The sequence below is a fragment of the Choloepus didactylus genome, chromosome 15 (genome assembly GCF_015220235.1).
Source record: "Choloepus didactylus isolate mChoDid1 chromosome 15, mChoDid1.pri, whole genome shotgun sequence".
Lineage (NCBI taxonomy): Eukaryota > Metazoa > Chordata > Mammalia > Pilosa > Megalonychidae > Choloepus > Choloepus didactylus.
In genome coordinates, this window is record NC_051321.1 from 45,454,376 (window position 1) to 46,031,091 (window position 576,716).

The following is a 576,716-nucleotide window of genomic DNA, read 5'->3' on the forward strand; positions in this document are numbered from 1 at the left end:
TATCTATGTCTCTCAGTATTAGAAAAGCCAAGATTTGTACAAAACATGCTTGGAAATCCTATTTTTAAAGAAGGCAGGCTCTCTTTGTATTTTCACTATTCTCTGTAATGAGAAAGAACTTGGAGCTCACTCTAATTTATCATGACAGCTTGTTTCACATGTACGTTTTGCACTATTTCAAGAAGCAGATAGTTAAAGAGTTTTGAATTTCCTTACAGCAGATCAACATTTTATATTTGAGTAAATGGAATATAGTTTAGTTGTAAGTTTGGGTTTTATGTTTTCTTGAGCACTTATTCTAACTCATAAAAAAACATTTTTTGTAACTTTTACCAAAAAATGATTGAATACTGAAAAGTTTTTTTTTTAACTTGAATGTATGTCTCCTACTTATTGTCTTTTGCCATTCACTTTTCTGGTTTTTTTTATTTATCACTACCATGTAAAGTAAAAACTTAAGATGTGAATTTTATTGTATATAATGCACTTTAAAATTATCATTAAATATCATTGTAAACCTAATGGCTCAATAACTTTTCTATTATTATTGTTAATGTCCATTGAATACTGTTTCATTTGAGCCATAAATTATATTCCTCTACAGATACATGAATTATTTTTAAAGAGTCTCACTCAGTAAGAAATGATTTTCTATTATGTGTAATAGTTATTTATGAAAATTGCTATTTTGATCAATTGTGCACTAAGAAAAACAACTTATTTCAGGCATATAAAAATCATTTAGAACTTTAAGACCTCCGGAAATTAAATATATCAGTTTAAATTTATATTCATATTTTGTTTCAGGATCATTGGATAGATTGGCCACTTATAAAATCTTCAACAGTAAAATTATATTGCATTGGAATCAAATTCTGTGAGGGAAGTGGAAGAGAAAATACCATGGTAAAAATCTCTGAGAAGTATGCATCATTTATGTATGGATAATGGTAGTATCAAATCTCTGATATTTATTAGTTTCATTGAAAGGAATGCTGCTAGAGTTTTATCTTTAAATGTCAATATTTTTAATACATAGGAAAATTATAGTTTTGCAACTGTTTAAAATACTTGCATGTCATCTTTAAAATATGCTCAGTGAAATGTCAAATTTTAAATTTCTTTTAAGGGTACACTAGCAAAATAAGTTGAAGACAGATGAGTATATAGGAATTTATAGGAAAACAGAGGTAAGATACCCAGACCAAACTTGGGGATAGTGTAGACATGGGCTTAGATCTTTTTCCAAAGAGGAGGATGCTTCATCTGAATTTTGAAGGACAATTAAGAGTCTGCTACATTTCTTTCCCTTCAGAGAAAACAAGTTCTTCAGATCAAGTAGCATTTTTGGTGAAGACAGATGAGTATATAGGAATTTATAGGAAAACAGAGGTAAGATACCCAGACCAAACTTGGGGATAGTGTAGACATGGGCTTAGATCTTTTTCCAAAGAGGAGGATGCTTCATCTGAATTTTGAAGGACAATTAAGAGTCTGCTACATTTCTTTCCCTTCAGAGAAAACAAGTTCTTCAGATCAAGTAGCATTTTTGGTGACACCTACCAAAATCATTAGTTTTTATTTTCCCGTGAGGAATCCGATTGACTCCCAAGATAAAGCCATCTTCAGTCACAACCTTATATTCTTCATTTGGGTAGCCCCAGTAGGAAATTATCTGACTCTAAAGTGGAGAAAGGAGAGATTACTTGAGCTTTAACTTTTAAAATAAAGTCCAACAAGTTTATTTTGATATTTCACTTAAGTAACTGTTACATAAAGCAAAAAATGTTTTTGTTTTGTCATAACAATAATTTTGTATGCTTTTCTAAGGAAATAACTTACAATATTCATCCAGGCTTCAGGATTCTCAGGTTTATGATGTCCGGTGGAATTATGTGTCAAACACATTACTATTAAAAGCTTCCACATTTTCTATTTCCCCTGCAAGGTGTAAATTGTTAGAGATTAATTTAAATTTTTATAAAGTAAAATAAGAAAGATAAATTCAAAACTCTAAAAGGGGAAATCAAATATGACATGTGATAAGAGTTAAGGGTTGGTTGGATTCAATTGCTTGAATTCAAACTGCAGCCTATCACTTACTAGCTGAATTGCCCAAGGCAAATTATCTAGTTTCTCTTTGCCTCAGTTTCCTCATCAATAAAATGAGGATAATAATAACACCCATCTCTTGAACTATTTGAACATTCACTTTAAAAAAATTTAATTTCTTTTTTTATTATTTGAGAAGCTGTAGGTTTACAGAAAAATCAAACAGAAAATAGAGAGTTCCCATCTACCACCCACCGTTATTAATACCTTGCATCATTGTGGTATATTTGTTACATTTGATAAAAGAGTATTATTATAATTGTACTATTAACTTTAGTACATGGTTTCTATTAGGGTTCACTTTTTTTTTTGTACAGTCCTATGTTGCTTTTAATAATTTTTTTTCTGGTAACATATATACAACCTAAAATTTCCCCTTTTTAACTACATTCAAATATATAATTCAGTGCTGTTAATTATGTTCACAATGTTGTGCTATGATCACCACCATCCATTACCAACACTTTTCCATCATTAAATTTTAATATAGGAAAACACATAGGATACTACCAAACACATTGTAGACATTAAATAAATATTAACTAATATTTTAAATTTCAAAACTTAAAATGAATTGATAATGAAATATTTGTGTTGTCTTGTCTGCCATGTAAGGATGGGTATATAACTTGTATTAACATTATTAAACAAAACTCTTCAGTCAGTAATCCCTAGGCAACCTAGTTTTTGCTACAGCTGAATTTGAAATAATCAGTCGTACCATATGTAAATATAGAACCATTTACACATTCAGGTTGAAGTCCAGGCCAGTACTGAATGAGATTGAAGTGACTGTTACTTCTCTGGTGTTTACTCAGTTTAGTGTACTAAATGTTAATATCTAGTGAACATGACTATTCTCATAATTTAAACAGGATATTGTGTCCCTTATACATAGTCCATCCAAATTTGATGTAAATTCTAAACTTTCATAGTAACTCCTCTGTCAAGATGGTAAAATAAAAGCCCCTGAAACTTCTCTTCTACTCCAGGCTTGTAGAAAGAGTAACATAATTTAAAAGTTTTTAATACTGAGCCATGCTGGAAAAGGCAGTGGGGTGGGGTGGGGTGCAGTGGGGGGAGACAACAACTATGGATCGTAGTACAGCCCAGTCAAATGGGGTTTATTCTGCGAATGTAAGGTTGGTTCATCACTCTAAAATCGATGAATATAACTCACCATATAAACCAACTAAAGAAGAAAAAACATGATCATTTCAGTAGATGAGAAAAAGCATTTAAACAAAATTCAAAATCCGGTCATCATAAAACCTGTCCACAAACTTGGAATAAAGAGGACCTTTCTTTATCTGATAAAGGCCATCCGTTTAAACAAACAAACAAAGAAAACCTCCTAAGCTAAGATCAACTTAATGGTGGAAAACTGAATATTTCCTGTTGAGATCTGGAACAAGGCACTCACCACTCCTATTCAATATCATACTGGAATCCTTGCTAGTTACAATACTGAGAGGCTAAGAAATAAAGGGCATATAGATTGAAAAGAAACACACAATTCTATCTCAATATTCAGATGCTATAATTGCCTCCACAGAAAATCCCAAATAACCTATCCACGAAAGCTCTTAGAAATAATATGTGAGCTTAATATGGTCAAAAGATAGATGGCTAATATGAAGATCATTTTATTTCTATGTATTAGAAATACGTAACTGGAAACTATTTTTTTAAAGCTAATTTATAATAGCACTAGAAAGCATGAAATACTAAGTATGAATCTAACAAAATATGTGCAAGTTCTGACTGCTAGAAATTACAAAAAGAACCTGATGAAAGGAATCAAGAATATCTTTAAAAAACGGAAAAATAAACCATGTTCATGAAGAAATATTTTGTTTTCACTGTATCATGAAGATGTCCATTGTCTCCAAATTGATCTGTAGATTCAATACAATCAAAATCCCAGTGGTATTTTTTTTGTAGCTAGTAACAATCTGATTCTAAAATATGTATGGAAAATCAAATGAATTATAAAAGTCAAAACAATTTAAAAAAATAAGAACCAAGTTGGAGGACTCACATGACCTGATGTTAAATATATAAAGCTAGATAATTGAGGCAGTGTGGAATTGATGCAAAGCTAAACAGATTAATGGAAGTAGCATAGAGTTCAGAAATAGATCCATACATTTGTAGAGAACTAATTTAGGCAAAGGTGCAAAAGTATTTCAGAGGAAAACAGTCTTATCAACAAATGTTGCTGAAACAATAGGTCACATCATTTATAAATAGATCATAGATCTAAATGTAAAAGCTAAAACTATAAAACTGCTAGAAGAAAACATTGGGGAACAAATTTTGTTGCCTTGGATTAGGCAAAGATTTCTTAGATATAACACCATAGCACATGATTCATAAAAGAGCAAGTTGATAAAATCAAAATTTAAAACTGATTTTCAAAAGACACTGTTAAGGATAAGAAAGGATGCACATATTCTGGGAGAAGATATTTGTAAATCGTATGTCAGATAAAGGACTTCTATCCAGAATATATAAAGAACTCTTAAAACTCAATAAAAAGAAAATAAACAACCCAATTTTTAAAAATGGGCAAAATATTTTAATAGTTACTGTGTTGGTTTGAATCTATTATGTCCCCCACAAAAGCCATATTCTTTAATGCAATCCTGTGGGGGCAGACTGATTGGTCTGTTTATTAGGGTGGAACCTCTGATTGAATTATTTTCATGGAGGTGTGGGCCCCATCCATTCAGAGTGGGTCTTAATTAAATCACTGGAGTTCTATAAGAGAGCTCACAGACAGAAGGAGCTCAGAGCAGCTGAGAGAGACTTTTGGAGAGACACTTGGGAGCTGTCAGAGATGCTCAGAGATGCTTGGAAATGCAGACAGAAGAACGTTTGGAGATGCTTAGCTAAGAGATGAAGCCCAGAGTTTGCCCCGGAGAAACCAAGAGAGGTCCCCCAGACACTTAGAGAGAAACACCCTGGGAGAAAGAAGCAAGGATGCACAAGATCTGAGAAAGAGGAGCTAAACCACAACCCTGGACCAGCAGATCCAGCCACGTGCCGTCCCAGCTAACAGAGGTGTTCCGGACACCATTGGCTGTTATTTAGTGAAGGTGTCACCTTGTTAATATTTTAGTCTGGACTCTTCTATGGCCTTAGAACTGTGACTTTGTATCCTAATAAATCCCCTTTATAAAAGCCAATCCCTTTCTGGTATTTTGCATTCTGGCAGCATTAGCAAACCGGAACAGTTACTTTAACACAGAAGACAGTACAGAAGATAAATATGCAAATGAAAAGATTTTCAACATCATTTGCTGTTAGGAAAATGCAAAGTAAAACCACAAAAAGATACTACGACTCACATAGTACAATGGCTGAAACTAAAAAGACCTGCCATACCAAGTTTGGCAAAGCTGTGGAGGAACTGGAACTCCTATATACTGCTGATGGGAATGTAATATGGTAACAACACATTAGAGACCAGTTCAACAGTTTCTTAAAATGTTAATATACATTTCCCATATAATCCAATCATTCCTTTCCTAGGTATTTACCCAAGATAAATGGAAGTATGTGCACGTATATAGACTTGTATACAAATGTCCATGGCAGCTTTATTTTTAATTGCCCAAAACTTAAAACACCATCAACAGGTGAATGCATAAACAAACTGATATATTCACACAGAAGAATGCTACTTAAAAATAAAAAGAAATGAACTATTGATTCAATTTACAATGAGGATGACTCTCAAAATAATAATGCTATATAATTAACATTGTTTACATTAAATTTTAGTGTATCTGAGCAGCTTACTTTTGTTTAATATTTTTCAGAAGTAGGTTTTAAGTCTTTATTTTGGACTTTTTTGGGTCATTTTGATTTAAGTTTATAACTTTGTGCCTTGCAAGCCAAGCCAGAAACAAAAAGAGAACATACTATATGATTCCATTTATATAATAAAATTCCAGAAGAAGCAAGCCAATGTATAGTGACATAAAGTAGATCTGTAGTTTTGTGTGGAAGAGAAGGGGTGGGGGGATTGGAGAAAAATTACAAATGAGTACAAGGAAAATTTTGGTGGGGCACGAGTTTCACAGTGTACACATATTTTAAAACTTACAAATTGTATACTTTATGTGTAGTTTATTGTATGCCAATTATGCCTCAATGAAGATGATAAAAATAATGTAATATGAAAATGAAATGAGTTAGAAAAGTAGGAGAAAGGTATTAGAGATTAATTACAGCAATTTCTTGTCTTCTTTAGTAGGAAAATGGATGGTTAAGATTTACTGAAATATTTAGAAGCATCTTTAAAAATAGAGAAATATAATTTATGATTCTCAAATTAGTAGAGGGGAAAACAAGTAAAGAAAGGTTTTCAATACCAAAAGGAATCCATTAAAAAGGAAAAAAGTAACAAAGAAAATGATGGTAACTAAAATAAGAGGGCAGTAGAAGTAATTTTTTAGCTATTGTGATAAATTTAATTAGATTACACATATTTAAAACTTTAGAGACTTTTAGAAGTGGTGTCATATATTTGTTATATGTAGTTTGTGAAATACAAAGATACAAACTTAAACCAAAATGATCCCCAAAGCAGAACAAAATAAAGGATGGGAAACCTATATCTAGAAAATATTAAACAAAAATAAGCTGGTCATTAGACACACTAAAATTTAAGGTAAAATTATATTTATCAGGATGAAGCTATAAACATAAAAATAAAGGAAACAAATCATCAGAAATACATAATAGTCCTGAACCTATAAATAAACTCTCAAGATAGATAAAGCACAAACTGCCAGATTCACAAGAAGAAATTGAGTTATTCTTTAGTAGAGTTGGGAATTTTAGTCCAGCTGCTGCATAAATGAATAATACATCAAACTAACAATAGCAACAACAAAATCAACAGAGATGCAAGAGTTTGGAACAAAACAATTAGCAAGATTGATCAGAAAACCTGTACCCACAAACATATTATTTTCAAGCATTCATGAAATGTTTACCAAAATTAAGGGAGATTATGAAACCCCAACATGAATTGTATTTTTAGACAAAAAATGTTGCAATCATATTCTATAGTGAGAGGAAGCCTTCTTCCCTTTCTAGAGGTAATCAATGTTAGCAGCTTATTGTTTAGGCTTATTTACTTTTCAAATATATATTCATTCATTTTTAATATGTAAATGGATTATTTTTACTTATTTTCAACAAGTTTGTTTTTTCCTTATAAAAATATGTTCTTAGAGATCTTCAGTAATAAAGATCTCTTTATAAAATATTGAATTCTATATCAGAGTAAGAATAGTGCCATAGTATGAATGTGCCTTCAGTTATTATTTAACTATTCTTGTATTGATAGACATTTAGGTTGATACCATTTTTTTTAATCCCTTTCAAATTTGCAAGAATTTTGTTAGATAGATACCAAGAATTAGAATTGTGAGGGCAAAGGCATATACTTTAAAATTCAGATAAATGGCAAAATTTTGTTTAAAAATATAAAATTATACTCCAAAAATTATACTAGCAATTTACCATCCTACAAAAAAATGTTTGGGAGTGCTCAAATTTTCTTACAACTTTGTCAGTATATTTTTGATCTTTAAACTATAGAAAAATATGGTATTTTTGTAATTTCCCAATTTGGGGGTTATTGATAGAATAGCTTTTTTCATTCCAAGATGATGTCTGTAGGGATCACACACATGCACACACACACACATTCCAAATATATTCTGATATGTGTGTATGTAATGTGTATATGTATGTGTGTATAAAATTTATATAATTCTTGCTTGGCATAGTGATTGAAGGAGGTACCAAAACAATTCCCAACATGTTTCAAATTGGTGTTATACCCATCAGTCCAAGTTCACACATACTTTAATTAATATTTATATAACAGTTCAAATCAATTTCTGTTTTCCCATTCTTCTGTCTCTCAAATGTAGCCTTCAATTAACTACAACACATTACACTTGCCTATAACTTTCTCCACCCTAATATTTGTGTGTGGAGAAAATATGGCTGTTTGTCAGATTATTTTGTAAAATCCATATTGAGCCGTGACATAGGAGAATTTTGTCTTTGAATGGTAAAATGCATTCATTCACTTTTATGCAAATTTTTGTGTATGCTGCTTATTCTTTATAATACTAAATATGCCTCATACTTACAAAAAATAAGATGAATTAGATCTAAGGAGTATATTGTGGACATTGGGATATGGAGGTGTATAGAGGAGAAAACAGGATCATGTAACATCAATCTAAGCCAAAAATAAGTTGGTAGGTGGGTAGGTAGGTAGGTAGGTAGATCATAGATAGACAGACAGATGAGTGGATAGATAAATAAACTCCAAACAGTGACAATTCTACGAGGGATGTGGCAGAATTCAAGGTTCATAAATGAAAGCAATAAAAGGTGTGGCTAATTTGCTTTTCTCTCTGAGTGGAAGAGAGATATTGAGTCTAACAGATACTTTCTGTTTGAATCTCGTAACCTCTAGGGGGCTCCTCTCCTGGAGTCACCCCATGACCTGGAAAGCCTTGACTGAGTCAGATCTGTAGGTAACCTCTTTTTGGCCCCCTCCTCCAATCTTCACGAGACACATCATCTGACCATGCTAGGGTGCAGCTGCCTTGGCCCACCTCCAGTCTTCAACACTGAGATAACCGGATACAGGCTCAGTCATTGTAGGAAGTCAGAAGATAGAGGAGCAGATACAACTGGGAATATGGCGAAGGGAGTAAGAGAGGGTCTTTTTTCCAAAGGCAGAGGTGCTAAGTATCAGAGACAGAATGGGCATAAAATGTCTCTCTTTGATACTTTCTTTCCTTTCTATCCCTTTCTCCCATTCTCAAACAATTTCTGAACCTATCAAATGAGGCATTATTCTGACGATTCCACAGCCTTGCAAGAGACAGTCCTGTAAACAAATACAATTGATTGTATCACATGAGTTTAATCATTCTGATTTTTTAAAAAGTCATTGGGTGAAAAATACATGAGTTGTTGACTTTGTTTCCTTAAATTACATTCCTCAAGGAAAGGCAGCGATTCAAGTAATTTTCGTACCTCCCTCACAAACTTTAGAAATATTCTAGGCATAAAAGATACATGAAGCAAATGCTTCTTCAATGAATATGTCTGTGAGGTTCTATTCTAACTCTAGCAATAACTCATGGAATATTTGCTTTAGCACACATTCTAGTTTCTGATTAGCGAATCAAACAGAAAAAATATATAGAACTTGGGTAATAAAATACAGAACTAAAAAAGGTCATAATTTTTATAGTCTTTGGGACAGATAATTCACCGTAGAACAGAAAAAATCTGCTTACTGGTAAAGTGCTGACTCAAGTCATTGGCCCTTTTATTGTATTCAGCTGCCTCTTTCAGACTGACTTGAAATTCTGAATTACATGCTCTTCCTTTTCCTAATATCCATTCATTTCATTAACACATGAAATCAACATGACTTTGGGGAGAAATTTTTTGTCCCTAAATCACAATGATACACACCAAAAGCAATAATATTTTAGCATGAATGTTTAAATAATTGTTTATTTCATTTCTTGGTTTTTGTGGAAAGAAATATTTAACATAAAAAGCTAATTAAATATTCTTACCTTAAGAATGTCTAGAGGTGTTGACACTTCACTCTTAAATGAATAAGAAATTCGCCTTAAGAGAGGATTGCTGTTTCTAAGACAATGGACTGCTGCAGTCTCTGATCTGAAGTTACAAAGCCCCTAAAGATCTGCGTTTTCTAATCCAAGAATCCCTAAATAGCATTGAAGAGGAGCACACATTATAATTAATCTCCATAACTTGACATTTTCACTTCCTATTGCACGAGAAACTGACATATGACCATCCACAGAGAGAGGCAATTGTAAAAGGCTCAAGAGAAATCTGTTAACTGGCCCATGAATGATTCTTGAGTTCAGCTACAAACTCCTTCCCAGAAAACCTCTCACAGTTAGAATCTCAGCCAAAGAGTTATAAAGGTAAAGCTGGTCCTTCAGATTTCTCTATGACTCATTCTTACCCCACTAAGCCCCTTATCTTGGGGTAAGGACACACACTGGTCCTTCCTCTATACCCTGCCCCTCTCCACCGCATTTTGCTGAGCCTCAGATAGGATACCATCCTCCTTTTCCTTCCACACTCAAGTAAACGTCCTGGTATTCTGCCCATTACCTGCAGGCCTTGCTATCTGATAAGTGAGCATGTGAACTTTGAGGTCATGCATTGAATGATTCTGAATGCTTAATGTGTTCTCTGCTACTTGATTGAATTTACCTTTAAATTCAAACAGTGGCCTTCAGACAGTTCCTTTAAGTCTTTGATCAAATGCCACCTTCTCAGTGAAACTTTTCTGTGACCACCTTGTTTAAAATTATAACACAGGCCCCACCCATAATGTGTTCTCTGCTATTCGATTTAATTTACCCTTAAATTCAAACAGTGGCATTCAGACACTTCCTTTAAGTCTTTGACCAAATGCTACCTTCTCAGTGAAACTTTTCCATGACCACTTTGTTTAAAATTATAACACAAGCCCCACCCATAATTTATTTTCTCCATTTCACCTAGTTCCTTCTAGACTCCTATATGATTTACATATATACATTATATTTTACATATATATTTAAATACACATTTATTGTCTGTACCAACCAACTGGAATGTAACATCCATTTGAACAGAGACTTTTGTCTGTTTAGTTCACTGTTTGATCCCGGAGACTAGAAGAGGGGCCTAGCGCATAATAGTGCACAATAGATATTTGTTGGATTAAGTAATTCATTTGGGTTGGGGATTGGGAATTCTTTTTGTGAGCATTATGGGCTACAGCTTTTAAACTGTTACGGCTATTAAAGGATTGTCACTGTTTAACTGCACCTCCTCTCCTTGCTGTTTCTACTTCACTGTCTGCTGTCACTGCCTTTGGTCTGGATTGCTGCGTTCTTGCTCTCCAGTTTGCTGCCAGATACAACAGTTCCTTCATCTGGCTACTAAAGTGAAATTTCTAAATTATAAAATTTGACCCAGTCTATATGTTCTGAAACACTTCTTTGTCTTTCCATTGTTTTAGGATAAAATCTTAGAATGGAGGACCCTCTATGACTCTGCCTTATTTCCATCTTGGTTAGAATGTTTCCCATCCACAGGTATGCTGGAGCTGGTATGTGTTGGCTTTTGAGAACTAATTGTATGCATCTCTTCACAACCAGTGTTCAGTGACTACATGGTGGCGGCTTGAAATTGGCCAGTTGGGAATATTTACATCTGGACAATCGGCAGACACCACAAATCAGGGCTCTTTTTCCCCATGGAAGGACAGTTGTTAAATATTTTCCAGCGCACCCCTGTTCCCGTGCCACTAATCACATAACGCTCACCATGGCTCTTCAACTCCAGATTCATAAGAGCATGATGTCCTAATCATGACACACTTTGAGAAGATCCATCAAAATGAGAAGCTGCTTAAAGTTTCTCAGTTTACCTTCAATTCGCATGAGACTTTTGCATTGTGGTCCACAAATTTTCAGGACAAAATAAAACTTTAGATAATTTATCAGTTGAGTAAAACAGATGTTTTAGGAAGACTTGCCAGTTTATGTTGTGACTTCAGATACTTCCTCCTTCATACCAGTATGCTTTCTTGGAGAAGAATGGGATTATAACCAGGGCTTTGTGAACTGATCATAGGCACCTGAGAACATTAGGCTTTTTCTCACCTCTTTGGTCAGTTCCTGCTGTTCCCTAGGGTTGAAATTGACATTTCCTCTATGAAACCATCTTTCAGTCTCTTGGGACAGAAATTTTGGAGTCATTCTTGATTCTTCTCTTGTCTCCATCCCACATTCAGTCAGGAAATCCTGTTGGCTCTCTTTAATAATATAGCTACAAATCATCCACATTTTACATCTTCACTGCTCCTACCTGTAAGTCACCACTGTGTCTCCTGTGAGTTACTGTTACATCCTCTTATCTGGTATCCCTGCTCTCACATATTCCTCCTCCAGTTTATTCTAATTCAACAGCCAGAAGGGATCCTTCTGAAGACATTGTTAGTCAGGTCATGACTCTCTGCTAAAACCACTGCAATGGCTCTTCATTTCTCTTCATGTCAGACTTAAATTCTAACAATGGCTTACCAGGCCCTACAAAGTCTGACTTATTGACTGATTTCTACCATATTGCCCTGGTTCTCCCTATGGGAGCCATTCTAGGCCATTTATGGCTTTAGGCCTTTCCAAAGCAGTATTAACTCTTTTGGGAGATACATGATGGGAGCATGAAAGAGAGGTAGTTTTATGCAGGAAAAAAAAGCTGAAAGTCAGCAAGATATTAGGAACATATACTTGTGTGTTTTTTAAAATGTAGTTCCACAGTAGTCTCTTGATGGTATAGATGAGATAATGAGTGTGTATAAATCCACTTGTTTCAAGTCTATTCAATGGTAACCGCTTGTTAAACAATCACAGTTTGTCACAACACACCCCTAATAGTCTTTAGAGAACTGAAAATGACTTTCATTTTATAAGATAATTTATTCATGAATTTTTCCCATCCTTCACCTTCCCACTGGATTATAAAAAGATTCAGTCTCTTTTCAAGGAATAGGTTTTGCCTTGTGTGCCAGTTAGAATGTATTATGTCCCCCCAAATGCCATTATCTTTGATGTAATCTTGTGTGGGCAGATGATATCAGTGTTGATTATATTGTAATTCTTCGAGTGTTTCTTTGGAATGCGCCCCACCCAACTGTGGGTGATGACTCTGGATAATTTCCATGGAGGTGTTGCTCTGCCCTTTCCGGGTGGGTCTAAGTTGAGTCACTGGAGCCATATAAATGAGCCGACAGGCAGAGGGAACTCAGTGCAGCTGTGAGTGACATTTTGAAGAGGAGCTACAGCCAAGAGGGACACTTGGAAGAAAGCACAGGAGCTGCCGATGAGAGGCAGTTTGAAGACGGCCTTTGAAAGCAGACTCTTGCTCCAGAGAAGCTAGAGAGGACAAATATCCCGAGTGCAACTGAGAGTGACATTTTTGAGGAACTGCAGCCTAGAGAGGAACGTCCTGGGAGAAAGCCATTTTGAAACCAGAACTTTGGAGCAAACGCCAGCCACATGCCTTCCCAGCTAACAGAGGTTCTCCAGACACCACTGGCCATCCTCCAGTGAAGGTACCCGATTGCTGATGTGTTACCTTGGATGCTTTATGGCCTTAAGACTGTAACTGTGTAACCAAATAAACCCCCTTTTGTAAAAGCCAATCCATTTCTGGTGTTTTGCATTCTGGCAGCATTAGCAAACTAGAACAGATTTTGGTACCAGGAGTGGGGTGCTGGTGCTGCTGAGTTTGCAAATACCAAACATGTTGGAATGGCTTTTTAAATGGATTAGGGGAAGATTCTGGAAGAATTGTGAGGAGCTTGATAAAAAAGGCCTAAATTGCTTTGAAGAGACTGTTTGTGGAAATACGGACTCTAAAGATTCTTCTGATGAGGCCTTGAACAGAAATGATGAATGTGTTGTGAACTGGAAGAAAGGCGATCCTTGTTTTAAAGTGGCAGAGACTTTGGCAAAATTGAGTTCTGGTGTCAGATGGAAGGAAGAATTTGAAAGTGACAACCTGGAATACTTAGCTGAGGAGATCTCCAGACTACGTGTGGAGGATGTACCCTGGCTTCTCAGAACTTGCAGCTTATAGTACAATGCTAGCGGTGAGGGATAAACTTAGAACTGAACTCTTCAGTTCAAAGAAACCAGAAGCTGATGGCTTGGAAAATTATGAGCTTCCAGGGGGTGGAATCCCAGAAGCTACAGCCCAACGTGAGGATGTAACCAAACAGGGAACCAAGCCACCATTTCAGTACAAGCCAAGATTGGAGACGGAGTTATGCAGAAAGGATTTGTGGAAAGTCCTATTGTCTGACAGCTTTGACCCCTGTGTACTTCATGTGAAGCCAACAGAATTTTTGCGAGATCTTTATAGACAGAGCCATTGCCAGTCTGGACTGGAGGAGACAGACAAGGAACAAATTGAAGGAAAAATTTCTTCAAAGACAGAGCCATGGAGGTTGAGGTCTGGAGTCAAGAGGTCTTGGGCTGGGAGAGCGGAGCAGCCAACATGCATGGAAAGAGTGAGTTTGCCCTGGAGGTCAAGGGCGGGCCCTCCGCCTCGATGCTCTGGAAATGTTCTGCAACCCCAAGCCCCAAAGAGGGTTGAGCACATTCCCAGGGAATTGGGGAGAGCCTGGCTGCCACCACACTGTTCTGAAGGAGGAGGGTGGGTCCGAGAAGGTGGTCTCCCCAATGTGTGGATATGTTGGAGCACTCACCCAAGCATTTGGAGAGGAAAGGGCTGCCAAAAAGGCCCTTAGGAAGCGTTAGGCTCCTGCTCTCTCAAGCCCCAAGGATGCAATGTCATTCTGTAAATGACTCTCAGACTTTGAAATCTAATGGAGTTTGTCCTGCAGGTTTTAGGAACTGTTTTGGTCCTGTTAACCCTGTTTTCCTTTCTGTTTCTCCTTATGGCAATGGGAATGTTTATGCTATGAATGTCCCTCCTTTGTATATGGGAAGCACATAACTTGTTCTAAGTTCACAAATCCACAGCTAGAGGAAAATTATGCCTTAGGACTGACCATGCCTATAATTGATTTTGATGGGATCTTGTACTTAACTATTGTTACTGAAATGATTTAGGTTTCTGTGATATTGTCATGGGATGAATGTATTTTGTATATGGAAAGATAATGTCTTTTGGGGTCCAGGGGGTGGAATGTGCCAGTTTGAATGTATTATGTCCCCCCAAATGCCATTATCTTTGATGTAATCTTGTGTGGGCAGATGATATCAGTGTTGATTGGATTGTGATTCTTTGAGTGTTTCTTTGGAATGCGCCCCACCCAGCTGTGGGTGATGACTCTGATTGGATAATTTCCTTGGAGGTGTTGCTCTGCCCATTCGGGGTGGCTCTAAGTTGAGTCACTAGAGCCATATAAATGAGCTGACGGGCAGGGGGAACTCAGTGCAGCTGTGAGTGACATTTTGAAGAGGAGCTACAGCCAAGAGGGACACTTGGAAGAAAGCACAGGAGCTGCCAATGAGAGACAGTTTGAAGATGGCCGTTGAAAGCAGACTCTTGCTCCAGAGAAGCTAGAGAGGACAAATATCCCAAGTGCAACTGAGAGTGACATTTTTGAGGAACTGCAGCCTAGAGAGGAACATCCTGGGAGAAAGCCATTTTGAAACCAGAACTTTGGAGCAAACGCCAGCCACATGCCTTCCCAGCTAACAGAGGTTTTCCAGACACCATTGGCCATCCTCCAGTGAAGGTAACCAATTGCTGATGTGTTACCTTGGACACTTTATGGCCTCAAGACTGTAACTGTGTAAGCAAATAAACCCCTTTTATAAAAGCCAATCCATCTCTGGTGTTTTGCATTCTGGCAGCATTAGCAAACTAGAACACCTTGCCATCCTAGCACATAAATTTTTATGATGAAGAATTGGAAAGAATCAGGAAGGAGAGAGAGAATGAGAAAGAATTCCTAAGTGAAGGTCTGAAGCTCTTGAAATATGTTTTTGAAGAGAGCATCTGTGTTATGTAGGGCATTGGATCGAGAAGAAAACCAAACCAATTAAAAGTTCTTTGTGGGAGACTATTATTTTCCTTCCTGGGGTTTGAGAAATACTAGTAAAGGATTCTATTAATTTGTAATCTGTTTCAGTTGCATCAACCCTTTTTTTAAACTGAAATGCCTTTCTGGTACTGAACTACATGACCCATGTTCTGTTACAGTAGAATCATGGAATTTACAGATTTTATTTACAGTTTCAACAATTTATAGTGACTTGCAAATATAATTTTAAAAATGAGATATAATTTAAAAATATAATAATAATAAAAATGTAAGCACTCAGACCCAAGAGCTGACTGGGCACTTGACAGGTGGACAGGCTGAAAGTTAGTATATTGCATCTCTGCTTCTAGTTATCTATTTTCTTATGCCCTATGCAGTAAGTATGGTTGATGAAATTTGGGAAAGGGAAATTCAGTAATTTGATGATGTATCACAAATATCTAAACATATTTTTATCAAAAATGCAAAAGGAAAATTATATTTTACTTATAATTATATTAGCAACCCTAAATTAAATCAGACTAGCCAAAGAAATGTAGATTGCTTTATGACATCCCAGGATTTGCTGAAGAGTCAAGTTGTAAAATTAGAGGTATGGAGTGTCTTCTGTTGTAGACTAACCATGTCAAAAAAAAAAAAAAAGTTAAATCAAGTTGTCCATATCACCCACGATACTTTTTGTTTTTTTATAAAAAGTTATATATGCACACAATTTTAAAACTCAGATTTATAAGGCTTACAAAAAAACATAAGTCCTATGACCATTCTCTCACTTCCCTATTTTGCTCACTATTTCTTTCAGCATTCCAAAACTTTAAATAATATGCTTTTACTGATATTGCCTGATTGATTTCCCACTATAAAAGATAAGGATTAACTCTTTTTTACCAGTCACCTCCACAAGGCATTTTTCCCTATTCCAACCATTTTTAGATAGGCCAATTTTACAATATTATTATTACATGAATTATGTTCCTACATGAGCTATGAAGTATTCTACTTCACTTTCGTATAGAGCTTTTGTTTTCCCAATAGAGTTAATATTTGTTCAGTATTTTTGTTTATTCATTTGCTTGTTTGCTGGCCAGGTTTTCTATGTACCTATAAGTAATTCATCACCAAACCCTCCATTATGCATCTAAATTTCTTAATACAGTCATGCAACATTGGAGTCCAGCAATATTATCTTCTGGGAAGAATCTTTCCTAGTGCTCTCTTATCTTCTGCTCAATCAAGATTAGTTGTTTTCTCAGTTTGCTCCACAGCTACCATCTTGATGTCTCCATACTCCCTCATCCTGGGGATTCTCTCATTTTGTTTTGTTTGTTTCAATTCAGTTTTATTGAGATATATTCACATATCATATAGTCATCCAACGTGTACAATCAGTTGTTCACAGTACCATCATGTAGTTGTGCATTCCTCACCACAATCAACTTTTGATCATTTTCATTACTCCAAAAAAAAAAAAAAGAATAAAAATACAGCTAAAGAAGAACACCCAAAACATTCCATGTCCTCATCCCCCTATTATTCATTTAATTTTTGTTCCCATTTTTCTACTCATCTGTCCCTACACTGGATAAAGGGAGTGGGAGCCACGAGGTTTTCACAATCACACAGTCACACCATGTAAGCTATATAGTTACACAATCGTCTTCGAAAATCAAGGCTACTCGGTTGCAGTTCAACAATTTCAGGTATTTCCTTCTAGCTATTCCACTACACTACAAACTAAAAAGGGATATCTATATAATGCATAAGAATAACCTCCAGAATGTTCACCTTCTCTTTCATTGGATTTCCACTTTTATGGATCTCGTGTCTTTTTTACTGGGTTACTCCCTTGTTTGGGTAGAGTCTCTTTTCTCCAGTAGCTTCCTGAAAAAAAAAAAAAAAGATGCATAAGAAGTAAATTCTTTAATGCATGTGTATCTGAAAATATCTTTAGACTAACTCTTGATTGACTATTTGGCTAGGTCTAGATTTTTAGGACGTAAAAATTTTACTTCAGACTTTGAAGACTTTGGTCTTTTGTTGTCTAGTTTACAAAGTTGTAGATGCCGTTCTGACTATTTATCCTTTGTATTTCATCTGTACTTCCCCCACTCCCCCCACTCCCTCTTTCTGGAAGCCTTTAGCATCTTACCTTTGCTCCTAGTTTCTAAAATTTTACAGTAACATTATTTGGTTTGGATGTATTTTCATCCATTTTTCCTAAACATACAGAAATCTGGAAACTCATATGTTGTAATTCTGGGAAATTTTCTTGAATTATTTCTTTGATAATGCCCTCTTTTTTTTCTCTTTTCTTTTTTTTTTTAAATTTATATTCTTTAAATGTTGGACATCTTATACTAGTCATCTAATTTCCTGTTTTTTCCCTTATTTTTCTTATTTCTCTTATTTGCTTTCCCCCCTAATTTTCTGCTTTTTGTTTTCTTAAATTTCCATTGACATTTCTAATTTCTGTAATTACATAATTTTCAAGAATTTTTTCTTTGTTGTTCTTTGCCTAATTCCTTTTTTTTTTCCCATGGAATATTGTATTCTATTTATTCAGTATATGCAGCCATTCATATTTTTTCACATTGCATACATTCTCCCATAGTAATATCAGTTTGATCAAACAATATAAATATATGTGCTCAGTTAAATATCTCATTTAAAGAGCTAATAAAAAATTTTAAAATTTTAAATTTTAAGTGAGCAAGTGCATGATAGGTTTATTCTGGGAAAGAGGCTAAAATATCCATAATCTTTTTTGGCTTTCTGAAAATATTCTCACAGAAAATTATTTTATTAGTGAATTAAATGTACAAAATATAAAACTATATCTAATGCTAATTACTTAAACAGTAATGAAACTTACAAAATAAGAACATTCAGTCTGTTATTAAATTTTTGTGAAGACTACTAAATTAAGTATTAAAGTTAACTTTTTCTTTGCTTAAAGAATACAAAACAATAAATGTTTAATATTCTAGACTTCAGTTTAAGCGAAAAGCATTAGCAAAATTTTAAAGATAGTAAATGCTTTAATATCTTTATTTTGAATATTTAAAACTTCAAGGCATAATAAATTAAAATCTTACTCTCCTTAATATAAGCTGTATCACAATATTCTAGAATGAATGTCTTTTGTAACAGAAAAATTATTTCTAAAAAGATTACAGGAGTACATAATGGAAAATGCTTAAACCGTGTGTTGTTTCTTTACTTAATTGTCTAAACCTTCGATTTCAATAGAAATACCACCAAACAGTGGTTCACACAGCCAGGAGATGTCAGATGATGATACATCAGGGAGGAAGTGATTGGTTCCAAGGTATTGGGACATTTCCAAGCCAGTGAGGCATAGAGGAACACAGATCTTAGTTTTCTTGATCAACCATGTATTGAATGTCCCAGAGAAACGCAAGAAAACAAAACTCAACACTTGCACGATTGCTGCCACAAGAATGTCAAATCTACTGCATGATAAAATTATTTCATGAGAACCTATATTAATAAAATATAACAAGAGCCTTATAAATATAGCTGTAACATAGTCATGTCATATTTAGCCACCACAGATTATCCTAAATACACGTAATGTTGCGGTTTATTTGAGCTCTGCTGGTGTTCATGCAGATGGAGATGCTGCAGCACCTGGAGCTTTCTCAGAACCTTCTGGAACCTCTGCATCCTCAGGCATCTCTGCATCCGGGTGCCCTTCAGGGTCTTCCGTGGACTGAGATGAGGCCGGCATTCTGGGGGTCTGTGGAGTCCTCTTTCCCGAATTGGCCCGCTGCTGTAACCACTCATCCTTATAACCATTGCTAATAAGCTTGGAAAAGTTTGTGGGTGAACTATTTTTTTGACCAGGCATGGGAGGGAAGGACAATCTACTTCCTGCCGAATCTTTAGAGCCAACAGGGATTCCCACTTTGCTGGGCTGCCTCGAGTTAATTGCTGGCAGTTTCACCTTTTTTCTCTCTTCAAGTTCCTCGGCTCGTTGCCAAATGGTTTTCATGTCAAAGTCAAAAGGCCCTCCTCTTCTGGATTCATAGATACCGTTGGCCTGACTGGGGCTAAATTCTTCATAAACCATGTAATCTGGCATGAAGACAGCAGGGACTTCTCTCTGGTCGGCTGTCGGTGGTTTGCTGTGGTGGATATACCAATCTGGCATTGAGTACGTGACCGGGGAGCCTTTCCTGGTCCCAGGGCCAAAATGTTTCAGCAGATCAGGCCTGCCGCCTTGTTTTGCCAGCTTGACATATTCTGAGTCTGTTTCTTTTATCCAGTATCTGCGAGTCACAAATGTATTCCCATTGTGTGATTCTCCCAAATCATTGAGACCCAGGATCTGGGATGCTGGTGGGGCCTCTACTGCCTTCTCAGACCACTTTGCTGGAAGATGATAATACCAATCACAGGGAGCATAACGGCTGGTTGCTCCATGCAGCTCCTTGCTCGTGTTTCTCATGCTGAGATTTCTGAGAGCTGCTCGCGGAGAGTGTCCCTGAGAGTGCAGGGCGGCGGTGTGGAGAGGCTGGAGTTTGTTTGTACATGGAGCCTAATTCCTTTTTAGTAGACATTTTTTCTTGTTTCAATAATTAAATATCTCCTCTTAATTCAAAGAAGTTATCAATGATCGCTCACAAAATGCTTTCTCTACCCTTGCTGAATCTTTTTTTAAGTTCTCATATTTTTAAATATTTTGTGTTGGTCCATCTCAGATGCTTTCCTCAAATGTTGTTAATCCTTGTCTCTGTTTTTCTTTAAAGGTGAGGAACTACAAAAAATTATTGTAAGCTCTGTATTCCTAGGCAGCTGTTGTCATTTGACAACTTCACTGGAGCGTGATCTACTTGTATGGGTTCTATTGTGGGCATAGTCCTGTCTCTGAGGGCCTTCAGGTCTTTTCTCTTGAGTTGGCAAGATTCCCCAGAGAGGAATATTTCCTGCTGGAAAAATATATTCTCTTTGTCAGCATCTAAAAATTAAGTAGAAGAAGGAGATTTGGAATTTCAGAGCTTAAAGTGCACTTTCACTCCAACTCTTTAGTTCCTACACAGTTCCACCTGTTCTCAGTTATACCCAGAGAAACACTGGCCAGAGTTTCTCAGTGTACCCCAGGCATCAGTCTTTGACCCTCTTATTTTTCTGCTGACTTTTACTCCCTAGATGTTCCTATCCAGTTTTATAGCTTTAATTATGACTTCCAAATTTATATATCCAATCTGGACCTCATCCCTGAATGTTCCCATATATCCATTGCATATCTCTATTTGGATGTCCAATAGTCATCTCATACCCATATTTCAAAAAGTGAACTCCTTACATGCTACATCCCCTCAGCCACCAACAATATACTCTGGTCCAGATGGAATCTTCCTGCCTCTGTGGCAACTCTGTTCTTCCTTTTGCTCAGACAAAAAGTCTTGGCGTCATCCTTAACTCATTTCTTTCATTTATGTCTCATATCCAAGCTTTCAGGAAATTTGTCAGCACTATTTTCTCAAAATATATGCAGAATCAATTTTCACAACCTCCATTGCTATCACAAATCTAAGTCACCATCATCTCTCTCCTGGATTAGTACATGCGTGGCATCCCAACTGGTCTCATTGTTTCTGCATTGCTCCCCTGTAGCCTATTCTCAACACAGCCACCAGGGTGACCTTGTCATGTACTGTGCTCTAAACCCTCCCTCTCACATAGAGTAAAACTCATAGCGCTCTTAGTGACCTAAAACATTCTGAAGGATCTTGCCTCCAGTTCCCCCTCTGTTCTAGTTTGCTAATGCTGCCAGAATGCAAAACACCAGAAACGGATTGGCTTTTATAAAAGGGGTTTATTTGGTTACACAGTTACAGTCTTAAGGCCATAAAGTGTCCAAGGTAACACATCAGTAATCAGGTACCTTCACTGGAGGATGGCCAATGGTGTCCGGAAAACCTCTGTTAGCTGGGAAGGCACGTGGCTGGTGTCTGCTCCGAAGTTCTGGTTTCTAAATGGCTGCCTCCCAGGACATTCCTCTCTAGGCTGCAGTTCCTCAAAAATTTCACTCTTGGTTGCACTTCGGACATTTGTCCTCTCTTAGTTTCTCCAGAGCAAGAGTCTGCTTTCAACAGCTGTCTTCAAACTGTCTCTCATCTGCAGCTCCTGTGCTTTCTTCAAAGTGTCCTTCTTGGCTGTGGTAGCTTGCTCCTTCTGTCTGATCTTATATAGTGCTCCAGTAATTTAATTCAGACACACCCTGAATGGGCGGGCCAACACCTCCATGGAAATTATCCAATCAGAGTCATCACCCACAGTTGGGTGGGGCACATCTCCATGGAAACACTCAAAGAATTACAATCTAATTAACACTGATAGGTCTGCCCGCACAAGATTACGTCAAAGATAATGGCATTTGGGGGAACATGATACATTCAAACTGGCATACCCTCCAATCTCGTCTATGACTTTTCCTACTTTACTCAGGCATCTCAAGCCACACTGGCCTCCTGGGACTTCAAACACTGGAGGCATACTTCCATCTCAGGGCTTGGACCTGATTTAATGCATCTCCAGGTCTGACCCCTGGATCAGTAGTGTCAGCATTATCTGGGAACATGTAATAAATAATTACCCAGTGCCTTAGGTTGGGTCCTTTTAAAAATTTAACCTGGAGGGCGGGGCAAGATGGCAGACTGGTGAGCTGTATGTTTTAGTTACTCCTCCAGGAAAGTAGGTAAAAAGCCAGGAACTGCGTGGACTGGACACCACAGAGCAATCTGTCTTTGGGCATACTTCATACAACACTCATGAAAACGTGGAACTGCTGAGATCAGCGAAATCTGTAAGTTTTTGCGGCCAGGGGACCCGCGCCCCTCCCTGCCAGGCTCAGTCCCGGGGGAGGAGGGGCTGTCAGCTCCAGGAAGGAGAAGGGAGAATTGCAGTGGCTGCTCTTACCGGAAACTCATTCTACTGATTCAAACTCCAATCATAGATAGACTGAGGCCAGACACCAGAGACTCTGAGAGCAGCCAGCCCAGCAGAGAGGAGACAGGCATAGAAAAAAAACAACACGAAAAACTCCAAAATAAAAGCAGAGGATTTTTGGAGTTCTGGTGAACACAGAAAGGGGAAGGGCGGAGATCAGGCCTTGAGGCGCATATGCAAATCCCGAAGCAAGGCTGATCTCTCTGCCCTGGGCACCTTTCCTTAATGGCCCTGGTTGCTTTGTCTATTAGCATTTCAATAACCCATTAGATCTCTGAGGAGGGCCGGTTTTTTTTTTTTTTTTTTTTTTTAAATCCTTTTTGCTTTTTCTAAAACAATTACTCTAAGAAGCTCAATACAGAAAGCTTCAAAGAATTGAAATTTGAGCACGTCAAGTCAAGAGCAGAACTAAGAGAGCTCTGAGACAAAAGGCAATAATCCAGTGGCTGAGAAAATTCACTAAACAACACAACTTCCCAAGAAAAGGGGGGTGTCCGCTCACAGCCACCATCCTGGTGGACAGGAAACACTCCTGCCCATCGCCAGCCCCATAGCCCAGAGCTGCCCCAGACAACCCAGTGTGACGGAAGTGCTTCAAATAACAGGCACACACCACAAAACTGGGCGTGGACATTAGCCTTCCCTGCAACCTCAGCTGAATGTCCCAGAGCTGGGAAGGGGGAGCAGTGTGAATTAACAGAGCCCCATTCAGCCATCATTTGAGCAGACTGAGAGCCTCCCAACACAGCCCAGCAGCCCAGAACTGCCCTGGGGGGACGGCACTCACCTGTGACATAGCACAGTCATCCCTCAACAGAGGACCCGGGGTGCACAGCCTGGAAGAGGGGCCCACTTGCAAGTCTCAGGAGCCATACGCCAATACCAAAGACTTGTGGGTCAGTGGCAGAGACAAACTGTGGCAGGACTGAACTGAAGGATTAGACTATTGCAGTAGCTTTAAAACTCTAGGATCATCAGGGAGATTTGATTGTTAGGGCCACCCCCCCTCCCCGACTGCCCAGAAACACGCCCCACATACAGGGCAGGCAACACCAACTACACACGCAAGCTTGGGACACCAATTGGGCCCCACAAGACTCACTCCCCCACTCACCAAAAAGGCTAAGCAGGGGAGATCTGGCTTGTGGAGAACAGGTGGCTCGTGGACGCCACCTGCTGGTTAGTTAGAGAAAGTGTACTCCACGAAGCTGTAGATCTGATAAATTAGAGATAAGGACTTCAACTGGTCTACAAACCCTAAAAGAACCCTATCAAGGTCAGCAAATGCCACGAGGCCAAAAACAACAGAAAATTATAAAGCATATGAAAAAACCAGACGATATGGATAACCCAAGCCCAAGCACCCAAATCAAAAGACCAGAAGAGACACACCTAGAGCAGCTACTCAAAGAACTAAAGATGAACAATGAGACCCTAGTACGGGATATGAAGGAAATCAAGAAGACCCTAGAAGAGCATAAAGAAGACATTGCAAGACTAAATAAAAAAATGGATGATCTTATGGAAATTAAAGAAACTGTTGACCAAATTAAAAGATTCTGGACACTCATAGTACAAGACTAGAGGAAGTTGAACAACGAATCAGTGACCTGGAAGATGACAGAATGGAAAATGAAAACATAAAAGAAAGAATGGGGAAAAAAAATTGAAAAACTCAAAATGGACCTCAGGGATATGATAGATAATATGAAACGTCCGAATATAAGACTCATTGGTGTCCCGGAAGGGGAAGAAAAGGGTAAAGGTCTAGGAAGAGTATTCAAAGAAATTGTTGGGGAAAACTTCCCAAATCTTCTAAACAACATAAATACACAAATCATAAATGCTCAGCGAACTCCAAATAGAATAAATCCAAAAAAACCCACTCCGAGACATATACTGATCACACTGTCAAACATAGAAGAGAAGGAGCAAGTTCTGAAAGCAGCAAGAGAAAAGCAATTCACCACATACAAAGGAAACAGCATAAGACTAAGTAGTGACTACTCAGCAGCCACCATGGAGGCGAGAAGGCAGTGGCACGATATATTTAAAATTCTGAGTGAGAGGAATTTCCAGCCAAGAATACTTTATCCAGCAAAGCTCTCCTTCAAATTTGAGGGAGAGCTTAAATTTTTCACAGACAAAGAAATGCTGAGAGAATTTGCTAACAAGAGACCTGCCCTACTGGAGATACTAAAGGGAGCCCTACAGACAGAGAAACAAAGACAGGACAGAGAGACTTGGAGAAAGGTTCAGTACTAAAGAGATTCGGTATGGGTACAATAAAGGATATTAATAGAGAGAGGGAAAAATATGGCAAACATAATCCAAAGGATAAGATGGCCGATTCAAGAAATGCCTTCACAGTTTTAACGTTGAATGTAAATGGATTAAACTCCCCAATTAAAAGATATAGATTCGCAGAATGGATCAAAAAAAATGAACCATCAATATGTTGCATACAAGAGACTCATCTTAGACACAGGGACACAAAGAAACTGAAAGTGAAAGGATGGAAAAAAATATTTCATGCAAGCTACAGCCAAAAGAAAGCAGGTGTAGCAATATTAATCTCAGATAAAATAGACTTCAAATGCAGGGATGTTTTGAGAGACAAAGAAGGCCACTACATACTAATAAAAGGGGCAATTCAGCAAGAAGAAATAACAATCGTAAATGTCTATGCACCCAATCAAGGTGCCACAAAATACATGAGAGAAACATTGGCAAAACTAAAGGAAGCAATTGATGTTTCCACAATAATTGTGGGAGACTTCAACACATCACTCTCTCCTATAGATAGATCAACCAGACAGAAGACCAATAAGGAAATTGAAAACCTAAACAATCTGATAAATGAATTAGATTTAACAGACATCTACAGGACATTACATCCCAAATCAACAGGATACACATACTTTTCTAGTGCTCACGGAACTTTCTCCAGAATAGATCATATGCTGGGACATAAAACAAGCCTCAATAAATTTAAAAAGATTGAAATTATTCAAAGCACATTCTCTGACCACAATGGAATACAATTAGAAGTCAATAACCATCAGAGACTTAGAAAATTCACAAATACCTGGAGGTTAAACAACACACTCCTAAACAATCAGTGGGTTAAAGAAGAAATAGCAAGAGAAATTGCTAAATATATAGAGACGAATGAAAATGAGAACACAACATACCAAAACCTATGGGATGCAGCAAAAGCAGTGCTAAGGGGGAAATTTATAGCACTAAACGCATATATTAAAAAGGAAGAAAGAGCCAAAATCAAAGAACTAATGGATCAACTGAAGAAGCTAGAAAATGAACAGCAAACCAATCCTAAACCAAGTACAAGAAAAGAAATAACAAGGATTAAAGCAGAAATAAATGACATAGAGAACAAAAAAACAATAGAGAGGATAAATATCACCAAAAGTTGGTTCTTTGAGAAGATCAACAAGATTGACAAGCCCCTAGCTAGACTGACAAAATCAAAAAGAGAGAAGACCCATATAAACAAAATAATGAATGAAAAAGGTGACATAACTGCAGATCCTGAAGAAATTAAAAAAATTATAAGAGGATATTATGAACAACTGTATGGCAACAAACTGGATAATGTAGAAGAAATGGACAATTTCCTGGAAACATATGAACAACCTAGACTGACCAGAGAAGAAATAGAAGACCTCAACCAACCCATCACAAGCAAAGAGATCCAATCAGTCATCAAAAATCTTCCCACAAATAAATGCCCAGGGCCAGATGGCTTCACAGGGGAATTCTACCAAACTTTCCACAAAGAACTGACACCAATCTTACTCAAACTCTTTCAAAACATTGAAAAAAATGGAACACTACCTAACTCATTTTATGAAGCTAACATCAATCTAATACCAAAACCAGGCAAAGATGCTACAAAAAAGGAAAACTACCGGCCAATCTCCCTAATGAATATAGATGCAAAAATCCTCAACAAAATACTTGCAAATCGAATCCAAAGACACATTAAAAAAATCATACACCATGACCAAGTGGGGTTCATTCCAGGCATGCAAGGATGGTTCAACATAAGAAAAACAATCAATGTATTACAACACATTAAAAACTCGAAAGGGAAAAATCAATTGATCATCTCAATAGATGCTGAAAAAGCATTTGACAAAATCCAACATCCCTTTTTGATAAAAACACTTCAAAAGGTAGGAATTGAAGGAAACTTCCTCAACATGATAAAGAGCATATATGAAAAACCCACAGCCAGCATAGTACTCAATGGTGAGAGACTGAAAGCCTTCCCTCTAAGATCAGGAACAAGACAAGGATGCCCGCTGTCACCACTGTTATTCAACATTGTGCTGGAAGTGCTAGCCAGGGCAATCCGGCAAGACAAAGAAATAAAAGGCATCCAAATTGGAAAAGAAGAAGTAAAACTGTCATTGTTTGCAGATGATATGATCTTATATCTAGAAAACCCTGAGAAATCAACGATACACCTACTAGAGCTAATAAACAAATTTAGCAAAGTAGCGGGATACAAGATTAATGCACATAAGTCAGTAATGTTTCTATATGCTAGAAATGAACAAACTGAAGAGACACTCAAGAAAAAGATACCATTTTCAATAGCAACTAAAAAAATCAAGTACCTAGGAATAAACTTAACCAAAGATGTAAAAGACCTATACAAAGAAAACTACATAACTCTACTAAAAGAAATAGAAGGGGACCTTAAAAGATGGAAAAATATTCCATGTTCATGGATAGGAAGGCTAAATGTCATTAAGATGTCAATTCTACCCAAACTCATCTACAGATTCAATGCAATCCCAATCAAAATTCCAACAACCTACTTTGCAGACTTGGAAAAGCTAGTTATCAAATTTATTTGGAAAGGGAAGATGCCTCGAATTGCTAAAGACACTTTAAAAAAGAAAAACGAAGTGGGAGGACTTACACTCCCTGACTTTGAAGCTTATTATAAAGCCACAGTTGCCAAAACAGCATGGTACTGGCACAAAGATAGACATATAGATCAATGGAATCGAATTGAGAATTCAGAGATAGACCCTCAGATCTATGGCCGACTGATCTTTGATAAGGCCCCCAAAGTCACCGAACTGAGCCATAATGGTCTTTTCAACAAATGGGGCTGGGAGAGTTGGATATCCATATCCAAAAGAATGAAAGAGGACCCCTACCTCACCCCCTACACAAAAATTAACTCAAAATGGACCAAAGATCTCAATATAAAAGAAAGTACCATTAAACTCCTAGAAGATAATGTAGGAAAACATCTTCAAGACCTTGTATTAGGAGGCCACTTCCTAGACTTTACACCCAAAGCACAAGCAACAAAAGAGAAAATAGATAAATGGGAACTCCTCAAGCTTAGAAGTTTCTGCACCTCAAAGGAATTTCTCAAAAAGGTAAAGAGGCAGCCAACTCAATGGGAAAAAATTTTTGGAAACCGTGTATCTGACAAAAGACTGATATCTTGCATATACAAAGAAATCCTACAACTCAATGACAATAGTACAGACAGCCCAATTATAAAATGGGCAAAAGATATGAAAAGACAGTTCTCTGAAGAGGAAATACAAATGGCCAAGAAACACATGAAAAAATGTTCAGCTTCACTAGCTATTAGAGAGATGCAAATTAAGACCACAATGAGATACCATCTAACACGGGTTAGAATGGCTGCCATTAAACAAACAGGAAACTACAAATGCTGGAGGGGATGTGGAGAAATTGGAACTCTTATTCATTGTTGGTGGGACTGTATAATGGTTCAGCCACTCTGGAAGTCAGTCTGGCAGTTCCTTAGAAAACTAGAGATAGAGCTACCATTCGATCCAGCGATTGCACTTCTCGGGATATACCCGGAAGATCGGAAAGCAGTGACACGAACAGATATCTGCACGCCAATGTTCATAGCAGCATTATTCACAATTGCCAAGAGATGGAAACAACCCAAATGTCCATTAACAGATGAGTGGATAAATAAAATGTGGTATATACACACGATGGAATACTACGCGGCAGTAAGAAGGAACGATCTGGTGAAACATATGACAACATGGATGAACCTTGAAGACATAATGCTGAGCGAAATAAGCCAGGCACAAAAAGAGAAATATTATATGCTACCACTAATGTGAACTTTGAAAAATGTAAAACAAATGGTTTATAATGTAGAATGTAGGGGAACTAGCAGTAGAGAGCAATTAAGGAAGGGGGAACAATAATCCAAGAAGAACAGATAAGCTATTTAACGTTCTGGGGATGCCCAGAAATGACTATGGTCTGTTAATTTCTGATGGATGTAGTAGGAACAAGTTCACTGAAATGTTGCTATAGTATGTAACTTTCTTGGGGTAAAGTAGGAACATGTTGGAAGTTAAGCAGTTATCTTAGGTTAGTTGTCTTTTTCTTACTCCCTTGCTATGGTCTCTTTGAAATGTTCTTTTATTGTATGTTTGTTTTCTTTTTAACTTTTTTTTTTCATACAGTTGATTTGAAAAAAGAAGGGAAAGTTAAAAAAAAAAAAAAAGAAAAAAGAAAAAAGACAAACAAGGAAAAAAAAAAAAAAAAAACAAAAAACGATGTAGTGCCCCCTTGAGGAGCCTGTGGAGAATGCAGGGGTATTCGCCTACCCCACCTCCATGGTTGCTAACATGACCACAGACATAGGGGACTGGTGGTTTGATGGGTTGAGCCCTCTACCATAAGTTTTACCCTTGGGAAGACGGTTGCTGCAAAGGAGAGGCTAGGCCTCCCTGTATTTGTGCCTAAGAGTCTCCTCCTGAATGCCTCTTTGTTGCTCAGATGTGGCCCTCTCTCTCTGGCTAAGCCAACGTGAAAGGTGAAATCACTGCCCTCCCCCCTACGTGGGATCAGACACCCAGGGAAGTGAATCTCCCTGGCAACGTGGAATATGACTCCCGGGGAGGAATGTAGACCCGGCATCGTGGGATGGAGAACATCTTCTTGACCAAAAGGGGGATGTGAAAGGAAATGAAATAAGCTTCAGTGGCAGAGAGATTCCAAAACGAGCCGAGAGATCACTCTGGTGGGCACTCTTACGCACACTTTAGACAACCTTTTTTAGGTTCTAAAGAATTGGGGTAGCTGGTGGTGGATACCTGAAACTATTAAACTACAACCCAGAACCCATGAATCTCGAAGACAGTTGTATAAAAATGTAGCTTATGAGGGGTGACAGTGGGATTGGGAATGCCATAAGGACCAAACTCCACTTTGTCTAGTTTATGGATGGATGTGTAGAAAAGTAGGGGAAGCAAACAAACAGACAAAGGTACCTAGCGTTCTTTTTTACTTCAATTGCTCTTTTTTCACTCTAATTATTATTCTTGTTATTTTTGTGTGTGTGCTAATGAAGGTGTCAGGGATTGATTTAGGTGATGAATGTACAACTATGTAATGGTACTGTAAACAATCGAAAGTACAATTTGTTTTGTATGACTGCGTGGTATGTGAATATATCTCAATAAAATGATGATTAAAAAAAAAAAAAAAAAAAAAATTTAACCTGAGACAGGAAATCTTACCTGATATACTGAGGAATTGCTCTCAGATAAAATATGTAAGGGAACAAGGGAAGCAGGATAAGGTGGGGGAAGAAGCTAAGCCTCAGCCTGATCCCACAGGGAACTCTGGAGTATGAATGTCCCATCTGGAGTAAGGGGTCCAATTTTGTACTTCCATGTTGGTCCATCATTGGCTGTGGGTCATCCTACAGGAGAGTATAACTGCAAAAGCATTTCCAAAACAAGAAGCTTTCTATGATCCAAGAGTACGTTTCAGTAGGTTACAGCAGTGAGCTATTAGCAACTAGCACTCAGCAGCTGGAGATTGACTCCAGCAGCCAGTTAAAAGAGATCTCATTGGGGCACCAACTGCTTCTACTATATCCAGATTCCTCCATGGCTGTCTCTTACTTGAAATATTCTCAATTATTATTCATAAGATAATGAATACCCTTTTTTTGTAAAGTATAATTTCTGACAATACTTGGCCTTTTCTGAGATTCTGAGGTGCAAATTAAATTATGTGGCTTCCTCAACTTTCAGCTTAGATTTTTGCTTTCCCCAGGTCTCCTTAGAGAGTTACCATTCATGCATCTTTTTGCATTCTAAAATGTTATTACTGAAAGTATGACCCAACCATATGCTATTTACAAGGAACTCACCTTAAATTCAAAGTCAGAAGTAGGTGGAAAGTGAAAAGGTAGAAAATTATTCCATGGAAATAGTAGCCAAAATACAGATGTGGTAACTACACTAATATCAGTTAAAAAGACTTTAATTCAAAAACAGTTTACAAGGGACAAAGGACACTATATACGATAAAGAGGTCAGTTCAACAAGAAGACTAAACAATTATAAGTGTGTGTATGTGTGTGTGTGTGTGTGTGTGTGTGTCTAACTTCAAGGTGGGACCACCTCTGTGGTGCTATTCATGGGATCCATAAGCTCCTCTGGGATCATGTTTCAGCCAGACTCCAGCTTCTTCCTTAGCTCCTTCCCCATTTATTACAAATAATTACTAGAATCACATTAAATCTCGACTGAAATTTTCTGCCTTCCAGATGTGACTTTGATAAGCATCCAAAATGAAGTTGATTGAGGTTGTTTCAAGTTTATGTGTCTTCTCTAAAGAGTGCTTAGTGTTCAAAATAAGAACTTGAGACAGCATCCAATAATATGAGAAACATTCTTTTCAGAGAGAAAAAAAAAAATCCAGACTTTTATTTGGGCAAGTAGATGAATAAAAAAAAGGAGTCTGTTACATATTCTGCTAGTAAATACAGATCTAGGACTAGAGCCCAGGTTTCCTGACAAATACTAGTGCATTTTATGTCACTTTCTGCTGATAACAATCCACCCACTGTTGGCATAAGGAACCATGAAGCTGCTGCCAACCTCATCTTTTTGCAGTTACTAAAGGAGGGAGACATAAATACGTGGAAGGTAATTTTATCAGCCTTTCTTCAAACCTATAGTAAAATGTTAAGTTTCAGGGCATTTCTAACCCCTCATCAAAAATGAAAGTTCTAGACAATGAGTAAGTATGAGCAAAGTGACCCATGAAGAAAACCTGGAGGGAACAACTTGTGTTTCACTAAACCTTTAAAACCACTCTGTGAACAGGAAGCCAGGGAGGTTAGACTCTCCTCTTGAGGCATGCAGGGAGATACATGAGACATTAACGTCCTAGTAATCTTTTTTTTTAATTTGATTTTATTGAGATATATTCACATACCATACAGTCATCCAAAGTGTACAATCAGTTGTTCACAGTACCATTATAGTTGTGCATTCATTGCCACATTCAATTTTTGAACATTTTCATTATCTCCTCCCCCAAAATAAAAATAGGAATAAATATTAAAGTAAAAAAGAACATTCAAAACATCCCATCCCACCATTCCTCCCTATTATTCATTTACTTTTTGTCCCCATTTTTCTGTCCATACACTGGATAAAGGGAGCATGAGCCACAAGATTTTAATAAGCACACGGTCACACTGTGTAAGCTATTTAGTTATATGATCATCTTCAAGAATCAAGGCTACTGGGTTGCAGTTCAATAGTTTCAGGTATTTCTTTTTAGCTATTCCAATACACAAAAAACTAAAGAGGGATATCTATATAATGCATAAGAATAACCTCCAGAATGTCCTCTTGACTTCATTTGAAATCTCTCAGCTAATGAAACTTTATTTTGTTTCATTTCTCTTCCCCGTTTTGGTCCAGAAGGCTTTCTCAATCCCATGATGATTGGTCCAGGCTTAACCTTGGGAGGCATGTCCCACATTGCCAGGAAGATTTACACCCCTGGGAGTCATGTCCCACAAAGTGGGGAGGGCAAAGATTTTATCTGCAGAGTTGGCTTAGAGAGAGAGAGGCCACATCTGAGCAACAAAAGAGGTTTTCTGGGGATGACTCTCAGGCACAATTATTAATAGGCTTAGCCTCTCCTTTTCAGTAACAAGCTTCATAAGGGGAAGCCCCAAGATGGAGGGCACGGCCTTCTAAATTGGTAGTCCCCAATGCTTGTGAGAATATCAGTAATTCCCCAGGTGGGGAAGTTTAATATTTCCATTTTCCCCAGTCCCTCAAGGGGGTTTTGCAAATACATTTTTATTCTCTGCCCAAATTACTCTTGCATGTATCAGGGCTTCACACTAAGCTGTACAAACCAACCAGTTATCATTCCTTATTCAAAGTTCCATGTAACTATGGTATTTGAATAAACTGACCACACAAGTTATATTATATAGTGTACTACAGAAAATACAGATTTTGCACCAAAGAAATATCTCTTCCTTTGGTCTCATACAGAAGCTGAAGTTTTAAAACACCCTCAGTATTGTCCTTTACCCTTTAGTATGATTGATCTTAGTCCTAACCAAAATCCATTTCATTTATATATCTAATTAAAGCCTTATCTCTTTTCAATCTCTTTAACCTTTGCTATGTGAGGTAATGCTGACATTCATGGCTGCCCATCTCTTGCTCTGAGTCTCAGGTATCACACAGCTACCAAAGTTCCAGGGAATTATACACAAAGAGCTCAGTATCTCAGAATATAGAAATAGCCATTACAACTCAAGAATAGATGTAACTGCTGTAAGAGCTTACAGTCTAGGAATCTTTACCATAAGCCTTCCCCTGATAACCTATGCTCTCAGATTCAATTCTCAGAGTTTGCACATTATAGTTACTCCATAATAGTGAGATGTTACAATGTTTGTCTTTTCATTTCTGGTTTAGTTCACCTAACATACTATCCTCAAAGTCTGTTCACCTAGTTGCATATCTCACAACTTCATTTCTTCTGGTAGTCACTCAGTATTCCATTGTATGCATACACCATAGTTTGCCATTCCATTCATCAGTCGATGTACCCTTAGGCCACCTCCATCCACTGCAAATCATGAATACTGCTACCATAAACACCACTATGGAAGCGTCCATTCATGTTCCTCTTCTCAGTTCTTCTAACGGGGTTGCAGGACCATATGGCAAACCCATGTTTAGCTTTCTGTGGAACCAACACACTGTCTTCTAAATAGGCTGCACCATTCTACTTCCCCACCAACAGTGATTAGGTATATCCCTCCCTCCACATTTTCTCCAGAACTTGTATCCCTCTGTTTATTTTATTATAAACAGTTTTACTCACACACCATAATTCCCTCCTAAGTAAACAATCAGTGGTTCCTGGTATAATCACATAATTATTCATTCAGCACCACAATATATATGAGGACATTTCCATTTCTTCTGCACAGAAAGAGGAAGAGGAGAAAAAAAGACAAAAAAATGAAAGAATAAAAATAAAAATAAAAATACAGTAAAAAGGTCAGGCAACAACACTAATGCCAAGAATCACATTCTCCTCCCTTATATCCCCCTCCTGTAGACATTTAGCATTGATATATGGCCTTTGTTACAATTAATGGAAGCATATTACAATGTTACTGTTAACTACAGACTCTAGTTTGCATTGGTTGTATTTTTTTCCCCACTACCATCCCATTTTCAGCATCTTGCAGTGTTGACATTTGTTTATTCTCCCTCATGTAAAAACATTATGTTTGTACATTTACTCACAATCATTGAGCGCTCTAGGTTTTGCTAAGTTATAGAGTCCCAGTCTTTATCTTCTATCTTTCCTTCTGGTGTCATACATGCCCCTAACCTTCCTCTTTCAACTATACTCACAGTCATCTTTGTTCAGTGTACTTACAACATTATGCTACCATCACACAGTATTGTGCTATCTATTTCTGGATCTGTACAATCCTGTTGAACATTCTGTACTCTTTCAGCATCAAATGCCTGATCTCTACCCTCTTTCCATCTCCTGATATCTTCATTTCTACACTCTTCTCCAAACTTCTCTCGCCTGTCTTTTCCTATCTGTCTGTAGCACTTCCTTTAGTATTTCTTATAGAGGAGGTCTCCCGTTCACGAACTGTCTCAGTGTCTGTTTATCTGTAAATATTTTAAACTCTCACTCATTTTTTAGAGGTTTTTCCTTCTCTATTATTATGAAAATATACATACACCTAGTAAAAAACATAGTACAGAAGGATATATGATAAAAGTATCTCTTTCCCACTGGCTCCTACAGACCCATGTTCAGGGGTAGCAGTCATCATGAGTGATTTCTCAAGCTGGCATCAGGTGTCCCAGCCCTGGGTTCCCTTCTGCCACACACTCTCTCTTCTGGATTCTGGGCAGGCAGGGGATGTGGAGATAGGACTTCTAGACATGGGGGTTCAGCTTTGGGCCATTACTGCCTAGGAGGGAAGCAGAGTGTCTCACAGGTACTGAGTGCCAACTCTTTTCCAGGCACAAAGCTGAGGCTGTTCAAATGCAATGTCCTGTAGTCTTCAAGGCAGTCCACAAAGGTAGAGATATCCCCATTTTACAGTGACATGACCAAGGATCTGAGCCCCAAATGGCCAGTCGATAGCCACAAGACTGGTAGTATTGGAATGCAAACCCAGACCTCCCTTGCAATGACCATGCTGGCAGGAGGGGGGCTAGTGGTGCAGACAATACTGGGGAAGAGACAAAGCCCATTGTCCCTACCATTCCCTGAAGCTCCCTTAGCATCCTCTGCCTTTGGCTGGGAGATGAAGAGCAGATACTCTTCCAAAGGTCCTTCTGGACCCAGATGTGTGTGAGCTGAGACCCGGGGTGAGGAAACAGTAGGACCCAAATCAGCCATGAGTGACCCCAACAGGATGTGGGTGTTTTGCCTCAATCAGATAATACATTGCAAATTTAAGACAATTCCAGTCCCATACATTTGAATTCTAAATGAAGTCATTAAATTGCATTAAGAACGAGTGAATACATTCTAGAAATATAAAGCAATTATTCAATCATGTTTATTTGTACCATTTGGCTGTTAAGCTATAAGAAATAAGAAAAGGATTACATGCCAAGCTGCTTTCTTTGTTTATTCTCTGTCTTTAATCTAGGGACTGACTCACAGACAGAAGCTGGCCAAGCAGGGGCTGTTTATCCATCAGCCAGATGTTGCCTCCCTCATTTTTGAAGGGCAGTTTTCTGGATATAGGATTCTTGATTGGTGCTTTTTCTCTTTCAGTATCTTCAATGTATCATACCACTGCCTTCTTGCCTCCATGATTTCTGCTGAGAGATCTGCACTTAGTCTTATCGAGTTTCCCTTGTATGTGATGGATTGCTTTTCTCTTGTTCTTTCAGAATTCTCTCTTTGACATTTGAAACTCTTATTAGTAGGTTTCTTGGAGTAGGTTTATTTGGATCAATTCTGTTTGGGGTATGCTGCACTTCTTGAACCTGTAAATTTATTTCTTTCATAAGAGTTGGGAAATTTTCATTGATTATTTCCTCTATTATTCTTTTTGCCTCTTTCCCTTTCTCTTCTCCTTTTGGGACACCTATAACATGTATATTTGTGCACCTCATGTTGTCATTCAGTTCCCTGAGACCCTGCTCATATTTTTTCCATTCTTTTGTGTGTAGGATTTCAAATGTTTTGTCCTCTATTTCACTAACCCTTTCTTCTGCCTTTCCAAGTCTACTGCTGTATGTTTTCATCTCATCTATTGTGCCTTTCATTCCCATAAATTCTGTCATTTGTTCTTTCAAGCTTTTGAGTTCTTCTGTATGGTTGCCCAGTGTCTTCTTTATATCCTTCATCTCTTTTGTCACATTTTCTTTCAACTCACTGATTTGACTTACAAGATTTGTTTGAACATCTTTAATTAGTTGTTTCAATTCCTGAATCTCAGTTGAAGTGTTAGTTTGTTCCTTTGACTGGGTCATATCTTCCTGTTTCCTGGTGTGGCTCATGATTTTTTGCTGCCTACGCATCTTATTTTCTTGGTTAGTTTATTCTGGAGGTCACTTTCTCTCCTTTGCCTAGGGTTTTCTTGTTGATTGTCTTTGATCTCTGTTCTTGTTTTCCTCTACTGGTCAGCTGTCAGATTGGCTCTGCCCTCCAGACTTCCCCCCAAAATCAGTTGCCCATAGTGACCTGCCAGAGGGATGGGAGGTAGGCACTGGGAACCCCTTCAAGTTCACTGTGTCTGGTAATACAAATCTGCTGGCTTCCAGTGGTGCTCTGTTTTCCACTGGCCAGCAAGATCTGGGTTTCTTTTAGAGCTCTGCTTTAACAGTTGTATCTTCCATGTTTCTCAGCCCAAACAGGGCAGGGTTTCCATACATGGCATGTAGACCAGCTCCTGTGGTCCTTTGAAAGGGTCTGGAGCATTTTTTGTGTTTCAATTCCCTCGCACCTTCTGAACTGTCCAGCAGATGGCTCTGTTTCATAACTTAATCATCCTCAGAAACTGCTTTGCCTCCGAGCACAGGCAGCAACTGTACAGGTGAGCTGAAATCATGGGATTCCTATGCTCTCACTTTGCTGGCCAAAATCTGGTTCAGTGTGGGACTCCACCTGTGGCAGAGGACTCCCTCAGCTGATCCAGTACTCCAGCCACAGAAACGTCCATTGGCTGTTGCTTCCCTCAAGGGTAGGGGAAGGGCTTTCAGACCCAGGGCTGAAAACACAGTCTCTGTCCACATTTTCTCAGTCTCTTTGTCCCTCACTGATCTGGGCTTTGAAATGTCCTCCTCTGTCCCTGGTCTTCAAATGGTGGGGGTATGTCTCACTGCTGTGATAGATTTTATAGACTGTGTCCATGGTGGAAAGGGTTCTGTCTGCTGATTCTATGCCTTTCCCACACTGAGACCAAGTGAGGAGGAGGGAAGACTGGCTGGTCCAGGACAGAAGATTCCTACCTGATATTTCTTCTCTTTCTTCAATTTGGCATTTGCAGGGTCTTTCTCGAGTCTATATCCTCCTCCAGAGTTTTAAACAATTCAGAATTGTCCTTTTTTTCATTGACTCTCTGGAGAGAAGTTTTCAGAAGCTGTTTACACTGCCATGTTGATGACATCCTGTTCTATTAACCTTAAGATCCTTTTATTGTCCTAGGTTCAATGAGAAGTGGAAAAATTAAGAATTTCAGGCCCCATATAGTCACCAATTTACACTGAGTTGACTGTTATCTGAATTGTTACCATTGTGTGTTTTCCCATGTGGAATTCTATAAAGGTCAAGGATATAACTATCATCAGTTACAATATTATATTCTTCATTGAGGTAGCCTAGTAGGAGATAATTTGGCTCTGGATAAAGAAAAAGCTAACTTTTTAGCATAAGATCATTAGCTCATTAAGTTGAGTGATTTGCCATTTTGAACTCATTATGAAATAATGAACATTGCTATTCTCTGTCAGCCTCAAGTCTATTTTTATTTTCACTTATTCACTGATTGATTCAGGCAATAAATATTTATAGAACACCTAATAAGCTCCAGTCTTCTACCCTAGGGACTCAATGATAAGTAAAACACAAATAATAAATAAAACCTCTGCTCTCAAGGAGAGAGCTCAAGAACTAACCATTTATTGTCTAATATTAGGCATACACACTTTTGGCAATCTAGCTACCCATGTACATTTAAAAATATATATATATGTTCATCTATAAATGTTTGTATGTCAATGTATATACCTAAGATTTGTATGTGAGTGTATAGAAGAGAGAATTTATAAGTCCTCCATAAAGGTATGTATATTTTTATATATTTTTTCATCATAGATACAGAATAAGACTGAAGGGGAAACTAAGCTATAGAATAGCAGATGGGAAATTTTCGCTGATCCATATAAAAATATATGAATGCAGAGATATAAATTTGAGTATAGTCCTGTTCATATAAGGACTCCAAAATCAGAAGAGTAGCAGTCTGTTATTTTAGCAGCTTAGCATTTATTTCCTAACAACTTACAATATTGTAAGTTGTTCATACTTTTAAAATTGTAGCAAATAATACCATTTGACCCTTAAAATAATTCTGTGAGTTGGAGAATATTACCATTTTCAGATGAGAAAACTGAGGCTCAGAAAAATTAAATAAGTTGTCTAAGGATACACAATGTGCAAGTGGCAATCAGGGTTCAGATTCAGGACTGCTTAATTCCAAAATCCATGACTTTCCAACTACCTTATTTTACAGCTTAAATTCTCTCTTGGAAGTCTGTTATAGTATTATTTAGTTCAATTCTGAGTGCTTTATATATTGCAAGTTAATTTAAATCTGAATTAATGATGTAATAATATTTTTACAAGACTGACATTTTTAGAGTAGGTTTAAAGATTGTTTTTTATTGGGGGGTGGGGTAGATGGGTGTGAAGGGAGTTGAGAAGCCTGGATAACTCAATCAAGTCTCTCAGAGTCTTGATTTTATTTTTTACAGTTGTGTAAAACATTTTTAGGTCTCCCAAATTCTGGGAAGTCAGAACTGTAACACTTAAGTTCTTTCTAGAAAAGTAAGAAACCAGGAAACCACACAGACCACCACCCAGATTCTTCACCCAGAAAGCTTGGCTTATGGATCTCATAAGCCTTGTATAATAAGGCGGCCACTATACCTGGCAGGACAATATGCAGGGGTTACAAAACTCCTAGATCTACTACTTCAGGCAGGTTACTTAACCTCTCTAAGCATCAGTTTTCCTACATATAAAATGTTAATAATACCTACTTCTCCAGGTTGTTATAAAACTTAAATGTGATATAATGTTTTATTAGTACAATACCCATCATATAGCTAATACTTAATATAGATCAGCTTTTCCCACTTAAGAGAATAAACTTATTAGCAATTTCAGAACATAATTTATATGGAAATAATTGATATGTCTTTCTTATATATTTATTAGGTTAGTCTCCAGTGCAATATTTTAATAGCTTGGTTCAAATTACAGGGATCTGAAAGTTTTAAATTATATTCATTTTAAAACAATATTTTCTAACTTAAAGCTTTAATTATGGAAACTGGAGTTTTTCTATTTAGGCCCAGGTTTGTATTATATTTGGTATAATATCTGTGGTTTCCATTGTAGGCAGTGAGAAAATTTTAAAATAGTATTTTCACGTTTTCCTACCAAAGAGGAGACAGAGAGCTGTTAAATTAAGCACATGAGGAAAAACTTTATAACATTTGGAATCACATTCTGGATAGTCCTCCTCAGGTGTATTTTTGGAAAAATGCTAGTCAGGTAGCAAGACTACTTAATCCTCTATTCTCATAGACTGTCTCCAATAGGTACATGAAAACAGGTTGAGAAAAGATGTTTATCTGCATTAATTAGATTTTGCAATTTACTACACACTTCTTGCTTCCTACCTGAGGTTTTAAAGTGCCTTGCATTATATCTAAAATTACCATGTAACTTATCATAAAAATAGGACACTGGATGAAATTATTAATCATACTTATTGTAGTGACTCATCAAACTTACAAAGCAGTTAGTGAAAAAGTTCACTGTCATCTAGACTTGCCCTGTTCAATAGGATAGCCACTAGCCACATGTGGCAACTGAGCACTTGAAATGTGGCTAGTGCAACTAAGGGACTGAAATTTTAATTTAATTTAATTTTTATTTTACCTTAAAACTGAAGCAGTGTAAAACATTTTTTCCATTAAACACAACTTTATTGGTTTGGTAGGAGTACATTTCATTTGAACTGTTGCATTACAGAAGATAATTGTTACAGTAGTATAGTGCCTGTGTTGGGTACATGTGTTTTTTTCCAGTATTACATGTAAACACATCATCAATCTAGTAAACAGACTTTTTTCAGTTTGATTTTTTTCTGTTCACAGATGTAGCATTGCAATGTGTTTATTTCAGTAGTTTATGCAGACATCATGAATTACAACAATAGCCATGTAAATTGTAATTGGTATTTAAATTGAAATACTCATTATTTTAATTAATTATTTCTACAGGTTATAAATTAAGTATGGACAATTATTTAAATTTTGATGAAGGCACGTTACAAAAGTAGAATTAAGTGAAGGTGCAGAAAGTAGTATTAACCAAAATCAGTAAAGGGAAAAAAAAAGACTGGAAAAAGATGACTCAAATTTCATAATGAATGGCAATTGCAATATACCACAGTGAAGCACCGTGAAAAAGCCTTTTATTTCATTGTAATAAAAAAATTAAAGCTAATAAAATAGACAAAATTAAGAGACACTTTCAGCAACTGCATAGTGAGTTTGTTTCACTCCATAGTCAAAAAAGAATCAATGAACTTAATTGCCTGATGTTTTAATTTGCTAAAGCTGACAAAATGCAATATACCAGAAACGGGGTGACTTTTACAATGGGGATTTATTAACTTACAAGCTTACAATCCTGAGGCTGTGAAAATGTCCATTTCAAGGTACCATAAGGTGATGCTTTCTTTCTGAAGATGGGCTGCTGGTGGGACTCCCCTGTCACATGGCACATGGCACTTTTGCTGGTCTCTCCCTTCTCTCCCGGCTTTTGTTGTTTCCAGCTTCTGGTTTCAGTAGCTTCCTCCCTGAGCTTCTGTGTATTTCTCTCTTAGCTTCTGTGTATCTTTCTCTCTAAGTTTCTCTGTGTGCTTCTCTGAGTTTCATCTCTTAGCTTCTCTGGAGCTTTTTTCTGTGTCTTTTCTGTCTTTTATCCTTTTATAAAGGACTTCCAGTAAGAGGATTTAGACCCATCTGGGGCATGCCTCAATTGAAATAACCTAATCCAAAGTGTGTACCCACAGTAGGTCTTTTCTGGGGTACATACAGCCTCAAACCATCACACCTGACATCAGAACTAAATGTCCAACAAAAATTTCTTAAACATTTTTAATAGGATCTAAGCTAGTAACTTTAACTAGCTAATAAAAGCTTTGGATTACTGTGCTCAAAAAAAAAAATTTTTTTTAATGGTGAGATGCTACAAAATATTATTTCAGTTATGAAAATTTTGTTAGAAAATTATGAATATGTCTAAAATGATAGTTTACAAACAGTGCAAGAGCTTCAGTTAATCCACTGAACAATTGCCTATATGATTAAATAACTTTCTAGAAACATTAAAAAAAATCAATTGATTCAGGATTTTCTTTAGATTTGTATGTCATGCAATACTAGAGAAACTGCCCAAATAATACTTTGAGTATGTTTTGTCTCAGAGGGCTTTGAGATTTACAAGGAAATGTTCTCTATCTACAGCATAAAAAAACAAACTCGTGGGCACGGAAGTTTTTTAATCTTTTACATCTGTCAAAGAAGAATTTCAGTTATGTATTAAAAGTTTAGTTTCTATCACAATGGACAGTACTCCATTTGTATTATTTCAGAAATCCAGGTTTGTTGGGATTTTAAAACAAGAGACTATTATTTCTGTTATTGCTTCATTCCACTGGGTGATACATATTGTATTGCTTTGAAGCTGTTATGTACCCCAGAAAAGACCATGTTCTTTTAATCCATTATTGTGGGTGCAGACCTATTGTGGGTGGGACATGTTGGTTATGTTATTTCAATTGAGATGTGACAAATACCATTCAAGGTGGGTCTTAATCCTTTTACTGGAGTCCTTTATGAGAACTCAGGAGACAAAAGCCCTGGAGAAGCTATGAGAGGACCTACAGAAGCTCAGAGAGAAGGCCACCGGAACCAGAAGCTGAAAGCAATGAAACCCAGGAGAGAAGGATCAGCAGATGCCAGCCATGTGCCTTGCTATTTGACAGAGGAACCTGGATGCCAGCAGCTTTTCTTCAGAGAAGGTATCTTCCCCTTGATGCCTTAATTTGGACATTTTCATGGCTTAGAACTGTAAATTTCTAAGCTAATAAATCCTCATTGTATAAGCCAACCCATTTCTAGTAAACTGCATTCTGGCAACTTTAGCAAACTGAAACAATGAAAAATATTTGGGCTTAGTTTTCTGAAGGAGACTTTATGACAAGTGTCATGGAAACAGTTAAAATCATTTAATATATGCACAAATGCTAAGAATCATTGCCAGCTTATGGAACACTTGAAAGAAATGAAGAAAATGAACTTGATCTGTGTTGTCAGGACACATTGGTTGAGTCATGGAAGAGTTTTACAGAAACTTACTGTATTGTTAACTCCAATTCAAGATTGTCTTGAACAAAAGGAATGCTTGCCAAATATCCAATAATGAAAGACAAGACTGAGAGTGTGACATAAGTCTTCTCACTGATATGCTACATATGAATGAACTAAATTTGAAACTCCAACAAAAGGAAAGCTTATCTATTAACTTACTATACAGATATTAGAATTTAGGTTAAGAAGGAAACTTTTAATAATGAAAATCAGTAATAATGATTTTATATATTTTTCTAACATGCATTAATATGCAGATTCTAATTCTGACCAGTAATGTTATATAAATCAGCTACAAAAACTGCAAGAAAAAATTAAAATAGCACTTTGTTGATATTGATAAATTTAGAGTTGCTTTTCAACTCTAATTTGAATTTGGTGTAAATAATACTAACTTGACATGAGCTTAATAAGTATACTTACCTTGGACAGACATAGTTTTCAAATTGAAATGCTTTTGCTTCAAAGTCAAATCAGTTCTTCAGTTCAAAGATGAATAAGTTTGTCAAAGTAGATGCAAATATAAAAGAAAAATGATTTATTAGTACTCAATTCAACTGATGGAAAACTTTTAAATTGGGTTGGAACAATTTGAGTATGTGAAACTGCTTTTTGAAGAGTGTCTTAGTTTGCTAATGCTGAGGAATGCAAAACACCAGAGATGGACTGGCTTTTATAAAAAGGGGGTTTATTTAGCTACACAGTTACAGTCTTAAGGCCATAAAGTGTCCAAGGCAACACATCAGCAACTGGGCACCCTCACCGGAGGATGGCCAATGGCGTCCGGAAAACCTCTGTTAGCTGGGAAGGCAGCCGGCGTCTGCTCCAAAGCTCCGGCCTCAAAACGGCTTTCTCCCAGGACGTTCCTCTCTAGCAAGCTTGCGCCTCTTCAAAACATCACTCCCAGCTGCACTCCATTCACTCTGAGTCAGCTCATTTATATAGCTCCACTGATCAAGGCCCACCCCTGAATGGGCGGGGCCACGCCTCCATGGGAACATCTCATCAAAATTATCATTACCCACAGCTGGGTGGGGCACATTCCAAGCAAATCCAACCAGCACAAAAACTTCTGCCCCACAAAACTACAAAGATATGGCATTTGGGGGACACAATACATTCAAACCGGCACAAAGAGTAAAGTTTATGAAATCTAAACCCAGATCAAGTATAAAAATTTAATGTCCAAATTGAGATGTTCTATAAGTGTGAAATGTACACTGGATTTTGAAGGTTTAGTACAAAACAAATAAACAAAAAAAAGAACATAAAATATCTCTAATAATTTTATAATGCTTACATGTTGAAATGATAATAATTTGGATAGATAGGGGTACACTTTATTGAAACCACACTCAAGATATTATAGAATTCCTGCTACTAAACTAAATTGTTACTTTGCCCTGCAAAACTTGTACCTGTTGCAGAAGTTTATCGTTATTACCTCAACTCAAGTCACTCGCCATAATTTTCTATCCATACTGGCTGCCTGGTGAAATACTATTCCACGGACCAATCACTGGTGTTGTATTCTGTTTAGATGCAAACTTCTATAAGGTAATTAAAGATGAAAGTGGGCCAGAAAATGAACTCCAGTTCTGTGGCAGACCACTAAAATTCAAGGTATGAAAAATTTTAAATAATGATTTTTAAATACTATCATCCAGTTAGCAAAAGTACTTACATAAAATATAAAGTGCTGTGATAGTTTGGAGGCATTATGGACCACAGAAGATAAGGTTCTTAAAGTTAATCCATTCCTGAAGGTGTAAATGTATTGTAGGTGGGGCTTTTTGATAAGGTTATTTCAGTTGAGGCATGTCCCAGGTGGATTTTTAATCCTCTTACTGAAGTCCTTTATAAAAAGGATGAATACAGAGAAAGAGGCAGTGAGAAAGACCCAGAGCTCAAGGAAAAAAGACACAGAAGCCGAGACAGAAAGCCACAGAGACAGAGAGGAAGTCACTGAAGCCAGAAGCTGGAAGCAATGAAACCTGGAAGAGAAGGAAGAGACCAGCAGATGCCACCATGTGCTTTGCCATGTGACAGAGGAGTCCAGGATCACCAGCAGCCAGTCTTAGGGAAGAAAGCATCGCTTTGTTGGTACCTTGATTTGGACATTTTCACAGCCCCAGAACTGTAAGCTTGCAAACTAACAAATCCACATTGTAAAAGCTGCCCATTTCCTGTATATTATATTTAGGCAGCCTAACAGACTAAAACAGATTTCGAATATCCTTTTTATTAATAACACTCATTTTTTTACTACAATATAATTTCCTAAAAGCTGATTTGAAAATCATTTTTTCTTTAGCTCTGCCATTGAAATGATTAGTTTGCCTCTAGGCACAACCCCCAACAATGAAAAATATTGTGCCATATCTCTCTGCTCTTGTTGATTTTCGGCGCTCAAAGTATGTATCTTCAAAATAGTGAACCATAGATTGTTTTAAATAGGGTTATAGGGAAGCTGGAAAAAACAATATTGTATGGAAGGAAAAAAAAATGAGAAAATTTAACCTCAATGCAAAATCAAAACTGGCTTCCTATCATTTTTAAGTCACTTGCTCATGTGGCACTCCAAATACATTCACAAAAATGAAAACATAACCATAGGCATTGTCAATGGTAGTTCCCCACTAGTATGAGAAAAAAAAAATTTTTTTTTGAAATGTTAAAATTATTAAGACTATTCCAGTTTCCTTAAAAGCCTGAAATAGATTTCTATTCTTCTGCCTGGCAGTAACTGTAATAACAGTAATGAGTAGTCAATATATAGTCTATGAATGCTTTAAAGCAGTTCAGACACAGGAGCAGCAGTCTTAAAAGTTAGGTTTGAAGATTTCTCACTATGGAAAACATGAGCAAGTGCTCATTTTTTCCCCTGAGCCATATGATAGAAAGTTGAATATTGTTTGAAGATGGACTCAGATTATTTAAAAATGTGTACTGTAAACTCTATTGAAACCACAAAAAAAAAGTTTATTAAAGAGGTATAGATAATAAACCAACAAAGGAGATAAAATGAAATAATTTAAAAATGCCCAGTTTAACCCAAGGAAATCAGAAAGAGATTAAAAATAGGAAACAAAGAACATGCTAGCCACATGGTTGATTTTAATTAGTAATATCAATAATCACTTTATATGTGAATAGGCTACATACACTGGTGAAAAGACAGAGATTTTCATAGCAACTTTATTTTTCATAGCCAAAACTTGGATTTAAAAAACAAGACCTAATTATAATTTGTCTATAATAAACCCACATTAAATATAGCTACATAGATAGGTTAAAGAATAAAAAAAGATAAAGCAAGACATACATAAGAACTCTAACCAAAAGAAAGCTACACTGTGCTAATTTAAAATAACATAGAAAAGGAATATTATCATGGATAAAGATGGACATTATACAATGCTATAGGGATCAACTCTCCTGGAGGACACAACAATCCTAAATGTGTACTCGCCTAACAATAAAGTCTTAAGATATAAGCGGCACTGACAGAACTGAAAAGCAAAATGGACAAGTCCACAATCATATTTGGAGATTTCAAAACCCATCTCTCTACAGTTCATAGAGCACAAACACAGAAAATCAGTAAGGATATTGTGGTGGTTTGAAGCTGTATGCACCCCAGAAAAGCAAGTTCTTAAATCTAATCCATTCCTGTGGGTATAAACCTATTGTAAGTAAGTCCTTTTGATGAGGTTGCTTAATTTAAGGCATGTCTCACCTCAATCAGGATGGGTCTTAATCCTAATATTGGAGTCATTTATGAAAGAATGAAATTCAGACAGAGAGGAAGCCACAGATACAGCAGCCAGAAGCTGAAATAAACGGAACCCAGAAGCAAAGGTAAAGACCAGGAGGTGCTGCCATATGCCTTGCTGTGTGACAAGCTAAGGACCAAGGGTTGTCAGAAGCAAGCCCCAGAGAGCCACAGTTTGGGGGAGGAAGCATTGCCTTGATGACATCTTGATTAAGACCACATCAACAGATCTGTTTTAGTTTACTATGCTGCTGAAATGGGTCAGTGGGACTTTATTGGCTCATGGTTTTGAGGCCAGGAAAATGTCCAAGTCAAGGTACCAGAGAATGCTTTCTTCCTGAAGACCAGCTGCTGGTAATCCTTGGCTCCTTTGTCACAGGGCAAGACACTTCAACTGGCATCTTGATCTCTCCCTTCTCTTCTGGTTTCATTGATTTCGGCTTTTTGCTTCCACGGCTTTCTGTCTCTTATGTCTGAATTCATTCTGTATATAAAGGGCTCCATTAAGACCCATCCTGATTGAGGTGGGACACACCTTAACCGAAGTAACCTCATCAAAAGGTCGTACTTACAATGAGTTTACTCCCACAAGAATGGATTAGATTTAAGAACATGTTTTTTTCTGGGGTACATACAACTTCAAACCATCATACTCTACCCTTTGGACACCAAAAAGACATGTTATTTCCATATGCAAAATATATTCATTCCATCACTTTATCACAGAAACTTTAAATCATTTCAGAAACAATGCTTAGTACAAATTCCCATCAAAATCAGTTATAGAAGTGGCTTTTCCTGGGGCCCAGTTCCCTTCTGTCTGTGGATCTGTGAAACCTAGAGAACAAATTATCTGCCTCTGATAAACAATGGTGGGACAGGCATAGGATAAACATTTCCATTCCCATAGGGAGAGATTGGAAGGAAAACAGGGGCCACAGTCACAAACAATTCTAAAACCCAGCAGGATATACTCCATTAGATTTCAATATCTAAGAGTCATCTATGTTTTGTCCTCCAGGCCTAATGAAGCAGCAGCCCCGACCCTTCCAAGTGTTTGTGCAGCTGCTATGCTCTCCCCAAACACTGGGGGTGAAGGCTCCACCATCTCAAAGCATTGGGATGGTGGCCAGGATCTCCACAATCCCCAGGGCATAGGCTCTACCATTATAAAGCCTTGGGATGGTGGCAAGACTCTCTGGAAACCCCTGGGCACAGGCTCCACCTTCTGAGAACACTGGGGTGGTAACACTCATCCTGAACAATGGGCTGGAAGGCCTGCCCTCCACTAGCACCAAGGCAGACTCACCCTTTCTACACACATGGGTGGGCCCACTGTCTTGGCCCAAGATATCTTTGTTCCAGACCTCAGCTTCCATGTTTCTGTCCTTGAAATCTTTCCCTTTTCTGTTCTTTTAGCCCAGGCTGGCAGTGGTTCTGTTCATACAGTTTGCACAAAAAATGTGTCCATTTGCATTTAGTACACAAGTACTGCTTCAGTTTGCTAATGCTGCCATTTTGCAAAACACCAGAAATGAATTGGCTTTTATAAAGGGGGTTTATTTGGTTACAAAGCTAGAGTCTTAAGGCCATAAATTGTCCAAGGTAAGGCATCAACAATAGGGTACCTTCACTGAAGGATGGCCATCGGCGTCTGGAAAACCTGTTAGCTTGGAAGGCACGTGGCTGGTGTCCACTTGCTCCCAGGTTGTGTTTCAAAATGGCATTCTCCAAAATGTTGCTTTTGGGGTGTTTTTTCCTCTCTTAGCTGCAGCTCCTCTTCAAAATGTCACTCTCCATTGCTCTGGGGGTGTTTTGTCCTCTCTTAGCCTCTCTGGAGCAAAGTGTCAGCAAAAGTCTGCTTTCAATGGCTGTTTCCAAAATGTCTCTCTTGGCTGCAGCACCTCCTTCTGTCTGTGAACATTTTTATAGGACTCCAGTGATTCAATTAAGACCCATCCTGAATGGGTGGGGTAACACTTCCATGGAAATTATTCAATCAAAGGTCTCCCCCACAGTTGACTGAGTCACATCTCCATGGACCCACTCAATCAAAGGATTCCAACCTAAACAACACTGATGCATCTGCCCCCACAAGATTGCATCAAAGAACATGGCGTTTGGGAGGACATAATACACCCAAACTGGCACAAGTACCATCAGACAAAAGAACTTTTCACAAATCCTTCTTGGATAACTGCATTTCCAATCCTGACTTCCCCAGAAATGGCTGACTGGTTCCATGATCAGTTGAACCCTCACATGGAACACTGTTCTCTGGGGACTTGCTTCCCAGATACTCAGAATTTCCCAAATCATTTTCTGGCTTCTTTGTGCCCAAGAGTTCAGGTCTCAGTTTATCCATTTCCTCTCACATTTTACTATAAGCTGCAAGGAGAAACTAGGCTGTACTTTCCACATTTAGCTTGGAAATCTCCTCAGCTAAATATGTAAGTTCATCACCCTCAAATTCTGCCTTCCATCTGACATCAGAACTCAATTTTACCAGGTTCCCTGCCACTTTACAACAAGGGTCACCTTTCCTCCAGTTTCCAATAACACCTTCACCATTTTCTTTTAAGGCCTCATCAGAAGTACTTTTAGCTAACATCCATGTTTCTATGTAGTCTCTCCAAAGCAATCTAGGCTTTTTCTATCAAGTGCCTCACAGTTTCTCCAGTCTCTATTCATTAACCAATTCCAAAGCTGTTTCCACATTTTTGGTATTTGCAATAGCAGCACCCCAGTCTTTTGGTACCAAAATCTGTTTTAGTTTCTCAGGTGGCTGAAAGCAAATACCATGAAATGGGTTGGGTTAAACAATGGGAATTTATAAGCTGACAGTTTTGCGGCCAGGAAAATGTCCAAATCAGGACATCATCAGGTGATCCTTTCTTCCTGAGGACCAGCTGCCAGTGATACTTGGCCCCTCTGTCACATGGCAAGACACATGGCAGTGTCTGCTGGTCTCTCCTTCTCTTCGGGGTTTTGTTGATTTCAGTTTCTTGCTTCCGTGACTTTCTCTGTCTCATGTATGAATTCATTCTGTTTATAAAGGATTCCAGTAGTAGGATGAGGACCCATCCTGATTAATGTGGGACACACTTTAAGTGAAGTAACTTCATCAAAAGGTCCTACCTGCAATAGGTTTACACCAACAGGAATGAATTAGATTTAAGAACATGTTTTTTTGGGGAGCATACAGCTTCAAATGATCACAGATATAGAAGACTTGAACAATGCAATCCCAACCCAAATCCTAGCAGTTGTTTTTGTAAAAAATAGTAAGCTGCTTCTAATACTTCTTTAGAAATGATAAGAACCTGGACTAGTCAAAATAACTTTGGGGAAAAAAGAACAAAGTTGGAAACCTTAGGCTACCTGATTTCAAACTGTATTTATTATAAAGCTAAATTAATCAAGACAGTGTGATATTGGGATCAACAAGATAGATAAACAGAGGAGAATAGAGTTCGAAATAGAACCACACTTACATGATCAATTATTTTCAACAAAGGTACAAAGGCCATGCGGTCTAAAATAATGGTGCTGAAACTATTGGATATCTATATGCAAAAACATGAACTTTGATTTATACCTTGCTTGTACCAAATACAAAAATTAAATCAAAATGGGTCATGGACCTAATTGTAAAACCTAACCCGATAAAAATTCTAGAAGAAAACATAAAAGAAAATCCCAAATTGATATCACTATGCCATGCTTTCTCCTGAATTTGGCACCAATATTCAGATGATCTAATTGATGTTGCCTGTTGATTGTCTAATATGTATCTCACATTATATAAGATTGCACACTTTACCTCATCCTCCTAAACTCCAAATCTGCCTATTTTGCTCTATTTTTCCTTAGTGTTTATATCTGAAATATTATATAGTTTAGTTATTTATATGTTTACTGTTTCTTGTCTGTCTTCCATCCTGGAATGCAAACTCAATAAGGGTAGAGATTTTTGTCTGTTTTGTTCATTGATGCATCCTTTCCAAGCACTGAACACTGCCTGGCATATAGTGGGAACTCAATAAATCTATGTTGAATAAATGAATCACCCTATTATCCTTTTTACAACAATATTCTCTCTAAAGCTTTCTGTGAATGTAAGGATCTAAGTGTGAACAATTATTCTGGATGAATTTCCACTCCAATTATTAATATACAATTAATCAAAACAGCATATATTATGAATTTTGAGAAAAGTAATTAAATATGTAAAGTGATTTCTTATTAGAAATGCATCCCAATGAATGAATATTACTCATCGCTAGAGCGAGCCTGGGATCCGCATTAAATTAATTCCCCCTTTTGTTTAACAGATGTGGCTGCTGAGATACCTTGTTCACATAATAAGTAGATAGGAATGGAAGGACTTTTACAACAATGCCACTCCTAAGCCTATGTATAATTGTGCCGAAGAATCTCTCCCAGAGAACCTCTTTTGTTGCTAGATGTGGCCTCTCTCTCTCTAATACCACTTGGCAGGTAAACTCACTGCCCTTCCCCCCCTTACGTGAGACATGACTCCCAGGGTGTAAATCTCCCTGGTAATGTGGGATATGACTCCCAGGGATGAGCCTGGACCTGGCATCATGGGACTGATAAAGTCTTACTGACCAAAAGAGGGAAGAGAAATGATACAAAATAAAGTTTCAGTGGCTGAGAGATTTCAAATGGAGTTGAGAGGTCATTCGGAGGTTATTCTTTTGTGTTTATATAGATATCCCTTTTTAGTTTTTAGTGTATTGGGATAGCTAGAAGGAAACACCTGAAACTATTGAACTGCAACCCAGTAACCTTGATTCTTGAAGATGATTGTGTAACTGTAGCTTACGCAGTGTGACTGTGTGATTGTGAAAACCTTGTGGCTCACACCCCCTCTACCCTGTGTATGGACTGATGAGTAGAAAAATGGGAACCAAAATTAAATGAATAATAAGGGGGATGCAGACATGGATGTTTTGGATGTTCTTCACTTGTATTTTTATTCTTATTATTTTGGAGTAATGAAAATGTTCAAAAATTGATTTTGGTGATGAATGCACAACTATATGAAGGTACTGTGAACAACAGCTTGTACACTGTGGATGATTGTAGGGTATGTGACTATATCTCAATAATTGAATTGGAAAAAAAAAAAAAGCCAGTGTGTGATTCACCATATTCCCTTCCTGCTGCCAAAGCAACCATAACCTTTTCAAATAGTGGAGATAATATCCCTGAATTATGATGACGTGGACCAGAGAATCCTGCCAACTCATGTTGTACACAAAGCTTGAATGAAAAATAAATTGTTTTTGCTTTAAAAACAAAAACAGTGCCACTCAATTCTGTGAATTCTTTGAGTTACATGTCAAAAATATAATAATCCATATTGAAAATATTTTTAATAATTTTTCAGCCGAAAACTCTATTAGGTTCTCCTTTATAGTTTGTAAAAAGCAAAGAATTGGAAACCTAACTGAACTGCAAACAGATTTGAAATGCTGTCATTGGAATCATTCATTTAATGAATACCAACTCCAGAATTTGGAATTGTCCCTTGTTTGGCAGATCAGAAGTTTCTTAAAGATAAATGAGACCTATGCCTTTCTTCCTTTATTTATTGATTGATTTATTGTCTTTCTTTGTGTTGTTGAAGGACAATTGTGAAAGGGAAGATGGGAAAGGAGAACCTGCTTGACTACAAAGGCTGATACAGGTATATGAGTAGAAAGTGCTTCTGGCAGCTGAAGATATGGAAATTGACTCACTTAAAAGTCTTTATGCATGGGTACCGTTTAGAAACTCATCATTTACTTACTTGGATCCTAGTGTTTATCCATTGTTTGCAGGAGAGCTCCCTAAATGGAACTTCCTGAGGAAACTCATTCCATTTTTAGATGTCTCCACTTAAAATTTTTCCTTGAACACATTCTTTGAGTTGAGCCAGTATCTATTTTCCTATAGTTTTCATCAGTTGATTTTGGTATAATGAAAATGCCCAATTCTTTTTAGCCCTTAAGGTCTTTCACATATGTGAAGATAGCTTTCATGTTCCTTCCAAGTCTTCTCTAATCTAAAAAATTCTTCTTTACCTTCTCAAGTGGGATAATTTCAAATCTGCTCACAATTCTGTCATTTTTCTTTGGAATAGCACCAATTTCTGAATGATTCTCTTAAAATTTTGGACTCATCACTGAACATATGTTTTAGATATGGTCTGCCAGTCCAAGTGGGGTGGGGCTATCAATTCTCTTGCTCTGAACACTAGTTACTTTATCATAGCTTAGGTTCATATATACTTTTTGTCTTGGCAGCTCCACTATATTGATAACTCATGATGAGCTTAGGGTCAATTAAAACTAAGCCCTCTGTGCCAGTTAGAATGTATTGTGTCCCGCAAACGCCATTATCTTTGATGTAGTCTTGTGGGGCAGACGTTTTGGTGCTGATTAGATTTGCTTGGAATGTGCCCCACCCAGCTGTGGGTGATGACTCTGATGAGATATTCCCATGGAGGCATGGCCCCACCCATTCAGGGTGGGCTTTGACCAGTGGAGCCATATAAATGAGCTGACTCAAAGAAAAGGAACTCAGTGCAGCTGTGAGTGACGTTTTGAAGAGGTGCAAGCTTGCTAGAGAGGAATGTCCTGGGAGAAAGCCATTTTGAAACCAGAACTTTGGAGCAGACGCCAGCTATGCGCCTTCCCAGCTAACAGAGGTTTTCCGGATGCCATTGGCCATCCTCCAGTGAAGGTAGCCGATTACTGATGTGTTACCTTGGACACTTTATGGCCTTAAGACTGTAACTGTGTAGCCAAATAAACCCCCTTTTTATAAAAGCCAATCCATCTCTGGTGTTTTGCATTCCGCAGCATTAGCAAACTAGAACACCTTCTCTCCCTGATTCTGTAAAACTATTTTCTAGATACAAGCTCTGAATATCCCTATTCAATTTTCCCTTGGTTAAATTTGTTCCACTCAAAGTCTATTTAAATCTTTTAAAATCCTGATTTATACAAGGCTATTCATCTTGGTTTTATGCCATCAACACACTGTTATGCAATAGTTATTCAAGTTTTAAATAACACAGTTAAATGGGAGAGACAGAGCTGTGCAGCATACTAGTAGATATGTCTTTGCTGACAGACATGTATTTTATATTATTACCGTCATGTTACAGGATAAAAAAGGCATTCTTTGGGAAAGGACATTTATTAATGAAGTCACTCAACTGAATTACCATCCAGGCTATTCCACCAAGCCTATTTTACTTTTAGTATTCTCGTCAAAAGGTTTATATATACCTTGTAAGAAAACAGTAAGTGAAACTTCATTGTCTCTAAGAATTCTAGTAACCAGGAAAACTGTACTGAATGACAACGTTTTTGCCCTTTTCATGCTTATATTCTAGCAGAAGGATTAATAAATAAATAAATAGTAACATAGCAAGATAACTTCTGAAAGTGGTAAGTAATAGGAAGAGAATAAAATAGGTTAATGGTACAGAATCACTAGGTAGCTATTTAGGTCAAATGGTTAGAGAAATCCTCTCTTAAGTGACTTTTAAGCTGGACTTGAATGATCAGAAGGAGCCAACTATGCAAACTTAGGAATAGGAAAGAAGTTAAGAAAAAAAGCCAAGGTGACAAGGAATAGTAAAGATGAGATCAAGGAGCTGCCCCAGCTATTTTGCAGTTCTACTTTTCTTGAAGTCATCCTCTCATTCCCACCTCTCCCAGAGAGCTTCAGTAGAGCCAGTAGCCAACCATGGACCCACTACCCGACAAGTACAGCCTGGATTAAGATATAACCCACTGTGGAGGGAGTAGTAGGACAAATATATCACCCTTTCTAAGACTAAGACTAAGCTAATAAAAATCATGGCTACCTCTATTCAATGATCGTAACAAGCCCAAATTCTGGATAACTGTTTTGAAATTGCATGTTGTTCATCATAGGAAGAAAGGAAAAAAAAGAGTGAGGGATTGATGCAATTTCCAACTACTGGAAACACATGTAAAAAAAAGTATGCTCTATCCTCAAAGAACAGCATGAGCAAAGGTTTTCCACTTCCACAGCGAGGTGGAAAATTTGAGGATGTGTTCAGAGAACAGAAAGTAATTCAGTTTATCTATAGCACAGAACTTATGAAAGTTACCAAGATAAAATATAAACATAGGTAGGGGAAGTATCACTTAATACTTTTTATGCCATGTTAATACAGTTGGACTTAATTCTGTATGAACTTGAAAGCTACTAAATGGTTTTTGGATAGTAGTGGCATACTAGAGGTATGCTTTAGGAAGTTTACTCTGGAAGCTGGGTACAGAACAGAGAGACTGGGTGACCAGACCAATTCAAAAGCTTTTGTAATAATCAGGCAAGAATTAACAGTTTAAAATTACAATTTCACGGTTGCCTGAACTCAAGTAATGAATTAATTTGCTGGTAGTTACTTTTCAAAATGCTAAATGTCCACAATTAACTAGTGTGCAGTGGAAGTGTAATTCTGGTGGAAGTGTAATTTGGACAACTTTTCTGGGTAAAGTTTGATGGGACTGGATTTAACGGACGTTGGAGAAGTCAGAAGGCTTGAGGATTTAGATCAAGCATGAGAAAAGAGAAGCTATGGAAGACAATTTTGAGGTTTCAAGCCACTGTCCAAGAAGATGATCAGCCTATTAATGAAAATGAGGAAGCAGGAGATAATGGAAAAGAGCAGGTTAGTACCCAGAAGACCATGGTGACCTGCCCTGGCCTCATCACTGACATGCTGTGTAATCTTTGGCAAACTTTACTTAAACCTAGTGTCTATATTTACATATATAAAACTGTGATTGAAATGAATGGGAGAAGGCTGTTAAAATGTTTTTCCACCTAGACAACTCTTGAGATTTTATGGCATTCTACAGCTGTGAATCACATTATTTAAGCTTTTAATTTCAGAAAAATCTCTTACACTAAATTGCAAGAAACTTGAGTGCAGGAACTTACTAGCTTATTATGTCTTCCACATTAACTTTGCTTTGTTTATAACAAATTAAATAAATGGCTATAAATATACTCTTTATAAAATATTTGAAATTAATAGAAAAATATATTTGCTTCCTGTCATATTTCTCTAATAGTCCATATATATTTGTGTGTTTATGAAAATTTGGGACTACAATATGATTTTGTAGCCTGTGTTTTTCAGTAATATATAATGAGTAGTTTCTCCATATATCCTTATATATTTAAAAGTATGTTTTTTAGTAGCTTTATGGATAGCCATAACCTAATCAATCCTCTATTATAGACTATATATTTCAGTGTTTCTAATAACATTGAAAAAAAGACATCTGTAAATAAATCTTAATGTATATTTGTATGTTATTTCTCCAGGATAAATTTCTAGATTTGCAATTACTGATTTAAAGGGAATAAATAGTCATAAGGCTTGTGATATTAAATGGTACTCCAGAATATGTGTCCATTACAATTCTACGACTAATATATCCAGGTACCTGTTTTGCTGCATCCTTGCCAACTGTAGGCATTTAGCATTTTAAAAAGTAATTCCCAAAAACTGAAAAATGGCATCTCTTTATAATTTGTATCTGAATATAGAAAAGTTAAACATTCTTACATGTTTAATGCTTTTTGCATTTACTTTCAGTAATTCTGTTCACATTTTTCTTTTGGATTTTGGCATTTAATTGTCTTCAAGACTATATATAATAAGAATATTAAACATTCATCTTCTACACATTACAAAAAAATTGTTTACTATTTGTATTTTGTCTTGAGGATGTTGTAACTTATAAGTTGCAAATGATTCCCTATTCAATGTTTTTGTTCATTTCAACTTTTTTTAATGCTTAGAAGCATCTTATCCATGTTAGTCTATATTTTCTTCTAGTTCTTTTATGTGCTTATTAGACATAAGTAACATTAATCCATCAACAACTTGATGCAGGGCGGTTTCATCATGAAGTGGCCATACAGTAAAGCTTCTGATTTTCAAATGTTTACATTATAATTGGCTATCATTTGCAACTTTCTTATTAGTTCTAATAAGTTCTATTCAGTTTCTCTAGGGTTTTTTCAGGTAATAATTTATCTGCAAATCGAGTAATTTCCTTTTTTTTTAATAGCTCAGACTTCACACTGCTTTTGTTTCATTGAGAACTTCCAAGACAATGTTTAAAAAACACCAAAACAGAAGTAATGGCATGAATCCTTGTCTTTCTCATCTGCACATCCCTTGGAGCATTTGGAATGTCCTAGATATAGACAGAATTTAATATTTATTGAAAAGATGAATAATCTACAGGTTCCTGGTGAATGGAATATCTCTAATCTCCACAATTTTACGAGGTTTACTTTATTGTCCCCATGTCACAGATGGAGAAATTAAGGTTCCGGTAGTTTAAGCAAATCACACAAAACCCCAGGGCTTGCTTATTAAGAAAAATCTCTCCCTGATTCCAAAACCTTTTTCTACTACGTGAAGAGTGGCCTTTGAAGCATTAGAGGAATGCTTGCCCTGGCATTGCATGTTCCCTGCCCCCTTTCTCCCTTTTAAACCTGGAATATTAAGAGAGCAAAGGTCCCAAAAGGCAAAGACTGCTACCCTAGTAGTTTAGTTGGTTCTACACTGTGTCAACACCAATCCTGTGGTGAGGCGGGTTCTTGCACTATAACCTGCACGATTTCCAGGTTTTCAGGAGGGAGGGAAAAGCAGAATAGAATATTTGTCTGAAGGCTCCGGCCTATTTTGGAAGCCTGCCCCCCGGCCTTCAAGCCGCAGGGAAGCCCAAGTTTTCCGCAGCTCCCGAGGCGCTCATCCCGTCTTTAAGGCTGACCTGCCTGTCAGTTCCGGCCGCCTTTCTGCCCCCTGCAGACCGGCCCGAAGTAGTGCTCAAGGGATCGGTTCGGGCCTGGTGCGCGGAGCCCGGAAAGCGCTTGCTGGGTTCAGCCCGGGATCCACAGACCCCAGGACAACCTGTCTGAGCACAGAAGGCCCGGGCCATGGCACGAATTCTCATCGTGGGCGCCGGGCTGACAGGAAGCTTGTGCGCTACCCTGCTGAGGAGGGCGGCGTTCGGTCCTTTGCACCTCACTGTGTGGGACAAGGCTGGGGATCCAGGTGGGTCCAACCGGGGAGAAAATGAAGATGACACTTCCCCCTTAAGGCGGCGTGGCCCACTCGCGAATAAGAGTAGAAAACGCAGGGTCTCAGAGCCCTGCCCGGACAGCGAGCGGCACATGCGCAGTACGCACCTTCTCACGCACACTTCCGCCGCCCGGGAAAGACCTGAGAAGGGAGTGGGGGTGGGGGTGGGGGTGGCGACCCTTACTGGGCTGGGGGCAGGGCAGGTGTTTTGGCGGGCGCTTTGATTGGAGGTCTGAGCAGCTTGGGAGGGAGCCTGGCTAGAGTTTGCAAAGCTGGGGCCGACAGCTGTCTCTAATAAACGTGTTTTCCTCTTGGCCCTTTCCGTGCCTTTTCAGTGTTGTCCAGATTATGAGGATCCCAAAGTACCCGGTGACCAAGAATTCCGAAGACCTGGTTTAGAGAATCCTGTTATTCTCATGAAATTTTACTGCCTGAGAGCATTGATTGATTCATTCATTATGATATTCCATCCAATATATTGTTTCATCTTATCCATTCATTCATTCCTTTTATGCAAGTTATTAAAAATATTCACCATGCACAGCCCTGGATACTGCAGTATTATTCAGGAGCCCCTTTAAAAAAAAACTCACTATCATTGACCAAATTATCTCCGTTACCTATCGCATGACAATGTTAGACGACAAAACTATCAACTTGAAAAAGTTTTCTAAGACATTTGTAAAGTAATCCATTTGCGATAACTTCGGGGTGAATTGCTTTAATTGTAAAAGGCTCATTCTAATGCACTAAGACATTTTCCTGTGGATGAATTTGAAGGGGGAAGAATGACTACGATCAGCTGTGCTTGTAGTCCACCGTGCACAGCTGACTTGGGTGCTCAGTACATCACGTGCACTCCTCATTATGCCAAGAAACACCAAAGGTAAGTTAGTTGAAAAGGGGAGGAATCAGCTTACTAGATGTATGAAGTAAAAAAAAAATACAAAAATCATCCATGTTTAACAGGGTTAAATTTTACATCGTGTAATGTAGTGAGATTATTATGATGTTATTGTTGGTAGTGTTAGCAGTAAAAGGTTACCTGGATAAAGTGGGAACTGTATTACCTGCTTCACAGGATTGTGGTGAAGACTAGATGGGAAAGTATGCAGAACATAGTAAGGGTTTAATAAATATGATGAATTACCATGCTGGTGTGGAGGAAGAGGACAAGTACCTGAATGCAAGTCAAAAAATCTTCTTAATCAAACGTAAAATTGATGTATTTTGAACCAGAAGAATACCTGGTTCTGTATATTTTCACTGAATTTAATTTTGAAATACATGGGGAAGTAGTCTGTGAGCAAAAGATTTGTGTGTTTTTAAACACTTCTTTTCCTGAATTATGTTTTACTTAACACAAATTATACATTGAATTAATCATACGAAAATTGCCAGTTATGAATTATAACTTCTAAGAATTCTTGGAAGAGAATGTAGTATTTTAGAGCTAATTACAGTATATGCTTACATTATATATTGATTTATTTCAGTTTTTATGATGAACTGTTAGCTCATGACATTTTGAAGCCTCTGACCTCTCCTATTGAAGGAATGGTGGTTAAAGAAGGAGACTATAACTTTGTGGCACCTCAAGGAGTTTCTTCAATTGTTAAACATTACTTAAAAGAATCAGGTGAGAATAGGATTTTCTCTGCCTTTTAAAAAATTAGCATTTTAAAATAAAATTATATATGTAATTAATATGGGTCTATTTTCATATCAGAGAATTCAATGTACTTTGTTCTTGTTAATGGCTGTCAATTATTATATACTGAAGTATGTGAGTACCATAATATCCTGGTAAGTATTTAGGTTGTTTGGGGGTAGGAGGCTGTTTTGGTTTTTTGCTAATCCAAACATTGCTGCAATGTTTAGCCTTAACATGCTTTTGTAAGTTTATTTGTAAGACCAATTTCTAACAGAACAGCTGTATAAAATGTGCATTTTAAGTTTAACTAGATTGTGGCACATATTTTTCTTTAAAAATATCTCACTGATAGTGAATGAGAATGTCTTTTTCCCCACATCTGGGTATTATGGAAATTTTAAATTTTTTCCAATGTTGTTGGTTAAAAATGGTATCTTCTTGTGGTTTGGATTTGCATTTCTTTGTCTTTGAATGATATTTTGCTTCTTTGTTTTAACTGATACTTTGCATATTTTTTCTATGAATGTCTTATAAACTTTGCCCATCTTATGTTAAGATATTCCTTTGTTCTTTATATATTTTGTGTTTTGAAAGCTTTTTCTTAAGAAAATCGAACTTTTCTTAGATGATAAATGGTTTGGTTTTTTAACCAGAAATAGGCTTCTTGATGACTCACAATTCAGTTAAGTAGCTAATTATAAATCACTGAGAAAAAGTACAGGCTGAGACTTTGTTTTGCTTCATGAGATATTTCTAGAGTAATTGCTGTTTTGGTCTTGCTCATTAAATAATACTTATTGAGAACTGTATTTGTCAGGGTTCTACGGAGAGACAGAACCAACAGAACCAACCAACATAATATGAATATTATGTGGTTTATTATAGGAATTGGCCCACATTACTATGGGAATTGGGAACTGTAGGGTAGGCTTCAAGTTGGGAACTCTGATGAAGGTTTCAGTGAATTCCCCAGGTGAAGCTGGCTGACTGAAGTAGAGATTTTTCTTTTTGAATGTTGAAATCATCAGTTCTCCCGTTAAGACCTTCAACTGAGTGGATGAAGCTTACCTCATTGCTGAAGGCAGTCTCCTTTGTTGATTGTAGTTGTAATCAGCTGTAGATGCAATTAACTGACTAATGGTTTAATTCTGTGGAATACCCACACACAGTAACAATCAGGCCATTGCTTGCTTGACCAAAAACCTGAGCACCATAACACAGCCAAGTTGACGTATGTACTCAACCATCGTAATAACCCCCAGGTTCCCTGATACTGCATGGGGGAGAGGTCACTGTGATTTAATACACAGCATGAGAGCACAATAAATGCCACTCTGGGTCAGACTATTTCTCCATTCAGGATTCAGTCTATGATGGTGTCACCATTGGGCATTTTATGGCATGTCTCACCATCAGCTTCACATATTGCTACCATCTGAGTTTTTAAAATCTCACTTCCTTCATTATAAATTTCACCTGACCGAAGTTGGATACTGTACTTAACTGAAATCCTTAAATACTAATTGTATGATGTATCTATCCATACATGTATGCGTATATGCATTCATTCAGTGAGCATTTATTGAGTGCTTACTATGTGCCAGACAGTGCTTTAGGTACTGATGATACAAGGGTGAGCTAAAGTCCCTGCCCTCATGGAACTCATGTTCTGGTAGAGGGCCATTCTTTAACTGCTTTTTAGCTGCTCCTTAGTTTGTTAGGCGATTGGGGGAGTATGTATGTTTTATCTTCCAGTTTTGCTTTGGAGGCTCTTGGGGGCAAAGGTCATATCTAATCCTTTGTAGCTCACACAGAATATTAACAGTACTTTGTACATAGCAGGTACCTTGATAAAGACACAGATATACATTCTAACATATGTATAGTTTATATTAGGTGATTACCAATTCAATGAATTTAACTGATTCTTAAGTAAAAAATATATTTTTTAATTTGTACAGCCTCTTGAGACAATGAGTCCTGTAGGTTTTCTAATCTGCTATGTAAAATGTTATTAGTATTTGTTAGTATCATTCATTCTGACAAATAGCTGTTTTTAATTTTTTAAAGAGTTGCATACTTCTGGTGGAAAATTGGAAAATACAGAAAATATATCAAGGAAAAATGTCATCATAATATATAAATCAGCAATAAGTCCATTGTCCATTGTTGTGACATATTTTCTTTCTGCTTATTTTTTTTTTTTTTTTTTTTTTTTTTTTTTTTTTTTTTTAATCATCATTTTATTGAGATATATTCACATACCACGCAGTCATACAAAACAAATTGTACTTTCGATTGTTTACAGTACCATTACATAGTTGTACATTCATCACCTAAATCAATCCCTGACACCTTCATTAGCACACACACAAAAATAACAAGAATAATAATTAGAGTGAAAAAGAGCAATTGAAGTAAAAAAGAACACTGGGTACCTTTGTCTGTTTGTTTCCTTCCCCTACTTTTCTACACATCCATCCATAAACTAGACAAAGTGGTGTTTGGTCCTTATGGCTTTCCCAATCCCATTGTCACCCCTCATAAGCTACATTTTTATACAACTGTCTTCGAGATTCATGGGTTCTGGGTTGTAGTTTGATAGTTTCAGGTATCCACCACCAGCTATCCCAATTCTTTAGAACCTAAAAAGGGTTGTCTAAAGTGTGCATAAGAGTGCCCACCAGAGTGACCTCTCGGCTCCTTTTGGAATCTCTCTGCCACTGAAGCTTATTTCATTTCCTTTCACATCCCCCTTTTGGTCAAGAAGATGTTCTCCGTCCCACGGTGCCAGGTCTACATTCCTCCCTGGGAGTCATATTCCACGTTGCCAGGGAGATTCACTTCCCTGGGTGTCTGATCCCACGTAGGGGGGAGGGCAGTGATTTCACCTTTCAAGTTGGCTTAGCCAGAGAGAGAGGGCCACATCTGAGCAACAAAGAGGCATTCAGGAGGAGACTCTTAGGCACAAATATAGGGAGGGCCTAGCCTCTCCTTTGCAGCAACCGTCTTCCCAAGGGTAAAACTTATGGTAGAGGGCTCAACCCATCAAACCACCAGTCCCCTATGTCTGTGGTCATGTTAGCAACCATGGAGGTGGGGTAGGCGAATACCCCTGCATTCTCCACAGGCTCCTCAAGGGGGCACTACATCTTTTTTTTTTTTTTTTTTTTTTTTTTTTTTAAATTTCCCTTGTTTTTTAAAATCACCTGTATGAAAAAAAAAGTTAAAAAGAAAACAAACATACAATAAAAGAGCATTTCAAAGAGACCATAGCAAGGGAGTAAGAAAAAGACAACTAACCTAAGATAACTGCTTAACTTCCAACATGTTCCTACTTTACCCCAAGAAAGTTACATAATATAGCAACATTTCAGTGAACTTGTTCCTACTACAACCATCAGAAATTAACAGACCATAGTCATTTCTGGGCATCCCCAGAACGTTAAATAGCTTATCTGTTCTTCCTGGATTATTGTTCCCCCTTCCTTAATTGCTCTCTACTGCTAGTTCCCCTACATTCTACATTATAAACCATTTGTTTTACATTTTTCAAAGTTCACATTAGTGGTAGCATATAATATTTCTCTTTTTGTGCCTGGCTTATTTCGCTCAGCATTATGTCTTCAAGGTTCATCCATGTTGTCATATGTTTCACCAGATCGTTCCTTCTTACTGCCGCGTAGTATTCCATCGTGTGTATATACCACATTTTATTTATCCACTCATCTGTTGAAGGACATTTGGGTTGTTTCCATCTCTTGGCAATTGTGAATAATGCTGCTATGAACATTGGCGTGCAGATATCTGTTCGTGTCACTGCTTTCCGATCTTCCGGGTATATACCGAGGAGTGCAATCGCTGGATCGAATGGTAGCTCTATATCTAGTTTTCTAAGGAACTGCCAGACTGACTTCCAGAGTGGCTGAACCATTATACAGTCCCACCAACAATGAATAAGAGTTCCAATTTCTCCACATCCCCTCCAGCATTTGTAGTTTCCTGTTTGTTTATTGGCAGCCATTCTAACCGGTGTTAGATGGTATCTCATTGTGGTCTTAATTTGCATCTCTCTAATAGCTAGTGAAGCTGAACATTTTTTCATGTGTTTCTTGGTCATTTGTATTTCCTCTTCAGAGAACTGTCTTTTCATATCTTTGCCCATTTTATAATTGGGCTGTCTGTACTATTGTCATTGAGTTGTAGGATTTCTTTGTATATGCAAGATATCAGTCTTTTGTCAGATACATGGTTTCCAAAAATTTTTTCCCATTGAGTTGGCTGCCTCTTTACCTTTTTGAGAAATTCCTTTGAGGTGCAGAAACTTCTAAGCTTGAGGAGTTCCCATTTATCTATTTTCTCTTTTGTTGCTTGTGCTTTGGGTGTAAAGTCTAGGAAGTGGCCTCCTAATACAAGGTCTTGAAGATGTTTTCCTACATTATCTTCTAGGAGTTTTATGGTACTTTCTTTTATATTGAGATCTTTGGTCCATTTTGAGTTAATTTTTGTGTAGGGGGTGAGGTAGGGGTCCTCTTTCATTCTTTTGGATATGGATATCCAACTCTCCCAGCCCCATTTGTTGAAAAGACCATTATGGCTCAGTTCGGTGACTTTGGGGGCCTTATCAAAGATCAGTCGGCCATAGATCTGAGGGTCTATCTCTGAATTCTCAATTCGATTCCATTGATCTATATGTCTATCTTTGTGCCAGTACCATGCTGTCTTGGCAACTGTGGCTTTATAATAAGCTTCAAAGTCAGGGAGTGTAAGTCCTCCCACTTCGTTTTTCTTTTTTAGAGTGTCTTTAGCAATTCGAGGCATCTTCCCTTTCCAAATAAATTTGATAACTAGCTTTTCCAAGTCTGCAAAGTAGGTTGTTGGAATTTTGATTGGGATTGCATTGAATCTGTAGATGAGTTTGGGTAGAATTGACATCTTAATGACATTTAGCCTTCCTATCCATGAACATGGAATATTTTTCCATCTTTTAAGGTCCCCTTCTATTTCTTTCAGTAGAGTTATGTAGTTTTCTTTGTATAGGTCTTTTACATCTTTGGTTAAGTTGATTCCTAGGTACTTGATTTTTTTAGTTGCTATTGAAAATGGTATCTTTTTCTTGAGTGTCTCTTCAGTTTGTTCATTTCTAGCATATAGAAACATTACTGACTTATGTGCATTAATCTTGTATCCCGCTACTTTGCTAAATTTGTTTATTAGCTCTAGTAGGTGTATCGTTGATTTCTCAGGGTTTTCTAGATATAAGATCATATCATCTACAAACAATGACAGTTTTACTTCTTCTTTTCCAATTTGGATGCCTTTTATTTCTTTGTCTTGCCGGATTGCCCTGGCTAGCACTTCCAGCACAATGTTGAATAACTGTGGTGACAGCGGGCATCCTTGTCTTGTTCCTGATCTTAGAGGGAAGGCTTTCAGTCTCTCACCATTGAGTACTATGCTGGCTGTGGGTTTTTCATATATGCTCTTTATCATGTTGAGGAAGTTTCCTTCAATTCCTACCTTTTGAAGTGTTTTTATCAAAAAGGGATGTTGGATTTTGTCAAATGCTTTTTCAGCATCTATTGAGATGATCAATTGATTTTTCCCTTTCGAGTTTTTAATGTGTTGTAATACATTGATTGTTTTTCTGATGTTGAACCATCCTTGCATGCCTGGAATGAACCCCACTTGGTCATGGTGTATGATTTTTTTAATGTGTCTTTGGATTCGATTTGCAAGTATTTTGTTGAGGATTTTTGCATCTATATTCATTAGGGAGATTGGCCGGTAGTTTTCCTTTTTTGTAGCATCTTTGCCTGGTTTTGGTATTAGATTGATGTTAGCTTCATAAAATGAGTTAGGTAGTGTTCCATTTTTTTCAATGTTTTGAAAGAGTTTGAGTAAGATTGGTGTCAGTTCTTTCTGGAAAGTTTGGTAGAATTCCCCTGTGAAGCCATCTGGCCCTGGGCATTTATTTGTGGGAAGATTTTTGATGACTGATTGGATCTCTTTGCTTGTGATGGGTTGGTTGAGGTCTTCTATTTCTTCTCTGGTCAGTCTAGGTTGTTCATATGTTTCCAAGAAATTGTCCATTTCTTCTACATTATCCAGTTTGTTGCCATACAGTTGTTCATAATATCCTCTTATAATTTTTTTAATTTCTTCAGGATCTGCAGTTATGTCACCTTTTTCATTCATTATTTTGTTTATATGGGTCTTCTCTCTTTTTGATTTTGTCAGTCTAGCTAGGGGCTTGTCAATCTTGTTGATCTTCTCAAAGAACCAACTTTTGGTGATATTTATCCTTTCTATTGTTTTTTTGTTCTCTATGTCATTTATTTCTGCTTTAATCCTTGTTATTTCTTTCCTTCTACTTGGTTTAGGATTGGTTTGCTGTTCATTTTCTAGCTTCTTCAGTTGATCCATTAGTTCTTTGATTTTGGCTCTTTCTTCCTTTTTAATATATGCGTTTAGTGCTATAAATTTCCCCCTTAGCACTGCTTTTGCTGCATCCCATAGGTTTTGGTATGTTGTGTTCTCATTTTCATTCGTCTCTATATATTTAGCAATTTCTCTTGCTATTTCTTCTTTAACCCACTGATTGTTTAGGAGTGTGTTGTTTAACCTCCAGGTATTTGTGAATTTTCTAAGTCTCTGATGGTTATTGACTTCTAATTGTATTCCATTGTGGTCAGAGAATGTGCTTTGAATAATTTCAATCTTTTTAAATTTATTGAGGCTTGTTTTATGTCCCAGCATATGATCTATTCTGGAGAAAGTTCCGTGAGCACTAGAAAAGTATGTGTATCCTGGTGATTTGGGATGTAATGTCCTGTAGATGTCTGTTAAATCTAATTCATTTATCAGATTGTTTAGGTTTTCAATTTCCTTATTGGTCTTCTGTCTGGTTGATCTATCTATAGGAGAGAGTGATGTGTTGAAGTCTCCCACAATTATTGTGGAAACATCAATTGCTTCCTTTAGTTTTGCCAATGTTTCTCTCATGTATTTTGTGGCACCTTGATTGGGTGCATAGACATTTACGATTGTTAATTCTTCTTGCTGAATTGCCCCTTTTATTAGTATGTAGTGGCCTTCTTTGTCTCTCAAAACATCCCTGCATTTGAAGTCTATTTTATCTGAGATTAATATTGCTACACCTGCTTTCTTTTGGCTGTAGCTTGCATGAAATATTTTTTTCCATCCTTTCACTTTCAATTTCTTTGTGTCCCTGTGTCTAAGATGAGTCTCTTGTATGCAACATATTGATGGTTCATTTTTTTTGATCCATTCTGCGAATCTATATCTTTTAATTGGGGAGTTTAATCCATTTACATTCAACGTTAAAACCGTGAAGGCATTTCTTGAATCGGCCATCTTATCCTTTGGATTATGTTTGCCATATTTTTCCCTCTCTCTATTAATATCCTTTATTGTACCCATACCGAATCTCTTTAGTACTGAAACTTTCTCCAAGTCTCTCTGTCCTGTCTTTGTTTCTCTGTCTGTAGGGCTCCCTTTAGTATCTCCAGTAGGGCAGGTCTCTTATTAGCAAATTCTCTCAGCATTTCTTTGTCTGTGAAAAATTTAAGCTCTCCCTCAAATTTGAAGGAGAGCTTTGCTGGATAAAGTATTCTTGGCTGGAAATTCCTCTCTCTCAGAATTTTAAATATATCGTGCCATTGCCTTCTCGCCTCCATGGTGGCTGCTGAGTAGTCACTACTTAGTCTTATGCTGTTTCCTTTGTATGTGGTGAATTGCTTTTCTCTTGCTGCTTTCAGAACTTGCTCCTTCTCTTCTATGTTTGACAGTGTGATCAGTATATGTCTCGGAGTGGGTTTTTTTGGATTTATTCTATTTGGAGTTCGCTGAGCATTTATGATTTGTGTATTTATGTTGTTTAGAAGATTTGGGAAGTTTTCCCCAACAATTTCTTTGAATACTCTTCCTAGACCTTTACCCTTTTCTTCCCCTTCTGGGACACCAATGAGTCTTATATTCGGACGCTTCATATTATCTATCATATCCCTGAGGTCCATTTCGAGTTTTTCAATTTTTTTCCCCATTCTTTCTTTTATGCTTTCATTTTCCATTCTGTCATCTTCCAGGTCACTGATTCGTTGTTCAACTTCCTCTAGTCTTGTACTATGAGTGTCCAGAATCTTTTTAATTTGGTCAACAGTTTCTTAATTTCCATAAGATCATCCATTTTTTTATTTAGTCTTGCAATGTCTTCTTTATGCTCTTCTAGGGTCTTCTTGATTTCCTTCATATCCCGTACTAGGGTCTCATTGTTCATCTTTAGTTCTTTGAGTAGCTGCTCTAGGTGTGTCTCTTCTGGTCTTTTGATTTGGGTGCTTGGGCTTGGGTTATCCATATCGTCTGGTTTTTTTCATATGCTTTATAATTTTCTGTTGTTTTTGGCCTCGTGGCATTTGCTGTCCTTGATAGGGGTCTTTTAGGGTTTGTAGACCAGTTGAAGTCCTTATCTCTAATTTATCAGATCTACAGCTTCGTGGAGTACACTTTCTCTAACTAACCAGCAGGTGGCGTCCACGAGCCACCTGTTCTCCACAAGCCAGATCTCCCCTGCTTAGCCTTTTTGGTGAGTGGGGGAGTGAGTCTTGTGGGGCCCAATTGGTGTCCCAAGCTTGCGTGTGTAGTTGGTGTTGCCTGCCCTGTATGTGGGGCGTGTTTCTGGGCAGTCGGGGAGGGGGGGTGGCCCTAACAATCAAATCTCCCTGATGATCCTAGAGTTTTAAAGCTACTGCAATAGTCTAATCCTTCAGTTCAGTCCTGCCACAGTTTGTCTCTGCCACTGACCCACAAGTCTTTGGTATTGGCGTATGGCTCCTGAGACTTGCAAGTGGGCCCCTCTTCCAGGCTGTGCACCCCGGGTCCTCTGTTGAGGGATGACTGTGCTATGTCACAGGTGAGTGCCGTCCCCCCAGGGCAGTTCTGGGCTGCTGGGCTGTGTTGGGAGGCTCCCAGTCTGCTCAAATGATGGCTGAATGGGGCTCTGTTAATTCACACTGCTCCCCCTTCCCAGCTCTGGGACATTCAGCTGAGGTTGCAGGGAAGGCTAATGTCCACGCCCAGTTTTGTGGTGTGTGCCTGTTATTTGAAGCACTTCCGTCACACTGGGTTGTCTGGGGCAGCTCTGGGCTATGGGGCTGGCGATGGGCAGGAGTGTTTCCTGTCCACCAGGATGGTGGCTGTGAGCGGACACCCCCCTTTTCTTGGGAAGTTGTGTTGTTTAGTGAATTTTCTCAGCCACTGGATTATTGCCTTTTGTCTCAGAGCTCTCTTAGTTCTGCTCTTGACTTGACGTGCCCAAATTTCAATTCTTTGAAGCTTTCTGTATTGAGCTTCTTAGAGTAATTGTTTTAGAAAAAGCAAAAAGGATTTAAAAAAAAAAAAACAAAAAAAACAAAAAAAACAAACAAACAAACAAAAAAAAAACGGCCCTCCTCAGAGATCTAATGGGTTATTGAAATGCTAATAGACAAAGCAACCAGGGCCATTAAGGAAAGGTGCCCTGGGCAGAGAGATCAGCCTTGCTTCGGGATTTGCATATGCGCCTCAAGGCCTGATCTCCGCCCTTCCCCTTTCTGTGTTCACCAGAACTCCAAAAATCCTCTGCTTTTACTTTGGAGCTTCTTGTGTTGTTTTCCTTCTATGCCCGTCTCCTCTCTGCTGGGCTGGCTGCTCTCAGAGTCTCTGGTGTCTGGCCTCAGTCTATCTATGGTTGGAGTTTGAATCAGTAGAATGAGTTTCCGATGAGAGCAGCCACTGCAATTCTCCCTTCTCCTTCCTGGAGCTGACAGCCCCTCCTCCCCCGGGACTGAGCCTGGCAGGGAGGGGCGCGGGTCCCCTGGCCGCAAAAACTTACAGATTTCGCTTATCTCAGCAGTTCCACGTTTTCATGAGTGTTGTATGAAGTATGCCCAAAGACAGATTGCTCTGTGGTGTCCAGTCCACGCAGTTCCTGGCTTTTTACCTACTTTCCTGGAGGAGTAACTAAAACATACAGCTCACCAGTCTGCCATCTTGCCCCGCCTCCTCTTTCTGCTTATTTTTAAATTACTATTTACATAATTGAGTTCATGGACTACAAAATTGTAGCCTATATTAACTTTTCCTTTGTTTATCTTAATATTCTCTTTGTAATTCTTCAAGATTCCTTTCCTCCCTCTACTAAGATCTGTTATTATAGGATTTAGTATAACCTATCTATACCATTTTTAATTTTATAATTGTATCCTTTTAAAAATCCTTTAAACCCCTTAAGTCTTTCTATCTTGTAAATGGGCCATAAAAGTATTTTAATTTTTGCACAATATAAGTAAAGACAGTGCCTGGAATTGGAATTACCTGGATTCAAATTAAGGCTCCACCATCACTTTCAAGCTACATAATATTAGGAAAGTTTTAAATCTTGCCTCAGTTCTTTCATCTGTGAAATGGGAGTAATAACATATACATCTGGTGGTTGTGAATAAAAAAGAAGGATAATGCACTTATTCTCAGGCCAAATAAATAGTAGGCCAGGCACATAGTAATCTATTGAGAAATGTTAGTTTAAAAAGTAAAGTCTACTTAAGTGAAGCTGACCTTTATATGTTCCTAGTCCAGAAGAACCCCAAATGCCTTGTCATTCCAAAGATACTCTACATTTTGAAATCCGATTGAGGTCACAAACCCACAGTCAGATGGATCAATCAGTGGTCACTCAGATTGGAAACAGACTTCCAGGGAAATTATTTAGATGGGATATGCCTAATCAGATATGCTTTAGAATAGGTCCAAAGCCAGTTGTTTAACTAGACCGTTTTCCCAGAACAAGTAAGAAAGGACAGAGGAAGTAGATACTTGCCTCTTGATCCTATGTTCTATTTTTATTTCTTGTCTAATGTGTTCACATCGACCTTATTACAGATAGAGCTGTATTTATTGGCATCACTCTCCATGACTGCCTGTCTTCCCCAATAATATAATCTTCTCCCTGATGAAGTAAGACATGATTTTCTGTTGTTCTTTTGTTGTTGTTGTTGCTGGGGTGGGGGAATCTCAAAAAACAAAAGCTACTAGAGCTATCATTTATTAAGTGCTAACCATTTACCAGGCACTAAGTTATATACTTGACATGAATTATTTCTAGTACAACAACCTTTCAAGGTAGTTGTAATTAGCCACATTTTACTAATGAGGGAAATGAGACTTAGAGAGGTGAAGTATTTGGCTTAAGGTCGCTTGGCCAAGGGCCCCCTTGAAGCTGACCCTTTTGTCTTCCTATTAGCTGTTCCACTCGAGGGAGGGAGGGCAGCGAGAGGTGCTAATACCCTCCGACTTAACTTCTGTTTTGTAGGGCTTTCTCCTTCCTTCCTGACTTGCTTCCCATCCCACCCTGGTGCCACATGTCAGTGGACACATGGCTTAAGAGAGCAACCTCAGAGTGCCTTCTTCTGCCCGTTCCCCTCTTTCATTGTTTACCCTCTGCCCATGGAGGGCAGGGGGGGGGGGGTCAGGGACTATTAAAGTGTGATACCTTCTTATTTCTTTATGCAACCTGGGAGATCCAGCACCTGATGGTTCCTACCTGTGATACTTGGAGAGTGATGGGCCAAGTCCTTTTACTTTTGCGTAAGGTCCCATGTCATTAAATCATTCATAAGGTGATTTCAGCCTCCAGGACACAGGGCGAGAAGCTTTTACTTGTCTTGGCCTACCAGTAAGGAGGACTGTTGCTGCATTTATTTGTTTTTATTTTGTCATCTACTTTAAAATGGACATTGTTAGCAATCTGAAAATCAGTTTGTGCAATGTAACTTGTCAAAAGATAGTTTAAGTTGGTGGTGCAGTGGCAATATTTACCTCTATCATTCTCTCCCCTTCAGCTTTTGTGCCTATTTTCTTTCTACAACTGATGCAGGGGAAGTAAGCCTGGGTGGTTGTCTCTCCAAATACCTCCCAGGCAGGTGATCGTGGCATTCAAACCATAACTATGTCCTTCAAAGAGAAGCTAAAGGATAACATGTGAACCCTGGTTAAATATTCTTCAGTTTACTTTAAGCAGTGTGTTTTGTTAGACATTGTTCACATCTCATCAGGTCCCATCCCAGCAGTTCTGAACTACTGCCGACTAAAATCTGTGGGAAATTATAAGAGAAAAATAAATTTGATTTTTTTTTTAAATGGAGGAAGGCAGGGGAGAAAATCAAATAAATACATAACAGAAACACATTTACCTTTGTAAAATGTTTTAAATATCTCAGTTGTCTGATATCTTTATAGCTACCCCAATGTTTTTACTTTCATTAAATATTATGTACTGGGGAAACAGTAGTAAATAAGAGGTATGGTTCATGGTTCCTGTCTTTATGTATAATATAGTGGGGGGGAGGGGGCAATAAAAACTAATTACCCACAAAAAAAGTTATGTAATAAATGGTAAGAAGTAAGAGTGAGAGAACATATAATTAAAAGACCTAAAATGTGGGCTTCAGAGGACTGATGGGGGAGATGTGTCAGGGAAAGTGTCCCTGAGGAACTGACGTTTTCATGGGTATCTGAGAGATGAGGAAGAGTGAACAAGGCCAAGAAGTGAGTGACAAGACTCCCAGGCAGTGAGCACATCAAATTGGAAATGTTCTGAGGTAGGAGGAGGTTGGTATATGCAGGGAATTGAAAGAAAGTCATCATGATTGGAGGGTAGTGAACCAGGGGGAAAGTGATAGGAGATGATGCTCAAGACTGAAGCAGGGACCAGCTCATAGGGGATTTTGTCAGCAAGGTTAGACATTGTGTACTTTATCTTAAGTGCAGTGGGAGGCCATTGAAGGGTTTTACACAGAAGAGTGACTTGGTCAAATTTACTGAATTCTTGAGAAATTTTTATGTATTTCTCTTACTCTAAAATGGGAGTTTCCAGAGCCTGTAGCTTTTAACATGTTGTCCTTTTGAACAATTTTAATCCTCTTCCCAAGAAGATGCCTCTTTCCCAGAAATTCCACTCCTAGCAGTTGGAAAGGACAACTTCGTACTTAGTAGGGGCAGTTAGACCACTTCCCCAAACTCTTGGCAAATATGAATTTGTAGGTATTTTTGCCATTGATGGTGTTAGATTTGGGCCTTTTGTATACCCTAGTGGTTCTTACACTTTAGTGTGCATTGTAACAAGCCAGGAGGGCTTGTAAAAACATGGATTGCTGGGTCTTGCCCTCAGGGTTGGGCCTGAAAATGTTCATTTTTGACAAGTTCCCAGGTGCTACTTGGTCTGCTGGGCTGGGACTCACACTTAGAGAACCACGTACACACACCTTGGGGAACACCTTGCAGCCATTAGGATACATTTCCAAGATGTTTGGCTAAAGTATGGAGAATTTTCTAGACCAGTGGACTTCAGTCTCCGTAAACACACACATATCCTTACACCACCAACAATAACAACATAATGCTCCCTTCAAAGGAATTATTATGTGAAGTCATAGCCAACTAAAATAGATAAAATCTGTTGACTTAGTTGAAGTCCTAGGCAGGGCTGGGACTAGGGTAAGGCAAATGAGGCAAGTGAGTCTGGCTTAAGAAATCTGAAAGAAGAAAAGAAAAGCAGAATTGTTCAGGTTAGAATAAAGTGGAATAAAGGAGATGGGAGAGAGTTGAATGCTTCAATTGTTTGCACCTTCCCCAATCAGGGGCCTTAGAGAACCCTGCAGGCATGTTGGAGTACACTTTACAAATGCTTGCTCTAATCTTGAACAGAATGATGCTGATTGACTCAAAGAGAGTTGAACCCCTTGGCCTAGTCTGTACCATTTTCCTTCTAACATATTTGAATTTGACTTTAAAAATTTGAGTGCTTAGTATGTGGTAGTATTATTCAAGAGACAGTGAACGATGTAGAGTTACAAGAGATCTACAGACATGGTGTAGAGGAGCCTAAACTGTTTTGGATAGATAAGCCATACCTAAAGCCTGCAGGCATGTTGAATCAATGTCAGAGTAAGTGGTAAAGGCAGTGATGGCTGTAGGACATCCTAGATGGGAAGGATCACACGGAGCTGGAATGGCTGTGGAAAGGAAGCTTCATGGACAGGGTTGACTTAAACTGGATTTTTGGTGGCTAGGAACTTGAATTGTCTCTTGCAATAATGAACATCATTCAGTGTGCCTTTTGTTTTTTTTTACAATGAATCTTATTTTTTTTTTTTTATTCCTTGAGACTGAAAAAAAAGTGGATTTGTTTTTAAATTGGAGTTTTCAGAAAACTAGAATGCAAGTACTAGTGTATCGATGCTTAATTCAGTTATATTTTCTTATCTTGCAGTTTAGGGCTCACAAATTCATTCTTATTTTAAACAAGTATTGATTAAATACTTAGTATGTGCCAAGTACTGTGTTATATATGCTACCTGCTCTGCATAGAAACAGAACAGGCATAATTCCTGCCTCATGGGCTTGCAGATTAAAAGGGCAGAGAATATTAAATAAATAATTAGTCACATTATTATTATAATACCTTTGTGATAAGCGTAAGAAGGAAAATGTGATGAGAGGGCATTATATATTATATTTCCCTTAATTCTGAATCTTCTCTATAAAGGTAAAGGATGCAGTGATGAGGACTTGAATTTCCCTTGGAGCTGACCTTTTGCCCAGGTTGAAAATCCTTTAAGGAATTCTGCTCTTTTCCCTGTTACTAGAGAGTAGTCATTTTAAATCATTTAATAACATTTCTGAGTCTCAGTTCTCTTATCTGTGAAATTAATTGGTATAATGTATATCAAGTGCTTAGCAGAGTGTTTGACTTATCGTAGATGCTTAATGAAAGATAGTTATGATTACTATTTCGATTATTAATTGTAGTAGTAATATTATTTTTCCCCCAGAGCAAGCATTGATAGAAATTACCATTGAAAAAGAAAGAAGGTAAAGAAAGAGAACTCAGGAGAGGGATGGCAGGTGGTGACCACAGAAGGCAAACTTCACCATTTTGTTCATCTGGATGGATCCAGTTTGTGACTCCTCACTTCTCTGTCATTGATATAAAAAATCCTGACCACGCGAACATGATTTTGCTTTTGGATTAGGTGCAGAAATCTACTTCAGACAGCGTGTGACCCAGATCAACCTGAGAAATGATAAGTGGGAAGTCTCCAAGGAGACAGGCCCCCCTGAGCAGTTTGATCTTGTTGTCCTCACGATGCCGGTTCCTCAGATTCTACAGCTTCAAGGTGACATCGTGAACTGTGAGTCTCTGCCCCTGTTGTCTGTTTCCCTTAGGCAGTGGGCTTTTTTTTTTTAAATAGAGCATGAATTTGGCTTAAATCTCTTAGCGAAAGAAGTATTATGGATTCTATTGACTTGCATGTTTTAAAAGCTGATGCACTTATGGTTCATGATATTAGTCTAGGACAAACTGAAGCGCAGAAAAGTTTTTTTTTTTTTTTTTTTCTTTTTTAAGTTAAAAGTGAAACATTTTCTTAGTGCTCTTTGCTCTCAAAAGGTCAGTGTTCTTGATGGATATATGCAGGGTTTGGCTTAAAAGAAGAGTGGTCTCTTGGTGGTCTCCTGGAGAAAAGAAGGGTTTTTATGATACTGCCACTTTCTTGGATTGCATTTTCTGTATATTTGCTTTTGGGGTTGTCCTCTAGGTTTTTATTTCTGTTCGAGGCAATGGCCCAGCCCCATTGTGAAAGGGAGGCATAGTTAGTTAAATTAAGCTGAAGGGAGCTAAAATTGTGGTGAACGAGCCAAAATTATGATAAAGGAACTAAAATCAAAGGAAATTCTCCTGTCTGAAATAATAAAGACCAAAAATATTATTTTTCTTGCTAAAAACAACAAAGGTACATTTTAAGGAGGAATATGATGGCCTCTTGGTCTGTTGATATGTAAAATGTTGCATCTTATTTAGCAAGTCAGATCTTACTATTTTATAATAGTGAATCAGTTTTCATGTGGAGATATACTGTTATACCATTGAAGAGAATTTTGTTTGAAGAAAGTGAACATTTTTAATTTATGTCTGGTAATTGTTTCCTTGGGAGCATTAATTTTAGGTTTGCAATGTCAGTGGATTGGGGATAATAAGTTACTGGGCAAAGAAAGCTAGAATATGTGGAAAGAGAGGATAAGGAAACTAGAAAGATACGACCTTATCACCATGTGTGGATTCTATAATATCATAGACTTTGCCATCTACCTCCCCAAAAGAGTAACCTCAGTTCTATTCCAACACAGAAAAAACCTGATGCTATTCCTCTATTTTGTCCACTAAGGTTTTAGTGAATTAACCTTTTCAAGTTTTGGAAATTTGTTTATTTGAAGCTCACGAAATTATTGTTAAATATGGTGATATTAGTAAACCAGTTTCTGTCAAATTAAATTTTATTGAATTTTGTAGTGCTGTGGGTAAGTTCTATGAAGTCTTGATATTTATTACTCAATCACTTACTGGGGAATATTAAGTCTGGAGGTTTATTATTAAGTATATTTAATATGTTGTTTAGAATTTTCAAATTAAGGCAGGTTGCTCTCCAATTGCATACTGTATATTTATATGCTATATATGTTTGAAGAAATATTTAAAAATGGGATATGTTTATTTAATGATGTTTTATTTCATGAACACCTGAGTAATTAAAGTAAAATAATATTTAAATAGTGACTGTTATAGGTTGATTTATATGAAATTGAGATTTTGTTGGTCAAAAATGGTCAAATATTGGCAATTTCATGTGGTTCAACCTAAAAACTATATATAAATATAGAGATAGGAAAAATTGATGACTAAAGTCAGTAACTACTGAAGTAGATCTGAAGATTGTTTTAGGCTCATAAGATACTTTGACATGTCCTTCTCCAATTGTGCTATTCAAAATTTTCTGTGCAGTATTGGCAAGCCTTTATTATGGCAATCTTTTGTTTTCATTTTTCAAATTGGTGTTATTTTTACACTAGGTCTTTAAATATTGCAAATGGTTTAGCGTTATTCACTGTATTCTGTATCTTTAAATAGTAACCTTTGTTTAATTTTAAGTATAAAATCTGTGGTGGCAAGGGTACGTGGGGAGGGTATGAATTTCCTATCCTTTCCCAAAAAGGACTCTAGTCCATAAATGGCTAATTTAGAAGTGTCCTTTATATGAAAATATCTTTCCTAGTTGACATTTTCTATCCATTCCTGAAGGTGGGGGTGGGAGTTGGATACCCAAGATTTTTTCCACTATTCCTGAGGATTCCTGGGGCACTGTCACCAGGAACCTTTTATAAATCTACAGACATCCCTTCCCTGCTACTGACTCAACATAGGTGTAAGATGGTGGTGGTAGCAAGTTTCCACTTTTACTGCTATGGATGTTGCGCATAGGGGGAAGGAGAAAAGGACATGCAAGCCACCCAAATTAGAATTTATAATATGCATGCAAGCAGTGGGACCCTTTGGGTATGTTCTAAGTCGACTCTGCAGCTCAGAAGTGAGTAGGACAGTGGCATCAGCAAAAGGCATGTGTGAAGAGTCAGAGAACTGAAATTCTGGAAGTAAGTGTCAGAAGGGTATTCAGATATGAGAGACAAAAAGAATAGAGATATCAAGCAGAGCAGGGGCATACATTTCTCCAAGCAGGTGAACCTCCTTGGTTAGCTTTTGTTATATCAGTTGTTAACACTGTAATTCTAGCTGACCATTTCCATTTTGATCCTAGAAAACTCACAATTGGAAGGGGTGTTAGAGAGCACCCATTCACATCTTTAGCCCATGTTGGTGTCTTTGTTGCAATAACCCTGATAAGTAGTATGCCAGAACCTACAGAAACTCTTTCATTTCATGTGAGTTCATTAGCTCATATGGAAGTTTATAACCTTATCGGAAAACTGTTTCCTATCTTGAGCCCAGTTCCACCCAGTTGTTGAAATTTATTTTCACAAGAAAACTGAAAAACATGTAGGCACCTCTTAGGGCCTTGCTACTCCAAGTGTGATTTTTGGACCAGCAGAATCTGTCTTTTTCTCTTCAGATCCTATCTCAGTTATCAACTTCATCATGGAAACTTTCCTTATTTCTCTTACTGTGGATAAGTGGAATTTCATTCTCATTTGGTGCTTCTGCTCCTCTTCCTTGGCCCCAGGATCACCAGGCCATTGTTGCTGCCCCATATCTGTCTAAAGGCCCTTGTCTCCCTTGGTGTGCCCAGCAGACCTCCTTTTTCCCCTTCCTTCTGTAATCAGAAAACTTACATAGTTAATGGTGGTTGGAGAATCATAATTGAGTTCAAATGTCAGTGAAACCTAACCTACACAAGTGTGGCTAAGACTTAACCTTCAGAAGTTATATTTTGCGATTTGCTTTGACGACAGGAAAATAGATGACTGCTACTTAAATAAGAAGTAGAGGAGGGGGAGGAATCATTTTGAGTGGGAAAAGAAGTTTTGAGGGCTAAGAATCCAACAGTATCAGATACTTCAGGGTGATTAGATAAGGATGAAGATTGGTCCTATAACCAAGATCAGTTTCAGAACAGTGGTGGAGGCAGAAGCTAAAGTCCAGTAGGTTGAGGAGTGAACCAGTCTCCTCCCCACACCTTTATATTCCGGGAGGGCCTCCTGCTCAGTGGTTCTGAGGATGGTCCCCAACCAGCAGCCCATCAGCAAGACCCAGGAACTTGTTGGTAATGCAAATTCTTGGCCTCATCTCAACCTACTGAATCAGTGTGTGTTTCAACAAGCCCTCCAGGTGATTCTGATGCACTCTAAAGTTTGAAAGACACCACTCTAGCTCCTAGAGCTGAAAAAAGAGCTGATGCTTAAGGAAGATTTCATGAATTGGCTCAGCAAAACCATGAAAATCTCTAGAATATAGGGGGTCTCTTCTTCACTCTGATCTCTTGATTCCATGGATAATATTTTAAGAATTATTGTAATGGTTGTATTTGAAGAAAAGTTAGCATTATATAAAGAATAAAATTGTCTTAAAATTGTCTTATTAGTTGTATCTAATTGGTAGGCATTGACATTTAGATGACCCCACATTACCTTTTAAATTAATGGAAACAAAAGTAGCTAACAAATTGAGTAATGATATTTTTCTCCATCCCCCCAGTATGAGATGATAATGTCCTGAGAAATTGTTTGTGAAAAATAAATTGATTTATGGATTTTCATTCGGCAAGACAAGTCATCTGTCCTGGCACCTCTTCATGTATCTCAACAATGTAGCTACAAGGTGGCTCTTGTTTCCCTTAACTCAGGTGGAAACAAAACAAAACAAAACATAAAAAAACTGGTGACAGCCATCCTCAGGCCTGAAAAAAAGGACAAAAGAATGGTACAGCACACTATGTTCACATCAGGGGATTTGGGTACAGAATGTTCAGCCAGCCTTTATTGAATTTTTCTTGTTGCTGTTGTTTTGTTTTTAATTCTGGGTAAGTTGCGTATGCATCCGAATCACCTAGAGGGCTTGTTAAGACAGATTGTTGGACCCCACTCCTGGAGTTTCTGATTGAGTATGGGGCCAAGAATTTGCCTTTCTTACAAGTTCCCAGGTGATTCTGAAGTCACTGGTCCAGGGACCACGCTTTGAGAACCATTAGCTTGCCTTAGATCATCGATTGGTTTCTGGAGCCAAGCTACAGACTTTTAAAAAGCAACTCACCCAACACAACAGGTGATTCTAATGTGCAGCCAGGATTGAGAACTACTGCGTAAAACATCAGTCCATCCACACAATTTGTATCTACATTTCTCATATTTGCATCTTATTTTGCAGTTACTATTTATGTGAACCCCTGGCAAACCACATCTTGTATTACTCTTGAGTCTGAGCCTCGAGCTCGTCCATGCTTACCTGGCTTCTTAAGGAAAGCTTTTCTTGTGTTTTTCTTGTATTTTTCTCGTGGCTTTGCTTTGCCTCCATCTGTACTAGGTTTCACTGATTTTTTTTCCCTGCCTTTCAACCGTGTCTGACTGTATTGACATTTAGAAGTTACCTCATCTTTCCTTGAAGCCCGTGAATTACAACAAATCAGTCTGGAGATGGCAGGAGAAGACTTTAGGGATGTGGGAAGGCAGTGGATATTGACATGCCTGTAGCTTTTGACCTTGTTGCACAGATAAAGTTGACAATGAATTTGATTGAAAAACTGCCTTTTCTGCCACTATTAGAAAGAAAAGTGGTAATAAGTATGGTTTATAGAGCTTAGATTTAGAACTGGAGTAGAAATTGTTTTCTGAGCAAGAGCATAGCTGCTGTTACATCTTGAAAGCAATTTACTTTTCCTTGAATATCAGTTCCCCTGTGCAGTAATGACACAGCTTCTTTTCTAGTAGTGTGTGAGATAATAATACAGAAGGGATTGGAATATTTATTAGATAGCTACAGGCAAGGTAGAAATAATTTAAAAGATCTCTTTCATGTGTCTGCCTCCAGCCTGTTGCCACAGTCACTTTAAAGTGGGGCAATTTATTGCCATGGAGGTCTGCAATAATTGGATTGATTTTGAGGCTGTTAAATAACATACTGTAACATTTTACTAAAACATAGCTATTAGTCAGTGCATTCAGTTGTGCTATGAATTACATTTTCCAATTTTTAAAAGCTATGTGGCATAGAAACTTGATAAGTCAAGAGAATGCCATCAGCGTTGCATTTTAAAAGTAATCCTCAATATTTTTTATTAGTGATATCTAAAACATAAGACCATGGCATAGAGTGACTTCTGAGATGTATTTAAGGGCCTGCTAATGAATAACTTCATTAGAGCTTCTATATACTTATTTTTTTTTTTTGTTTATCCGAACTGCTAGGCTGAGAGATAGCTTAATTCTCCTTTTATTATTGCTTTTCTTTTTATCTTTCCAGTCCTTTTTTGCAATTTTTGCTTTATGTTTTTTTGACACCATGTTATTTGATTCATAATAAATCTTCATTACCCACCACCCCAAACTCTTAGGAAGGGTATATTGGTTGAGCTTTTGCGGCTAAGCCATGTTCTTTTGGAAAACTATGATTTTCTCGACGTATGTATCCTGTCCTCATAGAGCTGCTTTCTGTTCAAAATTTAGATGTTTGTCAGCCATTATCATGTATGGTTTAAAATTACAGGTTCTCCTTGTTTCATCAATGATTGACTCAATTCTTCTTCCTCTCTCTGTTTTCAGTTATGTTACAAAAGGAGGACAAGTTGAAATGCCTTTATTTCACTAATTTAAACCGAAGTTCTCATTTACTTTTAAGAACGTTGCAAATAACGTTTTGATATTGTGTTTAATGGCATTAGATATAATTTTTAGTTATAAATTTATTCTCTATTATTTTTAATCAAACTTTGTATTTGAAATAATTGTATATTAACATGCAGTTGTAAGAAATAACACAGAAAGATCCCACGTACCTTGTAACCAGTTTCCCCCAATGCTAACATCTTGCAAAACAACTTCACAACCATCATGTTGACATCAATATAAATTTACGATACAGGGCATTGCTACCTCAGGGAAGATCTCCCATGTTACCCTTATATAGCCACACATACGTCCCTCTCAGTCCATTGCCTTCCTTTAGTCCTTGGCAACCACTAATCCATTCTCCATGTATATAATTTTGCCATTTCAAGAATTTTATATAAATGGAATCATACAGTATGTAACCACTCTATTTTTAAAAAATATAGCATCATTTTGAAATCTTAAGAAAATCTGCAATACTTTAAACAAATATTTTTTGTTTTCCTTTTTTCAGGTACCCGATAGGGTATAATCATCCTACTCCAAAATATTTAGCATTATTTTTGTGACATAGAAACTAGGGTAGCAAAAACTTATCATATATATGATGCAAAAGTTGAGTCCCCTCTAATTTATCTACCATTCCTTAATGTGGCTAGTATTATAATGATATCTTTCTACACTTCCTATAGTTCAGTAATGCTCAGCAGGATGAATTTATCAGATGCATATTGTTGAAGATCCTCCTGAAACTTCAGAGAGGCAGAGTGAGATCAGTAAATGATAGTGTTAGCGCTGAGTGTAATTTTGTAAATATTTTTATGTGAACGATAGAATACCATCTATTCGGCAGGATGCTAGTGATCATTGAAGTAATACTGTATTTATTAACATGGAAAGATTTAAGAATATTTCTAAGTTAAAAAAGATTAAAAGCTGCATCAATATTTCTGTCCATCTATCAACAATAGTCTGACAGTGCCATATTAGCATTGGTTATTGCTTGGAGATGGTTTTCACTTTCTTCTTCATAATTTTTTGAATAGCTAGAATTTTTAAATAAGTGCTGTTTATTTTTTAAAAAATGATAATGTTGACAGCATTTTGAAAAAAATTTATACTGAAAAGAAATTTTTTTTTCTTTTTTTTAATGTAGGAGTATTATGGAGTATGTAGGCTCTTTATATTCAGAATTGGGTCCCATGCAAGTCATTCCACACTTACTTTATTGTTAACAAAATAGTCTTTCTTTGGTGGTGAAGGGCTAAACTAGAATGTCCTCATTTAACTCCTGGGTGTCAAAAAAAAAAAAAAAAAAAGTAAAAACATCTGCTTTTCCTTTATTTTGTAGATATCAAAAAATGATCTTAGTAATAGGAATTAGTTAATGTCTACCCTTCTTTCTGTATTTTCCAGAAAATCTTAAATAGGCTCTCCTTTGATTATTAGACATCTTAAGTTTCTGTGAAAAAGAAAAATCCATTTACAAAGCTGTATATTTCCATCTAGTGGACCAAATATTTACTGCAGTTCCCCTCAGAATTTTTAAACGAGAGAGGACTATGAAGATAAGAGGAACAGAATAATATAACAATAATATCATTTATATCCAACCCTTAATATCATAGGGAAATAAATTTAGGCCCATGATAATTAACTAATTTATGCCAAAGTACATAGCTAATTAGTGACAGAAGTAGGAATGTGATACAGGTTTCACGTTCACACAAACTATGAGCACTCCACCTCTTTGGCTTTCTCTGTACTTTTCTCATTTTCTTTCTCCCCTCTTTGTAGGTCATATATTGCCTTGGGATCAACATTTATATTGCAAAGATTATCTCATTTAATCCTCACAATAATCCTGAGGTATTATTACTATTGCTTCAATTCTTGGTGGTGGAGTTGAGATGTGAAACTTGGGAGTCTCACTCCAGACCTGTGCTCTTAGCCACAGGGATAGGCTGCCTGCAAATGAGTACTTTATCTTAGACTATCCTGTTACTGATTGTTGCATGTAGATAGGAGTTTCCATGTAGTCTGCGCATTCTCCATCACGGTGTTTTCCAAAGTTGCCTGACAAAAATAATTATTTAAAAAATCTTAAGCAGCACCTTTGTGAAGATTTTGTCTAGGTAGGGCTCAGGAATCTGTATTTTTAACAAGCATCCCATGAAATTTTGTTTTCTCCCCAACCAGACCCTTTTGGAACATTCTGACCCATCATAACACTCATCAGATTTTATTGTGATCCTTATTTTTCAGTAAATATTTTCCCCACTAAACCATGAGATCCAAGAGGAAAGGAGTCCTGTATACCATTTTTGGCTCACCCAGCATCAAACACTGTGTCAGACACGAACCAACACACCACTGATACTTGCCCTGTCAATATCTGTGGAATGACTTGAGTATCTGTTTTATTTCCCAACTTGATTATAAGCTCCTTTCAGTCAGGGAGTCTTACAGTCTTCCTGTCCCTGTACCTGGTTCACTGTGCTAGGATAAAAGGGTGAACCTTAGATGGATTATAGAATTTTATGACCTTGGGGCTCGTTGCTTCCTCCACCCTGATTTTAGAGATGAGGAATTTAAGACATGACCTTCCATGCACAAGATCACACAGTGTACTAGGGTCAGGAAAGGAGAGAATATGGATGAGCAAAAGGATACCATTATTTTCTGGACTTCATGTTTCCTGGACATTAACTTTTCTGCCTGAAATCCATGTGCCTGACTTTATGCCACTGTTCCTCCATTCTCCTGCCAGGACAGTGGCAGAACCAGTGGGAAGGGTGTGGGGTAAACATTGTAAAAACAGGTGGGGTGTGGTAACTGATTGTGAGGAATGAGAAGTCTGGAGGTTTCTTTCCCCTACACCAAGCTGCCTTGCACAGGGGGGTCCTCAGGCCCCCATCCCCTCACAAATTTAGATGAAGTGACTTTCTTTATTAAAAAAGTGAATGAAGGTTTTTTTTAAAAAAGTTTCATAATCATTATAAATTTTCCTAATCATTTTAAATTTAGTTTGGTATGCTCTCATGTCCTTTGAACCAGAATTTTCTTTTTTATTTTATTTAATTTATTTTTTTACAAAGAAAGAAAGAAAGAAAGAAAAACTAGGAGTAGTGCTCCAATCTCCCTGTGAGTGCCGCTCCTCCTGTTTGTGTGCACTACTGCTCCAGCCAGATGAATCCATAAAGATAAGAAGCACATTCATCTGAACAGAAACATGCCAGTATAGCTCTTGGGGGCGGGGGTGGAGGGGTGGGGTAAACGTGCTAGTCCTGCCAGAACTACCCCCCCCCACACACACACACACACATACAACACTGCTAATTTTGGAGCAAAAGCCTCAGGTTGTGGTTGCCTAGGCCCACCTAACAACGCTTCAGGAAGCAGACAATGAAAACTAAAGTTGCAGAGCATCTGGCCACAAATTGTAACAGGCCGCAGGAAGAAGGTTGAGAGAGGCAAGCAGAGTCTTGGATTTGGGTCCCTTTCTTCAGGATTCTGGTCTATTTGGGGCTTCTTGAATGAACCAGTACATTCTCCTTCCGTGCATATGCTCCCCAAGCTCCCCTTGCCTGAAACAATCTGATGCATCCTCTCTGTTCGCCCTCCCTCAGGATCCAGCAAGGGACCTCCGAATTCTTCAGAGGCTTCTCTGCCCCATTCTCAGGGGTAGCAGCTCCAGGGACTCTTATTGTTCTTGTTTCTGTTCTACTCATTTACCTTCCAGCACTGAGTACTTTGTAGAGGTTGGTTAAGAGCATGGATTGAGAGAGTCAGGGTTTGTACCCCAGCTCAACCATTTACAGACTGGGTGACCTTGGGCAAGCTTGATAAAACAGGAGAAAATCCTAAGAAGGCAAGCTATAATAACCAAATAATCATTTCTATAAATGAATGTTGGCTAAAAGAAAATAAAACTTGCCTATCTAAAAATATTGAGCCCCACAACTCTACAATGGAGACCTACAATGGTAATATGTATATTTTTAAATTATAGATCAGGAGAAAATGAAATTGTTTTAAAAATTCTAGAAGACAACCACTAAGGGAGGGGCAGCAATCTTTAAGCCTTAAAATAGATAAGTTTCAGATAGAGGAAATGCTATTTAACTTCAATGTACGAGATTTTCAACCCAATAAAAGCTTATTTGTCTGAGATTTTAAAAAATGCTGCTGCTTTACATTTTTAAAATTATAGCACTTGTTCACCCAAAGAAGTTTCAGTAAATTTGCAGGTGGTAGGTTTTTAATGAACTATTAAAATAGAGATCTTGGGGCTTCATTTCTAACTTTCTGAAGATGCCCTAAAACCTCTTTCTCGAGTTACCTGTGTACCATACCTTCCCTTCTCTCACACCATGCTCTAGCAAGCAAAGCAAAGCTCCTCAGGCCCCTCCTCACTCTGTCCTCCTCTCCACCCCCAGCTGCATATTCTGGCCTCAGAGATCCAACCATCATTGGGTACTTAATGCTGTAATTGAGGTACACAAAATTGTGTTCAGTGTCTTTTTTTTTCACATTGTGTATTATTTTTCGCTTTTAATTTTATTTTAAAGGTAATAACACTTTTTTGAAAGTAAAGCAGAAAAGAAAAATAAGGTTAAAATCCACCTATATTTCCAGCCTCCAGAGACCTAACCCCGTTAACACACACTTTTAGATATCCTTTGTTAGGTACATATGTACCATTTTGTTATATGTATTAGTTTATATTTTTAAGGAGTCTGAATGGTATGGGGTGTAAACACAAGACAGCTTTATTTTTTCCTGGAACTGCTCTCAAACTTTTCTATGTTGAACTGAATTCCTTTCCAGAGAATGGGTCCCTTAATGGCATCTTGTTCATTTGCTACAACTTTCTCGTCATTTTTGCCTGGATTCTAAGACTCAACCATGCTTATTTTTAAACGTCAATCTCAAACTCAATACAGAGCTCATTCCCCCATCCCTAATGCCAACCAGACCTGTCTGTGACTCCAGGGACTTGCAGCAGAGGGGTTTACGGGGTCTGTTTTTGTACTCACACTCCTCAGTCTCTCTTTGAAGGTCCACCTACTCCTCCCTTTGGACTCTAAATTCTTGTGGAGCCATCACTTGCTCCTATGACTGGCTACTTGTTGGTAGTAGGGAGATGGCTTTGACTTCACAGTAGCTCTGATGCTTGCTAATGGTATACGGTGTAGACAGTGTTTGGTGTGTTTTCTTGGCTGGGTGGGCAATTTTCAGGCTTGCACTGAGCTCTTCTTGCTATCTCATTCTGTTAACAACCATCATCTCCAAGCCTAGAGGTATCCATGTCTCTCCTGGGCAGCTCCACCAGCAGAGCTTTGCCCCAGCCCCTGTGGGTTCTGCAGTTTAGCAAGTACCCAGCCAGGGAACAAGGTCACAGTTCCCCTTCTTGTAGCTCCCTCCCCAAGGTTTATTTCTGAATCATTCTCTTGGAGCCTCCTAAGGTGTAGAATTATCATGGCACTTTCCTCAAGGCTGAATGTTCATGTCCGTTGGGTCCTTTTCCTATATTGACTGGGCGATGGGGCTCAGAGTAGTAAGGCCAATTTTGTATCTTAGAACTCCTTGAAGGCAGTTAGCTAGCACCTTTTCCTAGTGACTTCTTTAACTTCACATGTAGAATCATTGTTGCTTTTTTCCGCAGCTTTACAGAGAGTTATGATAATCAGCATCATAATGGTGCAGTAAGTTTTCATGTCTGGACACCAAGAATTTCCTTACCATGCCTTTATTAAACCATGCATCCATCAGGGAAGTTTCCTTGTTGACCTCTTTCTGCCCCACTCTAGTACCCAATTCGTCCTTCAAATTCAGTTCAAAACCACTTTCTCAAGAAAGATTTCCTGATTCCCCAGGTCAGGTCATTTCTCCATTACATATTAGCCTAGTTCCCTGTGCCTTATATGTTTAGCACTTATCACAATTATTATTAAATAATTAATGGTTTCATTCTTTGTGTAGTATGTGCCTTTCCTGCCAGAATATAAAGTACACAAGGACAGGAACTTGCTCTGATTTATTTGTTTTCCCAGGATTCCCATGTAAGTGCCTTGTATTTGGTACGCACTCAATCTGTATTTACTCAGTGAATGCATGAATGAATGAACCAGAATCTGAAATAAGTCTTGAATGACAGGCAGAGGGAAAGGAAGGGAGAGCTCTAGAGAAAAAAAAAAGGTCTTAACAAACTCTTGGAAATAGATGTGCCCACTTTTTATTTTGAGGACCAAAAATAGACCTGCTTGGCAGGAACAAAGGCTTCAGGTGAAACAAATTTGGGAAGATAAAGCTGGAGATGTGGATTTGGGGTGGATGTGGTGAGGCTTGAATAGAAACATCTCTGTACCAGCAGCAGGGGTCCTGGTTAATCAGAATATTGAATCTACCTTTTCAAAGTTGTCTCGATTCACTGAGGTGGTAAATGACTTTGCCTAATTGGATTGGAAGGAAGAAAACACTTGCAGGATTTGGGGCAATGTTGTTCAAAAGGCTTTTATCCTTAGCATATGCTCTTCTTAAACAGACATGTAAAACATCAGTAAGCTATGGTACAAAATACATAATCTCAGAACATAAGCACTATAGAATATAATGATCGAATATTGTCCACAATGAACAACCTCTTTCTACAATTTCTAGACTCCCCATCACATCCTTGATGCAAAAATGAGAACTAATTGTTTTACAAAGAGGAGTTTAAATTCTTTATTTTGCCTTGGCATTCTGCTGAAAAGATTTTGATTAAAAACACAGAAAACAAAAAAGTCCTTGATTCATCAAGTAACATGCTTCATTGCTTTTTTCAGCAGATGTTTTCCATAGGAGGGGGAATAGTTCACTTCCTAAACTCCTTCAGATGTTAGCTGCTCTGTTGGGCTGCGTGCAGGCTTATGAACTGAGATCTCAATTTTAGAAGAACCAATTATTACTATTAAATTCCTTTTATTTATTATATCTTGATCTTTACCATATATATATAATCTATTTGTCTTTTTTAATTATTTTCAAAATAGCAGAGACTGACAGTTGGTTCTACTTAATCTTCCTTTTTGTCTTGACTCACCTGAGTGGCAGCCCAAGCTAATCTTTGCCTCCTTGCTACCCTCCAGAACCGTGGGAATTGACTGGAGCAGCAGAGACTGCCGTCCATCTTGGAGTTTACAGTCACCTGACACTACTGTTACTACTATTACCTGTACTCACCACCCACTCTAGGTCCTAGCAGGACAGAGGGAGTTCCCCTACTTTAAGTGTCCCTCTGAGGAGCTAATTATGTGTGTTGGGGAAAAAAGAAAGTCTGGGAAGAAACACAAGATGATCATAATACCAACATCAAACACCATCTTTTGAATATTTACATTAAGTACTTTTCCTACATTTCATCATTTACTCTTCACAACCATGTCATGAGATGTATTACAATCCCCATTTCACAGAGGAAAAAAGTGAGGGTCAGAAAAATTACCTTGCTTGAGGTCACATAACCGTTAAATGGCAGAGCAATTGATGGAATCCAGATCTTTTCCAGGTAAAGGTGCCCCTTTACCCAGCACTAATGTACATGTTCTCTCCCTGTTTGATATAGAGTATACCAATAATGTAAATATTTTCACTTTTTTTTGTACACATGCTTTCAATAGATAAATGATATTTTAAACTAGGCCACCAAGTTGCTACCCTATCAGAGGAAAAGATCCCTTCTTAATACTACCTTATTTACTGTGTACTTTCCTTAGAACTCAGAGCTCTATTTTGAAAAAATTCAGTTTTATTGAGCTATATTCACATACCATACAGTCATTCACAGTGTACAATCAGCTGTTCACAGTACCATCATATAGTTGTGCATTCATCACCACAATCAATTTTTTAGCATTTTTCTTACTCCAAAAAAACTAATAAAAATAAAAGTAAAAAAGAACACCCAAAGTATTTCATCCCCTCCATCCCACCTCATTTTTCTTTTATTTTTTGTCTCCATTTTTCTACTCATCTGTCCCTAAACTGGATAAAGGGAGTGCGAGCCACAAGGTTTTTACAGTCACGCTGTCACACCATGTAAGCTACATAGTTATGCAGTTGTCTTCAAGAATCAAGGCTACTACGTTGCAGTTCGACCGTTTCAGGTGTTTCCTTCTATCTATTTCAATACCTTAAAAACTAAAAAGGATATCTATATGGTGCATAAGAATGCTCTCCAAAGTAACCTCTTGACTCCATTTGAAATCTCTCAGCCACTGAGACTCTATTTTGTTTCATTTTGCTTCCCTCTTTTGGTCAAGAAGATTTTCTCAATCCCATGATGCTGGGTCCAGGCAGAGCTCTGTTTTTTTCATTCAGAGTTCTTTGATAACAGCAAGCCTTTAAAAAGAAATGTCAAAACTAGAGATGGGATGAAATGAGAGAGTGGACAGCTATAATTTATTGAATTGCATCAATATCACCAATTGAGTCACCAACTGAATTGAATTAAACTTGTTCCCCTCTGAGCTGGCAAAGACTTATTAAAAAGAGAAGACATTTGAGAACTAAGATTTTAGCTCTTTGGCAGGAATTTCTGAAGATGCAAATAAAATGCACTAAATCCCAGTAAGAAAGTATTATCATGATCAACTACTAATTTTGAAAGTAGGGGATTTTAAATATTAGAATTAAGAGAGAGGGAAGAATAAAGAAAAGAAGAGGAAGAATATGAGCATTCTGCACTGGATAAGCCTTCTCCCAAATTTGTTTTTCTTCTCCACAAATGTATCTTCTTTAAGTTTTTTTTATTCCATTGCATCAGATTTATGATATGCTGACCTGACATTCAGTCCATCTATTATACTTCTGAAGTCCTGTGTCCAGAGTATGACATTTTTTCACTGACTAGAGTGTTTACTTCTAGAAAAGAAAGAGAGAGAATTTAAAAAGTGTTTAAGTGGCCTGCACAGGGCACTTTTGTTTTGTTTACCAGTGTAGAAGTTTCTGTTGGTTTGGGGAACTTATTTAAATTGCTCTCCAAATTTGCTCCATGAAAAAGCCACAGGAAGTCACTACACACAAAATAGAGTTTGCTTTCCATTTCTGTGAGTTGTTAGAAATTTTTTTCATATTATAATTTTACTTATCAAAGACGTATGAGAATATGAGATTTTTTTTCCAAGAAGGGAAATTAAAGGCCTGTTTTGTATAAAAATGGTAATTGTAATCTTGTATTCAGTTGTTGAATTCATTTTATTCATGAAACAAGTATTTACTGAGCACCTTCTATGTGCTAGACACTCTGGGTATGGCAGTGAACCAAATGATGGAAGTCCCAAGGAACTTCTGTTCCAGTGAGAGGAGTCAGACAATCAGTAAATATCCATGTCAGATGATAGTAAGTACTGGGAGAAGAAAATGCAGCACGATAATGGGAAGAAAAAATAAGAAATTTGCTTTTATATTGCATGTACAGGTGTGTGATAAGGTGATTTTTGAGCAGCAGATACCTGAAGGTAGGGAAGGTGGATATCTGGAGGGATATGCAAGCAGAAGGAACTGCAAGTACCAAGGACCCAGGAAAGGAGCAGTTTCACAAGATTGCCAGTGCAATTGGTATGCAGTGTAAAGGAGGGGCAATGGTAGGAGATGAATTCAGAGAGGAAGCAGGAAGCCCAATCACACAGGGCCTTGTAGGCTATGATAAAGACATAGGATTTTGCAACCTGTGAAATGGAAAGACTTTGAAGGAATGACATGATCTGACTTACATTTGAGGAGATGTTCTCTTGCTGTTGTGTGGAAATGAAATTGTAAGGGGAATGGGCTGACCAGGTGGGCCACTGTTGTAAAAGTTCAGGCCAGAAATGGCTGTGGCTTGGACTACAACAGTATTGCTGGTGTGTTGAGAAGTGGTTGTAATGCGGGTGTACACAGATCTCTCATTTTCACATCAGTTCTAATCCTGAGATCAGATCTTAAGAGTGCAGGTAGCTAGAGATACTTGATTCCCAGCATACAGCTCCCAGGACATGCTGATGGATTAGATGTGGGGTATGACAGAAAGAGGAGCCAAGAATGACACCTCTGTTTTTGGACTGAGCAATTGGAGAAACAGAGTTGGCTTTTACTGAAAGGGAAAAGGACCAAGGGAAAAGCAGGTTTGTGAAGCAGGTAACGTGGTAGGAATCAAGAGTATTGATTTGGATATGGATTAGATTTGACATGCCTACTAGAGATTCAGGTGGAGATGCTTAGGCAGTTGGATGTAGGAGTCTGGAGTTCAGGAGCGATAACTGGGGCTACAGTATATACTTAAAACCATCAGTGTGGAGATGGCATTTATAAAGCCATGGGACTGGATGTGGTTGTCAATCAGGTTTGTGTAGATAGAAAAAAGTTCAAGATTGAGCCCAGGGAATCTCTAACATTAGAGATGGGAAGACATGAGGAATGAGCAAAGAAGTCTTAGAAGGAGAGGCCAGTGAGTTCAGGGGGAAACCAAGTGTGAGTGGTATCCTATGGGCCAAGAAAGGGTTGGAAGAAAGAGGGAGTGATCAGCTATGCAAAATGCTGCTTATAATTTCATGTAAGAATTGGCCATTGGAGTTAGCAGTATGGAGGCATAGGTGATATTAAAAATAGTTTCTGTTGGGGTGCTGGGAATGAAAACCTGGTTGGAGATGATGTGAGGAAAAAATGGGTAGAGAAGACACGAGAAGGTGTGTTCAGAACAGTGTTTCTCAGACTTTTTCATTATCGCTGCCTGTATCGTGTCTCCAAGGAGCCTTTTTAGACATTTTTTTTCCTACTTTTCCTGACCCCCTACTATGAAATTTTAATACCACAGATATACTTTATATCTATGCTTTGTAAATGAGAAGGGTAGGATTTTTTTTTTTTTTGCCCTCAAGAACCAGTTTTTGCCCCCTGGGGGTGATAGTACCCCTATTCAGAATGGTGTAGTTTAGACAGTTCTTTAGAGGAGTTTTACTGTAAACAGGGGCAAAGAATTGGGCTGGTAGCTATAGAAGGAGGTCAGATAAAGTTGTTTTTGTCTTGTATTGTATTTTTTAGTTGGGTTATATTATAACATGATTGAGTGCTGATGGGAACAATCTAGTGGAAAGGGGAAAATTGATGATGTAAACCCCTGGGTGGGGCCTAGGATGGGAGCCAGACAGGCACCTGAGCATAGGTAGAGGTAGGACGGTATCTTTGGAGGTTAAAGCCTGCGGAGGTTAGGGCCTCTTATGACTGATTGTTTCCAGTGAAATACGAAGCAAAATCCTTTGCTGGGTTTGAGGAGGGATAGAAGATGTTGAAGTTTTAGAAAGAGAGGAGAAGTGCAATATAGTCATCTAGGGGCTGGATTGAATAGAACATAGTAGGATAGTTAGGAAGCACTAAGACCCACTTGAAGTTAGTGATCATGAACTTAAAATGAGATTAGTCAATATGTTTGCTCCTCCAGCATGTGATCTCCTCTAATATATTAAAGATTTTAAGTATTTGAGTGAATGAATAAATGAATAAATAAATTAGTTAATACTGGGTTTATGCTGCGTGCACATAAGATTTCTTCATTTTCTTCTTATATATTTTTAATTGAAAATGCTTTATACTAGTTTTTTTTAAATTAATAAATTTTATTTTGAAATAAATTCAATCTTACAGGAACAGTTGCAAAAACAGTACATACATAGAACTCCATCATACCCCAACCCCCCTCCGCCGATACCCAGATCCACCACCTTTAACATCCTGTCACACCACCGTTTCTTTCCCTCCCTCTCTCCCTCCCTCCCTGCCTCCCTATCTATCATCCATCACCTATTGCTCTGTCCTCTGAACATATGAGAGCAAGCTGCACGTATCTTTGAACAAACAATATAATTCACATATACCTTTCCCATGGACAAGAACATTCTTTTATGCAATCTCATTAAGCGCAGCTGACAAGTTCAAGAAATTCAACATTGATACAAAGCTTACATTCTGTATTTCCTTTTTTTTTTTTTCTTGTGTCCCATCTGTGTCCCTTTGAGCCTCCTCTTCTCCATCCTCAGATCCCATCCAGGATCATCCTTGGCATTTAACTGTCATCTATTTAGACTGTCTTTTTTTTTTTTTTTTCAATTGTGGAAACATGTATATGGCCTAAATCTTCCCATTCCACTTCCTCCCTAGCATTCCATTAGTGAGATTAATCACATGTAGAATGTTGCAATGCTATCACCTTCCCACCATCCATTTCTAGAAGTTTCCCTTCACCCCAAACAGAAACCCTACACTCATTTCTTAACTCCCCATTGCCCCTTCCCCCACTTCTTGGAACCCCTACTCTACTTTTCATCTCCTTGGTCATATTCTCTGATACTTTCTTTATGTTTACCATGGGGTTTAAATTTAACATCTTAAATCTGTAACAATCTTGTTTTTCTTTGATACCAACTTAACTTCAATAGGACAAGTAAACTGTGTTCCTATACTCCATCATTCCCCCACCTTTATGTAGTTCTCAAAAATTACATATTTTACATTTAGTCCAAAACCACTGATTTATCATTACAGTTCATGTATTTTAGGTCCCGTAGGAAGTAATTAGTGGAGTTATAAATAAAAAGTACAGTAGTACTGGTATTTATATTTACCATGTGATTTTTACTGGAAATCTTTATTTCTTCATGTAGTTTCAGTCAATTGTTTAGTGTCCCTTCCTTTCAGCCTGCTCAACTCCCTTTAGCATTTCTTATAGGACTGATTACTGGTGATGAAGTCCCTCAGCTTTTTGATTATCCGTGAATGTTTTCATCTCCCCCTCATTTTTATCCTCCAGGTGTTTGTGAATTCTCCAAGTCTCTGATGGTTATTGACTTCTATTTGTATTCCACTGTGGTCAGAGAATGTGCTTTGAACAAATTCATTTTTTTTTTTTTTTATTAAGGCTTGTTTTTATGTCTCAGCATATGGTCCATTCTGGAGAAAGATCCGTGATCACTAGAGAAGAATGTGTGTCCCAGTGACCTGTGATGTAATATTCTATATATGTCTGTTAAAATTCTCTATATCTCTCTCTTCTTTCTTTGTTTCTCTGTCGGTAGGGCTCCTTTTATTATCTGAAGTAGGGCAGGTCTTTTATTAGCAAAATCTCTCAGGATTTGTTTGTGAAAAATTTAAGCTCTCCCTCAAATTTGAAGGAGAGTTTTGCTGGATAAAGTATTCTTGGTTGGAAATTTTTCTCTCAGTATTTTAAATATGTCATGCCACTGCCATCTTGCCTCCATGGTGGCTGTTGAGTAGTCACAACTTAGTCTTATGTTGTTTCCTTTGTATGTGGTGAATTGCTTTTCTCTTGCTGCTTTCAGAACTTGCTCCTTCTCTTCAGTATTTGAGAATCTGATCAGAATATGTCTTGGAGTGGGTTTATTTGGATTTATTCTATTTGGAGTTCACTAGGCATTTATGCTTTGTGTATTTATATTGTGTAGAAGGTTTGGGAAGTTTTCCCCAACAATTTCTTTGAATACTCTTTCTAGACCTTTACCCTTCTCTTCCCCTTCTGGGACACCCATGAGTCTTAAATTTGGATGTTTTATTTTATCTATCATATCCCTGAGATCCATTTCGATTTTTTCGATTTTTTCCCCATTCTTTTGTTCTTTCATTTTTTGTTCTGTGGTCCTCAAGGAGGCTGAGTTGTTCAGCTTCCTCTCATCTTGTATTATTAGTATCCAGAATCTTTTTAATTTGGCCTAGTTTCTTTAATTTCCATAAGATCTTCTATTTTTTTTATTTACTCTTGCAATATCTTCTTTATGCTCTTCTAGGGTCTTCTTTATGTCTTTTATATCCTGTGCCATGCTCTTCTTCATGTCCTTTATATCCTGTGCCATGCTCTCGTTGCCTATCTGTAGTTCTTTGATTAATTGCACCAAGTACTGTGTGTCTTCTGATCTTTTGATTTGGGTGTTTAGGTTTGGGTTCTCCATATCATCTGGTTTTATCATAAGCTTTAAGATTTTCTGTTGTTTTTGGCCTCTTGGCATTTGCTTTACTTGATCTTTAATTTGTCAGAATTGCAGCTTGGTGGCGTACACTCTCTCCAACCAACCAGCAGATGGCTTCCATGAGTCACCAATTCCCCTTAAGTCAGCTCTCCCCAACCCTGTCTTTGTGGTGTGTGGGGATCTGACCCCCATGGGGTCTACTCGGTGCACTTAATTTGGGTGTGTTGTCAGTGCCTTCTGCCCCGAATGAGGGGTGTGTGTCTGAGCAGTTAGGGAGGAAGGGCAGCTTTAATAATCAAACCTCCCAGGTGTTCCTGGAGATTTAAGGCCGTTCTCTTCCACTGACCCAAAAGTCCTTGGTATTGGCGTAGGTTCCGTGGGATTTCCGAGTGGTTTCCCCTTCCCTGCTGTGCTCTTCCAGGACCTCTGCTGAGGGGGGAGGTGGGGCGTGCCATGTCACAAGTGTGTGCTGGCCTCCAGGGAAGCCTTGGGACGCCGGGCTGTGCAGGGGCGTTCCCAGCCTGCTTCAAAGATGGTTGAATGGGACACGTTAACTTCCCCCTTCCGCACAGCTCCGCCCTCCCAGCTCCAGGACAATCAGCCATGGGTGTATTCAAGGCCACTGTCCACGGCCAATATTGTGGCATGTGAGCAGTGCTGCGGGAAAGACTTCCTGTCACACTGGGTTTCTTGGCATGGCTCTGTGCTGTGGTTTTGGCCCGGGGCAGGAGTGCCCCTGCCTGGGGGGAGATGGCTGCAAGTCATGTGTTTTTTCCTCCTTTTTAGCCTATAATTCTTGACTAGTGTGAGGAGGTATGGCCATGTTCTCCCAGGCTCTGGGGTCTGGCTCTGAATGGAAAGGGCCCCACCCCTTTCCTCTTGGAGAAGATAGACCCCCTAGGGGTAGGTCATTAGCATTTCAATGGTCTCTCTCTCTGCTTTTGCTATCTCCACCCTTCTCTGAGTCACAGTACTGAGAACTGAAAATGGCTGGGGCTTTCTCCACTGAGCCAAAAAAGAAACAGATAGTCCCCTTCAAACCTAGTCCAAGGCAACCCTCTGGCTCTCCAAGGTCAGTCACCACCCAAAGCCTCTGTCTATTTTTTGGGGATTTGTACCTGTAGTGAGCAGGTCACACTGGCTACTTAAAACCCCAGTTGGAGCTCAGCTGAGCTATATTCGCTTGCTGGGAGAGAGCTTCTCTCTGGCACCAGGAGGCTTTGCAGCTTGGGGGAGGGGTCTCACAACTTGGATCTGCAGGTTTTACTTACAGATTTTATGCTGTGATCTTGGGCATTCCTCCCAATTCAGGCTGGTGTATGATGAGTGTATGGTCTTGTTCCCCCCCCCCCCCACAGTTATTCTGGATCATTCACTAGTTGTTTCTGGTTTTTTTCATTTGTTCCAGGGGGACTACTTAGCTTCCAGTCCTCTCTATGCTGCCATCTTCCCTCTCCTCCTATACTAGATTTTGATAAAATTAGGGACTTCAAATAAGAACATAGAAAGCATATCCTAGTTTAGTGTTTCTGATAAAAGTAATTAATATCAACAAGGATTTTTAGTACCTTTATTTTGTTGTTGAAGTTGCTGAATTTAGAGAGGAGAATGTAAAACTGATAATTAGTTTTGAATCTCTCCATATACATATGATTTTCAGGAAAAAAAAAATTAAAAGCAAATGCTGTTTTCTTTAAGGATGAGTAGTTATTCTCTACGAATTTCTAAAATTTTGAGTTATACTTAATCATTCATTCATCCATTTAGTCATTCAACAAGCCGTTTCTCAGCATCTCCTCTTTTACCCATTGCAGGAAGGACAAAACCAAATAAAGCATGATTCTAATCTTGAATTACTTCACAGACATCTTGGATGTCACACGATTTTTAGAAGAAGTATATGTACTTTTCCTACAGTATATAAAGACATATTCAAACCAATATATTTAGGGTACTTGGCCCCTATGCGGCACCATATAACATTAGTACTCATAAAGAGAGAATGTTAAGAAATTTGTAAAATAAAAGATTCAAACACATTAGTAATTTCAATACAATATATAGAGAAATCTTTCTGGTAGGGCTTCTGCTCTTTTAAAAGGAAACTGTTTACATAGAGGTGATCTCTATTGTGTTCATGGAATCTTAATTAGAACATACTGTTGGATTCTTAAGGTTGTTATACTTCCCTCTTTGAAGACCAGTTGGTGTTTTGGAAGAGTTAACTGCTTCCTAAAACTGGCAGTGCTTGTGATTCGGCCTTCAATTGAGGCTACAGGAGAAGCTGGACTTGCAGACTGCAGAGTCGCAGATGAACAGCATGTGGCAGTGTTTAAATGCTCTTCTGAAAGCCGATGCCACAGGCTGAGACAATTGAGAACAGTGTTCTGCAGTGATTGCGAATGCATCCCGGGATTATATTTTTCTTTTATATTGCTATGTGCCATGCTTTGTTTGCCAAGCAGAATATAGAAAATGAATAGGCAGTTTTCTGGCACAATTCTTAGTAGATAAATTATCAAAATGAACTCCATTGCCTGAGAAAAGCATAAACACAATTTAGTCACTTGATGTGGCTGTATGTAGGTTGTTGCTGCAGGGAATTGTGGTTTGGCCAGAGTGTCATTTTCTTTGAAAATTCTGATAGACCAAGGTTCTTTTTGTTTCCAAAGTATTAAAAAAAAAAAAAAAAAAAAAAAAAAAAAAAAAAAGCATGGTATCAAATTACCGATGTTTCACTTATATAATTGTATATCTCTAACTTAATTGGTTGTTAATTTATTTTGCCAGGACTTTTAATTATAGGTGTTATTTGAATGAAAGAGAATTGAGCTTTCAGAGGGAATTTTTTTTATATAGTTTTTTTTTCCATGTAACATTTGCAACCAAATGAATTTTAAGCCATCCCCAAAAAGCAGGTGTGTTTGTGTGTATGTTATTTCTTCATTAGGTCCTTCACATTTTAAGGTGGTACCTCTCGCAGTGATTAGAATCTTCATATAAAAATACAATGGGGAAAACTATATGTAAATGTATTTTTAATGTATGACCATTTTCCTTAAGCATGAATGTTCTCATTACCTCTCCACTCTTTACATTTCCTGATGTTTGCATAGTTTACATTTGTTTTAAGAGAGTGTGATTGCTTATTGCCCACAGAGGCAGTTCCATTCCAGTTAATTATGGAATACATACATCTATGGAGCACTCACTGTATTCCAGGAATTGTCTCAGATTCTGGGTTTATATCAGTGAGTGATCAGTAGCTCCTGCTTTTAAGGAGCTCATAGTAGGAAGATATGCCTGTGGCTCATCGCTCCCAGCTGCTACTGAGATGTGGTGCTTTTTTTACAGCTAGGCTTTAGGGTAGCCTTTGGTAGTTTCTTCTGCCCTTCTTACTAGTCCAGGTTCTGTTGTTTGTTAGCTGTGTGACCTTGGCCACATTACTTAACCTCTCTGTGTCTCTGATTCCTTTTCTCTATGATGGAGGCTATTTGGGGAGATTAGATAATATATGAAGCACCTATAAATTTCTGGCACATGATCAGTGGTCAATGAAAGAAGCCACTAGTACTATTTAATTTGAATTCATCATGTGTCTTACACTTAATTCCTAAGTAACAAACTTTAGTTCCCTTTCGTTCCCTTGCTGCTATCCATTGTTCACACACTTGGCCAGATGGGGAGTTTAAGACTAGAGTAAATAGCTCCAACTTATGAACATCTATTATGTGCTAAGTATTTTACATGCCTTGTCAATAATCCTTAAAATAACTCAGCATTGTTAGTATCCCCAGTGTACAGGTGAGGTTGAGGGAAATAAAAATATTTTTCTAAGGTTACAAAACTACCTAGTGGAAGAACTCAGATCCTGACTCCAAAGCCTGTCTTCTTTTCACTGCCACACACTCCCTTCCAGATTCAAAATTCTGTATGTCTGATGATGTAATTAACAAGCTAAAGGTTTTAGCAATCTGAATTTTATAAAATAAATGTGACTGTTAGTCATTGGATAGACCAAATTTCCCCAAATAATTGTTCTCAGATCTTGCCATCTTTATCAGCTGATTTCTCCTTATCAACTGAAAGTAGAATTGTTTTTAAGGGGAGAAAAGTGCTTTCTTTCTTTAGACTTTTGGAAATATTTTAAAATTTTTGATAAAAGTTTATCACTTTGATTTTTAATCAGACATTTGTTTTAATCTTTTGACTTTTCTTTAGTCATAAGTGGTAAACCTTGAAAATCTCTGCTGCCTTTGACAGAGTAGCTTTATGTCTTTATTGCATATTACTTGGTCCCAAATAGCCTAAGAACATCAGGCACAAAGAAGAGATGATGCAATTAAGGACGTCTGTGACTCAGTTGTCGAGTCGTGACTTCTGGGTTCAATGTGACAAGTGTTTCTGGTTTGGGAAAGTGGTATTTATATATGTGTGCGTGTATTTTCTGCAGAGGAACTGAAAAAAGTAGAATTCTATGTAAAATTCTCTATATCATCCTCTATATGGTGACCTTGGACAAATGCCAATAAATCTGGACTTTATTTTCCTCCTCTGTAAAAATAGACCATTGAATTTTAGATCTCTAAGATCCTCGCTCAATCTCAAATCTATTCTAAAATGATTCTATAAAAAGGCAGGTTTGTGTGTGACTCTGTATGTGCAGTCTGTTAAAACTGTGAGTTATTTCAATAGGAGTTCATACGATGTAGATGTCAGAAAGTGTGTTTATAACATATTAATGTGGGTGAGTGAGAGAAAAATATTTTATTGTTGTTTACAAACACCTTGGTTAACAAGCTTGCACCTTTCATGAATATATTAGGTTTAGAGAGAGGAAAGGAAAGAAAAAGCCTCATATTCAAACCAGGATTCAATTAGTTTTTTTTAGGATGATTAGTTTATTTGTTTCAATCACCCACTAAACTTGAGTGCCTTGAAGCCTTCTGTATCTCTACCACATCACACCACCCCGAATAAATGTTTCTTGAATGAGTGAATTATTAAATGAATGCTCAAATCCCTAGTTTGATTAAACATTGTGTACAGGTAGGAGAAATACCTCCTTTAGGGTGCACTCTCACTGGCCTCTACTATCCTATCACCTAAAATCTTCCTTAACTGTGTTAAACTACGTTAAAGGGAAAACAAATCAGTTATCAAAGGGAGGAAAATCTTCTCTTATTCTATCCCTTCACCAGCCTCTCATTTAAATAAAAGCAAATGACTATATTTTGGTTGGCTGAAGAGTTTTTTGGTTTCTTTTTTCCAGTTTTATGAACATAAATACTCTTTATTTCTGTTAAGCAGTTCCACTTGTACTGTAAAACCACTGAATGAAATACAACATAAATGTGGGTAGGGCTTTTCTCCCAGTGTTCAAAGGGCATATGTAAAGCAAAAACAAAACAAACCAACCACCAGGAAAAAAAAGAAACTGTGTGGGTGTATATACTGAAGAGGAGGTGTGGGACAGAGAGACATAGTTATTTGTATATTTCTGAAGCAACCCATGGATCTAGAAACTGTTAAGTTTCAATTTTAGTTGTTTTAAATCTGAAAATGTTTTATACATGGAGATTTTAAAACTGGATATCAATTTGTAGCTATACCCAAATCACACTTCTTCTTTCTCTGGGCTTCAGTCTCCTGAAGTATGGCATGAGAGGATCAGGGTAAATGATGTATAAGGTGCTTTCAACACTGAGTACTAGCTGATTTTACAAATCAACTGATCAGTCAGTTATAATGCAGGCTATCTAGCCTGACCAGGAGTGGCATTTCTCTACCTCTTTAAATTCATCTCTCCTATGTTGTTTTTTTACTCCCATATGTTTATCTCCTCTAGGCAAGAATATTTTTTGAGTTTTACTTTTTGTAGTTTGCATTTTGAAAAAAATTTAAGACAATAAGCAAATTGAATATTTTTCAGATATATTTTTACAAATATAGCAATATTTTCTATTTTTAATTACGTGGAACCAAGGATTCAGGAGATGAGATAGTATAGGGCCCCAGCTATATGACAAAAGCTCTATTGTGTTCTAGTGGCTCAATATGCTATGGGTGTTCACTGGGAGTTTTTACTTTGAAAACAATCTCTTACATTCTAACCATTTAGTGGCACCAGTAGCACTCTACTAAATGTGAAATTAGAGAATTTACCTAAGCTGTTAGGCCACAAATTCATGTGCATCCACTCACTCTCCTAATTAATGATTCTGAATCGACACATCCTATTGCATGCTGATGCTGCTATAAGAAGATACTTTTTTGACAGCAGGGAATTTCCTTCATTTTTGTATTCCTGGGCCTAATGATAAATACTATGTTTGCTAAATGAATGCATCTATAATTTGTCTTTGAATATGTGGGTTTTAAAATATATATATATGTTCTCATAGAATACGTAGGGATATATGTGTAATGATGTCAAAGTGTAATACAAATCATCTCATGAAATGTGCATAAGTAATTTTTTTAAAATTTACTTAGTTTTATGTTTTAAGTTAGTAAATGTAGGACCTGTGCTAGTGATGACTACCTCCTCACAACATTTTGGTATAGAATCCTTCTTCTACAGTTGTGTTGTTGCCTGCTCTTATAACTACTTTATGAGGTAGGACGTCATCACCCTTTGATATTTGGAGACAGCCACTCAGAGCCTTGACTTAAGACTGAATAAACTGGGTGACCAAGCAGGGGTAAACTGGGTTTTGGTCATAAGTGACATGATTAGAAATTAACAACAGGTTTCTTAGATGGCTCAATAACTGAACTGGAGGTTATGCCGAGAGATTGCAGAAATGTTTTGAGGATAGTGGGATTAGGGAATGTATCCATAGACATACTCCTTTGGCTTTTAGTGACTTTTCTCTGAAGGCTGTTTTTTCCATTTCGCCAATGTTGTTTATAATAGCTTACTCATAAAGAGTTTTCAAAACTTCTTATGAAATGCACTGCATAAATTATTTTGAGGGAAGAAAACTGACATGATATTTAGCATTTATCAAATGTTTATATCTTGAGCAGCACGTTTGTCATATGTTTAGACATAGTCTCTGCCCTTAAAAACAGCACAATAAAGGCAAGTCACAAAACAAATGAGCCAGGTGCAATAACAAACACATACCTACAACTGTGTTGTTTTCCAAAAAGGCCTCAGAAACCTCCCTTTTTACCAGCCACTCTTCTTTATTCAAGTAGGAGGAGATTGTGAGCCAACATGGTCTGCCTAAAGGGATTTGGGGATACATTAAAGATATTTCACTGAGAAAAGAAACTTCTCTCCTTAATTCAGCTATTCCATTAATTTTTCACCATCATATTCAAATGCACAATTCCTAGTTTCTGTGGCTGTTACTAAAGAGGATGAAGATTATTTTGAATTTGACTAAAATTTCAAATCATGGCTGGTAAAACTGTAGTGTTTTACCTAGGTAACTCTCAAAGGATTCCATAGCTTCAACATGAGCAAAACTTCCAAATACAACAATTCCTTTTATCTGCAAGACTTTTACAAAGCTTGAAGAATGTTTAATAATGGAAGCTAATACAGCTAGGGCCTTTGATATAAGATGCTTTTGATATGATAGTGTTTTACGTAAGTAATTTAGTTCTTACAACAACCTGAGAAGGTAGAGGCCATTATTATTCCCACCTTAACGATGAGGAAATTGAGGGTTAAGTAACTATACTAAGGTCATACAACTAATGAGTGATGCCCAGGTAGCCTGAATCTAGGGTCCAGTCCTCCCACTACTCCTCACCAGTTTTCACTATTTATACTGCTTTTCTTACTAAACACATGGTAGAAGGACAAGATGGACAATCTTTCACTTTCCATATTTTGATCCCCAGTATGGGAGGCAGAATAATGGCCTCCTCAACATGGCCACATCCTAATCCTGGGAACCTATGAGTGTGTTACCTTACATGGCAGAAGGGGCTTTGCATGTGATTAAGTTAAGGATCTTGAGGGGAGATTATCCTGGATTATCTGGTGGACCTAGTTTAATACTAAGTGTTTTTATAAGTGAAAGAGGGAGGTAGGAGAGTCAGAGTCAGAGAAGGAGATGTGGTAACTAGAAACAAAGGTCAGAGTGAGGCAGTTGCTGGCTTTGAACATGGAAGGGGGCCTTGAACCATGGGATAAGTGCAGCCACTAGAAGATGGAGAAGACAAGGAATGGATTCTCACCTAGAGCTTCCAGAAGGAGCACGGCCCTTCTGACACCATGAATTTAGCCCCATAAGACCCATTTTGGACTTCTGACCTTCAGAACTCTAATAAATTTGTGTTGGTTTAAAACAATGTGGTAATGTGTTAGAGCAGGAATAAGAAACTAAAATACCCAGTAATTCTTTTCATTAACAATAATGTTTTTCATGAAACTAGTTCATTGTCATCTGAGAATTATAATCATATTGAATATCATAACCATTTCTAACTGAATACCTTATGTAGAAATCTTTTGCAAGGAACTCACCTCTCTTCTCTCTTATAAATGATTTCCTGTTGACTGCTTTCTCCTACAGATCGAAAGAACCTTGACATCTTTACAGTGTTGCTGGGGCCAGGTAGTGATAGTCTGACTAGTTCTAAGGAAATTTTGCAGCAATTCTCTTGGAAATTAGTAGGAACTTGTTTAAGCACAGATTTTTAAAATAAGATTATTGTTTTTTTTATCTAGTGAAAAAGGTTTGCCCCTTGTTCTGGTTTGCTAAAGCTGCCATTATGCAAAACACCAGAAATGGATTGGCTTTTATAAAGGGGATTTATTCAGTTATAAATTTACATTTCTAAGGTCATAAAAGTATCCAAACTAAAGCATCAACAAAAGGATACCTTCACTGAAGAATGGCTGATGGTGTCTGGAACACCTCTGTCAGCTGGGAAGGCACGTGGCTGGTGTCTGCTGGTCCTTTGCTCCCACATTCTGGTTTAAAAATGGCTTTCTCCAAAATGTTGCTTGGCTTCTGTCTCTCTTATTTTCTAAGCTCTCTGCTTGGTTCTCCTGGGGAGTTTCTCTCTAAGCATCTGGGAGTCCTCTCTTAGCTTCTCTGGGGCAAACTCTGGGCTTCAACTCTTAGCTTAGCATCTCCAAACATCCTCTGTCTCCAAGCATCTGGGTTTGTGTTGGCTCTTAGCTTCTCTTCAAAATGTCTCTCTCAGCTTCTCTGAGCTCTTTGTTTCTGTGAGCTCTCTTAAAGGACTCCAGTGATCTAATTAAGACCCACCTGGAATAGGCAGGGTCACCTCTCCATGGAAATACTCAGAGGGTTCCACCCTAAAGGACTGTATTAAAAGATCATGGCTCTTCTGGGGTTCAAACAGGCATACCCCATCATAGAAGATTATTTATATCCTGGCCATAATTGGAACAACCAAAGTTGCTTTGAAGTTTCAAAATGCTGATATTTTGTAAATGTATTTACTTTAACAAAGATAAAATCTATTTTATCTGCAATTAATTTCACTTAGCACATTACAAAGATCTGAATGACAGTAAATTTTCTAAATTTCTTCTAAGTTAGAATGTTTGAAAGAAATTTGCTTTTTAAATTCATATACTGTTCAAGCTAGCGTAGTAGCACTACCAAGATGGAAGCACTTTCACATGTACTTCTACTTTGAGCTCAGTGACTACAGACTTGGAGTATATTCTTTGGATTAGTGTATCAAAAATCAATGCGAAAAGAGGAAAACATCTAAGTAAATAAGAAAAGGAAGTCTTGAACTCAGCCCCCAACATCTCTGAAGATTATATTAAGGATTTTATATCCCTTTTAGGACCATTGCTTCAGAATAATGAAATGGAAAAGCTCATACTCACTTCTCCTCAACCTTTCATTCCCAATACACTAATACACACAGACACTTGCCATAAATTTAGGTCAACAAGTATTTGAACATTTACAGTGGGTACAATATAGTCCTTCCATAATTATTTCCTTGTCATTGACATGGTATAGTCCGTTGTCTAACCATTGTTTGGGTTTCTTGGTAAGAAATCTATTTAGGATTTGAAACTACTTATTGTTTTTGAACTAGTACTGTTGGATTTTGTAACACTTATTATCCAGAAATTTTGTTTAACCCCCTCAATAATTAATTTATGGCTAGTTAAAGGAAGACTTTAACATTTTTTTGTGTGTGGACAATTTCTTGCTTAATCATTGACATAAGTTTTTTGAGCCATGAATTGGATTTATATTTTTTCCTAGCACAAAGCTAACATTATGAATATTTTTAGCTTTTATCATTAACCAGAAGTTTCTTCAGTAGTAGTGTTTTCATTGATTTATTCACTGTTTCTGATATGAGAGTAGGAATAGAAAAGTATTTATTTGCCAATAAGCAGAAAGGGCAAAGCTAATTCTCTGTTATTGCTTTCAATATAAATCAATGAATTATGTTTGTCTTTATTTAACTCTTCAGAGTTTTTAAGAGTTCACTGTTACTTATTTTAGAGTTTTATACTTTTCATTTCTGGTTCAAGTAGGTGAAAAAATCAGCAAGGTTTTTTTTTTTCATTTAATAATAATTTAAAATGTTCTGAATGGGCCTACTCTCTTTGTATTTACAACTGATTTCATGATCAGATAGATATAAAAATTGAATATATTGTCCTATTAATATGAGTTAGCCATAGGCAGTCAAATATATTTATGAATTAAATTAAAAAAATTAGGTGGTTTTTGGATTTTAATTTTAACTCTTGATGTGAAAGTAATTGCAGAATTTTCTCCCATTAAACAATATAAATATTGAATATACTCTATATTCTTTCCTAATTACTTCTCATGGAATTATGCTTGAGATATATATCACCCCCCAGTTAAAGATACTTCATTTCACATGATCATATGACCATATACATAATTTTTTATTTAATAATTTTTATTGAGTGAATAAGTAAATGAATAAGTGACTCAGATTCTTGAAATACTTCAGAATGATCATCTTACCTAATCATTATCATTTAGTGCTATTAAAATATGTTTTTATTTTAAGTTTTCAATTAATCAAAATGAGTACCTTTGGATATTTTTTCCCTCATATAACAGATGTCACATTATATTTTTTGCTTGATAGGTAGGTAGGTAGGTAGATAGGTAGGTAGGTAGGTAGATAATGGCAGAAACTGTCCAAAAATGATTGTCTTTTGACATCATCAAGTTACTGGGAACTAATCTGTCAGTTCTTTAACATAATAGCAGTATAATGCTGAATTGTGCTGTTAAATTTATTTTGACTCCATATTGTTACTTTTCCCTTTTTTATTAAAGTATTTCTCTATTTTATTTAAGTTTTTGTTAAATATGTAGAAAAGTGAAGTAAAAAGCTCAGGGGAAGATGCAGGCAACATGCTACACTGAAAATCCAGATTGTAGTCTGAATGCCTGAGAAGCAGTGAGCTCAGAACAGCATGGGGAGAAGAAGGTGACTTCTGTAGTAAGACAGTGCTGCAGCAGAGGGATATTATTAGACAAGCTGCTAATGGTGAAGACCCAGAAAAGCAGAAGTATCCCAGGATAACTCACCCTGGAGAATAAATATCATTATAACACAGCTGCCAAATGGGATCGTCCCAGGCTGAATGGGTCATACAGCTGGGACATTAATCCTACATTCTATAGCATTCAACACAAACGGCAGACCATCTTTCAAACTCTTAATTAAAAAAAAAAACAACAACAAACAAACTAAAACAAAACTCTTGTCTTTTTTACCAGAGCATCCTTTCCATACTGATATCTCCCAACTGAAGTATGAAAGAAGACTGAAAGTCACCATTGGTCTAACTGCCCTTCAGGAATTGAAATTCTGTCTCCTAGGGTGGTTGTATGTCATTCAGGCACCCTGGTTGTTATTCAGAATCCTATTAAAGGAGCAAAAGTATCCATTCTTCTTAGAGTTGTTCACTTACCAGCCACACGATATTTTAAGGTGAAGTTATTTTTGGATTGCCAAAATGCAGAGATACCCTGGAAAATAATCTTTTAGGTCAAAACTTTTGAATTGATAGCCAAATCATTAGACATAAACTTGTCAGGTTTTTCCCTACCCAAATTTCACCAAACTTTTATCCAACGTATTTTGAGGTTAATAGGAGGAAATGGGGAAATGCAGAGGAGCAGGGGTAAGCAAAAGAGAGGACTGAGAAAGCTCAGTCCCTTAAACTGATAGAAATTGATGATCAAAAGATATGAGGGAGAGTGTGCAAGAGAGCATCTGCCTCCGGCACAGACAGGTCAAAAGGGTAAAAATGTATGGATATTTGCCCTTCCTTATTCTTTTGGGTACTTTTAAATGAGGCAAACTTAGAAGAATATAGAGAAATACTATTTCTTGGAATAAAACAGGGAACAAAATAGCAAAACACTTAAGTAGTGTTTATCTGCCAGGTATTCTTCAAAGTGTTTTACATATACTAACGAATTTAAATCTCATAGCAATCCTATCATTACTGTCTCCATTTACTTGATGAAACTAAAATTCGGAAAAATTAAGTAGCTTTCCCAAGATCACAGAGCTTCTAAGTAACTAAGCCTAAATGAGAATTCCTACTCAGGCTGTTTGACTACAGACCATAGCATACCGTTGTATGTTGTATTTTTCAGACTTAACAGAAAATTTAGAATTTGAATGCAATATTGTCTCCATTTTCACATTATTAAGATCCTATAAGTTTATTCAATTAAAATCAGAATTTTTATGATGTCTCAAACACAAGCAAATAATATTTATTTGAGGGCCCAAATTCTTTGTTCATTTGGATATTATATGTCAGTAGGTCCTAAGATCTATTTTAGAAACTGGTTCTTACATACACTAACTTGTTGGAATCCATTGGCCAAGGATGCCTTCTGTTGTCATTTTAATATATTCAAATATTTACAATTTGCATGCCTTAATTTTACTATGATTAATTTAAAAACATTTTAGGAGGTCTTGAAAGTATTTTTATGTTTATTTAGTACCTTTTAACTGATTTTTCTGTTAAATAGATGTCTTAGTGTATTTTAGGTTTGCTTTTCCTGGGACATTTCATCTAAACTTCTTCATTTCCTATGTGTTTTTCTTATCCAGATATAATTTCCTAGAAAGATAATTTGGGTTATGACTTTATCCACTACATAGCCCATTAGTCCATCCAAATTGTAAAATATATAATATGAAAGTATGAAGTGGCATTTAAGAAGTTTCAGAAGATGATGGGGAACTAGTGGCAAAAAAACAATTTTAGAAGTTATTTATTTTTTTTAATGTTGGGGTGAATTTCCTCACATGTAGGTGTTTTATTGTATCTGACGTTTATTGATGTCAGAAGTTTCCACTTCACAAGTGAGAAGAGAGAGACCTTGAGCTGGTCCTAGGGTGGGGATCCTAGGAGATGGGAATGAGGAAGGGAAATGGGATAGAGGATGGAAGGATGGTAGAATGGTAGAAGATGGGAAGGAGGCTGGCTGCAAATATAATGAGTTAGGCTGGAAACGTCGAGCAGAAGAGATTATATAACTGAGGTATGAGGACAAAGGGAAAGGGTAGAGGAGAGAGGTGGGAATGCACAGGTTGGGGTCAATTTAAATAAGTCCACCTCTTTTTTTAAAAAAAACTTTTTATTTTGAATTATTTTCAAACTTACAGGATAGTTACAAAAATAATACAAACCCTGCACAGAGAACTCCAGCATACCCTTGTACACCAACCCCCTCATCACTCTCACAGTCCACCTCTTTTTAAGGCACAGTTAAAAAGACTCATCGTGGAGTTGTCCATGACACAATTAGGCAGTGCCTCAGTTTGGGGGTAACCTTGTCATCAATATTCTGTATTCGGAAAGGAATGATTTTGTATCATTCAGTGGAGCTACACTTGCAAGTCACATAAGAACACAAAGCATTTTAATTATATTTTGTGATTACAGTTGGAGATGCTGTTTATCTTATTTCTTGTAAAAATCAGAGGGAAGCCTTCCAAGGGCTTTACTGCTCTTGGGTCCCTTCATAATCAAATATGCTTCTTCAGCACTAATTGTAGCATATATTATCAGCTCTTGAGCCTTTGACAGCTCAGCAGCATTACAGTCTTGACATCACTTGTGGTTTGCAGACCATGATGCAGTGCTGTCTAGTGTTCCTGATAATAGTTTCTAAATGCTTAGCTGATTTATAGTGACTGGAATTGTCCCATCTCTTCCTAGCAGTTGAATTTGGCAGATTAATCATTTAACCTTTTCAGCACAATGCACGGGCCTCACTATGAGGTCATTGGTGTCATGCCAGTAAGACTTCACATTGAAAGGAAAAAAAAAACTTTGTGCTGGAATTATGAATGTGCACCCTCTTTGGAAGATGTACATATTGTCTTTTCAGATGAAAGAACTATGGCAAACAAGGGCTTATTTTTCCAAGTGTTCTTAATGAGTTCACAACAGAAACACAAAAGAAAATCTGTGCTCCTCATTCTCAGTCATGTACGTGGCCCCTCTTTTCTCTCCAGAGCTCCTGTGCCTATAGTGTGGAATAATCATGTTCAATTTGGGTTCAGAGGGCTGATTCCAAGATGCTTGTTTTAAGGGTTTAAGAGAGTATCCTAGGAACCTGCATTATTCTGATAGTGGTAGCTCTCCATTCACTATAAACCTGGGCTTTTTACAACCGAGGATGTATCTTTTATTATGGCATGTAATTAAGCAGAAATTCATTAGAGAGGAATGCTGATAGGCACATGACTGGTGCCACAGGCAAAATGCAACAACTTTTCCTCCCTCTTTAGTCTGCCATCCTCAGAAATGCTCCTCATTCGAGGGCTCCATTAATATTCCCCATTTCCTCCCCTCTTCCTCCTTTACCCCAACTCTTGCCAGATAGACACTTGGAGGGCCCTGAGGCTTCTTCCTCCAAAGAGAATCCTCAAGTAAACATCAAAATCCTTGTTTGTAGCCTACCATTGACTCAGGGAGTCACAACATGGATATTTCCAGATCAATTGGATCTGGACTATACACATTTAAATTGTAAGGCTGCTGTCATTTCGGTCAGTTGTTTTCTCAAGCTAAAGAAGGTTAGAATTATTTTCTTTTACAAACATATTCTTCCCTCTCTGATTTCCTGATTTCTAGGGCACAATATGTTTTCAAGACTAATTCTTGGAACTGTCTAGAAAGGTTCATGTCCTTCTTATTTTGTTGCTACTTGTTGAAAGCCAGAGGGGTTGAATGTGTCAGACACTGTAGGTCATTTGTATGACATACTACATATTTTTTTTTCAGGAGGCAATTAGGCTTGTTTTTATTAAAGAGTAGTACATCATGTTAGTTTGAGGTTTTTTTTTAAATAAAATGGAAATCATAAATACCAGCTCCATATTAATACAAAGCAACCATCACTGCCTCAAACTGACTTCTCTGTTTGTGGCACATCTCCATTTCCTTGAACTATCAGTGTTGAACTCATACTACATATTAATAAAAAGGATATGTGGGAATTTGAGGATGCATTTCATCCTGTTTCAGCATTTAATTTCATATTGCAGCCAAGTATCTGTTTTCATTGAGAAAAGCCAGAATCCGCCAAAATCAACACAAAGCAAATGAATCTCATGGTGACGGAAAAGAATTGTCATGTACATAGACACGTTCTTCCTTTCAATTGTTATCTAAGTAGTCTTGTTTTTTAAAAAGTATTAAACTTTTAATTGCAATTTAGAAAACTTTTAGTTAGAGGATTTGTCATATGTATTTATTTATATTCCATTCTGAAACTGCTCACAAAGTTGAAATATTTCCTCACTATATAATAGAAATATTCAGGCAACAGTTATCACAGTCAGCAGCATTGTCATGGGTAGGAACTGGTAGAAGTTGATGTTTATTATTTAAACCATATTCTAAAATTTCAGTTTCAAGCTATTTAAGAAATGTACCTTTCTGGCATTAAGTGACCACATTATATCCGAGTGTGTCTCCTAATCGTGGTGAGATAACAACCTGGAGTTTCTAAATCCTGGAGGTGGCAAATTATCGTTTTTTCAGCAAAGTATCATGTGCATTGCTTACTCTAGATTTGATGGGTGAAGAAAGTATACGTGGCATACCTATAAAGTAATAAGATGTAGTTTTTAAATTGTTTATACCTGGACTTCTTCAAAACGTGTGTTGTCCTTGATAGATTTCCTCTGGAACTATGCACTTATTATTGCACAATGCTCAAAATATATTTTTGAAACTTCTTAGAATACGTAATAATGGATTAAAGAATTTGGAGGCACTCTGGAAAAATTATTCAAATTGCTATTGCAGTCTCGCATTCTTTTAGATACACATTTACTTCACGAGCTATGGCCTGGATAATTTTTGACTCCTCTAGAACTTTTTCCCACTTTCAAAGGAAAAAGACTTGGTATCATTGCAGATATTCAAAAGAATGAGCTGCATTCTCTGAAAGCAATTCCAAAAGGGGCCTTTTCAAAATGTTTATGAAAATAGTAACAGTTTTTGTATAACAGCATCACTTCTGAAACAGCACAATCATCTGTGTTTATTGAAAATATGTAATACGTTATTGTCACACCTCTTAAGAGTGAGGAGGAAGGTGCTTTCTTTTAGAAAAGTTTCAATTCCTTTCACCCGAATCCAATTGTTTTTCTAATAGTCCCCGTAATAGATTGTGAAACACTTGTATTTGACCTGTAAAAGAATATGTGAGCTTGTAATTTTGCAGAAGTCATGGTGGCATAGCCTATCATGGCTGTTCAGTGTTTCAGCTATGTTTCTTACCATTCTTCATGTTTAATTTGAAATCAGAATTGACTTAACTTTATCACTTGAATGGTCCCTGATACAGAAGTCTTTTCAAAAGAGGCAATCGTTTTAACAAAATATTGGTTTTTAAAGAAAATGATAACAATGAATAGGAATATTCACTGTTCAGTTTTTTTTTTTTTTTTTAAAAAACAAAGTAATGTAGTACAATCTTTTGAAGTTAGATACCATGTTTGTAGCTGTATATACCCAACTCTGGACAGCCATGTAGATAGCTCCTTTGACAAAACTAGCAGATTTCTCAGAATAATATATCTTGCCAAAGTAGACTAATTATAGGCTATCAAATTTAGTATGAGAGTATACCCCTGCCACACACATAGTTTTCCTTATGTTACAATTGCTGAAAGATATCATTATAAGTGGACTATTAACTATGGTTCATAGTTGACACTGTTTGTTGTACAATCCTTATTCTAGTAACATAAATACAACCTAAAATTTCCCTTTTAAGCCACATTCGAATACATAATTCAGTTGTGTTAATTACATTCACAATGTTATGCTACTATCACTATCATTTGAATATTACCAAAACTTTACCATCACCCCAACCAGAAACTCTCTACGAATTAAGAATTAACTTACCATTACTTACCACTACCCCAACCCCTGGAAACCTGTATTCCAGTTTCTTTCTTTTACTTCCCTTTTTAACCCCATTCACATATATATAGTTCAGTGGTGGTAATTACATTCATAATCCTGTGCTACCATCACCATCATCCATTACCAAAACTTTTCCTCCATGCCCAACAGAAATTCTGTACCAATTAAACTGTAACTCACCATTCTCAGATCCTTACCCAGTCCCTGGTAACCTGTATTCTAGTTTCTGACCCTATGGATTTGATAATTCTGATTATTTCATATCTGTGAGATCATACAATATTTGTCCTTTGGTATCTGGCTTATTTCAGTCAACATGATGTCTTTGAGGTTCATCTATGTCATTGCATGTACCAGAACATTGTTCCTTTTCATGGCTGTATAATATTCTATTGTACACGTATACCATATTTTTCCTTATCCATGTCTCTGTTGATGGACACTTGGGTTAATCCCATCTTTGGAAATTGTGAATAATTCCACTATGAGCACTGGTGTACAAATATCCGTTTGAGTCCCTGCTTTCAATTGTTTCTGAGTATATACCTAGAAGTGGGTTCACTGGGTCATATGGTAATTCCTTTTTTAATTTCCTGAGGAAACACCAAACTTTCTCCACAGTGGCTGCACCATTATATTCCCACCAACAATGAACAAGTGTTCCTATTTCTCCATATTCTAACACTTGCTATTTTCTGTTTTTTTTTTTAATAGTGGCCCTTCTGTGGGTGTGAAATGGTATCTTGTGCTTTTGATTTGCATTTCCCTAATGGCAAATGATGTTGAGCATTTTTCATGCTTTTTTTTTAGTCATTTGTGCCTCTTCTTTGGAAAGATGTCTGTTCAAGTCTTTTGCTTATTTTTTAAATTGGGTTGTTTGTCTTTTTGTTGTGAAGTTGTAGGATTTCTTTATAGATTCTGGATATTAAACCTTTATAGGATATGTTGTTTTCAAATGTTTTCTCCCATTTTGTAGGTTGTCTTTTTAGTTTCATGATGAAACTCATTTATGCACAAATGTTTTTAATTTTGATGATGTCCTGTTTATCTCTTTTTTTTTTTTTGTTACTCATGCTTTTTGTGTAAAATCTAAGAAACCGTTACCTAACACAAGGTCCTAAGGTTGCTTCTCTGTGCTTTCTTTCAGGAGTTTTAAAGTTTTAGTTCTTGTACAGACATATCTCAGTGATTGTGCGGGTTCAGTTCTAGACTATCGCAACAAAAACAAATAACTCAATAAAGTGAGTTACACAAAGTTTTTTGGTTTCTCAGTGCATATAAAAGTTATGTTTACACTATACTGCAGTCTAATAAGTGTGCAACAGCATCATGTCTAGAAAAACAATGTACATACCTTAATTGAAATATGACACAGAGACACAGAGTGAGCAAATAATGTTGGAAAAATGGCCCTAATAAGACTTGCTCTGTGCAGGTTTGCCACAAACCTTCAATTTGTAAAAAATGCATTAATATAAAGTGAAACACAATAAAATGAGGTATGACTGTATGTAGTTCTTTATCCATTTATAGTTAATTTTTGTTTATGGTGTGAGGTATGGATCCACCTTCATTCTTTTGTTCATGGATATACAGATTTCCCAGAACCATTTGTTGAAGAGACTATTTTTTCCCTATTGAGTGGACTTGGCACCCTTGTCAAATATAAACTGACCATAGATGTGCAGGCCTATTTCTGAACTCTCAATTTGATTCCATTAGTCTATAGGTCTGTCTTTGCCAATACCATGCTGTTATGATTACTTTTGCTTTAAAATCGGGAAGTGTAGGTCCACCAACTTTGTTCTTCTTTTTCAAGATGGTTTTGGATATTTGGGGCCTTGTACCATTCCATATAATTATAATGATTGGCTTTTCCATTTCTAAAGAAGGCTGTTGGAATTTTGTTTGGGATTACATTGAATCTGTAAATTGCTTTGGGTAGAATTGCCATCTTAACAGTATTTAATCTTCCAATTCATGCTCATGGAATTTCTTTCCATTTATTTAGGTCTTCTTTGATTTGTAGTTTTCCATGTGTAAGTTCTTTACACTTTGTTTAATGGTTAAGTTCATGTGTCAACTTGGCCAGGTTATGGTATCCAGTTGTTTGGTCAAGCAAGCATTGGCCTGACTGTTCCTGTGAGGATATTTTGTAGAATTAAATCATCAGTAAATTGATTGCATCTATGGCTGATTACATCTACAGTCAACTGAGGAGATTGCTTTCAATAATCAGAGAAGTCTCATCCAATCAGTTGAAGACCTTAAAAGGAGAAGTGGTGAATTCTGCAGGCAAAAGGGAGAATTTCTATTTCTCCTTCAGCCAGCCAGCTTCTCCTGAGAAATTCACTGAAAACCTTCATTGGAGTTTCCAGCTTGTGGCCTGCTCTATGGAATTTGGACTTGCCCATTCCCATAGTCACATGAGCCAATTCCTATAAGAAAAATATCATGTATTTTTATATATTATATAAATCCTGCCCATCTGTTTCCCTAGAGAACACTGACTAATACAGCTTTGGTACCAGGAGTGGTTCTTAAGAAACAGAATCTTAAGGATGAGATTTCTGAATTGGTTCTGGGGTTTTGGGAATTGGTTCTCTAATCTGATTAGATTCAAAGGCACCAATGACTATTTCCAACAATCAGGATGGCACTGATAGTCCATGGTGTATGTTGACTATAGAGATATACAAAATTTCACCACTGAATAAGGCTACTCAAAACATTACAAGAAGCAAGGCTTTGGGTGAGAGTGTTTTTGAAAACTTTGTAGAGTTGTGTGGAGTTAAAAGGTAAAATGATGCTGGCTGGTTGTTCCTATGTATACTGGATACTGTTGTAAAAGAAAGGGATGAGGTCAAGGCTTCAAATTACCAACTTAAGCACCACATGAAGTATGTGGAAGTTTCTGTGTGTGTCCTGAAAGAAAATTTTATTTCATGTAGCCATAGACTTGAGATTTCTGAAAACCAGACTCAGAGTCTCATAGAGCAAATGGCTGAATTACAACATAAACTAAATTCCAAACTTTGCAGGGTATCTGCTGTTAAGATGAGAACATTGAATTGGAAAGGACTGGGATTCTGAAAATTGGATTTGGGACATGTGGGTTGATAATGATGGTGATGGGGACATAGAAACCTTAGATTTTGTGGAGTCTTTGCCAGATAAACCTGTAATGGTCTACCCTGAGGAAACAGCTTCCCAACTTCCAGTCTGCCCTAAGAAATCTTCCATCCAACCTCCACCTGAAGAGATTAACCCTTCTGTAACCACCTTCCCTGAGGAAACAGCCCTCACTCCTCCTTCTGAAGAGATTAATCCTGTTTCACCAGATGAAACTGCAATGGAATGCCCTGAGGCAGTTGGCTTGCAAGAAGACACTTGTAACTCTTATGACCCACTCCCACCACCTCTGTAACTAGACCTATAGTTCCTTCCAGACCTATAATTTGATTGAAGTCCCAACAGGCCCCTAAAGGTGTTCATGCATCTGTGTCTTGCAAACACACAGAGTAAACATCTTTATTCATGTACTCAATCATCCAACAAATATTTTTTAATATCTACCAAGTGCCCGAAAGTGTGCCAGCCAACCATCCAAACAGTTAGAGCCCTTTCTAACCCCTTGAGCTTCAACACTGAATCCAGAATCTCTGCTTGCTGGGCCCATATCAATAAATTCAGCCTGATCCAACTTTATGTTCCTTCTACCATTATCCCACACCCTTAATATCCATTCCCACGTATATTCCCCTGATTTCTGTCTATATAAATTGGAAAAATCATACAGTTCTTTTGGAGTATAGCACAGCTCCTTATAGGTCCCATTTTGTACTTCACTCTTTGGGGGTTTGTTTGGGTGATTGGCTGAAGCATGGGCTAAAAATGGTGGCCTATGTTGTCTGACGTCAAAATGCCAAACTGCCCTGGTATAATGTAGATGAGGGATCCAAAGCTCAGAGGGATTGGAATGTTAGAGAGGATTTATCATGTAAGATCTGCTAACCCATCCCAGGAATGTCCAGAGGACACACCTTTTGTCAGAACTGTGAGGAATAAATTTGTGAGACTAGCTCCATCAACCTGGAAGAGCTTAGTGGTTGCTCTTCTCTGTAGGTCAGAGATTACTGTAGGAACTGCTGTCACTGAACTTGGATACTTAAACACAGTGGGTTGATTTGATCTGGGGTGGTAGAAGCCAAATGGCATAACTTAATTGCTAAAGACAGGGAGGGTGTGGCTACTATAATGGACAGCAGACTCAAAGCAGCAGTGAAAATGGTCTGACTTGCATAGACCTATATTGTTGGCTAGTAGATCATGGGGTACCTAGAAGTAAAATAGACCAACAGTCTACTAAATTCTTATTTGATCTGTATAAGTAGAAGAGTTCTAGGTCAAGTGAACACAAATCTAACGTGAGTTACAAAAACAGAGAGTAACAGCCCCTTAATCAATTTCCAGACTTGAGACAGTATACAGACTCAGAATCCCTTGAATGAAGGAAAGGCAGCTTTACTCATACTAGTCAAATCTGGAAACAGATCAAATGTTCAGAAATAGATAAATGGATAAACAAAATTTGGCACATCCATATAATGAGATACCACTCAACATGAAAAAGAATAACTCAATGCATGCAGTGGATTGGAGGTGTCTCAAGAACACCATGCTAAGTAAAAGAAGCCAGGCACATGACATAAGATTCCACTTACATAAAATTTCTGAAAAGGTAATGCGAATCTCTAATGATAGATACCAATCAGTGATTGCCTAAGACTGGGATTGTGGAATATAAATGAAGGTTGGGAGTGAGGGGAATGTTCTATAACTTGATTGGGGTGGTGGTTACACAAATGTAGATATTTATCAAAACTCAGTGAACTAGACACTTATAATGGGTACACATTATTGTTTGCAAATTATGCTTCAATAAAATGATGGGAAAAACCCCTGCTCCTGGGTGATTTAAATGGTCAGCCAAGATTTAGAACCACTGGGATCAGTAGCCCAATCTTCTCATTGTACGAGATGTACAAAACGGGACACGGTCACAGAAAGGGGAAGGGACTTACCCAAGATCACCCGAACTGTAAACGTTAGACCCAAGGCCAGTATCTCGGTGTCCTGACACCCAGCAGGTTTTGCTTAACACTCTTGCCTTCCAGATCAAGGCTTTGTCTGACTTCCAGAGTGAACATGGGCACATCCCTCAAGATGCCCACAGGACATGGTTCAGGGTCACCCCCAGGTATCCATATAGCCTACACTTTTGAGTGAAAGGAGCCATAGAGGTCAAGCTGCTGGTTGATCTGTTTGGTAGTTTGCATCTTGAGGACAAATTCAGCCTGCCATGGTAAGAATGGCAGGAATGTCATTTCCTCAAGATTCCTCCCTCTGGCTCCATGGCTGGTCTCTCTGCAAGAGCCCAGACAGGGAGCCTCTAGAACATATTCAAGGATGCTGGGTGTTGAGGGCACACAAAAGAACCAGGAGAAAGCAGAAGTCTTTTAAGCATTTGCATTTTTGAACTGGTAAGAAGTAAAAAGTTAAGTTACGTACCAAAAAGTACAATACAGTAGTCCTGGCATTAATACTTACTCATAGGGTTACTTTTTCTGGAGATCTTTATTTCTTTATGCCACTTCAATTCACTGTCTAGATACTTTCCTTTCAGTCTGAAGGACTACTTTTAACAGTACTTGTGGGGCAGGTGTAATGAGGACAAACACTCCAAGCTTTTGTTTATCTCAGAATTTCTTAATCTCTCTCTCATTTTTGAAAGAAAATCTTTCCGGATTAAAATTCTTGGTTAGAAATTATTTTCTTTTAGTGGTTTAAATATTTTGTCTCTCTGCCTTCTTGCCTCCATGGTTTCTGATGAGAAAGTGGAACTTAATCTTATTGGGACCTCATTGTACAAAACATGTTGCTTTTCCCTTGTAGCTTTCAGAACTCTCTTCTTATCCTTGGCGTTTGACAGTTTAACTGCTATGTGTCTGGACATGGTTCTCTTCGAAGTTATCCTGTTTGGACTTATTGAATGTGCATATTCATGTCTTTCATTAAATATGGGAAGTTTTCTGCCACTATTTCTTTGAATATTATTTCTGCCATTTCTCTCTTTATTTTCCTTCTGTGACTCCCATATAAATTTTCCTTTTTTTTTATTAGAGAAGTTGTGGGTTTACAGAATACAAGATTCCCATGTACCACCCAACCACTAACACCTGGCATCGGTGTGGAACATTTGTTACAATTGATGATAGCCCATTTTTATAATTGTACTATTAGTTAAAATCCATGGTTTATCTTAGGAATCACTGTGTAGGGTAGTTCCATGGATTAAAATTTTTTTTTATTCTGTTATCATGTATATAATTGAACATTTCCCCTTATTCATATTCAGATATATATATTTCACTGCTGTTAATTGCATTCACAATATTGTGCTACCATCACCACCATCCATTACCTAAAGATTTCCATCAAGCCAAATAGGAATTCTGTATATTTTAAGACTTAACTTCCCATTCCGTATCTCTATCCCATTCCCTGGTAACTTGTATTCCAGATTCTGACTCCATGAGTTTGCTTATTGCAATAATTTCGTATCAGTGAAATCATGCAATATTTGTCTTTTTTGTCTGGCTTATTTCACTCAACATGATGTCTTCAAGGTTCTCATCTATGTTATTGCATATATCAGGAACTTCATTCCCTTTTACTGCTGAATAATACTCCATTGTATGTATATAACACATTTTGTTTATCCACTCATTGGTTGATGGACACTCGGGTTGCTTCCATATTTTGGCAATTGTGATAATACTGCTATGAACATTGCTGTGCAAATATCTGTTTGAATCCTTGCTTTCAGTTATTTTGGTTATATACCTAGTAGTGGGATTGCAAATGCATATGGTAGTGCTATACTTAGCTTTATGAGGAACTGCCAAGCTGTCTTCCACAATGGCTGCACCATATTGCATTGCCACCAGCAACATATGAGTGTCCCTGTTTCTCCAAAACCTCTCCAACACTTTTTATTTTCCTTTTTTAAAAAAATAGCAGCCATTCTAATTGGTATGAAATTGTATCTTATTGTGGTTTTGATTTGCATTTCCCTGATGTCTGTTGATGTTGAGCATCTTTTCATGCGCATTCTGGCCATTTGTATGTCTTCTTTGAGAGATGTCTGTTCAAACTTTTGCCCATTTTAAAATTAGGTTCTTTGTCTTTTTATCAACTTGGAGGATTTCTTTATAATTTCTGGATATTAATCCTATATCAAATCTGTGGTTTCCAAACATTTTCTCCCATTGTGTAGGTTGTCATTTCACTTTCATTATAAAATCCTTTGAGGAGCAAAAGTTTTCAGTTTTGATGAGGTCCCATTTATCTGTTTTTTTCTTTTATTGCTTGTGCTCTGGATATAAATTTTAAGAAAGCATTTCCTAACACAAGGTCCTGAAGATGCTTCCCTATGTTTTATTCTAGGAGTTTGATAATTCTAGCTCTTGTATTAAGGTCCTTGCTCCATTTTGAGTTGATTTTTGTGAGGTAGGAGTCCTTTTTTGTTTTTTTAAATGGAAATCCAGTTTTCCCACCCCCACTGGTTGAAGAGATCATTCTTTTCCAATTGAATGGTCTTTGCCCCTTGTCAGAATCAGTTGACCATGAAAGTATGGGTTGATTTCTGAGCTCTCAATTCTGTTTCATTGGTCTATACACCTATATACCTGTCCCTGTGCAAGTACCATGCTGTTTTGATTACTGTGGCTTTGTAATAAGTTTTAGATTGGTAAGTGTGAATCCTCCAACTTCATTCTTTTTTTTTCAGTTTTGTTTTAGCTATTCAGGGCCCCTTACCCTTCCACATAAATTTGAAGATTGCCTTTTCTGTTTCTGCAAAGAAGGTTGCTGGAATTTTAATTGGGATTGCATTGAATCTATAAATTGCTTTGGTTATTATTGGTACCTTAATGGTATTTTCTGTGCAGTTGATTCCTGATTATTTTGTATGTTTTGTAATCATTTGTTGAAACCTGGATTCACTTTAATGTGTTATCACTGAAATTTACACTCTGAGATGTCTGTTCCTTAAGCATTTATCCAGCTAATGTTATGATAGAGCTTTTGTTGAATGCCAGGAGCTATTGGGGGTGGGGTGGGGTGGAGGTGGGGTGGAGAGAGACAGAAAGACAAAAGAGGAAAGAAAGAAAATACCTTTCCAGTCTTTGCAGATTGACCTGTGTGAGTCCTCTGCTTTAGTACTTATCCATACATTTAGTTGAGGGAATAACTCCAGGCCAAAGTATAGGGGTCTCTGTAATCCTTTCTGTGTGTGAATCTTGTCTTCGGCATGTAGTGTGGCCCTAGCAATTTCACCATTTACACAGATACAAATGTTCCCTTTTCCCAAGGAAACGGTTTCCTCACAGCCCTAGGCACTGCACTGTATGTCCTACCACCACCAACACCTTGCCCTAGGCAGCCACAATTTGACTGCCCTCCCATAGCATTCTTTCAGAGAGTACTGCCAACTGCCTTCTACCTGCAGGGCAAGTTCTGGGATGGCCAGGCTGTGATGAGTATCCCGGTGTGCCAGTTTGAATGTATTATGTCCCCCCAACTGCCATTATCTTTGATGTAATCTTGTGTGGGCAGACCTATCAGTATTGATTAGATTGTAATTCTTTGAGTGAGTCCATAGAAATGCGCCCCACCCAACTGTAGGTGATAACTCTGATGAGATAATTTCCATGGAGGCGTAGCCCCACCCATTCAGGGTGGATCTTGATCAGTGGAGCCATATAAATGAGCTGACAAACAGAAGGAATTCAGTGCAGCTGAGAGTGGCATTTTGAAGAGGAGCCACAGCCAAGAGGGACTCTTTGAAGAATTCACAGGAGCTGCAGATGAGAGACAGTTGAGGATGGCTGTTGAAAGCAGACTTTTGCTCTAGAGAAGCTAAGAGAGCAGAAACACTCCAAGAGTAACTAAGAGTGACATTTTTGAGGAACTGCAGCCTAGAGAGGAACGTCCTGGGAGAAAGCCATTTTGAAACCAGAACTTTGAAACAGACACAAGCCACGTGCTTCCCAGCTAACAGAGGTTTTCCGGACACCATTGGCCATCTTCCTAGCGAGGCTACTGATTGCTGATGTGTTACCTTGGACATTTTATGACCTTAAGACTGTAACTGTGTAACCAAATAAACCCCTTTTATAAAAGCCAATCCATTTTTGGTGTTTTGCATTCCAGCAGCATTAGCAAACTGGAACAGATTTTGGTACCAGAGAAGTGGGGTGCTGGTGCTGCTGAGTTTGCAAATACCAAACATGTTCGAATGGCTTTTTAAATGGATACAGGGAAGATTCTGGAAGAATTGTGAGGAGCTTGATAGAAAAGGCCTAAACTGCTTTGAAGAGACTGTTTGTGGAAATACAAAGTCTAAAGATACTTCTGATGAGGCCTTGAACAGAAATGATGAATGTGTTGTTGTGAACTGGAAGAAAGGTGATCCTTGTTTTAAAGTGGCAGAGAATTTGGCAAAATTGAGTCCTGGTGTCAGATGGAAGGAAGAATTTGAAAGCGACAACATGGAACACTTAGCTGAGGAGGTCTCCAGACTATGTATGGAGGATGTACCCTGGCTTCTCCTTGCAGCTTATAGTAAAATGCAAGCAGAGAGAGGTAAACTTAGAACTGAACTCTTGAGTTCAAAGAAACCAGAAGCTGATGGCTTGGAAAATTACAGGTTTCCAGGGCATGGAATCCCAGAAGCTACAGTCCAACGTGAGGATGTAACCAAACATGGAACCCAGCTGCCGTTTCAGTACAAGCCAAGATTGGAGATGGAATTATCCAGAAAGGATTTGTGGAAAGTCCTGTTGTCTGATGGCTTTGATCCCCGTGTGTTTCACGCAAAGCCAACGGAATTTTTGCGAGAGCTTTATTGACAGAGCCATTGCCAGTCTGGACTGGAGGAGACAGACAAGGAACAAATTGAAGGAAAAATTTCGTCAAAGACAGAGCCATGGAGGTGGAGGTTTGGAGTCAAGAGGCCTTGGGCTGGGAGAGCGGAGCGGCCCACACACGTGGAAAGGGTGAGTTTGCCCCGGAGGTCAAGGGCGAGTCTTCCGCCTTGATGTTCAGGAAATGTTCTGCCACCCCAAGCCCCAAAGAGGGTGGAGCACATTTCCAGGGAATTGGGGAGAGCCTGGCTGCCACCACACTGTTCTGAAGGGGTTGAGCATGTGCCCTGGAGATGGAAGGGAATCTGGGTGCTGCCCCGATGTTTGAGGAGGGTGGGGCCCAGAAGGTGGTCTCCCCAATGTGTGGATATGTTGGAGAACTCACCCCAACATTTGGAGAGGAAAGGGCTGCTGAAAAGGCCCTTAGGAAGGGTTAGACTTCTACTCTGTCAAGCCCCAAGGATGCAATGTCATTGTGTAAATGACTCTTAGACTTTGAAATCTAATGGAGTTTGTCCTGCAAGTTTTAGGAACTGTTTTGGTCCTGTTAACCCTGTTTTCCTTTCCATTTCTCCTTATGGCAATGGGAATGTTTATGCTATGAATGTCCCTCCTTTGTATATTGGAAGCACATAACTTGTTCTAAGTTCACAGATCCACAGCTAAAGGAAAATTATGCCTTAGGACTGACCATTCCTATAATTGATTTTGATGGAATCTTGTACTTAACTGTTGTTACTGAAATGATTTAAGTTTCTGTGATATTGTTGTGGGATGAATGTATTTTGTATATGGAAAGATAATGTCATTTTGGGGTCCAGGGGGTGAAATGTGCCAGTTTGAATGTATTATGTTCCCCCAAATGCCATTATCTTTGATGTAATCTTGTGTGGGCAGACCTATCAGTATTGATTAGATTGTAATTCTTTGAGTGAGTCCATAGAAATGCGCCCCACCCAACTGTAGGTGATAACTCTGATGAGATAATTTCCATGGAGGCGTGGCCCCACCCATTCAGGGTGGACCTTGATCAGTGGAGCCATATAAATGAGCTGACAAACAGAAGGAACTCAGTGCAGCTGTGAGTGACATTTTGAAGAGGAGCCACAGCCAAGAGGGACTCTTTGAAGAATGCAGAGGAGCTGCAGATGAGAGACAGTTGAGGATGGCTGTTGAAAGCAGACTTTTGCTCTAGAGAAGCTAAGAGAGCAAAAACACTCCAAGAGTAACTAAGAGTGACATTTCTGAGGAACTGCAGCCTAGAGAGGAACGTCCTGGGAGAAAGCCATTTTGAAACCAGAACTTTGGAGCAGACTCCAGCCACGTGCTTCCCAGCTAACACAGGTTTTCCAGATGCCATTGGCCATCTTCCTAGTGAAGGTACCGATTGCTAGTGTGTTACCTTGGACATTTTATGACCTTAAGACTGTAACTGTGTAACCAAATAAACCCCTTTTATAAAAGCCAATCCATTTCTGGTGTTTTGCATTCTGGCAGCATTAGCAAACTAGAACACCCGGTTCATTCCCTCAGGCTGCCACCATAAAGAATGTACCAGACATGCATGCTCCCACTGTGTGCCCGAGGGCTACTCATCTCCCTCCAGAACCAGGACCGGGGACCTGTTCTGGAAGCATGGGTCTACTCTTTGCTAAGCCAGTAAGAGGATGAGGGAAGATATACCCAGGACACTTTGCGATCTTATTGCTTTTAAGAAGCCTTTTTGTTGATTCAGTCTCACCCTGTTTCTGCAAGCCTTTAACTGGTTTCTGGAGCTCTGAGAAAGATGTTCATGCCACTTCTTGCTTGTTGTTCAAAGCTTCTGTAGGGGGATGGAGCTCTGAAATGTCTCACTCCTCCCTCTTGATTGGAGCCCCAGAGACATGTTTTTTAAAACTATATCCTTTAGTAGTAAAACTTGTTGTTAATAAAGTAGTACTTCATAAAATAGAAGACACTTTTTTTTAAAAATCAGATGAGTACTTGAAATATTTTTATTGCAATATAAATTTTATATTTGAAAGCATATTGACATTATTCTGTTGGAGGTAGTATCTAATTTAACTTACCTTTGTTGGTTTGTGACATATTATTAGGTGATAGCATAGTATCTTATTCATAGATGGTGGCTAAAAATCTATTGATGAATGAATGTGAAAATCGAAAAATTTGATCATGAGCAAAATTTGATACATTGCAATAGCTTGTGGGCATTTAAAACTAAATATAGATTTACTTCTGTAAATCATTATTTTGAATGACTTAAATTTCAAGTATGTTACACTGACTCCATAACCGTGAACCTGATATCAGATTCAAGAAGATATTAGACGTCTCCATGTTGAAAGAAAATTAGAGATATAGAGATTAATTTATTCAAGACATATGTACTGAGTGATTACTGTGGTTCCAGGTGCTGTGCTACATCCTAGGGATACTATAGTGGGAAAACAGAAAGCAGTTGTTCTGGTTTGCTTATGCTCCATTATGCAAAATACCAGAAATGGATTGGCTTTTATAAGGGGAATTTATTAGGTCACAAATTTACAGTTCTAAGGCCATAAAAGAGTCTAAGCTCAGGCATCAGCATGGGGATACCTTCACTGAAGCAAGGCCTATGGCGTCCAGAACACCTCTGTCAGCTGGAAAGGCACATGGCTGGTATCTGCTGGTCCTTTGCTCCTGGGTTCTGGTTTCAATATGGCTTTCTCCAAAATGTTGCTTGGCTTCTGTCTCTTGTAGCTTCTCTCAGCTCTCTGCTTGGTTCTCCTGGGGCGTTTCTCTCTAAGCATCTGGGAGTCGTCTCTCAGCTTCTCTGGGACAAACTCTGGGTTTCATCTCTTAGCTTAGCATCTCCACATCTTTCTGTATGGATCTCCAAGCATCTCCAAGAGTCCCCAAGTATCAGTGTCTGTGTCAGCTCTTGAGCCCTCTTAAGTACTCCAGTGAACTAATCAAGACCCACCCTGAATGAGCGGGGTCCATCTCTATGGAAATAATTGATTCCAAAGGTCTTGCACACAGTTGGATGAGTCACATCTCCATGGAAACACTCAAAAGGTTCCACCCAACAAGATTGGATTAAAAGATCATAGCTCTTCTGGGGTCTGTAACAGTTTCAAACCAGCACAGCATCTCTTGTTGTATGTTACATACATTCTTGTTGACTGGGGGGCTCCAGAGAGAAGATACCAAACTAGGATTCTTCTTAGTGACTCTGTATTCAATGGAAAGCTCACATTCCAAATTTCTGGAGTATGTTCTTTATTATCAAGTGAAATAAATTTGGCCTTGTGGTTCTAGATCAAAAATTATGCTATGATCTTCTGATTCTCCTTTGTAATCTTAATTGATAGAATTCTACCCCCCAAATTCTCAGTATTTTCAATAATGTTTATATGTAAGTACTACATGTGAGTGTTTTGTAGATTGTAAAATCTTTTAACTGTAAAGTAGTGTTATTATCCAACAGTAAGACATTAGGTGTGTCTATATAAGCAAATAACAATATAGATTTTTGCAGTTATGCAGATATTATGAAAAGAGCTAATCTGAGGTCCCTTCCTCCCCCCACCCCCTGCCATCTCAAAAACTGGAGGTATTTTTGCCTGAATTATCTGGTTAATTTATCAACTGTCCACTTAATCTTTGTAGAAACAATTTCTAGATCCCCTGAAACTACAGTTTATGTTCACTATGGTTTAGAGCTAACATATTCTGGCAGGCACAGAATGTGTCACCCCATAAAGAGACTCAATATTGTTTATAGAAGCAGAGAGCAAAATGAAGTCATAAATCTGGAAGACACCCTATTTGGCCACCTCCTTTTGAAAAGAAGTAATTACAAATAATTTAAAAGAGCTAGTTAACTTTTTCTTAAACATTTTCCAGAAAGAAGATACTATAACTTCTGTCAGTAACCTAAGTCAATGGTCAAATGTTTTCTTAAATTTGTTCCTTAGTGTGGAAAACTGGAAAAAAGGAAATGACAAAATAAAATCTGAAACTATTCCCTAAATCTTCCTCAATCTTGCTGTTGTTTTTCTTTCGTTTTAAAAGCCTCAACTCGTAGTTAAGTCCTCTTAAGAATAAACTATAACTGAACATGCTCAAAACTAAAGAAAAATGAAATCAGGTTCACTTGCATTGTCTTTCACTAGGAATGAAGAAGTATTTTATTATTTCATTCAAATTCTTCTTCTTATACACTTTTCTGGAAACATTCCTGAAGACAAACATTGAAAGTGATTTTGAGGAGAGATAAATGTGATCAAATACAATAATGGCAGAAATGTCTTTTCTAAGGGTTAAGGAGGTCACATTGTTAAATTTTTTGATGTCTTAAAATAGTTGTGGATTTTGATTCTGATGACAAAGTGCAGCTGTTTCTAGTCAACTGTTTTAAATAAAGTTCTTTCTTAGCACATCCATGTCAAAATCAGCAAACTTCTTGGCCCAGAGTCAGTCTTCCATTACATGCATGCCAGGCACTTTCATCTATTTGTGGGAGTCACAGGTTAGTATCCAAGGATAGATTTTTTCTGGTCAGAATCACATATGAGTAAATAAAGGCCCATCTGGCTCTCTGCATCTGAGGCTTGTTTTGAGTTTGTATATAAATTCTTTATTTCTACACAATTGTGCTACATTAAGCATCTCTGTACATGGATTATATTTTTCCACTGCTGAAATTCTCAAGTGATTCAACAAGTACAAAAAAGTTTGTAAGAGGGTTCATTCTTCTTTTCTCCTCTAAGGCCCCCTGGGGATCCTAGATTTGAAAAGATTTCCCTAAAAAATCATCCCCGTCATCATGACCTTCCTTTTCCCTGCCTTTTGTTTGTTTGTTTGTTTATTAAAGTATAATATACATATAGAAAAATGCATATATATTAATTGCACAGCTTGATGAATTGTTACAAATTGAACATGCACCCATATAACCCGCACCTACATCAAGAAATAGAATGCACCAGAGCCCTGTGAAGCCCCTTTTGTGCTCCCTTCCAGTCACTCACTGACCACTCCACTCTCCTGCCCTGAGTAACAATGACCTTGACTTCCAAGAGCATAGATTAGTTTTTGTATGTTTTGTACTTCACTTCAATGGAATCAAACACTATGTACTCTTATATGTTTGGATTCTTTCACTCAGCATTTGTTTGTGAGAGTTATCTTACTGTTACATGTGGTTGAAGATCATTCATTCTTACTGCTATGTAATATTTCATTGTGTGGCTATGGCACATTTTATCCATTCCACTGATGATGGGCATTTGGGTACTTTCACAGTGATAGTGATTATGAATACTGCTCTCGTGAAAATTCATGTATATTTCTTTTGGTAGATAATTTTTCACATTTGTTAGATACATAGGAGACCGTCTACATATTTTAGTTTTTCAATTTTATTAAGGAAAAATTTACATAACTGAAAATTCCTGATGAGTATGAACCAACCAAAGTTGCTATATTAATTTGAAGTAATTTTTTTAAAATTGTAGAAACCTAACATTTTAAAGCATTGATTTTTACCACACCTTTAGAGATACAGAAAATGGGTTCCTCATTTCTACCTTCAAATACCTCTAGGAGTTCAGGAGCTCCAGCCTGAGAACCACAACTTTATATTAGTTCTTTTCAACATTACCTAATAATCCAACTTACTTGAAAAAATAATCAGTGGTATATTATTAATTCATTAATTCATTCTTTCAGTTATTTAACCAGTATGTATTAAGTGCTCAATTGCACCTAATTAAACAAATTGGATAAAGGCTATTCTCTCATGAAGTTTATTTTTTAATGGAGGACAGACAATCAGCAAATAAAATGATTGAATATCACATCAGATAGTGATAAATGCTTCGAATTTAAACCAAGGTAATGTAAGGGGAAAGAGGGCAAGTTGATTAGGGAGTGGTGCTATGGAGGATAGGGCACAAAGGGATGGTCTCTCTGGAGAGGTTATATCTGAGCAAAGACTTGAGGTGCCAGACCTCTGGATACGTGGGGCAAGAATGTTCCAGGCCAAGTGAACAAGTGAAAGGGTCCTGAGGCGGGAGTGTGCTGGGTGTGCTTGAGGGTTGACACGGAAACCAGCATGATAAAGCATTATGAACAAGGAAGAGACTGTAAGAGATAATATTGGTGAGGGGGACAGGTACTAAAGCATGAGGGATCTTCTAGGGCGTGATTCTACAAGATGAGAAGCCATTGAGGGTTTTGGAGAATAGAAGCTGTATAATCTGATTTTTATGTTTTAAAAGCTTCCCTCTGACTGCTGTATGGAATTGGTTGGGGCAAGCAAGGCTGGAAGCGGGGAGTAGATTGCAGCAGTTCAAGTAAGAAATGATGCTGGCTTGCACTCAAGTGAAAATGGTGGGAGTGCCCCAGGTTGTTTTTGTTTTTTAAGGTAGACCCAACGGGATTTTTGGGTGGACTGGATCCTTGATGGAGAGCACATTGTGCAAGGATGACCGTAACTGTGCTAATACCTTTCTAGAGATTAGGTAATTCTCGCAACAGCCCTGTGAGGGAGGTACCACTATTAAAATCAGTTTACCCCAAGGAAACAGGCTTGGGTTATATCACTTGCTCAGTATTATACCTTGTATTAGGTGCCACAGTCAGACCTAAAACTCAGGTCTGATTCAAAACATTCTTGCTTCTGATCATCTCTTCATACCACCTCACAAATCTCTTATCTTTTAATGAGATGGGGGATACTGTACCTCCAAAACTTTAGCATTATCTTTGATTCTTCTCACCTCTTTCTATTTATTTCTTAAATGGGCATCAGGTCATCTTATTTCTTTGCAGATTTATTATTTCTGTCAGATTCATCTGATGGCATTTCCACTTTAGACCTTCCCCAGATTTCTAGCTCTGATCCCCTTCAACCTGGATTACTGAAATAGTTTCTCAACACCTTCTTCCACTCTTGTTCATTCATTTCATTTCTGTCTTTGGAATCTTAAAGCATCACTTTCATTTTATTATTCCCCTGATCCAAACTTTATCTATAGTGACACATTGTTGTGTATTTAAAGACCCCCAAAATAGGATCCCTTCTCCCTCCCCCACCTACACAACTTCATTTCCCACATCCACCTAAGCTGCCTCTTGGTTTCAGTCAAGCCAGTTTCATCTTGGCCCTTTTCACTGCCCTCCTCCCACCCCCTATACCTGTTTGTGTACATCATGTTCACTCCCTTCTCTTTGCCTTTACTTCTGCCTCCTAGAATGGGATAGTAATAATAATGTAACAATAGTAATAAATAGGAGCAACAACCAATTACTGAGCACTAATTATGTGAAAAAAACTGTATTATGATATCTATTGCATTATTTTACTTAATCCTTATGTAATCCTGATTTTATATAGGTATTATTATCCCAACTGTTCAATAATGTTTAATTATGAAAGTTTAGAATACACAAAAAAAGAACCAAGAACAATATAGCTGACCCTCATGGTCCCATCTTTCAGATTTAATTTATGTAGAGTCTGCTATTTTTGCTTCAATTTTTTTCTCTTCCCAAAGTTTAGAATTAGGTGGCTTGCTCAAGTCACACTACTTTTAAGTGACAGAGTGGATATTTTTACCCAGATGGTATTAGACTCTCCATTACCCCGATCACCTCACACTTTGTATCTATTTCAGGATCTCACATGCTCTAGAGAGCTCATCCTTGCATGATTCTATCCTGCTTTTGATCCTTTCTAAGAATACTAACAGACATTTATTCATTCAGTCAACAAATACTTATGAACTATGCTAATGCCTTTCCATGCCTCTTGTAATTTTCACCACAGCCCAGGAGGGAGGTACTGGCAAGGACCCCAGTTGACACAAGAGGAAACCACAGTTCAGAGGTTATATCACTTGTTCAGCACCATCAACCTATTAGAATTCCAAGCCAGCATCAATCTCAGGTGCATCTGACTCTAAAGCTAATGTTTTAACAATCTCTCAAGTCTTTGTTTATTGGAGAAGGAAGATTATTTTTTATTATTTCTTGAAGTTGCATTTAGTATGAGATGCCAGCTGGGGGAGGAGGGAAGGTTCACATCCTGTGTCTAGGATAAGCAAAAGTAAGAGAGACAGAAAGTAGATTAGAGGTTAGCAGGGAGTGGACTCATACGTATTTGTTATGTAGCATTGTTTCATTCTCTAATTGTCTGTAGCTACATTTTATTACAAGTTCCCCTACTCATTGAGTGTTTCTTCTGTTTGTCTTCTCTCCCCACAAGATTTGAGTTCCCTAAATACACCACGTTGTTTATATCTGTATCTGAAGAGCTGGAAGGGACCAGAGTGATCCTCTCTTCCATGCTTCTGCCCTCTTTTCTTTTACAGAGGGGTGTATGACCAGGACCAGGCCATATAACCTCTCAGGGGAATCAGGGCTAGAATCTGAGCTGCATGACTCCTAGGCCAGGGCTTCTCTCTTCCAGGAGGCCGCAGGTCTCCAATCTACAGAGAGGTGCAGGAAGGTCCATACAACAAAGTTAAATCCCTTTTGTTAATCCTTTGATAAAATAATTCTCTTAAAGGGCATTCCCAGTGACCTCCTAAACATCACATTTAAATGTTTTCTCAGTTTTCAGTTTCCTTATTTTACTGACTCCTTTATTAAACACGTCTTCCCTTTGCATCTCTGGAGCTGAACTCTTCTTGTTCTTCTGTGATCTCATGTCTCTCTGATTTGTTAACTTCTTCCTCTTCCCTCCTAAAATTTAGGCAATTCTCAAGGCTTTAGCTTGAGCCCTCTTCTTTTTCTTCACTCTGTGCAGAAGACTCCAAAGTTTTAGTTTAGTCCTGTCTTCTCCAATATTGTTCTAGTTTGCTAATGCTGCCGGGATGCAAAACACCAGAAATGGATTGGCTTTTATAAAAGGGGGTTTATTTCATTACACAGTTACAGTGTTAAGGCCATAAAGTGTCCAAGATAACACATAAGCAATCGGGTACCTTCACTGGAGGTTGGTCAATGGTGTCCGAAAAACCTCTGTTAGCTGGGAAGGCACATGGCTGGCATCTGCTTCAAAGTTCTGGTTTGAAAATGGCTTTCTCCCAGGATGTTCCTCTCTAAGCTGCAGTTCCTCAAAAATGTCACTCTTAGTTGCGCTTGGGATATTTGTCCTCTCTCATCTTCTCTGGAGCAAGAGTCTCCTTTCAATGGCCATCTTCAAACTGTCTCTCATCTGAAGCTCCTGTGCTTTCTTCAAAGGGTTCCTCTTGGCTGTAGCTCCTCTTCAAAGTGTCACTCTCAGCTTCACTTCAAAATGTCACTCACAGCTGCACTGAGTTCCTTCTGCTTGTCCGCTCATTTATATGGCTCCACTGATCAAAGCCCACCCTGCATGGGTGGGGCCATGCCTCCATGGAAATTATCTCATCAGAGTTATCATCTACAGTTGGGTGGGGCAAATTACCACGGAAACACCCAAAAGATTCCAATCCAATCAGCACTAAAACATCTGCCCCACAAGATTGCATCAAAGGATATGGCTTTTTCTGGCGAACATAATACATTCAAACCGGCACAAATATATAGACCTGGGGCTCTGGCTGCTTGTGAAATTCAACTTTTGCAAAGCAAATTTCAACATTTACTCTCCTCACGAAAACTCTTCTCCCTATATGGTCAGTGAAATGCCATCCCAATGACTTGCCATTTTCTTTATCATGACTCCACGGTTCCCTTGTCTGCACATTAAAAAAATTTATTGTGATATATGTATTACATAAAATTTGACATTTCAGCCATTTTTAAGTGTACTCTTTAGTGGTATTAATTACTTCTGCAATGTTGTGTTACCGTCACCACCTTCCATTATTAAAACTTTTCATCACTCAGAACAGAAACTCTTTACCCATTAGGCAATAACTCTCCATCTCCCTCCCCTGCTCCCACTCCCTGCTAGCCTCTAATCTACCTTCTGTCTCTCTAATTTTGCTTATTCTAGATATTCCATATAAGTGGAATCATACAATATTTGTCTTTTTGTGACTGGCTTCTTTCATTTAGCATGTTTCCAAGGTTCATCCATGTTGTGTAGCGTGGATCAGAATGTCATTCCTTTTTATAGCTGAATAGTATCCCATTGTATGGCTATACCACATTTTGTTTATCCATTCATCTTTTGGTGGACATTTGGGTTTGTTTATACCTTTTGATTATTGTGAGTAATACTGCAATGAACATTGGTGTACAAATATCTGTTTGATTCCCTGCATTCACTTATTTGGGAGCATATTCCTAAAAGTGGGAATTGTAGGGTCATATGGTAATTCTATATTTAATGCTTTGAGGAACTGCAGAACTATTTTTCACCGCAGTTGTGCCATTGTATATTTCCACCAGTAATCCATGAGGGTTCCAATTACCCATATCCTTTTTTTTTTTTTTTTTCATAATGGCCATGCTTGTAGGTATGAAGTGTTATCTCATTGTGGTTTTGATTTGTATTTCCCTAATGGCTAATGATGTTGAGCATCTTTTTATGCACATTTGTATACCTTCTTTAGAGAAATGTCTATTCAAGTCCTTTGTCTATTAAATTTTTTTTTCATATTTTTGTTTTTGAATTGTAGGAATTCTTTCTGTATTCTGGATAATAAACCCTTATCATATGATTTCTACACATTTTCCCCATTCTGTAGGTTGTCTCTGTAACTTTCTTTATAATGTCCTTTTATGCTCAAAAGTTTTTAATTTTTATGAAGTCTGATATATCAGTATTTTTGTTTTCTGCCTATACTTTTGGTTTCATATCTAAGAACCCATGGCTTAATATGAGGTCTTGAAGAGTTTCCCTATATTCTCTTCTAAGTATTTTTAATGGTTTCAGCTTTTCTAGCTTGTATTTTTATAAATGCCCCTTAACAGATCCATCACTAGTTAAATGCTACTTCTACTCATCCTAATAACTGATCTCAAAGTAATCTTTTTAATTTCACTCTACTTTGTAAACAAACTTTAAGGGGTTCCCTAGTGCCTACCAGTTAAAATTAGGTCTTCAAAGCGCTTCTTTATAATCTGTTTTAACTGACTTTTCAGGTCAAATTAAGCTATTTCTTTTCCTCTTGACATGTCTATACTTTCCCATTTCTGCATTGTTTCCTAAATATTGTTTTTTTCTCTAGAAAGCATTTCATCATTTACGTTAAGACCCAGCTCATCCTTCAAGGCCACCTCCTTGTATTCCTTTTGTGTATCCTCAGCCACAAGTAATACTTGATTGTCTTCTTTAACCAAAGATGATTGGTACGGGAGGAAAAAGTTCAGTCAAAAGGAATCTACTTAAAGCAAGACCAAAATTTCATAGTAAGTAAGGATGAAAGGATCAATTAGGACTTTACTTGAAAGATTAACCTAAAAATTATAAGTTTATTTTCCTTATAATTAATAAAATTTAGGTTATTATTGAAATTATGTGTTAATTCTTGGAGTGTGCAAAGAAGAGTTAAAGTTCTTTATTGGATTTTTGATGTGATTTTCTGATAACTGAATGAGAAACTAATTCAGTCATCAATTTTGACTTTTACAGCACAAGCGTAAATGATTTTTGCAAAGAAATTCTAGAAACTTGGTTTTACCTAGAGCATCTCTTAATTATTTGATGTGAAAAGCATCATGCCATCATTCATTATCTCTTCTTTAGTGAACTGGTTTCTCTCTGGCAGATCCTCATTTTTAGTAACTTGGGATGTGATTTGAAGGGTTCTCCCTTATCTCTACTTTCATTGACTTTATGCAGTTGTGCAAATTTTTCACTATCTATAAATTCTCTTTGCAGTATATTAGCGTTGATATAATCATTTGACAATCCACAAGACCCACTGTGATTTCCTAATGTTTTATCCTTAGATTTTCTATAGTATTTACCATGGTCTAAGTGTTTGAATACATATCTATTCTACCAGATTTTTAATTTCAGGGGGCAAGATATATGCTTTGTTCTTTTTTGTACCCTCCACAGAATTCAAGGAAATGTCTTCCACATAGTAAAAGCTTAATACAAATTTATTGACTTCTTTTGTTGACTGGTTCCCAATCAAACCAATCCTTGTCTTTTGCTGCATTTCATCATTTAGAAACAGTATCATAAAACTAGGTTAGGGAAAATGAATCTTTTATTTTTCCCATAGGAAATAAGGAGTATATTCCTGATTCTGAGAACTTAATTTCACATATAACTGATGGCATATAATAAAAAAAAGGATATAATATCTAAAAACTTTCAATAATTTCAATAAAACATTCCAAGTCTTTAAAGGTATGTCATCGTATCATGTGTATTTATTATGCAGTGTATTATAAAATGTACATAAACTGTAAAGGTACAAATTAATTAGATCACACATTTAAAAAATGTAAAGACTGTGAATACCTTAATTAAAATTATAATTCTTTTGTCCTTTTAAAACTTTGAATCCCTTTAATAGCCTAATTCTTTTAGAAATTATCACCCAAGGAAGGCTTGAGTTGATACTTCATTTTACTCCTCAAGAAATAGAGATGGGGAGTGGTGGAGGCAAATAATTTCATGCCTTATATCTGCCTCATCACATTAAAGGGGTTACTCAATATCTGTTGGAAATGACGATTTTGCTTCTGCCACTGAAGAGCTGATCTAACATTTTCCTCATTTACCCTCTCCTTATTCAACTTAAAGGCATTCAATCTTAGAACAAATAAACTCTACACAAGAGCAAAAAGTAGTTATACCATTCTACTTGATATTTAATTATGAGAATACTTCACACATCATTAGAAAACCGTAAAAACTATTACCAGGTCATAGGAATGGACTTTTAAAAGGGAATTGCTGGCAGAGGGTGGTGCCCTGACCTGACGTAGCATGTGCTGTTATATGAAAATCATTGAATGAATAAGGGTGGCAAAAATCCAGGAATGGTGGGAAACAAAGAGCTATGATAGAGTGCCATTGAGATGTGCGAAGTGGCTTGAGGTGGAGATGGCCTGCATTGCTAACATCTATTTCTGAAAAGAAAAAAATGCCTCCATAACTTGAAAGCCCTTGCTCTCTTTATAAAGCTTTTATCTAGACTAAGTGGAATTGTAGTGTACCTAATCTAATGTGGGCTTTTAAAATACTCCAAGAAATCCAATTTGTAGTGGAGATAAATTAGAACATAGAAAATTTACCCAAAAGATGAGCTTAAAATCCGTTCTCTTATCCTTCCTTTCCTTTCGGTACTCAGACATGCCCTTTTGCCTTTGTGTTTCCCTTTGTTGCCCTAGCAATGCCTGTTAACCTGCAAGGACATTAATAAAGGAAGACTGCCCACTAATGTACTTCTCTATCCCTCCGTGTAATCGTGACAACTGAAATCAGATGCTGTTCTCTGGTTCTCTCCAATTGTAATGAACTGGCTCCTCTGCTTTTAGAAATTTTCCTCCATGTTGGGGCAGGTATTGGGACCAGTGAGTGGTATTTATTGAGAAACATATGCTCATTTCAACTTGTATTAAATAATACTTAACTCAAAGTTTTTTTTCTTCTTATCAAACTTCTAAAACAAATCTAATTCTCATTTTTTATTGATTGGAGAGAGCACCCACATGCATTTCTGGGAATGTGTTATCTCATGTGTATTCTTTGATGATCCTGCCTGGGTGTGCCACCCTTGGTTTCCTATGGATTAATCTATTCATTTATTAAGCCATTCAGCACATACTTATTAAAAGAAAGCTTTTTCTGAGCGTGGCATTATATTTGGCCACATTCAAAACTACATTTTGTGGGAAAAACAGTACATTTTCAGTCATACAAAGACTAAAGGAATAATATCATTTATACTCAATCACTGTAAGAACTATTAAAGGATGTTCTTAAACAGGATGAAAAGCAAAACCAAAGGAAAAGTATGAAATAAAACAATGGTGAGCTCAGTAAGGGATTAAATATTATCTCTAGATGTAGTTAACTATAGATGGTAAACAGCTACTTTTTTTGTAGTTTTTAAAACATTAAACAAAATTCTGGACAACAATAAAGAGGAGTATGTGTACCTATGTTCATTGGTTAAATCTGGAGTAAAAAAAAATAGCTGTATAAAATTATAGCTTCTGAACTGACAGAGGACAAAACATGGAATTTGGGAAACATCGATTCAACAAAAGTCAACGAAAGGGATAAAGGAACAAAAGAAATGGAAAACACAGAATGAAGTGATAAAAATAAATCAAAGTGTTAGTAATCAGTATCAGTGAAAATAGAGTGAAGTCATCACTGAGAAACAAGATTCATGGCAGATACTTCAGTACACGCCAAGTACTGTTATGCTGTGCTGTACCCGTATTCACTCACTCACTCTTAATAACAATCTCATGAGAAAGGAACAATCGTTATCCCCATTTTGTAAATGAAGAAACTGAGGTTCAGAAAAATTAAGTCATTTGCCCAAAGTCCACAGCTTATAGGTGTTGGGGCCAGGATTTCATCTAGGTCAGGAGCTCCTGAGTCTATTCTTATCCACTTGCCTTGCTTTATTTCTAGTAATGTTGCCTGGGAAAGGCAAGTTGCAGAATGAAATGTATGATATGATACCATTTATTTAAATGCTAAAACAAATAGAACAATACTATATGTATTATGGATGGATACATGCACATCTAGTAAAAGTTCTGGAAAAATACATTCATTGGAATGACAGAATGACAGAATGCTATGTATCAGTTTCAGGAGAGTGCTTACCTGTAGAGTGGGAGGAGAATGAAGGCACAATCTCAGAGGACTCCAGCTGTATCTGTTAGATGTTGCTTTTCCTAAGATATGATATGAAGCAAACATGGCAAAAATGCTAAGATCTATTAAAGCTGAATGATGAACCATAAGTCTTTTTAACAGGATTTTCTGTTCTTTTTGTATAATGGAAATATTTCACAATTAGAATATTTTCTCTTAAACAAAGACATCATTATAGAAAGTAGACTTGGCGCTACTCTACACCTTGGGTAATTAGTTATTTGATTCTAATTTAAATATAAGTAATCTCCCTTTTTGCCTACTGGTCACTCAGTCAGTACACTACTAGCCATCATATACAGATAAACAAAATCACAACAATGTTCATGTTTGGGAAAACAATAAATAACCGTTCTTTATTCCACCATAATTTGGAGCCAACTGAGAGAGAGCCAGGGAAGTCGGGCAAAGGCAATCTGAACCACCACCTTCGTTAGGTAAAGCATTTTGGAGAATATGGTTGGGTTTGTGGCGGAAGTGGGCTTTACGTACTGAGTGCACCTTCCCACCCAGTCAGAGGCAGCACTGGACAATCATAGACCTTTGGAGGGGAAGACCCACCCCTGTAACCTTATGGCAGGGAGTTGCTGACCACATTGCAGTCATCTGGCTGGAGGAGGAGTAGCTGAACTACACGAACTCACTTCCTTTCCCACAGCCCCTCTAAATTCACGTCTGAGGAGGACTGAGGAGTGGGAGGAGAGACCAGGAGTTTTTAGAGAAAATTATCCTTATGGAAGTCTGAAGAGTAAGGAAGAAACTTTCCTACAACCTCTCCTGACCCACTCAAATAATGATATATCTGCCATCTGTGCCTTCCAGATACCTGGAATAGTTGGAACCTTGAGGACATTTCTATCTTTTAAGCAGAGCCAAACCTTCTGGCACACCCGAAAACATTCCCTCAACCCATTCAACCACATGAGATGTTCTTTCAGTTTGTTTGTTTGTTTATTTTCTTGGAGACAGTCCTCCCTAGTGCCCAGCTTCCTCCTGCTCCACTCTGGACTAGTTTTTCTCTAAGTCTGTTGCATAGCTGACCTCCTTCACCATCATAATGGAAATTTCCATCACCACTCTCTTAGGTTGTAGCCCGTTTCTTGCTTTTGTTTGTGATACCCCATTGTTTGGGTGAAGTTCTTCGTTCAGTAGCTTCCTAAGACCAGATACGTGGGGGATATATTTTTGACCTTGCCTGTTGAAAGCACCTTTATCCTACTCAAGTTATAATTTGACTGGGTACAGAATCTTAGGTATGCTTTTCCCTTAGATTTCTGAAAGTATTGCTCTGTTGTTATCTGGCTTCTGGTTTTATCATTGAATATTATGCCATTCTGATTTCTTAGCCTTTGTTTCTAACCTCTTCCCTACTCTACCCCCTTTCTGGAAACCTTTAGAATCTTCTCTTTATCTATGCCTTCTGAAATTTTACAGCTCTTTTGAGAAGTTCATCATTTTCTTTTGCCCATCATTTTCTTTTCTCTTTTGAAGAAAGAGAAAATCTTTCTTTTCTTTCATTCTCATATTTTATCAACTTTTCTCTGCTATTTTCCATATTTTTGTCTTTTTTTCAACTTTCTTAGAATTTTCCTCAATGTTATCTTTCAATCTTCTACTGAGATTGTTTTTGTTTCTATTTTATTTTTATTCTAATGTCTTATTTACTTTATGGATGCAATATGAAGGAAATTTTCTATATCTATACTGTCTGGAATGGTAGGCATTTGCCACATATGTCTAGTAACCACTTGAAATATGGCTAGTGTGATGGAGAAACTGAAATTTAAATTTTATTTAACTTTAATTTAAAATTAAATTTAAATCACTTATAGGAAATAGCATGTCCTTTTACAATTGCCTGTGAATGTAGATAACCGAATAAAATTATTCTGGATGGCAGGCTAATCTATAACACGGAAAATTGCCAGTAGTTTGTCTATGGCACAGGTCAGGACTTTTTCATTCATTCAGATGTTGATTCAATAAATATTAAGTACTTACTATGCACTATATTTACTATATTATACTTACTATATTATGGTAGATGCTAAGGTTAACAAGTTTTCTTTTGCTGAGTTGAGCTCCAAATAAATGAAAACCATTTTTAGGTCACAGCATATATATGAAGCTGATCAATTGAGGTTGGATGGGCAAGTGGTTCTGTTGCTTTTACAGAATCAGAAGAAAGAAGTACAGGGCCCAAGAAGCCATCAGGAACACAGCTTAGGGTCTGGGAAAGAGGACAGAAGCCAGGAAATCCAAAGAACTTGTTATAACTAATCAGTTTGAAGAAATATGTGGTCAAAAATTATCAGAAGATAGAGTTCAAAAAGCCAGCAGAAATTATTGCAAGACTAGCATAGTGGATGGGACATCTCAAGAAGCTGCTGTTGAACCAAGATACAATATTGTTCCAAAGTATAGCTGTGTGACTGTGAGCCCTGAATGAGATCCATGCAGCAAACAAATGTAGGTTGACAGAGGTATGGGCCTGCCACTCACTCATTTCCCTCATGTAGTGTCTCAGCTCAATGGTAAAGAAAGAATGGGTGAATTTATAATTTGAATATTGATTCTGCTTTTATGCAGGTGATTTTAATACCCATTCGACCTTGAGAATCCCAGCAAGAGTCTGCATTTCCTTACAGTGCCTACAAAAGCTCTTTCTTCACTACTAAATTTGTAAACTGAGTCTGTGACTAAAAAGTTACAATGACTCATGAGTCTAAGTTTTTGGAATTCAGGAAAGAGATGGAGAGAGTCAGCTTTCATTTTATACTTTGTGATTTTCAAAACTCAAAGGAAATGGTGGACTGCAGCCGAATGTTACTGAGCTTGGAACCTGATGGTATAAAGTGATCCCTGGCTAATAAAAATGCCTCCATCTAGTCATTTTGCTTTACAGTCTTAAATTGACATTTGAATAATTCCTTTCAGAAAAGTTACAACTTACTTTCAAGAAGTCTGTAAAAGTTCTCTTTTGTGGAATAATAGAAAATAAGGTGTTCTCTTGTGCTTGGCTGGGAATGCAGATAACAGAATAGAATTATTTTTTGAATGGTACAGTGGAACATGCTCAAAGCAGACTTGTAGCTAAGCAATATTTCCGTGTTAAAAAATATTTTTTAATCATTAGCATTCTGTATTTCCCCTTAAGATTCTGGAATCTTAAGAAAAATGACTCTTCTGAAAGTTCCTTCTCACATTGCTTGTTGTCCATCTGTATATTGGTGGTTTTGAGAACTATAAAGATAGGAAAGGACTTCTTTGTTTATAGATTTTTCTCCCTCTTTCCTGGGCAGCTGTTTAGATATATAGCTGCATACTCATGCTAAGGAAAGTCTGGAGAAAGGGAAATTCTGCTGCCTCCTCCGGTCTTATCAAACAGTGTAACCCAGCCCTTGCAGCCGGGAGTTCTTCTTTGGGGAATAACCAGTGGTACAACCCCCCTCTGCTCTGGGCTGTGAACGCTCATTTTCTCTTATCCTGCCTACAGGAGAAACAGAACAGCTGCTTGCCACATTGACAAAATACTTGAAGACTGTTATTTGCTTATCAGCCTTCTCTTTCTAAAGCTAAATAAACTGTGTTTCTTTTGTCTTTCTGTTCAGGGCCAATTTTCTTATTTTTTGCTCCTTTCATCTTTTTGATCACATTCTCTAAAGATGTTTTCAGTTTGTAGGCCTAAAACTGAAGCTAGTAAGTACCCTTATAAAGGCTTGACCAGTGCCGAGACCAAAGGGATGATTGCCATGTATTTCCTATCGGCAACATGCTGAAAGTACTCTTGTACAATATTTGTTTTTTACTTTACAGCATATCATCATATGCTTGTATTAAACTTGCGGTTTTTATAGGGATTAAGGTTTTTTACATCATGAACATTCAACGCCTGGCTTGCTGTACCTTGATTGGTTCAGATAGGTATTACTTCGAAAAACCTATGCTACTAAAATTTTTGTTGCCTCCGTTTGCCAGCTTCTATAATATTGCCGTTTAGAATTCTTATACAGTATTCCAATTTCTATACCCAGTTTGTGCAGAATAAAATTTTTGCACATTTAATCATTCACATATTCATTCAACTTGTGTTTATTAAACCCTTATATTTCAGACTCTGCCTGTCCTACCATGCAAGTTATTAATGTATCGATAAATACTTTGGAATCACACTAGAACTTTGTTGCAGTGCAAGGCAGGCAAGTGTGTGTTGGCCCCATTTCAAGGATGTGTAGTTAATGAGGTATGAAAAAATCCTCATTAGAAGATGAGACTTCAAAGACATTAGGATGATGTTGTGGTATAGTACGAGCCAGAGAACTAAGCCTGCCAGAGCTTGTTTGAGCATTTGCTTCAGGGTAAAAGTGAAGCAAGGGTTATTGTTTCTTGAGCAACACAGTTAACAAAAGTTATGATGGGAATCACCCTTTAATGTCCGCCTATTGACTGTACTCTGAATCTCACTTTTTTTTTTAACCTTCCTTTCTGGTAACTGTATATGTTCCTGAGGGTAATTTCATTCTTGGTGTTCTGTTCTCTCTGTTCTCATCTTGGATGATATGATCCTGTGCCACAATTTAAACTCCTTTTCTCTGTACTTAATGTTTTTACCTTCTCTATCCAAGCTCTAGTTCTGTATCATTAGTTACCTTATACACCATTATCCAATATGTGGTTTATAACAAACTTAGTGCATTATATTCTTTCCCAAATTACTAGCCAGTCCTGATTGCATTTCCATTGCTGACATGTATATTCTTCACCTAAAACCTTATTTACTTATTTTTATTCTGTCACCCTTTTCTTCTGTTATAGCTGATAACCTCCTGCCTTGGTTCCCCCTTTCATTAATTCATACTTCCCCTCACTGAAAGGCTACAGTTCATCAAACCACACTTGTAAAAAACCTCCATTGTTTTCCCGTCATCTGCAGGATACAATCCCAACATTTCAGGCTATAACAACCTGGTGGCAAAACCAGTCAGAATATTAGAAGCAGATATTCTTCTAGCCTTGACTCTTCCACTGCCCTCCCCTCCTCCTTTCAATGCCATCCAATTAATTCCTATATGAGGGAAACAAATGTCTTCCAGGTATGGCAAGTAAAAGTCAGAGCAATGCAGGTATGGGCATTATGAGACCTGGTGAAATCACTGTTTATTTCACATGGAAACTTAAGATCTTCAGAACCTCCTTAAAAAGAAGGTTCTTTGAAAGTCAGGGCAAGGAACTAGGATACCCATGGTTAGCATATAAACCAGAAGAAACTAACTCAAGATTAGGATGATTGGATAGAAGTTTTAAACACATTTCCCAGCAAGGCCTGAAGAAGACAACACTATGAGGAAGACAACACAAGTGGACAAGAAATAAGATACTCCACGAGGAACAACCAGATGCCTAGTGAAGACTTTGAGGGAGTGAGAAGAGAAGAACAGATCCTTGGAAGGAAAAAAAAAAAAAAGAAAGTGAAAACTCCAGGGATGTCTGAAAAGTTACTATAAACTAGTATTTACATAGGATCTTGGCTTCTAATAACTTACCCCTTCCTACAACTCTTTCCACTGAGGTTTCTTGTCAAAAACAGGCCAGCATTCAGAGGACATGATTCTGTTCTGGATTAAAACTTTTCCCCCAGGTGGAGGTTTTTCTGCATATGTTCAGTAAAATGTTTATTCAGTGATGTGGCTACTCCATGCCCTATGTGTATGAAACAAAGACGACGGCAAAGAAGAGGCAAAATATGGGATTACCTATCAATCTCTTTACCACCTCAATCATCTCTCTCTTCTTAACTCATAGTTCAGGAAACAGTTCCATATGTGTGTAAGCATCTTGGTGGCTCTGAGCTTCAGTCTAAGCCAGGCTCATTGCCAAAACTGACATATGTCAGGGCATGTCAGTTAAACTGTGGAAAAGGCCTGCCAGAAGAAAATTCACATGAAAGCCCAGAGCTTCTGGGGAGAGGATTCATTTTCTGGGAAGGCGAAGTTACACAAAATTGACCTAATAACAAAGCCTTAGTAATTCTGAGGAGTGATACTTCTGAGAATATCAGAATGTCCATTTCTTGATTTATCTATCACCCATTCCCCCTTGAAATCCCATTTGCATCTTACAGAGAGAGAGGCAGAGGAACTGTAAAGAAAAACTGAGTTTCTCATTAACGTCTTCAAAGCCTTTGGGGCCACATGCTTCAGTACCTATGTGGAAAAATAAAACGGTGATTTGAGGAAGGACATGTTCCCAGCCACTCTTCCACTTTTCATGCAACACAGAGTAACTTCCGTCTGCTATGTACTTCAAAGAACTCAAAGACGCTTTAGCTCTTTGAAAACTCTGACTCAGTGGAAGGAAAACAACCAGAGATAGTGATGTCTTGGAAATGGGCACAATGCTTAGCAGAGGCAGCGGTGCCCAGAAAGGTTTGCTGGTAAATCAGTGATCTGTCAGCCAAAGACAGCTGACAAAGACATTTGGACTCCACTGAAGACCTCATGGGCTGAGTTTCAGACATCATGGGGTGGGGATGGGAGTGCCAGAACAGGAGAACAGGAAAATGGCAGGCCCCACTATAGTAGCTCACATGGCTTGCTGAAAAGCACACATTAGATAATATTTGGAGATCTGCAAATATTTGAGGGGCTTTGCCAGAGATACTGTGTTTTAGTAGGTAAGGTCAGGAAGCAGCACGACATGGATTCTTTAAGTTCTCAGATTTAGGGAAAGTTTTTTTTTTTTTTTTTTGGAGGCATGGTGTTAAAAGAAGACTTGAACAATGATATTTGAATTTTTTTAAGAGAGAGATAAGGCATGTTAGAAATAAGATATATTTATTGTTAAGATTAAAGAAAATGTAACTGAGCCTATGTAAGTATTGGTCTGATATCTGCTATCTACCAAATGAGATTATGTGAGAGAGGTAAAATGTATGAAACTGTCCAGCACTTAGATGTTCAGGAAATATTACTGTGCATACACTTCTAATCTCCCTCTTTCAACAAGAAATAAAGTTTATCATTCAGGGAACAAAAGGGATGGAACATTTGTTTGGTTTGGTAAAGAACAACACGTCAAGCCTTCTGAATCAGGGTCTCTGGCTGTGGGACACAGATACTTCTTAAATGCTGCCGGGATAATTCTAATGAGCTGCCAGCTTGAATCACTGATGTGGAGGATGGAGAAAGTACTGTTTCTCTGCTTTATGAAAACAGAAACCAAAGGACTGTTTGTGGAACAGACATACACCATGGTCAAATAGAAAGAGTACTGCACTGCGATCTAGGGATCTAGACCTGGTTCTCCACTGGACTTAGTTTGCTAATGGGGAAGGTCATTTAATCTCTTTTTTCTCAGTTTCCCAGTTGCCCAATGGACAGTCTGATAATTTCCTTGCATAGCTATTGTATTAAAAGAAATGATGCATCCATGGCATGGGAGCTGACCTGTAGGTGGACAATAAATGTTAGCTCCTCTTCTCTTCCTCCCCTTCCCCTCACTCTCTAGGTAACCACAGATTCTACAAAACAAGTGCTTCAGTACGTAATCTCACCCCGAACTTTAGTTTTCAACAGACAGATATTTGTTGAGTACCTACTATGTGCCAGACACTGTTCCAGGCACTCAGGTTAGAGCTTTTGCATTTCTCTCTCTAATGGAGCAGGCAAACAACAAACCAATTATACCAATATTTATTAAATTAAAATTCTGTTAAGTGTCACAAATGTAAATTGCACGTCATAAGGGTCTCTAACAAGATTTTCTGAACTAATTTACATAGTATTTTAGAATTTTGTCTTAGTGACAACTGTTTTCATATTGATGTATTGAAATCATTTTTTCTCCAATGTTAATGCAGGAAAGCTTTATTGTTGGGAACAGAAATTCCTTATCCACATGTATAAATGAACAGATGCATGCTGTATTATGCCCATGGGTTATATCATACATATGTATGCTCCTTGCTGTTATGGAAAAATATATATATCCTTAATGCCAAACTTTTTGAAAGCCCCTTTTTTCATGAATTTTAATAAAGAATGTAGATTTTAAGTTTTATTTAAGCTGTTGGATTGAAGACAAAAGGACTGGTTCTCATTATAGTCTAACTTGGCTGAAGTGGCAATGAAGAAGCATACAGAATCAGTTCTATTGGCAGTAGTTAAAAGAGAATCTCTCTTACCATGTTTTTAAAAACAGCTTTCAATTAAGTTTCATTTGGGATTAGGGTCTGTCTTAGTTACATACTTCAGAAAATTAAGATTTATAACTGAAGAATCTTAGTGTCTTAACACCATTAGGCAGTGCTGTAATCTGTTCATTGTTTCTCCTTTTTCCTTTTCAACTACCATGAGAATTGTCTCCTCAAAATCTTCTGGCTTTGGAAATCAGGTTTTCTTAGGTGGAAAAATATTTATTCAGTTAATTATACTACTCTCCTTGGCTTTTCATTTTCACAAGTCACTTGGGCTGTCAGACATTTGTGTCTCTAAGAAGACTAGAAGAAATCTCTTCATTGAATGGTTTAGGTATTCATGTTGAAGAATGACTTTTAAGATTACCAGTGAAAAATACTAGACAAAGAATGGCCTATGGAAAAGACTTTTTAAAATTTATCAACCTGTATGTATGTGTGTATTCATGTATGTATAAAACAAAAGGTCATTTCTCTCTGTTTACATTCTATACCATATAAGATAAATATCAAAGTGCACTGCTAAGACAATGTGATAAAAATTGACACATGAAAACATTGGAATTCTCAAAGCATTGCTAAAACACTAAACCTTTTAGATATGTTCTCAACTAAATATTATTATCTTCATTTTATAGCCAGTGTTATGGACATCCAAAGGCAATTTTTATTTTTGTTAATAAATGGTGCATCAAATAAGTGCTTGGTTAAAAAAAAAGGAAGAGTTGTTACATCTATTCTTTACTTATTATGTAAAGTCTGTTTGTAATGAAAAGGAGTTCTGTACATGGGGCAATAGATTTATGCACAGTGAATTCATAATGGTTTCCCAGATGTTCATATTTAACTAGCAACCATTATGAAAGAAGTAGGGCTTTCAAAGGTTATCTTCCTGATTAACAGCTTTCACCATCCCTAGCTGGGTGATTTTATGGTCTGTCAGGGAAATTAACCATGTAACCTCTAGATCATAGCTATTATAGTATGACAGAATATAATTTCACATTTCAATTATATTTTGAGATGAAAACCAGATATTACTTGAATTCACTTAATGATTTATGAACCATATCGATATATTGACTTCCACAAAATCTGAAGGGAAATGAACAGTTTGTAAAAGTTAGTATATAGTTTTTGATACAAAAATATGGCCATCATCAGAGATTAAACATAGGCCCACAAAAGCACTGTCAAAGCCTTCACCTCCCTCGAATATTTTTTTCTTTTCTCATAATGCCATTGAGTATGTCATTGTGTCAAGTTTCATTTTCTAAGAAAAGCATCTCTTCGAAATAAAGTAACCCAGTAGTAAAGAGGGAACTACTAAATCAGAAAAATACCATCTAACTTTATAGAAAGACGAAAAATTATAGAGATTTCCCACCAGTTCCAACCATGCAATATTGCTATGAATGCATGTGCCTCCTTAAGCTCAAGTGGCTTATTATAATCAGAGTAAATTCTCACACCATGTAAATCCGTTATAGTTTATGACTCAAATCCATGAGAATTATAACTGAGGGAGCTTACCCAATCAAAATCAAATTTAATTATATGTTCACATTATAATCTACAGAACAGAGGTTTTACTTTAAAATCAGCCTGATCTCTTTGTACCGAATGGAAAATAACCATTTTCCTCTCGGTTGTGACATACTTGACAGAGCTTAGGAATGATTGCATAAGCCTCTAATGGTCTACATTTAGTTAATCCCTAATCCAGCCATCTTTCCTTCTATATCCTCTAGCCCTCTATTTAGCTCTTCTATCTCTCCCTCCTTCCTTTGTTCTTTCTTTTTCTTACTTCCCTCTTTAAACTTTACTGAGCACCTACTTACATGCCAGGTACTGGGCTAGGGGCTGAAAAGAGTGGTGAATGAGTACAATACAGTCCTTTCTCCCAAAGATTTGGGGGCAGAAAGCAAGGAAACTTAGTTGCATTACAGAGGATAGTGTTCTGACCTGGGTGCACATACGGAGGACAGGGCAAGGAAGTTAAGGAAAAGCTTCACTGAAGAAGCGGCCTTTCAGCTGAGTCTTAAATGACGAGTAGCAGTCAGCCAGAAGCAATCTGAGAGAATGTTCCACAAAGAAGCAGCAACAAAAATCTGAGCCCATAGGTGGGACAGGCAAGGCACAATTGGATTCTGCAAAACAGTTCAGTAGAGTTTAAGTGAAGTAGTGGTGAGCATGGAGACCAGGGCAGTAAGTAATGGGGAAGTACTAAATCAGTATTGGTATTGCTTGGGAATAAATTTACATACAAAGAAATTTATGCTTGGAAAAACATGTCCTATTAAAATCAAAATAGAAATAATAAACTTGGAAAAAATATTTGCAACTCACAGAAGAAAGGGCTAGTTCCCTTAATATATACAGAGTTCTAAAAACCAGTGTGAAAAAGTCAATAATCCAGTAGAAAAATAGGCAAAGGAATAGAGTTGAAAGAAAAAGAAATTCAAGTAATTCTTAAACATATGAAAAAAAAGTGCTGAACTTCATTCATAATAAGATAAATGCAAAATAAAACTACAAGATACATCTTTCACCTTTTGCATTGGCAAATATTTGAAAATTTGATAATAATAATATGGTAAAGGGTAGAGTGAAACAGTCACTTGCCTACAGTGCTGGTGGGAGTGTCAATTGTTAAAATCTTAACAGAGGGAAAGTTTGCAGTATCCTTCAAAACAGTAAGTGCATTGTCCCATCAATTCAATTTCTAGGAAATATCTTCACCTGTGTGAACTGATGTATATACAAGTTTTTATTACTGTACTATTTGTAATTGTGAAGGTTTAGCATTGAATTAATGATAGGCGTTAAGTATTTGGAGGGGGGTCTGCAACTTATTTGGAAACAAAGAGAAGCATAGATGGATTAGTAGATGGATGAAGAGATGAATAGATAATTGGTAAAGCAAGTATGTAAAACAATATTAATTATGGAATCTAGACAGTGGGTGTGTAGTGTAATCCTAGGTGTATGAAAATCTTTCCTTTAAGCTTTTCAGCCTTTTATATTGGCAGAGAACAGCTTACCAATATCTGTAAAGTAATTTTTTGCATTTATTTTTTAGTTATCCTGTAATCCTTCATTTTTTAAAAGCTAAACTGTTCTTAAAGATTCAGTTTTAGTATATTGTGTTTTTTTAAAAGGCACTCATGTTTAATATATTTCGAGTTCAGAACTGAGATTTGGACTATCCTTTTTCTTTCTTTCCTTCTCTCCCACCCTTTCTCCCTTACCATTGATTTTATCATTCAACAGACACTTTCCCGACATCTGTCCACATATCGGGCTCTGTGCTAGATGGAGTAAATTCAGTGGAGACAAAATATGTGCAGTCTGTTTTTTCATGGATCTTATAGATAAGTGCAGTTCTGTCCCCTGTTTAGGATAGTGGGCAATAATCTTCCTGTTCATGTTTTCCAGTGTCAAAGACCAGAACGTCACAAAATCATAGTCTTCAAATCAAGAAGAAAGTTATAAGTCCATCTAGGCACTCATTATTGTCCCAAAATCAAACTTCACACTCCTGAATTTTATTCAGTATCACTTCAGTGTGAGAAGAGCTATAGAGGAACTCAGTTCTGGAATGAATGGGGAAAGCTCTGTGGGCAGTCTTATAAGGGGATTAAAAACCAGCCCCCTCCCCCCCCCAAAAAAAAAGTGAGTGTCTTCTCAAAGGAAAAGGAGTCATTCTAAAACTACTGCATCCCAGGACCCAGGGAGAAATGAGCAGTGACTTCGAGAAAGGGTAGTGGAGGGTGATAGTACATCAGCAGTTATTTAAGGGATTGAGCTGATAACAGGGAACATTTGGTATTATGTGTGACAATGTTTCTTTAAATTGTGGTATAGTTTTTTCCCATATAGATAGTGTCTCAAATGGACATTTCTAGATGGGGTAGGATATTGGGAAAGCAGTAGAGGGGAATTATGGGAAGCAGGCCTCCACCAAAAGGCTGAAAATACACAGTATTCCAAGGCTGGGGACTTTTAACTCCCCACCCCCACAGCTACTACAGCCCCTAACACCACAGCTACCATTACCACCACCAAATCACAAGCTACTCATGGAAAACACTGGTAAAGGGCATCAGGATTAAGTAAAACAATAATGCTAAATAACAATAACAGCAGAAGCACTTGTAGCCACAATCAGTGAGCATTTACTGTGTCACACCCCATGGCAAGTGCTTAACATGCATTATCCTGTTGAATCATTAGAACATACCCAAGCAGTAGGCAACTATTAATATCCCCATATTACAGATGGAAAAATAAAGACATGGAAACCTTATGCAATTTTCCTTCGGTTTCACAACTAATAAGCAGTGGAGTTATCCAAACACAGGTCTCTGTCTCCAGAGAACACAATTGTAACCACAAGGCTGTGACTCCTCTCTAGAGCCACTGACCTTTTTACTAACTCAAGACCACTCAGTTTCAAACTGTTCATCAATTGGAATTTGCTAATTTCCCCACGTCTAATGGATACACAGCTGGTAACTGAAGACGGGATAAAAGACTTAGTAATAAAAGGCTTCAAAATAGTGCTTACTTATAGTATAGAGATCATTCAAGATTAGAATGCAGATTGTCAAAGACTGATGATTCATTTTGCAGCTGCAACTGCTATCTATTAACTGATTAACTCCTCTCCCTATTGACTGTTTACCCTATTTTAAGGTTGCAGAAATACCCAGTTGAACCTGCTTGTGGATGTAATAAATGGTTACATTCTTTTATCGGTGGATTTAGTTTCCTAGTGGCCAATAATTTTAAACTCAATGTGTGTTGCATTGAAATTAAGTATTCATTATGATGTTTTGAAGTTTACATTGGAAAATACTTCAAAAACTATCGGTACATCAAATTGTAACATTGCTTCTCTTTTAAAAAATCTGATAGTAGTAATCCTTTGTGAATTTTGCTCTTTACAATTCTTTCATCAGTGCAGATGTTAGAAACTCATATGAGACAGCTAAAAAAATGCCTTTTCATAAAAGCGGTGGAAGAAAGTCAGCCATAAATCACGCACTTTAAATATAGGGAGAGTGGCTTGCTATGGATGGTAGTTGCCCAAGAAGAGATGATTGTAAAATAAAAGATTCAGTACTTCCATTAATGTTAACCTATCATAGCACTTTGATTATTAATTTGTTGCTGCTGACTGGACCTGCTCTTTGGTGAATATCATTTAGGAGTTATTATTTTGTATTTTACAATTGATTTTTTAAATTACCAGGAATAATATTCAAGGAAAATTATACTCTGTGTGTATGCTTGTGTGCATGTGTGTGCGTGTGTGCGTGTGTGTCTTTGGGGCAGGTAAGCCCTCAGACTATACATTCACATTTAATTACATTTCATATTTCATCTCATAGCTTTTGGACGTGACTGATGGTTAACAGTAAACACGTATAATTATTCTTTCATGCAACTTGGCTATTGGCAGTGATTTCCATAGCAGTAATTTAACTGCTGAGGCTGCAAGTCAAGATTCATCGGTTTTATTAGGATGGTGAACCTTAAAAGCTTATAGTTGATGATGTTATTAACTCTCTCTGCATTTCCTCTGTAGTAAAGTGGAAAAATGGAAGTGCAGCACTTTTTAATATAGTCCACATGTGGGTGGCTATAAAATACAGGGTTGAAAACTCTGTCAGAGCTCAATAAGTAACTAATCCAGTTATCTCAATGCCACTTTGATCATCAAGCATTTTAGTTGCCTCAGAATATTTTAGTCTTTCACTTTGTTCCTCTGATAAAAAAAGTGAACTTATGGAATTGTTTTGTTTGTTGTCTTTGTCTTTTGTGTTTTAGGATCCTCACTTTTTGTTTGTTTGTTTCTAGACATTATTTTTTGCAATAATTTTGATCCAACATTTTATTTTGAAAACGTTCAAAATTACAGAAAAGTTGAAAACATCTTTATATTCTTCATATAGAACCATCAGTTGTTACTATTGTTCCAGATTTATTTTCTCTCTCTCTTTTTATAGATATTAATATGTAGATTTTACTTATTTGTGTTTATTTTTCCTGAACAATTTGAAAGTAAGGTGCAGACATCATGCCATTTTATTTCTAAATACTTTGACATTTATCACTAAAATTAAGGATATTCTGTTTTATAATTGAAATACCATAATCATACCTAAGATAATTAATGATAAATGCATACTATCATCTAATATACAATCCATATTTAAATTTCCCCAATTGTCTCCAAAATAACTTTATGAATTGTTTTCCTTTAAACATGGGTTCCAATTAAAATTCACTGATTGCATTAGATTATTATGTCTCTTTAGCTTTAATCTAAAAGGTTCCTTCCACAACCTCTCTCCATTTTCTTGTTCTTTGTGACCTTGACTTTTTTGTAGAGTCCGAGCCGATTGTTTTCTAGAATGTCTGACAGTCCAGATTTGTCTAATTGTTTCCTCATTAGATTCAGGTTAAACCAGTGGTTCTGGACTTCAGTGTGCTTCAGAATCATCTGGAGGGCTTGTTAAACATAGATTGCTTGGTCCCACTCCCAGAGTTTCTGATTCTGTAGCTCTATATTGGGACCTAGACATTTGCATTCCTGAGATCCCAGGTGATACTGATGCTGCTGGTCCTGGGACCACACTCTGAGAACAACTGGGTTGAATGTTTTTGGTACAGATGATGTGCACATCAGCTGTACTTGATGCAGTCACAAATATTATCCCATTTAATCCTAACCACCATTTGTACTTGTTCCAGAGTAGACCTATACTTCTATCAAATTGCAACTCTTTAGCATTCTAATGATGCTTCCAGGTTATTTTAGTCAAAATCAATTTGTATGACTATAGCCAATATTAAAATAAATTTCAGTAGTTCACCTTACATATATCTGTTATTCAGTATCTTAGCTTTTGTTTTGATGCTTTAAGAACACTGATTAAAAAAAATAAGCCTCTTTGGAGGGGGAGAAATGGATGCAGTGGCAGGTGGGGAATATTGGCTATAAGTTGATGATTGTTGAAGCTGAGTAATGGTATATGAAGTGTTCTGTATTGGTTTCCTAGAGCTACTGTAACCAAGTGCTACAAACTAGATGGCCTGAAACAACAGAAATTTGTTGTCTCACATTTCTGGAGGCTAGGAGTCTGAAATCAAGGTGGCTATGCTCCATCTGAAATCTGTAAAGGAGAATTCTTCCTTGTCTCTTCTAGTTTCTGGTGTTTGGTGGCAGTCCTTGGTGGTCCTTGGCTTGTGGTTGCATCACTTTGCATCCTCCATCTTCACATGGCCTTCTCCCCACTGTCTGTCTGTGTGTGTCCAAATTTCCTCTTCTAATAAGGACACCGGTAATATTCAATTAGGGCCTTCCCTAATCCAGTTTAGCATCATCTTAACTAATTATATTGAATGATTCCATTTCCAAATAGGGTCACACTCACAGGACTGGGGGCTAGGACTTGACCTGTCTTTTTTGGGGGACCCAGTTCAACCCATAACAGGTTTATGATACTGTTTTTTTGCTTGTACAAGTTTTAACTTTTCCAATATAAAAAGAGTAAAACAAAAATTTAAAAGTAAAAAGAAAACATTCTCTTTATTTGGTTTCAATAATAATGAATTTTCTGTCCTTCAAGATTTATTACAGTAAGAATTTACAAGTGCTTTTGATCACTGAAAAAAATATGAGCTGCTTTTCTGATAATCATCAAGTTTTCTGGGTCATAGAAGGAACCTCACATTCCTAACATGTAGTGCTTATACTGTGGCAAACTTTTCAGTATATAAGAATCACCTATAGTGTTTGTTAAAATGTTTGTAGGTCCCATTACTGGCAATTCTAATTTAGAAGATCTGGGTAGAATGAAGAAGTTTGCATTTTAAATAAATACCCTATTATGTCTGATTCTGTGATGCATGTTTCACACTTTGATGTACATTGTTCTACAGTGAGAGAACTGTATGAGTAAGGCAGTATGATAGAAATGACATAGATATGACATAGATGGAGATGAACATGATGTCCCTATACGATCCTAAATATCCTCCAGAAACTTGCTAACTAATGGGGGAGACAGACATGCAATAAGTGTTATAATAGCAATAAAGAATAAATAAAGATTAGGAAGAAATGAAGAATAAACTATTGGGTTGATTCCAGATTATCCTGCCAGTTCTCAGTAGGGAGTGAAGATTATATAGGAGTGAACTTCTTGTCTAGATGAACAGAATATAATGAGAGGTTTGAAAATATAGAGGAGTATGTCATTATTTGCTTCTCTAAAGAATCAGATGTTCCAAGCTAGTCTTGGCAAGTGCTCAAAATTGTTCATTTGGTAGATGACATCTCTGATGAGTGCCAGGGTTCTAGGTTATCGATTAAAGAGGAAACCATGTGCTTTGAATACAAAATGTGCAAATGACAAAGGTAGTTTAAGAACTAACACACTGCAGCTCAGAAAACCTGCTCACTTAATTGTCATGGTAGACCTTCCAGGAGCCCATGGGCGCAATGGGCAAAGTTATTATTTTAATTCTTTGGATCTGCTCAGGAACCTTGACAGACAGACTCTTAAGAAGCCAAACTTTTGAGAACTCAGGTGTGTTACCATTTGACTGCTCTTTCATGAATTAAAATCTATTTTGTAAATAGGATTGTACGCTACTCTATGCAATGCTGTGGAGGACACAGGGTTGGGTAGAAAACTGACATTTAACTGAGTGTCTAATGCAATCTTTGCTTTTCTTCTCAACCAAATTATGAGATAGGTATTTTCCCCATTTTAATGATGAGGCCATGGATTTTATGGTAATGATTTTTACAGCTAATTTATAACAGTCATGTAAAATGTCTTCCCAAGTGATTGAATGGGTTGCCTTTTGATATGAAATTAAATTTATATGTTGATGGGAAGTTTTTTTAATAATAGACAAGCAAGAGATTAGGTTCCCCAAAGTCATTCCCAGTTCAGCAGCATCAAAATAATAGTAGCTAACTTTTATTAAGCACTGATTATGTGTGAGGAATAGTGTTTAGTGTATGTATAGATATGATATATGTATATATTTATTTATATAAAATCTCAGGAGATTAAGACAGTCTCATTATGTAAATGAACTATTAATCCAGGGTAAGGAAAAGAAAATCCAATTCATCCCATTGATAGACCAAGTTACACTTCTGTTGCTTATTTTTTTCATCCTGCTATACTGCTTCTGATCAACCTCTTGAAGGGATAAGATCAGAGGAAGAATAAAACAGCCAAGCCAAACTTTTTAGAAAGGACAATCAATGGTTTAAAGTAAATCTTTGAATTAAACACCAATGATTGAGAGTTAGACTTTTCAGGGCTGTTTTAGCACTAAACAGCATGATTCACTTGCCTTACTTTGTATGCACAGTTTTGAAGAACCGCTTTTGTTCTGAATGAAACAAAACAAAGAATTTAAAAGTTGAAATGTAACTAAAGGAATCCGGGAGATCAGAAGGGCATTAACAACCCATCATGTGTTCCTAAACAATAGTCCAGAACTAACTCCAGTTAAACCCAAAATCATTCTAGAGAAAAGTTTACTTCCAGTGTTGAAAATACAGATCCCTCCAACGCAGATGACTGTTCATTTCTAAAAGATGTCTAACATATGTGCTGGCACTAGTTAGAATCTTTTGTCTTAATCCCAATGTTCTAAGTGAGACATGTGGCTCTCCTCATCACCTCCAGTGGAATAAGTGTGATTCTTCTGGTGAAATAGGTTATGAATCAATGATCTGCCATTCAGACTACAACAGGAACTAACCTGTGGCTAATATATTTGGGAGCCTGTCTTAAAATTTTATATCCCATTAGTCAAAAGTTCTGGTGGGTGCACCAACAGACACAGTTGCTTAGAAAACACTATTACAATTGTATTTCAACTGTAAACAGAGCTTCATTCTCATTAAATTTTAAGTTTCATTATAGAGGGTATTTATGATTATACCTGTTTATAATTCTTTCCCCATGCCTCAACACGGAGAATTTCTAAAAGCCTGCATACCATATAAACATATGCAAAAAAATCCCTGCTTTCCTGTTCTACCTGTTTGACACGGCTTTAGACTATAGTGCATCCTTCCTGCTTGTCTGCCTAATTCTTTTATGTACTTCTTAGGATGTCAGCTGGGTAATAAGTAGGACTCACTGCTGGGGTACAAATAAAGACAGATGTGCTGGGTCAGGGCAGGCAGAAGTTGATTGCTGAGAGTCCAGTGGGGGAGAATGGCCTGTAAAGCTCTTGAGAAATAATTCAGGCTTTGTCCTCTTCTGGGATTTGTGTCTTTCTGGTAACTGTGGAGGTGGTCCAAAGAAATCTTCTTGCAGAATAGCTGAAGAACTTCCTATTGGGAAACTAGAGAGGTAGGGGGAGAATGCATGCTAAACAAACAAACAAACAAAAAAAAAAACAAAAGAAAAGAAAAACAAAACAAGAAAAGTCAGGCCTGATAAAGCAGTCACAATACTTTAGAAGAGCTTATAACAATAAACCGTTAGAAACACATGCCCAAGTCCTTGAGAGAGGGAGAGAGGGAGGACTGTAAGGAAATGCTGAAAGTCCATTTTCACTAAATTTTGGAACTAGTTAGATAAGAAATCTTGATTTAAAACCCTTCCAATAGAGTGTTAAACAAATGGGAGGCTTTGCACCCACAGGGATCAAGACAGAGATGAGGAGAGAACCTCTGTGCCCACCTAAGAAACAGAGAAAATACTGTGCCCAGCAGAGGCATGGTAAGCCTAGCTGCCTGCTGTACCTGGTGAAGCAGTGATTCCACCATCACATTCCACATGCCCTTAGCTAATTCAGCTTTCATCTCCTAAGAATGAGGACATTATCCTACATAAGCACATTATCTTTGTCAAATCTAAGAAACATTACAATAATTCCATAATAATTATCTGATATCTGGCCTATATTCATATTGCCTAAATTCTTCCCAAATGTCTTCTATACACCCCATCCCCACCCCTGCAACCAGGATCCAAAGTTTGGGAAATGTATTGGTTTGTTCTTTGCAGAGAATTTTTAACTTTTTATTTTGAAATAATTCCAGACTTAGAAAGAACATTTTCAAGAATAATGCAAAGAATTTCCATATATCCTTCATCCAGAAGGATGTGTTAACATTTTACCACATTTGCTTTATCAATCTCTTTATATACGCATGTTATTATTTCTTCTTGAACTGTTTGAGAGTAAGTCTCCGATGTCATGCTTAATATCCTTAAGGACTTCTTGTGCATTTCCTTAAAGCAAGGACGTTCTCTTACATAACTGTAGAAAAATTATCAAAATCAGGAAATTAACATGAAATAGTACTATTTACTAATCTACAGAATTCATTCAAATTTTACCAGTTGTCTCGGTAATGCCCTTTATAACCAAAGAAAAAAATATGTATTTTTTTCTGCTCCAGGATTCAATCCAGGATCACCCAATTTTATTAGTTGTCATGTCTCTTTAGTTTTCTTTCATCTGAATCAGTTCAGTAGCATGATCTTGATATTTTTGATAAGGTCAATATCATAACCTTGATATTTTTGAAAAATTGAAGCGTATCAGACAATTATAATACAAAGTATCCCTTTATTTAGGTTTGTTTGATGTTTCCTCATGATTAGATTTGGGTAGGTTGTAATGTGTCCTTCTTGGTGCATTATGTTAGGAGGTATGAGATGCTGATTGATCCTGTCACTGATGATGTTAACTTTGATCACTTGGTTAAGTTGATGATAGTGAGGCTTCTCCACTCTTAAGATACTATTTTCCCTTTCTAATTAATAAGTAATTTGTGAGGAGATACTTTGAGACTAAGCAAATGTTTTGTTTCTCATCAAACTTTCAGCTACTAGTTCTAGAATTGGTTGATGATTCTTGCCGAATCATGTCCAGGTATGTTTATGCTCTTGACCACGAGATTTTTCTTTTCCTCTCCCCTAAATGACCTTACAAACACTGTTTATAGTTCTACTTTACTCACAGTTGCTTCCAAAAATTCTGGTTAGTTGGCTGCAAAAATCTTTCTGTGGTTGATTCAGAGACCAGGTGGTGGTGTATCTCTTCCTCCTCACACTTTCCTCTGGACAGGTGCTCTTTCTTCTCTCCCAGAGCTTTTACTGGCTTTAGCCATCAGTTTGTTATGTAAGATATTTTGCATGACATTTCTGCTTTGTCCTAGTTTTTCTCCTGCCTGTTCCTCATTTAAAAAAAAAAGGGAAAAAAAAGTTTTCTTTTTAATGCCCATATCCTCATTTCTATTTCTTAGTTTTAGGCCTTTGAGATCTCTTTGTCAAAGGCTTACCCAATTTGTTTTTTTCTTTTCTTTCTTTTTTTTTTTTTTTTTTAAATTCATGGCTATTAGTCTCCAAATCTGCCCTATTCTTATTGTGTCCTCCTTTTTGTATCTCTCCCATTTAACTTTTGAAAATCATCTTTGTCAAACCTTTTTATGTCTCTTTCAGTGTGAGCTACTATAATCTGAAGCTTGCTTCCCAATGGTAGTGATCTGTTGTCTTAAAACTTCATCGATAAAATAAGCTCATTCTGAATTGCTCCTCTTTAGCCCCTCTGATTTCAGAAAACTGATTTGTGTTCATTATCTGTGTTTTTGTTTATTCTGTAAGTTATGTTTCTCAATTTCAATTTGTTCTACAAAACAACTTTGAACTTTCTATTTTTGTATTTATTTATGTACCTTTTCCATATTCTGTGTTGCCTCCTGTGTTGCTGCTAAAAATCAGGTTCATTCTCAGTCAGACCCACTACATAGCCCATTCTCTTTTCTTTCCTTTCATTTTCATTTTGACATTTTTTCTCAGGGTAGCAATAGATTGTTAGAGGTTCTCAAACTTTAGTGTACCTAGTTTTTCCTCCCTTTTTAGAATGGCCTGCCTTTTGACCATCTCCATAGCTATGTCTATTCCCATAAAATTCCACATATTCTCCCTATTAAGAAAAACTAGGTACTTTGTAGTTTTCAACCTTGAAAACTTTCCTGGCTGCACATTATAAGGAGAAGCTTTCTTGAACTGTATCTATGATTTCTTGAGCTGTTTAGCATGTCTCTGCCTATCCCAGCTTTAAACCTTCTCTTCCATGAAATCAACTATTCTTTACAGGAGATCCAGTGTGCTGCATATTGCTTTGGGGACGGAATGGAGTGTATGGCCACAGATAGTCTCTGAAGTCCTTGAAATGGTGTGCACATTTTTTGTGAATTTCTCCTGAAGAGGGTTTATAATTTTGTCAAATTCTCAAAAGCATACTGTCCCATTTCTCCCCCAAAAGAGGGTAGTAACGATCACTCTAAAAGAAAAGCACCTGGAGGGTGGTTATCCTTTTCCCTTTCTCAAGTTCTGATTGAAGATCATATTCTTTAGTCCAAAAGCCAACCAGACTACTTTTTCTGAAACTATTTCTTCATCTCAGTGTCTGAAGTAAGTATCAGATTGCAGAGTCTTCCTTCTGTTATGTCATTCCTGAAGTGTGCATTCGGTTTAGCATGAAATTCTAAATAGTTCTCTTGGAATTATCCTTTTCTCATAATATTATCCACAAAGGAATCCAGTTTTGCAATTTAAAAATCATATCAATTTCTTAATTTCAGGGTTTTTTGTTACTGCCTTGGATTCATACAATGATAATCACTCTGCCTATTGAACAGTTCCTCTCCTCTTTTCATATATAGATCATTTCACGTTTTTTTCCCCCTTTAAATGCCCTTCTGGGGTCCTTGTCCCCTTCCAGAAGCTGCATAAATGTTCTTTCCCCTCTTCTTTCTGCCCCCCTTGCCTTCTGTAACCCATATGGAAGGCAAAATAGATGAGTTAAAAATGTCTGCCTACTTTCCCTTTTTGTCTTCCTCATTCCCCTGACAACTTTTTAAAGCTGTGTTCCTCAATCCTGCCCCAGTTTTTCAAATATTTTCTGTCTTTCCTCCTTCCAAAACTCCCACTTGAAGCTGATACCTGACACTCATCAAAATCTAAAACCAAAAGAAAAACTGCACATATTTTTACCTTTGCTGCCCTTCATCTTGCTCCCTCTCCCCCAAACCCAAAGAGAGAAACTAGGTGTTCATTTCTTCCCTTTCTCCTCCCATTCCTTCCCCTTTACTTCTTTATTCCTTCCTACCTCCTCCTCCCCCCATACACTGACCTTTCTCATTTCTATTTCTACTCTGTCTCCATTCTCCCCCAATTTTCCATCCTCCCCCAATTTTCCATCCTCTCCCACCCCCACTGATAGCCTTTTTTTGATTTACCTTCTTTTCAATTTTGTCCACTTACTTAAGTGGAGATTACTTTTTTCTGACACATCCCTGTGAAGAAGTGAGAGCAGATGTATTATATACTCCATCTTATAAAGATATAGCTGAAGCTTGGAAAGTTTAACTTACTCATCTAACATAATACAACCAGTTACCATAAGAGTTATAGGTTCAAAGTCCCCTTGTCATACTCAATTTATTTAATGACCCTGACTCTGCCACCCACCTTGGAACTAAAGAAGATAACAAATTGAGTCTAGTAACTATTTCTCTCAAGTCATACAAAGATCTGTGTGCACCCTTCTCAAAAATATAAATTTCGTACAATTGCAAAAAGTAAAACATGCAATGCTTGCATAGTTCCTACAAGAAATCTTTATCCAGAAATTTTACAAGTTTATTTTTTAAGGTTGCTTCTTAAAAAGAGGGGAAAGTTTTAACGTATCCAAAATTAGGTAATGGAAGTAAGATTTGAAGTCATCACTAGGGATCATATTCATTCTAGGAGAGGTTCTGAAAAATGTAGAACATCTTCTTCCTTTGAAACAGATGCTTAACTGGAGATGAACCTCAGTATCTACCTGCAAAATCTTGTTGGGGGTCCAGATTTGTTCGGACATAGAAAGTCTCACATGTGAAGGGATGGCTCCCTGTGAGTCAAGTGTTAATACCAAGATGGTAATTTTTGAATGCTGTTTAATACTCCTTTGAGTAGAGAATGTAAGGACAGCAAAGTAACCCTTTTCTTGGTATCTTGGTGTCCAGAAATTGCTGTTGAACTGCTTAATTTAAAAGAACCAACAATTAAACCTGGCTTAGAGAAGAGGCTCACCACCGATTTTGATAGGTACCTGTCAAAATGTCCCCAAATTACACAGCTGGTAAAGCAATGGAACCAAGACATAGGCCAAGGTCTCCAATCCCAGATCTGAGGCATTTCTGATATATCTCCACTCTTATTGATAATATTAGCCCTGAAAATATTCCTTCTGGCAGGCTGGCTTTTGACTGTTGACACCATCATATTCAGAAAGATTTGACACATTATAATTTCTAAATAGATTTGAGTCACCTTAGAAACAATGCATTTAATAGTTTCTAAAAGTAAGTAGAGCATCAAATAAATATATTAATGAACTGGAAATAAAATATGGTTGTCTTAAGTTACAGAGTCTCTTCTTAATTAATTTTATTCATTCCTATTTAACCCCTTTATCATTGTGTCTCTCACTGGCCCAAACACTGCCTGGTCACAGCATGGCTGTAGAAAATTTTTTGTTGAATGGATAGATGAACATATATTCCATTTGTATGCTGATTATTAAAGAAGTGAAAACCACTAAGCTTTTTCCTATTTTTACCTTTTTAAAAATAGTCTTTAACATTTTGCCAGGTAACTTCCTATTTCTGGAACTTTCTTTCTTCTGAAGCTAATTGCAGCACTGTTCAAAATCTGAGCACCACCAACTCCTGCTTTCCCTGTTCCTTTCACAAACCTGTCACTGTCAATGCATGTTTTAATAAAATCCATATGTTCCTTATTTTCCTTACCTTATCTTTTTGCATGTCCCTGTGGTGCAAGTCATGCATAGCTCTTGGCATTCATCTTATATGTCATGACAAAGGATAATCAGTTCTCTTTTAGTTTAATTTCAGAGTTAGAAGTCAAGACATTTTAATTGAATGCCTTCCAGTGTTCTCCATTTTGCTTATGCTTTGCCAGTGTTCAGAATTGTTTGGTAATGTTTTTATAACCTAGCCATGAGCAGTGGTAAAAAGCAACATTTACAAATACAGCTGTAAAGGATCTCACCTCCCCCATTACATCTAAGGAAACAGTCTTAGGATAGTTGAGATTTGTGCCTCTCAAGTTGTCTTTACAGTGGGAAGGGAGGGCAGAGACGAGGACAGGGGAAGGAGAAAGAGAAAAGGAAGGAAAACGTTATCATCCCACATTATAAAAGACCCAAATTCATAGATATATTCTCGTAATAATATAGGATAGTGGTCCTTAGCTAGTTTATAAAGTGATAAGAAAAAGTAGAGCACTCATCTTTTAAAAAATAAATAAATGTTAAGGAAAAAAATCTGAGATACTTTCAATTTAGATGGTGGTGATCTAGAGAGGACAGTTTGCAGAGTGTTTAAATAATCACTGAATAATTGATGCCATATTGTAGCCATTCACTGACCAAGGCTCAACTTACATGTTTCCCTCTGGTTTTACATATAATTTCTATTAACATCAGAAGATACTCTGCCTGAGATGGGGAGAAAAAAGATTATAATCTGCTTAACCCCCTATTAAATATCCATTTTCTACATTTATTGTCTACTCCCCCAGGATATCAGAATATCTATCACAGATGGAAAAAATATAATTCGTGTAACTCCTATTAAATAACCATTTATTACCTATTCTAACCATACATCAGATTTTCGTAATGTTTCATTTGAAGCTGCCTTGCAAATAAACACATGCCAGAGCCAGAGATGACACTTGCTGGTAGGATAGTGAAACATAAGCATCTGTTAACACTGATTTAACTTCTTATATAACAGAAAAAGTTGATTAGTATAGAATGTTAGTTGACTTTTCCACAAATGTTTTGAGTTTTAAAATATATGTAAGTCGTATTATACTTTACTTTTAAACATTAACAATCCCATACTCAGAATGTTATCCTGAATAGAACATCTTGGAAAGAAGAGAAAATATCATGTCTTTAAGTTTAGTGGTTCTATTTCCCCACTTTCGGGAACCAGCTACAAATGATCTTTTAATAAATATTTTGGGCTGATGAGGTTGAAAAAGAATTGGGTAAACCAGAGAGAAGAGCTAGGGAGAAAAAGCATGTCAAAAAAATAAAAAAACAGGTCAGTAATTTACATTTTTTTGTTATAAATACATCAGCAGTTTGCATACCATTTCCCAGGGCTTCCCCCAATACCCACCTATGATGCTGTCTTTGGTGTTTCTTAAGACTAAATGCTACTCCAAACTTTCCTTTTCTGGAACATAGTAGAGCATCTTTTCCCAGAATGTGTCCCAGGAAGTGCTCTGCAGGGCAGGGGCAATGGAACTGGGGGTCAAGTTCCTGGGTAAAATAAGATTGTTAGGTCTGACACAGTCTGTTTTCCTCTTGGAAATATGCATTGCATAACAGAATATGAAAGACTCTGTTATGAAGAAAACTGCTTATCTTTGTAAATCAAACCTAGTTTTAATTTTTCTTTTTACCATTTTAACCTTTTTAAGAACCTTTTTTAGCCATTAAAACTTTTTTAATCCAATACCCTTTAACATCTCATAGAACCAGTCTTTTCAACATTGTGCTAGAACCTTTAGCCTTCACCTTTATGCTCTTTGACCTCCTCCTCTTCATACCAGCCTGCACTCAGATCCCCATGCTCTCAATCTCGTCATTGCTGCCTCTTCAAGATCTGCAACGCTCTTATCTGTGATAATGTAGCAGGTAACTAATGCTCCTTCTCCTTCCATGTATTCAAAATGTACACAGGGATATGGATAGTACTGTCAGAGCTCTTAGCACTGTTTGTTAGATGATGAGGAAATATTAATAAGTAATATAGTAGGTTAGTAAGAAATTAGTTTGGTACATTGAATGGTTTTGAAATATAGGCCAGAGTACAAAATAGGCTTTCTGTAAATAGTTAGCTTTTGTTTATTTAAGAGAAAATGGAAACTTTTTTTTTAACTTCAGTTCTGTATCCTGAAGGGGTTTTCATTACACTCAGAAATACAATCCTGCCATGAACCTTGGATATTTTATAGTTTTCTGACCTCCAGAAAAACTAGGCATTGAGAAAGTTTCCTATATGCTCCTGTACTATAACCTCATCCCTTTAAGGGTGTGGATTGGGCCCACCCCTAACGGGAACAGATGAGAAGCAGGTGAGGGTAGACCAAGCTTTTCCTAAAATGCTGATGCTTCTAATGGGAATTCTAAATCCAGTGCCTTTTCCTTTCCTTAATGAGTTTTGCAATCAGAGTACAGTCGGCCTGGGAATCCTGGAAAAGAAACCAAATGCTAAATGTGGACCACTAGCATTAGCAGTGTTTTCTGAAGTATATTTGTTGTTCCTCTCTGCTTCAGTTTCCTCATCAGCAAAAAGGAGATGAGACTGTTCAGCTACATGTATGACCAAGAGTCATTTATCAAGGTGTCCCAATGGGTAAGGCATTGTGTACTTTGTCAGAGATGCAAAAATTAACATGACATGGCTGTTATTGCACAACTTACAGGGATACTATGAAGAAGAACAGATTTGTAAAAGTGCTTTTGAAAAACTTAAAATTGTTTTACAAATATAAGCCATTTGTTTATTATTTCATTTTGGATAAACCAATACTTGTGGCCTTTCTATAGAATACCGTTCATTTCAATCCATTTTTGGAGTCCACAAACAAAAATATTTCAGATAAGGTTTTGAAATGCCCTAGGGTTTTGATGTTTTTTCCCTTCCTGTTTTAGATTCTAACAAGTTACAAGTTTTGGTGGTCAGTTTGCTGTGGCTGAAGCACGTAGCTGTAGTTGCATCAGGAAATTCTATAATAAAAACAAAAATTTTTAATTTTGAGAATTCCAATTTTAGATAGGAGGTTGATGTTTGGATGCTATGTTGTACAGCCTTAGAATTCTGAGACCTTGTATAGGCTACACAATAAAATGAATGAATGAATGAAAGAAAGTAAGTTTAAATAATAATAAGTACATCACATTTTTTAGGTAGGTTGTTTTTGTAGCTTGCAGTCCATAAAGTTATTTTTAGGAGAGCTAAAAGGTATTACTTTTGCAAAAAATAGGTTTACATTTGCTAACAAAAAGCAGAATTCTTGACCAAGCAGACAAGTCCTCAGTATTATAATCTGATCTCCTTTGGTAATTTATTTTCAGCATGGTGTCTGATGTTCACTTTGTGTGTGCACAGTTCTTTTATGTTCAGATTATAGGAGCTCCCACTCATGAGATTAAAATGTTCAGAGAGCTGAAAAGTATACATTAGAGAATTTAGCTACAATTAAAGCAATCGCATACTACGTTTGCTTTTTTTTTTTGATAACCTCAGACTATTTGATATTTGATGAACTTAAAGATCACATCTTAGCAGAATTACCTTGAGGCACTACAAATTAATTTCACTAGTTCAGTTTCTAAAAGGTAAATGTTTTGCTACAGTTTGCTCAAAAATCTGCTTAAATCATGTCATTTGGATGACTATTAAGTGAACACATTGAAATTAGTATTTTGCAACATTGCTTTTTCCTATAAAATCTAACCAGAAATCCATGTAGAAAGCTTATTTTTAAAAGACCTTTTAAGAACCTTTTCATTTTATTCTAGTCAATTTTCTGATATAGCTGTTCTCTCTAGCCTTCTAGGTCTCTCTCTTCTTCTAGGTATCTCTCTTGGTCTTGGTTCAACACAGACCAACAGTGACTCATAAAAGAGTGATTCAATCAAGGCCAGACTTTTGAATCTTCCTTCTTGCTTCATGAGAAATTACAGGCCGAATAACTTCCTCTTATACAGAAAAAGCTCTGGGATACAAATTGATGCTTGAAACACCCCTTGAATCTCGTATGATGAACTGAGCCATACAGACCCTACAGACATAGCCATTTTGTAGAATTTGCTGACGTGAGCATCTCTTGAGAGGATTGATGCATTGGCGTGGCCATCTCTGCAGAAGGGATCTGTTCTTACGGGAGAATGAGGAACTCAAATTGATGAGGTACTTGCTATTAAGTTTTAATTTGAATCATCCATTTCGACCTTTCACTTGTTGACATAAGGAGAAAAGCTTCAAAGGGCTAGTGCTCTTAAGTTCAAACTGGCTTCGTCATACAGAGCTGTAGGTTTGATGTTTTTGTTCTGAATTTATTGCCCGAGTCCAAGTGCACAGGTACTATGGTGATAAAGTGCCACTGAAACACATAGGCAATAGGCACTGTACTGGAGGACTGATAACTTGCTTTTCGTTTCTGTACAGACAAAAGCAGTTTTCTCAGAAGCAGTAGGAGTAAGAGGACACTTACCACTTACTTTGTGTACAGTAATGATAAGGGAAAAGATTCCATGTAATTAATAACTTTATCTCGGTGTAACTGTCTCCAGGGAATTGAAAGTATCAGGAACCCTAATTGACCTCTTCCCGTACAGAACACAGGCCTCTCTTTTCCCATTTTTAAATCGGTAGAAATAGAAAAGAGAAATCACTTGCTCTTGAGTTGACTTCAGGTCTGTAATGGAATTGGGGCCAGGACTCAGAATTCTTGAATCTCAAGGCAAGACTGCTGTGTACGGTATGTCTTATTACAGGTAATGATCCTGACTTCAGTCATTTCTCTGTCCTGGAGAGCACAAAGCTATTTAAAAGAGGCCATGCAGTCTGAGAACTGAATACAAAGAACGCATATATTTTTAAAGTCTTTTAAATATTGATGCATACACTTCATTTTAAATATTGGCAGCTTTGCCATTCACAACTTGACCTAGATTCCTGCCTCAAACATTTTAATTGAAGCCCAATTGCTTTACTCTTTGCTTTTACATAATAATGTAGCACACTCATTGCTGTGACAGTAATCATATAAATTTTGACTTGTACTTTTTCTCTTTTAGATTTCAACTTCTTTCTTCACATTTATTTCATTTTTCATTCCACTTTCTCATACTTAAGTATTATAAATTATTTTCTCAGATTTACATGTTGGTCTTTTCTTTATTCTCATTTCCCTAAACTTTTTTAACAGGTAACATCTGGTCTTTTTTTTTTTTCCCTTTAACATATTTACTGAGATATATTTGACATAAAACAACCTGCAAATGTTTAAAATATAATTTGATAAGATTTGATGGTATCATTTGATGAACCCCTGAAACCACTTAAGATACTGCGCATATCCATCACACCCCCAAAATTTCCTTATGATTCTTCTTCCAGCCCTTGCAGCCCCAGCAACCAGTGATCTGCTTTCTGTCTCTGCAGATAAATTTGCATTTGCTATAATTTTATATAAATGGGAAAATACAATAATGTACTCTTTTTTTGTCTGACTCCTTTCACTCAGCATATATTGCATGTATCAATAGTTCATTCCTTTTATTCCATTGTATGGCTATGCAACAGCATATTTCTCCATTTATCTGTTGATGGACCTTTGGGTTGTTTTCAGTTTTTGCCTATTATAAACACTCATGTACAAGTCTTTGTATGGACATGTATTTATTTTTCTTGGTACTTGGGAGTAGACCATATATTAGGTATAGCCTAACTTTTTAAGAAATTTCCAAACTTTTCCAAAGTGGTTGTACCATCCTGCATTCCTGCCACCAGTGTAGTTCCAAATCCTCCACATTTTTGCCAACATTTTAATTTTAGCCATTCTAATAGGTGTGTAGGGCTATCTCATTGTGTTTTTAATTTACATTTTCCTAATGACTCATGATGTGTAGAGCATCTTTTCATGTGCTTATTTGCCATCCCTATATGCCGTCTTCTTTGGTGACATATCTATTAAATCTTTTGCCCATGTTTTTGTTTTTTGTTGAGTGTTTTGAGATCTTTATACATTCCGGATTCAAATTCTTCAGCAGATACATGTTTTGCAAGTAGTTTTTTCTCATTCTGTGACTTTTTCCTTATCTTAACAATAGAAGAAAAGTAGAAAAGATTAGAAGTTTTTAATTATTGAGGAGTCTAGTTTATTAATTTGTTCTTCTATGGATCATGCTTTTGATGTGATAAAGATTTTCTTCTAACTTTTCTTCAAGAAGTTTTGTAGGTTTTAGGTTTTATTTAGGTCTATGATCCATTTATATAAAGATAGTGTAAGGTATGGCTGCAAGTTCAAAATTTGCGTCAGGATATCATCCATTTGTTCCAGCAAACTTGTTGAAAACACTATCCTTTCTCCTCTGAACTGCCTTTGTATCTTTGCCAAAAGTCAATTGTCCATATATGTTTGGGTCTATTTCTGGATTGCCTATCCTGTTACATTGACCTAATTGTCTGTCTTTAACAACAATTCCTCACTGTATTGGTTGGTGTAGCTTTATTTAAAAATCTTGAAATCGGGTAGTGTTATCCCTCTTACTTTTTTTTTTTTTTTTTTTAAGTTGTTACTTGGTAAGTCTAGGTCCTTTGTATTTCCACATAACCTTTAAAATCAGCTTTTCACTTTCTACAAAGAAACCTATTGGGATTCTGATTGGGACTGAATCTGTAGATCAATTTGGGGATAATGGACATGTTAACAATATTGAGTCTTACAACCCATGAACACACATCAATTAATATGAAATGCTTAGGGATAAATATGGCAAAATTTGTGTGAGATACGTACATTGAAAACTACAGATCTTTGCTGAGAGAAATTAATGGCCAAAATATATGGAAAAATATACCTTATTCAACTGGACATTTAAAATTTTTGCTGTTCTCTCTCTCTCTCTCTCTCTCACTCTCTCTCTGTCATGCAGTCCAGTTAAAAAAAAATTAAGATATATGAACTTTAAAGGTGTGCTATCTGCCTCTACTTTCAATTACTAGTAATAAAAAAGATATTGATTGAAAGTTTGGAGAAGTAGTGTTATAAATAAATTATTCATGGAATCATTAGCTGCTCTGTGTATTATCCAAGCACTTTGATGTTTCCCTTCTTCCATTTTTCTGTCTACCTTTTGGCACTTTCACTTCTTGTTAGCATCTTCAGCAGGAGATAGAAAAATGAGACTAAATTCACAAATCATTTTTTCCTCTTTTATTAAAAGCCTTTGTGGAAGAAGAGATTGAATGCTTTGCTTGGTGATTTCACTCATCCTTCTTTTCCCCATTCTCAGTTCCTGATTACCATAGATCAGTGAGGAATGGCAATAACAGGAAAATACAATTATGCACATTTAAATATCAAATGCTGCTTTCTAAATCTGTTCATGTGTTTTGTCATTGAATACTCAGATCATACGTGAAACATGTTTCTTAAGAGGGAGGCCTACCTTTTTGAAGGAGAGTTTGTCATTATAATAAAGGTTTATAATTCTGAAATTGGTTAAATTATCTAAAAGAGTTGGCTTGGTGGCCATTGAGATTAAAACAGGCTATTATAGAGAACCCTCATGAACTGTTGTTATTCATCCTTCATATTAATTCTTATGAAAATTTTCTTTTGGTTCTCATCAAAGACTTGATATGAGTTATAGGTGAGGTTTTATGCTACCAAGATGTGGCTTTTTTTTTTCAGAATTATATGGTATAATAAACTGGCTTATACACAAGAGTATTTTCAATAAGTAGTAATTAAAAGTTGATTAGCCTGGATAAAATAAATAAAATACATATTGTGATGCAAGAGCCCCAATTATCTTAATTATATTCACTTGATTGTTAATTTGCAAAATTAGGCAATTTGTAAGAGACTCTCAGTTATTAGGACCAATAATAAGGTTCTAATGTAACTTAATTTAGAGTAAAATTACTTGCACAGTACAAAATGTGAAGGATTTTTTTCTTGATAGGTGGTATGAAGTTAATTAATTCTTTTGCAGACAGTAGTGTGAAAAAAGAGCAGCAAACAAATTGCATTTGGTCTTTCAGAAGTAGAAATATAAAAAGCAAACTAGAAAAGGAGAAGATACAGTTAAAGAAAGCCTAATATTACTCAAATAAGCAAATCAGCAAGTTCTGTGATGGGCAAAGTTTGACATTTAGGAAATCTGAAAATGTCATTACAGAATCAGTAGCCATCAGTTTGAAAAATCACAGTTGACAGGAAAATTTTCCTTGTAATCTTCAGGAAATGTATCCCTCTTAGCAAAATGAAATAGTAAAGGGAAATTCCTCTAACATTTACTGAGAGCCTACTGTATGCTAAGCCCTGGAATTCAAAGATGAATAGTCAAGACCCTGATTTCAAGGAATATATGTATGCTCATACATATTAGAACAAAGCACTGGACTTCCAGCTATGTTTGAGGGAGGCCGTTATCAAATCCTCTCCCTACAAAAGCAATTATAAAGCTGGACAAAACTGACAAGCAAAATTATTCGAATAATTTGGAATTGACCAAAGACATATAATAATCTGAGAAGCTTTATGCTTGAAAAACTGATGAACTTTGAATCTGTCATCAGACGATGGAAGCTTACTAGCTTGAGATGTTTGAATACAACCTTATCCCAATCATTGACTGATCATTAAACAATACAGTCACAAGGGTGACTCCCTAAACTCGGCTTAAAAATTAAAACAAGAACTGAGGCAAACAAACAAACAAACAAACTTGAGCTGGGACATGAACAGTCACACTCCATGGGGAGACAGATTTCACAGATTTGGCCCAGTCAAGCTACTAAACAAACAAACAAACAATTAACAACAAAAAAGCAACAACGGCAACCTTAGAGGGAAAACTCAGAATTCACTGTTCCCTCAGTATTATCTAAAATGTCTAATTTTCAACAAAAATTTAGAAGACAGTCCAGGAAGCAAGAAAGTGTGACTAGGGGGGAAAAAAAAAGTCAATAGAAACTGTCTCTGAGTGTCCCCAGATGTTGAATTTAGTAAAGACTTCAAAGCAGCTATCATAAATATGTTCAAAGAACTAAGTAAAATCATGTTTAAAGAATTAAAGGAAATTATAACAACATGAATCAACAAGTAATTAATCTCAACAAGGAGAAAGAAATTATAAAAAGAATCAAATGGAAATTCTGGAGTTAAAAATACAGGGACTGAAATAAAAAATTAACTAGAGAGGCTCAATCTCAGATTTGAGATGGCAGAAGAGAGAAGTCATGAACTTGAGGACAGATAACTAGAAGTTATCCAATCTGAAGACACAGAGAAAAAAAATTCAGGAAAAATGAACAGAGAGTTGGATACCTGTATGACAACATCAAGATACCAACATTCATGTAATAGGAGTCCCAGAATGATAGCACAGACAAAAGGGAGCAGAAAAAAAATGTTTGATGAAATAGTGGCCAAAATTTTCCGAATTTGAAAACCAGTATTAATGTAGAGATCCGAGAAACTATTGAACTCTAACTAGGATGAACACAAAACTGTCCACACCTAGACACGATAGTCAAACTATTGAAAGACATAGAGAAAGAGAAAATCTTGAAAGCATCAAAAGATAGCTCATGACATAGAAGGGAACTGATACCATTAATGACTGAGTTCTCATTTGAAACAGTGGAGCCCGAAAGCAGTTCACTGACCTATCCAAAGTGCAGGGGGTGGGGGGACAGTCAATAATTCCATATCCAACAAAACTAGCCTTTGAAAAAAGAAGGTGAAAAAGATACCTTGAAATTAACAAAGATTGTGTGAATGCACTGCTAACAGACCTTCTTACAGGAATACCAAAGGAAGTATTTCAGGCTAAAAGGAAGTAACATCAGAAGATAATTCAAATTCACAGAAAGAAACAAAAGGCACCAGAAGTGGCGAATAAATAGGTTAATTTAAAAGGCTCTTTAAATATATTGTTCAGATTTCTTCTCATAACTTCTTCAAGAAACATTAGATTCTATGAATCAATAATTATAATGCTGTATTGTTGAGTTTATATATTTCACTGCAATAAAGTTATTCATCTATAGTTGATTGTGATAAAGTAAGATGTATATAATAATCCCTAGAGCATCCATTAAGAAAATAACTACAAAAATCATTTAAAAATCAACTTGGGAATTAAAAAGTTCTGATGCAAATATTTATTAACACAAAAAAATTGCAGTAAAGGAGGAATAGAAGAACAAAAGAGACAGGAGACATATTGAAAACACATAGCAAAATGGAAAATGTAAATTCAACCTTGTTAATTAAATGTGACTAGTCTAAACACCTCACTTGAAAGACAAAGATTGGAAAACTGGATAAAACAAGATTCAACAATATCTTATGTGTCTATAAGAGATGCACTTTAGATTCAAAGACACAAATGAGTTGAAAGTAAACAGATGTAAAAAGATTCATCATGCCAACAGTATATAGACTTTATGGCAAGAAATATTATTAGAAATACTGAGAGGCATTTCAAAAGGGTCAATAGACCAGGAAGAGAAAATAATTATAATTATATATGTATCTAATAATAGAGCCCCACAATACAGGAAGAAAAATCTGACAAAATTGAAAGGAGAAATAGAGCAAATCATGAAACTGAAAAAATTAATTTCAGTCTCTTAAAATACATAGGATATTTGGACGTTACCACCCAAATTTGTAAAAATAATATTATACCATACCAACATATATTCATTTTGTAATATTTATATGCCATATCCACAAAAAGAATTACATAGATATGGACAATATTGATTTCAGTCCCATAATAATCTTTAAAAAGTATGAATTTGACAAAAGGTTTCTCCTACAGGATAATTATCAGTGGTTAGGTATCAACTTTGAAAAACCTGTCAAATCAGCCCTGAGCTATCTTACTGAACTTGTACTTAATTGATGAGCTACATGAAGGAACTCAGAATATGTTTACCAGATATAAAGGTCTCAAATGAGGTGATATTTCTGATGCCTTCAAAAGTAGAAGTAGAGGCGGGGCAAGATGGCAGACTGGTGAGCTGTATGTTATAGTTACTCCTCCAGGAAAGTAGGTAGAAAGCCAGGAACTGCATGGACTGGACACCACAGAGCAATCTGACTTTGGGCATACTTCATACAACACTCATGAAAATGTGGAACTGCTGAGATCAGCGAAATCTGTAAGTTTTTGCGGCCAGGGGACCCGCTCCCCTCCCTGCCAGGCTCAGTCCCGGGGGAGGAGGGGCTGTCAGCTCCGGGAAGGAGAAGGGAGAACTGCAGTGGCAGCCCTTATCAGAAACTCATTCTACTGATCCAAACTCCAACCATAGATAGACTGAGACCAGACACCAGAGAATCTGAGAGCAGCCAGCCCAGCAGAGAGGAGACAGGCATAGAAAAAAAAACAACACGAAAAACTCCAAATAAAAGCGGAGGATTTTTGGAGTTCTGGTGAACATAGAAAGGGGAAGGGCCCTGAGGCGCATATGCAAATCCTGAAGAAAAGCTGATCTCTCTGCCCTGTGGACCTTTCCTTAATGGCCCTGGTTGCTTTGTCTCTTAGCATTTCAATAACCCATTAGATCTCTGAGGAGGGACCTTTTTTTTTTTTTTTTTTTTAATCCTTTTTTCTTTTTCTAAAACAATTACTCTAAGAAGCCCAATACAGAAAGCTTCAAAGACTTGCTATTTGGGCAGGTCAAGTCAAGAGCAGAACTAGGAGAGCTCTGAGACAAAACGCAATAATCCAGTGGCTGAGAAAATTCACTAAACACCACAACTTCCCAAGAAAAGGGGGGTGTCCGCTCACAGCCATCATCCTGGTGGACAGGAAACACTCCTGCCAATCGCCAGCCCCATAGCCCAGAACTGTCCCAGACAACCCAGTGTGACGGAAGTGCTTCAAATAACAGGCACACACCACAAAACTGGGCGTGGACATTAGCCTTCCCTGCAACCTCAGCTGATTGTCCCAGAGTTGGGAAGGTAGAGCAGTGTGAATTAACAAAGCCCCATTCAGCCATCATTTCAGCAGACTGGGAGCCTCCCTACACAGCCCAGCAGCCCAGAACTGCCCTGGGGGGACGGCACTCACCTGTGACATAGCACAGTCATCCCTCAACAGAGGACCCGGGGTGCACGGCCTGGAAGAGGGGCCCACTTGCAAGTCTCAGGAGCCGTACGCCAATACCAAGGACTTGTGGGTCAGTGGCAGAGACAAACTGTGGCAGCACTGAACTGAAGGATTAGACTATTGCAGCAGCTTTAAAACTCTAGGATCACCAGGGAGATTTGATTGTTAGAGCCACCCCCCCCTCCCCGACTGCCCAGAAACACGCCCCATATACGGGGCAGGCAACACCAACTACACACGCAAGCTTGGTACACCAACTGGACCCCACAAGACTCACTCCCCCACTCACCAAAAAGACTAAGCAGGGGAGAACTGGCTTGTGGAGAACAGGTGGCTCGTGGATGCCACCTGCTGGTTAGTTAGAGAAAGTGTACTCCACGAAGCTGTAGATCTGATAAATTAGAGATAAGGACTTCAATTGGTCTACAAATCCTAAAAGAACCCTATCAAGTTCAGCAAATGCCACGAGGCCAAAAACAACAGAAAATTATAAAGCATATGAAAAAAACAGACGATATGGATAACCCAAGCCCAAGCACCCAAATCAAAAGACCAGAAGAGACACAGCACCTAGAGCAGCTACTCAAAGAACTAAATATGAACAATGAGACCATAGTACGGGAGATAAAGGAAATCAAGAAGACCCTAGAAGAGCATAAAGAAGACATTGCAAGACTAAATTAAAAAATGGATGATCTTATGGAAATTAAAGAAACTGTTGACCAAATTAAAAAGATTCTGGACACTCATAGTACAAGACTAGAGGGAGCTGAACAACGAATCAGTGACCTCGAAGATGACAGAATGGAAAATGAAAGCATAAAAGAAAGAATGGGGAAAAAAATTGAAAAAATCGAAATGGACCTCAGGGATATGGTAGATAATATGAAACGTCCAAATATAAGACTCATTGGTGTCCCAGAAGGGGAAGAAAAGGGTAAAGGTCTAGGAAGAGTATTCAAAGAAATTGTTGGGGAAAACTTCCCAAATCTTCTAAACAACATAAATACACAAATCATAAATGCTCAGCGAACCCCAAATAGAATAAATCCAAATAAACCCACTCCGAGACATATACTGATCACACTGTCAAACACAGAAGAGAAGGAGCAAGTTCTGAAAGCAGCAAGAGAAAAGCAATTCACCACATACAAAGGAAACAGCATAAGACTAAGTAGTGACTACTCAGCAGCCACCATGGAGGCGAGAAGGCAGTGGCACGAAATATTTAAAATTCTGAGTGAGAAAAATTTCCAGCCAAGAATACTTTATCCAGCAAAGCTCTCCTTCAAATTTGAGGGAGAGCTTAAATTTTTCACAGACAAACAAATGCTGAGAGAATTTGCTAACAAGAGACCTGCCCTACTGGAGATACTAAAGGGAGCCCTACAGACAGAGAAACAAAGAAAGGACAGAGAGACTTGGAGAAAGGTTCAGTACTAAAGAGATTCGGTATGGGTACAATAAAGGATATTAATAGACAGAGGGGAAAAATATGACAAACATAAACCAAAGCATAAGATGGCTGATTCAAGAAATGCCTTCACGGTTATAACGTTGAATGTAAATGGATTAAACTCCCCAATTAAAAGATATAGATTCGCAGAATGGATCAAAAAAAATGAACCATCAATATGTTGCATACAAGAGACTCATCTTAGACACAGGGACACAAAGAAACTGAAAGTGAAAGGATGGAAAAAAATATTTCATTCAAGCTACAGCCAAAAGAAAGCAGGTGTAGCAATATTAATCTCAGATAAAATAGACTTCAAATGCAAGGATGTTTTGAGAGACAAAGAAGGCCACTATGTACTAATAAAAGGGGCAATTCAGCAAGAAGAAATAACAATCGTAAATGTCTATGCACCCAACCAAGGTGCCACAAAATACATGAGAGAAACACTGGCAGAACTAAAGGAAGCAATTGATGTTTCCACAATAATTGTGGGAGACTTCAACACATCACTCTCTCCTATAGATAGATCAACCAGACAGAAGACCAATAAGGAAATTGAAAACCTAAACAATCTGATAAATGAATTAGATTTAACACACATATACAGGACATTACATCCCAAATCACCAGGATACACATACTTTTCTAGTGCTCATGGAACTTTCTCCAGAATAGATCATATGCTGGGACATAAAACAAGCCTCAATAAATTTAAAAAGATTGAAATTATTCAAAGCACATTCTCTGACCACAATGGAATACAATTAGAAGTCAATAAGCATCAGAGACTTAGAAAATTCACAAATACCGGGAGGTTAAACAACACACTCCTAAACAATCAGTGGGTTAAAGAAGAAATAGCAAGAGAAATTGCTAAATATATAGAGACGAATGAAAATGAGAACACAACATACCAAAACCTATGGGATGCAGCAAAAGCAGTGCTAAGGGGGAAATTTATAGCACTAAATGCATATATTAAAAAGGAAGAAAGAGCCAAAATCAAAGAACTAATGGATCAACTGAAGAAGCTAGAAAATGAACAGCAAACTAATCCTAAACCAAGTACAAGAAAAGAAATAACAAGGATTAAAGCAGAAATAAATGACATAGAGAACAAAAAAACAATAGAGAGGATAAATATCACCAAAAGTTGGTTCTTTGAGAAGATCAACAAGATTGACAAGCCCCTAGCTAGACTGACAAAATCAAAAAGAGAGAAGACCCATATAAACAAAATAATGAATGAAAAAGGTGACATAACTGCAGATCCTGAAGAAATTAAAAAAATTATAAGAGGATACTATGAACAACTGTATGGCAACAAACTGGATAATGTAGAGGAAATGGACAATTTCCTGGAAACATATGAACAACCTAGACTGACCAGAGAAGAAATAGAAGACCTCAACCAACCCATCACAAGCAAAGAGATCCAATCAGTCATCAAAAATCTTCCCACAAATAAATGCCCAGGGCCAGATGGCTTCACAGGGGAATTCTACCAAACTTTCCAGAAAGAACTGACACCAATCTTACTCAAACTCTTTCAAAACATTGAAGAAAATGGAACACTACCTAACTCATTTTATGAAGCTAACATCAATCTAATACCAAAACCAGGCAAAGATGCTACAAAAAAGGAAAACTACCGGCCAATCTCCCTAATGAATATAGATGCAAAAATCCTCAACAAATACTTGCAAATCGAATCCAAAGACACATTAAAAAAATCATACACCATGACCAAGTGGGGTTTATTCCAGGCATGCAAGGATGGTTCAACATAAGAAAATCAATCAATGTATTACAACACATTAACAAGTCAAAAGGGAAAAATCAATTGATCATCTCAATAGATGCTGAAAAAGCATTTGACAAAATCCAACATCCGTTTTTGATAAAAACACTTCAAAAGGTAGGAATTGAAGGAAACTTCCTCAACATGATAAAGAGCATATATGAAAAACCCACAGCCAGCATAGTACTCAATGGTGAGAGACTGAAAGCCTTCCCTCTAAGATCAGGAACAAGACAAGGATGCCCGCTATCACCACTGTTATTCAACATTGTGCTGGAAGTGCTAGCCAGGGCAATCTGGCAAGACAAAGAAATAAAAGGCATCCAAATTGGAAAAGAAGAAGTAAAACTGTCATTGTTTGCAGATGATATGATCTTATATCTAGAAAACCCTGAGAAATCGATGATACAGCTACTAGAGCTAATAAACAAATTTAGCAAAGTAGCGGGATACAAGATTAATGCACATAAGTCAGTAATGTTTCTATATGCTATAAATGAACAAACTGAAGAGACACTCAAGAAAAAGATACCATTTTCAATAGCAACTAAAAATATCAAGTACCTAGGAATAAACTTAACCAAAGATGTAAAAGACCTATACAAAGAAAACTACATAACTCTACTAAAAGAAATAGAAGGGGACCTTAAAAGATGGAAAAATATTCCATGTTCATGGATAGGAAGACTAAATGTCATTAAGATGTCAATTCTACCCAAACTCATCTACAGATTCAATGCAATCCCAATCAAAATTCCAACAACCTACTTTGCAGACTTGGAAAAGCTAGTTATCAAATTTATTTGGAAAGGAAAGATGCCTCGAATTGCTAAAGACACTCTAAAAAAGAAAAACGAAGTGGGAGGACTTACACTCCCTGACTTTGAAGCTTATTATAAAGCCACAGTTGCCAAAACAGCATGGTACTGGCACAAAGATAGACATATAGATCAATGGAATCGAATTGAGAATTCGGAGATAGACCCTCAGATCTGTGGCCGACTGATCTTTGATAAGGCCCCCAAAGTCACTGAACTGAGTCATAATGGTCTTTTCAACAAATGGGGCTGGGAGAGTTGGATATCCATATCCAAAAGAATGAAAGAGGACCCCTACCTCACCCCCTACACAAAAATTAACTCAAAATGGACCAAAGATCTCAATATAAAAGAAAGTACCATAAAACTACTAGAAGATAATGTAGGAAAACATCTTCAAGACCTTGTATTAGGCGGCCACTTCCTAGACTTTACACCCAATGCACAAGCAACAAAAGAGAAAATAGATAAATGGGAACTCCTCAAACTTAGAAGTTTCTGCACCTCAAAGGAATTTCTCAAAAAGGTAAAGAGGCAGCCAACTCAATGGGAAAAAATTTTTGGAAACCATGTATCTGACAAAAGACTGATATCTTGCATATATAAAGAAATCCTACAACTCAATGACAATAGTACAGTCGGCCCAATTATAAAATGGGCAAAAGATATGAAAAGACAGTTCTCTGAAGAGGAAATACAAATGGCCAAGAAACACATGAAAAAATGTTCAGCTTCACTAGCTATTAGAGAGATGCAAATTAAGACCACAATGAGATACCATCTAACACCGGTTAGAATGGCTGCCATTAAACAAACAGGAAACTACAAATGCTGGAGGGGATGTGGAGAAATTGGAACTCTTATTCACTGTTGGTGGGACTGTATAATGGTTCAGCCACTCTGGAAGTCAGTCTGGCAGTTCCTTAGAAAACTAGATATAGAGTTACCATTCGATCCAGCGATTGCACTTCTCGGTATATACCCGGAAGATCGGAAAGCAGTGACACGAACAGATATCTGCACGCCAATGTTCATAGCAGCATTATTCACAATTGCCAAAAGATGGAAACAACCCAAATGTCCTTCAACAGATGAGTGGATAAATAAAATGTGGTATATACACACGATGGAATACTACGCGGCAGTAAGAAGGAACGATCTCGTGAAACATATGACAACATGGATGAACCTTGAAGACATAATGCTAAGCGAAATAAGCCAGGCACAAAAAGAGAAATATTATATGCTACCACTAATGTGAACTTTGAAAAATGTAAAACAAATGGCTTATAATGTAGAATGTAGGGGAACTAGCAATAGAGAGCAATTAAGGAAGGGGGAACAATAATCCAAGAAGAACAGATAAGCTATTTAATGTTCTGGGGATGCCCAGGAATGACTATGGTCTGTTAATTTCTGATGGATATAGTAGGAGCAAGTTCACAGAAATGTTGCTATATTAGGTAACTTTCTTGGGGTAAAGTAGGAACATGTTGGAAGTTAAGCAGTTATCTTAGGTTAGTTGTCTTTTTCTTACTCCCTTGTTATGGTCTCTTTGAAATGTTCTTTTATTGTATGTTTGTTTTCTTTTTAACTTTTTTTTCATACAGTTGATTTAAAAAAGAAGGGAAAGTTAAAAAAAAAAAAAAAACCAAGGAAAAAAAAAAGATGCAGTGCCCCCTTGAGGAGCCTGTGGAGAATGCAGGGGTATTCGCCTACCCCACCTCCATGGTTGCTAACATGACCACAGACATAGGGGACTGGTGGTTTGATGGGTTGAGCCCTCTACCACAGGTTTTACCCTTGGGAAGATGGTTGTTGCAAAGGAGAGGCTAGGCCTCCCTATGGTTGTGCCTAAGAGCCTCCTCCCGAATGCCTCTTTGTTGTTCAGATGTGGCCCTGTCTCTCTAGCTAAGCCAGCTTGAAAGGTGAAATCACTGCCCTCCCCCCTACGTGGGATCAGACACCCAGGGGAGTGAACCTCCCTGGCAACGTGGAATATGACTCCCGGGGAGGAATGTAGACCTGGCATCGTGGGACGGAGAACATCTTCTTGACCAAAAGGGGGATGTGAAAGGAAATGAAATAAGCTTCAGTGGCAGAGAGAATCCAAAAGGAGCCGAGAGGTCACTCTGGTGGGCACTCTTACACACACTTTAGACAACCCTTTTTAGGTTCTAAAGAATTGGGGTAGCTGGTGGTGGATACCTGAAACTATCAAACTGCAACCCAGAACCCATGAATCTCGAAGACAGTTGTATAAAAATGTAGCTTATGAGGGGTGACAAGGGGATTGGGAAAGCCATAAGGACCACACTCCACTTTGTCTAGTTTATGGATGAATGAGTAGAAAAATAGGGGAAGGAAACAAACAGACAAAGGTACCAAGTGTTCTTTTTCACTTCAATTGCTCTTTTTCACTCTAATTATTATTCTTGTTATTCTTGTGTGTGTGCTAATGAAGGTGTCAGGGATTGATTTGGGTGATGAATGTACAACTATGTAATGGTACTGTGAACAATCGAAAGTACGATTTGTTTTGTATGACTGCGTGGTATATGAATATATCTCAATAAAATGAAGATTAAAAAAAAAAAAAAAAAAAAAAGACATAATGCTGAGCAAAATAAGCCAGGCACAAAAAGAGAGATATTGTATGTTACCACTAATGTGAATTCTGTGAAAAATGTACAGTGTTTTATACTGTAGAATGTAGGGGACCTAGAGATACCAATTAGTGGAGGGGGAATGATAATCTAATAAGAACAGATAAACTATGGAGGGTAATCTCAATGTTATGGGAATGCTCAGGAATGATTATGGTTTGTAAACTTTCTTGGATATAGTAAGATCAAGATCATGTTGGAAGCAATAGAGTTATTTTAGGTTTTTTTTTTCTCTTATTCCTTTGTTTTCTTAGGGGTTGTTAATTTTCTTGGGGTATGGTAGGAACATGTTGGAAGCAAGGTAGTCATTTTAGATTATTTGTTTTTCTTACTCCTCTGTTTGGACATGGTTTATTAATTTTCTTGGGGTATGGTAGGAACATATTGGAAGCAAAGTAGTTATTTTAGGTTATTTGTTTTCCTTAATGCATTGCTTTGTTTGAAATGTTGTGGGGTTTTTTTGGTTGTTGTTTGCCTGTTTGTTTTTAATTTTTTGACAAACAAAGTTAAAAAATTGGAAAAAAATCAGTAGAAAAATGGGAGTAAAAACTAAATGACAAATAGGGTGGGATGGGGGGATGGTTTGGGTATTCTCTTTTCAGTTTTATTTTTTATTCTTATTCTGATTCTTTCTGATGTAAGGAAAATGTTCAGAAATAGATTGTGGTGATGAACGCATAACTATATGATAATACCGTGAACAGTTGATTGTATACCATGGATGACTGTATGGTTTGTGAATATATTTCAATAAAACTGAATTAAAAAAAAAAAAGTAGAAGTAAAGTTCAAAATATGTTATTAAAAAGGAAAATAGGCCTATAGAAATTAGATGAAGTTCTGGCAAGGCAAGTACTATGCAAAAATTCAGTAAAATAAAAATATGAAGGATCAAGACTGACTAAGTATACATGGAACGTAAAAAGAGCTCAGACTCCTGGGTGAACTCATGATGAAGGTAGGATTGTTCAAAAAGCTAATATGATGCAAGGATTCATTTTAATAAAAGTAAGAAAAAGGTGGCATCCAAGTTTTAAGAAAGAATCCCTTTATTATTGATCTGTTGGAGAATTTTTGCTTCATATGTTGCACCCATTTTTTTTTTCTACTATACCTTTAAAAAAGTAGAAACTAAAAGAATGTACAGAGAAGAATGGCTGATATGAAGATACAATGAATGGAAACTAAGTCCTTCATAAAGACAAATAAAAAGAATTTGGATAACTGTTCCCCAAATGAGAAAGGCTTGGAGGTGGCAGCATTATTGAAAGAAGCTACGTCAAGAATCAACACCTTTTATTTTTAGCTTAAGTTCTTCTTTGCTTAGATAAGTTCAATGGTGGTGATGGTGATGATAGTAATACTAGTATTTCTAAAATTGCCACTAATATTTATAGATCTTGTCTTTTACATGGATTACTTTAACCTTTGAAATAATGCTATGAGTTGTAATACTCAAATTAGCTCCATTTTTCAGGTCAGGAAACTGACTCTCATTTTCCTCAGGTGAAAAACTGGGCCAGTAAAACATATCCTCCTTGCTGTTTCAGTTAGAAGCATGAAAGTGCTTTGCAACAGTCTAGCTGCCAAGGTTTATTTATTTTATGAAAAATGTTGGAATTATATAGAAGATGGTTTCTGATTGTTAAAGACCAAGTAGGGGAAAAATGACTTCAGAGCAAGGGAGTTGACTTTTTGCTTTGAAATAGGGACTGGACCATATGGCCTAATAAGATTCTATGCATTTATGCATGCATTCTGCAAACATTTATTATAAACCTCTGGACAGAATTACACTGTGGATGGGGGCACAGCTTAATAAGCAACAGCATGTGCTCTAGGGTCAGGCAGAAATTAGATCACATCCCAGCCTCTGCAATGGAGAGCTGTGTGAACGCAGCAAAATACCCTCTCTGACCCTGAAATTCCCCTGTTGTGAAACAGAGATAATGCTAGCGCCCACCTCATAGGAAGGTCATGGGAATTAAGTGGGGGCGATGCAAGAGAAGCCCTTAATCTAGAGCCAGGCACACAGAAGATGATCAGTGAGTGTTAAATGCTGCTGTTATTGCCTACTGCCATCCCCAAATCGCCATCATCCACGTCATTACACTGTCCCCATTATCATCACTGGCATCCTCATCGTCTCTGTCATCTTACTGTCCCTGTCATTCTCTTCATCCCTGTTTTCACTGTCATCCCTATCATCACCATCACTCCCTTCATCCCCATCATCACCATGGTCCCCATCATCCCGAATGTCACCATGATCATTGTCATCCTGGTCATCCCCACCATTTCCAGTCTCCATGGTAGATTTACTGGGAGGTGATAGGCACCTGCTTGGTCATACTCTGAGTCAGTTTTTCTTTGAACAGATCCTGAATATCACCATTTAAGGGGCAAATTTGGGCACAAAACAGCCCTTGAATGATTGTGGTTAGTTTAGGTTGCACTGCACCATTCTCTTTGTCTTGTTTTAGTAATAGATAATTAGCCATCACTTAAAGACTTCGATGCAAAAATAAAATTTTCTTGAATTATTTTTGTTTTTGGATTAATCCAAGAATTTGGGATTCATTTATAAAAAGCAGTTCAACTGCTCGGGAATAGAAAGTCATACCATTATTGCTTTCTTAACTTTTGTGGCAAAGGAACATAACATAAAGCATTTACAAAGGCATACCCCTTGTTCAAAAAATATTTAATTAAATTTGAATTAAGCAAGGCTTCCTTACTTCAGGAATGACATTGGCTTTGCTTGTTAACCATACTTTAGGTTTGCATGTTTTACGAACATCAGTTTGTTGGCAAACAAAGAATGGATTACTGCTCCTCTCTTACCCACCTCTCAACCTCTTTTATGTAGCTTTTTAAAGAGATAATGGAAAGAATTTGACCATCTTTCTAAATACCCTCATGTATGGGAGGTGGACTCATGTTGAAAATGTGTCCTTTTTAAACACCAGTCTAGGGAGGAGGTTTATATTTTGCCCAGATTTATGCTTTGAAACATTACAAGATTGTGACTTTGAGAATTTTACTTAAGATAAAGGAATGTTACTTTTCAATATGTCATATACCCATTATTTTATGTACTCCATTGGTCTCTCCCTAGTGATATGCGTTCACTGAGGTGAAGGAGGGTACACAGTGGATGATAAAACTGCTCTTCAGTGCCATCTGCAGACCAGTGCCAGTCTGTGAACTGCTGTACCCATCAATGATGAGATAAGTCAGACATTGAGATAAATGCTTAGAAACTTGTCTAGACGTTTGACATTGCCAGGACATCCAAACACATGGTTTTGTGTTTAACAAAAGTCTTGGTCCTCAATTGATTGGAAATTAAAAAAAAAGAGGGGGAAAGAAAAAGCAGCGACAACATCCAAAACAAAAATAACCCTGGTCCTTTGCAATGGTCTACAGAACACCACTTCATGGGATATTAATAGGCATTCCATTAAAAGTGCAACCCATCATTAGGAAAAGTTGGGAGATACTGGGATAAAATAAGTCACACAAGTTCTTCACTTCAGGGGTCCTTGGGGACTGACTTGTGAACCTCCAGGAGAGAGTGGGGTAACCAGAGTCTCTGAATCACATAATTCCCTGGATTTGCAGAGCATCTCCAGTGAGTAGTGTTCTGTGAAAGATACTTTAGAAAGAGAGTTAGTATTCTATAACTGTTTTAAACTTTTAAATCACTGCTTATCTAGCTTTAGCGCAGTACTATACTTTTTCAAACTTGATTTTTCCCTTATTGCTTAATTTTTGAAAAATGGCCGACAATGTTGCCATTTTTCTCATTTCATAATTTATTTTTTAGTTTATTGAAAGAAAAAAACTAATCAAGTCGTCATGAAAGCAGAAAGTCCCAAACCCTTGAAATCTTGTTTTCCTCCGATTTGTGGATCATCATAGAGAATATGGAACAAATCTCTACAGTTTATGTGAGGGATGACTTGAAAATAATTGTGTTGAAAAATATTTCTTGGCATAGATAGGTGAGATCAGGAACTGAAAGGACATTGGAATGAGTCAGACACGAAAAGTTATTTTTACTGCTACTCAAAGAAAGTAGAAGAAGAAAGAAAGGGTAACTGAAGGTTTAAAAATCAATGAAAAGGTACTTAAAGAAACTGAAAGAGTGGTCCTTCAGGCTGTGAAGCCAAAATCTAGTCCCTGGTGCAGGTTATAGGAGGGAGATTGTTTCACTTCCTAGTAGATTGGGCTCCCTTATTTAACAACATACTCTCAGTTCCAGATTCCTTTTCCTTGAGTCCAGTCACATTAAAGCGGCTCCATTGACTGCAAGCCATCACTTTAAGAGTGAGGTGCTAATAAAGTGTGGAGCAGTGAAATTGGGTGAGCTCTGTGACTATGCAGACCTGGCTCCATGTCTGGAGGAGCCACGGTGGAACGCCAGGGGTCCCTTCTCCTCCCGTGAGCCCTCGCCTGCTGCCTTCCTCATCGCCTCTCCTCACGAAGCCAGCCTTTCTGTCCTGCTGGGTCTCAGCCTCAGCCTCACCTTGTCTCCTTCCCCTCTGCCATCCCATGTACACAGCATTCCTCTATCTTAAAAGGGGAAAACAGCCAGTGACTCTGCATTCTCTGGCTCCTTTTTATTTCCCCGTTTCCGGTTTTTGCGAAATTTCTGGAACAAGGTAGCTCATCTCCTTGTCACCTCCCCTCTCCTAGTCCCAGCTATATGGGATTAGTGATAATAATGATGGCAGTAACTACAGTTGACTTGACCAGCCCAGTGCTCAGTGCTCAGCACCATTACTTCATTTAATCCTCACCATAATCTTCTGGGTCAGGCACCACTCTTGTTGGCTTCATAGATGAGATGACCAGGTTTAGATGAAGCAACTTGCTATGCACAGCCACTGTTGACAGAGCTGTGATTAAGCACAGGTCTGACCGACCTCAGAGTGTTCTCTTAACTACCTCTGTGTATACTCAAGGTGCCAGGGAAATGCTCTTGTGTAAACCGCCGTACTTGGAGAGGTATTATTATAATCCATCTAATGCACTTGCTCCTAACTGAGAACATCACCACCCTTCTGGGGGACATTTGCAAATTTGTGGGGGTGCTTGTTTGTCCCAAAGCTAGAAGTGATGAGACTGGCATTTAATGGCCAGAAGAGGGGGGTGGTGTAGTGATTGTGACCACCCTGCAGTGCTCAGAACCACTCCACACAACAAAGAATTATCCTGCTTCAAATGCCGATAATGCTCCTTTCAGAAACAATGATAATGGATGAGAATCTAATAATGGACTCAGAGAGCCTAAATAACTTCCCTGAATCTGGAGCCATAAATCAAACTGAGATCTGTCTGGCTCTAAAGCTTGTGTTTTTTTTTTCACTCTATTCAACTTCATCTAACAAAACATTAAAATATTATGTATAATTTGATTTGCTCACAGAATTACCATTTTTATATGTAACATCCCAAATATAATTTACTTAGAGAATTATTAACTAATTTCCTGATTGAATGTTCTTTTAATACATTTAACAGAGATAGCATGTATCATAGTATTTGCCAGATTTTCAGAAGGATGTGAAAACTTAATGAAAGAAACCATCAACATTATATTAAACAAAGACAGCTGTATATTCTGGAAAATAAGATCTTCTGCACTGTCAACCAGGAGCAGGAAGGCATTTTAAAAAGAAAAAAAAAAGTGTGTGTGGGGGGGCTAGGTGAAGAGGATGGGAGAGCGAAAAAATATAGAATTGGGTTTGTAATTAATTAGTCTTATTTACAGAGCTCTGGGCTGTTGCTTACAATGTTTGCTTTTTCTGGATCTTCCTTTTTAAAATCTCCTTCATAAGCATTCTGAGGTGTAAAGGGTTGCCCAAATTTGGACAAGATTTTCTACTTTCTGTGTATAAAGGCAACTTTTACTTTAATATACTTATTTCCAAAATATAGACCATATATTTTTTGTAGCAATCACAGCTTGTGCTGGGCAATGACCTTGTCACCCTTGGTAAAGGAGGACTACATTTTCCATAATTGTGGATTGCATACCTGGACCAAATACCTGAACATGCCCCATGTCTGCAGTATTTAGCAGTGCTTTCCTAACATCAAGGCCCGTGTGCCATTCTCTTGCTACCCTGAGAAATACGATAGTAGTTCTAACACTACTCATCTTTGAGACTTCCATGTTAGAGATTTGTAGCTTCTTGAATTGCCTGGAGGATAAAAAGTATCTCTTCATATAGTTTTTTTCCTTTTCCCATCTTCAAAACCTGATATAGTAAAACTCTCAATACAGGTGATTTTCTCTGCACCATAGAGAACAGAGAATCTCAAACTTTAGTGGTGATAAGACTGTCTGGGGAGCTTATTAAAAATGCAGATTTCTAAACCCTAAACTAGAGACTCAAATTCCATAGTTTTTGGGAGGAGTAATCTGCTTTTTTCAACAAGGTCACCTAGGTGATATAGTGCAGGTGGTTTGTGGACCTTACTTGGAAGACAATTGGCCTGGAACTTTGTAGGCCCTTAATAAATAGTTGTTAAATATATGAGTGCATGTGAAGACTGCCCTGACATATTTCTTTCTTTCACCGGAAACTTCTACCATAACCAAGGAAGCTTCCAAACCTGGAAGAGTCTTTGACTCCTTCCTTTCCCTCGCCTTTGTCCACCTGTTTTCGGTGACTCTTGAAGTCTTAACGTGGTTGCCTCTCACCATCTCCACACAGTGCCTTTCCATTTCCACAGCTATGACCCTGCTTCGGGCCCTCCTGTCTCATGGCTTGTTAACTGATTCCCTGAGATCTGAGCTCTTTTCATTCCACCTCATCTTTAAAACTACCACCAGATTAATCACCCTCAAATCTATCCTTATCTGCATTCAAGACTCTCCATGATTTGATCCAAGCAATTTTTCTATCTCATCTTTTCCTTTCCTGGGAGAATCCTTCTCTCCAACCATCCTCATATACACCTTTGTCCCTTATCAGGCTGTGTGCATTCACACCTCCACGGCTTTGCTTCTGCCCTCCCCCTGCAGGATTGTCTTCTTTTTTCTGCTTCCCCACACCCTACTCGGTCTTTAAAAGTCTGCTCAAATCTCTTGTTTTCCACAGCGCCTTCCCAGAGTGCATTATCCACAGCAGTTTCTTTCTATAGGACTCATATTACTTAGGCTGACAAGTATTGTTGATGCCTAATACATTATTTTCCTGTTTCACTTAAATTTTTGTGTTTTGTATCCCCAGCTATTTTTTAAACTACTTAAATCCTTTGTGTAATTTTCATTGTACTTAGCACTTAAACTGGTTGAATGAAATTCTATTCCCTGCCCTTTTTTTTTTTTTTTTCCTTACTGCTCTTGATATCTATTAAAGTTGCTTGTATGTAACTGAAAAATACTTAGGTCAAATTAGCTCAGACAGAAAAATAGGGAATTGGCTCTCAGAACAAATTGCACCAAGGATGTGACTGTGACTGGGTCCTGGGCCTCAAAGACAACTGAAACCAGGCATTGGAACACCACCGGAGGACTCTGCCTCCTCTTTCTGCTTGTCTAGACACATCAGCTTTGTTCTTTCCTCTCTTGTAGACTGAATTCTCTAACACTCCAGGAAACATAATTACTGACTGCTAAATATGCATGACTCTCTCAAATATCCTTCTCTCTCAAAACAGACTGCTCCTTTCCTTGTTTTTTGTTTTGTTTTGTTTTTTAACTGGAGAAGGACTGGGGCCCAACTTGGGTCAAATGCCCAACCCTGGGAAGCTCCCATGAGAGAAATGAGGTTAACATGCATGGGGAAATAATGCTCCCAAATAGGGGGATGGTCTTTCCGGTGGAAGTGAGGGGTGCTGGACAAGTAGCAACAAAAGCAACAAAATAGATCAAAATAGATGCCCACCAATACAATGGAGCAGTGAACTGTATTTTTTGCCTTTTGTTTTTACCTTGTTGTTTTTCTGGATCTCTGAAGTTTTTCCTACTTTCCTTTCCTTCATACTCTCAAACAATTTCCAGGATTTAAGAACTCGAAGACCTAAGGATAGGGATAGTCTTAAGAGCTGACAGGCAGAGTAGCAGGAAGAGGATGTCATGCAAGCTCCGAGGGCTCAGTTGGTGTAGATTGAAAGAGAAAAGCATGGATGATCCTTGTGGGACATGGGCAGGGTCATTTTTTTTTTTTTTTATCTCTGAGCCAATTTTTACCTCACTGAATTTTCATGATAGTCTCATTGTTTAGCACTAAGTGAGTCATATTCCTAATTCAAGGGCACAAACTGCCCTGCGCCCCTTACCCAGCTCTATTTCTATTGCACATATCACCTAGCAGGGATCTTTGTTTTGTTTACTGGTGTACGCAGGCAACTAGAAAAGGCCTGATAATAGACTCTCAAGTCTTTGTTGAGTGGATGAAGTAAAAAGTACAAATAATTGTAACTATGAGTGAAACTGAATTAATAATACTAGGCCTCTAGGACCTGATGCACTGTTTGACAACATTTTCCTTTTTCCATTTCTTCTCTTTTCCTTTTCTTTTCTTTTTAAAATAATTCTAATAAAATGCAGCCATCTATGTGTCATATATCTAGTTGTAGGATTAAGGATTTGGGTTGCTGCTTTCATCACATATTGCTGTTTGGGCTGCTTTGTTGATTTGATTTTTGCTAAGCTAAATAAACTACAGACAAAAGATTTTCCCTCGTCTTTTCTATTAGGAGACAGTGGCAAACAGAAGAGAGTTTTAGACTCAGACCTGGGTTCAAATCCAGATTCTACCACTTACTAGCTAGCAGGTCTTGGACTTCTTTAATCCTATCTCCTCACCTCTAAAATGGGGATAATAATAAATCCATGCCAGGGCATTGCAAGGCTTAATGAGATATGCTTGGGAAAGCTCTCTTAGCATAAGTTTCAATAAACAGTAAACTTGCAGGAGATAGTAGTTGTTGTTTCTGTTACTATTACTAATGGAGTATTGCCACAAATAAACTTTACTTCCTCTAAAACCCTTTCCTTTTCTTCTATTCAGATATACCAAGTATCTCAATTTAGTAAAAAAAGTTTGCCAACATGACTGAGAAGTTCCCCACTAATTCCTACAAGAATAATCAGGCCTAGCTAGTGTTTAAAAAATGGAGTGGTTCAATAGTCTGAACCTGAAGAATGTACTTAAGTGTTTCTGTATGTAATCTTCCCATGTACCCGGAAATAGAGTAATGTGTTGGAGAATGTGCTAAGAATGATGACAGCCCCAGAGCCTACCCGTTTGTTTCAATGAGGAGGAAAACTTCATTCCAGTGCTACTTCCATTTAACAGCTGACATGGATAGTTTTTCTAACTTTGGAGAATCAGTTCCCCTTAGATCAGTAATTTTTAATCCTAGCTGCGTAATAGGAATACCTGGGGGAGCTTTTAAAAATCTCAAAATTAAAAATCATTAAAATTAAAAACTTCTGTGCAAGAGACATTGTTAAGGAAATGAAAAAACAAGCCACAGAATGGGAGGAAATATTTTTGAAACATGTTTGATAAAGGACCCTATTACACAAAGAACTCTTAACACTCAACATGAAGAAAACAAACCACCCAATTAAAAAAATAGGCAAAAGATCCAAACAGACATCTCACCAAAGAAGATACACAGATGGCTAATAAGCATATGAAAAGATGCTCAATAGCATGTCATTAGGGAATTGCAAAGTGAAACAATAATGAGATCCCACTACATGCCTATCAGTATGGCTAAAACCCAAAACACTGATAACACAAATGCTGGCGAGGATGTGGAGCAGCAGGCACTCTCATTCATTGCTGGTGGCAATGCAAAATAGTACAGTCACTTTGGAAGGCAGTTTGGCAGTTTCTTTCAAAGCTAAATGTAGCCTTACCATATGATCCAGCCTTCATGCTCCTAGGTATTTACCTAAGTGAGTTGAAAACTTATGTCCACACAAAAGCCTGCATGTGAATGTTTATAGCAGCTTTATTCCTAATTGCCAAAGATTTTAAGCAAACAAGATGTCCTTCAATAGGTGAATAAACAGACTGTGGTATATCCATATAATGGAATGTTATTTAGCAATAAAAAGAAATGAGCCCTTAAACCACAAAATGATATAGAGGAACCTTCAGTGCATATTGCTAAGTGAAAGAAGCCAGTCATCATATAGTATGATTTCAAATATACGACATATGGAACAGGCAAAACGAAAGAGACAGTAAAAATATCAGTGGTTGAGAGCCACTCCCTACAGGAAGGCCGCTAGAGTGAGCCAGCCAGCAGCACACACTGCTGATGGAAATGCCTACTGAAGATGCCCTTCCTGAAAGGCAATTTGGCAATGTTAGCAAACTTACAATGGGCATGCTGTTAGCCTAGAAGTTCCACTTTTTTGTAACTTTATTCTATAGAAATTCTCACACAGGGGTGCAAAGATACAGTTATAATGAGTGTGTTGCAGTCTTGTTGGTTGAAGCAAAAATGGAAAATAACCCAATTATCCATTAATAACATTTATGGAATAATCTCTTAATAGTAATTATGATAAAGCTCCCACTTACTGAGCGTATTATGTTGTAGCCCTGTGCTAAATGCTTTATTTAGAGTATTTTATTAAATTTTAAAACAAATCTTTGATGTAAATACCTTATCCTCACTTTACTTATTAAAAAACTGAGGCATATTAACTGAGGTTAAATGATTTGACAGGTCACACAGGAAGGTTTGTATGATTCCATCCATACCATTAAAACCAGGTAGTAGTTAATAAAGAGGAATAGAGCTCTCTATGCCAGCATGGAAAGATTCTCATCATATATTGTTGTTTTAGAATAAAATTAGGTTATGAAATAATTTGTATGGTATGTTACCATTTTTCTAAACCATATATATGTATATACACATTTATATAGGTAACAAATAACTTCTTTTCTTCTAAGATACTAAATTTTCAGTTATAAGAGCACCCCACTCAGGAAAGCCCAATGCTATGATTCCTATCAGTTATTTCTAGTTCTCCTAGTCCAGATGTCACTTACCAATCCAGGGTCATTTCTGCCGTAAGTCATGTTGACTAGCAACATAGTTGACATGTCCCTGCATCAAGTTTCCAGGTAATTGAAGGTCAAATTCTCCTCAAGTGGAGAAGGGTTGGGGTGGGAGAAGTGGTGGGGGCGGGGGGAGGGGGTTGTTAGCCCTTTCCCCATAAACATTCTTAAACATAAATCATGGTCTAGATATTTGATTATTTCCTTAAAATTAATCCCCAAAAGTAGGATTACTGAATAAAAAGGGATGAAAAATTTGAAAACTCCTAATGCATACTGCTAAATTATTTTCCAAAAAGGCATACCAAATTAAAATTCAGTTTTCAGTACACTTGTCACTGTTGGGATCCCACCTGACTTTCCAGCATCATTTCTGTCACCTTCTTCCTGAATAGAACTTTCCCTCCAGCTCAATTAGCCTCTTCAACATTCCACCCATTTCATTTACTTTACCATTTCTGGCTTATCTTTGTCCTTTGACTAGAATGTCCTTCCTTCATTTCTTTGCCTAGTTCCATCTGATTTACCTTTCAAAGTACACTATAGATGTTCCCTCCTCTTGAAATGATCTCCAACTATGGCTTCCCCTCAGTGCACTTCTTAGCAGAATTCAGAACTCATTCCTCCCATGCGCATACCTTTTGTTCTGAAGACTAGTTTAGTTTTCAGGTTATGTTACTGTTAGGTGTACATATGTCTGTCTTTCATACCAGAATATAAACTCTCTGTAGCTGGGGACTACAATTAAGATTCTCCAGCTCAGAACATTTTGAATAGTCTATTACGAACATTTTAAAAATGTTTGCAGAAGAATATGAGTTAATTCAATAATAAATATTTATTGACTGGTTTCTATGGGCCAGGCACTATTAAAATACTCTCTCCCCAGCATCCAGAATTGAACCTGCACATTATAGTTGACCACTAAATATTGGTTGAATGAGGGAGTGAATACAGCACTGAGTAAGACAATGTCCCTGTTCACATGAAGTTTAAATTTAAAGAGGGGGGAGAGAGAATAAGCAAACAAATAAGAAAGCCATTAGATATATTAGTGCTTTGAAGAGTAAAATTTAAGTGGATGGTGTTATAAATGCTGGTTGGCTACTTTAGATTGGGCAGTCAAGGAAGGTTTTGCTTTGGAAGTGAAAGCTGTGATCTGTATGCTAAGGCATTGGCTATACAAAGACCAGAGAAGGACATTCTGGGTAGGGGTAATGCCTAGTACATAAATCCTGTCAATGGAAAGAGCTGGTGTGTTTCAGATAAGCAGAAGGCTTCGTTTCATCCTTTTTAGAGGGCAAACAAAAGATATAGATCATCTTCTTTGCTCAGCACTCACTAAAGACCAGCAAGAAATGCTCTGGGGTGGGCCCAAAGAAGGATGACATTGAAAACATTTAATGACCGAACTGGTACTGCAAGAGCATTGACCACTCAGAACCATTCCCAACATTGTCCCTCCCTCCCTCCCCCTTCCCATTTCCTGGCTCAGCAGGAAGGCAAAGAAAGAGCACCGTCAGTCCCATTCTATTCTTCTCTTCCAACATCTAATCTAATAAAGGAGCAGTCCTTACCTATTTTTAGTTCATAGAATATAAAGCAGGTCATATTTTCAGTGAATATTTTGGAACTCCTGTAAGGATTAACTCTGAGATTGTCAGGAGATTGTTTGGAATGGCTCTAGTATAGGGTAGTGTTTCTCAAACTTTCATGAGCTTGTGAATTCACTGAGGATCTTGTTAAAATGCAGGTTCTGATTTAATGTTTTCAGCAATGCTGATGCTGCCAGTCACCGGTTCCTACTTTAGGTAGAAGGGCATAGAGCTCTGGTTCTGAGTCTTGGCTGCCCATTAGAATCTACTTGGGAGCTTTTAAATTTCCTAATACCCAGGCTGCACCCCATGCGAAGTAAATCTGAGTCTCTGGTGGTGGGACTAGGCAGCAATATTTTGTTACTTCCCCCAGGAGATTCTAGGGTACAGGAAGTTTGGGAAGCACTGGCTTAGGGCAAAAGATTGGTAAATTGTAGCACCAGATCTCCTGGGTCACAGGCTACATTCTTCAGTCATTGATGCAGCACCAGGTAATTTTTTTTTAAGAAAACAGACCTCCTAGGAAGAGTAAACCCTATCCTGTCAAAGTCCTAAAAGAAGTCTAAAGATAGTCATTATGATTTAAAAAAATAAAATTATTTGGTTTGGTAATAGTGTGTTTGTTCTTTCTTCCCTAAGAATTCGTTCGTTCTTTCTTACCCTTGGGCTATCCTAATTTAAAACTCCTGGTATTGATGCTGGCCTCTTTTGAAAGAATTTTTCTTTTCCTGAAACCTTTGGGCAAACTGAGGCTATAAAATAAAGGAAGGAGGGACCTTTTCACTGGCCTTTACCATTCAGCCCAACAGAATGAAATAATGGAGTTTGGAGTTTGGGATAAATATGGTCACATCAGGCTGTTTTTTTCTCCAAACCCCATACTTGATGAAAAAACTTTACCCTACTGGAGCCCATTGTAATTAACACTTGGACAGCATTTCCACTATAAATCTGAGTTTTAAGAGGTTTGTTACTCAGCTGTAAAATTTTGCTCTAGGCTATGGCTTGGCCATTGGCAATTTCAGCTTGAAAGAGGTTTTAAATATAAAAAGAGGTTTTTTTCATTGAACTAGTGAAGTGTGGTTTAAAAAGAATGAAACATCCACTATGCACAGACATTCTTTGCATCTCTATTTTTTCCCAAGTGACCTTGATTTCTAACAAATGGAACCTAGTTTGTTCACATATTTTTAAACTAAAAGTTTAAATTACCAAATGTTTTGAGGTCTCTTTGAATTCAGGAAGTGCATTTTGAGGGCCACAACTCAATAAGAAGGAAGAAAAAGTTTTCTTTGCTACATTTCTTGTGCAGGACTAGGGTGGGGCAAGATTCTGTGTGTTTTTTTGTTCTTTTTTTTAAGATACTAAATCTGTTGTTCATTTTCAAAAAGTGGGAAGAGGTTACAAATGAAATCCCTGAATTAACAATAGGAACATTATTTATTATTTGTGCGCTTTCACTGAAAAATTTCCAAGGGGATTCTAAAATACTGTGTCATAAGTGCATGAAATAGTAAATATTGATCAATTTGATGACTAAAATCTTGATTTCTGCTTATTGGTGTTAACCCTCTCCCCATATTTAGAAAGGAACTATTGCCTTTCTCTGGCTTACCTTGTTCCTCCAATGGGTGTATTGAGCAGGACAATCTTAGACTTCTCAGGATGCATCACCAAAATGTCTCTCATTAACATCCCAATTGCCCATAGCAATGTCCTTTATCCCCTCTTTTTTCTCTCCCTTTGACAGTTGATGCAAGAGCTATCACCTTTACCTCATGTCTGACTGTAGCATAACTAAAACCCAGTACTGTACTGGTGCCCCAGAGCAGCTCTGCCCTTGGGTTCCAGTCTGGAAAATCTTATTATTAGTCAGGAGTGGTCAACCAGAGGCCTCAGGATTTCATGTATCTCAACAGACTTTACATGAATATGATTGAAGCCAATTACCTATTATAAATATATGATGCAATCATCAAGAGTAATATTTGCTTTGAAAGACCAAAGAATAAAATCATGATATATTAAGGTTCTGTAAGCAACTACCAATAGAAAAAAAAACAAAGGTAGGCATTAACTTGAAAACGTTCCCTAGGCTCTTTGTCAATGATTCTAGGAGACTTCTGGTGTTCTGGCTGTTACCCTCAATCCAGTTGGCCGTGTTTATTCTAACTAAAAGAGTACTGCCTCACATTTTAGTTCAGGTATCACCTTTAGGAAATGATACCCAGTCTGGATCAAGGGTCTCGACCCCTCTTTCCTCTTTGTTCTCCCACTGTATCTTCCACTTGGCTCGAATACAGCTCCTTGGGATTTTTCTGTTTCTCTACTATCCACCAACCAGGCTGCAAACTCTTTGGGTCCGGAAATCATGTGTCTTATTCATTGTTGGAACCCTAATGCCTAGCACATTGCCCTAGCACCATGCTCAATAAATATTTGTAGGATATATCAAAGATAAAATGAATAAACAAACAAAATTATAACAGATATTTGTGCCTAAATAAGAACCCTTGAATTCATTTGCCAGTATTTTATAACACATTCTGTTTTTAACTATCTATTTTGGGGGGGAAATCTTGTTATATTTGACAAGAGCTCACAACCAAGAAAGATGAGGAAGAGGGGGGAGGAAGAATAAGATTTAGTAGTAAGAGCTAACATTTATTGAGTTACTGAGTTGCCAGGCACTATTCTGAGTGCCTCACATGCATGAACTCATCTAATCTTCACAACAGCCTGTATGTGTACCCTGCTACTATCCACATTTTTATAGATGAAGAAACTGAGGTATTTTCAAATCACACAGCTAGGAATTGGTGGAGTTTGGATTCAAACCCAGTCATTCCAGTGTGAGCCATCCTTAGGCACGATGCTGTATGGATGAGATAAACAGGCCCAGCTGTGGCCCTTACCTATGTGCATGCCATGGTTGACTCTGTTTTTGTATCAGAGGATTGCCAGTCTTCAATGATTAGTCCATTTTCCCTGATCGCCATTTTCCTGTAGTGTGCGAGTGTGTTTTTCTTTTAGTTCCTCACTGTGTTTTATGACTTGGGAAGCTTAAAGAGACAGCTGTATTGTTAATGTAAGCTATTACCTCAGAGGTTTCTGTTCTTTTTCAGAACCTCGTAATTTGTTAAAAGTTCTGGTTTGAGTTTTCCTCACATCTTATTGCTGACAGTTTTAGCAGTATATGCGAACATTATCGGCTGTCTCCAGGGAACTGATTGAGATATAAAGGTTTCTGTAATTGTCCAAGATCATTTGCTACTTTATGTAGTACTACTTGCTTACTTAGGTGCCCTCTGCTTCCCAGTGATTTTCTGTCCCCAAAGGGCTATAAAATCATTTGATGCCACTGTAACTCTAAGGACAACAAAATATTAGCTCTGGATTGTTTGCTTTTGTTAATTCATGTTTTAAGATTGCCTTCGTATACGTATACAGAGAAGGGGCAAATGCTGAACAGGGATTCTTTTGTTAATTGAAGAAAGTAGAAGGATTTATTTTCTTGTCATCACTTGTTTCCCTTGCTGATGATATCAATTTGCAGTGCTATTCTTATAGGCCTTCTGTGAGCTCCTTCTCATTTTGAAGCATGGATATGATCATTTTTTTTGGCAAACAGTGGATTATGGGCAATATCAAATGCTTCTATAGTCCAAGTTTTTCTTAAACTATTAGCTATTTGAAAAGTAAGCAACTGTCTAAGGCCACTTACTGGTTAGGGCCCAAACTGAGGCAAGACTCCTGAACTTTGGACTTGCAGTTCAGTGTTCTTTCTTTTGTTCCTTATTGCTAGAGGTCTCTTTGTTTGAAATAATAGTCAATATTGCAGCTTAGGAAGACAAGTTAAAGGAAAATTCACTGGAGAAAGCCAATTATTTTGAGAACTCAAATCCTCTTAGACATAAGTTCCCAAAGAATATTAAGCATGTGTGCATTATATGTACAACACATCCACAGCAGAAGCTTTCCAAAAATATAGAAGGAGCTATAGAAACTGTATTTTACTTTGTAGTTGAACACTAGACTGATCTAAGTTAACAGTGTAAAAAAAGTATATATTTTATGAATTTGAATGCTCTCAGAGAGTCACTACACAGAGAAACTGGAAAAGGTTTGGTAATCCCCCAATCCATTTAGATTTTTTTTTTTTCTCAATGGAGTTAATGTGTTGAACCCATATAGAATCCAGCTTAAAATTCCTTCATCATGTTCCCAAGACAAATTTATAGTCTATTTAAGAAAATGTTAATTCTTTGAATAGCTACATTAAACAAGAAAAACCTAAATATAGGCAACATGGTATACCATCTATTACAAAAGAGAAAGTGTAAATGGCAATTATTTACTTTAAATCAATCATTTAATACCACTAAATACATCATCTACTTTTGAATAAAGTACACTACCTAGAGATTAAGAATATAATGAATTGTTTCATCACCTGAGATACTGTCTTGATTTTTACAGGCTTTCTTCTTGTCTATTTTTTTTTCCTTAGGACAAATATTTTTGTTTGCCCTGAGTGAATTCTTCATAAGTTCTTGATCCTCAGCTTCCAAATCCAGTTTATTTAAAAGGTTATTTAGAAGAGCATTCCCTAAGTCCTGCAGGCAGGGTTATTATTCCTTTGTGGTGCTCCTTGATATTTAGCACATACCTCCATTGTAGCACTTTTGCTTTCGTTAAGATCAGTTTTGTTTTTATGCCTGACTTCTCCCTTAGATTGTGATCAGCTTGAGGACTGGGGCTGTCTATCTTATTTGCAAGACAGTGTTTTATTTATTTTCCCAGTACCTGGCATAGTGTCTGTCACATAATGCCTGAAATACTTTAAGCATCAATAAAAGTTCATTAAAGAGGAAATCAACATAGAAGAGTTCATAGAGGTATATCACTTTAGAACTGAAAGAGGTGTCACATCAAACTTTAATATATGTCTAGTATCCAGTCAGTGGTTTTTATCTACTCATTATACACAAATATTAAGTAGTAAATAATTAAAACAAGTTAGTATTCCCCAAGCAGGTATTTTCAAGGATAATAGAAAAACCAACAGTTATATATAGGGCAATCATTAATTGAAAATTTTCAAAAGTATGAAACAAATTGTCCTTTAAAACCCTGTGAATGATTTTCCATAAAGTCTAAGCATTATGATTAGATAGAAAGTGTTTAAAATTGCTCTAGATTTTAAAACTTTCAGAAAGTCTCTATTATGATGATTAAATTCCAAATAATAAAAATATTTATTTGGGAAGAGCCTTTCTGATACTTTGTACTGTTCTTGGCAATCAGTTTGTTTTTCTTCAGGTTTTATAACATATCAAACCACAAGTTGGGGTCTGTTTTAGTTTTCTGGCTTCTAGAACAAATATCATACAATGGGTTGGCTTAAAAAAATGGGAATTTATTGGCTCATGCTTTTGAGACAGGAGAAGTCCAAAATCGAGGCATCAACAAAGTGACGACTGTGGCATTCTGGGGCTGGCTGCTGGTGATCCTTGATCCTTGGCTTTTCTGTCACATGGCAATATGGCAGCATCCTCTCCTTTCTCTTCTGGGTTCTGTTGACTTCCAACTCTCTGGCTGCCTCCGGTGACTTCTCTTTCCATGCCCATTTTCCTATTGATTCATATTGGATTAAGATCCATCCTCAGTCAGTGTGGGTACATCTTAGCTAATTACATTTTCAAAGATCCTATTTACAGATAGGTCCACACCCACAGGATCAGGGGTTGGGACCTGAACATGCCTTTTGTGGGGACATAATTCAATCTCCAACAGGGTCTTTTCTCTAAAATTCTATTATCAAAATAATACAGCCTATTCTGGTTTGCTAATGCTGCTGTTATGCAAAACACCAGAAATGGACTGGCTTTTATAAAGAGGATTTGTTGGGTTACACACAGTTACAGTTCTAAGGCCATAGATGTATCCAGACTAAGGTATCAAGAAGATGATACCTTCACTGAAGAATGGCCGATGGCGTCCAGAACACCTCTGTCAGCTGGGAAGGCACATGGCTGGCGTCTGCTGGTCCTTTGCTCCTGGATTGTCTTTCAAAATGGCTTTCTCCAAAATGTCTCTGGCCTCATGTCTCTGTTACCTTCTCTCTCTGCTTGGTTCTCCTGGGGTGTTTCTCTCTAAGCATCTGGGGATCCTCTCTTAGCTTCTCTGGGGCAAACTCTGGGCTTCATCTCTTAGCTCAGCATCTCCAAACATCCTTCTTTCTGCATCTCCAAGTGTCTCCAACCGTCAGCATCAGTGTTGGCTCTTGAGCCCTCTTAAGTACTCAGTGAACTAATCAAGACCCACCCTGAGTGGGCAGGACCCACGCTTCTGTGGAAATAACCTAATCAAAAGGTCTCACCCACAGTTAGGTAAGTCACATCTCCATGGAAACATTTAATCAATTAATTAATTTTGGAAGGATCCAAAAATGTATAAGACATTGCCTCCAGGGGACTACATACATGCTGGATATGGTCCAAGATATAAGAGTGTGACTGTTACACAAAATAGATAGGTCCTATGAGAGGCACAGAGATGGTGGTGTGGGTAATCAGAAATCTCTCCTATATGCCTGGGGAAGCCAAAGAAAGCCTCAGGGCGATAGGAACATTTGAACTGAACTTTGATCTGTGATCACTGAAAGATCTGTTAAATTAAAGAGTAGCTGACTTCCATGGGGAAAGCCTATTTGCTTTAAATTTGGCGGGCACTTTAAAGAGGTGATCAGACCATCCCCACCTGCCTTTGAACTGATAGCTGAATGGTCAGCAATTTCATGAAAGTGGAGCAAAGCCCAATTAAACGCACCAGAGGGCCTCCTCCCACTGTCTCAGGCTGTGAATAAGCCATTCTTGATTCTTGCCAGAGCTCTGGATAGATCCTGAGGCTTGAGGGCAGAGCCTGATTTTAGAAGTTCAGGATTCAAGGAAGGCTTTTCAATGTTGCCATGACCCAGGAAGTGCAGGGCAGATTGGCAGCATGGAAAAGCATTTTCAGGAGCTCCCTGAGGAGGATCTGGGAGTGTCGTGGGAAGTTTCTCTGCACCAGAGAAGTTATTTCTTCTCTCCCATTGTTAAATCTGACCACCCAGCCACAGACAAAGGGAATCACCAGATCTTCAATTTCTACCCACTTACACTTCCTCCACCCAGGCCCAGTATAGACAGATCTCATCCCTAAGACAAGAGAAAAAAAGCCCAAGTCCTTTTGCTACAAAGCAGGAACAAAGTCAGCTTTCCTCTTCTGCTTCAACTGCAGGTCAGCGTAACATGATACGAGAATCAGTTTTAAGATCATTTTTGCTTTATTCCTGATTCTTCCATTAGACTGTGAGCAACTGGAGGTGACCAAGATGAAAAATGAGGTACATGGGAAGTGAACACAGAACAAAATCAGAGGGAAAGATGAAAATAAACTTCCATCTATCAAGTAGCTCTAAACTGCTAGGTGCTTTATCATTCATTTATTCTTGCATTCACTCTACTGATATTTTAAGCACTTACTATATGCCTGACTCTGTGATAGGAACTAGACATAGAGCATAAACAAAATGAAAAGTCACTTTTTTTGTGTGTGGAGGCTGCAATCTGGTGCAGAAGATGGAAAATAATGACATAGTTACAGATTGTGATAGGTGATATTAAGGAGAACAGGGGATATGATAGCAAGTCAGGGGGTGGGAGGCTTTATAAGGGTAATCTGAGAGGGCTTCTTGGAGACAGTGACATTTAAGTTGGGATATGAAGGATGAGAAGGAGCCAGCCATGCAAAGAGGCAGGCAGAGGGAACTGCACATGTGAAGATAACATGAGCTATGTCATTTATGCCTTGCAACAACTGCATGAAGTAGGTGTCATTATTCTTCATTTAACAAGTAAGAAAATGAGAGAGAGAGAAGAATAAAAATATACTGATCCGTTTTCTGTCTTATCTACTAGAAAACAGATTTCCCTGGAAGGATACTTTTCTAGCATCTTGCCTGGATGCTCTCTGGCAAAGTGATAAAGTTCTTTTACTTCTCTGAGCCTTAGTTTCCTCTTCTGTAAAAGGAGCATAAAAACCCATGCTTCAGGAGAGTTCTGTGAGGATTAAATAAACTAGTAAACTACTTAGCACCATGCTGAACTCAACAGATGCTCCAGTGTTAGTTTACTCCCTTTTGCCTTCTTTTTCCAATGCCAGTCTAAAAGACACCTTAAAACATCTGGGATATGAGGTAATCCTTTAGTGGGCATGTATTTCTGAGCTGTGAATTGTAGGGGTCACCTCAATTTCAATTCTGCCTAATAGTCCATTTAGTACTGTTAAAGGTCTAGAGTGATTCAATGCCCTTTAATCGAGAATGCAGTTATGTAGGAACACAAATGCCTTTCAGTGAACAGAGAATTGACCTGATAGCCTAAGTCATGCTGGAAAGAAGTCAATGGTGCATCATATTCTCTGTCGCCAGTGAACACTATTTGTCCTCAGCCAAGCAGTTGAAATGCAGAGAGAAGCAGGCCCAGTAATTTGTTTTCCTTTTAAACTAACGCTGAAAATCTTGAATTTCTTAACAGCATCCTGAGGCTCTGTTGACTCTAACCAAAATTGCTTAGCAAACTCCCAGGGCACCTGGACAGTTTTAGTAGCAAAGATACAACATTTCTGCTACGGAAAAATGTTGAACAAATAAAAAGAGCAAACTGCTTCCTTCATCTGGGCTCAAAGTTAATGAATTGACTCTCTTCCCCAACCCTGTAGTTTCCAGTAAAAAGCAGTGAGTATGGTCTTGTGGCCTTGTCTCCAGATTGAACACTGAATTTACCTGCTGACAGATGTTTAATCACTGTAAACATCAGAGTATGTTTCCATCAAAGGATATAACTCCTGGAAAATAGAGAAGCTATAAAATGCATCTTTTTAATAGCAAAAAAAAAAAAAAACAAAACCAACCCTTGTCGACCTCAAAGTGTTTTGAAAATGGTCTCTTCCCATTCTTCTCTCAGTTTCTGTCTTATTCCCTCCCAGACCTCCTCTCCTTCTCCCTCAACCAAAGGAAAAAAAAAAAAAAAGGAATGAACAAATGAAAGAATCACACCACATGTCTCTACTGAACAGTGAATTTCTGGTTTATAAAATAATATTGGAGTGATTAAAGTTCTAGCTCTATGGGCCCATGCTACTGTGCAAACTGACCTCCCTTCCTCCTTACATGAAAAAGTCTTCTGCTGCCCATTTTTATAAGCACATTCTATGTTCCCTGGGGAAATGAGTCCTTTTGACTTCTAACTTGAAACTCATATCTAAGACACCAACCAGGGCAAAACTTGAATTGAGGAATGTATTTTCTCCTTTCAAAGCCTGGTTGAGGACTGTTATTATGATTTTTGTCTATCTAAATCAGTGGGCAAATACTATTCTTCCTTCACGCTGTGTGTGAAATATTTCTCTAGGCCCTGTAAGAAGAGAGAATGATAAATTAGGCGATGTCCCATTTTTCAGTTTCCAGCAAATTGAACCCAAGATATCTGTATAGAAAAAAGCAACTTAGACATGCCAAGTAGTATGCTCTCACTATAAAATTGTTGTGCCTCAGATGCCGATAGGAATTCAGCAGAGAAAGGAGAAAGAATTGTATATGCTGGTGGAGCTAGAGAAAGGCAATGTGAACATGTGAGAGAGGCTAGGCCCTGAAGGCTGGGCATGAATGTGGGAAGTGTTTGGAGATGGAAAGATGGCATGGACACAGAGGAGGTGGGGAGATCTTATTGGAGGAGGGAGGAGCTGCACGCTAGGGTCTTGGCTTCATGGAAAGGGAACTCTGGGATTTTGCACAACACAATGGAATTGGGACACATGGAAGGTTTCGTTAAGCCTCTGCTGCACACGTGCCACACATCTGCAGAATAGATGTGGTGAATAGTTGTAGAATTGTGAGGGATAATCGATGAAAACAATTGAAACACTCTTGGCTAATATGCCATCCTGGAAGACAAGGCTGGCCTCCAGGGGGAAAGGCTACCTCTCACTTCCACCCAGGCTGGAAGTGGTATCTGGAGATGTCCCAAGGGGACAGGCTCCTTGAAGGGGAAAAGGATTTGGGTGAGGCATCAGGAGAAACACCCAAAAGGTTACCTGGCATGCTGAAGGGTGCATATAAAAGCAGGCTTTGTTTTCAAAGAGTCTTCCTGGCCCCATCTATCCCTGGTGGAGGACATTCCCAGCTGCCTGCTGCCTCAGAGGTCAAATCGAGCTTCAAGACCTCCACAGCTGCTGGAGACGAGAGTTCAAGAAGTGTCATTGATTGAGACATCGAGATACTGAAGACTGACAGGATGCCGAGGTGCTGGCTGAAGGAGGGATTTCACAGAGCCTTTTGGAAAGAAACAAACTTTTTAGCAAAACCTCCTGCATTTGAGTTAAAACACAAACAGGCCTCTGCTAAAAACTACAAAATATTAACAACAGAAATCTCATGGATCCCCGATGCTTTTCTTCACACTAGAGACAGTGCATGGCATCGGTTTGAATGTCATTGAATTCTTTCAGCAGAAAATCCATTATGTTTACTCTGAATATGGGGATATATCAGCTTTATTATGCAGTTAAGGCAGCAAATGGTTTTCTTTAATGATTTGCATCATCTTCATCTTCCTTGTTCCCACCCCCTGCTGATGTTTTTCTCATTGAGGTGGACCAAGGCTTCAGATAATGAGCTAACATTTAGTATTATTATTTTGTTACACTTTATTACCTCCTTTGGCAACATAAATCCCCACAGTCTTTACAAAAACAACCGTTAAATCTTTATGCTGAGTGGGTGTAGTGACTATGGTGTGAAGTATCAACTATGTCTCCCAAACAACAGCATAAATGGGGGTGGCTGCTTCAAGTTAAAATTCCTCAAGCCACAGCTGTACTACCATGGTGCAAATTCCTGGGTAGTGGTGGGAGGAGAAACCGCTGTGGCTTCACAAAGGCTTCAGGGTTTTTAGCAGGAGCTGGGATTTTTCCTAAAATTTGTGGCTGTTTTTGTTGTTATTGTTTCGTTTTTGAATGGGGGTGGAGGAGGAAAGTTGCCTCTATTTTGCATCCTGCTTTATCAAACCATGTAGGTTTATGTTATGTAAATCCTACAAGGGTGACTCAATAGGATCTTTCTGAAAGCCAACTGATCTTACACAAGAAGGCAGCGAGGAAAATATTTTAGATCACAATAGCTGTAATGGGGTGATACACTAGTAAACTCAGACCAAATTTGATAACCACAAGCCTTCCCACTTCTTTTAAGGAAACCAACTGTATGGACGGACAAAAATTGGCAATATACCTCCCATCTTGAATACTTTTTGTCAGATCGCACACATGAGAATAAGGAAACAGTTGGTAGTTTTCTGGTGGTTCCAAGGCTGCCATATTACAGGAGTCTTCAGAGCCCCCAGTAGGGAACTGTGCATTCAGGGCGTGATGCCCACTGTTTGTGAGTGCTGCCCTTTCAGTTATGTGGTGAGCAGCCATGCCTGATATGTAGCAGGCAGGGGACCTACTTCCTTCCCTGGGATTCTATTCTCAGCTCTCCTGTTCCATAGCTACTTGACCTTGGGCAAGTCATTTAACCTCAGTTTTGCCTTATCTATAAATAATCACTATGGTCCTTTCAATTCCTAAAATGGTCTCATACACAGTTTTTTCCTCTCCACCTCTTTTTCAATATTATTTGGGAATTTTAAAGTATGAATTTCATAGTCATATCAATATAGTACAGTATAAAAATATAACTATAGATTATATATTTGTATGTAAGAAATATAAATATATAGACTATATATATTTATATATATATACTATCTCATCAATGAAAGATGTACTAGAAACCAAAGCAAGCTAGAAGTATACCTCAGGAAAGCCATAAGAACTTTAATTCTGCTACAACTTTGGTGCTTATCCAACCCTCATAGAAACACAGTCTGGAGTAACTTGAGTTCCACTGTCCAGCATGGGCAGAAATACTATGCAAATAATTATTCCTAATTCACTTAGTGGAAACAGGAAGTAAGAGAGTCCCTGGCAGTGACACAAACAGTCTTCAGAATTCCTCTTAGGACTGATTTTATCAAAGAATATTCTTGCTTGCTTCTTGTGCAGCCTTTTCCATCCCATAAGCCCACCAAGTGAAACTGTTCCATGTCCACTGCAGCTAAAGACCCACTGGGAACCTTTTAATAGAAGTCGATTCATATTCACTTAACAACAAACAAAATATTAAATAATAAATTCTGTTTTGTTTGTTTTCTGGAAAATAATAGGTGGACATTTCTAACAAAAATGCAAACACCATGTTGACTATCTGTTGCCAGTTTTTTTTCTTTGAGAACAAGAGTAAAAGGAGAGCTTAAAATGTGTCATAAGGCCATGGAATTAGAGGTTAATTACAGGAATAATTTCCTGCCTGCATAGGTTTTTAATTTTTTGTCCTAGAAAGTTTAGAACTTTTGTTTCTTTAGATTTTCTGGAAAACAATAGATTGTTCCCCCCTCCACTCTGATTGCCCTTTCCTTCTCTAGCTCTACCCTAATCCACTTTCAAGAGCTTGCCTTGATGGTTCTAGCATCTTAGTTACAACCCCCCTCCCAAGGCCAACTGCATTTCTCCCTCCCCTGGGCCTCTATGTTGCTTTGTACATAGTGCTCTTAAAATGCTTTTAAAATTATAAGGATATTTAGGGTATTTCAGTAGTCTGTGAACTCCTAGAGGACAGAAACCATACTGTTTATTTCTGTTTGTTTTTATTTGTTCAGTCTTTTCCCCTGGTTCATATAGTGCTTGACATATAGCAGTACCCAACAAATATCTGTTGAATTGAATTAAAATGAGTATATAGATTAAATAGTTTAAATGCAGAAAACATGTTCAGACTTGATGAACTGACTCTTAGGGCTCTTTGTAGCACAACTCAAGACTAATGGCCCTTAAAAATTATGAAATAGGCACAGGCTCCTTGCCTCTATGTTCTCTGCCAGCGCTGCCCTCACCTCCACATTGGAACAAGTTCTTCTTCGGGCTTCTTTGGTCCCAGGGGAAAGAAATCTGCTAAACCTATTATACTGAGTTGTAATTGACTTTAATATGGTTCCCCTGGGTGATTTTACCAGTTCTGTTTTATTTGAGCTCTGAGTAATTCTTGGTTAGGCTTTATAACTTTCAATAAGGGGCTGACCTTGTGGGAGGTTTGAAAGTTATAAGCACTCAATTGACCTCCTATCTGAGTTCTGACCATTGAAAACAGATACAAAGAGCCATATATGTATCAAAGCATTATTAATGGAACCCCAATCAACCCTGAAGAACAAAGCTCCCTACTGAAGTGGGATTAGAGAACAAGGCTTAAAAAGAAGCTGAAGCTAATGCTTCGAATTACCTCTCCAGACATCTATGCAGCACCCACCTGTAGGAAAAGTTGGACTTCTACAAAGCCAGCTGTGAATCAGTTCCCTCCCACCATGTCACCAAAATATCACTTGAGAAAACCACCAGTAGTTTTCTAATTATGAAATCCAACAGTCATGTCTTTGTCTTAAATGATTTCCACTTATTTGCATCTGTCAAATACTTCCTTCTCGTATTTCTCTCTATTCTAGGCTTCCAAAATACTACACTCCCCAGATTCTGTCTTGTCCCACCAACCATTCTTTCTTGGACTCTTCTTTCTCTGTCCAACCCTTAAGTATTGGCATTTCTTCAGGGTTCTCTGATAAGCCATTTTCTTTTCTTGCTCTACACATAATCCATCAGCAATCTCATCCACTCTCCCAGCATCTACTCTAGTCTGTATCCCAGTGACTTCACAAAATCTATATCACCAACCCAGACCACTCTCTATTCTCCAGATCATTATATTTCTCCTTTTTATATTTCCACAGATATTTATTGATAAATTACTGTGTGAGAGTAATTTATGGGGATACAATGATAAAAGTTCCTGACTTTAAGAGACTAGTAGCCAAGAGAATTATGTAAACAGAGTGGGTCAGTAATATCCAAGAGAACATTTTGGAAATTCTGAACAAGGAAACTCACATCAAACCAGGAGATGTAGACAAAGAGCAAGTCTCCTAGGTGACTTAAAATTGATGAATAATAGCTAGCACAGTTAGGAGAATAGAGGGAGTAATCTAAGTAGAGAGTACATAAGGAGCGATTTCTGCACATTGGTGGTTCATAGACATTCAGAATTAGCATGACTGTCACAAGTTAGGCTTCCCAGAAAGTAGACTCCAGCCAGGATTTGCATGCAGGAAGGTATTTGGGAATGCTCCTGGATGTATACCTAAGGACCAGTGAAAGAGGCAGGACTGGACCCAAACAAAAGTTGAATTGTCACTCAGTCTCCACAAAGCCTCAGTTGATCATGATGTGAGCTCTGCAGCTGGAATGGCCCTTTAGAGTTGTTCCAAACAGACTTACAGGACTCTTCCTACTATACCAGTTTCCATGGTGTCCATGAGTCAAGCATCAGAGAGAAGTGTCATAGAGGAAAGGAGAAATGAAAGTGTAAGTGTAGATCACTCCAATGAGGTTTGGCTTTCAAGACAGATGGACAGTAGGGTTAAGTTACTTTTCTTGTGTAGGGTACAGGAGGAGGCATACCCAGTTGAGACTGTCACCCACGGCTTCTGTTTTTGCCCCACACCAACCTTGAAGCTACACTCAGCACTTCTTGCACTCACTTAAAAGAATTCTAGGTTTCACTGAAGATGATTCAGGAGGTAGATGAGAAAATTTTATTGCTTATCAACCTGAAGACAATTTAAGAAAACCCCAGGAGACAGCTGAATTCTCCCTAAATCTTTCTTTAGCTGCATTTCTAACTAGGGCTCCTTTCTCTCTGACATGTCCATTTCACTGGCTTATCCCCTCATGTTCCAGTTACTTCCAGAAGCTAAGCTTTAAACGCATGCTATGCAGCATCATGTGGTGGATGCTTCTCTCACGGGGAATGGTCCAGCTAAGCCACTTTGCCTTCCTCAGTCACTTCCACCCCCAGTCTCAGTCTGTGATATGGGAGAATTGAGCATATCAGAAGGCAGAGGAGAAGTTGGCATTAGAAAGGCAGAGCCCATCTCTTCCTGCTGAGGCACGCCTCTGTCGAAGAAGTCTTTTCCAAACGCCGCTCAGCCTACTTAGGTTCCTAAAGGTCTACCTCTTCATCTTGGCACTTTGAGACCCTCTGTAATCTGACACTGTGGTCTCATCTCTCACATTTCAGCCTCTGATTTCAGACTGGTCCTATCATTCCCACCTTTAAGGATTTATATCTCTTCCTTCTTCCTGTCACATCTTTTCCTCCTCCTGACTCAAATCTTCCTGCCTTTTAAGAGTCTTCATAAATTCTGCTTCCTCCATAAACCATACTCTGACAACTCTCACCATCCTATTACTGTTATTTCCACTCTCAACTCAGATGTGCAAAGATATAATATTCTTAATTATTTTTAACAAAATATATCTTAGCATTTAGGCTTCCATTTCTGCTAATGGTGATAAACCTATCAATTCATTGTAAAGAAGCCATTTCCACATCTAATAGAGATTTTCAATATTATGGTTCAAGATTTTTCCTTTCCTTTTCTTCCCCTGTGCTCTGGTGATGACCTTAGTTCAGGGAGGGGATTGTTCTGTAGATCCCACTTTCCTCACTGGCTTCTCCCAGTTTCACGTAGTCTGCGCTGATACTTGTTTGCCATCCTCTGATGTCATTCTCCTTGATCCAGATTCTTACCTGATGGCCCTCTCAGAACTTGTGGCCTTCCACGAAAAGCTCAGAAAATCTCTAGCTTTTCTCCCTGCACCAGGCTGGGGTGTGACAGATCCTGTAAGCCTGACCTCAGAGTCTGAGGTGGGAATTTTCTGATACGTGCAGACTTTCCAGACTCTACCTTGAGATATGAGGTACAGAGTCCTCTCTCTCCTATAATCTAGTGCCAACTTAACTAAGATTTTCCATCATCTTATTCTCACAGTCTCTACCTGGGGAGGAGGATAGAGAGTAGGCATTCTACACCCACACTCTCTTCTGTCTTCTCCCTTTCTTTTGCCAAGGCTCACCCCTTGTCCCAAGAAGGGTTTTGATTTCCTCTCTATGTCCTTTTACATCAACTAATGTAGATTTCCCTTCTCTAAGATTCTTAATATAAATTCCACATTTTAAGTCTTCCAGGCCTTGCTGCAACTTATAAATCTTTTTCTTTCTCCAAAGGCCCAGCTCTTGCAAATCAAAAGTTCTTTGGCTTTCAAAACTGTTGACACTGCCATGAATTTCAAGGACCTATTTTGGAACACAAAGCCAAGAATTGGATTTTTTGTTCTTGATGCTGCTTTTGTGTCCTCTCTTCCCTGAGGCAAAAAGCTTCAGCCTTCTTTAGTTTAATGTAAGAAATGTCAAAAGGTTTAAAAAATAAAAGAATTAAGAAAAGGTAAAATACATTGGATTTCATATTATTTCGCTATACTAGTAGCCCATACTAACTTTTCCATTTCTAATTGTCCTCTAATTTCTTAACTCCACTATTAAAATTTAAGATGCTTTAGGGCAAAGGACAACTCAGAAATGTCTTTTGAATTCCTCAGAACACCTGGGTTTGTCTGTTTGTTCATTCATTCATTCATTCAACAAACATTCATTGACCACTAAGTGCTGGTGACAAAAAGATGAATAAGAACAGTTCTTCCCCTTACTAGTTTTTAAGTTAATAAAAATTATTATTAGGTAATAAAAGGGAAGTAGAAAGTAAACCAACAGTAACTCGGAGTACAAGAATATAAATCAGAATGAGTAACTCAAAACAGCTTCCTAGAGGAGGTGAACTTGAGCTGAGTTTTGATGTTTCAGTGAGTTAAAGATATAGAGGATAGTTTTATTTCATTCATAGGGACCTGCATGTGTGGACAAATGGAAGAATGAAACACCATATTTGGGGATGACAAATAGTTAATTGTTTCCAGAAGAAGTAAAGGGTCTTTGGTGGTCAAGGAGGGAGGAGGTTGAAAGATGAGATTGGTGTTCAATAAACAGACTAAGAAGGACCTTCCACTTAATTTTGAAAATGATGAAGAATCATAAAAGAACCTTAAGGAGGGTAGTGGCATATAAAATGTGCATTTTAGAAAGATCACACTAGCCACAGTGTGGAAAATGTAGAGAATGAATTACATTTTCAGGAGAATCCCAGATTAAAAGAATCAAAATTTGCAAAAATTGAGATGAGGGGTGGTAAGAACCTGGGTCAAGACACTGAAATAGAGAGGAGGGGAAGATGTGAATGATGTTCAATAGGTCAAATCTTCAGACCTGGATGCAGGAATTGAGAGGAGGATGACACTGAGGTTTCTGAAGCCACTGAGCAATTGTCAAAATAGTAGTTTTATCTCTGAATTAGGGAGGGGCAAATTTGAGGAGAAATACCAAGTTCAGATATGGTTGTGTTCAATTTGACAGACCCGAGGAATATGTGGAAAGTTTGACATTCGGCTCTGTGTCTCGGCCAAGTGTTGAGGCTAGAAGCATCGAGATGAGCTAATGTGAAGGTGACTGCTAAAGGCATGAGTGTGGAAATGACCAGGAGGAGTGTGGAAATGGGAGAAACAAATGGCAGAGAGTAAAATCCTGTGGAACAGGGTGCAGGCTGAGGGAAAGGAAGCCACAAAGAGACTAAGAAGGAACTGCTGGGAGAATAGGGGGAGAGCCAGAGGAGATGGTCACAGAATCTAGAGGATGAGAGACAGAGAGATAAGAAGAAGGGTATGGTCAGCAGAGCCACATATGACATGGCTCCTGTAAGAAAAGGACAGAAAAGTAATAAGGAAGCCAGTGGAGAGTACTGTTAGACTGCTGTGGCTTAAGTGAGTTCTTTTTTTTCCAGAAGCTTTACAAGAAAGGAAAAAATGGGGGTGTTGAGTTAGTGGTGGCATTTTTTGTTCATTTTTAAACAGGTTCTGAGCATTTTTAATCAGGTGAATGTCCAAACAAATACAGGTAAATATAATTGAAACCCATTTAGTAAATCATACAGAGATACCCTTCCTAAATGAAGAAAGTTTTGGTATAATATATACAATATATACTTAAGGGAGTAATGTTCTTAAGCAGTAAACTATTTGCTTTCTCTGTACCTTCTGAAAAAGCTAAACAAAAACCTACATGAAGCTACATTATCCAATATAAGAGAATTATATCCCCTTCTCAGTTTATATATAATATGAGGATCCATGAGAATCCCTGTCTGTAGAAAGACTTCTGAACCATTTCCAAATTCCAGAGAACTATACCCAGATTATTGGCAGGTTGTGTGAGCTTGTCACTCCTATAGTGGAGAAGTTTTTGGAAGGGTGTCACAGTGGTGTATGGTAACCCTACTGCCTCTGTCTCAGAGGAGCTATTTTCCTCCTTGTACCAAAGAAGCTTCAAGTTAGCTACGTGGATAAGTGAAAGCATCAGAGCTGGCAGCTATCCTCCTTGGCCCCATTAAGACCTGTCAAGGTTTTCCACTTTCTTTGTACATTTATTGGTCACAGAATAAACAGAGTAACATTTGAATGCAGCCATTGCATCTCCAGTCCATCTTAGATAGTTGCCTGATTATCTTTCTGAAGCTTGGAGAACAATTTCTTCCTCAGGAAACATACCCCCTGAGTCACTTCACACACCACAGAAAGGCAGCCCTCGCCACTCTGCCTGCCAAGCAGGCTGTGATTGAAGGGTGCACACCCGTGCTTCACTGTGAAATAGGATAAATCCTGAATAACCAAAATCATGAAGCCTGAAGTGTCCCAGAGTTGGCATTTATTACAGAAAGGACAGAACTGAACACTACAGATATGCTGGGAAATTACTAAGATCCATGAAAAATTTACCTTTCAGTATCAATTTTTTGTTGTTGTTGTCTTGAAAGAAATGCTCACTTCCCAGCAAAATAGTGTGCTCCTCTCCTTCCTGAATCACCATGTTCAGCTAAGCACGATTTCAGTGAATCACCATCAAGTTGTATATAAGCAGGTGGGAAGGAAGAGCTTGCTTTAAGTAAGTGCTGCATGGATAGGAACTTGGAAGAATTGAAAGGGAAAATTAAAGTGAATTTTCTGATAGAGAAATCATTCCATATGGGGTTTATAAATTGTCATGGGTTCCCGGAAGTATATTAATAGGCATGAAAAGGAAGAACTGTTTCCTGATCAGTCAATTCACAAGTCATTGGTATATGAACCATTTGATCCAGTGGAAAGATATCACTGAAATATCTGGTATTTAGAACACGTAATTATTTGTCATAATAAACAGTGATTTTCTTTCTCTTGACTTGCCTCAACAGTTCATAAAAGGGATTATTTGTGCTAATTTGCAATTTGAAGAATCATCATCCTTTGATATTGCATTCTAGTGATTCCCTACAGCATCCATCCTCCCTTCTTTCTTCCTAACAGAATCTGAACTTGTTGGGTATCCACTCTTCTCCCAAGCTTCCTAGGAGACTCAGGGGACTTGAATCACATTCCTAGTTCCAGGGACAGTCCTAAATTTCCTAGCCAGGCAGCATCGGCCTCTCCTGGAATGACTGTAATTGGTCCAGTGTTGGTCATGGGACCCAGGTTCAGCCTAAAGGGAAGGATTTTTATTGTGTAGTTGCAAGAGGGGTTTTCTTTCTCTTGTTGGATATGAAAAAGGAAGTATGTGGTCCTGATTGCCAGTAGCAGCCATCTAATGACCAGGATAGGAAAAAGCTGACACCAAGGATTGTTGAGGCGTGGCATAAAAGGAACTTAACCCAGAGGTACATGATATGGCCAGTGAATCAACCGACCTCGAAGTCTTCTCTCCTCGTGGGGTTTCCATTGTGTGAGATAATTAATGTCCTTATTATTTAAGTAAAAGTGAATATGGCTTTTCTTTCTTTGTATCTGAAAGTAAGCATTTATGATTGACATTTTATATTCATTTCTGGGCACACCCTGCAAGTAATTGAAGTTAGTGACTGCCCCAGTGCTTTGACTGGAGGAGTAGTACAACCACAGATTCTCTCTTCCCCCAGCTTGATACCAGACCTACAATCCTATTAATGGCTGCTTTAGGCCAAAGCACTGTGTATCCACAGAGGTGCTTGTTAGGATGCCAAGAGGACTGACATCTGAAACACATGGATTCCCACAAACATATTAGCACATTTCAGTGCAACACAGCCAACATTTATCACTTATATACTGTTAGGACCTATGGAGACAATGGAGTTGAAGATGAAAAAGGCACAGTCTTTGTCCTCAGAGATCTTTTAATTTAGCAGTGGAGACAGATATGTATATTGTTAGCTGTGTTACAAGCAGATCATAAAGGATTCAACAACACAGGCACAGATAGAGAGCAGAAAGGAGGAATGGACAAGATTTCAGATAGGAAATAGCATCTGACCCAGATCTTGATAGTTAGGCAGGATTTTAAGAAGTGGGGAAAGGCCAGTCCAAACAACTGAAATATTTACTCAAAAGACGCAATGAGGCAGAACCTTGATGTGGAGTATTATGCTGGGAGGCCTGAGTCTGAGCTCTACCTCTGTTACTTTGGGCAAGTCATTTCTCATTGCACTAGGACTTGGTTTCCTTATTTGTGAAATGAGAGTTTGAGAGGGTGATCTGTAAGTGATCTTCCAACTCTGACATGTGATTCTACAAACAACTCAAGAGTTGCAAATACCATTCAGTACCTACTATATTTTTTGGGCCGTGAACTTTGCTACAATATTCTTTTGCCAAGAGTTGATCCTAATAATACTTATGTATTGTATTTTAAAGTGTGTGGTGTTTTAGTGGGTCCTAGAAACCATACCAAGTCACAAAAATGTTTCAATTATTAGCAAGCCTGGTGGTGGTGAGACAACTCTTTGTTGGCTTCAGAGCCTAAAATCACTTTGAGGAAAACAAAGATTGTTGTATTTTTTACATCTCATATATTTACCTGGAGTTGTTGGGGTTTCTCACACAAGCAATAAGAAGGAAGTTAAAGTAAATGACACCAGTGACACCTGGAATTTAAGATGCCATGTTCTTGCTAAATGTTCACTAGCAGCCTTCAGATTTATTTAGAGCAGCCATGGGTAACAAAAAACTGCCTCTTCTTTTATGACTGAAAAGAGATTGGAATTTGTTGTAGTTCTTTGAAGGTTAAAATGGTGTTTGATATATGAAAAAGAGGAAATAAAATTTAATGGGGAGAACAAATATTGTACATGAGAATATGTTGGATTGACCTGGGTGTTATCAGGAGAAGCTCACTTTTGCATGTTAGTGCTGAAGATAGTATCTCCTTGGTGATACCAATAAATTCATCATTGTTTTGGTTCTTGGCAAGAAAGCGAAATCAATTCTGGTAAACTTAAGCAAAAGGGAATTTATTGTGAGACTATGGGTGTATATATGGAATATATATATTTTTCATTTCAAAGAATGAAAAGGAGATTGGAAGTTTGGGCTTGGGAATGGGCAGAAACTAAGAGACCTCCAGTAAGCTAAGAAATAGGAGGAGCAACCAAAGTCTCTTATAGACTTCTGGTCAGCCCACACTGTTGCAATAAATGTTGTCATCCATATTCCTTCCATTCTTGGAACAGCAGTTTAAGGTTAAAGGCAAAGGGTGAAACATACTCTTGGCAAAACTCAGAACCTGTTCATTACCTGGATATTCCAGGGCAGAGTAAGAAAAAAAGATATCTGCTTCTGTACTAGAAAGCATACTGTTCCACCAAGATTACCTCTTACATATCAGTAAGAGGTAAATTCCCAAAAGGTGGCATTAGGATGGAGAAACAAACAGATGCTGGGCAGCCAAAAAAAAAAGATAAATTACTGATAGGTAAATTATAATGCCTTCACTTGCAAGTAACATACATTTTTAACTCAAATGTACTTAAATTAGAGGGGGATTTATTAGCTATATAACAAGAAGTCTGGAGTTGGGGCATAATTTAAGACTGGTTGGATAAACAACTCAATAAGATCACCAAGTCCCAGATTTTTTCCATTTTCCCTCTCTGCCATCTTCAGTGTGTTGATTTTGCCCCTTTAGCTGGATTACCTAGTACCTGCAAGATGGATGCCTCATTTTCAGGCATCACATCCAGACATGACAGTCTGGAGAAGGAATGAGACCACCTTTTCCTTTGTCTCTTTGTTAGAAGTGAAAATACCTTTCCCAGAAGCTCCCCAGCAAACTTTCCTTCACATCTCATTAACTAGAATTGAACCTCAGATCATCTGTAAGCACAGGAAATGGGATTACCATGATTGGCTTAATCTAAATAGCATCTTCCCCCTATCCCCTGAAAATGAGGACAGATTCACCCTTGCATGACTGAATATTTGAAGGGAATTGAGGCTTTATTAGAAAGCAGATTGTTGAATGAGAGTTGAGAAGGCTGCCAAAAGTGTCCAATACAGCTCATTATCCTATAGTCTGGAAATTATTTGTAGAAAACTGCTCCATTTGGTAAACTTTGAATTGGATTTCTCCCTAAAATATAAACCTTGGGTATAATAATTGTAATAATACTGATTATAATATAAATAGCTTGGTTTTAAATAAATTAAACTATAAATTTGCCTGGTTTTGAGTAACGTTGTTGACGTAAAATTCAGATCCTGTTCATTCCCTGGATATTCCATCTATTTAGGGCTTTAAATGCAATCTTTTATTGGTGTCCTTTCTGCATGCAAATGTTAATGAGACGTTGATATAACTGGAGGACTAGAGAGGCAAGCAAGCAGGAAAAAGACTGCTTGCCTTCTTACTTCAGGCAGTTTGGTACTTTATGTAGCTCACAGATTGAAAGCCAACAGTCTATCAGTTTCCCACCAAGATACCCTTGTTACAGAAAATAAAGCTAAAGTGCCTTAGTTTTATAGCTGGAATTTTCTCAGGCATTGCCCAATGTGCAATTCTCACTCTTGTTCATGAAGTTGTTTCGTGTTGTAAATTATACATTAGCCTCCAAACTGCTGTACGCATCACTTCTATTATTTGTGTGCTTCATCAATAAATCATGGCTTTTCAATAACATGTAAATTCCTATCAACATTTTTGTTCTTGAAATTACAAACCTCAAGCTTGCATGAATAATATATGGAAATGTAGAGGGTATCTGAAAACTGACTTTATTATTGGGCACTTAATGGTAATGAATGGTATTTAGTTGGATGAGTTCTCTATAAAAGATCTAGAAATGAGTCCCTAGCTTTCCTGTAACCCCCTCTTAAAAATAAGACATTTATTTAGTTATGGTTGTAAATGATATAATTCTGTAGGACAAAGACCAACTTGAAGCCCAAGAGATAGTTTCAAAGAAGCATCTCATTTAAAAAGCATTTGGGGGTTTGTCTACATTTAGAGCTTTTTGGATACATATAATTGACTATAGTCCAGCAACATTTTTCAATAGGAAACAGAAAATTGCTTTGCTGCCATTACCCAAATTAAGTGGTGGAAGCTTTGATTAAGAAATATAATTGTGAGTGGCTCTGTGAATTTTGACTGAAAGAAAATGCTAAAACCTTTAATCGGTGGATTTCCTGTAGGGAAGAGGCCCACAATTCTTGCTCTAGTTCAGAACAGTCCTGTGAGACCCATCTGGTCTGAGGGTATCACTGATCCAAAGGAGCAGAGTGGAGCAACAAGGATGCTGTTGAGGGCAGGGAGCGAGAAGCTGTGGAATGAGTCTGATGTTGGCCCTCTTTTTGGCATCTGACCCGTACAGGGCCTCCATCTAACCACCAGGTGTCATCACACTTTCACAGCCAGGGTAGCAAGTTACATCAGGTCCCACACCAGCCCAGAAGCAGCTCCTCACTTGATATCAGGTGAAGAATAATTCCTCTTTACCTTCCTGTGTCCTGTCTCTTCTTGTCCTCACCTCTTGCATCCTAGATTGCCTCATCTAAACTCTCTTATGAGTGTGAGGTTTCAGCCCATGACTCTGCCACCCTACTTCCCTGGCTCCTCCTGACTTCTGTCTCCCTCTCAATGTCATCTGCTCTTAGAGTGTTGGATCTAGGACTTTGCAGATGAATCAATTGCTGAGACTGTCTCATGTTACTGATAACATAATAACAATTATAACAACATTAGTAATTAATAAATTATGTGGTATAGATATAGCAACAACACCAATAATAAAAAAATAGCTCACCTTTACTGTACCACCTTTCTATGTAGTAGACACTGGACTAAGTGATCTTAACATGATTTCTCTTGTTCAGTCCTCAAAACAACTCTAAGAGGAGCTACTATAATTATCTCCACTTTTACCTTAATATTTTCCTTTTGTACTGCAGCTGTGCTCCTTTTGTTATCTGGCCATCTACTGAGATGCTTTTCGTGTGGTCTAGAAATTTTTAATTTTAGATTTGTAAATTGCTTCATTTTCCTGATAGTCTCTTCTCCTTTTCAGCTTTGCTATCCTATGGATTCTCTCTTAAAACGTTTCTGTGTGAAATATGTTCTACTAGTCCTACTAATTCTATTTCTTTATATACTTTTAAAAATTTTACTCTTTGTTCATATTTTTCGTGTTAATTTGATTCTTAATTTTTTTAACTTTGTGTTTGGAAATCCTTTTTTTTTTTTGGCTGCAGATTCTAATTATAGATTCTCTTAGATGAAGGGTAATGGAGACATATATGCTTATTGTAGCTTGCCAGTATGGGCTTGGGGATGCCTTGCACCTAGGAGTCTCTATTTATCCTTGGTGGTGCCTGTCTTCCATGTCACAAGACTCATCTTCACTGTTACAGCAACTGGAAGAATTGGGGTGAGGGTGGAGGCCAAAAGAACAGCTGATCAGAATTTATTCTCTCAATCACACAGACATATTTCTGCTATTTGTACTTATTTACACTAAGCACAAAGCACATTTTTAACCACTCTCACCTTCACAAGATGCTTTCATGCTTGTATTTTGGGGTATGGTTTCCTCCAGCCTTAGTCTCCATCACTACAATACCGTCTGCAGGAATGCCTCAAAATCTCTAGCCCTTTGATGGGTGGCATAAATCCTTATTTTCCACTGCTGTTCTGGTTTTATAATTATTTTTTAAAATACCTTGTCTATCATTTCATGGGATTTTGTATGGAAGGGAAGAGGGACTCCTGCATTCAATCCTCCATTTTGATCCAATCTTTACTCCATTTTTAAGATGAAATAACTAGAGCTTAGCCTAAAGAATGTGCCCAATAATCTAAGATTCTAGCTATTCTAACCAAGTCCTCTGAAGCCAGATCTTGTGTTCTCAACCAAGATGTATAATGATTGCCAGTTTAGGCTTTCTAGTTTATATATAATTACATACAATAACTCATGATCCATACAGAGAAAAGCTTATGCCCCAAGAGCACACAGAATACAACCTGAAGTAGAACTCAAGTTTCGTAATTCTAAACTGGTCTAAACATCTTCATACTAAATCTTATTCCCTTGGTTCTGTTGTTATCACTTTTTCAAAATCACCTTGTTAACACACACACACACACACACACACACACACCATGCATTCACACATACCCTGTTGGGAGACTGCAAGTAATTTGGGATACGACTTCACCTGATAATGCATTGGTGTTTCCATATGAGCATGCATCAAAGAATTAGCCCTTAGGTTTGCAGAAGATTTCCATTATGGCCTCAGTGCTCCAAAGGTTATGTTTTAAGGAGTTGTGCAGTTTGCTTGTAAATAAAAGAGAAAGAACCAGCTGTACCAAAGAGCAAACATTGAAAAATCAGAAGCTTACTGAAGAATCTAATCAACTGGTAGACGGAATGATTTTTACTAGCGCTACTAGACACTTCAAATAATACCAGGCTTCTCTTAAGCAACCACATTGCACAGATTTCCAAGAGACTGTCATTGTCAACCTGAGGTGGGGAAAATGGCAAGCCTGTGATGCAGTAATTATCAGTTATAAGCATATTGCATTTCATGATTTTAATTTGGTTACTTTTACCTGGGTGATTGTACTCTGGGTGGAAGAGTTGAAGCAGAAAGCATTAGATATCAGTACTGAGGGGTGTGCCTGTAGTGAAATTCCTTTGCCTCTCCTGAATAAAGAGGCTTGAAATGAGTCTTCACTTATCCCCTTCATTAATTATTTTTGTTAATAATACTGGTAATAACAGCAACCACCATATATTCACAGAGGTATTGAGACAATATCTGGGCTCCAAGAAGAGAATTCTATCCTTTTCATTACATCCCTCTACCTAACTTCTGTTGTTACACAAGTAAAAAGCAAAGGAAGTAAATAATAGAAACACTAATTTACATTTAATATTGCCTAATTATAGATGACTTTTAAATAAACTTGCCTCTTTTAATCCTCATAACAATAGTGTAAATTAAATATTATGATTATTCCCATTTTCATTTTTGAGATAAGGAAACTAAAATTCTGGGCAGTTAAATGACTTATCCTGGGTAGCACAGACAGCAAGTGATCAAGTAATAAAACCAAAACTCAAACTCTGGTCATCTATCACTGAATCCTGTGCTCATGCCACCCTACCTTGTTTCCCAGCAATCCTCAAAAAGAAAACTCTAGACCTAGACCACTGGACTTTCCTGTGCTGGTTTCCATCCCTAAGATAGGGACCTTCACCTAGTAGATATATAGGCCTTAGGATTCGCTAACATATAGAACTCCTGGAATTTTCTCTGCACTACAACTCCAGGTCACTGTGTGAGTTCAGCAGAAACTGTGTTTTCAGCAGAATACCAGAGAGATATGTTGAATTGAATCTTGTTTTTCACCTTATATTACTGAAATAATTTCCTTCCTGTGACCACTAGATTAATATGTCTTTTTAGTCAATTATTTTGAGTGCGAGTTATTAATGTTTTGCCTGAGTAAACACAATTTCTGCTCTTCAAAACTTAAGAAATTCAGCATGGCACCATTAAGAACTATACATCATTTGAAAATAAGAATTTTTAACTGGTTTCAAAATCTCACTTTAGTTTAGTTCTGTATTACCTATGTTTTAATTTGGTTTAAAAGCAATAAAATGTATTCTGAATTGCAAATATTCATTTCAGCGTAATCTTGTCAGCCCATTCATTTTAGTGCCTCTCCAAAAAGGAAGACAAGATACGTAACCATAGACTTCTTACAGGGGGTCAGGTCAAATTTATGTCCTAGGTGGTATTTGATTTGAAAACTTTTACTTTAAGAACTGCTTTATAATCACTAACAAAAGCAAGAGTTATAGCTCATCATTGACAAAGGAGATAAAATTGAATCATAAAAAAATATTCATTTAATCCACAGAAGACAGAACAAACAGTGAAAACAGGACAGAGAACAGATGAGAAAAATAGGAACAAATAGCAAGTGATATACTTAAACCCAGCCAGATCAATAATGACATTAAATGTAAATTGTCTGTCTCATTAAAAAGCAGAGATTGGATTAAAATAATCAAAACTCAACTAAATGCTACCAAAAATAAACACATCTTAAAAATAAAAACACAAATAGATTAAAAGTAAAAGGATGAGAAAATATATACCAATCAAATGAAAGCTATAGTAAGTATATTAACATTAAACCAAGTAGATTTTGGAGCAAAGAATATTAACAGGGCTTAAAAAAAAGTTATTTTATAATGCTAAAGGAGCCAACTCATAAAGGGTACAAAAGAATCCTAAATGCTTATGTTCCTAATAATATACATATATACAAATATAAACATTTCAAAATACACGAAAAAATGGTAGAACTCCGATGAGAATGGGCAAATTCACAATAATTGTCAGAGATAGCAGTACACCCCATCAGTAATTTATTAGAACAAGGAGACACAAAATCTTCAACAATATGGTACACTTCAGCAACACTATCAACCAACTTGACCTAATTGACCTGTAAAACACTCTACCCAACAGGAGCAGACTACACATTCTTTTCAAATGCACATGGAACATTCACGATAACCATATAAATATTCTCAAATTATGTAAAGCATGTTTTCTGACTACAATGGAATTAGGTTAGAAATCAATAACAGAAACATCTCTTCTAAATCAAATATTTGGAGACTATGTAATGTTTCTAAATAACCCTTTGGTGAAGGGAAAAATCAAAAGGGAAATTAGAAAGTATTTTGAACTAAATGAATTTGAAAATGCAGTATGTCAGAATTTGTAGCATACTGCTAAAACAGTATTTAGGGAGAAATTTATGGCACTGAATGTCTATACTGGTAAGGAGGAAAGGTCTCAAATCACTGATCTCAGCTAATACTTTAAGAACTAGAACACAAAGAGCAAAGTAAGCACAAGAACGGATATAATAAAGATCAACATGGAAATGAATAAAAGAGGGAACAAAAAAAAACAAAGAAAATAAATGAAACAAAAAGTTGGTTCTTTGCGAACATCAAGTAAAATTGATAAACTTTTAGCCAGACTGATCATAAAAATAAAGAAGACACAAGTTACAGATAGCAAGGAGAGGTGACATTGTTACATACTCTAAAGATATTAAAAAGAGTATTATGAACAACTAGCCTGTTAATTTGACAAATTAGATGAGATGGACAAATTTCTTGAAAGACACAAACTACCCAAGCTCACTCAAAAATAAATAGATAACCTGAATAGCCCTATATCTACTAAACTACTAAAAAAATTAAATTTATATTTAGAACCTCTTTACACTCCAGGCCCAAACGGCTTCCCTGGGAAATTCTACCAACTATTTAAGAAATAAATAACACCAATCCTACACAGTTTTTCCAGAACAATTGAAGTAGAGGGAATACTTCCCATTCATTCTATGAGGCCAGCATTACTCTGATACCAAAACCAGAAAAAGACATTACAAGAAAAGAAAACTACAGACCAGTATGCCCTATGAATATAGAAACAAAAATTATGAACAAGATTTTAGCAAATCATATCCAATAGTGTATACAAAGGATCATGACCAAATGGAATTTATCCCACGAATGCAAAGTTGACAGCCCTCTATATAGCTCTCAGTGGCAACCTTCTCTTGTTTGGAGCTATAAGTGATAAAGACTTCTCCCTTTCATCTGTGTGAGTGCCTTTGTGTTAGGTCTAAAGAATCTATAACCATCCCTAGAAACCTATAATTATAAGAATCACTGATAGATATTAAAGAAGACCTAAATGAATTGAGAGATATACCTTTTCCATGGAAAAATTCAACATTGTCCCCACATCTATCTATAAATTAAGTGCAGTCCCAATCACATCCCATACAAAATTTTTGTAGAAATTGACAAACTGATTCGAAAATTCATGTGTAAATGCTAAGGACCTAGAATAGCAAAAGCAACTGTGAAAAAGAAGAACAATGTTGGAAGGCTAACACTACTGATTTCAAGAATGTCATAAAGCTGCAGTACACATAACGGTGTGGCATTCACATAAAGATAGACAGTTAGATCAGTGAAAAAAATTAGATTATCCAGAAATAATCTCACACATACATAGACAGTTGATTTTTGACATAGGTGCAAAAGCAATTCAATAGAGAAAAAGGACAGCTTTTTCAAGAAGTTGTGCTGGAACGATTAGATAGCAATATGCAAAAAAAAAAGATGAACTTTGATCTATATCTCACAACATATAAAAATCAACTCAAAGTGGATTATAGATGTAAATATAAAATCTGAAATTATAAAATTTCTAAAATGAAAAACCCATCTTTGTGGCTTGGGATTAGGCAAAAATTGCTTAGCTATAACACCAAAAGCACATTCCATAAAAGAACAAATTGATGAATTGGACTTGGGCTCGGCAGATGGCTCCAGCCACCCTTGTCCTCCCCAGCCCTGGGAAGACAGATCAACTTGAACTCCAGGTTCATTCAACATTCCTGTTCTGGAAACTGAAATTTAAACTATATTGCCTAAGAATCCCTTTTGTTTTGTTTTGTTTTGCTTTTAAATATAGCAGTAATAATTAACTTTTGTATAGCAGAGTTCAAGTTACAGATGGATTTTCTAGAAATAATCTTAATTTTACAACAATTTTATAAAGAACATACTGTTATTATGCCAGTTTTATAGATGAATAATTGAGGCTCAGAGAGATTCAGTAACTAGCCCAAGGTTACACTGCTAAACCAGCCTCCAACACAGGTTCCCTGATCTCAGAGCCCGATTGCTTTTCTACTGTGCCACTTTGCCTCACTAAACAGAATGGTGAATTTGTTCTCTGATTTTTTAAAGGAAGCCTCTTTAAAAGCCAGTTCTTGCTAGAGGAGAAGACTGTCTAATTGTCACATTATTTAGTAAATTAGCTAGTATATTAGATATTTATCCTTTACCTTTCAAACCTGTTGTGTCTGCCATCCATTGTTTGCAAGTGTGGCTAAAAGGGAAACATGCAGGATCAGCTGCCCTTCCCAACTTGAAAAGAAATAAAGCCTGCCTTAGCCTTTAGTCACACTTTGACACTTTGTACTCAGGCTGTTGTAAATTAATGTAATTCCCAAAATGACTACCAAATACCTGTGGTGTAACCTCTTCACCCGGTAGGATCTGACCCGATACTCCTCTGATGTCATCTAAATAGATGACTCACTTCAGGGAGCCTCCCTTTGAATTCAGTGCTCTTGGCATTTGCCCCAGTTCTGTAATAGCCACATACCCCAGGGGTAAAGTAATGGATGTCTGACAATCTGGCTGTCCCCTTTATTTCTCTTTCACATTTGTTTACACATTTGCGCCTGTCCTCTGAGAATGGCGCAAAGTAGAAAGGATAATATCCTCCCTACCATCCTTTCTAAGGGTCAAAACCCCACGGACAGTGTTATCAGTCTCCGTCATAGTATTCTTTAATTGTGCTCCTAGACACAGTTAAGCATTTGGAAGCCTAAGTAGAGGGTCATTAACAGAACCAAATTTAGACCAGTATATATATTGCAAAAGACAGTAGTTTGAGAAGGATAAGTGAAGAAATGTAGGCCTTTTGCATTATAGCCAAGCATTTAACATTGGGAAGAGGAAAATCACTTTATAAAGCTAATCTGGAGGAATGCAAAACTGTTTTCTTATTATTGGTAATAGTTCTAGCCATTAGTTTGGTAAAACAAATTCAGTATCATGCTTGCAGATCATCCCGAGAAACAGAGATAGAGAAATGGTGAAAGAGATAGAGAAACAGAGATAATTTGAAAAATTAAGTTCAGAAATCAAATACTTTACTTCACGTATCATATACAGGTCTCTCTGACTCTAACAACGGTTTTTGCCTTTTTTGATTTGCGTTATTTCTGCCTTTAAACCTCTATTTTTTTCCTGTTTTACAGGATATGTGTAGTCTTTATAGCAATTCTGGTAGGAACCAAGAGTTGGTTTCTGTCCTATCTCCTAGTAGAAGCAACCAAATAAAAAAAAATAGTGCCTGGCATGTCTGGGTCACTTCAGCCACTTGTTACCTGTGTCACCTGGAGGGAACTTATTTCTTTATGCTGAAGATCCCTATGTTCATATATATATATCATAATTCATGGGTCATTGTGAGCACCAAACTGAGCTACTGCAAAATACATGAAATGAATGGGCATATTGGAGACATCTGATACATACCATTTTTCTTTTCTTTCCCTTTAGTGAGTTTAAGAATATGACTAATTTCTCTGTTATATGTAGTTTTTTGATGTGTTTTCCTTATCTGGATCAAGCAATTAATAAGTTCTTATTTAGCAATCAGAAATTTAATAGGAACAATGCATTCTCCAACTCCTATACTACAGTTGATTATGGTTTTCCATTCTTGGAACTTGAAATGAGATGTGATTTTCAGGACTGCTTCTGAGTTTTTAACTTGAAATGTGTTGAGTAGGTAAAATGTCTTAGTAATAGGTAGTTAATAGGTAAATACTAGATATTGGAGAGAAAACCACAATTTTCCACACTTACAATGGAAGTAGAGGCTCGGATTATCCAAAATCCCAGATAGGCCTTTTGGTTCTGAAATGACATAGAGAGCCAGCTGCCCAGTCAAAAAAATACAGTGCAGCCTCTGATTGCCACGCCCTGGTCTGCTCATGCTAGGCAGCCCAGTTTTGAAGCCGGCTCTGCCCTTCATAGTTTGTGCCTTCTCAGGCAAGGTGTTTAAGCCTCCTGTGTGAGTTTCCTCATTTGTCAGGGGAGGTCTTCAGTCACCACCCTATCTTCTCCCCTGCCATCCATCAATCGCCCTTACTTTGTTTTATCTTCGTAGTTCTTTTTATACTCTGGCATGGTGTGTTCGCTTATTGGCTCCCTCCACTGGAATTGAAGGCTCATGAATGCTGAGACGATGTCTTCTTCACTCAACACCTGTAATAATGTAATAAGTCCATCTACATAAACTGATGGAGGGAGGGAGAATGAACGGAAAATGGAGATGGAGGCTGAACAGGCCACGTGTCAGTTCTTTTGTGATGCTGCCGGAATACTGACAAGACTAAGCAGAAAAATAAACAGTGGAAGCACATCCTTGGAATATAAGAAATAATCCAAGAATGTAAGGAAAAGGAGTTTAATAACTTATGGAAGGAAGCAAGAGATAGGTGGTATTAAAGCAGTTTCATGTATACGGACTGGTGAGTTTCTCAAATGCAGATCATGAGAAAAGCAGCCAAACTGAACTGAAGTAGAGGCTCGTTGGAGGAGATGGCACTATGCCCAGCTGATGACCTGAGGCAGCCCTTCAATCCTAAAGGGTTCTGTCATGTCCCAAAACAAATAGGACATTATTATCTCCTTTGTGGATATACAATCAAAGACAAATGTTAATAGGGTGATGAGTGAAGGAAGCTACAGATATAGCCTCCATGCAATGCTGACACATTGCCCAGGTGGCAACATTCACACAATGAATAGATGTAAAAAAAAAAAAAAAAAAAAAAAAAGACTTTAATGCATGAATGAAGAGTTAGGAAAATGCATAGGACCAGATGCTCTTGGCAACTGTGACAGAGGAAGTCTCCAGTATCAAAAACAGCCTTGGTCCTTGGCACAAGATCTGCTGCTCTGAGATTTGGAGGGAAGGTTGTTAATGCTTTTCCCTTCATCTGCATTTTTAAAAGACTAATTCACTAGGATTTAAATTCTGTAACAAGAATTTACATGATCTCCCAGCCTCCTGCTCATTTAAAACTCTTTACAATGCTCTGGATTTGGTAGCTCCATATATTATGATAATCAGAATGCTCAAATACATTGCTGAACACTGTAAATTTGGTTGATATCCATGCCACAGTCATTAGCACTTTGTTCCTGAGAATTTTGAAGAGGAATAAGGGAACTATGCATATAACACTTCACCCCCCATCTACGCCTTCCCCCACACATCATCAGAACAGATGGCAGAGATACATTAGTTGTCTCATGTTTGTTTTGAAATGTTTCATTGTAAAACAAACAATGCTGCAGTAGAATTTTTATTTGCTAGTACATGGGACTAGATCTAGAGTAAAGTTAAATGCCCTTAACCCACTATTCCCCAAGCACAACTCAAAAAATAAAAATAAAACACAGAGTCAAAAGGAACTAATAAAGCTGAAAGGATATGGTCCTTTGCCCTCAAGGAAATCACAGTCTAATATGGAACACAGAAATACACATGAATTACAATCCAAGTTGAAAGTCAGAGCCATGTCAAAATTGGGGCACATTTGGCAGTTTCCAAACACCCCATTTCAATGAATTGGGCTCATGTGTGCAATGAGGAAGCATAGAATGGACATGAGGGATGGACTCAACGTCATTCATGTCTTTGATACTACAACATAGGACAACTGTATTTACAATTTATGGGGACTGTGTATGTTGCACATGGGTAACACTTTTCCCTCTTTCTTTTAATATTGCAAAAAAAGAAAAGGAAGAGATCAAGGAAAAAATCATCACAATAGGAAGTCAAATCCCTGAATAAATAGGTGCTTTCAGAAGAGAAAAAGATGAATCATGGTTGTTACTCTTAATTGCTAGCATTTAATGGTAGCTAGCACTTATAGATCATATATTATTTGACCGACACTGTTCTAGGTGCTTTACATGTATTAACTCAATTATCACAACACTCCCATGAGATAGGTACTATGATTATTCCTTTTATAAATTCCTAGTGATTAGCTAAAGTTGTTCAAGGCATCAAAGTTAGTAAGTGGAGGAGCCAGGTTTCAAACTCAGCCCTGCTCTTAATCAGCATGCCATACGTGGGAAGATCCCTATGGGGTGGTGGTGTGAGGAAGTGGGGAGCCTCCAGAAAGGTAGCAAATAAAGATCAGTTAAATCTGTGAAAAGTTAGGATGGGTATAGCAAATTGATTAGAAGAGCCAAAATTTTCTCATTTTTTAACACTGTGGTTAGAATTAAACATAAACATAAAATGGTTTCTGTTAGGTAACAAAGACAATATCTAATATTGATTGAGCTTCTGTATGTGCCGGTGCTCCACACAGGTACCATTACTGTCCCCATTTCACAAAGAGAAAATTGAAGAGACTCATAATTAAATAGATAGAGGCTTGTTTAATCTTTATCACAATTCACACAGTTAACAAGGACTGGAATACAAGTGTGTCTGACCAGTCTTTACCACCATACTATATATTAATTATGCCTATAGTTATCTCCAGGTTATCAGCCTTGAGGATTCTCTGGGTTCGCCTTTCTTCTACTGATCTGTTAGGATGCATTCTCCCCTCCAGAAGCCTTATCCCTATCAAGAGTTAACTAATGAGAAAGTGTGGTAGAGTATTAGGCCTAAAAAGAAATTAAAAAAAAAAAAATCCTGCCCTTGAGGAACCAGGTTAAGATGTGGTGACAAGACATGCATATAAAAGATGAATTACAATACAGTGTGACCTTGTGTAATGAGTGGTAAGGAGAACAATGATGTGTGGGCTTTTGCTAGAGCTTCCAAAAAGAGGTGGAAGGGAAGATATAGAACATTCTAGGCATAAGAGTGGTCAACAACAAAGGTCAGAGAAGACATGTTTGGTACATACCAGTGGACCAGATTGGCTGAGCAGGAAAAGGTAGGAACAAGAAATTAGGGCTAGGTCATATGGAGGCTTGAATGCCAGCTGAGCAATTGGGATTTCCTTCTATAGGCAATAATAGAGGCATCAGAGGATCTTGATTAATTGCATAATTAATGGAGAGTAAAGGGCATTTTTGGAAGATTAACCCAATAATAGTATGCATTAGAAAGAAGAGTGATTAGAGAGGCAGGTGATCTAATTACAAGACCTCTCCACAAGTCCAGACATGTGAACAACACAACTAGGGAGATGGCAGTGAAAATGGACAGATGTGCGAAGGTGAAAATGTGGGCACTGTCTGGAGAGTGACTGCAGGAGAGGCAAGGCCATGCAATGAATGATGTCGTTTTAAAGCTTACATGACCAGAAATATGTTGGATCCTTAATTGTTAATGTTGTTAGTCTGATTAAATGGTGATTTTTTTTTCTTCCAGAGGTATATTAAGAGCAGCTTGTTTGTTGTCATTGTTCTGAGTGAGTAGGCCTTTGCACAGAAAGGACCAAGTACATAGAATCATAAGATATGGGTAAAATATCATCAGCAATATTTATAATGCTTTCTGTCCTTCTAAAACTCAGGAAGGACGAAAAGGAGGACCCTTAGCAAAAAAGGAGAATTAAGGGTTCAGTTACCTCCCCAGGCTGTTGTTGAGCTGGGCGAGGGGGTGGGCTTATTTCTGCAGTGTCTAGTCTTCCAGGAAACTGGTACCTTCCTGGCACATTCCTCAGCAGTCCTAGTGGATGCCACAGTAAAGCTTGGACCACACGCAGTGCCTGTTGCCTTAGATGGCCAAAGGGGGCCATTGGGCCTCCTCTGTTTTTGGGGTTGCTGTATAGACTTGATCTGATTAAGAGTAGCCAGGCATTCAAGTAATGATCTGTTCAGGCTTAAGTAACTCACCAATCCTTTACAAACAGCTGCAGTGAATCACACCTTTATATTTCAAATATAGCATTAGGACTTAAACTCAAACTACTGTTGTAGTGGGTTGAATGGTGACCCCCAAAAACATATGTCTGAGTCCTAATCCCTGGAACCTGTGAATATTACCTTATTTGGAAAAAGGGTCTTTGCAGGTGTAATTAATTTGAGGATCTTGAAATGAGCAAATCATTCCGGACTGTCGTGGTAGGCCTTGAATCCCATGACAAGTGTCCTTATAAGAGACACATGGAGGAGACGGTTATCTGAAAACAGAGGTAGAGATTGAAGTTATGTGGCCACAAGCCCAGGAAGCCAGCAGCCACCAAAAGCTGGCAGAGGCAAGCTTTTGATTTCAGACTTCTGGCCTCCAAGACTGTGAGAGACTAACTTTCTGTTGTTTTTAAGCCACCCAGTTTGTGATAATTTGTTATGGCAGCCCTAGGAAAATAAAAGTTAAAATCAGCACCAGCCAGCTTTATATTCTAAGGCCTATAAGTCTTAGTAATTTATAAGTCACTCTGGTGATTAGAAAGAAAGCTGTGGTCTTTACACAATATTATGCATGATAATAGCATTGGGTGTATGAACTCAGTGCCTGCTATATACTAGGCACAGAGTCTTAATAGACACCTCATTTAATTCTCATTAAAAAAAAAACAAAAACTGAGGTAGGCTTAAACCACCATTTAACAGATGACAAAATTGTGACCTAGAAAATCTATGTCACTTATTGTCGGAAATAAAGTGGTACCTATAAGGGAATAAACGCTCTCTCAGTTCTGGAGGAGAAAAGAATTTATTTACGATCTTGCAAGATGGGGCGTCCAGCCAAACACGCGGAAGGCTGGCGCCCCAGAGGAAGAGAATGGCGATGTTTAAATCTCCTACTCCTAATTCGCAAGTCCCTCCCCTGTTTCCCCATTGACTGGGTACTACAGAGGTTACAGCCTATCCGAGAACACTAACTAATTCATCTTTTGAGATTTTAATTTGTACAGCCAATCCCAGAGAGCCAACTAGCTCATTATTGAGATTTTGAACTGATTAGCCAATGCCCCCCCAAATTTTTATTTTTTTGCTGTGAGTTCCCGCCTCTGATACTACCTCATGTCTCTTTACATCAGGCAGATTCTCTCTTCTCTTTGTCTGGGGCTTGTTTAAACTGGTTTTGCCTCCATTTCCCTTATTCCATGCTGTCTCTATGTGAAAACGAAACTTATTCCTTTCTTACAGATTCCCTCCTCTTTTTTTTTTTTAAACACTTTTAGTTTTCACATTTTAGATTCTCAAATTTGCTAAGGGCTTTTTTACATTCCTCATCATAGGGATCTTTCTTATTTTTGATTCTAGTGGTTTTGATGGCTTTTTGAACTAGCCTTTGAGCACACGGGATTATGTAGCACCCAGCTGTTATAAACATTTTGGCTGGAATGATAAGGAAAATTAAAATAGATGTTGCAATTCCTTTCCATTTCTCGAACCAATTTTCCAACCATTCTATGACTGGGTTGTTAACGCTAGAATTCTTTTCTAGTTTCTGAAATAAGGCTGTTAAGCCTTGTAGGGCTTTGATGATAGTTCCATTAGGTGCGGTATTATTGGGGATGAATGTGCGACAATTTCCCCCAACTATAGCACAGACGCCTCCTTTTTCAGCTAGCATCATGTCTAGGGCCATTCTGTTTTCCCATGCCATTCGGCTAGTGGCATCTAACTGTTCTGCTATTTCTTTAATGACATTCCTGGTATAGTTGATAAATTTTAGCTGATGATTGACATTTTTATTGATGGTGACCCACCAGAATAAGGACAATTTAAATTTTGCAGCTAATTGATTTTTAGCTTTAAACTCATTAGGAACTTTCTGGGGAACCCCTATACTATCTACAAACATTTTTTATTGAAGGAACTAGGTACACTTTGTACATTTTTCTTTTCTCCTTTGCCTTGGGTTGGTACTTTATTACTTTCAAATGCCAGGGTAAATGAGATAGCCTATTGAACCAGAGCACAGGTTCCTCCCCACCTTTCAGGTAGTGTTGGCCAGAGGATGCCCTTCCCACAGTACCACCAGAGGTCTGCTCGGGGTATAGTTAGGCTGGAGAAGTTGCCAGTACTATCCTTGCTCACATTCCACACCTGTGTACACAAAGCCATGGTACCAAGATCCTGGAGCCCTTCTTCCCATCTGGAGAGACAGGCAGAGTGGTTTCCAGGACCAAGGTGAGACGCTGGTATGGCTTTGACACTTCCCTCCTGGACTGGAGGGAAAAGGGAGGACAACGTACTACAACTTTCACCAGGAGTAGCATTTTGAAAGAGGAGTGTTATACATTTAAACTCCCTTTCATGCTTTTTCATCCCCAAGGGGAAGGGCATAATCTGAACAGTGGGTTGTTTGGTTGTACAAGCATAACAGTCACTTCTGTTTAGACTCTGGATGGTATGTTTGCCCCATTCTACCCAGGCATTTGTATTTCCATAACCTGTCTCTATTTCTGTGGTTTGCTTTAAGTCTTTGGTCTTAAGTATTCTAATGACCTTGGGGTCAATTTGTACTGGAGAGTTAAATTCCAGCCAAGTTTCCCTTAATGGTTTTTCCTCCAACCTGGGTAAGACCCATCCCTCATACTGTGTGGTCCACCAAGCAGTGTTCGAAGAATAACAAGGGTTAGGTGTCTCATAAGTTATACTCTCAAATGTTCGCCCCCCAACAATCTTGCTTTCTATTTGAACAGTCTGCTTACATAAATGCTTATATTCCTCCCTCAGTTGTTGCTGATGTTTTAGATTTTTACAGCTCATTACTTGACAAACATCAAATTGTACAGTTTGAGACTTTAAGCCTTTGACTACACTTATAACCAGCTTAGCAGAACCTGTTACTCCTTGAATATAGAACATTATGATCAGCATAAGCAATTTCATCATTAAGCTATACACAGAGCACAATGCAAACATAGGGTTTAATCCAGCCCTTTCTCCCTTCTAATATGTTCCTTTAACTGTTGCCTATTTAAAGTGATCCTTAGGGGATCTGAGGTAGGAGTCACTTTCCAGGATTCAGGTTGAGTTGCTGGATACTTATCGTCTGGTTCAGGCACCGGTCCCTTCACTTGTGTGTAATGAGTCCAGCCTCTTTCTGCCATTCGGACTGCCGTCTCAGTTGTCAGCAAGACTTGATAGGGTCCTTCCCAGATCGGTTGAAGTCTGGATTCTTTCCACGACTGGATCAGAACCCAGCTGCCAGGCTGATGTCGATGGGCAGCAAATTCAAGAGGCAGGGTCTGAGCCAGCAGTCCACGGTGCCTGAGAGATGATAAAGTAGAAGACAAGGCCAGTATATAATTCTTAAGAAAAAGATCCTTTGTGTCTAGGGAGGGGAGCTCTCCAGTCCTCCTGGGGAAAGGCAAACCAAAAACCAAAGGCCTACACCTTGTAATTGCCTAAGTACTAAATTACACATGGCTTGCACCCCTCTAATGACTCCCCTAGTGTAAAACTGCTAATACCTGCTTTAGGTACAGACACAACTTACCAACATTTCAGGCTAGAACAATTAGACTAAAGGACAACAATAATTTACAATAACCTAAGATTAATGAACATAAAAAGGCTTACCACTCTTAAATGCTAACTTAAAATTCAGTTTTTAGTACACCTAGTTTAGTGATGCTTGAATATACGTGATTCACATATATGCATACCCTGAACATACACACAAGTTTTGCTGTTAGATGAGTAAAAACCCACTCTCCAGGGAGAGGAGGACAAGCCTTGGTGTGTAGTATTTGACAATATATGTGGTGTCTTTATTCCTATTAGACTTAATGTTAAGATAGCAACCTGGCATTACCAAATGGAGACCTGGGAAGAGATATGAACCATTCACTGTTCTAAGTTTGTTTAATTCAGCTTTAGTGAACCTTAAACCCTTTTATAGGAACATTTACTTGCACTTTGAGTATGGACCTTTTGCTTTTGCCCAAAATATATCAGAAAAATTATTCTGCTTTTTACAAGAATACACAGTCTCATATATCTGGAATACAGACACATATAACTTATATACACACTCATAACCATACGAAACAGACATACATTCCCATTTACAAGCATGTATAGCCAATACACTACTGTTACACATACATAGAAAACTTTTACACAGTTTTTCTCACTTTTTTTCATTTTTCACACTATTGTGAAACTGCACACAATTGCCCAGCTTTAGAGTACACACAAACTAGTATACGCTATAAAGACACAAAGAAATAGCTTCAGTTTACTATAGATGAGTAAAAAAAAAAAAAAAAAAAAAAATTTTTGCCAAGTTTTAAATTACACACTGACAAACTTTAACAGTTTGAAAGACTCCTACGTAATTATATTACATGCTTTTATTACATACAAATACAACTATCCCACATTCCTGTGTAAACATACAACTTAAACTCCCATTAGATTCATGAAGTTTTAACTCTCAGAATGCATCCAAATACAGTCCTAAAAATGTGCATTTAACTTTCTATATACCCTGATACACACATTAAGGGACTTTAAATGTAGCTTCCACATGCCTTAGACTTAATTACACAGCACACTAAAATATGTAAATGTATTTATTAATACCTGTTTAGCCCCACATAAGTATATGAATAGAGAATCACACAAACCCCATGCTACAAATTTCCTTCCCCATTTTTTTTTTTTTTTTTTAAACTGCTCCAATTACTTCTCTATCTCACTTTTGTCTGTTTCCTCCCTGGCTTGTTGACTCTCTGAATATTTCCTCTAATGGCTTATTCAGCCATTCATCGATTTTTGGATCTTCTCTGAATATTAGGCTAAAATTCCTTTATATAGCTGACCTTTTAAAGTCTGAGTTATTAACAGAATGACATTGTATTCTTGGGGCTTGAGGGAGTGGGAGTCCAACCCTTTTCAGAGGCTTTTGTGGCAGCCCTTTTCTTTTCAAAGTCTGGGGTGATGTTGGGGAGATTACCTTTTTGGCCCCACCCTTCTTAAACATCGGGGTGCCACCCAGACTCTGCCTCTTCGGGGTAAAGGCTCTACCTAACAGTGGGGTGGCAGCCAGGCTTTTCCCATTCCCCTGGGAATGTGCTCCACCCTCTGGGTCCTGAGGCGGCAAAACTTTTCTAGAGCATTGAGGCGGAAGGCCCACCCTCAACCCCCAGGGCAAACTCACCCTTTTCATGCATGTGGGCCACTCCACTCTCCCAGCCTGAGACCACTTGACTTCAAACCTCAACTTTCATCGTTCTTTGGGGATATGGGTACAGCCAATTTTATTTTAGGTGGATGCAGTCTCTCTCTTTCTCTCATAGCCGCCCTCTTTCCCATTTCCCTTTCTTCTCCCAAGAAAGGGATATTTACATAAACCAGATTTTAAGAATCAAGTTAATTGTTATTCAGCTAGCCTTGCTAGGCTTTTTATTAATGATTCTTACCTTCCTTTCTTTAAGAGCCTTTAGAAACAGAAACTTTTGGAAATCTCTCCATTTTTTTTTTTTTTTTAACTTTTGGTGGGTTGTAATTACTGGAGCAGTCAGCATTAACTGGCTCTCCAATTGCCTGGGGGCATAGACTGCTTCCACCAAAACCTCAGGCTTTAATGGTTCCCGCCCCAGTGGGGGAGGGGAAACCATAAGGTGGGGGAATGCTTATCCCAGGTTTTAGTTTCTTTTTTCCCTGCAGCCACCACATGGCACAGTTCAATTCTGCCTTGGAAAAAGGTTTATTTTTATTAACATGACACACGAGGTCAGCACAAAGCCAACTCTTATCTGCCTTATATTTTGGCCAGAATATATTTGGCAGCAAAATGCTTTTTTTTTTTTTTTTGTCTAAACATAACAATGATACTTGATCATTTTCTTTTACCCTTTCCCTTGGTCCAATTACTTTTAGCCCAATGTTTTAACATGTTTCCCAATGGATTATTTAGAGGAATGTTCCCCGGGGACCCTAAAGGTACCCCCTTCCCTTTATTCCCGGCCGGCTGACTGCCTCTATTCCCCATTCTGAGTCTTGCCTGAGCATCTTTCCCTTAGGATCAGCTTTAGGCTCATCAGAATGTCCCCATTCTGAGTCTTGTTTGGGCATCTTTCCCTCAGGATCAGCCCCAGACTTTCAGAATGCTTTAACCACCAAGGTAATATAATATTTCTTTCCTTACCTTGGTCCGTGCACGGAGTTGCCTGGTTAACCAGAGGCAGGCCTTTTCTTTTCCCCCTTTTCTCATCCACAACCGGCAGATCCAAGCATCTGGTCTCGGGCCCTTTAGCTGCCGGAGATGGGCCCCCAATGGCGGAGTCCGAGACCGCTCAATCAGCGGGGCGTGCCTTCCCTTTGTCCACCTCGGGGGTCCCCCTCCGAAGCTTTGGATCCCGGACGAGCCCCCAAGTTGTCGGAAATAAAGTGGTACCTATAAGGGAATAAACGCTCTCTCAGTTCTGGAGGAGAAAAGAATTTATTTACGATCTTGCAAGATGGGGCGTCCAGCCAAACACGCGGAAGGCTGGCGCCCCAGAGGAAGAGAATGGCGATGTTTAAATCTCCTACTCCTAATTCGCAAGTCCCTCCCCTGTTTCCCCATTGACTGGGTACTACAGAGGTTACAGCCTATCCGAGAACACTAACTAATTCATCTTTTGAGATTTTAATTTGTACAGCCAATCCCAGAGAGCCAACTAGCTCATTATTGAGATTTTGAACTGATTAGCCAATGCCCCCCCAAATTTTTATTTTTTTGCTGTGAGTTCCCGCCTCTGATACTACCTCATGTCTCTTTACATCAGGCAGATTCTCTCTTCTCTTTGTCTGGGGCTTGTTTAAACTGGTTTTGCCTCCATTTCCCTTATTCCATGCTGTCTCTATGTGAAAACGAAACTTATTCCTTTCTTACACTTATTTAGCAGAGGCAAGGCCAGTTCTTCTGTCTCTAAATCTGATGCTTTTTCTATTCAGTGACACGTGCAACAGAAAGGGCTCACAAGTAAGAGGAAAACACTCTGCAACATTTGAAAATGGAGAAATGTTTTTTAAAAGGACATCTGAATGTTTGAATAGTCTGTATTTTCCTTCTGATTTCTACATCTTCAAAAAATACAAAAGAACAATAATGAACAGAAATTAACCTGGAAAATAAAGACTGTGACCTGGAGAGAAAGAAAGGAGCATGCCCAGTCATGTTTTCCTCTGCTCCCTTGGCCCATTACCCTGCACACACAGGTCCAAGAGAGTTCTAGATGGACAGGGGATTCAGATCTGGGGAGAGTGGCCTCCGACAGAGCAGTTGTGTATGTTTTCTGGCAGTGTCTGTCGGAATGACCTTTCAGGCGGAATTTTGCATTAAGTTCCAAAGTCCCTGTTGGCCAGAGCCAGTTCTGGCAGGTTCTAGAAGTAGCACTTTGCTTGGAAGGAAGAGCTAGAAAGCCTCCTTGAAATACTACTTGTGTAGCAAAGGCATCATTTTTACTTAGTTGGTATGACTGTGAGTGGCAGGGGTTCTCCTGAGCACCACCCCCAACACCTGGAGCCACACTGACCCCACAATAGACTTTAGCAAACAATCTGAGGTACTGCCAGACTTGGGAGGAAGTCCTAAGGCACCTGGGCCTCCCTATACATGACTCTGTTCCTCGAGGTCTGCCAGTGGAATTTGAACAACTCTGCCTAAGATGGGCTCTGCTAGCAGAGCTCCGGAAGATAGAGCAAGAAAGAGTAGGCCAGCATCTCAGAATAAAGTCATTTTAAAAATTGCTTTTAAAGGGATGGCCAAGAACTTGAGAACATAAACAATCATTTTCATAATGGCTCTTTCCCTGGGGTCCCACATATTATCTGCTTCAATTCATCACCCCTAGAGTTTTCTATAACATTTGTAAAGACTCCTCAGTCCAGGAACATAAACACCATATGTAGCTTATTCTTAAGTGTATACACACATACCCCAAGAGTGCTCAATCAGTACTAGTAGCTGGAGACATTTAACCAACTTAACATCCTGGCTGCTTGGACTGCTTGTGCAATTCCATGAGAATTCACATAAATGAAGATAGAATAGAGAGAGTATACATTTGATCCTTATCTTGAATGAGATACTTTTTAGCCATTCATTCAGGAAATTCCCTATGACAGATTTTGTAAGCCTTTGATGAAACAAATGCTGCCATTTTGGATGTCAAAGTTGAGGACACTCTGCTTTTTTTAATAGCATTATTGTGAAATAAGTATATACCTAAACAGGTATATCACGAAATGATGGATTAGAAAAGCATGCTTTTTAAACGCTCCCAAAAATAACTATTTAATATACTTTATTTAAATTGCATGCAAAGAAACAAACAAATAAATAAATAAATTGCATGCTGTGTTAGGGTGAGCAGAGCACAGTGTTAGGAGTCAGAATTGTATTCAAGTTCCAGCCATGTCACATATTAGCTGAAGGGCCTGGGAAAGGACCTTTTACCCCTGAGCTTTGATTTCCTCAACTGTAAAGCAAGATTAATTATGCCTACTTCTTTGGGTTGTTGCAAGAAGCAAATGAAATAGCAGTGAAAGCTTCAAGCACATATAGGCATGTAATAAAAAATTTCTATTGAATCTTTTATCTTCATCCAGGCAAAAATATGGTTGCTTATTCCTTCATCTCTAGCAAGGAATTAATAATTTTTTTTTAACAAAGACAAAGAATCATTGTTTTAATTCTGAACTTACTGGATGACTCCCGAGCATTGGCTTCACTTTATGTGTGTAACTTTGTGTATTTTTTAAAGTCTGTGGAAGTCCAGTTCATATCACTAACTCCAAAAGAGATAGTGAGTAGTTATACAATTTATGAATATAAAGTGAGGCAGGGATGTCAACACTGTCACATAAAACTGTGTTCATATCTGCATCTTAAAAAGAAGGCTGCTACAGTACATAAAATTTTGGCCTGTGAGCAAAAAACAGCCAAAATTATAAAGGTTCCAGAGAAGATAACCCGCTGAGGTCCTGTACTTGGAATTTCACGAAGTGAAAAACAAAGAATATTTTTAATGCATTTTCTTTTTTTCTATTCTCCAGGCTAGAATTTTGAAGTTATAACTGAAGTCCTTGGCATTGTCATATTAATATTGACATTTCAAGGGCCATGGCTCATATGTCAGGAGCTGGCCTTCAAGCCATCACAACAAACAAGAGTATCATTTTATTCAGCACTGTTGGCATTTTGACCTTTTTGGGACACATGCTATATTATCTTTCACACTGTTACACCATTTGTTAATTCTCCTGTCAAATTAACGTAGTAGACTACAGCTGTTCTATGTAAAGTTTTACTGATAAAAATTCCCTATAAATGTGTACTCTTGTCATTTTAAGAAGAACCAATTCATTAATCAAAGGCTTTTAAATCCAAATTACAACTTAAATATGGTATTTTATAGCAGGATTTTCTAATTATAGGAAGCATGTAAAAGGAAGCACCAGTTTTAAAAGGTTTGGGAATTATCTGCTCAAACCACATGTACAAACCCAAGTTTTAGGCTACTAAACAATACTACATTCTTTAGACTCTGCTGTTCAAGATCCTCTGGACATTTAAAAACATATAAAATCTCAATTGAAAAAATACAACTTTCCCCAAAAGAATACAGAAAAAATAAAAATAACTGAGCTGCGCTCCCACTCCCTTCTCCAAACATATAAAGTCTAGGAAGGCCAGATTCTCATCCTATGGAAGTCTGTGAGAATTCCCACAGGGAAATCTGTGAAGGAATTCAGAAACCTCCATTGCGGAAATTCTCATAGAGCTACATAGGATGAGAATCTGATTTATAAACAATAAACATAAAATTCTTTAAGATTTGGTCTTTGCCTTCAATTAAGCCCCAGATGTTAACTGGGAAAGGATAATCTTGGGGCTCTGATACTTTGGCCCCTGAGTTCTCAAGAATTCAGTCAGGGCCATTCAGCAACTCCATTGCCTTAAAGGGACATAAAGATATTTGTGAAACTGTCTCATCCTTTTTTTATTCAGCTTTCAATTGGGTAGGAGCTAGGACACACAGGACAAATCATGTTTTAGGCAGAAGGGTAGTAAGATCAGATATTCATATGTGATGGTTTTTTAATTGCAAAAATGACATGCCTTTGGTAAAACATTTGAAAAATAGAGATGCATATAATTTTTTTTTAATATTCAAAAAATAAAATCTAATAGATTCACATATTTCTCTACACAGGGCAAAGAGGAAAAATGAGGTAAGGTCATCAGGTACTGATTGAATAACTTTGAAACCTTCACCCACTTAGAATTCACTGTAGCATTTTCTCTACACAGGGAAGAGTAGGAGTTTATGATGTGCTTCAACTGATAAAGCAGAGTTGCAGTGATGCAAATACAGAAACAGGAATCAAGTTTGAGGTCAATAAAGGGCAGAAACAGGCCTGTCATGCTAACCACAGTCAAGAACAGTCACAGAGAGGAGAAAACCCGGAACACCCAAATTGCTACCAATGAAACCGTAGTAGTGTCTCCTCCTCCACCACCTTCTTGGATTTTCATGAAAACCAATTCATATGTATTCTAGTCCAGGAGCAAAAACCAATGAACTTTACAGACTGTAATGAATGGCTAACACTGATTGAGCACTTACTATGTGCTAGGTGCTATTCTAAGGGCTGTACATGCACATCTCATTTAATCATAACAACCCACAAAGACAAGCCTACTGTTACGCCCATTTTCCTTGTGGTAAAACTGAGCCACAGAAAGATCAAGTAACTTGTTCAAGTGACATAACTAATAAGTATGTATGAGGTTAACTTTTCTTTGGTATTTTTAGGCACACAAACCAATGTCACTATATTCACCATATTGATCAGTCTTTACAGGAAAAAAAAAAAAGTCATTCAACAAGCACCAGTCAACTTGGTCTAATAAATGATTTGGTTGAAATTTGGGGATATGAAATCATCAGTTACAAAAACATCAGCTAATTCAGGCAAAATTAGTAATCTATCTCTCAAATATAAACAACCTCAGTGCACTCTTGAATTCTACTCTTTCAAATGCCATGTATCTTTTCTAAGCTTCACAATGAGCTCCAGTCATTTCTAACATGGGTTGTTTATTTGAGGAGAGATTGGGGCTGACATTGTTAATAGGCAAAGAGAAATAAATGTTTTACCATCCTCCAAAACCACCTCTCATAGGTTCATTTGCCCCTATACACATGAATGTTTACCCCAATCCTTAGTGAAATTGTTGCCTTTTCAACACCTTGTAGTATCTTTGTTCAAAGTTGGACCTTTTTACCGTGGTAGGAGGAGGGTCTGACTAAGAATTCACACATACTATATAGTATCTGTGTTTTCTGTCTTGTTATAAGTGATATTTGGCCCAAGACAGCATTGAAAACTAGACGAGAATTTTGGTCCTTTTTCAGTTTCCCTTCTATGCACTTTTTTCAGAGCTCTAGCTACACACAGCAACTTTTTGCCTGCCCTTCTCAAAAGTATTTCTCCCTGTCCAAGATCAAACTTTGATTAACTCATTGCAGTAGATCTGAGAGGCACAGAAGCAATCTGATGGGTTAATTACAATCAATGTAAAAGACAAGTTTGGTTAACTAAATTAATTGCTAATGGGCAGGTTCATTGGAGTGGCCCTTTCTGAGCAAGAGAGCCTTCTCAATACTTACAACTCCCTTACCCCACCCTATATAGCATTAAAATAAGAGTTAACAAGGCCCAAATGGTTTCCAGTGGCTGTATTGTACTGCAAGCTTCCAAAAAGCCTTTTGTAGTTTTTCCTATTCACACAGTGAGCAAAATGCAGCATAAATTTTGGAATTTCATGTAAGAGGGTGTTCCGGTTTGCTAATACTGCCGGAATGCAGAACACCAGAAACAGATTGGCTTTTATAAAAGGGGGTTTATTTGGTTACACAGTTACAGTCTGAAGACCATAAAGTATCCAAGGTAATGCATCAAAAATTGGGTACCTTCACTGGAGGATGGCCAGTGGCGTCCGGAAAACCTCAGTTAGCTGGGAAGGTACATGGGTGGCATCTGCTCCAAAGTTCTGGTTTCAAAATGGCTTTCTCCCAGGATGTTCCTCTCTAGGCTGCAGCTCCTCAAAAATGTCACTCTTAGTTGCTCTTGAGGTGTTTGTCCTCTCTTATCCTCTCTGTAGCAAAAGTCTGCTTTCAAAGGCCATCGCCAAAATGTCTCCGTAAGCTGCAGCTCCTCTCTCAGCTCCTATGCATTCTTCAAAGTGTCCCTCTTGGTTGTAGCAAGCTCGCTCTGTCTGTCTGAGCTTATATAGTGCTCTAGTAAACTAATCAAGGCCCATGCTGAATAGGCAGGGCCACACCTCCATGGAAATTATCTAATCAGAGTTATCACCTACAGTTGGGTGGTTGCATCTCCATGGAAACACTCACTCAAAGAATTACAATCTAATAAGCACTAATACATCTGCCCACACAAGATTGCATCAAAGATAATGGCATTTTGGGGGACATAATACCTTCAAACTGGCACAGAGGGCATCACAGTCAAAGTTGAACCTCTAAAATCAATCGTCTCAAACAATAATTTTTAATCTACTTCTATAATCTATGTGATATACACATGCATATATGGATACTGCAGTAAGATCCTATGATGTGAGCAGTTGTAGAACAAAGAAACAAAATGGAAGTTATACCCTGAAATCAGTCTATAAATAATAACCTTATCTTTCCCACCTTCAATATCCTCATCTCTAAAAGGAAGAGATTTGAGTTTTGTAATTTCTAATATCCAGTCAGCTCAAGGACTTTTTGATCATCTTTTTTCTTACACTTATGGAAATATTGTGTTTATTACATTCTTGAAGTGGTAATGATACAATCTCCCAAGACAAGCTTGGTTTACAGAAGACCAAATTATAAATTTTCATGTAATTCTTCAAATAGATTAAAAATATTTGCTTCATGGCAACCAGGTATCAAAAATAAACAAATTCCTTACAAGTCCTTTAAAGTGGAGAGTGTGTGTGTACATGGAACCAGCCTAAATAACAAAATGACTTATGATATTTCTATTAAATTTCTTCAGATAGAAATATTTCCCATGTCTCCTGGAACTGTTTTCTTTTTTTTTGTTGTTGTTATGAAAAATTAAATTACAGGACCAAAATAAGGTCAGGGTTCTCAGTGACTTGCCTATTCACCTCAAATGAAAAGTGGAAGATCTTGACATGGGGAAACATCCTCACTGACTGAAAGAGGAATAGAAAATGGAATGGATCAGATCGCTCAGATAAATTGTCTGAATCATATCTGAGCATGAGAATTGGAGAGAAAGCAAAAGAATTTGATTTACCAACTAGAAAACCACTGAAGCACAGAAAGGAGATATCTGAAAGAGGAAGGAAGTGGCCTTTAAATGTAAATGGAAAATATGACCCCACTGTTTCACTTCAGTGATACTTAATAGTTTGGGCCAAGTTGCAAATAGATCAGTGAAGATTTGGTCAGCTACTTGGAAGAATACCAGAAATACAAAGCAGGGATGGTATAAGATCAAGTCCATGTAAGATCAAGTTAATATAAGATCAATTAGATGAGAAATCCTTCAAAGTACGAAAGGAAATTTGTGAAGGAAGAGAACGTGCTGCCATTCCTGCTGTTTTCCAGTGCCAAAAGCAATATTGGCACACAGCTGCTTAATTAATATTTGTAAAATGAATGAATGGATTAATTGATGTCAGATAATATTAGGAATGAAGTTCCAATTTGAACAGGAAGACTAGAAGAAGCTACAGGCCAGCAGAAGTGATTAACAGAGCTAGAGCATCAGATCTAGATTAGTAAAGAGGAGAGGGGCAGAAAAAAAGGTCAAAAAAAAAGACATTTACTGCCAAAACCCAAGGATTTTGAGCACAGTGTCTGGAGGCATTTGAGTGAGAACTAGGTCTTTGTCTCCACCGTCCATGTTGATGCCTAATTGACCTGAGGCAGAGCATCTGACCCATATTTTCCTCCTAATAATTGGAATTGACATTTTCTCCCACCTTTAAAGGGACATAAGGGATTCTCCAAGCACAATAGTGAATAAACATTTCTCCTTTGGGACTTGACATCATCAACAGATCTGTGTCCAAAATATTTCTTTTCAGAATTCTCTTCAGAATTAACATTCTGTTCATTCAACAAATATTTAGAGAGTGCTTGCTATGTGACAGATTCATTGGCATGGGAAAATTTTTATATTGTGTGTTTAGTAGTTTGAGGCATAGTCTGTAAGGCATAGTCTGTATAGAGAAATTGGGAAACTATAGAATATTTAGGATCACTTTCTTTTCATTATAACCAAGGGTCCTGTCACCTCTCATTCAGTTCTCATTTCTATGCCATTTGACCTCAAACCTCCTCTAATGTCATCCATTTCTGCCTAATCTACTGGATCTTATTTGGGTCTTTTTCAACCTTTTTTGCAGCTTTTGACATTGCTGATCATTCTCTCCTTTACTAAAATTCCCAGCTTCCCTGGTTTTCATGTTAGTGGTGTAGTGTGCTTAAAAAGTTTTAAAGTAAAGTTGGAGCCAGGGAGATATGAGTCCAAATCTCATCTTTGTCATCTTGCAAACCTGAGCAAATTACTTACTTCAGGTCAATTTCTTCATCTGTAAAATGAGGTGCTTGTAGCCTCATTCAATACCCTCCTTACATTGTTTTGAGGATTTCATGAAGGTAAATCATGGTGCCTGGCACACAGTAGGATGAAAGGATCAACTGAGGGTTCTATTTGTATTTTTGAACTATTTGTTTCCCCTTCCCTCAATCCCCAAAGCTACTGCCTTACTTCAGACCTTCTCTTCTCCTCCCTGAATTATTGCACTGGCCTTCAGGTGGGTTTGTGGCTCCATTGCATTCTCTACTTGTGGACATTTCAGAATGCATATCTGATCATATTACATTCGTTCTCAAAATTCATCAGAGGAACCTGTTGGCCTGTGAGATAAACAAAGTCCAGCCTCCTACACCTTATGTGGCCAGGCTTCCCTCTCCAGACTCTTTAACCACCACTGCCTCACCTCCTCTTCATTTTGGCCACGTTGAACTACTTGTAGTTCCCAGAGTGCTCCATGAGCTCACATATCTCCCTGCCTATGCATAGGACTCTTGCTTTACTTGGTAAGCCTTTTTCCCTCTTTTTATGACAGGATAACTTCTGCATGTTCATGTTCTTCAAAATTCATCTCTCCAATACATCTTTTAAAATTTCCCCAGAGAAGACACAATTAACTTGACCTCTGAAGTGCTTCAGTATTAGATAATGCATACCTTATGCTTTGGCCATTACTTTTGCTTATCTGTCTTCCCAATTAGATATGAGCTCCATGAGGGACTGTATCTGGGACCCCAGTTCCTAATACAGGACCTGGCACCTGATAAGCTTCATGCATGTTTGTTGAGCTGATTACGTGAACAATGCGTTTTAGTGTTTTGGCATAGGTGGAAGTGAGAAAAACAGACATGAGCTTTGGCACAGTCTGAATGTGAAAGTAATTCAACCATGAGTAAGTGGTCATATTTGCAAAATCAGTGATGAACGAGGTGTGAAACAGAGCTCGAGTTTGCCTGACAACGAATGTGTGTGCAAACGTGTATTTTTTTCATGGCCCAGTGAGGAAACAGATTTTGCTTTTTTAAAAGAGAAGGAAAAATGTAAGAGTATGTGAAAGCTCCACAGCATGAAGTAATAATCAAATACTCACAAGTAAATAAAAGCACACAGAGTGAGACAAGGCCACAGGATTGACTAGTAGAATGTACAGTGACCAACTCCTATAGAAGTCATTGAATGAGATGAGAAGCAGGTGAAGGTATTCCAAGAAATGGCCTTGTCTCTTAAAGTCATGGGAATTTACCTTGTTTTGAGGAGAGAATCTGACCTGGCCACATAACTGCTCCAATAGAAGAATAATGTTGAAATCATGAATTTCTGTGTGGATCTTCATGACTTCTAACTCACTTCTAAGGTCTCCCTTGAATCACCTAAAAACACAAGAAAGAACTAGTGATATGATACTGTTATATGTCACAAACCATTATATTTTGGCACTGACCGCTGAATTAGTTTCTTAGACTCATCATATTTTTTATGGGGACTAATTTATTTTGTGACTTCCTGGAACTGAATTTATGATTTAGCCTCAGTTGCCAGAACACCTGTGTTTTTGAACTTAAAAACAAAATGTCAAGAGAGTGTAACTGGGTATTTTTATAAATTTAACCTTTGGGGACTTTTATTCTGGTATGGTCCAAACTTAAATTTTATTTGCTAAAGTTGCAATGAAAAAATAATAAAGTGATAGATAATAAATTGAATAGTTATAGAGTAAAATCATTCAATTTGTGATATTAAATTATAAAAAATTTCAAACTATCCAATTTAATTCATTTGAATAATACAGCAGCAAGTATTTTTAATGACTTATTAAAAGGTCTATGTAATTTTTTCTCCTTTATGAAACTTGGCATAGAATATTTCTTGTATTGTCCACTCTTTTATGAATATGCATTAATATCATATAGAACAGGGGTTGGCAAACTATGGCCATTGGGCCAAGTCTGGCCTGACTCCTACTTTTGTAAATAAAGTTCTGTTGGAACACAGCCACACTCATTCATCTATGTATTATCCATGGCTGCTTTTGCAGTACCATGGCAGAGCTGTGAAATTTATGTATGGCCCACAAAGTCGAAAATATTTACTACCTGGCCCTTTGCAGAAAAAGTTTACAATGTCTTATAAAGACAATGGATATTAAGATAAATCAGTAAAACCTGCCCTTGAGAATTTGGAACCAAGAGCTATTGAGCAGACAGACTTTGGGGCAATTTCTCAGTCATCAAAAGTGAATTCTAGCTCCAGTAGCAATTCTTCCAAACAATTAATTGACAGAGGTTCTTTACCCACCACCAAGTATGTTTAGCAGCTTATTGTGACTTGGGCATCTTATGTGCATAGAACAGAAGTTATTTGGCTCCACTACTTTAATCCTTCAAAAATCAATAGTGACATAAATTTTCGGATATAGGGGAGAATGGCAATCGATGACTAATTTCTTGTAGGAGAGTGGAGAAGATAAGATACTGTATCACTATCTCAGAGGCCATAATGACTCATTAAATCTTTCTGGGCTTTATTTAAATATTTGAAACTGAAATTAATGAGTCATTTATGTGATGGCTTTTGCCAAAGTGAGAAAGGACTCATGGCTTATCTAATATTGGTACATGGACTTTGTTCTTGTTGCACAGGGTGGAGAAATGCATTTCAAATGCCTTGAGATGTGTGCTCTTCCACATGTTCTTTTCCCTGATTTTGGATCCCAAATAGAAAATAAGGCTAATTAAATTAACTTCCTAATAACATTACTGTGAATTTGTTCACACAGAACACCTGCAAATGAGAAGTCATTCTTAATCTCTCTGATTGGAAATGGTAGCCACTATGCACAAATAATGACTAAATGACATGGTGCATAGATTGTTCTTATCCACACCAGATGTGAAAAAAGTTTTACATAGTAGATACTTTCCTAAACAGTTGAAAATTTGGGTATAAAGTAACACATTTGTAAATTGAATCATATTTTCCTATTTAAAAGAATGCATTTTCAGAAATGGATCTTCACTAAGGTTTTGTTCTCAACACATTGTGAAAAACGTACTTACAATGAAAAATCACATTTTTCACAGAAAATTTAATTTACTAATAAGCCAACTGAAATCCTTTTGAAAGGTTTATAAAAAATTAAATAAGCCAAACATTTATTTCCAAATTAAAAGTTACATTGTATAGACACCAAAGTGAAAATACAGTATTATTTAGTATCTAAAAAGTGTAAAAAGAGACATTTCATCTAACAACACGTTTGAAGATTAAACAAAAAAGAAAGGAAAAAGAAATGAAAGAAAAGAAAATGAATAATTTGAATAACTTCTGCTTATAAAGCCATCACTGTTATTTTTTTAATACATATATTGGTCACTTTCAAGACATCCTTAGCTGAAATTATAATTGAAACACATTTATTTAATAAATGTACTATTTATATAATTGCATTTATATAATAAATGTACTGTTTCTTTAAGAACTTGCCTTTTCTTTCATCTTTCATCAGTACACTGTTGGGATGGGGGGAGGGTGGGAGAAAGTACATAAAAAATCCAAAACAACAACAGCAACAACAACAAAAAAAAAAAACAGAGAAGACAGCAGAGCCAAAATTTGTATTAATAGTGATGTCCCTAGCCAGAAGCATTTTCAGTTGACCTAGTGTGCAAGTCAGGACACCAATGTCATTCATGTTTTATGTGCAAAAACAGATTTCTGTGCTTTACTGAGTAAATACTAATACTGAAAGCGTAGTGCCTTAGTAATGACTCTCAAAGCAGGGACCTGCTGCCCTTCTTAGCACCAGCAATTGTGATCCTCTGGGTTAGGCCAGAAGCTGTAGCAGGGCATGGTAAGCACCAGGAGGGCTAGAACTATGACTGTTCTGTTCACTGTTGTAGTCCCAGCACTTACTAAGTATTTGTTGACCTACTGAAGGAGCTAGAATTGTCCTTGCTACATTTCTTTACTCTAGCTCCTGCTATTTTTCCTAACTTCTTCTTTTATGGTGATTCCACCATACCTTCTCTTCCTCTGTACTATTTTTAGTTCTCTCCCAATACACTGTCCATATATAGCATAATCCTCTCCCTTTTTCTCACCCTCTTGTCAAAAAGGTAGCCTAAGGGATGGTAGCCAGAAAAAAAAGGAATCCCAAACCAAACTAAGCAAGCATCAAAAAATATAAGCCATGTTTTTTCAAGTTGCATTCTTTCCCCGTTGGGAGGAGGTACTAGACATTCGACAGGCTATTGCTTATCTTCTTTCCATTGGTAGTGGACTGGTATATTCCATGTGCACCTAGAGCTCACAAGAACTTTTTGATATTGATGAGTATGATACGTCAAGGGAGCAGGAAATTGAAAGAATCAGAAAAGGAAATGAGGCCTGATCTATGTCTGCCAGATTTGGATCTGCAGTCCAGACAAGAGCAATTATTTTTACCCACATCTATGAGATTTGAATAAATCACTAGATATGCATCATGTAGTCACCTTCACAACTTCAAGAAGGCTTCACTAAAATCAACTCAACATAGTTGTCTTCCCGTGCGTAAAGATCCCCAGAGAAGGAACATTTCCAATTTCCCAGGTGCCAGGAAGTTTTCCCTAAGCCTAACTATAATTCTTTCTTCTGTAATATAAGCTGTGACTCTAACCAGCTGACTGAAACAGTTCCTTATCTTTATCTGGATAATATTTATTTGCCTACTTGAAGATTGTTATTACAGCTTCCCTCTATGCCAGCATTCTCTTCCCTGGGCCACGTGATCCTAGTTCCCTTGGCTTTGCCTGTTTTGTAAACTTTTCAACACTTATATGTCTGTCTTTTGGATAATCCCCAGTGCTCTGTATCTCACTTAAGTTACCCAAGAATAGATCAGTTGGAACTTGGACAATGCGGAGTTAAGTGTCTGGTTTACTTCATGGTTTCTGTTTTCTACAGTTATTACTTATACACCTTGTTATTAAGCTTGAGTTCTCCAAGGTAGTACCATTTTGTTCCTTCCTTTTATGTTTGGGATCCATTCTTTAGCTGTTTCCCAATGAACTTGAGTCATGTTTCCCCCCTTGCTCTACTTCCCTATAACTAATCCTTGCATTTTGAATGTCATTTGGCCCATGACTTAAGAATTTAGGCATAGTTTTAAACTCCCCCCTTCTGTTTTTAGGAAAATGTTTTAGTACATTTTTAGTAGAATAAAACTTCCAGAGAAAAAGTATGTTAGATGTGGTAGAGATCTGAATTGTAGAGAAGGCAAATCCATCTCCTTCATTATACAGCTGATGAAACTGAGTCTTAGAATGATTAAACAGTTTGTCTCAAGTCACACAGATTCCCAGAAGCACAGGCAGGGTTGGAACCAAGGTCACCTGATTCTCAGTTGGTTGCCTTTTCTACACTTGGAAGCCTTTCAATAATGCCTTATGTAACACCAACAAAGTAAAAAAGCTAGAATTACCAAATGAGAAAGGTATAAAAATTATAAATTTGAAGGAATTTAATAAAAAAAACTGCTTATGTTGTAAATTCTGCAATCTCATCAGTAGTATATGTATTATAAACTAGATTTTCATTCTGTATTAAACTGGAAATATTTATCTGTTTAAGTCAACCAGAAAAAAAAATCTGAGAACTCTTCAATTAATCAAAATAGGTTTTCCTCATCTAATTGTCTTTTAATTTTTTATTATAGAAATTTTCAAACATATACGAATATAGACAGCATAGAATAATAAATCCAAATTTAGCAATTATCAGTACATGACCAATCTTGTTTTATCTCTAACCCCCAAATCCTCATTTGATGGAAATCTTAGGCATCACATAATTTCATCTGTAAATATTTCAGTGTGTATTTCTAAAAGATAAGCATGCTTTTTAAAACTATACCACAGTAGTTATCAAACCCTCAAGCTTATATGTCTCTTAAGTCTTTTTTAATCTATAGGTTCCCTCACCTTTCCTGTCTTTTGCCCTTACAATGTTGTGTTGAAGAAACTAGAGACTGTTTACCCTGTAATGTTTATATCTGCATTTGATTGAATGCAAACCTGTGGTGTCATTTACCATGTTCATCTGAACCCTGTATTTCCTGTAAATTGATGGTTAGATCTAGAGGCTTGATTATGTTCAGATTCATGGTGGGGGGGGGGGCGGGCAGGGAAGACCACTTAACAGGTAATAATGTGTTCTATCAGGATATTGGTCGTTATAACTATTGATGCTCATTGACTAGGTTCATTCATTAGGGATTTCAAAAAAGTTGATATTTTTAACAAGTGGTTAGAGAGCAAATTTCAAAGAATTTTGTGTTACAGTTCTGCCATTTCAGTTCTTTCCTTCTAGCTATTCTAATACCCTAGCGACTAAAAAAAAAAGAAAAAGAAAACAATATAGAGATTCAGTATTCATAATCTTTTGTAAAATTCTATCTTGTCTGTTGCTACCCCTTCCTTCAGTTTAATCACTTTCCCAGTCTTCAGGGTTGTCTAGGCAGTGACCACTCTAACCTGTTCATGTTGAAAAGGGGTATTGACATTATGGGAAAAGTGGACACAACTGGTTAATGTTCTTGAAGAAGCTATTGCCTCTGGGTTTTGGGACTTAGCTGGCATAGGAGCTCTCCGTAGAATTTAAGTTCCTGAAGAATAAACTTAGTGAGTGAAACTTTTGTAGAGTCTCAGATAGGGACCTGGGTATTCTTTAGGGTTTTCGGGACTACTGTTGACTTGGGCTTATCATACTGTGGTCATTTGGGATATCTAGCTGAGGCTTGCATAGGAGTAACCTCAAGGACAGCCTGTTGACTCTATCTGAAATCTCTTAGCCACTGAAACTTATTTTGTTGCCTTTCTTTTCCCCCTTTTCGTCAAAAAGGCATTCTCATCCCCTCAATGCCAGGGTCAGGCTCATTTCCACAATCCGTGTCCCATATCTCCAGGGAGATTCACCTACTTTTGGGGGGGGGGGGGTCCTGTCCCATATTGGGGAAGGCTGATGACTTTTTTTGCAGAGTTGGGCTTAGAAAGACAAAGTCCTCATTTGAGCAACAAAAGAGGTTCTCTGGAGGTGACTCCTGGGCTGATTTATAGTTGAGTTTAGCCTCTACTTTACAACCATAAGTTTCAACTGAGCAAGCCTCAAGATTGAGGGCTTGACTTATAAAGGAGGGGGGGGGTCCTAAGTTCATATAGCATATATTCTGTCCACGATAATCAATCAATATCTCACATTATCATCCCTCAGTTGTACAATCCTCATCACTAAGTATGTTTTGAAATTGGAAAATGTGAAACCTCCAACTTTTTCTTTCTCAAGATTGTATTGGCTATTCCAGGTCCCTTGAACTTCCATATGAATTTTAGAATCAGCTTTTCAATTTCTGCAATTATAAAAAGGCAGCTGGGATTTTGATAGGGATTTTGTTGACTCTGTAGATCAGTTTGGGGAATATTGCCAAATGAGCATATGATGCATTCTAATCTATGAACATATGATGTGTTTCCATATATTTAGGTCTTCTTTAATTTCTTTCAAAAATGTGTTTTCATTTTCAGTGTATAAGTCTTGTACTTCTTTATTAAATTTATTCCTAAATGTTTACTATTTTTGATACTATTGTAAAATGGGATTTTTTTTTTAATTTCATTTTTGGATTGTTCATTGCTAGTAAATATAAATACAGTTGATTTTTAATGCAATTTTTGTTGAGATATAGTCACACACCATACAATCCATCCAAACTATACAATGGCTCATAATATCATCGCATAGTTGTGCATTCATCACCACAGTCATTTTTAGAACATTTTCATTACTCCAAAAACAAAACAAAAATTATCCCATACCCCTTATATCTCTACCCCCCTGTTATTGACCCCTAGCATTGGTGTGGTACAATTGATACTGTTGATGAAAGAACATTAAAATATTACTGTTAACTCTAGTTTATACTTTGCAACAGGTACACCTTTTCCCACAGACTACTTCATTACCAACTCCTTGTAACATTTGTTCTAGTTTATGAAAGAATTTTTTTATATTTGTACTGTTAATCACAGTCATTGTCCACTACAAGGTTCATTGTGTTATAGAGTCCTGTGTTTTAAGCTGTAGCTTTCCTTCTAGTGACACACTTGGCTCTAACTTCCCCTTTCAGCCACAATCACACAGATGATTCAGTGCTGTTAATTACACTCACCATAATGTGCCACCATCATATTTACCTCCAAACATAAATTAAACCTAGTTAAAAATTCTGCACACATTAAGCATCCATTCCCCACTCTGTAGCCTCATTCTATCTCCTGGTAACCTATAAACTAGATTTTATCCTCATGAGTTATATATTATAATTAGTTAATATTAGTGAGATCATACAATATTTGTTCTTTTGTGTCTGACTTATTTCACTGAAAGTAATGTCCTCAAGGTTCATCTTTTTATCCTTTTAATTATCCTTTCTGATAATCTTTATTTATATACTCTCCTCTAAGCCTCTCTCTTGTCTTGTCTTTTTGCCAGCAGAATTCCCTTTAGTATTTCTTGTAGGACAGGTCCCTTGTTAACAAACTCTTTCAGCTACTGTTTATCTGTAAATATTTAAAACTCTCCCTCATTTTTGAAGGACAGCTTTGCTGGATAAAGAATCCTTGGCTGGCAATTTTTCTCTTTCAGTATTGTAAATATATCATACTGCTGCTTTCTTGCCTCCTTGATTTCTGATGCGAAATCAGCACTTAGTCTTATCTAGCTTCCCTTGTATGTAGTGAAACATTTTTCTCTTGCTGCTTTCAGAATTCTCTCTTTCTCTTTGGCATTTGAAAGTCTGATTGGTATGTGTATTGGGGTGGGGTCTATTCAGATTTATTCTATTTGGAGTATGTTGGGCTTCTTGGATGTTCATATTTATGATTTTTTTTTAAGGGGTGGGAAACTTGGGCCATTATTTCCTCAGATACTCTTCCTGGCCATTTTCCCTTCACTTCTGCTTCTGGGACAACCATGCTGCCTCTGTGTGCTTTGTGTTGTCAGTCATTTCCCTGAGACCTGTGCATATTCTCCCATTCTTTTCTTCATCTGTTCTTTTGTCTGTTTGAATTTGAATGCTCTGTCTTCTAGTTACTGATTCTTTCTTCTGCCCCTTCAAATCTGCTGTTGTATATCTCTAATGTATTTTTAATTTCATCTATGGTGTCTTTCATTTCCATAAGATTTGTTATTTTTCTTTGTATGCTTTCAAATTCTTCTTTATGCTATCCCAGTGTCTTCTTAATATTCTTTTCCTCTTTAGCCATCTTGTTGAATTTGTTTAGATTTGTTCAAACATCTTTGATTAGTTGTTCACATTCTGTGTCTCCTCCAACTTTTTAATTTGTTCCTTTGGCTGGGCTATATATTCCTGCATTTTAGTATGCCTTGATAATTTTTGCTGATATCTGGTCATCTGATTATTTTGATGGGTTTATTCTGATGGCTGGTATCTCTCTCTTGTCTAGGATTTTGTTGTTGATTGGGTTTGTAGTAAGGCTCTTCTTTGACATTTGGATCATCAGTATTTTCTAACAAAAACAGGGCCAGGTTCCCATGAGAGGGCATAGACCAGATCCAATGGATCCTGGGAGAGGCTCCGAAAAGACTCCAAAAATCCCTTTATTTTCTGCCTGCACTTTCTGGCCTGCCCAACAGATGGTGCTCTTCAACTACCTATTCCCCTCAGCTCTATGAAGGCAGGCTATTATAGCTTTTGGCCAAATCCTTCTCTGAAATAGTCAAAATAGTGGCGCCCAGTGGCATCTGACTGGGAGGAACTGAAACGGTGGGGATCCCATGTTCTTGCTTCACCAGCCAATATCTGGCTTAATGTTGGGCTGTATGCCCCTCTGTATTTGGGGCAGAAGACTCCCACAGCCATCCCCCAGGCAAGGATCAGGCTGCCTGCTACTACTTCCCTCAAGGGTGTGGGTTGGACACCAAGAGCCATGGAGGAAATTACTCACAGTCTCTGACCAGTTTCTCATCCTGCACTTCCCTGGGTATTGTCCTGGCATTTGCTGGGCTCCAGACTCCCAAACAATTGATTCAGACAGTTTCCACCTGGCTACTTACTGCTTTTAGGGTAGAATAGAAGTAGGTCCTGCCATTCCCTCCCTAATCCTCCATCTTCAAAGCCCCTTGTGGGGTCCCTTTTGTGTTCAACACTCCTCAGCAGCTTGTGTTCTGCCCTGGGTCTCTGTATTTGGGTTCATGTGTCTGGATATGCATGGGGTTCTAACTCAGTGCTCTGAGTGGCTCTGTAGTCTGTGTCCCCAGTGGAATGTGGGTGGGGTCTGGGCTGCTGCCTCTGAGCACTTCCCAAGCTGCATGGGACTAAGTGAGGGGTAGTAAAGAGGATTAGCTGGTCTGGGACAGAAGTTTCCTACCTGATATTTTTCTCTTTCTTCAATTCAGTGTTTGTGGAGTTCTTCTCCAGTCTACCTTCCTCCAGAGTTCTAAGCAAGTGAGATTTGTCCTTTTATTCACTGAATCTCTGGGGAAGTTTTTTCAGGGATGTCTTACATTGCCATGTTGATGACATCACCTTACAATTGATTTTTTATGTAAATCTATGTACTGTAGCCTTGTTGAACTAGATTATTAGCTCTGATAGTCATCTGTAAATAGAGATAGTTTTACTTCTTCCTTTGCAAACTGAATGTTTATTTCTCTTTCTTCCCTAATTGTGCTGGCTAGAACTTCCAGTATGATGTTGAATAGAAGTAACAAAATCTGACATCCTGGTCTTGTTCCTGATCTTAGAAGAAAAGATTTGTCTTTCACCAGTTAGTGTAATGAAATCTGTGGGTGCCCTTTATCAGGTTGATGAGGAAGTTCCCTTCTATTCCTACTTTATTTATTTGTGTTTTTAATCATGAAAAGTTGGATTTTTCAAATGTTTTTCTGTGTCTGTTGAGATTATTGTGTGATTTTTTCCCCTTTGTTCCATTAATATGGTATTGCTGTGTTACATCAATGGATTTTCATATGTTGACTCAACTTTTTATTCCTGAGATAAATCCCACTTGGTCATGGTGTCTAATACTTTTTATATATTGCCACATTCAGTTTGCTAGTATTTTGTTTGCATTTATATTCATAAGGGATATTGATCTGTAGTTTCCTTTTATTGTGATATTCTTGTCCAATTTCAGTATTAGGGTAATACTGGCCTTAGAGAATAAGTTGGAAATGTTTCCTCCTTTTCTGTTTATAGGAAGAGTATGTGATGAATTGGTGTTAATTCTTCATTAAATGTTTGGTGGAAGTCACCAGTGAAGTCATCTAGTCCTCGGATTTTTCTCTGAGGGATGTTTTCTTTTGTTTTGTTTTGCTATTATTATTAATTCAGTCTCTTTACTTGTTACAGGTCTATTCAGATTTTCTTTTCTTTCTTGAGTCAGTTTTAGTAGTTTCTCAGTAGAATTTTGTCCATTTCATCTAGGCTATTTAATTTGTTGGTACAAAATTGTTTATACTATTCTCTTGTATCTTTTTTTTTTTTTTAATTCCTGTAAGGTCAATAGTAATTTCCCCTGTTTTATTCCTGATTTTACTAATTTGAGCCTCCTCTCTTTTTTGTCTTGGTCAGTATTGCTAAAGGATTGTCAATTTTGTTATTTTTTTTAAGAGAAATTTTCCTTTTTAGAACTATTTTAGATCTACAGAAAATTGGGCAGATGATACAGAGAGTTCTTACATACTCTCTCTCCACTCTACCCCTCCCCCCAGTTTCCCCTATTATTAACATTTTGCATTTGTATGGTACATTTGTTTTAATTGATGAACCAATCTTGATACATAGTTGTTAACTAAAATCCATAGTATACATGAAGGTTCTCTTTTTGTGTTGTATGGTTCTATAGGTTTTGTCAAATGTATAATGTCATGTATCCATACACAAGCTTCGCTGCCCTAAGAATGCTCTGTGATTCACCTATTCAATCCTATCTCCCTCCCTCTGAATCCTTGGAAACCACTGATATTTTTATTGTCTCTGTAGCTTTGCCTTTCCCAGAATGTCACATAGTTGGAATCATGCAAATGCAGTCTTTTCAGACTGGCTTCTTTCACTTAAAAGTAGGCATTTAAAATTCTTTTTCTCACTAAATAATTTTCCATTTTATGTATATGCCACAATTTGTTTATCCATTCACCTATTGACATCTTGGTAGCTTACAGTTGGGGTAATTACAAATAAAGCTGGTATAAACATTTGTGTGCAGGTATATATGTGGTCATACATTTTCAGCTCAATTGGATACAAACCTAGGAGTGTGGCTGGATCATATGGTAAAACCATGTTTAGCTTTGTAAGCAACTGCCAAACAATCTTCCAAAATGACGTACCATTTTATACTCCTACCAGCAATGAATGGGAGTTCCTGTTGCTTCATCTTCTTGTCAGCATTTGGTATTGTCAGTATTTTGGATTTTAACCATACTAATAGATATGTAATAGGATCTTGTTGTTTCAATTTGCAATTCCCTAATGACAAATAATTTTGAGAATCTTTTCACTTACTTATTTTCATCTGTATATCTTCTTTGGTGAGGTGTCTGTTCATGTGTTTTGCCCATTTTTTAATTGGGTTGTTTGCTTTCTTATTGTTGAGTTTTAAGATTTCTTTATGTATTTGAGATACAAGTCTTTTATCAGATATGTGTTTTACAGATATTTTCTTCTAGTCTGTTGCTTGTCTTTTCATTATTTTAAAGTGTATTTTGCAGAACAGAAGTTTTAAATTCAACAAAGTCCAACATCTTTTTTTCTTTCATGGATCAACCTTTTGATGTTGTATCTTAAAAGTTGTCCACCTTTCACATTTAAAGTGATTACTGATATAGTAGAATCAATCTCTACTATATTTGTAACTTTTCCATTCACTGCCCTTAATCTTTATTTCTTTTACTTTTTTTATTTTTGTCTCATACTCTTGTACTGCCTTCTCTTGTTTTAACTGAGCATTTTACATTTCATTTTCTCTCTTTCCTTAGCATATCAACTTTACTTTTCAAAAATATTTTTAGTACTTGCCCTAGAGTTTTCAATATATAATTAAAACCAATCTAAGTCCACTTTCAAATAACACTGTACAGTGTCACAGATTGTTCAGGTAACTTAGAGTATTCCTAATTCCTCCCTCCTGTCTCTTATAAGATTGTTGTCTTTCATTTCACCTATCCATAAGCTATAGTCATTCAATATATTGTTACTATTATTATTTTTAACAAACTTTTATGCTAGACCAATTAAGAATAAGAAAAATAAGATTTTATTTTACTCTTACTTACTCTTTCTAGAACAATCTTCCTTTCTTTATGAAGACCCAAGTTTCTGACCTGATTATTTTTCTCCTCTCTGAAGAACTTATTTTAAAATTTATTACAAGGCAGGTCTACTAGAGACAATTTCCCTCTGTTTTTATTTGTTTGAGAAAGTCTTGTGCTGGATACAGAATTCTAGGTTGATTTTTCGTTTGTTTTTTCTCTTTCAAGACTTTAACTATGTCACTCCACTCTCTTCTTGCTTGTATCATTTCTGAAGAGAAATCTGATGTATTTCTTATCCTTGTACCTCTATCGATAAGGTGTTTTTTTCCTCTGGCTCTTCCAATTTTTCTATTTATCTTTGTCTTCAGTTTGAATATGATACACCTAGATTAGATTTTTGTTGTTGTTATTATTTATCCTGCTTGTTTTTTTTCTGAGCTTCCTGGATCTGTGATTTGGTGTCAGTGAGTTACTTTGGAAAATTATCAGTCATTATTATTGCAAATATGTTTCTCTTCCTTTCTGTCTTCTACTTCTGCTACTCCCATTCATGTATGTTTATTTTTTGTAATTGTCCCTCATATTCTGCTCCATCTTTCATTCTTTTTTCTCCTTGCATTAGTTTTGAAAGTATATATTGACATATCTTCAAGCTCAATGATTATTTCTTCGACTTTTTACAGTCTACTGATGAGGTCATCAAAGGCATTCTTCATTTCTGTTATAGTGTTTGTTTCTAGGATTTCCTTTTGATTCTTAGAATTTCAATCTCTCTGCTTACATTACCCATCTGTTCTTGCACATTGTCCACTTATTCCATTAGATCCCTTAAAGTATTAAACATAGTTACTTTAAATTCCAGATCTGATAATTCCAACATCTCTGCCATATCTGAGTCTGGTTCTGACACTTCTTCTGTCTCTTTAGACTGTAATTTTTGCTTTTTAGCATGCCTTGTAATTTTTTCTTTAAAGCCAGACATGATGTACCAAGTAAAGGGACTGAGGTAAATAGGGCTTTAGTATGAGGTGTTACTTTTTTCTGGCTAAGATTAGACTGTGTTTACTGTATTAAGTAGCTGCAGATGTCAGAAACTAAAATTTTCCCCTGGTGTTCTTGTTTTTGTCTCCTCTGTTGTCTTTGGGTTGCTTTAGAGATTTTTAAAATAAGGTCTGAGCCTTGCAGTTCTTTTGCTTGTAATCCTCTGTTATGTAAAAGCTGTGCTAATGTTTTTGGAGAGAGGGGAAGCACTCCATAATCCTATAATTAGGTCTCAGTCTTTCAGTGTTCTGGGCTGTGACCTTCCTAAGTGCTTCTCAGTTCCCTCTCCCCTCCACAAGTGAGATAAAAAGGCTAGAGGGAGCTGGAGGTGGGTGTTTCCATCCCCCCACATCAAAGGCCAGAAGAGTTAGAGTTTGACATTTCCCTTGACTCACATTGGTTAGGTTCCGATAAAACAGTTTCTTTTGAGGGCAGTCCGTTTTTAAAGAGAATGGGGTGCTCTGGGCATACTTCAAAATGATTATTTTTCCCCTCCCTTACACTGGAAGCATGTGGGAATTTTACTGGTCTTTACCATGAAAACCTTGTAGGGTTCATGGAAGTAAAACGAAAGGATAGGAGCCCACCTAAAACAGGGTACCCTGCAGTTTTTAACTCTCAGGCTGGTCGACAGTGAGCATCCAGCAATTCATCAATTACAGTTTAAGTATTCCTCCTGGTCTAGACTCTAGCAGGCAGGTTTCTCTTCCTGAGCTTCTCCTTCAGATAAGCTGTGATTCTCTGTTATGTGCGTCTTTCTCCAGATTTCTGGGCAGTAGCTTGCCCTGTGATCTCAATACTATCTTGGATCTAAGAAGAGTTGTTTTTCAGTGTTTCAGATTTTTTCTTGTTTTCAGGATGGAAGTGATGGCTTCCAAGATCTTTACATGCTGAACCAGAAAGCACAAGTTCTTGCCTTATACTCTTATTCCCTCTATTTCTCCATTACTGCCTTCTTTTGTATTAAATATTTCTGTAGTGATTTTTTTATATATCAGTTAGTGTACTTTTCAAGATTTCTATTTGGTTCTGTTTTATAATTTTTACATCTTTATTGGTCTTCTTAATTTGGTAAGACATGGTTCTCCTACTTTCTTTTAGTTCTTTAGACATGGGTTTCCTACTTCTTTGAACACAATTAAAATAACTGACGCAAATCTTTGTCTAGTAAATCCATTATCAGGGCTTCCTCAGAGATCTATTGACTGCTTTTTGTCCTGTGTATGGGTATAATTTATTGTTTCTTTGCATGTCTCATAACATTTTGTTGAAAACTGGGCATTTTAAATAATATAATGTGGCAGCTCTTGAGATTAGATTTTCTTCCTTCCCAGGGTTTGTTGTAGTTTCTCTTTCTTGTGTGTGTGTGTGTGTGTTTTCAGTGGCTCTTATGAACTAATTCTATAATGTCGGTATTCTTAGTCATGGGTGGCCACTCAGTCTCTGCTGTTTAGCTTGGTGTTCATCTAATGATTGGACAGGGATTTCCTTAAGCGCCAGTAACCAGTACATCTACCAGTCTTTGCCGAGGTGACCTGTGTGTGTTTGGGGTACACCTTCAGCACTCCAGCAGGCAGTTTGTAACTCTCACTTAGCCTTCACTTCCTGTTTGCACAGGGCCTCAAGCTTAGCCAAAGGTGGGATCTTAGGGCTTTATCACAGCTTTTCTGAACATATACACAGCGCTGCTTATGCTTAGAGCCAAATGCATATGTGTGGCCTTCTATGTTCCTAGTAATATGTCTGAGCTTGTCAAAGACCCCTATGAGCAGATATTTCCCCAGATTTTTCTTTTATTTCTTTTGATACGTCTGTTACATGCCCCCAGTTGTTAGCCACTGCCTCAAGTAGCCGTGATGTTAAACTTTTGCCTCTTATTGTCTTTGACAAGTGATCCCAGGGAAAAGGCTGTTCATACTGGGTAAACTCCAAAAGAAGTCAAATACTGACAGTCTTATGACTGGGGTATTCCAAGGAACCACAGAACAGGTTAAATAATGACAATTTTCTGGGAATGGGGCTTTGAAGGAGCCCCATCTTGCTTTCTCCAGTAACTTCCAGGCTGCTGGTTTTCACTATGACTTAAGGCTGTTTTCAGAGGTAGAGAGGTGGTTGATGGGGATAGGACAGTTAAAACCCAATGAATCTCACTGTTTTTACTGAAATTCAGCCATTTTTCTCAAATAAACACTGCTATAATTGCTGCAAGCCTTTGGTTAATTTCTAGAGTGCTGTAAAAGTTCATTATGACAATTTTTGCCAGTGTTCTCATTGCTTTTCTAGAGGACAGAACTTTCAGAGTTCCTTATTTTACCGTTTTCCCTGCTGTCACCCCAGTGTCCTCTTTTAATAATAAATAATTTTAATAACCTCTTTCAATATCCTAAATGAAATTCATGGGTAATACATCCTACCAATACATGTAATTTCAAAACTATCAATACAATTACTTAACTATAATATAAAGCAGGAGAAAAGAACATAATATTAATTGAAAATGTTGGGGTGCAACTACACTAAAATACATAATGAAGAAGTTAGACATTTACACCTACATGTAGAATCACTTTGAATTGGGATGTTACAAATACAAATAGTTAGTTATACCATGTGTGTCATGACCATTGATAATACAGTTTTCCAAAATGCTGAACAAGTCTAGATAAAGTTCCAAAAAAAAAAAACTATAGTATTACCTTGATTTATATTTCTGGAAAAGTTGGTGTATAGTAAAATCATGTAAAAAATAGTGTTCTCATGTAAAACTGATTTAGTCCTAGTCTTAGATAATTATATACAAGCTTTTCATCCATGTGAATGACTGGTGGGACTTAGAAAATCTGGCATAATATGGATTTGTCCCTCACATCCTTGGCCACTGAATGTCAGTCACACCCACACCTTGAGACACTCTCCCTGTAAAAAATGCCCCCACACAAATTTCCAAAATACCCCCTAGGGGGCAGTACCAGCCCTTGTTTTTAAAATCTCAAAGAATGGTCTTCAGTAAGAAAAGCAACTAGCTGATTGAATGCAAGTATGCTGTATTCACAGGTCACTGCTACTGTGTCCCAAATTCTGTCTTTCAGGAAACTTGAATACTGAAATAATCAGTAAATGTGCAGCCACCTTGGTGGATTAGATACTCAAACACTGTTTTGTTTTTCAGTTTTACTTTTCATTTTGAATGAGAGTTTCATCAGTGCACTCAAATGAATATAGAAACTGATCAAGTCAGAATAGCACTTCTTCCCTCTGTTCTAAGCCCCTATGTCCTCAGAGAAGGGCTTGGCAATGCCATTGACATCTTCCTCTAATTGGCTGGTCCAGAGACCTAAATTCCTTGACCAGGATCTCTGTGGTGTGTCACTCAGATTGTTTGCAAGAGACCTTTACTTTATCCCCTTGTGAAGATAAAGTGAAAGGTGCTCTACGAAGGAGCCACTAAATTTCATGATCACAAAACAGTGACCCTTGCACTTTGATGAGTACATTGTGGTTTTATCAACTCTGATGAAGAGTCTAGGGACAAATGTGCTATAACATGTATCTCCACTGGTTCTTGATAAACCACAACTGACTTCTACTTCCCTTTTCTGTTCAATGACTGTTTATAAATATTATTGCAAATACTGTAATAGCAATAACCTTCTTTAGACCTTCTGAATTTAATTAGTCAGCTTTACTGTTGCAGGTGATATGAAATGCTCTTACTCTTATCCCTCAGTCTAATGGATTTGGAATTGCATGCATGTAAATGTCCCTTCTTCTACAGTATTTGCATGCTCTATCCTTGTATCTGAAAGCAGATGTTCTGAAACATATATTGCTTACAGTCCCCCAGTAGCAATAGCACCCAGCTTATGGTTTATGGACATTTACAGTTAAAGTTGTTCCTTGCATTTCTGCAACACAAATTGATACATTCTCACTAGATAGGCCTTAGCTTTTAAAATGTCCAAATTTGATTCCACCAGAGGGCACCATGGGAAGCTTCAGTTTCAAGGCATTCTGAAATAGGTCAGGTAACAAATCCCCAAAACCAGAATACTGAAACAAATTATGTAATTAAAGAAGCAATAACTTTAACCAGGATATTGATTCTATTGTGACTTCAAATTCTCTATAGAATGATTCATTTTGCTAATAGGAAAGCTGTGTTAATCACTCACAGGCTCAACTTTGGGAAATCAAAAATACTTAAGGCCTTACTGTGGCCAATGTGTGGACTCCACAGACTTTCAAGGAAACAGCACAGTTCTCTTCTGAGGTCCTCTCCTGTTGTGGCTTCAAAAAGGAATGAATGCCTTTTAGCACGCGAATCCAAGGTAGCAACCCGATATCACACTTTCCTAAATGCTACAAAATACCTATCTTTAGAAAAGCTCCAATTTCAGGGAGGATTTCAATTGTATACTACTAGTAGATCTTGGGAGTGAACTTACACCATCTTCTAAGTCCCAACCCAAACAGTATTTCATTCTTTTTCCAAAAATTGAGGTATTGGTTTTCCACAAAACTTCCCAAATGATGTCAGCTCCATGGGAGCCCACAACTCCAACAGGAATTAACAATAACAGGACACAAAAGAGAAACACAGTGGCTCTCCATCCATGGCTTCCTCAGTCCATGGGTGATGTGCCTGTAGGACATGTTAATATCCTGATCTTCATTTATTCAACAAATAGTGATTGAGTAACTCCTGTGTACCACTCTTATGGGCTCTGGGGATACAGCAGTGAGAGAAATCAACCTAGTCTTTGCCCTAATTGAGCTTGGTAACTACTAGGGGAAAAACATGTAAAACAAGATGATAAAAAGGGAATCATATAAAAACATGTAATTTCAGATTGAAAAATTGCAGGATGTTAAGAAAAAGATACTAGAGGCAGACTGAAGAGGAACTCTCGTGTAGATGAGCTTGTGAGAGGGGCCTTATCTGTGTAGGTTATAAGAAATAGGAGGAGCCAGCCAGGGAGACAGGGAATAGTAAAGCTGAAGCCTTTAAAGCTGGAAAGACTGCCGTGTGCTCTAGTACCTAAGTGAGGCCTTCATTGCTAGAGGGGTAAGGAAGAGTGATGCAAGGTAATATGGGGCCAAATCATAGTAAGTATTTTCAATTTTATTCTCATGGCAAGTGTTAGGCAGAGGGCAGACATGGTCCAGAGAATGGAACTGAAGAGAGAGGGACAAAAGTTGGAAAACCGGCAGTATAGGAAAATAGAGAAACTAACTAGGAAGCTATTGCAGTGGCCCAAGATGAGACAATAATGGTGACTGTGGCCCAATTCAAGATACATTTTGGAAATATATTTTGGATTTGCTGATAAGTTAGATATGAGAAGAAAGTGAAGCCAAAGATGACCTTGGGGTTTTTAGCTAGAGCAGCTGGGTGAATGGTGCCCCCATTTACCAAGATGGTGAAGCCTGAAGAAGGAATGGGTTTCAAGGCAGGGGTGGGGGGATAATTATGATACACAAAAGTGAAGTACATTCAGGGTTGCCCTCTGAGCTCCCAAGGAACAAGTCTCATTTGTATCACTACGATATACCCTTTCAAATACCCTCTGTGTTTTCAAGGCCCGAGTTTGTAAAGGGAAGGGAGCCCTGGCCCCTTCCTCATCTCCCACTATAATGCAGGATGATGTGGCTTCTGATTCTTCTTTCTGTGATAAAAGCATTTGCTGCTCTCTGTCGCCCAGGACAACTCCAAATTATTATCTCCACAACCTATTTATGGCATCCAAAGTGTTGTATTCGTAGCCATCTTTCTTATTAGCTAGGTGACCTGGGGTATGCTCTTTGAACCCTATAGGGTTCAAACCTCTTTGTGAAGACTATGTCAATGATTACATGTAAAAGCACTTTGTAAACTATAAGCAGTTACATACGTAGGTATGGTAATCTTATTAGCATTTTAATCTCAATCACCATCTCTGTTACAAACAATCTGTTTCACTGCCATTCAGTTCACCCCATTTACTTCCCTTTTCTTCTTGCCTGCTTCTTCTGTCTCTTGTCCCTTCTGCCACATTAATTTGCTTTCCTGAAAAAGGCTGGTTATTTGGAGACATCATCACCAGCCAATCAGAGCTTGCCATTCCTTCTGGCTGGTAAGCCAATCAGATATAATCTCCAGGTCTCCTTTCAGTGTTGCTAGGGCTTCAGGTCTACTTCTAAAAGCTGACTTGCTTGCTTTCTGCTAGGTTGCTCTCTCTTTCTCTCTGTCTCCCTCCCTTCCCCCACTATCATGGTGCGCACTCTCTCTCTCCCCACTTCCCTCTCCCCCTTCCCTCCATCCCTTCCACTCCCCCTCGTGCTCTCCCTCTGGCTTTGGAACAAGTCCAAATACTTAAGCCTTCAGGAAGTTTGGGTTACGGATAAGCAAGGTTTGACTGTGTATTTTTTCCCTTGAGAAATAGAAGACAAATATTTCACGTTCAATATCGAAGCAATCGTTTTAGCAGCCTGATGTCCCTTGGCTACATAACATTTAGTTTTGTTTATGGGATTTTTTTTTTAGTATACTGATCGACTTTTATTCAGATGGACTAGAGCATAAACTGGCATTAAATTTAGTGGCGAAACATCATATCACTTGAATCTCATTGGACTTCATAAAATGCATTCAAAATATTTTAAAGCTCTTCCAATTTTTAACTGACAACAGAAGATGATAAATATATGTGGTCATTATTTTCCTGTTTCTCAGACTTTCAGGGCTGGGATTACTGGAGAAAACCACAGTGGATAGCAGTGATTTTGGAATTAATACCTAATCTTTAATTCAGTGTCCTCTCACTCACAACGTGCTAATCTGTGGAAGCCAATTAATGTGGGAATAGTAGATAGGAACCTCCCTTTTCAAAGGACCCATGGGACCATCTTAAATGCTGTATAGCTGGGTATGTTATAAATATTCCCTTAAGACAGAACAGCTCTGCCTCCCAAAGCCCTAAAGACATTTGATAAGGAAAAATAACAAGTGATGTCTTTCTCATAACCTTTGCTACCTACTTAAAAATTGAAACAGTACAAGAATTTGCAGCTTAAAATGACCAGAGAAGTGGCAGAAAGCCAGAAACCTGTCAGAGACAGCTTAGAATAGCTTAATGATTAACAAATGGGTCACTGCCTTTCAGGCTCTGACCTTTAGAACTAGCCAGTTTTTGCCTTTTGGTTAGGTGCCTTCAAATCGTTAGGTATCAAGGAAAAAAATATTCCCTGATGGCACAGTACCACCCGAGCCCCATAAAAAGCATTTTTAGCAGCCCACTTCTTCAGTGAGTAGCTTTTCCAATGACATGGAGTTGATTCTAAACACAGTATTAAGAACTGTTAAATCATATATTTTGGGGGAGAGGAGGGTATGGTTTAGGGAAGGCCCTAAGCTCTACTGCATATCCTGCAAGTGAAATGTTGTACAAAATTCGGTTAACATGGTAACGGCTCTAAAAATACCTAGGCTACAGTTTAACCACAGAGTTTCCTCCTTAACGTAAAAGAGCCACCGTCACGAGCTGTTCGAAAGTGCAACAAAAGCAATCTCTGTCGGACTTTGTGCAAGCAGGCTATTAAATCAGGCCTGGCAATGACAATCTGCAGCCACTCTACATCCAAGTAATAAATTAAAGTTTTTGCAGGCCCAAACAGCAAAACACAACCAGCTAAGAAAAATGTTAAATTGATAAGCCTTTTTGTTCCTCCTCCAACCTCCTTTCCTCCTCCCACCCCCACCCCCAGGTGGACTAAGCAGGGCGTGGCAGGGGCACAGAGATCAAGAGCCACCACACTGTAACCACAAGGCCCCACCCAAGGGAAGGCCTCGGGCAGAGGGACCCGGACCCAAGGGGGCAATAGGCAAGCGGCCATGGTTTTCCCGGCAGCCTCTGCACCAGGCTGCCACAGAGAGGGCACAGAAGACAAAAACGTCCCTTGGGGCTTCCCATCCAGCTCTTTGCTAGGCTGAGACGGGGAGGGTAGAGTCAACCTTTCCTTGATGTCTTTTCAGTTAGCAATTTGGAAAGACAGGCTCCTTTAAATTTTGGGTCTCATTGGCTGTGCAGGGTAAGGGATGTTTTGCTAAATTTTGTGCTGTCTAGGATTGCCAGATTTAGCATATAAAAATAAAGGATGCCCAAATTAATTTGTATTTCTGATAAACAACAAATAATTTATTTAGTATAAGTATGTCCCAAATATTGCATGAGACATATTGATCCTTAAAAAAATTCATTGTTTATCTGAAATCCAAATTTAACTGGGCATCTTGTATTTTTGTCTGGCAACCCTACTCATGGCCCTTCATTTCTTTCCTTCCTCATAGTTTTCTTATCCTCCAACACCCAATCAACAAGTTGGTTTTTGGTTTTCTGTGTGTGTTTGTGGGGTTTTTGTTTTGTTTTGTTTTGATTTTTTAGTTTGATTTGCTTTGGTTTTCTCTGTTTTTTTAAGCTTTGGGTCAGTTTAGAAAAACTAGGGGTTGGGGAAGTGAATTAGCATTTAGTAGGTGCATCCTTCCTTCCAAGCCTTGTGTTAAGTACTTTTGATGCCTGCTCTTTCTTAATGCTTACATCATCCCTGTACCGTAGGTTGTTTATAATCCATACTTTACAGAAGAGGATACTGAGGCTCAGAGAAGTTAAATGACTTGACCAGGGTTACACAAGTAATAAATAGCAAGGAGGGGTGAAGCCCAGAGGACTATGACCCCAGTTGGCTTTCTCAACTAGTACATCTGCATTAGTCAGATTTAAATATAATATTTAACTTCTACATATTTATATTTTGGGTTCTTTTCCCTAACAACCCTCAACCAAACAGAACAGATTGCATAAGTGAGAAGCTCTAATTGCCAGCTGATTTGAGAACTATTCTCTATCAACTTCTTCTAAATAATAGATACTTCTCTTAAAAGATCTCTTTCCTATAATTGAATACCTACCACATTTCTAAATCTCTTCATTGGACTATTCTAAGTGCTTTCCATGTATTAATTAATTTAAGGTTTAAGTAATCAAAATGACTTTATCATAGCACAGTTTTCACATTGGAATGCTCTTTTGCCTTGTAATTTTAGGTAGATTCATTGAGAAATAGTCTCAAGTCTGCAGCTAAAGCTAATTTCCAAAGCTTTTCAGTGTGCCATTATAGTGGTTTGTCCTAGTCTGGAAAATTTCAGTCTTGGCCCTGAGCTCAAAAAAATCACAGTAAAATTTTATCATTGCTAAGTAATTGATTTGCAATATGGGAAGAAAGTCGTGATATTCAGATTCTAGTCCTACAAAATTTTATGGAACTGATGATGCTGATATCCACAAAAGTGAAGGAAGCTCACCATTTTTACTGCTGGTTCAGTTGCATATAGATTGAATACATTTAAGTATTTTCTGCAGAGTACCTGCTGATGAATAATACAGTGGAAAACCTAAGGCTTAAAATGCCTTACTTTTTCAAAAGCTTTGTAAATTTATACAACCATTAATTGGAACACATCTTAGAGGAGATTCTCCCTTCAGGTTGTACTGAAGTAACATTTTCTCTACTTTTTAAAAAATACTCTCACTTATAGTTTTATACTGTAAACTATTTATAGAGGCTAATTCTTTAGTTACTGCAAAATCAGGACTGACTCTTAGAACAAATAATACTGGAGTAATATCAGTAATATCTGTTGACTCAAGAGCCCAAAAACACTACTCAAAGTCATTTTTTTTTTTTTTAAGTGACTGTTGCTGCTCAGCTCTTCTTGTAGAAAGGCTAATAGTCTGAAACAAGTTGATTTTCACTGGCCATATCTTTGACTGCTGTAATCAAATACAATTTAATTTACTCATCACTGGTAAACAGTTTTCCTATTGTAGCAAACAAATAAGACATTTGGAAACATTCTTTGGTTGATGCTAGATTTTCACTTTTATTTTGTGAAAAAATTCTGATGTGATGAGATATTTCATTTTAAAAATGTCACAACTACTCTGCCATTGTAGCAGGAAGGCAGCCATAAACAATGAATGTTTATGTTCCCATAAGACTTTATTTATAGACAATGAAATTTGAATTTCATATCATTTTCATGTGTCACAAAGTATCCTTCTTTTGATTTTTTCCAACAATTTAAAAAGTTAAAAATTATTCTTAGCTGGAAGGTAAGGTTTTTATTTTTTATTAAAAAAAAGGCAGCAGGTCAGATTTGGCCCATGGGACATAGCTTAGTAACCCCTGTTCTAGATAACTCAATATTTAAAGTTATGAAAACTTTGATGAAAAATGTTCTAAAATAGGTGATACAAGATCTGCAGGTTAAAACAGACTCTGTTAGACATATATTAATCTTTACCCACTGAAAATTAGTGTAGGTATATATGAAGAACAAGAGTTTTGAAATTGCTGATTTTTATTTGAGTCTTGCTCTGCTATTTGCTACTTGGGCAAGGTACTTAATTCATCTAAATCTATCTCTTTATCTATGTAAATGAGGTTGAAAATTGGAAGAATTCTTATTGAGGTATAAGTAAGACAGAGAGACCAGTATCATCACTACTACCAAACATAGTAAAAAACCTTGCTACTCAAAATATGTTCCGCATCACCTGGAAGCTTGTTAGTAGCAGATTCAGCGCTTTATCAAGGTCGTTTGGTAATCTGAATATACATTGAATTTTGAGAAGCACTAGTATAGGAGATGCTAGTCAATGTAATAAAGCAAAGAAAAGAAAAGAAATGGAAAGGAAGAGGTAATCCTGTCATTTGTAGATGACACATTGGTGTATCTAGAAATTCAAGGGAACCGACTGAAAACCCACTACAATAAAAGAGCTTTGTTAAAAAGGAAGTGGAATATATATAAAATATATTTCTACCAAATATAGATATCCACACACCAATTCAGTAGTTTTATTATACTATAAACAATGACCAATTAGAAAAAAATATATATATTAAAACAATCCTATGCACAAGAGTAAACAAAAACCCCATTAACTACCTAGGAACAAACCTAACCAGGATTGTACATAAGTGGATTGAAGAAAACTCTAGAACTTCACTTAAAGACATAAAGGATGACCTGGATAACTGGAAAATATACCACATTCATGTTTATGTACCAAGAAGATTCAATATACTAAACATGTCAGTTTTCCCCAAATTAATCTCTTAATTTTAAAAAAATCAGCCAAGAATTTTTTTTGAGGGGGTAGGGGTTGGAACAAAGCAGGTTTCTTGCTCTATCAGATATCAAGATATACCAAAAGCTATAGTAAATTAAAATAAAATGGTATTTTATAGGATGGTCAAATTGATCAATGGGATCATTGATTATTCTGATCAAAAAGATTAGAATAGAGAATCCAGCAACAAACATTTTATTTAAGAACTTAGTTGATAAGGAGACATTTCAAATCAATAGAGTAAGAATGGACTATTTAAATAAATGGCAATAAAGACAATTGTTTATCCATTTATAAACTTCCCCTAACCCATACCATATAAAATAATTCAATATGAAGTTAAGGAGGTTGATCATAAATAAAGGTATAAAAGTAACAGAAAAATATATAGGATATTTTTTTAATCTTCAATTGGGAAAGGTTTCTCTAAAAAAGACACCAAATCCCACAATAAAAGGAAAAGAATTAAAATTCAAAATTCAGTGTCACCTAACAACACAACTGAGAGAATATATTTACAACACATGGAATAAATGTAGGATAAACAACCTAAGGATAAAATGGGTAAGGTTTATGAAAAGGCAGTTCACAGATGAAATGCACAGTCAATAAACATATGAAAAGATGATCAACCTCACTGGTTGTGGTGGTTTTCTATTGCCAGGTAACAAACCACACAAAAATGTAGTGACATAAAACAACTATGTATTGTGTTCACAAACTCTATGAGTCAGAAATTTGAACAGGTTACAGTGGGGACAGCTTGTCTCTGCTCTGCAGTGCCCTGGGACTTCAGTTGGAAAGACTAAGACTCGAAGTCTGGGGGCGGGGTGACTTGGCAGCAGGGGCCTGACATCTTCCGGAGGCATCTTCGCCCACATGCGGGTGGCCTGATGCTGGTACAGGACAAAGCTGTCAGCAACACTACCTTTATGGTCTCTGCAGGAGGCCTGGGATTCTTCACAACATGATGGTTGTGTTCCAAGATTTGAGTGTCCCAAGAGAACCAGGCATAAGTTATATCATCTTTTATGACCTAGCCTCAAAAGTCACATAGAGTCAGTTCTTCTTAAATCACAAGTCCTCTCAGATTCAAGGGAAGGCAATATAGGCCCGTACTCTGGATAGAAGCATGTCAGAAAAAACCTGTAAGAAGAGCATGTGGGATGGAGGATTTTGTTGCATGCCATTTTGGGACTATCTATCTGCTACACTGGGTTATCAAGAAAATGCAAATTAAATAACTAGAGATCATTTAAAACACATCAGATAGATAAATTCTTCCCAGTTTCATTAATTTTTTAGGGTCAGAAAGACTGAGATGGGGGGGGAGTAAAAAAGGAAAAGAAGAAAAACAAAATCATCAGACTGAATTTTAGCACTGTGTTGTTCCCTATTTACAAAAACAACCAACCATCCTTGGTCTTGGAGGAGTTCCTTTTCTCTTAAAATGTTATTAAACATTCCAAGAAGAATTAATACCAATCTTTCTCAGACTCTACCAAAGAATTGAAGAGGAGGGAACACTACCTAACTCATTCTATGAAGCTAACATCACCCTAATATCAAAGCCAGATAAAGATACTACAAGACAAGAAAATTACAGCCTGGTCTCTCTCATGAATATAGATGCAAAAATCCTCAGCAAAATACTTGCAAATCAAGGCCAATAGAACATTAAAAGAATCATATACCAAGATCAAGTAATTTTACTCCAGGTTTGCAAAAGTGGTTCAACACAAGAAGATCAATTGACGTAATACACCATATTAACAAATCAAAGGGGAAAACCACATGATCATATTGATCAATGCAGAAAAAGAATCTTTTTTTAATTAAAACACTTCAAATGATAGGAATAGAAGGAAACTTCCTCAACATCATAAAGGGCATGTATGGAAAACCCACAGCTAACATCATACTCAATGGTGAAAGACTGAAAGCTTTCCTTTTAAAATGGTGAACATAATGACAATGCCTACTGTTACCACTGTTATTCAACATTGTGCTAGAAGTTCTGGCTAGAACAGTTAGTCAAGAAAAAGAAATAAGAGGCATCCAAATTGGAAAGGAAGAAGTAAAACTTTCCACTATTTCAGGTAACATGATCCTATATTTAGAAAGTCGTAAAAAAATCTGCAACAAAACTACTAGAGCTAATAAATGAGTTCACAGCAAAGTGGTGGGATACAAGACCAACATGTAAAAATCCATAGTGTTTATAAACACTAGTAATGAGCTATCTGAGGAGGAAATGAAGAAAAAAAATCCATTTATGATAGCAACTAAAAGAATCAAGCATCTAGGAATAAATTTAACCAAAGATGTAAAGGATCTGTAGTCAGAAAACTATAAAACATTACTAAAAGAAATCATAGAAAGCCTAAATAATGGAAGGACAAGGATTGGAAAATTAAATGTCGGTTAAGATGTCCAATTCTACCCAGATTGATTTACAGATTCAATGAAATCCCAATCCAAATTCTAATGGCCCTTCTTGAAGAACTGGAAAAAAACCAATTATCAAATTATTTGGAAGGGCAAAGGGGCCTGAATAGCCAAAAACATCTTGAGAAAAAAGAATGAAGTTGGAGGGCTCACCTTGCCTGACTTTAAAGCATATTACAAAACTACAGTGCTCAAAATGGCATGGTATGTTCATGGCTGAAACATAGGGCAACATGGGTGAACCTTGAAGATATAATTCTGAGTGAAATAAGTCAGACGCAAAAGAGAAATATTGTATGTTACCACTTCTATGAACTCTCTGAACAATGTAAAATCAATGTCTCATAATACAGAATATTGGGGACTTGGTGATAGACAGTAGCTAGTGAGGGGGAATAATAACCTAATATGTTTAGATATGTTAATGATGGTGAATTCAAAGGTATGGTAATGGATAGGGGTGACAATTGTTTGTTAATGGGATTATAAGTATCAGAGCTGTATTGAAGGCAAATAGGATTGAAAGGGATTGTTTAAAGGCATGTTTCCTGCAGATCAGCACCACAAATATAGACAGGGGCTTGCATGATATACTTCTAAGGTATGACACTAGCACAGAGAATTGACAACAGAAGGGTATATGGGAAAAATCTACATATTGCATACTAGGGACTATAATTAATGGGAATACCATATTAGTTCTACACAAATACTAGAGACAAATAAGGGCTGATGAGGGCAACAAGATGTTTTGGGTCATAAGAGTTGATTAAAACGGAGAGTGATGAGGATTGTACAACTAAGTGATGATAATGCAAGATACAGATGGATAATTGTGGACATACCATATGCTATGTGAACTTAGGAACCCCCTACTTTATGAGTCAAGCCCTCAATCCTGAGGCTTGCTCTTGGTTGTAAAGGGGAGGCTAAGCCCACCTATAATTATGCCTAGGGGTCACCTGCAGAGAACTTTTGTTGCTCAAATGTGGACTTTCTCTAAGCCCAACTCTGCAAATAAATTCATCACCCTTCCCCTCAACATGGGACAGGACCACCCAGGTGAATGAGTCTTCCTGATGACGTGGGACATGGATTCCGCGAATGAGCCTGACCCTGGCATCAAAGGATTGAGAATGCCTTTTTGACCAAAAGTGGGGAAAGGCAGGCAACAAAATAAGGTTTCAGTGGCTAAGAGAATTCAAATAGAGTTGAGAGGCTGTCCTGGAGGTTTCTCCTATGTAAGCTTCACCTAGATATGCCAAATGACCACAGTATGATAAGCCCAAGTCAACAGTAGTCCTGAAAACCTTAAAGTATACTTGGATCCCTATCTGATACTCCATAAAGGTTTCACTCACTAAACTTATTCTTCAGAAACTTAAATCTTCAGAGAACTCCTATGCCAGCTAAGTCCCAAACCCAGAGGCAGTAGCCTCTTCAAGAACATGTTTCTAAATGTGTCCCCTTTTCTCATAAAGTTGACACCCTTTATAACATGAACAACTTAGGGTGGTCAGTGCCTAGACATCCCTGAAGATCAGGAAAGTGATTAAACTAGAGGAAGGGGTAGCAACAGACAAGATGGAATTTATCAAAGGATTATGAATACTGAATCATTATATAATTTTCTTTTTCTTAGGTGCTGAGGTATTAGAATAGCTGGAAGAAAAGGATGGAAATGGTGGACCTGTAACACATAGCATCCTTTGAAATTTGTTCTACAGCTGCTTATTAAATTATAATTTGAAAGCTATCACTTTTTTGTATATACGTTATATTTCACAATAAGGAAATAACTGAAACTATGGTACTATAACTCATAACAACTTTGGAAATTTCCTATATAACTACCTACTTGTTAAAGCATACTTTGAAAGCTATTGCCTTTTTTGTAAATATGTTATATTTCACAATAAGGAAATAACTGAAACTGTGGAACTGTAACCTATAATAATCTTTGAATTGTGTTTTCTACTTGTTAAATTTCACTTGGAAAGATACCACTTCTATGTATATATGTTATATTCTACAATAAAAAATATGATGAAAAATGGCATGGTACTGGTATAAAGACAGACATATTGATCAGTGGAAGCGAATTGAGAGTTCAGAAATAAACCCACACATTTATGGTGAACTGATTTTCAACAGGGCATCCAAGGCCACTCAACTTGTACAGAACAGAAGCTTCAACAGTGGGGCTGGGAGAACTGGATATACACCTATCCAGAAGAATGCAAGAGCACCCCTATCTCTCACCTTATAAAAAAAGTAGCTCAAAATGGATTGAAGACCTAATTATAAGAGATAGGAACATAAAACTCCTTCTAAGAAAATGTAGGGAATCATCTTCAAGATCTTGTGGTAGATGAAGTTTTTAACTTGACACCCAAAGCAGAAGCATGAAAGAACAAAAAAAAAAGTGGGACCTTCTCAAAAACTGAATACTTCTGTGCATCAAAGAACTTTGTCAAAAAGGGTGAAAAGGCAGCCTACTGAACGGGAGAAAGTATTTGGAAACCATATAGCACGATAGGGTTTATATCCAGAATATATGAGAAATCCTACAACTCAACTATAAAAAAGACAACCCCCCCCCCAAAAAAAAGGCCAAAAGACTTAAATAGACATTTTTCCAAAGAGGAAATACAAATGGCTAAAAAACACGTGAAAAGATGCTTAACAGCACTAGCTATTGAGGAAATGCAAATCAAAACCACAATGAGATATCATTTCACACCGATTAGAATGGCCACTATTAAACAAATAGAAAATTACGAGTGTTGGAGAGGATGTAGAGAAATAGGAATACCTATTCACTGTTGGGAATGTAAAATGTACAGCCGCTGTGGAAGACAGTTCCTCTGGAAGCTAAGTATAGAACTGCCATATGACCTAGGAATCCTGCTTCTCGGTATATACTCAGCAAAACTGAAAGCAGGGATGTGAACAGACATTTGCACACTGATGTTCATAGCAGCATTATTCACAATTGCCAAAAGATGGAAACAACCCAAGTGTCCATCAACCAATGAATGGATAAACAAAATGTGGTGTATACATGCGATGGAATATTCTTCAGCAGTAAGAAGGAATGAAGTCCTGAAGCATGCAACACTGTGGATGAAACTTGAGGGCATTATGTTAAGTGAAATAAGCCAGACACAAAAGACAAATATGGTATGATCTCACTAATATGAGCTAATTATAATAAGTAAACTCATGGAGTTAAAATCTAGAATATGGGTTACTAGGAGATGGAATGAGAACAGAGACTGGGGAGCAGATGCTTAACGTGTGCAGAGTTTTTAACTATGTTGAACTTAAATGTTTGTAATGGATAGAGGTGATGATAGCATATTATGGTGAGTGTAATTAACAGCACTGAATTATGTGTGTGATTGTGGTTGAAAAGGGAAGTTTAGTATCATGTATGTCACTAGAAGGAAAGCTAGGGGATAAAACATGGGATCTGTGTAACACAGTGAACCTTGTAGTGAACCATGACTGTGCTTAATAGTACAAATATAAAAATGTTCTCTCATGAGCTAGAACAAATATATGTCACTATTACCAGGAGACAATAATAGAGTGGTATATGGGGGAAAATGCACCTATTGCAAACTATGGACTATAGTTAACAGTAATAGTCTAATAGTCTTTCATCAAGAGTAACAAATGTACCACACCAATGCTAAGGGTCAATAATGGGGGGAATAAAGGGTATGGGATGATTGGTTTTTTTGTGTGGTTTTTTTTTTTTTTTTTTTTTTTTGAGTAATGAAAATGTTCTAAAATTGATTGGGGTGATGAATGCACAATTATATGATGGTACTGTGAACACTGATTATACACTTTGGATGATTGTATGGCATGTGAATATATCTCAATAAAACTGCTTTAAAATGTTATTTAAAACTGTCCATTTTATTACATTATGAAAATTTGATTTCGTGCCTTGTGCTTAAATAGCAATCCATTTTCAAATTCTCAGGAATTCTCTTCTGAGCAAACACTTGCCTGAACATAAAATTACAACTTTTCCCTGTAGCTTTTTGTTGTCTTCTATTGGGATTTGAGTGAAGACATTTAAAAGAGAATAATAGTAAGTGTTTCTGTGTTTGAGTGTGTGTGTGTGTGTGTGTGTGTGTGTGTGTGTGAGGAGAGAGAGAGAGAGAGAGAGAGAGAGAGGGAGAGATGGAAAAATGGAGAGAGGAGAAAGAGACATACAGGGAGGAGAATACACCTTATCTTGTATTTGAGCTTTTTACAGAATGTTTTTGAATTATATACAAAAGAGTAGGAAGCTCAAGTGTAGCTAATCTTTTCTGATTTTAATAAGCCATACAAATATTATTTTGTTCAAAGAGAATTTTCCTATATAAAGGAATTCATTAAGTTTAGAGAATGGTTTGTTATTTCTGGTGAAGTTAAAAGCATTATTTTTTTTTTATATGTTAAATGCATTTGTGCATAGGATAGTATTTTTACCGAAACTATTAGAAATAGGGGGTTTTTGTTTTCCAAAAGCAAAATAAGCTTTATATTCTTTATATTCTTTACCAAAACCCTCGGTATCTTTTAATATTGAAAGTGTGGATTATGATTTCACATTTATTTCTTGTGCCTGTGTATATTTATGTAATGTTAATTATATAGTTAACTACATAGCCCATAGCAGAAGATTTACATACATGTACACAACTGGATTGCTGCGTATACTGTTATGCAAGTTCCGTAATCCCCCCCCAATTTTGGTACCTGCCACCTCAGAAAAAAAGCCAGGGGATTCAGTGACTAGCAAGAGACAATGAAGAGTGCATGTATTTTCCAGCCACACTGGAGTAATAATTGGAACTGTTTGCCCACAATATCACCTTTTGATGCTTGCAAGAGAATAACAGATCATTGTTTTGCAATCACTAATAAAATGCAGGCACCAAGTTAGGAAATTACAAAGTTAAATTTCTCAGAGTGACATTGACTCATCTATATTGCATATAAGAAATAAATATTTTATTTTCTATATCTTTCAGTTTCTCAATATACATTATTTTAAATAAATGTGAATTAATTTTATTATGGAATACCTTATCTGATTTTCTCCTTTTGCACAGTGTCCCTGAATCTCTATGCAAGAGGAGAAGCTAAGCTCTCAGTTTATGGACTCTTTATTGGTAAATGGTTTTTTTAAAAAATAAGGAATGTGTATTCCCATAGAAACTATATTCCAATCTGCTATCTCGTGCTTGCCCACAAAAAGTTTGTTTAATCCTTAATAAAATAGACACACCATCATTTTCACAAATAAAAAAAAGAACACCACAATTGAATGAAACAGATTTTCTATTTATATTGAACACCTGGTTATTGAGGAAAAGGGCAGATGAGGGAGGTAGATGGAGTCTTTGTGAGATTCAGAAGGGGACTGCAGGGACTCTTCTTACCGGTTGACAGTGCTTTGTTACTTCTAATTTCACTTCAAATATTTTGCTTCCCTTATCCCTGTACCACCAGCTATTAATGCCATTTTCAATTTTTTTTCTTCTTCCTGTTCTTTTAGGGACAAAGGGTTGCTTTGTTCTGTCATTAGGGTGGTGGTTAGTGTCTTGTTCATAAATGGAATAAAAAAAGAGAAAGGGAAGGCGATTGGTGTGCAAAGAAGAGATCTTCCTGTGATAACAGGACAATAAATTGAAGAGAGAGAGTAATAGGACTGGGAATTTAAAAAGATATCTACACTTTGAAAAGGAGATTGGCTGAGCAGTGAGCCTTTAACTGAGAAACCTTGGGCTAGGAGAAGGGCTAGTGGGGAGGAGGTGGTTTTGTTTGTGAATGAGGAAAGGAGATGGCAAGGCTGAGTCATCAGGTGGCTACTACCTGGACAGTTTGTTTGCTACCTGACCTGGGGGGCAAGGTGTAGGTCATTTTGGATGGGAGCTCATAAAGGCAATCTACAATCGAGCACTTATATACATGGGATGTCCGTTACCTACAGTAAAACCAGATATGTCTGAAAAGAATTTCAGAAAGTAACCCACTAATTTACTCTAAATTTCCTTGTAATCAATGAGATTGTCTCCATTTAAACATCCCTAAGAAGATCCATTTAGCATCCACAGGTGTGGAAACAAATTTGATCTTTGGAATATGCTCTTTAAGTAATGGAAGTGACAAAATCCCCACTTGTCATTCTTTCATGGGAGTTCATGCCCTAGCAGATGTACACATTTACCTGCAAGCAATTAGTAAACAGGTGTGTGAGGTGGGTGTGTTAATGCAGAGAAGCAAAAGGAGGAATTTATGTTTCTAACTCTGCAAACGGAAGAACCAGGGCTCAGGAATATATTATTAGAAGGAAGAAAATGACTTACCATGTTCCAGCCTATAGAATGCTTTGGTTATTAACATTAGAGTTAAATTATCTACTAGCAGATACCTGATAAAGCTGGAAAATATTTTAATAGGGTGATCTTTTAGATAAAATGGTATTTAATTGGAGTTAAGTTATAGATCAGAAGCAAACACCTTGAGGCACTAAAATTGCACATCTTTCCAGAGATGAGCTAGAAAAAATTCATTTTCTTCCTCCCTTGCTCCCACTGCTGAATCTCTTCTTAACAATCATACCTTCCTACATGGCCAAAGGCTATCTTGTTCAGCCCTTCCCCCTGCAACAGCAACAATTGTTATTTTTCTTATATTAAAAATAATGTATATATAATTTCTAATCTTCATAATCACAATTATTTAATAGATGAGGAAATGAAGCACAGCAAGGTAAAATATGTGTATCACATTACGTCGTCATATACTTATTTGTATACCTACACACAGTCTTTTGCTGAGGCTCAGAAATGCAAGTGTTAAGGATAACCTCTGTCATCAAATCTCTCAGCTTAAACATTTGCTGTGATGTATGTTCAGATGAGAAATAAGGGTAAATAACAAACCTGGCAGTAAAAATTTACTGTTCAGTCAGTAAAGTGAATAAAATGGAAACAAAACAAAGATAAAGAAAAGTGAACAATATTTTATTAATGTGCAGACCAATACATTATTAACTCAAGTTTAAAAACATGGACAAGAAAAGATAAACTGATATGAGACCAAAAATAATTGTGCTTTCCATCAAAATGAGATTTTTATTAGTTATAGGAGTACAAAGATTCTAAAATAAGTAAAATGCAGTAGGCTTCCACTATATTAAGGCTGGTGCCACTAACAGTTTTTATTCCCAAATCCGTTTTATTTGCTTTGGTTTTAGCTAAGCATTGTGGGGTGTTGTTATTATGAAAATAGAGAAGAACCTGGTGGATCTATAAAGTACAAGTTGAATATATTTCTGAGTGTCCTGGAGCTTATACCACCCAATTCTGACATTTTGCTCCAATCCCACAGATTCTAGGTCTTTGCAAGCATTGCTTTCTGATTTTTAAAACTATAAAAGTTTGAATTAGGATATTAATTCTCCAAGTCATTGTCTTAGTATAAAGTAACTCTAGCCATAAATATAAAAATATATATCTGTATAAAAATATGAGGTGACATGTAATAAAGTTTTTATTGTTACGAATTTTAGAAAAACTATATTGCTTGTAGATGGCATAGCCATAAAGTAATTAAATGGATAGGCTAGAAAGAGTGGCTGTAAAATATGTATGATCTTCTGTGACATTCTGTATAATAGCATACACAATGCTTTATTTCCACATTCTTTCTCATATGAATCTCAGCACTTTTCCTACAAAAAGAATAATGGCATAATAAACTAAAAAGTTTAGAATGCATGGAAATAAGGCAAACATTTTCCAACCATATTATTATGGTTTTCAGACTTACTGTATGTCTTCTGCAAAAAGAATAGGTAAGCCAACTAAATTTCTATTCTGAAATTCAACGAGAAAGTTCCCAAGATCAAAATTGGTAATAGCCGGGGTGAAATTATTTTACGATGCAATTCAAAATCTATCCTAGACTCTGCTAAAATGTTTTGTTAAGAATTACTTTATAATGACTGGCACAGTACTCCATGCATAAAGCATTCCTAGAGTTTGTTACTCCAGATTCTTTCAGAAAAGGATTCTTACATTAAAAATGTTTATTTTTCTAATTCTATGGTTAGATCTAGTTGATACAGAAACAACTGATTATCATTTAAGTTTCACAAGACCCCAGGTAAAGAGAGAATGGTTAGTGAGTTTGTAAAGCAGCAGAGACCGTATCTGATTGGGAGAATGAACATCCTAAGGTTTTATAAAAAAAACAGCTATAGCTGTATCTGTATAACTAAATATTGTTTTCAAAGGCCACTGGGACAGCATGGAAAGAAGAATGTAGAAGCAGAAACATTGTCTTTTTCCCTTGACAGATTGTTCTTTATGATTACAGAGATGGGGAGACAGCAGGGATTGGAAAACCCTCCCAGTCTATTCTGTAGGACCCTGATTCATAACAAATGCTGGTAACAGCAGTAACAGTTTGATCCTTCCCTAGTACTGCAAAGACCTTTTAGCATGAAATCTGCCCCCATGGCATGGTAGCTAAGAACCTGCTCCTGAAATAACACAAAAATTATCTTAATTTTGTGTCCAGTAAGGATGAAAATTCAATTGACACAAAATAACATTCTTTTTCCTTTAAATGTCATTTAATGCACTGATTGTTAGGGTCCCAAAAAATTTGGGAAACACTAGGATAAAACTCCCCCTGCTAGATGTGGACTTTATTGCCCTGAAAGTCTATGTCTTCTAAACTCATTCTGACAACTTCCAGAAAACACAAGTAGTTGGACTTCACCTAAGTTTTGTGTTCAGGTACTTGTTAGCATTCCCAAAACACATAAAAATATGAGAACCATTTAATCCTAAATTTTTGCCAAAATATAATCTCAAGTGACCAATGAGCAATACAGAAAAATACATTTCTTTATTACCCTTCATTTTTATGCAACTCTGGGATAGGGTCATGAAAGTATAATGCCTTGATGCTAGGGTTGTGATAATGTACAACTTTGGATTTTCATTCCATTTGAAAGGACAGTCTTTAAACCATCAGCCTTCTATGTTAGAAGGATGGCCAAAGAATTCCACAATTTTTGTTAATTTTTCAAAAATTATTGCCTGAGATACTTTTGGCATCCTTAACACGCCGTACTTTTCAAAGAAAAGTTGTATATTATTGTTGTTGTTTTAACCCTCTCCTCTGAAAAGTGAAGTGTATCCCGTACACTTTAGTAGCCAAAGAGGTGTCTTTTATTTAATAATATCCTGATATGCTTAAACATTAGGATGTTAAAAATCTTTTTCTAAAGTATGATATACAGATAGACATCCCTAAAGGTAGTTAAAATCAAATACCATGGCGTCGGGTTTCTGCAATATGCTCATTTTGTGCCAGGAATTGTGCTAAGCACTTACTATCAATTATCTCATTTAATTCTCTTAATCCTTTATGGCAGGCACTGTTAGTATCCTCATTTTAAAGGATAACAGCTGCATAGAAGGATTAAGTAACTTGACCAAGGTCACAAAGGTAAATGTCAAAACCAGGATTCAAACCCCAATTTTTCTGACTCCACGGTTACCTCTCAAATGTAAGAAATATTTCCCCCAAGAAATACCACATAGTTATAACTGCTACACCTGTAAACTAGATTTATTGCTTGCCAAAACTATTTTGACTTCTATACCTATAAAGTCCAAGTGAACTTTAAATTTATTACAGGTGATGTGAAACAAGACTGATTCTGTGATGCTTTTACACAAAAAGAATGACTCATGAATGGTAAAATTTCAAATTCCTACGAGAACTATTTATGGAAATGAGTCTTTCAGCACTATTTCTACAGTGTCTTTTAGCAAAGAGGAATGAGTACTCTGGCTAAAATACTGTTGATTTCATCTACCTATAGAACTTTAATGTTAGGAGTTGAATTGATACATAAAATTTCGTGACATTCTTAGAATTCAATTTAAAAGATAAGCACATCAAGAACAATTGGTTACCCTTGTTGCAGAACTTAAATAGTAATACCACAAATTACCTTCCTAATTTCACCTGTCCTGGAGCTGAAACTCTTTTCATATAGTGGCAAATCACAAAGTTAGCAATCCTTTGTAATTGGCTATAACAAAACTTCTGGCAGGATGTTAAGGCTTTGAGCACCAAGTGTCACTGTGAGCAGCATTTTCCACTCACTACAATATAGATAAGGAATACCATGTTGGTGTTAAGAGGTTTTCATTTTACTTTCAACATTGAAATATTCATTGACATGCCAGAATAAGTCAGTGTCAGGCAAAGGGAAATAGAGTTGAAAGCAGTACTTTGTTTACTTATGAAAACACAGACCTTCATAAACTGCAAAATACTCTGACTCAGGATACTCCGGGGCCCAAGGATTTGGTTTTAAGAGGATGATCTTTACTACTCCACAGGAGTAGAACTGCATCATACTTCTGCTTCAGAGTGCTTTTCCAGAAGACGCTAGAAGAAAATTATAACTAAGTATTGTTTCAGCCAGGGTGCCAGCAAGAGGTAAATGGCATACTCAAAGGGGCTTTGCTGAAATAATTTAATGAAGGGGCTTTTACACAAGGGTGGGCAGGATTTGGGCAAACAGTGAAGGGTGCTGTGACGTGTAGAGACGAGGGGAGGAACCAAGGTTACCAGTGTCCTGTGAGTCCTGGAGCCACGGAAGAAGTACTGCCTGATAGGAACTTTCACTGTAGAAGAACTCAGCCATTCCAGCACCTGGCAAACTGGAAGGAGCAGGTGGAATCAGTCTTCCAGACTGTCTCCTTCTGCCTTGGAGTTTCCTGCCTGTGCCTCCTCTCTATTTACCAAAACAATCCTGAGGCTGGAGCTCAAGGTAATGCAGCCTGCGAAAGGCAGCCTCCCAGGGTACGCAGCGCAGAAGGGCAAGGGAGGGAGTGGGAATAACCAGCGCAAACACATTTCTGATCTCTGAGCATTTAAACAGCAAAGGCAAAAAAAAAAAAAACAATTGATAGATTATCTACGCAAATATTATAATATCATATAATAATAAAATGTAAAACAATATGGGAAAAAATTATAACAAGATAAATGGAGACTCGTATAATAATAAAATGTAAGAAACATAGGAAAAAAATTATAACAAGATAAATGGAAAATCTCTGTAATACATCACCCATTAATAAAAATTGATTTAAAAAATGAAGGTTCTAATAGACCAATTGGCAAAATGACACTAACAGATTATTTGCAACAGAGCAAATACATATGGTCTAATAGACTTATGAAGAATGTTTAGTCTCATTAGTAGTTAAAGAAATACATATTAGAACCAAAATGAGATCAATTTTTCCTATCAAGTTGTTAAAAAAAAGTCATAATCCTGGCAAGGATACAGTGAAATGGGTCTTTCATGCACTGTTAGTAGAAGTGTAAATTGGTAGTCTTTCTGAAAAGCAATTTAACAGTAATTCCACTTCCAATATTCTATCGTAAGGAAATAATGAGAAACATAACTAAAGATTTATAGACAAAATCATGCATAACAGCTTTAATTATAATAGCCAAAACAAAAAAACAAATGTCTAATGTTAATGGAATGGTTAAGCAAATTAACGACATCCATTCCATCAAATTTTATGAAGCCATTAAAAATGAGGTTTACAATGAGTATTTTTTTTGTCATTTGGTAAGCAAAAATACAGTATGCAAAATTGTATACACAATATAATCAATCATAATTAACAAAAAAAATCAATCAACAAAAGATTAAAGGAAAACATCAAAATGTTAATACCTATTGTTTCTTTGGATGACAGGAATATGGTGGGTTTTTCTTCCCTTTTCCCTCCTTATAACTTTATGTTCTGCCAAATTTTCTACGATGAGGACTTATTCATTATGTACCTACAACTATCCTGGAACCTGGAAACCCAAAGCTCAAGAAGGCACAGCCCTTGCCTCAAGGAGCTTACAATCTAGTGTTCTGTTTTATATTGTAACTTTTAAAATCATGGAATTAAGTTGTTGGTTTCTTTTTAATGAGGAATGGGTGAGGGGAAATAGTGTCACATGTATTCTCCAAAGGATCTCTTTTGCTCACACCATGTTTCCAAGCCAGCAGTAAATCCCGGCCAGTTTATCTTCAAAATGCATCCAAAGCCCCATGAAAGACAAGTCAAGAAAGCTTTCAGGGGAAAAAAAAAAAAAGAATATCTTCATGACTTTTGAGTAGTCAAAGCATTCTTAAATAGGACATAGAAGTGCTAAATATAGTGGAAAAATAGTAAATTGGACTAAAATGAAAACTAAAACAGTTAATCAAACCACTCTAGAGAATGAAAAGATTAAAGAAAACCTAAATAAATGGAAAGACATCCTGTTTTCATGGATTGGAAGACTTAACATTGTTAAGATATCAATACTGCCTAAAGCGAGCAAATTTCATGCAATCCCTATCAAAATTACAGCAACTTTTTTTTTTTTTTACAAAAATGGAAAAGCTGATTCTCAGAATCAGATGGAATTACATTGAGCTCTGAAAAGCCAAAACAGTCTTGAAGACCAAAGTTGGAAGACTCATACTTCCTGATTTCAAAACTTACTACAAAGTTACAATAATTAAAACAGTGCAGTACTCCCATAAGAATAAACATATAGGCCAATGTATTGAAATAGAGAGTCCAAAGATGATTTTCAACCAGGATGCGAGTCCATTCGGTGGAGAAATAATTCTCTTCAACAAATGGTGCTGGAACAACTGGAAATCCATATGCCAAAGAATAAATGTGGACCACTTCCTCTCACAATATATAAATATTAATACAAAATGGATCAATGACCTAAATGTAAAAGCTAATACTATAAAATTCTTGCAAGAAAACATAGGGAAATATCTGCAGGACCCTGTAGTAGGCAATGGATTTTTAGATTTTACACCAAAAGCAGAAGCAACAAAAGAAAAAAAAACAGACAACATGGACTTCATCAAAATTAAAAACGTTTGTGCAAAGGGCATTATCAAGAAAGTGAAAAGGCAATCTACATAATGGGAGAAAATATCTGGAAGCCATATTTATCTGATAAGGGTTTAATATCCAGAAATATAAAGAATGCCTGCAATTCAACAGCAAAAGGACATACAACCCAATTTAAAAAATGGGCCGAAGATTTGAATAGACATCTCTCCAAAGAAGATAGTCAAATGGCCAATGAAGATTCTCAACATGATTAGCCATTAAAGAAATGCAAATTTAAACTACAATAAGATACCGCTTAACACCCACTAGGATGGCTAGTATTAAAAAACCTGAAAATAACAAATAATGGCAAGGCTACAGAGAAGTAGAAACACTCATTCATTGTTGGTAGGAATGTAAATTGTGCAGCTGCCATGGAAAACAGTTTGGCAGTTGCCATATGACCTGGCACTTTCACTCCTAGGTATATACCCTAAAGAATTGAATGCAGACTCGGACGGATATTTGTACACCAATGTTCATCATAACATTATTCACAATAGCCAGAAGATGGAAACAATCCAAATGCCCGTCAATAGATGAATGGGTAAACAAAATGTGGTATGCATACAATGAAATTTACTCTCTGTAAAAAGACATGAAGTACGAGTTCATTACAACACAGACAAATGTTAAAGACAATATATTGGAGTGAGATAAGCCAGACACAAAAGGACAAATATTGAATGATTTCTCTTAAATGAAAAATTAGAATAAGAAAATTCATAGAGACAGAGAAAAGAATAGTAGTTACAAGGGGTGGGGGGGAGGAATGGGGAGTTATTACTAAATGAATATGAGTTTTGGTATGGGATGATGAAAATAGTCTGGAAATAAGATAGTGGTGAATGTTACTCAGTGTTGCCAAAGTACTTAATGTCAAAGAATTGTCTACTTAAAATGGATAAAATTATATTTATGTTACATATATTTTACCACAATTAAAAATTTTCTAAAAAGTAAAAAAAATAAATAAATAAATAAAGACAATCTTCTTCCCCTTGGGGAAGAAGATTTTTGCAATTCATGTATATATGACTCATATCCAGAATATAAAAAACTTCTACATAACGGTAAGAAAAAGGGCAGACAACCCAAAAGGAAAATGGGCAAACACTTGAACAGGCAGTCCCAAAAGAAGGATATCCAAATGATTAATAAACATTAAAAAGTTCCCAAGTATTAGTCATCATGGAATGCATATTAAAAAGACAATACCCAAATGAAAACAGATGGTATTAAATGTTGCCAAGTATGTGGAGCAACTGGAACTTTCATACATTGCTGGTGGGAGTACAAATTGGTACAATCACTTTAGAAAACCAGTTGGCAGTATCTACCAAAGTTGAATATATGTGAATTCCATGATCCAGGAATTCTGTGGCTAGGTTTATACCAAGAGAAACGCATACACATGTTCTTCAAAAGTCACTATTTATAATAGCCAAAAACTACAAACAATCCAAATTTCATCAACAGTAGAATCGATAAATTAGTTGTAATATATACATATAAACAATATGTACCACAATGAGAATTAGTTAACTACAGCACACATAATATAAATATCACAAACATAATGTTGAGTGAAAGAAGCCAGCACAGAAGTGCATATACTATATGGTTCTATTTATGTGAAGTTCAATAACTAATCTATGGTGTTAGAATTCAGGATACATATGGCCTTTTTGAATAGCATAATAAAGAACATGTTGTTTTTCTTGCCAAAATACATGTATTTGAGGACTAGGGCTGCTTCCTTTGCATTTTGTATAAAACATTTTGTTAGATTCTGCCTGCATTGCAACAATCAAAAAATTTTCAGACCCTAAGTATGATTTTTCTCTAAGAGAGTATGTTCAGAAATAGAGATTGTTTCAGTCAGAAGTCTCACCTGCCTGTTCTCAGAATGAATTGTAAGCCCCTAGAGCAGATGAAGGTGTTTAAGGGTTAACTGCTGTTTCTATATAGGCATCAGTTCCCTTTTCAAAGAGCTGCCTGGTGGGATTTGCCACTTGTCAGTTTGTCTAAAACTAAAGGTATGGGGGCCGGGAAGGGGACGATCCAGTTTGGTGGTCAACCTGGTTGATTCTTCAGTTTGGTTTAAAAAAAAAAATTTAGGCCCTTTCAGTTACTAAATAGCTGACTACAGAAGTTTTGTTGTTGTTGTTTAATGGGAAAAAATGAGAAACTTGATGAATCCCCAAGTTCACAATAATTGCTCAGCTGCTAGCATTACTCTTTTTCACCTTCTGTCTCAAAAACGCAGTAGGTATGACATCAAGTCATAACTTTAGAAGCAAATTAAATAATAAAATGAGGCTCACGATGCATTGAGAGGCATGAGGACAAAGTCAGAAGATCATTTTTTATCAAGTATTTAAAGCTTTTAATGCAGAAAACGATGGTTAAAGGGAGCAGTAGCATTTACTTCTGGGTGCAAAATAACCTTTAGCTTCAGAGGAGAAAGCAGTGCTAAAGGTCATTTTGAAGCCTGCACTTACAGATCAAGAGGGGAAAGTCCTGGGTACTGAGAATGTGTGCTGGACCTGAGGGCAGGATCTCTAGCTTCATGTTGACCAGTTGGCTTGGAGACTGTGCAATCTAGGACAAGTTACTTAACCTCTCTGAATCTCAGCTTCTTGAGGATATAAATTGAGGATGGTAAGAATACCTATCTTGCAGATGTTTTGTGAAAATTAAATGGTGTCATAGTTGTAAAAATGTTTTGTAGCCAGTAATATGCTAGAACAATGTACAGCTTATTACTGCACTTAAATAATTCGTTGAATACTCTTCTTGCCCTCTCTCCACCTCCTAAAGCCACTTCTCTAAGGTTTAGCCAAAGCTACCACCCATCCTTTAGGTTTGCCTATCCTGTTTTAAATTAGGATATTTTTCACTAAATAAATGAGAATTTTCCATATGTTTTATTTCTGAATCGACTTGCCTAAGCCTTCAGAATAGAACTTTGTATAGTCCTTCTCTGAAACCCAAATTACTAATGCTGTACATATATGAACAAGCCCATCCTTGAGACCCTTGAAGATGGAGGAATTGGTGGTGGAGATTAGCAAGAGGGGGAAATCTCTTCCTTCTCCATCCCAGGATAGAATTTTCTCCCATTTTCGTAGATATTTTTAGCAAAAAATATTTTTAAAATATTTTTAAATATTGACTATTTTTAGTGACTATGTAATGAATTATTTTATACCAAGTACTGGGCTATGCATTATTTCATTTAATCCTAGTGCAGTAGCCTAATGCATTCAGTACTGTTACTGTCACGTATAGATAAGGGGACTATAATCAGAATAATTATGTAATTAAGTGGCCTGACCAGTGTCACATATATAGTTAATAGCAGAGTCAAAGTTTAAACCCAAATCTGCCTAATTTCATTCCCAGGCTCTTTCCATTTCTTGATAGCTACTTACCTCCCATGTTTCAACTCATTTTGCATGTCTTGTGTTTGCTTCCTCTCTCTTTGTGCTTTCATCATTAGTGTCCCCATAATGAGTAGGGTAGATTATGGGGCCTTTAACAAAGATGATAAAGTGTGGTCCCTATGCTTCAAGAACCATTATAATCCACTCAAAGTGATGCCAGACAAGCAAATCACTGTACCACACGGAAGAATTTAAGAGTTCCATTAGGGATGGAGCATCAGTCTTCTCGGCTATAAAATGGGAATAATACTCTACTTTCCAGACTGTTATGATAAAGTGACTTGCTTGTGTAAAGTATTTAGCAAAGACCCTGACTCATGGTAAATATATGGAATCTATAATGCTGCTAGTAAATCCAAGGCAGGAACTAGGATATAAAGCTAGTAACGCAACTTGGAACTAGATTGAGAGCCTTGAATGCCAATCTAAAGAGTTTAAACCTTCAGTTCAATAGAAACATTTGTGCCAATGACAGGACTCATTCTGAAACAAAATTAGAGCTGATGCTATTTTACATTACCTTTCAAAATTCATTGTAAGTGAGTGGGGGCAGGCAGCTGGAACTGGTTTAAACGAGTTTTGTATTTGATGTACTAAAAGGAAAGATGATATTTTCAAGTTTGATGCCCTTTATTTTTTCTTCCACAGTAATTAACGACTGCCAAAGGCAGCAACTGGAGTCTGTGAGCTACTCCTCTCGCTATGCTCTGGGCCTCTTTTATGAAGCTGGCACGAAGATTGATGTCCCTTGGGCTGGGCAGTACATCAGCAGTAATCCCTGCATACGCTTCATCTCCATTGATAATAAGAAGCGCCATATAGGTCAGTACCCCCATTATTTCCCTTGAATACAGTAACAATGGTGAGTGTAGATCATGAAAAATGCTGTTTAATTGAGTGTTGCCATCTGAACAGAGCAAGCATTTAACTCTAAGCCACAGGAGATAAAATTTAATGTCACATTTGGCCAATAATAAAATACACAGTGAAACCAGCAAAGTTTTTCAGAAAATCATTCACCACATGGTTTGTATTACTGAGTTCATGAAAACAGTGTCAGGAGGTTTAAGATTTCAAAAAGTCCCATGTTCTATTGTGTTAATATGGATGTGTTAATATGGATTGTGTTAATATGGATCCATCTATATGCAAATGTATCTGCCATTATTTGTTTCTTTGTGGACTTTGTGTGTTTGTTTTCTTTTCTTTTCTTAAATTTGATTAGTGCTACTCTTTCTATATCCCAGGCTAGAAATATAAAGTTAATTTTACTATGCTATGAAAATCTTTCACTTGAATATAATTTTTATATTTATTTATATTTCATCTGGAAGAATAAGGAAAATTACTTTATATACAATATAACTAAAATGAAAGGCAAATGTTTCATAAGATCTTTACTAGAATTCAGTGAACCCTACACCCCACCCTTTTTGATGAGTATAGTTATGAAAATTAGATTTGAATTGCAAGAAAAACATAACTCTGATTCATTTCAGGCATAAAGGTGAAAGTGTATTCTTATTTGTAAGACTGTGGTGATCCTTGAAATGCTGGAGTTTTTTGTGGAACAAAACTGTAATGATCCAAAATGACTGAACTCTTGAAAGAAATCGCCATTTCAATTTGTTATGGTGTTTTATGGAGCAGTGATGGTTTCATCAAGCCATTAGTTAGAAGTCTTGCTTGATAAAATCACCAGCTAACGTCCCTTGGCTTGCCAGAACTTTATAATGATAGAACTGGGCTGGAGTATGGTTTTTATATCAGAGCACATGATCTTAGAAAAATGTTTCTTTTGTAACTCAAAACTCCCTAAGGGCTCGACTGTTTATGTTAACATAATACCACATATATGAACAATCAGCAGTTCGTGAAATGCCCCATAACAGCAATAGACTAACCATTATTTTTAACTCTACAACTGCTTTGCTCTGAGAGAAGGAAAATAACTCTTGACCTTCTCATGTTTTAGGACCTGATTTAGACAGTATCCTTTGTGTATTGCTTCATAAGATGTGATATCCATTATGGTGTATTCAGCTGTATGTAACAGAAAAAAAGAAAAACAATTTAAACAGTAAGGATATTGTTACATGACCTACAAGGAAGACGTTGGGTAGGCTCCAGGGTTGGTTAATTTAGAAACTAAACTATATCTTTAAGGACCCAAGGTTCATCTTTCTCTGCTCTCTGCCACTCTTTATGTTGATATCATCCTCAGGGGACTGGTAGCAAGATGGCAATAGGTATTGGAGTCACATCGAGATCCAGCAACATGCTTAGGAAGAACTGGGACTATCATTACCTCTGTCCCTTTCTAAAAATGAAGGAAATCTTTCTAGAAGTCCCTCAGCAGATTTCCCCTTGTTTCTCAGGGGCCAAAATTGGGTTACTTGACCAATCCTAAACCACTCACTTTCAAAAAACTGAGACTACCCTGATGAGCCTAAACAGAGATCTACTCCTGGAACTGGTCTTAGGGTCATTTTCCCCTTAGTCATGTGAGAAAAGAGTAGCTACCTGAATAAAATGGGAGCTTATTCGGAAAACAGAAGGAGGTAGTGGATACCAGGTTGGCAACCACTATCTTCAAGTAGAGTCGCATCTTATGACTCTAAGAGAGGTGAAGTTCTAAGATTGGCGCGTGAAGAGAAGAATCACATATACCCAAAAGGATCTTTGAAAATCCCTTGACACTACATGATAGTTTGGAAGGTGACAGTTCAACTTTTAGTAGCTTCAGAACAATTGGATTTCAGTTTCTGTGGGTGAGGCCAGATGAAGTAGTCAGTTTGCATTTATGGACCAAAGTGGTATTTTCTACTATGAGAGGCACACAGGAAGGAAAGAAATAGCAGAATCGTATCTCCTAACAACTAAATCCAGTCATGCAAATGGAGAAGGATGGTGGGTGAAAGCACCCACATTACGATGCAGTAGCAATTTATAAAATTAGAGCTATGCAAATTTGGAATAGCGCACATAAAAATATTAATGAACTCTCGCGTTATTGGCAATATTTGAAATAATAGACATACAAAACAAAATTTTTTGTATTAACAGTCATAGAAGTTTAAAGCTGATGGGCCACATGAATTGGAAAGCAGGTTTTTCCTGCAGCCCATAGTGATCCACCTCTGCTGGCAAAGAATCACCTGCCCCTCCTTGTCAATCTAATGGAAAATTAGTTTGGGATTATGCAAGGTTTATATTATGTGAGGCCTCCAGGAGTGGCATTCCCTAACAAACTCTAACTGCCTTGCATTAAAAATTTTTTTTTCTCATGATTTGGGGGACAAGGTGATAAGCGTGTCTAGCTGAATTCACATAATATAAATGCCCATACAATGTAACTCCACTTTATTTTACTGGTAATGACATTTAGGCCAGTCAGTGATGTTTCTTTATACTGCTAACACTACTTCACACCTGCCCTTTATTTTGGGTTTTTGATGGAATCAAGAATTAATACTATAATGCAAACAACCGACTTAATGAAGGAAAACATTTATGTTCTGTCAAGGTAGGGCAGCAACAAGATAGATGAAGGCTAGAGGGCTGAGACCACAGAGTAGTCCGTTAAGTCTTAAGAGAGCCAAAGGAGAAGGGATTAGTGTCCCAAACCAGACAAAACATCAGGGAGTATTCATTTGTCATATGTCAGTATATGCAGTAAAGGCAGTTTATGCAGAAAGCCGCAGCCGGAACCAAAGTCTCTTTAGGTAGAGAGGCAAAAATTCCACGATGCACTAGATCCCACCTCAAGTGCCAGTAATTATGGGTATGACCCAATATATAGGTCAGTGTTTTCCAAACCATGTTCCATGGAACACTAGTCCCTTGAGATGTTCTTTGGGAGGGGGCTCTGTGATAAAATAAGTTTGCAAAATGCGATAGCCTTTACCCCTAAATTTGGAGAGTCTCAGGACATACAGCCTATTAAAAAATATTCCTACAGGAATGAAAACACTTTTCACTTCATTTAGTCTAAGATTTCCTAAATATTCTTGATCGTGGAGTGTTTTATTTGGGCACCACACCTATTAACATCCCACAGAAATGGTTCTCCAAAACATACTCAAGAAACCCTGACTTGATGTCTCTTTTTATGCTTCATATGTGGGCAGAACTGTAATCCAGACCTGGGGGTGGGGCTGGGGGGGGCTGGTCCTGAAAGCATCAATAGGAAAGTACACAACATTGTTTAGCAAGGGGAAAAACCTTGTTGCAGATGAACCCAAATCTCGGTGGGATTAGAATTTGAGACAATTTATTTAAAAATAAAGTCTTTATCTTCAGCATGGATAATTTTTTAATTATTTATCAATATAAGATTTAACAAAGGTTTATGAATACTGAAACTTCATATAAATGCATATATACATTTTTAGTTGCTGGGGTTGGAGTAGCTGGAAGAAGGTAAATGACATGGTGGAACTGTAACCTGTACCATCCTTTGAAATTTGCTCTATAGCTACTCATTGAATTATGCTTTGAAAAGTCTGTACCTTTCTGTTCTTTCAGTTAAGGAAAGAACTGAAACTGTGGAACTGTAACCCATAACAATTTTTGAAATTACCTATATGACTGCTTGTTGAGCTGTCCATTAAAAGTTAACACTTGTCTGTATGTATGTTATATTTTGCAATATAATGGAAATAGCTGAAGTTGTGGAACTGTAACCCGTGACATTCTTTGCAATTTGCTCTACTTGTTAAATCATACTTTGAAAGCTATCACTGTTATGTATATATGTTACAGTTCACAATTTAAAAATGCATGAAAAATTATTTATTAATATTGGCCTAGTGGAAGAATTTGGACTCAAAAGACCTAGATTCAAGTTCTGGCCCTGAAATTTGTGAGTAATATGATCTCATATGACCCTTGCATTTGTAACACTAGTTATTGTTACAAGCATACCCCCAAATTTTAATGTTTGAAGCATTGCAGTAGTGTATTTCTTGCTCATATAAAGTCCAAATAGGGATTTTTTTTATTGGTAGCTAGCTTTATTCAAAGAGGTAATTCAGGGACCCAGACTCCTATCTTTTGACTGCCAGTTTCATCAGATGGCTTACAAAGTCACTGTGCTCACAGGAATCAGAACAATGGAAGTAAAGAGCATGGAGGAAAGCACATGGAGGTTTCTAGGGTTGGCCTGGAAATGGTGCAATGAGGTCTGCTCACCTTCTATTGGGTAGAAGTTATGTGGCCATGCCTGTCTGGAAAGGAAGTTGGATATGGAATCTTCCTATGAATGTCGAAAGAAGATTAAGTGGATTTGGTGAACATCTGAGCATAGGTCCTTCTGTGAGAGGAGCAGATTATACCTAAACAACACAAGTGTAAATCATTCAACTGGTAGTCACTACCTAGGGCAAAAACCAAGAATAATTCCAAGGCTGGGTCAAGAATCAGCAGGAAAATATTCTACCAGCCATCAGCAATGTCTGTCATGCAGAGGGCATAGGGAATAATGCCACTAGTGGGATACTTTACCTCCCAAGAAGATTTCTGAGGGCCCTCTCAGATCTTAAATTTAGAATCAGACTTGCCTAGAAACTACCAGAGTTCAACTCAGTTCCACTACTTACTAGATGTGTGACATTGGGTGTGGTGGTTAGGTTCATGTGTCAACTTGGCTAGGTGATGGTGCCCAGCTGTCTGGTCAAGCAAGTACTTGGCCTATCTCTTGTTGCAAGGACATTTCATGAACTTAAATCATCAGTACATTGATTGTATCTGTGGCTAATTATATCTGCAGTCAGCCAAGGGGAGTGTCTCCCACAGTGAGAGACATTTACTCTATTCAGTGGAAGGCTTTTTTAATGGGGAGGTGATAGCTTCAGTGGACAGAAGGGAGAACTTTTGCCTCTACTTCAGCCAGCCAGCCTCTCCTGGGGAATTCATTGAAGACCTTCATCGGAGTGCCAGCTTGAAGCCTGCCCTACAGAATTTAGACTCATGCATCCCCACATTTGTGTGAGAAACCTTTATAAAATCTCATACTATTTACGGATTTCTCCTGTTGGTTCTGTTTCCCTAGGAAACCCTAATACATTGGGCAAATTACTTAAACTGTTAATTTCAGGTAACCCTGAAAATGATTGGTCTCAATTTTAGCATCCTTCCTTGTTCATTATCTGGAAAGGTGTTAATGATCAGTAAAATATTCAATAGGTAGCAGTCTGAAGAGATTAATACAATATGTAACTGTAGTAATGTGATGGTTAATGACTATAATTACATAGCTTTCAATATCTAATCAATGGAAATGATCCAGCTAATCCAAAAAGAAAACAAGCAAGCAAACTTTCCCATCACATGGAATTTATCCTTGCAAGGTAAGGATAGGGTTAGGATCCCTGACTAAGAAACACTAATGTAATGTATAATGCCTTCAATGACTATTTTATAAAAGATGCAGAAATGTTATTCCATGTGGCTGTTTCGTATATCAACTCTTTAGAGAAGCCAAGAGCCAAATAAATCCAGTAACCTTGTGTGACTTAAGGTACACATGATTATCCCAATTAAACAGATAGCCATGCAGCTGACAACACAGAACGGTCTGCTTTAGATTTTGAATAAATGTAGAATTATTTGTCCTTGAACTTTTAGAAAATGCAATCCAGTCATGTAGAACTTTATAAATAGAAAAAAAATGGAAGAGAAAAAAGGAGAGGGGGTGGGGAAAGGTGAAAAAGAAAAGGAAAAGAACTGTAATCATGAAAAGTTGTCAGATTTCTGAAATTAGGCTTTTGTTTTAAAATACCAACCCTAGAAACAGACATTGCAAATAAAATAACCATTATCTTAAAATTATAACAAACAGTAACCATTACAAAATTCATGATATTATGCCTTTTATATAATAGACACAGTCATTTGTAATTCAATGATTTAACTGATGCTTTTCATATATATCTGTTAAGGCACCTTAGCAGCAAATACTAATTGCAAATATCCATCTCCTTATTACACTGGTGCACAGAGTATCCTATGATTGTAATATCAGATCCTGGGATGCTCTCTCAGGAAATGTGTGTGTGTGTGTGTGTGTGTACATATGTACATAGATGAAATGTATATATATATATATATATATATATATATATAGAAAAACATTTGTCATTTAAATTAATAGGCACAAGTTATAAAACAGACTAGTCTTATTTCACATATTTCCCACTTTTAAAAACAAAAACTAACTTTCACTTGTGAATGAACTAACAGCCTATTTTGTAAGGAGAACATCTACATACAAAGTAAAAACAAACAGCAGACCCCCTTTCAGCCTCTGATTTCCCATCAAGCAATCCTCCGTAGCAAAGATGTATAATCCAAGATAACAGTTAGCAAACAACTGAACTCAGTATGAAAATCAGGCCAAAGACAAAGGAAAAGTGGAAAGGTAGCTAAATATACATATCAAGTAAACTTATGAAGTGTATTACTCAAAAAATACATACCCTATGGAAGTTTCTTTCAGCAAATTGAATTCTCAAATATTTGGTTAATATGTTTTCCATTCTTAGCTTATTCAGTTGAATATTTACAAACAGGTATTGAGTGTTTTCTCTGTGCCAGATGCTAGGGATTCAGTAGGCCCTGCCCTCATGGAACATAAATTTTCATGACATCTACTAAAATGAAAAATTCTGAAGGAAACAAGCACATGAGGCTCAAGTGAACAAGTGACTTGGAGTCAAGAGTTCTCATAAAGTTAAGGGAATGCACTGATTTGATCAAAACAAGGAAGGGTCATGTTGCCTTTGTGACAAGATTATGGATTTTGAAAAGAACACTTAAGACCTTTTATCAACATGAACCCAATAATCTCCATTCTTTAGGTAAGGAAATGAAAGATGGGGATTATGTATCATTTAAATCCATGAAAAATCAAAATCTTTAATGTGGCCTATTATTTAGCTTTTCTCTGAGTTGCTAAAAAGTTCAGTAGATGCTTATAAGTCATTGTCTAGTTTCCCAGCCACTAAACAAATACCTTACAAAATGGGATAACTTAAACAATGGGAATTTATTGGCTTGCAGTTTTGAGGCTAGAAGTCCAAAATCAAGGCCTCAGCCAGGCAACGTTTTCTCCCTAAGGACTGTGGCGTTCTGGGGCTGGCTGCCAGTCCTTGGCTTTTTTGTCATATGGCAACACACTTGGCAGTGTCTTCTTTTTCTTCCTCATTTCTTGACTTCCAGCTTCTGCTGCTCCATGTGGCTTTGTCTTTATAGAGCCTCCAGTAGTAGGATTGAAGCCCAACCTCATTCATCTGGACCACACCTTAACTAAAAATAACATCTTCCAGAGGTCTTATTTACAATGGGTTCATATACATAGAAATGAATTACGATTAAGAACATGTTATTTTCCGGAGTACATAATTCAGCCTACCACAGTCATGAAATGTCCAAGAAGCAGTGAACAGAAGGGTTAAAAAAAAAAAAAGTTTGAAATCTACAGATGCTTGGTATTTCTGTAGCTATAAACAATGCCAAATTACAGAGAATCCACATTAAGTATGTCTTAAACATTAAATATCATGAGTCCCTTTTTGTGTCAACATTCCAACTCTGTGTTCTGCCTGCCCTGCCCACTAATGGTGGTATTTTTCAATTTTGTATTTGCCTAAACTTGTGACTGTCAAGCTGAGATTTACAAAAACCTTTAGGTTGCCCAGGAATTGGTTCAGAAAATAAGAGCCAGATGTGTGGGTACCGAGAGTTGTTTCTATCCAATATTCATGGGAGAGAAGGTGGGAATGAGAATCAGATGACAGTTTAGGATGAATAAATTTATGGATATGAAATTTACAGGTCATAGATGGGAGCAACAGAAAACACTGGCAGAGGCTGCCATCACTGCTGCCAATTTACAAAGGAAACAGCAAGGAGAAATCCCACTGTTTGTTGGCTTTGGAAAGAGGAGAGGAAGGCCAATGTAAAGCAAGGAGGGAAGGATTAGGGGAAGTGCGAGTGGAACTGCCACGGTCCCTCTGACCTCCCCACTAACACAGATCAAGTAACTAGGGGGGTCACTCTTCTCTAATGAAGAAGCTGTTGCAAAAAATGTAATAGCAGCTTATTTTTGCTATTTATAATTACAGTTCTTTTAACAGATAGTTCTTTTGTCTGCTGAGCACCTAGAAGAGATTGGATGCAATTTTGGGAGTGGAAACAAGGAGAGCCAAATTGTTCTGCCTAATTGAGAAAATTTCAGACCTCCTAAGGTAATGTGGAGGGGAAGAAAAAGGGGAAAGAAGTAGAAAGCTATATGGTGAGAGGCTGTGGCTTAACCTGAGGGATTAATTAATATGTCGATGTTGATTTTTAACTTGTTTGCTGTGCGATTTACTGTGCGATCCCTCCCAGCAACCTGTCAAGCTTCAATATAGCTCTGATAGAAGTAGCTTTACATCCATGGTTGCTTTTTATTAGAAGGTTGGTGCATAAATCAGTGAAAACAGGCTGTATCTCATGTTTGGTCCCACACCAAATCAGAGATAAGGGGGCACCACCCTTCATGGTGGACAATGACATTTCCCTTTATAAACAAGAGATCTGGGGCCTAAGGATATGATCCCCCTGAGAATACAGAGAAATCCTGAAGAGGACTTTAGATTTCTGCAATCTCTGGAATGGGTGTTCAAGCCAGTGATATCTCAAGGAGCAGAAAAGCCCTGGCTAAGATTTGGGTCGCATGAAATGAAACGAGAGTCAACTATGCACATCATCTTTCGTTCTGAATGAAAGATACAAATGGCCCCACTTATCCCCAAATATTTGCCTCAGTAGACTCTTTCAGTGTTTCCCTTCTTGCTACTAGACTTGAAGCATCCAACTGACCCATGATACCATGCCAGAGAATGGAAGCACAGTGAGTTCCAAGAGATCAGGGTTAAGTGGACACGTATTAACTTGTATTCACTCTGTCTTTTGTTGGAACAGTTAGCATATCACTCTTAGCAAACTGTCATCATGGAATCCACAAGAGTCTATCCTGAGAGAATGGGCTATAGGATAGATAAATTGTAAAAACTCATGGAATGAAACTGCACCAGAACAGGTTGGAGCTCTCTATTCTATTGGGATTAAATTCTTGGTTTCCTAACCGTTAGCCAGTATGCTTTTCATGCCATCTTTTGAAAATAGCTCTCTAATCTCCTCTAACAGTACAAAGCCACAAAATATACCTTGATAACCATGACAGAAGTATAACTTGGGCACTCTGGGAGAGTACATGAAGAGCAACAAACCATGCCAGAGAAGGTCAGGAAAGACATGCTAGAGATCGTGTTTAAGTTGAGGCTTGAAGGACAAGAAGTCAGCCAGCCACATGTGGTGTTACCCAGGTCTTTTACAGGCTGTCATAGGTAAAATTACCTTTTACCTAACTCCAAATGAAAATGTAGCTGGTGTAGACGTGTCATGGCTTTTAAAGCTGGAAAAAATTTAAAAAGGTAGGTTCAGTGTTGTAATAAATGATAAATAAAGACCATTTTAAATGGTTAATTTTAATTCAGTGCACATTTCTTGAACATCTACATATGCCAGGCATTTCAGGGTACTGGGGTTCAAGCACTAATAAGACACTATGTTTTTGAAAGTTTTTGCCCACAAGCATGGGCTGGCACCCAATACTCAAATAAATAACAAATGCCCAACAAATGTAGAGAAATATCCTATTGTGAAATCTCATCTAGGTTTTCATACAAATACAGCCATTGGATTCTTGCATTATGTGACTATGCAATACTATGATGTTTGTTTGTTTTCTTAATTTTGTAATGTAGAACTTGTAGGTTTACAGAAAAATCATGCATAAAATACAGAGTTCCTATATACCAGCCTATTATTAATCCCTTGCACGAGTGTGGTATATTTGTTACAATTCATGAAAGAATATTTTTATAATTGTACTATTAACTTTAGTCCATTGTTTACAGTAGGTTCACTGCGTTTTACAGTCATATGTTTGGGTTCTTTTTTAGCTTATATTCTAGTAACATATATACAATATAAAATTTCCCCACTAACCATATTTAAATATATAATTCAGTGCTGTTAATTATGTTCAAAATTTTATACTACCATCACCAACATCCATTACCAAAACTTTATGATCAACCTAAATATAAACTCTGCAATTTAAGCATTAACTCCTCATTCCCTACCACCACCCTAGCCCCTGGTAACCTATATTCTAGTTTCTGGCCCTATTACCTTGCTTTTCTAATTATTTCATATCAGTGAGTCATAAAATATCTGTCCTTTTGTGTCTGGCTTATTGCACTCAACATGATGTCTTCAAGGTTCATCCATGTTGTCACATGTATCAGAACTTCATTCCTTTTTACAGCTGAATAAAATTTCATTGCATTTATTTATCCATTCATCGGTTGATGGACAATTGGATTGATTCCATCTTTTGGCAATTGTGAACAATGCCACTTTGAATATCAGTGTGCAAATATCTGTTTGGGTCCCTGTTCTCAATACTTTGGGGTGTATACCTAGTAGTGGTATTGTCAGGTCATATGGTAATCCTATACGTAATTTTCTGAGGAACTCCCAACTGTCTTCCACAGCAGCAGGACCACTTTACATTGCCACCAGCAATGAATGAGTGTTCCCATTTCTCTGTATCTTCTCCAACACTTGTTATTTTCCCTTTTTTTTAAATAGAAGCCATTCTAGTGGGTGTGAAATGGTATCTCACTGTGGTTTTGATTTGCTCTTCCCTGATGGCTAATGATGTTGAGCATCTTTTCACATGCCTTCTGTCCATTTGCCTATTTTCTTTGGAGAGAAGTCTATTCAAATTTTTTGCCTATTGTTTAATTGGTTTTTTTTTTGTTGTTGTTAAGTTGAAGAAACTCTTTATATATTCTGGTCATTAAACCTTTACCAGATGTATGGTTTCCAAATATTTTCTCTCATTCTATAGGTTGCAGTTTCAATTTCATGATAAAGTTCTTTGAGGCATAAACGTTTTTAATTTTGATGAAGTCCCATTTATCTATTTTTTGTTATTGTTAGTTGTGCTTTGGGTATAAAGTCTAAGAAACCATTGCCTAACACAAAGTCCTGAAAATGCTTTCCTATGTTTTCTTCTAAGAATTTGATAGTACTGGCTCTTACATTTAGGCCTTTGATCTTTTTTGAGTTGATTTTTGTATAAGGTGTGAGATAGGGTCCTCCTTCTTTCTTTTGTAAATGGGGATCCAGTTTTCTCAGAACCATTTATTTGAAGAGACTATTCTTTTCCAATTGAGTGGTCTTTGCCACCTTGTCAAAAAGCAGTTGGCCATAAATGTGAGGGTTGATTTCTGAGCTCTCAATTCTATTCCATTGGTCTATTTGTCTGCCCTTGTGCCAGTACAATGCTGTTTCGATTCCTGTGGCTTTATAGTAAGTTTTAAGTTTGGGAAGTATGAGTTCCCTAACTTCATTCTTTGTTTTCAAGATGGCTTTGGCTATTCAGGGTCCCTTACTCTTCCATGTAAATTTGATGATTAACTTTTCTATTTCTGCAAAGAAGCATGTTGGAATTTTGTTTGGGGTTTCAATGAATCTATAAATTTATTTGGGTAGGATTGACATCTTAAGAATATTTAGTCTTCCAATCCATGAACATGGAACGTCCTTCCATTTATTTAGGTCTTCTTTGCTTAACTTTAGGAATGTTTTGTATTTTTCTGTGTATAAGTCCTTTATATCCTTGGTTATATTTATTCCTATATATTTGATTCTTTTAGTGGCTACAGTAAATGAAAGTTTATTGATCTTTTCAAAGAACCAACTTTTGGTTTTGTTGGTTCTCCCTATTGTTTGTTATTCTGTATTTATCGCCAAACTTTTTTTTTTTTTTTTTTTAATTCCTTCTTCCTCACTTTGGGTTAGTTTGTTCCTTTTCTAGATCCTCTAATTCTGTGGTAAGGTCTCTGATTTGAGAGCTTTCTTCTTTTATAATGTAAGCATTTAGAGCTATAAATTTCCCTCTCAGCTCTGCCTTTACTGTATCTCACAAGTTTTGGTATGTTGTGTTTTCATTTTCATTCATCTCAAGATATTTCCCTATTTCCCTTGTGATTTCTTCTTTCACTTATATTTTAAGAGTATGTTGTTTAATTTCCCCATATTTGAGAAATTTCCATTTCTTTCTGTTTTATTGATTCCTACCTTCATTCCATTGTGGTAGGAGAAGATACACTGTATGGTTTGAATTTATTGAGACTTGTTTTGTGACCTGATATGTGGTCTATCCTGGAGAATGATCCATGGGCACTATGCAAGGAAGTGTATTGAAGTAGTCTATGTATGTCCATTAGGTCTAGCTGGTTTAGAGTATCATTCAAGTCTGCCATTCGATCGTCTGTCTAGATGATCTAACAATTATTGAAATCTCCTATTATTAATGTAGAACCATCTGACAATATTTGCTCTATATATTTTGGGGCTCTGATATTAGGTGCATATACATTTACAATTGTTAGCTGCTCTTGTTAAATTTACCCCTTTATCAGTACATGATTCTCTTTATCCATTGTGCTGGTTTGAATCTATTATGTTCCCTGCAAAAGCTATGTTCTTTTAATCCAATCTTGTGGATACAGACTTATTATGGGTGGGATCAGAAGTGGGGTGCTGTGAGATGCAAATACCAAAAATGCTGGAACGGCTTTTTAAATGGATAAGGGGAGGATTCTGGAAGAATTCTGAGGAGCTTGATAGAAAAGGCCTAGATTTCTTTGAAGAAACTGTTGGTAGAATATGGACTCTAAAGATACTTCTGATGAGGACTTAGAAAGAAATGATAATTGTGTCATTGAAAACTGGAATTTGGCAAATTGAGTACTGGTGTCAGATGGAAGGCAGAATTTGAAAGTGACAAGCTGGGATACTTAACCAGAGAGAACTCTGAACTAAATGTGGAAAATGAAGCCTAGCTTCTCCTTGCAGGTTATAGTACAATGTGAGAGGAAAGAGATAAGCTGAGAACTGAACCAGATGGGGTACAAAGAAACCAGAAATTGATGGTTTAGAAGATCCTGGGCTTTCAGAAAGTGAGACCTCAGAGAGCAGTGCTCCATGTGAGGATTTAACAAAACATGGAAATTGACAGCCTTCTTAGTACAAGCCAGGATTGGAAATGGAGTTATCCAGGAAGGATTTGTGGAAAGTCCTATTGTCTGATGGTTTTGACCCCTGCATGCTACCTATGAAGCCAACAGATTTTTTTGTGAGATCTTTATGAATGGAACCACTGCCAGTCTGGACTAAAAGGCACAGAAAAGGGACAGATTGAAGGAAAAATTTCTTCAGAGGAAGGCAGAACCATGGTAGCCAAGGTCTGAAGCCAAGAAATTTCAGGCCAAGAGAGCAGACCCACCCATGCATTTGGTGAATTTCCCCTGGAGGCAGAGGGCAGGCCTTCTGCCTTGATGTTCAAGAAGAGTCCTGTGACCCCAGGCCTCAGAAAGGGTGGAACACATTCCCTGGGGGTTGAGGAGGTCATCATCCCACTGTTTTGAAGGGGTTGGGCATGCACCCTGGAGATGGCAGAGTCCAGGTAGTTCCCTGATACTTGAGGAGGTGGGGCTGAGAAGAAAGTGGTCTCCCCAGTGCAGGATGTGTTGAAGCAATCACCTCAGTGTTTGGAGAAAACAGGGCCACCACAATGGTCCTTGGAAAGGGTGGGCCCCCCACCCCATTCTCTCAAGGAAAAAAATATTCTACAAATGACTCTCAGACTTTGAAATCTAATGGAGTATGCCCTGTGGGTTTTAGGAACAGTTTAGGTCCCAGAACCCCTGTTTACCTTTCAGTTTCTTCCTGTGGCAATGGGAATGTTTATCCTATGACTGTCCCTCCTTTGTATACTGGAAGCAGATAACTTATTCTAAGTTTCACAGGTTCACAGCCAGAGGAAAATTTTGCCTTAGGACAAATCATGCCTATAACTGATTTTGATAAGACTTTGTATTTAATATTGTTACTGAAATGATTGACGCTTTTGTGATATTGTGATGGAATGAATGTATTTTGCATATGGAAAGAATATGTCTTTTTGGTGTCCAGAGGGCAGAATGTGCTGGTTTGAATCTATTATGTCCCCCATGAAACCCATGTTTTTTGTTTTGTTTTGTTTTGTTTTGTTTTTAAGATTGTTCACATACCATACAATTATCCAAAGATCCAAAGTGTACAATCAATTGCCCATGGTACCATCATACAGCTGTGCATCCATCACCACAATTAATTTTTTACAATTTTTAGAATTACTCTGGAAAAGTAATAAAGACAAGAAAAAGGAAACTCCAATCCTCCCATACCCCTAACCACCCCACCTCCATTATTGATTCACAGTTTTGGTATAGTACATTTGTTACTGTTGATGAAAGACTGTTAAAATACTACTAACTGTTTGCAATAGGTATATATTTTTTTCCTGTATGCCCCTCGATTAACTTCTAATTATAGTGTCATACATTTGTCCTAGTTCATGAAAGAGATTTCTAGTATTTGTACAGTTAATCATGGACATTGTCCACCACAAGATTCACTGTTTTATACATTCCCATCTTTTAACCTCCAACTTTCCTTCTGGTGACATACATGACTCTGAGCTTACCCTTTCCACCAACTTCACACACCTTTTAGCAATGTTAGTTATTCTCACAACGTGCTACCATCACCTCTGTCCATTTCCAAACGTTTAAGTTCTCCCTAGTTGAACATTCTGCTCATAATAAGCAACCGCTCCCCATTCTTTAGCCTCATTCTATATCCCAGCAACTTATATTTTATGTCTGTGAGTTTACATATTATAATTGTCGTATTTCACTCAATATAGTGCCCTCAAGATTTCATCAACCCATTTCTTTTTAAGATGGTTTTGTTCACACACTGTACATTCCATCCTAAGTAAACAATTGTTGGTTCCCTTTATAGTCACGTATTTATGTATTCAGCACCATTGCCACTATCTTTATAAGGACCTCTCCATTTCTTCCACAAAGGGGATGAAGAGTCAAAGAAGGTAGAGACAGAACAGAAAAAATAAATGACAGCCAGAAAGCAATGAAAGGAAAGATAGCATTAAACTAAAGTAGAATGAAGAGTCAGACAACATCACCAATGCCATGAGTCCATACCTTTCCCCTATGTCCCCCCTCCATATGCATTTCGCTTTGGTATATTGCCTGTTTTATTAAAGGAAGCATAATACAATGTTTCTGTTAATTATGGTCTGTTTGCATTGATTGTATTCTACCCCCCCCAACCCCACCCTATTTTTAACACCTTGCAATGTTGACATTCATTTATTCTACCTCATGTAAAAACATATTTGTACCTTTTATTATATCATTGAGCACCCTAGATTTCACTGAGTTATACAGTCCCAGTCTTTATCTTTTGTTCTGTGTCCCACATGGTCCTAACCTTCCTCTTTCAACCATGCTCACAGTCATCTTTATTCAGTGTACTTACATTGCTGTGCTACTATCTCCCAAAATTCTCTGTTTGTCAGGGAATATTTTAAGCTCTCCCTCATATTTGAAGGACAGTTTTGCCAGATATAGGATTCTTGGTTGGTGATTTTTCTCTTTCAGTATCTCAAATATATCACCCCACTTCCTTCTTGCCTCCATGGTTTCTATTGAGAAATCCGCACATAGTCTTATCAAGCTTCCTTTGTATGTGATGGATCGCTTTTCTCTTGCTGCTTTCAGGATTCTCTCTTTATCTTTGACATTTGATAATCTGATTATTAAGTGTCTTGGCACAGGCCTATTCAGATCTATTCTGTTTGGGGTACACTGCACTTCTTGGATCCATAATTTTATGTCTTTCATAAGAGATGGGAAATTTTCATTGATTATTTCCTCTGTTATTGCTTCTGCCCCTTTTCCCTTCTCTTCTCCTTCTAGGACACCAATGACATGTACATTGCTGCATCACATATTGTTCTTAAGTTCCCGGAGACGTTGCTCATATTTTCCCATTCTTTTCTCTGTCTGTTCTTTTGTGTGTAGGCTTTCAGGTGCCTTGTTCTCCAGTTCCTGTGTGTTTTCTTCTGCCTCTTGAGATCTGCTGTTGTATGTTTCCATTGTGTCCTTCGTCTCGTGTTGTGCCTTTCATTTCCATAGATTCTGCCAGTTGTTTTTTCGAACTTTCAATTTCTACCTTATGTATACCCAGTGTTTTCATTGTATGCTTCATCTCTTTTGCCATATCTTCCTTAGACTTTTTTAATTGTTTTAGTATTAGTTGTTTAAATTCCTGTATCTCAGCTGAAGTGTAAGTTTGTTCCTTTGGGCCATAACTTCATTTTTGTTAGTGTAGGCTGTAGTTTTCTGTTGTCTAGGCATTTGGTTTCCTTGGTTACCCCAATCAAGTTTTCCCATACCAGAACAGGCTCAAGTCTTGGAACCAGGGAATAGTATACGGTTTCCCTGAGGGTGTCTTAGAAAATTGGTACACCCTGTGAGGCCTCAAGTCACTGTGCTTTTCTGCCCAGCAGGTGGCATCTGTCAGCCTGTAGCTCCAGACTGGTGTAAGGAGGTGTGGCCCAGGGCAGTTTTCCCCCAGGCTCTGGGGTCTGGTTCTGAATAGAAGGCGGGTAGTAGAGCCTGGCACCACCTTCTTCCTCTTAGGGAAGATATACCTCCTAGGGAGAGGTCATTTACATTTGAATAGTCTCTCTGCCTGTGCTATCTCCACCATTGTCTGGGTCAGAGTGCTGGGAACTGAAAATGGCTGAGGCTTTCTCCACTGAGCCGAAAAAGGGAAGAAAGCCCCCTTCACAACCAGTCCATGGCCACTCTCTGGCTGTTCAAGGTCAGTCGTCACCAAAAGCCTCCGTCTGCTTATTGGGGATTTGTATCTTGTATTGGGCAGTCCAAGTTTGTTAATTAAAACCCCAGTTGGAGCTCAGCTGAGGTATATTTGCTTTCTGGGAGAGTGCTGCTCTCTAGCACTGTGAGGCTTTGCAGTTCGGGCTGTGGAGGGAGGGGGCTCCTGGCTTGGATCTGCAGTTTTTCCTTACAGATTTTATGCTGCGATCTTGGGCATTCCTCTCAATTCAGGTTGGTGTATGATGAGAGGTCCATCATGTTTTCTGCCCCCAGTTATTCCAGATTATTTACTAGTCATTCTTGGTTGTTTATTAGTTGTTTCAGGGGGACAAACTAGCTTCCACTCCTCTCTATGCTGCCATCTTCTCTCATCCAAAAGCCATGTTTTTTTATTCAGTCTTGTGGATGCAGTCTTATTACGGGTGGAATATTTTGATTAGGTTTTTTCCATGGAGGTGTGGCCCACCCACCTGTGGGTGATATCTTTTGATTAGATTTCCATGGATGTGTGACACTGCTCATTCAAGGTGGGTCTTGATTAGTTTACTGGAGTTCTTAAGAGAGCTTAGGAGCTGACATAGACCCAGATGCTTGGAGATACTAAGCTAAGACATGAAGCTCAGAGTTTGCCCCAGAGAAGCTGAGTGAGAACCCACAGATGCTAAAAGAGAAGGCCACTGGAATCATAAGCTCAAAACAGGGCAATCCAGGTGCAAGGAACCAGCAAACATCAGCCACATGCCTTCCCAGCTAACAGGTGTTCCACATGCCATTGGCAGTTCTTCAGTGAAGGTATGCTCCTGTTGATGCCCTAGTTTGGACACTTTTATGACCTTAGAACTGTAAATTTGTAGCCTAATAAGTCCCCTTATAAAAGCCAATACATTTCTGGTATTTTGCATTCTAGTGACTTTAGCAAACTGGAACATCCCTCATAACAGTTTTTGATTTAAGTCTATTTTATCTAATAATATTATAGCTACCCCAGCTCTCTTTTGGTTACTACTTGCATGGCATATTTTCTTTTTTCATCCTTTCACTATCAGCCTATTTGTATCTTTGAATTTGAGTGTCTCAAAGGCAGAATTTAGTTGGGTCATGCATTTTATTCATTCTGCCAACCCTGCCTTTTGACTGGAGAGGCTAATCCATTTACATTTAAAGTCACTACTGATAATGCACGACTTTCTTCTGCTGTTTTGCTATTTAGTCTTTGTAAATCTCATATTTTTGTCCCTCAATTTTTCCATTAATGCTTAATTTTATATTTATTTGTTTTCTACCATATTAAGTCCCTTCTCATATCTTTCTGAATATATTTTTCATGTATTTTCTTTGTGATAACCATGGTTTAAAATTTACCATCCTATATCTGTAACAATCATTTGATTTGATATCAATTTCTCTTCAATAGCATCCACATACACTGTTCCTGTATCCCTCCATCCCCCTGCCTTTTTTGGTTTGTACTTTACAAATTATATGTACTTTTTATGCATTTGTGTTAGCACCTGTGAGAAGTAAGAAGTGGATTTACATAACAAACAATATAATACAGTAGTACTGGCATTCATAATTACACATATGGTCACCTTTATCAGAGGTTTTTATTTCTTTAGGCTGCTTTGTCCACTGTCTAGTGTCTCTTCCTTTCAGTCTGAAAAACTCCCTTCAGCATTCTTGTAGGGCAGGTCTAGTGGTGACAAACTCCGCCTTTTGTTTATCTGGGAATGTCTCTCTCTCCCTCATTTTTGAAGGAAAGTCTTGTCAGTTATAAAATTCTTGATTGGCAATTATTTTCTTTTAGCACTTAAAACATTTTCTACTACTGCTTTCTTGCCTTCATGATTTCTATGAGAAATGGGTATTTAATCTTATTGAAATTACCTTGTACATAACTTATTGCTTTTCTTTTGCAGCATTCAGAACTCTCTCCTTGTCCTTGGCATTGGACAATTCAATTCCTATGTGTCTGGGCATATTTCTCTTTGCGTTTAACCTGTTTGTGGTTTGTTGGGCTTCTTGAATGTGCATACGCACGCGTTTTCATTAAATTTGTAAAGTTTTCTGCCATTTTTTTTTAAATATTCCTTCTGTCCCTTTCTCTCTTCTGTTTCTGGCCCTCTGATAGTGCATACATTGTTTTGCTTGATGGTGTCCCACAGGTCTCTTAAGTTCTGTCTGTTCTTTTCTACTCTTTTATCATTATGCACCTAAGCCTGAATCATTTCAGTTATCTTTTGAGTTCACTGATTCTTTATTCTGCTACCTCCAATCTGCTGTTGAAACCCTCTAGAGAATTTTTTTTTAATTTTTATTTTGAAATAAATTCAAACTTACAGGAACAGTTGCAAAAATAATACAAACCCCATACACAGAACTCCAGCATACCCCAACCCCCCCCTCCACCAATACCCTGATCTACCAACTTTAATATTTTGTCACTTTACTATTTCTTTCCCTCCCTATCATTCATCATCTATTGCTCTGTCTTCTGAACATATGAGAGCAAGTTGCACACATCCTTGATCAAATGATATAATTCACATATACATTTCCTATGAACAAGAATATTCATTTATGTTATCACATTAACTGTAGTTAAGAAGTTCAAGAAATTTAACATTGACATAAAGCTTACATTCTATATTTCATTTTTTTATTATGTCCCAATTGTGTCCTTTTGAGCCTTTTCTCCTCTATTCTTAGATCTCATCCAGGATCATCTATAGCATTTAATTGTCATTATCTATTTAGACTGTCTTTTTTTTCAATTGTAGAAACATATATACAGCATAAATCTTCCCATTCCAACCCCTTCCAAGCATTCCATTTAGTGGGATTAATCACATTTAGAATGTTGCAATGCCATCACCTTCCCACCATCCTTTACTAGAAATTTCCCTTCACCCCAAACAGAAACCCTATACTCATTTCTTATTAACTTCCCATTGTCCCTTCACCCACTTCTCATAATCCATACTCCACTTTTCATCTCTATGATCATATTCTCTGATACTTTCTTTGTGTTTACCATGTGGCTTAAATTTAACATCTTAAGTCTGTAATAGTCTTGTTTTCTTTGATACCAACTTAACTTCAATAGGACATATAAACTATGTTCCCATACTCCTCCATTCCCCCACCTTTATGTAGTTCTTGTCAAAAATTACATATTTTACATTGAGTCCAAAACCACTGATTTATCATTACACTTTATTTCCTACAGGATCTAAAATACATAAACAGTGGAGTTATAAATCAAAAATACAGTAGTATTGGTATTTATATTTACCATGTGATCTTTACTGGAAATCTTTATTTCTTCATGTTGTTTCAGTCAATTGTTTAGTGTCCCTTCCTTTCAGCCTGTACAATTCCCTTTAGCATTTCTTATAGGACTGAACTACTGGTGATGAAATTACCAGTAGATCAGCTTTTGATTATCTGGGAATGTTTTCATCTCCCCCTCATTTTTAACCTCCAGGTGTTTATGAATTTTTCTAAGTCTCTGATGGTTATTGCCTTCTATTTGTATTCCATTGTGGTCAGAGAATGTGCTTTGAATAATTTCAATTTTTTTAAATTTATTGAGGCTTCTTTTATGTCCCAGCATATGGTCTATTCTGGAGAAAGTTCTGTGATCACTAAAGAAGAATGCGTATCCTGGTGATTTGGGATGTAATGTTCTATATATGTCTGTTAAATTTCTCTATATCTCTCTCTCCCCTTTCTTTGTTTCTCTGTTGGTAGGGCTCCCTTTAGTATCTGAAGTAGGGCAGGTCTTTTATTAGCAAAATCTCTCAGCATTTGTTTGTCTCTGAAAAATTTAAGCTCTCAAATTTGAAGGAGAGGTTTGCTGGATAAAGTATTCTTGGTTGGAAATTTTTCTTTCTCAGAATTTTAACTATGCCATGCCACTACCTTCTCACCTCCATGGTGGCTGCTGAGTAGTCACTACTTAGTCTTATGTTGTTTCCTTTGTATGTGGTGAATTGCTTTTCTCTTGCTGCTTTCAGAACTTGCTCCTTCTCTTCAGTATTTGACAGTCTGATCAGAATATGTCTTGGATTGGGTTTATTTGGATTTATTCTATTTGGAGTTTCCTGGGCATTTATGCTTTGTTTATTTATATTGTGTAGAAGGTTTGGGAAGTTTTCCCCAACAATTCCTTTGAATACTCTTTCTAGACCTTTACCCTTCTCTTCCCCTTCTGGGACACCAATGAGTCTTAAATTTGGACATTTTATTTTATCTATCGTATCCCTGAGCTCCATTTCTATTTTTTTGATTTTTTTCCCCATTCTTTCTTTTGTTCTTTCATTTTCCATTCTGTGGTTCTCGAAGTCGCCGAGTCATTTTTCACCTTCCTCTAGTCTTGTACTATGGGTATCCAGAATCTTTTTAATTTGTTCAACAGTTTCTTTTATTTCCATAAGATTATCTATTTTTTTATTTACTCTTGCAGTTTCTTCTTTATGCTCTTCTAGGGTCTTCTTGATGTCCTTTATATCCTGTGCCATGCTCTTCTTCATGTCCTTTATATCCTTTGCCATGCTCTCATTGTTTGTCTTTAGTTCTTTGATTAATTGCTCCAAGTACTGTGTCTCCTCTGATCTTTTGATTTGGGTGTTTGGGTTTGGGTTATCCTTATCGTCTGGTTTTTTCACATGCTTTAAAAATTTCTGTTGTTTTTGGCCTCTTGGCATTTGCTTTTCTTGATAGGGTTCTTTTAGGATATGAAGGATTATTCAGACCCCAGTCTCTAATTTGTCAGATCTACAGCTTGATGGTGTACACTTTCTCTAACTAACCAGCAGATGTCGTCTGCAAGTCACCTATTCCTCTCAAGTCATTTCTTCCCAACTTTGTCTTTGTGGTGTGTGGGGGTCTGATTCTTGTAGGGTCAAATTGGTGTACCAAGTTTGGGTGTATTGTTGGTGTTGTCCACCCTGAATGTGGGGTGTGTGTCTGAGCTGTTAGGGAGGCAGGGCTGCTTTAACAATCAAACCTCCCAGGTGTTCCTGGAGATTTAAGGCTGTTGCAAGAGTCTAAACCTTCATTTCAGTCTCACCACAGATTGTCTCTGCTGCTGACCCACAAATCCTTGGTATTGGCATATGGTCCCTGGGATTTCCGAGTGGGTCCCTCTTCCCAGCCGTGCCCTTCTAGGTCCTCTGCTGAGGGAATGCTGTGCTACATCACAAGTGCACGCCACCCCTCAAGGGAAGCCCTAGGCCGCTGGGCTGTGCAGGGGCGTTCCCAGCCTGCTGTAAAGATGGCTGAATGGGGCGTGTTAATTTCCCCCTTTTCACACAGCTCCGCCTTCCCAGCTCTGGGACAATTAGCTGTGGGTGTGTGAAAGGCTATCGTTCACACCTGATATTGTGGTGTGTGCGCGGTGTTGCTGGAAACACTTCCTGTCACACTGGGTCCTTTGGCGCGGCTCTGGGCTGTGTCTCCGGTGCCAGGCAGGAGTGTTCCCAGCCTGCTGGGAAGATGGCTGCAAGGAGCATGGTTTTTTTCCCCCTTTTGGCTCTCCTCTGCCCTCCTCACTCTGAGACAACTAGCAGTGGGTACGTGAAAGGCTATCTTCCAAACCAGATAGTGAGGCATTTGCACAGCCCTTTCCTGCTGCGCTTCACTGTGCGGTTCTCACTGCCGTATCTGCAGCCGCTTTTGGGTTTTTTTTTTAAAAGAACTAGTCCACCTCCAAACGCCAACCCATGGTTTCCCCACACTGCAGCGTGGCTGCCAGATATTCAGCAGGCTCACTCATTTCAGAACGCAGACTCCCAGTTTCACCAAGTGCACGGTCCCTGTAGATTTAGCAGACCGTGTCCAGCTAGTGCATCATTGGAACTGGTGTTTTGGGTCACTTTCTGACCTCTATCTAGTATTTTTCACAGAGGTGTTTTTTTGCCCTGTCTCTCCTAGCTGCCATCTTAGGTTTGCCCCTCAAGAATTTTTTTATTTTTTTCAATCTAGAAAGAACAAACTAAGCTGCAAGGCAATAAAGGCATTTTTGGCAGGTTTTAGAATTGCAGTTTGGGGAGTACAGATTCAGGTAGCAACTCAAATGTTTCCCACCTTGTTATTTCCAGGCAAGGGTTTTTAAAGGAATAGAAGATTTCACAAGTTTTTTTGTGGTGCACAAGTTATTTGGGGTACTCTGTCCTTTGGTTTATTTAACTGAGTTCTTTACCTTGGGGTTTGTTTATGGTGTCCAGGTGTCCTTAGGGTTTTCAGGAACATTGTTGTTTGAGGCTTTGCATGTTGTGGCACTTTGTGATATCTGGCTGAGACCTACATAAGAGTAACTTCCAGAATGACCTCCCAACTCTATTTGAAATCTCTTAACCATAGAAACTCTGTTTCATTTCTTTTAACATTTCAGTTATTGTGTTCTTCAACTTCAGTATTTCTTTGGAGAGATTCCCATATTGTTCATTCATTGTTTTCCTCATATCCTTTAGTTCTTTCTCCATATTTTCCTTTATCTTCTTGAACATATTGAGGATCATTATTTTGAAGTCTCTGGTAAGTCCAAAGTCTGGTCCTCTTTGTTGATGGTTTCTGGATTTTTATCTTATTCCTTCGGAGGGGTCATAATTTCCTGTTTGTTTGTCTTGTAATCTTTTTTTGCTCAGTGTACATTTTAATATTTTAAAGTGTCAACACTGGGAGTTAGTCCCTGGGCTGTCCCTTAGTTTGCAAACAACTATTGATATGACAGAGATTTTCCTAAATGTCAGGAGCTAATCAAAAGAAACAAACCAAGTCTAAATGTACCTTTCACTGTCTGCAGTTTGGCTCTGCTCTGGTTGGTGGTCTGGAGACCTTCAGAGCTTAGCCCTCCTATCAGGAAGATCGGTCGGAGGCAACTGGGAAGTGCTGGGTCTTCTCTGTCTTCTCTGAGCCTGTACTGAGCCAGAGCCTGGAGCCCGCTTCTTTTCCTGAGCTTGTGCTTGCCAGAGGCCTTAGGCTTTCCTTGTTTACAGTTTACAGGAGTTTCAGTGAAGGCCACCACTACTGCCTTTGAAATAGACCTTCTCCCCATCCTGGGTGCTCTCTTCATGCAGGTAATCCTTTGCCCCAGGCTGTTTCAACTTGTTTCTCACAAGGTCCCAGCTGTCTGCAAGTGGCTTCTCTACCCTCAGGAAAGATTCTGGGAGGGCAAGCCTGATAGGTTGGCAGTGACATACGTTCACCCCAGAATGCATTCAGGGACCACTCTGCTCCTCCTGTAACAGGGCCGGGGACCCACAATTGGAGTGCAAGCTGGCTCCACCCTTTGTTGCAGAAGGGTGGGGGAGGGGCCAGCAAGCACACCAGGAGCTTCTTCTGTAGCTGTTGAAGCTGCTTTTTTATTTAAGTCAGCACTTTCCCGGTTAATGTAGTTCTTTAACTGTTTTCTGTAGTTTTGAGGATCAGGTATTGTTACTGTCTTCAAGATTCCTCTGCTGCCTTTGCATGGGAGTTGGGAGGACAGGGGTGCAGGGGGCTGGGGTAGAACAATGACCACCCTCAGCTTCACCCCCAACAATCTGATCAAGGTAGAGATCTGGGATCAGACCACATATCCCCATAGTTTGGAGGACTAGGTCTTTATGTCCCACCCTGGTACCAGCAAGCTAAGTCAGAAGCCGGAGCTCCAGACCCCACTGCTGCCTGCCATGAAGCTGGGGGAAGGGAGACAGTAGGCGCTACAAGGAGGGTGAAACTCACCAGTCTTTATCCCAATTTACCAGCCTCTTCCTCCCACTTCTCCCTGGAGGCTGCACAGTGTTCCCCTACACTCCGGAGTTTGAAAGTGGTTGACTCGGACAGTTCTTGCCAGTTCAATAGTTGTTTTTGCAGAGAGACTGATTCCTGGAGTTTCCTACTCTGCCATTTTCCCAAACAATCCCTCTTTGACTTTGATGTTTTTCACTGTACAGTTTTCCTTCTGTATTTTTGTCATTGAGGAATTTAAAAAAAAAAAACTCTCCTTAACACCTGGCATGCCACATTCAAATTCCCATACGAGCCCAAATGAAAGGAGGCTGATAGCCCACCACTGGCCACAGATTCCTGAATGTGGCATACGTGAAATGCAACAGGAAGAGAAACTGGGTAAACAGATGATTACAATTCATTGAAAGAGTTGGAGAGCACACTTTGGAGGCTACTGTAGGAATGTTGAGTGCAGATATAGACTGTAGTAGCATCAGTCAAGGATCAGGAGGTGAACACTGCTGCTACCCAAACCACCTTTCAGCACCCTGAAGTCCAGGGACTGGGCACTACGTCACTGAGCTGGGCGCTCATTGCCATCACAGCCACCTTGGCATCCAAAGAAACTAGGGTTGTTCAAAGTACAACAAGTCTATGAATGTTTGTGCCACAATCATAGGGACAAGAAGACAGGATAATGGCCTCCACCTCATTTCTGTTTTCTAAATATCATGCCAGTGCAGATTAGGTAACCGGCATCCAGAACCCTAGCTGCAACGGAGCCTAGGAAATGTGAGTTTTGTCTTTCTAACTTCTGCAGTAAAAAAAAAAAGGCACAGCAAAAAGCCATCTGCCATTTCTGACACAAACGCAAATCCTTTTTACACCGTTTCTTAACCATGTTTGAACTCTTCTAGTAAGCTCACGTCTCATTTATGTACAAAGGTGGAAAGAGTCCCTGTTCTCTACTATAGGAAACATGTAAGTAGTTTGATGATTGTGTTCTGTTTTAGGACTCCCAGGTGAGAATTATAACAACCACCACAACAATAACACAGACTGCTACCACTGTGTGTGCAACATTTTATAAACTTATCTCATTTCATTCCCTTACTAACTACTGGAGGTAAATTCTGTTGTTTTTCATTTTAAGTTGTGGAAACAGAAGAGGAGGTTTCCCAAGGTCACACGTTAGTAAATAGGGAAGTTCTGAGTAAACCTTATTAGCCAGGGGAGTGATTCCATTTGTGAGGATGGCCATCACATGGCTCTAAAGTCAGTGTTGGTACCCTAAGGGCATCTGGATGAAGATCCAGGAAATGCTACTATTGACCTGAATAGGAGAAAAGAAAGGCTCAGAAAATGAAGTATCCAAGTTTCATATTTGCCAGTGTTCTGCTTTCTTTCTCTTTCCAACAAGATATTCCAAGTATTTCTTGAAGTATTCTTTAGGCAAGTCACTTTGCAGAAATACGTATTCTTACTAAATAGCAAGCCTCATGTCTGTTTGAGAACCTTATTTTTAATTAATTCAGAATTCCTCATCCTCTAGTCCTCAAATAAAGAGAGCTGAACTTGCTGGTTCCACAATACCTGCAGCCACTTCAACCTGTTGAAAGAGACGGAAATTGGGGAAAAGCTTTCTCTGTGGAACTGAGTTGTTTTGAAGGATCTTCAAGTTCAGTCCTTACCACGGTCTGAAGTAAAGCTGTCAACACTCTAGGTTGTAAGCCAGGACTCAAAATGATGTGCTCTGCTCTGCTTCCTGGAGAAGTGCCTGTTTTTCATCATTCTGGAGGCATCTGAAAACCTTTTCAAGTTGAGAACAGTCATTATTAAGACTGTGAATCTCAGGCAGCTTGTGAGCCTCAGGTCCTGGGAGACAGAAAAGACTGGATGAGCTGGGTAGGAGCTTGGGAAGTCTACGTTCTTGTTCATTCTTATCTGGAACCATGACAACACTATCCCAAAGAGATGGGACGTATGTGCCTAGAGCTCCCTTAGAAAAGATTTCACCACTTTCCTCACTGTCAAAAATTCCTCCTCAGATCAATCTAAATATCTCCTGGGCTAAAGAATTGATGTGCCCTGTCTGCAGAGCCTGTTGCTTTCTCCAACATTAGAAGCTCTCACCTTTAGCAGAAATGCATGCCTCTTTCCATCTTTACAGTAGTTGATCTCTCTTATCTTAATTTAGATTGGAAAGAAAGATAGACAGACATTAATATCATGGCATAATAGGAATGTGTATTTGGTGCTTAATAAATATTTACTGAGCAAGTCTTTCTTTGTGCAGATCTGAGATGGCCTTCCCTGGTCCCAAAATAACATTGAGAATTAATACTTCAGCACTGGTCAACCCTTAGGAGACAAGGAAAAGTAATGACTAGTCAGCACATTTTTATTCCCAGTACAATCTATGTATCTGTTACCACTACCCTTTAAATCATATAAAATGAATGAGCTCTCTGTTTAATTCCTGAATCTGGAAGCCATTGTAAAGCATCTGTGAGTTCTTAGCAATTGGAGAGATTAGAAGACTTTTGAATGCTCTGTACCAGGCCTAGAACATAGGGACTACTTGACTATATAGAATCAAGGCATTTCCAGTAATACTGGAAGTTTTATCGAGTCCTCTTCACAAAGAGGTATGATTATTCTCAGTAACAATTTTACTGTGGTCTCTGGGGAACTGACATCTGCTTTGAATGATGCCCTGTAACACAGACCTTGATTTCCAAGGTTACACTTCAAAGGATCCCACTGTTCTCTTTGTGAAAGACATTTCTTTTTAATACTTGGGTAAAAAAACAAGTGTGCTCCAGCTGAGATATTTAGCTTAGAAAATATGTGGTAAGTACTGCAAATGTGCCATTTCTCTGCTGCATTTAGCAGTTATTTCTTTTTTTTATATATCAGAGTGGTATTAGGATGAAATGATGTCTCACATGGGAACCTTGCCATAACTGATGGGCTCATATTAACCCCAGCTTGGTGAGTGATGAATTCTTTACTGTATAATTCATTATTTGCTTTTGTAATGTCACGGGTGGTCAAAAATGACCATTATTCTCCAGCATGGTACGGTGGACTTTGGAATCACATGGGCCTAGTTTCAAACTGTAATTCAGCACTCAGATTAGGTTGAACCATATGATATTGCTGTTCTGTGATTTAGAATGGTCAGAAATCAGTGTTTGCATATGATTCAACATAATAGCTCTGTGTTCATCAGTAAGTTTCTTAATTTCTCTGAGTTTCAGTTACCTCAATTGGAAAAATAAAGTTGCTAATGCCTCCCAGAAATGTTGTCAAGATTGAATGAGATAGTTTATATAAAGTTTCTAGCACAATTCCTGGCACATAGTAGGCACACAGTAAATTCTATCTTTATAGTTGGTATCACATAGAAATGATTTTATGGTTTCAGTCTATCAGTTCTATAAACATTGTTCACTTTGAGAAAGAGAAGAAATAAGGAAAAAGCCAACACTGCAGGTTTTGTTAAATTATATTGACTTATGTTAAAAAATAATAATACTTGCTTATTAGGGTGGCTAAATGATATCGCATTACCTGAACAAGGTGTAAAACTCAGAACATTTAGATGCAGTTCTTCTTTATTTTTATGGAATTTTAAATCAGTTTTTGCATGAGAATTATACAAAAATTTGTATACTAAAATGTGTATTTGAGAAGAGAAAGACACTTTGAAATAAATTGTCCCAGAACTTTCAACAAATGAAAGGGCTGAGAGTAATTCAAGAGGAGGTTCCACAGTCCGACTGCAGAATCTCACCACAGGAAACTGTTTCATTGTGTTTCTTAAATATTGTGCATCAGTTAGCATTTTTAACTTTGTCCAGAATCACCAGTCCATCTTTTTGCCCAGACATGGCATTATTGAGTCAGTTTAGCCAGTGACTTTGTTATTAAGTGAGCTGAGAAGGCTTTGATACCCTTTATGAGATCATATTGTGGGCCTTGCTGTTGTTAATGATCCTTGCCCCTGTAGACTTCGTATATGTGCTCATTTAGATAACGAGAAGAATCACATGTACTGTACAGCACATTGAATTCCCTGCATAATATGAAAGAATACTAAACATTGGAATCGGAAAAGATTCTGTTGAAACTCCATTAATATTTATAACCAGTCTGTGGAACTAGGGGAATTCTTCAGTGTAAAATATTCCAAATTCAGATATGTAAGAATGAAGCATCCTTGAATTTAAAATATAGTTTTCCTTACTGAAATAGATTTCTATTATAAATATAGTGAATTTTTTGTTGTTGCTATTATTATATATCCTTACATTATTTAATAGAGTTGGAAAGGCATTTTAGACCTTTAAGCTCGATTGAACCTAATCCCCTCTTTTTTATTAAAAATAAAATGCCTGTTTCCTTTTCTACTATATTAATAATAGTGGTTTCTCAGGAGTAGCTAACAATATCATAAAGATTATAGTCCCTTTGATTTAAGGACTTTTGCCAGAACACCCAGATCCAGTCTTGTATTTTCCTGTCAAGATATAGCAGGCAGAGTAATTCCATTGGTCTTACTGGAAAGAAGATAAGAATGTCAACAGTAAACCAGTTGATTCCCTCTATAAAAAGGACCAGAAACATTCAACACTATCATAAATAAAAACTTTACCATCTGATTAGTCTCATTCTTTCAAAATCCACATTTTATAATGTTGAGGCAAGGACTCCTTAATGAACCAAATGAACTAGAGCATATCTTTGGGTCAGATTCTCCAGCCCTGAGGTATATATTTCATCTATTCAGAGAATCCTTTTGAACAGTTATGAGTCTAAAGCCAAACTCAATTATGCAACTGCAGTGATAAAATGACTTTCTTAGAGGCAAACCAGTATGCTGTCTCAAGAGGAAAACCTTGCCCAACTCAGGAGAAGAGTCCAATCATAATACCACTTAACACACAAAATTTCATATGGAACACGATGCTGAATAGGCCAGAATAATGATGCATAATAAGCAGTGGCTGCATATTGCTGGTGAGTATTGGGAAAGTGGAGCATTTTAGTGGACTGTTATCATAGAAAACCAGGGCTTTCTTACACACTGTGGAAGAACTCCAGTGAGATCCTGAAAAACCAACTGTGAGTTAGGATAAAACCCCTGGCTCTAGGGACCTGAGTAAGATCCAATTAAAGGACTTTTGAAACCCTTCCATTTTTCCTTTTGGCAGTGCAAATAAAAGCTGCAACAGGCTGAAAATCTCCTTGTGTCCCAGTATAAATAGATGTTTTCATAAAACTTGGGAGGTCTTAACCAATGAAAGAACTTCTCCCAAAGAAATGCTGAAATATATGTACTCCCACTAAATGTAGCCTTTTTCATTAAATGGGCGGAACCTATGGAATTTTTCAAGAAGTTAATGCCTGGACATAAAGGAAAGATTATTCCAGCCCTAGCAGAAAGTAGAATTCCGAATGTGCCTGTGAGATTAAACATAACCTGTTCAGAACTGACTCTTGAATGCTTGCCCTTCCCAACTCACACCTTTTCCCTCTTCCAGACTTGTCCTGAAAATGGACAAGTTCTTTAAGCCCAAAATCCCATCCATTACCAAATTATATTGATTTTGCTTCCAAAATAGACTCTGAAGTCACTTCTCTTCATCACCACTGACACTATTTTTCAAGGTCACCTTCTTATCTTTCCAGGGACTCTCCATGCTTGCCCTTCTCCAGTTCATTCTTCACATAGCCAAAACGGTCTTCTTAAAACATATCTGTTCATGCCACTCACTTTCCTGTTCAAAGCCCTTTATAACACCTTTCCTTTGCACGTAGGATTAAATCTCAAATACTACGTGACCTACAAGACCCTTAACGATCGAGTAGAAGGGTCAGCACACTTTTTCTTATAAAGGCCAGATGGTAAATATTTTAAACTTTGCAAGCCAGAGGTATCTGTTGCAACTCTACTGGTGTGTCATAAGCTGTAGCCAATATGTCAAGGAATGGGTATGACTGTGTTCCAATAAAACTTTGTCTACAAAGATAGATAGTGGTCCAGATGTGGCCTGAGGACCATAGTTTCCTGAACCTGTTCTAGTACGTTTCTATATCACTGGCCCCTCACCCCTCAGATTACTTAGATTACATAGCTCTCCAGTCACACACACCTCTCTTTCCTGCCATGGTTTCCCCACCTCAAGACCTTGGTTCACTTTATTTTCTCTGCCTAGACTGTCTTTCTACCTAGACTGTGTTAAATGTCACTTACATGGAGGCCTTTCCAGAATTACCGATTTAATTAGATTTTCTTATCATAGTCTCTTATAACACCCTATATTTTAATTAATCTTTAGTAACTGTACATTAATTTGTGTGATTTATAAATGGAGAGATTGAATTTGCTTTGCTCAACTCCCTATCTCCAACAACTGGCACAGGGCTTAATATATAGTAAGATCTCAATTAAATATTTGTTAAATGAATTAATAAGATCTGATTAAAACATGAGAGAAGAAAATGAAGGATAGCAATTTGGGGATCCCAGATCTGAATTAGGAGGTACTTTACATTAAGTCCATTCATGTCCAAGGTATATCATGTAAAACATTCTATGCTTGGAATATTGATAATTAATATTAATAAATATGCATGCCTCCAAATTGTAATGCCACAAAGGCTTATCTGTGGCTTAGACAAAGTCGGATGCAGGTTAGACAATTCTACTCCATCTTCTATCTCTTCCAGCTGGAACATGGGCCCCTACGTTCAGCATGGAGGTAAGAAAGGAATGCAGGAGGCACAACAGCTTTTAACAGCTTTGGCCTGATGTGACACACTTCACTTCCCCTCCTAGTCTATTGACCAACACTAGTCATACCACTTCAACTCAACTGCCAGGTGGATGGATTATTGTCAGGGAGCACATGGAATATTTGGTATGAACTATTTCTGCCAGAGAAGGTTAAAAAAAAAAAAAAATGGAAATGCAATTCCTAATATTAGTCAAATTTGGCTACACAAAGGTACTATAAACCCTACAGACTAGTATACCATATGTTATATTTTACCAATTTTAAAAAGCCTATTCTAAAGTTTTAATTTATTTCCCTCATGGTAAATCTCTCTTGGTGGTAATCATTAGTCTCTTACTTTCATGCCTCTTTTAAACTCTTTCCTACAAAGACCTTTAAGGCTTACTGGAGGAAAATGTTCACTTTTTAATAATTTCATGTTATAACTATGATTTTTCTTTATACTCTATACATGTTGCTCATCATTTTTAAAAGAATTCTATGGCACATTTCTTTTTTAAAAGTGACAGATCAGAATACAAAATTTGACTATAGGGGAATGATCTTTGAAAGGAAAGGAATATATGTATGTTCCATTTGCTCCCCCAAATTATTTATGCTTCCATAAATTATTCATTAATCAATGAATATTTATTACACTCTAACTTTGGGCCAGGCATTGTTCTAGGTGTTCACATGCTGGAGCTAACATTCTACAGGGGATGTTAAAACATATTCCAACAAAATAATAAAAAGTTACAATTCCCTGTGAGCAAAGTTTCAGTGTTTAATGTGATGTTCTCTTTTTTCCTTCTATTTTATTTCTGCAAAACTTTCAGGATATATGTTTTAAAGTTTGTACGCTGGAGATTGTGGAATTGAAGTAGAGGTATCTCAATGAGACATTGTCTTTTCATCTGGCCAGTAATCCTAGTCAGGATTTTAGCAAGCCCTGAGACTCATTTATAAGAATATAACGATATACCGTCTTTTAAAAGGATAGTAATAAACTCTGAGGCTGCATCTTTTCCATCTAAGGGTGTGGAAACAATCCTCTAATTTGAAAGCAGTCTCCTGAGGCTTATCCTCCGTGCTTCTATGACTTGCCTGAAGGTATTTCTCTGGAGAGAAAAGCTGTCTCACAAAACCAGATCTCCTTCTTGCCTCTGCAAAGGAAAGGCGGAGCCTAAAGCATGATGCAGCTAGGATGGATTCTAACTTGAGTTCTGGGCCAAGTAGAAATCTTCCATGGCCAAGAGTTTCCTGAGCTACCCATAACAGAATCCCTGTTGTGCACGGATCCCTGTAGATCTGCAAGGATTTATCTTTGCCGTGGAGTCTGGAAATCTTGCCTCCTTGGTTTACCAGAATTGAAACCTTCAAGAAACTTTCTCTCCTGTAAAGGTCTGAATTATTTGAAATAATTAGAATTTCCAATTCAGTAATTAGGTGTGATAAGAATAATCAAAGAAGTCTGAAGTCTAAAAATGGGGAAGGGGTGTCATCTGCTACCCTATATAAGGCAGAAATATTTATGTGTCTTGAGCTCTGATTTGCACAATGTATATCTGGGGGTGGGGGAAACCACAGGTGTGCCTCACAGCTGCCTTCCTGTTCCCCTTTCTATACCAGTATTTAAGTATATATTACTTGTGTGCATGCTAATTGTATCTCAAATAATAAATAATATGTTCATTCTCTAAATTAGAATAAATTATGCCAGGGGATTGAAAAGTAAAAAGGAATGAAATTAATAAGTAGAACAATGTTGTTCAACCTTTTACAACCCTATACCCATAAACTTTATTGAAACCTGGCACTGTGATCCAAGCCCTGTGTTAAGTACTTTACATGTTTTATCTCACATAATCTTCACAAGAACACTATAATTAGGTAAATATTATCCCCATTTTATATATGAGGAAATCAGAGTATAGAGAAATTAAATAAAACCATGGCTTTCATCTAGGCTTCTTTTGTCTCTAGAACTTCCTTTTTCGGTAAAAGTAAAAATCTCTACTAGAGATCCGAATAAAACTCCCCAGGGAGACTTCTCTCTCCCACCACCACCTACCCTGCAACACACTGAGATTGACTGATCCCTGGAAACTAAACTCTTCTTTTCAAATTTCTCTTCAGCCTGTACTTTCTGTCATTTGTATGATGAAAATAACAGTGGCTTTTAAAACTCATTTTCTAAAGATGAGTTTATAACATTGAACGAGTAATTTCAATCCTCACTTTCTCCCCTCACCCTCATCCAAATTCATGTCAGTTAGTTGGTACATGCCCTTACCACCAGCCCTAGCACACTCCTCCCCCACTCCCACCACCAGTCCCACTGTCAGCAACCCAGAAATAGAAGCAGCCTTGGAAATCAAGGGGTCCTGCCATTTCTCAGATGAAAAATGGCATTCATATTCATGGCACACCTCATGAGGATAACTCAAGTTATTAGGAATTCTGAGAGTGAGCATTGTCTCCCGCTTGAGTCCACATATATCAGAATACATTAGTGGAACAATGTAGAACAATGTTGTTCAACCTTTTAAAACCCCATACCCATAAACTTTATTTAGTAGGTTATTTTAGGGATCAACTTGAATCCACCTTATTATATCTTTAAAAAGTAAACCATTCCCAACCCTGGGTACCTTAATTTAACTATTTATTAGTTACACATGACTTTCTAGAGAGCTGTGGCACTTTTGAATCATTTATCCAAATCAGTACATGAATTGTGTATCTGCGGTATGTCAAAAACTGTTCTAGGTAGTAGAAGAGCCAAAACAACACCAAGGCTTTCTTAAGCAATTTAATTTTTTTTCCTCACCATACAAAATAGCCCATTGCATTTTACCTCAAAAGTAGAGTAGAGGTTGAGGTCCTAAAATCCAGGGTAAGCTCAAGGATTGAGAAAGTGAAAGCTCTCACTAAGGAAGTATTTGTTATATTGGCCCTGTGGATCTTAAATTTTAGTCTCTTCTTTGAGGACCAGAAATTTCTACACTAGTGACAGCATGGACTGGCTAAGGACAGCATGGAGTGCTTAGGGAAAGGATGAGTTTGACTTCTCAAATCATCACTGCTAACTGGACCTTCATTTTATAAACCCATGGAAAATGAAAGCTGATAGGAATCTTAAGAAAATGGCCTTATCTAACCCCTTTACTTCACATATGAAAAAACTACAGCCCCAAAGGGGTTTTTCTCATAATTCTGTGATCATCCTCTCTAAAGAAACTGGCTATATCTCCAGTTAGTAAAGAAGACAAGATTTGAAGTAAGATAAAGGGCAGGTTAGAGAAAAGGGAAGGGAAGGGAAAACAGAAAGGAAGGAAATTAAAGTGATAGTTTATTTCTGGTAGGAAGAAGCATGGTATATGACAGACACAGTACAAAAAACTGCACACATTTAGGATAATTTAGGTGGCAAGTGACATAAAACCCAACTCTATGTGGCTTAAACATAAGGAATTTATTGGCTTATGTTCCTGAAAAAATGCAGGATGGCTGGATAGGTTGAATCAACATTGTGAACAGTTAGCTTCTAATTCTTGACTCTACCTTTTGTTATATTGGATTCACTCATGGTGACACCAAGTAGTTCCAAGATCTCAGTGCCAAGTCGACAAAAGAAGAGAGCCCATTTCCTCAAAAGCTCAACACTAGTCCTGGAATTGAATCTCATTGATCTGATTGGCCTGGGTTCTTTACCCACTGCTGAACCAATCACTGTGGCCAGGAGAATGGGATTAATGTATCAGTTTAACTCAAGTTACCCTTATCAGGACTGAAAGTGGGGAAAGTGTGATTCCTCTGAAACAAAATTAGGGTACTGTTGCCCCAGAAGAGCCAGGGAATGCTGAGCAGGTGTGTCCAACACACAGACCTTCATGAGAACCTGATAACCATCCCAGAGGTCAGTATTTAACTGCACTTCACCATCTGTCTCTCTAGGAGATACTGTTTTTTTTGCAGTCTATTAAGTAGACTGCCAGACAAAGGCCGTTGCCATTTATGAACTGGTTTGAGCTCCTCCATGAGACACAAAGCCAATCAAGTAGGAAAAGAAATATTAAAATGAATTTGTGTGGGCAGTGTGTATTTTTCCTTCCTAGAAGTAGGAGTACTCCGTGCTCTGTCTACCGGTCCCAACCCTGCCTGTAATCCCACACCCCTGTTTAAGTCAGCCATTTCCACTGATCACTGTTCTTGCCTTGTCTTTTGAAGATTTGGTCCAATACCTTTATTCTTACATGTCTCTCCTTTCAGGATGGAAAGGCTTGGCATACACCTCAGATCAGTAGAAAATTATCCCCACAGGCCCAGCCCAGCCCCTGTTCCAACCCTCCTGACTCCATCTCATAAGCTCTACCATCCAGCACTCCTGAGTATTATAGAAATAGTGTGTTGTTTACTACTCAGGTAGTTTGGATTACTAGTGAATGTTATTTTCTTTCTCAACTGGCTGGAGAAGTCACAGCACACCCTTCTGTGAACAATTTTCCATTGTTTACTGGAAGATTATTTCCTGAATTTGTATACATTTACTTATGCTCAGACTCTGGGGAAACATCTTCTGAAATTGGAATTATGAACTTTAGGGGAGTCCTTGTCTTATTTTCAATTCATCGTGTGGGGTTTTACACACTTGTTTATATTTAGCTCAAATGCCTATCAGAATGGTTATTTTATATGGGATTGTTTACAGGACAACTATGTGTCTTGTTAAACATAAGAAATCCAAACATATGTAGTTTGGGTTAACAAGGATTACAAATACACATGTGTATCAGTTTTAAACTTCCCTTTCTACCCTCTACTTAAAATGGCAAATGCATACATCCATAGATATATTAGTACTCACAGGCCTAGAATAAACAAATCAAAGACCAAAAGAAGAGAAAAAATTTAATAGGTGATAGTTTTTAAAAAGCTACCAATATTTCTAACCCAATGACTGGAAAAGTTCTGTGGGTCACATATGGAACCATAGTTATAATTGTTCAACTGTGAGCATTCAGTGTTGTCAGTTTCTAAATGTTCCATTGCTTTTGTTTGTCCAGTAGAATTGATCCCGTCCTGTTTATTCAATAGATACAGAAAAGCTAGCTTTATCTATGCTCCCTAGGTGCTGACAGAGAACAGAACTTTTACTTCATTAATTCATCTCTTCATCCAAGTATTCCAAAAATATTGTCATACACAGACAGTGAGGTAGATTTTAGAGATTTGAAACAAGTAATACAGGATCCATATTATGTTCAGGTAGCTTTCAGACTAGAGAAAAACCAAACAGTTAAACAGACAATTAAAACACAAATAGATAACTACTATGAGTCCAGGGGAAATTATGATCATTTTCTGAGATTTAGATTACCCATCAGTGAAGTGGAAGGTAAGAGTGATGGTACAATATAACCTCAGTGACGACAATCCTCTAAAACGAGTCAGGCTGTAAGATAGGTTTTCCAAATAACATTCAATGAGCACTTACTATGTCCCAAACCCTCAACTTCTCATTTTACATGGGTGTCATCTGTACAGTAATCCTGAGGTTGGCACTATTGTCCCCAGAGGGACAAGAAAAAGGCATATCACTGCAAAAAATATATATACAAATAGCCAATTTAGTGTACAAAAATATGCTCAACCACACTTACAAGAAATTAACTGAAAACTAAAAATAAAATAAGATACATTTTAAATCTCTCAAGAATTTGGAAAATAAGAACTCTTGTATGTTATTGGCAGGAGCAAAATTTTGGAGGGCCATTCAACTGTATCAAAGTGTGCTTACCTACCTTTTGACTCAGAAATTCTATTTCTAGGAATTTATGCTAGCAATATTCTCACATAAGTGCAACAAAGACATATGAATAAATGTGTTCATTGTAACATTATTTGTAATAGCAGCAAACTAGAAAAAAACTAAATTTCCAGCTGTGGAAGACTCACTAATAAACCATGGTAATTCCATGCTATTAAATTAAGTAGGTCTGCATGAACTGATATCCAAGAAATGGTAAATGAACAAAAGCAAGTTAAAGAATAAAATGCATGGTAAGATTTTATTTCCATTTTAAAGAGATGGGTAAATATGCAGGTTCATGTGTCAGAACTTCTGGGAGGCTACATAAGAAACTGTTGACAGTGGTTACCCCTGGGGAATGGGACTGCCAAGTCTGAGATAGAAGCAGTACTTTATTTTGCATTTTATACCCTTAGTGCTTGAACAACATTTTTACAATTCTGAAATTTAAGTAAGACTAGTTTCACAATACCAAAAATAATTTCATACTATCATTTCTTTAAAGATTAACACGGTACATAGTAATAAAACAGATATTTCCAAAATATATTTGTTCAAAGATTGTGTTGTTGCTGTTTTGCCTAATAACCTAATATGTCATGGAACATATTGTGAGAAACCCTGACCTAAGGAATCACAGAAACATTCTAACCTGCCTTAAATCACATAGCCAAGGAATAGGGAGAAAGGGTTTCTGACTCAAGGTCTGAGGCTCAATTGTTATAACTCAAAAACTGCACAATCAGGATGGTGAAACGGACTGATTTGTTCATACTAAATGAAGTTCATCTTGTTTGTCAGGAGGAAAAAAACAAATAGCACTCCAGAATTTTCTATTAAATGGTATATCACAGTTTCCTAAGAAGAGTTAGGTACTACCTTCAGCAGGAAGGGAAAAATAAAAGACACTTTTAAACTTGAAATATACTTCCTGTCATTTAAAAGAGTGTTATCTCACCCTTATCATTCCCCCCTTTTCAATATACATTTTACCTTTAAAAATGTGAGCAGGGGGCTTGTCAGGTAATTTTGGTGCCTAGATGCTGACAAGAATGCAATCTCCTCATTCATTTATCTTTCTGAATCTTTCTGAATCAGAAATACTTTTTTGGATAATGTTCTCTTTATGTCTCCTCAATAAGGCTGCTCATTTCAAACCTCTTCATCTGTTATAATTGGATACTTAAAACTGCTCTTATCACTGAATATAGCCCCCTACCTACAGGGAAATAATGTAGAAGACAATAAACAGATCTTTCTCCACAAAGATGAGAGACTAAAAATAAGTAAAGGGGAGAACGATGAGTAAAGCCCTCTTTTCTCTATGCCCAGTCCATGTTGTCATTTCAGAGGTTTGCACTTCTAGAGCTTTCTCCTTCAGTTCAAACCATAAAACTGTGTTAAGTGAATATAAATACTACAAAAATCCCTGCAGTAGATATTGTTGGAGGTAACAAAGTTACCCAGGACATGTGGTGAGTAGGGCTCTCGTAGCTGAATTTTGGCTTCTGTAGCCTACATATAAGCACTAAATTTGAGATTTTTTTAAAAGGCAAATAAAACCTGCAGGTGGTCCCTCTGAATAGTGAGGCCTCGTTCCTGATTCTGGGCCAGCAGCAGACACACAGAACAGCAGACATGCTGCCAAGGAGGGGGATGCCAAATAGCAGAATGCTATATGCTTGTTTGGCTTAGCTCTGCTAGAAAGGCAAGGAAGAGGAGAAAAACACATTGGGATCACATAATCTCTCCCTCTCAGGCTCCCCTTCCACTCCCCACCTATCTACCCCATCTGCCCTCTGCTATTCTCTCATCATCAAGGGCAAGCTAGATTTTACGTTGGATTTAACTGATACTATTTGCTTACTCTCCTTACATTTGTTGCTAAGCCCCAGAGCTCTATAAGAGCTAAATTGTAATAAGAACTCTTTGTGGTTAGAGAGCAAGGGTAGTTGAGCTAGTTCCACATGGAGTGGGGAGAGGGGAACTTACCGCCAACCTTCACTGCCCTGTGATACACTATGAGCTTCCTGCCAGGAGGAAAAAGTTGACTACTACCATTCCCCCAAACTGTGTGGCTCTCAAATCCTTGTACAGTTCCTCCCTCATATGAATCTGTCTGCATTCTGAACTTCACTTGCACATACTGTCAATACTACACCATTTAGCAGATAATGACTCTCTAATTTTGCATGAATTTCATCTCCCTAAGAGGCAAGTTCCTCAAAGGCCTCAATTATGTTTCTCATGGCACCAAACACTACACAGGATACCCACATGTTCATTTGATTGAGTCAGGGATGGATTAAAAATTCCACACAGTTCTTGATGCTCTTGAGAGTACAGTGCCTGCTACTCCTTAGTTCTCTTTAGTCCTCTAGTTTCCTGTCAAAGATGGACTACAGAGCTGACTTCAGGGGAACCCAACCTCTATGGATGGACAAATGCTGCAAAAAAAAAAAAAAAAAAATTTTTTTTTTTATTTTTTTTTATTTTGGAGATCTGCTTTTTTTCAGATGCTAAAGATCTCTAAGGTATTTCCATGTGAATAATGGTGTCCCAGTGTAAAGGTATGAGAACCAGTTTGAGGGCAGGGAGGCTGTTTGACCTAAGAATGTATCTTTCCTCTGTTACAAAAATAGAAAATCAGAAATGGTGAGAAATCTGGCTCAAAAATGGGAGGGGAATACCTAAGTTATTTTTTTCCAAATATTCTATTTTCTAGGACAATATCAAAAATGCATTGTTTCTGATATCCTATTGTAAGTACTAACTATATTTTAGGATTTTTTTTCAGAGATATCTAGTCCAATTCAATGACTATCATGTGTCAAACAGTACCAGACTGTTTTAAACAATGTAGCTTTATAATGCATTAAATATATGACAAAGCAACTAATTGATTTTTCTCAAAATTTTTTTTTAATTTTCTCTTTCCTTATTTTCCCTTTAGAATCATTTTATCAAATTCCAAAAAATCTTGTACAATTAATTAGGAATTATTTTTCTCACTAGTTGTTAATCTATAGGGAAAACTATTTCAAAAATTTTTAATTAATTTGATGGATTTTTATAATGGTTCACTTCAATTTTCAATCAAATCATTTTCCTTCTTCCTAATAACTATGTCTTATTTCTATTTTTTTTTTTTTTCTATTTTACTGTACCAGGCAGAGCAATGTTAAATCCCATTGGTATTTTCACACATCCTTGGTTTGTTTCTCATTTTATTGTGAAAATATGCATTATTTCATTGTAAAATATCATATAAACTGTCAGCTTAAGAAAGATATTCTATCTCATTTTGAGGACATCACTTTTTTTATATTTTGTCTTTTTTCATGATAAAGTGTTATGGAATGCCTTTTAAATATATATTGAGATTGTCAGGTTTTCCTAATGTACTTATTAATATGATGCATTTGTAATACATTAATTGTTGGAAAAATCTATATGGTTATAATATTTTTTTAAATATGACTTGTAACCACTTTTTTCCTGGGTTTCAATTTCTAAAGTGGATGGCCCATAGTTTAGCGTCTATGTTTATATGTGTACATGTACCTATGTGATGTGTGGTTACAATCAACATTATACAAGTTTGAAAGTCTGAAAGAAATCACAAGTAAATCATCCAGGTCCTGAGTCTTTTTTTATGTTGAGTCAATTTTGATAACTTTCATTTTCTAAAAAAAAATCACTCTGATATAAAAGCTTATTAGTGTAGATGTGGATGTTTTTACAATTTTAAAGAACTTCTCAGTATCTGATATATCCTAAGCTGCACAGGAAGACAGTGCAGCTGCTTGCCTGTCTTGAGTGGAAAAAAAACAAAAAAGAAATATAATGTCTCCCCCTAAGATGCCAAACCACAAATGCACCCTCAGGCAGACTTGGTGCCAACATATTCTAAAAAGCTAGTTAAAGAAGTCATGGGTGGTAGTGCCCCCTGAGGCATCTGGCAGAAGCAGAAGCAGATCTCCAAAGGAACATTCTTTATACTCTGACCTCAAAGAATTTTTCAGATAAGGTTCGTAGGAACATGAGCTCATAAAAAAATTTTTTAAACCTTTAAAATAACAAAACACACAAAGAAGCCATGATGCACAATAGTTGAAATAATAACAAAAAATCAAAAATTCAAAAAAATTGCAGATTTTGGAATAATCAGACACACAATACAGAATATCTAATGAATAGGTTTAAAAAGTAAAAGTCAGTGATAAAAGTATGACTGGGGAGAAAGATATTATCAAAACTGATCATGCAGATTTGAAAAAGAGCCAAGTAGAAGTTTTATAAATGAAATATAAAATAATTAACCATCAGAATAAATACACATACTGGTTGGAAGAAATAGAAAACTGAAAGATAAATAAGAAGAAATTACATGGAATTTAGCATGGGTAGACAAAGAGAAAGAAAATGTTAAACATAGATCAAGACTCATGAAGATACAAGAATAATCTCTAAAATATTTCTAATTAGAGTTCCATGAGGAGAGAATAAAGAGAATGGGGAGAAGGAAATATGGAGAGAAGTAATCACTGAATAATTTCCAGAATTAATGACAAAATGAATATTCAGATTCAGAAAACTAAATGAAGTCAAGTTGGCTGAGTGAAACTGCAGAACTAAAAAGATAAAAAGAGAACTTTAAAAGCAGCTAGGTATGAAAGAAAAATTACCTATAAAGGAACTGCAATTAAATTGATTTGACTTCTCATCAGCATCCATAGAAGCTAACCTACATTAGAATATTGTAAAATGCTGAGACAAAATATTTTCAATTAATTATTCTATACCAAGGAAAACTATTTCACTATTTACCCTTTTTTGGGTAAAATAATGATGTTTTTCAAAAAGGAAAACTGAGAGGGGTGATGTCATCAAGATGGTGACATAAAACATCCCCAACAAAAACTGCCCCCCGAGACAACTTCAGAGGAAACATAGGGACTGGAATAACTAATCATAGGCATTCCAACGAATCTCCTAATCAAGTCAAGGTTTGAAGAAAAATGTGACTAGAAGTAAACTAAATATGGATATAGAACTAATGAATATTAAGAAGACAATCTATGAAGAAAAAGAAGAATCAGAAAGTTTTAAAAAGGGGATCATAAGAGAACTCATGGGAATGGAAAGCAATAATAGAGATTAAAAATATACTGGAGGAGGACTTCCAGGGAAGATGGTAGAATAGGGAGCTCCAAGACTCAGTCCTCCCACTAAAACAACTATCAGGAATTGTCTGAAACAACTATTTTCAAACCCCAGAGAGCAAAAAAAAAAAAAAAAAACACTGTACAGCATCCAAGGAAGAGCGGGAAGAAGAGGCAGATAAATTACGGTAAAATACTGTAAATTGCTCTCTCCACATGGCAGCTACTGCTGCCCATTCCCCAGTCTCATGGCAGACAGCCAAAGGGTCCAGTCCCTGGCTAGCTGCTGCTGACAGAAAGGGACATAAAATCCTCTTCCCAAAGAACAGAGTGGGCATGGCTGACCACGGCTTTTCATTACCAAATTCTGATGGCTGGTTTCTGTCTCTGAGGGCAGCTATTGTTTCAACCTGTCCCAGACAAAGGTGGTAGAAGCCATTGTTTCAATCTCACCTGGAGGCGGCAGCCATTATTTCAAACCTCCCCAGACAGGGGTGGAGGCAGTGGAGACTTAAGATGCAGTGTTTCCTTAGGCTGTCTGGGACAGTTAGCTGATGGGCTGCATTTGCTGGGCAAGTCAGGAAAGCACAGCTTCAGGGAGCTGTCAGAGAAGTTTGGGAGCTCTTCCTGATCCCCTCCCCAAGGCGCCCTGGATCTGGCCTGTGCCCCCTTTTGTGGGTCCCTGGCCCTGTTTTGACTAGGAAAGATTGACAGGAAAATCTTCTCCAGGGTGACCCTCCTCCCAGAATTTCCCCTCCAGGCAAAAGCAGTGTGAGACAACAAAAGAAGTGTAAAGAACCATAGAGGTGGACAGTCTGGGACAAAGGCCTGCCAGCATCAAATACCCAGAGAGAAAGTTCTGTCTCCTGGGAAACAGAGGAGACAAGCAAACTTCTGTAAATACGAGAACTCCAAAACAACTAACAAGCAAAAGCCAGGAGAAGACAGGGAAAACCCTGCATACTGCATTCACCTGGGGCAGACCTTGCTGATAGGAGGGCTGAAGGTCCAGATAATCTCTGTCTTATCACCAGCAGGTTACAAAACCAAGAAACAGACATCCCAGGGAGTAAATCCCAGAGTTAACATTTTAAGATATTAAAATGTACAGTGTACAACAAAAGAGTACAAGACAAAGAAACAGGAAATGATGGCCCATCCAAAGGAAGAGGATAAAAATACAGAAAATACCAACAAAAAAATGAAAATGTGGACATACCATACAAAGCCTTTAAAAAAACTGATCTTAAAACTGCTCAAGGAGACAAAGGGCAAAGAAACAACTAAAGGATATCAGGGAAACAATGAATGAACAATGAGAGTCTATGAAAAGAGATCAAAATTCTAAAAAGGAATCAAACAAAACTACTGGATTTGAAGACCACAATAATTAAATGAAAAATGCCCAGGAGGGTTTCAAGAGCAGATTGGAGCTGGCAGAAGAACAAATCAGTGAACTTGAAAACAAGACACTTTAAATGAGTCAGGAATGAGAAGAAAAACTAAATATTAAAAATAGCCTAAGACAGCTGTGGGACACCATCAAGTGCACAAATATATGCATCATGGGAGACCCAGAAGGAGAAGAAAGGGGCAAGAGGAATACTCAAAGAAATGATGACAGAGAACTGCTTAAACTTAGGGAAAGACATGAATATGTATATCCAGAGAACCCCAAACAAGATAAACATGAAGAAAAATACACCCCACCATATATTGATTATACTCTCAAATGCAACACACAAGGAGAGAGTTCTGAAAGCTGAAAGACAAAAGCTATGTGTAATATACAAGGGAGTCCCAATTAGTGCCTGTTTCTCATCAGAAACCATTGTGGCAAGAATGCAGTGATTGAAATACTTAGTGTTGAAGGGAAACAACTGCCAGCCAAGAATCTTATATTGGGCAAGACTCTCTTTCAGAAATGAGGGAGAGATTAAGACATTCTCAAATAAAAGCTGAGGGAGTTCATCACTACTAGACCAGCCCTACAAGCAATGCTACAGACAGTTCTTCAGACTGAAAGGACATTAGACATTGGTTCAAAACAACATAAAGAAATAAAGACCTGAGGTAAAGGCAACCAATTGGGTAATTATAAATGCCAGTATTATTGTATTTTATTGTTTGGTATGTAACCCCACTTCTTACTTCCTACAGGTGCTAAAATGTAAATGCACAAAAAGTAATGATAAACCTATGGTTTTAGACACGCAGTGTACAAAGATTTAAGTGGTACAAGTAAAAAAAAAGGTGGGAGGACAGAGGGGTATGGGAAAGGAATATTTACATGCTATTGAAGTTAAGTTGGTATCAAACCAAATATGATTGTTATAAATTTAGGATGTTAAATTTTAACCACATGGTATCGAAAAGGAAAACAGTTGAAAAATGTAACCAGATAGAAGTGAGAAGGCATTCAATACAGTACCACACAAAAAAAGCAAATAAATATAAAAGTAGGCTTAATGGAACTAAGGGACAAAAAAAGATATAAGACTTACAAAGGCTAAATAGCAAAATGGCAGAAAAACTTCTATATTATCAATAGTGACTTTAAACGTAAATGGATTAAACTCTGTAGTCAAAAAGGCAGAGATTGGCAGAATGGCTAAAAAGCATGATCCAACTATATGCTATCTGCAAGAGATTCACCCTAAAGTCAAAGATATATGTAGGTTGACAGTGAAAGGATGGAAAAAAAACATATACCTTGCAAGTAGTAATCAAAACAGAACTGGGGTGATTATACTAATATCAGATAAAATATACTTTACATCAAAAACTGGAACAAGCAACAAAGTCATTATATACTGATAAAAGGGATAACTCAACAAGAAGTAACAATTATAAATATATATACACCTAACAGTAGAGCCTCAAGATATATGAAAGCAAGTACTGGCAGATTTTAAGGGAGAAACTGATGGTTCTACATTAAAAGTAGGACACTTTAACACACCATTCTCAATAATGCATACAACCTCTTGTCAGAAGAAAAGAATAGAAATGTGAGCAGACCCTAAGTAACCTGTGTAACATCATGAGGCAAAACAACATATGCATCATGGGAGTCCCAGAAGGAGAAGAGAAGGAAAAAGGAACAGAAAGAATATTTGAGGAAATAATGGCCCCAAATTCCCAAATCTTTTGAAAGACATGGCATACGTGTCCAAGAAGTACAATGTACTCCACACAGGCTAAACCCTATCAGACCTAAGATGACTAAGAAAAATACTAATCAAAATGCCAAATGCCCAAGATAAAAAGAGAATTCTGAAAGAAACAAGTGAAAAGTGATTCATCAAATACAAGGGATCCTCAATAAGACTAAGTGCTGATTTCTCATCAGAAACCCTGACAACAATTTAAAATGGCATATTTAAGGTACTGAAAGTGAAAAACTGCCAGCCAAAATTTCTTTATCTGGCAAAACTGTCCTTAAAAAATTAGGGAGAGTTTAGGACATTCACAGAGTAAACAAAACTGATAGGAGTTCATCACCAAAAGACCTGTCCTACAAGAAATGCTAAAGGCAGTTCTTCAGGCTGAAAGGAAAGGACAGGAGAAAATGGCATAAAGCAGTATGAAGAAATGAAGATATTCAGTATAGGTAATGATATAGATAAATGCAAACTCCAATAGAACTGTATCCTCAGTATATAATGCTACTTCTTTATTTCCTATAAGAGTTACAATACAATTGAAGAATCATGTTACCTTGTAAAAGACATACAAAACATAAAGAGATAATGTATGACAAAATAAAAAAGGGGAAAAGAGGGATATGGGAGCAGAGAGTGTGAATGCTATTGAAGTTAAGTTGGTATGTTTTCAAACTAGTAGGTTATAGACACAGGTTGTTCAATACAAACCCCAGGGTAACCACAAAGAAAGTATATGCATAAATGGAAATAAGAAATGAACAGTGGTGGTTTGAAACTGTATGTACCCTAGAAAAACTTGTTCTTGTGGACCCATTATAAGTAGGACCTTTTGATTAGATTACTTCAGTTAAAAAGTAATGTCCCACCTGAAACAGGATGGGTCTTAATTCTATTACTGAAGTCCTTTATAAGTGGATTGGAGTGTACCAGTTTATATATATTATGTCCCCCAGAAAAAGCCATGTTCTTTGATGCAGTCTTGTGGAGGCAAACGTATTAGTGTTGATTAGGTTGGAACCTATTGTTTCATTGTTTCCATGGAGATGTGACTCAATCAACTGTGGGCAAGACCTTCCATTGGATTATTCCTATGGAGGTGTTGCCCCACCCATTCAGGGTGGGTCTTTATTGTATCACTGGAGTACTTTAAAAAGAGCCTCACAGGCCCAGACACAGAGCAGCTAAGAGTAACATTTTGAAGAAGCACTGAAGCTAAGAGTGGACAAAACTTCCCAACAGCAACATTTTGGAGAACATCATTTTGAAATGCAACCTGGGAGCAAGCAGATGCCAGCCATATGCCTTCCGAGCTAACAGAGGTTTTCCAGACGCCAATGGCCATCCTTCAGTGAAGGTACCCTGTTGCTGTTGCGTTACTTTGGACACTTCATGGTCTTAAGACTGTAAACCCCCTTTATAAAAGCCAGTCCATTTCTGGTATTTTGCATAAGAGCAACATTAGCGAACCAGAACATGGAGTGACATTCAGACAGAGAGAACACCACAAGGAAGCATTCAGAGCTGAAATCAATGGAAACTGGAAGAGAAGGGAGAAACAAGGATATGCCACCATGTGCCTTACCATGTGACAAACTAATGGAAAAGGATTGCCAGCAGACAGCCCCAGAATACCATAGTTTCTTGGGAGAATGCATCATCTTGATGATGCCTTGGACTTTCTTTTAGCCTGAAAACCATAAGGAAATAAATTCCCATTGTTTAACCTGACTCATTTCATGGTATGTGGCTTGAGCAGCCTTGGAAACTAAACACATTTTGGTGCCAGGAGATTGGGATGCTGCTATCGCAAATACAAAAAATGTGGAAAGGGCTTTGGAATAGGGTAAGGGTAGAGGCTGAAGAACTGCCGGAGCTTGATTGAAAAGGCCTAGATTGCTTTGATGAGACTGTTGGTAGAAATATGGATGCTAAAGGTATTCTGAAGAGGAAAAATGATCCTTGTTTTAAAGTGGCAGAGAACTTGGTGAAATTGAGTTCTCATGTCAGATGGAAGGCAGAATATGAGAGTGATTAACTTGGATTTTTAGCAAAGGAGATTTCCAAGCCAAGTGTGAAAAGTGCAGCCTGGTTTCTCCTTGCAGCTTACCTATATATTACCTATATTCCTATATATGAAATTACCTAGATATCTGCTTGTTGAGCTGCACATCAAAAGTTAACACCTTTCTGTCTGTATGTTATATTTTACAATGATGGAAATAGCTGAGGTTGTGGAGGAAAATATTAGCAAGCCAAAACTAACAGCAAATTAAAAGAATTACATAGCATTATCAGGTGGGATTTATCCCAGGCATGCAAGGATGTTTCAACAAAAGAAAATCAATTAATGTAATATACCACATTGATATAATGAAGGGGAAAAAAACCACATCACAATTGATATAGGAAAGGCATTTGACAAAAAGCCTATCTTGATATAAATACTTTAAAAAAAAAAAAAAAACAGATGATGAAGAACATATATGAAAAACCCACAGCTAATATCATGCTCGACAGTGAAGACTAAAAGCTTTCCCTCTAAGATTAGGAATGAAACAAGAATGCCCGCTGTCACCACTGTTATTCACTGTTGTACTGGAAGTTCTAGCCAGAGCAATTAGGCAAGAAAAAGAAATAAAAGGCATCCAAATTGGAAATGTAGAAGTAAAATTTTCCCTATTTCCAGATGACATGATACTATGTATAGAAAGTCCCAAAAAATCTATCCCAAAGCTACTAAAGCTAATAAATGAATTCAGCAAAATGGTGGGGTACAAGATCAAGATGCAAAAAAAAAAAAAAAATCAGTAGTGTCTCTATATACTAGTAATGAACAATCTGAAGAGGAAACTAAATAAAAAATTCCATTTATAATAGCAACTAAAAGAATCAACTATCTAGGAATAAACTTAACCAGGGATTAAAGGATTTATATGCAGAAACTATGAAGCATTGCTAAATGAAATCAAAGACCTAAATAAATGGAAGGGCATTCCATGCTCACATATTAGAAGACTAATATTTTCAAGGTGTCAATTCTACCCAAGCTATTTACAGATTCAACACAGTCCCAAAAAAATTCCAACAGCCTTCTTTGCAGAAATGGACAATCAGTATCAAATTTATTAGAAAGGGTAAGGGTCCCTGAATAACCAAAACCATCTTTAAAAAGAATGAAATTGGAGGACTCACACTTCCTGATTTTAAAACTTAATTCAAAGCTACAGCAATCAAAGCAGCATGTTACTGGCACAAAGAGAGGCAAATGGACCAATGGAATAAAATTGAGAGTTCAGAAATAGACCCTTACATATGGCCAGTTGATTTTTTACAAGGGTGCCAAGTCCATGCAATTGTGATAGAACAGTCTCTTCAACTAACAGTGATGAGAAAACTGGGTATCCATAGGCAAAAGAATGAATGGGGACTCCTATCTCATTCTATGTACAAAAATTAACTCGGAATGAATCAAAGACCTAAACATAAGAGCCAGGATTGTAACTCCTAGAAGAAAATGTAAGTAAGCATCTTCAGGATCTTGTGTTAGGCAATGATCTCTTAGACTTTACACCAAAAGTACAAGCAAGAGTAGAAAAAAATAGATCAATGGTACCTCCTCAAAATTAACAGCTTTTGTGCATCAAAGGACTTCATGAAAGTAAAGAGAAAAACTACTCAATGGGAGAAAATATTTGGAAACTATATATCTGATAAGGGTTTAATACCCAAAACTTAAAAAAGAAATCCTACAATCAAAAAATGGGCAAAAGACTTAAATAGATATTTCTCTAAAGAAGATATTACAAATAGCCCAAAAGCACATGGAAACATGATTAACATCATTAGCCATTAGGGAAATGCAAATCAAAATCACAATGAGTCATCCCCACTAGAATGGCTACTATTAAAAAATGGAAAATAACAAGTTTTGGATAGGTTCTAAAGAAATAGGAATACTCCATTGTTGGTGGGAATGTAAAACAGTGCAGCTACTGTTGAATACAGTTCGGCAGTTCCTCAGAAAGTTAAGTATAGAATTACTGTATGACTCTACAATCCCACTTCTAGGTGTATACCCCAAATCATTGAAAGCAGGGACATGTATAGATATTTTCACACTGATATTCATAGCAGCATTATTCACCACAGCCAAAAGATGGAAACTTTTGAATGGATAAGTAAAATATGTTATATACATACATTAGAATATTCAGCCATGAAAAGGAATGAAATTCTGATACTTGTGACATCTATAAACCTTGAAGACATCAAGTTGAATGAAATAAGCCAGACATAGAAGGACAAATGTTGTTCGATGTTACGCCTATGAAATAATTTGGACAAGCAAATTCATAAAGTTTGAAACTAGAATACAGGTTACCAGTGAGCAGGGAAAGAGTAGGGAATGGGAAGTTAACGCTTGCTAGGTACAGAATTTCAGTCTGGGTTGATGGAAAGTTTTGATAATGGATGATGGTGATGGTAGCACAACTTTGTGAATGCAAAATGTTTATATGTTACTAAAAAATTAAAAAAAAAAAAAAGAGAATTTACCTTCAACTGAACTTAAAGACCTTCAAAAGAAGATACTTCAAGAAAAATGAAAATGACCCTAGAGAAAAATAGTTGAAATCCAAGAAGGAATCTGTGAATAAATATCAATATTGGCTCTAAAATTAAAACAAAAGTAAAATAATACTGGATAATGAACACATATAAAATCAGAGTTAAAGTTTTCTAAGATTCTTGTATTATTCAGGAAAAGAATGGTGGATGTTTAAATATGTGATTATCCCCTAAGAATAGAAACAAACTGCCTAACTTCCAAACTACTAGAGGGGAAAAACAGAATAAGGGGTGGAAATTGTTTAATTAAAAAGAATTTAAAATTAGAGCAGAAAAAGTGGGACAAATAAAAAACTCTAAGGTAAAAAACATTTCTAGATATAAAGAGGTTCAAATATATTAATGATAAGAGATTCAAATATCGGGAAACTAATAGCATAGCTTCAATATAAAGCAAAAATTATCAGAACTTAAAAGGATAAACTGGCAAGTTTACCATCATACGGAGAAATAGTTTAAACATACCTCTCTCAGTAATTGATCAAGCAGACAAATAATTAGTAAGAATTAAGAAGGTTAGAGCCACACAATTAATAAACTTGTTTTAATGGACTTATAAAACATTAATGTAACGTCTAGAAAATTCCATTCTAGTCACCGAAAATTCTAGACCGCTGTGCCCATGCCTAGAAATGGCCTGCCACTGTTCCTGGGGCATTAGTCTAATAATCAAACATAAGTGTTTTGAGAGAAGCCAACTCTGTTATACCTTTCTAAAGCTCCTCTTACCACAGTAGAGTTAAAATCAGGAATACTATCCAGGAATGCCTTACCTTTGTGTGTCACTTTATTTTTAAAGAAAGGCTTTTATGTGTCCTATCCCACCTAATCCTTACAACAGCCTTAAAAGTGAATACTATTAGTCTCCTTTACTTGACGAAAGGAAGTGAAGCCAGAGAGATTAAGTTGTCCAAGACTGCAGGAATAATAAGGGAAGATGCAGGGGCTCAAATAGTTATCTTCTCACTCCACAGCCACTGATCTCTCAAAATGCAGAAATAGCTGTCAGTTTACTATGAACTTTACAATTAAAATATCAAAAGCAAAAAGTTATGCTTGTAAAAGAAAAATATCATCCTTATCTTTACATCGACCAAGGAATAATACTTAAACTAAATTTGCACACCAAGTCCTAATAACTTGTGTGGCTTTTTATAACACTCCACGTCCAAACCCTGCTCACGTTTCAACTCTGGCTTGCTGTCTGTATTTCTGGACGATAGCTTTTTAAAAATACCCTTTAACTGGAGGTGGGGAAAGCGTTCCATTAAAACTCTTTTTTTAGGTTGTTCAAATTTTAATCTAAGTTCTTGAAATTCCCTGTCTGATCCCAATGAAAACAAGCAGCCAGGTTGTTCTCTCATTGTTATGCAATAACTGTTTCATTTTGGGTCTTAAATTTCATTTTTTATTGCTCTCTCTGGAGTGGACAGCTAATGTAAATGGTAGAAACCTGGCAAGTTTCCTTCATGACTTTCGTGACTTTCGTGACCTTCGTGACTTTCGTGACCTTCGTGACTTTACGAGTTCCCCCTAGAACAAATGGTTGGGTCAGTGCGACCTTCTGATTATTCTCAGCATGCAGCTAGCATTCATTTTCTTTGAAGCCTGCCACAGACAAGTCAACTCAGAGCCCCAACTCTCCTGTTTCAGCATGCTGACCCAGTAACTTTCTGTCGCTGGGAAGACTTGGTACTGCATGAAAGAGGGGTGGCATTTACATCCTGACTGTAAACAATCCTTGATTTAAGAGCTGATAACGTAAAGAACACTAACTGAAGCAATATGCAATTGGTTTCTTGCATGTTTGCAGTGAAGGAACTTGAGAATTTTGCTCTCCTTGGCCCTTCCCTCTGCGTGGTACCTGTGAAAGTCTTCATTGAGAGGTTAAACATTGAACGTTCGAAGAGATGACCCCAATATTTCCTCTTTCAAGTTTGTCCACCATTTTCACCTCACCGTAGCTGGAACATCTGGCTGACCATGTCATTTACTGCACAGATTCTAAAGTCAAATCTCTCATGTCATACACACGAAACTGCTTGGAAGCCCTCATTTCATTTTAAAATGTTTACAGCATAGGACTTTCCTCCCTGGTGTGTTGCTGTAAAATTCATTAGTCAGGGTTCTCTGAGCTAAGAGCAATGGAGAAGTAAGTGCTTTTACAGAAAAATGCTCACATCTATAATTTGGGCAACACCCGGGTCTCTTTTCCCCTGGCATATCTGGCTTATTGCCTTCATTCCCACAGCTAACATCTATTAACGACCTACTCTGTGCCAGAGAGTGTGCTCAGCACTTCACGGGCATTCTGTTATTTAATCCACACCACAGAGCCATGTGGTAGATTTTACAATTAATTGTGCAATTAATGAAAGCTTGAAATATAAAAAGTGTAAGTGGGCACATTGCAAGTAATTGGCCCATATCATTCAATCCTTATTTTCTGGGTTAAATTGTACCACCATACCTCAAATAGATCATTATTTTCCTCTTTATAGTCCCAGATCCCCCAAACAATTGCAGATTCTGAAAATTAGGCTTGCCAACCCTTTTCAGTGCCTTTCTTTAACATCTTTCAGCAGGGAGGAACGGCAACTTTTGCTGTTCTGTTATTGTTTTCCCCTCAACTTTCTCTTCTGCATGATTTAAACAAATGATAATAATAAACAAACTCTTATTAACATTCCTTCAAGATTCTATATTATACTGCCTCAGTTGCTTTGTTTTGAACTTCAACTTTATTCCAAAGGGTGAAAGCTACAAAGTAGGCACTCATCATGTGTAATTACAAAAATATAGCAGAAAAAATTTCCTTGGCAAACAAAACAAAGTAGAGCTGAGTTATGCTTAAAAGATAAGGAAAGTTTAGGCAAGATGGCGGCATAGAGAGGAGTGGAAGCTAAGTAGTCCCCCTGGAACAACTACAAAAAAACAGAAACAACTAGTAAATAATCCAGAATAACTGCAGGGGGACAAACGAGACCGTCCACTCATTATACACCAACCTGAACTGGGAGGAATGCCTAAGATCACAGCATAAAATCTGTAAGTAAAACTTGCGGATCCAAGTGGCGAGACCCCCCTCCCCCATAGCCCGAGCTGCAAAGCCTCGTGGTGCCAGAGAGAAGCTCTCTCCCAGCAAGCGAATATAGCTCAGCTGAGCTCCAGCTGGGGTTTTAAGTAGCAAGTGTGAACTGCTCACTACAGGTATGACTCCCCAAAAAACAGACAGAGGCTTTGGGTGACAACTGACCTTGGAGAGCCGGAGGGTTGCCTTGGACTAGGTCTGAAGGGGACTATCTGTTTCTTTTTCGGCTCAGTGGAGAAAGCCCCAGTCATTTTGAGTTTCCAGAGCTATGACTCAGAGAAGGGTGGAGACAGCACAAGCAGAGAGAAAGACCATTGAAATGCTAATGACCTCCCCCTAGGGGATCTATCTTCTCTAAGAGGAAAGGGGTGGGGCCCTTTCCATTCAGAACCAGACTCCAGAGCCTGGGGGAACACGGCCATACCTCCTTACACCAGTCAAGAATTACAGGCTAACAGGCATCACCTGCTGGGCAGAAAAGCACAGTGACCTGAGGCATCACAGGGTAGAGCAATTTTCTAAGACACACTCTCAGGGAAACCAGATACTGAATATTTCTTCCCTCTGGGACCTGAGCCTGTTCTGGTCTGGGAAAACCTGATTTGGATAACCAAGAAAACCATGCCTAGACAAGAGAAAATTACAACCTATACTAAGAAAAACAAAGTTATGGCCCAGTCAAAGGAACAAACGTACACTTCAACTGAGATACAGGAATTTAAACAACTAATGCTAAATCAATTCAAAAAGTTTAGAGAAGATATTGCAAAAGAGATAGAGGCTGTAAAGAAAACACTGGGCATATATAAGGCAGAATCGGAAGTTCAAAAAAACAACTAGTAGAATCTATGGAAATGAAAGGCACAACACAAGAGATGAAAGACACAATGGAAACATACAACAGATCTCAAGAGGCTGAAGAAAACACTCGGGAACTGGAGAACAAAACACCTGAAAGCCTACATGCAAAGGAGCAGATGGAGAAGAATGAAATAATATGAGCAACGTATCTGGGAACTCAAGGATGAAACAAAGTACAATAATGTACATATCATTGGTGTCCCAGAAGGAGAAGAGAAGGGAAAAGGGGCAGAAGGAATAATAGAGGAAATAATTAATGAAAATTTCCCATCTCTTATGAAAGACATAAAATTACAGATCCAAGAAGCGCAGCGTACTCCAAACAGAAGAGATATGAATAGGCCTACACCAAGACACTTAATAATCAGATTATCAAATGTCAAAGATAAAGAGAGAATCCTGAAAGCAGCAAGAAAAAAGCCATCCATTACATACAAAGGAAGCTTAATAAGACTATGTGTGGATTTCTCAGCAGAAACCATGGAGGCAAGAAGGAAGTGGTGTGATATATTTAAGATACTGAAAGAGAAAAACCGCCAACCAAGAATCCTCTATCCAGCAAAGCTGTCCTTCAAATATGAGGGAGAGCTTAAAATATTTTCTGACAAACAGACAATGAGAGACTTTGTGAACAAGATACCCGCCCTACAGGAAATACTAAAGGGAGCACTACAGAGTGATAGAAGACAGGAGTGTGTGGTTTGGAACACAGTTTTGGGAGATGGTAGCACAACAATATAAGTACACTGAACAGAGATAACTATGAATACGGTTGAGAGAGGAAGGTGGGGAACATGTGAGACACCAGAAGAAAGGAGGAAAGATAAAGACTTGGACTGTGTAACTTGGTGAAATCTAGAGTGTTCAACAATTGTGATAAAATGTACAAATATGTTCTTTTACGAGGGAGAACAAGCAAATGTCAACCTTGCAAGGTGTTAAAAATGGGGAGCCATTGGGGGAGGGATGCAATCAACATAAACTAGAGACTGTAAAAAAAAAAAAAGAAAAAAAAATATGCCTAGATCTTACAAATTTGAGTGGATTATAGTACTCTGTTTTCATGGGTTAATTTCAAATTAGTCTTCAAATTATTTCTTTCTGATCAATGATGAAGGAAATATCAGTTCAAAATAGACTGAACAAATAACTAAATTTGGGGGATAGTTTAAAGAAATACGTATTGATTCAAAATAAGAAATGTAAATTCTAAAATGCCTAAGAAAAACATTCATCTTCACTAGCAATATGAATAAAAAAGGTATCCTTTTAAAATTCAAAAAAAAAAAAGATAAAGAAAAATTTTATGAGGACAAGGTTGTTTTTAGAAAGATGCTTGATTATTTTGAAAGTGCTGAAGATATTTTATTTGGGCTTTTATATGAGATCAGCAAAATATTTTGCAGCCCATTTAACTAAAATGACTGTGGCAACAAGTATTTATTGAACATTGTGCCGGTTTGAAAGTACTATGTCCCCCAAATGCCATTACCTTTGATGTAATCTTGTGTGGACACACCTATCAGTGTTAATTAGATTATGATTCTTTGATTGTTTCCATGGAATGTGCCCCACCCAACTGTGGGTGATAACTCTGATGAGATAATTTCCATGGACTGTTGGCCCACCCATTGGGTGGGCCTTGATCAGTGGAGCTGATGGGCAGAGGGAACTCAGTGCAGCTGTGAGTGACATTTCGAAGAGGAGCTATAGCCAAGAGGTACACTTTGAAGAATGCACAGGAGCTGAGAGTAGCTGCAGACAGTTTGAAGACAGCCATTGAAAGCAGACTGCGGGACACTGATTACGTGCTTCGACTTGGCGGGCCTGGGCCAGGGGATCGGCCACCCCTGGGGAGGGTAGTGGGTACGGGTGAACAGCGCCCTTCACAGCCCCCCGGGCCTGGGAAAGTGAGGCGGGAGGCAGGCCCCATTTCCTCACCCAAAATACCATTGTTAGGGGAGGCTTGCCGGAGGGAACCGCCTTTTCCCCACCCCCTTATCTTGCCCGGACACTCCCCGTTGCCAGTGCAACTCCCATCACCACCAGTGCGCATACATTGTTGCCAGACACCGTTGCCAGAGCAACTCCCGCCCCTTTTCAAACAACCTCCGTGCTCTCTTAGAACCAATCCTAACCTCCTCACCCTCTCAGAACCAATCCTAGCCTTTATCCCCTCAGCATTGACGTGTAACAACCCCCGCCCTCTATGCCAGCCTATATAACCTGTGCTCACCCCTAATAAACTCTCTTGGCTTCTTCACCCTCAAAGAACCGTGTCCTGCCTGTTCCTTCTCGCCGCCCTCCACACCTTGCACGCCTCCGCCGGGGACCGGGCCCAGTCCCCCGCCTCGCCCTCGCCTCCGGGAAAGAGCCCCCGCCGCCGGTACCCTCCGAGCAACGCCGAGAGCCGAGGGTTCAGCAACCGGCTGCCCCCCCCCCAGACAAATCAACTGCGACCGCAGCAGACTTTTGCTCCAGAGAAGCCAAGAGAGGAAGAACGCCCCAAGAGCAACTGAGAGTGACATTTTTGAGGAACTGCAGCCTAGAGAGGATCGTCCTGGGAGAAAGCCATTTTGAAACCAGAACTCTGGAGCAGATGCCAGCCACGTGCCTTCCTAGCTAACAGAGGTCTTCCGGACACCATTGGCCATCCTTCAGTGAAGGTACCCGATTGTTGATGCATTACCTTGGACACTTTATGGCCTTAATACTGTAACTGTGTAACCAAATAAACCCCTTTTATAAAAGTCAGTCCATCTCTGGTGTTTGTATTCCCGCAGCATTAGCAAACTAGAACAAACATCTATTTTGTTCTCAGGAATTTAAGAAGAATATAGAAAATATATAAGAAATGAACCCTTCCCTGAAGAGCTTGCAGTTTAGCGGATGAGAGAAACCGAACATAACAAAACATTTAATTGTCCTAAGGCAGTATATATTCAGTGCTTTTCTTACCCTCCCTTCCAGTTCTTTAGCAAGGCTGGACAATTTGCTCTCTAAAATACATCTTGAATTTATCTTTTGAGGTAAGTTTGATTCTGAATTCCAAAAATAGCCTACAATCATTATTGCCAGATTATTGTGATCAATCCTTAAATCTGGGTTAAAATGCTAGAAGATGCTTCCCTGTTCCCACTTTCAGATGTGTCTTTATGTTCCTCTTATACTACAGAGTCATCAGAAATTGGACCATCCCTTGTGATTCACACCACTGTTTCATTTGGAGTTGCATACTTAGAACACAAAATTGAGGATGTGCAGGAAGTAATCATCCAGCAGCTGGAAAACATTTTGCCAGGTTTGCCTCAGCCAGTTGATACCAAATGCCAGAGATGGAGATACTCACAGGTAAAGAATCCAAGGTATGAGCACAACAGTTTTCTAATAAGACAGCAAAATTGACTTTACTTTTTCATTCTTTGCCACTGTCTAGTAAAAGAAATTAACAATGTGATCTTTGGAGTAAATATGTGTTTGTCTATCATGTTAAGTGATAACTTCAAAGTGTTTTATTGTCCCATTATTTCTCAACATCTCAACAACAGGTACATGAAATTTTCCCCAAAGTTATGTTTAAATTCTAGCACTTTATGACTTACATACCCTGAAAATCTGGGGCTTCCTTTGCAGGCAAGGAAGGTTATATATCAAAATGTAGCTGTTTCTCTGGGGTTTTTCTAAATCAGTACTGTGGTTATATAGAAACCACTCTAACCTCCCCAATTTTTGCAGTGTGTCAAAGTAACCTTGCAAAGTGTATTTTGCTGCCACAATTTTCATTTTTATTAAGTTCCTACTTTGGTTTTGACTGCTGCTAGCAGGACTTCTTTGGAGGAGAAAGATGAGTACCTATATCAAGCAGCTAGTTAAGTTGTTTTTCAAGGTTAGATAAACCTCCTGGTGACTCGACCAGTTCAAACTTTAATCTCTTTATACTAAATAAATGTTGACTTTTCTGAAAATCTCTGCATAGTACAAAGGAAGTTTGCAAGTATTCATAGAAAAAGCCTTTTGATCTATAAACCCAGATGTGAAGTTATTTGGGGACAATGGAGCAAAAGGTAGAAGGTGAAAAGAAGCAATGAATTGTTCATTTTTTCCTAAGGCTTCTGAGCCCATTGATCAACTAACTTATCAGCACTATTTTGGTTATCTAAACTGTGAAGTCTTTAAAAAGTAGCACTGTAAGAAATCGCAGCAGATTTTGTGTATTTTAAAGGGCTTTCCAAAAATCAGAGGAAGTGGTAAATTATTTCCTAAAATACTGCAGCAGGTCTCTGTGTTTACCCATATCTCCTTAAGTTAAATTACACTGTGAAACTTTGGAGAAAATATTTATTTAAACACGCCGTCATCACTTTAGAAGACATTACATTTCCCTTTTAAAAGCATTGAAAAATCCCCAAAGCTAATGTCTTTAAATGATATTTAATTCAATTTTAGGTTGGCTTGAAAAAGAAGACAGGAAAATAATCTTGATATAATTTGAAGTTAGGTATTTTAGACAGCAAGTCACTTTGTGATTTATAAATATTTCTGCAAAAGAAACAGTAGTTCATGAGCTTTCTTTTTATGTTTTTCTCATAATTTGTTAATAAACTGAAAACATGGTTGAAATCCACTTATTTCTTAAAATGTAATGTGCTAATAAAAATAGATTTGTCTTCACTACAAAATGACCTATTCAAAGTTGTGCAATATCACAAAATTTAATAAAAATCTTTGAACATAATGTACATCCAAACTCTAGCAATGATTTTTATTACAGTCTGGATGTTCTTTCTTGAAATTATCCCACTGGCATTTACAGCTCTGTAGGCATGAAGTCTACATTGGCTGCAAAGCCTGAAAGGGAATAAGGTGTCATTCAAACTTAGAAATTTCCATTTTTCACTATATACTTTCTCAGAGTACCTTGAACATCATTTTGTAGAACCTAATAGCATTGTCATTTATGGCAGAGATCTTACCTACATTGTGTTTGACCTTTTTTTTTTTCCTTATATAAATCACATCACTCAAGCAAAAGGAATAATGAAAGGTCCAGAGATTTACTAGTATTTAGCTAGTTTTCAGTTGCCATTCCCAAGAAAACATCCCTCTAATGCTTTTAAAAGGCCCTTCTCCACCCTTTGGAATCTGATATAAATGCATGCATCCTCCCCTGTCACCCCTGTACATGTGCTCTACCACCATGAACTCATTTCTGTTGGTCTGTGAATGTGGCTAAAATAGTCCTTAAAGTGAAGGGAAGGATGATGGGGATCAGGGGAGGATGACCAACTGATTTTTAAGTTTCCCTTATTTCTGAGTCGAAGTACAATCCCCTTGCAGAGAAAATGCCATCTATATTTTCTTCAAGCCTCAGTCCCAGGCTATGTTTTTTGTTGTTGTTTCTTCCTCCCCAGTCCTGCTCCACTCAAATCTTCTTCTACTCTCCCGCACACCAACTCTGCCCCCTTCCCTTTCTTCTCTCTCTTAGAAACAAAAGAGAGAGCCCATTCAAACCCTCATTTGATGAAAGCCTAAAAGACTACAGCCTCTTGCCCCTGTGGTGCAAGTTCCCCATCCTAGACCCCTCTGGCTCAACTCTTTTACTCTAGTTTTTACCCTCACATTCACTTTTTCTTTCCTCCCTTTTTCTCTTTTGTGATCCTTACACTGCCTCCTGGCACCCAGTGATTGTGAAGGGTGGGGAAAAGCAGAGAACAGACGGGGGAGAGCAATGCTGAGCACCCGCCGTACACCAGGCCTGAGCCAAAGATGTGATATGGTTTACTATCAAGAGCAGCCTTATGCCATGGCTAGTTTTAACCCACTATAGTGATGGGAAAATGAGATCTCACAGAGGTGAAATAACTTCCCTAAGGTTGCATGGCTAATAATAGCAAAACTCAATCTGTCTGTCCCTCCTCTTCACCCACCCTCTCCTTTCTAGGGCTGTCATAACAAATTACTACATACTTGGTGGCTTAAAACAATGCAAATTTGTTATCTTACAGTTCCATAGGTCAGAAATCCAAAATATCCACTGGGCTAAAGTCAAGATGTCGGGAGGGCTGTGTTCCTCCTGGAGACTCTACAGGTGAAGAAACTATTTTCTTGACTTTTCCATTCTCCAGAGGCTGCCTGCATTCCCTCTTCCTTCATCTTCCAAAGATGAACATTAAGACCTCCTCACATTGCATCAGTCTGACCTTTCCTGCCTCTCTCTGCCAATTCTGAGCACCCCTGTGATTATATTGAGCCTACATGGAAAATCCAGGATAATCTCCCCATCTCAGGATCCACTGATGGGTAACCTAACTTCATCCACAACCCTGGTCCCCCCCACCATGAAACATAACGTATTTATAAGTTCTGGAGATTACTATGGACGTCTCTGGGGAAGGCATTATTCTGCCTGTCACACCTTCCTTTCCTATGGGTCCCTTTGGTAGATCCCTTTGTGAGGCAATGGCTCCCACTCCCCTCATAAAGCCTCTGGAAAGAGCATCAGTCATTTAAGAAACAAACCCCTATAAGGGAAACAAACCCCTTTAAGGAGTGGCTAGAACCTGAAGGGGAGGAGAGCATTTTCTATGGGGGCGGTTTCCTGTGTCCCCGGTGTCACTTATCCACAGCGGTAGCAGTGAGATGAAGATGTTTGTTCGGCTGTTCATGCAGTTACGCATTCACTCAACAAGCATTTAATGAAGGCCCGTGGTATACCTAGTACTCTACTGACAAAACCCTAGAGACTAATATTTGCTGAAGGCCTTCTCCTAAGACTAAATTTTCTCTTGAATAAGAAAACACTGCATTCTAGTGGGTGCTGCTCTTGGACAAGGAAAGAAGGAGTTGAAAAAAGGAAGGCATGTTTGAAAGACTTGAGAGCTGCTTCTGTGCCTCCCGATTTGGATTTGAATAAAACGCTTGAGTAGGTGGATCAAACAAACTTGGGAAAGCAATGACATTTTTCGTGGCTCTCAATTCCTCCCTTTGCAGTTATTTGCCCTTCATAATTTAAATGTCTAGTCCCTCAATGTCATTTGATGCTTAGGCCGTGAGGTGTTGAATTATACTTTATGTAACACGTATGATATATTAGCCCTTTCAGCAGATGAATGATAACTGAAAACGTCTTTCCCCTTTACCCTGACAAGGGAGAAGTAATCAGTTTGTAGCCCTAAATACTCTCACCACTATTATTTGCTGTACTTTCCACAGTTTCATTGTCTATCACAACGCCTTTCTCAAACTACAGCAAATGTCTGATTTGCTTTTGAATTTAACTGCAATTTCCCCTATCCTGATTCACTTTCTGAAAACCTAGTGGCCCTTTTCTCCACTTTATTGAGCATGACTTTATTTTTTCAAAATCACCAAATATATTTTCAAATACCAAGGAGATCAGGAGAGGAATTTGACATCTTTGGCTAAAATAAATTGATTTGGACTAGACTATTAAGTTTGAAAAATAGAATTAAAAGTCAATTATTTTCTTTAGTTACACTTCTTCACTTAGTCTTTTGCCCTGACACTGTGCCTTCTCTCTCCCTAATAGATCTTTGATTTTCTTTTTATTTAGGAGGAAAATCATGACCTCTTTAAGAATCTGATAAAAGCTATGAACATGAATTTTCATATCATTAAAGAAATGTACCTGTACACAAACACAAAAATTGCATACTATTATGAGGATTCATAAAACACCCTGAAGTCCCTCCATGAATCCAGCATTTAGAGTACCTGCTGTAAATATTATACTAATAAAACCTGAACAAATCAAGAGTCCCTCATAGCCCAGTTTGCTATATTGTTGTAGTGAAAGAAACAGTCCAGTGAACAAAGGGAATTTAAAGGAATTCCAATCTTTATTGGTATCTTGTAAGGAATATCCAAAATTCAGCATCTTCAGCAGAACTTTTGAAAGCTCTCTCCTCATTCCTAGTACTTCCTTTTGTACTTCTGGAAGCTCCCTCAAATCTTTTTTAATTAATTCTTAATTCCCCACAGAAATTTTCCCAGACATCAGCCATGTGGACTCCTCTCTTTTGTCTTGTTCTCTCTTTACCCTTCACTTCAGAGGCTTCGCTTTCGTCTGTTTTGTTTTTTCCTTCCCCATCGTAGACAATAACTCTCTGCCCTTCTCAGTGCTAATGTCTCGTTTTGGATTCCTCAGGTCTTCCCCAACTGATTACCTTAGTTGGCAGAATACTGCCCAGAAGTTAGAAGGAATAAGAGAGGAGAAAAGAGGAAATGTGAAGCAGCTTTAAGGCCAGAATTTTCCTTAGAGCTTTGGGATTGAAGGGGGAAGGGTATAGTCAGAGAAAAGACTGAGACAACCCATTATTACCTGAGATTAATTTTTGGTGTATCATTGTGTATATTCAACATTGAAAATTCAGGTGGGGAATGATAATTTAACTTTCTTTCTCTTTCTAATGTATTTTTCTGTTGCTGTCCTCCTCATTTTCTTCTTTTAAGTAGGTTGGAACTGGAGAACAGTGACCAATTTCATGAATATATTAAACACATAAACCCAAAAATCATTGTCCCTTTCAATGTAGTCAGTCATTGTGACAAGTTACATGCCTATTTCAACAAGATCGGGCATCCCTTTTGGAGCCCCACATCTTCTCTAGCATATTATCAATTGGATCTTTGAAATTTGGGGCTGAATTTGATGTTTTGAAACAATCAAAATAATTTAGATTTAAATCCTTTAAATAAGACAGATAATTGATCTTGACAATTTGTAAACATTTGTTAGATATAACTAAACAAATATAAAGGGTTTGTATTTATTTATCTGTTTTAATGTGATTGGCAAACTGATTCCAAAAGCAGTTTTAAAGGTGGCACCCCTAAAAAATACTGGCCAGTGCATCATCATGGATATCAACATATGACCATCTAAAAAAGTACTTTGAGAGACCATAGTCAATTGTGTTCATTGGTTAAAGTATATTAAATATACCATTTGAGGGTTTGTTTCCACAATAAAATCATGCTGTTTATGTTTTGGTCATTCTGCCACTATCCCTATGACCTTTCTCCTGTATTTGTGCTTTATAATCCATTTTTTAAAATAAAATGGTGCTATGATGATCATGAACTTTGGAATCAGACAGACTTACATTCAAACCCAGGCTTTGCGTGTGCATTTGGGCAGCATTAGTCTGCAACCCTAAGGCTCAGGGTACTCACCTGTGGATGGTATTTCTAGGGTTAAGGTGAGGATGAAATGACAGAATGCAGAGGACAGACACTAGTACCAAGTAAGTTCTCGATAAATATTTCTAAATAGTGGTAATAAGTAGAAGAGGTGGAGCAGAGGAGGTGGGATGAAGATGCTTTGATGGTCATTTCTTTGTTGGTACCTTAGCTTTGTGTCCCTTGTTCTCCTTTCTTGATGAACTCTCATAACACCCCCAGGCTGTCCCAGGTTTTATTTTGTTTTTCCTACCCACTCTCTTTTATGCTGAGTCTCTATTTTCTTCTCTTTGTTTCACATATACAAATAGTGTTGTCTGGTAAAACATGGACAAGGATGTTTCAGAAGGCTGATTCAATGTCAGGGACTGTGACAGTTAGTTATACTCACAAGGGATTAAATAACATCAGACCAAAGTGAGATAAAGTGGTGGATCACTGTGGTCACAAGGAACTGTTGACTGGGGGTTTTTTTAAGCTTACACATTCTGCAGCTTCTTACTATTCATTCCTAAACTAACATACACATTTTCCACTGTTTGGTAATTTAACACATGTATGCCATGAGTCAACATTTCCTGGCATGAAATAGTAGCCTCAAGAGTTCTTTTGCCTAGTTTACAGTGACCTTTGGAGAGCCAAAACAGGCTATTTGGGATAGATGGACTGCAGCATGACCCAGTCTGTCAGAGACAAGAAACATAACAGGTGTCAGTCCTAAACATTTTATTGGGTGATCTCCCACCTCCTTGTCATGTGCACATAACTAGTTGCTTTGGTTTATTATGAAGTAGCTATATATGTGACAGATCATCAGCTAAGAAACTCTAATCATTGAATTACAGATGTATTGTTAGTTTAATTGAAATTTATGTGGGTGGCTAATTCCCCTTTCCACAAAATTCCATATCGTGTTTCAACACATGAGTTTAATGAAGCCTTTTTTTTTCCTTATGTAACTTTGAGATACACCCCATGTAGTCAATATCACACTTTTTCATAAGAACTAATTATTTTGAACATTTCTTTTTAGAAAACTTTAAAAAAAGAGTTTGCATCATCTAGTCATTGACAAATGCTGTATATACTCATCAGTACCAAATATTAGTACTTAAAATTCGGTGATAGATGTTATATGCGGTGGACGCCCTAAGAGAATTCCAGCACTGTTCCAGAAAGTAAATCTACTTGGCCTACTTAGAGTAGACACCAATATTATGCTCTAAAACTAACAAACAAAAAAAATTCAGTTGACAAGAGCTATTTATACCCACATTATGAATTAATAATATATACTCATCTCTTGGCTCAACATATATTTATTGAGCTCCTACTATATACCAGACATTGTACCATATTCCAAGGATTCAAAGACAGCACCCTTCCTTCAAGGAGCTTCCTATATAATAAGCAAAACAGACCAACAAACAGATAATCAAGATATGGTGCAATATGCTATAAGAGAAGCATGTTACTGTACTGTGTAAATACAGAACAGATTTGAGGAGAGAGTAGTCAGAAATAGCTTACTAAAAAAGCTAAATCTTACTACCAGATGAGGGAGTAAGACAAGCAAAAGAATGATGTTGGAATTATGTTCCAACAATATGTGCACTTTTGCCGAGGCAAGAGAGTGCATGGTACATTTGAGAAACTGCAGTAGTTCAGTAGGATGCAACTGGAATATGGAACAATGAGGCTGCAGAGATAAGCTGGATCCAGCACTTCACAGACCTTGTATGTCATGCTAAGAAGTCTGGACATTATCTTCTAGTTCAGCTCAGCCGAGTCATGATGCTGTCCATTACTTCTGGCTGTGACATGGCTATCATCACAATCAGAAGCGTCTGGAGTAGAGCTTCTACCGGTTCTATTTCAGATTCCCTTTTTCTTTCTCTTCCCCCTGGTTTTTGCCATCATTTCTGGTCATATTTCTATAGACCATTATGGTCCACATCAGATTGATCAAAGTCAGCATGTTATTAAGCAGCCCATATATATATATATATATATATATTCATTCCTTCTCCCTGTCTCTCTCTCTGCCCCCACCCCATCTTTCTCCTTCTCAGCCTCCTCCTCAAAAATGCCATTTATTAGTCCCCATTTCATGTATCTCACTGAGCTCTATATGTAATCCCTTCATCATTGGCCAACTTCCTTCTGGAGTTTATATTCCTTCCCCATTTCATAGGCGAGAAATTTGAAAATTAAAGATCTCAGGTACCTTGTATGAGGTTCTGCTGCTAAGAATGGCAAAACTAGAATTCAAACACAGACTTATTTAAAAGGTAGTGTTTTTAAACACCTTGCTGTACTGCTGTTAAAGTTCTGGATTCTCCCTTTCCAGTTATAAAACATTCTTATGCCATCTTTCCTTTTGCTGCCATAAGCTAAAAGTAATAATAGTTAACATTTATACTCCAATTTTAGAAAGCACTCATAATTATTTTCACTTAATCCACATAACACTTCTAATAGATCAGGAAATAAATATTATCCTCTTTGCTATAAATGAGGAAACAGGTTCTTATTGAAAATTTTGCCTAAAGTGATGTTGCTATTAAGCAGCAAAATAGGAAATGGAACTTGTTGCTTCAGATTCAAAAGTCCATGTTTCGTACCATCTATAAAAGTTAACTAGAAATGGATCATAGACTTCAACCTAAAAGTATAAAACTTCTAGAGGAAAACATAGGAGAAAATCTTTATAATACCGGGTTTGGCAAAAATTCCTTAGATAGAACAAAAAAACAGCATGAAACCTAGAAGAAATTGATAAATTGGACTCCATCAAAATTGAAAACAGTGTTTTTGAAAGACACTGTTAAGAAAATGAGAAGCCAAGCCAGACTGGGAGAAAATGTTAACAAAACACACATTTGAGAGAAGACTGGTACCCAGAATATATAAAGAATGCTCACAACTCAATAATCAGAAAACAACCAACCAACTATTTCTAAATAGGCAAAAGATTTGAAAGGACACTTCTCTAAAGAACCATACAAAAAGATGTCAAACATAATTGGTCATTAGGGATATGCAAATTAAAACTGCAATGAGATACCATGGCACAACTACTAGAATGACTCAAATCAAAAACTGAAGATACCAAATGCTGACAAGGATGTAGAGCAACCAGAATTCTCATATAAGTCTGGTGAGAAGGCAAAATGGCACAGCAACTTTGGAAAATAGTTTGTCAGTTTCTTACAAAGTTAAACCTATCCTTACCATACAACCCAGCAGCCCCACTTTTAGGTATGCACCCAAGAGAAATGAAGACATATGTCCACCTAGAAACCTGTATGCGAATGTTCACAGCAACTTTATTCATAATTGCCAAAAAGTAGAAGTAGGCCACATATTCATCACCTGCTTAATGGATAAACAAGCAGTGGTACATCCATAAATAAAAAAACTAATCAGTAATAAAAGTATGTGCAATCATGTGAATAAATCTAAGAAGCACTATCTAAGGGAAAGAAGCCAGATTCAAAGGCTATATGCTGTATTAATCTATTTATATGACATTCTGGAAAAGGCAAAACTGTAGGGACAGAAATAGATCAGTGGTTGCTAGGGACTGTGGCCAGGAGAAGGGGATTAACTTCAAAGGATCACAAGAGAATTTGGGGGGAGTAGTGGATTTGTTTTCTGTAGTGTTTATATTAGTGGTTACATGACTGTATACATTTTATTGAAAGTACTCATTTAAAAAGTGTGAATTTTACTATATGTAAATGATACCTCAATAAAGCTGACTTGTAAAAAATACTTGTGTCCTCCATTATTGTCTCTGAGGAACAGAAGACTTAACCCTTTTATTTTCACAGTATTGAAAAAAGAAGGAAGGCTATTTCCAGACACAAAAATCAAACAGGCTGCAGTCTTCTTTGCCACAATCTTACAACCCAGACACAAACCTGTTAGGTCCATTCAACATGAATGAGAACCAGAAAGAAATGTCAATGTCCATGTTTCTGGGTCTTCAAGAAGAATGGAAAGGCAATGGGACACAGGATAAAGATGGTCAAATCAGTGGGAAATTAAGCAATAATCATCTTAAATGGGTGAGAAGTAATGATTAAGCTCAGTAGAACTGGAAATATAATTTTAGGTTTATCTGTAGATTCACCATCAAAAACATTTTTGGCCCTCCACGTTCTCACATCCTGTGATCCCAAGCAATTGAATTATTTGAGAGATTGTGATGGAACATTTATGTTTAGAGGAAAACAAAAGGATCTCAAATATGTTATATCACCTTAATGATGGGAACTTATTTCTGTACCCTGGTAACATACACAGCACTCAGTATCTACTGGGAACACAATATATATCTGAAAAATTAATGAATAAACATAGTAAACTTTGCTGAAGGGCAGAACAATTTTCTATTAAATTAAAAACTCTAAAAGGGAATGTAATAGGACTAATATCTTGTCTGTTGTGACTGCAATAGTACTAGATAAAACAGTATCTCATTCTGTATTGTGTGCTTGTTCTGAACAAGTCCTCATCGAAATAGACTCCTCCAGCATTTCATGACTTTAAAAGATAGGTCTAAACAGATTCAGTTGAATATACAATTTCAGAAAAGTATGTCCTTTGCAGTTCAAGCCCACTAAAGCTGCCGCATGGATCATATAATTGATTTGTGGTACATTCTGCCTGCAGCCACCCAATGGTTTATTAAAATTGAATAGACAAATACCAATAAAGTGAAAAGCTCCTCTGAGAATTGACCAAGCCACATCACTTTCTTCACACCTAGGATATTGTGACCAATAGTAATTTTACTGCAGCCTTCCGTAGTACCAGGAGCCCTTAATACAAGCAGCCCTTTCCCAATAGCACAACATACAAATAGGTTTATGAAGTCACCATTAAACATAATAGAACACTGGAGAGACAAGTAAAAGAACAGAGGCAAAATAAGAAGACAAATAACACGTAAGAACCAATTAAAAATGTACCATCTCTGCAGGAAAGCACCCGTGTGTTGATGAAGCTCTTTGTGAATATTAAGTACAGTAACATAAGATAATATGGGATTGAGAGCCTCAAACATCAGTAGCCAAAAGAGGTGCAATATTCCTTAAGGAAATATATCTAAAGATAGACTAAATAGTAAAATTAACACCCTAGTATATCATTATCCCAGTTCTATCACTTAAGTAATACGCAATGTTCAGTTAAGAGAAAAATCTTACCACTTTTTTCTAATATTCCAAATATATTCCATATGTATAAGATTTCTAGCTGTTCCACAAAAATCCAAGCACAGAGATTGTTTTAGAAAAGAATTTTTCAAAGTTATACACATAAACTGATTAAGTTGCCCAGAGAAAGTGGTTTCTTTACTCTCTGACACCTAAGGCTTTCAAAATTATATTTACCATGTCCCCCCCCCCAAAAAAAAATTAACAAGATATTTAAAGGTTTATTCAGACTTTAAGTCTGTGAAGTTTCACTGCTGTTTAGCCATAGTCACAATGATCTTCATCTTTTGAAATTAAAGCAAATATGTGTACATCTCAAACACACACATACACACATATACATTCACACAAACTTCTGTAGCTTTATGTAACACACTTTTCTAGGTATTTTTTACAAGGAATTTTATGAGATGAGTGTGAATTAGCTGGTATGAAGCCATCCTCACTTCCCATTTGAAATTCAGGCAGATAGAGATATTCCTGGTGTTTTTCCTAGATCTGTAAAAGGGGAGCTAGAGGCAGAGAAGTCAGCTTTCTAGAGGTGAATACACAAGTTTCAGAGCAAGGATAGTAGGTACCAGAATAATTGTTGTCACAGGTAGTACAACTGTTCAAGAACTAAGTTAGATTGAAAGTAAAATAGGACAAAATATTGTGGGTCTCAAGTCTGGAGGTTAAGGTGTTTATTCAGAAAGAAAGCAAAATTCAGAGACTGAGAAACCAAAGAAAATTATTTCCATAGAGAAAACAAATCTACCACATTTAAAGACCATTTGAACACTGAAAATTTAAAACATTCAAACTTTTGAATTAGTTTTTTTGTTGGCCATGTACATATGTTCTTTGAGCAAACATTTATTAAACACCAGTGATGTACAATGGTAATGTCAGAAATATAAAGATAAGGAAGACACAGGTCCCATAGCTTGCTATTTTTGAGGACTCAAAAGGTTTTATAAACATCAGCTCTCTCTCAACAAATTGCATTTTAGTGAGTTAAGCGTAAAGGAATCAGCAACATTTTATTGCGTTTTCATCAAAACCCAAAAGGAATAAGGGGTAGAAACATTACATTTTTAATTTGGCCAATAGAAAATATTTTGTACTGTTAAAAAAAAAAAATCTGTATTCAACTTCCATTCTCCTCATCTTCCTTTTCTGTATCATTGAAATTTACTTAGTGGTTGATGGTATTTTGCACTGTTGACACAAAGTTGAAATCCCATCCTTTTTAGACTGCCTGGTCTGCTTCTCCATCTTTAAATATGTATACAGACATTTCCACTGACATCAGCATAAGTTCTGGTCTCTTCTTTACTTATTTATATTTCTCCCTGTTTTTGTAAACAGGCCCATAACAGAAGCTCTAATCAGTGCCTTGGGAATAGGGTAAGAATGGGCCAGAAGGAACCACACTTACCCTCCAGGGCCCATGTGATTTGAAGATAAGTATCTATTCCACATTTGATCAGGTCTTTTCCCCCACATCTCTGTTTTTCTCAAAACCTTTTATGATTGCTACCCAAATATTTAGCCATAAGTGAACAAACGAAGACTGTGTTACCTCAGACTCTAGTTCTATCTAGATTAACAGCTGTATAAAACAGAAGTTGCACAAGTTTCTAGGAAGTAAGTTTTCCACAAGATTTCATTCATTTTTTTAAAAATATGCCTCCACTTGGGAAGCCCAGACTAAGGCTGTCCAGTGTTACCTGAGATCATTGATGGTTTCTCCAAGTGTCTTCTGAGTCTTAAAAGTAAAACATTCTTCAGGCTGACAAAGACTCTGAGGCTGAGACACATCAAGCCTCACCCGAGAGCAGTGGTCCCATGGACTAGGAAAATCCCACTAAATGTTTGGGAACTGATTTACTATTGCCATCTTTTTATTGTGTGATTAAGAATTTAAAAATCAAAAAGACAACCATTAGCATTTAATGAAAATAATAACCAGAAAATAATCAAGATTTTTATATACTATAATACATTTAATTCTATGAAAAAGCTCATAATTCTTTTTTTTTTTTTTTCATTTTACCATGGATTGGCTCTTGGGAACCACTGCCTTTGAGCTTTGCATAGGGGCTATAAAAGAATAAGTTAACCAAATATTCAAGTTCTGCTGTTTATGTACTATGGCATGGGTCCAGGTTTATACTGGCAGCAGAGTAGAGAAAGGCAAGGAAGTGAGGAAATGTGTGAATCAGCTCCATACCATCTTGGCCTCACAGCTATTCATTATTGCCAGTGTGGTCAGTACATCACACATACAATGGGCAGGGAACACACCAATGCAAGGAGGTTATTACTCAGAGTTTGCCCACAATCAAATTAATGTACAACTAGGAGACAATAAGTTTTCCCTGGAATCTTGGGACAATTTAAGGAAAAAGTCACCCTCTGATGCTGGAATTATTAAAAGTCAATTTTAAAATGCAGTATATCAAAAGCACAAGTGATGTCTTAGACATCTTCATTTGCTGTTGAGACTGGGACTGATCCAAGGCTGACTAAAGTGACCCAGACAAAACATAAAGTAACTTTAAAAAGCAGTAAAATTATCCATAGCCTTTTACAATATTTGTTTGTTTGTTTAATGTGATTTATCTCATATGTCATTGAGAAATAGGAGATCATATCACAGGGAAAACATATTGGTTTCATACTTGTTTATATTTTGATGTGATTGGGGTAAGTTATCTACAAGATAAAGCCCTAGAAAATGTAAAGATCCTAAGGCAAAAAAAAACTGAAAATATACAAAAGTGCTTGCTTTTAGTGCAAATAGTGGCCATTTCCCTAGCTTTAAAAACCGCTGGGCTTTCCAACATGTCAAGCTCTTTAGCAAAGGTGCATGTGTGGATGAAGAAACTATAAAGACATTTTCCCTTTTGCAAAAATGATGGATTCATGAATAAGGCTATATACTGAATCATATTTTTAATTTAACAGAATGGTCTTTTAGAAGCAGCTGTCCCCTGGGGCCTGCCTTGAGAAGGAGGAAGCACAAGCCCAGGTTTTAGGCTGCAAAGGACTGGCCAACTATAATGCTAGGTGCAGATGCTGGGAGAATGTCAACTGTGCTAGTCATTTTAGTAGGATGTTGCTGTTTTCGTTAGCCCTTGGTACCAGGTGCCATAGGTTTCAAGTCATCTGCCCTAACTATTTTTCCCTTAAGCCCTGATATTCTTAAGTTGTAGCTAAAACGCCTATATTCATTTTCACACGGCAGTCAAAGCCCTGGTGTGACCACGGAAGGGGGCTATTAGAAGGAATTGTAATTGAGCCTCTAGTATCATCTGGAGGAAATGGATCCTGACATGATCCTAATTCTTTGCACTGAAATATCTCCGGGTGGAAAAGCAATGCAGCAGGCTTTCCTGGCTATTAATGGGAATAGGGGTGGGGGAATAAATCCCAGGAAAGAATATTTAATTCCTTTATTTTTAATTACATGTTTGCTCACAATCTTCTAATCCAAGGTTGGTATATAGTATTCCTCTCAAGTGCCAATTCCAGCTGACCAGTAGTGCTGCCTAAAGCACTGAAGTGAGAAGGATGCCAACACCACTGCTGGGCTCAGTGGGAAAGAATGCCGCAATCAGTGATGTCTGTCAGGAACCACCACACGTGTCTCACCCCTATAATACATGATACAGTTGAGGAGACTTGCCTGCCAAGATGAATGGTCTGGGAAAACAACCAGACTTGGTTCTGGAATCGGTACATTTACCTTTGTAAATGAACAAATCAATTCTCTGATAACCAGTCTATCTATGTCAGTTTCACCAGAAGCTGCTCATTTGGGTGAACTGATAAAATGGAGGGTTTAAATCAGCAACGTTGAAGACTTGTGTGCCGGTTTGAATGTATTATGTCCCCCAGAAAAAGCCATATTCTTTGGTGCAATCTTGTGGGGCAGACAGAATAGTGGGGATTAAGTTGGAATGTTTGGATTAGGTTGTTTGCATGAAGATGTGCCCCACCCAGCTGTGGGAGGTGACTCTGGTGGGATACTCCCATGGAGGTGTGGCCCCACCCATTCGAGGTGGGCCTTGATCAGTGGAGCCATATAAATGAGCTGGCTCAAGGAGAGGAAACGGAGTGCAGCTTTGAGTGACGTTTTGAAGAAGAGCAAGCTTGCTAGAGAGGAATGTCCTGGGAGAAAGCCATTTTGAAACCAGAACTTTGGAGCAGACGCCAGCCACGTGCCTTCCCAGCTAACAGAGGTTTTCCGGACGCCATTGGCCATCTTCCAGTGAAGGTACCCGATTACTGATGTGTTACTTTGGATACTTTATGGCCTTAAGACTGTAACTGTATAGCCAAATAAACCCCCTTTTTATAAAAGCCAATCCATCTCTGGTGTTTTGCATTCCGCAGCATTAGCAAACTAAAACAACTTGGAACCCCTGATATGACAGTGCTGCTTAAGTGAAAAGGCTCTGCTTAAAGGATACTGCTTCTTTTCTTTTCTTTTTTGCCATTTTCTTTAATTGAGGTAAAATTCACATAATATAAAATTAACTAAAGTATAGAATTAAGTGACATTTAGTACATTCACAGTATTGTGCAACCATCACTACTGTCTAGTTCCAAAACATTTTCATCACCCCAAAAGGAAACCCATACCCATTAAAAGTCGCTCTCTATTCCCTTCCTCTCCCCCCACCCCCAACCCCTGGAAAACACTAATCAGCCTTCTGTCTCTATGAATCTGCCTATTCTGGATATTTCATATAAATGGAATCATACAATGTGTGGCCTTTTATGTCTGGCTTGTTTCACTTAGCATAATGTTTTCAAGGTTCATCCATGTTGTAGCATGTATCAGAACTTCATCCTTCTTATGGCTGATTGTATGGATATATCACATTTTGTTCATCCATTCAGCAGTTGATAAACATTTAGGTTGTTTTCAACTTTTGACTATTGTGAATAGTGCTGTTATGAACATTCAGGTACAAGTATTTGTTTGAATACTTGTTTTCAGTTCTTTTGGTTATATAACTAGGAGTGGAATTGCCAGATCACCCAGTAATTCTATGTTTAACTCTTTGAGGAACTGCCAAAATGTTTTCCCTGTTACCTATTTACATAGTATTAGCTATTCACCATAGTTCTCCCCTTACCCAATTTAATATTTGCCATATTTCATCATCTCTAAGACGCCATCAAGTTGAGATACACCAGGAGGCAGTCAGGATGTAATTGTCACACAAGTGAGCTTGGTTTCTCTTTCTGGTGGCCTAGGAATGGGCAACGGAAATTCCTTGATATTTAAGTTAGCAAACCATTTAAGGACCACTGGATGAAAGAATGTGAGTCTGGGTTGTTGTGTGAAAACCTTTCCCACAGAAGAGAAAATGCCATTATCAGAAATTGCAGAACAAATGTAATTAGCTTGGAAGAAAACCCTAGAAAGAATAAATCAGTGGAGCACTCTCATAAGAAATGCTGTATCTCCCTCCAAAGTTCTAGATGGTACAGAGGGCAGATGGCGGGCGGGAGTGGTGAAGGGGCAGAGGGTAGCATGCACATCAACAACTCTGATTATTGAGAGATTCAGAGTCAAACTCTGAATGTGAAGAAGTTTTTAGGAAAGCCTTCATCAGTGTATTCCTCTGATATTTTTCTTTTTATGTATGCAAAAGTTGTAGGTGTAGATAAGTCCAAAAGGACTTTCATATGTCTCAAATAAGGCATTGTAACATGTTGACACCATTCTTTTTCTTTCTCATTGGTACATAAAATATTGGTGCCTCTTAAAATTGATGGTGTCTCAGACTGAATGAAATGTGGTATAATGTACATCCATAAAAAGAGAAAATGTTAACAGCCAGGATCTGATTATTCATAGGTTGCCCAAGTCCCCTAATCAAGTTATATGCACACATAGGATCACACTCATAAGACCTTAATTCTTAGCCCCCTTCAACACCACCTAGTGTCATGTCTCAGAAAGGTTGGTTTTAAGTCATGAAATTATGGGCTGGATGGCCAACAGAACTGGAGAGCCTAAACTCCAACTGTTCTATAGGCCAAACCAATGAGATTGTTCTACATGGATAAACGTCTGACAGTCCAAGGACAAGCGTTAACTCTCAGTGTAGGTATATGTGCTTCTGGGAGGAAAAATGCACATTAAGTCATGTGTGTCACTGAATTCTTTTCTTATCAACTAGCATTTTGTGGAAATGCTCATTAGCCTACCTGTCTACCTCCCTTTTTCATCTTTAATCTCATCCTCATACCAAAGGACCTTTTTTGTATGAATTTTTACAAGTAATAATCATGATGCTAAGAAACCATTAGGTCAAAACATATAAGAATTGTCAACATGTTACCATTTCAGACCTACAGAATCAGTAAGTTTGTGGCTTATGGTGATTTGATGCTGTATGTACTTCAGAAATACATTTTCTTAAATTTACTCCATCCCTGTGGGTGTGAACATGCTATAACAACTTTTGATGAGGTAACTTCAGTCAAGATATAGCCTGGCCTAATCAGAATGGGTCTTAATCCTATTACTGGAATCCTTTATAAGTGGAATCGAAGTGAGAGAGAGAGAGCAAGAGAGAGAGCCACAGGAATCCAGAAGAGAAGGGAGAGAACACCATGTGCCTCACCATGTGATAAGCTAAGGACCAAAGATCACCAGCAGCCAGCCCCAGTATGCCACAGTCTTCAGGAAGAAAGCACTGCCTTGATGACTCCTTGAATTGGACTTTTTCCCAGCCTCAAACCACAAGCAAATAAATTCCTATTGTTTAATGCAACCCCATTTAATGGTATTTGCTTGATCAGCCAAGGAAACGAAAACATGGCTCAACCTAATACACAACGTGCAGATTATTTTCCCTTGAGGCACAATCAGGCTCTGTATTTTCTGCATGATTTTTCTGTAAACCTACAACTTCTCTAATGGGGGGGATAAAACAAAATCAGCGATGAGAGGACAAGCCTTCCTTCATCATTATTGCCAGCTTCTAAATGCAATAGACCTTCTATCTGAGCTTCTGTCCAGCTCCACCTGGGAGCTCAGAATAATATTTTTGGTGTAGATGGTTACCTTCATTTGATCAACCATATGTATAATATTCTGTCCTTTTTTAAATTCAGCACACATTTATTGGACAATTAACATGGACCAGACACAGTTCTAGGCCTTGGATTCAAAGATTAAGGAATCACAGCCTTACTCTTAGTCTACGAAGGGTGATAGGTATGGGAATAATTCAGTGCAAAATAGCAAGTAACATATTAGGTATAAATAACATGAAGAAAAGGCACTTGACCCTCCCTGACAGAACAAGGCCTCAGAGGAAGTGACATTTGTGCTGGGCCTTGAAGGATAAGAAGTTTCCTTGGCAGAAAAGAGAGGGAAAGATACAGCATCACCACACAAAATGGCTTGTTCAAAGCCAGAAACAAAGAAAAGTGTGTCCGAAGAACCTTAGCTGGGATGTAGTTAGGACATGTGGCAAAAGGTAAGAGAAGTGGCAGGAGGTAAAGAGGAAGGGAGGCAAGACCCAGATTATCCAGGGCCTTCAGAGCAGGACTGAGGAGTTTGTATTTCCTCTACAGGAGGAAAGGCGGCACAGAACTGCTTGTTCTGCTTTGAATGTATACATCCAGTCATCACCCAGAAATAGCACGTTGACAACTCTGGAGCCTTGAGTTTTGTAGGCAAGAGTCCTCCTCTCTGACCAGCCCTGGCACATGTGAGCCAAAACAACCTGGATTTCTAAGAGGCTGTTTCAGCCCTGGCATGTCTCTTAGACACAGTCATTGAGCTGTGGTTCCTCACTGTGGCTGGAAGTGTAGCCAAAGGCTGTGTTACTGTAAGAGATTGTGGCTTTGACAATTACGAGCTCCTCCACTGCAGGGCTCTTTACTTCACAGGGGCAAAGGAGCTTGCCAACAAACACCCCATGTTTCCATATTTTCCTCCTTGTGTAATTGCAAAACGGGCGATTCTATCTAAATGTGGCAAGATTGATTTCATCCCAATTGCCGACTGGCTAATCAGTGGCCCAGTTTTCTAGCCATGTGATTTGGCATCTGACATTTACCACTCACCAAATTAAATAACAATGCACTGATAAGTGACCAACTAACCCCTGGGCAGAACTTTTCCCTTTAAGCTCCCTCCTACTTGCTTAATACTTATTTAATAGTGCCATAGTGAGGAGGTGGGGCAAGATGGCAGACTGGTGAGCTGTATGTTTTAGTTACTCCTCCAGGAAAGTAGGTAGAAAGCCAGGAACTGCGTGGACTGGACACCACAGAGCAATCTGACTTTGGGCATACTTCATACAACACTCATGAAAACGTGGAACTGCTGAGATCAGCGAAATCTGTAAGTTTTTGCGGCCAGGGGACCTGCGCCCCTCCCTGCCAGGCTCAGTCCCGTGGGAGGAGGGGCTGTCAGGTCCGGGAAGGAGAAGGGAGAACTGCAGTGGCAGCCCTTATCAGAAACTCATTCTACTGATCCAAACTCCAACCATAGATAGACTGAGACCAGACACCAGAGAATCTGAGAGCAGCCAGCCCAGCAGAGAGGAGACAGGCATACAAAAAAAAAACACGAAAAACTCCAAAATAAAAGCGGAGGATTTTTGGAGTTCTGGTGAACATAGAAAGGGGAAGGGCAGAGCCCAGGCCTGAGCTCAGGCCCTGAGGTGCATATGCAAATCCCGAAGAAAAGCTGATCTCTCTGCCCTGTGGACCTTACCTTAATGGCCCTGGTTGCTTTGTCTCTTAGCATTTCAATAACCCATTAGATCTCTGAGGAGGGCCCTTTTTTCTTTTTTTTTTTTAATCCTTTTTTCTTTTTCTAAAACAATTACTCTAAGAAGCCCAATACAGAAAGCTTCAAAGACTTGCAATTTGGGCAGGTCAAGTCAAGAGCAGAACTAGGAGAGCTCTGAGACAAAACACAATAATCCAGTGGCTGAGAAAATTCACTAAACACCACAACCTCCCAAGAAAAGGGGGGTGTCCGCTCACAGCCATCATCCTGGTGGACAGGAAACACTCCTGCCCATCGCCAGCCCCATAGCCCAGAACTGCCCCAGACAACCCAGTGTGACGGAAGTGCTTCAAATAACAGGCACACACCACAAAACTGGGCGTGGACATTAGCCTTCCCTGCAACCTCAGCTGATTGTCCCAGAGTTGGGAAGGTAGAGCAGTGTGAATTAACAAAGCCCCATTCAGCCATCATTTCAGCAGACTGGGAGCCTCCCTACACAGCCCAGCAGCCCAGAACTGCCCTGGGGGGACGGCACTCACCTGTGACATAGCACAGTCATCCCTCAACAGAGGACCCGGGGTGCACGGCCTGGAAGAGGGGCCCACTTGCAAGTCTCAGGAGCCGTACGCCAATACCAAGGACTTGTGGGTCAGTGGCAGAGACAAACTGTGGCAGGACTGAACTGAAGGATTAGACTATTGCAGCAGCTTTAAAACTCTAGGATCACCAGGGAGATTTGATTGTTAGAGCCACCGCCGCCTCCCTGACTGCCCAGAAACACGCCCCATATACAGGACAGGCAACACCAACTACACACGCAAGCTTGGTACACCAATTGGACCCCACAACACTCACTCCCCCACTCACCAAAAAGGCTAAGCAGGGGAGAACTGGCTTGTGGAGAACAGGAGGCTCGTGGACGACACCTGCTGGTTAGTTAGAGAAAGTGTACTCCACGAAGCTGTAGATCTGATAAATTAGAGATAAGGACTTCAATTGGTCTACAAATCCTAAAAGAACCCTATCAAGTTCAGCAAATGCCACGAGGCCAAAAACAACAGAAAATTATAAAGCATATGAAAAAACCAGACGATATGGATAACCCAAGCCCAAGCACCCAAATCAAAAGAACAGAAGAGACACAGCACCTAGAGCAGCTACTCAAAGAACTAAAGATGAACAATGAGACCATAGTACAGGAGACAAAGGAAATCAAGAAGACCCTAGAAGAGCATAAAGAAGACATTGCAAGACTAAATAAAAAAATGGATGATCTTATGGAAATTAAAGAAACTGTTGACCAAATTAAAAAGATTCTGGACACTCATAGTACAAGACTAGAGGAAGTTGAACAACGAATCAGTGACCTCGAAGATGACAGAATGGAAAATGAAAGCATAAAAGAAAGAATGGGGAAAAAAATTGAAAAACTCGAAATGGACCTCAGGGATATGATAGATAATATGAAACGTCCAAATATAAGACTCATTGGTGTCCCAGAAGGGGAAGAAAAGAGTAAAGGTCTAGGAAGAGTATTCAAAGAAATTGTTGGGGAAAACTTCCCAAATCTTCTAAACAACATAAATACACAAATCATAAATGCTCAGCAAACCCCAAATAGAATAAATCCAAATAAACCCACTCCAAGACATATACTGATCACACTGTCAAACACAGAAGAGAAGGAGCAAGTTCTGAAAGCAGCAAGAGAAAAGCAATTCATCACATACAAAGGAAACAGCATAAGAATAAGTAGTGACTACTCAGCAGCCACCATGGAGGCAAGAAGGCAGTGGCATGATATATTTAAAATTCTGAGTGAGAGGAATTTCCAGCCAAGAATACTTTATCCAGCAAAGCTCTCCTTCAAATTTGAGGGAGGGCTTAAATTCTTCACAGACAAACAAATGCTGAGAGAATTTGCTAACAAGAGACCTGCCCTACTGGAGATACTCAAGGGAGCCCTACAGACAGAGAAACAAAGAAAGGACACAGAGACTTGGAGAAAGGTTCAGTACTAAAGAGATTCGGTATGGGTACAATAAAGGATATTAATAGATAGAGGGGAAAAATATGACAAACATAAATCAAACGATAAGATGGCTGATTCAAGAAATGCCTTCACGGTTATAACGTTGAATGTAAATGGATTAAACTCCCCAATTAAAAGATATAGATTCGCAGAATGGATCAAAAAAAATGAACCATCAATATGTTGCATACAAGAGACTCATCTTCAACAAAGGGACACAAAGAAACTGAAAGTGAAAGGATGGAAAAAAATATTTCATGCAAGCTACAGCCAAAAGAAAGCAGGTGTAGCAATATTAATCTCAGATAAAATAGACTTCAAATGCCGGGATGTTTTGAGAGACAAAGAAGGCCACTACATACTAATAAAAGGGGCAATTCAGCAAGAAGAAATAACAATTGTAAATGTCTATGCACCCAATCAAGGTGCCACAAAATACATGAGAGAAACACTGGCAAAACTAAAGGAAGCAATTGATGTTTCCACAATAATTGTGGGAGACTTCAACACATCACTCTCTCCTACAGATATATCAACCAGACAGAAGACCAATAAGGAAATTGAAAACCTAAACAATCTGATAAATGAATTAGATTTAACAGACATATACAGAACATTACATCCCAAATCACCAGGATACACATACTTTTCTAGTGCTCATGGAACTTTCTCCAGAATAGATCATATGCTGGGACATAAAACAAGCCTCAATAAATTTAAAAAGATTGAAATTATTCAAAGCACATTCTCTGACCACAATGGAATACAATTAGAAGTGAATAACCATCAGAGACTTAGAAAATTCACAAATACCTGGAGGTTAAACAACACACTCCTAAACAATCAGTGGGTTAAAGAAGAAATAGCAAGAGAAATTGCTAAATATATAGAGATGAATGAAAATGAGAACACAACATACCAAAACCTATGGGATGCAGCAAAAGCAGTGCTAAGGGGGAAATTTATAGCACTAAACGCATATATTAAAAAGGAAGAAAGAGCCAAAATCAAAGAACTAATGGATCAACTGAAGAAGCTAGAAAATGAACAGCAAACCAATCCTAAACCAAGTAGAAGAAAAGAAATAATAAGGATTAAAGCAGAAATAAATGACATAGAGAACAAAAAAACAATAGAGAGGATAAATATCACCAAAAGTTGGTTCTTTGAGAAGATCAACAAGATTGACAAGCCCCTAGCTAGACTGACAAAATCAAAAAGAGAGAAGACCCATATAAACAAAATAATGAATGAAAAAGGTGACATAACTGCAGATCCTGAAGAAATTAAAAAAATTATAAGAGGATACTATGAACAACTGTATGGCAACAAACTGGATAATGTAGAGGAAATGGACAATTTCCTGGAAACATATGAACAACCTAGACTGACCAGAGAAGAAATAGAAGACCTCAACCAACCCATCACAAGCAAAGAGATCCAATCAGTCATCAAAAATCTTCCCACAAATAAATGCCCAGGGCCAGATGGCTTCACAGGGGAATTCTACCAAACTTTCCAGAAAGAACTGACACCAATCTTACTCAAACTCTTTCAAAACATTGAAAAAAATGGAACACTACCTAACTCATTTTATGAAGCTAACATCAATCTAATACCAAAACCAGGCAAAGATGCTACAAAAAAGGAAAACTACTGGCCAATCTCCCTAATGAATATAGATGCAAAAATCCTCAACAAAATACTTGCAAATCGAATCCAAAGACACATTAAAAAAATCATACACCATGACCAAGTGTGGTTTATTCCAGGCATGCAAGGATGGTTCAACATAAGAAAATCAATCAATGTATTACAACACATTAACAAGTCAAAAGGGAAAAATCAATTGATCATCTCAATAGATGCTGAAAAAGCATTTGACAAAATCCAACATCCCTTTTTGATAAAAACACTTCAAAAGGTAGGAATTGAAGGAAACTTCCTCAACATGATAAAGAGCATATATGAAAAACCCACAGCCAGCATAGTACTCAATGGTGAGAGACTGAAAGCCTTCCCCCTAAGATCAGGAACAAGACAAGGATGCCCGCTGTCACAACTGTTATTCAACATTGTGCTGGAAGTGCTAGCCAGGGCAATCCAGCAAGACAAAGAAATAAAAGGCATCCAAATTGAAAAGAAGAAGTAAAACTGTCATTGTTTGCAGATGATATGATCTTATATCTAGAAAACCCTGAGAAATCGACGATACAGCTACTAGAGCTAATAAACAAATTTAGCAAAGTAGCGGGATACAAGATTAATGCACATAAGTCAGTAATGTTTCTATATGCTAGAAATGAACAAACTGAAGAGACACTCAAGAAAAAGATACCATTTTCAATAGCAACTAAAAAAATCAAGTACCTAGGAATAAACTTAACCAAAGATGTAAAAGACCTATACAAAGAAAACTACATAACCCTACTAAAAGAAATAGAAGGGGACCTTAAAAGATGGAAAAATATTCCATGTTCATGGATAGGAAGACTAAATGTCATTAAGATGTCAATTCTACCCAAACTCATCTACAGATTCAATGCAATCCCAATCAAAATTCCAACAACCTACTTTGCAGACTTGGAAAAGCTAGTTATCAAATTTATTTGGAAAGGGAAGATGCCTCGAATTGCTAAAGACACTCTAAAAAAGAAAAACGAAGTGGGAGGACTTACACTCCCTGACTTTGAAGCTTATTATAAAGCCACAGTTGCCAAAACAGCATGGTACTGGCACAAAGATAGACATATAAATCAATGGAATCGAATTTTGAATTCAGAGATAGACCCTCAGATCTATGGCCGACTGATCTTTGATAAGGCCCCCAAAGTCACTGAACTGAGTCATAATGGTCTTTTCAACAAATGGGGCTGGGAGAGTTGGATATCCATATCCAAAAGAATGAAAGAGGACCCCTACCTCACCCCCTACACAAAAATTAACTCAAAATGGACCAAAGATCTCAATATAAAAGAAAGTACCATAAAACTCCTAGAAGATAATGTAGGAAAACATCTTCAAGACCTTGTATTAGGCGGCCACTTCCTAGACTTTACACCCAAAGCACAAGCAACAAAAGAGAAAATAGATAAATGGGAACTCCTCAAGCTTAGAAGTTTCTGCACCTCAAAGGAATTTCTCAAAAAGGTAAAGAGGCAGCCAACTCAATGGGAAAAAATTTTTGGAAACCATGTATCTGACAAAAGACTGATATCTTGCATATATAAAGAAATCCTACAACTCAATGACAATAGTACAGTCGGCCCAATTATAAAATGGGCAAAAGATATGAAAAGACAGTTCTCTGAAGAGGAAATACAAATGGCCAAGAAACACATGAAAAAATGTTCAGCTTCACTAGCTATTAGAGAGATGCAAATTAAGACCACAATGTGATACCTTCTAACACCGGTTAGAATGGCTGCCATTAAACAAACAGGAAACTACAAATGCTGGAGGGGATGTGGAGAAATTGGAAGTCTTATTCATTGTTGGTGGGACTGTATAATGGTTCAGCCACTCTGGAAGTCAGTCTGGCAGTTCCTTAGAAAACTAGATATAGAGTTACCATTCGATCCAGCGATTGCACTTCTCGGTATATACCCGGAAGATCGGAAAGCAGTGACACGAACAGATATCTGCACGCCAATGTTCATAGCAGCATTATTCACAATTGCCAAGAGATGGAAACAACCCAAATGTCCTTCAACAGATGAGTGGATAAATAAAATGTGGTATATACACACAATGGAATACTACGCGGCAGTAAGAAGGAACGATCTGGTGAAACATATGACAACATGGATGAACCTTGAAGACATAATGCTGAGCGAAATAAGCCAGGCACAAAAAGAGAAATATTATATGCTACCACTAATGTGAACTTTGAAAAATGTAAAACAAATGGTTTATAATGTAGAATGTAGGGAAACTAGCAATAGAGAGCAATTAAGGAAGGGGGAACAATAATCCAAGAAGAACAGATAAGCTATTTAACGTTCTGGGGATGCCCAGGAATGACTATGGTCTGTTAATTTCTGATGGATATAGTAGGAACAAGTTCACAGAAATGTTGCTATATTAGGTAACTTTCTTGGGGTAAAGTAGGAACATGTTGGAAGTTAAGCAGTTATCTTAGGTTAGTTGTCTTTTTCTTACTCCCTTGTTATGGTCTCTTTGAAATGTTCTTTTATTGTATGTTTGTTTTCTTTTTAACTTTTTTTTCATACAGTTGATTTAAAAAAGAAGGGAAAGTTTAAAAAAAAAAAAAAAAAAAGAAAAGAAAAACAAGGAAAAAAAAAGATGCAGTGCCCCCTTGAGGAGCCTGTGGAGAATGCAGGGGTATTCGCCTACTCCACCTCCATGGTTGCTAACATGACCACAGACATAGGGGACTGGTGGTTTGATGGGTTGAGCCCTCTACCACAGGTTTTACCCTTGGGAAGACGGTTGCTGCAAAGGAGAGGCTAGGCCTCCCTATGGTTGTGCCTAAGAGCCTCCTCCCGAATGCCTCTTTGTTGCTCAGATGTGGCCCTGTCCCTCTAGCTATGCCAACTTGAAAGGTGAAATCACTGCCCTCCCCCCTACGTGGGATCAGACACCCAGGGGAGTGAATCTCCCTGGCAACGTGGAATATGACTCCCGGGGAGGAATGTAGACCTGGCATCGTGGGACGGAGAACATCTTCTTGACCAAAAGGGGGATGTGAAAGGAAATGAAATAAGCTTCAGTGGCAGAGAGATTCCAAAAGGAGCCGAGAGGTCACTCTGGTGGGCACTCTTATGCACAATATAGACAACCCTTTTTAGGTTCTAAAGAGTTGGGGGTGGCTCGTGGTGGATGCCTGAAACTATCAGACTGCAACCCAGAACCCATGAATCTCGAAGACAGGTGTATAAAAATGTAGCTTATGAGGGGTGACAATGGGATTGGGAAAGCCATAAGGACCACACTCCACTTTGTCTAGTTTATGGATGGATGAGTAGAAAAATAGGGGAAGGACACAAACAGACAAAGGTACCCAGTGTTCTTTTTTACTTCAATTGCTCTTTTTCACTCTAATTATTATTCTTGTTATTTTTGTGTGTGTGCTAATGAAGGTGTCAGGGATTGATTTGGGTGATGAATGTACCACTATGTAATGGTACTGTAAACAATCGAAAGTATGATTTGTTTTGTATGACTGCGTGGTATGTGAATATATCTCAATAAAATGAAGATTAAAAAAAAATACAGCAGGGTATAGCTGACACAGCTATTACCCACAGTATCCAAAAAAAAAAAAAAAAAAAAAAATAGTGCTGTAGTTTACCCTATGCAGGGACCTCAACTGGAATGTGTCATAACTTTACCACAGAGATTTATGTGTGTGAGTGCATATGTGTGTGTTTACAAATATATAAAAATTATATACATAAGTTAATATAAATTAGATACATGTTCATATGTATGTATATATATGAATATATGAATGAGTTGTCCCATTTATGTGGATTTTCCAGATGCATAAAGCTAAGTGGCTATCAGACATTTTTGTTTTGTTTTACTTAAATCAAGTCTTTAAGGAAACATTTCTAAAAGTGTTGGAAGTTTGAGCTCTGTGGTCAGCCTGCTCCATTTGAATCCCTTCATCTTCACCTCCTAGCTTTCTGCCTTGGGCAAGTAATTTTTCTGATCTCCACTTTCTCACCTATAAAATGAGAATAATAACAGTAACCACCTCATAGGCTTGGTGTGTGAACTGTGCATGTAAAGCATTTGATAGGCAGTAAAGTTCCAAGAAATGATAACAAGTAATACTTCATGCATATTAGAATTGTTTCTTGAAACTCTGGCCATCATCATGAGCATTAATAATTTCAGTACAATGAAAACAGCTGACACCCTCAGGGCCTATAATGAGCCAGAGGTTATTTGCCCCTCCACTAAATGCCCCGACTGCCAGGCTTTTGTCCAGTCCTGTATGTTTTGAGTTCTTACATAGCATCCTTTGCTATCAGTTGTCATATTCTAAAATTGCTAATATAGAGAAATCCAGCAATTTTCTTTAGCACCCAGTGTTTCACCAACAAATCAAATAATCCAACTTGATAAAATTCCATCGAACACAGGAGTGTAGAAGCTTCTATTGAATGCCCAAGCCTGTGCTTTAGTGTTTGGACTTTGCTATTTTAGCCAAAGATCTTTTCTGCTGATTTTTATGATAGATGGTATTGCTATAAAGTGCCAGAAAAGTTAAAGGATATTCTTTTAATATTTTATGTTTACATCTAAGTCACACTGGCCTATAAAGTTCCATATCTTTAGAGGTTTGACAAGGAAAAAAATAGCATTACCTCCTTCTTTGAAGCAAAATTTAGCATGTAAATAAAAACATCTATGCAAAGTTTTCCTGGCTTTAAAAAAATTATAAAGGCATGTGCTAGTTTAGTCTATCTACGACCAAAATCTCAGCACCATAATCCAAATAGCATTTACTACCTTTGATTGCTTTTTTTCCTGACTTTTAAACAAGCAAATCCTCATGGGCCTTACCCTATCACTCTCTATGAAAACACTGTATACAAGAGCCCACAACTGCCACCTTGTAGTCTACGCAAACAGGGTCCCCCAAAGTTGTGTGGTGAAGCAGTCCTGGGTGCCACTGTCTTTGCAATAAGTTTGGGATATATGTGTATGTGTGTGTTGATGTTTTTAGGGTTTTTTGGTACTTCAGTGGCCAAAGCACCTCAAGGACCAAGATAATTACATTTGTCTCTCACTCATTCTCCTCACTGTGAGTGCTTATTAGCATCATCCATCCTAATTTTGAAAATTTTTTTTTCCAGGAAATAACTTCTATGCTTTTTCATCATTTCAAATATTATAAACTTGGTTCTATAAAATAAAACAAATCCCAGTCTTCAGCTGATTGTCCCATTTTTGGTTCATAAGTAGTAACTTCTTCATTTTTAAGAGACTTTTCAAAATTTATGAGTTTTATGTATTTTCTAATTTTGAAAAACTATATCCCACTTATGTTGCCACTCTGCCACCCTCTTTCCCCCAACACACACACACAGGAATGACATCCTCCTGTTTCCTTGACTGGCACACTCATGCATCCCTGAGATATCTCAGTGAAATGTCGAGCCACCTTTCTTTGCCCAGTGGGCCTAGTTGGGCCCTGGCCTTGTGTTCCTGTAGCACCCTCATCTGTCACCTGCCTTAGTCCTTGGCCCTCAGCATCACAGGCCAGCAGGCCACGCTGAGCTGCAGACTCCTCAAGGACATGGTTCACACCTTACCTCCACCTCGTCTGGTGCATAGCAAGTACTCAATCATTTTTGGCAAATGATTTCGTGAACAGCATTTCCTGCCTATATATAAAAAAAAAAAAAACCACTGTATTCCCTACTGATTTAGCATAATATGACCTATCAGTTTTGAAGTTCAGCACACATCTGTGTATCCTCATGAATAACTGAAAACGTAAACATATAAGAATGTAAATGTAAACACAAGGAAGGGGAGTTTAGGGAGTCTGGGTATATAGTTTTCCATTGCTTGTAGATTTCTCCAGGTAGAGAAGCATTCCCAGGTAGGCATTGCCATGACAGTACCATGGCCCATGGAATTTCAATTACAATTTTTTTTTTTTTTAATACTTTTTCAGGTTACAAGTGCTGCTGCCAACTGTCCTGGCCAAATGACCCTTCATCGTAAACCTTTCCTTGTGTGTGGAGGGGATGGATTTACTCAATCCAACTTTGATGGCTGCATAACGTCTGCCCTATGTGTTCTAGAAACTTTAAGGAGTCACGTTTAATACCTCTGTCCTTATTCTCTACATGCACTTTGGGTTTTTATTTTCACAATTTCCTGTGATTATTTTGTTTTCTATTTTGTTGAGAGAAATTACTAGAAAACTATTCTTCACTTACTGTCATTTTTCATATGGAGTATAAAATAAATCAATGTTATAATTTCAGTAGTTACGACCCATGCTAGCATGATGAGTCCTTGTACCTTATACCTTTCACCACTTAATTGCCATGACTACTCCTTTATTGAAGGGAGCCTAGTGTTTACGAATAATAAATGATGCCCCAAAATTGTTATATCAAATCAAAGTAACAGTTCTTGTTCCAGAACTTTTATTATCCTTTTGAAAATTCCAATTCCAAACAAAGAATAATCAATGTCGAGTCTTCATTTTATGTCCTCACATGTGTCCTCATCAATATTTTTGCAAATTACTGAACCACAAGATTCCTCTAAGCTGTGGATAACAGAGTGTAATTTCTGTATTTCATTTCTCTCCCAAGTTATCAAATGATTCTAAATTGTAGGTCATATACATCATCCTCTCTAGAATGGTAATTTGGAGGACAACTTAATTGACAAAGAAACCTCTCTTCAGATATTCAGAAAATAACCAGATTCAGCTTGACTTTGAAAGCCACACAGTCCATTTTAGTCTTTAAAAAAATTCCAGTCTTAATATGAAAGATAAAAATTAAATAGAAACAGAGAAAACATAGGAATCTTCACCTTCCACTATCTCACATTGCTCGTACTGTTACCTTGATGTGTCCTCCAGGATGTGCTGTGACATTTAGACTGTGTGAAGTTTAATGAATTTTAACACAACAAAAAATTTACTGAACCAGAAAATAGATGCACTTAAAAATAGTTCAGTATTTGCCAACTTAGTGGTTCAGCATATCATCCCCATGCTTCAGTGATGTGACCCCATGACTTGCTGGCTAGAGAGAAATTGATCCCCAGCCTTCCAGACTTCTTGTTGCTAATTTAGAAAGCATAATGGTGTGTTCCATTTTATCATTTTGAGAGGAAAAGAAGCTGTTGCAGCTTCTCAAACTAAGAAAAGCTCAACAAAAAACGTACTTGTAGTATTTAAAGTTTCACCCTTACACACACAGGCACAAGAAGGACTTGCTTATGTATCTACAGAGGGGGTTTTGTGGGCCTGTGGCATGTTATTAAATGTGTCCTTTTAGCAATCAATTGGTGAAAACCTGAAATGCCTACATGTGGTTACTGTCACTTATTTTGAAAGTAAGGAAAGAAAAACACAAATTAGTGGAGTCTCTGGTATGAAAAAATGAAAAGACGGGATTTTTTCATCATTTTGCCATATTTGATTAACATTTGTATTTTGATTTTATCCTTTAATTATAGTAGAAAAGTTACTCAACTATATTAGCTATTTTGTTTTTAATTAAAGTAATTCTGGAGCATTTGACTGAAACCATCCTGAAACTTTAAGAACAATATTATACTACTTTCATCAACTTGTCTTCTCCCAGGGGGAAAAAATGAATTATAGAAGTAGGGTGGGTTACTGAGAGAAAGTCCTCATCTAAGCCATTACTGAAGGCTTTTCATATCTATTCTTTCTAAGTAGGAAATACCACTTAGAAGTGTTTCCCTAATAATTCTGCATCTTTTTTTTTAATTTACTACTTTTATTACTGAATTAGACACTGAGAAAAACTAAAAAATGGAAATGACTTCACTCTTAAAATAATTTCTAAATGGATCAAAGAAGTAAATGCAAAAAAATCAGTAAACATTAATGCACTTGAATAAATCTACATCTGTTTTGAGAAGACTATGGCATATGAGATAAAACTCAACCCTGCCTAATATGTAGAGCACTGTTAGTTTGCTATTTTAATCACTTTAGAAACTCATTTTACAGTTATGATCCATTTCTGATAAGAATAGTCCAATCCTCTGATGTTCGAATAAAGAAAGGAAATGAATCAAATGCTTGTATTCTTATTTTCATTTACCTCTTCTCCTTTAGAAATGAAATGGATATGTGAACATATTGGGCTAGGAGCCATCTCAGAAGACTGTGAAACTGGGGAGGCCAGAATGCTCTAAAAGCCTACAGGGCTAAGGTATCAAATGCCCCTGGGAAAGAGGGGTCCACACCACTTAGGACAGTTGTCAAGGTGCATGTACGTCAGCCCTACAGGACCGCATGTCATCACAATATTTCCAAGCAGGGACCTTTATTAATCAAGCCAGCCAAGGAAAGCTGTGCTGTTTTGAAAGGAGCATATTCAAGTGAGAAACGGCTCGAGCAGTAGGGTGATTTAATACTTGTTAGCTGATAAATATAGTCTTTGCTGGAATAAAACTTTATGATGCAGTGTTGAAAAGCTTAATTACTAAACTGTCTATGCACGTCTTGCTCAGGCAGCAAGGGTGACAAATTATAGCAGTGGAATAGTATTTTTCACCTTTGGCATTTCTGAAGGGGAAAAGTATGTCTAAAAACATCGAGAAAGCAGTAATAATCCAAAGACCAGATATTACTGAGGGAGAAAAAGACACTTCATTGAGTCACCAAGCCTTCTGTGCAGAATGCCATTGTCCCCACCCCACGCCTACCCACTACCTTGTTAAGTGGAAGAGAACAAGGTCAATTTTACATTTATCTGGTATTTTATAACTCATCCAAGCATGTATATATATTTCTACTTTTCATCCTCCTAACAGAGTAGGGAATTCTTAGTCACATTTGACAATTGAGGAACCTGAAGCACCAGGCCTGGCCAACCAAGGTCATGTAGCGATACACCAGGACAAGAACCCAGGCCTCCTATGACCCATTTCTATTTACGTGGCACCATGCTGCTGCCAGATGAGCATGATAATTAAAGCCAAATTGAAATATTAGTTGGAAATGCAGTCAGCACCATGTGGTCCTCTTATTGATGTCTTGTTTCAGAGAGCTAACACTGATCCTGATGTGATATATACAGGAGTCTAATACAGAATAAAGCCCATAAGTACCAGCTAAATGATTTATACTTCCGTTATTTTCATTTGCTGGCATATTTCCTTCTTTGGGGGGACACTTGCTGTGAGAAATAGCTGCATTCTAATGGTGCCGAATTTCCACCCAGCAGTAGTTGGTTAGTAGATATGCTCACTCTGCTTTCATCCTTTTCTTGTGAATTCCTCTTTGTCTCTGTTCCCTTTGTTTCATTCTCTCCTCTTCCAGTTTCTGCCCTTTCTTCCTCCCTGTCTAGTTTTTTTTTCTCCTGCCTATTCCCCTAAGCCCAATTCTACATTCTCAGAAAAGCCAGGAATATAATGCAATCACATTATGATTCAGAATATTTGTACTTCCTTGTTTTAATATATCAGGCTTTTCCTAAAATTCAAAGCAGATGTTCCTGCTTTTTATTCAAGTTGAGTGGACAACCATTATTTTGATTTTCAAAAGTGGTGCAAGAGACAACTATGTTATGAATACTGTGAGCCAGTGATTGTTTACTTCAGATGGTTTACATGGTGTATGACTATATCTCAATAAAACTGCAAAAAAAAAAAAAAGTGATGCAAGAAACAAAGACTAGCTACAGCTCTCATTGCTAATAACCTAAAAAATGACTTCTGGATTTCTGTTATTTACAAGCACACATGTGCAAAGCATAGTACCAGGCTCTGTGGTCAACACAAAGGAAAATAACTAGGAATCCCAACCCAGAGACCTACTTAGGAAGAGACAAGGCTGTGGAGTGGGAGGCAGGGTAAGCTAAGTGTTGGCAATAAGGCTGTCATCGTAGGCAATAAGACACTCAACTCATGAAGCTGGGGCATCCTAAAAGTACCGCTGTTTCCTTAGGAGAGAGAGGGGACCTGAACAGATGCAGAGATGCACCAGGCCAGTGCATGCAGTGACCCCTGCCCTCAGGAACAGACCTGGACAAACCTGGCCAACCCTCAGGGATCCCAGCTGCTTATTAGTGTGGTCAGGACAAATGAGTCCTTCTCTGTGGAGAAGGCTTAGTGGAAAACAGAAAGTGGTCCCTGGGAAAAAGAAAAGCCTCAGCAAACCTCAGGCCAGCTGGTGCAGCACTGAGCTGCTGCGTTCCAGTCTGGAGTGCATTTATTTTTTAACCAGTAGCATCCAACCAGGTAAGCCAGGAAAGGTTGAAATGGTGATGGGTCCCACATTCCCTTCTCAACAGATAGTAATTATAGTCCACTTAGGGTTCAGGACAGAATCCAACAAATGATCCTGCTAAGGAAAGGGCATCATTAAAGGAGTGTTAATTTAGAAGACACATAGAATTAAAGAACCTTGGAATATCCAACCTTAGAGAGGCTTGGAGACCATTAGGCCAGTCATTCTTAACCATCTTGAATTCCAAACTTATTGAGAAGCTATGGAGCTTCTCATGTAGAACTACAACAGCAAAAAACAAGTATGCATATAGGCACATTGAATTTGCATACCATTTTAGACCCTGCTGGCCAGCCACCTGTTTTGTAAATAAAGTTTTATTGGAACCCAACCCCTCATCCATTCCTTTGTTGTCTCTTGCTATTTTTGTGCTACAAAAGCAGAGATTAGTATTTACAACTATTAAAATAAAATCTTATCAAAAGACATAGATTAGGAGAATAGATTAAAAAAACAGGATCCATCTATAGGCTGTCTATAAGAGACTCACTTAAGTAATACCCAAGGACAAAAATAGATTGAAAGTGAAAGGTTGGAAAAGATATTTCATGCAAACAACAACTAGAAAAGAGTGGGGGTAGGTGTACTAATATCAGACAAATTAGACTTCAAATGTAAAACAATTAAAAGAGACAAAGGACACTATGTATTAATAAAAGGGACAATCCATCAAGAAGTCATAACAATCATAAATATCTATGCACCAAGCCAGAGTGCCCCGAAACACACGAGGCAAACACTGACAACTCTGAAGGGACAAGACGACACTTCTACAATAATAGCTCGAGACTTCAATACACCACTCTCATCACTGGATAGAACATTGAGACAGAAGATCAACAAGGAAACAGAGATTTTGAATAACATGGTAAATGAACTAGACTTGACAGATATTCCCAGAACTTTGTACCCCAAAACAGCAGGATATACATTTTTCTCAAGTGCTCATGGGTCATTCTCCAGGATAGACTACATGTTGGTTCACAAAGCAGGTCTCAATAAATTCAAAAAGATCAAAATTATACAAAATACTTTCTCAGGTAACAATGGAATGAAACAGTAAAACAGTTAACAGGCAGAAGGCTGGAAAATTCAAATAAATGGAGGCTAAACAACACACTGTTAAACAACCAGTCGGTCAAGGAAGAAATTACAAGAGAAATCAGTAAATACCTTGAGGCAAATGAAAATGAGTACACAACATATCAAAATTAATGGGATGCAGCAAAGGCAGTGCTGAGAGGGAAATTTATTGCCCTAAATGACCATATTAAAAAAAAGAAGAGCAAAAATCAAGGACTTAACTGTTCACCTGGAGGAACTAGAAAAAGAACAGGAAACTAACCCCAAAACAAACAGAAGGAAAGAAATCACAAAAATTAGAGCAGAAATAAATGAAATTGAGAACATGAAAACAATATAATCAACAAAACCAAAAACTGGTTCTTTGAGAAAAATCAATGAAACTGATGGACCCTTAGCTAGGCTGACAAAGGAAAAAAAAGAGAGAGGATGCAAATAAAAAATCAAAAATGGGAGGGGGCACTTAACTACTGACACTGCAGAAATAAAGGAGATGAGAAGCTACTATGAACAACTATATGCTAACAAACTAAACAACTTAGATGAAATGGCCAGCTTCCTAGAAAAGCATGAACAACCAACATCGATTTGAGAAGAAATAGAATACCTCAACAAACTAATCACAAGAGACTGAATCAGTCATCAAAAAACTCCTAAAACAGAAAAGTCCAGGACCAGGTGACTTCACATGCGAATTCTACCAAGCATTCAAGAAAGAATTAGTACCGATCCTGCTCAAATACTTCAAAAAAATGAAGAGGAGGAAAAGCTACCTAACTCATTCTATGAAGCCAACATCACCATAATACCAAAGCCAGACAAAGATATTACAAGAAAAGAAAGTTACAGACCAATCGCTTTAATGAATATAGATGCAAAAATCCTCAACAAAGTACTTGCAAATTGAATCCAGCAGCACATTAAAAGACAACGTGGGTTTTATTCCAGGTATGCAAGGGTGGTTCAACACAAGAAAATCAATTAAAGTAATACACCACATCAATAAATTAGAGAAGAAACACGATTATCTCGATTGATGCAGAAAAGGCATTTGACAAAATTCAGCATCCTTTCTTGATGAAAACACTTCAGAAGATAGGAATAGAAGAAAACTTCAATGTGATGAAGGGAATATATGAAAAACCCACAGCTAACATCACACTTGATGGGGAAAGACTGAAAGCTTTCCCTCTAAGATCAGTAACAAGACAAGAATGCCCACTGTCACCACTGTTATTCAACATTGTGCTGCAAGTTCTAGCTAGAGCAATTAGGCAAGAAAAAGAAAGAAAATGCATCCAAACTGGAAAGAAGGAAGGAAAACTTTCACTGTTTGCAGATGACATGATCCTATATGTAGAAAATCCTGAAAATTTTACAACAAAGCCTCTAGAGCTAATAAATGAGTATAGCAAAGTGGCAGGATACAAAATCAGCATACAAAAATCAGTAGTGTTTCTATACACTAGTAAGGAGCAATCTGAGGAGGAAATCAAGAAAAAATTCCATTTACAATAGCAATCAAAAGAATCAAATATTTAGGAATAAATTAAATTTAACCAGGGACATAAAACACAAATACACAGAAAACTACAAAAAAAATTACTAAAAGAAATCAAGAAAGACCTAAATAAATGGCAGGACACATCATGTTCATGGATTGGAAGACTTAATATAGTTGAAATGTCAATTCTACCCAAATTGATTTTTAGATTCAATGTAAAACCAACTAAAATACCCACAACTTACTCTGCAGAAATAGAAAAACCAATAGATTTATTTGGAAGGTTAGGATGTCTCAAATAGCTAAAAATATCTTGAGAAAGAAAAATGAAGTTGGAGGTCTCACAGTATCTGACTTTAAAGCATATTACAAAGCTACAGTGGTCAAAACAGCATGGTACTGGCATAAAGAAAGGTATACTGACCAATGCAATCAAATTGAGTGTTCAGAAATAGACCCTCTCATCTACAGACAGTTGATTTTTGATAAGGCAGTCAAGTCAACTCAACTGGGACAGAGTAGTCTTTCAACAAATGGTGCTTGGAGAACTGGCTAACCATATCCAGAAGAATGAAAGAGGACCCCTATCTCACACTTCATTCAAAAATTAACTCAAAATTAATCAAAGATCTGAACATTAGAGCTAAGACCATAAAACTTTTAGAAGAAATTGTAGGAAAATATCTTAAAGATCTTGTGATAGGAGGTGGTTTCCTAGACCTTACACCCAAAGTGTGAGCCATGAAAGAAGAAATAAATAAATGGGATCTCTTCAAAATTGAATACCTTTGCACCAAGGACTTTGTCAGGAAAGTAAAAAGGTAGCCTACACAGTGGGAGACAATATTTGAAAACCACATATCAGATAAGGGTTTAATATCCAGAATATATGAAGAGATTCTACAACTCAACAACAAAAAGACAAACAACCCAATTCAAAAATGGGTAAAAGATATGGACAGATACTTTTCCAAAGAGAAAATACAAATGGCTCAAAACATATGAAAAGATGCTCAACTTCACTGGCTATTAGGGAAATGCAAACCAAAACCACAATGAGATATAATCTCACAGCTACTAGAATGGCCATTATAAGAAAAAAATAGAAAACGACAAGTGCTAGAGAGAATATGGAGAAAGAGTTACATTTATTCACTGTTGGTGGGAATGTAGTATAGTGCAACCACTCTGTAAGGCAGTTTGGCAGTTCCTCAGGGAGCTAAATATAGAATTTCCATATGACCCAGAAATCCCATTACTAGGTGTATACTCAGAGGAACTGAAAGCCAAGACAGAAATGGACATTTGTAAACCAATGTTTACAGCAGCATTATTCATGATTGCCAAGAGATGAAAACAGCCCAAATGTCCATCAACGGATGAGTGGATAAACAAACTGGTTTATACATATGATGGAATATGACACAACTTTAAGACAGGATAAAGTCATGATGCGTGCAACAATGTGAATGAACCTTGAGGACATTATGTTGAACGAAAATAGCCAGAAACAAAAGGACAAATACTGTATGGTCTCAATATTATGAACTAAATATAATGAGCAAACTGTGAGTTCAAGCTAAGAATGAACACAGCTTATCAGGAGGTAGAAAGAGGATAGAGATCAGGCATTTGATGCTAAAGGAGTACAGAATGTTCAACAGGATTGATTACAAAGATCCAGAAATGGATAGCAAATACTATCTGATGGTGGCACAATATTGTAATGTAATGAACAAAGCTGAGTGCAAGTATGGTTGAAAGAGGAAGGCTAGGGGCATATATGACACCAGAAGAAAAGATAAAGGATAAAAACTGGGACTGTATAACTTAGCTAAAACTAGAGTGAACAGTGATGGTGATTAAATGTAGAAATAAGAAAGTTTTTATGTGAGGGAGAAAAAATGAACGTATACACCACAGTTTGCCCTTCTGTTGATCCATTGATGTACCCTTAAGCCACCTCCATTCAACACTGCAAGGTGTTGAAAATGGGATGGTATATGGGAAAAAAAATACAATCAAGGCACACTAGGGTCTATAATTAACAGTAACATTGTAATATTCTTCCATTAATTGTAATAAAGGCAATATACCAAAATTAAATGTCACCAGAGGGGGATATAGGGAGGGTATGGGATTCTTATTGTTGTTTCTCCTGTTTTATTATATATTTCTTCTTTCTGTGCAAAAGAAATGGAAATGTTCTCATATAGATTGTGGTGGTGAATGCGTAATTATCTGATTATACCGGGAATCATTGATTGTTTACTTAGAATGGATTATATGGTGTGTGAATAAAACCGTTTAAAAAATAGAGGGATACAAGTGCTGGAGAAGATGTGGAATGAGAGCTATACCTATTCACTGTTGGTGGGGAAGTAGAATGATGCAGCCCATCTGGAGGGCAGTGTGGTGGTTCCACAGGAAGCTAACCATGGGGTTGCCATATAGTCCTGCAACCTTGTTATTTGGTATATTCTTGGAAGAACTGAAAACAGGGACACAAATAGGCATTTGCACGCTGGTGTTTTGGGCAGCAGTATTCATGATTTGCAATGAATGGAGGTGGCCTAAGGGTACATCAGTGGATCAACAGAAGGGCAAACTGTGGTATATACATACAACAGAATACTGAATGGCTGTCAGAAGAAATGAAGTTGTGAGGTGGGCAACCAGTTGACTGAACCTTGAGGACATTATGTTGAGTGAAATAAGCCAGAAATGAAAGGACAAATATTTTAAGGCCTCACTAATATAAACTACTATACTGGTTTGGATGTACTATGTCCCCCAAAATGCCATGTTCTTTAATGCAGTCTTGTGCAGGTAGACGTATTAGTGTTGATTAAGTTGGAATCTTTGGATTGGTTGTTTCCATGGAGGTGTGACCCACCCAACTACAGGAAATACCTTAGCTTAGATTATTTCCATGGAGGTGTGGCCCCGCCCATTCAACGTGGGTCTTGATTTAATCTTGGAGTACTTCAAAAGAGAGCCACACAGGCCCAGATGCTTGCTGACGCTGATGCTTAGACATGCTTGGAGTTGCAGACCCCTGATGTTGGCAGCAGCCAAGAGAGACATTTTGAAGACGGTCATTGAAAGTAGACTTTTGCTACTCCAGAGTTCGCCTGGGAGAAACTAAGAATACCCCCAGAAGCCTAGAGAGAAACATACCTAGGAGCAAATGACGAAGACACCAGCCATGTGCCTTCCCAACAACAGAGGTGACCCAGATGCCATTGGCCATTCTTCTATGAAGATACCCTATTGTTTATGCCTTAGCTTGGACACTTTTATGGTCTTAAGACTGTAACTTTGTAACCAAATAAACCCTCTTTATAAAAGCCTATCCATTCCTGATATTTTGCATAATGGCAGCATTAGCAAACTGGAACAACTACTTAAAACGAGCAAATACTGAGAACTGAATTCTAGAGCATAGATTTTCAGGGGATAAAATGTGGGCAGAGATTGGGCAATAGGTAATGCAGGAATACAGAATGTTCAATAAGGCATCTGTAAAAGTTCCTAGACTGTAAGCTCTTACAGCAGTCACATCTATTCCTGAGTTTTAACTGTTATTTAAGACATATTCATTTGGTACAAAATTTATATTCTCTGTAGCACACTATCTAACTTAACCAGTATGATCAGTTCATTCAAACAGCATAATCACATGGAACCTGGACTAGGGAATGAAATCTTGTTATTCTGCACAAGTTAATGTCATACCCTGATACATCCCAGAGTATTTTGGGCAGAAAATAAAAAAGTATTTGCAAAGTCCCCTTGAGGGACTGGGAAAAAATGTGGAAATAATTAAACTTCCCCACCTGGGGATTGGAGACTTCGTTTGATGAGTCAAGCCCTTGATCTTGGGGCTTGCCCTTAGGAAACTTATTCCTGCAAAGTAGAAGCTAAGCCTACTTATAACTATGCCTAAGAGTCACCCCCAGAAAACCTCTTTTGTTGCTCAGATGTGGCCTCTCTCAGCCAACTCTGCAAATAAACTGACTGCCCTCCCCCCTACATGGAACATGACTCTCAGGGGGTAAGTCTCCCCGGCAACATGTGACATGACTCCCAAGGATGAGCCTGGCCCTACTTCATGGGATTCAGAATGCCTTCTTAACCAAAAGGGGTAAAAGAAATGAAACAAAAATAAAGTTTCAGTGGCTGAGAGATTTCAAATAGAGTAGAGAGGTCATTCTGCAGGCTACTCTTATACATTATACAGATATTCCTTTTTAGTTTCTAGTGTATTTGAATATCTATAAGGAAATACCTGAAACTGTTGAACTGTAATCCAGTAGACTTGATTCTCTATGATGATTGTATAACTATGTAGCTTTCATCATGGGACCATGTGATTGTAAAAACCTGTGACTGACAGTCCCTTTACCCAGTGAATGGGCAGATGAGTAATAAAATAAAGGCAAAAATATATAAATAAAAGGAAGTATAAAAGGTATGGGATGTTTTGGGTGTCCATTTTATTTTTATTTTTTTCTTTTGGAGTAATGAACATGTTCTAAAATTGATTGGGGGGATGAATGCACAACTATATGATGATACTGTGAGCCACTGATTGTATACTTTGGATCTATTATATGGTATGTGAATACATCTCAATAAAATTACATTAAAAAATAAAATAAAAATTTTACTTTTAGTTGGATCTCAGAGAGTTTTATTCAAACAGTTCATGAATTGGGGAAACTCCAATCTCCATGAGGTACAGAGGAGTTCCACTGAACCAAGAGAGCAACAGGCTTTTATACATAGAACAAGGAAGTATACTGGGAGGAAATTTCTATTGGTTAATGCAGACCACATTTCCTACTATGGTTATTGCAGACAGTTGCTCAGCAATGAGGACGTTAGCTGGCATTAAGAATAGGGAGTTGGCAATAGCTGATTGGCTGTATTTTTTTTTTTTAATCTTCATTTTATTGAGATATATTCATATACCACGCAGTCATACAAAACAAATCGCACATTCGATTGTTCACAGTACCATTACATAGTTGTGCATTCATCACCTAAACCAATCTCTGACACCTTCATTAGCACACACACAAAAATAACAATAATAATAATTAAAGTGAAAAAGAGCAATTGAAGTAAAAGAGAACACTGAGTGCCTTTGTCTGTTTGTTTGTTTGTTTCCTTCCCCTATTTTTCTACCCATTCATCCATAAACTAGACAAAGGGGAGTGTGGTCCTTATGGCTTTCCCAATCCCATTGTCACCCCTCATAAGCTACATTTTTATACACCTGTCTTCGAGATTCATGGGTTCTGGGTTGTAGTTTGATAGTTTCAGGTATCCACCACCAGCTACCCCAATTCGTTAGAACCTAAAAAGGGTTGTCTAAATTGTGCATAAGAGTGCCCCAAGAGTAACCTCTCAGCTCCTTTTGGAATCTCTCTGCCACTGAAGCTTATTTCATTTCCTTTCACATCCCCCCTTTTGGTCAAGAAGATGTTCTCCATCCCACGATGTTGGGTCTACATTCCTCCCCGGGAGTCATATTCCACGTTGCCAGGGAGATTCACTCCCCTGGGTGTCTGATCCCACGTAGGGGGAGGGCACTGATTTCACCTGCCAAGTTGGCTTAGCTAGAGAGAGAGGGCCACATCTGAGCAATAAAGAGGCATTCAGGAGGAGGCTCTTAGGCACAATTATAGGGAGGCCTAGTCTCTCCTTTGCAGCAACAGTCTTCCCAAGGGTAAATCCTGTGGTAGAGAATTCAGCCCATCAAACCATCAGTCCCCGGTGTCTGTGGTCATGTTAGCAACCATCAGGGTGGGGTAGGCCAATACCCCTGCATTCTCCACAGGCTCCTCAAGGGGGCTCTACATATTTTTTTCTTTTTTCTTTTTTTTTTTAACTTTTTAAATCAACTGTATGAGAAATAAAAAAATTTAAAAAAATGATTTAAAGAAAAACATGCAATAAAAGAACATTTCAAAGAGACCATAACAAGGGAGTAAGAAAAAGACAACTAACCTAAGATAACTACTTTACTTCCAACATGTTCCTACTCTACCCCAAGAAAGTTACCTAATATAGCAACATTTCTGTGAACTTGTTCCTACTATACCCATCAGAAATTAAGAGACCATAGTCATTTCTGGGCATTACCAAAACGTTAAATTTACCTACGATAGCCTATCTGTTCTTCTTGGATTATTATTCCCCCTTCCTTAATTGCTCTCTATTGATAGTTCCCCTATATTCTACATTATAAACCATTTGTTTTACATTTTTCAAAGTTCACATTAGTGGTAGCATATAATATTTCTCTTTTTGTGCCTGGCTTATTTCGCTCAGCATTATGTCTTCAAGGTTCATCCATGTTGTCATATGTTTCACGAGATCGTTCCTTCTTACTGCCGTGTAGTATTCCATCGTGTGTATATACCACATTTTATTTATCCACTCATCTGTTGAAGGACATTTGGGTTGTTTCCATCTCTTGGCAATTGTGAATAATGCTGCTACGAACATTGGCATGCAGATATCTGTTCGTGTCACTGCTTTCTGATCTTCCGGGTATATACCGAGAAGTGCAATTGCTGGATCGAACGGTAACTCTATATCTAGTTTTCTAAGGAACTGTGATTGGCTGTATTTAAATTCTGTTTTCTGAGCAGCCTGGGCATTTACAGGGAATAGAAACTTACTTAGATTTTGGTTTTGCTAACATGGGCTTAGCATGTGTGACACCACATTAAGCATACTAGATTTTATTACCATATAGCTTACAAAGCCTAAATTAGTTACTATCTGGACATTTAAAAAGACATTTGCTAACCCCTATATTTTAGGAGGTTACAAAGACCTTCCCACCCCCAAATGTATCTGTGGACACTCAGGAGATCACGGATCCCAGGATAAAAACTTCTAAAGCTCAATCCTATCATTTCATATAAATATGGATTTATTTTAGTTCCAAATTGTTCCTTGTCTAGCCCTCCTTGTAAATTCTTTAAGGCACGCAGTATAGCATTGCAGGTAAGAACATATTCTCCGGAATTAAGTAGGCTTGTGTTTTAATCCAGACTCTGCTCCTTATTGTGTAACCTTGAGGCATTCAAACAATTTCACTTAGCCGCCTTCTGAAAAATGAGTCCATAGTAGTTACTTCACAAGACTATTGTGAGGCTTAAATATATATAAAACCTTAGGCAAGTGCTTGATACAGAGTAAGTGCTTAATAAATGAGAGCAGTGAGGAAGAGGAGGAGGAGTGAGGAGAGAAGGAGGAAGAGGAAAGATATAAGCACATCTTTCCCCTGATGCCTTGGAGGCCCCTGTGAAGGCCAGTTTTCTCTGCCTTCATCTAGGACACTTAGGAGAGCTGATGGTAAGCAAAGTCTCTATATTGCTAACAAACCATGATGAGACTCAGAAGCTTAAAAGTTCTTATACTGTCTGCCTGAGACAGTTGTGGGTTGCTTTCTCTTTTCCTGTTACAGTTGCTAAGAAGACACTTGTTGCTTGGGAAAGAGGTGGTTTGCTCTAAAAAGGTCATTTAAAAAAAAAAAAAAAAAAAAAAACAGGACAAGGTGGTTACCAGCAGTTGGGATGCTGTAAAGTAGAAGCATTCTCTGCAATGAACAGTGTCTTTTTCTTTGGCAAGTATGTGCGTTGAATGCAAAGAAGCATAAACTTGGATTGAATTTTGCAGATTATTTAAACTCTGTAAGGCTGTGAAAACTGAGAAGTGAGTTACTTCACATTTTTGACGTGTTTGCTTAAATTTGCAGATTGATTTCCTGTGTCTGACCTTCATTTCCAAAAAGCTCCACTCCTGGTGGATTCCGTGACATCTGCTGGTTCCATGACATCCTCAATCCACCACTTACTAGATGTGTGATCTGAGACAAGTTTCTTATGTCTCTTGAGCCTCAGGGTCTTCGTCTATAAAATGGGAATACTAATTTTAACTCCTTAGGGTTATTCTGAGGATTATAGAATATACATGTAAAGTGTTTAGCATTGTGCCCAGCACAGAAAATACTCAATAAATGTTAGCGATTTTTACTAGTAAAATATGGCTTAGGAAAGTAATACCCTTTCAAAACCATCACTGCATCTAAAGGTAGCTTTAGAACGAGCCAAGAAGCCAATTCAATATTTGTAGAACTCATCAGGACTGTGTGTGGCTTCAGGGGGCACTGTAAGTTTGGTTTGGAGTCATTGTTTTCAGAAATTCTTACCTCTTGAGTGACTGAATGAATAAATGCTGTAATGGTCTACTGCTCTGCTCCTTAATAAATCCTGCCCAGCAGCCTGTTCTCCCAGAGCCAATCTAGTCCCCCCTCTCCCTTAATACTTTTCTCACACGTAACTACTGGTTCAAAATCTACTTGTCACCAAAACTGCAAGATCCACAAAAGCAAGGCCTGGCACATAGGAGGTACTCAGTAAATATTTGTGGATGCAAAGAATAAATGAATTCCTCTAACATTTCTTATGCTAATTTCAGTAAGTACCAAAGGAAAACATTGCTAAGACAGAATTATCCCACAGAACAAAAATGTACCAACTTTTTCCTCAACCGAGATAATTACAACAGTATCCACATTCTTCCTATCCAGTTTCTATTCAGAGTCAATAGGTACACTTGGAAAGTCCTTATTTTATGCTGCTTCCCATTACTTGGGGAAGGGGGGAGTGGGGTACAGTGTGGGTACAGTGTGGGCACAGTGAGAGCTGCTGTACCATTTAAAAGTACATAACCGACTTCTCACCATTTGGTTTCAATTTGAGCAGAGAAATGCACCAGCACAGAGAAGCTTGCTGAGTCTGTTTTATGATGTCCTACCTGAAAAGCTGAAATCATGTATATTGAAATTTATTAGAACTACAAATCACTGAATTACCTGGAGAAGGGAGTTAAGTGAATTTCTGTTTAAATGATTATTAACTAGAAATCCTTTGTTGTTACCAGCTCTTGCATTGCACTGTCTAGATTGCTTGTTTCACTTTTTTTTTTTTAACTTTTGGGAGGGGGGTGCCTTTGGTATAGAGTGCATAATAAAGCCAGATGAATCCTGCAAAGCCTTAAAATTGGGATTTTGCTAGAATCTAGTAAACTCCATGGCAGCAAAGATTTGTCTGTCTTTTTTCTTCACTTTGGAATCCACAGGGCCCAGAACAGTACCAGGTACATACTGAATGAATAATTCAGGAAATTCACACCAACAGCAATTAGGAAACTATGTTATGTAATTAGAAACTGTAGTAAAAATAATGAAACACTGATTATTTATGAAGTCTGACAAAATACCAAAAAATGAAAATTCCCCGTCTTACTTGTGAATAGGTGCAGTAAACTCCACAAAGACAGGGATCATGTCTGACTTATCTAAAATGTATCCCTGAAACCTAGCACAAAACCTGTCACATGGTAAACCCTGAATAAATTTTTGTTGTGATTAAATGATTGAAAGAATGAAAAGTCTAAATGAACATGAGCGCTGCATCTTAAGAAACCCAAGAGAAACTATCAGAGAAATCCAAGGAGAACTCAAAAGAGGCCATCCCCGTGTGGCTGGTGTGTGTGTGTACACGGGTGTGCTAGAGGGGGCAGGGTACAGAATGCGCCTCCCCTGTGTGAGCAATCAGCTTCCACTGCTGTGTGTTCTGCCACAGGACTAATCACCTACCAACAGCATGCAGTCAGCTTTTATTGGCTGGCATTTTTATTTTCTCATTATTTTGACTTTATTAGAATTGCTGTAAGGTAGCAAGAGGTAACCCTAGAATTAGGCTATTCTACCAGACAGTCACCAACCTCAGATGTGCACCATATAGTGTAACCATTACAAGAAGCTATGTTTATTTACCTTTTGGAAAATAAATGATTTGCTGTGAATCCAAAGATTGTTGGTCAAAATAAACAAAAAACAAAAACAAAACAAAAACAAGGGAATGTTAAAGAGATTGTTGGCAGAGAAAAAAATTGACAAGTGTCATCCAAACTGATAAAAGTTTACCATCCTGGGTGAACAGCACTCTAACAAATTAGCTCTATATTATGGGAAAGAGCCAAATGTATATGTCTATAATCAGGAAATCCTTATTCATTCAATAAGCCACATCAATAGTTACAATAATAAAAGCCTTATAATTTTTTTTCAATAGATGCTGAAAATCATGTAACAAAATTTAACATATATTGGCTGGTAAAATCTTATAGTAAACTCAGAAAATGGAGGTGCTACCTTAGAGGAATAAAGAATATTTATTATTAAACATCACAATTAAGAATAAATCATTAGCCCCATCTCCATTAAATAAGGAAGAAGTCAAAGATCCTCAAATCAATGTTTTGAAATTTCTAGAGGGATGCATAGATGATTTTTTTAATATTCATTTTATTGAGATACATTCACATACCATGCAGTCATACAAAACAAATCGTACATTCAATTGTTCACAGTACCATTACATAGTTGTGCATTCATCACCAAAATCAATCCAACACCTTCATTACCACACACACAAAAATAACAAGAATAATAATTAAAGTGAAAAAGAGCATTAAAGTAAAAAAGAACACTGGGTGCCTTTGTTTGTTTGTTTCCTTCCTCCATTTTTCTACTCATCCATCCATAAACTAGACAAAGGGGAGTGTGGTCCATATGGCTTTCCCAATCCCATTGTCACCCCTCATAAGCTACATTTTTATACAATCATCTTCAAGATTCATGGGTTCTGGCTTATAGTTTGATAGTTTCAGGTATTTACTGCTAGCTATTCCAATTCATTAGAACCTAAAAAGGGTTGTCTATATTGTGCGTAAGAGTGCCCACCAGAGTGACCTCTTGGCCCCTTTTGGAATCTCTCTGCCATTGTAGCTTATTTCATTTCCTTTCACATCCCCCTTTTAGTCAAGAAGATGCTCTCCGTCCCATAATGCCAGGTCTACATTCCTCCCTGGGAGTCATATTCCACGTTGCCAGGGAGATTCACTCCCCTGTGTGTCAGATCCCATGTAGGGGAGAGGGCAGTGATTTCACCTGCCAAGTTGGCTTAGCTAGAGAGAGAGGGCCACATCTGAGCAACAAAGAGGCATTCAGGAGGAGGCCCTTAGGCACAATTATAGGGAGGCCTAGCCTCTCCTTTGCAGCAACAGTCTTCCCAAGGGCAAGTCTTGTGGTAGAGGGCTCAACTCATCAAACCAACAGTCCCCTATGGCATAGACAATTTTTAAGGCTGCTACCAAAGTGCAGAGTCAAAGCAATTCTGAGAATCAGAGGTCTAGAGAATCTGGCTATTTGCATTATAAAATCAAGGACACCAGTACAGATGCAAAGGGAGGCGGGCTGGGTCGGGGCTGGGCATGGAGCACAGAGTCACTTGAAGATCAGCACTTGCCCACTATTTACTAATGTAAGTATTTAGCGTCTGGTCTTAGGTCTCTCACACTGTAACCTAAAATGAGCAAACATTCTTGTTCTTAGAAAACACATACCGAAATATTTGGCAGAGAAAGGGCATTTTGTCTGTAACTAACTCTCAGATGGTTCAGAAGAAAAAAATTAGATAGAAAATGATAGGTAGGTGGCAGGTAGGTAGGTAGGTCAAGAGAGCCCGAGAATGCAAATGTGGCTAAACCACAACAGGTGAAAGATATATGGGGATCTCTGTCCTATTTTTGCATCTTTTCTCTAACATTGAAGTAATATTAAAATAAAATACTACCTTACACACACACACAAATAATTGAGACATATCAAAAACAATTGTAATCTGTAGACTACTTGGATCAGAATCATCCAGGAATGCTTTTTCCTTATTCATTTATGTGATCAATAGTTACCAAGGTCCTATTCTGTACAGGGCTTTCCATTCAAAGCACTTGGGATATACCAGCCATCAAAACAGACCGTTTCTTGCCCTCACAGTGATCACATTCAATTCAGGGTAACATAAAATGCAGATTACCAGCCAGACAAAGCTGATGAGGAAGGTACAGATCGTGCTGGCTTCCGAAAGCTAAGACAGCTCCAGCGGCAGGACCTGGGAATTCGCCGCCAGCACCACTAGCTCGCGGGAGCACGTTCGCAAATGAACTGTCGCTGCTAAGTGCCTGCTGGCGGGAACCTGCTTGGTGCCAGGACTTGGGGGGGGGGGGGCGTTGCCAGTTTGAATGTATTGTGTCCCCCAGAAAAAGCCATATTCTTTGATGCAATTTTTTGAGGCAGACATATTAGTGGGGATTAAGTTGGAACGTTTGGATTAGGTTGTTTGCATGGAAATGCGCCCCACCCAACTGTAGATGATCACTGATGGGATATTTCCATGGAGGCGTGGCCCCACCCATTCCGGGTGGGCCTTGATCAGTGAAGCCATATAAATGTGCTGACTCAAAGAGAAGGAACTGAGTACAGCTGTGAGTGATGTTTTGAAAAGGAGCAAGCTTGCTAGAGAGGAACGTCCTGGGAGAAAGCCATTTTGAAACCAGGACTTTGGAGCAGATGCCAGCCACGTGCCTTCCCAGCTAACAGAGGTTTTCCGGACGCCATTGGCCATCCTCCAGTGAAGGTACCCGGTTACTGATGTGTTACCTTGAACACTTTATGGCCTTAAGACTGTAACTGTGTACCCAAATAAACCCCCTTTTTATAAAAGCCAATCCATCTCTGGTGTTTTGCATTCCGCAGCATTAGCAAACTAGATCAGGGAGCTTGGAAGTGGCTGTGTCTGTGGCTGAAGAAAGCATTGGGAAGAGTCCTCAGGAGAGAAAGTACCACAGATGCTTAGAGCTGGCCCCGGTGTAAGACCACCAAGTACTGGAACCCCTCCTCGAAGGTGGTGGTGAATGTGTGCAGACACACTCTGTGAAAGTTGTGTGGACTTACTGTTCATAAGTGAAGCTGTAAATTTTCCTGAATGTGGCACTCCACTTAGAAAGAGCATCTTCAGGGTACAGCTCTTGGTCAAGGAGGGTGAGATTTGGAAAGACAGCACTAAAGATATACTATAAAAGAGAAGACTTGCCTAGTCTGAGAGAATATAATAATTTTCTGGAAGAAGTGGAAGAAATTGTTTTCAACTTGACTAACGATGTGGACTTAGACAACACCAAAAAGAAAATGGAGATACAGCAAAAGGAAAACAAAGATTTCATTCAAAAAAAATAAGTTAAAGATGACTTGTATCCAGGAAGAACTGAAAGTAATTTTAGAGAGACGGCAACAGGAAAATGAACAAAGATGACTATGCATACAAAAAGAACTGCAGCAGCTTCTGAAAATGAAGAATAAGCTGGCTTTTTTAGATGAACTGGCGAGTCCCGATCTTTTCGTTACTCTGCTTTTGGCTCAGCATAAAGATGGATCTACCCAAAAGGAAATGCAGCTTGAGAAACTCCGAAGTATAAAACCAATGATGTCTTCCACAGGCATCAAAATGGGTCAACATATTTCAGTAGCACCTATTCAAAAGCTTGAATAGGTTCTATGTGAATACCAACCACTGCGAATCGAGACATGGACCACAAGTTCCCGAGCTTGAGATGCCAGGAAGCCTTGTGTTCTTAAACTTCATCAGACTGCCTCTCCACAGGGCCCTGCTGGAGACGACACTTCTCTTGCTTGTCACAGAGAGCTGCAGGATGCATGCAGCAAGCTGTTCTAGCAGCCCAGTTAACCTTTATTTCTCATTTATAAGATTTGGACCTTGGAGCAGAACCAGGAGCTAGCAAAAGTAAAACAAATTTGTAAAATTATAGCCATATGCAGCTGCACAACAGTACTACCACTAGCAACTGTGTTCAAGACATTTTCAGATCTAAGTTGAGGAATGTAGTGTATGCATATTTGTGGAAAAAAAGATTTATAATTTATTTATACTTTTCTAAGCAGGATTGAAACAGTAAGCCTCATCTGTTGGAAGATATGCATAATTTGCCTATGTATGTTTGAGGTTGACAGACTTGTAAAATCTTTTTTAAAATAAAGCTAGTCTCTATATTTTTAAAAATTCAGATTTCCAGGCTCAGCACAAGACTGACTAAATTAGAATCTCTGGAAAATTTCCCAAAAATCCACATTATAAAAAGACTCCTTCCTATTATTGTGTTACTTATACACATTAATACAGTGTTTTTTCAAATTATGGGCTTTGACCCATAAATAGTTTCTAATAACAATGTAGTGAGCCAAGAAGCTTTTTTTTTTTAATTAAAATAATAGACAAGAGGGAGAAAAGAGAGAAGTAAAGAGTAGAAAAAGAAAATCAGAATGCTGATGCATAATGAGAGTAGCTATGGTTTCATGGAACTTTTCTTTCAGTGGCCTGGGTCACAATGTAAACTGGGTTTCTTACTGAAAGCCACTGCTAGAAAATCTGACATATAGAACTCTGGTCCTGCTTGGTCCTTCCACCCAACAGCTCTCCCTCCGTCCATATCTGGAGGTGCCAAGAGGCTGGGGCACTCAGGGCGCCTTGGGATGGGACAGGCTGTTCTGGGACTATGACTCACGGGCAGATCCCTGACATAATAGCACTTCTTTTGTCATCTGGGTAGAGCCCAGAGCCACACTCTCTCACAGATGGCAGTGTCTCCAGCATGCTGCATCATTTTCTTTGATAGGTGTGGTGCAGCACAGCACACTATCTGTCCTGGCAGTCCGTGGCAGAGGTTCCAACAGCAACCCCTGGAACAGAATGTTTCCATTTGCTCAGTGCTCTTTGAGGGAACAAGAACACAGGGCAGAACACAACCAACTTTCCAGGTCAGAGTGCTGGGTACCGGACCTGGTCACAACCATATCCAAGTCATACTTTCTGACCCAGACGAGAGATAACGGTTGTCCTAAATCAAAACGAAACTGGACGGGGTGACCAAACCCACATGAGACAAGCTGAGAGACCTCCCACACACTCTGGGAACTTCTGAGCTGCTGAGCTGACCAGACCAGGGACGCTCCTGTGGTTTACTCATGAGTTGACATGAAGTTTTGCTGTCACTAAGAAGAGAAATCCAAATGCTACTTCAGCATAAACAGCCTCCTGGGTGCACTGAGAGCAGCCACAGGTGAGTCATAACCAGTGTAGGAAAGTAGAAGGCACTCCAATCGCCTAAAAACATTGCTGTTATCTCCAACCTATGACAAGAGGAGTGTCTCAAAAGGAACTGAAAATGAAATTACTCAAACTAAAAACTGCTGTCCCCCCCAGGATGATTCCTTTCCTGACCCACATCTGGGAAGAGGCCCCAGTAAACCCCCAGAAATGAGTTGGCTCATCAAAGAAGGAAAGAATTAGATATTTTCAGATGTAATCAGTGACATTCTCACAGCATTAGAAGCCAAGCTTTCTCCACCTCAAACCAAAGCCCTGAAATGCCTGATTCCATGCAGTTGTGGTAGAAATGCCTTCTATCAAAGGCAAGCTCAAATACCGCAAGCCAAAGATAAATAACAGAGGAAATGATTGAGACCCTGACCTCTTGGTGACCCCCTGGAGCTAAATCTTTGCTCAACCTCAGAATATCAAAACAGGCCACCAGCCCGCCACTTCTCCCAAGAGCCATTTCTGCATGAGCGGCACGGGAGCCACTTCGGCCTGCAGGGTCCTGGCTCCCCGGAAGCCCGAGAAGAGAAATCCCAAAAGAATTTCTTGTAGCCCCCAAAAGCAAGACTTTGCAGTTCATTCTTTAGGTGAAGAAACCCATTCTGAGCAATGAGCTTATTCCTGGGACTCTGGCAGTCTCAACCAGAAAAGGGACTTTCCATTTGCTTGTTGAGTTTGTATTGTATGTATCTCAAACCAGTTGAGGATACCAGTCCTTGAAAAATATTAGCTCCCACCACCTAACCAACAAACAAACCAGCAGCATCTCACAGAAGCCTCCTTCCTCTGTGGATTTGAGCAATGGATTCAAATCGGCAAATATTTATGGGGTGTTTGCTATATGAGATGCATCGTGCTAAGGTCTTCAGAGGACTCAGAACAGAGCCACTCAGTCCCCAACCGCGAGGAGCTCATGTCTCCATGGGGGAAGCACTGAGCAGGTCCAGGCTGAAGCACAGGTTTCCTTCCATGCTTCCGTGTCACAGCCACCACTCCCAGCTGAGGAACCCCTGAGGCACAAGACAGCAACAGAGGCTGAAGGGAACCAATAACTAACAAGCAAGGCTTGGCCCCTAAATTGCCCTTGGAGTGACTTGCCTGAAGACTGATGGAAGGTCAGCAAAACCCTCGGTACAAAAGTTATGGAGAGAAGAGGGAAGCCAAAACCTGCTGCCCACTGTGCTAGGAAGATCTGGACCACACGAGGAGTTCAAACAGATCTAATTTGCATCTCCTGCCTGCCAGATAAAAATTGGGGTTCAAAGGTCAATTTACAGCAATTATATATGTAGAAACAGGTGATAGTATTTCTTGCCCCCCTTCTCTCTTCTTATCAAAGAGATCATTTCTTTCCCAGAACCTAAAATTGCCTCACAGTTTAGCAGACTTGTATCCCCGACTGGTTTAAAGAACTGGCTCCTCTCCTCAGGGCTTCACCAGAAATACGAAGGTTTTAGGTGAGATAAGTGGATTTCAAAGTTTATTTTAGTCATGGAAGTCTTTATTCAAATAAAATCTTCTATTGTTCCACAAATGCAGGAGAAGCAGCTTTTCTGGCTGAAGCGGAGCTCCCACTAGGTTCCACCTAGAGCCCGTCAAAGCAGCGTAAACCACTGCACAGTGGACTTCTCAGGTCACTGCTGCCCCGATGCTGCAGCTCTCTGACCCTGCTGCAGACGCCCCTCAGATATCCCTGACCTCTGTCCTCAGTCCACTGTGGTGCTGTCATCCTACTTAATGTATCAAAACTTTTGAACACTGAACCTCCTCTTTCAGCATGCATTCCCACTATGAGTGAGCTAGGTCAGTCCACACAGGCTGGCCCCGGTTTGAAGATGGATGAGAACGAACAACTCAAATCTGGCTAACATCAGTCACTTTAGTTCTCTGCCAAAGTATCAAACAAGCAGTGAAAAAAATATTTGAAAGTAAGGGGGGGAAAACCTCTAATAAACTGCTTTCATTCTTATTCTATTTATAATCAGATTCCTTAAGTTCATATAGAAAACCTCAGGAATCCCATTGTAAATATTCCTTCATTCAGAGAAATGTCTTCATTTCCATCCTTTGTGATGTTTAAACCAAGATCCTGTGCATAAGAACATTTTATTCAATCTTACAGTTTTTAACAGTGGTCAAAGAAATCTGATAAACTTGATTCACCTGGACTTCGCATTATATTGCTTTTTCCTCCAAGAGGATATGCTTCCCTGAGTTTCACTGATATTACCTTTTATTATAGACTCCAAAATATGTGCTGACTCTAGTGAACATTGGTCAACTTTTTCCCAAGCATCTATTGCCTTTCTTTCCAAAGGTTTTGAGTTCCCACCCTTGCCCTATCCTCAGTCCAGGGGTCTGGGGTCAGGGAGGCAGCATGCTGTGGGGTAGGTATTACCCCTACATCTCAGTCAATCAGTGCCTCACCTTGCTTTGGACAGAGCAAGTGGTTCATGGGTCTAATAGAGATAAAATAGACTCATTCTATCAGACTGGGGCTCAGGACTTGCAAGAGTTTCCCACTGGACTTGAATCTGAGAGGATCTGAAGCCAGGACTGCTGTAGCCTTGCCACTCTAAGGGCAAGCCTGGGACTGCCAGGGCCCCCACAGGGAGGTCAAGAATAAAGCCAGCCCAGTGGAAGGTAGAACCAACAGCTGGAGATTAACCGAGCCCTGAAGACACCATTTGGGTGTCAAATCCTGTCCTGGCCTTTTTAGTTGTGTGAATCAATAAATTTTTATTTAGCTTAAGCCAACTGACTCAGGTTTTTCTGTTGTTGTTTTTGTTGTTGTTGTAGTTAATTTTGTTTTTTGTCACACATAACAGAAATAGTTCTAATTTATGCAGTGACCGTGGAGCTGTTCCTAGAAAGGAAATCAATTCTCCTTCTGGTTTCTGTATGTTCAGTCCACTGACATTACTCTAGTAGCAGTAAGGAGGAGGAAGAGGAGCAGGAGAAGCTCCTCCTTATTGAAGACTTTTTTTCCCTACACATTGTACCTAGAGCTTTACATGCATCAGCTCATTGGTACTCTTATAATTTCCATTTTACCCATGAGAAAGTTGAGGTGACCATCATAATAGCTTCTAAGTGGTAGAGATGGAATTTGAACCCCAGGGTGCCTGACCCCTTAGCCCATGCCCACTTGTGGAGGCTCTGTGAAGGCACTAGGGACAAAAGTGACAAATATGTTGCCTTGTCCTTATGGAACACTCATTCTAGTGAGAGAGAGATACACAAATTGGGAGCTATGGATCAAACTCTTTATGGCCATGTTTAGTTAATGGCAATTACTTTTTTTTTTTTTTTCAACTAGATATAGCACCACATCCCTGAGGGGGAGTGGAGAGGATCTGGAAACATATGGAGCACTTTCTGGTTGTCACAATGACTGGAAGGTAGTATTTAGTGCACACAGGCCAGGAATGTTAAATAGCCTGAAATATATGGGACTATCCTGCCCAACAAAGGATAGTCCCACTCAAAATGCCAATAGTGCCACTGTTGAGAAGCTCTGGGAAGGTGTTTTGGTTTGCTAAAGCTGCTGGAATGCAATATACCAGAAATGGTCTGGCTTTTAACTATGGGGATTTATTAGTTTACAAATTTACAGTTCTTACATCATGAATATGTCCCAATGAAGGCGTTAACAAGACGATACCTGGACTCTGAAGAAAGGCCACTGCCATCTGGGACACCTCGTCACATGGGAAGGCACATGGCCAGTGTCTGCTGGTCCTTCACTCCTGGGTTTCGTTGCTTTCAGCTTCTGATTCCAGTGGCTTCCTCTCTGAGTGTCTGCGGGTCCTCCCTTAGCATCTCTGGGGTGTTTCCCTCCAAGCTCTCTAGGCTCTCTCTGTCCTTTATCCTCTCATAAAAAACTCCAGTAAAAAGGATTAAGACACACCTGTAATAGGGTGAGTCACATCTCAATTGAAACAACCTTTGATTAGGAATCAAAAGGTCCCACCCTCAATAGGTGTGTCCCCACAGGAATGGATTAAAAGAATATGGTCTTTTCTGGGGGTACATAAAAGATTCAAACCAGCACAGAGGATAAAGTTAGATATTGAAATAATCCAACCTAGAACTAGTGGCAGGTCTAAAAAAAGACCTAATTTGTGTTCCTTAAAAGAAGAATCAAAACAAAGTTCAAAAGTTATGAAAAGCATATAATAAAACAAATGCTGACCCTAATGTATCCTTTGACCACTACCAACCATTCACAGAACTCTTTTTGCTTACTAGAAAATCTTATACCAAAGGTCCCCCCCTCCACCACGCCATGAATAAGTCCATTTTTCCTTTCCAAGATAACCAAGTTCCAAAATTTGCTCTGAGACCAGCCCAGCCCTGGGAGGCTCTCATCCCCCCCCCCTTTTTTTTATTTTGAAATAAATTCAAAGTTATATGAACAGTTGCAAAAACAATACTAGCCCTATACACAGAATTCCATCATACCCTGACCCCCTCCCCCAATAGCTCAATCCACCAACTTTAACATGCTGTCACATCGCTATTTCTTTCCCTCCCTCCCTATCATTCATCATCTATTGCTCTGTCTTCTGAACATGAGAGTTAGCTGCACACACCCTTGAACATACACTATAATTCACGTATACACTTCCCACGAACAAGAACATTCTTTTATGCAATCCCATTAAGCGCAGCTAAGAAGTACAAGAGATTCAACAATGATACAAAGCTTACATTCTGTATTTCCTTTTCCTTATGTCTCAACTGTGTGTCTTTGAGCCACCTGTCCTCTATCCTCCAATCCCATCCAGGTTCATCCTTAGCATTCAATTGTCATCTAGTTAGACTTTTTTTTTTTTCAGTTGTGGAAACATATATACAGCCTAAATCTTCCCATTTCTACCCCCTCCCTAGCATTCCATTAGTGGGATTAATCATGTTTAGAATGTTGTAATGCTCTTTCCCACCATCCATTACTAGAAATTTCCCTTCACCTCAAACAGCAACCCTACACTCATTTCTTAACTCCCCATTGCCCCTTCCCCCATTTCTCTTAACCCAAACTCTACTTTTCATCTCTATGGTTATATTCTCTGATAATTTCTTTGTGTTTACTGTGGGGATTAAAATTAACCTCTTAAATCCATAACAGTCTTGTTTTTCTTTGATACCACCTTCACTTCAATAGGACACATAAACTATGTTCCTATACTCCTTCATTCCCCCACCTTTATATAGTTGTCTAAAATAACATATTTTAAATCAAGTTCAAAACCACTGATTTGTCCTTAGAGTTTGTGTATTTTATATCATGTGGGAAGTAAATAGTGGAATTACAGTTCAAAAATTATTGACTTCTATTTGTATTCCATTGTGGTTGGAGAATGTGCTTTGAGTATATTCAATATTTTTTTTTTTTTTTTAATTTATTGAGGCTTGTTTTATGTCCCAGCTTATGGTCCCTTCTGGAGAAAGATCTGTGATCACTAGAGAAAAATGAGTGTCCTGGTGATTTGGGATGTAAGGTACTATATATGTCTGTTAAAATTCTCTATATCTCTTTCTCCTTTCCCTGCCTCTCCGTCGGCAGGGCTCCCCCCTCAGTATCTGAAGTAGGGCAGCTCTTTCATCGGCAAAGTCTCTCAGCATTTGTTTGTCTGTGAAAAATTTAAGCTCTCCCTCAAATTTGAAGGAGAGTTTTGCTGGATAAAGTATTCTTGGTTGGAAATTTTTCTCTGTCGGAGTTTTAAATATGTCATGCCACTGCCTTCTCGCCTCCATGGTGGCCGCTGAGTAGTCACTACTTAGTCTTATGTTGTTTACTTTGCATGTGGTGAATTGCTTTACTCTTGCTGCTTTCAGAACTTGCTCCTTCTCTTCAGTATTTGACAGTCTGATCAGAATATGTCTTGGGGTGGGTTTATTTGGATTTATTCTATTTGGAGTTCGCTGGGCATTTATGCATTGTGTATTTATATTGTGTATAAGGTTGGGGAAGTTTCCCCCAAGAATTTCTTTGAATACTCTTTCTAGACCTTTACCCTTCTCTTCCCCTTCTGGGACACCAATGAGTCTTAAGTTTGGACGTTTTATTTTATCTATCGTATCCCTGAGATCCACTTTGATTTTTTCGATTTTTTTCTCCATTCTTTTCTTTTGTTCTTTCATTTTCTGTTCTGTGGGCTTCTAGGACACTGAGATGTTGTTCAGCTTCCTCTAGTCTTGTATTGTGAATATCCAGAGTCTTTTTAATTTGGCCAACAGTTTCTTTTATTTCCATAAGATCTTCTATTTTTTTATTTACTCTTGCAATGTCTTCTTTATGCTCTTTGAGGGTCTTCTTTATCTCACTTTTATCCTGGGCCATGGTCTTCTAGATGTCCTTTAAATCCTTTGCCATGTTTTCATTCCTTGATTGTAGTTCTTTGATTAATTTTGCGAGGTACAGTGTATCTTCCGATATTTTGATTTGTGTGTTTGGAGTTGGATTCTCCATATCTTCGGGTTTTATTGTATGCATTAAGATTTTATGTTGTTTTTGGCCTCTTGGCATTTGTTTTGATTGATAGGGTTCTTTCAAGTTGTAAAGAAAAAGGGATATCAATCTAATTTTTCAGGAACACAGTTTGGTGACATACACTTTAACTAACCAGCAGATGGCGTCTGTGAGTCACCTATATCCCGCAAGTCAGTTCTCAACCTTGTTCCTGTGGTGTGTGGGGAAATGATTCCTGTGGGTTCAGTTGGAGAACTCAGTTTGGGTGTGTTGCTGGAGCCGTCCGCCCTGAATGTGGGGCGTGTGTATGGGTGGCCAGGGAGGAAGGGCAGTTTTAACGTTCAAATCCCCCAGGATCTCGGAGATTCAAGGCCGCCACAAGAGTCTAAGCCTTCATTTCAGTTCAGCCCCAGACCCTCTCTCTCACTGATCCACAAACCACCGGACTTGGTGTAGCGTCCCTGGGTTCTCCGAGCGGATCCCCCCTCCCAGCCGCACTCCTCCAGGAGCTCAGCCGAGGGAATGCTGTGCTACGTCACCAGTGCACACCGTCCCACAAGGGAAGCCCCGGGCCGCTGGGCCATGCAGCGGTGCACTCCTAGCCTGAAGCAAAAATGGCTGAACAGGGTGTCTCAGTCCCCTCCTCCTTGCACAGTTCCTCCTTCCCAGCTCCAGGACAACTGGCGGGGCTCTGGGCTGTGGGCACGGCCCCAGGCAGGAGTTTATCCAGCCCTCCAGGGAGCCAGCTGCAAGCCGCGGGGTTTCTTTCTGCTTCCGGCTCTCCCCTCCGTTCCCACGAACCCAAGGATATCTGTTGCGGGCTATCGTCCTGGCCAGACACCAAGAGGCCAGCCCAGCCCCCTCCTGCTGTGTTTTACTGCGCCCACAATTGCTGCTGGAGCCGCTTTTTTTTTTTTTTTTAAAGAGCCAGCTGGTCTCCAAATGCTGAACCCTGGCTTCCCCAGCCCACCACACAGCTGCAGGTCTTCCAGCCAGCTTACTCACTCGTTTCAGAATGCCAACTCCCAGTTTCACCATGTATACGGCCCCTCTGGAGCTAGGAGCCCTCATCCAGCTGGCGCATCACTGTAACCAGTATTCTAGGTCACTTTCTGGTTTTTAGCTAGTGTTTTTCATGGAGGCATTTTTTTCACCCTATCTCAGCTAGCCGCCATCTTAGTTTCTCCTCTCTCTCATCCCTTTTAAGAGTGGCCTCTCAGCCCCCTCAGGAAGACATTGGATCATGCCCCTTCTCAAGGTCCATCGCCTGATCTCCATTCTCCTCTTCCTCCTCCCTTCTTCTCAGGCCTTGGAGCCCTTCCATTGTTGTCATCTTTCAAAAAATATGTGCCCACACCTCCCATTTTGAAGGTTGATTTTATTGTTCAGATGTCTATGATTTGTAGGTTATACAGTCTTCCCAGATGAACTCAGACTATGCATCAATGGTTTTTGCCTCCAGGATCCCAACCACAACTTGTGTTTTACAGAACTGCTTATACTCTGCATCTTGGGTTTGCAGCAATGTGTCCTCAAATATCCACCAAGCAGCCAGGGTGTTCATGCTGTGAGATTTGTAATTCATTAAAAATAGAACTTACAAGTGTGGGGCAAGATGGCAGAATAGTGAGGTGTGGGTTTTAGTTACTCCTCCAGGGCAGTTAGTAGAAAGCCAGGAACTGTGTGGACTGGACACCACAGAGCAATTCGACTTTGGGCATACTTCAAACAAAACTCATGAATGCATGCAACAGCTGAGATCGGCGAAATCTGTAAGTTCTCATGGTCAGGGGACCCATACCCCTCCCTGCCAGGGAGGAGGGGCCGTTGGTGCTGGGAACCAGGAGGGAGAACTACAGTTGCAGCTCTGACTGAAAACTCAGACTGCTGACCAAGAACTCCAAACATAGATAGACTGAGACCAGACACCGGAGAATCTAGGAGCAGTCAGCCCAGCGGAGAGGAGATGAGGCTAGCAAAAACAGGAAAAAAAAATAAAAAAATAAAAAATAAAAAAAAATAAAAAAAGAGACTTTTTGGAGTTCAGGTGAACATAATAAAGAGAAAGGCAGGACTAAAACAGAATCAGGCACAGATGCAAATCCAGGGGGCAAGGACCCTTGTCTGAAGAGCCGGTTTCTCTGCTTTCTGAATTGTTCCTTAATGGCCCTCAACCTCTTATCTCTTAGCATTTCAGAAGCCCATTAGATCTGCAAGGACTTTAAATAGTTCATACTGGGCCCTTCTTTTTCTTTCTTTCCTTTTTTTTTTTTTTTTGTAATATTTTTCTTTTTCTAAAAAATTATTCTAAGGAGCCCATTACAGAAAGCCTCAAATACTTGCAATTTGGGACAAGGCAAGAGCAGAGCTAAGATAGCTCCAAGAGACAAAGCAATAATTCTAGTGGTGGAGAAAATTCGCTAAACACCATAACTTCCCAAGAAAAGGGGGTGTGGTCAAGTTCCAGTGGCAGCCCTCCTTCTGGGAACTCAGACCCCTGGGACTGGAATTCAGAAACCAGCTTCAGTCAGCCACACCCCCAACAGGGTCAGGGTCACGAGGAGAACTAAAGGCTCACGACCTCCTTACACGGGTGGGGTAACTGCAGGCTGGCAAGCGCTACCTACTGGACAGCATAGGAGAAGCACAGAGTCTAAAGTCCTCACAAGGGGGTCTCATTCTCAAAGAAACTCCATACCCTCCTCCTGAGATCTGGGCCTCTCCGGACTGGGAAAACCTGATTGGGGTTGACCATATCTGAGGAGACCATCACACAAGAAGACTACATAGAGGCAGGGCAAGAAACAGAAAACAAGAGGTGAAAAACTCTGATCAACTAAACAGAATCTAAGTTAAAGGTCTGGAATAGGCTGAACTGAACACCAAGGGTTAGAGAACAAAGCCAACCAACAAGAAAACCCTAAGTAAAAGAGAGAAAACTAGCTCCAGAATAAACTAATCAAGAAAGCAGATGCCTAGACAGCTTACAACAACGAGCCATACTAGGAAACATGAAAATATGGACCAGCCAAAGGAACAAATTAATAGTTCAACTGAGGCATAGGAGTTAAAGCAATTATTGCTAAATCTATTCAATGAACTGAAGGAAGAACTATTGGAGATGTTCAAACAAAGCTAAATCAATTCAAAAATCAAGTCAATGAACTGAGGGAAGACAAAGCAAATGAGATGAAGGATATAAGGAAGACACTATGACCATAAGGAAGAATTCATAAGCTTGAAAAAGCACATGACAGAACTTATGGGAATGAAGGGCATAATGGAGGAGACAAAAAAGACAATGAAGGGATATAACAGTAGATTTGAACAGGCAGAAGAAATGATCAGCGAAATTGGAAGACCAGACATCTGAATTCACACACATGAAAGAACAGATGGTGAAAAGAATGGAAAAATATGAGCAGGGTCTTAGGGAGCTGAGTGACAACATGAAATGCACAAATATACATGTTATGGGTGTCCCAGAGGGAGAAGAGGGGGGAAAGGGGGCAGAAAGAATAATAGAAGAAATATCACTGAAAATTTCCCAACTCTTATCAAAAACAGAAAATTAGAGATTCAAGCAGTACACCACACCCCAAACAGAATAGATCCCAATAGACCTACTCCAGGACACTTACTGATTAAATTGTCCAATGTCAAAGACAGAGAGAATTCTGAAAGCAGCAAGAGAAAAGTAATCCATCACATACAAGGGAAACTCTATAAGACTATGTACAGATTTCTCCACAGAAACCATGGCGGCAAGAAGACAGTGGTATGATATATTTAAGTTACTAAAAGAGAAGAACTGCCAACCAAGAATTCTATATCTGGCAAAACTGTCCTTCAAAAATGAGGGAGAGATTAAAATATTTCCAGAAAACAGACACTGAGAGAGTTCGTGAATAAGAGACTGGTGCTACCAGAAATAGTAAAGGGAGTGCTACAGGCTGATAGGTCAATACAGGAGAAAGAGGTTTGGAGAAGAGTGTAGAAACGAAGATTATCAGAAAGGATAAAAAGAGAGAGAGGAAAAAATAGACATGACATATAAAATCCAAAAGACAAAATGATAGAAACTACTGCCCTTACAGTAATAACACTAAATGTTAATGGATTATACTCCCCAATAAAAAGACACAGACTGGCAGAATGGATTAAAAAACAGGACCCATCTATATGCTGTCTAAAGAAACTCACCTTAGACACAAGGACAAAAATAGGCTGAAAGTGAAAGGTTGGAAAAAGAGATTTCATGCAAACAGCAACAAGAAAAAACGGGAGTAGCTATATTAATATCAAAGTAGACTTCAAAAGTAAAAAATTAAAAGGACAAAGAAGGACACTATATATTAATAAAAGGGTCAATTCATCAAGAAAACATAACAATCATAAATACTTACGCACCAAGCCAGAGTGCCCCAAAATTCACGAGGCCAACACTGAGAACACTGAAAGGAGAAGTAGATAACTCCACAATAATAGTTGGAGACTTCAATACACCATTCTCATCAATGAATAGAACATCTAGACAAAGGATCAACAAGGAAACAGAGATGTTGAATTGTATGATAAATGAACTAGACTTGACGGACATGTATAGAACACTACACCCGACAACAGCAGGATACACATTTTTCTCAAGTGCTCATGGAACATTCTCTAGGATATACCACATGCTGGGTCACAAAGCAAGTCTCAACAAATTTAAAAATATTGATATTATAAAACTATCTCAGATCATAATGGAATGAAGTCGGAAACAAATAACAGGCAGAAGATTGTAAACTTCACAAATATATGGAGACTAAACAACACACTCTTAGAAAACCAGTTGGTAAAGGGAGAAATTACAAGAGAAATTAGTAAATACCTTGAGGCAAATGACAATAAAAACACAACATATCAAAACATGGGATGCAGCAAAGGTGGTGCTAAGAGGGAAATTTATTGCCCTAAATGCCTACATTAAAAAAGAGAGTGCAACAATTGAGGAATTAACTGTCCACCTGGAAGAACTACAGAAAGAACAGCAAATAAACCCCAAAGCTAACAGAAGGAAAGGAATAACAAAGATTAGAACAGAAATAAATGAAACTGAGAACAGGAAAACAATAGAGAGAATCAACAAAACCAGAAGCTGGTTCTTTGAGAAAATCAACAAAAATTGATGGACCCCTAGCTAGGCTAATAAAAAAAAAGAGAGAGAGAGAGAGCTGATGCAAATAAATGCAATCAGAAATGGGAAAGGAAACATAACTACTGACCCTGCAGAAATAAAGGAGATAATGAGACAATACTATGAGTAACTATATGCTAATAAACTGGACAACTTGCATGAAATGGACAACTTCCTAGAAAAGAATAACCAACATTGACCTAAGAAGAAATAGACAACCTCAACAAACCAATCACAAGCAAAGAGATTGAGTTAGTCATCAAAAAGCTCCCAAAAAAGAAAAGCTCAGGACCAGATGGCTTCACATGTGAATTCTACCAAGCATTCAACAAAGAATTAATACCAATGCTGCTCAAACGCTTCAAAAAAAAAATTGAAGAGCAGGGAAAGCTACCCAACTCATTCTATAAAGCCAACATCACTCTAATACAAAAATCAGACAAAGATAATACAAAAAAAAAAAATTATAGACAAATCTCTTTAATGAATATAGATGCAAAAATCCTCAACAAAATACTTGCAAATAGAATCTGGCAGCATATTAAAAGAATTATACACCACAACCAAGTGGGGTTTATCCCAGGTATGCAACGTTGGTTCAAAACAAGAAAATCAATTAATGTAATACACCACAATCAATCAAAGCAAAAGAACCACACGATCATCTCGATTGATGCAGAAAAGGCATTTGACAAAATTCAGCATCCTTTCTTGATGAAAACACTTCAAAGGATAGGAATAAAAGGGAACTTTCTCAATATGATAAAGGCAATATATGAAAAACCCACAGCTAACATTGTACTCAATGGGGAGAGATTGAATGCTTTCTTTCTAAGATCAGGAACAAGACAGGGATGCCCACTGTCAGCATTGTTATTCAACATTGTGCTGGAAGTTCTAGCTAGAGCAATTAGGGAAGAAAAAGAAATAAAAGGCATCCAAATTGGAGAGGAAGAAGTAAAACTTTCACTGTTTGCAGATGACATGATTCTATATGTAGACAATCCAGAAAAATCTACAGCAAAACTATTAGAGCTAATCAGTGAATACAGCAAAGTGGCAGGCTACAAGATCAACATGCAAAAATCTGTAGTGTTCTTATACACAAGTAATTTGCAACAAGAGCAAGAAATTTAAAAAAAATTCCATTTACAATAGCAACCAAAAGAATCAAGTATTTACGAATAAACTTAACAAAAGCCACAAAAGACCTATACAAAGAAAACTACAAGAAACTGCTAAAAGAAATTGAACAGGACCTAAAAAAATGGAAGAACGTATCGTGTTCATGGATTGGAAGACTAAATATAATTAAGATGTCAACTCTACCTAAACTGATTTATAGACTCAATGCAATACCAATTAAATCCCAACAACTTTCTTTGCAGAAATAGAAAAACCAATAACCATATTTATTTGCAAGAGCAAGGTGCCCCAAATAGCCAAAAATATCTTGAGAAAGAGGAACAAAGTGGGAGGTCTCACGTAACCTGACTTTGAAGCATATTACAAAGCTACAGTTCTCAAAACAGCATGGTACTGGCATAAGGACAGAGATACCGACCAATGGAATCAAATTGAGTGTTCAGAAATAGACTCTGGAATCTATGGGCAATTAATCTTTAATAAGGCAGTCAAGCCAAAGCAACTGGACAGAGCAGCCTCTTCAACAAATGGTGTTTGGAGAACTGGATATCCATTTCCAAAAGAACGAAACAGGACTCCTTCCTCACCTTATACAAAAATTAACTCCAAGTGGACCAAAGACCTAAACATAAGCACTAAGACCATGAGACTCTTAGAAGAAAACGTAGGGCAGTATCTTAAAGATCTTGTGATAGGAGGTAGTTTCCTAGACTTTACTTCCAAAGCACAAGTAACCAAATAACAAATAGACAAATGGGATCTCCTCAAAATCAAATACTTTTGTACATCAAAGGACTTTGTTAAAAAAGTAAAAAAGGCAGCCTGCACAATGGAAGACAATATTTGGAAACCACATATCAGATAAGGGTTTAATATCCCAAATACATAAAGCAATACTCCAATTCAACAACAGAAAGACAAACAACCTAATTAAAAAATGGGCAAAAGACATGGACAGACACTTTTCTGAGGAGGAAATACAAATGGCTCAAAAACATATGAAAAAATGCTCAACTTCACTGGCTATTAGGGAAATGTAAATCAAAACCACAATGAGATATCATCTCACACCTACCAGAATGGCCATTATAAAAAAAAAAAAAAAAAAAAAAAAAAACAGAAAATTACAAGTGCTGGAGAGGATGTGGAGAAAGAGGCACACTTATTCATTGCTGGTGGGAATGCAGAACAGTGCAACCACTCTGGCAGACAGTGTGGAGGTTCCTCAGGGAGCTAAGTATAGATCTGCCATATGACCCAGCTATTCCACTGCTAGGTATATACTCAAAGGAACTGAAAGTTAAGACACAAACAGACATTTGCAAACTGATGTTTATTGTGGTATTATTCACGATTGCCAAGAGATGGAAGCAGCCCAAATGTCTATCAATGGACGAGTGGATAAACAAACTGTGGTATATACACATGATGGAATATTATGCAGCAGTAAGACACAACAAAGACATGGAACATACAATAAGATGGATGAACCTTGAGGACATTATATTGAGTGAAGTTAGCCAGAAGCAAAAGGACAAATACTGTATGGTCTCTCTAATATGAACATTAGTGAGCAAACTTTGAGAGTTAAAAGCTGAGAACATAGGCTACCAGGGGATAGAAAGAGGGTAGAGATCAGGCATTTGATGCTGAAGGAGTATAGAATGTTCAGCAGGACTGCTTGTATAGATCCAGAAATAGATAGCATAATACCATGTGATGGTAGCACAATATTTTAAGTACATTGAACAGAAATGTCTGTGAGTAAGGCTGAAAGAGGTGGGATAGGGGAATGTACGACACCAGAGGTAATGATAGATGATGAAGACTGGGACTGCATAACTTGGCAAAAACTGGAGTAGCCAATGACTGCTACTAAATGTACAAATATAAAAATGTTCTCACATGTGAGAGAACAAATGAATGTCAACCATGCAAAGTGTTGAAAAAGGGATGGTATTTGGGAAAAAAAAACATAATCAAAGCAAACTGGAGTCTATGGTCAACAGTAACATTGTAATATGCTTCCATTAAGTGTAACAAAGGCAATATACCAATGTTAAATGTGTATGAGAAGGAGATACAAGGGAGGGATATGGGATTCTGGGTAGTGGTGTTGTTTTCTGTCCTTACTAATATATTGTATTGTATGACACTTTATTTTTCTTTTTCCTTAACTTTTTTATTATTCACCAAAAAAACCTTTTTCACAGTAATCAATATATTCAAGGGCTGACTGTGGTGATAAATGCAGAACTATATGATGATACTGTGAACAACTGATTGTACGCTGTGGATAATTGTATGGTATGTGACTATAGCTCTATAAAATTGTAGGGAAAAAATATAAATAGGGGTAAAAGTGCTGAAGAAAACATGGAGAGAGGGATGTACCTATTTACTGTTGATGAGGAGGCAAAATGGTGTAGCCTTTCTGGAGGTCAGTGTGGTGGCTCCACAAGAAGCTAAGTACGTGGGGGCCATAAGGTCCTGCAACCTCATTATGGGGTATGTACTTGGAAGATCTCAGAGCAGGGACATGAATGGACATTTGCACATTGGTGTTTATGGAGGCAGTATTCATGATTTACAGCAGGTGGAAGTGGCCCAAGGGTACACTGAGGAACAGAATGGTGAACCGTGATGTATGCATATGATGGAATACTGAGCACCTACAAGAAGGAGTGAAGTTGTGAGACACACAAGGAGGTGAATGGAACCTGTAGACAGCATTTTGAGTGAAGTACGCCGAAACAAAGGCAAACACTATAATGCCTCACCGATATGGACTCACTACAATACGTAAACTCAGAATTGAATCTTAGAGCACAGCCTAACAGGGAAATGATTATTGTAATGGTCCCTAGATTGTAAGCTCTTACAGCAGTCATATCTATTCCTGAATTGTAATGGCTGTCTCCAAACTCTGAGATGTTGATCCCTTGGTGTATAATCTGATTGGCCTCTGGAACATTGGGTATCTGTGTGACACCTGAAACTCGGAGCTAGAACATGGCAGATATGAATGTATTAGCACATATAGCAACTGTTAAAGGAAAAAAAAAAAACGCTGAAAAAGAGCCCAGACTTCAATTAGAGATATGAATGAAGCAGATCTGGTTAAGACTAAGGCAAATCGGGCCAAAGGGTAAAGGTTGAAACTGACTGTGTTTTAAAACTTTAACTTCCATGTGAGACCAAGGGAAGAAATGTTTATTTGGTGTAAGATCTATATTTTCTAGACAATATAACGTCTACAGTGAGTTTGTTCAAACACTACAATTACATGGAACTTTGAACAGGAAGTGAGATATGGCAGGTCTGTATAGGTTAGAGTGAAATAGCAACACATCCCAAAGTAATTTGGGCAGAAAATAAAAATATACATATTTGGGGCCCCCCTGAGGAGCAGGGGGAGGATGCGGAGGTGTTGGACTTCCTCATCTGGATTGTTGCTGATGTTCTCACAGACATTGGGGACTGATGCCTTGACATGCTGAGCCCTCTGTCTTGCGGCTGGCCCCTACGAAGTTTGTTACTGCAAAGGAGAGGCTAAACCTGCTTATAATTGTGCCTAAGAGTCTCCCCCTGAGTGCCTCTTTGTTGCTCAGATGTGGCTCTCTCTCTCTCTAGCTAAGCCACCTTGGCAGGTGAACTCACTGCCCTCCCCCTACACGGGACCCATCTCCCAGGGGTGTAAATCTCCCTGGCAATGCAGGATATGACTCCTGGAGATGAATCTGGACCCAGCATCATGGGATTGAGAACATCTTCTTGACCAAAAGGGGGATGCGAAATGAAACAAAATAAAGCTTCAGTGGCTGAGAGATTTCAAATGGAGTTAAGAGGTCACTTTGGTGGACATTTTTACACACTAGATAGATAACACTTTTTAGGTTTTATTGTATTAGAATAGCTAGAAGTAAATACCTGAAACTACCAAACTCCAACCCAGTAGCCTTGACTCTTGAAGATGATTGTATAACATAGATTACAAGGGGTAAAAGTGTGATTGTGAAAACCTTGTGGATCACACTCCCTTTATCCAGTGTATGGATGGATGAGTAGAAAAATGGGGACAAAAACTAAATGAAAACTAGGGTGGGATGGGGGATACGATTTGGGTGTTCTTTTTTATTTTTATTTTTTCTTACTCTGATTCTTTTTGGTATAAGGAAAATGTTCAAAAATGGATTATGGTGATTAATGCACAACTAATGATGGTACTGTGAACAGCTGATTGTACATCATAGATGACTGTATGGTATGTGAATATATCTCAGTAAAACTGAATTTAAAATTAAAAAAAAAACAAAAAACAAAAAAAACTTAGTGAGTTCATCTGGGTCCTCTGGAATCAGACACCAGGACTGAACTAAATGGAAAGGGGAGAATGCCTGTGAAGGATAAAGGAGAGAGGGTGCAGCAATAGGCATGGAGAGCCTTCAGACAGTGAGGCAGGTCGGACACTGTGAAAGGAAAGAAGGAAGGAAGGAAGGAATAATTCGGTTGGAAGAGCAAAAGACAGCTGCAGCTTTGAGATCTTCTCCACCTGGCCATCTAGGAGTCCCAGAGCAAAGACTGCCTTTTGGAGAAATCACAAGTCAGGCAAAAATGGCCCAGTTCTAACGTCTCCACTGTGCTCAGTGCAGCAGCTGGAGGTGGTCAAACTTCCTTGTAGCAGTTTCTCTTAAAGGGGAATTTGAATGATGAACCTCCTGGCAGCCATGTATGGGATTAAAGGTATTATTTTAAGTGGGAGCTGTTTGGCACATAGTGTTTACATGGTTTGTTTTTTTGTTTTTTTTTTTTAAAGAAAGAAGATTGCCTTGAAAGTAGGGATCTGAACTGTGACATGCTAAAACAATGAAAACCAGAATAGAATCTTTCCATCTGGAAGACCAAGCCCCACCCCCAACTTCTCGGCGGTTGGCCCGGTTAAAAGAGAATAATTTCACCACTTTAAAAAAGCAATGGAATTAGAAATAAGACTGGCTGGCCAAGAGTGCAAAGTATTCTGGGACTGCCGGGCATTCGACATGCTGTGTTAATAGTAAAGGGGGTGGAGGGAAGCCCTCTGTTTTGGCGAGGAATCAGGGAATTATTTTGGGAGCAGCCTCATCAGTGACCCAGACATTACCACTTGAGTTCCAAAGCTCTGAAAAACATAAGCCTTTAGAGGGCTTTTCCACTGCCCTGTGTTTCTTTCTTTCTCTATAGGGCTTTTTGCACAGATCTGCTACAAATCCAGCATTCTCCTTCTCAGGGGTGCATCACTGTCACTACAGAGGGTAAGCATTCCTGGGAAGTGACTTGTCTGCCCATTCCAGGGACCTCATGGCTTACAGTCACCCAGCCTCAGAATTTACCAGTACACTCAGAATTTACCAATATGCTCCAAATCTTACCAGCCCATCTTCTCCCAATAAAATGTCCCATATAAGAAAGTCCAAGAAAAGACAATCCATTTCTACAGTCTTGTTCAGGTTCTCTCTGTGTAAATATCTTTATTGTGAGTAGCTTCACGCTGACTAGTAGGGAGATGTAGGGAAAGGGATTCAAAGACCAGTAAAGCATGACACTTGCCCTAAGGGGACTAATTCACTACTCAAGTCACCTATGACTAAACCCAGACTCTCCTCTTACTCAAAATGGAAAGATAAATCAGCAATAATCAAAATTAACTGTATACTTCTGCATGACCTTTTCTATATTTAAAACAAACCTATCAAAAAGGTATTATCCTTATCCTCCTTTGACACATGAGGATACTTACACATAAGTAATTTGCCTAAATTAACCCAGTTAGCCAATGGCTGAGCTGAGACTTGAACTCAGGTCACTCCAACTCCAGAACCTCTACCCTTAACTACACCTTCCTAACTTCCAAACACTGTTCTCCACACAGATCCGCTTATACAATTTAGGGTCCACCCCTCTTTAAGAAAAAGAAAAAGATATATGAAAACAAAATTAGGTATAGGGCCTTAGAAGGAATCCAAGCAAGAGAGGGAGGCTAAAGCTTAACTTTCATTAGTGTCACAGTAAATCCACTTTTGATCACGATAATGCTATTATTCATATTAACATTGTTGGAAATAATTATTACTCTTTAAGTCCAAGTACATGAAAATCTGGTTGGTTTCAGATTTTAGGACTTACTTTGGTATAACAAAGTTGTTCTGCGAACTCAGAGACCCAATATGTCCACTTCACAGACACCATATAATTTCTCTGGTTCTGAATTGCACTTCACCTGCCCAAATTCTCTTCATGTGATTTTTGCATCTTTATTGGTCCTACCTCAATTCCATCCTCACTTTCAACTTCTCAATGATTATAATGTCTTGATAAAGTACCAGATATAAGGCTGTTTTCTGAAAGTCACACACTCAATACTTGGGTCAGAATCCGTATTTGGCACCTGTAAGTAGTACAAGAGTACAATGTGTTTTGAATCAAATCAGTATTTCTAAGATGTGGAAGACCTTAAAAATGTGAGAAATACATGTTCCCCTAGGTTACAAATTTTGAAACCCAAAGAATAAGCTTGGCAGTGCCTGAATTTACATACTCAACATGAGCATTATACTTTTATAGTCATTAATTAATTACCTGTACCAGAAAGGTGTGCTGCCCCTGAAAACTAATTCAAGCCTGTAGCCAAACAGGAATGGTGTTTGAGGAAACTAGGCCATGGGGTAAAATTATCCAGTCAAACTGGCTTCCTGGGGTTGATGCACCCTGGAGGGTACATATCTGAATCACATTCCTCGAACTGAAGTAACGTGTGAAGGAACCTCAAAGTTTACCTAGTTCAGCTATTTCATTTACAGATGAAGGCAGGAGACTCTGAGATGCCAAAGGTCACATAGCCAATAAGCATCATTTATTCAACAAGCGTATTAAGCAGATTATAGGACTAGGATAAAGGACCTTCCACCACACCATACTGCCCCCATCAAGATCCACTGTTGGGCACATCAGTTATCCTTCAATTAAAAAAACATTCCAAAAACATAGACAGAAGGTCTTCCATAGTCTGGGGACTGCCTACCTCTCCAACATCACCTCCCACCAATCCCAGAAAGTACTCACTATGCACTCTCATGCCTCTTGCCTTGGTGTGGGGTGTTTCCCTTACCTGGATTGACCTTCTCCCTATTCTTCACCATGTCAACTCCCACTCATTTTGTCAGAACTCAGGAATGTCACTGTCACAGTGAAGCTTTCCATGAAGACCCCTCCCCCATACCCTTGTCTGTTCTCTTAAAGCATAGTTCTCAGGGCTTCAAGCTCTTATTATATTTTGGCTCTTGGTTTAATTTTGTTCTTTCCATTAAACCCTGAACTGCTTCAAGTCAGGGATGCAATCAGTGTTGGTCATCTTTTTCATCTCCTAATGCCTGGGACCCTTATGAGTACTTGAAATAAATCACAACAATATTAATTAACATTTAACCCTACAATAACCCTAAAGGGAAGGTATGCTAGGGGTAGGTATTACTCATGCTCCCCAAGATTTCTAGTTGTCTCCTTAAAGCTAGTTATGGTCACATGACTTGCTTTGGCCCATGACATTTAAGCAGAAGTGGTGTATGTGTCACTTCCATGTACAATCATCTAAGAATTGGTACTCTTTCCTCCTGTAATGGTGGACCCTAAAGCCTTGTGTTGAGCAGGTATGCCAGTTTGGATATATTATGTCCCCCACAAAAGTCATGATCTTTTAACCCAATCTTGTTGGGTGGAACCTCTTGACTGTTTCCATGGAGATGTGACTCGCCCAACTGTGGGTGATACCTTTGATTAAATTATTTCCATGGAGGTGTGGCCCCCACCCACTCAGGGTAGGTCTTGATTGGTTCACTGGAACACTTAAGAGAACTCAAGAGCCAACAAGGACACTTACTGATGCTTAGAGATGCGGACAGAAGGACGTTTGCAGATGCTAAGCTAAGAGATAAAGCCCAGAGTTTGCCAAGGAGAAGCTAAGAAAGGACCCTCAAACACTTAGAAACATCCTGGGAGAAACCAGCAAGGACACAGAGGAGCTGAGAGAAAGGAGCTAAGACAGATGCCCAGAGGCATTCTGGAGAAAGCCATTTTGAACACAACCCGGGAGCAAAGGACAAGCAGACGCCAACCACATGCCTTCCCAGCTGACTGAGGTGTTCCGGACACCATCAGCTGGTCTTCAGTGAAGGTGTCCTCTTGTTGATGCCTTAATATGGTCACTTTTTCGGCCTTAGAACTGTAAATTTGTAACCTATGAAATCCCTTTTATAAAAGCCAATCCATTTCTGGTATTTTGCATAATGGCAGCTCTAGCAAACTGGAACAGCAGGTAACATCATAAGGTGGTGAAGTTAGAGACAACTTCTGTTGACCCATGTTGGGCATATAGCATGGGTGAGAAATTTTTATTGTTTGAGCCACTGATATTTTGTGTTTGTTACTAAGGCATAACTTAGCCTTTCCTCAGCAACACTGAGGGGTCTACTATTATCCTATTTTCATAAATGAGTTAAGGTCACCCAAGCTGATAGGTGGTAGAATTGGGGATTCCAACTCTGCTAAATATGATAATAAAGCTTATCTTCCAACCACTATGGAATAGGGAAAAGGGAAAGAAATCACTTTTCTTCCACCCTGGACATTCCAGGCATTTCTTTCTTCCACTTTCCAGCCATAGTCAGGAATTGGTCGAGAAGCTATTCCTTCAGAGAGTAACACGATTCTCTTCTACCTTCTTGCGATATCTTCAGGTACCTCCGTTCCCTAGTCCTACCTCAGCTTCATATCTGGAAGGTCTTTATACATAAAGTATTTGTCCTTTGCTAAAAACAATGAAGAACATCTTACTGGTATGTTCACTTTCCAGTTGGATTTTCAAAAGTCATTAAAATGGTTCTTTTTTAGTTTCTACCAAGTAAAAATAATGTTTTTCATCAAATGCCAAATACATATGATTTTGTCTGCTATGGTTTTCTTAAAAAAAGTTTCAAGTGAAAAAGTAAATCAACTCTTTTTCACCAGTGGTGTCAATGAGTTGATAAAGCATTGAAGTTAGAGAAGACAAGGCGAGTTCAAATTCAGGCTAAGGATATTATCATTGTTTGTCTAACTGAGCGAAAGGAGCCTTCGCATGAAGACTTGGAAAGGGCAGTGTTGTCCAGGAAGTCACACTAGTATTAGCTAGTGTTTAAGAGCAGAGTTTCAAAGTCAAATGAGTACATATCCAAACTCTGCCCTTTACTTGCTCAATGACTACGGTCAAATTATTTAACCTTGCAGAGCCTTCATTTTATCACCTGAAAAATGGGTAAATAATATCTACCTTCATACCACTGTCGTAAGGGTTAAATGAAATCATGTAGACAAAGCCCTTGGCAAGTAACAGGAGAATCTAATAAGCATTTGAAGAGTACCATTAAGTCAACATAACTAACACCTGCCCATCTGCACAGCTTGGGTTCAAAGAAAATCAGCAGAATACCACAGAATGTGGCTTCAAGACTCAAAGACACTAATTTAAGTTTGCTTTTGTTCACATTTCCTGTTCTTTGGGGAGATTTGTTGGTCAGGAAATCATGAGGGGGGATTGGCTACAGGCAGAGGTTATGTTCTCCTAACTTGGGAGTCCAGGATTAGGGCCTGTGAGATATTTAGCACACATTTATAGGTGGTGATTAAATGATTTGGTTTGTCCTAGACCACACCTTAATGCCAAGTAGGAAGGAGCCAACGTGTGAAGGTATTTGCTACCGCTCCCACGGTATTTAGAATTAGAAAATATTAAAGCACACAAAGCGAATGCACAGGGGAACAGGGGCAGCCAGAATGCTCTTTAACTTGGGGAAGTTTAGCTCATGAGTAACGGAGCATTAGAGACTTCACTTTCTTTCCCCACTTCCTCACAATCCCCCCGGCGGGTTGCCTGGGACTCTGGGCAAGGGAGGATCCTGACTTTTCCCACATCCAGACATCACAAAGGTGCACACAGCACCTAGTACTCCCCAGGTCAGAGTCCCTCTGCAGGAGAATATCAAGCAGTTCCTATCTATGGCCTAATCCTGGGATTTATTCCTAACCACCACCTTATTTCACTTTGCAGTTGTGAGTTTATCACTTTCCCAAAACCTCAGTTCATTCATTGACAAAAGAGAAGAATGAATATTTGCCATCAACAAATAATCCTTGCACTTTGCCTGGAGTCTCCTAATGTAGGGAACAACCATGGTTCAAATGCATACCAGGGATATGCAGTTTACAAGCATTTTCTCATCTATTTCCCACTACAGTCCTAGGAGGAAGGCATTATTGTTTCCTCTTTTTACAACTATGGAAACTGAGGCTCAGAAAAAGTAACTAATTTGCCCAAAGGTATCAGAGAAAGCGAGGAGTCAGGGTTCAAATCTGACATTTAAAGCCTGTGTTTATAACACAATTCAAATTAGCTATTATGTACTAGGACCTAGACTGCATGGTCCTGAACATTTATCATCAGTGTCAAAAGTTCTTTGAAAACTTGTCTGAAAGAATCTTTTACAAGAATTGGCATCAATATCACAGTCAACAGTATTTATAAAGTGCGTTTATGTCCAATCAAGAATAATGGTAGTAACATCGTACATCCAAAACGTCCTTTCAACTTCTGAAAGAAATATTGATACATCTATTGCTGCATTTTATTCTCCCAGAAATACTATGACTCAGTAGAAATTTGGAAATCAGAGCCCACAGAGGTTAAAGGACTTGCCTCGTCAATTATATAGCTTCCTTTCCAGGGAAATTTCTTTGTGCGCCTGGAGGGAGAGGGAATATTTTATTGGATTTTTAAGGTAATTAATAAGTGCTTGTTGTAACACATCAAACAGTACAGATCCGTTTTTGAGGTTAATTGCCTTCCCTTTTCTTCTTCCAAGCCCACCCTCCCAAAGTAGTCCACAGTAATAGATTGGAGTACTTTTACTGCAGACTATGAAAACCTTTGGTTTGAAAGATTACAGCATACACCGTGTCATCTAGTAACAGAAACTTCCTTCAGGAAGTTGGGAAGTATGATTTCTATTATTTTTGGCTCAGAAATTCATTGAAGATCCCCCTCACTGACTGTAGAGTCTATTTCCACTTCCCTTGTTCACCTCCTTCCTGAATCACCTTCCTAACAATAAGCCTCCCAGCCCAAACGCTTATGAATTGGGCTCCAGGGATTAATTGGCACTGGCTGAGCTTGGTGGGTTTCCAGTTTGTCACCCACTTGACATAATAATTGTTCATCCTAATGCATACAAATTTTGAAGTGAATCTACTCTGTGGCTATAGCTAGATGCCCATCAGTTTCCTTTGAAGGTATTTTGTGATCTCCATGAGATGGCTTTACAAAAACTTCGCATTGAGACAGAAATCTTGCTTTCCCAGCAAGGTGCACACTGTGATGCCCTAATATGAATGCAGCAGAGTTTTTCCATTAATTTCTTCCTGCCATTCTCCTGATAGTATCAGAGTGTCTCTTGGGCTCTGTCCCAAAATTATTTTATAGTCTTTTAACTTACACTCATATTACATCAGTTTTAACATCATACTGTGATTTGCATTGATCTGAGACCATCAGGATGAGCTCATAACTATGTCCAAAGTGCTGCTGTGGAAATAAAGAACTGATTTTAAATGTGGGGAATGACGGAAGATGGAAAAAAAAACACAGAAAGAGACCAGAAACAATACAAGCTCAGTAGGGAATTTTAGACATCAAACATTTTTTTTTTTTTTTTTTTTTTTTTACACACAATACCAAAGGTCACTAGTCTCCCACATCAAATACAGATACTCAGAAAAAAAAAAAAGAAAAAAAAAGTCCATTTCAGTCTAAGTCTTGAAACAAGCCTAAAATATGTGACTTAGGATAATTTTAATTTTGTTGCTTTTAAAAAAATGGAGGAGGAACTATTTGGGATGTCAGAGAAGTGAGGGGACGATGATAGGACCGTTTTCTGCTCTGTCCTCATCCCGCACAGACTTCAACCTACTACAGCAGTTGACAGTTGAATAACTGAAACTGAAGTGCAAAACTCCAGATTCATACTCATTTACCGACCTAAGACGCCACCAGAGGGGCAAAGTACACACCAAAATGTGGCTTTGAGCCCTTCTTTAAAGGGCTAGAAGCCCCTGTGTGCTCAATTAAGGCTGATCGGAGCACCCCACCCTTCCCCCAAGACGCAACTTCTGCATTTACCTTGGCCGCAGCCCAACAAAGGGGGTGAGATTTGGCCAAAGGTGGGTGGGATCAGCATGAAAATATTCCTCTGCCCATTTCATCCTGTCTGAAGATGGCAGATTGAAACAGAAGGTTTTCAGGCTGAGTTCCCGCCGACCTTAACTGGAATAACTTGCTCTCTTTCACATCCGCAGCTGTGTCCTCCTCAGGGAGTTGTCCAACTAAATGTGATTTTAAACATCTGTCAGCTAAATCAGAGATCCAAATTTAGCACTCGGGAACATTATGTGGATTTGTGATGCTCACTGGAGGACACGGATGCATAAACCAAGCTCACATGAGACAGCCGGGTGGTACTCCGGTTGGTAATTTCATCTATGACACATTTAATTCGGCTGCACATTTATGAATGTTTAGTAAAGGGAAAGAGTGACTGACCATTTCTTTGCAAACAACATTCTGAATTCTGCAAGATCAACAGCAGAAAGGGAAAGTCTTTACTCTGGGAACACTGACCGTATTCCTATCCAATCATTTGCCTGGAATTAAAAAAAAAAAAAAATCCCCATAAACTGGTTTTATCCAACTTTCCTGAAATTTTATTCCCACCCTGAGCCACCTTTCTGGTCCAGCTATAACTTTGCTCCACTATACCCTCCTGGAGGAAGAGAAATTCTGCATACAGTCACCATTCCTGTTGCCATGTTTGAAGATGTTAAGCATAAGAGAATCATCACGTGGCACCTTTCCTTCCATTTTCCACAGTCACACAGGCAAACCAACAAGACTGGACTGACATTTCTGACGAGATGTGCAGTCCTTCTGGAGAACTACGAGACAAGGTGTTCCCTGCTTATAGACTCTGAGACGACTGACTAGCAATTCTTGGTGCATATGTGGGTTTGCAACCAATCCTCTAATTTCCTGAGATCCTGTTCCCTTGAAAGGATTCTTCCCTCTATTCATCCCAGATCAGGGTTCAAATCCCAGCTCCATAATTCATTCGGGTGCACTATCTTGGGAAAATTAAACATCTCTGAGCTAGCTCATTAGGTAGTTGCAGGGATTAAATGAGCCACTATGCATAATGTATGTATGGCACATAGCAAATATTCCGTGTAGCCAATATTATCATTACTATAATTAATTTGGACTCTTGTTTGCAAGTGATTAAAAACAAACCCAAGCCGGCTTAAGAAAAAAAAAAAAATACAGATGTGTCTCACAGAACCCAGGAGTGGGAACACAACTGGGCCTCAGGGAGGTGCCACCGCCCCTGTCCTCTACACATTTGCTTCATTCTCCTCTCTCAGCTTCCTTTCTTTTCTGATCCATATCATTGTTGGAGAACATCCATCTCCCAACTCCTAAGTGACATGCTGCAGCTTCAACTACTGAAGAAAAGACCAAAACACGTCTTTTCCCAGGCCTTGCTTCCACATTTCAAGAGGAAGGCTCCACTCACCTTGGATCTGGAGTTCACCTGTCCAATCAGCCATAGCAGGAGGCTGAGCATAGGTGGGGGCAAGGGTCCTGGTGACAGAATGGCCACAGGGGCTCCCTCCATTGGCAGAGAGAGGAGAGAAGTTGGATGGGTGGGGGATAAATCATCATGAGATGGGCAGAGCTGCAAAAGCTACTTTCAAATGATGATGATGATGAAAATCGGACATGTCCAGGTGTGAATATGTGAAATGCCCTATGTTAAAAAAAGGAACCAAATATTTCATATACATTATGCTCATAACTATACCCACTTTTAAAGATTTATAGGGAACACACAAAAAAATACTTTTTATGTTATAGTGATGATTTTTTTAGTGCCCTTTGATTTAATAACAAAATTTTGTTTAATTTGGAAAGCCCCTGCAAGGATTAATAACCCTTGAGCCTTTACCACCTAACACCTTAGCAAGGATTAGTTGACAACTGGCTGAGAGCCAGGCCCCAGGTGGCAGACACAGGCCGGGAGGAAGTGGGGAAGGAGGGAGGGAGCAGAAAAGTGCCAAGGGCCCTGTACGCAAGTTTCTTGTTCTTCACAGTTGTATGGATACCAAAGCTCTCTCCTCCTGGAAAGGCAGAAACCTGGCTCAGAATTCTGAAACCGCCATCGTATTTTCACAGAACTCAGGAACTCAGTGAATTCCAGACCAGAGACTGGGCAGCTATGAGAAATAAAAGGGCATAGAGAATACTGGGAAAGAGCACTGCACGGTTTTCAGGGGAAGACTGGTGCCAACTTTCAAAGGCCCTACAGATATCCTATTCTGCCATTATTGTAGAACAAATACTCCCCTTGCCCACTCCAGAGCCTCTGAGCCCATCTGGCACTCTCCTGGGTCCCACCCTGGGATGCAGTGAGGATAACCCTGGGAAAAGTCCTTCCATTTAGTCTCTGGCATCCTGCTTCTTTGAGCTTGAATATCAATGTGCTGCTGCCTCTGATGTGTCCCTCAGGGGTTGGGTAGGACAGATGGTTACTGTCATGTCAAAGCCAAAGACTTATGAAGCAACTTTGTGGCATTGTGGGAGCTTAACTCCTACCCCAGAGGCAGACCCCTGAGACTCTTGCCTGGACAGTGACCCAAGCTCTAAAACGCAGTGGGTAAATCATATCCACACACAGCCCAGTCTGTGGAACAGAAACAGTGTTTATGAAATTGCTCAAGTTGGCTGCCCAGAGAGACATTGCCCAAATGTTCCCTTCAACGCTTTTATCTTCAGCAAAGCTATGTAGGGCCAAAGTTCCAGAAAAATTCACCTCAGCCCAAGGGCTTTGAGCAAGTGTTCTAGGAGCAGGCGCTTAGAAGATGCTGAGTTCTGGTGCCAGAGCCACTTCCTTTCCACTCCCATGACTATTGCCTTAATTGAAACCCTTCATTATCGCCAATTTGTGCTATTTCAGTGGCATTTCAGTAAACTTCAGACCTCTGTATCCTACAGAGTGTAGTCTTACAAAGATATTTATATGACAAATATACAAAATAGTCCTACATTGACTAAGGTAGTCAATTAATTGAGCACCTACTATGTAGAGCTGGATATAAAATGGTAAGATTCAGTCCTGACCCAAGGTGTCTACAGTCCAGTAAGGGATGATGATAACTAACCAGCTGAGAACAGGGTGATAAATGCTCATAGGATTAAAGGCAGGGTACTTGGCACATCTGAGAGAAACTTAGCAGGATCTTAGGTGGTTAGAGAAGGTTTTCTAGAGCAGAGGATAATTCTGGAGAATTCTAAGGAACTAAAGGAGTTGGCCAGGTGAAGATAGAACAAAATTTCAGTCCCTCAACCCTCCAGCAATGACTCTGGCCTATCTCCAATCATGAAACCCAGCTGTGAGCTGAGTTTGCAAACACAGCACAAGAGTATGTGTCCATGTGGGGATTGGATGTGATGAGGAGTTGGACACACAGAAATGAAAACAAAGGCTTTCCCTGTTCCAGGAACTGTTGCAAAACCTGACTTTCTGATTGGCAGCTTGGAGAACCACCAGCTCTTTCTGTCAGAACACGTTAGGCAGGTCAATCTGAATAGTTTATCAAATATGTAGGTACCCACTGTGTGCCAGGCGTCTGGGGTGCAGAGACAAATAAGATATGACAAGACAAAGAGAGAAGAGATAAGAGAGATGGAAAGGGAAATAAGGGTAGAGGAAAAGGGAAAAGTTATCAGGCAGCCCAACAGCAGTTTACTGGTATATGGGTTGATTTTATCTCCTGACTGATGATTGATGATCTCTGATGAGGACTGAACAAAAATGGAAATACTTGGAAGAAGAGATTTCAGTTCCGTATAATCAACTGTTTCTTGCCTGTAAAAGTTGTCTCTAACGTGTTTCAATACAGGATAAAAACTCTATGGTAGGGCACACCATCAGAAGAGGCTTCGTAGGTAAGGAGAATGCTTAGATGACCCACTTAGATTTCTTCCTGACCCAGGCCTGAGATTTGACAAAGCTTAAATGAAATATGGGTGAAGGAATCTTCAAAGGGGGCTCAGAGATTAAGTTCCATGAGCACTCTAAACTAACACACACAGCTAAATCATAAGAAGACATCAAATACCAAAATGTGTCATTCCAGCTTTGTGTGGGTGTGTGTGATCACTCTATTGGCTGCTTAGTGATCATTCTCAACTCCTGCTAGTTTTCTGAGTCTGATCCTCCAGCCTTCCAGTTAATCCTGTGAACTAGCCAATATCTTGCCAACAAATTCTTTTCCTGCTGAAGTCAGATAAAGTTTCTGTTGCTTGCGGCCAGGAATCTGGACTAAAACAATAAGAATCTGTGCTCTAAAACACTATTTATGTATCAATTTGACTCATTAAAACATAAGTTAAATTTAAGGAATAACCCTAGTCTTCTGACTGTATTTTATTTCCCAGAGTTGTTAAAAGGTCTAAATGACAATATAACTCATTATGAAAATACATTGAAAAGTACAAGAGCTGGTGTAAAATAATCAAGTTTCCAGGTATCACAAGCTTGTAGTAACTGAAGAATAAAACTGGCAGACTCCCAAAGAAAGCCCAATCCCAAAAGAGGCAAGACCCACACCTGGTTTAACAAAACCGCTGCTCAACGTGTGGTAACTAAGTCACCACCTGAAAATGATTTCTTTGGGGGGTGATTCCGTAATCTTTTTTTGTGTCTAGAGTTTGCTCTCATTTAGTAACTTAAGATTCCCTTAAAATAACAGTTCAAAATTAAAATAATTCAAACAGGAGGCATTTTATAGGCAAGGTAAACCACAACATAATAGCTTCAGATAATTTTGGTCCTTTTTAAATCAAAAAGCTTTAAAATGGTCAGGAATTGAAACAGAAGATGCCAAATATACATCTCAGACTTTTATGACCAATGAAAAAAAACAAGCCATTTTGATAGACTTAAAATAGTCACCAGTGCATTTAGCTGTTGGTAAAGGACACAAAATGTTTAAATCTCTAAAATAATACAGTGTTAATAGAAATAGAAATCAGCCATATACTAAGGTCATTTTAGTGAGCTAAAATGTAAGAAAAGTAGTATCTTGGTCCCAATTACTGAAACCTTTAAAAATATTGACTTTAGAGAACCTTGAAGACAATGCTTTTTCAGACACATTCTGATATTCAAATTCACTTTATAGCAGAACTATAAATTAAATTTTTAATTTTTTCTTTTTTAAAAAACTGTCAGATTTCCATTTCTTTGGGAGATATTTTCACAGGTTGTTCAATTCCACAGGGTAGCTTTCTTCACCAATATTAAGAATTTCATACATATTAGAGAGATTGTCTTTTCAAAAAGATGAGAAAACAATGAATGGCAATGGCAGACTCGCTAGACTAAAACTGAGATCTCTAAAGGTATGCAATAAAAATATCCCCACAATGATGGTAAGGAAACCACTCAAAGTACCAATGACATCATCCACAGGCATATCTTGCCTCTCCTTAAAAAGAGCTGAACAAATTAAAATTGATGCAAAGAATATGTAATAAATTGGTGTCACGATGGAAGGGTTGGATATGTCCAAGGCCCTGTTGAGTAATCTGTGTGTGCTCACACACACTATCAGGCTCAGCAGCACAACCCAGGCCATGGCGTGTGGCAGCCCCAGCTTTACAGCCAACACAGGAAACCAAAAATGCTCCAGCCACAGAGCAGATTGTTACATACACAAGAACGTTTGTCCGTGGTGAGGTCCCACTACAAAGATTAATGACCACAAGAGTTGCAAAACCCACAAAACCTGGATCCCCTAGCTTGTGAGACATTTAAGGTCTGTATCTCCTCTTCCTTTGGAGCATAAGTGACCACAGCTGTAGACCCTAGAATACTTAAACACCTAATTTTCCCATGAAGCTGAAATCTTCCACTTAGAAAGTAAGAAGGCAGAATGGCACTCACAGACACCGGGAGCTCCCAATGGCGTCACAAGTGTGGCTGGGTGAACGCCTACACGGGGCAGCTGCCCACACCCGCAGCTCCCACCCACAGCGCCCAGGCTTTAAGAGACGCACGGCCACCTCCACTGCCCTCCTGGAGCCTTTTCCGGAAAGTTGCAGGAAGCCTTTTTTTGCGTCGTTTTTGTTTTTTGTTTTCCCAAAATGAAACTCCCTCCAATGAAACTGCTGGAGCTCACAGACAATCCTAGAGTAATATAAAAGGCTTATTTTCCACGCCCCTGGCTCATTTCGCTTTCTGCTTAAGAAGTTCCTGTGGGTCACACTGGTCACAGAACAAAGAAACTGGTGATACTGGAGGCAAGACAAAGCAGTCTTCAAATAGTTGTGAAAACAGGGCATAGGCGTGAATATCGTGAATATCCTGAAAGGTACGAGTTACTCCCCTATTCTCAGACCTGCTAAGGCTCTGCTCCCATTCCCTATAGCTGAAGGTCAATCACAGCTGGGAAGGCCCGGGTCCGCAGGCCGGCCGCGTGGCTGCCTTTCCCGGGTCCGCCAAGTCACCGCGGCGCACGCGCTGGGGCAAGCCGCCCCCGCCGCGGCCACTGCCCTCGTCGCTGTCCTGTAGGAGGTGCAAGCATCCCGGGCTGCAGCCTAGCGCGCCGCCTCCTCCATGGGGGAGGCCCTAGGGGAACCAGCCCGGGGCCACCTCCGCCCCCCGCTGCCCCGCTGGGACCCACAATATTTATTTTGAGAACACTAGGTAGATAAGAGAAAATGAACCCGGAGGGAGACATTAGATCTATAAATATGATGTGCATCTCTCTGAACTTGCCACTCATAAAATGAACATTACTTAATAAGGTGGAAAAATTAAATACTCAGCCAACACGTATTAAGTAACATGTTAGTTTCCTATGGCTACTATAACAAATTATCACTGACTTAAAACAATGCATATTTATTAACTTACAGTTCTGGAGGTCAGAAGTCCAAAATGGGTCTCACTAGGCTAAAATCAAGCATCAGCAGGGCTGCCTTCCTTTCTTGACACCAGAGGGAAGAACCTGCTTCCCTGGATTTTCCAGCTTCTGGAGGCCACCCACACTCCTTGGCCTGGTAGCCCCCAAAGCCAGCAATGGCTGGTAGAGTCTTTCTCATCTTGTATCATTTTGACACTGACACGCCAGCCTCCTTCGTTCACGTTTATATTGGGGCCACCTGTAATCGGGATCATCTTACGGTCCACTGATTAGCAACATTAATTCCATCTGCAACCTTAATTCCTCCTCACCATGTAGTGTAACATATTCACAGTTTCCAGGGATTAACACATGAACATCTTTGGGGACAATCATTCTGCCTGCCACAAGTACATACTGGGTGCTCAGTTCATAACATACCTCACTTAATCCTCACTGCAGTCCTGAGGTAGGTGCTACTATTGCCCCCTTTTATAGAAGGGAAAACTGAGACTCGGAGAGATGAGCTGGCCCAAGGTCACACAGAAATGGCACCCCAGGAACTCCATGCCTGGCCTATTTGCTTCTGCTACTCAATTCTACCAATTTGCCATGTCCTTTCCCACCAACAGCCTTCATACATGTTGTTACATCTGCCTGGCATCCACTTTCCAGCTTCTTCACCTGACTGACTTATACTCATCCTTCAAACTCCAGCTATATGTTCTTTCCTCAGGGAAGCCTTCTCTGATACCATGGACGAGGCAATGTACCTCTACTGCATGGATCAAAATTCTGCTTGATCATTTGTGTCTTTTCTCAGGATAAAATACCCAGTCTGTCTCTCGGCCCTGCGTGAACCCCTGCCCTCTATCCAACTTCATCTCTCTGTCCACTTTCTCCCTCATCAGAATCACCTGTAGTGCTTATAAAACACTGATCCCTGGGTTTGATGCTGAGTCAGGGGTTCTAGAACTGGGCCTGGGGATTTGCATTTCTAGCCAGCTCCTGCCAGGGGGCTGGGTGCTGGTGCTGCTGATCTTGGGACCACACTTTGGGTGGCAGTGGTGAGTGGTTCTCAGTCTTCAGTTAAGAATCACCTGAAGCCCAGGGTCATCAGACTAGAATAGGGCCTGAACCTCTGAATTTTTACCAAGTTGCTCAGGTAATTCTAATATGTACCTAAAAATTGAGAGGCATTCATTTTCAAACTTGGCTCCACATTGGAATTTTCTGGGGAGGTTACAAACTACTAGTGCCAGTGTCTTAACCCTAGAGTTTCTGATTTGCTTAATCTGGGGTGCAACCTGAGCATCAGGCTAAAACTCCCTAAGTGATTCAGATATACATTAAAGTTTGAGAACTACTGGTCTAAAGCAGTTCTTAAACTTTAATGGCATCAGAATCATCTGGAGGGCTTTTTAAATACGTGAAATGCTAGGCCTCACCCATAGTCTCTGATTCGGTAGGACTGTGTTAGAGCCTTAGGATTTGCATTTCTAACAAGCTCCCAGGTGTTGCTGATGCTGATGATCCTGGGATCACACTTGGAGTACCACTGGCCTAGGAGAAGAGAACAGAATAGGTTGACTGGGCTGGTGCTCCTCAGACTTAGACATCCACACAAATCTCCATGGAGGAGACTGCTATAATGTACGTCTGACAAGCTCCCAGTTAATGCCACTGTTGCTAAGCCACATGCCACACACTGAGTAGCAAGACCTGGACTATTTGGGTCCTGGCACAGTGTCTAGCCCAAGCCAAGACAATTCTTCTGGTGGTGCTTACTTGGGCCCCATAATGGGCTTTGTGTCCACTGACCAAGGTATTAATAAAGAATTCTTTTGCATGACATTCTTCTCTCTGCATATATCTCCCTCAGTGGCTTTGCAGGGAGGGGAGGCTCGTTGAGAACAGGATTCAGGTCTTCCTATACACCTGGCCAAAAACCATCTTAATTGCACCAATGCTTTTCAACAAAACAAAACAAATGACAGTTATTTGGGTTAACTGCTTACTGTATTTGCCTAATTACCACACAGTAAAAACATTAGTCAAAACACATGTCAGATTAGCTTCTGTGCATTTGATTACAACAGTAACCTCCATTCTCTATGCTAACCTTCATGGCCAGTTACACATGTAAAAATGGTTGTGTGCTCATAACTTAAAAACATCAGAAAGAACACTAGGCGTTAGAGACATGGTAAATTATCCAGTGCGTTGATCTCCTGCAGTAAGGAATGATTCCAGCTGTGACTGCTATTTAGGAGAGCCTGTCCTATTCTCTTTGCTTCCAATGTCCTAACCTTGAGAGGGGGTGGGTAGTAGTGGGAAGGAACAGGGAGAGGAAAAAAAAAAACCAAGATCTATATAAACATGATAAATCTGTTATATTACCTATATTACACACAGGACACATCAAAAAAACAAACAAAAACCCTCAGTTCAGGGCAATTGCAGCAAATCACACGTCTCTGATTGTATGGCAAAGTAGTGAAGGATAGATTTTAGCATGTCCTATGCACTCATTTATGGTGCAGCACATCATCAAACAACACTTCACACGCTCTAGGATGGCAAACGGGAGGGCTTTGAAGAGAAATAATGAGCTGAGAGGTTCATGACATGCTATTAAAAAGTTTGTGATTGGATTTGGAAAATCAGATGGGTCTCTAAGGGAAAGGGACCATTTCTGAGCCATTGCACTTACAATATTTTTGCGCCCCAGAGCAGATATTTATGAAAAGGGAGAGTTGTTTTTGTCTCCAATCCAGGTTCTGACTCTGATGTGCAGTGGGGAAGCTGCTTTGCACTGCAGACCTGAAGTCCTGCAATATCGGTGATGTCACCTTTTTCTACTGATCTGCCTTCCACTGCAGAGAGGCAATTTATTAGCTCCGTGATGTTTTAGCTTAATTCCCCCATACGTGGGTTGCAATTTCAGCCCAAAGTCAGTGGGGGATTTTACAGCCACTGAATTGCTCAAGGTGCTATAGGATCAGTGAGCTTGGCAGATCAGATTGGGATACATGCGTTATGAACAAGACAAAGAGAAAGAAAAGGCATCAGGTAGGTGGGGTTTGGGGTTGCCTGCCGTGTGATTTTCAAATCAAGCCCCAGTCTTCCAAGCGGTAATTTGAAGCTCTGTGTTTTCACCTTTGAGATTTTCAAGTGCTTTTCTGGCAAACACCGTGCTGGGGTGATGAACCATGGAGTCCCTTGCACTTAAATTAGAAAGGAGACATTTTAGGATATGAGATCACAAAGGAGAATAGTATTTGGAAAGAAGGAAAAAAAAAGATTATACACACACGGTCACACATAACTAGGCCAGCACAAGATGAATTTGTGGTTAAGCCCGTTTTTCCCATTGTAGATGACACTTTAACCCTTTGAATCCCAGAATCCTTCTGCACACAGGCAGCAGGAAGAGACTGGTCTGCAGCTGCCGTGAGGAAGCCAGGCTTCCCGTGGGTTGAAGTCAAAAGGTCTGGGGACACAGTGTCCTTCACCGTGGGATCATTCTGTGTCTTGCTGTCTTCTCCCCTTAGAACCGAGCACCATAACAACATAAAACATAACACACCCAGATCATCTGAGCTGAAAGGAACAACAGGACAGATCAATCACCCCATGAAAGACTATTTGTGATCACTAATAAAACAGGATAAAACATTATGCTGACCCAAAATAACCACTGTTGTTGGTTGAATGGTGGTACATTTTCAAGCCCGCTCCAGCCAAACTCTGAAATGTTAAAAGTATTTGCTTGATATGAGCAAAGCTTTTATTCTTTTTTCCTCTCCCTCCCTCCCTCTTTCCCTCTCTCTCTCAATCTCCCTTTCTCTCACTCTACTATGGGAAAATGAACTTATTTTCAGTCTGACATCTGACCACTCAACTGATCACGAGAACACTGTGGTAAACCACAGCTCAACTTGAAATGATCTCTTTTAGGCACAGTTCCTGTACTTTGGATGTCACCATCCCTGGCTACCCAGCTTCAGCTTTCCTCTGCCACTCATAGCGAGTGGTCTTATTCTATAGTCTCTCAATTGGGCTTATCCTCAAGCTGAATGCAAAAATCACACCAGTTTTCCCAGCCAAAGCCCCCAAATGACCCATTTATACAATAAGTCCTTCCTTAAAACAGAAAAAGAAAGCATGAAAACTTTAAACACCCCGCAAAGGGACAAAAAAAAAAAGAGCGAGCCAACTCTCTTGGTTAATATCAAGATGATCCAGCAGGGTTTATACATATTCCTTCTGTTTGAATCATCTTGTTTTTTGTAGCTGTTTTACACTTCCAGGATCCTGCCATCTGCCCATGATAAAAGAAGTGCAGCAAAAGCATTCAGAAAATAATGGCTGGTAGGGAATAATTTCGATCATCCCAAGAGATAGACTTTTCCACACCCCTCTGGTTACTGCTGCACTCCCTGGAGGGAATCTAGTGCTCTGTGGGCCAGAGGTTTATGCTGTGGGGTGCTTGCCCCCTAATAAAGTCCCCTCATGCCCTGGCATGCCTTCAGGCTGACAAGAGAGAACCTGGTGTATGGATCTGGCTGCCCTCTTGGCTGGGGAAGAGGGAGAAAGAGAAAGCAGTGGGCATCTCCCCGGGCAGTTCTGCTTTACTCAGATCTGGTGTGCATCACTGGAATATAGGTCAGCATTTGCTGGACAACTCTCGGCAAGCTGGAAGCACGTGGAACCCGGACCGGGGCCCAGTTCTCCCCGCCTCCCTTCCTGCCTGAAACAAGTTAACAGGCCCAAAGAGCATTAAGAAAGACCTAAAGCATCAGCACAGATGAAACCAGTCTTTCCACTGTGCTTACAAATGCTAGGGAAATCTACAGCTTAGCAAGGGCTTTATCAGTCCTGGGGTTGGGCCAAGGTGCAGGCTGAAGTTCAGCTGGCCAGGCCAGATGCAGCTGCTGGCTATTCACGCTTCCCACGGGGACTTTTCCTGAACCCTGAATTTAGATAGCGAAGTGGCTGGGTAGTGTGCACGTAGCTGCTGAGGGTGGTGGGAGAAACAAAATTACCGAGAAGTTCAGGTGGAGGCAGAGAGCTCAGAAAAGGTTTTCTTTCCAACAGCTCAATGAGGTGCCCGTTAAAGGGCCGCTGGCATTGTGGAGAGATGATTACTTTTAAAGGGATATTGGCAAATGCTTTCGGCTGAACATTTAGGCTTGGTTCCTTACCTTGCCCCTCACAGTTCATGGAAGGATAAAGATGTGACATGAATTGGAATTTTCTCGTGAATTAAAACATCAATGCCCTGATTTTTGGTAACATGCATCACCAAGTTAGTACTGAGCTGGCAGAAAGAAGGTATGGTAATGACGCTTTGCCTTTGGGGCAATCCAAAAACATTCACAAAGGGAAACCATTCTGTTGATTTAGGACTGTATGTGCTCCAAATGGAACTCAAGACTCCTAAATCCCAGTGTCTGGCTAATTCTTTGCCTAAAATATGAAAATAAAAAGGATCTGCAGAGGGTATTGTTTCAGGTCAAGAAAGTTCAAAAAGCACACAGTGCTTCAAGGAAAAGGGAATTCTCTTTAATTAGGCTGAGGTCAAATGTCTCAGTAATCTTTTAAACACGAACTTATTTATGCAGTGAGGTGTATTTGTGATTTCTCATCAGGAAAGTTAAATTAAAATTTAGTGAGGATCTACCAGATCCCAGCATTGTGCAAAGGCATTTTTCCACACGTTGTATGATTTAACCCTCCCAAGAACCCACTGGGTCAGATATCATTATCACCATCTTACTGATGAGACTTAAAATGGTTAAAGTCCTGCTTCAGACAGCAAGTAGTAGAGCTGGGTTTCAAACCCAGGTTTCCTAACTCCCATGTGGTTTTCAGAACCATTCAGCTGCCTCATTTAAATAGTACCTTGTTTTATGTGTTCCCGTCTAGGTTGGCTGTTGTAAAGTGTGAGTTTCTAGATGAGAAGAACCATGAACTAAAACTGAGGTTTCTTTGAATTACCCACTTGCAATATTTTGCCCAAATATGAAGCTTCTAAAAGGTAGCGGGTTTGTCATGAAATATTATCATCCCTCTTAAATAGTGTATACGTTTACAAATAAAACCTCTGTAAAGAAGACATTATGTAACCTGATGAAAATCTGGTGTGGAATTTTACATGCATTGAAATGTTCAGGCATAACATTGGGCCTTATAAGAAGAAAATATTGGCTTAAAAAGATTGGAAAATTAAAGAGGTTAGCAAATAGATGACTCTATGCTACGCATATATTGACAAGGCAGGAAGAGGGAAATTAATTTAGTTAGCATTTTAGTGGGAGGGTTTAGATGCCCACCTTTCTTAAAATAGAGGAAAAAGGACATAGCAGAATCTTTTCCCTACGTTTTTGTCTGTCTTAATTGAAAAAGGAAGTATATGGGGATAGGAGAAACCAGTTTAAAATACTGGGAATACAGAAATGAAAAATAGATTTTGCTTGTTTCATGATCCAGAAGGGAAGGCAGACAAACAAAACACGATGAAAGGTGAGATAATAGGAGCAAGTACAAGACACAAAAACACAACGGAAATGGGAGTAATTACTTTGAAAGAGAAGGAAAGGGACAGGAAAAGCTTCACAAAGGAGGAAAACTTGAGCTGGAATTTAAAGACTTTGACCAAATGGATAATGGAAGAAAAAATAAAAGTCTGTACAAAGGGGCAAAGTATGAAATGGGCTGACATGCTGGGGCCTAGAAAGAATTTGATATTGCTGGAGGGTAAAGCAGGATGGACTAAGTGCAGGGAGATGAAGCTAGTGAAATAGTTAGGGGTCGGAGGAGAGGATCTTATGCTCTGTGAAAGAGCTTGGATATGGCGTGCTGAGCCGAGCCACCAATGAGCATTTACAAGTGAATTATGTCTCGGAAAAATTACTCTCAGGGTGGTGTCAAAAATGAATGGTTGGTCATCTGATCAACAAAATGAAAAGCTGGTTGTTTAAAAAGAAGTAATTAAATAGAGAAAATCCTGGCATGATTGATTTTTTTAAGGCAAAAAGAAACAGTATTAGGTATGAAAAGGGACATTGAAATTGAAAAAGTAAATATGTAAAAATCATAAGGGAGCCACATGAACTACTTTAGACCAATATATTTGAAACCTCAGATACACTGTACAATTTTTAGAAAGCATAAATTATGGAAATTAACTCAAGAAGAAATTTATACTGAATAAACCTGTAACCAGTCAAGGAAAAAAATTAACTCAATAGTAAAAAATACACCACAAAAGAGCACTAGCTCCAGAAGATTTTGCAGAAATTTTTTCCCAATAATTCAAGGAAGAAATAATAACCCTTACTATATAATTGTTTCAGGGAAAAGAAAAAGAGAAAAAAACTCCCCAACTTATTTTACAAGGCCATTATAATCCTGATGTCAAAGCCAGCCAAAGGCAGAATGAGAATCAATCTCACATACAGACAGAGATACAAAAATACTAAAAATATTAGGAAACAATCCAAACAAGTGTATATAAATACCGTCTAAAATAAATCTTATCCCAAGCATGCACGAATTGTTAACAGTAGAAACTCAATTATATAATTTAGCATATTGACATATTAAAGGAAAGACCCCCTATAACCATCTCAATAGATAATGGAAAACATTTGGTAAAATTTTACACCTCTTCATGAGTTAAAAAAAAAAAACCTTGGCCAACTTACTTAAGTTGATAAAATCTGTGAACCAGCCAGCCTGGTAGAACAGTGGTTCTGTTTAAGGATCTGGAGTCAGAGAGTCTGGTTTGAATCATAGTTCCATGACTTATTAGTTATTAAATTTTAATTCAAGAAAAAATAAAGTCATCTCAGCATTGTATGAAAAAGAAATAGAATGGATTAAAGGCGAAAAGAGAGTGGAGGCAAAAAGAGTGATTCGGGGGAGGTCACTGTGCAAATCCAGGCCCAGGATAGGGGATGTGGAAGGCTGGAGAAAAGCCACAGTGGTAGAGGCAAGAGAGGGGAGGGTGGATTCCAGAGATAATTAAAAGGTAAGATTGATAGAACCTGATGATTGACTGGATGTGGGAGGAGGGTTATAATGAAAAGAAAAGAGTCTATTATGACTCCCAGATTTCTGGACTAGGTGGCTGGGTGGATGCTAATTCAATTAACCAAAATAGAAAATGCAGTTTTAAGGTTTGTCTGAAATTAGCAAGGCTCTCTTGCAGGAGAAGGAATAACTGTTGAAAAGAACTGAATGCCAGTACCCTGAAAAAGAGCTTTTGCCAGCAATGGATTTCAATTAATATCAGGAGAGAGAGAGGAAAAACTTATTAGCATTGGGCCTGGCAAATAGTGACCACGTGATAAATGTTTATCGAACCAGCCTAAAGCTATCAATAGTTTACTCAGTGTATGGATGAGTAAGGAGCTGGGTGTGGGTGGGGGGTATGGGGGGGTACCCAAAAATCACAATAGGTAAGAAAAAATAAAGGCAATCTTGGAAGTATATAGAAAATCTATAGAGTTATGTAGTACCTAATAATGATTGTATCAGTGATTCAAATATGTTTAACATTGAAAACAGAGCAAAGAGGGAAAGATGATTTCTATTTTCTTAAATCTTGCTCTATTATGTACTTTGTTACATTTTTATAAATACTTGTTACATTTTTAGATAAAAAGGTAAGCTTTGTTCCCAAAAGATTTAATTTTTATAGAAAATAACAAAATAAAATACTCTGGTTCTCAATGACCTATATGTGCCCAAGGCACTGGTAGCTGGCAGCTACCAGACTTGCTTTTTTCTTCTTTCATTTCTCCAATTTGCTTTTCCACCTTGATAATTACCATGTATGTCTCACCTATTATACTGCACCTTAAATACATATCAAAATTTGTAAAAACAAATCAGACCAAAACACCACTTTACTAGGTATGTGCAAAGTGTCAAGAAAGTTATTGGCTAATCATTTCCACTTATCCTGGGAAAAGAATGAACAAGTCTATGGAACATGGAAGTCCACTTCCAAAGCAGCAATACACCACTGAAGGAAGCATCAGGCAGCTGCCGAGACGTTTGTTACTAGTAAGCCAGTCTTCCCCATGTCAGTTGAGAATGACGACTTCAGTTGGCTTTATGGAAATCCATTCAGGCATTAGTTGAGTGGGGTGTGTTAGAAAAGTGTGAGCAGCCCTTCTAGAGTTTGGGTAGCTGTTTCATAACTGCCTGTTGCTTACACTCCAACCTCTGGGACACCAGATTTCAGATGGCATTATTACCCAGGGACCAAAGCCAGATCAGAGGGAGAATGTGCTAGAACCCTTTGCCAGAAGCAACCTCCTGCTGATCCAATCCAAGTGGCAAGAGCCACAGCAGGACAAAGGAATTTTTGAAAGGGACTTGAAAAAGAGTTCAGTTACTCTGCGGTTAACCCATCAAAGGCTCCTTCCGGTAACCCAGAGGACAGCAGGCCTCGACATGTGCTGGCCATTTGGAAAACAGATTCATACAGAGCAGATCAAACATTTCAGGAGAGCCCCTTGCCTTGAAAATATGGAGCCTTATGAAAAGCATTAAGAAATTCATTGATATTTATTTGCTTACACTGTGCTTCAGCAAAGCAAGCAGAAAGATGAGGATGAGAATCACTGACCCAGTTTTAGAGGCCCTAGTTCAGGAAAGAAGGATTCCCTTACATGCCTGATTTTCAAGAGCCTTTTAAGAAGACATTCTATCACACAGCTGGCCTAGGAAGGCTGTCTTGGCTCCCTTCAACTGTGTATTAGGTTAACAGCCACCTCAAGCTTCTTAGAAACCTAGAAATCCCCAGGCAGTTAGAGGAATTCCACAAGGGCTAAGAAAACCCTTGCAATCTCAGAGCTTTAAGCAGAAAAATATTTCCAAACATCTCCCTTTCTCACTTGGTGACACTTTGTGTAACCCACTCCCAGCCTCATGGAACACGGGTGGCTCCACAGCACACCCAATATTCTGTCCTTCCTAATGAGCCAAAACTTTTAATTCATGGCTCAGGTCCCATGGTCCTGGAAACGAACAAGGAGCAAGTCCATATTTTCACTTTGGGAGTTACCAGGTTACTGTGCAGGAGTTCCCTCTATACCAAAGCAATTCCAAACTGCAGGGGACCTTGCTTGCTTTAAAATTTAAGGAAGTAGCCCTTCAGGATTCGTTAGCCCCCTAACTTAAACCTCCCCTTTACTCAGGTGCAAAGCTCCCGTAAGCCTGGAAGGGCTCAGCAGAATGCCATCTTCTCTATATCTTGTTTCATCGTCCTGTGGGGGTGCCAAATGCACAGCCTCTGAGGCTATGGTGGGGAGGGAGGGTTGGCTCTAGGGAGCTGGGCTCAGCTTCTCCCAGAGGTTGCAAATCTGTCCTCAAATATTCAACACATATGTTCTTAAATTCGATAAGTTCCAAGAGCAAAAAACAAATTTAAAAATTCCAGCCTTGAGTCTTGTACAAAGCAGATATTCAAGGAATGCTTGTTAACTAATAAATATGAAAAATACAGTCTGTTTCATAGGACATGGCAACTGAAGTTGCTAGGAAGACATTTGTCCCGAGTTTGCAATTAGGCAAGTTTTAGGAACAATTTTCCTCACAAAGCTTTCCCCAAATTCTCTGCTTTATCATTTTTGGATCAACTGTTACTTGGCTTTGAATGCTTGGTTAACTTTTTGTCTCCTCAACTAGATGTTTCTCAAAGGAAAGAATTCTGTCTTATTTACTTATCTTTTTTTTTTTTTTTCCTAAGTAATTCCCTCAAGATCCAACATGGATTCTTGCACAAAGCAGATACTCAATAACTGTTTGTTGACTGACTAATTTGTTCACTGATAGATATTAGAAATACAGTCTGGTTTATACCATATGGCAGCTAAAGTTGCAGGACACAAAAAGCATCATTCTCTCTATTTTTTATAAGTCTTATAAATGTTGTCTTAGAAAATCTTGTCTATGGTCTCAAGTTAGCTTAGGACACCAGATTTAAGAGGGAAGAATGTGTTGCATGCAGTAAAATAAGATAGCAAGTATATAAATATTGTCACCATAAGCGGTGCAACACAGCTGTGAGGCTGTAACATTTTCTGTCACTTGACAGAAACATTGGATAATTCCTAATGAGACTTAGTTGTGGCAATTCCTTTGTAGCTGAACTAATTAGGCTTTTCAGAGTACAAGATCTAGTCTTTGATGCGTGTAAATGTCAACTGCATGTGTTAACTTGGCTTGGTTATGGTATCCAGTTGTGTGGTCAAGCACACTGGCCTGATAGCTTCTGTGAAGTTATTTTGTAAATGGAATTGGGTCTATAATCAGTTGACTACATCTATGGCTGATTGCATCTACAATCAACAAAGAAGATTACCCTAAGCAATGTGAGGAGTCTCCTTATCCAATCAGCTGGAGGTCTTAAAAGCCATAAATGAGGATTTCAGAAATCAGGAAGAAGAATTTCTATCTCTACTTCAGCCAGCCAGCTTCCCCTGGGGAATTCAGAGTTTCCAGCTTGCAGCCTGCCCCTACAGAATTCAGAATTGCCCGCACCCAGATCTGCATGAGCCAATTCTTACAATATATATATTATATATTATATATATCATATTATATATATCACATATATTATATATATATAAAATAATTATATATATAATATATATAATCTCTCATCAGTTCTGTTTCTCTGGAGAATCCTGGCTAACATAATACTTTTTCAATTTAAAAATGAAAGAATGATAGGAAAAGAAAGAATGAAAGAAAGAAGAAACTCTTCCAAAGTGTCCACGTAAAATGATTTAACCACTTATTAACTACTAATATCTACATAAAACAAACATGTCAATATCAGAAGTATAAAAGAAAAAAGAAACACCAGCCCTAGAAATAAGACTTGAGTTGTGGTTAATGAGCACTCTGACCAACTCCATCTCACTCCAGGCCTGAGAAAACCACAGTCTGGGAGTCTACCTAAATTCAAGAACCTCTAAACAGCACTATACTTACCAGTGCCTCAAATGGAGATGTCTCTCAAAAAGAAACCTGGGAGATGGACCTTTATAGAAGCTTGCATTTGTCATAATTGGGGCCATACCTTCCATCACAATATTTATTGACCCCTGCCAGTGGACCCACAGCACTGTCTCATTTAAGCACTTCATCAAGGCAGGGGCTCTGTTTCATTTGCACAGGGCTGACACGTGGTAGGTGTTCAGTAGATATTCCTTGAATAAATGAATTTTCCTATCAGCCCAGTGAAACAACAGCATGATGCCTGTATACTGGATGGGGAAACTGAAATGTGAAGAGGCTAAGTAACTTACTGAGATCTTGGTAGAGGCGTGAATTGCCACCACTGTCTCTCTGATGAGCATCTGTGCTTTGCCCTCCAGAGAGAAGGCATTTACCTTTCTACCCCTCCTTGTATCTGGAGAACCCTTTCAAGGGTAGCTCTTCCTTTCACTGTTAGGTTAAAAAAGAAACAAAACAGCAACTCTTCTGATCCCTTGAGAATTCACTAAAAAGAAAGCTAAACCATCAAGGCCTATATAATAGTGTGTTTCCCTGTGATCTTTTTTTCTAAATCAGGAAATGGTTACTTGGGCCCCTATAAAGCCAGCTCAGAATTCTACCTCCTCCTCCTTTATCAAGACTTCCTTGACTTGGAAAGTAGTTTCTATGCCAAGGAGTGTCCCAGCAGTTTTTACAGGCTGCCAAATCCCTCCACCTCCTTCTTAAAGGAGCCAGGGCCTTTCTTCTTCATAACTTTATTACTCAATTAAGAAACCCAGCTATTTTCAACCAATGTTATACCACAACTTCCTCAGAATATTTTAGAAACTTTGCTGTCTTAGTTTGCTAAAGTTGCTATGACAAATAAGCCGGGGAGCTTTAAACAACAAATTTATTGACTTACTGTTCTAAAGACTAGAGAAGTCAAAAATCAGGGTATTTGCAGGACTGTGCTTCATCTGATGTCTATAGAGAAGTATCTGTTCTGTACCTCTCTCCTGGCTTCTGCCAGTTACCAGCCATCCTTGGAATTCTTGGGCTTATGGCAACATAATTCCATCTTTTCCTCCATTACTTGGCCATCTTCTCTCTCTGTCTGCATCCAGATTTCCTCTTCTTGTAAGGACACCAGTTGTATTGGATTACAGTTCACCTACACCAGTATGACCTCATTTTAACTTGCCTAATTCCATCTGTAATGAGCCTATTTCCATAGAAGGTCACATTCTAAAACACTGGGGAGTAGGATTTCAACAATCTAATCCATCCCACTTGTTATATCTTCTTAAGCATTTAGCATAATACAGGTGTTCAGTAGCAATGACATAAATATGCAAAGATCAATTTTTCTTTAAAGAGATACAAATATTTTTCAAGGCCGAGCAAAAACTTACCTTATATATTTTCTTAATTAAGTATGTTATATTTATTTGCACAGCAATGCACAGTTATAACAAGGGCTCAAAATGGCAGATGACTTCCAAATCCAAAACCTGTATTATAGTGAAATTCATGACAATAGAATTCTACCTTTGCGATGCTCTAAAAAATATGAATAAAGAGGAAAAGTTTATATATATATATCATGTCAGTCATTTTTACGGAATCTGTTCAATGACAAAAACTGCCCATCAACTAAAACAATTTGAAGGGAAAAAATAGTAGACTAATTGTGTTGAACCCCAACAGAGGAGTACTGAATCCAGGTGGATGGGTGGCTGGCGGGGAGAAAAAATTGGCTCAACCATGTTCTTAACCTTGTAGTTGAATTGATAATGGTATCCAGAAAAGCTGTCAATCATGTCCAGTAGATATGTGTAAATCACACAATGTTTGGCACATGGGTTTGGCATTTTTTTTTAGCTGTTCATGTCAGTCATTGGCATCACCTAGGTTACACCAAGAGGAGGGAAAACTATAATATTTGGTTATGTGTGTCTGCTTTGAATACTGCCCCTGCTATGGCCATGTATACCACACTTCCATGATTAGTGGAATTCATTTAGGATCTATGCTAGGAATGGATTTATTTCTATGTGAAATACAATAAAACACTAATTGCAAAATACACCTTCCCCTCCAAGCCCAACCTAATGAAATCTCACCCATTCTGCAAGGCTCATCTTGAACACCTCCTGCACTTTTTCTTGATCCCTCCTCCAAGTAAATGTTTGCCCTTCTCTTGAACATCTTTAAAACTGTGGGTTTTACCCCTCTGAGGATACTTACCCTGCTCTGCCTGTTGTGTTGCTCTCTTTTTGCCTTACTCCCTATTAGATTCTAAGTCCCCTGAAAGCAGGGTCTGCCTTATCTTTAAATTCCCACAAGGTGTTGAACCTAGAAGCTCAATAAAAATGTGCTGAGTTGCAGCAAATTGTGACCCACCCTGGCTTCCAGGCCCTCAGCCAGCATCAGAGGACAGAACACAATGGGCCCTTGTATTCACCGCTGTGCACACCCACAAACATATACTAAACACCTGGAAACATGGGGACACTTAGTTACTTGGCAAATAGTCTCCCTCCCAGGGAGTCTTCACATTTGAAGAGGCTGCTCTGACAGCTGGCCTGCTGCCCATTAGATGAGGCACCTCCTGGACCAGCCCATCACTGTAGCAAATAGCCAGGTTCATTGTGCCAGGAACCAAGAAAAGAGAAGGTCCAAGACGGAGAGGCTCATTGCCAAGAATGTGCACTTGGAGGAGAGGAAAGCAAGGAGCGCTGCAATGAGGCTTAGCAATGTTGAATTTGAGGGAAGCCTCCTCCCTCTCCCTCCCTCCTTTCCTACTCCATCTCCCTCCCCTGCTCCCAATCCTCCATTGTCACTTGGTCCTGCAAAGCTTGGAGTTCATCTCTAACCTCCAGGAAGGGGCCTCTACTCCAGGGAGGTCAGGACCAGCTCCCACTTCCTCTGCGGGACGCTCTCACAAGATGCTGTGGCAGCAAAGCTGGCTGCTCTTTATTAAATACAAATTGCATTGAGCAGTTTCCAGGAACTTTAGTGGAAAGTTGATTCCCCCAAACCCTCAAGACATTTCCCAGATCCTGAAAGGATTATTATCATCATTGTTATTATTATTTACCAAGCCCACATCATTTTTAAAAAGCTGTCTTAAAGGAACAAGATAGAACAAGCATAGGCATGCAGTTTTCAGGACAAGTCCTTAGGTCCTGCTTCCGACACAAGAATGAAATAACCTGTTGGATTTGTTTCAATTCTGATTGGGCACCAAGACAGAAAGAAACAGGCTTCTCCTTGCAGCTCAGGGAGGACTGCCAGTTTAGCAAATAAAAACACAGGATGCCCAGTTTAGTTGGAATTTCAGATAAACAATGAAGAATGTTTTAGTATGGGGCATGGTACATGGGACATACTTATACTAAAACAGTATTCGTTGTTTATCTGAAATTCCAATTTGAACTGTACATCCTATATTTTATCAGGCAATCCTAAGCCTAGGGAGACAGAGTCAGGACACTAAAATATTTCTGCCAACAAAAGCTTCTTTTAATGCCCTGACTGAAAGGCTCTGGACAACATTTCAATTCAGGTCCTGCATTTTCCCTGGAGTGTGAGCGCAATATCGTGGAAAAACAATTGGGAGAATGAACATTCTGCCCCTTCTTTACCCTCAGCGGCCTGCAGCAGACTGCTCCCCTTCAACCAGATGCGGAGGAGAAAAGCCTTCTCTTTTAAGATGGCTTTCCCCCTCCCCTTTTAAGGACTGTTTCTTGGATTTTCTAGAGAGCTGCTTTTGCTAATTGCTTACAGATTGCTGTTCAACCCAGCCTGCCAACTGTGGAGGCAGCATGGTGGAGTTGAGTGGTAAAGAGTAAGGCAGCCCTGGTTTGGAATTCTGATTCTGCCACTTACTGCCTGTGGGACACTGGGCAAGTTGCTTAACCTCTCTGGGTTCCACTTTCCTCATTGGGAAACAAAAGTAATCATGGGGTGGAGGTGAGGAGATTGGAGATTGGGGCATGTCGAGTGTTTGCACAGTGCCTGGTACATAGTAGGTGCTCCTTTGATGGTCACCATTGTTACCACTGTATGTCTTTGGTCTTTCATACATGACTAGTGATACTGGGAACTGAGTCCGCTCAAGACTGGGACTTGCAGATGCGGGAACACAGATTTTAGAAGGCTAAACCCTTGTTCATCAAGAAGACATGGCTCATTGGAAAGATGGCTCTGTTGCTCTCTCTAAGGCCCTGCCCCTTCCATTGTAACCGAAGTTGACAGGCTACCACCTCTAAAGTCAATGATCAGGCCACCAAATGGACTTGAATTAGAACAGCACAAAAATCTACTGCGAATCAGAAGTCTACTTTAAGAAGTGGGAATAAGTGAGAGAGACATATAAAGAGAGAACTTCTTGGCTATACTGTTAAATACTTGTCAGTTTATTTAAACAATGAATTACATGAAACCTAGGATAGGGAACGAGTTCTTGTTATTCTGTACAGGCTAATGTAATACCCTACTACATTCCAGGATATTTTGGGCAGAAAATGTAACAGTATTTGCAAAGTCCCCTTGAGGGACTGGAGAAAAATGTGGAACTATTAAACTTCCCCACCTGGGGAATTCTTCATACTCTCTTAAGCAATAGGGTCTCCCAATTTAATAAGCCAAGCCCTCAATCTAGAGGCTTGCCCTTATGAAACTTATCTCTCCAATTGTGAAGTTAAGCCTACTTATAACTATGCCTAAGAGTCACCCCCAGAGAACCTCTTTTGTTGCAGATACAGATGTGGCCTGTATCTCTAAGTCAACTCTGCAAATTAACTCTCTATCCTCCCACTACATGTGACATGACTCTCAGGGGTATAAATCTCCCTGGCAATGTGGAACATGACTTCCAGGGGTGAGCCTGAACATAGCATCATGGGATTGAGAAAGCCTCCTGGACCAAAAGGGGGAAGAGAAATTAAACAAAATAAAGTTCCAGTGGCTGAGAGATTCCAAATAGAGTCAAGAGGACAATCTGGAGGTTATTCTTATGTATTATATAGATATTCCTTTTTAGTTTCTAGGGTATTAGAATAGCTAGAAGGAAATACCTGAATCTGTTGAACTGTAATCCAGCAGACTTGATTCTTGATGATGATTGTATAACTATATAGCTTTTATTGTGTGACCATGTGATTGTGAAAACTTTGTCACTGACACTCCCTGGATCCAGTGTATGGGCAGATGAGTAATAAAATAAAGACACAAAAATATATAAATAATGGGTGGGGGGATAAGGGGAATGAGATGTTTGGGGTGTTCTTTTTAATTTTTATTTTTTATTCTTTTTGATTTTTATTATTTTGGGCGGGGAGTAATGAAAATGTTCTAAAATTGACTGTGGTGATGAATACATAACTATATGATGACACTGTGAGCCACTGATTGTATACTTTGGGTGGATTCTATGGTGTGTGTGAATATATCTCAATAAAATTGCATTAAAAAAACACACACCTCTTTGTCTACATGGATATGGTGGCCATCTGTTTGGGACACTTATCTAGTTACCCTTCTTCGGATAATTGTTCCCACCCCCATCCCACAGACCTCCTATGGTGGTTCAGGTTCAATGGAGACATATTTGGATGAGGACTGAGCCAATTACAGTTTCACACCCCTCCTGGCCACAGAGTTGGGTCTAGAGACGGGCATGTGACTCAAGTTCAGCTACTCATATCCAAGCAGAGGAAGTCCAGAGGTCTTGCCTGAATGATTCAACGAAGTGTGAATTTTTCCCTCCTAGACTTTGAAATTGAAAGAAAGTAAACTTCTGGAGCTGCTTCAGACATTTTATAGCTACAAACACAAGGCTATTGAAGAACGGAATCAACAGACAAGGAACCCAGCCATCTAAGAGAAAGAGAGAGAGATAGAAAGCCTGTGACATCTTTCAAGCTCCCTGCATTGTTCAGTGGCAGGCTCCAATACATCCTAGGTTTTCTTTAATTCCACTTGAGACAGGCTTTCTGTTCCCTGAACTACAAGAGCCTCAACAGATATAACACGTCTTCCTGGCTTCCCAGTACTTAACCTTGGAATCTGCCCATTTGCAGCTACTGGCTCTCTTGGGCTTCTTTGCCAGTGGTCAGCTGTAGCAGCCTTTAGCCTCTACCAGTGCTGATGCTGTCTGCTTCTAAAGGGTCTCACCTTAGGTTGATGGAACCATTGGCTAGTTGTGGTACCAGGGGATACCTAGCACCATACTAAATATTTCATTCTCCTAAATCCTTCCACAACCCAAGGAAGTATATATTACTGATCCCACTTTGCAAATGGGGTGACTAAGAGTCAGAAGATTTCAGTAACTTACCCTACCTAGGTCACACAGCTGGATGTGCAGAGGAGCTATGATTCACACTCGGCTCTCAGTGTCCTTTACATCACATACCCTCTTCTCATTTTCCCATCCCAGCCAAGCCCTCACCACCACTACTGACTGCTATGATGGGTGCAACCAGGAATATAAAAAGAGAAAGACACACTCCTACCCGAAGTGTATGATCTAGTAGGGCAGGACAGGAAAGTAAAAACAAGCACATAAATGACAAAAGAGCTGTAGTAAGGACTCAATAAGTATTAATATTCCCTTCTCTCACTTCTAACAAGACCATAGCAACAAATGAGATGTGGCACATGACAGTTATAAAGAACACACCATTTGGTTACAAAGGAGGGAGAGACTGCAATCAGTGATGGAGGGAAGGTTAGGGGATGGAAGGAAAGGAGAAAGGGTCAGGAAGGGCTTCAGGAAGAAGATGACATTTAAGGAATAAAAAATAATAATTTGGAACATATAGGAATCAAACTGCCTGCATGTGAATCCTGGCTCTACCACCTACTAGTTACACTATCTTGGGCCATTTAGCCTCGATTTCCAGTCCTTTAAAATGGGCATAATAATAAGTATATGGATTTCATGAACTTGTTGTGAGTGATCAATAGAATAAATCATCCCAATATTAGAACAGTATCTGGCACATGATGAAAGCTCAATACATGTTAGCTATTATTGTTTGAGTTGTCTCAAAGAATAGGTAGGATTTTCAGAAATAGGGAAAGGAATTGGTGGCTGAGAAGAGTAAATAAAGCTATGATGAAGCTTACCTTAAATGTGTGGATGAAGAATGGACTTAATTTTGTAGAGACTGGAGCTGTGGAAGACTTTTGAACAGGGCAATGATATTATTAGTAGCAAATATATGCTGTGAAAAGATTGCTCTCACCAAAATGTATGAGATGGATGGGAAGAAAAGAAAACATTACCTAAAGACTGCTACAATCAGGAAACTATTAGAAAAGGACAGATGAGAAGTATAATGAGCCCATAGGGGACAGGGTAAGGGTCATACAAGCCTGCCTACTGATTTGATGTCATTGGTCAGGCAGAAAAAAGAGTCAGTGTTTCAGGGTTAAAAAAATACTGGCTGTTGCCTCTAGCAGACCCTGTTTCTGTTGTTTCCCAATTCCCCATGACCCCTCCTTTCCTCCTTCCTAACAGAAATCCAATTTTGTTCAACTATCACCCTCCTCTAAGTGGCTGCTGCTTTAGAGAAGGGTTTTTATTTGTCCAAGTCACCAAGGGTGGCTCCATTTCCTTGCCAGTGATTGGTTTAGAAATGAACATGTGGCAGAATTCTCCACAAAAAGAAGTAAAAGGTGGAAACAACCAAATGTGAATTAACTCATGAGTGGATAGACAAAACGTGGTATATCTATACAATGGAATATTATTCAGCAATAAAAAGGAAGGAAGCACTGATTCATGCCACAACATGATGAACCTCAAAAGCATTATGGTAAGTGAAAGAAGCAAGACACAAAAGGTCACACATTGTATGATTCTATTCATATATATGTCCAGAGTAGGCAAATCTATGAGACAGAAGTAGATTTGTAGTTGCCCGGGTTTGGGGAAAGATTGGAAACAGGAAGTTACTTCCATGGGTACAGGGTATCTTTTTGCAGGGATGAAATGTTCTAAAATTGATTGTGGTGATGGTTGTACAATTATGTGAATGTACTAAAAACCACTGAATTGTACACTTTAAATAGATGGGTTGTATGGCGTGGGAATTAATCTCATTAAGGCTGTAATTTTTTTAAAACTGGGGAAAAAAGGAAGAGAAGGGAAGACTACTGGGGTGACTTCTAGAAAAGGTTTCCTCACTTGTAAAAAGAAACTCAAAGATTTGGCTCTTCTTCCCCTGGAGTTCAGCATATCTGAATATGATGATTAGAAATGCTACAGAAGTCTACCTGCCATCACAGAAGCAAACAGAAGCCAGAACTGACATACAGAGCAGGACAGAGCGAAGAGAGTCACCCAGACTTCTCATTGAGAAAATAAATTTCCTTATTTTTCAAGCCAATCAAGTTGGAGCATCCTGTTACTCAAAGCCACAACATTCTAACTGATACATTTCTATTAACAGAGATTGTTAAGTCTGGAGAAGGGCTGGTTTTTCAGAGAGACTGTGAGTTCATGCTAATTTAAAAGTGCAAGAATAATCCAAGTGAAATTTTGAAAGGTACTTCTAGATCTGGGGAAAGATTGATTGATTTACATGCTTAGCACTGAAGACTGAAGCCTAAGGGAGGGCAGAGAGAGAGTGCAGAGGAATATTTGAAAAGAAGGAGAATTAACCAGGGAGACTGAGAAAAATCAGGCAGAAACGGAGGTAGGAAAGCTGAAAAATGCTGCAAATGCATTTGGTAGCCATGGAAAACATTACATCACCCATAGCCAGCTTTCCTCCCCTTCCAGGCACGTGGAAGACAGGGCTTCTCAGTACCCTTGCACCTGGGCAGGGCCATGTGACAGTTCTTAGGTGAAATATGAAGTGTGTCACTTCTGGACCATGGTGTTGAAAAGCTTGTGTCTGATTCTTCAAGTTCTCTCTCTCCTGCCACAGTGGTTGAGGAGAAGGCCTGGGCTGAGATGACAAAACCAAAAGATTAAAGAGACTTGAATAGACCCTCGAGACCTATCTTCAGGGGGCATTGCGTGAACAAGAAATAAACTCTGTTAAGCCACTGAGAAGTGGAGGCTGTTTGCTACCACAGCATAATCTCGTCCTATCCTTACTGATAGTGGAAGGGAAGCAAGCTTGGAAAGTAGCATGAGAGAACAGCAAAGTTGAGGAAAGGCAATTTTTGCTTTTGATTTTTCATATTTTTATGGTGAGTGAGACCCAAGCATGTTTGTTAGGAAAACAGAGAGAGCCAATAGAGAGGAGGAACTGAAGATGACTAAGCAACGTCCTAAAGAAAGCAGGAAATATGGCAATAGACAAGTAAAAGGTGAGTCTCTGCCCTTTGTCCAAGAGAGAAGTAAAAATTTAGACCCAGGACAACTACCCAGCCCATGCACTCGACTTCTGACACCAGCAGAGGCTGGAAGTTGGAATCTTGGAGTAGAGCAATTTCAAGGGATGACAAGCATCTACGACTGAAATAGCTGTGCATGCAATGATTGGCTTTGCAGATCAGCCTCCTGGCAATTCATCCATTTAGGATGACTGGCAAGGACTGATACAGACGGCATTTCATTCTTTTGGTTTAAACTCTACATTTTAATCATCATCATTTAAAACATAAAGCCATGCCCAGAAAGGGTTAAAACTCCCTTTTCCAAGTTCTACCTCCTCTCCCTACCCCCACTGTTTCCCCATGTCCTTTAACTAAATTAGTTATTCCACTGACAGGCCAATGCTGGTCCCGGTACAGAACAACACATGCTGTGCTCTCTCTGTGAGTGCACTCGTGATGAACTTTGAGCCACACATCTGCTGCCGAGAAGGAACTCTTATTCCCAAATGGCTGACGCTAGCTAAGGATTCTGGGTTCATCTCTATCATAGCATATTTTTATTAGATAAGCTGCCGGAGAATCAGAGGAATAAATTTAGTTACCATGTCTATACCTCATTACAATGCATCCTCAAGTATTATTCTTTTCATCAGCTTGATATTATTCTAAGACCTTGTTTCTGGCAAATGAGTATTTGGATTAAAACCAGAATCCATCCTCATTTACCCTCAAGCCATTGCTGCTGCTGGGCTAAGGATGTATTTTGGCCATGTCCCCTCTGCAAGCCTCTTTCTTTATTTTAAAGCAAGGGTCAGCAAATTTTTTCCTATAAAGGGCCAGACAGTAAATATTTTAGGCTTTGCTGGCCATATGGTCTCTGTCCCAACTACTCAACCTGCTTTGTACCACAAAGTCAGCCAGAGGTAATACCCAAATGAATGAGCATGGGTGTGTTCCAATAAAACTTTATTTACAAAAACAGGTAGAAATAGTAGGTTGCATTTAGCCCATGGGCTGTAATTTGCAAACCCTAGTATAAAGTGTGGATTAGCAAGAAGGCTTCTGGTGAACTGATAGAGCAACGTCAGTATCTTTTCATGTGTTTGTCTCATAGAAGGATGAAACAGTGAAACATTTGATTAGAATTTTAGTTTATTTTATGGACAACAGTATGGCATTTCCCCTCTTGTAATATACTGCATCTTGAATTTTTAGAACACCCCCCCCCCAATTGAGGGGGATGATAGAATTTAACTGAGAGAAGAAAGAGGCTTAAACAGCTAAAGGTTGGAGGGTGAAAACATCAATTATTTGCAAACACAGTGTCTTCTTTAGAAACTGATATACCCAGGCACTGAGTTGATTATAAGAGATGTATGTAGAGTAAAACCAAATTTACTGACCTTTATTTCAGAGATCAAAGGTTAAATTCATACCCTAAAGGATGGTTTCATTAAACCATTCCCAAGCTGCCTGGTGACATATTTTTGAAAAATATTTCTCTCCAACTTCATCAAGTTGTTCTTTGTGTTCTGGAAACATGATTTGAAGTCCCAGCTGGAGCTGGGACCTCATGGGTCTTAGATAGCTGACATTCTTCTCCAGTTGTATCCAGAAGACATATGGATGGTTGGAATAGATGTTAATTGCAGGGATTAATATCTCTGAGTCTATTTATTTATCGAAGATTTAAATTAACATTTTACACTGCATAACCAGGGAGTATGTGAACTAAGCATAGATCAAGAGCTAAAATTGTCCATTTTTAGAGTCCTTGATGTTGGGCTGAATAAACATTTCTTAAACTGTAATGTCAGGCAGTGACTGAGCATTCCTAATTTCTTTGCCTGTGAGCAAGGCCTCACTCCTAACAGTTCAAAAGTTAAGAAAACTGTGAACATCAACTAGTCCAACCCAATAATATTTTTAAAAAATAAAGCAAAGTTTCTGTCTATACTTGAAAACTCATACAAAGCCCTCCACAGCGATGATTCACAAAATTCATTTTGTGACAAAGCTTCCCCAGTTCATGGTGAGACGAAAAAAATTAGGACAATGGAGAATTTTATATAGCTGAATACATTTCATTTAAAAGACTCCTTTAGTCTGAATTATGCCCTTCTATTCTTACATTAAATAATTAAATTTAATTAAATTTAATTGAATAATTAAATAGTTACTTAGTAAAATAATATATTAGCAACCTTATATTGGTCCCCAGTTGTTTTAAACCATAACTTTACCATTTAATGAGCAGGGAATTGGGGAGAGGGAAGAGTGCTATTGAAACTTTAATTTCTTCCATTTGCTGGGTTGATAGTGAGTAACAAATCTGGATTTTCTTCCATACAAAGTTCATTGCTGGCCTCTAAGAATCTGTAAGGTAAAAATTTAGCTGAATAACTTTTTGTCTTTTGGGTGTGTATGTGTACACTCATTGAAGATGTCTTTTTTTGGGGGGAGGGGATTTACATTCATAAAATAGGAGCAGTTATCAGGATATCTGATTTGTTGGATGGAGAAACTGAGAATCGGTTTCTCCAACTGTGAGAGAAATGAAAATGGAACCCAAATGTCCTCACAGATGTTATTCCACTCCTCTGCCACATACTTCCTATTGCAGCATGAAACAAACCAATGGCAAATTAGTAACTGGAGTTTCCAGTAAGATACCTATCAGGTGACCTTGGATATAGCCTTTATCCTCTCCAAGTCTTGGCTTCTTAATCTATAAATAGGGATAATATGTACTCTTTCATAGGGGTTGTTGGAAATAGTAAATGAGATAACACATGTAACATACTAGTTCCTGGCATAAAAAAATGCTTAATAAATTTTTTGTTATTATTTGAAGTGTATGTTAAAAAGAGACAAAAATGGCTGATTTTATTCATGGAATTACTTTCCCAAATTTTGAAGCTCAAATAGAAAATAAAATTGTCTAGATCTTTATTAACTAATGCCTGTCAAATGTTTGGAAGCCTTCTACTAAAACTGTAACTTTCCACCTGAGTCCTTTGCTACTGTGTATGTATGTTTAATCACAGAGGATGGTACATCTAAAAATTTGTTAAAACTTTTCTATTCAGAAGCAGAGAGATATCAGACAGAATCTTGACCTCCAAACTCTCTTCTGCTAAAATGCTACCTCCAATAGAGGCCACACAATAAAACCTAGCAACAGAAGACTTGATTTCTCTCCAAGGCTTTGGCCCCTCTCCTCTGACCTCTGAGGATTTATTTTGTCTGGGATAGGGAACCTATTCTCAAATAGGGTAACACCTCCTTCCAAGCAGGAGATAACTCCAGTGTTAACATTTTCAGCCACACAGATCACCAAATGAGAGAAGCAACTCAAAAGACAAGCCAAAAGAGCCAGGACTCCCATGTAAAAGTCAAGCATTTATCTTTTTTCCTTATCATATGAAAACCCCACCTACCTCACCAGGACTCACTACAAAACTCTTCCTTCTTGGGATTGGGTGAGCAATGTATTGGGGCAAAGGAGAATCTCAAGCTTCCTTTAAAGCAGAGACTTAACTTCGGGAGGGGAGTGGTCACAGACCTTCGTGAAAACTGTCCAAAGCAAATGCTGTCTGCCAGGGAGAAAATGGACATTGACCTATATACATAAAACGTGGCATGTAACTTGGAGGTATTAACAGATCCCTCCAATTAAGGACACTTTGCCTGATGGTTAGAATGAACCACCAACCTATGTATCAGCTAAAAGAAAAAGCTGTATGATACCAACCAAAGCTCCTTTTGAAGTAACCTCACTTGAATAAGCCCAAGAAAGAGGAAGGGGCATTTAATCAGCAATTTATCCAACAAGTAACTGAGTGTCTGCCATCTGCCAAGACACTGCGGCATCTTATGGGATCTTGAGGCAAGAAATCCAGCCAGGCCTCACAGACTAGAGCTGGATTCTGGAGTTTAGAAACCAGAAACCATTCTTTCTATTTTTTAGGACTTATATGATCTGTATCACATTTTCACATGTATTCCCTACCCTTTTTGCACCTACTCCATTTTTTCAGTTTCTCTCCTGGCCTTTTTTTCTCTGCTTTCTCACTTTGGGCATGGTCCAATATAGCTGCCTTAGTTAGCCCCAACTCTCCAAATTGTCCCTACTCAAGTACTTGTGCCAACTAGACTCTTCTTGACTCTGATTTTAAATTCAAAAAAAAAAGGAGTTTGGTTGGCTTTGCCAGCCTATGGCTGCTTTTGGGGTCAGATGATCTCAATTGGCCATAGTGTAGGAGTTCTTAAAGTGAGCAAAATGGTGACCCAGGCCCATTCAATTCAGGACATGGGTGGAGGCAACTTTGGAAAACAAGTCTATTGTATGTCCTGGTCCCCAGGAGGACAGGAAAGAATTGATAATGGTCCCTTGCAAATCTATCCCCCTCATGCAAAAGGAAGCTAGAAGCCGTATCTACTCAGAAGGTGCATATTCCTGTGTGTTTTTTTTTTAAAGGGTGAAGTATAAACTCACATTATGTCCAATCTTTTGGGAAACGTGTCCAACTGTGGTTTGTGCCTGTTTCATACTTGCTTTATTTTATTTGGCAGCAAAATGAAGATCGTGTTTCGAATAAAAGCCCAATTCTGTCCTTTATACATTTCATTAGGCATTATACGCCATTCCTGTCCTTCTTTTCAATTGTCACGCCCAGGCAAGCTTTGCAGATTCCTTTTGTGGGAATATTTTTGTTCATTTCTACATTGATGGTTTCTCATAGCTACAAAATAAATCTGACATTTGACGTTGGGTTGGAGGATCTGGGGAAGATAAAAGTCCCTTAGCAGCTCATTGTTTATATTAATGAATTGATAAAATTGCTTTTTCTTGATACTGTTTAGAAAAAACTTCTGGGAAACCTAAGACTGAAATATGCTCCTCGAAAGGACAGGAAGGAAGGCGCATGGAGGGAGTGTGGAGCTGGGAATAGGAGCCTAGACTCTGCCCCTCACAAGCTGTGTGTCCGTAGGGGTCTCAGTCTCCGCTTAGTAGTCAAACGGGGATGATACTCTCAAGCTCAAAGCTTCTTTAAGGACTTAAAAAAGTACTTTCATAATTTTATAACATGCTCCTTGTGATAGGTTCAAGCTGTATGTACCCCAGAAAAGTATGTTCTTAAAGCTAATCCACTCCTGTGGGTGTGAACCCAGTGTAAGCAGATCTTTTGGTGAGTAGGATCTTAACCGAAGTTAAGATGTGACCCACCCCATTCAGGGTGGGTCTTAATCTTCTTAGTGTAGTCCTTTATAAGAGAATGAAATTCAGACACACAGAGAGAAAGCCACAGAAGCAAGAAGCTGAAAGCAATGAAACCCAGAAGAGAAGGGAGAGACCAGCAGATGCCACCATGTGCCTTGCCATGTGACAGAGGGGTCCAGGATCGCCAGCAGCCGGTCTTCAGGAAGAAAGCATCCTGTTGATGATACCTTGATTTGGACATTTTCATGGCTTCAAAACTGTAAGCCTGTAAGCTAATAAATTCCCATAGTTAAAGCCAACGCATGTTATGGTATCTGCTTTTGGCAGCTTAGCAAACTAAAAACACTTCTCAAAGTGAAAGACCCTAGTTAAAAGAATGAAAATGCCTCTTGAGTTCACGCAGCAGATTAGAGTACCCTTCCTTGCATGTCCCTCCAACAGATTCTGGTGGCTTCAGAGGCAGACAGATCCAGGCACCTGGTACTAATTCTGCCCTGCTCAGTTCCCCACTGTCTTTTGGATGGATCCTGACACGTCCCATCTCCTCCACCATATCCACCTCCTGGCTGCTTCTTCATCAGCCCCTCCAAAGCTGTGGGTGCTCACCTCTGATGGTCATTTAAAAACTAACATACATTAGCACCTATTGTTCTTTGGGCATTTGTGCTAGGCTGTGATTTTACAATAAGAATAAAAACAACAACATCAATGACAATATGCCAGGTGGTCTTTTAAGCACTTAAATCAATAATCTCATTTGATGTGCACAACAAACCCCTGAAGTATATACGATTATTATTCCCCTGTTTTATAAATTAAGGACTGAGGCAGGGAGAACATAGACAACTTGTCAGAGGTTAAACAGAATCAGGCTGTGAATGCAAAAGATGAATAGAACCTTCTCCCTACCTCAAAGAGTCTTACATCCACCAGGGGGTCTGTACATCACATCCCACTAACCATAGCATAGAATGGCATAGCCCAGTCTAGTGCTGTGGGCTGAGGGAACTCTGATGTGGGCTTGATTATTTCTGCCTGTTTCTACTGGGAGGGCATCACAGAGAAGTTCACAGGTGGCTTGGACCTTAGGCATAAAGCCAGGCTGACCAGACCTCCCTTGTCACCATCCTGCTGGGACCCATCCACCCAGGATTTCGGTTGTGATTCCTGCCAAGTTTTCAGTAGCCACATAGGCCCAGGTGTCAGTGGATTGAAGAGGAAAAAAAAAATTATTTTACCAAGCTCAGTTGATAGGTAAAATACTTAGTGCTTGATAGTGCTTGATAACAATATAGACTATCTATCAGCTAGCTTTCCAAACCCACCCTGTACTCGCCTCAGGCAGCTCATAAAAGCTGAGACCCTGGAGATCATCTAGTTCAAGGATAGTAAATGGATTTCATTTCATGTGCCAACTCCAATCCACTGAGGGTGGCTGCTGAAACAATGGGTTTAGAAGGATGCTGAGGCTGTCAGGGATCCAAAGAAAAAGTGCCATGGTTGATTAGTGATGTCTGACACAGGCCCAGAAGTGGGGGATGATGACGCACGTGCAACATGTATACGAGGCCAAACTTCATCCAACATACTTGTTTTATAGAGGAGGCAAAGAGACTCCGAAATGGAAGGTCTCATGCCCCCAAATCACTTAGTGGGTTAATGGCAGAGTCCCCTGGTTTCCAGTGCTCTTCCCATAATACCTCAACTCCTGTTAGGTGATAATTGGTGCTCACAGGATCAGCAGCAGAAACCAGCAAGAAAATTACATTATGTTTAGAACGGTTTTTGTGTTAAGTGTATTTCATTCTAATTCCTTGAAAGCTGCTGATCCATGTAACATAACTCTATTCATCAGAATATCTGATTATTCAGAGCATTCCCTGACTTGGCGGGGTAACAGCAAATAACTCTCCCCCAGGCAAGTAACCATCTATTCCAAGCAAGAGGAAACAAGACAGGTCAAGGTCTCCATAGTTTTTTAAAGGACCAGTGACAAACGTTTAAGTAGTGACACTGTTTGCTGATTTGACCTGGACTTGCCAGTAAAACATAGCTCAAAATAAAAGGCTTGTGAAGAAACAATGGCTCTCTAAACAGCAAGCTCTCTTACATGATACCTTGGTGGCGAGAGTTCATCCTCTCTAAGCATTACTTAAGTATGAACCAATCAAGATATGAGCCCTGAGGGACAAGGAGGAATGCACAGGTAGAGGGGAGGAAAGGAGGCAAACCGAGCGGGGAACTGTGCATTCAGAGGTTGGGTGGTAAGAACAAGTGGAGGAAGAGGCAAGAACGATCCTGGGACCCACCAAAGCCCGCACGCCGCTGCATCCCCACCTCCAGCATCTACGTCCCACTGCCGCTGCCACCATGCCCGAGAGAAAGGCAGAAGGGGATGCTAAAGAAGATGAAGCCAAGGTAAAAGACGAACCACCAAGAAGTTCTGCAAGGTTATCTGCTAAACCTGCTCCTCCAAAGCCAGAACCCAAGCCTAAAAAGGCCCCTGCAAAAAAAGGAAAGAAGGTACCTGTGTTAGTTAGGGTTCTCTAGGGAAACAGAACCAACAAGCGATAATTTGTAAATATAAGATTTTATAAAAGTATCTGTTTTAGTTTGCTAATGCTGCCAGAATGCAAAACACCAGAGATGGATTGGCTTTTATTAAAGGGGGTTTATTTAGTTACACAGTTACAGTCTTAAGGCCATAAAGTGTCCAAGTTAACACATCAGCAATCGGGTACCTTCACTGGAGGATGGCCAGTGGTGTCCAGAAAACCTGTTAGCTGGGAAGGCATGTGGCTGGTGTCTGCTCCAAAGTTCTGGGTTCAAAATGGCTTTCTCCCAGGATGTTCCTCTCTTGGCTGCAGTTCCTCAAAAATGTCACTCTCAGTTGCTCTTGGGGCGTTTGTCCTTTCTTAGCTTCTCCGAAGCAAAAGTCTGCTTTCAACGGCTGTCTTCAAACTATTTCTCATCTGCAACTACTCTCTCAGCTTCTGTGCATTCTTCAAAGTGTCCCTCTTGGCTGTAGCAAGCTTGCTCCTTCTGTCTGAGCTTATATAGTGCTCCAGTAATTTAATTCAGACCTACCCTGAATGGGTGGGGCAACACTTCCATGGAAATTATCCAACCAGAGGTCTTGTCCACAGTTGATTGAATCACATCTCCATGGAAACACCCAAAGGATTCCAAAATGTAATCAACACTAATATGTCTGCCCACACAAGACTGCATTAAAGATAATGGCATTTGGGGGGACAGAATACATCAAACTGGCACAGAATCTCATGCAACTGTGGGGATGCATGAGTCCGAATTCCGTAGGGCAGGATGCATGAGTCTAACTTCTGTAGGGCAGACAGCAAACTGGCAACTCCAATGAAGGTGTTCAATGAATTTCTCAGGAGATGCTTCGCTGGTTGGCTGAAGAAGTGAAGATCCTCTCTCTCTTTCTCCCTTAAAAGTCTTCAACTGATGGGATTAAATCCAGCTGATTGAATTCTCTCATTGTGGAAGACATACCCTTCATTGATGTAATCAGTCACAGGTGCAGTCAGTTGACTGATGATTTAATAAACCAGCCTTCTGGTTTATTGACCAGCCACAAAACTCCTTGCAGTAACAGTTAACCAGTGCTTGCTTGCTACCTGGACGTCATCACCTGGCCAACTTGACACACGAACCTAACCATCGCAGTACCCAAAGGGAAAAAGGGGAAAGCTGATACTGGCAAGCATGGGAATAACCCTGCAGAAAATGGAGATGCCCAAACAGAGCAGGCACAGAAAGCTGGAGGTGCTGGAGATGCCAAGTGAAGTGTGTGCATTTTTGATAACTGTGTACTTCTGGTGACTGTACAGTCTGAAATACTGTTTTTATTGTTTTATATAAATGCAGAATTTTGTTTCACTTTTTCTTAAGCTGTGTTGTTTGCACCCAGAACACTTCATTGTTGTTTTTTGGGGAAGGGGCAAATGTCACTAACAGGATATCTCTGCAACTGGATTGAAATGGGAGAAAACACCTTTCCCCTCTAAGTTTGAGAGACTTTCTCTTTATTCCCAGAAGATGGGATCCCCTGACATTGACACACATTAGCCACCTTGGCACAAATGCCTTACAGTATGGAAAAACTAAAATTCCTTTTATGTCCTCATGTCCTCTTCTCCTTCTCAGCCTTCAGCACAGACTTGACTCCCTTAAACCTGTTGGGGCCTAACCCAAAAGAATTGGTTACCAGAATGTCAGGCAATCTCAACCTTCCAGTGATGCCCCTGAGATGGCATCTCGCAAAAGAGCAGCGAGTCCTTGTTTAGGTTGTGGATCTTCAAACTGATAATTTGGCCATTTTCATTTTATTTCCTGAAAGTCAGGGTCAGCTTGGGAAAAGTTGCCAAACAGCATGCTAAATGTGAAATTCAACTCTCACTCTAAACTTTCAGAGCATCAAATGAAGACTTCACTGGGTTTTATAGTCGCTTTCTGATTTGGGTAGTCCATTGAAGAAGGGAGTTTGAAAGCTGTATACTGTTAACGATTGTGTGCCCATGTCCTGCCTGAAATACCATGATTGTTTATGAAAATTATCTTTAATAAAGCTGGATACAGTTTGGCTTGGGGGAAAAAAAAAGAATGAGTGGAGCCCGTTGGTGGAATGTGAGGTCAGCACTGTTAGAACATGGAGACTCAGGAGCAGTTGAGAAGCAAACGAAGCTTAGTAAAGAGCCCAGACTTTGCAGTCAGAAGGACCTATCTCCATCTGAAGGATCTCCATCTGAATCCTAACAACGCGATGCGCATAACTCACTGGGAATCCAGACACGTCCCCCACCTCTTGGGGACTTAGTTTACTCATCATAAAACAGAGACAATGATACCTATCTTTCAGGATGGTATAAATACTGAGTAGGATAATTATGTAAAACACACATAGATAGTGCCTGGCATTTAGTTGGTGCTAGCAAATGGTTAAGTCACGTAATTAATTTGCTAGCTTATTATGTTTTGTAGTAAAAATAATTCTGGATCAGGAAAAAGCAGCCCTTAGTTCTGGTCCAAGCTCTGCCACAAACATGCACTGGGACCTTGGGCCCTCTTCCCCACAGGAAGCCTTAAGTAAATATTTGAGGAATGAATGAATGAATGAGAAAATCCAAGTAGGATATTACATAAATATTCCTGACCCCAGTTTTTTCATCTATCTAAGAAAGAGAAGTTCTCATATCCCTCATAATCACAATGTTCTTTTGCCATCCGTCCTTCACACAGCTGAAAGTATCCACCGAGGCAAGCACTGTCCTGGGCATGAGACCTTGAGCTCGGCACTTCCTGGGCTAAACACATACCTGAAGACTTGACCCTGCCCACCCAGAGATCCCATATGCTTTCCTCCTTCTTGGAGCCAACTCCAAATGGAAAGCCAAATTAAAATCAAAATGAGGGAGAGCAGCAGATGAAAGTGAGACCTAGGGATACATCTCAGCCTCGGCACAGTCATTTGAACTACTTACTATTGCCAGCACGGTCCTCTTATGGGCTTTCAGGCCCCTCACCTGTGAATCAGGGGCTGTCAATTCAAGGGCTTATGTTCCTTTGCCGCCATGAAAGTCAGGATGCTCCATTCACCCTTGGCACTGCCCTGCAGGGTTCAGGGGGGGCACCAACTTGTTCAGTGGGAGGGGACTGGCAGGGAGTGGTTTGCCAAGTCATCAGGGCACCAGCTCAGCTCAGAGACTGCTTCACATTCCCTATCTCCCTGGGCCGGGACAGAGATTTCCCTGAAGAGTCTGTTCAGGCTCCAGAAGGGGCAAAAGAGCTCAGGCACTGGCAGGGAGACAGTGACATTCATACAGTGAGAGTTCAAAAGGAAATAGCACAAGCTGGAAGTAATTGATGGGTCTTAATGCTTCAAATATGCCTGCTTTTGTTTATTTTTTTAATCTCAACAAGTCACAGACACTGAATGGTAAATCAGATTTGTGTCTTTTCTCCCCATTTGGTACTCTACTTTAAGAAGAGCTTTTATAAAGCTTTAAAGATAAAACTTCAGAAGACCCCAGCTCTGTGCCCAGGGGGCAGGGAAAACAGCCATTGACTGGAGGAAGGGATGGCAAAGGCTGGCTGATCAGCCCTCCTCCACATGAGGCAGCAACCAATAAGCAGAATAAGGTAGGAACCAGGCAGATAAGTTTGCTGGCAGCTGATAAAAAGCAAGGAGTCATGAGACCAGAGAAGCAAGGGGGAGGGTGTAATTAATGTGAGCCTCAACATGAAATTACTATAGGTGTCTAAGCAAAGGATGGACATTAGGAAAATTGTGCTGATGAAAGATGTTTCTAGTATCTTTTTTTCTTTTTTCTTTTTTTTTTTTTGCCACAGATTAAAGCCAAGTAGTAATAGGGCAACTTGACCTCTTGGTACATCAAATTCACACTTGGAAATGGCAAGGCCAAGGAGTAGGTTGTAATTTTATTAATCTACATTTTACTCAAATAACAAGAATGGTTTTCAAACAATCCAATACCACTTCGTTATGTTTTCATTTATTCAATAAATCATTGTTAAATACCTATGATGTGTTCATCCCTCTGGGAGATAAAAAGAGAAGAAGAAATTGATAGTCTCATAAACATAAGTGTATAGAAAATGTGCTAAAAAGAAAAGACAGGAGGACACAATCAATTGCCCAGGTGGTGGTACAGATACTGTACAATATAAGCGATCCGGTGAAGAATTCCCTGAGAGCCGGGTGGTCTGGAATGGACACATGGGTGGGATGCGAGGGCTGGTGCAAAGGGAGCTTTCCAGGCTGGAGGGAGAGATTGGCAAAGATTCCGAGGGAGGCAAGAGGTGAGCGTTTGAAAGACACTGGGGAAGGGACAATGGTCTGACTCTGGTGGAGCTATTCAAACATTCTGGAAGGAAAGAGGAATCTTTATTGCCTTTTGAGACAGAGCTCACCACTTTAAATGGTACTTGAGGAAGGAAAGGTTAGTTGGGGGCTACACCCACGACAGAGAACGGGAGGCTGGGTCAGGCATAGCCTTTGGTAACACCAGTTCCTACTGGCCCTTTTGAAGAACCAGGACCCACGCAGCTGTGCAAGTTGTCCGAAGAGAAAATTGGACACCAGGCCTCCAAATACCCGCCCGTGCCAGGAAATGCTGAACATTTCTGGTGCTTAAGAGGAGCCTGGAGAATAGAACAAAACCCCAGGAAAGTGTGCTTTCCATCTGCAGCCCACATCCCCGGCAGCCCGCCCACCATTGTGGAAAGGGGGGATTAATGAGCTGCAGACAATCCAAGGCCATCCAAGAAAAAATGTCTGGGGTTCTGCGACCCCTCTCTAACCTCATATGCCATACTCAGCTTATATGTTGATAGGCACAGAGCAGGTTGCTTGGGCCAGCACCCGCTTCCGGATGGATGAGGTGCTGCCTTCAGTCCAGGCTGGGGCTGGGCCACAGGGTCCCAGCACCCATTCCAGGTGGCTCCAGTGAGGCCCAGAAGCCCAGTGCTCTGGCACTAATCATACAGCAGGAAACCAGAAAATGGGTATCTCTTTCTTTTCTTTCTCCTTTTTTTTTTTATTTGAAGGAAACAGGGTTTTTCTTTAATATCAAACTGAATTAAATTTCTGAGTTTAGAAAAGCCGTTAAGTATTTTTATCTGTTCTATAAGTGCTCTACTCACAGATCTTCTCCACAACTTGGGTTTCTCTTTCTGGCAGAGATCCTCTGTTTTATTTTCCTGGATGACCAGTAATTTATTGTATTATCTAGTAATGTGTACCCAGGATTCCCTGCTCTAAGCCAAAGGTTTCTTGGTTTTCTGTATCAAATAACACTCCTATAATAAGGATCACTTTCTACCATTGGGAAGACAAAATGTTTCTTTGGGTTTTTGTTATCTTTCTTTTTTTCCCCAAGATGTGGAAACAAAAGCCATGGAGCACTTTAATATTTTTACCAACTGGTAAAAAAAAAACAACAAAAAAAGTGACTTCTGCAAATCCATATGCTTCCAGAAGACCTCTAATTAACTCAGCTCCACCCCCGTCACTCCTGTTCCTGACTGTCCCATATTGTTTGGCATCATTTGCCTCTTTGTCCTTGTTTTCCAGTCACCAGTAACAGTGGGTGTTATCTCTCAGTGTCACATCTTGAGAGTGCCGCCCAGCAGGGTGTAACACAATGCTGGGCTTAGAAGCATTTGAAAAGCCTTGTTTAATAAGTCACCCCAAATGGATGTTTGAAAAGAAATCTGATTTTCCTCAGGCCCGATGCTGCTCTCTCCCACTCCCTCCCCCTTGGGACACCCTCTCTCGTCTTAATCACCATAACCTCCAGGCCACACATCACCAGGATGTCCAGAGCCTTTCTCATTACCCTAAGCAACGCAGCAGCCCACATAATATACCTCTCTTTTCCTGCTTCCCAACAACAATGAGTATCCAGGGATCACAGGATTCCAGAGTTGGATTTATTTTCTGGTGGAGAAAGTGAGTTCTAGAAAAAATATGGTAGACTTGGGTTTTTTGTTTGGTTGGTTTGTCTTTTGCTCCTCCTCTTCCTGACTTTCCTTTCGAAAACAATTTTCTCCACATTTCTAGCATTTAAGATTCTGGAGGAGTTCATTCTATACTCCAGAGCAAGACACATGGCCTAGGCCTGGCCAGTTCTCTTCCCAGGTTTCAGTAATTGATTCAGGATGTGAACATGTGACTGAAGTCAAACCAATGAGCATTATCCTTGGGATTTTTGCTAGAACTATTGGGAAAGAGATGTTTTCTTTCTGCTGGATTTGAAAGTAGATAGTCAGTGTGAAGCTTCTGGTGGCCATATTGTCACCATAAGGGGAGAAACTTCTTGAGGACAAAGCCAACAGAAATAAGCTGAGATGAAAATGGAGAGACACAGATTCCTGAAGACATTATTTGAGCCTCTAGATACGGTTGTGCCTGAAGCAAAACAATGCCTGCACTTGTCAATTATGTTAGCAAAAAAATTCTCTTTCTTGCTTAAGGCAGTTGGAGCACATGCTACTCTCCTCGAAGAGCCTTTCCAGACTGATGCCTTGGGACTTTGAGTCTACTGTTAACTAAGAGTTCCCTCTTCTTACTGATGTGCCAAAGTCCAAGGATGGGTTAATTCATCTCTGCTTTCTCCACTGACTAGGACACAGTATAGAAACACATAGTGTTTTATGAACTCCACAATCATATCCAATTCATTTTAATCAATCCAATCTTTTCCTTCACAAACCTGACAAAGGTAATAAAAAAATAGCAAAAACATATAGATGGTTTCCTGTGCAAGGACTGATAACTAATGAAAGGTCTAAATGTGAGCAGCAGGAACACAGGATTTATCTGATGCACAAAACTGATGCCCAGTTAGTCAGGGCCATCATGGGCATAACACTATATACAATCCAAGCAGAGATGCTCTCCACAGCTGGTCAATCAGGGCCAAGGAAAAGGACTTACCAAGGCTACTTCTGCTCCATAGACCTAAAGGCTAAGTCTGTAAACTAACAGAGCCTAAAAAAAAAAAACACTTAGGAGCTTTAAATTTAGTCCTGGATTCAAATCCCAAGGTTTCTAACTTACTAGCTAAATGAAATCTCAGAGGAGTTTTAGCCTTGGTTTCCTCACACAGAAATGGAAATCATAGTATTATCTCATAGGATTGTTGAGGAAATTTAATGAAATTATAAATCTGAGTAGTTAATCTAGTTACCAGCATTCAATAATTGGCGGCCATTTTTAATATCATTAGTGGGTGGTAGGAGTCTGATCACTCCTATTTAAAAGGTGTGAGTGTATGGTATAACTGGAATTTTATGCTTACAAGACAACATTAGGAGTAATTACCTTCAATAGAACTTGGTGTCCTCTTAGCCCGACATGTCAGCATTGGGAAAGCGAAGGAGTGAGAGAAAGACGTATTAGTCAATTTTGTTGGGTCCAATATAAAATGCCTTGAATATTTCTCAAACACTGACAAAGATTTTATATACTAATTTCTGCTTACTTTCAATCCAGGCCAAAAAAATCACCTTTAAGATCCCTTTAAGTAATTGAATTATGTAAGATTCATAAAAATATAAAAGTTAATACATTCCATTCATTTTGTTCAGCTTCTACAAATGGCATGCAAAATGACATATTAACTTTTTAGAAGAAGAATGTTGAAAATGCACTCTAAAATACCCTATTTCTAAAATATGGCATACAGTGGAAACTGAAGATAAAACTGGAGATAAAAACAGGAAAAAAAAAAAAAAACAGATGCCACAATAACCAAATCAAAAACACAAAGCCATATCAATGAACGTAAAAGTACTATCACATGAGTATGATTTGGTTCAATCAGTCCCTGGTAACAGTTTTAAATGGCTTTTAGAGGGTAGCATTTCGCTTAAACCCAAACCTGGGTCCTGTGGTGGGTACATGAAAGAGAAAAAGACACCACATTTCACCCTGTGATCTAGGAACAAAGGAAGCTGAGGTGAGTGTCTCTTCTGTTTTGCTGGGATTCAGGCTCTTGCCCTGCCCTGACTCTCAGTCTAATCTCTCCACACCTAGAATGTTCTAAACTAATTAACACACCTCAGTTCAGGGATAGGGAGGTGAAAATGTTCTGGCCAATGATAGTCAAGTTCAGTATTCTGTTGAACATCTTGGGGAAAGAAAGCCACTTTTCCCCCAGGACCTGACAATTAGGAGGATATGGGTTGGAAATGCTGCAGTCAACTTGCTACCATATGGTCCATGAGACTGAAGCCAACCACAGCAGAAGGGAGAGCCAAGAGATGGAGAGAAACTGAGTCCTAGTAATCCCGTTGAGCTCTGAATCCAACTGTGCCCAAACCTGTCCCTGGATTTAGCAGTTTATATAAACCAACAAATTCTCTTTTTGTTTAAGCCAGTTTAGATTAAAATTTTGTTACTTGCAAATTAAAGACACCTAAGTATATAGAGACCCAGTATCTTAAAAACAAACAAAATCAAGAAATGTCTAAGTTTAAAATAGGCATGAACAAATCAGGAAAACGTCTGTGATCAAGTTGGAAGATTAAGGCCCAGTAATAGCCTGTCAAATTTAGAAATTTCTACAAGTTAATCCACAGACTCACAATGCACAATCAGGTAAAACTGATTAAACAAACAAACCTCTGATTTATGCTGTATGGCTACATCTATTCAATTGTTAAATGATTCAAGAGAGAAACTAGAAGTTTCAGAATTCAAGATGGTGATTCTGGCCTGGAAATGGAACAGGGCTTGAGAAGTCTCCTCAGGAAATTAGCTGAGGAGTCAACTGTTATACAACATCGGCCCTGATCAGGAAGAGCAATGGGGTAGCTTGCTAACTGTTAAAACAGGGATGCTCGCAACAACTGCATTATTTAGGGCTTCTGTGACTTCAAATAAGAGGCTTTCCCAAACTCAAGAAGGTGCCTTTAGGGCCAAAAATAAAGGGGTGTGACTCTTCTAGCACACAGCAGAAGGAACTCAGACAAACGAGGGATTGTAGTTTTATGAAATGGGGACTGTACAAAGCAGATGCATTAGGAATTTGGAACCAGCTTAGCACAGAACATTGTTTGTTCAATTCCTGGTAGAAATCCTGCCCCCAAATTATTTTTAATCGTATATGGCAACTTATTTGCCAAAAAAAGAGCTTTGATGCAATGTTAGCATAAAAGTCACTTAAAGCAAGCACAGTTTAGAAGAATCTGGGAACCGAGCTTTCCTCCCAACCGCAGTTAGTCCAGTGCCCATTCCCAGCTGGGTGGGAGTACACCGTGGTGGCAGCTGAAAGGTGCTGATGTAACAGGGACAAACGCCAAAATTTTTCTTTACATCAAGACCACTGCATTAGGACCCTGACATTCTTCTGATTTATGCATTTGGAGTATCTGACACTATTTAGTTCTGCTTTTACTGGGTAAACATCAGGAACTGTTTACAAAACAGGACAGGATTAAACCACCCCAGCGCACATTCCAATATCAAGGCTTGGGTCCTTTGGATAAGATGTTTGCCAACTACAGAAAACCAGTGCTGCACCTGGGAAGCCGAAAGAATCATTCTCCACTTTATTTCCTTCCCATGCCATAAAATGGTTGAGCTGGGTACCGTGTGCTGAGCTGTTCCTATATCAGAAAAATATTTCCAGTACCTTCAATCCTCATTTTATATGGCAAACAGAAGAGGTCTAGCTCTGTGATGAAAAACACAATATCCAAAATGGAATGGGTAGTTCAGTTAAAAGCAGAGAATCAATGCCTAAGAACAGTGCCTAGGACATGACAGGCACTTAATAATTAAATGTTGAGTAAATGAATAAAAGAATGAGCAAATGGATAAGTGAATGAATGAATTACGAGATGGATTGATTGCTTGTGCCATTTAAAGTGAGGCCTGAAAGAGAGCCACCTGAAGATCTTTTGGAAGTAGAGCAATATTACAGTTGCTCAACAGGACAAATATCTATGGATCACCTGCCTTGCCCAAGATGGAGCAGGAAGTACTGAGAGAGAGGGTATAAAGATGTGCCAATATGGTATCTGCTGGCATTGTAAACTGGTTCTCTTGCAGAACTAAGGGAAACAGAGAAAAAAAAATCCTGAAAGCATTCATATAAGTTCTGGAGGTTGGGTCTTCACATAAAGATGACATCAATATGAGTAGAATTTGAATTGATGGATTGACAGGGCAAAGCTTGCCTGGCAGGGGAACATATGATGTGGGTTCAACCATGTGATATATTTGGGACCAGTTCAGCTGTCACAGACAACTAAACATCTTTCATCTGTCCAGTTCTCTTGTCTTCTCGACCACGCCTCTGGTTCACACCATCATCTCTTGTTTGAATCACAGCCTCCTACTTGGGTTTCCTATTTCTATGTCTTGACCCTTCAATCCACTCTCCTAAAAGGCAGCCAGAATAACCTTTTAAAATGCAAGTCTTATCATTTTCCTCCCCTGCTTAAAACCCTACAATGATTTCTCATTGACATAGAAGAAAATCCTAACTCACTAGGCTTTCAAGTCCAGTCGGGTCTGGCCTGTTTTTCCACCCCTCAATCACCATCCTCCCAGTTCCATCCCTACTCTGTTCTGCTCTCCAGCTACACTGAACTTCTTTCAGCCACCCAGTGTGCTATGCTGTGTCTCACCTCTGGGCTTCACACATGCTATTCCATCCACCAAGAAAACTCTTCCCCTGTCTTTCAACTGGTTGACTTGTATTCATAGGTCAGATTTCAGCCTGATATAACTTGGTTCTGAAACTATCCCTTGGACTCAGGGTTTAGGTTACATGTCCCTTCTGTGTTCTCTTGTAGCTGTCTGTGCATCTCTCTCACAGAGCTTATGGTACTGCATGATCATCATTTGTTCAATGTTCCATTTTTCCCACCTGACTGTAATCTCCGTGAGAAGAGGGACCAGGCCTATCCATATCACCAAACTCTTCTCAATACAGAGTACAGTGTCTGACACTTAGAAATCCGATAAAGATTTGTTGAATAAATGAATGAATGGATGGATGGATGCATACATGAATGAATGAATATTGTAAGAATAAGTTGGGAGGGGGTTGAGGATTGTGGTGGGCCTTGAATGATATGTCAAGGATTACGAGTTTTACCTTGAAAGCACTGAAAAATTATTAAACAATTTTCAGTACAAAGTGACACAACAAGGGTTGATGAAATTGATGTTCAAAAGAAGGAACAGATATAACTGATTTCATAGGAAAGGAAGGTTGAAGAAAAAAGAAAGATAAATCAAACATTTCATTTAGCCAAAAAGAAAGAATTTAAAAGAAATCTAGATATGCTTCTTAGAGAGTTTACTACTATCTGAAGACTTTTAAAGATTAGGTTCAACCCTAACATCATTTTAAGAGCCAAACACAAGCCATCCTTCCCCAGTGTGATGTCATAAACATTGATTTATACCCCATACATAGAAAAAGGAGAATAAGAAGCCACATTGAGAATTTGTAAATAACCCTTTTCATGTGGGGTGAGCCACATTTCTTTGATATGGGATGGAGAATGATAAAGATTTACAGTAGAGTAGAGGAAATGAATACTCAAGCTTGGTTCCACTTGAACTGGAGTGCAAGCAAACATAACAGCTGATCCTCAACCTACCTCATCGGTAAGGCTGAACTGATCCTTCTCAGCCAGTTTGAAAAAGAAGAAAAAGTAGAAGAAAAAGAGAATGTTACAGTTGTCTTATTATTATGCACATCGTAAGTGCCACATAGGCGGAGGAGGGACAAAAAAGCCCAGCCAGTTTGCAAATTCTGTAAAGGTCAAAACAGCCCAACCAACTACTATGAGTCTCAGAATATGTTGGCCTGGTTGATCACTGAACCTCATTCTGCATACAGAGTTTCAGAATTAAACACTGTTTGTATAATAATATTAAACTACGACTAACATGACCCACTCTATTAAGATTATTAGAAGAATGGAAAATTGCACAACTGGACATTTTTCTTAGTCTTCAGAGCCTGAGGGTCATAATTTGTGGAGATCACTGTGTTGGCTTGGATATTGATTATTTACTAAGCGTTGACAGCTTCTTCAGCTCTGAACAAGATGGTAAAGAAGTCTGGTCTCTCCCAGGGGAGTAATAATGTAAGTTAGGCAGGCAAAGAATCCAACATAATATAGACAAGGTGTGACTGTAAGGTAATGACAGGGAAATTTTAAAACAAAAATGCCAGAACCTACTGTTCAAGAGAGCTGTTCTGTAAATCTGTCACCTTGGGGCATGGTACAATTAGTTCATAGGGACGTCTATTGCTCAAACATTTTTGGAAGGCCTCTTCAGAATTTGAATGGCATTTCATGTAGTGTAGTGAAACAAGCATAGTCCTTGAATTCTGACTGTACCAATTACCAGCTGCATGACCATAAGCAGGTTTCCTAACCTATCAACTCCTCAGGCCCCTTTTCTTGTAAAATGGAGATAAGATACCACTCTACAGGTTTTTGACGATCGAGATAACACATACAAAGTACCCATCTTAGAGTAAGCTTGCCACCAAAGGCAGCTGTTTTATTAGTGGTGTCAGTTAAGTTCAGATTTAGGTCTGCAGAATAAAATCAGCCTTATTAGGTTAATCATAAAAAATTTTGACCAGCAGCAGAATTACCCAGATTGATCATCCCATCATTCATACAACTTCATCCTCAAAATCAAATTCTAAAGAAAAAAAATTCACATTCTTAAAGATATTCTTTTGAATCCAATGCAGGTTTTTAAAAAGCTAGCAAAAAAAGGCATTCCAAATATGTTTCAGACAGTGGCAGCTGACAGTCTTACTGGAAACTATGGCTTGGCCATCATTGTGATTAATTTACAGTCATCATATCTGTGTTCTGGAGATTTCTTTAACTTTGTTTAAATTACACTGCTGTCTCACCAAGAATTAGAATGGAGGATGTACTCATATAAGCCTATGCTTATCAAGTGTCACTTATCTCAGAGAAGTGCCATTCTCCCATTAAGAAAATATTAATAATGAAAGTAGAGTCTTACTCTTAATTTAATCTGGCCAGAAACAGATTCAAGCTGAGTTACCCCCTTTTCGTAGTTATACAGTTTGCATTTGCAGAAATATCACCAATTTCTATAGATAGACAGCATGTATGCTTCTTTTGATGCAAACAGAAATTCAGGGATGTTCTCCTATCTCAGGTGACAGCTTCCCATCAAAGAAGGCAGAGTTTATATGGAGACAGATGCTCAGTGAAGACTGAGATTACTACAGGGCTAAAATTTTCAAAATGGTGAGGAGATTGCTCTCTAAACAACATTGTAAAACCAGCTCTTTAAAAAGAAAAATAAGGGCGGGGCAAGATGGCGGCATAGAGAGGAGTGGAAGCTAAGTAGTCCCCCTGGAACAACTACAAAAAACCAGAAACAACTAGTAAATAATCCAGAATAACTGCGGGGGGACAAACGAGACCATCCACTCATCATACACCAACCTGAATTGGGAGGAATGCCTGAGAACACAGCATAAAATCTGTAAGTAAAACCTGCAGAACCAAGTCGTTAGACCCCCTCCCCCATAGCCCGAGCTGCAAAGCCTCGTGGTGCCAGAGAGAAGCTCTCTCCCAGAAAGCGAATATAGCTCAGCTGAGCTCCAACTGGGGTTTTAAGTAGCGAGTGTGAACTGCTCACTATAGGTACACATCCCCAAAAAACAGACAGAGGCTTTGGGTGACGACTGACCTGGGAGAGCCGGAGGGTCATCTTGGACTGGGTCTGAAGGGGACTATCTGTTTCTTTTTCAGCTCAGTAGAGAAAACCCCAGTCATTTTCAGTTTCCAGGGCTGTGACTCAGGGAAGGGTGGAGACAGCACAAGCAGAGAGCGAAACCATTGAAATGCTAATGACCTCCACCTGGGAGGTCTGTCTTCTCTAGGAGGAAAGGGGTGGGACCCTTTCCATTCAGAACCAGACCCCAGAGCCTGGGGAACACGGCCATACCTCCTCACACCAGTCAAGAATTACAGGCTAACAGGCATCACCTGCTGGACAGAAAAGCACAGTGACCTGAGGCATCAAAGGGTGGAGCAATTTTCTAAGACACACCCTCAGGGAAACCAGATACTGAATATTTCTTCCCTCTGGGACCTGAGCCTGTTCTGGTCTGGGAAAACCTGATTTGGATAACCAAGGAAACCATGCCTAGACAACAGAAAATTACAACCTACACTAAGAAAAACAAAGTTATGGCCCAGTCAAAGGAACAAACATACACTTCAACTGAGATACAGGAATTTAAACAACTAATGCTAAATCAATTCAAAAAGTTTAGAGAAAATATTGCAAAAGAGATAGAGGCTGTAAAGGAAACACTGGGCATATATATGGCAGAAATCAAAAGTTTAAAAAAACAACTAGTAGAATCTATGGAAATGAAAGGCACAACACAAGAGATGAAAGACACAATGGAAACATACAACAGCAGATCTCAAGAGGCAGAAGAAAACACTCAGGAACTGGAGAACAAAACACCTGAAAGCCTACACGCAAAGGAGCAGATGGAGAAAAGAATGAAAAAATATGAGCAACGTATTTGGGAACTCAAGGATGAAACAAAGTATAAGAATGTATGTATCATCGGTGTCCCAGAAGGAGAAGAGAAGGGAAAGGGGGCAGAAGCAATAATAGAGGAAATAATTAATGAAAATTTCCCATCTCTTATGAAAGACATAAAATTACAGATCCAAGAAGTGTAGCGTACTCCAAACAGAAGAGATATGAATAGGCCTACGCCAAGACACTTAATAATCAGATTATCAAATGTCAAAGACAAAGAGAGAATCCTGAAAGCAGCAAGAGAAAAGCGATCCATTACATACAAAGGAAGCTTCATAAGACTATGTGCGGATCTCTCAGCAGAAACCATGGAGGCAAGAAGGAAGTGGTGTGATATATTTAAGATACTGAAAGAGAAAAACCGCCAACCAAGAATCCTGTATCCAGCAAAGCTGTCCTTCAAATATGAGGGAGAGCTCAAAATATTTTCTGACAAACAGACAGTGAGAGACTTTGTGAATAAGACACCTGTCCTACAGGAAATACTAAAGGGAGCACTACAGGGTGATAGAAGACAGGAGGGCATGGTTTGGAACACAATTTTGGGAGATGGTAGCACAACAATTGTGGAGACAGTGAATGACGGGCAGTTTCACAGTGTAGAACTGGTGATGCTGAACAAATCGCTGAACTTGGTGGTGGATAAAGGAGTCCCGAAGAGCCTGGGGAAGCTTCAGAAGCAGTCAGCAGTGGGCAGCAACAGCCCCCTCTACCTTGGAGGCATCCCCACCTCCACCGGCCTCTCGGCCCTGCGCCAGGGCGCTGACCGGCCGCTGGGCATCTTCCACGGCTGCATCCACAAGGTGCGCATCAACAACGAGCTGCAGGACTTCAAGGCGCTCCCGCCGCAGTCGCTGGGGGTCTCGCCAGGCTGCAAGTCCTGCACTGTCTGCAAGCACGGCCTGTGCCGCTTGGTGGAGAAGGACAGCGTGGTGTGAGAGTGCCACCCGGGCTGGACCGGCCCACTGTGCGACCAGGAGGCCCAGGACCCCTGTCTCAGCCACAGCTGCAACCATGGGAGATGTGTGGCAACCAGGACGTCATACATGTGCAAGTGCACCGAGTGCTATGAAGGGGCCCTGTGTGACCACAAGAATGACTCCACCAACGCCTGCTCAGCCTTCAAGTGTCACCATGGGCAGTGCCGCGTCTCCGATCGTGGGGAACCCTACTGCCTGTGCCAGCCTGGATTCAGTGGGGAGCACTGTGAGCAAGAGAATCCATGCCTGGGGGAGGTGGTCCGAGAGGTGATCCGCTGCCAGAAAGGCTATGCATCATGCGCCACAGCCTCCAAGGTGCCCATAATGGAATGCCATGGGGGCTGTGGTACCCAGTGCTGCCAGCCCACCCGCAGCAAGTGGCGGAAATAGGTCTTCCAGTGCACGGACGGCTCCTCATTCGTGGAAGAGGTGGAGAGACACTTAGAGTGCGGCTGCCACCCGTGTTCCTAAGCCCTGCTGCCCGCCCACCTACGCCTTGCGGACTCCAGCTCGGTGGGGTGGGGACAGCACTGTGGGACCCTCTCGAGATCCGAAGTGCAGGTGAGGAAGAAAACAAAGAAGAGAGTATTAAGTATATTGTAAAATAAACAAAAAATAGAAATTATTTTTATTATGGAAAGTGACTATTTTCATCTTTTATTATATAAATATATCACACTGAGTAAAAAAAAAAAAAGAAAAATAAGGACTTGGGGACTTGAAAGCAGGTTCCACAGGATATGAGTACTTGAAGACTATGGAGACCAGAGAAATCTCCTGAAAGAAAACCGCGGGAATAAATTAGCACCAGAGTAAATAGGGAGTTGTCCCTCTAGGAAAGGTTGTTAGATTCCACTGTAGAGAGATGGGAAACACACTAGAAGTGTTCAGTCACTTGGTGCACTGCTGTTGAGTGGTTGAGACCAAGCTCTGCAAGAACTGGGCTGTGTCAGCCCGCGCAGACACAATGACCCCATCCTTGGATGTGCCTCCATGTCTGCTGAGACAGCTGAGCCATAAATGGAAGCATGAATATAAAAAATGGGGAAGTCCTAATCCTGCTCTGGGTAGCTGGAAGGGTTGTAACTGTTGCCCATACCAGTGCACGGATTCTTGGGCTCACCATACCAAAATCTAGGGAGCCCAAGGAGAATTTTCAGAGGCCCTACTAAATCAAACAGGTATTCTAGAAGCAGCAGCAGGGAACTTGGGACAAGGTGAAGTCAACAGAGTCCCAGGATGGACAGAATCTTCTTCCAAGGACTGATGTCATGTAGGGGAATATTCAGCTCAACTCCAGGTCCTGTGGTTTTAGCCCTCTGGTAGATTACACAAGCTTTATCAATTCCTCACCTCTTTTAATAAAGCATTCCTGTGTTTCAGACCGACCAGTGTTATTTATGGGTTGGAGAGCTGAAATCCCACCTAAGCAGGCCAGTGAACAACAGTCTCAGGGTGTTGCATAAGAGTTTGAGCCAAAAGAAGTGTTTCACCCTCGTAAAGCTCCCCAATTCCCTTTGTCATTGTGATCTCTGACACCAGGCTTACACTCAAAAACCTTATCTAAAGGGAATTTAATCTGGGAAGCAAGGAGAACACTTGAAAAATGAAATGCTTGTAAGAGGCATAGCAAATCTAGGGATTGGAAACTTGTATGCCTGCAAGGCCCAGGCAGGTAAACTAAACAAATGAAGTTGCGCTTATTTAAGATAGCAGTGAACATAAGAGAGACACGCTGTCTAATAAAGGCTGTGGCTCCCCAGCACTGGCTGATGGTGGTCATACAGGAATACAGAACCAGAGTCGCATGATTTTTAGAGAAACCCAGCGTCCAAGAATTTTAATGTATTCTGACCATTTTTAACAACTTTGTTGAGTATAATATAAAATGTTCAATTTGGTAAGTTTTGACATACAAATTCACTCATGATACCATCACCATAATCAAGATAATGAACATACCCATTACTCCCAGATCTGCTTTCTGTAATTACAGATTTGTTTGCATTTTCTAAAATTCTAAATAAATGGAATCATACAGTATGTGCTTTTCTGGGGGGAGGGAAGAGGTCAGGTTTTTTTTTTCCACTCAGCATAATTATTTTGAGGTTCATCCATGTTGTTGTATATATCAATAGCTTATTCCTTTTTATTGCCAAGTGATATCCTATTGTATGACTATGCAACCATTTGCATATCCATTCACCTGTTGATGAGCATTTAGATTGTTTCTACTTTGGGGCTCCAAAATAAAGTTGCTATAACATTTGTGTATACATCTTTGTGTGGGTATATGCTTTTGATTCTCTTGGATAAATATCTAGGAGTGGAAAGGCTGGACAATATTTAACCTTTTAAGAAACTGCCAAACTGTTTTCCAGAGTGGCTGTACCACTTTACATTTCCTCCCAGCAGTGTGTGAGAGTTCCACTTGATCCACAAATTTGCCAGTACTTGGTATGGTCAGTCTTTAATTTTAGCCATTTTGATAATTCTACTGTGCTACCTGGTGGTTTTAATTTGCATTCCCCTAAGAACTAGTTAGATAGAGCATCTTTTCATATTCTTATTTGCCATGTGTATATCCTCTTTGTGAAGGGTCTGTTAAAATTGCTTCCCACTTTTTATTGGATTATTTATTTGAGATTTCTTTGTATAATCTGTACACAAGTCCTTTATCAGATATGTGATTTTTAAATTTTTCTCCCAATCTGTGATTTGTCTTTTCATTCTCCTAACAGTGCCTTTAGAAAAACAGAAGTTCTTAATTTTGTGGAGATACAATTTATCACTTCTTTTTCTTTTACAAACCATGATTTTGATGCTCTACTTAAGAAATCTTTGTCTAACCCAAAGTCATAAAGATTTTCTCCTTTGTTTCCTTCTTGATAATCTCCCATTTGAAAATGCTGGCAAAAATTTTAAATTCTGTGGAAGTTCTAAGAAGGCCAAAGAAAATAAATCTAGCCTGTGAAACACCTGTTATAACCTTTTACTTACAACATGATCCCTCATATCCCTAATTTTATATCACACAGGGCTAACAAGTCCCATGCTTAAGTTTTTCACAACATGACATCTTTCACAGGAAACTCTCCTAAGTCTTATTTGGGTTCATCTCTTCCTTACATAGAAGATCAATGCATTCTTTTTAAAAAAGCATTGGCATATCTCAGTACTTTTATTGAATATTAAGAGAATAAATGGTGGCTTAGTTCTCCTGAATTTGGACTTGCTTGGAGTTCTGGTCAGATGAAAATGACACTCCCTAGCAATATGTCTTAACAACCTACCATATCCGCCAATCACTGCTGAACTTTAATGAGAAAATTGTCGGGCAGAGGAGGGATAAGAGAAAGGGGCAGAGAGAAATCAGACTTTTTTGCTTCAATTTTGCTTTCAGGTGATCAGGGTCAGGGCCAGTTAGGACCCTTTATTCGTCAGTGCTATCTCAGAACTCAAAAGATGATTTCAAAAGCACTTTTCTAATTAAATGCACTTCCTTTAACAAGGGTTCTTCATGAAGAGATGAAATTCCGGCCTTAGGCAGATGTGAAAAACATTTATGTGCAGTCAACAGAGAAGAGTGTTTTTAGCCCACCCCCCAGCCCCACCCCCGGCATTGTTCTGGAAAGCCACACGTGATGCAAGAAATTAGTTGTCTGGTGTCCAAACGCTGGTCACAAGGAGAGTTTTTTAAAATGGAATCAAATACCATGAAAATGCAGGGTGCAGTTCAGAATGTATGATGTGTTCTAAAAAGGCTGAGGTTTAAGAATGTCATTGTGTGGATTGGCAGCCCACAGGTAAGGGACTTCAGCAGAGCCTTTTATTGGGAAAAGCTTTGCGGCACCATCTGAAACCACTGCAGCATTAAGCTTCAGGAACCCAAAAGGAGCAAAGACGATTATTGAGCTCCAGTGCTCTGAAAACACATAAAACTTCTCTTATTTTACAGCTGAGATGCTGGTTTGGATCAACAAGCATAAACTTACCTTAGAGAATCTGCTACTCTGTCGATTATTTCAACAGTGTTTCAAAGCTGTGCTCAGTCCCAGGAAGCAGCATTTTCAGAGAGGTGAAGTTTTCCATTTGCCCTAAAAGAGAAGATAATGTTTGAACCCACTTCATCTCCTCTTCCTGGGCATAGGATGGCTGATCTTTCCTAATGAAGTCAGTCTACGCTATTATGTTTATTTTGAAAATAAATAAGTAAATAAATAAATAAAAGAAATCCAGAGAACCAGCAAGTGTTAAACGTCCTGAAACTTCCAGTGAGCCAAGAGTGAAGTCGTGGCTGCCACTTGAAGCCTCACTTCCTTGATTTTGCACCAGCACCAAACTCTTTGTACTTCTTTCAGCATTTAGTATTAATCCTTGATCAGTTCATCACAATGGAATATGAATCTACGATTCTTGCAATTAATCCAAGTTAGAGCATGTTTGAAATCTAAATAAATACGAATTGAGGCATAATTTTCCCAGCAAATTCCATCACAGCACAGCTTGAACTACCATACGGAACTCATTTATTATCTTAAGGGTTTCCTCTATCGCCCTTACCAGGAGGCTCACCAAACCCAGGAAATTGGGGGATTTTTTTTTTCTTCTGCAGTGTGTGGAGGAATGATAGTCTTCCTAGAGAAAAAAATTTAACTCCACTTTATTTAGTAGAAAACACATTGCCCACCATAGGGTAAGGCAGCCATTCCATTTTAATTTACTTTATAGTAGTCCCAGGTGGAACAAGCATTGGGTTTTATAACCCCGGGTGTGGATAGCACCCTTGTCACTTGCTGTCTAGGTGGCCTTGAGCAAGAGTTCTGACCTCTATGAAACTTGGTGTCCTCACGTACAAATGGGGCTACTGAAATGTAGCTCAGAGGGTCTATGTGAGGATAAAACTGCACTTCACAAGTCCCCAGGAGTCATGGCTACTTAGGCACCTGTTCTCACAGCACTGCCCAGTATATCAGAGCATTCACTTCCATGTTCTCAAATTGCCTTTTAATCGTCGGATGGTGCCCAATATGCCATTGGGCAAGACCACATCTTGCTTGCTCATCTTTGTATTATTTGCCTAACATAGGCCTAGCACAGGGACAGCATTCAATAACTATTTTTGGAAGGAAAGACAGAAGGGAGGGAGGGTGGGGAAGGAGGAGGAGGTTGATTAGAATAGCAAAAAAATTAGTAAAACGATTAAAGGCACAGACTTCGGTGTCAAAATGGGTTTCAAATCCAAACCCTGTTACTCACTAGCTGGGTGATTTGGGGCGAGTTATTCAACTTTCATCTAGAGAAAGAAGATAACAGTACCTACTTCCAAGGTTGTGATGGGGGATATGAGAACATTCTTGCAAAGGGTTTAGCATAGTGCTCTGTGCATAAGGGCTCAGTGATCATTATTGTCATTATTTTTATAGAGTTTATGGGAACCCACTAAAATATGATTGACACTTTGCAAATGTTGGGCTAATAGTTGCCCTGGGCCTTGCTGGATGAAATGAGCATGGCAACCATCCAGGAATTACCTTCTGCTATCACTGGAAATAGATTGTAAATAAACAGTGCTATCCTGGTATCCTGGGACCTCATGCAGGGGAGTATGACTGCCACTGTTACAGCAAATCTGACCTTGTTTGGAGTGTGGAATTTTAACTGATTCAGACAGGCCTGTGAATGGCATTTATCTGTATGTTCAAGGCACAGGGCTACGGGTTCTAGGGCTTTCAGAGATAAACTGAATCCTGCTCTCCAGGACCTCGTGGTTCATAAATCACTGTAAGAAAAGGCAGAATGTGATTACGTGCTCCAGCAAAAGCACAGATCATCTCTAGACCCAGGGGTGTGAGGACCCAAGGGTGCTGATTTGGAAAATGGGCTCTGGGTTAGATCACTGTCTCACTATTTCCTGGCTGGGTGAGTCTTCATTTCCTCACATGAAAAGTCAGTACACTTACAGTACCTGCCTGATGGAATGATTGTGAGCATTAAATGAGATAAGACTTATGGCAGGCTTATCAGAATGCCTAGTAAGTGCTCAATAAATGTTAGCCATTATTCTCATAGCTGTTACTATTATCCAGCTAGTATTATTTTAACTGGATAATAGTAATATTATTGTAGGTATTAACACATGGCATAATACTACTAGTATAATTAGAATGACAATATATATCTATGTAGTACTATAGTTAAAACAATCATAATATTAATTAGTATAAAATTAATAGTATTAGAATACTATTCATAACATGGTAAATACTTCATGGAGAATTTGTCATTTGAGCATTTAGGCTATTAAGTGTCTGAGGGGTATTTTTAAAACAGGTGGTTTCGTCTAATGCTTTTTCAGGTTTCTAGTCAGTTCTAAGTTTTATACTCTCCCATGTGTAGGGCCACTTGCAGAGTGCTCAGTTCCTAAAGGGTAAAAGAGAAAGAGGCCTGAAACCAAAAATTGTCAGGGATGAAGCTGACAAAGAATGCATGCTCAGCATGAACTGCCCAAGTTGTTTTCCCATGTTTGGCCTGACTGACCCAACATGAAACCACGCAAGAGAACAAGGGCAGTGCTGATCAGAGCACTCAACACACTATAAATATTCAGTCCACAATTACTGTGTTATTAGTTTTTATGTTGAAAACAAATTCCCCTTTAGGGCTCCCTCTCAACTCTATTGGCACCTGGTGGCTCCTTTAATATTTAAGTTCCTCCATCTTCAAAGATCCACATCAGAGTCTTTCCTGAGGCTGAGGACTGACTGTACTTGTACCTGGGAATTTCCCTTGTGGCCAGAAAACCCAAAGTGGGGAACATTTCATGCATAAAATAAATTTTAAAGGGAGAAGGTAAGGCAAATGGGTGGGAGGTAGGAATCTTGAGGTCTAAGAGCCACACATGAAGATTCAAATTAGTGCATCCTCTCTTGACCCCCACCCCAATTAGAAGCTCGTAAAACTCTGCATGTTTGTGTGTGCATGCACGCACACATGCAGGTGTTAAGAAAGGTGCAATAAATCATAGCTGAGTTGGAACTTACTTCTCAGAAAATGTTTCATGAACTTTGTTTGTAAAATAAATCTAAGGCAGCCATTCTCAAACTTCAGTGAGCAAAAGAACCACTTGGAAAGCCTGCTAAAGTTCATTTTTCCACCCCCAGAGAGCCTGATTCAGTAGGTCCAGGATGGAGACCTAGAATCTTTACTTTTAACAAGTAATTTTGATGCATGTGGCTCTTCAACCACTCTGAAAAATTCTGGTCTTTCTTTAAATACATATTTTTTCTGTCCAATTCATTTGGGGGAAACTTTTAACTATTTTCCCAATTTTCTCATTTGCATGGGTAGATTTTTCTTTTTTTTTTCCATTTTGGAAACTATTTAGTCTTTGAAAGCTAAAGTGCCTTTTCAATGAGTAGGGCTGGAGCAAATATAGTGGAGGTTGCTTTATCCTGGACCTTAGCTAGAAAATGATGGAGAAAACCAGAAAGGTTTCCTCTCGAGGGGATCCCCTACCAAGAGCAGTTTAAACTCGGGGAAGACTGAAATGGGTCTCCTGTGAGTTACCCCTTGCCTGTGCAGTTAAAAGCGATGTGGTAAACGTCCTCACAGAACACATGGCCACAGAAACCCAGCAGGGTATGCAGTGGGGAATCCGGGCTTGGGTTTGCTCTGCGTAAGCAGCTGTGTGCAAGAGTGAGGCAAAGCAGAAGCACTCGCACCCAGTGAAGAGGCAGACAGCAGAGGAGCCTGCAGGGAGCCATGCGTGCCAGGATTCACCCACTGTGGGCTTCCAGACACCTGTTCTGAGAGAAGAAAACTTGATAAGTCACCATGCCGTTTAAGCCCTCTCACATTTGAAGTTGGTGGGTGAGGTGGTTGAAGGGCAGTGCTTCAGAGGGTCCTCGGTACAGGACTAGACCACGTCTCCTGGGAAGGAGCTGCCATGGGGCACGGGTACAGGGTAGGGGAAAAGAGGAGATGAGAAAGGGAATACAAAACCCAGATTCTGAACTTAGTGGCAGCAAAATTATCTTCATAAGAAACTAGAAAACCAAAAAATTTTCTTGTCTGGTAAAGTTGTCACAAAGTTGCTAAAACACCGTTAACGACCTAGCTCAACAAATAAGTGGCTTCATATTTTAACATCACCACATTTTAGTTTCTTCATCTGAAATAAAGGTTTTGTAGCTGATGACTTTATGATCTCTTCTAGCTCTAACATGCAAAGAGTGAGTGTTTAATCCAAGTTATACCTGAGAGGTTCCCGAGGATCAGCTACAAGCGTCTTTAGATGTTGGAAAGTTGGTTATCTCTTACTGTGTAGCAAATAACCCAAAAACTTACTGGCTTGAAGAAACCATTTTATTTCGCTCCATTTTGTGGGTCAGGAATTTTGGAAGGGCTCTGCTGAATGTCTCATCTCTGATTCTTCTGGTGTTTGCTGAGGTAATTTGGGCTGCAGCATTCAGTTCTGAGATGGCATCTTCACTCACATATCTAGTAGATTTGTGCTTCCTTCTCTCTGTCTCCCTCGCCTTCTCCCTCTCCATCTCCATATATCTCTACTTCTATCTCTGTCTCTCTGTATCTGTTTCCCTCTCTCTCTCACTCTGTCTTTCTCTCTCATCTCTGTCTCTATCTCTCCACGTGGCAGCTAATCCTCCAGGGTCTTCCATGTTGCTTGTGCTTCTCAAAGCATGGCAACCTCAGAGTAGCCCGATTTCCTTAAATGGAGGATCAGAATTCTAGGAGACCAGGGTGGAAGCCACTAGGCCTCTTACAAGCTAGCATCGCATCACTTTCACCAGATTCTATTGGTCTTAACACTCATAAGACAATCCAGATTCTAGTGGAGAGAAAACAGAGCCCAATGCTCAATGAGAGGAGTGTCAAAAAACTTGCAGCCATCTATAATCTGCCACAGTCAGCAATGAAACAGAAAATAGCAATTAATTTCCACATGATTAAATCTATCACCACCACTGATTTAAAAAAAAAAATTCTTGATAAACTCTAAAGAATTATCTTAACCAAAATCTTGGATATCCAATGGTTGTCCTATGGTCCCTTCTCTCCATACCCAGACTAGAAGCTGATTGCTGAGGAGGAGGGTCAGGGACATGATGACGCTGTATACAGACCACAAAGCTGCTTTTAAATGGAAATTGATTACTGTAAAAAAGAGTCATTTTAACATAATTGACTTTTATCTTTGAAAATGCTGTGTCCTTGACTGTCTCAGAAAAGAGTGGCACTGAGAAGTGCTAAGAAGTAACCAGTAACTCTATCTACAAAGCATTGTTTCTGCAGGCCACTTCATGGAGCCAGAAGATCACCTCATTGTTCAGAACTCTGCTTATGGTATTCAGTGTGACACAGATGCCACCCTTGCATTCTACACACAAACAGTTCTTTGTTGCTCTGGCTGCAGCAAATTCTTTACCATGAATAATCTAGTGCAACAAACACTCCCTTTAGTTCCCTCTCAGTTCTTGAGAGTACATGAGCTCCAGAGAGAGAATAAATCAGTACCCAATAGGAATTAGACACTGTAAATTGTCTCTTTAAGAATTACTAGGGAGAAAAGATGGAACGGCACCGTATGTACTGCAAAAGGAATAAATCAGTGAATTTGGAGCATAGTTGCAAAGCACTATCTCAACAAGGAGGCAGCGTGGTGGGGAGGCAAGACACCTGGACTGTGGAGTTACCTAGTCTGGGTTTGTGTCCAAGCCCCATCACTTTCCAGCCACGATACATTGGACAAATAACTGAACTTGGCTGAACCTCATTATCCTCGTAGGTAAGGAAAACACCACAAGAGAAATATCTACTTCATACAGTTGCTTGAGGAAGCGTTAAATGAGATGATCCCCGCAAAATGCTCAGCACACAGGAAGCACTTGACACATGTTAACTGCTGTCCTTATTACCATCATTACCACAACGTGGTCTCACATGTATTCATCCTGTTCTTCAGATATTATTACAGATATTCCTCAGGAGTCCTCCACCACACAGGATAGTTTGGAAGATTTTAAACATGTCAATCTGCTCTGGTTTGAATACTCTTTTTTTGGATGATTCTGTCTTCTTCAAGTCATTCAGAGCTTCCTCTCATTCTCACAGCTTCTCACGGAAAATGGGTAGTGAGGGCCTAGGACCCATAGGCCCTCCTCTGCTTTTTACTGGTCTCTATAGTGGGGTCTGGCTTCATCCTGGACCGGCACTGACAACCATGGACCCAGCCACCTGCTTCAAGACCCGCAGCTCCCCCAGCCTTCCCAGCACCCCCGAGTTCTGTCATCAGGGCATACTGCAACTCTGAATTTCTGCTCACCATGGTCAGGAGCTCTGCTACTCTATCATTCTCACTCCAGCAGTGATACTAGAGCTGGGTGGGGATGGGTGGTGGTGGTGAGTTTTGTCCCCAGTGGATATTTGGCAGTATCTGTAGATATATTTTGGTTGTCACAAAGGGTCACTACTGGCATCTAGTGGGGCAGAGGCCACAGAAGCTCATAAACATCCTACAATGCATGGGACACCCCCCAAAACAGAGAATTATCAATCCCAAAAATGTCAATAGTGCAGGGGTTGAGAAAATCCATCCTGGAGACTCACAGCACTCTCAAGCCACACTAAGGGAAATAAGTCACTAGATTCCAGGTTCTCAATTCTCTTAAACCTATCTGGATGTTTCTACCACATGTCACTGCTTCTCTTTCAGCAGCCTGGGGTTCCATCCTGAGGTTATAGGAAGTGGGGAGTTCACCTCCCCACTTTGCCCTGCCCATGTCTCTCTTCCCCTGCTCACAGCGCATTTCTTCCCTGTGTGGCAGAGATTTCTCCTATATCACTTCCCCCTTCTCCTTTCCTAGGTATCACTTGCCCTGGGCCTACTCTGAGGCCAAAGGGATGGAATTGTAAGAAAGGAATAAGTTTCGTTTTCACATAGAGACAGCATGGAATAAGGGAAATGGAGGCAAAACCAGTTTAAACAAGCCCCAGACAAAGAGAAGAGAGAATCTGCCTGATGTAAAGAGACATGAGGTAGTATCAGAGGCGGGAACTCACAGCAAAAAAATAAAAATTTGGGGGGGGGGGCATTGGCTAATCAGTTCAAAATCTCAATAATGAGCTAGTTGGCTCTCTGGGATTGGCTGTACAAATTAAAATCTCAAAAGATAAATTAGTTAGTGTTCTCGGATAGGCTGTAACCTCTGTAGTACCCAGTCAATGGGGAAACAGGGGAGGGACTTGCGAATTAGGAGTAGGAGATTTAAACATCGCCATTCTCTTCCTCTGGGGCGCCAGCCTTCCGTGTGTTTGGCTGGACGCCCCATCTTGCAAGATCGTAAATAAATTCTTTTCTCCTCCAGAACCGAGAGAGCGTTTATTCCCTTACAGGTACCGCTTTATTTCCGACAACTTGGGGGCTCGTCCGGGACCCAAAGCTTCGGAGGGGGACCCCCGAGGTGGACAAAGGGAAGGCGCGCCCCGCTGATTGAGCGGTCTCGGACTCCGCCATTGGGGGCCCATCTCCGGCAGCTAAAGGGCCCGAGACCAGACGCTTGGATCTGCCGGTTGTGGATGAGAAAAGGGGGAAAGGGCTTGCCTCTGTTTGACCAGGCAACTCCGTGCACGGACCAAGGTAAGGAAAGTAATATATTGCCTTGGTGGTCGGGAATTCCTGATGAGTCTGGAGCTGCTTGTGTGTGACTGAGACGTGCGACATACTGCACGAAGCGAGTGCGGAGTCTCAATCTGCGGTTCCCTTCTCCCGCGAGGGAAAGGGCCAGAGACAGACGAAGCGAAAGGAACTGAGAGAAAGAAGCCCAGACAAGACTCAGGATGGGAAATAGAGGCAGTTGGCCGGCCGGGGAAGAAGAAAAGGGGGCACCTATAGAGTCCCTCGGGGACATCCCTCCAGATAGCCCACTAGGTAGGATGTTAAAATATTGGACCGATAGCGATCGGACCAAGGGAAAGGACAAAAAGAAAATGATTAAATACTGTTGTTACATTTGGACTGAAGAAAGCATTTCACCGCCAGACATTCTGGCCAAAGTATGGGTCAGAGGAGGACTGGCTCTGTGCCAACCTTGTAATTTATGTTAATGAGAAGAAACCCTTTTCTAAGGAGGAGTCTGATTATGCCACGTGCTGGCTAAAGAACAAAAAAACTCCCCTTTACCTTGTGAAAGATAAAAACCCAAACTTGGAAGATGAGTTGGTAGAATCTAAACCCTGGGACCCCTTATTAAGCCTTCCTCCTCCCTACTATTCCCCTCCTCCCCCAGGGCAGAGATTGTTAGAGTCTGAGGACCTAATAAGGTCCGCACAGGTTCCAGGGGAATCAGGAGGCCCATCGGCGCCAACTGCCCCACCAGATATGACCCATCAATGGTTGAGGAAAGAATTAACACAGTGCAAAAAGGATGTACAGAATTTTCCATTTCCAAAAACTCTTGAAGGAAAGAGAGTAAGGGAACATCACCCCGTTAAATCCCTTTACCCCTTGAGGGAGGTGCCTATGGGGCCAAAGGAAGTCGGGTATGTAAATGCCCCATTAACGAGTGCAGAAGTAAGAAATTTTAAGAAGGAGATGAAATTGCTAATAGAGGACCCAATGGGGCTGGCTGAGCAAATAGATCAGTTCCTAGGCTCTAGCCTATACACGTGGTCTGAACTTATGTCCATATTAAACATCCTCTTTACAAAAGAGGAGAGAGGAATGATAAGAGGGGCTGCTATGAAAGAATGGGAAAGGCAACACCCGCCAGGGCAAGGGGTGATGGCAGCAGAGCAAAAATTTCCAAATACTGACCCTGATTGGGATAATAATGATAAAGAGGATAGGGCACAAATGAAGGATCTCAGAGACCTCATTGTAGAGGGAATAAAATTGGCGGTACCCAAATCTCAAAATTTGGATAAGGCCTTTGAGGTAAATCAAGAGAAAGATGAGTCTCCCTCTGCTTATCTACAAAGATTGAGAGAACAAGTAAGGAAATATTCAGGTATGGATCCTGAAGACCCTGTAGCCCAGGGAATGTTAAAGGTCAGCTATGTGAAGGGATCTTGGCCTGATATTCAGAAAAAGATTCAGAAAATAGATGGATGGATGAATAAGCCATTGGAGGAGTTATTAAGGGAAGCACAGAAAGTATTTGTAAGAAGGGAGGACGAAAAACAAAAGCAGCAGGCTAAAGTCATGATAGCCACTGTTGACCACTTGGTCAAGAAAAGATTAGAAACAGGAAATGGGGGATGCAGACAGAGGCGAGATAGGGGAGGGGGCTGGGCTGATTTAAAAAAAAGGAGCAAGGAAAATGCAGAACTCTGCAGGGTGTTATCATTGTGAAAAGCCTGGCCATTTCAAAAGGGAGTGCCCAGACTTACAGAAGGAGGGTCGAGTTATACCGCTAATGAATTTTGAAGACTAGGAGAGTCAGAGGCTCCTCATCTCAGAAGCCCACCGGGAGCCTTTAGTAAATTTAAAGGTGGGCCCATATCAAGAGGAAATTACATTCTTGGTAGACACTGGAGCAGCTTGCTCCTCTGTAAATCATCTTCCAAAGGGGGCCAGGCTCTCTGGCAGTTCCCTCACCGTCACAGGGGTAAAAGGGGAGGGATTTAAAGTTCCCATTCTTGAACCTACTAACATTTGTTGGGAAAATAAACAAATAATGAGGGAGATATTAGCAGTCCTACACCAGGGGAGTCATTGGGGGGTACAAGCCATGTGTGATGTAGTACTTAGACAATTTGGATGTGTAGGCCTTTATACAGTTGCTAAACAAATCTGTGAGCGGTGCATAATTTGTCAAAAAAATTAATAAAAAGGTTTTAAGAAAACAGGTACAAGGGGGAAGAGAGCCGGGCCTGAGACCATTCCAGAGCATTCAAGTTGATTACACTGAAATGCCACCAATCGGTCGTTTAAAATATATTTTGGTATTTGTCGACCACCTCACTGGATGGGTGGAAGCCTACCCTCTATCCTCAGCTACAGCATTGGGAACTTCTAAAGTTATCCTTGAACAAATCATTCCCCGTTATGGGTTAGTGGAAAATATAGACTCTGATAATGGCAGTCACTTTACCTCCCGTGTGTTGCAAAATGTCATGAGAAGCCTGGGTGTCACTTGGGACTTCCACACTCCCTGGCATCCACCATCCTCTGGGAGAGTGGAAAGAATGAATCAAACCATAAAGAAACATCTTTCTAAATTAGTTTTGGAAACAAAGTTACCTTGGATCAAGTGCTTACCTATAGCTCTACTAAGAATCAGGACTGCCCCTAGAAAAGAACTGGGAATTTCCCCTTATGAAATGCTTTTTGGTTTGCCTTTCCCCAGGTGGACTGGAGAGCTCCCCTCCCTAGACACAAAAGATCTTTTTCTTAAGAATTATATACTGGCCTTGTCTTCTACTTTATCATCTCTCAGGCACCGTGGACTGCTGGCTCAGACCCCGCCTCTTGAATTTGCTGCCCATCGACATCAGCCTGGCAGCTGGGTTCTGATCCGGTCGTGGAAAGAATCCAAACTTCAACCGATCTGGGAAGGACCCTATCAGGTCTTGCTGACAACTGAGACGGCAGTCCGAACGGCAGAAAGAGGCTGGACTCATTACACACGAGTGAAGGGACCGGTGCCTGAACCAGACGATAAGTATCCAGCAACTCAACCTGAATCCTGGAAAGTGACTCCTACCTCAGATCCCCTAAGGATCACTTTAAATAGGCAACAGTTGAAAGAACATACTAGGAGGGAGGAAGGGCTGGATTAAACCCTATGTTTGCATTGTGCTCTGTGTATAGCTTAATGATGAAATTGCTTATACTGATCATAATGTTCTATATTCAAGGAGTAACAGGTTCTGCTAAGCTGGTTATAAGTGTAGTCAAAGGCTTAAAGTCTCAAACTGTACAATTTGATGTTTGTCAAGTAATGAGCTGTAAAAATCTAAAACGTCAGCAACAACTGAGTGAGGAATATAAGCATTTATGTAAGCAGACTGTTCAAATAGAAAGCAAGATTGTTGGGGGGCGAACATTTGAGAGTATAACTTATGAGACACCTAACCCCTGTTATTCTTGGAACACTGCTTGGTGGACCACACAGTATGAGGGATGGGTCTTACCCAGGTTGGAGGAAAAACCATTAAGGGAAACTTGGCTGGAATTTAACTCTCCAGTTCAAATTGACCCCAAGGTCATTAGAACACTTAAGACCAAAGACTTAAAGCAAACCACAGAAATAGAGACAGGTTATGGAAATACAAATGCCTGGGTAGAATGGGGCAAACATACCATCCAGAGTCTAAACAGAAGTGACTGTTATGCTTGTACAACCAAACAACCCACTGTTCAGATTATGCCCTTCCCCTTGGGGATGAAAAAGCATGAAAGGGAGTTTAAATGTATAACACTCCTCTTTCAAAATGCTACTCCTGGTGAAAGTTGTAGTACGTTGTCCTCCCTTTTCCCTCCAGTCCAGAAGGGAAGTGTCAAAGCCATACCAGCGTCTCACCTTGGTCCCGGAAACCACTCTGCCTGTCTCTCCAGATGGGAAGAAGGGCTCCAGAATCTTGGTACCATGGCTCTGTGTACACAGGTGTGGAATGTGAGCAAGGATAGTACTGGCAACTTCTCCAGCCTAACTATACCCCGAGCAGACCTCTGGTGGTACTGTGGGAAGGGCATCCTCTGGCCAACGCTACCTGAAAAGGTGGGGAGGAACCTGTGCTCTGGTTCAATTGGCTATCTCATTTACCCTGGCATTTGAAAGTAATAAAAAAGTACCAACCCAAGGCAAAGGAGAAAAGAAAAATGTACAAAGTGTACCTAGTTCCTTCAATAAAAAAATGTTTGTAGATAGTATAGGGGTTCCCCAGAAAGTTCCTAATGAGTTTAAAGCTAAAAATCAAGTAGCTGCAGAATTTAAATCGTCCTTATTCTGGTGGGTCACCATCAATAAAAATGTCAATCATCAGCTAAAATTTATCAACTATACCAGGGATGTCATTAAAGAAATAGCAGAACAGTTAGATGCCACTAGCCGAATGGCATGGGAAAACAGAATGGCCCTAGACATGATGCTAGCTGAAAAAGGAGGCGTCTGTGCTATAGTTGGGGGAAATTGTCGCACATTCATCCCCTATAATACCGCGCCTAATGGAACTATCACCAAAGCCCTACAAGGCTTAACAGCCTTATTTCAGAAACTAGAAAAGAATTCTAGCATTAACAACCCACTCATAGAATGGTTGGAAAATTGGTTCGAGAAATGGAAAGGAATTGCAACATCTATTTTAATTTTCCTTATCATTCCAGCCAAAATGTTTATAACAGCTGGGTGCTACATAATCCCGTGTGCTCAAAGGCTAGTTCAAAAACCCATCAAAACCACTAGAATCAAAAATAAAAAAGATCCGTATGATGAGGAATGTGAAAAAGCCCTTAGAAAATTTGAGAATCTAAAATGTGAAAACTAAAAGTGTTTAAAAAAGAAAGAGGAGGGAATCTGTAAGAAAGGAATAAGTTTCGTTTTCACATAGAGACAGCATGGAATAAGGGAAATGGAGGCAAAACCAGTTTAAACAAGCCCCAGACAAAGAGAAGAGAGAATCTGCCTGATGTAAAGAGACATGAGGTAGTATCAGAGGCGGGAACTCACAGCAAAAAAATAAAAATTTGGGGGGGGGGGGCATTGGCTAATCAGTTCAAAATCTCAATAATGAGCTAGTTGGCTCTCTGGGATTGGCTGTACAAATTAAAATCTCAAAAGATAAATTAGTTAGTGTTCTCGGATAGGCTGTAACCTCTGTAGTACCCAGTCAATGGGGAAACAGGGGAGGGACTTGCGAATTAGGAGTAGGAGATTTAAACATCGCCATTCTCTTCCTCTGGGGCGCCAGCCTTCCGTGTGTTTGGCTGGACGCCCCATCTTGCAAGATCGTAAATAAATTCTTTTCTCCTCCAGAACCGAGAGAGCGTTTATTCCCTTACAGGTACCGCTTTATTTCCGACAGAATGAATATAGGAAGACAAGCTAGCTGGATTATCACCAAAGGAAGATAAACTGAGAGGTACTTCAAAAATGCCCTATTATACTTTTATTAATATTAATAAAGAGTATATACTCAGCTATTTTCCTGATGCCAGGCAGTGACCTGATAAAATATGCACTGAATGGAATTACTTATACTACAAAGAATGTATTACTAGCAAAAACAAAACAAAACAAAACAAAACACTGAAACAACTTTTTTTGGGGTTTTTTCTCTAGGCTGCCTCCCCTCTATTACTGCTGGGCCTCTCCCTGAAGTTCTACACTGACCAAAAGAGGCCCCACCATGGGCCATGATCTTGCCTCTCTCCACCTCAGAAACCCCGCTCTGCATCCGGCCTCCCACGCACAGACTGTTGCTTGTACTCTTTGCCCCAGGCTGGAAAGCTGCCTGCAGTGACTTGAGGTGGTTCAGAGCAAATCACTACCCAGGAGAGCAGAGTGATTCAAAGCACAGACTCTGAAGTGGGGTTGCCAGGTGGGAACCATGGCTCTAGCATTTGCTGGGGATAGACCAGGGGTGAGTTATTTCATCTCTTGGAACCTCAGTTTGCCTAACTGAAAAATGGAAATGGTGACCTTATCAACTACACCAGGTTTCTTTAAGGATTAAATGAGATCCTCCATGTAAAGTACCTGAACATAGTAAGCACTCAATAATTGTCCATTATTATTATTATTGTTATTATTATTATCATTATTATTACATTATTAAGAGTAGAAAGCATCATCTGCATCATCTGATCAGGACAGGTGTCCAGCTTGACACTCACAATGACAGAAGTTTATCGAGTAAGGATGAGGACAAGTAGACACAGTGCTGACGTGTAATATCAAACTGAGACAGGCCCTGGGGAATGCCCAGGGAAGATGCCATATTTGGCAGGAAGGTGGAGATGGGTACCTTATAAAGGGGACCAGGTCACTGAGGCTGACAGAAGACAGCATTCATTGATTAATTCCATAAATATAATCAGAGCTGCCATTTATTGAGCACTGTGCACATTATCATTACTAATACCTTCTCAACAATCCCAAAGAATGGGTAAATTGAGGTCCAGAGAAGTTAAATGGCCTCACCAAAGTTACACAGCGATTAAGTGGCAGAGCTTGATTCAGTTCCAAGAACGGTAAATTCCAAAACCATACACTTTATTCCCTGGACTCGACTATCTCAGATACAGGCTCAGTGTTGTAGACAAAGACATGGGAAGATGTAGTCCCATCTCCATTATTAATCAGAAAAAGGAGCTGATCCCGAGCAACATGTGGTCACTGAAGCTCATGTATAGAATAAGTTCTTGCAGCATTTTTGAAGAGACAAGAAAAGTTATCCATTTGCCCCTAAGCATACTGAGAAGTATTTTAATTGTATTATTGTCTCTGTTCATAAAAGAATATGCATTAGTTAAAATGTTTGCCTCCATATAGATAAAGTTTTATTAATGAAGCCTCCAAAACTCATATCATTCCTACAATCTTCTTCCTCTGGTCAGTATAGCAGAATTAATATACGAATGGGGGAGAGAAAGGGATTAAGGACAGTGTATCAGCTAGCAATTACCATGTAATAAGCCACTCCAAAATTCAGTGGATTAAAACAATAAGCATTTATTCTTGCTCACAGGCCTGCAGATCAGCTAGATATTGGCTCATCTAGGCTCAGCTAGACTGGCTCTGCCTCAAGCTGTAGATATCTGGCTGCACTTAGCTTCATGTGCCAGGCTCCATGTGTATTCATTCTGGGCCTCTGCTGTTACATGGGGAGGCTCTTCCCATAGAGATGGGAGAAATGAAGCCTCTGGAGGCCTAAGTGCAGAAATGGCATGTGGTCACCCCTGACATTTCATTAGCCAAAGCAAGCTACCAGCCAAGTCAGGGGGTTGGAAAGTTTACTCTACCTTTGTGGGAGGGGCTGCAAAGTCACATGGCAAAGGGTATAGATAATAATGGAAAGGCTGAAGAATTGAGGCAAATAATTCCATCTACCACAGATATTATCTGATTGGGGGAGGAGAGGGGTGACTAAGATAGAAGGGTGGAGTCGGTAGAGAGGATCTGTAAAATCCCACTAACTTCCAATATTTGCCTAAAGGACTTTGTCTCAGATAAAACACCACATTTCCTCACTTCTCCAACTGAGATCATGAAAGACAAACCCTCCCACCCTCCCACTTTCTTCTTCTGTTCCCTAAAAAGTACACAAAATTGTAGGATGCCAGAATATTAGGCAAGCTTGCCTAAAAAAAAAGATCCCTCTAGTATCAAGTTGCAACCATTTATAAAAGTAACATTTGGCAAATTTCTGTGAAAAATGCATCCCTCTGCATTTGGATCTCAGACCCCATTTGGTGTTTTATCTCCAACCCTCAAACCTACAAACACACAGGCACCAACTTAACTGCTTGACAAATAGAAACAAGCATCCTAATTAAAAAAAAAAAAAAGAAAGAAAGAAAGAAAAAGAAAAAGAAAGAAAGAAAGAAAGGAAAGCTCCTGGAAACATAAATCTGAAAAGACTGAGGCCAGGTTTTATTGCAGACAGGGTAGGCCTCTACAGTGTCACATTACTGGATGTAGCTGTATTTACATTGAGTTGTGCTGGCTCAGCAGTTCCAATGATGGGTTGTTTTTCAACTGGGAAGACACAGTTCCAATGGAAAACTGGGTTTGTCTGTCTTTTCAATAGAGATCTCCATCGCTCTCATTTTCTGTTCTGTCTTATACAGACAAGCAGTATCAACTATTTATTTCATCTCTTATTACAGGAAAAATTTCCAAGAAGCTTAGTGCACAGGTAGAATTTAGATGCCTTCTTGCCCCGAACTCTAGAGCCAATAGGTTTGTGCAGCCCTGCCTTCCAATCAGCAAGTAGCTACAGATCTCCTAAAGAGTGACTGGCAATGTTGCCAGGCCCTGGAGGGTGACAAAGGAAGTAAAAGTATGGTCTCTCCACAGAGAGCAGTCATAATCCATGCATTATGTATAGAACTACTGTGGCTTTAGTTGCACCACAACTGGGGAACTGGGGGTTAAGAATTTAGGGCTTTGCTTCTAAAAACACAAGACCCGAGTCAGATAAGATAACTAATTTAAAAGCAATTATAATGAATTTTATCCTATTCTTTTGCCAAAGAGCACCTTATCTTGACTTGCTTTTCTTTTTACTTTTCCTTCTAGGTCTCAAAAATATCTCCTCCTGGGTCTTGAAAAAGAAGTACAGACTGAAAGGGGGGGCAATGACTAGATTGGGCACCCAGAGAGCACCCAAGAGAGAACTTTGATCCAACACCCACCAGATCTTTGGGTCTCATAGACTCACTCAAGTGTGCCTGACCAACCTCACACACTGGTGGGGATTTTTTCCCCAAGAACATATGGATTGTATTTGTGTTTAAGTGCAGTTAAGCTAAAGAAAAAAAAGAAAAAGAAAAAAAAGTTAACTTACAGTACTTTTTATTATATCAAGGTCAAGTTCCATGTTTTCTTCCTATTTAATATACTGTCCCTGGTTATTTAAAAATAAATAAATTTTTAGAAAGATAAATACTTAAATAAGTACTGTTGCCTAATGCAGTGGTTCTCAGACTCTTGGGTTCATGAGAATCCCCTTGGGAGTTTGTCAAGAATCCAGGTTCCAGAATGGAAGGCCTGAGCTCAACCCAGGAACCTCCATTTTCAATCCTCACTTCAAAAGATTTGGCACATGAACAAGACTTTGAAAAGCACTGGTCTAGTTGCCCTTCTGTTTTTTTTGTTTGTTTGTTTGTTTGTTTGTTTTTCAGTTTACCCCTAAGTCACTTTATTGTGGTCTCTCACTGACTGCACCAGTGAAAAGACAGTGCATTGCCTATTCCTGCTTTTAGAAATCATTTGCCATCTACGGCCACATCCATTTGTTGTGGATCCCAGGTGACAGAGATATCCCCTGAGTTGTTAGAGATGGAGATACTTGATCCCAAGACTCAGAGCCAAACATTGGAGACCTTCAAATGAGTGGTTCCCAACCAGTACCTATTTTTCTCTCCGGCTTTGGCAGTAGCTAGAGACATTTTTACTTATCACAATCCAGGGAGAGGGTGCTATTGCATCTAGTTGGTAGAGGCAGTGGTGCTGCTGAATATCATACTATATGGAACAGTTCTTCTCCATAAAAACAAAGAATGACCCAGCATAAAACGTCAACAATACTGAGGCTGAGAAACCTGCCCCAGATCCAGCTGTTCTTGGAAGGGAGCTCACACCCCTTCTCCATGATCTCAAAAGGTATATTAAGCCCAGATGGTGGAGGGTCTTGAATGCCATTCTAAGACAGGCAGACCCTGTTCCATATTGTGCTGGTTTGAATGTATTGTGTCCCCCAAATGGCATTATCTTTGATGTAGTCTTATGGGGTAGACATTTTGGTGCTGATTAGATTTGCTTGGAATGTGCCCCACCCAGCTGTGGGTTGTGACTCTGGTGGGATATTCCCATGGAGGCATGGCCCCACCCATTCAGGGTGGGCCTTGATCAGTGGAGCCATATAAATGAGCTGACTCAAAGAGAAGAAACTCAGTGCAGCTGTGAGTGACATTTTGAAGAGGAGCAAGCTTGCTAGAGAGGAACGTCCTGGGAGAAAGCCATTTTGAAACCAGAACTTTGGAGCAGACGCCAGCCATGTGCCTTCCCAGCTAACAGAGGTTTTCCGGATGCCATGGGCCATCCTCCAGTGAAGGTACCCGATTACTGATGTGTTACCTTGGACACTTTATGGCCTTAAGACTGTAACTGTGTAGCCAAATAAACCCCCTTTTTATAAAAGCCAATCCGTCTCTGGTATTCTGCATTCCACAGCATTAGCAAACTACAACACATATTAATAGGCTTAGAAGAATAAGGAAAATCACTTGTGCTTGCAAAACAATTAGCCCAGAGGAAACTAAATAATAATAACCCATGCAAAATAAATTGCTCCCAATAGATGCATGTATGTTGAATTTTGATACAGAGGAGCCATATCATAATGGATCAGTGACTCTACCTAATTTGTTTCAGCAAATATGTATTTAGCATAAAGTCATTAAGGTGTGGTAGGGGACACAGAGAAAAACAGCACAGTCCCTGTCCTCAAATAAATTATTTTCTACAAGTGGAGATCATGATTACCCCAAGAGCCAAGACATAAAGCAGAGAGAGATGGACACAAAGTGGAGCATCTGAGACTACAATGAACAGAAGTGGTAAATCTCCTGATGGAGAAAGGGTAGGTGGGCATAGGAAGAAATATCAGGGAAACGTGATATTTGAATTTGTTTTTTAAAAATAGGCATAATTTTGACAGAAGACATGGGAACAAGGTTATTCAAGTAAGGATTCAGAGGTTAAAAAAAGAAAAGGAAAAAGTGCAGGTTGGTGTTGGTAGGAGGTGGGTGGTCCCAAAACAGCGAACAGGAAGGTTTCAGTGATATGTGAGGGAGAGAAGTGAGGTTGGTCCAGTCTGGGAAGGCTTTTACCACTTGACTAACATGTTTGGTAGTGGTAATAAAGGGACACCCATGTCTTTGGTCCGAGGAGACTTTAATCCCTAATCTAATCCCCAGACCTCCAAACAGTTCTTCGGCAGGGTCTTTAAAGGCAGGATGGAACCTACTTGCCCCAGAGATCCAGCTCCACACCTTCCCCCTCCTGTTCATTTCCCACTTGCCAGCTGCAGACTCAGATCTCTGGAAGGCCTGTTGAATCTTGAGCTGGGTGATGGTAAGAGAATTTGGTTGTTTTCAGGTCATATCAGGAGTGTGATTAAATCCAGGAACACACAGTCCACCTCTCCTCATCAAAGCCAATGCATTGTGATCATGTCAGAGATGGGGAGAGGTAAGGCAGCTGGGCCTTGCTCTTGGTCATCTCCTCATGCTACTCTCGGTGGGTGATACTGCCCCTTGTGGACATCCCTCAGCTTTCTCTGCCCAACAACCCCCCCACACACACACACACACATACACACAACCTACTGTTATCTATACTGTGCTGTAGTTTCAACAGACTATCACAAAGGCTCAGAGGCAGAGATAGGAAAGGAGGCACATTAGCAAGCCCAGGCTGAAAGTGCCACAGCAGTCACTGCCGACAGGGAATACAAATCAGGGGACAGTGTGGACTTAGGGGTACATTAGAGCCAGAGTCAAAATCATTGCTCCACACTGGTAGCCGTGGAGGGGACTTCAGAGATCATGGCCATACTTCTCACTTTACACACAAGCAAGGAAACTGGATTTCAGAGAGACCAGGTGTCTTGCTGAAGGGTTCATTGTTATAGCTGGGTCCCTGTTTCCCGGCCTAGGGCTTCTTACATGTAACTACATGGCTGCCTAATTTTAAAGATTGAGGGTGGCTTAGACTGAGCCACCCTGATGAAAGAAACAACCAGAAGTTAGTCTTTATATTGACAAGCAGTTAGCACTGGCTATCTCAGCCCAAGACCATGGCCCAGCTAACTTACCTCTTTGTCCTCCAACCCCTGTATTTGTTTGCTTAAATGAAGAAGATTTTTTTTAAAAAAGAACTGGCATACTTTTCCTGAGAGCAAAGTACATTTCACGCTACAGAAGTCCCTGGGACTCAGACTCAAGAGCACAGTATAAGCTGCAGTTGCTTAATTTCTCCAAGATGTTCCCATTTACCATAGCAGACAGGCACATTGAACAATGCTTATCCAAAGAAGGGAGCTGCTGAGTTGGTGGGAGGCGAGAGATGGGTCCTCTTTGAAAGTAGGTGTGGGCGGGAACACTAGGGAGCCACCTCCACAGCGGCAGGAGCTGTCAAAGCCCCTGGAAAAGAATCGTGGGTTCTGCCCCCACACATGTCGCTGACACTGGACCAGGCCTGCTGGGTCTGAGAACAGGAGCCCCTAGAGAAACCTCCTGGCATGGTTCTATGCCTCCCCTTCCAAACCCTGAATCAGACCAGGCAAGCCCGGGTAGGCCTGCCCCTCGGTCCTGGGAGCTTTCTTCCACTCCAGTCCAGACCCACCCTGGACCTTGCTGCTAAGAGAGGCCTGCTGGGCCCTTACCCAGGACGGCTGCACGCAACATGGCAGACACGGCCAACTCGATTGCTCCCCAAGAGGAAACCCAACTCCGAGATGAGCTTTCCAGACAGTGAGCTGTCTGAAAAGATGGAAAATAAGCAAACACTGACGTGCATGAGCAAGGGAGGGGGACAGAGAGGGAGAACCCACAGATACCACAAAGAGCTTGTAGCATATAGAGGAAGCAGAAAATAAACTTATAATATCTGGAAACTAGAATGGATAGTGTGAATGAACAGAAACCCTCAATATTATAGCCTGTTTAAAGTTTTCCATTTTATTACATTTGAGCTCATGCAACATGTTCTACCAGCAGGATGAGGGAAAATGGAGTTAACCCACCTTGCAAGTCCCACCTCCCCTAGGAAATCTTCGCTAACTTCTCTAGCGCACCTGGACCTCCCCTTTCTGTGCCATGTTCTCTAATTGCTTCGCCTGTGTGTGTCTTGTCTCCTAACTTAACATGAAGCTCATGGGGTCAGGCCAGAGTGTAGGCAACAGAAAAGCACAGCTCAGGACTCAGACACAGTTCAAGGTCTCAGGCTGGTCACCAAGGTCAGAACAGATGGTGAATGAGACGTTCAGGTCTGAGAGACTGCAAGAACGAGGCAGTGCTTCCACATCGCAGCAGACAATGGTTTGAAAGTCTCAGGAGACAAATATGACTTAAGGAGTTAGGTATCTAAGATGAAGGCAGAAAAAGATCCAGAACTCAGCAGAGAATTTGAAGAAACAGTATCAAAGAGCAGGAGCCCTTACCCCTCAGCCCTTGTTTAAGGTCACACTTCCCACTGTCATTTGGTCATCCCTGGTCCACAGGAGACACGGGTCTGGTTTGGATTTTGAAGGGGGATGTTGAGCAGACAGCCCGTTGTTATTTTAAATATGCCCCCGACACTTGATCAGGGCAGCTGAATGGACAGAAAAGCATTTCCTACAAGATCAGCATATATGTCATAAATTTCTGTCCCCCAGCGTCTTGATGCTTTGTGTGCCTGGTCAAAGATTTTGTTAATAGATAAGAATAATTTAAATCATCTATTGTTTGCATGCCAAAGCTTTTTTTCTAGTCACTCTGAAACTGTCATTCAGTTGACAAATATTTATTGATGCCCAGTAAGCACCAGAAGCAGTGTGAGGTGCCACAGATGTTGGGGGCAGGATCAGGAGTCAGTAGTCCCTGGCAGCAAGGGGCTCCCCATCCAGGCTAAAAGGAACTCCTTCCCCCTCCTTCCTCCCTCTCTCTGCCTGCCTTTTCTCTTTTCTTCCTCCCTCCCTTTCTTCCTTTCTTTTGTATATTTTTATTGTCTTAGAAGAGTCATTTTCACGGTTTCAGATTAAGCACCATCACAAGACTTTTAGATAGCAGAACTATTGCCACTTCCCTGTAGACACCCATATTGTTACACTGTCTTGTGGCTCAACTTAAAATACTGAGTGCACAAATAAGTTACTGACACTTCAAAATCCCAACATGAAAATATAAATAATTATAAGAGGAATGACCTACGAAAACAGTATTCATGTTAGCTTTCCTCAAAAGCTTTAAAAGACATATCTGAAACATTAGGAAAATGTGTGTGCACACTTTTATATGTATATGAATATATATCAACACCTAACACCTAACATGGGCGCTTAGCATATTAGCACTTGATGTGCCCTAAGAAAATTAGTCCAACCTCCTCATTTTTGAGATGAGGAAATGGAATTCCAGATAATGACTCAACCAAGATCGAGCAATCAGCTAAGGAACTAGAACTCAGATCTGTTGGCTACCAGCACAGAAATGTTTAAATATATACCATTTTGGTATTTTAATAAAAAAAAAAATACAACCCTGGAACCTAAACTACAACACGTACAGAGTCACCAAAAAGCAATCAAGAAAAGACTCCAAAAGTGCAATCATTTTAATTAGCAAAATAAAGGGCAAAGGAACGATAAATTCTAAAATATGCAGTTCTGCTTACTAACACTGTAGTAATAACCGTCTCTATTGTGCATTTCCTAGAAATTGGAGCTGGCTTTCAATAAAGCTAAATAATTCATTTTGAAATAAACCCAAAAAGGGATACAAATTAGTGTCTGGGCTGTAATTTATGAGACTCCAGCCACTGGTTGCATTGTTTGGACCTTTCACACAGTGCACCCTTGCAGCTCTTTTGGAATTTGGTCCAAAGGGAAAAGCCATGTAACCACAATCTCTGTTTGACAGTCACCTATAGTATGACACTCAGCTTGTAAAACCTGCTTTTTAAAAGTAGCTATTTTAATGGAGTAGGTCTGACATCAGAAATGTCATTTGAACAGCTCAGTAAAAAATATCTAATGCTGCCACGGTGAGGAAGGACATTTTCAAAAGATAGTTTATCAAAAAAGAGGAAAAAAGCAAAATCATAAACAAGTAAATTAAAAGTAGATTTTAAAAGACTTTCAGATAGAGAGACAGCTGAGAATGTATCTTCAAGCAAAGAATAAGGCATATGTCTAATAAATGCACATTGATATTTTAGGGCCAATATTGCGAGGACAAGTGTTTGTTTCATGCAAATTTAATACCAAATGTTGTTCTTATTGCCCAGGTGACAGGACTGACTTGGATTGTACAGTCATGACCCTGTGTCCTAAAATTCAGAAAGTGAGAAACAAGCTGAATTGGAAGCAAGTGAGATACTAGTTATAACTATTCAAGTTCCCTTAGGACAAGAAAGTTATCTGAACACTATGCATTAGTCTTAATAAGCTAGGTTGTGCTGTGGTAACAAATACTTCCCTAAATCTCAATAGGGGGTTAACACAGAAAGGCTTATTTCTCAATCCCACAAGTCATGCAGTCTGCTTATATCTTATAGCTATGAAGCCTGGAACATGTAATTTCAAGGCTGCCATGGCAACAGAAGAGAAGCTAAAGGTAGCATGCATCAGCTTTTAAATGTTTTGTTGGCCACCTAAGCTGCCAGGGGACTGGGAAATGCGGGTAACATATGAACATTCAGTGAGGGGTAAAGGTCTCTGTCCCACTGTTTGACCCTTATCAGGCTCCATCAAATATACACTAGGAGAAGTTAAAGGTTATTCCTAATCATTCTCCCCAAGAGGTTTTCTTCAGCTCCCCATTAATTTTTAGACACAAACTAATAGCAACCTGAATGCTCGGAATTGATTGGACCCACAACAGAATACACAGGAGGCTCTTTATCTTCATTGGATTCTAAAGTCCTGCCTTTGATCTTTTTGTTGTTGTTGTTGCTAATAAGAACCTTCTTAACAGATTATCAGCATTTCTCAGCTTGCAGAAGGATTGGGCTCCAATACGGCTGGCTCTCTGTCAACTCCTTTGGTGCTCATTTCCCAGTCCAGGGGCACCCTGGTTAGACAGTTATGAGAAATGAGTGCACTATGTCTTAGGAAGGGTTTTGTTCTCTTTCCTTGCATGTTTTGCTTTGTAACACCTCTTCCTATTTCAGGACAGTGTTTTGATTACATTAATTTAATGGTTTTCTCTAGAGAGAATACCTAAACCATACAATTCTGCCTTCAGTCTTAGCCTCAATAAAGTGAAGTTGTTGGAGCCTTTGCCTTTCCCGCAAGAATGGGGGCAGGAATATTCTGGCCTTCAGATCTCGTTCTTTTTTGTTTAAACTTCGCTCAAAAAGTAATTTTTTTTTTTTTACTATGAAGAAATCCCCATATAATATTTTCCAATAGAGTTAGCCAAGAACATATCCAAAGTGGGAAGCATACATGTGTTACCATTTAGCACTAATATATCACTTAAACACACACGCAATTGCCAAGCGCTTTACCGAGTAGTGTGAACTAACACGTATGGCACCGGATGGGGTGTCTTGGGTTCCTTTCCAGCTCCCAAGCGCTTTCATGTTGTGACCTTGATTGAGTCACTCAAGATTTTTCTGTTGGTTTCCCACAGAGAGGTGAGAAATGAACAGAAATGGTATGTGTAAAATACATGTTCTTTGAGGAAAGGTAGGGTGGCACACGTGAATTTAATAGTGAGGCATATTTGGCTACGCATTTATGTGATGTATTGTCATTTATGGGAGACATGAACTCCATCCTAATGGCCTAAAGAAAATGGGATAAGCAGGTTTTAGCCTGGCTATTCTGCTAAGACACATGAACAAGAATGGTCTAAAATAGCTTCTTCCGTCATCTCCCGCCCCACTGTATCCTATTAAACTTTCTAGTCTCTGCTCATTTATTAAAAATTGATAGGTTTATTTAAGATCTGCTTAAACCCTCTGCCTATGTGCTTGCTGACTGAGCTGTAAAATGCTCTTATTTCATTTTTACAGCTGATTTAATTTTATTTATTTACTTTGGGAGTCCTCAAACTGTGATTCTCCTTATCTCCTCTGGTCTCCAATTGTAGTAATCTCTGGACTTGTTACATTAGAAATGCACAGTTGAGCAATACTTTCCAGAAAAGAAGAGTTTGGAGACCTGCTTCCTGGAAATATTAACAGACCCTTGGTGAGAAAAGACTTCTCCATTAAAATTGATTACTAAAACCAAGACCAGAAGATGCTTTTGGCAATGCTTCTCAGTGTGCTTGGTAATGTCGTTTTATTTTAAAGGACATTGATTAAATTTTTATGTGGTATTTGTACCCAATGATGCAGATTCAATACTATATTTTTAAATTCTCTTTACTTATTAGCTTAAGCCAGCCATTTCTTTTTTCTCTAACTCCTCGTCACATAACAGTTCTCAAAATCTCTAGGATAGGATTGACACTAAAATATTTGGTTGATTCATATGGTTTAGTCAAAGAATGTGACTAAAGAAAACAATGCTCAATTTACACTGGATACTTAAGTGACAAAACTGACCGAGTGAGATGGGAAAGATAAGATGGAACCATATGGTAGCAAATATTCCGTTCTATGGAGAGGAATTCAGAATTTATTAAGCAAAAGATGGAAATCCTTTAAAATTTTTCAGGCAGAGATGGTATATTATCTCATCTGCGCTTTAACAAAACAACCATGTCAGTATGAAGGATGTATTGGAAATAGTATAAAATAGTTAAGAAAACCAGTTAAAGGGACAATATTTTAAATGAAACCATAGCTAGTCCAGTGGCAGTGAGAATGCAGAGAAAGGGATAGACTAAGAAAAATTTCAAAGGTAAAATGAGCAGCTTGGGTGGACATGTTAGAGATGGAAAAATGAAAACGACAGAGACAAATAATTAATTTACGAATCTGTGTTGTGTGGGCGGCAAAACCAATACTTTCAGATACCCTTCCCCCCAATGCTTCTTTTTCACAACACACCTAGCCTGAATTTACCGGATAATTGGCATCCTGGTCTTTATCGTTTACTATGTAAACTTGGCCCTCAGTAACTGTATCTCTGATCAGCTAAGGCTGATCAGAAGAGACAGGGAAGCAGGAGATTTTTTAAACACAATTCCTTCCTTGACTCAATAGTTTCCAGACGGAGCAAGGGATGGGCACTGACGCACCAAAGACAAAGTTACTGAAAACACTCTCACCCTTTCTCTTCCTGGCATTCAGACTGGGCACTGGCATTCCGGTGGCCAAGACCTGGAGTGACTGAACACTTAGCACTTAAGACTGGAGTGACTCAGGATCACAGAGAGAGGCTTCCTAGGGCAGATTTATGGTTGCAACACAACATTCCAGAATGCCAAGCTTTAAAAACAAGCTTAGACATTTTTGTTGTTGTTATTTTTTCATTTAATTTTTTTAATTAGAGAAGATGTAGATTTACAGAAAAATCATGTAAAAATACAGCATTCCTATCTACCCCCCATTGCTGATACTTTGCACTGATGTGATACCTTTGTTACAATTTGTGGAATAATATCAAAATTTCACTATTAACTATAGCCCATAGTTTACATTAGGTGTATTTTTCCCATATACCATCCTATTATAAACACCTTGGATTACTGTCGCACATTTGTTACAATTCAGGAAAGAACATTCTTGTACTACGAATAATCCATCACCTAAAATAGGAGTCATTGTGCTATGCAGTCCTATGTTTTACCTTTTAAATGTTATTCTAGTAACATATACACCTTAAAATTTCCTCCTTTTTAACAGCATTCACATATACTATACAGTATTGTTAGTTACACTCACAATAATGTGCTACCATCACCACCACCCATTTCCAAAACGTTACAATTAACCTAAATAGAAACTCTGTACAAATTAAGAATCAACTCCTCATACTCTACCCCCAATCCATTCCCTGGTAACCTATATTCTAGGTTCTAACTCTTATGAGTTTGCTTATTATGATTAGCTAAGATCAGTAAGATCATACAATATTTGTCCTTTTGTGTCTGGCTTATTTCACTCGGCATAATGTCCACAAGGTTCATCCATGTTGTTGCATGTATCAGGACTTCACTCCTTTTTATGGCTGAATAATATCCCATTGTATGTATATATGAAATTTTGTTTATCCATTCATCGGTTGATGGACACTTCGGTTGCTTCCATCTTTTGGCAATTGTGAATAATGCTGCTATGAACATCAGTGTGCAAATATCTGTTTGAGTCCCTGCTTTCAATTTTTCTAAGTATATACCTAGTAGCAGGATTGTCAGGTCATAGGATAAGTCTATACTCAGCTTCCTGAGGAACTGCCAAATTATCTTCCACAGCGGCTACATCATTTTGCATTCCCACCAGCAATAACTGAGTGTTCCTATTTCTCCACATCATTTCCAACACTTGTAATTTTCTGTTTTTCTAATAGTGGCTACTCTAGTAGGTGTGAGATGATAACTCATTGTGGGTTTGATTTGGATTTCCCTAATAGCTAGTGATGTTGAGCATTTTTTCATGTGCTTTTTAGCCCTTTGTATTTCCTCTTTGGAAAAATATCTATTCAAGTGTTTTGCCCATTATTTAATTGGGCTGTTTGTCTTTTTATTGTTGAGTCGAAGGATTTCTTTATATATTCTGAATATTAAAAACTTATCAGATATGTGGTTTCCAAATATTTTCTCTTCTTGATTAGGTTATCTTCTAACTTTCATGGCAAAGTCCCTTGATACACAAAATTTTTTTAATTTTGAGGAGGTCCCATTTATCAATTTTCTCTTTCATTGCTCGTGCTTTGAGTGTAAAGTCTAAGAAACCACTGACCAACATAAAATCCTGAAGATGCTTCCCTACATTTTCTTCTAGAAGTTTTATAGCCCTGATTCTTATATTTAGGCCATTGATCCATTTGAAGTTAATTTTTGTATATAGAGTGAGATAGGGTTCTCTTTCATTCTTTTGCACATAGATAGCCAGTTGTCCCAGATCATTTGTTGAAGAGACTAGTCTTTCCCAATTGAGTGGACTTGGCAGCCTTGTCAAAAATCAATTGGCCATGATGTGAGGGTCTATTTCTGAACTCTCAATTCAATTCCATTTGTCAGTATATCTATCTTTATGCCAATACCATGCTTTTTTGACCACTGTAGCTTTGTAATAAGCCTTAAAGTCAGGAAGTATGAGCCTTACAACGTTGTTGTTCTTATTCAAGATGTATTTGGCTATTTGGGGCCCCTTACCATCCCTGATAAATTTGATAATTGATTTTCCCATTTCTGCAAAGCAGGCCATTGTAATTTTGATTGAGATAGAATTGAATCTGTAAATCATGTGGGGTAGAATTGACATCTTAATATATAGTCTTCCAATCCATTAACACGGAATGTCCTTCCATTTAATTAGGTCTTCTTTTATTTCATTTACCAATGTTTTATAGTTTTTTGTACACAAATCTTTTGCATCCTTGGTTAAATTTATTCCTATCTATTTGATTATTTTAGTTGCTATTGTAAACGGAGTTTTTTCTTTATTTCCTCCTCAGATTGCTCATTACTAGAGCATAGAAACACTACTCATTTTTGCATATTGATCTTGTACCCCACCCACTTTGCTCTAGATTTTTTAAGGCTTTCTATATACAGGATCTTGTTACCTCCAAATAGTTAAAGTTTTACTTCTTCCTTTCCAATTTGGATGCTTTTCATTTCTTTTTCTTGCCAAACTTCTCTGGTAGAACTTCCAGTACAATGAGGAATAACAGGGGTAATACTGGGCATTCTTGTCTTGTCTTTCACCATTGACTATGATGTTAGCTATGAGGTTTTCATATATGCCTTTTATCATGTTGAGGAAGTTTCCTTCTATTTCTAGTTTTCTAGCAAGAAAGGATGTCGAATTTTGTCAAATTTTGTTAACATGGTGTATTACATTAATTGCTTTTCTTATAATGAACCACTCTTGCATACCTGGGATAAAACCCACTTGATCATGTTGTATAATTCTTTTAATGTGCCACTGGATTTAATTCTTAAATATTTTATTAAGATTTTTACATCTATATCATAAAAGAAATTGCTCTGTAATTCTCTTTTTATTGTAGTGTTTTTATCTGGCTTTAGTATTAGGGTGATGTTGGCTTTGTAGAAGAAGTTTGGGAGTGTTCCCAATTCTTCAGGTTTTTGGAAGAGTTTGAACAGTATAGGTATTAATTCTTTTTGGAATGATTGGTAGAATTCACCTGTGAAGCCATATGGTCCAGAGCTTTTATTTTTTGGGAGATTTTTAATGACTGATTCAATCTCTTTACTTATAATTCATTTATTGACATCTTTTATTTCTTCTAGAGTCAGTGTAGGTTGTTTGTGTTGGGTTCACTCCATTAGAAAGATGCATCTATTTTGACATTAAAGACCAGAATCAGTAAAGCCTAAATTTTAGGAACAGTCTGAACAGTAACAAGAACAACTATGAGACTTATAAACAAGTGGTGGGAGAGGGAATTCTTTATTTTTCCTATCGATTATGTCACAACAGGAGCAATATGAAATATAATTTTAGACTAGCAATGTATAAAAATACTTTTTAAACAATACTTTTGATAGGTACATTAGCACTTAAAAATTAAACAGCTATGTAGTTTTAGGAAGTTGTCCATTTCCTCTAAGTTGTTTAGCTTGTTGGTATACAGTTGCTCATAGTATACTCTTAGGATTCTTTTAATTTCTGTGGGGTCAGTAGTAATGTCCTCTCTCTCATTTATGATTTTATTTATTTGAATCTTCTTTCTTTTTCTTTGTCAGTCTAGTTAAGGATTTGTCAATTTTATTGATCTTTTCAAAGAACCAACTTTTGGTTTTGTTGATTCTCTCTATTGCTTTTTTATTCTCAAATTCATTTATTCCTGTTCTAGTCTTTGTATTTCTTTCCGTTCACTTGCTTTGGAATTAATTTGCTGTTCTTCTCCTAGTTCCTCCAGGTGTGCATTAGGCCTTTTAGCTCTTTCTTCTTTTTTAATGTAAGCATTTAGGGCTGTAAATTTCCCTGTCATCTCTGCCTTTGCTGTATCCCATAAGTTTTGATATACTGTGTTCTCATTTTAATTTGTCTCAAGATATTTACTGATATCTCTTGCAATTTCTTCTTTGACCCACTGATTGTTTAAGAGAGTGTTATTTAACTTCCATATATTTGTGGATTTTCCAGTTCTCTGCCTGTTATTGATTTCCAGCTTCATTTCATTACAGTCAGAGAAGATGCTTTTTATAATTTCAATCTTTTTAAATTTATTGAGACTTGTTTTGTGACCCAACATATAGTCTATCCTGAAGAATGATCCATGTGGCACTTGAGAAGAATGTATATGCTACTACTGTTTGGGGATGCAACATACTGTATATGTCTGTTAGGTCTGGTTCATTTATTATATTATTCAAGCTCTCTGTTTCCTTATTGATCTCTGTCTAGATGCTCTATTGATGAGAGTGGAGTATGGAAGTCTCCAAATATTTTTGTAGAGGTGTCTATTTCTCCCTTCAGTTTTGCCAGTGTTTGCCTCATGTATTTGGGGCATTATAGTCACATGAATATTTATGATTGTTATTTCCTCTTGGTGGATTGCCCCTTTTATTAATATATAGTGTCCTTCTTTATCTCATAACAGCTTTTGACTTAAACTCTATTTTGTCTGATATTAGTATAGATCCCCCAGCTCTTTATTATTATTATTTGCATGGAATATCTTTTTTCATTCTCTCACTTTCAACCTATTTATGTCTTTGGGTCTAAGGTGAGTCTCTTATAAACAACATATGGTTGAATCATGCTTTTTTAACCATTCTGAAAATCTGTCTTTTGACTGGGGAGTTTAATCCATTAAAATTCATTGTTATTACTGTAAAGTCAGTAATACGTCATTTTTTTCTCTTTTTCTTTATTGCAAGTTCTTTTTCTGTATAGTTGAACTTCTGTGATGCATCTGACTGATCCGTTTCTCATTTCTGTTTCTGTATATTTTTAAAATATTTTTTGGTAACTCTGGGGTTTATATTATACAACCTACATCTATTAACTATTCATTTGAAAAGATACCAATTTAGCTTCAATAGCATACACACTCTCTGCTCCTACATCCCTCTGTTTCCCCCTCTTTGTGTTCTTATTGTCCCACTTTACCATCTTATATTTTTAATGTCCATTATCTGGAAATATGCCTTTTTCTTGTTCATTTGTATTCTGACTCATAGGAATTAAAGAATACTGTTGTATATTGAGGATAGAGTACTATTGGGTTTTGCATTTGCCCTTTTAGTTACCCTTACTGATAACCTTCATCTCATCACACTACTCCAAGCCACTTTCTCCTGTCTTTCCCTTTCAACCTGAAGAATACCCTTTAATAATTCTTGGAGAGCAGGTCTTTTGTTGATGAACTCTCTGTTTCTGTTAATCTGAGAATATTTTCAACTCTCCCTCATTTTTTTTGAAAATTATTGCAGTTTTATTTTATATTTCAAAATTAACTGTTTACTGTGTTTGATACATAAAATTCAAATCATGTATGTGAATATAAAGATGAACACATGGGGCTTTAAACACTGACAAAATAAAATAATAAATATTTTAAAACCAAGTTTCCTATTTTTATAACATACCTGAAAAACTAAATTCATAAAACGTACATAGAAAAATATAATAATGATTTTAGTATTTTCTTTTTTCAGAATAACTGAAGGTAAGTTATTTAAGTTATTGGCTGTACACAACACTTAAAAAAAGAACATATACACTGCAGCAAATAGATTTATATTAATTATAACATTTTCTTTCAATTTGTAGTTTATTCACTGTGACTCATTACTTAAGGAACTCTTCAGGTTAGAATCACAACCACATTTTGAACATTTGGTCAAAGCAGCATGAAAATGCAAGATCCTGACACAATGAGTAGCTATAAAAAAACCTACAAAGTAGTATACTTCAGATAAAGACTATTTTAATGAGGCTCCACAGCAACCTTACAAGTAAGTGGTACCTGACTTTTATTAAAGAAAAGTCTTTACTGCTGAGGGCACTGTGCCTCTGGAGTTGATCTGGAGGATATATATAGAATAGGGTGTGATTTCTTAAAAGTTTCCTTTTCCAATTTGCTTGCAGTTTCCCTCCCTTCTTTAACTTCTGTTTGAAACCTTGACTCAGCAGCTAACCTGGAAGAGTTAGATTGTTTCCACTTCTTTCACTTAAGACTTCAAAGTCAGCTGGAACTCCTATGAGTTTCACACATCTCTTTTCCTTTGTTGGTTGCATATTCATTGATAGATTTTTGTTGGGCAAGAGACTGACTACTTGTGTGTTTACAGAAGTTGTCTTTTCTAAATGCAAGTTGTTATCTTCTAAATTGTTAGAACATGATTGTGCCTCCTCTTTTGGAGTTGGCAATCTATAAACTTCTTCCCTGAGAGCGTTGCTGTCACCTATAACTTTGGGGTGATTATATCCACAGGCAGTACCTCACACCTCTTTCTGAGTACAGGCACTTCAATTTTCTCTGAAAATAAAAACCATTTAAAAAAATCCATTCAATGAATCAAAAGAAAGACACAATCAATATAAAGAGGAAAAAAATATGGAACACTTCATGAATTTACGTCTCATCCTTGCACAAGGGCCATGCTAACCTTCTCTGTATTGTTCCAATTTTAGTGTATGTGCTGCCAAAGCGATCACTCTCTCTCATTTTTGAAGGACAGTTTTGTCAGACAAAGAATTTTTGGCTGGCAGTTTTTCTCTTTCAATACTTTAAATATATCATACCACTGTCTTCTTGCCTCCATGGTTTCTGATGAGAAATTAGCACTTAGTCTTGTTGAGGATCTCTCATTTATGATAAATCATTTTTCTTTTGCTGATTTCAGAATTTTCTCTTCATCTTTGGCATTTGGCATTCTGATTAGTATGTGTTCAAGAGTAGGTCTATTAGGATTTATTCTGTTTGGAGTACACTGCACTTCTTGGACATGTATATTTATGTCTTTCATAAGAGTTGGAAAATTTTCAGCAATTACTTCCTCAAATATCCTTTATGCCCCATTTTCCTACTTCTCTCTTTCTGGGACACCCACGACACAGATGTCTGTGTGCTTTGTGCTGTCCCTGAAGCACTGCTTAATTTTTTCTTTTCTCTATCTATTCATCTGGCTGTATGATTTCTATTGTCCTTTCTTCTAGTTCACTGATTCTTTCTTCTGCCTATTCAAATCTGCTGTTGTATGCCTCTAGTGTACTTTTAATCTCTACTACTGTGCCTTTCATTCCTTTAATTTCTGTTGTTTCTTTTCATACCTTCCAATTCTTATGTTCACACATTATCTTCTTAATATACTTTAGTTCTTTTTCCATATTTTCCTTCCTCTCTTTAAATTGATTTAGGAAATTCGTTTGAACTTCTTAGATTAGTTATTCCAAATTCTGTGTCTCTTCTGAGGTTTTAATTTGTTTCCTAGACTGAGCATATTTTCCTGTTTCTTAGCATGGCATGTAATTTTTTGCTTATGTCTAGGCATCTGATTATCTTGATGAGTTAACTCTGAAGGTCAGTTTCTTCCTCTTGTCTAGGGTTTTATTGTTTATTGGCTTTGTGTTAAGGCTCTTGTTTAATGCTTGGTCCAACTTATTCCACATTTTTGGAATAGCCCATGTTTAACTGTTCAGATTTTCTCAGCCTTTGCCTGTCTGATTCTTCCCCTGGATATGTGGTACAAATTTTGATTGCAATTTCTGTGCAATTATTTCACCTCCAGGAGAAAGCTTCCTTTCCTCTGTTCCTTCTCCAGGAATCTTGATCTGTTCTGTTTGTTTCTTGAAGAATTTTTCCCCCAGCTCCTGTGATTGGTTTCAATTCCCTTTCTTACTCAATGCCCCCTTTTTCTTATACTTTTCAGTTCTGAGACCCATTCTGTCTTACAGCAGTTCAGTTTAACACACCTTTTTTGTGTGTGTGAGGCTTTTCTGCTTCCAGTTTCTTCCCCATTAGGGTATCCTCCCTGGGGAGCCAGATGGGGTCAATCCAGAAAGGTTGGTAGCTCCAGAAAAGTCCATTTTGTGTTTAGGTGGTCCAGCCAACAGTAACTGGTTGAGTGAGCCCATCATTTGCCAATAGTTCTGCTGCAATTCCCCACCCCCATCCCCCAGAGGCTCTTTTGTATGTGGCACAACTTTAGAGGCTTATGTTCTGCCCTGTGTCTCTGGGGACTCAGTTCCCTGTTCTTGGAAATGAGTGGTGTTCTAACTTGCTGCAGTGAGCGGCTCTATACTCTATATCTGCAATGTGAGGGACTCGGGCCTCTGCACAACTCCCAAGCTGTGCAGGATCAAGTGAGAGAGAAGGGAACAAACTGGTAGGTCCAGAACAGAAATCTCCTACCTGATATTTTTCTTTTTCTTTGATTCAGCATTTGTGGAGTCTTTCTCCAGTCTCTACCATCCTCCAGAGTTCTGAGTAAGTGGTATTTGTTCTTTTATTTACTGATTTCTTGGGGAGGCTTTTTTAGGCAAGGTCTTAAGTTGCCATGTTGATGATGTCCTAAGCTTAGGCATTTTATTGATCACTATTTGAACCTATATATCATTAAATTAGCTTGGTATGATATTAACAAATACTAAGACTTTACAATTTACCTTCAGCTACATGAGCTGTCTGAGAAATCTCCCTGGGCTCTTGCTCAGGTGACCTATTTACCCAGAGCCAGTTATCAAAAAAATGGATCATGTTACTTCATTAAAGTCACAGACATAATGATGGTTCTTATAAATGTATAGAAAGACTTAGTAACTATGCTCTGAATATTCTTTCTCAGGCATTTGGCTAGGGACAAAAGGAAGAAAGGAAGGAAGGTAGGAAAGGAGGAAGGAAGGAAGAGGTGGGCGAGGAACTTTGTCCTCCAGTATTGCTATTGAAACCAAGTGTGAAAACAGATACATATTGACAATTTCATTCCACTATCTCCCCATTAAACAACCACTGAGGAACATGCATGATACTGGATATATCGAAAGCAGAACATATTCTTAAAGAGCTAAATTACTGTTCAGGGCAATATGGGCTAATTGTCAATATTATTACAGGAAGAGAGTGTTGAAGTCCTGAGCATTTGAATAAGGAATCATTAAAGAGCTGGAACCTGGATGTGGCCTTCAAGGAAAGGTAGTTCTTGGGTAAGCAGAGAAGAAGAGGAAGAGTTCCAGAAGTGAGAAGCATGAACACAAGCAGGAAAGCATTTGTGTTGATGAGGCAGAACCCTTAACTCAAACTGGCTGAAGACAAGGCATTTATTGGCTCATGTCACTGAAAAGTACAGGAGTCCTGATGAATAATATTCATCGTACGTATATACCACATTTTGTTTATCCATTCATCGGTTGATGGACACTTGTGTTGCTTCCATCTTTTGGCAATTGTGAATAATGCTGCTATGAACATGAGTGTGCAGATGTCTCTTCATGACCCTGCTTTTAATACTTTGGGGTATATACCTAGCAATGAGATTGTTGGGTCATATGGTAATTCTATACTTAATTTTCTGAGGACCCTTAAACTGTCTTCCACAGCAACAGCACCATTTTACATTGCCACCAGCAATGAATGAATGTTCCCATTTCTCTGCAACTTCTCCAACACTTGTTATTTTCTCTCTTTTTTTTTTTTAATAGGAGCCATGCTAGTGGGTGTGAAATGCTTTCTCATTGTAGTTTTGGAATGAAGTCCTGAAGCATGCGACAACATAGATGAACCAAAAGGACAAATATTGTATGATCTCACTGATATGAACTAATTATAATATGTAAACTCATAGACATAAAATATAGACTATAGGGTACCAGGATATATAATGAGGCTTAAGAATGGGGAGCAGTGGCCTAATATGTGTAGAATGTTTAACTAGACTGAACTTAAAAGCTTGGAAATGGAAAGAGGTGATGGTAGCATGTTATTGTGAGAATAATTAACAGTGATGAATGGGGTGTGAATATGGTGGAAAGAGGAAGTTTAGAGTCAAGTATGTCACCAGAAGGAAAGCTGAAGGTTAAAACATGGGAATGTATAAAACAATGAATCTTGTGGTGGAAAATGTCCATGATTAACTATACAAATATTAAAAAGATCTTTCATGAACTGGAAGGAGTTAATAATAGAGGGGTATATGGGAAAAAAATGTACCCACTGCAAACTATGGACTATAGTTAACAGTAATATATTAATACTCCTTCATTAACAGTAATAAATGTATTACACCAATGGGTCAACAATAGGGGGGATAAGGGATATGGGAGGATTTGGGTTTCCTTTTCTATCTTTATTTCTTTTATGGAGTAATGAAAATGTTCTAAAATCGATTATGGGGCTGTATGCACAACTATATGATGATACTGTGAGCCATTGATAGTATACTTCATGTGGTTTGTATGGTGTGTGAATATATCTCAATAAAATAGCATAAAAAAAAAAAAGTACAGGGGTTCCTTTTCAGGGACTTAAATGCTACCACCAGAACTCTGTCCCTCTCCATTTCTTGGCTCAATTTCCTCTGTGGCAACCTTATTCTCAAAAAGACTCTCAACACGTGGCGAAATGGCAACAGCAGACCTCCAAGTTTACTTCCTCTCCTCTCAGCTGCGCCAGGGAAGTAGTGGAAAATATAATTTCTTTCCAGTTGATTCATCAAAAGCCTCAGGATTGTCTCTGGCTGGACCATCGTGGATTACCTGCCTATCCCTGAACCAATCACTGTGATCAAGAGGATAGAATACATCCATCAGTCAAGCCTGGGTTACATGCCCCCTTGCCCAGAGAGAGGGACCAACCATAACCGACTGTTGTTAGACGATACTGAAAAGGTAAAACAGGAGATGTCCACTACAGGTGTAATGTACCTGAATATTATCTAAACCGATTCGAGTGGAACAGAAAATATCTTTTTGGTGATATGACGATATACTGGGGTAAGATTGGTAAGATAAGGGACACAGATTTTTGCTGCAAAATATGGGAAATTATTGGAGATATTTGAACAGGGCAGTGGTGTTTGGAATCAGTGACACTCTAATTTCAAATATCCAACTAGAAATATTCCTTCATGGAGAAAGTTGTTTGCTAAATGTTTTCGGTTATGCATTTATGGGAGACTCATATATTCTATCAAAATAACTCATATACAAACAAATTTTCTAAATATCTATGAAATTATATGAAAGCAAAAAAAAAACCTGATAAATTAATTTTAATGGACAAAATTTACACATTACTTGACATGATTCTAAGGTGAGATTAAGCAAATAAAAGCCTTACATTTCCTTTATTCAATAATTGAGTTACTCCTTCAATGCTCAAGGCATTTAAATGTTCATGACTTGTATCCAAAGAGAAATAGGGATTTGGGCCCTTAAATCTGAATAATATTACTGTAGAATAACAAAAACACTAATATGTACCTTCTTCTTTGACTCCTAATCCATATCAAACTGTGCTAGGCAGTATGCACATTCTGCAAGGTGAATATTATTGTCCCATTTTACAGAGGAGTTAACTGAGATTCAAAGAATTTAAAGAAAATGTCCCCAAGAAATACCACTAGTAAGCAGCAGAGGTAGGATTCAAACTCTGTCCAACTTCAGGTCTGTGTTCTTTCCATTATATTGGGCTGCCTGTACACACCTGAATTTGCTAATGATATTGTTTCCAAACTCACTAACTAGTGCCCCAATTTAAAAAAAAAAAATAGTTCATTGTTGATGTCAGAAATCAGTCTCTGGCTGCCAAAAGCAATAGTTGCTCTCCATTTTGGGAACTTAAAATTATACACACACAAAACAAGTTTCCCACTTACACTATGTATAGTTCCAATTTTTGTAAATTAAGTGTAATATTAGTTTCCCCCAAAACTTTCAGTATTTAAAAGAATATTAGAGATCTGAGAACAGAAACATGAATGGATATTTGCACACTGGTGTCTATGGAGGCGGTATTCATGATTTGCAATGGGTGGAGGTGGCCTAAGGGTACATCAACTGAGAAACAGAATGGAGAACTGTGGTGTGTGCATGCAATGGAATACTGAGCAACTACGAGAAGGAGTGAAGCTGTGAGACACTCAATGAGGTGAATGGATCCTGTAGACAGCATTTTGAGTAAAGTATGCCAGAAACAAAGGCAAACACTACAATGTGGAAACTCAGAATTGAATTTTAGAGAACAGCCTATCAGGGGAACGAATATTGTAATGGTCCCTAGATTGTAAGCTCTTACAGCAGTCAAATCTATTCCTGAATTGTAATGGCTGTCTCCAAACTCTGAGATGCTGATCCCTTTGTGTATAACCTGATTGGTCTCTGGAACACTGGGTATCTGAGTAACACGTGAAACTCGGAACTAGAGCTTGGCAGATATGAATGTCAGTATTAGAACACATAGCCACTGTAAAAAAAAAAAAAAAAAAAAGCTGAAAAAGAGCTCAGACTTCAATTAGTGATATGGAGATCTGGTTAATACTAGGGCAAATCGGGCCAAAGAGTAAAGGTTGAAACTGACTATGTGTTAAAACTTCAACTTCCATGTGAGACCAAAGGAAGAGATGTTTACTTGGTGCAGGATCTATATTTTCTAAACAATAGAACTTCTACAGTCTGTTTGTTTAAACATCATAATTACATGGAACTTTGAATAGGAAATGAGATCTGGTAGGTTTGTATAGGTTAGTGTGAAATAGCAACACATCCCAAAGTAATTTGGGCAGAGAATAAAAATATATATGCAGGGACCCCTGAGGAGCTGGGGGAAATGTGGAAGTGTTGGACTTCCTCACCTGGATTGTTGCTAATATTCTAACAAACATTGAGGACTTTCGGCTTGGTATACCAAGCCCTCTGTCTTAGGGCTTGCTCTTATGAAGCTTGTTACTACAAAGGAGAGGCTAAACCTGCTTACAGTTGTGCCTAAGAGTCTCCCCCGAGTACCTCCTTGTTGCTCAGATGTGGCCCTCTCTCTCTCTAGCTAAGCCAACTCGGCAGGTGAACTCACTGCCCTCCCCTCTACATGGGATCTGACTCCCAGGGGCATAAGTCTCCTTGGCAATGCAGGATATGACTCCCAGGGATGAATCTGGACCCACCATCATGGGATTGAGAACATCTTCTTGACCAAAAGGGGGAAGTGAAATGAAATGAAATAAAGTTTCCCTGGCTGAGAGATTTCAAATGGAGTAGAGAGGTTACTCTGGTGGACACTCTTATGCACTATATAGATAACTCTTTTTAGGTTTTAATGTAGTGGAATAGCTAGAAGTAAATACTAGAAACTATCAAACTCCAACCCAGTAGCCTTGACCCTTGAAGATGACTGTATAATGATGTAGCTTATAAGGGGTGACAGTGTGATTGTGAAAACCTTGTGGATCACACTCCCTTTATCCAGTGTATGGATGGATGAGTAGAAAGATGGGGACAAAAACTAAATGAAAACTAGGGTGGGATGGGGGGGATGATTTGGGTATTCTTTTTTACTTTTATTTTTTATTCTTACTCTGATTCTTTCTGGTGTAAGGAAGAAGTTCAAAAATAGACTGGGGTGATGAATGCATAATTTTATGATGGTACTGTAAACAGTTGATTGTACACCATGGATGACTGTACAGTATATGAATACATCTCAATAAAACTGAATTTAAAAAAAAACTACCAAATATTTCTGTGAGAAATTAAAGACCTAAATAAACAGAGAGATTTACCATGTTAAAAAAAATAGATTGGGGTGATGAATGGAGAACTATATGATGGTACTATGAACAGCTGATTGTACACCATGGATGATTGTACGGTATGTGAATATATCTCAATAAAACTGAATTTATTTAAAAAAAGAATATTGGAATAGGTTGCTTTGATAAATTAATAGTTTCTTAATGTGACTACTTTCCATACTATTTACTGTTAATCTCAGATATCAATATAGCTAAGTATTGCTAATCTCTGACCACCATATATCCTAAATCAAAACAGTGTGATCCACGTGTGGCTCCAGAAAAGAATAAACAGCCAAAATGTTAGTGATGTTATGTGAACCCTAATGTTGTTTTAAACTTTAAGCCATCCTCGACATGAAAGATGAGAGCTGGCTTACAGCTGAGAATATAGCTAAGGTACATCTGGTCACCTGGGGTGATTTTTTTTTTTTTTCTAAATCCATTCATCCATATCAGCAACTTCCCAATCAATGTTTCTGAGTTCTGATGTGGTTGAATGCATTTGAACTCTGCTACCCTTGAGGTAGTCAGCCTCTGACCAACTCTGAATAATGTATATGGATAGAACCCCATAAAATAAACACACTTCAAGTTGTTTGCCCAGTAATGGATATCTGTCCTACCCCCCATCCTTCCCTAATGCCAGCACAAGGGAAGAGCAAAACAAATTCCGTTTCAGTTCCAAAGCTTGGTCTGATGCACTCTGACTACCCTTCCAAACTTTAGGGAGCAACTACACCATAGAGATCTTCCCAAGTAGCTTTTGAGTGGGCCGTTATTTGACTAATGCAGAAATATTTCAATCTACACAGAAAACACAATGGCTACAGTGGCCAGATGAGAAGAGGAAAGGGGTACCGTACACACTCTGGAAACCAGCAGCTAGAACCAATAGCTGAAAGAAAGGAACGATGGCCTCCCTTTGCCGCATTCCCCATCAGAAAATTATGCCCTTTAAATTTGACAATGTACTGCACATCAAAAGCCTGATATTTTCACATGCCACTGTCCCAGTAGTTTCCCTTAAATGAACCAGTAAAAATTGTGCATCGAGATTTAGCTACAAGGATGTTCACTGCAACATTATTTCATTAATGAAAAACTGAAAATGACCTAGCTATTCAAAAGAGGTATATTTGTTTTCTATTGTGGTTGTGAAAAATTACTACAAACATAATGGCTTAAAACAACATAAACGTACCACATCACAGTTCTGTAGGTCAGAGGTTCAGTGGACTTGGCTTATTTCTCTGCTTTGAGTCTCACCATTCTAAAATCAAGGTAATGTCAGAGCTTTATTTCCTTGTGGGAGTTCTAGGGGAGAATAGGTCTCTTCTTCGCAGTTGTAGGACTGAGGTTCCCATTTTCTTCCTGGCTCTCTGCTAAGGGCTGTTGAGCTCCTAGAAACTGCTCACATTCCTTGGCTCACGACCCTCATCTTCCACCTTCAAAGCCAGCAACATAGGGGACATTCCTTCTCACGTTGCATCTTTCTGACCTGTGCTTCAGCTTCCCTCTCCTGTGATTAAATTTCCATGTGATTACATTGAGCCCACTGAATAATCCAAAATAAGCTCCTTTTTGTAAGGCTGATAACCCTAATTCTATCTGCAAAGTTCCTTTTGCCTCATAATTTAACATATTCACGGATTCCATGGATTAGGGTATGGAGACATTTAGGAGGCATTGTTCTTCCTACCACAATAGGATATCAGTTAAGTAAAGTATGGAACATACGTGGACTAAAATGGAATATAAATGAAAGTGATGATCATGAAAAATATGTAATGGCATGGAAAAATGCAAAGGGAAATGTCACATTGAAAAATTTTAAAATAAAAAAACAGGCTACTCAGTATGGATGTTTTGATGCCATTTTTAATAGATTAAAAAATCTATAGTTTGATATGTCTATGTATCTATGTCTATCTCTACATTAATTCAATATCAGTTTATTTATATAGTTGAAAATATATACCAAAAAATGTGGAGTGATTCTCTTTGAGGTTGGGGATTACTGGTAAATTTTAAAAAATTAATCTATATTTTAAAATTTTCCTAAAATGAACAAGGATATCAACACACACACACACACAAATAAAATTCAAAACTTAAAACACTTCTCTTACAAGGTAAATGCAGTAGGTAACCTCTGGCTGACAACCCAAAGCATCAAAAACTGTTTATCCTAGTTACAGTGATATCCTCATTCCTGTGGAACTGAACTCGATTTCCATATGACTACCCCAATCTCAGCCAGCTGCCCTAATTCTAAGAAATCCAATATCTTTAGCCCAGTGGCCCAGTAGCTATTAAGGCAAGTTGTAAGAGAAGAATCTTGCTGACTGTCCACTGCTGCAGTTGTATATTATTGTTTAATGTCACCTTCGAGAAATATTCTGACATGGTGCAGTCTGAGACATCCACATGTCAATATTGGTTTGGTTTAAATTTCAGATAGCTAAAAATAAGTCTTTCTCCTCCTTTTGGTTTTGAAGCATAAGCAGCTCTAGCTTTTGATGTAAAAAGCTTATAAACGAAACAATTTGCTGTCCCCGCTCGAAAACAGCTAATGCAACTTCAGAAAGAAGAGTCTGTCTTTAACAGTTTACTCTACTTTCTAACTGTGGTTTCCGTAAGAACATACTGTATACAAACTTTGTTCCTAAGTTATTTCTGTTGGTGCCAAATTGACTTCAATTCACAAAAATCATGTGGTGCATTCCCATGATGTAACTTGGATGGTTTGTTCTAAAGAAAACAGAATTGTGTGTGTGCGTGTGTGTGTGTGTGTATAGGTTTTATTCCCCCCTTCTTCTTCAATATCCATTTCTGTTTATGGAAGATTCACCTTCACCCTGGAGAACATAATTCACCAAAATTCTTAGAGGATCTCACAAAGACTTGGAGCCCTACCCAAGACTAGGCTTCAGATTATGTCTGATCAGTAGCAGATTGGTGGGGGCATCTTACTGCATTAAGCTTAAAAAAAGTGCAGGCTCTGCTACCAAAATCCTGGGGTACCAAAACCCTTGTGTCCCAATCTTGTCTCTGACCTTTACTACTTATATGACAGTGGGCTAATTACTTAATCACTATGAGCCTCAATTTGTAAAATGAAGTTAATAATATCTACAACCTTGGACTACTGCTAGGTTAAAATGAATTAAACATATAAAGCACTTGGAACACTGTCTGATATATGCCAGTAATAGCAGATGTAAAGGAGACAGCAATACCATTTAGGATATTATCCAAGATTTTTTAAAAAAAGAAGAAAGCTTCTTTAAAAGAATCACGACCATTTACAAAAAGTACAAGTTAAAATTCTGCTTACTAGCCAGGCACCGACCTGCCTTAGGGCCTTTCAACTAGCTTTCCCCTTGACCAGGTACTGCTTTATTGAAATATTTGTATTGTCCTTCTCACTTTCTTTAGGCCTTTGCAACAATTAAAAATTAAGCCATCACTCCCAACCTTGCACTCCCCGTCTCCTTTTAATGTTTATTTCTTCTACTGAACAGTTAACGTTCTATATAATTTATTTATTGTGCTTACTGTTATTATTAATTCCAGGAGGGCAGAGATTTTTGTATGCTTGTTGGTGATACATCCTCAGCACCTCCAATACCGCTTGACCCATATTCAGTGCTCTATAAATATATGTTCAGTGAATGAATGGCCACCTACCTTCAAAAGTAAAGGCTTCGTCTGAAAAGGTGGGGGTGAATGTTGCAAAGCTTCAAATGAGAGCTCCCTAAGGAACCTGTTGAAAATCCCAAAAGGGAGCCCCAGATCTAATGTGTGTCTCCCCTGAGAGGTCCCCAGTGGAAATTCTAAAGAGAGCAAGAGGAGCAGAGGAGCGGGCAGCAGATTGGGAGACAAGCTCCAGTCCCACCGCTGCCCCGAACGGTCAAGTCGATTCAGGTTTCTACGAATCCAAATCAAAAACCGGGTGGTTGGTCAAGGCATTTCCCAATGTAGAACATCTATGTGGAATGGGGATATAACTAATTGGACCAACATTTATTTAATGCTATATGCTCAGGCTGTTTCCGTTGGCCTATCAAAGCTTCTGACACAGTCTAGCAGGAGTCAGCAAGGAAAATTTCCCTTTCCATTTTGCACGTGACTAGTAGAACATCCCTGCACCTTACATAGGAAGACTGACCCAAGAATCTCAAGAAATGTTTTATATAAGATCTCCCAGGAAACCCATAACAGAGCTTTCCCAGTTAAGTCCAGTGACTGACAAATTTAGAAATAAAATGTCTGTTGCATCTCTGTTTAGTAACTTTCAGATAAATTTTTCTGTTTGGGAAAAAAAAAAAGTGTTTTGGCCTCTTTTCCTTTCCATACCAGTAGTAAAGTATTGGTTTACAAGCAATAATGGCAGAAAGGAGCCTGATGACCCTTGCCATATAAAAATTACCCACATCTTTTGGTCAGAGAGTGATGTTCACACAGCCTCCCAGCCAGCTTTCAGAGCAGCGGCTGATACGGCAATATTAGCCTCTCTTCTTCCTGCCTGGATTTTCTGGGTTGTACAGGGAAGATCCACAGGAAAGCTAGATCTTATCTTCTCATCTGCCCCTTGAGATATAGGTAAGATTTGACTTGAATCCACAATTCAGAAGCTTACAACAATATTCCTGTAAATTAATGAGTTGGGCATGCTTTTGTCTACTACTTGTATTACTTAGGGTCTGGTCTAAGCTGCTATAATAAAAAGACTCAAAACAGCAGTGACTTAAACAAGATAGAAGTTTGTTCTCTCTCAAGAAATCGTCCAGGGGTTATCAGTCAAATGAAGGTAAAGCCATTCTACCATTTTCAATGCATAGCTTTCATGCCTGAGGTGACTGGTTTAGTTCCTGCCATCACGTCCACATCCCAGACAGTAGGAAGAGGGAAATCATATGCAAAGCTCATATCCATGCCTTGTAATTGCACAGCTCAGAAGTGGCACTTATTATTTCTGTTCACATTCCATTGCCTAGAACTTGCACCATATTGCACAACTAGCTGCAAAAGGAGCTTGGAACTGAAGTTGTAACTTGAGCTGCCGTGGGTTCAGCAACAAAAAGGAGATTATCTCAGCAAAGAAAGGAGATAATGGAGGCTGGAGGACAACCAGCAGCTTCTCCTATCTCTCCAGCCACTTAGGTCTCCATTCACCTCCTTCTTCCCACAAATGGAACATACTTGCCTCATCCCTGAGGGATTCAACCCAAAGTCCTATCTAGTTAGTACACCTAGCTCCAAGTCTGGGCTTTCCAGGGAGAAGCAGTCTTTTCCATCAAATGTAGATGCAGCTCCTCATGGTCTGGTAGAAGTTACCTGTCCCTTCCAAACACACACACACACACACACACTGTATACAACGGCAGAGTAGAAATAAGCAAAAAGCAATTTAAAACTCCCATTAGGGAAAGGGAAATGGAAAACACAGCCATCACTTGTCCCATAGCAATTAGCAAAGTCCCCCTCCCCTGACTGAATAAATTTTCTAGGTTTGATCCTGCAGGATTTCTTCTTTCTCCATTTTGTGATAGCAGCTCATGCTGTTTTCTACCTAACCTAGAATTTGAAGAGCATGCCCTACACGGGAGCTGTTTAGCTTTCATAACTCACTTCCTGCTTGGGGCATATTTGGGGGCTTGGAGCTGTTCTGGAATGGAAGCATCACAGGCTTTTACAGACCAGACTTACAGTTTCTTTGGCAATTAAATTCCACCCCAAAAAAGAAATAATTTTAGGCTTTTAGCTATTTGATTCCAGTTGATTTCATGTATATGTAAGTATAGCCAAAGATCTCATCTGTGAATAGAGCTTTTAAAAAAACCTGATTTTTTATTTACTGGCCTTTGGGCTCCATGCATTTCTCTCTTCCTGTCTCTCCATCTCTGTCTCCGTCTCCCTCTCCCTCTCCATCTCCATCTCCATCTCCATCTCAGTCTCCATCTCGGTCTCCATCTCCCTCTCCCTCCTTCCCTCTCCCTCCTTCCCTCTCAGATTAATTATAGCTTTCTTGGGATCACCTGAAACAATAGGTTTGGTTAAGAGGGCAACACCCTTAATCAATATCCTTAATCTGATTTTTGCTTCTGGGTTAGCTCCCACTATATGGACCAGAAGTCTTATTGGGAAGTGATTAGGAAAGGCTTTGGGACAATAATATTATCATGTGCTAAAGCTTCCTCTTTAGAGTAAGAGTCATTTTTTATTACTAGCCTGAAATCACCAATCTAAAAGTGCCAAGAAGTTTCTAGCACACACCACATCCTGAGTTTTTTCAAACAGTTCCACTAAAGTTTCTGGTTCTAGCATCATACAATCTGTCTTCCAGGGTCACACTAGAGACAGTTTTTCCAAATTTTGCCATGGCATCACAAGATCCCCCAGATTTTCAGCCTTCAATCTTGTTCTTTGCCTCTTGCTACCCAAACACTAAGCCACTTATTTTTGGTTTTGTTATGTCAGCATCCCAAATCTGGTATCAAATTCTAGGTTAGGTAGAAAACAGCATGAGCTGCTATCACAATGAACCCAACATGCAGTGGCTTAGACAAGATAGAAATTATTTCATTTCAGTGATTTTGAGATGAAAAATTTTCACTTTTAAACAACTCTGAAATTAAGACAGGTCTTGTAATCAATGGCATCTTAACACTGTGTCATAGTTTAATTGGCTATGTGTTTTTCCTTTGAAGTTATATAAAACAATATTACTTGTGCATTTGATGACATCTTAAATTTGATTTTTCTCTCATATGTTTCTCTCTCATATAACAGTCCAGATGTTGACAATCAAGGGTCAGTAGGGTGGTTCTATCATCCTCAACATGTGACTTCCATATTTGGGTCCAAGGTGGTTGCTCCAGCTCTTCCATAATTTATTAGCTTGCCAAAAGGGGAAAGGTGGTGAAAGTAGTAGGGTTGGGTGTGTGTTCATTGCTTTTAAGGGCACAGCCTACAAGTAATACATGTCATTTCCACCACATTCATTGGCCATGTTAAGTCACAGGTTCACATATAACTCCAACAAAAGGCAAAGAAATGTAGCCTCTACCTGGACAGCAATATTCCTAGCTAAAACTCAGCAGTTCTTTAATGAAAGAAATGGGAAAGAACATATACTGGTAATCAAATAGCAGCTCTTACCATACCTCTGTGTCCTAATTCCTATTTCCTTATTTAATATACTATCTCCCAGTTCACTATTTCATCAAACCCAGTGTGAAACTCGGCCAGTTCCTGGATCTCCCCAAGTTCACCCACTCAAGGCAATTTGCCTGTAGAATAAGTAGACTTTACTGAAGACATGGCTATGGGAGGCAAGCTTTTCATCACAACAATGTAACAACTTCAAACCAAACAGCAGACATCTCTATTCTTGTCTTTCTTCCAACCAACAAATATTGCTAAGGACTTTTCCAATCCCGTTGTTTTTTCTTGTTCCTCACCCTCTCTGAGCTCTTCAGCCTCCCACTCTTTCTCATTTTTCAGCCTAATGCAGATAAAGTTCACTCTCTCTTCACTTTCCTTCACCCCTTTTACCCAGGCTATCAGAGTCTCACTTTTATCCCTAACAACTTATCAAAAATTTTTCTTAGATAAAAATACCCTCCCCAAAGGTGGAGACAACTGTAACACTGCTTCAGAAGTCTGCCAGAGGATCTAAGTGAGGATACAGAAGAAGTCAGGACCAGATGCCTAACATTCTACCAGCTCTCACCTGATCGAAACTAACAGGGAGAAAGTGGGACTCCACAAATGTATAGAGCTGAGTGTTGTTTTAATGCTTTGTGAATCATCTTGAGAACACATCTGTAAACTGATATGTATTTTCTGTCTTGCTAGCCCCCTAACAACAATCTTCTGTATTTGTCCACCAGTTTCTTCACTAAGGCCTTTAACATTATTATAATCTTCCACATTGCCGATGAAGGTGCCGTCTCAGTTATAAAATCCATAGACCTTTTCTTTAGATGCTAGTAACTAGATATTGATGAGCCCCAGCTTCAGAAGTCGGCCATTCATCTTTCCCCTTGTCTTCCATGTACCTGCATATCTGCTATTCATAATCTCTCTCTCCACACTTTATCTAAACTGGAAGTGTGTCTGTCAGTGCTGGCATTAATATGCACAAGACCCATCCCGCGTGGGGCCGGGCTCTATCAATGGTTTCCATCCAGCTTTCCCAGCATCTGTAGCTCACTACCACACTTGGGAGTCCCAACTGGGACAGCTCTCAGATCCTGCTAGCTTCCTGGCACAGATATGGTGCGTTGCAGTACACCTCCAACAGTGATGTGTAACTCTGAGTAGATATCTGACAGCTGGTGAGTATCTGGTGGCCTCGTGCCACCCATTGTCAGCCTCCAAGTTTGCGTCAGTTCCTGTTAAGTTTGGGTCAGTTCCTGTAATGGCTGAATCACGCTGGCAACAGCCCCTTTTAATAAGAAGTGGACATTTAGGTTTTGCTTTCATGGAATTATGTGAATGCCTCATATGGTCAAGAGAAAGAAGCTCTGCACGCCTATATTTACATGGTGCAAGTAATTCCCGCTCCCGCTAACTCTATCCAGATGTGGGTACTCTGTGCCCATGTAAATTAGATGGCTTTCTTTCTTTTCGGCCTTGTGGAGAATCTGCACTCTGACTCACATAGGAAAAAAAAATGGAAAGAATGTGTGGCAACTACACACAGGACATGCTATTTTAATAGTACAAGCTCTGTTGAAGGGAAAATCAATGCTTTTGTGCTGCAAACAACAGCATTTGCATTTCCAGGGGCTAGACGCTCTTGCTCAGTAAAGCCATATTAAGGATGGCCTTTAGTCCTGGATGCCAGATATTCCCATCATTGAATTTCTGGTTTGGGTTCTAAGTATTCTTGACTAGGAGCCACATCTGTTCTCTGCCCCCAGCATTGCTGTGGTGACTTTCTAAAGGGGAAGAATTATTTTGAGATAATGGACCCTCTGTAGTGCCTACAGCATTTTCCATTCTATTTGTCTCTCTCTCAAGTAGTGAACTGAAGTCAGACAAATGTGGGCACCAAAACCTCTGAACACAAAAAGCAATTCACATTGCCCATCATGTTTTGTGTTCCACAGAGTGTCTCATTTAAAACACATCCCACCAAAGGCCCATTTCACTAAATTGGGCTCTTACAAAATGGAAAAAAAAAAAAAGAGGAGGAGGAGGGAAAAAGGCAAACCATCTCTTTTTTGCCATTTTTGACTCGTTTTCTGGTTGTTTTTTTTGGGGGGGTGGGGTGGGGTGGGGAGCCTTGTTCAGTGCCTAACAGAATGAAATCAATCTTCAGTCCACCTTTACCCCAAACTCATCCTGCCACCTATGATACAGCAGTGGAGAGAGATTCAAAAACAGTGGCAGCCCAGCAAGCATCAAAAGTGAGAACGCAGCTTTTCCACAAGATTGCAAACTAGCAGCTCCCTTAGCCTCAGCTCTGCTAGAAACCCCCTGCCTTCCTCTTGTCCCCATCTTAGTTTCCACCCCAGTCACAGTCTATGGCACTTGACATGTGTGTTTATTTACCTTTAAATGTGAAGCTGAGAAATGAAATTCAAAAGTCTCCTTGGATACAGAATAAACCATAACTCACATGTCACTGACACACAAATACCTTAGAACAATGAAACCAAGTCACGTTGACAGAGTTCTTACGGTGTACAGAGTGGCTTTAATACGAATTAGTGTGTTTGATCCTCACAGCCATTCTTGAGGCAAGCAGGGCAAGTTTACCACTCGGGGTTTACAGATGATGAAGATGAAACATAGGGAGGAGTGTTAACTCCCCAGGATCTCAAAGCTCATAACAAGAGAAAGAGAGGAACCGAGCCCGGGAGTCTGGCTCCCAGCCCCAAATTCTTTTCACCACACGTTAACCATCCCCTCCAGTGTCAATATTCCCACCTTCTAATTGTCCAACCGGTTAGTCCTCCCCAAGGCGGGAATTTCAGGCCCGGCATTTAGTTGGGAGGAAGGGGACAAACAGTCCTAGTTTGCCAGGACTCGAAGTGCTAAAACTGGGACAGTCCTGGGCAAACTGGGGCACTTGGCCACCCCACCAGGCAGGTTTTAGCAGGGTCTATTCTAGCCATGCTCTCTTTCAGTTAGCAAATACCATTCTCAGACAATGTGGGCTATTTCCAGAGGATGCCTCTAGTAAATGTTTCAGAAAGATGAAGAAATCCAGAGGGCTTAATCTTTTGATGAGACACTCATGAATCCTTCTGTCCTATGAAGGCACGAGGCCCAGGACTGAAGAAAGGGCCAGGGGCTCTGCTCCTCCGTGTGACCTGCAGGGATAACTGCAGAACTGCCTTGCCCAGGCAGTCAGCGAGCAGCTCCCCCCCACCTGGCTGGAATGAAACCCTGTGACCCATGGGAAGGTGGGAGGATGAATAGGAAGGAGAAAAATAAGAGACTCATTTGTGACCATTTTTTCCCCCAATGACCTTGAGTTCTGGAAGACTGTTCATCTTTGATGATTGAGTTTACTCCACCAGAGAGGACGAATACTGACATTTTAATATAGACTTCTGTACACTACATACCCTCCTGATCAAAACAAAACACGGCCTCCATTCTCTAAGCCTCTGAAACTGAAGCAAGCCTAATCCTCTCTCTCTATATATGAGCACAAAGATGGCAATAAGCATCTCATGCCCTTGAGATCCTGAAATTTTATTTCAAGGGATTTTAGCTTAAGAAAGCATCAGTAATATATATTTCAATAACAATAGCAACCATAGAAGCAACAGTAACAATAATAATAAGTGGATCATATAGGGATCTCATTTTGAGCCATGCTATATTTACCACTGAGGATTGAGGAGGGTCAGAATATGATTGCGGCGCTGTAGGACTGGCTACAAAAGAACTTGAGTTGCATACGCTGTTGGGATTTACAAAGAGGCTGGCATGCCAGGTGAACGGGTAGGGTGGTACAGAAGTCTGTGTCTGGGTCAGGGGTGGTGAGAGAGGGGAGTGAGGAGCTGAAAAGCACCCTGAGAAGCAGCTCAGCCAAAGGGAAGAAACAGGAATGTGGAGCTTAACCTAGTAATAAAGCCTTGGACTTTGGAAGGGAGTAGAGATGCTGAGGCAGAGTGAGGGTGATAATTTTGAATCTGTCCCCAGCCAGGCCCTAGATGCATGTTTGAGACCTAGGAAGAGGGAGGGCTCGTAGAGAAAACTGAGAGCTAGTCCACTGAATTCTGTGATGGCTTTGGGACCTTTTGGGAGAAGGTGAGTCCGAAGAGCTAGAGCTTTTCTTCCCGCTTTGGCACCATGAGGGCTCCAGGCAGCCACCAGCCGAGAAGCACTGTGCCTGGAGCAGTGGGAGAGGCTGCAAGGCTGCTCAAGCCATGCAGAGGGGACACGCTGACGGGCAGGGTGGTCAGGGCATCTATGGACACTAGGGAGAAAAATGATTATGACATTCGTATAAAATGTTCGCAATATATGTTGAGAAGAATTATATATACATATATATTTACACACATATACACACACACAGATTCCCAAACTTTACCAGACAACTTAAAAAAAAAAAAAAAAATTACCTCCTTATCTTCCCTACCAGGTTTTAAGTTCCTTGGAAGAAGTACCTTATCTATCTTGTCCACCTTAACAATCTTAGAGTCTCAAAGAATGTCTGGCTCATGGTATGCACTTGATAAATATTTACCAGATAAACGAATAGCTATTGCATCTCAGAATCCTACTGGAACAATTCCTAGAAATTAAGCCCTCTCAAAATATTCTCCAGTAATTCTGGGAAGTCTCCATAGGGTGCCTCATGTTCCCCCAGTGGGTCAGCCCCAACATCTTCCTGGTTCCTCCTCTTCTGATCCATGTCCTCTTACCCATGTCCTCTGCTCAAGAAGTGTCACCACCACCATTGCCTATGGTCAAAACCCTGTCATTGGTGCCAATGATTCATTTCCAATTCCCTTCAATTCTGTCCCCCACGCTTTGTCACTACAGTCCAAAGCAGTTCTGCTTTTCCTGGTTCTGTGACTTTTGGCCCTCATCCTTCTAACCACAGAAGTTCAGACCCAATAACAGGTTTAGGCAGTGTACCAGTTTGCATGTATTATGTCCCCCAGAAAAAGCCATGTTCTTTGATGCAATCTTGTGGTGCAGACATATTAGTTGAGATTAAGTTGGAACATTTGGATTAGGTTGTTTCCATGGAAACACGCCCCACCCAACTGTGGGTGATAACTCTGATTGGATAGTTTCCATGGAGGTGTGGCCCCACCTATTCAGCATGGGCCTTGATGAGTTTACTGGAGCACTATATAAGCTCAGACAGAAGGAGTGAGCTTGCTACAGCCAAGTGGGACACTTTGAAGAATGCACAGAAGCTAAGAGAGTAGCTACAGATGAGAGACAGTTTGAAGACGGCCATTGAAAGCAGACTCTTGCTCCAGAGAAGCTAAGAGAGGACAGATACCCCAAGAGCAACTAAAAGTAACATTTTTGAGGAACTGCAGCCTAGAGAGGAATGTTCTGGAAGAAAGCCATTTTGAAACCAGAACTTTGGAGCAGATGCCAGCTACATGCCTTCCCAGCTAACAGAGGTTTTCCAGACACCATTGCCCATCCTCTAGTGATGGTACCTGATTGTTGATGTGTTACCTTGGACACTTTATGGCCTTAAGACTGTAGCTGTGTAACCAAATAAACCCCCTTTTAAAAAAGCCAATCCATTTCTGGTGTTCTGCATTCCAGCAGCATTAGTAAACTAGAACGGATTTTGGTACTGAGAGTGGGGTGCTGGTGCTGCTGAGTTTGCAAATGCCAAACATGTTGGAATGGTTTTTTTAAATGGATAAGGGGAAGATTGTGGAAGAATTGTGAAGAGCTTGATAGAAAAGGCCTAAACTGCTTTGAAGAGACTATTTGTGGAAATATGGACTCTAAAGATACTTCTGATGAGGCCTTGAGCAGAAATGATGAATGTGTTGTTGCAAACTGGAAGGAAGGCAATCCTTGTTTTAAAGTGGCAGAGAATTTGGCAAAATTGAGTCCTGTTGTTGAATGGAAGGCAGAATTTGAAAGTGACAACCTGGACTATTTAGCTGATGAGATCTCCAAGCAAAATATAGAAGAAGTAGCCTGGCTTTTACTTGCAGCTTATAGCAAAATGCAAAAGGACAGAAATAAGCTGAGAAATGAACTCTTGGTTTCAAAGAAATCAGAAACTGATGGCCTGAAAAACTCTGGGCTTCCAGGGGGTAAAACCCTAGAAGCTACAGTCCAGCATGAGGATGAAACCAAACATGGAACCCAGCCGCCATTTCAGTACAAGCCAAGACTGTGGAAGGAGCTAAGCAGAAAGGAATTGTGGAAAGTCCTATTGTCTGATAGCTTTGACCCCTGTGTGCGTGATGCGAAGCTAACAGAATTTTTGTGAGCTCTTTACAGACAGAGCCACTGCCAGTCAGGACTGGAGGAGACAGACAAGGAACAAACTGAAGGAAAAATTTCTTCATAGACAGAGCCATGGAAGTTGAGGTCTGGAGTAAAGAGGTTTCAGGCTGGGAGAGCAGAGTGACCCACATTCATGGAAAGGGTGAGTTTGCCCAGGAGGTGGAGGGTGGGCCTTACACCTTGTTGTTCAGGAAAGGTATTGCCAATTCAGGCCTCAAAGAGGGTGGAGCACATTCCCAGGGGATAGGGAGAGCCTGGCCACCACGCCGCTGTTCTGAAGGGTTGAGCATGTGCCCCAGAGATGGAAGAGAATCTGGGTGCTGCCCCATTGTTTGAGGAGGGTGGAGCCAAGAAGGTGGCCTCCCCAGTGTGTGGATGTGTTGGAGAACTCACCCCAACATTGGGAGAGAAAAGGGCCGCTGCAAAGGCCCTTAGGAAGGGTTAGACTCCAGTTCTCTCAAGCCCCAAGGATACGTCCTTCTGTTAATGACTCTCAGACTTTGAAATCTAATGGAGTTTGCCCTGCAGGTTTTAGGAACTGTTTTGGTCCTGTGAACCCTGTTTTCCTTTCAGTTTCTCCTTATGACAATGGGAATGTTTACCCTATGACTGTCTCTCCTTTATATATTGGAAGCACATAACTTGTTCTAAGTTTTACAGGTCCATAGTCAGAGGGGAATTTTTCTTTCGGACAGACCATGCCTGTAACTGATTTTGATGGGATCTTCTACTTAACTATTGTTACTGAAATAATTTAAGTTTCTGTGATATTGTTGTGGGATGAATATATTTTGTATATGGAAAGATCATGTTTTTCTGGGGTCCAGGGGGTGGAATGTACCGGTTTGTATATATTGTGTCCCCCAGAAAAAGCCATTACTTTGATGCAATCTTGTGGGGCAGACATATTAGTGTAGATTAAGTTGGAATGTTTGGATTAGGTTGTTTCCATGGAAGTGCGCCCCACCCAACTGTGGGTGATAACTCTGATTGGATAGTTTCCATGGAGGTGTGGCCCCACCTATTCAGCATGGGCCTTGATGAGTTTACTGGAGCACTATATAAGCTCAGACAGAAGGAGTGAGCTTGCTACAGCCAAGTGGGACACTTTGAAGAATGCACAGAAGCTAAGAGAGTAGCTACAGATGAGAGACAGTTTGAAGATGGCCATTGAAAGCAGACTCTTGCTCCGGAGAAGCTAAGAGAGGACAGATACCCCAAGAGCAATCTAAGAGTGACATTTTTGAGGAACTGCAGCCTAGAGAGGAACGTCCTGGGAGAAAGCCATTTTGAAACCAGAACTTTGGAGCAGATGCCAGCCAAGTGCCTTCCCAGCTAACAGAGGTTTTCCAGACACCATTGCCCATCCTCTAGTGAAGGTACCCAATTGTTGATGACTTACCTTGGGCACTTTATGGCCTTAAGACTGTAACTGTGTAACCAAATAAACCCCCTTTTATAAAAGCTAACCCGTTTCTGCTGACTTGCATTCCAGCAGCATTAGCAAACTAGAACAGACAGGGATAGGACACTATACTATTCATACGAGCTTTTCTGCCCTCCCCATCAACCCAAATTCTCCCTTCCTCTACTAGTACTACTACTACTACTACTACTACTAATAATAATAATAATAATAATAATATCCCCTGTGCAAACAGTTTCCAAGGGAAGGAAGAGACACAGGGATTTTTTTTATTATTATTAAATTCAGTTTTATTGAAATACATTCACACACCATACAATCATCCATGGTATACAATCAACTGTCCACAGTATGATAGCATAGTTATGCATTCATCACCACAATCTATCTCTGAACATTTTCCTTACATCAGAAAGAACCAGAACAAGAATAAAAAAATAAAAGTGAAAAAAGAACACCCAAATCTTCCCCCCATCCCACCCCATTTGTCCTTTAGTTTTTATCCTGGGGGATGTTTTTAGCATGAACAGCATCTGGCTCCCGGCTCAGCCAGCCAAAAATGTCCCAAGGTGAGAGACAGCCTTAGAGATGCTGGAATTCAAAGGGGACCATAAACAAGAATTCTCTTTGCTGTCAAGGTCTGAACCAGGTAGAGACAATCCAGAGGACGAAGGTAAATGAAGACTCAACTAGCACCTTCATCACTGGCAAAGCTGATGAACAACTAATTGTGATACAGTGTGGCTTACATCTGTGGATAAAAATTAATTTCTTCATCCTGAACTCAGAATAAGCCAGATTTAACCACCCAGCCTCCACATGGGCCTCCTGTAAACCTACACTGAGCTTACTGCATAACTGAGAGGGAGTGGGGCCTCATGGCTCACTCCAATAAGCAAAGAAAAGAAGGAGCCAGGCTGTGTATACCTACCTCCTCCCTCAACCTTGCCAATCCAGTGACAATCCATCTGCACAGGAGTCAAGTAAGGAGTAGGATAAGAAGCCAGGAGTGCTATGGTTAGAAGGTATCCCTTAATATGGAAGGAAACATCAGGAATAGATAATAAATTCCCTCTTAACAAGAGAGAGAGGGATGGAGCTAAACGAAGGACAAAGGCCCTAGGTCAACAGGCCTGGCTATTCCTGGGTGGTGAAATTATAGGTGATTTTTACTCTCTTCTGTGTGTGTACATTTAATTTTCCACATTTGCTATAAGTATATAATGTATTTGAAATTAAAATCAAAGTAAGTATTTGGGGAAATATTTCAAATAATATTTCAAATAAAATATAAAAAGGAAAGAAAAACAAAAACCCAGAACCATCCCGGCTCATGCCTGGAAGACACCTGCCCCTTGCCATGTGACGGCATTGCACCTGCCTTGGTGGTCTTCGGGAGTGGCCCACCTATATCACAGAAAGAAGCACCAGGCCTCAGGCCCTGGGAAGAAAGAGGCTCAGAAGACTGTAGGCCAAGGACTAGAAATCCAGAGAGAATATGCTCATTTGAAGCTCTCCGAAGACGTGACGAAGGGCCACTGATCTCCTCTAGTCAGTTTACTGGAGACACCAAAGAGAAAGGAAAGCTGGCCGGATGGTAAATCCATGAACAGTTGACTCTTCCTGGGTATGAGGACATGGGGGTCTGGTGCTGAGGGCAGGAGGAACCTGAAACAATATCTTGGAGTCACAGACTATTAGAGCTGGGAGAATCCTGGAGAAGGAGAGAGAGTGCTCAGCCCCTTAATTTTGCTCAGCCTCCTAATTTTGCTTCTAAAGTAACAGAGAATAGAGAGCTCAGTGATTTGATGAAGATTCTTTACCAGCATCCAGGACATCTTCAACTTCTCTTCCCCCTTTTTTGAGTTAGAAATTATAAAGAGCATGTTGCCAAAAGTGGCAGAGTCGAAAGGGACCATTATAAGAAAGCTGCCTGGCCTTAATACCACCACTTTTCATAAACAGAACCAGGGAGTCAATGTGTTTTTTATGACCCACAGGCGCCATGGAGTAAAAAGTTACAGCCACTTCCCAAAGTGTGATCAATGGGATTCTGCTTCCATGGCAGAAAAGAGGGGTGGGGGAATAACTTTGAGAAATAATGGGTTAAACAACATTTTAAATGATTCCTGACTGCTAATGTGTTTGTGAATCTGCATCTCAAATATCTTCAGCCATGGATGCTTTTATCATCTCATAGGACTAATGTTGTGCAAATGTAATTTGGGTGATGCTGGGATAGAGGAGCGGTCACTGCCTGGGGCGAAACCTGTGATCTATTCAGAACGACCACAGCCAGGTGGTCCATGGCTCCTGTCTTTAGTTCGGTATCCTGATTTTTTCCTGAAATAGTTAAAAAAAGTCTACTTAGGAACATTCCTGAAGAATAATCTGTCATTCAGAACCAGGTGTCTATTTATTTTCATATTGCTGATTTTCTTATTCCATTATCTGTTTAAAAAAAATCAAAAGTCATTTTTTACACTGAAAAAGATACAATGAAATACCTTAAACTCCAGCATTATTTTTATCATAAACTTCTGTTTTGATAACTATAGAACTTTACCAAATAAAACCAAAATGGGGTGGGAGGAGCAAAAAATCAGTAATGATTGACAGACAATCCCAGGCAGGAAATAAATCAAACAAGCTCTCTTTGAACAATATCTGTTCAATTGCTTCTAAGGGATGGCACTGCAAGACAGTATGAGCTATTGATTTTATGTTTTTGATTGCTTTTATATTTCAGAAAAAAATAGATTCCTTTGTTAAATTGGAGTTTGAAAAGGCATCTGTCGCTGGGATGAAGCATGATGCCTTTAACTATCACTTTGTATGGAGAGAAGGTTGTGACAAATTAAATGCTATACAGATATACACTCTTGTGTGCAGATCTTGCTGTGAATGAACCTTAGCAGTTCCTAAATATACAATAAGGAAATAGGCTAAAATTTGATTATCATTAGGATCTGTAGAGTTATCAGCTAAATCTAGAAAGAAAGAAAATTCAAGACAAAAGAGATAAGATTCTGGTGAACAGACTGGGCCAGGTAAGCAAACTGGGTCAAGAAAGTGAAGACTGTCATTAAGACCACTTAATGACCAAATACTTTCATTTCAAACCTATTTCCAGATAAGGGGATATTCTTGAATGTGACAAAAAATATATTTATAGCAACCTTGCAAAAGTTCTTAAAAATCACCCAAATTGTCACAAGTGTGTCACTCCTAGTGAAGACAATTTAAAGTTTGAATATACCATCCCTGATACAACACCTTTTTCTCCCTGTAAGAAAATACCAGACCTCCCCTCCAGCAAACTAAATTGCCAACAAGTTCTCTCCTACCAAGAGAATCCAAGGCCAGTGAATCCAATGGCAGCAAAAAGAAGTGATACCGGAGCATTTGTGTGTATGTATGTGTGTAAAACACACTTAAGATTAAACTCTGGCATATCTGCAACAGGGAAGAACAATTTACAAACTATTTTGAGATATGTCCCTAGCTCCAAACTTGATTTTTTTTTATTTTTGTTTTGTTTTGGTTAAATAACATTTCCTGCCTTCCTTATGGTCATTATTAAGAGAATATAAGAGGCCATAATTAAAGAAATATTTATCCTTGACAGTAGAAATGCCAATAGAAGCATAATTAATTAATTTCATAAATTCTTCTTCCCTGCTGTAAAAAACAGTTTGCATCTGCTTTTTTAGAAAGGGCTTTAATTTTCCTTAAGTTGGGGCAGGGTCTAGGTTGCATAAAGAGATGGAAGTGGCTCAGGTCCTTAAAAGCTACAGACTGGAATAATACCCATAGTGGAGAAGGTGGGGGAAAGGAATTTAGTCCAAACCATGTCCCCTGATTCTCCACATTCCCATCCCCAAAGTGATTACATGCTCAGACACTTAGTGTTTTCCTAACTTCAAGCACTGGTTCCTCTCCATATTTATAGAAACACTTTTTAAAAGCCCATTTATTATAAAGTGGTGCTACATCATAGCAAATATTTTATGGAAAATAAGGTGCATATGTGAGAGTCAGAGACAAAAAGAGAAAGACAGGAGGACAAAGAGATAAGAAGCAGAGTGAGAAAACCTGCCCATAGCTCTGGCAAGGCCTTCTAAATTAAAATGAAGGAAATAAACATCCGTAACAGATGGGCAGGGGAGGTTTTGGGATCCAGCTGAGACCATGTTGAGGAGGAGGAACTTCAACAAGTCCCTCAGACCTCGGGGCTCTCAGACTTCGGGAATCAGGCCAGACTTCGCACATGATGACTCAGTACAAGGAGTGAAGCTGGTAAAACAGAAACTGGTAGTCACTAATCAATGGGGAAGCTGGTGGATTCACCTGGGAGCGACCTATGGGAACTGCTGGGATGTTCACCTGTCAAGGAGGACATGGAAAAGGCCAAGGTTTAGCAAGTAAACATGAGCCTCTCTGAACACAAAGGGCATGAGGGAACAACAGTGAATGGGGGAAGGGAGGGTCACAATGTTCTTATTTATGGACACCCCGGACGTTGGAAGCTAATTAGTCATCCCTGAAATTCCTGATCTCAGTGGCCTTCTCCAGGGGAAGATGGGACTTGTCCCCATCTGTATGGGTAATAGTCTCCTTTGAAGGGTATTTTATTTACTGTGATAAAGTGCCTTACATCTTTGCCTTCTGTTAAACTGAGGCATTAAAATTATGTAAGGGTTTTTAGGGTTCTTCCATTTGTACAGTGACAAGTCAAAAGCCACAGTTATGGTGTTTAACAGACACATTTCAAAACAAAACATGAGCTATGCCTTGCATTTTGCAAAAGCAATCCTATTGAATCATGAATAAGTTTACGCAGTCTTTATCACTCGGCAAGATGTTTTCATTTTGTTTGGTCCATGTCCCAAATTGTATTTTGTTTATAGATTTTTGCTCATTTTCTTTTGTTTGTGAATAACTATTTAAAGCTGAGGCTCAATTTTCTCAAGTATTCAGGTTAAAAATGAAGTATTGATTGAAGAAAAAGCAATGCTATCATCGGATGCCTTGTTTTATTCCTTAGTTCCAGCTGTGTGCTTACCACCAGCACTTTCTCCCTTTGTCTGAAAATCAAACCTATCACCTCAAAGGAAGGAAGGGAGATAATTTTGGAGCAGGAGGGATTGGAAGGGAAAAGGCAAGGGTTTAGAGCTAATGGAGTCCCCAGCAAGACGGTGTTGCAACAGCAATTGGCCGTGGTGGTCAGAAACATTCTTTCGTGTCAGAGGCTTAAGTGGATGATGGCTGGTAAAGGATTGAAATAATCAGAAGTTTTGATTGGCAGAAGTCAAAAAGAACTAAAAGAGGAATTAAAAGCACAGCCTTTGACTGTAAACACTGTGGCTTTGAGCTAAATAGAAAAACCATGCTAAGAGTTTGAGATAGTCTGTTCAAAATATACTAGAAAAGAAAAAAAAAACAACTTATGTTTACAAGCTGGATAAACTTGGATAAAACGGAGATACTCTTGAACTGAGTCACACACCAAGGCAAGAATGACTAGAAATGACCATTGGAAAGAAACAGGAAGTAGCCAGGAAGAAACCTGAGGCTGAGGATTTTTCCTTGTGTAGAGCAAGTACACTTAAAGAAATGGGCATTTTACATTAAAGGCTTAGTCCAGAAATGAAATAAACTTTCACAAATCCTGAAATATGCAAACAGCCCCGGGAAGCCCCCATCCACATGGAACTTCCCATCTTGGAGTAGTAGAGAACAGACGAGGCAGCAAGCTCCATGCCAGGAAGCGGCTTTCAATCCGAGATGGTCTGTTTGGAAGGGAAGTTCTTAGGAAAGAGAAAAATAGCAGTCACTGGGGATCTGTGGGAGGTGTCATCTGAGTCATTTTGATCCTAGAAAAAAGTGGCAGCTCTTCAATACAATATAAAAGTGTAAACGTTTTGGATGCTTCCTTGCCACAGATTTGGGGGAAGTATTCCTCCCAGCAAGGGGTCAAGCCAATACCAGGAGTTTCCTGGGGCTGCCACAGCAAATTACTACAAATTCAGCGGCTTAGAACAACAGAGATTTATTGTCTCACAGTTTTAGAGGCAAAAGTCCATAATCCAGGTGTTTACAGACCACACTCCCTCTGAAAGTGAGAATCCTTCCTTGCCTCCTCGTAGCTCCTGGGGGTTTTCTGACAATCCTTGGCAACCCTTGACTTGCAGCTGCAGAACTTCAACCTTTGCCTCCATCATCAAGTGACCATCTTCTCTCATGTGTGTGTCTCTTCTTTCCTTCTTATAAGGACAGCAGCATGTTAGATGTGGGCCATCTAATCCAGTTGGCCTCATCTCAACTAATCACATCTTCAAAGACTATTTCCAAATAATGTCACATTCGTTGGACCAGGGGTTATGATTTAAACATCCCTTTTGGGAAGACACAAGTCAATCCATAATGCCATTGATATGTCAGAGACTCAGGTCCCAGCAATGATATCCAAGATCCCACGACCAAGGATGCCCACAGTCCAGAAGTGACAGGAAAAGCAGCAGAAGAGGCTGTGAAAGTCAGAAGGTCCATGGTGGACTGGAAAGAGGTCCTACCAGGAAGGGAAGTTAAGAATGAAAGTAGACAATGGACTCTGATGTGGTCCTGTAACATAATCCTAGAATTAGTATTAAACTCATCTATTTCTGTAGACCTTTACAGCTTCCAACACACTTTTGTGAGCATTATCTCATTTAATTTCTGGAATCAGAGTGCCTGTTTTCAAATTCAGGCTTTGCCAATTCTTAGTCATGGTGAATTTGGGTCAGTCACCTCATATGAGCCATAGTTTCCTAATCTGTGATATGGAGATAATAAAAAGATTAACTTCCAAGTATTAATGTAAGAATTAAATGAGATAATATATATGATACCTTCCCATGGTACCTGGAAAAGAGTAAGCACTCATCTCATTTATCTCTTATTATTATTAATGATCACATGATAATTCTGTGAGGTGCCCAGGGCAGGTGTTGCCATCCTCATATTAGAGGCAAGGAAACTAAAGCCCAGAAGTGACCTAATATTGCAGAATGCAGGCCCTCGGAGAAAGAGACTAGAAAATGTGTTGTTCAACCAAAAGAGAAAGAGCAAGAGAGGGCACACTTTCAGCAAGGACATCCTGGAGCTGTATCTCCATGGATTTCATCCTGTTACAGCAGGGGAAAGGTCAGAGGAACAAACAAGTTTCAGATTTTTTTAACCAAAGGAAAATCTAACAGAAGGCCATCCAGTGCTCACTTTACATCTCTTATAGGCAGGACTCTTCCGAGACCGACCCAGAAATATTTTATAGTCAGGAAGATCTCAAGAAACAACAGAGTTCAAAAAAGGTAAGAGGTGGGTGCCATGGTGGGAGCAAGACATGCTCAGTGCACCTGCCAGTGCCGGGTGAAGACGTCCTTCTGCAGGTGGGGCCAAGTGTACAGGGCTGCCCTTTGGTCATATTTCTCAGCTCATACCCTTGAAACATCAACTTTCTGGAATTGCCATGGATTCACTCACTGTAGGGAGCTGAAAACTTCTTAAAGCACCCAAAACTTAAAAAAAAATTACTACAACCATTGTAATGAAAATGCATTAATAAGTCACAGGCACCCCTGCTTTTTTTAAGCAGAGGACATTGAACGTAACTTAGCTTTTCCTTGATGACACAAGGACATCATCATGAACATCCTTTATTATACTGGATTGTATTACAGTCAATGCCTTGGGATATTTTGAAGTGTGTTAGGAAGGGGTTTCCACTAAACTAATTAGTTCCAGCTTCCTGCGCCTTGTTAGTTCTTCTCTGTGCTTCCAATATTTTGTCTTCTCTCTTACCATGAGTGCTATCTTTTCTCTTCCTTGCCTATATCTGCATCTTCTCTTTCCAAACCTCTTTAGCTTGCCTTTTCTCATCTACTATAGATAGCCAAGATTTGTAAAATAGGTGGTAAATTAAGAAAAGAATAATTTTAAAAGGGTGAATTTTATGGTATGTGAATTATATTTCAATAAAGTCATTTAAAATAAAAAGTGCATTGCAGACTAAAACCCCATGAAAGATGAAATTTCACTCTACTTTGCTTCTTAATAATAACAAACTGTGTCATTCTTTTGTTTAAAAAAAAAGTACAAATAGGCTTTGAGTGACAACTTGGAATTACTCTATAAAAAATAGCCCTAAGGGTTAATACACGGTCTTTGAGACATCTATTTTTGTTCACCTGGATACTTTTCTGGCTGGATTCTTAACTCTGTAAGTGAAGTGAATTTCAGGAAAGTGTGGTATGACTATAGATTCTTTGATTAAAGCTTCCTCCCTTAATCTTTGATCATTCATTTGTCTTTTTTGGATGCTCTACTATGTGTTAGGCCATAAAAATAAACATGAATCTCTGACTCAGACTTCCTTGTGTGTATTTAGGTATAAATCTCTAGGAAGTAGGAATTTTGATCCTTTTTTTATTTTTTCCCTATAATAACTCCATGACCCCCTAATCTGGTCACTCCCCAAGAAAATATTATAGCCAATCAAGTGGGAGCACAGTCTGTTGTTGGAGAGCTGGCCTACAGAACAGGGATCCCTGATCAGTGGAGAATTCTGAGAATCGAACAGAGAGCTCCTATGAAGGTTAATTTTATATGTCAACTTGGCTAGGTTATAGTTTCCACTTGTTTGGCCAAACACCGTCCTAGTTGTTACTGAGAAGGTTTTTCATAGATGGGGTTAGTATCTATAATCAGATACTTTAAGCAAAGGCAACAACCCTCTGTAATGTGGGTGGGCTTCACCCAATCAGTTGAAGGTCTTTAAAGGGAGAACTGAGGATTTCAAGAATCAGAAGGAATTCTGCCTCAAGATTACACCCTCCACTCCTCCCTGACCTCCTCTGCATACTCAGACTAAAGACTTCAACATCACAGAATTTCCAGCCTCCAATCTACCATGCAGAATTCAGAGTTGCCAAGCCCCACATTCACATGAACAAATTCCTTATAATAAATCTCTTTTATTATAACAAGAAATAATGTTTTTAGAAATAATTTTAATAACTATATATACATACACATAAACACACATACATATATCCTGTTGGCTCTCTTTCTCCAGAGAACCCTGACTAATACAGCTACTTTCATTGTTGCCTTCTCTAGTACTTTATCATGGAGCACCTAGAACCTGTGACTCCAAATGTAGTTTCTCAGACCCAGCAGCATCACCTGGTAGCTCATTTAAAATGCAGAATCTTAGACTCCAACCTATTAAATTAGAATCAGCCTTTTAACAAGATGTTTAGGTTATTCATATTCTATTAAAGTTGAAAATATTCTGATCTAGATAATATTGTATACCTGCATGCCCCAAATACCTGGCACTTCACCCTACTGCAGTGATCACATCTTTCACAGCCCTTAGAAGGATGAGGCCAACAGAGAGGCCACAGGTGGACTCACAGGCACACCCCACTGGCCTGTAGGCAGGGACGGTCTTGCTGGTGCTGAGCAGATGTTCAGCATAGTCACTGAGCAGAGACCATTGTTGTTCTCTTCAGCATGCCCCTCAGTTTCCAGAACTCTTCTGCAATGACACATCTCTTCATTCACATTCATAATTTTCCTTAAACACCAGCTTGTCAGCAGCAATCAAAACTGAGTACTTTTTCTGTGTTGGTATACTTCATCCATATTCCTGGAAACACGCTCAAATTGAACTCTAGTCTTCCAGACACTATTTCATTCATCCATCCATTCACTTGAAAAGTATTTACTGAGTGCTTACTATATTCCAAGCACTGCTGGCATCTCCCACACTTTCCATTCTGTGGCCACTATATAAGTATTTTAGATCTCTTCTATACCACTCTGCTTACTTGCTTACTTTCATTCAACACTTAATTCTACTTCTTACATAAGTCTGGAAACATATTTTTAAAAACAAAATATGGCCACTATCCTTAAAGAACTAATACCATAATTGAGAAGGCAAGATATAGAATTTAGAAATAGTTGAAGAATAATTTTTCAATACTGCAAAGGGATGATATGTGCTATACTACTACAAGTTCTGGATTGTGTGTGAGTCAGGAGACCTGGGATCAGATTCTGTTTCCTCTATTAATTCACTTCAGGATCTAACAAGTCTCTTTGTCCTTCTATTCTTTAGTTTCCTCAACTACTTAAAAAAGTGTTGACCATCTGATCTCAAAAATTTCTTCCTTCTTCAATAACCCAAAGAAATGCCCAAGGATGGGATCCTAAACGATGTACATAAATGCTGAAGGAATTGAAGGTAAGAAAATAAGCAGCATGGGGTTGGATTAGGGAGGCAAGCTGTATATTATCATAATTAAGAGCCCTGGTTTTGATGTCAGACAGATCTAAGCTCAAATCCCTGGTCTACAGCTTAATACTCTTTGAGGCCTTTGACAAGTGACTTAATCTCTTTCATCTTCAGCATTCTCATTTGTGAAGTGGGGATAATAACAGTACCTACCTCATAGGATTATCATGAGGATATGTAACGTCTCAGGTAAAGCTCTTAGCACAGTGTTTGACAAGAAGGATATGCTAAATAGATGATAATGACTGGGACGATGATGATAATGATGACGATAGTGGTGTTTTCAGGAAGGTCTTTGTGGCACATACAGACCTACAGATCTTCCAGTAAGGATACACCTCAGTTCTGAGTTGGAGGAGCTGACAGTTTATTGGCATGACCAACAATGGAACTGACCAGCTGGCTTCAGAGAAGCCAGAGGAAGGCTAAGAGGTGGGGAAGACAAGGATAGGTGGAAGCTGCAGCCAGAAATCTTGATGGACAGCATCAAGGCCTAAGCCTGCCAGGCATGGTAAGGCTTCTGCAGTGCCATGTAGTTGCCAGTACTAAACCTAAACAATGAACCAAGCACTCATACATGCTATGTCCATTCTGGTTTCCTTCAAAGCCTGCACCCACAGCTGTCCAGGAAGAATAGAGACTGCCCTGACATAACCATGGCAGGCAATCACTGTTTCCTAGAGATGTCCCAGAGGTAGAAGCAGGAAAGGAGAACTTTGCCTAATTGCAGACCAAATTGACCATCACTTTGCTCCTGGCATTATCACTGGTTGCTTCTTAGCATGCTTCACATGGGCTTCATGCATTCTGGGGTATAAGAGCCTCTCCACAGGTTCTGGGGTGGCAAACATTGCCCTGGCCCTCTACTGCAAACAAGGAAACTGACACAGGACAGACAGAAAGGTGCTCAGTGAGGTGGGACATCAGCGGCAATGACCGCTCAGTAGAACCCCGACATGCACACACTCTCCTACACACACTCACCTGCACACACTCTCCTGCACTCCCTCCCCAGGAGTCACACATGATTTCCTCTTCCACAGTCCTAGGTGTCTTCTGCCAGGGGAAAATAAGGGGGTTGGGAGATGCATGCAGGCTTTCAAAGCAGCACGTGTGGCCATGCCCTGTGGGCATCAGCAGGTAGAGAATTGAGGCAAGTATGCAGGTAAAGAGCTCCATTTCTTTGAGGCCATTGCAGGAACAGACTCTTCAATTCTCTTTCTATCTTGGCTTTAACTCATCTATTCAGCAAGCAGTCACTGAGTGCTGGCACTATCAACAATAGTCCTAGATGCTTTGATTGATTCCACAAAGTCCCTGATAGCTTACTCAGTAGGTACTGTATAGGGTGAAAGAGAAGACTTCCTGGAAGAAGTGGCATTTGACCAGGGTCATGGAGGATGGGTAGAGGTATCCAAGCCAGAGGAGCAATCTGGGAGGAGGGAACCACCTATTTACAGGCCTAACCTGAGGAAGCCCACTTCATCCATCCGGGGCCTCTTCTGCTGCTGCGGCCGAGCAAATGCAGTATTCCTAGTGAGCGGGGCTCCGTCCTTCTAAATCCCATCTCAGTCTCCCCTGCTCCCACTGAACTGTTCCTGAAGGTGTTTCCTGCAGTGGAGATTAACCAGTTACCTTTGAAGTGAGTTTACTGTTAAATGGCTTTTCTTCTCTGTACTCTCCTGGCCCTAACACTAACTCTAATAGCACAAAACTAATATCAACAGAAACTGAGACCATATTTCTAAAGGGAAACTCAGGAGCTATGATCCGACTCAGCAATGAGCAAAATGGTTTTGTTAAGAGTCTGCAGAGACGCCTGAGGTGCTGTCTCAAGGAAAACAGTAAAGCCAAGGGGACACCCCTCCTTCCAGAGCAGCTCCACATGTATCGCTCTTATTCAGTGTGGTTCTGTGTAAGAATTTGCAAAAGGAAAACATGGCTCAGAAAGACCAAGGCCTTTCCCTCAAAAAAAAAGGCAATCAATAAACCTTCACAATCTACAGGGGAGGCTGATATCTAAGCAAGTCATGGGCTAAGAGCTCAGACTAAGCCAGATACCTAAGATGGAAGCCCTGTGACTATGGGCAAGTTACTCAAACTCTCTGTGCCTCTGTTTTCTCACATAATAATAGTACCTACCTTACTGGAGGGTGGTAAGGATTTAATGAGCTAATATATCTAAAAACCTAGAATAGAGCCTAACGTGTAAGTGCTGTGTAAATGTTTAAAAAATAATAATGAGGTGAGCAAATTCATGTACTAAGTGCTGGAGAGAAGCTCAGAAGATGGACAATTGATTCTGCTGGGGAGAGTTAGATAAGGCCCAAAGAAGGTGGTATTTGTTCTGCAGCCTAGTTTGCCATACAGGAGAGGAATAAAAGTGGTTTCTATATTAAGGAAACAATAAAGTACATTTTCTGATTTGAGAATGATTCAAAGTAAAGTCTCAGAAAGCTATAAACATTGACTGAGGCTTAGCAGAACATTTCACAAAGCCTTTGTAGCAAAAAGTACAAAATTACAAGGCATCAGGGCAGTGAAACGCTAGCACAAGTTTTGAAGAAATGGGGTGGGGGAGGAAGGAGCCCTGCTTTGTAGCATTTTCCAATTTCAGGGATATGCACACTCCCACCATGGCTGATTTCAAGCTACCTGTGATGTCAACGGATTCACAAGTTCCTGCAAATTTAACTGTCAGCCCTCATAAACCAGCACAAGCAGGTGCCCACACACCAGGACATCAGGATCACTGAGGAACACAGGGCTTGGGTCTCCCTTACTACAGAACCCCAGGAGAGTGGCGAGAAGTGATCCAATGCCCTCCTCTGAGCACATTGGGAGCTGAAGTCTTTTGAGGTGTCCAGGACTTCCTACTGAGTAAACTCCATGACTCCTGAACCAGGGAAGGTTTTCATTTGCAAGCAATGGAATCCACTCTGCCTAGTTTAAACAGAGGGGAAAATTGTAAATTGTACTGTATTAAAGGACATCAGGTAGCTCACAGAAGATTTGAGGGTATTGGAAAAACAGAGCAAGGTTAGGCTTCCAGCAGCAATGCATTACCACAATGACAAAACCCTGCTGCTGCCACCACCGAGCTCTAAATGGCAAGGACACCACTTGACTGTCACTGCTATGTCCACCAGCCCCAATGGCATTCTGCACGGGGAACCGGGCATTACAACTCCTGGGAAACTGATGCTTCTGCTGCTGTTCCACAGAATACCAGACACCACTCTGCAAAAATGAATGATCCATGCTGCGTGTTCCTGTGTTCCTTTCCAAACAGATGGCTGGCCTGGGAGCTTGTCATTGGCAGAGCATGGGTCCCCAGCCTGCCTCCTGGTTGCAAGCAGTCTAGGAATTTGAATTTATAACATGGGCATTTCCCCAAATACAAAAACGGAGTTTGAAAGTTGAAGGCCAAGTGTCATCCTCAAAGACTCCTCTGCCTTGTACAGAAAGTTTTCCCCTGAACCTACTATTCCTCAATTTCTTTCTACAAATAAAAATTTCACCTGCTAGGAGAGGAATTTGGGCATATTATACCTAAATTCTTGTCTTTGCAGACAATAGAGAGGTATACTGCATAGCCTCTACATAATTACAAAACGGTGTTTGAATTTCCAGCATTGTTCAACTTGAATGACCCTCAAAAACATTATGAAGAAAAAATAAAGAAAAAAGAAATTTTAGCATTGTTTAGTCAACACAACCATGCTTGGAATCAGATAGACCTCAGTTGATCAGCCATTTACCATTTACAGCAAATTACCTACCCTCTCTGTGTCTCAGTTTTGTCATCTGTAAAACAAGGATGATAATAAGAATAACTACCTCATTGGCTGTGGTGATGATTAAATGAAATCTAAGTTAAAAAACCTGGATCACAGTGATATGCAAAAAATGATAAAACCTTTTAAAAGGGGCAGTACGGCATAGCAGAAAGAGTCTCAACTTAGAAGTGATACAGACCAGGTGGTGGCTATGACTTGAGTCTTGATTTTCTCATCTGTAAAATAAAGACAATATCTGTCTTACAATGTTACTGTGAAGATTTAAAATAAGGTGATGTGTCTAGCATGGATCTAGCTTATAATAATTTCTCAATAAATGATATTCATTATTATTACTATTTGCATCAACATAACATGGCCTAAGTGAGAATATTAGCTATTCCCAATTTGCTTGGCCTCTCAACAAACTAGTAGGATTAAGACCTTAAAAAACTACAAAGATTTCTACATTTTTTTCTATCATTTGTATCATGTATTCCAATGTATAAAGCACATGTATCTCAGTTTCACCCTGTGCCAGCCAATGCTGTCAGGTAAGCATGATTACGCTTCTCTGCCAATGAGAAGAGTCCGCCTCAGAGAGTTTAAGTACCTTGCCTAGATCACACAAGAAATTAGTGCTAGATCAAGGCCAAATAGATCCTCTGGTTTGGGATGAGGTTTTCTTTCCACCTCTTCTTGCTGTCTTCATTAATCCATTCTTGCATTTATTCAACTTACATTTGTTTATTATTTTTTGTGTGTCAGTCACTATGCTAAGTAGGTTCTGCAAATTCAAAGATGAATAAAAGAATGTTTGCACTCTACTCAAACTAATTTAAGTAAACATCCCACTCCCCCCACCCCCAGGGAAGTTAATAGAAAATACTTTTTCCAGTTACATGACTTTCAATGTTTTAGGAATTCTCTTTGCAAATAGGATGATCAAATTTAAAATGGGACAACTACTCTCACTTGAGCCATATGGTATGAAATTAATACAACACAAAACATGATATTAATATTATTAGAGTTAATTTTTTAAAAAGCATCACTTTTTAACTTGCTAAAAGTTTTCATTTTTCAAATTAATATCACTGCTAATAAGATCATCCAGTTTTACAAGAGGAATATAAATTTAATGCAAACACATTATTTACAACATGCAAATTCAAACAAGCTTTCAGTCTCATTTGGTCTGAGTCTCCTTGGACAACTTTTCTGCTAACTTTGCTTTGACTCCAGCCACTGTGAGAAGATATAAAACACTATGGGTTCCAGAATGTTCCATCCTTGGCACATCTCTATTTAGAGTTTTGGACCAAATGTCCCATTTACTCCCTTACGGCTAAGGCACTCTGGGGTCAGCTGAGCTTGGGGTCTACAGGGATTACAGAAAAGAGATTGAGTGCAAAGTTCACGCTAAGGGTACATGTTTCAGAAATTTGGGATAAAGCCAAGCCCTGCTACAGACATTTAGGAGGGAGTTAGTCCAGGGAAGCTTTTTCCTAGTAAAAAAGATTTCTGAAGTAAATGTTCTTTTGTTACCAATAATAATAATAATAGCTGCCACTAATGAGCGATGAGTATGTGCCAAGCACTTTACATGCACTATTTCTAATCTTTATAAATAACAAAGCTGCAGGGTAAGTATAATTCCTGTTTTGCAGATGACATGACTGAGGTTCAGAAGAGTTAAGTAATTTCCCGAAGTCAAATAACAATAAGGGGCAGAGATGGTATTTGAAACCAGACCTGTCTTATACCCCTTTCCTCTATACTTCTTCTACCTCACCCAACATCTTCCAAGATGTTACAAGACTAACCCTCAAATATGTATGTCTATGCAGGTAACTTGAATTATTGGTCTAAACATATTGACTAATTGCCACCTACACACCCAGCACTATATTGAGCACTAAAGAATTGTGAAGAACAATTCTTGGTTCTGGCTTATTCCTTGACTAAGGGAAAAATTTGTCTCTTTGGACCCTAGTCACTCATTTGCCAACTACCTGTTTCTCTGGCCACGAGACACGATACAAAACTTAGCAGCCTCTTTCTAAGCCCTATTTAGAGATAAATGAAAGATCTTTTTCAGAAAAAAAAAATACCATATTAACAGTCCATTTGAATCTCATAGATCTCAAACATAACTCATGCCAGAAAAACAATTAAAAGTGTTTTCATAAAAAAACAAAAAACAAAAAACTGAACCGCTTCATGCACATTATATGTTTAAAGAAATACCAACCCTTCCCCTACTTAAAAATGCAGAGATTGCTGTTGGGCTTCCTGTGCAAAGTGGCTGTGGATTCTGTAATATTATGAGTACGGCAGTGGTACTGTAAGCTGAAGGACTTCTTTATAAATTCTGGATATTAAACCCTTATTGGATATATAATTTCCAAGTATGTTTTCTATTCTTTAGGTTGTCTCTTTACTTTTATAATGAAGTCCTTTGATTCAGTGACCCTAAAGCAGAGGGTAAAGGTTAAAAGGGGATACTATGGGGGTGTGGCAGGGAATGTAATTTGAAAAAGCAGATTCTATATTATAATACAATGTTATATTTAGAAAATGAAATGCATTGCTTTTGTAATACAAATTTTGAAAATGACGCTTGATAATAACTTCTCTGCTAGTGTGACACTAGCATAAAAATATTAAGTTGAGAAATGCTGCTCCATATAAATATATTTTGATTCAGAGTACATGGGCTTATTCCTCAGCCTTGAGTTCATGGCCAAGTTCTAAAATTCATGCAAAGCTTTGTTCTGTTGGCAAAACGCCAAACCATCATTTTAGTGCTAGAATTGCAAATATTTGTTTTGTTTGTTTCATTTTTCTTCGTCCTCTCTTAAGGGAGAAATAAAACAAGTTTTCTTCTCCCAACATGGCCTGGAAAGGGGAAAACCATGAATGAATGATAGTCTACCACATTGTTGAAGACTCCTACACATCTACCTGGATTATACTTAACCTGGGAAGCAAAGAGCATAGGACATGCCCACTTTCTGAAGGAAGGATGTCTGCAAAATCAACCTCTGATTTCGTGTAATATAGGTCCTGGTCATCAATAACACTGGATAAGTGCACTCTCCACTTCCCGTCATCACCGAGGAAGAGGCTTTCAATTGGATGACTCACCACCTTCTTGTATTTTATTTCTTTTTAATTTTTATCTTAGTAACATATATACAACCTAAATTTCCCCTTTTTTTAGCTACCTTCATATATATAACTCAGTAGTGATAACTGTTAATTATCTATTACCAAAACTTTTCCATCACCCCAAACAGAAATTCTGTACCAATTAACTCCCCATTCCCTACACACTCTCTGGCCCCTGGTAACCTGTCTTCTGGTTTCTGACTCAATGAATTTGCTTATTCTAACTATTTCGTATCAATGACATCATACAGTATTTGTCCTTTTGGGTCTGGCTTGTTTCACTCAACATGCCATTCATATTGTTGCATGTATCAGAACGTTGTTCCTTTTCATAGCTACATTGTTGTTCAATGTATGTATACACCACATTTTGTTTATTCATTCATCGGCTGAGGGACGCTTAGATTGCTTCCATCTTTTGGAATTGTATACAATGCTGCTGTGAACATCAGTGTGAAAATAAATTTTCAAGTTCCTGCTTTCAATTCTTTCGGGTACACAGTTAGAAGAGGGATTGCCAGGTTATGTGGTAATTCTATACTTAACTTTCTGAAGAACCAGCAAACTGCCTTCATAAAGGCTGCACCATTTACATTCCCCCAACAATGCATGAGTGTTCCTATTTCTCCACATCCTCTCCAACACTTGTTATTTTCTGTTGTTTTTTTTTTAATAGTAGCTATTCTAGTGGATTGAAATGGTATCTCATTGTAGTTTTGAGTTGCATTTCCCTGATGGCTAATGATGCTGAGCCTCTTTTCATGTGCTTTTTGGCCAACTGTATATCTTCTTTGGAGAGATCAGTTGTTTATTTTGTTGTTGTTAAGCTTAAAAATTTCTTTATAAGTTCTGGATATTAAACCCTTATTGGATATATAGTTTCCAAGTATGTTTTCCCATTCTTCAGGTTGTCTCTTTACTTTCATGATGAAGTCCTTTGATTCAAAAAAAGTTTTTAATTTTAATGAGCTCCAATTTATTTTTTTTCTTTTGTTGCTCATTTCTTTTTGCCTAGAACAAGCTCCTGAAGATGCTTTCCTATGTTTTCTTCTAGAAATTTTATGATTTGGTTTCTTATGTTTAGGTCTTTGTTCCATTTTGAGTTGACTTTTGTAGATGGTATGAGAAAGGTGTCCTCTTTTATTCTTTCCATATGGATATCCAGTTTTCCCAGCACCCTTTGTTGAAGAGACTATTATTTCCCAATTGAATGGCCTTGGCACCCTTGTCAAAAATAAATTGGAGGCATGCTTCTCCCTTGAAGATGCCCACATTATCTCTCTAACGTGTATCTTTCTCTTTTTCTCTAACAAACTTTACTACTTATTCCTGCTGGCTCCTCTTGTCTCTGAATTCTTTCTGTGGCACAAGTCCTGAACCTGGAACCGGGTTCTGCCTGGCACTGCTGCCAGCGGGGCACCAATCACATATTCTGGCAGGCTGAGCCAGGAGAAGATTGCTGCAGGAGCTTCCAGGAGTCCATCTTTGCTGATTTCAAGTAAGAAGACATTCTGAGGAGTGACACAGAAGCTTATACAAGACCTAGGGGCCCAATTTCTTCCTGCGCCAGAGCCAAATCTAACCCATCCTAAGCAGTAAAAGTTAGTGGAATCTCTAATTGGATTCACCTGTCCAGGGTCAAGCTCCCCAGCCAGGATCCTGCAGACCCTCCTGAACAAAAAGAATCCTATAGCTGTTGTTCTGGTTTGCCAATGCTGCCACAATGCAAAACACCAGAAACAGATGGGCCTCCACAAAAGGGGGTTCATTTGGTTACACAGTTACAGTCTTAATGCCATAAAGTGCTCAAGGTAATGCATCAACAATAGGGTACCTTCGCTAGAGGATGGCCAATGGCATCCAGAAAATCTCTGTTAGCTGGGAAGGCACGTGGCTGGCGTCTGCTTCAGAGTCCTGGTTCCAAAATGGTTTTTTCCCAGGACATCCCTCTCTAGGCTTCAGCTTCTCCCCAAAATGTTAATCTCAGTTGCTCTTGGGGCATTTGTCCTCTCTTAGCTTCTCCGGAGCAAAAGTCTGCTTTCAAAGGCTGTCTCCAAAATGTCTCTGTAAACTGCAGTTCCTCTCTCAGCTCCTGTGCATTCTTCAAAGTGTTCCTCTTGGTGGTAGCAAGTTCGCTCCTTCTGTCTGAGCTTATATAGTGCTCCAATAAACTAATCAAGGCACATACTGGATGGGCAGGGCCACACCTCCATGGAAACTATCCAATCAGAGTTATCACCCACACAGTTGGGTGGGGCACATCTCCATGGAAACACTCAAAGAATTACAATCTAATCAAAACTGATAGGTCTGCCCACACAAGACAATATCAAAGATAATGGCATTTTGGGGGGACATAATATTCAAACCAGCACAGCTGTCAACCACTGGACAGATTAAAACTCCTACTAAAGAAGCAGAGCTAAGCACAATAAGCTGTGGCTCTTTTGGCTTTTACATCAACCACTGAGGTGAAACCCAAGAAGAAATACAGGACCTTTAGGAGCAATCCACCAAATTAAACATAATGCTGGAAGCTACTAGAATCCTTTTCCACATCTACCTAATCTAACTACTTGGATCCTTCCTTTTCTAGGTCCTTTAATTCCTTTTCTTCTCATTCTCATGTTTGGCCCATGTATATCTAACCTACTTGTGAAATGTGTTTCCAACAGATAGCAAGCATTCCACACTAAGCTCATGCTCACCCATGAATATCAAGCTGCTCCTGACAGGACCAGCCTACACCCACCCTTGCTAGAATAGAGAAAGAGTTTTTCACCCTTGCAGGGAGGGTCCACCCCCTTAAAACAGCAGGAACAAGTTACAGAATTCAGATCTTTGCCCCTCAGCACCACCTTAAGATTAAGGGTGTTCTACTCTTTCAGGGGGAAATTGAGGCAGAATCGAATAGGGCATCAAGGCTGTGGTCCCTGATTCAAAAGGGACCACCTGCAAAGCTTCAACTGCAAGCTTCATGGAGCCAAAATTTCCCCTAAAGCTCTGAAGCCTCCACAAACCATAAACATTTGTAAACTCATGGGCCCAAAGCAAATTCTCAGTTAATGACAAAAAGCATGGGATCATAAAGGTTGTTAAACATTTGCCCAAATACAAACTTTAGATATGCAAGGGCAGGTCACAAGTTCTAATCACTGTGATAACTATCTCCTCCTAAAACAAAGAAGACACCAGGTGTTCAAAGGCTGAGATAAGAAAATCTCTGTAAAATCAACCTATATAACAAGCCAACCCACTCCCACTCAGTGCATGCTTCTCCCTTGAACATGCCCACATTATCTCTTTAATGTGTATCTTTCTCTTTTTCTTTAATAAACTTTACTACTTATTCCTAAAATAAACAAACAGATAAATAGGAAAATAAATAATAAAATAAATTGGCCATGGATATGCAGGGGTCTACTTCTGAACTCTCAATTTGATTCCATTGGCCTACAGGTTTGTTTTTGTGCCAGTACCATGCTGTTTTGACCACTGTGTCTTTGTAATAAGTCTTAAAATCATGAAATGTGAGTCTTGCAGCTTCATGCTTCTTTCTAAAGATGGTTTTGGCTTTCCCGGGTCCCTTACTCTTCCAAATAAATTTGATGAGAAGCTTTCCCATTTCTGCAAAGAAGACTGTTGAATTTTGATTGGGATTGCATTGAGTTGGCAAATTGCTTTGGGTAAAATTGACATCTTGACAGTATTTAGTCTTTCAACCCATGAGTATGGAATGTCCTTCCATTTATTTAGGTTTTTAAAACTTTCTCCTAGCAATGTTTTGTGGTTCTCCATGTATTAGTCCTTTACATCCTTGATTAAATTTTTTCCTAGATATTTTATTCTGTTAGTTGTTATTGTAAATGGAATTTCTTAGTTTCCCCTTCAGATTGTTCATTATTAGGGTATAGAAACACTACTGATTTTTCTATGTTGATCTTGTACCCCACCACTTTGCTGAATTTGTTTATTAGCTCTAGTAACTGTAGTAATTTTTCAGGACTTTATATACAATCACATCATCTGCAAAAAGGGAAAGTTTTATTTCTTCCTTTCCAACTTGGATGTCTTTTTTTTTTCTTGCCTGTATTGCTCTCCTAGAATTTCTAGTACAATGTTGAATAACAGTGGTGACAATGGGCATCTTTGTCCTTTTCCTGATCTTAAGGGGAAATCTTCAAGTCTTTCACCTAAGTATGATTTTAGCTGCAGGTTTTCATATTTGCCCTTTACCATGTTGAGGAAGTTTCCTTTGATTCCAAGTTTTCTAAATGTTTTTATCAAGAATGGATTCTAGATTTTGTCAAATGTCTTTCCTGCATCAATTGAGATGATTGTGCGTGTTTTTTTTTTTTCCTTCTTTCTATTAATCTGGTATATTACATTGACTTTCTTATATTGAGCCATCCTTGCATGTCTTGATAAATCCCATTTAATTCTTTTAATTGTGCTGTTTGAGTTGGTTTCCTATTATTTTGTTGAGGAATTTTGCCTCTATTTTCATAAAGGACATTGGTCTGTAACTTTCTTTCCTTGCAATATCTTTATCTGGTTTTGGTGTTAGGGTGATATTGGTCTCATAAAATGAGGTAGGAAGTGTTCCCATCTCTTCGATTTTTTTTTTTTTTTTTTGAAAAGTTTGAGTAGGATTGGTGTTAATTCTTCTTGGAATGATTCAACAGTGAAGGTATCTGATCCTCTCTCTACTTGTAATTGCTCTGCTGAGATCTTTGAGTTCTTCTAAAGAACTGTGTTTCTAGAAATTTGTCCATGTCATCTAGGTTGCCTAATTTGTGGGTATACAGTTGTTTATAGTATCCTCTTATGAACTCTTTTATATCTGTGGAGTTGGTAGTAATGTCCCCCCTTTCATTTATGATTTTAATTATTTGCATCCTCTATTTTTCTTTGTCAGGTCAATTTTACTGACCTTTTCAATGAATTTTTCATTTTGTTAATTCTCTCTATTGTTTTTTAAATTCTCTATTTCTCCTCTAATTACTGTTATTTCCATCCTTCTGCTCACTATGGGGGTGGCTGCTGTTATTTTTCTAGGTCCTCCAGGTGTGTGGTTAAGTCTCTGATTTGCAACCTTTTTAAAAAAGTTCTTATTCACTAGTCCTTTTATAGCAGAAACTTGGGGAAGCTAGGATACATTAATAGTTTACAACTAGTTTGTGAGGCTAATGGCAAAAATCAATAATTTACTAGAAGGAAAGGAGGGAGGTGGTAGGGGACGAAGGAATGAAAGGAGAGGAGCAAGGGTCACAGAGTTGTCAAATATGTATTAATTCATCTTTCTGATGGCAATGGACAACGAATAGGATTCATATCAGCAAAAGAATATTGTAAGTGATGGAAAGTTAAGACAGGACTTATCAAGGTAGGACAGGTTGGAGGTAAGGGGCATTTACCCAGGCCTTGTGTTTAAGAGAAGAATCAACATATGACATTTTCACCTAAGTGATAATTTGTTAAGCGATTAAAATAAGCCATAATATTTGTGATTCTCTTTCGACTATTTGACTTCTTTTTTTCATTTTTTAATATATCAGAACCTCTGGGAGGTTCTGGTTAGGGCCGTCAAGGTGGAAGGGAGGGCATGAAAAAGCATAAAACACTCAAGTTCCAAATGGGAGGCAGGAAGCAGTTCCTCACCTCAGAAGGAAAATGGCTCCTGGGAAAGACTAATGGCCCCACACTTTATTCCATCCCTGACAATCTAAAGCCTGGCCTCTCTCCTTTTATGAGTTTTATTTATTATGAATCTGCCTAAGATTTCATTTGAAAAAATATTTCTGCTGCTGAATAAAAAATAAAAAAAGTTTTAAAATACTATGTAAAGGGACTTCAACTATTACAACAGAATAATCCTCCTTCTGAGGTCAATTTAAAAACTGGATAGAACATTAAAACAAAACATTCTATTAAAAGTATCAAAGAACAAACAAGATTGTAAGGAATTCCTTGGACAACATTTAGGAAAATGTGAGAACCAGAGAGATGACCCAACATTCAAAGGTGGTGTTTTGGTTTGTTAAAGCTGCCAGGATGCAGCACACCAAAAAAGGGTTGGCTTTTCACGATGAGGATTTATTAAGTTACAAGTTACAATTCTAAGGCTGTGAAAATGTCCAAATTAAGGCATCAACAAGAGGATTCCTTCTCTGAGGAAAGGCTGCTGCATCCACGATTCCTCTGTCACATGGGAAGGCACATGGTGATGTCTGCTGGTCCTTCTCTCCTGGGCCCTGTTTTCAAAATGGCTCTCAGTTTCTGTGGGTCCTTCTTGCTTCTCCCAGGGCATTTTCTTTGTAAGCTCTCTCTCTCCATGAGTGCTCTTAAAGGACTCCAGTAAAGGATTAAGACCCACCTTGAACTGAGTGGGTCATATCTCCATGGAAACAATGTAATCAAAAGTTCCTACCTACAGCAAGTGTGTACCCACAGGAATAGAGTAAAAGAACATGGCCTTTTGAAGGGTACATAACAGCTCCAAACCAGAACAGATGCTTTGCTCTAAAAATATTGGCCAATATAAAGAAAAAGATGTTAATCTGAACTGCAGTTGTGGTGGACTTGTGGGTATGGCAGATAAAAATCAAAGTGCAGAGCCTGCCCAAGGTGGGTTTTCTGATAAACCACCACTTCCTTATCTGAAACCCTGACGGTCAACCAGCCTTCCTATAAATTTACTGTCTAAGTGTATGCCCCTTGAGTGGTCCAAAAATATCAAATTTGAACTTAGATTTGGGTTGCCCTGCATTGATCTTCCCCCATGTATCTGAGGAAACAAATAACACCCCCTCTGAAGGAAGATTCTCCTATCTCGCTTTCAATCTTCAAAGTATTGCTACAAATCATTTCTACTACGCAATGAACAAGACTAATTTATGATGATAAATGTCAGGATGGTGGGTACCTTGAGGGGAGAATGGTGCTAAATGAGAAGGAGCATAAGAGAGCCATTAGGGAATTGGGAATATTCAGTGTCTTGAGTGGTAAATGATTATGCTTTGAGCTGTACATTTCAGATCTGTATACTTTTCTATATGTACATTATACCTCAGGTTTTCAAAAATATTTTTAATGTATAATGACCATTATATAGTCAGGCACTTAAGGAAACAAAACTCCATGAAAGAAAAGAAGAAGAAACAACAAACAATAGAAACAAACCAGAAAGAATTTGGTTACTGGGATTTGTCAAAAATAGACTGTAAAACAATGGTTTGCTATGTTTACTATGTTTAAATAAAGAAAATACAAGCTTAAAAATACTGCAGAGAATAGAAAACTATAGTAAATGACATACAGATTTGAAAAAAAAACGATACAACTAGAAAATTTAATAATCAAAATTAAGTTAAAAAAATTTAACAGCACATTACACACTGCTGAATAGAGAAGTGGAAGAAAAGACAGAAGAAGTGATCCCAAATATAGCACAAAGACAGAAAAAGATAGAAAACACAGATAAAATTTTAGTAAGAGACATAGAAAACAAAATTAGATGATCTAGCAAATTAATTGGAGTACCTAAAAAATAAGGAGAGAAAAAAAAAGAGAAGGGGCAATAATTATGAATGAACTTCAAGAAGTATTTATGAATACATCATAGTAAAACTGTTAAAAAAAAAAAAGACAAAAAGGAGATATTGTTAAAAATCATGAGAAACATATAGCTAACTGCTCAGTAGCAATAATGGAAGCCAAAAGACAGTGGAATGTTATATTCAATATGCTGGGGAAAAAAACCCTGCCAATTTGTAATTTTATACCATTTCCATCTGCAACACCATCATGGCCCTAAGTCCACAAGTGCCATGAGCAACAGTGGAAAGTCACAAAAAGGCCTTTGGAAGATGCAAATCACAATGAAGTTAGACAGTAACAATACCTGTGGGATTTCTGCATGAATCTGGTTAGCTGATACAAGTGCTTATCCAACTGTAAGTCCAATTTACTGATTCCTCATCACTTGGACTAGCTGTCATCACTGCCTCTGGGAATCTTTTCCTGACCCACACCCAGGAAGAATTAACTGAGCCATATCTCTACACCCACACCTCTCCACACATACCCCAATATCATATCCTGAGGCTGCCAACTCCACATTGTGCCTCCACTCTTTAGTACAGTGCCTGGCTAATTCCACATGCCCAATAAATGTCTGTTGAATTGAATTTTAAAGCAAGCAAACAAACCAAGCTTGTGGGATCAAGCTAAAGCACTAATTGGAGGGAGATTTATAGCCTCAAATGCACTTATTTCCTTCCATTGAATCTAGGATATCTGTTGTAAGACATATCAATATTTAATGGGAAAAAAATGTTTCCAATTGAACTATAACATGCCAGAAATTTTAAGATGTGCCCCAGTTTTTAAAATGTTAAAATGTGGAAAATGTGCACCTTACAACATATTAATATTTAAAAAGTAGAAAGGCTTAAAATCAGTGAACTAAACAATTCTCTCAAGAAGTTTAAAAAGAAACATCAGAAAAACTCTAAGAAAGATGAAAAATGGAAATTGTAAAAGATAAGAGCAAAAATCAATAAAACATAAAAGTAATAGACAACAGAGTATCAATAAAACTAAAGCTTGGTTCTTTGAAAAGATTAATAAAGTTGATAAACCACTGATAAAATTAACAGTTAAAAACAAGAGGAGATACAACTATATCAGGAAAAAACAGGACCTCACTACAGATCCTACAGACACCACAGTTTTAGTAAGATAATATAATAAATAGCTTTATGCCAATTAAAAATTTTTGCTATACTAGGAAAATTTCTTGAAAAATATAACCTACCAAAACTGACACAAGAGGAAATAAACAATCTGGATATCTCATAAGCACTGAAGAAATAGTTGGTATTCAAAATTCTCTCTCTCTCTCTCTCTCACACACACACACACACACACACACACAGACATACACATGCACGCATGCACATGTGCACACATACTCAAACATTTAAGGAAAACATAATTTCCATCTTACACGAAATCTTCTGGGAAAGCAGGGGGAAGCAGAGATACTTCTCACCTCATATACAAAATAATTCAGTATAAGAAAGGAAAATTATAGACCAACTTCATATATGAACACAGATGCAAATATCTCAAGCAGAATTCAAGATTTGCTTAATATTAGAAAATAAATCAATGTAATTCACTCCATTAGCAGATTGAGATAATCATATAATTTTTCTTTTTAGAGGGGAAAAAACACTGTTTAACAAAATTCAACAACCTTTCATGATAAAAAAATAAAAAAATCCTCTTAGCAAACTAGTTATAGAGGGAACTCCCTTAATATGAGAAAGGAGATCTACAAAAAAAAAAAAAAAAAAAAAAAAAAACTACATTAAAAACTCATGCTTAATGTTGAAACATTAAAATCTTTCTCTTTGAGATGAGGAGAAAGACTAGGATGCTTGCTTCCACTTCAGTTGAACTGGAGGTCTTAGCCAGCACAGTCATGGAAAAAGAAGAAGAAATAAGAGCTATAGGATTTAGAAAGAAACAAAACTGCACTTTTTGTTGAAGATATAATTTTGAACATAGAAAATCCAAAAGAAATGACAAGTAAGTTATTAAATTAATAACAATGTTTATTAATTGTATCCATAGTTGATGGATACAAAATCAATACAAAAAAATCAATTGTATTATCTTCCATAAATAAAAAGCTAGAAAGTGAAATTTATGGTATCTTATGAAAAGGTACCACTTAGAACAGCATCAAAACATCAAGTTTCCGGGAATAAATCTAGCAAAAGATATATGCAACTATAAGGAAAATTAAAAATCTTTACTGAGAGTCATTAAAGAAAGGCAATATACCCTATGTTTATAGGTGGAAAAACTTAGTATTGCAAAAATGTCAGTTCCCACATTGTTGTAACTTCAGTTGAAATGTCAACAGGTTATTATTTTTGTGGATTTTGACAAAGTAATTTTAAAATTTATGTGGAAATACAAAGGGAAAAGAAGAGCCAAAACATTCTTGAAGAAGAAAAATAAGGTGGAGGCTAGCCTTATTTTAAAGGTATTGGCCTAAGGATAGACCAATTGTGGTATCAGCCCAAGGATGACAAATAAAACAATAAAGTAGAAGAGGAACTCAGAAACAGACACACACACATATGGATTTGGTGTATGAGAGGTGGCATTGCCGAGTAGTGGGGAAAGGATGCTCTTTACTAAATGGTAATGGGACAACTGGATATCCAAGAAGAAGAAACGACAATGGACCCCTAACTCACACCATACATTAAAATCAACTCCAGGTAGATTATTGAGCTAAATTTGAAAGTCAAAACTATAAAGCTTTTAGGAGAAAATCTAGGAGATTTTCATGACTTTGAGGTAGTAAATTATTTCTTGCACAAGATGCAAAAAATAAAACTCATATTGTAAAAGATTCACACATTTGACTGCATTGAAATTAAGAACTTCAGTTTATCACAAGACACCATATTAAGAGTGAAAAGATAAGCTGCAGAATGGTGGAAATTACTGGAAACTCACATAACTCCAGTAGGAAAAGAACATCTACAAATCCAGGTTAAAAAGACAGAAAAACACAAAATGAGCAAAAGACATTCATACAAGAATAAAGAGACACTTCACAAAGAGTAAATCCAAATGGTCAATAAGCAGGTGGAAAAGTGGTCAACACCCTTACCAATCAGGGTAATGAAAATCCAAACCACAGTAGATACCACTACCTATACATACATCGACTGGATAAAGATTAAAAGTCCATTAAAATCAAGTGTTGGTCAGAATAGTATGGGAGTGAAAAGTGATATAATCACTCTGGAAAATAGTTTGGCATTATAAACACATTCCCTACAACCCAGATACTCCTCCTGAGCATGTGCCCTAGATTAAAGAAACCCATGCACATGTACAATAAGACGAGTAGAAAGAATGTTTTCACAGCATGGTTTTAATAATCAAAAGCAAGCAACCCAAGTGTGCACTGACAATATAATGGATATGTAAATTGTGGTGTATTACTATACTGGAAAACTAAAGGGCAATGAAAATAAACAAATGACAGCTATGCACAACAAGAATGAATCCTACAAATAATACAGACTATATATATATATATATATATATATATATGTTTATATTTATATAAAGAAAATGTTAGACATTCCCTCCCAGTGTTAAAGTTTCACAGCAGATCAAGAAGATGATTTGATTACATGAAAGTGAGGATGGTGGTTCTCTCCAGTGGGGAGGGAGAAAACTGTGACCCAGAAGGAAACACAGGAAGTTGAACACCGGCAATATTCTCTATTCTTGACCTGGATGGTAAAGTTGGGGGTTTGCTTTATAATTATTCATCATATTGTACATCTATTTTATATACTTTTCTATATGGAAGTTTTAATTCACAATTTTTTTAAAGATTAAAGAAAGGAAAAAGAAGAAAATTGGAAGGCCTGATGATCGCCAAGATCCCTTCCATTGCTGAGATTTTTTATGTTTTTTATGTTTTGCTTTATTTTATGTTTTTTATGTTTTGCTTTATTTTCATTTGGACTCCAAACCAGAAATCTGTCACCAGGTTCTCTCAGGGTCCATTCTAATGTCCCACCGAGAGAAAACCACCTTAGCTCAGCCAGATGCAGAGATTCAAATGCCCGCTAAGCTACTAGACCTGCTTCCTGACGCCAACACTGACCCTAGTCAGCATATCGGCAAGGCCAGTGAAGTCAGCAGGCAACACCTGGGTCTGCCGGCTGTCACATAATGACTGTGTGGTATGTGAATATATCTCAATAAAATGATGATTAAAAAAAAAAAAGTGCTATGGGAAGACTTCTCCCTGGAAACGTACATAGAACACCAAAAACAATCCATCGAACTTTTCTCAGTGGAAAATGGTTGCTATTCCTGTTATTGCTGTTTTATTGAATGAACAAGTAATTGAATTTGACAGGTAGATTTAAATAACAATGGAGGTGCATCTTTTCCAACAGTTAGGTTTTAAAGACTGTCCTTAAAGGGGAAATTTTCATATAGTCAAAAGTACCCTTTAAAAAACCCTTTATCATCTATATATTACAGCAAACATCACTTTTGTATATTTAAATCTATACAATAATTCTTAGGCATAATAAAGCACAAAAACCACTGAGCTAGACTAAAGAAAAGAAAAAAGAAAGGGCACTCAAATAATTCTGACTTTAATATAATTGTCAAACTCCTAGCAGTGAGCGAGAAATGAGAATTCTATAGTATTCCAGCTTCTGCAGAGTTTATTCTATAGTATTCCAGAATTCTATAGTATTCCAGCTTATCTGCAGAGTTTATTCCCTTCTGTTTTAACCTTACCATCTTGTTATCAAGAATTAATCTTATGAGAGATTTGGATTCCAAAGTTGGCATGTAAATTAAATGGCATATATATGTCCCTGCTAACTATTTTCTCATAATTTCATGATGAATGAAATAAAAGGAGCATCTCAGTAATTTTTTTTTCATATTACTTCCACTGAAATGAAGGTAGCTTGGTGCTGGTAGAGGACCATATCTGGAAAAATACTCCCATCCCCTGAAAGGAAAAAGTTAAAAGAGCAGGGGAATTTTCAAGATGACACCTGAATTTCCCATTTACTTGACTCATAGAGCTATATCAACTTAGGGGCTGAGGAGCTTAGAAATCACCTAGTTTAACTCCTGGCCAAAGGAGGTAGAGGGTGTGGCATAGTGAAAGAGAAATTGGCAAGGAGTATACCTGTGTTCTAGTCTCAGTTCTGCTATTAAAAAAGTTACTTTACCCTCAGGTGACTCAAATTTACCTATTTGTGAATGGAGGCTTGAACTTTTTTTTTAAATATGACCCCATCTAACCTGGGTTTGAATGACCTTGGGCAAGTCATTCAATCTTTCTGTGCTTCAGATTTCTCCTTTGTAAAAATTGTGTGTGTGTGTGTGTGTGTGTGTGTGTGTGTGTTACTGGAACAACAAGTGGCACTTCAGAAGCACTCAGTAAAATAAGCTGCCCTAATAATAATTATTATCGACATTATTAGGCCATGATTGATTCTTTCCTCCTATGATATAAGATTCAAAAAGTCCATCTCAAGAAAGTATGTCAGAAGATACATAATGGTAACTACAGAAATTACCAATTAATTCAATATTTAATGAGCTTCTGATGACCATGAATATCTAGGCTAAGCCAGAGCCCCCTCCACACACACACACACAAAAACGCATCCTTTTCCAATGTGGCAGGTGCTCACTTTGCCCACAACTGAACATTTAAACTGTTGCATCTCAAAGGCAGACCAATGATAACTTTCAAACAACTTTCCCCATAATAATATATCTTGTGTTAATGATATAAAAGTGCTCTGGGAAGCAACCAGATCAAGATCGCTTTAAACTCTACAGACACAAGGAGTTTTCAGCGTTACCCACCCTCACCCCCACTCCCCTACCCTCACCCCAGATCTCATTATAATGAACATGGATACATGGATGGGGACATAGCTGCAGCCTGGTCTATACAAACACCTTCCAAATATCTCTACCAGGGCGTCAGACTAGATGACCTCCAACATTCCTTCCAATCCTGGGATACTAGAATTCCACGGGCTAATAACATGGTCAAATGTAAGAAGTCAAATTGAAAGCAATCAACAAAGGCCAGGCCAGGGTGTTTACTAAAGACTTTGTAGTGAGGCTCAAGACTGGAGCTTTGTATTTCATGAGCCACTTTCTTTGCCCTGACTTGAGTGCTATCATCTAGTTAGTTTTCTTTTGAATCCTGGCTTAGACTCATTTTCCTGGGGTGGTTTATTTCTTCAGTTCTTAATTTACAGCTTGCACTAATGAGACATTTTCTTGCCTCTCCAAACTAGTGTGACCAAATCTGGGTCCCAACTTTCGGTAGAAATTACACTGTGGTTTAGTGTTGCAGAATCCCCAGCATCCTCAGATTGCAATTACCATCTACCCTAGACCTTCTCAATTTTAATTTCAGCCTCCACTTAAAAAAAGGAAAAAAAAAAAAAAAGGATGATATTTAATCCTTCCAATTAACATTTTGCAAGAGCAATCACTTCATGTCTCCAGTCTGTGCCGGGCTCGGGGAATAATGAAGGACCACATTACATCATACAGTGGCTAAAAAGAAACACTTTGAGCCATGTCACTGGGGACAGTCCCTGTAAAACCAGAATGTCTAGTCACTTTGACCTACAGCAAAAAGGATCAAATAACTAGGACAAGCACTAGTGCAAACAACTGATCAAGTTGTTAAACCCTATCGCAGCCGCTGGGTAAGCCGGGCTACAGTGAAACTTGCCAAGTAAAGAAGCAGTATGGGAAAAGAGAACAGTAGAGTGTTTCCCACCACCACCACCGCCACCACTTCCCTTTTGTTCCCCCTCATTCGTTCTCCCTCAAAAGGACCCAAGAATGTGGATGATGATTTGCAAAGGACTTTTGCCTTTTTTGCACCTAGCAGAATTCCCCACTTAAAAAATCAGCAAAATCTTTTCCAAGTAAGGTGAAACCACCATGCTCATAGCAAGCTAGCAGGCAAGACCCTCTTTTCTGCCAATGTATTTATGGTCTGCACACAGAAAATGACAGTATTTTAATAAACAAAAAGAAATTCCTGGTCAGCCTTCTAACCTTCTGTCAGAACAGTTGTGCTAACCCAGGTGTCCTGAGTGGATTAGATTATCAGGCGGCTGGAGGCAATGATTAAGAGTAATAATATAATAGCTAACATCTCTGCTGCTCTATCTCTGTGGCAGTTCCTGTGCTAAGAACTTTACCCACATCAGCTTATTTAATACTTTTGGTAACCCTAGGAAGAGCTTCTATTAGTATACCCATCTTTCAGACAAAAAAACTGAGGCTTAGAGGGGTTAGGTAATTAGCCCAAAGTCACAAAACTATAAAGTGGCAGTGTCTGATTAACAATACACCCACCACAACCTCCTCCTCAGCAGCATCTCTGGCCAGACTTTTATTTCTATATCTCCTTTCAAAACAACTGTAGCAGGATGTACTTGTTTATAAGGTTTGAAAGTCAAGTTTCAATAATAATAGCCTAACTTTATTTGAATAAAGGCCTATAATATTCAGACCTTATCACATCATCTCATTTGACCACGCCAACACTCTATAGGACGGGTAAGGTAGGATTATTTATTTTGCTTTTTAAATCCCTTAGAAATTATATTAGGTGACTAAGCCTTCCCAACAATTAAACTTTAAGAAGTTTTTTGCAAAACAATAATTGTCAAGATAGAGTAAATTGAAAACTTTACCCATTAGGGGAAGGAAAGCAGACATGCTATTTTGTTTGCAGCGGTGTCTGAATGTGGGCTTGGGAACGGGAAAGCGCATTATAAAACCACAGGGACTCACCACCCTGATACCTTGGAGACTCTTGGGCACAGGGAATGTTTCTGGGTGTTTTCTCTGCCTTGACTCGACGGGTTTTTGAAAGCTAGGCCCAAATGCAATAAGTGCATCTTGAAGATAAAGTTATTTTTCCTAAATTCCCACTCTCCTATATTTTCTCCTATTTCTAAGTAGTAGCATAAAGGTGCAGGCTCTGCAATCACTCAGTCCAGTGGTCACATCCCTGCTCCTCTACTTACTGGCTGCAGGACCTCTGGCAAGTTACTTCACCAATCTGAGCCTTAATGTTGTCATCTGAAAAATGGGAATATTGATTGTGAAGGTTAAATAAGGTAATGCATATAAACGCTAGGCACAGCTCTTGAGACTTAATAAGCATTCAATAAATGTTAGCTGTTACTAAAACACACCTCTTTTCATCTGGCTGTTAGAACTCTCTGAGGAAGAAATGAAAGACACAATCCTCATTTCTATCACTGACTAACTTTAATATTTGATATAATCATGAGAATGCAGCATAACAATTAAAATACAATCTTTTGAGGCTTTCAAAACCCTCGATAAAATTCCATACCTGTGGTCACACTGGGTCACATAGCATCAGGGAACTGGTTATCTCATGGTCCAGGAATGGGTTTAAAGACAGGAAACAGCAGATTGGGATAATCATATACTTCATTGTGTCAAAACTTGCTTACTTTGGGTTTCCCTTAGAGATTTGTTCTTTGCCAAGTCTTATTTAACATTTTTACAGATAACCTAAAAAGCAAATTCTAAAATGTCTGCAAATAACACTTAGTTTTCCTAAGCTTTGTTTGAACAACAGGAATTTATTGGCTCATGGTTTTGAGGTTAGAGAAGTCCAAAAAACTGGTGTCAGCCAGGCGATGCTGTTCCCCCAGTCTGCAACATTCTGGTGCTGGCTGTGGTGACCCTTGGGGTTCCTATGCTTGGATCTCTGCCTACGTCACAGACCAATGTCCTCTCCCTTCCAGGTTCCATGGATTTCCAGCTTCTCCACGTGACTTCCTCCCTGACTACCTCTGAATTTCTTCTGCTTATAAAGACCTCCAAGATTTCCTGACAAAGGCCCACCCTCATTCAATTGAGCCACACCTTAACTAAAATAACATCTTCAAGAGGTCCTATTTACAATCGTTCACACCCCCAGGAATGCAGATTAAGATTAGGAACATGTCTAAACTAGGGTACCCAATTCAATTCACCACAAATGTTAAAAGTTTCCAGGCAGTAAAATACCTAAACCTCAGGCAGCTCCTTTAAGACTTATGAGGGATCTAGTTCAAAGCTGTTTTTGAAGTCAAGTAGACCAGAATTTGAATCCTGTCACTTGTTAGATGCATGCAGTGGGACAACTTAATTAACCATTCCATTACTCTGTTTCATCACCTATGAAATGGAAGCACTAACATGCTCGTGCTTCAGAGGTTGTAAAGATTGCATGAGATAACGCAAGTGAAGTCCTTAGCACTGTGCCCAAACATAGTAAGTGATTAATAAATGGTAGAACATGATGACATTGGTGATAGGGGTAGAAGAGCAGGTATAATGGTGATGATGGTGGTGATGGAGGTAATGGTGTAGGGGAGCTGGTTCTAATGATGATAGTGGTGATAGTGGTAGCAGAATCATGTCTAGATGGGCTTCATTATGTATGATATAAAAATAAAAACACACCAGCTCTTGCTAGAGAGTGATAGGGTCTCCAGTATTAATTCTGACTCATAAAGGAACCTTGGTCTTGGGATACTCGGTAAAAGCAGTTGGACACAGAAAACTACCTTTCAGGCCAAGATCACAGGGCTTAGGATATATGACCAGATACAGCCCAGAGTATAGCATTTTCCCCTGGTTAATATGTGCTTCCTGTCTCTGAGGTTTGCAAATTCAAATGCCTCCAGGGGCCAGGCAGGAAATGTAAGCAAGTGAAGCTATGCAGGATGCTGCAATAAGGCAGGGTGAAGACTGGGGCAAACTAAGAGAGCACAAACTCCTCCTCTTCCAAAGAGAACAGCTGCTATTTCGCTCCAGCTGATCAGTGCCATGAGGCAACACAGACCCAGTATTGTCAGATTTCCCAATTTTCAAGTAAAGCTGGAAATCCAAAACTTTACATGAAATCTGTGTAAGACAAATAAAACATACCTGCAGGCTTGATTTGCCTATGGGCCACCAAATTGCAACTTCTGGTCTAAACCAAGGAGCTTCCCCTTTCTCTCTTCCTCTTGATCTCCAGTGCTTCTAGAGTAGCTTGATCATCTCACTCTGAACACCTGATTTTACTTTCTGTTTGCTCTATTTTCACCCATATCCTGGTTTCCATTTTTCCTACCTTTGTCTAGAAACTCCAGTCCATACAACAATGCTTGCCTTCTTTGATATCTTGGTTTGGTCTTATTGATACTGACTACACAATGCAAGTGATTTGATCCAGCTGAAAGGGTTCACCCAACCCCTTGCCTAGACTCAAGCAATGATTATCAATTACTTTCTGAAGATGTCAGCCGAATGTGTTCCTTTCAATAAGATTACCTCCCCAAGGTAATTTCATCAGCTTGCATGTCTCCCACTGCCCTCTATAGGCTGATGACTTCTAAATCTATAGATTCTATTCAGAGCTCCCATCTGAACGCCATATCTATAGATCCAATTAATTATTCGACATCTCCATCTGCATATCTCACAGATACCTAAAGCTCAATAGGTGAGCTCAATAGCTCAAAGTTTAACGCATCATCTTTCCACCTAAGCTGGATCCTTCTATCTCTATCCCTGTGAAAGCTGCTGCCCTCTGCCTCCCCATTACCCACCATGCCAGGACACTGGAGACCTCCTAGATACACCTTTGCCTTCTTTCACATCATGCAATTCATGGCTCAGTCCTTTAGGTTTGACTCATTGATATCTACCACATCCATCTTTTCCCCCTGTCCAGGTTTGCCCATTGATATCTACCACATCCATTTCTTCTCTCTGTCCAGGCCTTTATCATATCTTGTCAGGAATATCACAACACTCTCCAAAGTGATTTTTCTATTTCTAATATTACATCCTCCATCCTCTATTCTGAGCCAGGTAACCCTTTAAAACACAAATCTGATCACGTTTTTCCCTGTTAAGATTCTTCAGTGATTCCACATAATCTGTAGGATAAAGTGCAAACTCCTTAGCATATCTATAAAGCTCCACATGATATGGCCCCTGGTGAAACTTCCCTGTTTTTCTCCCTCAAACCTTCATACCAAAATGTACACATTTCCCTAAACATATACTGTTAGAATCACATTACATATATTGACTGGCTTAAATCTTGCAAGAACTCTATTAAGCAAGGAGTATTATTATTCCCATCTTTCTTACAAGGAACCCGAAGCACAGCTGGGTAACTAACCTGTCCAGGTCACATGACTCAGGAGAGGCCCAGCCAGCATTTAAACCAGCCTCCGGAATCTACGCTCTCAACCATGATACTATGCATCTTCGCTGAGCACTCTCTGCCCACAATGCTGACTACTCGGCAGACACCTACTCACATGCCCAGGCTCAACTCAAGAAACCCCTCTCCTATGAAACCTCTCCTGGCCTCCAACACGGAACTGACCAGTCCCATCCCTTCTATTTCTCTTACAGATGTCTAGCCTAGTACCTGCAACTCCTTAGTTATTCTCGTTTGAATCTCTCTCCCCTATTAGACTGTAAACTCTTTGAGGGAGGGAGGGGGATTATTCATTATTCTTTGTATCCCCAGTGCTAGTGCAGTATGAGGCACATGATACGGTATTTAATGAGTGTTTGGGGAATAAGTGGTTGAATAAATAAATTAATTAAATGCCAGTAGAACAATGGGCAGCATAAGAAGGGCAATACAGTATAAGATCTTATTTCTACATTTTAAGAAAAGTATACAACTGGGAAAGATTCAATATACTGAATTTGGAGGGTGGGGGGATAAGAATAAGGATGGTAGCGTATGGATAGACTGAGGCTTCAATCCTAGGTTTATGGAGGACATGGATAAGATAAACAAGAACTCATTTCAACATTGAAACTCAGGGCTACAACCTCGAAGCTTACAAGTACTGCTGGGACAATAAAACCAAGTGCTGCTGTCACCAAGAATGGAATGTATGGATCCAAAGGCTGATTCAAGCTGAAGTACAAAAAGGCTTTCTAAAGGTAAAAAATAATTCACTGATGGCATTGATCCAATTCCCATTTATGATTTCATAAAATTCAACAAGTAAGGAAGGAGTGCTTACTTATTCTTATCTTGGATGCTCAGGACTAGAAGACAAATCTGAAAAACCACAGTGCTTGCCCTGAAGAAGCTTATAGTTTCATGGAGAGACAGATACAAGCAATCATTTCTATATACAGTGCTTCTCACATTATCTATGGTAAAGAATAGCTTTTTAAAATTATTTCCAATCTGCCACAGACTGATGTTTTTATAAAGCACAATAAAAATAAACTTAGAAAAATAAAATCAGAAATACAAGAAACCAGCCTCATTCAAAAAAATTTATTAGAATCAACAAACATAAAATTTACTTTGCAAAATTGCTAAAAATGATTCTCCACACCATCAATTTCTATGCTTACCTTATTATGGACCAGTAATAAACAATTTGCAGATCAGCCATGGTCCACAGACCATATTTTGAGCAGTATTGATAAGGAATATGTTGTTGCTTACTTTAACAGGTACAGGTATACAGTGCAGTGGGAGCACAGGACAAGAAGTTACTAAGGAAAACTAAATTATTTGGGAACCAACCCTACTCAGTTGATACATTTTACCCAAATCCCCTCATTAGAATACAGGTCTATGTTTCTTTTCTTCTCCATGACCTATTTTCTTAAAAATGTAGCCCACATTTGCTGCCTCTCATCACCACGCTATAACTAATTCACAGCCTAGAACAAAAAAAAAAAAAAAAAAATTGCTGCACTTCTTCACTCTTTTGTTGTAATATTTATATTGTACAATATGGGATAGCTGTTTATCTCTTGTTTCCCATTAGATTTTTAGCAAGAACCTTGTTGTATTTATTTTAATATCCTCAACAGCACCTACTAAAGGCTTTCAGCCAGTAATTACTCAATAATTGTTGAATGAGTGAAAGAATGAATTAATGAATGGACATGTAAACAGTCTACCACTCTGGGCCTCCAAAGACAGATTATTGAAATGCACCATGTTTTAATTTATTTGATACCAAAGGTTAATGCTTCCCTTTAGACTCAAGCTGCTGGAATCACTTAATTGTTCTATACTTGGCCCACATGTGAAATTCCAACCAACATCAAATGGAAGTTTGATTAAACAGACCAGGAACAGCATGTGTGATAGATGTGAATTCCCCCCAGGATAGGATGTGGGTCTGGGAACCAGAAGACTTGACACTATGGGACTGAAAGTTCTCAAAAAGAGCCCAGAGTTTTCAAAAACAGTCCATATCCTATGCCCAGCGAATGATAATTTGTGCTTCAGAGACCCCAAGGTATCTGGATCAAGTCATCAGATCTCGAGCCTGTCCTTCTATCCCCTATACTTCCCACTCTTCTTCTAATGATTGTATTCACGCTTATAATTTAAAAAAAAAAAAAAAAGGAGAATTCAGTGATATTGTAAAAACAGTTCCAACCTAAGGAGGCAAAAGGACAACGCAGTTTCAGCTTCTAAGATTATTCTAGCTTCTCAGAAGCTCTTGTTGCCCTTGAAGCTGGTTTCCTGGAGCAGCTAAGATTCCTGGGATTCTGCAAGCGGCTAGAGTCATCTGGTGAGTGATCAGAGGCTCCTGGGAGCAGGCCCAGCTGGGATTCCTTCCAAACCATGTCTGCACCACCTGTAACTCTTCAATACACATGCTTGCCAGAAGTTCGTCCCAGCCCAGAGGGGGATGGGGAGAATGGCCTTTCCAGAAAGAACCACCAGCCAGCTTTGGCAGCAGAAGGGCATCCTTGTGCCCTGGGAAGGAATCAGGGCTTCCAGCAAAGGGCGCCTCGCCAGCCCTGGTATGCAGATCCGGGACCTGAGCCCACTGAGCCTGCCACGACTTGCCCAGGAGACAGGCCCAGCAAAGATGGGAAAGGTGTTCGTTTCCCACCTCCTTCAGTTCCAGCCAGTTCCAGGCTCATTTGAAGTCCTGGGCAGGGAGCATGGGCAGTTCTGACACTGGGTTTTTTCAGTGAGCCTCTGGGATTCAGGTGCTCTCTCACTCTCTCTCTCTCTCTCCGGAAAACTGACCAACTTAAATCAAACCAAGGAAGTTTTTCAACTTCTGTAAACCTCAGAGTTCTTATTTTTCAAACAGCATTAATCTAACCCAGAATTTCTCAACTTTGGCACTATTAACATTTTGTATTTATAATTTGTGTGTTTGTGGGGGGAGGGGTGTCTATCCTGTGCTTTACAGAATGTTTTGCAGCATCCCTGACCTCTACCTGCTAAATGCAGGTAGCACTTCCCTCTTCCCAGCTGTGACAACCAAAAAGGAGAATGTCCCTTGGGGGGCTAAATCACCCCCAGCTGAGGACCAGTGACCTAACTTAATTGTTGGGATTGTTGTTTTATACATATTATTGCAGATATAAAGAGCCCAGAACCTACTAAGCACCCAAGAAGTATTAACTCCTACAGCAGATGCCATCACTGCCTCACCCACATCCTCTGAGAATTCACCTCAACAGCCTGAAGACTGCTTCCCAGGAACACTTGTGACCATCTGGCCTTGGGAGTACAGTTAGTCTGTGCACAGGGCAAATTGGAAGTTAATGCCCTTAGAAGCAGCCCTTAACCACTGATGAGAAAGGAGTTAGTGGATAAATACCCCAGCTACCTAGCTCCTTAGTTGAGATGATTCTGAGATGTGTTGTCTCCCAGAAATACCCAGAAGAGCTCAGACTCCACTAATCACATGGTAACTGTCTGTATAACACATCCCTTCCCTATCTCACTTTCCTACTCGCCTCCAGGTATTTCCTAGGATCACTTCTCAAACTATTTGCAGAACTTCCTTTTTCCATCATGCATTTCCATCTTTTAGAAACCTAATATGTAAACAGTATGCCTTTTTTAATATATAAAACTTAACATATAAAAATGCCTTACCTTGCTGATTCACTGGGCTTCTCATTAGTGTTTACCCAGCATGGTGTTTCACAATTTTTTTAGGTACTGCTAATAATACTGCTGTATTTTAAGGACTGCTGAAAATAATGATCAATGCATTCCAGATAGTCTTCATGCAGGTAGAAATTAAAAGATTCTCACTTCTCACCAGGCCCTAAGCCCAATAAATCCTCCACATTGTTGCCACAAAGCTCCTGTTAAAATGCATGTGAGATAATATCTGACCTGAAGCCAGTGGTCTTGTCTGTTGCTGTAAAACTTAGCATCTAAAACTGATCCTGGCACATAGTAGGTGCCCAGTAATATTTGTTCACTTAGTGAGTGAATGGCATTCTCATACTTAAAATCTTTGCATGCTGCACCATATTATCAGTAAAGCATAAAGACCAAACTCCTTAAATATGGTGCACAACTTTGATGTTTATGGAGGCAGTATTCATGATCTGCAACGGGTGCAGGTGGCCTAAGGATACATTGACTGAGAAACCAAATGGTGAACTGTATGTATTCCATGGATACAACAGAATATTGAGCAACTTCAAGAAGAGTGAAACTGAGACATGCAACAAGGTGAAAGGATCCTTTTGACAGCATTTTGAGTGAAGCACACCAGAAACAAAGGCAAACACTATAATGCCTCACCAATATGGACTAACTACAATATGTAACTCAGAACTGAATCTTAGATCACAGCTTATCAGGGGAATGCTTACTGTAATGGTCCCTAGATTGTAAGCTCTTACAGCAGTCACATCTATTCCTGAACTGAAATGGCTATCTCCAGATTCTGAGATCCTAATCCCTTTGTGTATAACCTGATCAGTCTCTGGAACTTTGGGTATCTGTGTGACACCTGAAACTCAGAGCTAGAGGTTGGCAGATATGAATGTCAGTATTAGCACATACAGCAACTATTTAAAAAGCTGAAAAAGAGTCCAGACTTCAATTAGAGATATGAATGAGGCAGATATGGTTAGGAGTAGGGCAAATCGGGCCAAAGAGTAAAGGACAATATTGACTGTGTTTTAAAACTTCAACTTCCATGTGAGACCAAGAGAAGAGATGTCTATTTGGTGCAGGATCTATATTTTCCGTAGTACACTAAACACCATAATTAAATGGAACTTTGAATAGGAAGTGAGATCTGGTAGGGCTGTACAGGTTAGTGTGAAATAGCGACACATCCCAAAGTAATTTGGGCAGAGAATAAAAACATATGTGTAGGGCCCCCCTGAGGAGCTGGGGGAAAATGCAGAAGTGTTGGACTTCCTTGCCTGGGTTGTTGCTGATGTTCTCACAAACATTGGAGACTGATGGTTTGGTATGCCGAGCCCTTATGAAGCTCATTGCTGCAAAGGAGAGGCTAAACCTGCTTATAATTGCGCCTAAGAGTCTCCCCCTGAGTACATCTTTGTTGCTCAGATGAGACCCTCTCTCTCTAGCTAAGCCAACTCGGCAGGTGAACTCACTGCCCTCCCACTACTTGTGACCTGACTCCCAGGGATGTAAATCTCCATGGCAACGCAGGATATGACTCCTGGGGATGAACCTGGACCTGGCATCATGGGATTGAGAACATCTTGACCAAAAGGGGGAAGCAAAATGAAATAAAATAAAGTTTCAGTGGCTGAGAGATTTCAAATGGAGTTGAGAGGTCATTCTGCACTATACAGATATCCCTTTTTAGGTTTTAATGTATTGGAATAGCTAGAAGTAAATACTTGAAACTATCAAGCTCCAACCCAGTAGTAGCCTTAAGTCTTGAAGACAATTGTATAACTATGTAGCTCACAAGGGGTGACAGTGTGATTGTGAAAACCTTGTGGCTCACATTCCCTGTATCCAGAGTATGGATGGATGAGTAGAAAAATGGGGACAAAAACTAAATGAAAAATAGAGTGATGGCAGGAGGGTGATTTGGGTGTTCTTTTTTACTTTTATTATTTATTCCTATTTTTTTCTTTCTGGTGTAAGGAAAATGTTCAAAAATAGATTGGGGTAATGAATGCACAACTATATGATGGTACTGTGAACAGTTAACTGTACATCAGGGATGACCATATGGTATGTGAATATATCTTAATAAAACTGAATTTAAAAAAAAGTTTTAAAAAATGGTGCACAAGACAGAGCATCATGACCTGGTCTCTACTTCCCTCTCCAACTTCATCTCTCCCCACTTATCCTTTCCACCCTACCCCCAAACATACCCACACGCAACCTGTTCTGCACTATTTGTGGTTCCAAGAAAGGTGTGCTCTTTGGCCTGTGCGACATTTATGCCTAGGCTGCTTCTTGGCCTATGCTGCCCCCTCAACTCCTGGGATGCCTTTTCCCAGTCCTTTCCCTCTTGATGCCCACAGGTTATTCAAGAGCCTGCTGAAATCTGACCTCCCTGGGTGATCTGCCCTGATCCGTAAAGGTGGCCTGCTCTGCTTCCATTCCACTATTGTAATTTTGGGTTTGCTCTTCTATCTCCCCTACCAGACAGAGTGTGCCTTGTGATAAGAGGCCATGTCTTTTATTTATAGGAATCCCAATGCCTGATGCATTTTAAGTGCTCAGAAAATAAATGCTTGTGTATTGATGAAAGGCCTTAATTGTTCCCTTTAGTAATACTTTGAAAATACTTTGCAATCCTCATTCCCTTAAGTCAGCAACTGACTTTTGCATAGAGAGAAATCTGGTAAATCCCAAGGATTCCTTGACTACTAACCATTTTCAGGAATTCACTGAGGGCAAACTACACATACATGGCCCACATGACCTCAGTTTCCTACTGCCGCGGTTTGACTGTATAAATGACAAGGTGAATCTAGGGTCTTGACCAGGGAACAGTGTGGCCTGCCACCCATGTCTCCCACATCGCACAACCAAGTGGGTGGTTGTCATGAGAGCCCAGAGAAGCTTTTTGGAAGTTGTTCTCTTCATTGAGTTGAGCTCTTTCAAGCTATAAGAACAGCTTCCAGATGGAATGTTTTCAAATCCAACACTAGCTTTTGAATCTTGGAGCTTGTGCCTAGTAACTAGTAAGCTGGTTTCACGGAAACAGAAGGTAGTAAGCAAGGAAGAGAATATGTACAGTTCTACCCTAAAGGCCCTATTAATTCTGTATCCGAATCTTCTTCAGTCATAAGTTCCAGCTGGGACACAACAGCCCTTCCTCACTTCCTTACTACCCTTCCACTTTCACTCTCCCAAAACAAAGCTGACTGAATAGCTGCACACATTTCCTATCCAAACAACCCTGAGACTTGAATAGCCTCTAATTATATGAAAAAAGAAAGTGTAATGTCAATGAACTACATAATAAGTAGATAGTTTTCATTACATTGATTCAATCATGCAACCAGCAAGCACTGAGCTTCTATCCATGTGACCAGCTCAGTACCAGGAGGGAGTTGTTTGCTTCTGAAAATTGACAATATTTATAAGATGCACATGTCCACTAAGACAAAAACACGGAAATCAAATTCTAGACATGACATCTGAAAAGTAATAGAAGTTCATGTGACAGTAAATCTGACATCTGTCAGCAAGGAGACACTAATTGAAGTCTCTCTTGTAAAGTCTCCTGCTGAGCTAAGAATCAACAAAAATCCATTTTCAACAAAGTAGAGGACATAGGTTTTCCACCAGAACTGCTTGAAACTCTTCCTCAGTTCCAACTTCCTAATCTTTGGATATACTATTGATAACCTGTATATGCAAAAAGAGCCATTCTACATTACATAATTATCAGCAGTTCCCCAAGCTCTTTATTCATTGCGCTTTCTGTATCTGCATATGGAAACCTGAATGAAATATAGGTGATTTTTTTCTTGCTCTGCTTCTAAAAATAGTTTCCACTTGACATTTCGTGATCCTACATGCCATCATAGTCACAATCCAGGAGTATTATCTAAACAGCACAGGGGAGTCTCTCAACTCAACAGACAGTTGTTTGGCATGAGACTCTAGGAGTTGGCCCACAGAAGGCCACAAAAGTTCCACGTGAAAATAAATGTAGAGCCTGAAGCTTCCTCAGGAAGAAATCATAGAACCACCAAAAGTCCAAGGCAGGAAGAATTCCCAGAGACCGCGAAACTAGCTATCTCACTCAAAAGCTGGGGGTACTTCCCTGAAAGCCAGGGAAGATATCTGAAATGTTCAAGTCCCCGTAACAGGGAAGATGAGTGTTGCCAGGGTTCAAGTCTCCTGTCACTCACACCATGCTCTTCCCACTGTACCACCCTACGTCTCCTCAAGCAGGCCATTCATGAATCCCTCACCCCCTGAACAAGCTGACCCAACATTGGTGACCCCAGGCATTAGCAATATTTTTTTTATTATTTTTCTTTATTGAGATTGTTCACATACCATACAACTATCCAAAGATCCAAAGTATACAATCAATTGCTCATGGTACCATCATAAAGCTGTGCATCCATCATCACAATTAATTTTTTTTCAATTTTTAGAACATTTTCATTACTCCAGAAAAGAA

The 576,716-nt window shown here is 38.6% G+C and overlaps 5 protein-coding genes, 1 non-coding gene and 2 pseudogenes across 8 annotated transcripts in view; 4 read left to right on the forward strand and 4 right to left on the reverse strand.

Moving 5' to 3' along the window:
- The window catches only part of LOC119509903 (gastric triacylglycerol lipase-like), a 12,113-nt gene extending 10,247 nt beyond the window's left edge, over positions 1–1,866 (reverse strand). The window contains exons 1-2 of the mRNA XM_037803895.1: positions 1,843–1,866; positions 1,564–1,681 (exon numbers count right to left, since the gene is read on the reverse strand). Of these exons, the coding sequence (XP_037659823.1) occupies positions 1,564–1,681; positions 1,843–1,851 (127 nt within the window). The 5' untranslated portion in view covers positions 1,852–1,866. The remainder of the gene's footprint in view (positions 1–1,563; positions 1,682–1,842) is intronic.
- A 17,543-nt stretch (positions 1,867–19,409) lies between these two features.
- Positions 19,410–20,264, reverse strand: LOC119510889 (uncharacterized protein C7orf57-like). The gene has a single exon (XM_037805322.1). It carries the CDS (start codon positions 20,253–20,255, stop codon positions 19,410–19,412), a length of 846 nt encoding a protein of 281 aa, XP_037661250.1. The 5' UTR covers positions 20,256–20,264.
- Positions 20,265–57,305: 37,041 nt separating this feature from the next.
- Positions 57,306–377,685, forward strand: RNLS (renalase, FAD dependent amine oxidase). Of its 3 annotated transcripts, none has more exons than XM_037805098.1 (7): positions 57,306–57,719; positions 58,527–58,632; positions 59,243–59,385; positions 74,490–74,648; positions 288,242–288,415; positions 345,874–346,063; positions 375,575–377,685. In XM_037805098.1, exons 1-7 carry the CDS (start codon positions 57,602–57,604, stop codon positions 375,609–375,611), a joined length of 927 nt encoding a protein of 308 aa, XP_037661026.1. In that variant the 5' UTR covers positions 57,306–57,601; the 3' UTR covers positions 375,612–377,685. The 3 variants fall into 3 exon arrangements, with proteins under 3 accessions (XP_037661026.1, XP_037661025.1, XP_037661027.1); XM_037805097.1 differs by having other exon boundaries at positions 345,874–346,049; XM_037805099.1 differs by lacking the exons at positions 58,527–58,632; positions 59,243–59,385 and having other exon boundaries at positions 345,874–346,049.
- Positions 377,686–394,457: 16,772 nt separating this feature from the next.
- LOC119509904 lies at positions 394,458–396,175 on the forward strand (annotated as a pseudogene).
- Positions 396,176–422,249: 26,074 nt separating this feature from the next.
- Positions 422,250–428,814, reverse strand: LOC119510744 (annotated as a pseudogene).
- A 29,617-nt stretch (positions 428,815–458,431) lies between these two features.
- On the forward strand, positions 458,432–459,873 carry LOC119509905 (non-histone chromosomal protein HMG-17-like). Its single transcript, XM_037803896.1, has 3 exons — positions 458,432–458,584; positions 459,443–459,476; positions 459,755–459,873. Exons 1-3 carry the CDS (start codon positions 458,432–458,434, stop codon positions 459,871–459,873), a joined length of 306 nt encoding a protein of 101 aa, XP_037659824.1.
- Positions 459,874–462,824: 2,951 nt separating this feature from the next.
- Positions 462,825–474,211, forward strand: LOC119509906 (slit homolog 3 protein-like). The gene is made up of 2 exons (XM_037803897.1): positions 462,825–462,907; positions 473,758–474,211. Exons 1-2 carry the CDS (start codon positions 462,825–462,827, stop codon positions 474,137–474,139), a joined length of 465 nt encoding a protein of 154 aa, XP_037659825.1. The 3' UTR covers positions 474,140–474,211.
- A 36,072-nt stretch (positions 474,212–510,283) lies between these two features.
- Positions 510,284–510,390, reverse strand: LOC119511023. Its single transcript, XR_005212114.1, has one exon. It is a non-coding gene; the product is annotated as a U6 spliceosomal RNA (small nuclear RNA).
- Between the last annotated feature and the right edge of the window lie 66,326 nt (positions 510,391–576,716).

Excerpts from the sequence above, each read along its gene's own strand:
- LOC119510889 (XM_037805322.1), bottom strand. The coding sequence starts at position 20,255 with ATGAGAAACACGAGCAAGGAGCTGCATGGAGCAACCAGCCGTTATGCT.
- LOC119509905 (XM_037803896.1), top strand. The coding sequence starts at position 458,432 with ATGCCCGAGAGAAAGGCAGAAGGGGATGCTAAAGAAGATGAAGCCAAG. Across the intron at positions 458,585-459,442 it reads CTGCAAAAAAAGGAAAGAAG|GTGTTCAATGAATTTCTCAG; the intron begins GTACCTGTGTTA and ends ACTCCAATGAAG. Across the intron at positions 459,477-459,754 it reads TCTCAGGAGATGCTTCGCTG|TACCCAAAGGGAAAAAGGGG; the intron begins GTTGGCTGAAGA and ends TAACCATCGCAG.
- RNLS (XM_037805097.1), top strand. The coding sequence starts at position 57,602 with ATGGCACGAATTCTCATCGTGGGCGCCGGGCTGACAGGAAGCTTGTGC. Across the intron at positions 59,386-74,489 it reads ACATTACTTAAAAGAATCAG|GTGCAGAAATCTACTTCAGA; the intron begins GTGAGAATAGGA and ends CTTTTGGATTAG. Across the intron at positions 346,050-375,574 it reads AGAGATGGAGATACTCACAG|GTTACAAGTGCTGCTGCCAA; the intron begins GTAAAGAATCCA and ends ATACTTTTTCAG.
- LOC119509906 (XM_037803897.1), top strand. The coding sequence starts at position 462,825 with ATGGGTGGGATGCGAGGGCTGGTGCAAAGGGAGCTTTCCAGGCTGGAG. Across the intron at positions 462,908-473,757 it reads GATTCCGAGGGAGGCAAGAG|CACAACAATTGTGGAGACAG; the intron begins GTGAGCGTTTGA and ends GGGAGATGGTAG.